The following is a 576,716-nucleotide window of genomic DNA, read 5'->3' on the forward strand; positions in this document are numbered from 1 at the left end:
GAACTCAACATATCAAAGCCTATCGGGCACTGCAAAGGCTTTAGTGCCAAGGGAAATTTATAGCCCTCAATGCTTAGATTAAAAAAGAAGAAAGAGCTAAAATCAAAGACTTAGCTACCCACCTGGAGGAACCAGAAAAAGAACAGCAAACTAATCTCAAACCAAGCCAAAGGAAAGAAATGGTACAGATCAGAGCAGAAATAAATGAAATTGAGAACAACAACAACAACAAAAAATTAGAGAAAATCAACAAAATGAAAAGTTGGTTCTTTGAGAAGATCAACAACATCAACAAACCCTTAACTAGAGTGACAAAGAAAAAAAGAGAAGATGCAATTAATAAAATCGGAAATGAGATGGGGGACATTACCACTGACATGCAGAATAAGAGAAATCATGAGAGGATGCTATGAACAGCTGTATGCACAAAAACTAGACAATGTAGATGAGATAGACAAAGACCTAGAAACACAAGAACAACCTGCACTGACCTTAGAAGAAATAGAAGACCTCAACAAACCAATCACAAGAAAAGAGATTAAAACAGTCATCAAAAACCTCCTAAAGTTGAAAAGGACCAAATGGCTTCACAGGTGAATTCTACCAATCATTTAAAGATGATCCAATATCAATCTTTCTCAGGCTCTTTCAAAAAATTGATAAAAGTACTATGAAAAAATAAAATTACAGACCAATCTCTAATGAACATAGATGCAAAAACATCAAGAAAATACTTGCAAACAGAATCCAAAAGCACATTAGAAGAACTGCACACTGTGATCAAGTGGGCTTTAACCCAGGCATGCAAGGGTTTTCAGCACGAGAAGTCAATTAGCATAATAAACCACATTAATAAACTGAAGAATAAAAACCACATGATCCTCTCCATTGTCACCAAAATGGCATTTGACAAAATACAGCATCCTTTCTTGATAAAAACACTCAAAAAGATAAGAATAGAAAGAAGCTTTCTCAAGATGGTAAAGGGCATATATGAAACCCCACAGGAGCATTGCACACAATGGTGGAAGACTGCAAGTGTTCCTGCTGTGATCAGAAACAGGACAAGGATGTCCACTGTATCACTGTTAATCAGTATTGTATTAAACAAGTTCTAGCTAGAACAATTAGGCTAAATAAAGAAATAAAAGGCACCCAAAAAGAAAAGGAAGAAGTAAAACTTTTGCTATTCACTGATGATATGATTCTATATCTAGAAAATCCTGAAAAACCCACAAAAAAATTACTAGAACTAATAGCCAAGTTCAGCAAAGTGGCAAGATACAAGATTAATACACAAAAAATCAAGTGTTTCTATGCCCTACTGATGAGCAATCTGAGGAGGAAATCAGAAAAAAGTTCTATTTATAATAGCAACTAAAAGAATCAAATAATTAGGAATAAACTTAACCAAGTACATAAGGGACCTATGCTAAAACATTGCTAAAAGAAACGAAAGAAGACTTAAATAAATGAAGGATATTCCGTGTTCATGGATTGGAAAACTAAATATTGTTAAGATGTCAATTCTACCCAAACTGATTTACAGATTCAACACAATCCTAATAAAAATCCCAACAGCCTTTTTTTTTTTTATTTTCAGAAATGGAAAAGCCAATTATCAAGTTTATTTGGAAGGGTAAGGGGCCCCCAATAGCCAAAAATGTATTTAAAAAGAAGAATAAAGCTAGAGAACTCTCAGTAACTTTAAAGCATATTACTTAGCCACAGCGGTAAAACAACAACAACAACATCATCATGCTATTATAAAGACAGACAGATTGACCAATGGAACCGAATCAAGAACTCAGAACAACAAAAGAAAAAAGAGATAAACGGAACCTCCTAAAATTAAACACTTTTGTTCTTCAAAAGACTTTGTCAAGAAAGTAAAAAGGCAACCTGCTCAATGGGGGGAAATATTTGGAAACCACATATCTGATAAGGGTTTGCTATCCATGTTATTTAAAGAGGTCATACAAGTCAATGATAAAAAGACAAGCAACCCAACTTAAAAATGGGCAAAAGAGGAAAGCGGACTTGGCCCAGTGGTTAGGGCATCTGTCTACCACATGGGAGGTCCGCGGTTCAAACCCCGGGCCTCCGTGACCCGTGTGTAGCTGGCCCATGCGCAGTGCTGATGCGCGCAAGGAGTGCCCTGCCACGCAGGGGTGTCCCCCAAGTAAGGGAGCCCCACAGGCAAGGAGTGTGCCCCATAAGGGGAACCGCCCAGTGTGAAAGAAAATGCAGCCTATCCAGGAATGATGCCACATACACAGAGAGCTGACAGAAGATATCGCAACAAAAAAAGAAACACAGATTCCCGTGCCACTGACAACAACAGATGCAGACAAAAAGAATACTCAGCAAATGGACAGAGAGAGCAGACAACTGGGTGGGAGGGAGGGGGGAGAAATAAAAAAAAAAATGGGCAAAAGACTGGAATAGACATTTCTCCAAAGAAATGCAAATTGCCAAAAAAGCACATGAAAAAACATTCAACATCACTAGTAATTAGGGAAATGCAGATCAAAACTGCAATGAGATACCTTTTATACCTTATAGAATGACCATTATTTTAAAAACCAGAAAACTATAATACTGGAAAGAATGTAGAGACACAGGAGCACTCCTTCACTGTTGGTGGGAAAGTAGAATGGTGCAGCCTCTGTGGAAGATGGTTTGGCAGCATCTCAAGAAGGTGAATACAGAACTGCCATATGATCTGGCAATCCTGTTACTAGGAATATATACAGAAGAACTGGAAGCAAGGACGCGAACTGATATTTGCACAATGGTGTTCATAGCAGCATTATTCACAATTCCTAAAATATAGAACCTGTCCAAGTGTCCATCAACCAATGGATGGATAAACAAAATATGGTATATACACACAATGGAACACTATTTAGCTGTAAGGAGAAATGAAATCATAATGTTTATGCCAACATGGATGACCTAGAGGATATTACGTTGAGTGAAATAAGCCAGACTCAAAAGGATGGATATTGTATAATCTCACTAATATGAACTATATATGATGAGTAAACACACAGAGGTAAATTCTAGAGTATAGGTTACTAGGAAATAAAAGGGGGGTTGGGAATGGGAGATGATATTGAACATATGTAGCATTATTAATAAGGTTAATTGTTAAAATGTGGAAATGAATAGAGTTGAGAATAACACATTATAATATGTATAACTAACATTGCTGATTTATAAATGTGACTGGCTGAATGGGGTAGTATGTGGAAGTAAATGTCAATTGAAAGGAGACTAGAGAATAATCTAGGGTTCAGTGATTTCAGTGGTGGATGAAGATTGTGGTTAATAGTATATATATAAGAGTGTTCTTCTTTTACAAAGTGCTAAGGGAGTTAATGTGGCTCAAGCAGTTGAGAACATGCTTCCCCCATGGGAGGTTGCAGGTTCAGTTCTCAGTCCCTCCTAAAAACAAAGACAAATAACAAGCAAACAAATGAAAAAACCAACTCAGGGGAGCTGATGTGGCTCAGTGGTTGAGCGCTGGCTTCCCACACATGAGGTGCCAGGTCCCAGGCCCAGGTATCTCAAAACAAAAAATGCTAAGACTGTGGTGATACACAGAAAAATTACAACTAATATAACTTATGGACAATAGTTAATGGTAATATTGTACTATTTTACAGGAATGGCAAGAAGACAGTTTTTCAATACTAAGGGACAACAATGGAGGAGTATAAGGGGGTATGGGATTTTTACTTTTGGAGTAATGAAAAAGTTCTAAAATTGACTGAGATGATGACAACACAACTCTTTGTTGAAAATGAGAGCCACTGAGTGTACACTTTGAATGAATTGTACAAAGCATGAATCACAAGGAATTCAGCAGTGGATGATGGACTGTGGTTGACAGGACAAATATGAGAATGTTTTCTCCTGAATGATAACAAATATATAATACTAATATAGGATGTTAATAACTGGGTGAGTTGGAGGAAAAAAATACACCAAATGTAAGATATGGGCTATAGTTAGTAGTAATATTTGGACGATGCTCTTCCATAGTTTGTAACAAATGTTTTACAACAATGCAAGGGGTTGGTGGGGGAAGATGTATGGGGGCCTTGTAAGATGATATGCATGTTTATTTTGTAAATTCACGAATTTTACTATACATTTATTGTTTATGTATGTTCATGTATGAATGATATACTTCGATAAAATTTTATTTAAAAATCTGAAATACTGCATTTAAATTTAATACATTGTCTGGCACATTAGCACTCAATAAATAATAGGAGCCATTATTATATTCTTTTATTAAATTAAATGTTTTTTATTTTAAAGGAGCTTTAGATTACATAAAAGTTACATAAAAAATATAAGGGATTCCCATATGCCCCATTCCTCTCCCTCCCATACTTTCTCACCTCATTAGTGTGGTACATTTGTTACAATTGATGAACACATATTGAAGCATTGCTACTAACTAATTTACTACCAACTAGTTTACATTATAGATTACACTCTGTCCTGCACAATTTTGTAGGTTATGACAAAATATACAATGGTCTGTATCCGTCACTGCAATATCATTCAAGACTGCTCTAATGTCCCCAAAATGCCCCCATATTATACCTATTCTTCCCTCTCCCAACCCTAAGAAACTTTGGTGGTCACTGCCTTGACATTAATGATGAGTGCTTCCGTTGCTAGATTAATAATAAGTCTATAGGAGAATAATAATAAGTCTACTTTAGTCCATTGTTCATTCCCCAATCTTGAGGATTTAGGGATGGTGATGGCCACTCTGCTACTAATTGAGAAGGAGCTTAGACCCCATGGGGCAGATGGATGGAACTATCTTGCTTGTAGTTGCAGACACTCTGTTCCTTGGGATGGGCGCTGTCCATCATCATTTCCTTGTTAGTTGGCCTGGATGAGTCCAAGGAACTGGAGAGTTGGTAGTGCAACTCTGCTGAGATTCAGGGCTCAACCGGCACATGGAGAGATCAAAGATTTAAATCTCTAGGACATATGTTTATCAAATATAGTGCTAATTGTAGGTTCAAATAAAGGAGGCAGAAGAGCTATGTGTAGAGAACATATAAATGAGTCAAACTCTGTGACACTGGGGAGTATGAATTCCAAAGTAAAGCCCACTGACAGGGTGCCCAATTCCTGAGCTGTCTGCCCTGCTTATAGTTTCTGGATGTCTCTAGAGCTCTCAGGAGCCCGCTATTTGAGGCACCATTTACCATGGCAGTCAATGAGATCCCGCTGAGATCTGTATAAGTAACCTTTGGAGTGACCTCCCTACTCACTTTAAAGTTTCTTATCCATAAAAATTCAATTATATTTACCATTTCCCCCTTTTGGTCAAGGTCTTTTTCCAAATGCATTGCTAGTTGGCATTTAGTAATAATCCTTCAGTGTCAGGAGGGTTCAGCCCCTGGAGTTATGTCCCATGCCAGGGAGCAGGGGGAAGGTATTGTGTTTATATGCTGAGTTTAGCTTAGAAAGAGGCCACATTTGAGCAACAAGGAGACTTTCAGGAGGTAATTCTTAGGTCATGTATAATACTAGGCTAAGGTTCAATTTCACAAGAAAGGGTTCATAAGTACAAGCATCAATATCAAAGGCCCAGTGTAACGGTCTGTCTTCTTTCACTAGGCACTGCTCTTGCACTCGGGGGATTCTTGCTGTCCTATTAGAGGATGTAGCAGAACTCCCCAGGATGGGAATTCAATATTCTTTCGGTTGTTGTGTAGATCTCCATCCACCAAGACAATGCTCCTATGAATACCTGAACATATTCATATGCCTTAGAGGCATGCCCCTGGTGAACCCCTTCCCATGCCTCTCCCATCAGTGACACCCTGTATCAGTGATCCTCTCCTGCTGTTGTTGTGACTCTTCTGTAATCCCAAACCTCTCCAAAAATGAAGGCAACAAAGTAACCAAATAAAATAAGAAAGTTAAATAATTTTTAAAATAACTAATAAAATTAAAAATTTTGAAATTAAAATTTAAAAATAATTATTTTAGACATTTGTCATTCATCACCGTAAGATCTGTTGTCTTGTATGTACAGTGACATTTTCTTCCATATATTCCCCCAGTGTCATTTTTTTGTCATTTTCTCTTCAAAGAAGTTTTCAGATACAGAAAAGACACATAGAGAATATAGGGGATTTGCATATACCCAATGCCCTCCCCCTTCCCCTCTCTTCTCTACTAATAACAGTTTACATGCAGATGGTACATGTGTTACAATTGATGTACAAATATTGAAGCATTGCTACTAGCCATGGCCAACGGTTTACATTATGGTTTGCATTTTGGATCATACACTTTTATAGGTTTTGACAAAATTTGAAGTGGCCTGTATCCATTATTGCAAGATCATGCTGAACCATAATTAGAATGATTAGAATTGAACTTTTCAAGGAATATGAACTGTTTCGAAGACCTTTAAATGTTATTATATCATGAAAACACAAGAGGGCGCTCCAGTCATCCGTTGAAGTATTTCACAGCAACCTTGGAGCCTGTACTTTGGAAGTTGGGAGCTGGTGAGGAAAAAATCTTGGGGGCCCCCTGAGGGTAAGAGTGATATGTTCTGGCTCCATCATGGTCCAGTCTGCAAACTTTTCTATGGGATAATACCAGATCTCATGTCCCGAGTGCTCCCTAAGTAGCAATCAGATGACAGTCCATCCTCCAGGAGTACCTCAGTCTCCTTATCTGTGCAAAAGTGACAGTAAAGCCCCCCTGCTGGACTGTTGCCAGGATCAGGCAGGGGTTCTCCGAGACCAAGAGAAGCTTGAACTACTTTCTTCTGTAATGAAAAACCAAAAGAATCTTAAAAGCCAAAATTATAGCTACCAAAATTGAAGTCACTTTTACGAGGTTCAATTTTAAAACTCATGCCTGTACCAAGCACATACACACAATGGAATGCAACCTGTGCTAGGCTCACGATGGCTGAGATGGTGGAATTTTTTTTTTTATTACCACTTTTATTGATTCTGGCTGTGCTTTTCTGTGCTTCTTGGGTCTAACTTTTGAAGATAATGTGTAAAAACTGGGGTCTGCAGCAGACAGCTTGCTTGTCTCTCTGGCTGCCACCCTCCCTTCATCCTGGCTTAGAGGACCGCGGTTTTGCTCAGCTGTAGAGCAGATGGCAAAGTACTCAATGGAGAGAAGCTCCACCCCCAGGCTCAGGGGCCAATTGTGATTGGTCTAAGTCATTCCACTTTGCCAGTGCTTGGTTTATAGGTGGGCATATGTCCCAGTTCTGGCCAATGAGATGTGAGTGGATGCCTCATGGGGGGCTTCTGGGAGAGATTTTCCTGTGCGATAAAACAGAGGCGCTTGAGAACTTTTTCTTCCATCCCTCCTCTCTGGATGTTGTCAGGAAAGGATGAGATGTCTGGTACTGCAGCAGCCGTCTTGCAACCCCAAGTTAAAAATCAAGAGGATTACAAAAACCCTTGTTCTAAGGTCTGACAAAATTAAGTTGCTGCATTAACCTAACCTGGAAGCATTTAACTCAGGACTTCTTATGTGATGTCCTTTCCAGAAATCTTACTGTTTTTGCTTCTTTTAGTGAAATGATCTGTTACTTGCAGCCAAAAGTAAATCTGATGATACAATGAGGCACATGCCACCTGCCCACAGGCATTTCCAACACGTTCCAGGGACCCCATTTTGGGCAGCCTTGGTCTCAGTCGTGTCTTGGTCTACAGCAGACACCTGCAGATTGGGCAAAACTCAGGAGTCAGGCAGATCTGCTTGAAATCTCATCTCCACCCTGTGTAAACTTGGGCAAGCGAGTCTCTCTCTGTGGACCTCAGCTTCCTCATCTGTAGAATGGGAATGACAAAGAACTCCTGATTTTCTCCTCTAAATTGTTTCTCCACCCCTATTCTCCCAACAGTTGAAGCCTCCCCCGTACCTGAGCCACCTCTGACTCCTCTCTCTCGCACCCCACGTTCAATCTATCCGCAACACCTGTTGGCACTACTTTCAGCATACATCCAAGACTGGACCACTTCTCATCACCCCCACTGCCACCACCCTGCCCAGGTTAGCATCCCTCCCCACCTGACCCGTGGCAGCCGCCTGCCTGGTCTCCCTGTTTCCACTGTCCCCTCTGCCCTGACAGCCTTCTTGCCACCCAAGCCAGAAGGGTCCTGGCAAAACAGAGTCACACCCCACCCTACTCTGCCCAGGATCTCCCACGGCTCCCCTCACTCAGAGAAGGCCCGTGGAGATCTGGCTTCCTGGTGGCCTCTCACCTCATCTTGCCCCTGCCCCCTCCCTCACGCTGCTCCAGCCACACTGGCCTCCCTGCCGCTCCTCACACCTGCAGGCCCAGCTCCCGCCTTCTCCTGGGATGCTTTCCCCAGGGTCCACCAGCTCCCTCCCCTACCTCCTCCCTGCCTCTGCTCAAAGGTCACCTCCTCAGGGAGGCCCCCCCAGTCCCTGAGTGGGCCCCCCCAGTCCCTGAGCGAGCCCCTCCACCGACCACTTCCACCCCCTTCTCCTGCCTTGCGTGTCTCCACACCCCACCTCATTAAATACATTTTTATTTGCCTATTTGTTTATTTTGCTCTCTCTATATAATTTTTTTTGTTTTTTTCTTTTTTTGTTCCATATATAATTTGAATGTAATCACCACCACAGCAGGATTTTTATTTATGTTCAACTTACAAAGAGTAAAATCCACTCTTTTGGGGGTACAGTTTAAGGAGTTGTGATAAATGCATAGTCCTGTAACAACCATCATGATCAAGATACAGAGGAGTTCCAGCACCCCCCAGATTTCCTGGAGCTGCCCCTTCTCCCACGCCCACCCCTTGGTAACCACCGATCTGCTCGTTGCACCCATAGCTTTGCCTTTTCCAGAACGTCCTACAATCGTAGAGCATGAAGCCTTTCGGGTCTGGCTCCTTTCGCCCAGCAGAAGGCCCTGAGATCCGTCCATGTTTTCCTTCTGTCCACAGCTCATTCCCGGCGGCTGCGAGCTGAGCCCACAGCGGGGAGGCGCCCGGCGAGCTCAGCCTTTCCCGGGCTGTGAGGCTTCTGGGTCGTTTCCAGTTTGGGGCAATTATGAAGAAAGATGCTCTAAACGTTCCTGCGCATTTGTTGTGAATACAACTTTTCGTTTCTCTTAGGTAAATACCCAGGATGGGATTGCTGAGCTGCGTGGGTTTAATTTTGTACAGTAAAAACGTTTGTTTGGCTTTATAAGCAACTGCCAGGCCATTTCCCAGAGTGGCCGAACCAGCCCACATTCCCCCCAGCAACGTGTGAGAATAACAGTCGCTGTGCATCCCCACGTCTGCTTCGTTCCTCGCCCCTGTGTCTCCGAAGGAAGGGGAGTTAGAGAGTTTGCAAGGTGCTTGCCACGGAGCCTGGTCCTCAATCAGCCCTTCCTAAGGAAGGCCCAAGGGGCAGGGTCCTCAGCCCACCCACTCCAGGGGGAGGCTGCTCTAGCCAGGCCCCTCCTCTCTGCTAACCGCTGGCTCCTGGGTCCCCAGGAATGGAGAGGGAAGACCACCCTCCAGCAAGACCCCCAAACCTGCGAGCACTTCCTCAGCCTTTCCTGAGGCTCTCTCTGCACCCCCCCCCCCACCCCCCGCCACGGAGGCCTGGCTCCCCCCTGCCGTTCCTGGCCTCCACCTTCAAGAAATGGAGGCCACGCGGGCCGAGGGAGATGGACCCCGACTTTACCTAGCTGGCCCTGTCCCTTTGGGGGACACCATCGCCCCCACGCTGCTGCGGGTTTCCCCCAGCCCCGCCACGTTCTTTGGCCTCCCTAATCCCCCCAGGGGCCTGTCTGCCGGGATCTTTTCACCGCCTTTTCTTCTCACAGAGCGGACCCCTGCTGCGGGCGTTTTCTGGGTTGGTTGGATCAGTCTCCTCCTCCTCCGGCTGGAGGCCCGCGGACGTGCCAAGCACAACAGGCTCGGCGTGAGGGGCCTGGGAGGCCCGCCTCCCCCCTGCAGCCCGGGGCCTGCTCAGGCAGGGGCAGGGGGACATTCGTGGGGAGCCGGGAATGCGGGTTCACCTTGGCACGGCAGGAGCCAGCCGAGGTGGGGCGCGCAGGCCGGGAGGAGGGCGCCTTAGGCCCTACCTTCCCCCCGTTTTTCTCATCAGAGCAGATTATACCCAAATTCTTCAGTACGTCACGCTCCTTTCATCTTCTTGCGATGTGGGGGAAATCTGCTTCTCAACTTTGGTGGGCTGCCTTCCCCCGAACCCCAAAAGCCCTGGGAGCCGCCCAGGGTCGCCCTGCAGTACCAGGGGGTGAGCAGCAGAGGGCGCACGAGTTCCTTTATCGCCGCTCCCGGTACGTGATAAAGGAATAGGTGCGCCTGCAAGAAAAAGCAGGACCAAGAAACAAATCGCCCGTAGTCCCGCCTCCAGGGGCAGCTAAAAATTTTAAATGTGGTGAACTTTCTTCCTTTATTCCAGGAAAAGTTTCTTTTTTGTTGTTTGTGTTTGTTTTGCTGTTTTCCAACACAGTTGTGACCAGCCCGTCCCCGGATTCCGCACCTGGGTTTTCACGTGACCTGCCCCGAGCCTCCTCCAGCTTCTCGCGGGCGCTTCCGGGCTGAGGCGACGGGGCGGCGCGGCCGCGAGGGGGCGACCGGGGACCCCGGGGCTTTGCCGCCGCGGAGGGGCCGCTCTAGGCGGGGACGCGGGCTCTGCCCAGGGCCGTTTCAGATCCCGAGCAGGGCCACGGGGACCCAGGCGGGGGACCCGACGGGGGCCGCCCCGGTGCCCTGGGCCCGGGACGACGACCAGGAGCCCGCCTGCCGAGGGCCGAGCAGCGGGCGGGCTCGGGGGGCGCCCCGAGGGCAGAGGGCGCGGGGAGCGGCGGCCACGCGAGCCCGGTGCGCGCCGCGGGGAGCGCCTGGGCTTCCCGCCGAAGCGCCACGTGCGGCCCCGGGTGGTTTTCCGCACGTGCGGGAGCGACGCGGTTTTCCCTGAGGCTGCGGGCGCGGCGGGCGCGGCGGGCGGCGGCGGGTGGGAGCGGGGCGGGGGCTCTTGCCGTCAAGGGCGCGGGAGGCGGCGGCGGCTGGCGCCGGCGGGGGGTGGCTAGACCCCGCAGCCTGAGGGGCGAGGGGGGGCCTCGCCGCCTGCGCCCCCCGTCACCCCGCCCTCCTCGGGGCCCTGAGCGCCCCCGGCTCTGCGGAAGGGGTCACCCTGCTGCTGCTTCGCCGGTGACAAGAAAGGAGCGGGCGGCAGGAGCAGAAGACGCTCTTTCACTCGAACAAAAATAGGAATCCCTCGTTTAAAAAAGAAAGAAGCTGTAATATTTGTCGGCTTTTTCAGATGACAACAATAATTACTAGTCATTGCAAAAGCCATTTGTAAAATAGACACAAGCGCAAAGAAAAGAATACTGCGTGCCCGTAATCCCACCGTCGGGGAAGCCAGTGACCTTTTCCCGGTTCTCCTCGAGAGTAATACCTTTATCTTTACCTGTGTGTGTATCTGAATTCCTTCACTCGTTCAACAAATTTCTTTTGAGCACCTACAATGTGCCAGTCTCTTGTCTACATGCTGAGGATGTAGCAAGGAATAAAAAGACAAAAACCCTTGCCCTCTGACATTCTGGAGAATAAACAAAATAATCCATGATATAGCGGTAAGTGCTGCAGAGAAACTAAAGCAGGGATGGGGTGCTAAGCGGGGAGCTGGAATTTTAAGGAGGGTGGTGGGGAAGGCCAGCAGGGCTCTGAAGTTGCAGAGGGAGGGAACCAGGAGGACGATGGGGCCGAGAGCAGCAAGTGCAAAGGTCCTGAGGAGAGAGAGCAGGCGGCCCAGCAGGAGGAGCAGGAAGACGCGGTGGCTGAGCCAAGGGAGCGGGAGGGAGGGCAAGGGGGTCAGAACGGAGGGGGCGTGACCCTCTCGGGGCTGCATCAGCCGTGGAAAGGATGGCGGCTCTCGCAGGAGGGACCCGTGAGGCCAGAGCAGGACCTTCATTTCTCTGCCATCTTTCATGACCAACCCGACCAAAAGTGGAGAGACTTAAACACATCCCATAGCACCGCCTGTCTGCTCCAGTTCTGGGCAACCCAGTTTCATCTATATCCCACCTACCACCCCTCCCACCCCCCCAGACAGCATGTCGTTTCATTTGGAAATATTTTATAAATACCACCAGAAATAGGATTCTTTTTTAAGAAAAAAAAAATAACCTTAATACCATGACTACAAAAATTGGCAATGATTCCTCAATATCATAAAAAATCAAGTTAGTATTCAAATGTCCCCTGATTGTCTCAATTAGTTTCACAGTTTCTTCCAACCAGGATCCAAACAGACATCGCCATGATCTGTCCCTTAAGTCTCTTAATCTGTAGGTTCCTCCTCCCCTTTTTTTGCCTCTTGCAATGTATTTGTTGAAAACACTGGGCCTTAGCATTTCCCATGTTCATGGCATTTATCTTCTAATCTGCCATCGAATTTGCTTTTCAAATGATTTTAAATTCCTCTTTTCTCTCCCACTAGAAAGTTCTTTCCCAAGGCAGCAGTTTTTGTCTGCGCTGTCACTGCCGTGTGCCCCTGCCCAGAGCCTGACTGAGTAGGTGCTCACTAAAAAGGCAACCGACCCTGAAAAGAGCTGTTACTGCCCTAGCTTTACAGACCAAGCCGAGCCTCGTAGAGGGGAAGTAACCTCCCCAAGGCCAGCCAGGCAGGAAGTGGGGGCACTGGGACGTGAACTCAATCCTTCAGGCTTTTAAGCAGGGTTTTAACAACTGAACACCATGCTTCTTCCAACAGAGATGGGGACTTCGGTCAAAGGACCCGGTTCCAAAGCCCCAGCGCCCTCAGCTTCCTACTTTGCGGACAGGCCGGTGGCCTGCTGGAGGCTGAGCTCGACTGCGGACACGGGGCGTTCTCAGCAGCCCCAGGTGTCTCCAGCTCCCCAGAATCAGAGCACACCCCAGTGGTCCCAGAGAGAGGGGCTCCCCTGCCCTGGGGGGTGCATTTGGCACACAGTTCAGGACAAGGAACCAAGAAACTGCGGCACGAGGAGGGCCCCAACTATCGTGGCAGAGGCATCTGGGCCTCGAGGCTGCTAGGTGGTCTCAGGCTCCCTCTGGCCCTCTGGACCGAGCTGCTGCCTCCACCCATGCCTCGTCCAGTCCAGGGTCGTGCAAAGGGAGGTCTCAGACCTACAGCTTCAGCCTCCACTGAGACCTTGTTGGAAAAGCAAATTCTCGGGCCCAGCTGCAGACCTGCGAGCCACGCACCAGCGCCTGTGCTTTAGCCAGCCCTCCAGGGCTTCCTGTCTGCAGGGGGTCCCCCCGCAAGGCCTCCGCTGAGTGCCCAGGCCAGGAGGCTGACCCTTGGCTCCTTTTCAGATGGGACTGACCATTTTTCTGGGTGCCAGGACGTGAGATTACAGGTTAGGAAGGTGAGACATAGAGTTAGCCTGGGCTCTGAGCCACCAGCACGAGCCAGTGTTGGGGTCTTACGGGGTCCAGCGTGCAACTGCGAGAAGCTTCCACGTGTGTCTGCGAGACCAGGGCGAGCGGCTTTCAGTCCCTGTCCTCAGGTAATTTTCGGAAAGCCTGGAGTTCAAGACTAATTTGGCTCTACCTGCGGCGGCTGCGTGACCAGGAAAATCATGACAGCTCTCCAAGCCGTGGTTTCCTTCTCCAGTCCTTCGGCACGTTTTACTGAGCATATCCCACGTGCCAGGCGCCTGGAGGCACTGGGGATGCAGCACCAAACAAGGTCCCTGTTGTAATATGGGGAGCACACGTGATAAATAAATTCATAAGATTAAGTCAGAGAAGGCTAAGAAAATGAAACCGGTAAGGGCATCCAGAGTGCACCAGGGCTGGGCTGGTGGGGCAATGGTAGGTAGTCAGGGGAGGCTTCCCAGGGGCGGTGACATTGGAGCTGAGAGACAAAGGATGAGGAGGAGCTGGCTTTGGGAGAAACTGGGTTTAACCACTGTAAGTCTCAGCGACCTCCTTCCATGCTTCCTGCACGTCTCACCTTCTAACATAGCGTACGATTTGCTGATTTATTTTATTTATTATCTGGCTGCTTTCATGGGAATGTCAGCTCCATGAAGGCAGGCATCTCCAGCCACTTTGGCTGAAGGTATTTGAATTCTCGGTGCTTACAGCAGGGCCTGGCGCACGGTAGGTACCTGATACACGTTTGTCGAGTGAATGGATGTGGCACTTAGGTTTCTGGCCAACTGAGACTTCCCGGCCACCACTATTGATCAGTCAGAGCAGCAAGGGAGACAAATCTACCCGCCACAGGGAGTGGTGAGAGGAGACTAAGGGATCGCCCTCAGCAGAGAGGACCCAGAGGGAACGAAGGTCCAGCCCTTGGGCTCTGAGGGACCTTCAAGCCCCGCCTGGCTCCACCTTGCCATCAGCCGTCTCATCTCGGGCAAATCAACTGGCCCTCTTGGAGCCTCAGTTTCCATGTGGGGAAAATGGGGGTAAAGAAAGGATTGCGGAGATGGTAAACGTAAAGAGCCCCAGAGGCCACAGGAGGCAAGGGGGCAGGGCAGTGAGCTCCATCACAGGAATCACTCCCCAGGAGCCCAGTCTAGGCAGGAAGGTAAGTGAGGCCAAATCAGAGCTGCTGGGAAATGGAGGAGCCAGGTGGAAGGATTAGGGGTTACCACAGGGCCTTTGCACTTGCTGGGCCCTCTCCCGGTCACTTTTCCCTTGGTTCCTTCTGGTCATTCGGGTCTCAACTCACATGTTGCCTCTTCAGAGGGGCCTCCCAGTCACCCTGATAGAAGACGCCCCACCGCCACCTCCTGTCACCGTCTCTTCCACCATCTTGCTTCCTTCTTTCATACCTGCCTTCGCCATCTGGAAGCTGTTGCTCACTCCCCACCAGCCACACCCCCCACCCAACCACAAGGTCCAGGGGCATTGGGATCTCCTCCTTTTGCTAGTGGAAGGCTCTGGGTTCTGGGCTTCTAGGTTCTTGGCTTATGTCACATGAAAGAATTTAAGTAATGCCATAGGGCAGGCAAGGGAGTAAAGAGTTTACTAAGAAACGAGAAAAGAGGACACAGTCCCGGGCACGGAGGGCGCGCTGCAGGGGGCGTCGCCTGCGGGGCCCCAGGTTAGACCTTTCCTCCTCCCCTTGTAAGGTTGGGGAGGGGCCCCGGCTGTTTGCTGCTCTGATTGGCTGCCCCACCTGCTAGTTTTCAGGGGGCCTATGGGGGAACCTTCTGAAGGTTTCCAGGGCTTCCTCTTCACCCCGATGGGATCTCGTTCCAAATGGGATCTCGTGGCTAGGGTCTCGCCGCGTCGTTCCGGCTTCGTGCTGGGCAGTAGCCTTTCCCTCGGGGGGTTTTGCTGTCCTCTGTGTCTCCGCCATGTTTTCTGCCAGGTCTCAGCTGCCACTCGTCTTCCCTTTCCCTAAACTACGCTGCCTCATTCTCCCATTCTCCAGCACCTCAAATGGTGTCTGATCCCAACACCCCAGAACTAGGGAGTGGGGGGACTGGGGTGGTGGAGGCGCCCATGGGGCGCGGGAGCGGGAGTGCAGGAGCCCAGGAGGTCGCACTCAGACCACGGCGGGTGGAAGTGTCGGAAAACAGATGCCCAGGAAATACCAAGGCGCCACGCAATAGCACAGGTTTTTAAACGTAACCTTAATGTGATTTTTGCAGATTGGGAATAATAAAAATGTAGGCAATGTCTGCTCAGAACATGCTCCCCGATTCAATTTCCACCCTGCTGGAGAGTGCGTTGTTAAATCGTCTGGTCCCACGGGCTAAGAACGGTGGATACATGGCATGTTAGAATTGGAAGGCCGGGACAGGGGACCTAGTTAAGAGCTTTCCCACTCTTGACGGCGACCCATAAGAGGAAATATGCTTTATATGGGACCCAAGACACGTACACATGCAGAAACGGAACTTAGAGGAAACCACACACAGCCTTCTTCGTGACATGGACGGCTCTCTCCTACCTGTTCTATCTCATTTTCTTTTAATGATGGTTTAACACATTAACTTGATTTCATGACCCATTCTTGGGTCACAGCTCACAGTTTGAAAATCAGCAGTGATTAAGCCCTGCAGTTACAGCTGGGGACCCTAAGGAAGGCCTAAGGTGGGCAACCGAAGAAGTTAGTGACAAAGCCGGGCTAAGAATGCCCACTTCTCTTCCAGTGAGTCTGGGAGCCTGGGGACAACAGAGAGTTTTTGATAGAGGGTCTTTTTTTTTTTTAAGTACCAGGGCCAGGGATTGAACCCAGTACTTTGTATGTGGGAAGCCAGCACTGACCCGCTGAGCCACATCAGCTTCCCTGAGTGGGTTTTATGATTGTTTTGCTTGTTTGCTTTTTTTCCCCAGGGGGCACCAGGAACAGAACCTGGGACCTCCCGTGTGGGAGGTGGGTGCTCAACTGCTTGAGCCACATCTGCTCCCTACAGAGGGTCTTTGATGGTAGAATTCCAACATCCAGGACAGTGATTTTGCTGCAATGTCCTGCCTGCTCCATGAAATGCTCGCTCCATCTTCCCTCGCCCCCATGAGGTCACCTGCTAGTCTGTCTTCCGGCCTTCTTGTCTTCAGAGTGCTCACCACTCTCTGAAAAGATCTTAATGTTTGTTGGTGTTTTGTCTGTCTCACCCCAGCAGTACCAAAAATGTAACCTATGGGAACAAGGACAAGTCTGCATTGTGCCCAGACATATGCCCAGTGCCCAGAAAGGAGTCTGGCACATAGTAGGTGCTCAATAAATATGTGTTACATGAACACAAGAATAAGCAGAGCAGCAGGCACCCAGATTTTAATGAAAGCAAGTCCAGCTGCACAAATAGACATTTACGTACAGGCACCAGGAAACCCTCAGACAAACAGATCTGGAAGCTCGGGGACCTCCCAGCTCCATCCTTTTTGAGACTCAGAAATTGCTTTGCACAAAAGGGGCACTGGGGCCAAGGCAAGAGTATTCCAGCAGCAGGGTTTGCCAAACCTCCACGGGGGTCAGGGCCAGGGCCATTCAGGGTGCAGTGCCCTAGATGAGCGCTGCCCAGTGGAACCTCTGGGATGATGGACATTCAATTCTGCGCCGTCCAGAACAGAACAGCAGCCGCCAGCCACGGGCAGCTACTGAGCACCCGAAACGCGGTGAGTGCCGCTGAGGAACTGAATCACACTTCACTCAATTTTAGTTGGTTGAAATCAAAATAGCCACTGCGTGGCTCGTGTCGCTGTATCAGCGCAACCCTAGATTCTTTAAACCCTGGTCAAACGAGGGCAGGGAGCAGCTCAAAAATACGTTCACTACCCACATACCTCACATAGCAGCAATGCCACTGTTAGGATTGCACATTTCTTACATCCATTTTGCTAATCGTAAGTCACTACTTTCCTCAGGTTCCACTCACATCTAATGTTCATTGAAGCAATGAGCCAAACCTTTGGGGTTGATGGAACATACAGCTAGCGAAGCCAATAAAGCAGCCATCTCTGGATTGGGGCTCTCGATGATATGATAAGGGATCACCGTGGCGTACAAATTCCTGATTAGAACAATTGGCCATCGCTACGGTGGAGACTGAAATTAACTAGCACATACATTTGTGTCTCGTTTGCTCTACAGAGGTAGAAACGCTAAGTAAATGATGTAATTGTGGTTGCAATGGGTCAGTGAGAGAGCGGATAATGGGAGAGGGTTTTGGTCAAGTTCAGCTTTCCTGAGCAAGTGATTTTTAACCCGAGAATTGAAGACTAAGAAGGAGAAAGCCAGGGAAGGGCAATAGGGGAAAGAATTCCAGGCAGAGAGAACTGTTTGAGGAAAAATAGAACAAAGGCCAATGTGGCTGGAGGAAACGAGGGAGGGGCCGGGACTTTCTGGCTATGCGGACATGGCCAAGATTTGGGATTTTGTTCTGCTGCCCGATTTTTCCAGCCCTTGCTTGAGACGCTGGCAAGTAGTGGGTTAAGCCGAGCCCAGAAGCCAGAGATTTCCAGTTGAAATAAAATCCTTTGTATACGCTTTCTGCTATGGGATCCAATTTAGTATTGATATTCTCGTTTAAAAAAATAATTTCCATTAGATTGAGGCCAGAATGCCCTGTGAAGCGTACTGTGGTTTGCCAATTGATTCACAGAATGAAATCTTATCTAAAATCTTTTTATTTTAAGCTATTAAGGACACAGAAGGGAGCAGCCAAGTAAAAAATTTCCCCTACTGGTTAATGCATAGGATCAGCTGGAAGCGGCCCCAGGGCTGTCTTAAAAAGATTGTCATTTGCGATTTCCCACTATTTTGTTTCCCGTTACCAGTAAGTGAGCGTTTTTTTCTTCCCTTCTTCCCTTCGGGTGACGTTAATAGATTGACACCTCTTGGTTAGCACCTTGGATCTTCATCGGTGGCTCCTTCCCAGGATTGGCATCAGGTGCCCCAGGAGGCCTGGGAAGCCTGGTCTGCGAGTGGGGGTGGGTGGAGAGGGGGTGCAGTCCACAGTCCTGGGGCCACAGCCCAGACCACACTGACCTCTTGGGGAGTGACAGGTCTCACGCTGACCGAGTGGTCACCCAGGGAAGGGCAGATGTAACAGGATGCTTCGAGTCCTCCTAGCCATGTCCCCAGATGCAGCCGAGGGAGGAGAGGTGCTCGCTCAGCCCTCAGTGCACAAGAGACTTCTGCGGGGAGACTGCCCTCCTCTCCCCCTCCCTCCATTTCTTTTCCTGTAAGGATAATAAGAGGCGTCTAATTCCGTTACATGAGGCACACGAGCTCGTCAGACAACGTGTGGAAAGTCAGGAAACCTGCCGCCTTGTTCGCTCTGCTGTGGCACGTGGCCTCTTGGCTGTTTTCTACCAACTCCTGTGCTTGCTGGGCCCTCTGCCTGGAACCTTCTTATCCCAAATGTTCTCGCTCCCCCCTCGCCTTCCAATCCTTGTGCACTTGTCACCTTGTCAATGAGATCTTCCCAGACCACCCTACCTAAACTCGCAGCCCCCACTCCCAAACCTGGCACCTCCTGGCCCCCTGCCCGGCTTCACTTTGTCCTCCCAAGACGCATTGATCCCCCATCTGCTATATGTTTTATTTATCTATGTGTTTATTGTCTGTCTGTCTCCACTAACCAGGGAGCTATGCGTGGTTTTTTATTCACCACGTTATCTTCAGTGCATACAGTGGAATCTGGCACGAAGCAGATGCTCACTAAATACTTGTAAGTGAATGAAAGAAGGGAGCAGGAAGAAATCAGATGTAGTTCTCTTTCAAATTCAGCTGCAGTATTTTTGTGTATTTTGCATCATCTCTTTTTTCCATCTCCAGGCTTTTGTTTTGATTTCTTAGTGGAGTCACTCCATTCCCAAGTGTTAAGTTATAAAGATAAACGCCCATGGCGATAACTACAAAATCACCCATGAAAGCCCCTTAAATTGCTCCAGAGCGGTTTTGTCTGTACACAGAGGAGCTGATTTGCCTTTTGGAGACATGCTGCATGGAAATTATTTATCTTGAGACCCCAGAATTGTTCTGTAGCGTGAGATGCTCACATAGAAACTAGGGGGTAGCAAGGTCTCCCACATTTATACCTCCCAATCCACACACAACCAGTGGCAAATCCCCGTTAAACCAGAGGCCTGTGTCTTAGTCTCCCAGCTGTTAAAACAAATACCATGCAATGGGTTGGCTTAACAACAGGAACCATTGGCTCATGGTTTCAGAGGCCAGAAGGCTTGCCTCCCCCAGGCGTGGTATCTTCTGTCTGGCCAGCAGCCTCTGCCGTTCCTTGGCTTTTCCATCACAAGGCAGTGCACATGGCGACATCTTTTCCTTTCTCTCTCGGGTTCTGTTGACATCCAGCTCCCGCTGCTTCCCGTGGATTCCTTCTTTTCTGTATTCAACTTCCTTTGCTGATAAGGACTTCAGCCATATCGGATTAAGGGCCATCTTCCCAGTTTGGGCACTTCTTAGCTAATGGCATCTTCAAAGGTCCGTTTACAAAAAGTTTGCACCAAGGGGACCAGGGTTTGGGAACTGAACATGCCTTTTATGGGGGACACAGTTCAACACACAACAGACCACCTGCATCATTGGAGTGATTTTTTTTTTCTTTCTTTCCTTCTTGTATTTTTTTTAAATCCAGAAAATATAGTTAAATTTACATGAATGCAATGGACACAGGCTTGACTCCCCTTTTCATACAAGAAAATCATTTTGAATTCTGCTTTTTTCATTATCTTTTTTTGGTATTTATTGTCTACATTATTACAAATGCTTCAAAGGTATCATCTCTAAGGGCTGCCTAATCTGGAATTGGGATTTGCCTTCATCTACTCATCCCATCCCCTATCCTTGCACACTGAGGTTATTTCCAAGTTTTCACAGTGATAAGTAACACAGAAATGAACATCTCTGAGCACAACACTCTTATTGGTTGTCAGACTCCTTCCTTGGGTCAAAGTGAGGGAAGTTTCTGCAAGTGGAATCCCAGGGAACCAGCTTTAGATTAGCAAAGTGAGAAAGGAAGACCACGTCACCCTGGAAGTCCTCAAGATAGGTGGGCATTCCAAGGAGAAAGGATTCCAGGATGGACTGGAAGGAAAAGCGACTGGACTACTAGGGGGGGTCTGGGTGGGGGGCATATGGATATGGGTTAAAGGGCGATGGTATTAACCAAAAGATATAAATTGGAACAGAAAAGGAGAATGAAAAATAATAACACTTAAAATAATAGCATCGGGAAGCAGACTTGGCCCAGTGGTTAGGGCGTCCGTCTACCACATGGGAGGTCCGTGGTTCAAACCCCGGGCCTCCTTGACCCGTGTGGACCTGGCCCATGCGCAGTGCTGATGCGCGCAAGGAGTGCCGCGCCACGCAGGGGTGTCCCGCGCGTAGGGGAGCCCCACGTGCAAGGAGTGCGCCCATAAGGAGAGCCGCCCAGCGCAAAAGAAAGTGCAGCCTGCCCAGGAATGGCGCCGCACACATGGAGAGCTGACACAACAAGATGACACAACAAAAGAGACACAGATTCCTGTGCTGCTGACAACAACAGAAGCGGACAAAGAAAACGCACGCAGCAAATAGACACAGAACAGACAACCAGGGAGGAGGGGAGAGAAATAAATAAATAAATAAATAAATAAATCTTAAAAAAAAAAAGATAATAGCGTCCACATGTACTGAGTGCCTGGGAAGTGTCAGCTAAATGCCATCTAAGTCTTAACAACTCTGTAAGGACAGTGGGCCACTGTCCTTTCCCATTATTGCTAGAGGTGGCACTTGAGGCTCAGAGGGGCGGATTCACCTAGAGTCACACAGTGGGTGAGCGGCAAAGCCAGTGTTTGAAATCAGGATGTCACACAGCAAGCACCGATCACACTCCTAGTGCTTTTGTGAGACGTACAAACAATGCACTGCTTCACCACACATATGTTGAGCACCTCCTATGTGCCAGGTGCGGCTGTACATGCTGGGAGTACAGCAGTGAACACGACAGGGCAAAGTGTCCCCGTTCAGTCAAGAAACCACACTGTTGGTCAGGCCTGCTGGTGCTGGTCAGAGGAGGCCCTGATTTGGCACCCGGGGTAGCCTCAGGTGCACGGCTCGGGGCACGGTCAGACAGCCAGGTTGACCTGGATTCTGTACAAAATCAGAATCCAGGTTAAAAAGAGCCAAGGTGGCAGCCAGGAAGACTGCAGGACGAGAAGGGGCTGGCAACCTCCTTCCATTCGCACCAGGGGCCTAGCCCTGGGGGCTGGGCCAGGGTGGTCGTGGCATGGAGTCATGTGCCGGCATCTTCCATTTGCCCTTCCAGCCCCATTGCTCCCCTCCCACTCTGCTCTTTGCCAGGAGGCTCGGGGCAGGGCTCCACCAGCGGCTCCAGGGCTGGGTGGCTCTCTCCAGGGCTGGGTGGCTGGTTGGGGTGGGCCAAGAGGAAGCTGTAGCAGAATGGGAGGGAGGCGAGAGAGGGAGGTGGGAGATGTGTCCCTGGTTCTCCGGCCTGCGGAGCCACCTGGGCGGGATGCCTGCCTCCTCCTCTGCCTCCCTCATGCCCCAAGCCTCGGGAGAGAGCCGCACCCTGGTGTGGGGTGCGGGGTTCCTGGTTTCCCTCCATGCAGTCTATACTCTGAATAGAAAACTCCCCTCAAATGCCCCTTTACTTGTGCCACCCGTTCCTTCCTCGGGCGCCCTGTCGTTCACATATACGCTTTCCTTTGCTTTCTAAGCCAGAGCTTGCAAAGTGGTGGGCCCCACAAGCTGAAGGCGGTGAATTCACACATGCTTCGCTGACCCACGCAGAGTCTGCAACCTTTAACCACTGAGAACCCTGGCATCAAAACCTAGATTTGGGGTTTTTTTGGGGGGAAAAAAGAGAAGAGTTGACCACTTGGGGCTTCCCTGATGGCAACTCTCAGCCTGAATGCAGAGCTGCGGCTGCCCTTGCCTTTTTAGAAGCTGCCCCATCGGGGGGCCAGTATCCCCTTCTCTCTACCCCACCCTAGTCACCTCACCTGCCAGCTTCCCGGCGCCCTTAGGCATTTGACTCCATGGCTGCCCGAGTCTTGTCCTGATTTAACGCTGGGGCTGCTTGGGAGAGGAACTGCAACTAAGACTTCCCAGGCTTTGGCAAATGGCTCAGGGGGCGGTCAATAAGGTAGGAAATGGAAAGCAATGATGGCCCGTGACCTTGGCAGCTGGGGCGGGCACGGGGCGGCAAGGTCAGCTGCTTTATAGATCTGACTGAGTGGGAGAGACTGTGCTTTGATCGTGGCGCGGTTAGTTAGATTTGGGAATAGCGGCCTCCGCGATGAGCTGGTGTGAGAGCTGAGCGGGAACGTGAGCGCCCCTGGAACAGTCTGTTCTCCAGCCCTGCGTTCAAATGCAACCCAGGCTTGGAGGGTTTGGGATAAAATGGCCACCTCTGCCCTCCTCTCTGGGGCTTCTGATGGAGCTCAGGGAGTCAGTAAGAGGGAGAAGAAGTTCAAGGACCTTGGCCTTCTAATGAGATCATGCTGCAACTTTTCCCCAATTTGCGCATGGAGTTTACCAGTTCACACTTACCAAGTGCACAGTTGGCCTGGAGGGAGCTCCCTTCATTGTCAACGAGCCAGGAAAGCTATTTGGGAGGTTCCCAAAACACACACATACACACAAGGGAGAGCTTGGAGAGAGCACGTGGCAGAGGGTGGTTAGGGCAAAGTGACCCCGTTCGGGCAAGGAACCGCCCTGTGCGGGCCTGCCGGTGCTGGTCAGAGGAGGCCGGCTTTGGCCCCCGGGTAGCCTCCCGGGCACAGCTCGGGGCACGGCCAGCTTTGCCAGCAGCTGACCTGCTGGCCTTGGGGTCTGCAATACTGTAGGGGGAGCAACACACCATCCTAGGGCTCAGAGGTGGCCGGCCTGGATTTCCAGCCCAGCCCCGACCCCTGAAAGCTGAGTGCCTTCCGCACCCTAATTACCCCTGCCGAGCTGGCTTCACACGCTTGTTGTGAAATGGATGCATAAAGTCCTTGCTGCTCAGAGTGTGCCCTCAGAGAGGAGCAGCAGGGCAGCTCCTGGGAGCCTGGGAGCACCGCAGAGCCCCGGGCCTCTCTCCAGAGCCCCCGAGGCAGATGCCAGGGTCTCCAGCGACTTGCATATGCACTAACTTTTAAAAAAAATTTATTTTATTTCTCTCCCCTTCCCCCCAGTTGTCTGCTCTCTGTGTCCATTCACTCTGTGTTCTTCTGTGTCCACTTGCATTATCAGGAGGCACTAAGAAACTGCATCTCTTTTTGTTGTGTCATCTTGCTGCATCAGCTCTCCATGTGTGCAGCGCCACTCCTGGGCGGGCTGCGCGTTTTTCACACGGGGCGGCTCTCCTTGCGGGGCGCACTCCTTGTGTGTGGGGCACCCTTACGCAGGGGCACCCCTGTGTGGCAGGGCCCTCCTTGCATGCGGCGGCACTGCGTGTGGGCCAGTTCACCACACAGGTCAGGAGGCCTTGGGGAATGAACCCTGGACCCTCCATATGGTAGGTGGATGCTCTATCTGTTGATCCATATTCACTTCCCGCATTAACTTTTGAGAAGCACCGATTGCACTCCTAGTGCTTTTGCGAGACATACAAACAATGCGTTGCTTTGATGCACATTGGTTGAGCACCTCCTACCTGCCAGGCGTGGCTGCACATGCTGGCAGTACAGCAGTGAACATGATAGATTCTGGCCGGGGTGGAATTTACTTTCTGTATTAGTCAACCAAAGGGGTGCTGATGCAAAGTACCAGAAATCTATTGGCCTTTATAAAGGGTATTTATTTGGGGTAGAAGCTTATAGTCACAAGGCCATAAAGTGTAAGTTACTTCCCTCACCAAAGTCGGTGCCACGTGTTGAGGCAAGACGGCTGCCGGGCTCTGTGAGGGTTCAGGCTTCCTCTTCCTCCTAAGGCTCCATGGCCCCAGCTCCTGCCGTTCTCAGCTGTAAATCAGCACGAGCACTACGGCATGGAACATGATAGGTAGCGGTAAGTGCAGAGGAGAACCACATCCCCCTGGAAGGGACGCCACAGGGAGAAGGATTGTGAGAGGAAGTGGAAGGGCAGGAAGGAGCCATCTGAGCGGCGGGGAGGGCAGGGGCCACGTGGCTGGCTGGGGGTGGGTGGGCACCCCAGGTCTGAGCAGCTCCTGGGAAAGCCCTGCAGCAGAAGCCAGCCTGTGTTGGAGAGAGCAGTGGGGAGGCACGTGTGGCTGGGACGGAGAGGGTGAGGGGGAAATGTTGGGAAATGAGAGATCTCAGGACGGGGGGCCGATGATGTCTGACCTTAGACGTCAGTGGTTTCTCCAGGAACCCCCTGCACGGATGGGGGAAGAAGTGGCTGGGATATGGGAAGTACCCAACTGAGGGTGGCTATCATTATTATTGTGACTTGCTCTGACTCAGAGATTGTGGAAATAGGCTGGTCTCACCCCTGAGGTTTCAGCTTAGAGGTCCCTTCTCTGGAACTCCTGCCCTGCCTGCCTAGGCTGGAGCAGGTGCAGTGGCCCAGGGTTTCTGGAAGCTCTTGGGTGGGACTGGAGCCGGGAGCTGGTCATTCCTAGTCACAATCGATTGTATCTCAGAGTTTGGCTTGGTACTTGGCACCCAGTAGGTACTCAATAAAAACATGTCAATGAAAGGAATGAATGCATACAAAGACTTGGGGTGTGGCAGGGCAGGCGTGCTCAGGAAGGGTGACAGTGTGGCTGGGGAGGAGTGGCGGGGGCATTGTTAGGAGCAAACACCCGAGCTTTGTCCATTCAAGGTGCCCTCTGGAGCCTGACGCCCAGGAATGGGGTGAGGGCCCTGGCTGCTCTGGCCACACAGCTGGGTAAGGTGACCCAGAGGCCACGGGCACGCTGTGCCAGGAAGCCCCCATCCTTTGCCCAGAACTTGGTGAGACTTCTGTACTCCCCTAGCTTGGTGCGGGTCACCACTTCCTTTGACTTTGCCTCCTCCAAAGCCTTTTCTCCAGTAGGGGTCCTTGGCAGTACTGGAGAAGGGGACCTCTCTGGAAGGACCCAGCAGCACCTGGAGAAGGTAAGTGTGTGCCCGCCTTCAACAAGGTGACCCACCCCTGGGGCAGAGCCCAGGGTCATGATCCTCAACTCAGGACATTTGCAATGTCTGCAGACATTTAGAGTTTTCACAACTTGGTGGGTACTGGGGTGCCAATGACTTCTAGTGGGGAGAGGCGAGGGGTGCTGCTAAACATCCCACAGAGTGAACAGCCCCCAGGACAGAGAACTATCAACCCCAAATGCCAACAGTCATTGCGGTCCCCTTAAAGAACATTTTTAGAGATTTTCCCTAGTTGTCCCCTGTTATGGGTTGGATCATGTTCCCCAGAAAAGATACATTGAGGCCTTAACCCCTGGTACCTGTGGATGTGCCCTCATTTAGAAATGGGGTCTTTGCAGGTGTAATTGAGTTAAGATGAGCTCGCACGGAATTAGGATGGGCTCAAAGCCAATACGACTCATTTTCTTATAAGACACAGGGCAAAGGCCATGGGGAGATGGAGGCAGAGGTGGGCGTGCTGCATCTCCAAGCCAAGGAACGCCAAGCATTGCTGGCCAACTGCAGAAGCCAGAAGAGGCAAGCAAGGATTCTCCTCTACAGGTTTCAGAGGGAGCACAGCCCTACTGACACCTTGACTTTGAACTTCTAGCCTCCAGAACTGTGGATAATACGTTTCTGTTCTTTTAAGACACCTAGTTTGTGGTTCTTTGCTCCAGCAGTCACAGGAAACTAAGCCACCCCCCTCCCTCAGCGAAATGTCAATGTCTGTGTAGGTGCTACAGGTACACACAGTAAAAGAACGAGATTTGTCCAGTCCTCCAAGAACTACTTTTCAGCCCCTCGGGGGCAAGAACGCATGCCGAGAGAGACCCTTGCGCAGGAAACGTGTGTGTCGATGCTCACGGCAGCTGTTTGATCGGGAGGGAGCTGGTGGCGACCTGGGTGTTGGTCCCCGTTGACCGTGGGATCGGGTGGCACTGGCTGGCCTCGGCAGGGAGGAGGTGCCGAAGGAGACACTCAAGGTCACTACACAAAGGTAGCCTGTTGCTGAGACCCATAGCCAGGCTCCCCAGCTTTTCAGAAAACCCATGAACAGCTGAAATAGCATTCTTGGCCACCTCTAATTGGGGACTCAAGGACAAGTTCAAACTCACCTCTTCACAAGATGCCAGGTCATCCATTTACTCTACAAACGTGCAAACAAGAGCCACTGTTCCCAGCCAGCCTGCTGTTTGTTTTCTGCCCTTCCATGATAAATTCTGTCTTAGCCTTGGTTCCTTGATATAGTCAGGGAACAAGAGTCATCCTCATATGAGAACCAAACAGCATGCACACAACTAACTGAAAGTCTGAATTATTTTCGGACAGTAAGTAGACTGTGCCCGAGACACACCCAGGAATGCCCTGAGGTGGCTGCCAGCAATGACCCATACAGGTCCATACAGTAGAGAGGTCTTAAACAGAGCAATCCCATTTTATGGAAGGGAAAAATAGATGCCACGGAGCAATTCTACATGTTTGTAAACACACACACACAAACATGCCAGTGCCGGGAAGGGGAATGGGGAAGGAGAGTAGAACTAATAAATGGAGAGGACAAGACTGGAGCCTTGCACAGCCAAAGATGAGAATGTGTCATGGACTGAGGAAAGCAACTAGCTCAGCCCTCTGCTCCGCGGGTGAAAACAAAACGAACAAAAATAAAGAAAATAAACATAATGCCACACACAATTTTAAAATGCAAGTAAGTCATGCAGCAAGATGATGCCACAAAAGAGAAATGAAGGGGAGAGTCCAAGGGAAGAGCCGCAGAAATCAGTAACGGAGGTGGCGCCATTGACAGGGAACCTCTTTCCACCCCAGAGGTCCCCAGGACTGAATCCCTCTGAATCCTAGAGGAGAAAGATGAGAAGACAAAAAAAAAACAACAGAGAAATAGATACAGAATATCACACGGTCAATGGACATAGGAAAAAAAAAAAAATACAGCAGCGCTAAGGCAAGGGGAAAAATAAATAAGTAAAAATAAATAAAACAAAATAAAATGCATACACACAAAACACTGGCACGGTTTATGTAGAATCCTACAAAATAAAGATATACAGAAAACATATTTGAGCAGCAGACAGTAGGGGATGGAAAAGAGTAAAATAAACAAACAACTGACAAATTAATCAAGGGCTGGAGCTTGCATGCACCAGTTATGATAACATCATTAGCAGAGGAGTTTGGTTAAACCCCATCCTTAGCATCCAATGTCCAAAAAAGCCCCAAATAGCAACAAAGCTTCATTCTCTTCACCTGTATTAAGACTTGATTTCAGGAAGCAGATGTGGCTCAACTGATAGAGTGTCTGCCTACCAGATAGGAGGTCCAGGGTTCAAACCCAGGGCCTCCTGGCCTGTGTGGTGAGCTGGCCCACGCACAGTGCTGCCACATGCAAGGAGTGCTGTGCCACGCAGGGATGGCCCCTGCATAGGGATGCCCCATGTGCAAAGAGTGTGCCCCATAAGGAGAGCCGCCCTGTGCAAACAGCACAGCCCACGCAGGAGTGGCCCTGCACACACGGGGAGCTGATGCAGCAAGATGGTTCAACAAAAAAGAGACAGATTCCTGGTGCCACCAAGAATGCAAGCGGACACAGAAGAACACACAGCAAATGGACACAGAGAGCAGACAACATGGGGAGGAGGGGAGAGAAATAAATAAATCTTAAAAAAAAAAAAAAAAAGACTTGGCTGCAACCAAGGGAGCTGGCTTCAGCCCATACAAGGTGACTTTCTTACATAAAGCAATGGGCTTCTCCAGAACCCTAAGTCTGAGGGGCAGGTCAGCTCAGACTCAGAGGACTCCTAGCCCCGTGGCGTCTCCCAGGCTCTCTGTGGGCCTCTGCTTCCTTCTCTTCCATCTCCAGACCCACATTCATTGCTTCTACTCAGAGAACAATAGCTGTTCTTTCTAGTGTAGTGCAACCCAGATCATCATGCCACCATTTGCAAGAATGAATTAGATTAAAAAAAAAAAATGAATTAAAGCTTGATCAATTGAATCAGAGAGATTTCAATGAGATGCTCTGAAATGAGAGAAAAGAACAAGATACAGAAGAGTGTAAAATAAAATCATATTTTTATAAAACAGACAATAAAGGAAAAGTCCCAACTCTTTGCATATATTTGTATAGACACACACATATATGCATTTATGTACACACTCACAAATACGCTCCTATATTTATATATGCACACATACACGCATGGATATAAGCTGAAGCATAGATGGAAACAGTTTGAAGGGTCCATTCTGAGTTAACATGGGTTATCAAGCCCTGGGCTGGGGGTTGGTGGAGGTATGAAAGGGAAGAAATAAGAACGAGGGAACCAAGCTCTGCACGCAGAAATGCATTACGTGTATTCCTTTATACAAAATTATGAATGAAGAGGAAATTAGGCAAAAAAAAATAAAAAAGATTAAGAAAGAAAAAAAGGGGTGTGGGGGTGCAGCCAGATCCAAATCTCGTAGTCACATTCCAAATTCCCAGGGTTGGGCCTTGGTCGCTGGGTACAAGTATGTCAGCTCCCACGTTCTGAGTAGCTGGGGGAACAAGGGGAAGGGTCTAGAAATCTGGGACTTGAGGAGCTAAGCCCATGAAACAGCACTTGTCCACTAAGAATTCCGCTTGCCCTGAGCTCCTGGGGACTCGAAGGCACAGGCTTCAGGAGGGGGAGGAGGGTGGGCGCAGGAACGGGGCGGGGTGGGCTGCGCCTGCGAAGGCTCTGTGGCAAGGTTGGGGACTTTTTGTGATTCTAGGTGGCCGGAGTGGGGAGAAAATAAAGAGATGGGTGAGAGCGGAGACACAGGCAGCGCCTTTGGCGTCGTGGGTGAGGGCAGCAGTGAGGGCGGCAGTCAGAGCGGGGACCTACGCGTGGGCTCACATGCCCTTGTGAGGACCTGCTTTTCTGGAACGAGAAGGAAGCCAGGGGGGCGTTGAGGAGAGACAGGGCACGACTGGACCGAGGTTCTCTGACTATCGCGTGGAGAACGGGCTTCAAGGGCAGGGGGGTGGGGGAGCGAAGCAGGGAGACCAGTAAGGAGGTGACCGCCGTTTCCAGGCAGAGGTGATGGTGGCTGGCACCCTGCGGTGGCCGTGGAGGAGGCCAGATTCTGAATTTTTTAAAAATTCGCACCTACAGGCTTTGCCAATGGCTCTGAGGGGCATGAGAGGAAAAGAGGCTAAAGGCTTTGGCCCGAGTCCCTGGAAGGGTCAGGTGCTGTTGACATCTGACCCCCGAGCAGAGCCAAGCCACAGAACAGACGGAGGTTTGCCAACATCTTGGTTCGAGGAGTTTCCAAGTTGAGGATTTCAGCCCAGCACCCTGGACGTGCAGCGACGCCATTAGCCTGTGTCTTAATCAGATCTTTCCTATCCTATTAAGCAATTTGGGGCCGTTTCTAGAGAAGATTTTGTTATTTCCCTAAATCTCTGGCTGCTTCATTTAGAAACGGTGTTTAGGCGGAATCCAATTAACACATTCCAAATCTGGTTTCCCCTGAAATCCAATCAATTGTAACTCGTTTTTAAATCACGCTGCTTTCTCTAATTGTGAGCCACGGCCTCCGCAGAATAGCGATTTAAGTCAATTATTGCATTGTCTGCATGAAAATTGTGCTATTTATGTTGGCAGCAACCCACATTACTGATGAGCTTCCTCGAGCTAATGGAATAATGAAAACACAAAACAGATTTGCTGTTCTTAATGAGAGAAAGGGATAATGAAGGCAAATTAAAATGGAAGCTCAGATCTGCGTGGAGAACAGGTAATGCAGTTTCTCCTTTGAAATTAACATTTGAATTCTCAAATGCTGATGGTGGGAAGAAACTCAAAATTCTGTTAGACGCACGTGCGCCCCTTTGGCTTGGTGCTGGAGCATGGGGCTCTCCGTTGCAACTTCCTGGAGTTTATTCTGGGAGCTGACCCCACTGGGCCATCAACCTGTGCATCCACCTCCACTCCCATTTCATCCGCTGCCTAGAGCCACCACGGCACACGTTAGGTCGCTGGCTCCTCCGCCAGTTCTACGAGCTCAGGAGTGTCATTATCACCATTTTACAGAAGAGGAAACTGGGCTTAAGCATCTGCTCCAGGTTTAAAGCTGCCGCATGTGGATCTAGACCAGGGCTTCTCAACCTTGGTGCTGCTATTGACATTTGGGCCAGATACTTCTTTTTTATTATATTTTATTATTATTATCTTTTTTTTAAAGATGCAAAGATCACACAAAACCAGATACTTCTTTGTTGTCAGAGGGGAGGAGGGCTGTTCTGTACCTTGTAGGATGATTAGCTGCATCCCTGCCTTGAACTACTAGATGCCCCCCGAAGACTCCCCCTTACCCCCAGCTGTGATGATCAAAAGCATCTCCAGATACTGCCCAATGTCCCCTGGGAGGCAAAAATCACCCCTGGTTGAGAACCACTGCCCTACTTTTGCTCTCACCCACCACCCTTGATGCCCCTCTTCCAAAGGAGGGGCAAGCAGCCCAGGGTGGGGCTCAGGGCCCGGGTCTCCACCCTGCCCCGGCCTCACTGAGTGACCCAGGGCGTCACAGCCCCTCACGGGGCCTGGGTTTCCTGAGCTGTCAAGTGAGTGTAATAATAGCAGAACTGGGAATCGGGCTTGGCTGAAGAAGCTTGGCCCATTCTCATCGAAGGTTTGATCAAGCAAGAAGCAGAGAACTGAGAGGGAGGTCAGTGAGGAGAGGGAGGTCAGTGAGGAGAGGGGCAGGGGGCTCTCAGGGGACAGGCGAGCCAGCCGGAGCTGATAGTCAGCCAGGAAAGAAGGCCGGCTGAGGCCAGGGAGGGGGAGCAGGTGCCTGCAAGGGAGGCTAAGAGAGTCAGCCCTCTACCTGTTCCCCCCACGTACTCAGCCGCTGACATCTCTTACCCTTTTCCATCCACTGGGTGCACCTTTCCATCCACTAGGGCAGATGCTTCTTGGTGCAATCGTCGGGCTAACCAGAGTCACAACCATGATCACAATAAAGTCCAAAAGATAAAAACATGCACGGAGCTCCCTCTGCATGCATCATGCCCTATATTCTATCCTCATTGGCCCCATTGGGCAGGTGAGGAAACTGAGGCTCAGAGATGCCGCAAGGCTTTGCTTTTGCATGATGGAGCTCAAATTTCAGTCTGTCTATTCCAGAGCCCATGCTCTTTGCCACTAAGCCAAACCAATCTCCCAGTGTAGGAGGCAATAGAAAGACCTCATCCACTCATCCATCCATCCATCCATCCATCCATCTATCCATCCATCCATCCACCCAAGTATTTGACTAATGTTTATTTGCTACTGAACATTTATTATATCCCAGGCACTGTTAGGGTGCTTCAAGTAGAGCAATGAACAAAATTAAGTTAAATTTGCCAGTACTAGTTACCTTTTATTGAGTGCATACTATTCAGGCTTCTGTCTGAAGTACCTTACATGGTTTCATTCATTTATTCCTCATCATAACTTTTTATCTCTATTTCATAAAGAGGCACAGAGAGGTTAAGCCAGTTGCCAAGTTGGCACAGCAAATAGGTGGTAGAACTAGGATTTGTACCCAGGTAGTCTGGTTCCAGAGTCCTTGACAGCTGCCCCTCAGAGGTCATGTCTAGATAGTGCCCCTGGGGAATTCAAACCTTGGCCAGAGAGGTCCCTAATGTAACCAAAGGTTTTTGTGCCCCAACATGGCAGGAACGATAAGGGCTTCTTGAAGTCCTGGAGGGACTTTGTAGGAACTGGACAACTCATTTAGCAGGAATTTGCACTGACAAGAGAATGGCCCTACATGACTCTGTCTAACCCCCAATATTTGTACAGGTCTAATGCTAAGTACCGAGGAGGAAGAAGTTTCCTACCTGTTCTCTGGATTGGTGTGAAGCTTGGCAACCAAAATAAATGCTTAAAACAAAACAAAACGACCTTCATTTAGTGGACCCCAAATTACCAAAGAACAATACCCAGACAAGTAAGAAAAGTGGCCAGCTTGGGGTTCAGTCGACGTTAGTCCCTTCACCCATTCTGCGCCTCTCCCACAAGGCTCAGGGCTGACCCTGTAGCTGGTGGGTCCATTTGGGGTACCTTCTGCAATCTTCTAACTGCCCCCATCCTTTGCCTGCTGCAGACCGTACTCCCTTCTTTTGTGAGGCCAGTGCTTAGCTGTGTGGCCTTTGGCAGATTGCTTGACCTCTCTGGGCCTCCACTTCCTTGAGGGTTGGGTAGCATCTCTGGACTCTTTCCAGCACTAAAATGCTAGGAATCTCCGCTCAGCTCCTTCTTCCACACTCCCCTTCTCTCCTCTACTTCTCTCCCCTCTTCCACATCTATCTGTCCTCCCTCCTGTCTGTACACTGCTTCACGCACCTCTGCACACAGATCCCAGGATGTCTAGACTGTGATTTTGCAGGGATGGGGGAGGGCAGGCTAGCAGGGACCTCTCCTGTTCTTTAGGTAGCCAAGTGATAACACACGAGAGGGCTCGGGCTGATCTGCTATAAACCAGGCTAAAAAACAGGGCTCTCGGCTTGCCCTTTCAGGAACGTTCCAGCACAGGTAGATCTCAGCTGGTGTCTGGTCAACAGGCTCAATTATTTACTGAGCTCCTAAGATTTCCAGCCACATTAAGCCAATTGCTTTATCTCTCATCTGCACACAGCCCTTCTCTGTTCCCCTTCGGTGAGGCATTTCCCAGAGTCCTCTGGGCTTCAGGCTCCATCCCTCAGGAGGGTAATAAAACCCCGTCTGCCTCTAATCACTTCCAGTAATAATAATTTTGTCCCGATGTCTAGGATTTCTCAAAAGCATGTTTGCACACGTTATCTCACTCGCTTCTCACAATAACTCTGTGACTCAGATTTATTATTTTTTTAAGAGGTGCCGGGGATTGAACCTGGGACCTAGTACATGTGAGGCAGGTGTTCAACCACTGAGCTACACCCGCCCCCACCTAGATTTATTTTGATCCCCATTTTAAAGACGACTTCCAAGCCACCTGCTCCAGGCCTTCCCACCTCCTTGTCATCTCCCCACTGCTGCCAAAGGCCACTCATCCTGACCCAGCGTGTTGGAGGGGCCCAGGGAAGAGAACAAATGGAGGCCCACAATTCAAATGTCCAATATTAAAAAGTTGTAAACAAAGCTGATACATTGCTAAACAAGGTGTAGGTTTTCTCCCTACACCTTGACATACCCGGAAGCCTGGGCTCACGCTTGGAAATCTCGGGCTCCTTGGAGTTTCACATGGGAATGTGCTAGCAGCCGTACTGTATGTGGCCTTTCTGGTTCCATGAACGAATCCATCTCCCTTTTGCTTGAGCCATTTGAGCTGGGGCTTCTGTCACTCCCAGCGGTGAGGGCCTTGACTAAAATGGTCGCTGGGGGAGCAGGAAAAGAGGCAGGCGGCTCCCCTAGTGAGCTGTGACGGCGCAGACCCCCAATAATTTATGACGAGACCTTAGATAAGGGAATAGCAATACAGGTGACTCAAAGCAAAGCACCACAAAAAACAAAAATCCTCGCGCCACACGAACTCACACCCACACCCTTTTAAGATAAGAAAATAATCGAGAAGTAGTGTGGGAACCTCAAACTTCTAAGCTGTAGTTTACTCTCATAGAATATCGAAGCTCATCTGGTTCAGTCTCCTTACTTTAAAGGAGATGGAAGCTCAGAGAGTGGAAATGACTTGCTCAAGGCCACACAGCTAGTGAGCAGCAAGGATCATTCCTCAGAAGAACAAAAGTTTACGGCTCACAAGCCAGTTCTAAGATTTTCCATGAAGACATAGGTATAGGGTGGTAGATGGGAATTCTGTATTTTAGGCATGATTTTTCTGTAATCCTAAAACTTCTCTCATAAATAAAAAGCAAGCAAGAAAAAAGACCCGCAGGGACCATAGGGCAAGGTTGGCAAACCATAGCCTGTGGGGCAAATACAGCCCACCGCTTGCTTTTGTAAATAAAGTTTTATTGGAACACCACCCTGTCCATTTGTTTATGCCTTGTCTCGCCTGTTTTTACACTATACTGGCAGAGCCAAGTAGTTGCAACAGGGACCACATGGCTGGCAGAGCCTAAATTATCTACTCTATGGCCCTTTATGGAAAAAGTTTTCTGACCTCTGCAATAGGGAATAAAATGGTCACGAGTTCCACTCAAGTGATGGAAGTGCTGCCAAAACCTCAGTCCACAAGTGTAGGTGGGCAAGAAATCTAACTCTTCATCTCTCCAGGGCAATTTAATTTATGAGTTCCTGCTTTTGTGAAGTGATGAAGTATTGATTTCACCGAGGTGAGGTCCCCTACTTTCCAAGGGCCGGTTCTCAGCTTGAGGGTTTATATTAATTTTGTGCTAAGGCTTTTGAAGGGAGCGGGGTGGGGGTGGCCTGGGGGCATCTGCTGGGCTCTGGTCCTTGGTCGTTGTCCGGTAGCCTTGTGTCCCCCGTGCTCGCGTCCTCAGGGCACCTGCAGCCCCAGGTTCTGCTGCACCCCCGTCACACTTGGGGCACAGGTGACCCTCACCAGTTCCCGCTAGGCTCTGGAGTAGGAACTCCTGCGCGGCTTAAAGCCACTTCTCTGGCATCTTGCTAGCTCTTCACAGCTCTCTCTGTGACGCAGGACACGGCTCTCTCTGCTCCGGGGGCTGCCAGGCATTGCTCAGGCTCCTGGCCACTTCTCAACACTCCCACCGTGACAGTGGCCTCTGAACTAGTTTCCCTGATGCTCACCTCCCCTCCACTGCCCCAAAGTCAATGAACACTGGGAAGCAGGACTAATCCTTCAAAAGTCTCAGTCGGCCACATCCCTCCTCGGCACCTGCCCCCAGAGCTTTTCATCACAATCCGGATCAAGTCCAAAGTTGCCCCAACCTACGGGGCTCTACACAAGCTGAGCCTTTCCGCCCCCTGACCCCGCTGAGCCCTCGCACTGCCCGCCCGCACCCCAGTTATGCTCAGACCAGGTTTCCCACCGCACTTCCGCCCCTGAGCTGCACACAAGCGGGCCTCCTTGCTGTTCTCCAGCCCCCTGAACACACCCCCACCTCAGGGCCTTTGCACCTGCTGTCCCCCCCCCCCCCCCCCCCCCGAGCGCTCTTTCCCCTGATGGCCCGCGGTTGGCTGCCTCCCTCCATCCTGGTCTCGGCTCAAATGCTCCTTGTCAGAGACGTCTTGCCCGTCTCCTGGCCCCACACCCTGGCCCCTGGCCCTGGTTCGTTTTCCTCTGAGACACATGTCACCTGCTGACGCAATCACGCTTACTGTCTCGTTGGTTTACGGTCTGCTCTCCCACCCTCCCCCAGTGGAACCAGCGCCAGGGGGCGGGGCCACTCGTCCTCGCTGTGGTTTTGGTGGACCAGCTCACCCCAGTTAGCCCATTACTTCTCCAGTTTTAGCCCTGAAAGACTCGACACTAACGTGGTCTCCCCAGCGCCCGAGGCAGGGCATGGAGAAGATTAGGTGCTTCCTCACTATCTGGCATTTGATTCTAATTTTTGCACTTTGAGGGGCAGTGATGCAGAGCGGGTCATACCTAAGCTCTGGAGCCCACTTCCAGAACTTTCTGGTTTGGGCCTCTCTGTGCCTCAGTGTCCTCATCAGTCAAATGAGATTCAAATATTGTGGAGCCTTTGAAGGATGCCTGGGACATCACGAGCACACGGTAAGTGTTAGTGATGTTATTACTGCAGGAAAACAAGGGCAGTTGGGTTTTCCCTTGTGTGGAGCTGTGGCCTGAGAATTTGAGGTAGGATGAGAGCGGGGCTCGGCTCGGGGCCCTGGCCATCTTCAGGACTGTACTCCGTGTCTCGCAGCTTCCACGTCCCCATCAGGAGACCCGAGGACCCCCTGGGTCAGAGGGGCAGCTTCCTAGCTTCGTCTCTCCCTCTCGGACGAGGCCAGGGCAACAATCTTGATTTAAGAATCTTTATTGGAAAATAAACACCATGAACGTTCAAGGAATCCCGTCCAAGGGTCCAGCCAAAACATCCCCGTGTGGAACTGCTGCCATCCTAATAGGCTCCAGATGTCCCCCGGCCTCGGCATGCGGGTGACCTGAGGGAGGGGGCAGGCCCCGAGGGGAGAGGCAGGGCCGGCCTGGACCCCCGTGGGGCGCCTTTGCCGCCCCCATTTCTTGCTGTGTGGCAGGCTGGAGGAGCCCCTCTCGCCGCCCCGCGTAGCTTCTCCAGCCCCGTCCTACTCTGCCCTCGGTGGTCCTTACAGCTCCCATCCCCCCAGGGGGCTATGACTCTATGGGAACCAGAGCCAGGGTGACTTCCTGTCCCCAGGCCGAGCTGGAAGCCGGGTCTGTACCCCAGCAGCAGCACTCCAGACAGAACTGGCGAAGGAGTGGGGAGAAGGGGAGGGAGGGGAGTGGGGGGGGACTGCAGAGGAGAGGGAGGGGCTGGAAAGGCAAGCCCCGAAATGGCCCAGTGGACCCATCTTTTGAAGTTGACTCTTCGAAATGACACCCTTGCCCTCGGACGCCTGAGCTGGCGCTGGCTCCCTCACGCCCCCTTCCTCCTATACCTCCCATCACCCACTGGGCTCCAGCCACACTGGCCTGCTCGCTGCTCCCCCAAAGGGGCAAGAACGGGCCTGCCTCTGGGCCTCCGCGGCTGCAGGTTCCATCGTCCCTTCCCTGCGCCACATCCAGGGCCCGCTCCCTGTGCTCAGATGCCATCCGCAGCTTTCCTGACCTCCTGGTCTGGATCTGGGGTATCAGCCCCCTCCCCTCGCCTCACTCTTCTGTCTCTCTGTCCTTGCTTCCTTTTTCTTCGGGGCACTTCTCACTGCCTGATACTAGATCGTGTATTTTGTTGGTTATTCTTCCGTGTCTCTCTCACTGGGCTCTACGCCCCGGGTGGCAGAGACTTTGTCTTGTTCACTGCTGAGTCGCCAGCACTTGGAATGGGACCTGGTCCTTAGTAGGGCTTCAGCAAATACTTAGTGAACAACTGCTGAAGTAATACGTTCTCAACGTAAAAAGAGATAAACGATCAGGGTAGTCTTTTAAAACGTGGTCCAGTGGAGAGGGTGGAGCTCAGCGGTTGAGCACCTACTTCCCATGTACAAGGTCCCATGTTCAATCCCTGGTACCTCCTAAAAAAACAAACAAAGAAAAGAACTGATCCATCAAATCTGGCTCATGCCCTTGGGAGAGCTGAGGCTCCTCCTGGACTGCTCCAGTCCTCTCTGCCCTCCTACCCACCCCCCACCCTAGCGTCAAGAGCAGGTGGCTGATGATGCAGGTATATGAAGCTGATCTGCTCATCTAAGCTAAAAAAGGTGTGAGAAGTGGGGATATGCCTTAAGCACCTCCCTTTCGCTTCTTCACTCCCAAAAAGGCATGACCAATAGAGAGGCCCCATAATAACAATGGCAGTAATAGTAATACTGGGTAATATGAGCAGAGCCCTGACTGTTTGAGCCTCACATCAACCCCAGTTAAGAACTCCCTTTTACAGAGGAGAAAACAGAGGCACAGACAGGTCAAGTCCCTTGCCCAAGGTCACACAGCTAGCAAGGAGGGAAGCGAGATTTGAACTCCAGCCTTCTGTCTCTAGAGCTCAGATACACTTACCCACTGCCCGCTCTTTCCTGCAGATGTTTGGCTGAAACCCACGGGAGGAAATACGTTTTACAACATAATTCAGTAGTACACACACGCATATATGTATAATAAAAACAATATTCACAAAACAATAACTATGTAATGCACTCTATTTTCTATTTTATCTTGTTTTATTCTTTCAACTATAGTACTCCATCCATTTATCCATCTACTCGTTTATCTAACCATCCATCCATCCATCATCCAGCCAGTCAGCCATCTATCCATTTCTCCATCCGTCCATGCCATCTAATCAGCTGCATTCCTGGTGTGCATTTTACTTAGTCAGTCTCCCTGTGCTCGATGGCCACGTTGCCGCCATGTCACCACCATTATAAATAATACTACAGTGGACATCCTAACTGTGGGTGGCAGTGCCTTTGTGGCACACAGCCTGGAGCGGGACTTCCGGGCCACAGGGTCTGTGTTGCTTAACCACCTGGTAGTGCTGGCTGGATCTCCAGAAGGGCTGCTCTGTCCGGAGTCTCCCAGCAGTGTAGTCCTGCATCTCTGCCAAGACTTGGCATTATCTAACTTTTGCCAGTCTACAGTATAACATACAATGCAGATGCTTTAATTTGTGTTTCTCTGATTACTAGTGAGTTTGAGTATAGCTTTGCTTGCTAAATTTTGGGGTTCCCAGTACGGGAAAATGTCTGTTCAGTACCTTTGCCCATTTTCTAATGAGGATGCCATTCTCTTCTTGCTGATTTGCAAGAGTTCTTTATGTATTAATACGTGATCTGTTTTAAACTTTGCAAATACCTTTTCCCATTCTGTCAACTGTCTATCAACTTTGTCGGCAGCATCCTTCATAGACTGGGATCCCTTCCCTTGGATGTAATAGAATTAATCAATGTTTTGCCTCCCGTTTCTCTCCCTTGGTGACCATTCTCTGCCAGCTTTCTCCATCCACACATTCCTCAGTCCATTTAGATCCTTTCAGAGCCCTCATCGACCTCCAGAATTCTCTTCTTTCTTTGTTTCTCTCCTTGTCTCTCACATGACGAAACCATAAGCCCCCAAAGGGCAGGAATCCTGTGCCTGATACTAATAATGGTGACTGGCATGTAGTAGGTGCTCAGTAAATATCTGGTGAATATTGCACTCCCATTTTGCCAATGAGGAATCTGAGGTTCAGAGAAGTCTAGTAACCTGCTCAGGGTCACACAACTGATCTGACCTGGGTGGGACTTTTGCCCCAGACCCACCTGAGGCCATTACTCATCCAATGTTCTTGTCCTAATACAAGGCATCCACAGTGCTCTGGAACCCAAGAGAAATTAAGCAAGACACTGACAAGGAAAGATATCAGAAGAGGGGAGTTGCCCTTGGGGAAAGGAGCAGAAGAGAGGATCACAGGCTAAGTGCATGGACATGAGTCTTAGGCTTGCTCCAGCCCCAGGAGGTATAGCCCGTGCTCACCCTCCTGCGTTACTGCCAGAGGCTGGAACCATGTTGGTAGGAGCTGCAAGAAGGCGCCCTGCGTCTTTCACCAGGCCTCCCTCCCTGGGACTTATAAATACCTCTTGATTCTGGGATGGACTACAGAGGCCAGACAGAAGCAGAAGGGTCTGGAAATCTAGCTCCAGAACTGGACTTAGCACCCATTTACCTATTTTCTCCTTCTTCTGCTCTGCTGCACCCTCACTGCCCTGCGTGCAGTTCTCTGAATGCACCAGACACACGCCTTCCCCAGAGCCTCTGCCTTCGCTTGGCCTGCAGCCTGGAGCACAGTATATCTCCTTCCTGTCTTGACTCAAATGTCACCTTCACAGTGAGGCCTTCCTTTCTCTATGGTTGAAACCTCCATCTCCCACCAGCACTTCTGCCCCTTCCTTGCTTTATGCTTTCCCAAAGGACTTGGCATTTCCTGACACCAGTCCAGGGATTTCACTGATTTTCTTGTTTCTTTTCTGCCTCCACCCCCTGGGATGCCAGCTTCGCTGCCTGTTTGGTTTTCTGCAGTATGCCCAGTGCCAGGCACGAAGCACACGCCCAGCCCACGCTCGTTGAATAAGTCGACGTCCGGGAGCGGCCCATTTTACAGGCGAGCAAATCGAGGATCCACGACCTGGAGGAACGTGCCCCAGTCCACGCAGTCGAGGAGAAGCTCTTTCCTTCTGGCTGCTGGAAAAAAATGGCCACCAACTGCACGGCTTGAAACAACAGGAATTCATTCGCTCACAGTTCTGAACCGAGGCGTCCACTGGGCCGTGCTCCGCCGCCTCCGCGCCCCCTCTCGCTCGCCCCCAAGGCTCTGGGGGAGGCTCCTGGCCTCCTCCTCGCTTCCGGTGGCTGCCGGCCACCCTCGGGACCCTTGGCTCGTGGCTGCACCACGCCGCTCTTGCCTCGGTCTCCCCGTGGCCTTCCTCTCTGGCCGCGTGGCCTTTCTCTTCTTACGAGGACGGCGGTCATTGGATTGAGGGCCCCGCCCCCGACCTGCAGGGCCTCGTCTTAGCTAACCCCATCTGCAAAGACCCTGTTTCCAAATAAGGTCCATCCTGAGGCTGTGGGTGGGCATGGCTTTGGGGGGACACGATTCTACCCACGACAGAGACCGAGCTGGACAAGACCCCGATCTCCCCCAGCCTCGGCCTGGAGGAGGACCGGCGGCCGGCAGCTGCGGCTGTCAGTCTCCTGTGAACTTGTCGAGGAGGAGAGGGAAGAGAGGAATTCTGGGGTTAAGAAAAACAGCCAGATGACCTTGGCTGAGGCCCATAATCCCCTGCCCTGAGCTGGCTTTCCAGCATCAGATGAGGGTTTTTTTCCCCCTTCCTCAAAAAGCTTCCCCAAAGAAGCAGATTTAATAAACTCCCCCGCACACCCCCAGCTCTCCCTGAAATCATGTACGAGGATGATTTTCCAGTCACTATCTCGAGGGGGGCCGGAGGGGGTGGTGAGCGGAGGAGAGTGCGGCCATTTGTGTCTGAGCGTGCGCACAGATGCCTGTAAGTGTGTGCGCGAGTGTGTGAGGAGTGTGAGGCCCGTGCGGGAGCAGCCGGGGCTGCCCATGGGTGGAGATGTGTGTGCGCGAGCTCGCGCCAGGGAGCCTGCGCTGGTGAGTGAGCACACACGTGGGCGCAGATGTGTGTGCGGCTGTGTGTGTGTGTGCACGTCAGGGAGGTGTGCCCGCGCCAAGGTACGGTGGAAGCGTGTGTGCATGAGGAAACGCGTGGCGTGTGTGTGTACATAGGCAAATGCGTGTGAAGGAGTGAGTGCGCGTGGGCGTCTGGACCCATGAGAGTACGTGTGAGTTATGACCATGTATGTGTGCGACTGAACATTTTGTTAATATTGACAAGAATAACACCCAAAGCCTTTCCAAAGGCGCACGAGTCCCTACACGGGCTGCCCACTCCCCCGTTTCCCCTCAGAGCTCATTTCCTCCCATGCCCCCCACTCATTGTCTCCCCTCAGCCAGCCTGGCTGCTTGAACGCGGCAGGCTCACACCTGCCTCAGGACCTTTGCACTGGCTTTCGACTCTGCCTGGAACATTCTTCCTCCAGAATCCACATGGCTCCCCCCTCACCTTTTCCTGACCTCTGCCCAAATGTCATATCCAAGTCTCCGGTTGCAATGGTTGCTGGATCCCCCAGCACTCCCAACCCTTTCCTGGGATGGGCAGAAGGGGAGAAAGACACCCTAAGGCAGGGGTGACTAACATTGGACAATGATTTTAAGGGGCCCCAGATGGCCAAAACAATCTTGAAAAAGAAGAAAAAAGTTGGAGGACTCACATTTCTTTATTTAAAAACTTAGTAAAAAGCTGCAGTGATTAAAACAGAGGGTCACTGGCATAAGGGTAGACATATAGACTGATGGAATAAAATTGAGAGTCCAGAGAAAACCCATAATTTCTGGCCAGTGGATTTTCCACAAGGGTGTCATGGTCCTCCAATAGGGAAAGAATGGTCTTTTCAACAAATGATGCTGGGACAACTGGGAATCCACATGCAAAAGACTGAATGTGCAAATACCATTGATGGTACACTTTGGGTAGATTGTATGCTTTATTAATATGTATCAATAAAACTGATTTATTTTTAAAAAAAGAATGAATGTGGACCGTACCTCTCACCATATACAAAAATTAACTCAAAATGGATCAAAGACCTAAATATAAGAGCTAATACTCTAAAACTCTCATGAGAACACTTATGAAAATATCTTCAGGACTTTGGAGTAGGCAATGGATTTTTAGATTTTTGTTACCAAAAACGTGAGCAACAGAAGAAAAAGTAGATAAAATGGGCTTCATCAAAATTAGAAACTTTTGTTCAAAGGACATTAGCAAGAAAACGAAAAGACAACCTACAGAACGGGAGAAAATATTTGGAAACCATGTATCAGATAAGGGTTTAATATTTAGAATATATAAAGACCTCCTACAGATCAACAATAAAAAGACAAACAACCCAACTTAAAAATGGGTCAAGGATTTGAAGACGTTTCTCCAAAGAAGATATTCAAATGGCCAATAAGTATATGGAAAGAGGCTCACCATCATTAGCCATTAGAGAAATGCAAATTAAAACTACAATGAAAGGGAAGCGGATGTAGCGCAAGTGGTTGAGTGCCTGCTTCCCACATACAAGGTCTCAGGTTCAATCCCTGGTACCTCCTTAAAACGAAAACAAAACAAATAAGCAAACAAATGAAGAAAACAATTCTCATTGGGGAGTGGTTGTAGCTCAGTGGTTGGGCACCGGCTTCCCACATACAAAGTCTGGGGTTCAATCCCCAACCCCAGCACCTCAAAAAAAAACAAACAGAAAGCTTCAATGAGAGACCACCTCACACACACTAGGACAGCTGTTATTTTAAAACCTGAAAATAGTAAGTGTTGACAAGGATGCGGAGAAATAGGAACACACATTCATTGTTGGTGGGAATGTAAAATGGTACAGCTACTGTGGAAAACAACTTGGCAGTTCCTCAGAAAATTAAACATAGAATTATCCAGCAATTACACTCCTAGGTGTATACCCCAAAGAACTGAAAACAGCACTTCTGACAGATATCTATCCACTGATGTTCATTGCAGCACTATTCACAATAGCCAAAGGTAGAAACAACCCATGTGTCCATCTAAAGACGAATGACAAACAAAATGTACATGTAATGGAATATTATTCTTCCATAAAAAGAAGTGACGTGTTGGTACTTGCTCCAACATAGATGAACCTTGAGGACATCATATTGTGTGAAATAAGCTGGACACAAAAGGACAAGTATTTTGATTTCTCTTCCATGGAGTACTTAGAATAAGCAAAGTTATAGAGTCAGAAAGCAGAATTTAGTAGTTACTAAGGATGGGGTAGAGAGAGAATGGGGAGTTATTGTTAAATGAGTATGAGTTTTGGTTTGGAATAATGAAAACAGTTTGGAAATAATGGTGGAAGTTACACAGAATTGTCCATGTACTCACTGTCATGATTGTCCACCTAAAATGGTTAAAATGATTTTTATGTTATGCATATTTTATCCCAACTACAAAATAAAAATATTTTTTAACTGGACAAAGAGTTGGTGACTGGAGAAAAATTCACAGGCCTCACAAGACACCTCAGATCACATAGAAGTCTCTGTTTCAGGTTTGGAAGGGACATTTTTTTTAGAACGTTTGGCTGGAAGGGAGTTGAGAGTTCATCTAGTTTCATGCTTCTTAACTGATTTGCAATCATAGAATAGCATTAATCCTCTTTGGATAACGAGTGACAAATTACAGAACCTCAAACTGGCTTAAGCTAAAAAGCGAATGTATTGGCCACATAACTAACATCTAGAGGTAGAACTAGCTTCAAACATGGCTGGGTCCAGGAGCTTGAACTGTTACCAGGACTCGGATCCTCTGCCTCAGTTCTATGCTCCTTAGACTCACACAGGCCTCTTTGCATGGGAGTCTCCAGTGGCTTTAGGCTCTCATCCGAGTAGCTTAGCAACCCTCTTTCATATCAGTGCAGTGAGAATTCTGGATGACCCTCCTTGATCTGGCTCGAGTCATCTGCTCACACCAAAAAGATGGCTCGAGACCCAGGGCGTAGCTTGCTTTCACCCCTCCCCGGATAACATAACCCTGATTTTCCTTTTGTCCTGTATTAGGATTCTCCAGGGAAACAGAACCGACAGGAGATATCTATAAATAATGTGAGATCTGTAAATATTATGAGATCTTTTCAAGAATTGTCTCACACAACTGTGGGGACGGGCACGCCCAAATTCTCTAGGGCAGTCCACAAATGGGGAACTGTGATGAAGGCTTTCAATGAATTCCCCAGGAGAAGCTGGCTGGCTGAAGGAGAGATGGAGACTGTCTCTTCTGAGGGCTGAAATCATCTCTTCTCCTTTTAAGGTCTTCAACTGATTGGATGAGACTTCTCTCATTGCTGAAGGCAATGGCCTCAGTTGACTTAGATGTCATCAGCCATAGATGCCATCAGCTTACTATGATCCAAGTCCACAGAATGTCCTCACAGTAACAAGCAGACCAGTGCTTGCCTGACCAAACAGCTGGGCGCCATAACCTGGCCAAGGTCCACACGGACTCAACCAGCACATCCCCCAAGCCAAAGAGGCAACCAGGGCGCAGGGGGCAGCACTTGGTTCAGACAGGGAGGGCCGCACTACGCATCTCGTGAAGCTGTGGCTTGTGCTTGAGCAACCGTCGACGGTGTTTCTGTCTCCCGCTGGACTTGGCCTTGAGGGGGTGTCAAGCTGGAGCTCTGGCCACCGTCCTGACATCCCAAAGGGAAATCCCACCTGAGAGTCAGACCGGGGAGTGAGGGGAGGCGGCACTGAGAGGTGAAATGATGTGAGCCCTGCCTGCAGCCAGTCCACCCCCTGAACTTTTGAGTTATAAAAACCAGTGAATTCTGTTTAAATCCGTTTAAATTGCACTTCTGCCTCCTACCGCCCTGAGTCCTGCCTAATATCCATGTAGCACTAGTTACACTCTTTAGCCTTTCAAAACTCGGCTGCCCTGTGGCCCACGCCTCAAGGTTCCACTGCGACGGTGAAAATAGCTGGGCTAGGGGCTTGCTGGAAGCTAAGGCACTTTTCTGAGTAACATATTTGTGCATTACAGAGGCTGCTGGGAAGAGTGCTGAGATCAAAGGAGTGAGTCCAGTGCTGGGCTGTTGAGGCACAAAAAGTCAGGAGAGTCCCTCGAGCCCTCGATAGACTCATTCGACAAACCAGTGCTTCCCCACACCCACCCGTGCCCAGGCGCAGCGAGGCCTCCGGCAGGACTGGGTGGCAGGAGCCTCCAGCGCTCCCCCCACCCTGCCCACGATGGAAGAGGCCGCTCCTCCCCCACTTGGAGCCCAAGTGTGACAGGCCAGACTGCCGTCTCCCCCACCCACTCGGCTGGGCCCTAAGCGCTTCCGGATTTGTAACCCTTGGGGCAACTAGACGTGATTTCCTGGTGATAGGTGCCGATTCCAAGGTGCTGGTGAGGCAGGTGGTTGAGCGCTGCCCTCCCTCCTCACCTTGCCCGGCTCCCTTCCGCCGCGTCCTGACCTCTATTATAGCAATATTCAGTGCTCTGGCCCAGCTTCCGGTCCAGCTGACAGGTTCCAGGCCGCCACCTGAGAGGCCCTGCTCGTGCAGTGGCTGGGATAGATATGCCCCCCACCACCCCCTCTCCTATTTCTGTAGCTCTAGGGCAGCTGCCCATTCATTCATTCATTCATTTGTTCACTCAGGCCCCTGCCCACTCCTCTGACCGCATTTCCTGCTTATTTCACTTTGACTCCTGGGCTCCCCGGCGCCCCTGCCTGCTCCCCGCCATGCCCGGCTTTCCCCTTCCCCTGCTCCATGCTGGGACACGAGCCTTAGCACCAGCTGTTCTCTCCTCCTGGAACTCTTCTCACCCTTCTGGTCTCAGGTCAAATATCATCGCCTCAGAGAAGCCTTGCTTGACCTGTCTGAGCCAGTCGCCGCGCCTCAGACATTTTCTCAGTCATCACTGTTTATTTCCTTCACGGCGTCAGCATATCTGATTTTTTATTGCTGATTTACCAGTTTTCTTGTTGATTGTGAGTCCATCCCACCCAAGGAAACTGGGTGAAGGGGGACCCGGATACTTCTGTGTTTCTAGTGTCCAGAGCCAGATCTAGTACCACGTTGGCAAACAGTTGTTGGAGCGTCTTCAGTTGGACTTTCCCAGAAGCAGATTCTGAGACAAGGATTCAGGTGTAAGAAGTTAAATTGGGAAGTGTGGGAGACACCAGCAGGCAGATGGGGGAAGCGGCCTGGGGAAGGCGGGCAGCTTCTAAGGGTGAGCTGTCACGCAGGTTTCCCTGTGGGTGATTGGACCCCAATCCCACCAGGGCACTTTGGGAGAATGTGTAGAACAGGCACCTCAGGGTTCGCCCACGTGGGGGTGTGAGAGCCTGGAGGGTGTATTCCCAACCTCCCTTCAGTCACTAGCTGAGGGTTGCTGCTGAGAGGGGACATTGATTCCTTGGGACTTCCTACCTGCCACATACATGACGGAGTGTGTCCCAGGGGCACGGGGAGGTCCTCAAGCAAAGAGATGCGGGTGCCGGCAGCTGGGAGTCAGGCTGGGGTGCCCCGGGACAAAGCCCAAGGGGACACAGTGGGGTTGACGGTGTCTTCTAGGCAAATGAATGAATGAATGATCATTCATTAATTCCACAAGCCCGGAGACCTAGAATACACAAAACTTTGGTGACAGAGGGGTGATCGGGAGGAACATAGTATCCCTGACCTTATGGGCTGAGAGTCTGAGGAGGGGGATGAGAGGGACAAGCAAGAAAGAGACTTAACTGTTCAGTTCCAACTGTGGCACAGGCTCCAGAGAGAGGAGCTGGGTGCCCTGAGGCTTTGTGGAGACCTGGGCACAGGGGCGGGCCGGGGCAGAGGCGGGCTGGGGGGCTTCTTGAGAAGGTCACGTGGAGCCTGAGCTCTACTGAACAACGGGGAGGAACAGCATTCCAGACCAGACAGCATTCTGAAGGCGCTGAGGGGAGGAGAGCAATTTATTTGAAAATCACTTCATTAGGGAAGCACTGTGTGAGGTGTTTCTCCAAACTCACACATTCGACTGCCTCCACCACATCTCCATTGGATATCTTTTTTTTAAAAGATTTATTTATTTATTTCTCTCCCCTCCCCCCGCCCCAGTGTTCTGTTCTCTATGTGTCTATTTGCTGCATGTTCTTTGTCTGCTTCTGTTGTTGTTAGCAGCACAGGAATCTATGTTTCTTTTTGTTGCGTCATCTTGTTGTGTCAGCTCTCCGTGTGTGTGGCACCATTCTTGGACAGGCTGAAATTTCTTTCGCGCTGGGCGGCTCTCCTTACTGGCGCACTCCTTTGCGCGTGGGACTCCCCTACGCGGGGACACCCCTGTGTGGCAGGGCACTCCTTGTGCGCATCAGCACTGTGCATGAGCCAGCTCCACACGGGTCAAGGAGGCCCAGGGTTTGAACCGCAGACCTCCCATGTGGTAGACAGTCGCCCTAACCACTGGGCCAAGTCCGCTTCCTTCCATTGGATATCTAATAGGTGAATTCAAATTCTCGATTTTCTATACCCTTCCCCTCCAGCCTTGCTTCTCCTGAAGTGTTCCCTGCCTGGGTCAATGGCACTGGCCTTTTCCCCAGGTACTCAAATGCCGGATGGCTGGAGAGGATTCCTCAGACTGCCCAACACGAACACAGAGTGACATCCCCTCTGCAGCTGCCCTCTGTCCCGAATGCTTTGTGCTTCTTCACCACGTCACCACCTGACCAATTACATGTCCTTCGTTTATTGTCTGTTGCCCTAAAATGTAAAATCCTTGAAAGCACCAGTGGTGTTACGTTCCCTGTGAAATCTCCAGCCCCTGGAACCATGTGTAGGACCCGGTTAGTGCTTAAAAAATGTTTGCTGAATAAATGAACACATGGGTAAAAAAAATGAATGGAAATGAATGGATTGATGGACGGATAGAAGGTTCTACCAGACTTGAACTATCTGAGAACTGTGGCTGATTCTAGAGAGCAAGTCCCTGGCCTTCAAGGTCCCCGTGACCTGGGCGCCAGCCTTCCCTTTCAGTTCCCACCTTTCCCCACCTACCCAACTGGCATGCTCCAGCCACTCCCCACGCCACCAAAGCTCCCTGCCTTTGCCCACCTGAGCCCCTCCACCTACAGTGACGTTTTCACACCCGACAAGAAGATCCTGTTTGTTCTCCAGGGCGCCACTCACCTGCCTGCCCGTTGGAAAGGACAGGGAAGGGCACGCGGGCTCTGAGGTCAGGCTGGCTGGGATGGAATCTGCGAATCTGAGCTCTGCCACTCACGCGCTGCGCCACGTAGGGCGCAGGAACTCACTTCTCTGGGCCGCGATGTCCCCTGGGAAACCAAATGGCAATGATACCTGTGATGGACTGGCTCAAGGTGGCCCCCGGTGATCCCGCCTCCTCGTAGCCACGCCCTAGGTGACGCCCTCCTCGAGTGTGTGGGTGGGGCCTGTGTCTTCCAGCCAATTGAATGAGGCCCGGGTGGTGGGATGTACGTGATTGGGTGTACTTGACCGCCCACTCTGACCCATGAGGAGTTCAAGGCTGCTGGGAGCCTGGCCCTGCCTGGCTGGCCTTGAAGAAGCAAGCTGCTGAGGTCAGTGGTGGGGCAGCCCATTGGCAGGGAATTGTGCCCAGACTCCTGACCTACAGAAATGGAAATAACAACAAAAAAGCTCCTAAATTGGCGGTAATTTGTACAGAGCAATAGGTAACTATCTACTAGTTATGCATCCATTTTTTTCCAGAGTTGTGGATCAAGGGAGGTTTTCTATATGTGTGAGGGACATATATATATATATACACACACTTATGTCTGGTACACAGGAGGTGCTTAACTAAGGTGTGCTGCTTTCCCTCTCTCATCTGGCTGGTGGTTGTCAAATGACTGGGGGCCATAACTGGAATTTAGTGGGCACTGATCCGGGCTGTGAAATGTCTTGCTGTGTGCCGGCAAGCCAGCACAAAGGAGAACGCCTCCATGCAAAATGCCAGCGGAGCCCTCGCTGAGAAATCTATCGGTGCTTACAGGTGGTATAAGCTGTGAATCCATGTAGTTGGGCATGTGTGGACTGCATGAGGGAAAAGAAGTATACAGAAGGTCGCCACTGCCCCGCTTCCCTGGGTGTGAGCCCTCCTCCCACCTCAGGGTGCCTTGGGTAGGTTTGTGTCGCAAAGACTCTGACAAGCAGACAAAGCAGACACCCATGGCAATCTGCTTATTAAATATTAATTAGGTTTAATTTCTTATTTATTAGATAAAAATAAGTGTAAATCGAATTTCTAGTATTTTCTTCCCACACCTCAGTGGACTGTCTTGTGCACCCCAGGCTGTGGGCTGCACCTCTGGTACAGAAGCTATCGGTCTTAGCGGTTAAGAGTATGACCTCAGAAATCAGACAGCCCTACTAACTGTGCCACTGAATTTGCTGAATGACCTTGGGCAAATCACACCTCTGAGTAGTAGCTACCTCAGAGGGTTGTTGAGAGAATTCATCAAGAAAATCCATGTAGGAATTGCCTCTATGGCTCAACGGATAGCGCTTCCACCTACCATAGAGGAGGTCCAGGGTTTAATACCTAGGGCAAGGAGTGTTGCCCTGCACAGGGGAGCCCCCCATGCAACGAGTGGCCCCCGTGCAAGGAGTGGCCCCTGCGCAAGGAGTGCAGCCCCACGCAGGAGGGCACACCACCCATGAGTGGAGCTGCCCACACAAAGAGCTGATGCAGCAAGATGATGCAACAAAAAAGAAACACAGAGAAGACACAATATGAGACGCACAGAACTAGGGAGCTAAGGTGGAGCAAGAGAGTGATCACCTCTCTCCCTTCTAGAAGGTCCCAGGATGGGTTCCCGGAGCCGCCTAATGAGAATACAACAGACATAGAAGAACACACAGTGAATGGCTCAGAGAGCAGACAACGGGGGTGGGGGATGGAAATAAGGGGGGAAAAAAAGATAATCCCTGTAAAGCACTAAGGAACAGGGCCTCAGATAATGCTAAATCTCAAAATAATAGTGTGATGAGCCATTTTATGTGTCAGTTTGGCTAGGTTATGCTGTTCAGTTGTTGGTCAAACATTGGCCTAGATGTTGCCGTGGAGGTATTTTGTAGCTGTGATTAGCATCTGTAATTAGTCGATTCTAAGGAAAGGAGATTGCCCTTGATATCATCCAATCAGTTCAAGGCCTTGAGAGCAAAAAATGTAAGTCTGGACAAAAGAAATTCTGCTTCAAGACTACAATATCACTCTGCTGTGAGTATCCAGCCTGCCAGCCCCCCTGAGTTTTAGACTCAAGACTGCAACATCAAGTCTAACCAGGATTTCCAGCCTGCTGTCCTGATCTACAGATTTTGGATGTGCCAGCTCCCACACAATCGCATGAGCCAGTTCTGAAAAATTAATTTCTTAATATGTATAATAGATGAAGCACAGGGATCATCCTACAATGCAAAGGACACACTCCTAAAACAAATTATCTGGTCCAAATGTCAATAGTGAAGAGGTTAAGAAACTCTGGTGTAGACTGAAGTAGTTTGGGGTTGATTTGGCACATCAGCGGTGTCAAGGCTCTCAGTCGTTATTCTCTTGGGCTTCCCCTCTTGGTTGCAACATGGTTGCCATGGCTCCAACTCTCACACTTATTATTCTGAGGAAAAATTTTTCTCTTTCTCCCATTATATGGTCAGCAACACACACTGGGTCACATGTCCACCCCTACTCCAATCATTTTGTAAGGGAAACTGGGTTGTAAACTAACCAAACAAACAAACAAGTGAAAAAAACGCCTGGCTCTTTCTCCCAATTACTTCCCCACCCAGGCATCTACCTTTGCTGGGCCAATCCCACTTCCTCAGCTTGCTGGGGAAAGGAGGGGCACTCTTTCCACTGGCCCCCACTCGACTGTTCTGGAACCTGAGTCTGCCTTTGCACTCAGCTCAGCCAGACTCCCCTTCCTGTGCCCCTTCAATAGCTCTAGGCCCCCCTCCTTTCCTGCCAGAAGTCTCTTGAGGGCCCGGCAGACCTAGGCTTCTGATAGCAATGGTGCAGTCACCCCAGTTCCCAAAAAGGCCTGACCCCAGGAAGGCAGGTGGTAGTTAAGCAGCCTGAGCCAGTCGGCAAATGCCAGACAGCTGTGCACAACTTTGGGGAGGAGATGAAAAACAGATACTTAATGTATCTGGTTAGAAATGAGGATTTTCTGGTTTGGTTATGCCTGTCATTTCAAATGTGTCTCTTCTAATATTTACAGCATCTGTGCACCTGACCTTGTCAGTTTCACCCCCAAGAAGCAACTTGGTGAACCATCCTTAGGGTCTGCCCTCTAGACTCGGGGGAGCTCTCTGCCCAGCCTCAGTCTTCCTCCAGCCTTTGTTGGGGGGCAAGTCTGGGTAAAGATGTTCATGCTGGAAAAGGTTTATGAGGCTGTGAATAACCCATCCCACTTCAGGGCAGAGCCAAACCAAACTGCTCTCCTGGTTCCGTACCCTTACCCCCTCCACCCCAAACCACGGCCTCCCTCTCTCCGCTGATGGCCCCGACATCCAACCAGGGCCCAAGTCTGGTTGGCCAACAGGTCATCCCTGTTTCCTTTCTTTTCCCACCCCACCAATCTATTGGCTTTTAAAAAACAATGCATTCCAAACGCATGCACTTGTCAGCACCCCAAAAGGCATCACTAGGTTGAAGCCATCGTTTCTAAATTATCGTATTTGCCTCCTCACTGGTCTTCTTGCTTCTATTTTCAACCCCTTTCAAGCTCGTGTCTGCATGGCAGCCAGATGGAGGCTTAAAAATCCACCGAAGACTAATTATTGTGTTTAGAATGAAATCCCAGTTCCTTCCCCTTCTCCCTCCCCCCCGAGTCTGCATGTTCTTGTCCTTGCCACCCTCGACAGCCTCACCTTGAACCCCTTCCCTCTCCCTCCACCGTTCTGGCCACATGGGCCCCCTATCTGCTTCCCATTTACTCCCAATTCTGCCCCTGCCTTAGACAGTGTTGCTTCCTTGCCCAGAAGTGCTCTGTCCTAAGACCTGGCCATGGCTTGCTCCATCTCGTCATCCATATTTTTACCAAAATGCCACCCCCAAAAGGCTTTCTGACTGTCCCAGTCTGTAGCCAGCCTGTCACCATCACAGACCCCATTTACTTTATTCGTGGCTTTTCCTCTGTTGACTATTTCTTTACTTGGACACCACTTCCCTCCCCCACCTACCCACTAGAATGTTCCCTCTGTGAGAAGAGCACTGTTTTGAACGTTTGCTACTCTTTCCCAGTGCCTTGAAGGGGGCTGGCCTATAGTAGGTGCTCAATCAATTGCTGTTGAATTAATTAATGGAGCTCATTTGTGGTCCCTTCACCCCACCCCACCCCCCAGCCTCCTGGACTGTGTGTGAGCCAGCTTGAAAGGGAAAAGAACACTCTGGAAAAAGTGGCTCTTCAGCTCAACTCCGCACTCATCCAGCACAGAGCCTGGTCCAGATTCATCTCTGTCCTCCCCAGAGTAAATGCTCAGCACACGGCGGACAGAGGATTCATCAGCCTCAGAGCAGGAAGGTGCACAGAGGAGAGCCCCGCCGCCTCGGTTCTTGGTTCGTTCCCTGAGAACTCAAAATCAGCACAGTGCCTACCGAAAAGTGCAAGGTGTAATTTCATTTCTAGGAATTCACCCAGCAGATATAGTTATACAAGGTCGGCATGAGGGGTGTTTACTGCTACATTGTCCTGCAGAAAAACCGGAGCTTACCTCAAATCTAATTTTTAAGGGAATGGGTACCTGTGCCACAGTACACCCTGTATAAGGAAATTAAAAGAATCCAGAAGGCTGGATGTGCTGACGTGGAAGCATGTGGAAGCTTTATTATTTACTCACATATTCGACAACTACTTTTTGATCACCTACTATGTGCCAGGCACTGTTTTAAATATTTGGGGTATGGTAGGGAACAAGATGGACAAAAAATTATCTGCCCGCATCAAGCAAGACAAAAAATCCAGTCTTTTTAAAAAAGAATACCCCAGATGGTGATACACGCTATGGAGAAAAATAAAGCAGGGAAGGAGGAGGGGGTGGGGGTGGGAGTGGGGTGGCCTCGTTGTTTATGAGTCATGTCAGGGTGAGGGCCCTGGGGAAGAGGGGGTGACCGGCTCTAAGCTTCCTAGGGTGGCATATTAACCGGGGGAGATAAGCCCTGCCAGTCCCGAGGCAGATGGTGGTGGGGTGGGGCACAGTGAGCGTGGGGGAGGGAGCAGGGACTTGCCGAAAGCCTGCTGGGCCCCGGGGCCCCTGTTGGTGCCTGACGATGGAAGGAGGCACATGTCGTGGGTCTCCTTTGCTCCCCAAATCCATGAGGAGGTGGAGGCCTGGGCTGAATCAAAGGACCCCTCTTCCTTCTGGCTTCCTCTGGGGGTTCAGCCAGCGCAGGAGCTGAGAGGGCAGAAGCAGAGTGAGTCCGCCCGGCCCCTCCTGCCACGGTTGGCCACAGCTCCGGAGCGGCTCTCTCCACGCCTCCCCCTCTGGGTCTGGGGTCGCAGTGGCTCCCACTGTTAGCACTTCCAGGTAGGCTGCAGAATTCCGGCTGGTTTTCCCTGCCCCTGCCCCCATCTTTGTCAACAGCCCACACATTAACCCCCCTCTACTACCTAGACCGAATGTGCCATCTGGCTCCTGCGGGATCCTGATAGACACACAGGGTGTGATCTCATTAGTTGTAAGAGCAAAAGTATCCGTGTAGGTGTGGGCACAGTAGATTGCTTGAAAGTAAACACCAAACTGTCAACAGCCATTACCTGTAAGAATTAGGAAGAGCAAAACAAAACAAAAAAAATGCATAGTGAATCAGGTATTATTTTTGCAATTCAGGGGAAAAAATAGAAAATACATGATTGGAAAACGATTGGAACCACCATTCTGTAGCCTGGACAGAGACCACGCTCTCTGGGCTAGCAAATCTTCCCCTCAATACCTGGTACAGACCAAGCTTCCCCCAGGGAGTCGCATGAATGTTTACTGCCCTGGTTTTCTGCAATAAATGAATATAGCCTTTGTGCTTATGCCCCTCCTCCCACCCCACCTCCGTAGACTGCAAGAGAGAGAGAGATTATCAGAGGTTCTTGATGGGGATCCACGAATGCCCCATATCCTCAGGTCCTTCTGGCCATGGCTGGTCTTTGACTTCTTGAGCTGAGTGGCCAGCAGAGCACACGGCTTGCCCGTAGCTCTGGACTTCTGCCCGGGAACTGCATGCCATGCCATCTAGATCAAGTGCTGGCTGGGAGCCCTGGAGCAAGGGATTGAGTTACCTCTGCCTCGATGCCCCCAGCTCTCAACAGGAATGATAAGAGTTCACCTTCAAAGCTGTTGTGAGAGCTAAAGGGGCTGCCTCGTGTAAAGCACTTAGAACAATGCCCAGTCGGTGGGGTGGGCTCCGTGGCCCCCTGTTTCCCTTTGCTGATGAGTGTTTTTAGGGCAGCAATGAGCCCATTCCTGCCCCCTCTTACCTGGCAGCCACTGGTGTGGCACCAGCCAAGAGAAAATCTGCCAGGAAAAGACTGCAAAACATTTGCCGTCCTCATAAAAGGGTATACTTGCAACTGATACTACCCTTCACTGCATACCCCCTTTCTTTGGAAAAGTGTGAATCACAGAGAGAGCCAAGAGAATCGAAAACATGTGACATCATTGAGCTGCCAACCAACAGCAGCAGCTGCTCCCCATTTTTCTCATGATTAGGGACACAGCCTTTCTTATTTAGGCCACCAGGAGTCAGATATTGTGTTACCTGCAGCCAAACACATTCCTAACTGTGAGTGTGCTTGTTTCCCACTGACGATTGGGGATTTCTCAATGTTTTCTTATGTTTTTTTTTTTTATCCCCAGTGAAGAAGGTTGAGTGAATCCTTCTAAGTTCCTGGCGCATAGATTGAGTCCTCATTTCCTTTTCCTTCTCCTTGGTAGGTAATCATTCTAGTGTGTCTACATATATCAAAAATATATGATTTTTGTTGTTTTGGGTACCTATTTTAAATTTTAAGTAAATGTGTATCTCTTACACTAGATTTTTAGGCTCCATCCATGCTATGATGTATATACCTCAATCATCGCGCTAACTACTGCTCAGAACTCCCAAGGAGCCTCCACATTTTATGCAGCTACTCTCCTGTGATGGAGGCCCAAGATACATCCTGGGCTTACCACCACCAATAACCCTGGAGTGATGGGCGTTGTGCAGGTGTCTTATGGACCCTACTGGGAATTTCTTTGGGATTGATATTTGGGAGAAAAATGGCTGGGTCACAGGGGCTATACATACTTAATTTGCCTAAACAGTGCCTGTTTGCTCTTCAGAATGGCTGTATCAGATTACCCGCCCAACAGAAAATTTGGTTTTATCCATTGTTGTTTACTTTTTACATTTTGAGTCTCCATTGTCATGGCCACCAAAATTCAAGACTTTTTAATTGTTTTTCCCCCCCTCTTGCTCATTATCTTTTTCCCTCTTTATCTTTTTCAAAGCTTTTCACTTTGAATTCCATTCGTTGTGTCCCCGATACTATGTCCCATCTTTCCATGCTGCCTTTCTAACTCAAAACTCATGCCTGGCAATCCTGTGTGATCAGAATTTATACCAATGTCTGCACATCATGCCTGACTATTGTTAAGATGGCATAGCAGCCTGCTGCCAACAGAGAAAAAGAGACTGACTGACCAAGAGTGTAGGGGACATCTGTGGTTTCAGACTACCCAGAACCCAACCCTGCTACTTCCAGTCATCGCAATCTACTTTTCATCTGGGGATCCACCCCTCCCTACTCCCAGTCTATGGGGAGCCATTTCTCACCCACTCCCAGGCCTGGCCAATCAGAGTGATCCATATTCCCAGCCACCGTGATCGGTCAGCAATGGGCAGCTGACCAAGCTCACTCAAGGAAATTCTCACCCAGGACATTAGCTGGACCTTTTTGGCTGAGATTTCTAAACTTGCAGAAAAAAGTCTGGACAAGCTAGAAGTCACCCTTGCCATGACATGAGAAACCCCATTTATGAGGGAAACAGAGCAAGCAAGAGAGAGATACATATTCATTATGTCATAATCATCTTTTGAGCTACTGGATTCAGCCATGCCTGAAGCCTGTTACTTCTATTTTTTTCAGATGCAGTAAAGTTCCCCATCTTGAATAAGACAGTTTGAGTGGATTCGCTCACATAGAGCTGGGAAGCCCTCTAACCAATACAGTGAGTGGTGGTCCACTCACTGCACTTATTCCTCTCTATCAATCATCTGTTAGGCGCCTGCCCACCTCTTCAGCCTCACAACCTACCATGCTTCCCTGCAGCCACTCTGTTCCAGCCACACCAGCCTCCTTGCTATTCCTGGAATGCACTAGCTTGTCCCCACTGCAGGGCCTTTGCACCTGCTGTTCCCGCGGCTTGGAGAGCCTGCCTGCCTGATGGCCACACAGTTGCTTCCTTCTCACCCTTCAGGACTCAGCTCAGATAGTGACTCCTCAGCAATCAGAATGGCCTCCCTCTGAGGTTCAAACCCCGGGCCTCCTTGACCCGTGTGCAGCTGGCCCACGCACAGTGCTGATGCGCGCAAGGAGTGCCCTGCCACGCAGGGGTGTCCCCCGCGTAGGGGAGCCCCATGCACAAGGAGTGCGCCCCATAAGGAGAGCCGCCCAGCGTGAAAGAAAGTGCAGCCTGCCCAGGAATGGGGCCGCACACACGAAGAGCTGACGCAGCAAGATGACGCAACAGAAAGAGACACAGATTCCTGAGCAGCTGACAACAACAGAAGCAGACAAAAGCAAGAACACGCAGCAAAATAGACACAGAGAACAGACAACTGGGGCAGTAGCGGAGGGAAGGGGAGAGAAAAAAAATAAATAAATAAATCTTAAGAAAAAAAAAAAATGGCTCCCACCACCCTGGCTTACACCTTGGCACAGCAGTCACGTCCATGTGGTACCTTCTTGCTTATTTATTCCTTTGTTTGGTTGTTGCTTGTCTCCCACACTAGAATTAAGTTGTGTTTTTGGTTTTTTTGGTTTTTTACCACATAAGCCCCAAAGCTCAGTTTAGTACAAAGCCTTGTTCATAGAAGATGCTCAGTGAATATATTTGAAATAAATGAAGAAAAGAAGTAAAGTCGGAAGGGAGGTAGAAAAGGAAGGATGGAAGGAAGGGAGGGAGGGAAGGAGGAAACAGATGGAGAAAAAAGGAAGGAACGAGGGAGAGAAGTAAGGATGGAGGGGAGAATGTTGAGGTTTGGGGCCCTTTCCTTAAGAAACTTAAACTTGGTCCAGAAACAAACTCAGAAACAAGGCCCTTTGAAATCCCATCTCGATGTCCCTCTGGCCTGCCACTTAATTAAATGACCCCGTAATGAAATTTCTCCTCATTGAGTCTGTATTTAATAATTAATTGGCCTCTACCTCCCTGCCAGACTTGGAGTCTCATCAATTATGTATTTTTCCCTTCTGCACTCACAACTCACCTCCAAGGAGAAGGGAGCCCAAATGGAGAGGCTCAGAGCATTTGGAGGCTAGAAAGGACCCTGGCGGGGTGGGGGTGGGGTGAAATTCCCCCCAAATGGTGGCCTGCTGGGCACGGACAGGGAGGGCTGAGATGGGGGCAAGTCCAGCCTTGGACTTGAAGCATATACCACCTGGTGCAGGGGAGGGGTCCTCTTTAAGAAAAGGAGGACAAAATTACTAATACAAAATTAGGTATAAAAGTAAATATTTATTTAGAGTTAGGGAAAAAAATTACACCCAATTATTTTTTACAAGCTGACACAAACACCACAAAATCCAGAAAAAATAACCCAATGTTTTTATTAATTAACTTCCTGGTACACCTCGAGGGTTATCGATCCAGTGAGTATTTAAGATTAGCCACCACACAAGAAAATTTGGGGAAAAAAAAAGAAAATTTAAAATGTTTTAGCTCATTTAGTAAAGAAACTTGATAACCATTTCCCCTTTTTGGCCACAGACTGTTCAATGGCCTCTTCTCATAAGCATCATTTTCTACAGAAAAAAAAGGTAACTCATTCTTTCTTCCAGCAAGGTTGATTAGAGGGAAAAAAAATCGAGAGTCTAGAGAAGTTTCTTTTGACCTTGTAACCGATTATTGGTAATGCCATGAACATTTGTAGGAGTGTTACTAAATTTGAGAAAACTGCTATTAAGTTTTTTTCCTAAATGAACTAAAACATTTCAGGGCATTTCACGGTTTCTAGTGTGGAGACTAATCAATGACTCTCCTGAACCAGGCTGTCGATGACGGCCTCGTGCTGTGACATCTGTCGGTACAGTGGGCAGGAGGGTTTTCTGGGAAGCCATTCTCAGACCAGAACAATGAGCAATGACTTAACATACACAGAAATGGTGACGAACCACATGAACTTGATCGGTAGCGCCAGGCTGAACCGGTCCCAGCCCAACTCCCCTTTGGCCAGGTCGGAAGCGCGCCCACGGCCACTGCCAGCAGCTGGTCACAATCCTAAGCAGAAGTGTGCTGGCAGGTGGAGCAGAGGGACAGGGGTCTTCACCGACTGTCGTTAAAAGGCCTTACTTTGGCAAACGTCACAAGCACATGGCCCGGTGAACTTGGGGTAAGGGTCCTGCCCAGGGCTTTGCGAGGTACCCGGGGAAGTGAGGGGCCTGAGGCTTGAGCGGAGGCTTCTCAGGAAATCTGCCTCCAGGGCGGTCCAGGGAGTGAGGTTCCTCTCTTTGAACACCGCAGAGTCCCTGGCCAGCCCCGAGTCCCAGGGAGAGGGAGAGAAAGCAAACGGGACCTTTTGTGTGTGTGCGATGGGCTGTCAGCACTGTCTTCACCAGACCTGGATTTAAGCAGAGCCACCCTAGGCCCGGGTGGTTTCATGCCAAAGAAAAGACTCCACTGCCCCGGGCTGAAATCCCACCGCCCCAGCTCCCTAAGGCTCGGCTTGATTTCAGCACTTCCATCCATCACCTGTAGGTGCCGGCTCTGAAAGCAAATGCTCAGGAGGAAAGCAACACAGCCGAGCGGCCCAGAGTTCAATCGTTCCCTCCGCCCTCATGATGATTTCCATGTCCACAAACTACTTACTTAATATTTCACCATTTACTTACTGTTTTCCTTCGAATTGATTTACTTTAAAGACTTAGCCTTATCCTAAGCAATAATATTTTTAAAAAATCAGGCATCTGAAGTACCACTTCTGTTGTTTTCCAAAACACGCTGCAGGAAAACGGACTTTGGCCCAGTGGTTAGGGCGTCCGTCTACCACATGGGAGGTCCGCGGTTCAAACCCCGGGCCTCCTTGACCCGTGTGGAGCTGGCCCACGTGCAGTGCTGATGCGCGCAAGGAGTGCCGTGCCACACAGGGGTGTCCCCCGCGTAGGGGAGCCCCACGCACAAGGAGTGCACCCATAAGGAGAGCCGCGCAGCGCGAAGGAGGGAGCAGCCTGCCGAGGAATGGCGCCGCCCACACTTCCCGTGCCGCTGACGACAACAGAAGCGGACAAAGAAACAAGACGCAGCAAAAAGACACAGAAAACAGACAACCGGGGGAGGGGAGGGGAATTAAATAAATAAAAATAAATCTTTAAAAAAAAAAAAAAAAAACACGCTGTAATGGTCAGAGTTTGCACGTGCCAGTCTCTACTTCTGTGCCAGGTCAGCTCTAAAGCCTGGTCATTTAATCCTCACACCCACCCTGCAAAGAAGGAGCTTTTAATATCACCCCCATTTTACCGTTGAGGAAATGGCGGTACAGAGAGGGTAGGTAGCTAGATTCAGGTAATGTAGGAGAAATGGGGGAAGGGGGCCAAGAGAAGGGACTACAGGCTGGTTCTGGGCTGTGTGAGGGGTGGGTGGGAAGGCAGCGGGGACGGAGAAGAAGGGGGGCCCAGGAAGTGGCAGAGGAAGGAGCGTCCAGTACTCACTTTGCAGAAGTCTTGATGTTGCAGGCACCGTTCTCCTTTCAGCATCACGATTTCTCAGGGGTCTGGTCTATAGGTCGGAGCATCACACAGTCATTCAAAAAGCAAAGGAGACTCAAGGAGATGAAGGGAATTAGAAGGCAAAGAATTGAGATCTGAGCCACTCCACCACACTGCGCCCGGGGTATGACCCCTTCAGAGGCTCCCCTCTTTGCCTCTTCCCCCTCAAAGCTCAGACAGCTAATGCTGCCCCTGGCTGCCACGGCCAGCTTAGCTTCTCACTAGCGGGGTCTAAGTTTACCCTGCTGTATGCTTACTTGGATGCTCCGGCTTGGCCCTTAAAGTCATCTGGACTGTCATAACAGCTGCTGTATCCTGAACGGAACAAAGTCCTGCCCTCACAGAGCTGACACTCTTTAGGGAGTGTATTAGGGTAAGCCAGATGCTTTAACAAGAAGCCCCCAAATCTGGGGTTTTTAATTTTTAAAAAAGCTTTATTTCTAATTCTTGTCACACCCATCACAGGTTGGAGGGCAGTGTTTTAGGGGTCCCAAAACTCCTTCTAGTTGATGGCAAGGCCATCATGACCTTGCATTTCTTAACCCGTTTTGTGCCATGGACCCCTTTGGCAGTGTGGTGAAGCCCATGGACCTCTCTGCAGAATAATGCTTTTAATTATACAATATAAAATACTTAGGGTTATAAGAAATGCCAATTATATGAGAATATAGTTACCAAAATATATTTTGATTTGCTATTAGTATTATGTGTGATTTTTTAAGACATTAAATAATAAGATATAGTGATATGTCTAATAATTACAATTTCAAGTAGCATTAAGTGCATATCAGGGGTCAGCAAACCACAGCCCACAGGCCAAGTCATGCTCGCCACCTATTTTTATAAATAAAGCTTTATTGGCACACAGCCACCCTCATTTGTTTGCACATTGCCTATGACTGTTTCTGTGCTACTATGGCAGAGTTGAATGGTTGCAACAGAGACCCCATGGCCTAAAATATTTACTCTCTGTACCCTACAGAAAAAGCTTGCTATAAAAGATATTTTCAAGACATTCTTGACAATTGTTAGGTGATATAAAGACATCTGTAATTAAACCTGGAGACAAAGTCACAGACTGCTGCTACAACGGTGGCTTGTTGTCTAAATTCATAATTGAAGGAAATGGTAATTTTCAGTTAGAGGTGAGTGAACATAAAGACTAATTTTTCTTATCCACGTTCAGAAATCCTTCCCTGCCTTCTGGCCGTAGATCCCTTCAGGATCTTTGGAGCAATCCCAGGTTAGAAAGTTCAGGTTAGAAAGCCCTGTTTTAGGAACTCCAACTACCCTTGCCCACATCCCCTGCACCCACAGAAGAGGACAACAAACGTGGAGGATTCTGCAGGAGGTTTTCTGGCAGGGCCTGAAAGTGGTGTCTGTCATTTCCACCACATTTCATTGGTTAGAACTGAATCACAGGGTCATGTCCGATTGCAAGGGAAGCTGGGAAATATAGTAAAATGAACTTCATAACAAGGATATTGATGAGAACTAGAAGCAAACAAATAAATATTCAGCATATAGCATTCTGACAAGTGCTATGAAGACAAAAAAAAAAAGCCAAAGAAATTGAATAGGGGATCCTGGCATAGATTGCGATTTTAAATAGTATGGTCAGAAGGGCCCCATTGAGAAGGCGATATTGAACAAAGATTTGAAGATTCTATGTGATTTTCCGTGGAACTGTGATCCGGGATAGAGGGAGGAGCATTTGCAAAGGCCCAGAGGAAGGAGTGACTATGATTTTGAAGGACCGGGAGTCAGCCACTTACATATTTCAATTGCTTGTTTCTTGTTTGTCTCTGCATTAGAACGCCAGTTGGGAGAAGAAGGGGTTTTATCTGTTTATTACACTGCTGTTTCCCACGCACCGAGAGAGGTCTTTATTGTGGAATATTCTACCCAAACATGGCAGGAGGGCACAGACTAGGGAGAAAGGGATATGAAACAAGGGCAGGGCGAGTTCCTCAAGCAAGACCGCTCTTGCGGGTAGGTCATGGTAAGGATGGAAATTGTGCTTTCGTAAAATAGGAAATTACTGAAGGTTTTCTGCAACGAGGGTGGGTTGAGCTCTGATTTTCATTTTGAAAGATCACTCGGGCAACGCAGGGCGAGGCGGCGGCAGGTGAAGTCCTGGCAAAGTGCCCGACACTGAGAAGGTGTCTCTGATTCAACTGGCTTCTGGGGCAGCCGGGGGAGGGAGAATGTGACCCACAGGACTGGGGAGGGGGGGGATTGAAGGGAGATGATAGGACAAGAAGGACCCCGTATCCCAGGGCTTCGCTTCTGAGAAGGGCCTCATATTGGGCACTTAGAAATTACATCTAAATGAGGTCTCCCATTCCCGAAGATCAAGAAGCAGCTGACATAAAGAGGAGGCTCAGTGCATACAAAAGGGAACAAAGAGGACCCTGTGCCTCAGGGCTGGGTGCCTCTGTCCGCAGGGCGCTAGGGAGTGACAATTGTACAGATCAGTCCTGTAAACCTCTTAGGAAAAGCACACTGATTGCACTTTGATTGTTTTTTTTTGGGGGGGGGGGGGTTGGGGTGGGGTGGTCAAAAGGGTTGATGCGATCAGTGTAAACATTTAAAATAGAACAGAATTTTCAAAAGCCTGCTCAGCATTTCATATATATATATATATATATATACCTGATGTAGCAAATATTGGAAGTGGCGGGGGTCGCTCCCCTCCACGGAGAGTCCCCTCCCGGGAGTCCCAGGCAGAGCGACCACTTGCGGGGGTGAGGTCCGTCCTCCCGGCTTCGGTCTCCTCCAACGAGAGAGGTCAAGGGAGCTAAGGGTCTCCTAGGAGCTCTAAGGTCCTGGCAGGAAGAGCCTGTGGGGACCCCTCCCACCCCCCTCACCCCACCTCCGCCCCATGCGCCCCTTTCCCCCTCCATCCTCTTCCTCCTCACTCCGCCCACCCTAGGCTGGAAGGCCCCGGGGGGGCCGCCGCGGTTACGGCCCCTCGACAGCTGCGCTCCCCGCTCCGCAGCCGCCCCCTCCCCAGGCCCCGCCCGCCGCCTCGGGAGACAGGTTCGCACCTGCTCGGGGCCATTTCTCATCAATTAGGCCTTGGCAGCGCTTGAATGGGGCCCGGCGAGGGCGCGTCCCGGCGGCCCCTCCCCGCGCGCCGCGGCCTCCCCGGGCGGCGTCGAGCACGCAGATGGCAGCCCCGGCGCAGCTGCCCGCCGGGCTCGCGGGGGCCACAATCGGCCCAGTGTTCGCAGCCCCCAGGCTGGGTAGGGGGCCGAGCACACCTGCGCGGCGCAGATGGCGCCGCCTGCGGCAGCAGGCACGGGGGCTCCTCCCGGGACGGTGAGGCGGGACGAGGGAGGGGTGGGGGCGGGTGCCCGCACCGCGGGGCGGTTCAGTTCCGAGCTGGGAATCTGGTGCGAAGGGGCAGCCAAGAAAATGGCATCGCGAAGGGCCAACCACGCCCTTGGCCACTAAGCCTCGCCGCCTGGGCGCGCCTGGACTGGCGGCCTCCCTCTCCCGCCCCAGCGCCCCTCGCTCCTTTTTAGAAGGAGTTCCTTTTGGGAAGTGGCTCTGTAACCTAAGTGCCCAACAACAGGGGATTGACAAGAAAATATGTGCTAAATTCTGCAGGATACCGACTAAAAATTATATTAGAGAAGGAAGGCAACTCGGGGAGCAATGTATTCAGTGTAATCTTACTTGGAGGCTCCTGAGTTTGAATTCTGACTCCATCCCTTCTAAACTCTGTGAACTTGGTCAGGTCACTTCAGCTCTTCTGGCAGTTTCCTCACCTGCGGGATGGGAGACTAGGGCTATTGCAAGAGTAAATGAAATTATGACTGGAAAGTGCTTGGCATAAGGCCTGGTGCACAGTGTTTAATAAAGTACTCTTTTCTTATTATAAAAGTAACCCACACTCATTGTTAAGCATTCACACTGCATCAAATTATATGAAATTGAAAGCTGAAGTACCCTATAATTTCATCCCTCCTGAGATAACCATTAGTAGCAGTTCTGTGTTTTGCCCATAATTTTTTTCTATATTATTCGTACATACGTATATACATATTTCAAAACCAAATGAGAGGCAGTTTAACTTAATGGTTAAATCCTTGCACTCCAGGGCCAGACTGCTGTGTTTAAAACCTGATTCTGGTGGTTCCCTACTTTGTGACCCTTAGAAAATGACTTTACTTCTCTGTGCCCTGGTTTACTCATCTGTAACCTGGTAGGAAGGTTGTAAGAACAGCTGAGCTAATGCACACAAAACATTTAGAATGGTACAGTGGAAATATTAGCTACTTTTGTAGAAACTGCTTCATAACTTTTTCAAAGAGTGTGTTTTAGGTGTTTTTCTGTACTGGAAAAGTCAAAGCAACCATATTCTTGTTAACAGCTGCAGCATATAATGGGCCATCAGGAATGTATGGAGTCCTTCTGAAGAGTTTTGGGGCTGGTCCCCTTCAGGTCCCCAAAGGTATACGGTGAATACCTTTGAATGCACACCTTCGTGCCCTGGTGTGAGAGTTCCTGTAGTGTCAATTCCTGGGGCATTCCCAGTGTGGTTGTTTTACCAGGGCCAGTACGTAGGTAAAGCAAATGAGGCACTCACTTTGGGCACAAAATTTAAGAGGGCGCCCCCAAAATTCAGAAATCAAGATAAATCCTATTTTAAGGCATTATTCATTTTTAAAATCAAAATTAATGCTAAAAATCTCCACAGTGCAAAAAATATGAACAATTTTAAATAAAGACAGGATCTGACAGTCCTGTGCTGAACCATATTGGGACCTGGGGGCAAAAGAAAATGTGTGCCTCTATATACATATTTTATGTATTTTTTCTGGAACATAAAATAGTTGAAACTATATATATATTAAGAAGTTGAAAAGTATGTGTATTATAACTCACAACAGTATTTTACATTTAAATTATTTCTTTATATCCAAAGCTGAATCTGCATTAATTTTACTTTCCTGGTTTTAATGGAAGCAAACCATCCATCATATTTTCAGGACCTATTTCTGGAAAGAAATTAACATGAAAAAATATCTTAAAACATAGGTATCAGGGGAGCACATTTTCCCGCGGCTCCTCAGGATGCTAGATGATGTGAATTTGCCTCCCCAAAAGTTTGTAATGATTGACCCTCCCACAGCAGGCTGGGTTTTTCGAGCATCTTTCTGGAGTAAGCTGCTTTCAGCAGAGGGTCATTATCTCCAGGTCGGGGGCCTTGTCTGAGGGGGCCGGTGCAGCCTGCCTACCTGGTCTGGTTTTCTGTCCTCACTCACTTGTGCCTGGGTGAGCTCAAGTTACTGCAGGTCCCAAGAGCTGCCTTATCTCAGATCTGCAAAGACGGGTCCTTCATTCTCAGGAAAACCTTTTAACTCTGGGGCAGACAAACTCTGAAAACCCTCCAGCTGCCTTGGGGGCAATGAAAGCAGCTCCTGACCAGATCTGGGCCCGCTGCTGAAACAACCTGTTCATGCTTCCGTGGCCCGCAGCTTCCTTGGTCCATTTTATTCCCTCATTCAACACCCTGAGTGGAGGCTCTGAGCAGGTCTGCCCTGGGACCAAGTTAGTCATGGTCTCCGGAACGCAGAGGGACAGACGAGCAGAGTTTCCAAAACCGGTTCACGTCATCCCCGGAGCCTGGAGAGCCCCTGGGTCAGACACAGCTGGCGTCAACCAGCATCTCAAGCGGACAGTGTCCAAAGCTTCAGCATCGACAACAACGAGAGTGTATGTGCCACCCCAGGCTCCGTTCCAGGGGCTCGACAAGGGTTAGCGCCTTCAGTCCTCATCAGGACCCAGGGAGGGGCTGGCGTTAGCTCCATTTTACAGGTGGGGAAACGGGGGCCTGGAGAGATGCCATCACCTGCCAAGTTCCTGCAGGTGATAAATGACAAAGCTGGAACCAGAGCTCCGGATTCTGCTGTTAAGTTCTACACTGTGATTTTTTTTTTTTTTAAAGATTTATTTATTTTTTTGTCTCACCCCCCCCACCCTGGTTGTCTGTTCTCTGTGTCTATTTTGCTGCATCTTCTTTGTCCGTTTCTGTTGTTGTCAGTAGCATGGGAATCTGTGTTTCTTTTTGGTTGCATCATCTTGCTGTGTCAGCTCTCCGTGTGTGTGGCACCATTCCCGGGCAGGCTGCGCTTCCTTTCGCGCTGGGCAGCTCTCCTTATGGGGCGCTCCTTGCGCGTGGGGCTCCCCTACGCGGGGGACACCCTTGCGTGGCACAGCATTCCTTGCGCGCATCAGCACTGCGCATGGGCCAGCTCCACACAGGTCAAGGAGGCCTGGGGTTTGAACCGCGGACCTCCCATGTGGTAGACGGACGCCCTAACCACTGGGCCAAGTCCGCTGCCCCTACACTGTGATCTTAAACTGCTTCCCATTTTACCTCAGTTTTCCACATCTCAGAAAATCCACCCCTCCCTGCAATTTATACATACATACCTGCATACATACACAGCCCACATGTCTATACAGCCAGGTACCATTTTTAGACTTTGCATTCCTAAAAGTTTTTGTAACTGACGACTCCTGATGTCGCATAACTGACGCCTGATATTTGGATTTCCCCAGAAGAGACACGGGGACAAGAATTTGAGTGTAAGCAGCTTATCTGGGGATGATGCAGGGGCAGGGAGGGACAGCAGCAAAACGGGGTGCTGTAAGCCAGCTACCATGAGGGATGACCACAGCGTCATCCCTCAGGGCAACTCTAGGAAGCCGTGCAGAGCACACACTTTACTCATTCTGCCCAAGGGGTGGGGGAGCTGGGGCCGTTGGCTGAGATTGCCGGGGTGCTATGTTAGATCGCTGGCACTTCCGCCCAGCTAGCAGTAAGGCTTTCCGCAGTTTCAGCAAAAAGAGTCTCCAGGCAGAGAGGCAGATACCGGCAAGTTCCTGGAGCATCCTGGAAGTTTCCAGGGTCCATCTTCCTTGCTCCTCCCCTGCTCCTCCTCATCCCTTCCCTCCTGGAATCCCCTTTCCTTCCTGGTACCACAAGAGAAGAGAAGGAAGCCAGAAGCAAATGTATTTCTCCAGTTGCCCATAGATTGCCACTGTGGGCGACTGGAGCCGGTCCCCCCGGGGGGCTCTGGGAGGAGCACGGAACATGAGCCGTGGAGTGACCCCTCCTGCAGGGAGAGGGAGTGGAGGTGTTCATCCTCTAGTCCACATCGTCCTGGGTTGAGGGCCCCTTCTGGGTTGCTGTATCCTTGGCACTTCTGGCTCGCCCTGACCACAAGCCACGCCAGAAGAGAAAGAGCCTCAGGCAGAAAATCGAGGGTGTTTGCAGTGAGCGGTCTGGTGAGAGGAGAAGAGCACAAGAGGATACCGTGGGCACCGCCGTTGGCTGCTCCCAACAGCTGACTCATCAGAAGGAAGGCCAGGTGAAGGCCACCACTTATTAAGCACCTACTGTTTCCTGGCACCACACACAGAGTGATTCCCTTGTATAATGTCCCTGAAAAGCGTGCTAATATTATCCTCATATTTGGACGAGGAGGGCAAAGTTTAGACACCTTAAGACTTTGTCTAGAGCCACAGATGTGGATAAAAATAGTGGATTCAGGATTAAAACCAGGTCTGTCTGATTTGCCAGGCCCGATGCTCTGTACCTCCTGCTGTTTCTCTGGATTTCTCTGCATCTCTGAGATTCGGGCCCCCCTCCCCCAATCTGGCCCGTTTGGGTAATCTGTACCAGGGCTATTATGAGCACCGAAGTGAATAAAATGCTAATCCTCATCAATAGATTAAACTGAGAAATGTTTAAACCAGAGATCTGCCTGTAATAAAGCAATTGGGTTATTTCTTTGTAATTTGACTGCTCACATGAGTCCAGGAACCTGCCGTAGAGCTTTACAAATCTGTGATAATTTCCTTCAACTTTTCCATTTTATTGCTGCCATTAAAATCCCGTTGTGTTCTTAAACAGAAAAAAAAATGATTAAAACAGATGTGGCTCTTAAAGTTACAATATGAATTTTACAACCCCCAGGTTTTATGATACTGAGAGAAACTTCAGCCACCAGGGTCAGAGGCAAGAAAAATGGGACCGGATTTCTGAAATGGGATTGGGCAGGAGGAAGGAGTCGGGTGAGGGGTTCCGAATGACAAAGACAGCCAACAGGCTAATTTCCTGACTTTTACTTTCTTCTCCAAACTCAGAACGCATGGGGACCAACTGCAAAATATTACATATATAGCACTCTCTCTTGCACCTCAAAGCAAGTCCCCATAGCTACTGAGATTTGGCTAAACCATTTTCCCTCACTCCAGCCTTGCTCCCAACCTCCTACACACAAACCATAAATTTCAATTGACATAGAGTGATTTTTGTTTTGTGCTTGGAAGTAATGTTTTGTTTTTAAAAGAGCACTGAGAAACAATTTCTAGTCCCAGGTCTTCAACCAATTCACCCTGAAACCTTGGACAAATCATTAAACTTCTCTGTGCTTCAATTTCTTCATCCATAAAACCAAGAAGTCATACCAGATCTCTAAATTGTCTCCTAGTGCTGCAATTCCATGATCTCATCTGTAGGAGCATGGTGCGTGGCCCAAAGGAAGCTCTTAATATTTGTTACATGAGGCAATACATGAATTCCTAGATTTTTTTCTATTTTTCTTTTTGGAAAAATGAAGGGTTATTAATCTCCACTAATAATAAAAAAGGAATTAAAACAACCATAAGATTTTTTTTCCCCATTAAAAAAACTACCTGCCTGGCAAAGATTTAAAAGAGCCATGCATAGCGCTGGCAAAAATATGGAGAAATGGAGATTCTTCTATACTGCTGGTGGGAATGTAAAATAGTGTAACATTTCTAGAGGGTAGCTATCGAAATGTTAAATAGGCATATCCTTTGAATTAGTCATTTCACTCTTAGGAATTTATCTTAAGGAAATAATCAGAAAACCAAATTTAGAGCATGAGGAAATGCTGACAATTGTATCATTCCAATTTTCCTTTTGAAAAATAGTGGCATAGAAAATAACTGAGGGAAGTGGACTTAGCCCAATGGATGGGGCGTCCGCCTGTCACATGGGATGTCTGTGGTTCAAACCCCGGGGCCTCCTTGACCTGTATGGGGCTGGCCCATGCGCGGTGCTGATGCACGCAGGGAGTGCCATGCTACACAGGGGTGTCCCCCTTGTGGGGGAGCCCCGCGTGCAGGGGGTACGCCCCATAGGGAGAGCTGCCCAGCGCGAAGGAAGGTGCAGCCTGCCCAGGAGTGGCGCCACACATGCGGAGAGCTGACACAACAAGATGACACAACAATAACAACAAAAAAGAAACACAGATTCCCAATGCCGCTGATAAGGATGGAAGCAGTCACAGAGGAACTCACAGCAAACGAACACAGAGAGTAGACAACTGGGGGGGGAGGGGAGAGAAATAAATAAAAAGTAAATCTTTAAAAAAAAAAGAAAAAAGAAAATAATTGAAAGGGACATGCCAAAATTATAACTAGAAGTATTTCTGTTTGGTAAGACTACACATTATTTCTATTTCCTTCTTTATATATTTGAATGTTTGCCTCACTCCATCTTTTTGTTAAGGTTTCTGGTCAAATGCCACTTCATCATCAAAGCCTTCCCTGACCAGCTTTTCTAAAGCAGCAGACCCCTGCCCCACATCTCTCAACACTTTCTTTCCTTTACCCTGTTTTATTTTTCTTCACTATCAGACATTGTATGTCCCACAACTTGAATGTCAATTCCATGAGGACTGTGCCCCAATACCTAGACAGTACCTGGCACATAGATGTCATAGAAATGTGAATGATAATTTCAGTGGAATGGATGATGTATGTAAATATATATGTACTAGGATAATCCATTGCAATGGTGAAAATTGAAAACAAACTAAATGTCTAACAGTAGGACATTGGTTAAATGCTGTACCACAACATATCTATGCATTTGAATTCTGTGCAGCGTTTTCAAATTTCTCCTTTCCACCCACCCTGACAGTCAACTCAAGCATTAATAGTTGGGTGAAAATCCTTCTATATGTATGTTTTTGATGGTCATGCAATAAAATGATGACAAATAGTCACATAAATAAGATTCCCATACTTTCCAAAATTTGATTAATCAATGTACACTATGTACACTTCTGCAGGTTGAGGTATATATAGATTTAATTCAAACTACAATGTAGAAGTCAAAGTGTGGATGTAACATATTTTATTAAATTATTACACTATGTCCAACAGGACATTCTGGTTGTTCCCAATTTTTCGCCTGTATGATTAATGCTGCAATAAGCATCCTTGATGATATGTCCTGATATATTGATATTTTTGTATGTATAAGATGAATTTCCAAATGTGTATTTTCTGAGTATTGCATTTTAAACTTAATAATATTGTCATAATAGTTTTAATTTAACAAGCACTAACATAATACTTTTTATTTAATAATACTCCAAAATCATTGCAGCAATTACCAGTCCACAATGCATGCATAACTGTTTCCTCACATCTTTACCAGTTTTTTCCACTTTTGTCAATAAATAAGTATAAAATAGTTTATTACTATTTAGATTTTCTTGACTATGAGCAAGGTTCTGAATATTTTCATGTATATATTAGTCTTTCTGTGAATATCCTTTGTCCATTTTGCTGTTGAAATATTTATCTTTTTCTTGTAAATTTCTAGGAGCTCTTTGTAGATTAGAGATAGTATATTTTTGCCTGTCATTTGTGTTTCAAATTCCCCCCATGCTATGGTTTGTCTTTTGACTTTGTTTAAAGTATCTTTTTCCTTAAATAACATTTTAATCTGTTATAATCTGTTACCTGTTCATGACTTCTGAGTTTCCTACTTTGCATAAGAAGGTCTCTCCTATTCTGAGGGTATACAAATATTCTCTGAAGTATTATTCAAATATTATTATTATTTTCCTACATTCAGATATTTAATCCCTCTAGAATTATTTTTGTGCATAGCATGAGGGAGAGTCTAATCTATCTTCTAGATGGACAGCTATTTATGTCCACACATTTTAAAAATAAAGCATCCTGTTCCTATAGAATTTTTTATTATATATTTTTATTCTTTTTTTAAAAGATATGCAGATCACACAAAATGTTCCCATAGAATTTAAATGCCATTTTAAAAATAAATATAATTACATATATATGTAAAGCTATATATTTCTCATATATACTTGGATTGACTTAATTTCTGGAGTTGCTTTAATGTCCTTCTGATTTATTTGTTTATTCTCATGTCTTTTACTTTCACTAGTTTTCTAGTAATTTATCAGTCAGGATCCCAGCAGGAAACAAATGGCCCATTCAAGTGGAACAACACGGAAGGGTTTAATAAAGAAACTGTTTACAAAGGAATGGATGAGGTTTGGAAACCAAAAACGGTTAGGGCAGTCTCCTGGGACCGGTGACTGGGGGAGCTAGTACCATCCCTAAGCCTGAAAGGGAGAGGGGAGGAAGCTGGGGTGTGCTGGAGCGAGTGCACAGCCACTGGTGGGAGCCAGTTGTTAGCGTCTCTGTCCAGCTATGCCAGGCTTCAGATGTGCAGGTGAAATAGTTACACCACGGAAACTGGCAATTGCTACAAAACAGAGCTCCTTGCTCCCAGAGCCAGAAATTCCCCATTCACCAGCACACCACTGGGAGGAAGCGCTCACTTGGAGAGCAGAGCTGTAAGGAGAGGGCTGTCTCATAGCAGCTGAGTCCTTCCGTAGAATGTGTGGTAGGGAGAGAGCTGAGGAATAAATATCCCGACTTTGATATGGATGCAGTCACAGAGGTCAGCCCTCGGCCACCAAGCTGGGAACCCAAGACCACTTTACACTCCAGCGGGAGGCCCCCTCAGCCCCCCACACATCAGCCTTCTTTTTAAAAAATGTCCTAGAGGCTTTTATTTCTTTCTAGTAAAAAACTTGTTGAGATAAGGATTTGAACTTTATACAATTTAAAGATTAATTTGGGAAGGACTGAAATTTTGTGGTTCAATCTTCCCATTCAGGAACTGGATGTCTTTCCACGTACTCCATTTATTTAGGCTTTTATTCTTATTCTTTAAATCAGTCTTGTAGGCATTTCTATATGGATCTTTCACTTTTCTGTTAAATTTCTTTGTATTTTATAGTTTTGAACACTAATACAAATGAAATGGTTTCCTGTGTTCATTTCTTACTGGTTGTTTCTAATAAAAATAAAAGCAAGTGATTTCTTTGTATTTAGAATATGCTCAAGCAGTTTATAAATTACCATTTGTAAATACCAAATACTCATGTGAATACCTTTTTTTTTCATAGGATCTTTTGGGTTTCTGAGCTTAACAATTATATCATTTGCCAAAAAAAGGAAGGCAGAGAGAGAATTTTGCCTCTTTATTGAGAATATTTACATTGCCTATCTCATTTACTTATATAATTGTATTAGCAAGAAACTCCGAAATAACAACATAGACAGTAGCCACTCTTGTCTTATTTCTTATTTAACTGGGCCTGGCTATTACTTCATGGTATAATAGTATGTCTACTGTTAGTATGGAGTAAATATTTTTATTCTATTCATGTAGTTTTTTTCTATTCTTAGGGTTTTACTTAGAGTTTTGTTTTTCTAGGAACACCTGTGGAATTTTATCATGTGCCATTCAGGTTATTGTTTTTTGTTTTTAGATAACCTGTTTTTTCTCAATATGCTGATGTAATGATGTAATGGTTTATATTGTCAGATCTCCTAATGATAAACCATTCCTACATTCCTGCAATAAATGCTATTTGCACATGACATATTATTCTTGTAATATGTTACTGAGTTACATATGCTGACACTTTATTGAGAATTTCAGCATCTTTATTCATAAGTGCATACGATCTAGAGTTTTCCTAATTGTTTTTGGCACAACAAACATTGGCATTAAGATTGTGCTTTGCAGGGAGCAGATGTAGCTCAGTGGTTGAGTGCCTGCTTCCCATGTATGAGGTCCTGAGTTCAAACCCCAGTACCTTCAGGAAAAAACAAAGAAACAAATGAAAAAACAAGATTGTGCTTTGCCTTGATGGATGATTTCTGTGCACTAAAACACTTTGAACAACATTTTGGTAAATTTTGAACAACTTTCCACTTTTCTATGGTGAGTTGGCTTTTTACATTTTTGGCCTCTTCTTAAGTCAATTTTGGTCATTTATATTTTGTTTAGAAATCAACTTATTTCCTCTCTATTTGCCATGTTTTTGCCGTGGACTTCCCAAACTATTTTCTTATTATTTGACTTCCTTTGATATTTATATCTTCTCTTTCAGTGAAGCATTTTCTTTATTGATCCTAAAGAAGACTTGTAGTTTTTAACTTCCCTGAAGAAAGAACCAGCATTTAGCTTTGTGCTTGCAGGGTAGTGGAGTATGGTAAAATGTGGAGGGGCTTCACCAGCTGGGGGACCTCCACAAATCATTTCACCTTACTGAGCATCAGCTTCCTCATCTGTAAAATGGGGGTAGGAATATGCTTCTCTCCCAGGGTGAGACAGGAAGAGGCACTTAAAGCTCCCAGCATGGTTCCCGACACACAGCAAGCCCTTGGCAATGACAGCCCTCCCACACGGGCCCTGGACCCAGGCCATTTGCTCCCCTCGTACTTGCGCTTCTCTACCTGACCACTTATGAGTTTTCCTTTATTTTCTTTTAATTTTATTTCATTTCATTTTCTTCTGTGTTGATATTTATTTGCTCATTTGTTTTTCATCTTCTCCACTGTATATCAAGACATGTCTATTTTGCTCACCATGATGGCCTTAGCACTTACTTTAAAACTAGTACACATTACATAGCTAACAAGTAGATTTGAACAAATTGATTTTATACTGCTTGTCACAGTATGTTTGCCGAAATTCATTTTCAGTGTGTCACTATGAAGGCTGAGGATTGTGTTTTTCATTTCTTTAACCCTACAGTTGGCTCTGGAAGTGGCACATAGCAGGTTTCTTAAAAGGTGCTCAATGAAGTGAATTCATCTCAAGTCAAGTGAATTGGCTGAATTGGATTGAGAGTCATTCTCCTCATGGTGACATGTGAGGGATGAGAATATGGTGAACTCTGTATCAAGCAGGACACTTTCAGCTACAAGGGGCAGAAACTCATCTCAAACTGATTTAAGGAAAAAAGAAGTGTATTATTGGCTAAACTAATTCTTAAAAATCTAGAGATGGAATTTAGGCAAAGCTGAATAAAAGTGTTCAAATGATATCATGAGAGCTAATTTTCTCTCCCTCTTGTGGCAGGGTCTTCCATGTTTTGGCTCCAGCAACTGTAGCTTTCCATTCTGAAGGCTTAGTATGCACATAAAAAACAAATGCCTTTTGCCCAAGAGTTCCAGGAAAAATCATCTTGGATATGCCTCAAATTAGCTTACCCCTATACCTTCGGTCAAGAGGGTAGAGTACACTGATTGGCCAGGCCTGAGCCATGCGTCCATTACCTGATTCTCTTGTGGAAGGAGGGCATTTTACTGGCCATAAGCACATGGCATGGGGGTTGAAAACAAGAAAAGAGTTTCAAATTTATATATAACCCATTTATAGCCATGATGCCTATAGTGAGAAACCAATGACATCTAAAGAAACATGACTCAAGCAAGAATATTAATCTTCTCTCAGCTCTACCAAATATTTAGTATTTAGCCAATGATAAATACTCCCCTGTCCTGAGCTCACACCTTTCCGGGGCCAGGTCGAATTCTTAGCACACGTCCTTCTGTCCCTGAAGTTCTCCTCATCCGTAGCCCTCCCGAGGACCACCCGCCAAGCCACTTCCTCAGAGAATTCCCCACGTGCCTCCCCCAATCCAGGCCCATTGCAGTCCCCCATTTCCCACACCTTAACCTTAATTCCACCCAGCACACCTGCCATCACCCACACACCTTAGGCTATGCCTCCAAGCAGACGAGGACACCGTCTCTCTGGTTCCTCAGCCGCGCACCCCACCCCTTCGAACAGGGCGAGGCACGCAGTAGACTCTCCATAAACCGCTCCCAAATGAATAACTCCTTTAGATCAACGAATTTGTGCTTAGATTTGGAGGATTCTGATGGGTGAATGACTGGCCCCCTCAGATTGCAAACACACCTGCGTGTCATCCCAAACCTCCACCCAGAGCTGGCTGTGGCGAGCGCGCACCAGCGGACTTTGTGCAGGACTTGTCCCCTGTTCTGGGTCAGCATCGGGCACCTCCCACCCCAGCCCACCCCTGCTTCCTTCTAGCCACGCCTCTGAGCTGAGACCACACTTCCTGTCCGTCGGGAAATCTCTGCCCAGCCTCTGCTCTTCCTCCCCCTGAAAATTTCATCCCTTTTCTGCCTTTACGAAAATAATAAAAATAATAGTATAATACTACTAATAACAAGTGCTTAGCACATTTCAGCTCATTTAGTCTTCCCACAAACCCTATAAGGATACAATTATTATTCCCATTTTACAGACCAGGAAACTGACATCCAGAGAGATTAAGCCGTTATTCAATATCACACAACTGGTAAGTGATGAAGCCAGTCTGACCCTAAAAAACCTCACATAACCACTAAACTATAAAATAATGACTTTCAAAAATTTTAACTGTGATTCATAGTAAGAAATACTTTTAATATCATAACTGACTTCACACATGTACATATGCGCTCACCCACACAAGGCTGGAATAAAGTTTTCCCAAAGCAATACTTATTTTTATTATGTGCTATACATTCTATTTCCTTAAAAGTAAAAGATGGTCATGACCCAGGGCAGTTAATATATTGTACATTTCCAGTAGATTTCCAGTAATTTCCAGTATATACCACATTTGAGTGTGCAATGCTGCTTTTTACTAGGTTTCAAAGTAAAATGCATATTTGTTCATGTATGCATATATTATCTCTTGAAGACTAATGTGGCAGCAGAATCACGCCTGCCACCCTCCTATGTTGTCCACATCCTAATTCTCCAAAACTGTGAAAATGTCAGGTTACAGGGCAAAGGGGAAACTGAGGTTGCTAATCAGCTGACCTTGAGACAGGAGGTGACCCTGGGTTAGACAGGCAAGCCTAATGGAATCACAAGGGCCCTTAAAGGGGGAAGAGGGAGGCAGGAAAGAGAAGGTCAGCGTGATTTAATGTGAGAACGACTGGACCAGACATTGAAGGAGGAGGAGGCAACCATGAGCTGAGACATGGGGGAAGCCTCGAGGAGGTGGAAATGTCAAAGAAAAAGGCTTCTCTTCTAGAGCTTCCAGAAAGGACCCTGCCGACACCTGATTTTAGCCCCTTGTCAGACTTCTAACCTACAGAACTATAGGATAATAAATTTGTGTTGTTTTAAGTCACTAAGATTGCGGCAATTTGTTGCAGCAGTAGAAAACTAATACAGATACCCAAGAAACTAGTAACACTGGTTGCCCTGTGGAAGTAAAATAGTTGAGGGATAGGAGTGAGATGGAATAAGTTTTTTTTAAAAAAGAATATTGTTTGAATTCTGAAGGGTGTGATGCATCACTTTTTTAAAATTTTCAACATAAATAAAACGATTTGAATGTTTTGGGGAGCCTTGGAAGTCTCCCCCAAACCCAGTCTGGAAGCCACTGACCTCCTCTACCACCACATCCTCACCTCCAAGATCAAGTAATCTTGCCTTCCTAGCAAAACAAAACCTTTCCATTCCCATTTATGTCCCTGTGCCAATGTTAGTTCTGGCCCCATGCCCTAGCTCCAGGGGTAGGCATGTGACCCAGTCTCAACCAATCAGAGCACTATTCACCCCGACAGGGATTCGTTTGAGGGTGGGCATGTGACCTAAGCCTAACCAATGAAAACATTGCCTCATCCTGCCCACAGTGAAAGGTTGAGGGATTGACATCTGATTCGAGTAGAAAGAACCCGGGTTAGACTCAGGAGTTTTACTGTAACTATCAGCAAAGGGAGGGACTGACCTGGTGGGAGGTAAACCTGGAACTGCTGGGGCTGCCTTTGCCACCAATGAGGAGAAAGCCCAGCTGAGAGTGAAATCAAGATGGAGAAAATCAGAGCCAGAAGGCGAAAAGAGACAGACTCCTGACTCGTTGAGAGAAAGCCTAGATCCAGAAGTGCCTGAAGCCACGTAGAGTTCCACAGGCGGAAAAATTCCCTTTTGTGGCATAAGTCTGTTTGATTTGGGTTTTTGTCATTTATAACCAAGAGGTGACTGATGTATTCCTCATTTTGCAAATGGGGAATGTAGACCCAGAGAAAGCGTAACTTGATCAAGTCCCCACAGGGAATCTGTGGAACCGCTGGGATAAGGTTGCTGTCTGCTTATCTTCTCTTGCTTTTGCTGTTAGACCACAAATCACCCTTCCCCATCTCTCTCACAACACACACATGCGCACACACATACACACTCCTAGAATCCACTCCTTTCTTCCCTTGTCTTGGCCAGATCTCCTTTCCAGGACTGAGAAGAAGAGGTGAGAAATGCTATTCAATGTAAAACAAAAAAGGTCTTAGGAGGGAAGCGTACTTGGCCCAGTGGTTAGGGCGTCCGTCTACCACATGGGAGGTCCGCGGTTCAAACCCCGGGCCTCCTTGACCCGTGTGGAGCTGGCCCATGTGCAGTGCTGATGCGCGCAAGGAGTGCTGTGCCACGCAGGGGTGTCCCCCATAGGGGAGCCCCACGCGCAAGGAGTGCGCCCCGTAAGGAGAGCCGCCCAACGCAAAAGAAAGTGCAGCCTGCCCAGGAATGGAGCTGCACACACGGAGAGCTGACACAACAAGATGATGCAACAAAAAGAAACACAGATTCCCGTGCCGCTGACAACAACAGAAGTGGACAAAGAAGAAGACCCAGCAAATAGACACACAGAACAGACAACCGGGGCGTGGGGGGGCGGGGGAGAAGGGGAGAGAAATAAATAAATAAATCTTTTTAAAAAATTTTTTTAAAAAAAAGGTCTTAGGAGGCACCTCAAATCTCCGTGTTCTAGCAGCAACCTGGAGACAATTTCCTGAAAAACCCACCCAGTACATACTCGACATAGCTGTGAGATCTTGGCCTGGATCTTGGTGCAAAATCCCACTTTGGGGATTGTGAAAACATGTTAAACTGATTTGCAACAGACCTAATGACATCCAATCTGGCAGGACATGTGCCCGGGATGGGGAACAGACTGTATGCTGGTGCAGTGGGACCCCTCACACGGAGATGAGGCCATGCGCCAGAATGTCGGGGATGGGAGAGGGTAGCCTGGAGATGGAAGATTTATAAGCAGGTACAGCTCAGCCCTTGTCCAATCAGAATAGGCTTGGCCATCAACAACCTATCAGCATCGCACCCAGCAAAGCCAACGGGCCCCCTGTGGACAGCTCTGCAGAGAATCTTGCTGCTGTAGGCCTGTGCTCTTGAAGATTAAACATCACCTAGTTAGAGCACCTACTCTGTGCCAGGGACAAGGTTACTCACTTTACATTCTGTAGCCCAAGCATCCTCCTTCTCAAAAACTTTTATTTTCAACCCCAAAAGATGGATTTTATCGCATCTTTAAAATATCACAAATAGGTCTGGAATTTTGTTGCTTCCATAACAGGACAACTCTTAACCTGCTGAACTGTTCCTTTTCCAGAGCCTAGATAGCATTCCCAAATTTTCTGATATCCTTTCTAATGCAGTTCAATTTGATACAAGTTCAATGCCATTTCCTTCAAGAATGACATTAACTCATCTTGCTGAGCTTGAGATATTGAACAAAGCAATGCTTGTTCTTCCCTGCCCTTATTTCTATTTATTAAGTAGCTTTCAGGTATTAATAATAATACTTTTTATTAAACATTTGCCTTTTCTTAAGCATGGCAACAGGCTTCAGATACTGTATTAAGCACTGAACTTCATTGTCTAATTCTCTCCATATCTCTGTGGGAAGATACATATAATTATCTCATTTTCCTGATTAGCAAACTGGGGCTCAGAAAAGTAAAGTAACCCATCCAAGGTCACACGGCAAGTTAGTGGCACATTCTAGTTACTATGTATCCTGTAAAATAAGCCACCCCAAATTTATGTAAAATAATAACCATTCTGTTACACTTATGTGTACTGTGGGTTGGGAATTTGCAAAGGGAGCAGCAGGGATGGTTTATCATTGTTCCACAATGCCTGGGCCTTATCTTGGAAGACTTGAAAGCTGGCGGCAGCTTGGGACTGAAATCACTCACATGTCTGTCCCCTAGGCAATGATGACTTAAACGCTACCCTTAGCTGGAACTGTCGCCTGACTGCAGGCCCTGCACGTGGCCTCCCCGTGTGGCTTGGGCTTCCTCCCTGCATGGCAGCCTCAGAGTCTTAGATACTATGTGGTAGCTCTGGGTTCAAGCAGGCACATGCCAGCACACAAAGGATTGCTGCATGGCATTTTCTGGCCTAGCCTTGGGGTTGGGGGGAAGCTTAGACGGAACTCTGGATGGGAGGAGGGTCAAGGTTACATTGTGGAAGAGCATATTGTTGATATAATTGTTGGTAAAAGATATTGTTGCAGCCATCATTGAAAACGATAACCTGCCATATGGGTGCCAACTCAGGCAGGTGGCTCCAGAGTCATTGTTCCTAAGCACTGCCCTATGCCTTAAGGGTTTGCCATGAGAATTACATGAGCTAATGCACGTGTGTGGCTCAGGACAAGGAAAGGCACAGCATGTACGTTCAACCCATGTTGCCCTCCTGCTTTGGCACACTCTCTGCCTCTACAGCTGTGCAGTGCTTCACCCATGAAGCCCTGGCCACCTGCTTCTGGGAACCTGGAGTCCACGGATCTGAAGGCTGAAGCCAGCCCACCCCCTGACAACAGCTCTGGATGAGAATTTCTGAGGTTTCACCATGAAGGTGGGCCTTGTCTCGCCCACCCTCTGAAACCCTAGGCAGGGCCAGAGAGCAGTGCCCCAGTCTCAGACAGACGACCCAGGGGACTGAAGGTCAGAGTTGAAGAGTTCAAACCCAGTGCTGTCCATGAATGTTCCTGGGCTCCAAAGAGTAACCTGAGAAATTGTTTGTATCAGAAAGGAATGACTTAACTCTTGGCAAATCCTAGAAAACAGTCTCTCTTCCTGTTTCTAGAGGCCTTCCAAAGAAAAGAAACAGTTTGGGTTTTGCTTAGCTCTGTGGCTGGTGATGGACTCCCACCCACGCAGCATGGGGGACCCATGGGTGAGTTATCAGCCCCTGGGAGGGGAGGGAGGGAACATCTGGGGAGTGCAAACCAGTCTATTTGGTTTTCTCTGGCCAAGGTGGGCCTCTGAGTCCTGCAGGGACCATCAAGGGGTGGGACGGTTGGCAAGACAGGTCCCACTAAACTGCCCCTCCCACCCAAGCCTTTCTCCTCAACACCCCTGCCCCACTCCCACCGCTTCCCGCTGCCCTGCCTTTGCAAAAACTGAACCACCTTCCTGGAATGCCCTCCCTCCCATTTCTAAACAGTCACTGGAGCTTTCGGCACCCAGGTAGAGCTCTACATCCACCACAGGAATCCTCCCCTGAAAACCACAACTCAATAAAACTCTCATCTCTTCCTAAACCAGCTAGCAAATTTAATTCTTTATCTATTAATATGACAGATAAGTCTTCAGGCAGCAGGTCTCAAGGTTTTGACCACATTATGCCTTTGTGCTCTTAAAAATTACCAAGGATCCCTAAGATGTTTTGCTTATGTGGGTTGTATATATTGATGCTTACCACATTAGAAAGAAAAACTGAGAAATTTTAAAAATACTTATTAATTCACATAAAAGAACAAATCCATTATATGTTAACATCAGAGTGGTGATATCCTTGTATGTCATGTGGCCTCTGGAAAACTCCACTGTACACTGATGAGAAAATGAGACCTTGTCAACTCCCTAAAATGATCTTGGGGAGCCCCAGGGTCTGGACCCACACTTCAAGAATCACTTTCTTAGGGTATATATAGGCACAAAACACTAAATCAATAAATGTCTCTCTTTCTCCCTCATACCATGCAAGCTTTTGTATCCTTTGTTGTTGATTCTTTGGTATAACTTCAGTATTTATTTTACTGGTCCTGGTTAGCATTTTTTAAAATGAAATAGATTAGGATAGGAAAGGACAAAAGAGAGGGGAGGGGAGAAGAGGGAAGCGAAAGAAAGAGCATGCAAAGCACAGATTCTTAGTAAGGGCTATGCACATTGCCATAAATATTTTTGTTATGCATTGTTCCAGATATATACAGGGAGAGAGACATAGGTGTAGCTATGTATTTGTGTGTATGTATTTGTCACCACGGATTGTGGTCAGAACATTTTGAGAAATATTGCATTATAAGACCTCTTTGAAGAGTCCTCCTTGTAAGGCAAAATTTAGCAAAATGTGGGGTATTTCCCCCTGGTGGTATGGGAAATGATTTTTGGTTGGGCACTGCACATGTACATGAACTTAGTGACAACATTAATAATCCATGTTCAGGAAAAGGGCTTGGCCCAATGGTTAGGGCGTCCGCCTACCACATGGGAGGTCCGCGGTTCAAACCCCGGGCCTCCTTGACCCGTGTGCAGCTGGCCCATGCACAGTGCTGATGCACGCAAGGAGTGCCGTGCCACGCAGAGGTGTCCCCCGCGTAGGGGAGCCCCACGCGCAAGGAGTGCACCCCGTAAGGAGAGCCGCCCAGCGCGAAAGAAAGTGCAGCCTGCCCAGGAATGGCGCCGCCCACACTTCCCGTGCTGCTGAGAACAACAGAAGCGGACAAAGAAACAAGACGCAGCAAATAGACACAGAGAACAGACAACTGGGGGAGGGGGGGAATTAAATAAATAAATAAATCTTTAAAAAATAATAATAATAATAATCCATGTTCAATTATATTTCAATAATTCTGGTTGCATTCAGGAGAAAGTTTCGGTTGGGGGCTAAGGTATCTTAACATCTCTCTAACATTTGCTAATCTCTCTTAGTAAGAAAGAAAGGGTTAGAGCTCTCATTAGGCCCCAGCAGTTTGCTGTGATTAGACGACATTGTTTTGGTTTAATAAATATATATACACACACACACATATATGTGTATACATGTTATAGTTACTGTCTGTGTGAATGTATACCAGTGATACTGACTTAAGTATACATGTTGCAGTAATGAAATGAATTGATTTAAATTTAAACTTTAAGAAAATAATATTGCAGGTGGTATGCATATCTGGCAAAACACATGAGATGAATTTCGTTTCTGAGTGCTTGAAGTTTCAGAAATCCTGATGTCCTGGAAAGAGCACTAGATGGAGTCAGACATTTGTGAATTCGAATCCTGGCTCTGCCACATACCAGCTTTGTAACCTTGGGAAATGATTCAGTCTGGGCTTCTTTGCTCATTTGGACTCCAAAAGTTTTCAAGTATCAAAAAGACAGCTTACTTTGCACCATACTCTGTGCTAAATAAACACCTTATAAGCAATATCTAATTTTAGGCTCACAACAACTATGAATAGGGATCATTTTCTCTATAGATAAGGAAAGCAAGGATGGGAGGAAGTACAATGATTTGGCCAAGGTCATGCAACCAAAAAGTATAGGAGCAGGGAATTAACACCATATATCTAGGAGTGAAATCCATTTTGTTCCCCACCTACCCTCACCTGTCTTCATGGGGGTGGTAAAAGAAGCAGGAAAGGCCACCCAACCAGAACTCCCTCTATCACCCCACCTATCTGTCTCTTTTTCTACTGATGCCACTGAACACAGTGGAAAACATTGAGATCATGTATTACATTTTAATTGCTTCCGCTATACCCATAATTTATTTTTACTTTTGTAACTTGCACATGGAAAAGGACAAATGGTTTTTCCCTTTAAATTCAAGAGACTAAGAAAATCAGTGAAGTCATGGTCACTGAGTTACATATTAAGAAGCTGATTTATAAATTCAAACTCAAGGTTGCAGTTTTTTAAAAACATACAATTGAATTGAATTTTATGAGAACAAGTTGTAGACTATGTATGTAGCTGATAAAAAAGAGCTTTCTTATCTACCCTGCTTATATTTACATTTTTTAACTCTTCAAAACCTGACATAATATTTAATAGTTTTCACCCTTTGGAAAGCAGAATGAACTGGCTAGCCCCATGCTTTGTACTTTGAACTCAATGGTGCAAATTTTCTTTCTGTTAAGCTGCTATTTAAAATATGTGGCTTCTGATTGTACATTTCGTTTTATTCAAGACCAAATCAAATAACTTTGAAACATAATTTAAAGTGCTCCCAGTGAACCAATGATCTTCGTTTTAAATTCAGATTTGCCTGAGGGAGGATTATTGCTGGGCAGAGCTTTTATACCTTGTTGTCTTATCCAAGGAAGAGAATACCAGGCAGAGGGAGCAGCCAGAACCCGATCCTGAGCTCAGAGGACGTGGGAGCATTTGAGGAGCAGCAAGGAGACTGGAGAGGCTGGAGCAGAGGGGAGAGGAGAAGACGACGCCAGAGAGGTGGTGTGAGTGGGAAAGAAGGACCGTTCAGGCTCGTTCTCCAAGAAAAAGACTTTGGCTTTCCTCTGACTAAGATGGGAAGCAGCTGGAGGGTTCCAACCAGAGAAACAGCATGCTCTGTCGATGTGTTCCTAGGCTCCGTCAGGATGCTGTGCTGGAAATAGATAAGATCAGGGCGATGGGTGAGGATGCTACACAACAAGCCACATGAGAGCTTATGCTGGCTTGAGTCAGGCTGGTGGCACTGGAAGACCAGGCTTTGAGGAAAGAGTGGACAGAAGAGAGAGGAGTCAAGAGTGAGGCAAGGTCTGAGTAACTAAAGGAAAGGAGTTGACATTCCCTAAGAGGAAAATCAGGAAGGAGCAGGTGTGTGCGTGTGTATGCATGGATGTGTGTAAGACCAGGAGTTAGTGTGGGCCACGCAAAGCCTGAAATGCCAGTTAGGCCTGCAATCGGAGAGGCTGGGTCGATGGCAGGGGACAGACTCTGGACTGCAGGGAGAGGTCCAGGTCAGAGGGAATCCCTTGGGAGTTGTCGCTTAAAGGTTTTTCTCGAAGCTCAAACCTGTCTGTCAAGGGACTGAAGGTTGCTGAGGGTAGAAAAGCTTTCGGTTGAAAGGATGTTCGAATGTTGAAAGGCTAGAGAGTCTCAAGGAATTGCGGGCGTGTTCTCAGCCGAGGCAAAGAGACGGTGGGACCCCAGGCTGTCACCCGGCTGGGACTCGCCTAAGAGCAGAGATTGTGCAACGCGAACCTCAAGACCCGTCTACACAATAGACAGATGTCCCTCACTAAATTATGTCTGAGTGGCAGGCCACTGCCTCTTCTTTGATAAGAGCCGCACGACTCTGCTTCTGGGCTCCCCAGCCCTCTCTACCTCTTTCTTGCAGTGGGCCCGGGGCAAATGAGCTCACCTCTTGTGGTAGATAATTTATATAATGGACACAAATTCCTACCAGGCGGCAGACTTGGCCCAGTGGTTAGGGCATCCGTCTACCACATGGGAGGTCCACGGTTCAAACCCCGGGCCTCCTTGTCCCTTGTGCAGCTGGCCCATGCACAGTGCTGATGTGCGCAAGGAGTGCCGTGCCATGCAGGGGTGTCCCCCGCGTGGGGGAGCCCCACGCGCAAGGAATGCGCCCCATAAGGAAAGCTGCCCAGCACAAAAGAAAGTGCAGCCTGCCCAGGAATGGCGCCGCACACATGGAGAGCTGATGCAACAAGATGATGCAACAAAAAGAAACACAGATTCTTGTGCCGCTGACAACAACAGAGGTGGACAAAGAAGAAGATGCAGCAAATAGACACAGAGAACAGACAACCGGGGTGGCGGGGGGAGGGGAGAGAAATAAATAAATAAATAAATCTTTAAAAAATATATATCTATAAGAGGTTCCCATATACCCCATTCCCCATCCCCCCACTTCTCCCACATCAACAACTTCTTTCATTAGTGTGGCACATTCATTGCATTTGATGAATACATTCTGGAGCACTGCTGCACAGCATGGATTATAGTTTATGTTGTAGTTTACAATCTCTCCCAATCCCTTCAGTGGGTTATGGCAGGATATATAATGTTTTGCATCTGTCCCTGCAATATCACTGAGGACGACTCCAAGTCCCAAAAATGCCCAATATCACACCTCTTTTGCCTTCAGCAACTCCCGTGTCCACTGTCTCCACATTAATGATATAATTTCTTCTATTGCTAGAGTGAAGCAAGCCAGGCATTGAAGGACAAATACTACCTGACCTCTCTGATGTGAATTAAGCAAATCAAGCTGTCTCAGAGAGCTAGAGACTAGAAGATAGGCTTACAGGAAATGGGACGGGGGGAGAGAGGAAGGCTGTGAGCTGATGCCCACATGGGCAAAATCTATGATGAAGTGGAGGAAAGTAGTTGTGCAGTGAAGGGATGAGACAGGGGCATAGGGACACTCCTGGGTTGGGCTTTGCACACTCTTCTGCAAGGTGACGAGCCACTCCTCCCATCCAGGGGCAGAGTCTATTTCTCCACTCCTTTGCATCTGGGCTGGCCCTGAGACCTGATTTAACCAATAAAATGTGGAGGTGATATTATGTGAATTCCAGGTCCTGGGTCTTAAGAGGTCTGAAAGTTTCTGCCTCCACCCTCTCGGAACCCCAAGTCTTGGGTGAAGGTCTAGCCTCCCGAAGGGTGAGAACCCAGGCGCCCCCATCACTAGCCAGCCAGGCATGGGGGGGAGGCAGTTTGGCCCTTCGGCCCCGATCAATTTGCAGCCTTTGCACTCACACAAGAGAGCCCTGTCAAAGCTGGCAGAGAAACCGCCCAGTCAACCTACAGAACTAAGAAGAAGTTGTTATCATTTCATGCCAGTAAGTTTTGGAGTGATTTGTTATACTCAATAGATAAGTGATATACCTCTCCTGGCCTCATTTTCCTCTTCTGTGAAATGAAGATAGCTACAACCATCCAGCAGAGCTGTTTGCACATTAACCAGCTTACTGGATATGAAAATGCTTGTAATATGTAAACAAAAATGATTTGTGCTTTTATTGTTAATAGTCCTTGTATTAGTCAGCCAAAGGGGTGCTGATGCAAAATATCAGAAACTGGTTGGTTTTTATAAAGGGTATTTATTTGGGGTAAGAGCTTACAGATACCAGGCCATAAAGCATAAGTTACTTCCCTCACCAAAGTCTATTTGGAGCAAGATGGCTGCCAATGTCTGTGAGGGTTCAGGCTTCCTGGGTTCCTACGTTCCTGGGGCTTGCTTTTCTCTGGTTCAAGGTCCCTTCCTTCCTGGTGCTGGCTTCTTTTTCCTCTGGGTGCTGACTTCCTGGGTCTTCAGCATCAAACTCTAACATCAAAAATCCCCAACTCTGTCCTTTGCCATGCCTTTTATCTGTGAGTCCCCACCCACCAAGGGGCGGGGACACAATGCCCTAATCATAATTCAATAATGCCCAGGTACAGATCAGATTACAAGCATAATCCAATATTTCTTTCTGGAATTCATCAATTATATCAAAGTGCTACAGTCCTGAAGATGTTAAGTAAAATAATATCTGGGTCCTCTGGAAAGATGACCTGAAAGTATCTTGGCACAAAAGATAACAAAAATTATGACTAACATAAATATAGTGCTTTGGCATATACCGAAACTGAGTCCCAGAAAGATTAAGAACTTTCTCAAGGTCATTTAGCTGGTAATGCTGAAGATGAGGATTCAAACCCAGGTGATCTGGCTCTGAGCCCTTGTGCCCATGAGATACAGGGAGGCAGCATGTCGAAGCTGGCACATCCAGAGAGACGCCCCACAGAACTGGACATGGTCAGAAAAGGCTGGCCCTGCCTGGATGTGATGAGGAGCTGCCATTTGGGCTGTTGTTTTGTGATGGTTGAGATGGGAGCGGGGAGGCCCATAGCCTGTGGAAGGCTGGTGGTTTCCAATGGGATTGCTGTCTCTTCAGGGTGCTGTTATCCTTCTTTTACTCCATTTAAACAGGTGCCAGACCAGGCTCCGTGTCACCTTGTTTCAGGAGCCTTTTGTAGCAGGACTTCCCTGTTTTTATTTCTAAAAGCTGTAACATGTTTACAAAGCATCAGAGTTTTCCTGGACTAAGAAGAGATTTCTCCAAACTAGGGAAGAGAAGAGAGAATTCTGTGGGTTGTGGGTCCCTCTGGCTTGTTCCCTGTTCCCTGGCAGTGCCCCAAAGATAGGGCAGGGCTCAGGGCAGGGGAGGCTGGGCCCCCGTCCCCCTTCTGGTCGCTTTAGCTCAGTCGCAGCGCCCGCCCCATCCCCCTGTACCTGGTGTGGAAGGAGGCATTGCGGGGCCATATCTGAAGGGACCCTGTGGGTTAGAATAATGGGCCTCTTGAAGGATAACCAGTGTGTACCAGTGACTGGGACTGTCTAGTTCTTCAGACCCAGAATCTGGTGTGACCCATGGTATGCCCTCAGCCCCAACGGTGAAAGAGGTTCAGGGCATAAAGTGGAAATGAGATGAATTTAGCACAGCATTTCTGAAATTTCAGTTGTTTGCAAACAACCTCCAAGTTGGGTTGCCCGGAAAAGTACAGAATGCCCAGTTAAATGTGAATTTCAGGTAAATAACAAATAATTTTTCATATGCCCCCAATGTGACTAAGAACAAATGAGCTGAACCAGCTTTTGGGGAGCTGTGTAGCCTCTTTCCTCCTTACCACCACTGCCTCCCTGCTCTCCTGTTTGGGACATACTATGAAGGCAGCTAGCGTTCCTATATTACCCCACTAACTCCTCTCGACTAACCAACCCATCATGGAAGACCTATTACTTTTCTTATTTCTCTTTTAATGCAGCAGCAGCACTATCATTTCCCTAAATCACCAGCTAATCAGTAGCAGAATCTGTGCATCCAACAACTTTGCTTATATCACCCTCTGCGTGCGCACACATTCCTCCCAGCTACAGCTATACGGGCTAAGAAGAAAGTGTCTGAACAAGCAGTTTTGGGCTGTTTAACCCATCTCTCCTCCTGATCACCACCCCACCCCCACCCCAGCCTTGCTCCCACATTGCACTTGGAAAGCTCAAAGAGCTCCGTTCCAAGGCCATAAAAGTTTTCAAATTCTCCCAGTGGACAAGAGATTTTGATCTGAATGTTTCCCACAATTTGCAATGATTTGCCTTTTGAGACACCCCAAATTCTTCTGACAAGTTAGCAAGAGCCAATTCATCTCTCAGGAGGGCTGGGTTTCAGCCTGCCGAGAAAACACTTGTGCTTCTTGTACATATCATCCAAGTCAAGCAGAGGCAGTTCAATTTTTGTTCCAGTTTTCTAAAATTTAAATTAATTCAATTTTTAATTTAAAAGTGTATTTATTATTAGAAAAAAATTTAAACCTCCCCCTCCCAACCTTCTGAAAGAAAGTCATGTCTTTAATCCACTTGCTCAAATATGTATATACCTTTTTTCTTTCTTTTTTTTTTTTTTAAAGATTTATTTATTTATTTAATTTCCCCCCCTCCCCTGGTTGTCTGTTCTTGGTGTCTATTTGCTGCGTCTTGTTTCTTTGTCCGCTTCTGTTGTCGTCAGCGGCACGGGAAGTGTGGGCGGCGCCATTCCTGGGCAGGCTGCTCTTTCTTTTCACGCTGGGCGGCTCTCCTCACGGGCGCACTCCTTGTGCGTGGGGCTCCCCTACGCGGGGGACACCCCTGCGTGGCACGGCACTCCTTGCGCGCATCAGCACTGCGCATGGCCAGCTCCACACAGGTCAAGGAGGCCCGGGGTTTGAACTGCGGACCTCCCATATGGTAGACGGACGCCCTAACCACTGGGCCAAAGTCCGTTTCCCTATACCTTTTTTCTAGATTTTGCTTGACCATGATCCATGTATGTCTTTTTTTGGCAATAAAGTTGCAATTTTTTAGTTTGATTTTTTTTTCTCTTGATAAAATATTGCATGTCCCAGGGGTTGGCAAACTTTCTCTATAAAGGGCCAGATAGTAAATATCTTAGATTTTGAAGTCTGTTGAAACTACTTAGCTCTGCTGTTGTAGCTCAAAAGCAGCCACAGACAATTTGTAAGTAGATGAATGGACATTTCTGTGTTTCTATTAAAAACAGGTGGCTGGCCGGATTTGGCCCATGGGCCACAGCCTGCCAGCCTCTGGTATAACATAGCCCAGTGGTTAGGAACTGAAGGTTTGCTGTCAGTGAAGCCTGGGTTCCAGTTTGGCTGTTCCAGGCCTAGTTGTGCAAATCATATAACATCTCTCTGCTCCAGTTTCCTCATCTGTCTAATGGAAATAATAACAGCTGGATCAAAGCATTGTTAAGGAGATTAAATGAGCTAAGGTATTGTCTTAGTTTACCAGCTACTAAAAAAAAATATCATACAATGGGTTGGCTTAAACAATGGGAATTCATTGGCTCACCATTTTGAGGCTAGGAGAAGTCCAAAATAGAGGCATCGCAAGGCGATACTGTCTCCCAGAAGACTGTGGTGCTCTGGGGCTGGCTGCCAACAATCCTTGGCCCTTGGCTTTTCTGTCACATGGGTATGCACGTGGCGGCAATTTTTTTTCTCCTCTGGGTTTTGTTGACTTCTGGTTTCTCCCCATAGCTTTCGCCTCTATGTCTGTCTGAATCTCATTCTGCTCACGAAGGCCTCCAGTAATCCAGAGTAAGACCCATCCTGACTCAGTTGACCGCAACTTGGCCAAAAAGAACATTTTCGAAAGGTTCTATTTATGGTGGGTTCACACCCATGGGAATGGGGTCTTTTCTGGGGTATCTAATTCAAAACTCCCTCCAGGACCTAACACACTCAGCTCAGTCCCTGGTGCACAGTAGATGCCATGCAGGCAGTGGCTGCTGTAACTACTTTCCAGCCATGACCTGGCTTCTTGTTTAGCTGTCATCCGTCTGCATGTTATTTGGGTGAGTAAATACAGTTTAATCTGCTTCTTTATTTCTCCCAGACTGTCTACTTTTAAAATCATTCATTGCCCTCGAAGAGTCGAGAATGAAGGAGAGACATTTTGTAGGTGTCTTTGAAACATCAGAGGCTGATTTTTATTTTTGGACTAAATGAGCAAGAGAAAGAGAGAGAGAGAAAACACGCGAGTGCATGTGTTGGAAGATATTTAAAGACATAATCAACAGTCTTTAAATTTGTGCCTGGGAAGAATTTTTCTCCCTTGCTCCAACCAATGAAATGTCTACTGAAAGATTTGAATATATTACAGAGTTCTTTGAGAAGTACGTGGGGTTAGGTAAGGCTCATTATTGAAAGCAAGAGAAACGTAAGTAAAATGGCAATGGAATCTTTCTAAACAAAACAGGGGAATTTGATATAGGGAGTCAGGTTGTTTCAGGGAACCCAAAGTCCAAACTGTCCTCAGGACCCTTTCATTCTGGGGCAACACAGTCTCCTTCTCTGCTCCTCTTAGCAGAGGAGAGAGCTACATTTTAATTTTGCCCTTTAGTTGGTATTGTATGTGCAGCCTCCTACCTTGAGATTTATTGTCACCAGGTGGAAGCAAGGAATTACATGAGCAAGAAAAGGAGGCGAGAAAAGCAGACATCTGTGTCTCAACTTTCCACTTTTGGGTTTTGGCCAAGAGATGGGGGCATGTGTCAGACAGGTGTGAAGGAGCCCAAGCAATGAGAAGCTCTAGCCTCAATCCCCAGATAAGACTCTGGATGTGGGCCTTCCTCTGGTTTCTCTCTGGCTGGCCTGTCTGCACACGGGTGGTCACACTGAGGTGACCACTGACCTACATGCTGGTGAGGCCAGGGGGTTCTTGCTTCCCTGGGTTCCTGCATGGTAAGGATGAGACGCAGCAGTCCCCATGGCTCAGCAGGTGGGGTTCAGAAGGTAGCTCAGCTGAATTTAGCAAATCTGCCAAGCAGCATGTGGCGGTGACCTCATCACAGAGCCTCGGTGGACAGCCCAGGCCAGAGGCCGATGGAGGGCCTCAGACAGTCAAAGCTCATTTGAGATCCAGCTGGGCCTTGGGTTCCTAAGCTGGGGAAGAACGGAAGTCCACCTCTGCCGGCCACTGGCTTCCATTTCAGGGGCCAGCAGAGCTTCCAGTGACCCAAGGAATCACACTATCAGGACAAGCTGTAGGATTAAGGACAACTTCCCTGCATGCCACTCAGACCTCCTGAACCCAAACACCCAGAGGTCGTCTTGGCTGAGCAGAAACAGGAAAAGGCGACCCAACTCACCAAATGCTGAGCATTACCTAAAAGCACTATTTGAATTATATTAGGTTGGGGCAAAAGGAATTGTGGTTTTGGATCATGAATTTTAAATCATCATAACTAGGCTCAAACACATCTTTATTAATCAAAATAGGAACCATTACAATCAACGCACTTTTGCCAATGAGAAATGTTTGTGTATTCCTGTAGTATAAAAATCCGTGCTTTGGGATTCAACAAACTCTTGGAAAGCATTTTCTGCATCCTGCGTTTTCCCTGCAAAAAGTTGTCAAGATCCTTGAAGAAGTGGTAGTCGGTTGTACTTTGTAGCCCAAGTAACTCAACTTTTGAAGCATTGGTTGTTCGACGTGCAGTCAGGTGTTGTCACGGAGAAGAATTTGGCCCTTTCTGTTGACCAATGCCGGCTGCAGGCATTGCACTTTTTCCGTGTATCTCATCGATTTGCTGAGCATACTTCTCAGATGTATTGGTTTCACCAGGAATCAGAAAGCTGTAGTGGATCAGACCACCAAACAGTGACCATGACCTTTTTATGGTGCAAGTTTGGCTTTGGGATGTGCGTTGAAGCTTCTTCTCGGTCCAACACTGAGCTGGTTGTCGCATAAAATCCACTTTTCATCGCACATCACAGTTCGATTGAGAAATGGTTTGTTGTTGCAGAGAATAAGAGAAGACACTTCAAAAATGACAATTTTTTTTGTTTTTGGTCAGCTCATGAGGCAACCACTTATCAAGTTTTTTCACCTTTCCAATTTGCTTCAAATGCTGAAGCATTTGAATGGTCGAGGTTGGGTTCTTCAGCAATTTCTCATGTAGTTGTAAGAGGATAAGTCTCAATGATTGCTTTTAATTGGTCGTTGTTAAAGTCCAATGGCCGGCCACTATGCTCCTCATCTTCAAGGCTCTCAGCTCCTTTGCAAAACTTCTTGAACCACCACTGCACTGTACGTTTGTTAGCAGTTCCTGGGTCAAATGCGTTGTTGATGTTGTGAGTTGTCTCTGCTGCTTTACGACCCATTTTGAACTTAATTAAGAAAATCGCCCAAATTTGCTTTTTGTCTAACATCATTTCCATAGTCTAAAATAAATATAAAATAAACAGCAAGTAGCAAGTCATTAGCAAAAAAAAATAAAGCGAGAAATGCACATTAAAATGATGTATAACATAATCAAATTTATTTAAGAATGTATGCCAATATCAAATGGCAAATTTCAACAATGCAAAACCACAATTACTTTTGCACCAACCTAATAGATTAGACCTGTATTTCTTTTTGCAATAATTTTTCATTATCTTCTTTTCTGTACATATACATATAGTAAATAATATAGGTTTTGTGGTCTATACTCTGTCACATAGTTTTGAAATTGTAGCATGAAAGCAGCCATTGGCAATATATAAATGAATGAATGTGGCTATATTCCTATAAAACTTTATTTATGGACACTGAATAATTTTCATGTGTCATGAAATATTATTCTTTTGATTTTTTTCAACCATTTCAAAATGGAAAAACCACTCAGCCCACAGGTTGTATAAAAACAGGCCACAGACTGGATTTCACCAGTGGGCTGTAGTTTATTGACCCTGTAATATATAATCTATACAAAAATTATATGTGAAATGCATGTTATAAAGCATAGCAATAAATCAAAAACCTAAAACTATTATTAATATCATTGACTCTCTGTGTTCCCTTCTCCCACCACCCTGTCCAGAACCCCAATCATAATTATCAATTTTGTGTTTTATCATTCAGCTAGTTTTATCATAGGTATATGTATCACTCAACAATATTTGTAAAATTTTTCTTGAGTGGGGGCTTTATAAAAATAGTATCACAGTATACATAATTTAAAGGGACTTGCTTTTTCAACCTTTCTCAGCTTTATCTCTGTGGTTTCAAGCAACTATGCTTCAGTGGAAGGGAACTTACGAAGAATCAATTAATTAGAAACTAAATGACTGTCTCTTGGCATCACACTGATGTCTGGGTAATTTGTGGCACCCCTGCCCCACCCCCTGCATGCATCCGCACTGCTTGTTCTCGCACTTGACACTCTTCTCCTTCTCTGGAAGGTGTGCAGACGAGCATGGCCACCTCAGCCTCACCATCCTCCACCTCAGGGGTTCTTACCCTCCGCTCCCGACATTTCAGAGGCAAATTCCTTGTCATGGGTGGGGGGAGCTGTGCACCATAGGATGTTCAGCAGCACCCCTGGCCTTTCCCCGCTAGATGCCTACACACACACCCCATGCAGTTATGACAACTACAAATGTCTCCAGACATTGCCATGGGGACAAAGTCAGCCCAGGTGAGAACTTGCACTACACACATTGAAGAATAGCAGAGACGACCTAGTGATCATGTGTCACATGGTTTAAGTCCCTGGAGAGAACATTTGATTGGCCCAGGCTGAATCAGATGTGTTAGGGATGGCCCAAGAGGGAGGGTCACATGGTAACAACCTGGCTTCCAGGGCTCATCCCGTAGGTGATGGGAGGCGGTTCTCAGCAAACGGGATCACCGGCTACGCAGATAATCCCAAAGGCGCATATGACACCAGTTTATTGAGTCAGTAAGTGTCCCGTCTTGGATTTCACACAGGGAATTTAATGCAGGGACTTGATTGAGATAGAGGAGCCACAGGAGGATGCGAGATCGCGGTGCTGCTATCAGGAGCATTGGCCTGAGCAGGATCAGAAGCACATTTCTAGCCCCTGGTGCTGCTATGGCAGCCTCCGTCACTGCTGTGCTGCTGCCACTGTCAGAGGCATCGCTGAGTCCAGGGGAAATGGCTTCCTCCCTCCTCCCACCTTCCATTAAGTCTCTAACGCCTCTCACTGGTAGACCCCAGTGGGAAGCCAGCCAGAGAGGCCGTGTGAGAACTGCGGTCTGCAGGTTTCCAGCCCCAGCCGAAAAGAGAGGAGTGGAGGACGCGCGAGTGGAGCAGAGAATCAACCAACAGCATCCGGCTCATTCACTGATGTCGTGCCTGGGCGTTCTTGAAGCCTGCTGTTTATTTCACTCTTAGGAATTATTTTAATCCTTTGATTGGTGGATAGACTGCGCTTCTAAGTGCCATGAAATAGTAATCGCACCGTCGTCAAGCACAAAGTCTTTCTGTCTTTCCTAATCTATAAAAATGGGAAAGAAGCAATTCCTGGTCTTTTTCTCATTAGGCCCATAGGGAAGTGGTGAGCCGGATTGGAAGTCTCCAGCTTTGAAGTCTCCGCTTTGTCATATTGAAAGGATGTAGGTCTGCTTGTCAATGCTAATTGAGCAGTTGTGTTCTGATAAAGAAATCATATGTCTGATCCAGAAGGATCAAGTCTCTGCTTTCAGTGAGATTACCACCTAATTGAAGGGACAAGATATTCACTCATGGAGCTATTTAGAGAATAATCAAAGAATAATAATTTGGCGATAATACAGACCAAAGTTGGCAAGCATGTGGCACACACACTGCAGCCTCATTCCTTTACTCATGGCAGGCATCAGTAATCGTTCAGGACATTTTTTTCTTAATGAATCTATATTTGGTCTCAGGATTTTCAACACAGTGATTCAGACATCTCCTAACCACTCAAAGTTGATAGATGTAGCCTCCTTGTTTTTATTTAAATAAATAAAATAAATAAAAAGTTTCAGTGATTTTAATTAAGTAGTTCAATTGGAGCACTAAAAATTACTAAACAGGCTACTGTGCCCGAGGCACTGAGCTGGGCTCAATGGTAAATAGGACAGGTACAACCCATGCCATGTGGCTCAGAGTCTAGGGAGGGAACCAAAAAAGTAAATACAAAATGACACTTCAGTGGGATAAGTGCTAATATCCGGAAATTGTAGGGTTCTGTGGATGTACAGAGGAGACTTGAAACCAGGGAGGCCTAAGCTGATACCTGAAGGATGAACGAGAGTTAACATAATAAAAGAGAAAGTATTTTCTTGAAGAACCTTTTAGTTGCAAGTGACAGAAACTTAACTCAAGCCAAAAAGCAAAAAGGGAAATGCAGGGAAATACATTAGCTCACGTAATGGCAATACATTGGCTCATGCAACTAGAAAATACTAGAGTAGTTAGCTTCAGGTGTGACTGGATCCAAGAGCTCAGGTGATGTCAACAGGAAGCGCTCTCTCTGTTTTGGCTATGCATTCCTCTCTGCCATTTCTCCTTAAGCAGGCTACCCTCTCACGGTGACAAAGATGTCCCTGAGCAGCCTGTCCAGGATGACCTGTCTGCGCGGCAACCCCAGTGGAAAGACATTTGCCCATTCCCAGTAGTGCCAGCAGAAGTCCTGAGGTTGACTCCAGTTGGGCCAGGCTTGGGTCCTTTTCCTCCCCCACAGCTTGATCTTTGCCTACTCAAATTATGGGATTGGAGACCGAGGGAGGGTGGGTCTCCAAGGACGCAGAGACACCATTACCAGGAGAAGAGGGAATTATGCTGGGCCAGCAAAAAACAACTAATATCTGCTGGGAAGAGGGAAGGGAAGGCGAGTTCCAGGCAGAGGCTCTGAAGACCAAAGAACACCTGGGATGCGTTGGAGGAACAGGAGGAAATTCAGGATGGGAAGGCTGGGTCTGAGCCGGGAGTGAGAGAGGAGCCTGGGGCCTCTCAACCACGTTGTGGTCTAGCCTTTACCCTAGGGGCAGCGAGAAGCCAGTGCAGGGTTCCAAGGAGACTGAAGATTCTGAATCGCTTTCATATCTGATATGTTAACAGCTTTGTGGCAAGTGGGAAGAGAGGGGTCTAGCAATGTTTCTCAAGATCAGATCTTGAAAACAACTCTGTTAGTGCAAAGCTGGCAATTTGGCAAGCACAGTTTCCACTGACTCCCATTCAGGTGGTACATGCTCCTCAGATGGGTAGAATAATCAAGAAATGCTTTACCAGGACGAAAATGGCCCTCTTGTCATTGTGTTCTTTGCTGGTCTTCATACAAGAGACTTTATTCTTTAGTTGAAGGAAGACGTTGCCACTGCATGCCGTGCGTGCACTGCGGTTTTTATAAATCTGCTTCTTGTAGCATGTTCAGACCAACCCTCAGTCCCAAGGCCACACACTCCTGGAAAACGGGCAGTGTTAACTCTTCTGGAGCCTCAGCCCTCGACCAGCAGGCACGCGGAAGTCGAAGGCTGCAGAGGACAAACCCTGCCTGGGAAGGAGCCATCTGGGGCCAGCCTTAGTTCCGCTCATAAATCACTGTCTGCAAGTCTGTTTCTCCGCGTAGTTAAATTACACGGCAAGTACAACTGGATTTGTCCCCGGTATTTCCATTAGGGATAATATAAAGTAGAGGCGGAAGTTAATTGAGTTCAGAGTTCACTGTGTAATGTCAGGGAAATGGGACTTTGGCAAGCAGGTCGTGTGTAACATGTGTTCTGGGGAGGGGGTAGCGTTTGAATACGACTTCCCTGGGGGAGGAAAGTTTTCTTTCACCAGCAGTGCAATCTTCAGAAAACAGGCTTCTGCGGCTCCAAAGGGGCTTTCACCTACGTTACAGGATAAAGGCCTTGGTTTGCTTATAGAGACTTTCTTGCAATGGGACATGCTCATGTTATCCAAGAAAAAGTAATGAGCCTCTCTGCCTTTCACCAAGAGGCAGTAAAGCCCAGTGGTTAAGAGCAGGGACCTTGGAGCCAGCCTGCCCATTCCACCATCGTGAGGTGGGGTTCGCGGCTTGCGATTCTCTAATCTGCAAAATGGAGCATTTAATTGCACATAACTGATAAATTCACCGTGAGGATTAAATACATTAAAATGAGAAGAGCTGATAACAGTGCCCGCTGTACGGAAAAGGCTGCTGAAGTGCTAGCTGTTCACAATGAATGCTTCCGTGCTAGGGCACAGAGTTTAGTTCTTTGAATGCATTATTTCATTTCATCATTAAAAAATAAAGACAAAAAATGCTGCAAGTCAGCAAAGGTGGATTTACTGTGAGATGATGAAGTCTAAGCATCAGGGCCCACACTTGTAGGGACCCTTCCGAAGTCCTGCTAATGCAGTCACAAGTTGTAATGTTTGCAAACAAAAGATCTATTTCTATCTTTACTCTTAAAAAGGAACCCCCATGGACCCCACAAAACGGAATCATCCCACGGAGGTAGGAGTTTTTATTCCCATTCTACAGATGAAAAAAACAGGCTCAGAGAGGTGGGAGAGCCAAGCTAGAGGGGAGCAGGGCCAAGATCGCAATCTAGCCTGGCTGGCCCCCACAGCACTCCACAGACTGACAAACTCAACAAACACAACTGCAGGTCCTTGTCAGCCCGGGAATTGCCTCCTCTTGCCTTTCTGACCTGGCGAGAGGTCAGAGCTTGGCCCCTGGTAGGCACAAAATAAACATTTTCTGAATGAATGTATGAATGAATGAATGAATGAATGAAGTCTTTCCTAACCTCTCTTCCCATATCTCATCCAAGGATTCTACCTCGTCTCTTTCCCCATTGCATGTGTCTTGGCGACCATAGGGAAATCATTAATCAGGGGTGACCCTCGCTGGCCAAGGACAAGGTGTGGGAGTGATCCCAGCCAGGACAACCAGGGGCTTCTTCTCTGGAATTTGAGCTCAGAGAGCACTTGGTCTTGCTTGTCTTTCTGCCTGGTTCTGCAGGCTTCCTGACAATTCCATGAGCCCCCAATATTTTTATTATAAATCCCCTTTACTCAAGATTGCCACAATTCACAATCAATAAACGCAGTCGAGTGACACATGGCCTTCCCAGCACTTCCCACTCACCCTGGCCACAGGTCTGAAAGACACTTGGGGGTGACAGCGATCTTAAATGTTCTACAGCCCGACCTCCTCTGGATGCCTGACTCTCTTCCACAACACCCCGCCCCACCGCCCCCAGCTGCCTGGCTCCTGTTTCAACTCTTGGAGGGAGTTCGATTCACCTTTGGATAGTTCTCTTCCAGTGCTTCCTCATGTTAAGTTAGCATCTACATGCCTCTCTCTCTCTCTTCCTTTTTCTTCCTTCGTTTTTCCTTCTCCTGCCCTCCAAATTTTCTTCCCTTGCTTCTTTCTCTTGGGGAAAATGCACTTGTCTACCCACCAGAAGCCAGGCGAGTCCTTCGTAAAGCTACTGTAGAAGTCCCTGCCTGAAACATACACCTCCCCTAGGACCAGCAATTCCATTCCTAGATATTTGCTCAAAAGAAATAAAAACTTGCACCTGAAATGCTCATAGCATCACTTTTCATAAAAGCCAAAAAGTGGAAACAACCCAAATAGCCATCACCTGACAAATGGGTCAACAAAAGGGAATATTGTTCAGTCATGAAAAGGAATGAACTCCTGGTCTGTGTAACCGCAAGGATGAATCTCAAACACATGCTGAACCAAAGAGACCAGACACAAAAGGGTAGGTACTCTGTGTTCCCTTATATTAAACTCTAGAAAAAGACAAGTCCACTATGCAGCGACAGAAAGCAGATTCATTTCCTGGGCCAGTGAGGAAGTGAGGATTGACTGGGAAGGGGCACTAGGGAATTTTTAGGGTGTTGCAAGTATTCTATAGCTTGAGTGTGGCAGTGGATACACCGGTGTAAGCCTTCATCAAAATTCATTGAACTGTAAGTTAAAATTGTACATTTTGTTGTTTGTAAATTATACCTCCTGGTGTTTTTTTTTTTTTAAAGCATCTGCCTTGACAAACTCTCAGCATGATTTGACTCTTATCTGATCAATGACACAATACGTTCTGAATATTTTTAAAGGTATAAGTTTTCTTTTAAACTCAAGATTATCTTTAAAGTTATCTAACAAAATAAAATAGCTCGTTTGACAATATCAAATATTCACAAGTATGTGGCGCTACAGGAATTGTCACAAGCTACTGTCAATATCTAGTATCCACAACCCAGCATTTCCACTCCCAGTTAGAGCCCCACATGTGCCCAGGATGCTCAGGCAAGGATATTCACTGCAGTGTTGTTTATAATGGTAAAAGATTGGAGAGGAAAACCCTAAATGTCCATCCACAAAAGAGTGGAAAAAATATATTGTCATAGGAAAGCGAATATTTTATGAAAAGAATGGCCACATATCAAGAGAGACAAATTCCAAAATCATAGCATTAAGTATAAAAAGCAAATTCCAGAAAGACACCTATAGAATAATATCATTTATAGAATGTTTATACATGCAGTACAAAGCTATGTGTTCTGCACAGAGGCATCCATAAGTAGTAAAACTGTGAGAACAGGAGTGGGAATAAGGGAGCAGCATTATGTACATTGCATATTCTATTATTATGGGATGGTGTTGCAGTTAGGAGCATGGGACCTGGAGTCAGACAGACCTCGGACTGGAGCCTGGCTCAGCCATTCCCTGCTGCAACAGGTACGTCACATCACTTCCCTTTCCGGAACTTTAGTTTCCGTATGTGAAGAATGGGACCGGTAATGGTATCCACTTCACAGGGATTTTCTGAGGCTTCAATTAGATAACACACATAAAACATTGTGCTTGGACAATCTATAAGGCTAAATCAACAGAGTGTTTATAATAAGGTTTATATATACAGGATGTGTGAAGAGTTGACAGTAAAAGTGACCATCAGTTACAGGACTCTCTAAGATTTTTCTAATTAAAAAAAGTAAGTCTGTAATTATGTTCATCGGAGAGACCTTGTAAATTACAGAGAGGCATACAAGAAAGAAAATTAACCTGACCCCAAATCTCCCTACCATTTTAATGACTTTCCTTGCGGCCTCTTTTTTCTGGCAATATGTACTCACATCCACTTAGGATCTCTCCCGCGTGCTCTCTCTCTCCCTCTCTCTTTCTGTCTCTCACATCTATTTAGAAACATATCCCCCTTTGCTGCTTGTATTTTGCCTTTTTCATTTATAAATTTGGGGCAGACTCTATGAAAGTCTTTCCAGAAGCAATCCCTCCTTCCTACCAGCATAACCCTGTTTTTATTCATGTATTAACCAGAATTTCTCATGATTTGGGGGGAAGAGTATAGGGGTGGCCATATGTTCTAGCTATAGCCAATTAAAAGTAAAAATAAGTCTGATGGGAGAGATTTTAGTAAGGAGTTTTCACCCTGATAAAAGGCAAGACTGAAGTGAGAAAAAGTTCTTCCTCTGCCCTGGCCAAACTTCTGCTTCCTGTCTTTGAAGGAGACTATGATGCCTGGACTTATGGCAGCCATTCTGTCTATGAGAAAACAAGCTTAACAATAAACTGCCAATGTAATAAGGATGGTGTAGCAGAAAGACAGAAAGGACCCTAGGTCCTTGATTATACTGTGATGCCAGACCAACCCTGAGATCACTAACCTTCAGAGTCTTATAAATAAACAAAAATATCCCTATGACTGAAGGCACCAATGTTCTGAATTTCCATAACTCACTGTCAAATGCATTGCAAATTCAGGCTTCTCATGGAATTCTTAGAAATTAAAGAACATTTTAAAGAAGAAAACATTTTAAAGAGAGCACCCAAATCTCATCACTTAGAGATGCTCACTTTAATATTTTGGTACATTTCCTTCCAACCAGAGAGAGAAATCGTTTTCCTATAGCTTCTTATCCTACTTTTTGGATTACTATTACATTAAGAATATTTTTCCATGTTATTAAATAGTCTTTGAATGCTTATTCCTAATATCCATCATCCAGCTATGTTGTCAGAACTGGTAGGTTTGGTCTTATGTCTGTCTTCTAAACAGAAACAAGATGCTTTCTGTATGTGCATTTGTGCCTTTTCTTTCCCTGCCAGCTTTGTTTTCAGCTTTGGCTATATGGATTTTCACTCTGCTTTACAAAGTTCCCTTTCTCCAGGGCTGTGGAAGAGAATTCATTCTTCACAGGACTCTTGATTTCAGATTTATAGTCGACGCTTGTTTTCCTTGATCCTTCTGAGAATCTCACATTGCTTAACCCTGAATTTCAACTCTTGTAAGAGTGTTTGGCTTCCCTCCTACTGTCTGACAATTAAATCTCGCGCATGCCAGCTGTTGGTGACTTAGGAGGAATCAAGTCCTGAAAGTCCCTCCTCCAAATTGGAGTGATTTCCAGGCACATTTAACTGGGGCCACAACTCCCCATTTCAGAATCTCCAGTGGGGGCGTGGAGAGGACAAGAGGAAAAAAGGTGTTCTTACTCTGGCGGTGCAGACGGACAAAATCAGCCCCAGGGATGCCTTTTTAGCAACAACTCAGTGAGTGAGCCAGGGCAATTTTCTGTTGGTAGAATGTGTGTATCTGAGAGCAGACCACATGTCAATGTTTTTATGCAGTTCTTTCTGAGAAGTTCTTCCTGGAAGCAGAGGAGCAAGCTGTGGAAAGGTGGAGAAGGGAAGAGGCATGACAGATGGGTTGGCCGACTCCAGCCTTAGAGGAGGCTTATGTCGGGGCGTGCTCAGCTCAAGTCGGGGGCCACCTGGCCTGATACTTCAGAAGTATCTGTAACTTTTTGTCTAGAATTTCTGTTTCTACTGTCTCCCAGTTTGGGGTTCTGATGGTTAATGTGCACTTTGTTCTCAGTGACATGTTTGGAAATTAAGCCTAGTAGTTCAAAAAAATATAAGTTTTCCAAAGTCCATGTCATTTCCCCTGAGAGCTGCCTCAAGATCTTTTATGTCCAAATGCAAATATATTTCAGGTCCTTGCAGGGGAATTTAATCATTTATTTATGCTTTTATTTACAATAGAATATAATAAGATTTACCTTCCCCCTTTGCACTTCCTGACTATAATCCTGGGCAATTGCTAACCTCTCTATGCCTCAGTTTCTTCATCTTCAAAACGGGGATATAATGCTTCCTGTCTTCAGAATGCTTTAAAATTGAGGCATAATATATAAATAATATAAATGCACAGTTCTTAAGTGTTCTGTCCAACAAGTTTTTACAGTTATATATAAATAGTTAATTTTAACTAATCAGCATCCAAAATCAAATATAGACTATTTCCAGTGTCCCACCCAGAAAGTACCTCTACACAACATTCCCAGGCTATGTTCCCTCTCATGGCCACCACTATTTCTATCACCAAAGACAAGTTTTGCCTGTTCTAGAGATTTTCACATGAAGGAAATAATACTATATTACTGTTTTGAATCTAGCTTCTTTCACTCAGCCTAATCAAAATTTTTATTATTATTAGAAAAGTTGTGGTTTTACAGAAAAAGCATGTGTTAAATGCAGGTTTCCTGAATACCACCATATTATCATACATACCTTAAATTGGTATGATACATTTATTACAACTGATGAAAGCAAATTTTTATAACTGTATTATTAGCTATAGTCCATGGTTTAACTCAGAGTTCCTCTTTGTGTTATGCAGGACCATAGATTTTTAAAACAATTTGTGTTCTAGTAACATATGTATACAACCTAAAATTTCCACTTTTAACCACATTCAAACACAGAGTTCAGTGCTGTTAATTATGTTCACAATGTTTTGCTACCATCACCCCATTCGTTATCAAAACTTTTCCATTGTCACAAATAGAGACTCCATACATTTTAAATCTTAACTCTATTCCCTGTTGCCTGGTAACCTATATTCTAGATTCTGACTCTATGAGTTTGCTTATTCTAATTGTTTCAAATCAGTGAGATCATGCAATATTTGTCCTTTAATGTCTGGCTTATTTCACTCAACAATACATCTTCAAGGTTCATCCGTGTCGTCACATGTATCAGGACTTTACTCCTTCTTACAGCCAATAATATTCCATTGTGTACATACACCACATTTTATTTATCGTGCATAATGATACTATGAACATCAGTATGCAAATATCTGTTGAAGTCCCTGCTTTAAATTCTTTTGGGTACATACTAGAAGTGGGGTTGAGGGTCATATGGTAATTCTATCCTTAACTTTCTAAGGAACTGCCAAACTGTCATCCACCATAGCTGTACAACTTTACATTCCCAGCACCAATCGAGGAGTGCTGCTGTTTTTCCAAACCCTCTCCAACACTTGTAATTTTCCATTTTTATATTGGTATCCATTCTAGTGGATGTGAAATGGTATCTCATCATGGCTTTGATTTGCATTTCCCTAATGGCTAACGAAGTTGTGCATCTTTTCATGTACTTTTTTGGTCCTTTTTATATCTTCTTTGGAGAAATATCTATTCAACTCTTCTACCCATTTTTAATTGAGTTAGTAGTCTTTTTTCTAAAATTAGTTTTATTGGTACATATTAATAAAGCATACAATTTATCCAAAGTATACAATCAATGGTATTTGCTGTAATCACATAGTTGTGCATTCATCACTTTGATCATTATTAAAGCATTTTCATTATTACAATAATAGTAGTAAACAAAAACCAAACAAACAAACAAACAAAAAATTCCTCACTTCTCAATTTCTCTGTTTCCCCTGCTGTACATAGCTGCTATTTCTGACTGTTCTTGCACAAGTATTTATTTGTTTATTAAACAGTTTTATTGAGATATGTTCACATATTATATGATCTATCCAAAGTGTATAAGCAATGGCTTTTTTTTAGCTGTTAAAAAGTCCTTTATTGTAAAATTGTAAAACAAATAGAAAAAGAGATTGAAAGAAATTACAAATTTTAAACAAGAGTGCAACACCAGGTCGGAGTTAATATAATCAATTATAAAAAATAGATAGCATAGAAACAAACATTTACAGAAGTAAATAATAATTCAAATACAATAGAAATTAATTTTAACGTATTCTAATTTTTATATTACAGCTCTAACTATTGGATATAATAATCTCTAAGAATGAAATAAATTATTGGTTTACTTATTTAATTTCCATTTAGGCCATAATTCTTTCTAGATAATCAAATTCCTATTTGGGAATTCTTCACATCTTATTGGAATGAATTACAGTAGATAACAATTTGCCAACTTGTAATTTTATGAGGCAGAAAAACTCAAAATTTTGTTCAACAGTAGTTGTACTGAATCATTATTGATCTAGATAAATTATTTTAATTAGAGAGTATTAATGAGAAAGGGTTAAAGAAAAATGAAGTGTCCAAAAGTGCATATCTTCTCTAACCCTCCTCAATTAAGATCAAGTATTGGGAGGCGGACTTGACCCAATGGATGGGGCATCTGCCTGCCACATGGGAGGTCCTCAGATAGGACCCCGGGCCTCCTTGACCCATGTGGAGCCGGCCCACGCACAGTGCTGATGCGTGCAGAGAGTGATGTGCCACGCGGGGGTGTCCCCCGTGAGGGGGAGCCCCATGCACAAGGAGTGTGCCCCGTGGGGAGAGCCACCCAACATGAAAGAGGGCGCAGCCTGCCCAGGAGTGGTGCTGCACACACGGAGACCTGATGCAGCAAGATGACGCAACAAGAGGGGACACAGATTCCTGGTGCTGCTGATAAGGATGGAAGCAGTCACAGAGGAACACACAGCGGGTGGACACAGAGAGCAGACAACTGGGTGGGGGGGAGGGAAGGGGAGAGAAAAAGAAATAAATCTTAAAAAAAAAATCAAGTATTTATTTGGTATGAAAAAAATTACAGAATACTAATCACAGGAACAATTTGCCTGTAGTTATACTACAGTATTCATATACTCTAATGTTATCTTACATTTATCTAGTCTATTTCAGTTCTTTTTTTTTCTTTTTTCTTTTTGGTTACTATTTGCATGGAATACCTTTTTCAAACCTTTCATTTTTAACCTGGTTGTGCCCTTGAGTCTGAGGTGGGTCTATTTAGACAACACATTGGCGGCTCCTATTTTTTTATCCGTTCTATCAGTCTATGTCTTTTGATTGAGGAGTTTAATCCATTAACATGCAGTGTTACTACTGTAAAGCCATCACTTACTTCATCCATTCTGTCCTTCCGACTCTCTGCTGTCGTAGCATTCTGTTGTCTGTCTTCTCATCATTTAGTTTACCCTTCCTAATAATCTTCATTTCTAAACTCTTCTCCAAATCTCTTGCCCTTGTTTTATTCTTTCAGTTTGCAGCACCCCTTTTAGTATCTCTTGCAAATCTGGTCTTTTGGTAACATATTCTATCAGTTTTTGTTTGTCTATGAAGACTTTGAACTCATCCTCATTTTTGAAGGACAGCTTTGCCGGATACAAAATTCTTGGCTGGCGGATTTTCTCTTTCAGTACCTTAAATACATCATACCAGTTTCTTCTCTCCTCCATGGTTTCTGATGAAAAGTCAGCACTTGAGTTTCCCTTGTATGTGACACTTTGCCTTTCTCTTGCTGCTTTCAGAATCCTCTCTCTTTTTTTTTAAAGATTTATTTTATTTATCCCCTCACCCGCAGTTGTTTGCAGTCACTGTCTTCTCTCTGTGTCCGTTTTCTGTGTGCTCTCTGTGTCCGCTGGTCTTCTCTTTAGGCGGCACCAAGAACCAAACCTGTGTGAAAGAGAGGTATTCCATAACCCGAGCCTCGGCTCCCTGGTTTGTCGTGTCTCTCATTGTCTTTCCTCTTTGTGTCTCTTTTGTTGCATCATCTTGTTGCATCAACTCGTCATGCCTGCCTGCTGCACCAGCTCACCTTTTCCAGGAGGTACCAGGAACCGAGCCCAGGACCTCCCATGTGATAGGTGGAAGCCCATTTGCTTGAGCATCATCTGTTTCCCAGAATCCTCTCTTTATCTCTGGTATTTGTCATTCTGATTAGTGGATGTCTCGGGGTAGATCTATTCAGCTTTACTCTGTTTGGGGTACGTTATCCTTCTTGGATATTGATATTTACGTCCTTTATAAGGGTTGGAAAGTTTTTGGTCATTATTTCCTCAAATATTCTTTCTGCCCCTTTTCCATTCTCTTCTCTTACTGGGGCACCAATAAAGCAAATGTTTGTAAGTTTCATATTGTCATTCAATTTTTGAGATTCTGTACCATTTTTTCCATTCTCTTCTCTTTCTGTTCTCCAGTCTTTTCCAGTTCAGATGTTCTGTCTTTGAAATCACTAATTCTGTCTTCAAGCAATTTATATCTGCTCTTATGTGCCTCTAATGTATTTTTTTTAAGATTTTTCATTTCACTCCCCTTCCTCCCTCCCCCCCAGTTGTCTGCTCTCTGTGTCCATTCACTGTGTGTTCTTCTGTGACCACTTCTATCCTTATCAGCGGCACCGGGAATCTGTGTTTCTTTTTGTTGCATCATCTTGTTGTGTCAGCTCTCTGTGTGTGCAGTGTCATTCTTGGGCAGGCTGCACTTTCTTTCTCACTGTGGCGGCTCTCTTTACGGGACGCACTCCTTGCGTGTGGGGCCCCCCTACGCGAGGGACACCCCTATGTGGAATGGCACTCCTTGTGTGCATCAGCACTGCGTGTGGGCCAGCTCTACACAGGTCAAGTAGGCCCAGGGTTTGAACCTCAGACCTCCCATGTGGTAGGCAGATGCCCTATCCATCGAGCCGAGTCTGCTTCCTTCTAATGTATTTTTAATCTCATCCATTGTGTCTCTCATTCCCATAAGGTCTGTTACTTTTCTTTGCAGGCTTTCAAATTGTGCTTTATGTCTCCCAGTGTCTACTTAACATCCTTTATTTCTTTAGTCATATTTTCTTTAAATTCTTTGAAGTGATTTAGGAGAGTTGTGTGATTATCCTTGATTAATTGTATAAAATCCTGGATCGCTTCACAATATCTGGTTTGTTCTTTCAGCTGGGCTATCTTTTCCTGGTTCCTAATATGGCTTTTAATTTTTTTGCTGATGCCTAGGTATCTAAATATGTTGGTGAATTTACTCTGATGGCTAATTTCTCTCTCTTGCCTATTTTTTTTCACAGCTCTTCTTTGATATTTGGTTCAACTTATTCTCAGTCTTTAAAATTACCCAACTAACAGTTTCAAAATCAGGCCAGGGACTCACTAGTGGGGCACAATTTTTCTCCCAGGAGTTGGATAGAGAGAGCAGTTTTTGTCCATGCAGTTTCCAGATCGGCCAGAAGATGGCGCTGGTCAGCACACCTTTCCATGGAGGTGCTTCAGTCTCCGCTTTCCTGTGTTCCTGTGTTGAATCTCCAAATTGGAGATTCAAAGCAGGTTCTGCTGACAAAATTCACTGGAGAAAAAAACCACCCTGACCTCCCCTCTCTTTTCCCTTGAAACAGCTGACAGGGAGGAAGATGTCTACCTCCCTCTCAGCCCCCTGCAGTGAGCCAGGTGTTTTACCCCAGCTTTATATCTTGGGGGTGGGGAAGGGAAACATTTCCCGACTTCCCCCAGGCCTTGGTGATTCACATTTGTCATTTCAGCTTCTTCATCTTTCTGTCCCTCACCTTCCTGGGAGTTGTGTAGCACTGTCCTGGTCTGCTGATCCCCAAACCAAGTCCTTCAGACAGCTTTCGGCTCTTTCTCCATTGTTTTTGTGAGAGCATTCAGTTCTGCTTGTTAGTACATCACCATCTTCCAGGTTGATAGTCTTTGTTATTAAGTTGAAGCGTTTCTTTATAAATTCTGGGTATGAAACTCTTTTTGGATATGTGGTTACCAAATATTTTCTCCTATTGAATAGATTGGTGTTTTATTTTCATGATAAAGTCCTTTGAGGCGCAAAAATTTTAAATTTTGACTAGGTCCCATTTATCTATTTTTTTCTTTTTGTTGCTTGTGCTTTGGGTGTAAAGTCTAAGAAATGATTGCCTAACACAAGGTCCTGAAGATGTGTCTCTACCTTTTCTTCTAAGAGTTTTATAGTTCTGGCTCTTATATTTAGGTCTTTGATCCATTTGGAGTTGATTTTTTTATATGGTTTAAGGTAGGGTTCCATTTTCATTCTTTTGCAAATGAAAGACATTAATCCATTTTGTTGTACCATTTTGTTGAAGAGACTATTCTTTCCCAATTGAGTGGGCTTTGGCCCCTTATCAAATATCAACTGGCCATAAGTGTGAGGACTGACTTCTGAACTCTTGATTCTATTCTACTGGTTTATGTGTCTGTCCTTGTGCCAGTACCATGCTGTTTTGATTACTGTGGCTGTGTAATAAGTTTTAAGATTGGGAGGGGTGAGTCCTCCAACTTTGTTCTTCCTTTTCAAGATGGCTTTGGCTATCTGGGGTCCCTTACAGTTCCATATAAATTTTGTGATTGGATTTTCCATTTCTGCAAAGAAGGTTGTTGGAATTTTTATTGGAATGGCATTGAATCTGTAAATCACTGTGGGTAGAATTGATATCCTACCAATATTTTGTCTTCTCATCAATGAACATGTAATGTCATTCCATTTATTTAGGTCTCTGATTTCTTTTAGCAATATCTTGTACTTGTCTGTGTACAAGTCCTTTTCTTTGGTTAGATTTCTTCCTAGATATTTTATTCTTTCAGTGGCTGCTGTAAGTGGAATTTTTTTTCTCAACTTCTTCTTTTGATTGATCAGCACTAGTGAACAGAAACACTGCTGATTTTGGAGTGTCTATCTTAAACGCTGCTACTTTGCTAAATTCATGTATTAGCTCTTGGAGCTTTGGTGGGGATTTTTCAGGATTTTCCATGTATAGGAGCATGTCATTCGCAAATAGGGAAAGTTTTACTTCTTCCTCTCCAATTTGAACGATTTTATTTCTTTTTCTTGCCTAATTGCTCTGCTTGAACTTCTAGTGCAATGTTGAATAACAGTGATGACAGTGGGCATACTTGTCTTTTCCCTCATGTTTCCCATTGACTATAATGTTAGTGGTGGGGTTTTCCTTTATGCCCTTTATGATGTTGAAGATATTTCCTGCATTTTTTTTGTTCCTCCTTTCTTGCCTTCTTTTTTTTTTTTTTAAGATTTATTCATTTATTTCTCTCCCCTCCCCCCCACCCCGGTTGTCTGTTCTCTGTGTCCATTTACTGCGTCTTCCTTGTCCACTTCTGTTGTTGTCAGCGGCACAGGAATCTGTGTCTCTTTTTGTTCCGTCATCTTTTTGTGTCAGCTCTCCGTGTGTGCGGTGCCATTCTTGGGCAGGCTGCACTTTCTTTCACGCTGGGCGGCTCTCCTTACAGGGCACACTCCTTGCACGTGGGTCTCCCCTACGCAGGCATACCCCTGCATGGCAGAGCACTCCTTGCACGCATCAGCACTGCACATGGGCCAGTTTCACATGGATCAAGGAGGCCCAGGGTTTGAACCGCAGACCTCCCATGTGGTAGACAGACACTCAAACCGCTGGGCCAAGTCCGCTTCCCTTTCTTGCCTTATTTGACTAAATCACATATTTTTTTTAGCATTCCATTTTAATTCTAGTATTGACTTTCACATTTTATTTTTTCATGCATTTTTTTTAAAAGTGATTCATCTACAACACACATTTTTAAAGTATGTCAATCTACTTTTGAATAATATTAAACTACTTCACCAATAATATAATGCATTTACAACCTAATTCCCTTTATACTGTTGTGTCAACTTTACTTCTACATATGCTACCAACTCCACAATACCTTGTCATTATTTTTTGCTTTAAATGGTCAAGATCTTTTTAAAAAATTGTACCAAATAAAGACAATATGAAGGTATTTTACATTTCTCTAGATATCTGAGCTTTCTGGTACTCCATAAAGTATTATTTCCTTTCAACAACAGAATCTTCCAGAAGAAGATCTTTTAGCATTTCTTTTAATGCAGGTCTTTTGTAAATTACTTATCTCAGTTATTGTCAGTCTGAAATGTTTTTATTTCACCTTCATTTTTGAAATGTGTTTTTACTGCATATAGTTTCTAGGTTGATAGGGTTTCTTTTTCATTTAAGCACTTTTAAGATGTTCCACTGACTTCTGTTCTCAAGTGGTGTGAGGTTAGCTGCCACTGAGGTCATTGTTCTCTAGGTAATGAGTCTTTTCCTCTAGCTGCCTAGAAAAATTGCTCTTTACCTTTGGTTTTCAGCATTTTAATTCTGATGTGCCTACATGTGGTTTTCTTTGAAGCTCTTTTACTTGGAGTTCAATGAGCTTCTTGAATCTGTGGATTAATGTCTTTCATCAATTTTGGAAAAAAGTCAGCTCTTATCTTTTCAAATATTTCTTCTGCCCCAGTCACTCTTTCGTCTCCTTATAGGATCTCCACTCTTTTTTGCTCTTTGTTCCCCAGGTGATTTTTATACACAAGGAAGCTTGAGAACCGTGGCACAGGACCTTCCAGGCTCCTAGGGCAGAGCTGTGCTTTACTCATTTAGAATGCCCCTCTGTCTCCCCACAGTGCCTTGCAAGGACCTTGCACATAGAGGTGCTTAGGAAAACAGTGGCTTCCTTCCTAATGCAAAAGACTTTGCTTATGCGGGTCTCTAGGTCATCCACAGATCTTAAAACTGAGTTGACTGTAGAGAAAATAGTGAATAGTAAGCACTGCATCATCCACATCCAAGTTAATTAGGATTTCTCTAGTTCACATTACAGAAATCCAGCCCTAACTGGCTTAAATGAAACAAATGAAATGTGTTGGTCCATGCAACTGAAAAATCCAATGTTTTTGTTTGCTCTGGTCACAGCTGAATTCAGGTTATTAACATGATATTTTTAGAACCCTCTCTCTCCTCTCAGCTCTGCTTTCCTTTATGTTGATTTTTGTTTTCAGGCAGGGCTCTTCCTACATTGAGATAAATAATGTCAGCCTCTCTAGATTCACATGGTCTTTATACTTGTCTTCCCAAATAAATAGAGAACACTTTCTTGACAGCAGCCCTCCACCCCTCCAAGTCCCAGAGAAGACTCCTGTTGGCCTGGCTTAGGTCATGTGCCCAGTTTATAATCAATTATTATAGCCAGGAACGTGCTCATCTTGGGTCATGTCACGAGCCCAGAGGTGGGGAAGGCAGGGCCGCGAAATGGCCAGTCCCTCTGTGTGAGGAAGGACAAGATGCTGTGCACTCAGTAGCAGATGGCTTCTAACGCCGTCTCGGACGTCCAGAAACTCCGGTCTTCCTTCTGAACCCTCCCCTCACCAGCCTCAGTCCATGGACTTGGGGATGAGGTGGTTCTACCCCAGGACCGGTGCACAGCCGAGGCCTGGCCAATGAGAGAATTCAGTCCCTCCGTCACAGTGGGTGACGGTGAGCGGCTCGGGCATGGGTAGTCCGTGCAACCTGATCCAACAAGACCCAGAATTTTCTGGAAATCGTGGGGAAGATCAGCCTTCTCTTTCCATTGGAAGTGCTAGCTGTGAGAGTGACGTCAGGCTGCAGCAGCTGGACCCAGTAGGCTGAGCGGAGGTGAAGAGGGAAAGAGGAATTGTAGACAGGGTCAAACGAGCCCTGCATCCTCTCCTGCCACCTTGAGGGAGCAGCCCAGGGACGGGCCAACGTGCAGACAAACCAGAGAGCTGGGGTGTCGCAGAGAACTGCGGCCAGAGTCCCGGGAGCCCTTCTCCTGCCGCTCGCCCCACCTCTGCTCTTGCAGTTAGAAGGCTATTCACCGTCCCCCATTAGAGTTGGATCTGTTTAAGTTGTTGTGGTTTTTTTTGTTACCTGAAGACAAAATCTTCCTAAGCCCTTTCAGTCATGGAAGTTTATTAACTCACTCAACAGCTGTTTCTTGAATGCCTGCTGGGTGCTGGGTGCTCTCCTGGGTGCCGGGGATACAGCAGTAAGCAAAACACGCAGACTCCTTGTCCTCACGGAGGCCACAGCCAGGACAGTGGACAGGCAATTGATAACACGTATTTGCACACGTGCATCAGACATCAGGAAGTTAAAAGTTACATGTCAGACGGTGAGAATTAAAGCAGGGAAGGAGGATAGAGAGTGTGAGGGTGGTGGGTGGGCCTCACAGAGAAGGTGACACTTGAGTGGAGATCAGGGGAAGTGAAGTGAGCCAAGCCGAGGGAGACGTGGGCGATCCAGGCTGAGGGAACAGCCAGTGCGAGGGTTTTAGAGGCTGTGATGGATAGGCTATTGTGTCAGCTTATCTAGGTAATTGCGCCTGGTTTGGCCAAGCAAGCACTGGACTAACTGTAATACAAGGGCATTTCTGGACTTTAGTCACCATTGACTTTACTGCAGTGGTAAATCATAGATAGCTGGTTATAATTACATCAATCAGGGAGATTGCCATCAGCAATGAGTGACGCTTAAGCCAATTAGTTATATCCCTTAAAAGGGGAAGTGATTCCAGCATTGAGAGAGAATTTCCCAGCTCGTCTTTGGAGAGCCAGCATCTCCCAGAACTCGTCAAGAACCTTCATTGGACTATCATCGGAGCTCCTGGTTGCAGCCTGCCTGTGGAACCTGGACTTGTGCATGCCAACGGCCGCGTGAGACTCTGATAAATCCCTTACTATCGACAGATATCCCTTGTTGATTCTGTTTCCCTAGAGAACCTTGACTAATAGACAGGACAAGCAAGGAGCAGTGTGGTCCAGGGGGCGCAGATGTGGGAGAGTGAGGCATGAAGGCGCCAGGGGGGCCAGATTGCGTGGGGCCTTCTAGGCCCTGTGGGCCCTCTCCAGGACTTTGCCTTTTGCTCTGAGTGAGATGGGAGCCACGGCAGGGTTCTGAGCAGAGGAGGGTTGTGGGTCTTGTGGCCTTGGGCAAGTGGCTTCAGCTCTGCGAGCCTCATTTGCCTAATCTATGAAAGAGGGTGAATCCCACAAGGCCAGCACCAGAGTAACAATTGCTGGAGGCAAGACCCACCAATGGGTGTTAAAATCAATGCGCAAAAGCTTGTGGAGAAACAGAATATCCCCAAAGTCCAAAGCATGTCCCCCAAGATATTTATTCACTACAAAATAACTCTATCATGGAGAAACCTGGCAGGTACCGCCTTAACCAAGAGGTCGAGTTTCACGCCACCACGGATAAGGTATATCAACATCAGGTAGCCCCTGATACATTGCCCTGAGATACAGCACTTTTGTGATACTCTTGCCAAAACTGAGTGGCCTCAGTCTCATCATGAAAAACACCAGACAAACCCACAATGAAAGACATTTGATAAAATAACTGACTACTGCTCAGCCCAGCTGTCAAGGTCATGAAAAACCAAGGAAAGACGGAAACTGTCAGAGATTGGAGAAGACGAAGAGGCAAAAAACCATCTAAATGCAGTGTGGGCTTCTGGATTGGATTCTAGAACAGAAAAGGGGACTTTAGTGGAAAAACTGATGACATTTGGTTAATTTCTGTAGTTCAGTTAGTAGTATTGTACCAATGTCAATTTCCTGGGATTGATACTTGTGTTATGTTCTTGTGAATTTTTAACATTAGGGAAAGCCAAGTGAAGGGGCTAAGGAAACCCTGCACTGTTTCTGCAACTTTTCTGAAAGTGTAAAATTATTTTAAAATATAAAATTTTAAAATACAGTTCTTCCCGTATAGTATATGTGATCTAACACACATAAAGCCTTCAGTGCAGGGCTGGCTAAGCATCCCGTAAATGAGAGCAATTCTTCCTGCAAGCTCCTTCATGTCTGTTATCAAACCCTTGCTCACTGAGCACCAGCAGGCTTGCCACTGCTTGGTGGCTTTCATGATCTCTTGCCCTCAGCAGCGACTTCTCTGTCTGGACTTGAGTAAACAGGATTCCGCAAATCAGCGCTAAAAAACAAGAGTTTAAACAAAAGCAAACTGTGCCTCTGGCTGCCTGTACCACTCTGTTTGTCTAATAGAAACCAGAGGCTCCTGAAGGCTGAATGTAGGAGACTAACACCCATCCCATCCCCATGACCCCAAAGCAAATGGCACCATTTATTTGAAAAGGTCCAAACAAGAAAGCACCCATTCTCAGATTGATCTGTCAAAGCGTTGATGACAAAGGAGCCATGGGTGGTTTTATCCTGGATCATACTGTCCCTTAAACTTATGGTCTCCATACTTTTTTTTTTTTTTTTCCTAATGTTCCAGGGGCTGGGGATTGATCCTGGGACCAGCACTCAGCCACTGACTACATCAGCTTCCCTGAGTTGGTTTTTTTGTTTGTTTTGCCTGTTGTTCATTTTTGTTTTTTCAGGAGGCACCGGAAACTGAACCCAGGATCTCTAATGTGGGAGGCGGGCGCTCAACTGCTTGAGTCACATCTACTCCCTCTCCATACTTCTGATCAGGCACACATATTAGGAAAAAAGTTTTAAATAAGTACCCTATTGTTTGTTTGTTTATAATACACACACTACTGTGTTAACATGTGAATGATAAAGCATATGCAAGAAAAATTTTCAAAAGGAAGTGATAAAAATATTTTAAAAATGTATTCAATGACATAAGAAGTTCACTTTCACTAAATTATTATTAATGCTTAAATATTGTAAACAGTACGACTCAATATCTTTCATTATTTTGAATGCCTTGGTTTAAGATTACATGGTTTAAAATTATATGATACAGTTTGTTTTAGTTCTTTGTTAATGGCTGTCATAAATGAAGAAGTAACCTCATAAATGTACACCTTTCACCTGAGAGAAGGGTATCTTTGCTGTGCTTTTTTTTTTAATGCTTCCTTTTTTCAATTCTATCTACCAATTTTACAAAAGTTTGTTAAAATTTGGCTAGACTACGGCTCTCTCTCCTGAGGTCAAGGTTTTGTTCCTGAAAACTATTGAAAAATGCTGAATTTTCATATTTTTAAGACAGGAGTATAAAATTCACTGATATGCTGTGTTGGGATGATTTTAAATTATGTTAGAAAATTCCGTTTCCAGGTCTTTAAATGTGTGTAGTTTTGAGCATTTAAATAGGGGATTTATGTCGTTTTGGAATAATGTAAATAGTATCAACAAAAATCCCTTAGCAACATTTCCAAACATCTGTTTTTGAAATATTCTCTCCATAGCCAGTTTCTTTTCAGAAGCAATAATTTTATCCCCCTTTTTTTAAGTGCCACTTTTGCCTGGAAAGCACTGTGTAAGCGTGTGGCTGATGAGCGTGGGGACTGGGTGGAGTGGCAGCTCTACCATCTTCCTAGACCTTGCATTAGTTCTATTTTCTTTTCCCCAGAGACTCTTTGGCCACTTGTCCATTTCCGTATAAGAAGAGTTGATTAGAGTAAAACTAGAGTGGCCACAAAGCCCCATCTGGTCCTCCCTGGCTGTGCCCCTCTCCAAGGGGTAAAAGTATGTGGAAAGACGCAGCCAATTTTCAACCTCCCGGACCACGCACCTGGGACCCTAAACTTCCTTCCAGGGCCTGTGTGAGCCTCTTCCCCAGAGCTGCCTCCCAGGAGCAGATTGCATCACCAGTGTTCACACCTGCAGCCCGAGGGCAGGACGAGGGGGTGGCAAGTTTGGAGACATAGGCTGGCGTGTGCAAACACGTGTGTACCTAGTTCCTCGGGGTGCAGGACGGAGCTGAGGGGAAGAAGAAAAGAGAGGTGCGCTGTAGCTGGGGTCACACGCCAGGTCCAGCATTCTAAACCTGAACCCTGGCTCTCCAGGTCATTCTAAAGATAGGTTTGTAAAAGCAGGAGGCTAGAAGATGTTTTATTTAACCTTTTGATATTTAGACATGGTAAGTGGGCTCTTTGCCTGGGGATCCAGAAATTGCTAGGGCAGACCTGTGGCCCATAGTAATTGTTCAGTTGACTCGTCTACGGGGGCAGCCACTTCAGAAGGTCATTTGAGGAGGCTCTTCTTGTCCCATCCCAGTGTTGGTCGAACTCTCACTTGAACTCCTGCGAGAGGTCTCTAGGTAAGTGAGAGCCTGCAACGTGAGGGTACCTGAGGATTTATGCTCTTCTGGTTAGAGACCAGGATGCTGGCTGATTCGGTGGGTGATGGACTAAGCATGGATCTTAAAGTCCAGATCTAACAATATAGAGATAATTTGCTTTGGGACACTGGGAAAGAGAAACATTCTCAAGATCCTTCAAAACATTTAGACATCCTTTCCAGGGCTGCTCCACTGACTTCCAACAGCCAATGTGGGAGATACTACAAAAAAGTGGAAAAACCGGCAAGTTGTGCTGAGAATGGAGAAGGGACACAAATAACTTCTATGTAACATTTGTGGCCACACTGTAGATAATATAATCTATAAATCAACTTCAACTTATCAGAGGTAAATGAAAGATTTAGTGTGTTGCTTCCAACTCCTCTGCACTGGAAAGCGCCAGCTCTTATTCCTGGATGACTCAAGTCCTCTAAGAGACCCCAGACCCCTGACTCACAGCCAGAGAGGGCGCCATTTTTTATTGGAGTATTAACAAAGTTTATTTCTTATAATTTTAGATTAAAGTGATACACAGAAATAGAAGTTCTTATTTTGTCTTCCTAGATCCCAATAGATGATCTGACCAATTCCACCTTGGAGGCACTGTCCTAAATCATGAATTCCAGTTAAAGAAAGGGGAAAAAAAAAGTCTCGGAGCAGACTTTCTGCTAAAACAGCAAACAAGGCTTCTCAAAAAAGAAAAAAAAATACCAATATATATTTTAGTCATCTAGTTGGAAAGAAGTCTAAAGAAATTGAACTCTAGGAAATGAATGTAAAGAAAGAGAGGCAGGGTCACAACAGAAAGTAATAGATTATTCAGTTCAGCCCCCACCTAACTGTGTGATTGCCTCAGTTTCCCATTTGTAAAAGCAGTGAGTTAGACTTTATGGTCTCCTTGTAAAGCTTAGCTATCCATAAAATCAAGGGTTGCAAAGCCAAATCCTTTGGGCCAGGGAGTAAAGATAAACAAATGAAGAAAGCCAGGTATGTGACAACAGGGAGTAGCAGAGACTGAGGCAAACTAGAGAGAATGACCACTACTAAGCTCCAGCTAATTTGATGCCATCTAGGCAGGAATATAAGCCGAGTGTTGACAGATCTTCCTATTTTTTCAGGAGAAGTCAGGAATCCAGGGATAAGATAAAATTTTCTTATTATTAAAAATGGCATCTAATTTAAAACAACAACAACTACATCTCAACTTCAGTAGCAAATTTATCTGGAAAGCACTTCACTTTGCCCTGTTCAGCTAAAGATGTTTATTTGCTTGGGAAGAGATTCCCAAACAGAAACATTTGTTTTAAATGTTGTGGCAAATCATCCATTTGTTGGGGGGCGAAAAAGAACAGCCAAATCCTCTTCCCCCACAAATATTTCCTTAGGCCTGCTTCTGGAAGCATTTGCAGATTCGTTTGTTTCTCTCTGTAAACAGGGACAGTGTTGCCCGGGCATTGGAAGGTGTCTGCCTGTGCAGACGGGATGCACGTTTACATCCTGGCCCTGTGGATGCAGCCCCTGATGGGAAGTCCTGGATAATTGCTCTAGAAGATGCAGTCAACGCTGACACGTCAAGACCAGTTCTCCTCCTGTTCTCTTTCTCTTGCCCAGCTTTATTATCTGGTCCTCCTTCTGGGTTGAAACCTGACATGTATCTTTAAAGGACGTCAGGTTAATTCCTATACTCTTTGCTTCACATTTCTTCATGCAAATAACCACTGCTTAATGCACATTTCAAAGGAGACTCTTTTTATTTGATCCTCAATCTTTAACTTTGCCCTCCAAGAATGCTAGAGTAATAATTGCACAAAAAAATTATGGGGAAAAGTGGAATTTAAACATTGGATTTGATTTCTTTTTAATAAGGAGACAGGAATTAATTTTTCAAAATAATTGTCTAGAGGTGATTCAATTTCACATGCTCTTGAAATATGTATTTATCTGTGCTCTGTGGCTTGAAGGGACGATTTAAAATTAGTGTCTGTAGTAGATTCTGAATCATAAGATAAAATTTTCAGCAGTCAGGTTTTGTAATCTCTTTGCTACAAAACTCTGTTTTCCAAAATGAAATTTGATTCTCCTGATAAATCTCCCTTCCTGCTCTCTCCCTCCACCTCACCAAAACAATTTCTTCAGTGGAAAGATAGAGAAATTTATTTTAAGTCATTGCTACTTCGAGACGTTGTAGAAGGCAGAATTCTGGGATGGTCCCAGTGATCTCCGCCCTGTCATGCCCTGAATAATTCCCTCCCCTTGACTGTGGTTGCCACCTGCAACTAGCTTCTTAGTCAATATAATTTGGCAAAGGTGATAGGGTCTCATTCCCTTAATTCCGTTACATTCTATGGCAGAGGTGATGCAATGGCATGCTCATGACCATATTTCTTTGTCTGTGTAAGACCCCATCCTGCTGGTGAGCACTGGAGTAAGAGTCTCCTGCTGGCCTTGGAGAGGGAAACAGCTATGCTGTAAACTGTCCATGTCAAGAAGCATGTGGGGAGCTGGGGGTAGCCTCAATCCAATAGCCATTAGGAAGCTGGAGTACTGGGTCACACAGCCAGGAGGACCTGCACGAGCCAATCTCCTGCATCGCCTTGGAAGTGAGTTCCTCCTCCTTATGCCTCCAGGTACAGCCTGGACTCCATGAGCCAAAGACCTCCTTAAGCTGTGCCTGCTCCGACTCTGTGAGACAATAGGTGTGTGTGCATCGTTTTAAACTGTTGGAGGTAATTTGTTACACCGTAATAGAGAACAAATACAAATGTTCATTCGTGAGGACTTCTAAGAAATTCATCTAATCACAGAATTTTAATGCTGAGACTTTAGTCACACCCCTTCATTCTTCGAGGAGCAACTGGAGATCAGAGAAGGGGACCGCCCCACAGCAAGTTAGTGACAGAGCCAGGTGCACAGGCCAAAAGCCACACCCCTGGAAACAGAGTAACAGTGGCTAAAATTGGTTGAGCACTTACTATATGCCAAGTCTGTGCTAAACAATTTACATATATTACCTCTTTAAACCTAAAATAATTTTTTTTAAATGATCCAAGTTTATTTGTAACAGGAACTACATAAAGGCGGGGGAAAGAGGGAGCATAGGAACGTGGTTTATATCTGCTACTGAAGTTACATTGTGTCGAAGTTTTAGATTTAGGATGTTAAATTTAAGCCGCGATAGGATGTTAAATTTAAGCCGCGTGGTAACCATAAAGAAAACATTGGAGAATAGGCAAACTCAGAGAGACTGGAAGTAGAGTTACAAGTCACGGGACGGGGTGAGGGATGGGCAGGGGTGATGGGGAGTTAATGCAAAATGAATGCAGGGTTTCTGTTTGGGTTGAAGGGACAGATTCAGTGGTGCAAGGTGGTGAGGGTGCTGCAGCATCGTGCGTGGGGTTCATCCCACTGGGTGGTGTGCTTGGGAGGGGCTGCGATGGGAAGATTTATGTTGTATATATGTTTCCACAGTTTAATAAATAGAAAGATAAACTGAAGAGATAATGGCAACTAAATGCAATACTTGATACTGGATGGGATCTAAGAATAGAAGAGGAGAGGCTCAAAAGGACATTATTGGAACGTAAGAAAAAACTGGAATATGGACTGTAAGCTCTATATCAATGTTAAATTTCCTGAACTTGATAACTGCACTTCAGGTGATTATATATAAGTGAACATCCTTGTTTGTAGGAAATGTACATGGAAGTATTATGTATTATGTGTTCAAGGCTTATGATGTGTGCAACCTGTTCTCAAATGTTCAGAAAAGGTTAGATATACATACATACATACATACATGCATGCAAGGAAAGATAGAATGATATGGCAAAGGCAGTAAAATGTAAAAATTGGTGGATCTGGGTATCTGGGGAGGATATGTTGGCATTCTCTGTATGGGGTTTGTATTACTGTTGTAACTGCCCCGTTTGTTTGAAATTATTTCAAAATAAAAGTTAAAAAATGAATTCACTAATTATAACAAAACACACATGCAAAATAATCCAGCTTTTAAAATTTATTTTTTTTTTAAAGATTTCTTTATTTTATTTCTTTCCCCTCCCCTCCCACCCCAGTTGTCTGTTCTGTGTGTCTATTTGCTGCATTCTCTTTGTCCGCCTCTGTTGTTGTCAGCGGCAGGGGAATCTGAAATTTTATTTTTAATTACCCCTGTAATATATTAACTTATTGTAATATTTTTAAAAATCAAACAATGCAAATAAAGTTTCCCTTGGGAAGTGGACTTGGCCCAGTGGTTAGGGCTTCTGTCTACCACGTGGGCGTCCTTGATCCGTGTGCAGCTGGCCCATGTGCAGTGCTGATGTGCGCAAGGAGTGCCCTGCCACACAGGGGTGTCCCCGCGTAGGTGAGTCCCACGTGCAAGGAGTGCGCCCCGTGAGGAGAGCCGCCCAGCTCGAAAGAAAGTGCAGCCTGCCCAGGAATGGTGCCGCTCACACGGAGAGCTGACACAACAAGATGACAGCAAGAAAAAGAAACACAGATTCCCATGCCGCTGACGACAAAAGAAGCGGACAAAGAAGAACACGCAGCAAATAGACACAGAGAACAGACAACTGGGGTGGGAGGGGGGAAGGGGAGAGAAATAAATAAAATAAATAAATCTTTAAAAAAAAATGTCTCCCTTGACCCTTATTTTTACCAGTTCCTTCCTCTTAGGTAACCATGGTAGAAGCTTTATGTGTACATTTCCAGAAAATAAGAGAGAGGCTTGTGTTTTATGGATTTTTAAAAACATAAATGGGACCATATTTTACGTATTATTTTGTAATTTTGTAATTCCTTTTTCAATTAATGATTCATCCTGGAGAGCTTTTATGAATATATACCTATACTTCTTTTTAACTGCTATATAGAATTCCATAGCATTATTTTTAACAAGACTTTTTATTTATTTTTAATTGTAGTTTTTGGAAGATATATAGATCACAAAAAATTTTACACTAAAAAACACAAGAGGCTCCCACATACCCCACCCCCCACCCCACCCCACCCCTCCCACATCAACAACCTCTTTCATCACTGTGGCACCTTCACTGCTTTGGTGAATACATCTTGGAGCACTGCTGCACCTCATGGATAATAGTCTATGTAGTAGTTTACACTCTCCCCTAGCACAGTGGGCTATGGCAGGATACACAATGTCCAACATCTATCCCTGCAATACCACCCAGGACAAATCTAAGTCCAAAAAATGCCCTACATCACATCCCCTCCTCCCTCTCCCTGCCCCCAGCAAGCACTGCGGCCACCCTCTGCACATCAATGCTGTAATCCATAGCATTTTTATACCCTAGATTATTTAACCAATCTCCTCTTGGTTAATTTGTTTCCAATTTTTGCTATTATATACTTTGATGAAGATCCTTATATATACTTCCTTGTGCATGACTGTTTTTCTAAGATAGATAAATGAAAGTTTAATCTATATAATAGCAAAAAAAAAAAGTTACATCAATAGGGATTGGTTAGAAAACCAGAGTACACAAACGCCATGCTTCCTTGCCTCTCCAGGATGGGTTCTCAGTCACCCTTCTCTTTACCCCAGCCCTCATGGTGCCTCGGCCTTGCCTCCCCATCTCCCCCAGTGACCACTGCTGCCCTTTACCCATGGAATAGTCAGCAAGCAACTTGTTCCAGGTGAGCTTCTCTCTCTCTCTCTTTCTCTCTCTCTCTCTCACACACACACATAAATACCTACCATGCTTAACCTAGCATGTCCCAATGTTCACAAACTCAGTATCTTGTTATTTAATGTGATATGGGCTGAGAGCCATCACCCAGTATCTGTTCTCCCATTATACCATGGCAATAGAATATTTTTGCTTCATACTGTCTGCCTAGGAAAAATCTATATTTCCTAACCTCCCATGCAGCTAGGCATGGGCATATCACTAAGCTCTGGCCAAGATGTGAATGGATGTAAATGGAAGTAATATGTCCAACTTCTTCCTTAAAAGGAAGGAGTCTGCCCTACAGCTCTTTTTCCCCTTCCCCATGGCTGGAATGCAGATGTGCCGCAGAAGCGAGGGCAGCCATTTTGAACTACAAAGTGGAAGTCACTTGTCAATGATTACAGAACAATAAAACAAAAGTTCTCTGGATCCCAGATTATTGTGGGGCCACCCATACCATCCACCAACTGCCTAGCCAGACTTACAAGTAAGGAAAAAAAATGTATGCTCTAGAAGCCACTTTTGGGGGATATCTTTGTGTCACAGCAGTTGAACTGATGTTCTAAATAATATGGTTACTGAATGCTGCAAGGGAATTACAGGGAAAGGAGGCAGTCATTTAAAATTGGGGAGACCAGGAAAAGATCATTTTGTTTCATCTTCCCAACAATTCTGTGGGGAGGAAAGTGTGTATATTGGTATTTAACTGACATTAATGTTATAGATTGTTAAAAATGCTTGTTGTACAACTTTTCCCTCTTGGGATTTTTTTTTTAAGCTGTTGGAGAGGGCAGTTCAAGGGATTCAGCGCTACTCAAGGAACCAGAAAAAATGCTGTCCAAACCAACTGGGGTTTTGGCAATGAATACACATTTGTTCACCGGTTTAGCATTTGTTTAGATTCCACTGTTTTGAAAAATTAAGTGGTGCAGTATTTTAAATTTGTTCCTAAGCCCAGTGTAACGAATGACCTTTTCTCTCCTTAGGTCACTGAAAAGAATTTTTCTGTGTCTGTGGCTAATTCCTCAAAGGCACAGGCTCAACTCCAGGGACAGGAGGGCGTTAAGTCTGCTTAGGTGAAAAATAAAAATGAGATGAGAGTGGAATCCTGAATTTCCTGTGGCTCTTTCCATTTTCAATCATCTGAGTTTGTAGGGTGTGAGGGGGTCTTTGAAGGCAGTTTTTATGTGCAGAAGAAACTATACACAAATTCTAGGAATTAATTTGAAATCAGTAAAGTTACATATGACCAAACCTAGATTTTTCCCTTGAACTTTTTAAAATAGAATTTACCCTTCCCTGAGATGGCTCCCTCCTCTGTTTGCTCCTTGTTTTTGCTCATTGTTTGCAGTCCTTTCTGCTTGTTGGTTTTTGTTTTGTTTTGTTTTACTTTTTTGCTCATGGTCTGCTTGGGTTTTTTTTCCTTCCGGAGGCACCAGGAGCTGAACTGGGACCTCCCATGTGGGAGGCGGGCACTCAACTACTCGAGCCACATCTGCTCCCTGCTCGTTTATTTTGCTCATTGTCTTGCTTGTTATTTTTTTCTCATTGTCTGCTCATTGTTGATATTTTTGCCCATTGCTCATTTTTTCTCATTGTCTGCTTGTTTTTGCTCAATGTCTGCTCATTGTTTGTTTCTTTAGGAGGCATTGGGAGCCAAAGCTGTGACCTCCCATGTGGGAGGTGGGTGCTCGACTGCTTGAGCCACATCTGCTCCCCCCTTGAACTTCTAAGTTTCCTTTTCAAATCTATTATTCTATTTATAAGAATAGAATAACAAAAATCAGTCGTAAATTTAAAAGAAGTCATTGATTAATATTTGTTCCCATTTATGAACTTCTCCAATGACATGCCTCTCAACACTATAAACTGCAATTCTAAGTGTGATATTCTGGACTTCCTTTTCAAGTATATCAACTGTCCAGCCTTCCAATTTACTCAATCAATTCTTATAAATCTAATAAATCACACTTAAACATTAAAGATTACTTTCAACTTTACTACTTAGCCTGGGGCATAGGAATAGAATTCTGAAAGTCTGCAAACATGGGTTTAAATAAATGCATTTTGATTTCCACCAATCTGTAACTGAAATTTAGCATTTCCTTCAAACACAAACATAGACAACAAACCACAGAGCATTAGCAGGACCTAGGATTCTGTCACTAACGGAAATCACAGGTATATTCATATCACATTATGGTTGTTGCAGATATCTTGAAATACCTTCACACTCACTCAGTGCTATTTTGAAATTATGGAAGTTATTGGGCCTGCTGATAAATCTTGTTGTTTAATGCATTAAAACAGAAGCTCGGGAACAGACTTGGCCCAGTGGTTAGGGTGTCTGTTTACCACATGGGAGGTCCACGGTTCAAACCCCAGGCCTCCTTGACCCGTGTGGAGCTGGCCCACGTGCAGTGCTGATGCGCGCAAGGAGTGCCCTGCCACGCAGGGGTGTCCCCCACATAGGGGAGCCCCACATGCAAGGAGTGCGCTCCCTAAGGAGAGCTGCCCAGCACGAAAGCAAGTACAGCCTGCCTAAGAATGGCTCCACACACACGGAGATCTGACACAACAAAAAGAAACACAGATTCCTGTGCCGCTGACAATAACAGAAGTGGACAGAGAAGAAGATGCAGCAAATAGACACAGAGAACAGACAACTGGGGTGGGGGGGGGGCGGAGAAGGGGAGAGAAGTAAATAAATCTTTAAAAACAAAACAAAACAGGAAAACAGAAGCTCATTGTGATGGCTAATTCTTTATGTCATGTTGACTAGGCTATCGTGTCCACTTATTTGGTCAAACACTGGTCTACATGTTGCTGTGAAGATATTTTGTAGATGTGATTAACATCTGTAGTCAGTGGACTTCAAGTGAAGGAGATTATTTGGATAACGTGGGTGGGCCTCCAAATTAGTTGAAGGCATTAAGAGCGAAAACTAAGGTTTCCTGGAGAAGAAGAAATTTTACCTCAATACTACAACATCAACTCCTGCCCAAGATTCCAGCCTCCGGGCATGCCCTACAAATTTGGACTTGCCTAACTCCCACAACTTCATAAGCAAATTCCTTAAAAGAAATCTCTTTATATATATATATATACATTTTTTACATGAATATATACCTGATTGGTTCTATGTCTCTGAAGAACCAACAGATACACTGATAAAATACTATATCATAATATTTTAATATTTTGATATCTGTATTTTTATATAATTGGTTTCCTTGGTGATCCTATGAAATTTTTTAATAATTTTTTTGAGGAATGATTGAAGTAGAATAAACTGGACATATTTTAAGTATTAAATCTGGTCAGTTTTGACATATGTACATAACAGAAAAATATCACCACCATCAAGTTAATGAACTTTTATGGACCCCAATAGTTTATTTGTACCCCTCTGTAGTCCATCTTTTTCTCTACCCTATCCCCAGGGAACAATGTATTTGCTTTCTGTCACTATAAATTAGTTTGCATTATCTACAATTTTATGTAAATGGAATAACGCGTTATGTAATCTTTTTGGGGTGTCTGACTTGTTTCATTCAACATAACAATTTTGAGGCTCATTTTCTTTTAATTGAGACTTTTCAGTTTTGGGCAATTACAAATAAAATTGCTATGAACTTTAGTATACAAGTCTTTTTTTTTTTAAAGATTTATTTTATTTATTTCTCCCCCCCTTCCCCCCATTGTCTGCTCTCTGTGTCCGTTCGTTGTGTGTTCTTCTGTGTCTGCTTGTATTCTCATTAGGCGGCTCAGGGAACCGATTCTGGGACCTTCTGGAGTGGGAGAGAGGCGATTACTCTCTTGCGCCACCTCAACTCCCTATTCTGCTTTGTCATCTTATTTTCTCTCCTCTCTGTCTCTTGTTGCATCATCTTGCTGCACCAGCTCTCCGAGTCAGCCAGCACTCCTGCACGGGGTGGCTTTCCCATGTGGGGAGGCATTCCCACACAGGGCAGCACTCCTGCATGGGTGGCATTCCTGTGTGGGCCGGCACTCCCCATGGGCCAGCCTGCCCTCACCAGGAGGCCCTGGGCATCGAACCCTGGACCTCCTGTATGGTAGACAGGAGCCCAATTGGTTCAGCCACATCTGTTTTCCAGTGTACAAGCCTTTGTGTGGACTTGTGTTTTCCTTTCTCGTGGGTGTGCGATGATTGGATTGGATAATGGGAGGTTATTTAACTTTTTAAGAAACTACTGAACTTTTTCCAGAGTGGTTGTACAATTCTACATTTCCACTGGCAGTGTGTGAGCTCCAGCTTCCTCCACATCCTTAACAGCACTTGGCATGCTCAGTCTTTTAGTCAGACTAATGGGTATGAAGTGCTATTTCATCGTAGGTATAATTTGCATTTCTCTCATGACAAATGGCATTGAACATCTCTCTATGTGCCTATTGGGCATTGCATATCTTCTTTTTTGAAATGTTGGTTCAAATTTTTGCCTGTTTTTCATTTTGTTGTATTGGGTTGTTTGTCTTCTGACTATTGAGTTATAGAAGTTCTTCATATATTCACTAAATATTCCTTATGTATTCTTATATCTTTCTGACAAATGTGTTTCATTTATCCTAGACTGTAGCTTGCCTTTTATTTTCTCAGTGTTGCCTTTCAAAGAGAAGAGTTTTATATTTTGGTGAAGTCCAATTTGCCAGTGTTTTCTTTCATTGTTTGTGCTTCTTGTGGTCTAAGAAACCTTTGCTTACCCCCAAAGTTGTTTACTTTCTTCATTGTTTTCTTGCAGATATTTTATGGTTTTAGGCTTTACATTTACGTCTGTGATCCATTTTGGGGTAATTTTTGTATGTAGTATGAGGTAAGGGTCTTTGTTCACTATTTTCTCCCACAAAGATTTCTAGCTTTCCAGCACCACCGTGCATGATATGCATTTTTTTTGTGTTTGTCTAGAAACATTATTCTGAGAAGAGGTCCTTAGACTTCACCAGATTGTCACAGCTTAACCAGAAGTCAAGCACCCCTGTTCTAGAGATTCCAGCAGCACAAGAGGCATCCAGAGAAAATGTACTCAAGACTCACTTATGAATCTATTATAACATCACACGAAATCCTGTGTGTCTCTTTCTCAGAATGGCTGAGGTTATTCCATCACTGGAGATTTCGGTCGGAACAGTGACTGGAGTTTTCAGAGATGCGGCTGGACCCTCTTTAGAATTGCTCTATTAATAATGTCATAACTTCAAGAGGGAGGTGTTTCTGGAATCTACAGCCCTAGCCTGCTTGGAAGCGAGCAGTTGTCTCCAGTCTGACGATCAGTTAGGCTTCACATTTCTTTGATTCATGGCCACGTCTACACTGTTCTGCCTAAGCAGGGTGGCCAGTGCATGAGCTTGCCTGCGATGGCCCTGATTTGTGTTCGCTCACTACTAGTGCCCCTTCTGCTCTCAGAAGTGTCCTACTCTCAAAAGTTCTTTAGACCTTGAACTATAGGGAGCCCTATAGTGTTGTCAGATACTCCCTCTGCCGTCAGGACCACCAGCTCTTTTCGCTGTTAAAACCATAAAGCCATCTGCAGTGGAGCTCTGGAGACTCTGACGTTTCTCAGCCATGAACGCCTCCAGCCTCCTTCCCCGGGTACACACGGAGGACCGGGCGGCTCCGTGCGCCATCAAAGATGTTATGTGCTGCCGACAGCAAGAAGAAAGGAGAAACCTAAAAGTATTAAAAGCCAGGAATCGTGTCACTCTATATGCTTTTTCTCTCCAGGGGAAAAAAGAAAGCAAGAAGTGACAGGCCTTTGGAGGAAATGGCAAGGAGGTGAGGTGAAAATTCCTGAGGATGATGTCAGAAAGCCAGCCTGCCCCCGGCTTGGAGCTGCAGAAGGGCCCTGCATGTAGCAATCGATGTGAGAGCTGTTCTTGACAAAAACATCTGGGCGGTTTTGCACTGAGGCTGTTGCTCCATTCCTGGATTTTAGAATCAGCCAGCAAGAGCTTCAGCTCACTCTCCTCTCAGTTGATGGCTTCCTGGTGGTGTCAAACTAGTTACCAAACAGAAGAACGGATTTTACCCATCCGGGTTACTCTCAATTCCCCATCTTTGAATCCTCAGGGTCTTCTTGGAAAAGGGGAGAATCAAAGAAAAATCTTCCTGGAGCCCTTTTTTTGTTCCTCAGAAGAACAAGCACCTCAAACACCTTTTTTCCTGTTTGTTTAGTCCAGGGTCGATGGTAAAGGAAATTGGAAAGGGAAATGTGATTGTCATCATTTTATGTGTACAGCATAAAAATTCATTTAAAATACCCATATGAGGCGGCGGGCTTGGCCCAGTGGTTAGGGCGTCCGTCTACCACATGGGAGGTCTGCGGTTCAAACCCCGGGCCTCCTTGACCCATGTGCAGCTGGCCCATGTGCAGTGCTGATGTACACAAGGAGTGCCCTGCCACGCAGGGGTGTCCCCGGCGTAGGGGAGCTCCAAGTGCAAAGAGTGCGCCCCATAAGGAGAGCCGCCCAGCGCAAAAGAAAGTGCAGCCTGCCCAGGAAAGGCACCAAACACACGGTGAGCTGACACAATGAGATGATGCAACAAAAAGAAACACAGATTCCCGTGCCGCTGACAACAACAGAAGTGGACAAAGAAGACGCAGCAAATAGACACAGAAAACAGACAACCAGGGTGGGGGGGGGAAGGGGAGAGAAATAAATAAATAAATAAATAAATAAATCTTTTAAAAAAATACCCATATGATTTCATCTGGACTTATCATTCATTCATTCATCAACTTTTTACTGAGTGCCTCCCATGGACCAGGCACTGTTGTAGGCACTGGAAATATAGCGATGAACAAAACAAAGCCCCTGCTCTCTTGGGGCTGATATTCAGTGGGGAAGACAGAGAATAAATGGTAGATATGTAATATACTGTCATACTGAAGAACGATAGAGCAAGGTGAGAAGAGTGATGGAGAAGGACAGCATGATGGGGATGCTGATTTAGACACGGTCAAGGACAGCTTCCCTGGGGTGGAGGCATTTTAACTGAGACCTGGACGCAGCGAGGGTGAAAGCCTATGGTAGCACGGAAACAATCAATCAATCAATCAATCAAATTCCTGCAATCAATCCTGGAATGGAGCAGGCAGAGGGAATGGCATGTTTCAAAGGTCCTTCTCTGTATGGATGATTTAGCAGCTCCAATGATCCTGAAAATCTGATGTTCTGTCTCAACACTATGCAGGAGTTGATGCCCCATTATTTTAAATGGGAGAAATTATAATATGTGACATGTCAACCCAAACCCCTAAACAGTCTCCTAAAACAGAACTAAAACACTGTAAAATGTCTACTAATAAGTAACAAGCTATCACGTCAGGATGTAAAATGATCACCAAACAAGTAATCAAGTTTTCAGCAAAAACTGATTAGTACATGGTAGCACAACCACATCCAATTGCATGCCCCCTTCATTGCTTTTTGGGGCACTTTTCAAAATGTGATTCTGATAATCTCCCAATAGCAGTTGAAACGTTACTTTTTCTGTATGTCATTTTGATTAAAGTGTTCATTGACTAATAATGAGGAATATAAATATAAATTTCCTTTTACAAATAGTGGTTCAGTAATTGTGAGAACATGCTTTTATGACGTTCGCATATTAAAAACAAAGAGGTATTCTATTGGGAAATCATTTACTGAAGGGATGTTCTAAGTGTAGGTGTATTTGTGTCCATGCTTTAAGGAGGATGCGAGATTTTTCTGTTTTTTGGTGAGAGTTATTTTGTATCTCATGTGTTTTTCTAAAGCCTCCCACCCCTTACACACACACTCTGTGTCAGATATTGCCTCTTTTATAAGGACCCAGGGGAAAACTTCTCTCTGGTATCAATATCAGGAAATAATGTTTGATTTGCCCAAGTATTTAGACTTGTTTCTCTATTACTGAGAATCTTGAACACAGTGAAGTACTTTGAAATCCATGATTTTCAAATTTATCTCTGCAGGACTTTGGGGGTAGCTTCAAGATCCTTTACAGGTACCCACAGGAGAAAGGTGTGAGACATGAGGCTGGCTGGTATCCCTCCTTTTTTCACACTGAACTTCTGTACATGATTGCTTTTGAACAAAAGAAAGCGCAAACGTTACTGATGTAATTCCTCACGTTTTCCTCTTTGCATTGGCTGCCAGGAAGCTCAGCATCTAATTCTCAGCCAATCACTGACAAGTGTTCAGGACCTCTCCACCCACACTTTGTATGCAAATCTCACCCTTGAATTTCTGTTCTCTTTGTCTCCATGTATCTCCTTTACCTGCTTTTCTAGTTTTCTTTATTCCTTTGCCATATATCTGCTTTTGTATCCTGCCTCAAATCTTTTCTGGAAAGAGCCAAGATTTAAATGACTTCATAAAGAGAATGGAGAATTTTTTCTGAGATCTTTGCAGGTGGGGAAAGAATGTATATTTCAATAAGGCACATTTTGTTGTAGAGTATGTGGGGTATTTATATATATATATATATATAAAATGTGTGTGTGCGTATATTGGATACGTGGTGAAGTTTGTAGTTTTCAGAGTTAAGCTGGTCTTCTGGCCTCAGAAGACATTTACTTGGAAGACTCTGGAAAAATATATTTTTCTCCAGGTTAGGCATGCCTGTGGTCTACAATCCAAAGAATCTGCCTCATGGCTTAGCATTTTTAGATTTTTTTCTGGGATTATTTTACTGGTCATTATAAGATGAAGACAAATACTTAATAAAGAAAAATCAAGAGAAAGAAAGAGACAGAAAGGGAGCAGGGCTACCGAGGAAGATGGCTGAATTTTAAGTGGTCTTAAAAAAGAGTCAGGGCCTTAGTCCTGTCTCAATTTCTGTTTATCTACTGTGAATCCGTGGTCCAGCCCTTACTCTCCCAAAGATGGTGCTCCTCGACTGGGCTGCACATTGGAATCACCAGGGAGCTTTAGAATATCCTGAGGCCTGGGTCCCACACCCAGAGAGTCTGATTTAATTGATCTGGGGTATGGCCTGGGCTTTGGGATTTTTAAAATCTCCCTGGGTGATTCTAATGTGCAGCCAGGGTTGAGAACCAGTGCCCTAGAAGGAAAAATAAAATTAATAAGCACCTGCCTCCTGCTGCTCTCTCAGGGGAACGTTGGGGTGTGGCTGGGATTTGTGAGATAATGGACCAGATTCTTCTGGTGAATGAGTAAAAGGTTTGAAGGACACAGCTTAACCCTTCGCATTCCCTTACGGTACCCTTAGTTAATAAGTTTTCTTGGGAAGCGGACTGGCCCAGTGGTTAGGGCGTCCGTCTACCACATGGGAGGTCGGCGGTTCAAACCCCGGGCCTCCTTGACCCGTGTGGAGCTGGCCCATGCGCAGTGCTGATGCGCGCAAGGAGTGCCCTGCCACACAGGGGAATCCCACGTGCAAGGAACGCACCGCCCAGCGTGAAAGAAAGTTCAGCCTGCCCAGGAATGGCGCCGCACACACGGAGAGCTGACACAGCAAGATGACGCAACAACAAAAAAGAAACACAGATTCCTGTGCTGCTGACAACAACAGAAGCGGACAAAAAGAACACACAGCAAATGGACACAGAGAACAGACAACTGGGGTGGGTGGGAAGGGGAGAGAAATAAATAAAATAAATCTTAAAAAAAAAGTTTTCTTGAACATTTCCCCATGATCTGCAGAAAGAAACACATTTCATACCTTAACTCAGTATATGCACACACACACACACACACACACACTTATTGAATGCAATTCACTTTGATATTTTCGATTGCAGTCTATTCCATTCTCTTCCTTTAGGAAAAAAAAGTTGCTTGCTAACGTTGTTTAAACAACATTGCATTAAAAGGTAGGCCAAGATATATCAAATACCTTTGGAGTTCATTAAGACACTCAATTAGGATGGCTTGGAGTTTTTAGCAAAGATGCCATGGGAGGCAAGTCACATGTCAAGTAATGTCTTAGTTCCTGGCTGCTCACAAATATCATTCAATGGGTTGGCTAGAACAATGGGAATTTATTGCCTCCCGGTTTTGAGGCTAGTTGAAGTCCAGATCAAGGCATCACAAGGCGATGCTTTCTCGATGAAGGCCTTGGCGTTCTGGGGCTGGCTGCCAATGAGCCTTGGGGTGCCTTGGCTTTTCTGTCACGTGGCAAGGCATGCACACAGGGACATCATCTTTCTCTTCTGGGTTCCGTTGACCTCCAGCTTCTGGCTGAGACCTGGGGCCTCTCTCTGTAGCCTTCTCCATGAGGCCTCCAGTCATAGGATGAATAGGTCCAAATTACTCAGGCCATACCCTAACGGACGTAACCTCATCAAAATGTCCTCTTTACCATGGGTTCCCACCCGCAGGGATGGATTAAGATTAAGAACGTGCCTTCCTGCAGTACAGGACTCCAAGCCACCACAAGGAACAGTAAGAATATTTGTTAAGCAATTGCCAGCTACAGTCATAGGAGAAAGTGCTTTGCGAGCATGAGCTCAGGGAATTTTCACAATAATAATCGGAGATGGGTACCATTCTCCGTTGTAGAGATGAGGAAATCAAAGCCAAGTACGACTGCAAGTTCCTCTGCTAGACGGCACAAGGGGAGCCCTCTCCAATGCCTAGACGAGCAGGCTAGATGCTTACCTGGCTGGTGGGTGGAGAGCAGCCGCATTTACTGAACACCCTTGCATCTCACCAGAGGTTTGGGAGCAGAAGGGGTACTGGGTAAGTGACGATCAGAGGTGGGTCCAGGGATGGCCAGGCTTGGTACATATGCAGTTTGGGGCCCCTCTTTGAGAAAAAATACAGAATGACCACTCTTTGAGAAAAAATTAAAAATTGTGAGGCCAAGAGTAGAACAAAGGTGAATTCTTTCTTTAGACGAAGGAAAGAAATCCCAACAAATTCAGATTTGAATAAGCTGATGAGTACCACAAACATCCTAAAATTCCCAACTCCATTTTCCCTCAGCTGGATCTCAAAAGCGCCTGCAGCCTCGCCCACAGCCCCCTACTCAAGGGCAAGGGGAAGGAGTAGAAAGAGATCCTGGGATTTCCTGATTGCAGCTAAATGTCAAAAGCAAATGACTTACCAGTTTTCACTGAACAAATAACTGTGTGGATATAATGCTAGGCCCCCCGCCAGGGCCTTTGAAAGGGGGTCGGGCATTTAAGCTTCATCAGCTTCCTGGTAACCCCAAACTGGAGTTGAAGGTCGTCTGTTTTATAAAAGCTTAGGCTTTAGAGTTAGACAGTCCAGAATTTCAACCCCTGCTTAGTCACTTTCTACCTGCTTTAAACCTGGGTATGCTCATTTATAAAATGGGCATGCTAGCAGCACCTGTATATTGTGTCTTTTTGGGCGATTTAAATGAGATAAGGAAGAGTTGGATATGTTGGGTGATTTTAGGGTTGCCAGATTTAACTACTAAAATATAGGACATCGAAATTAAATTGGAATTTCAGAGAAACAACAAATAAGTTTTTAGTGTAAGTATGTACCACCTATTGCACTTACTCTTTGTTTCTCTGCAATTCCAAATTGACTGGGTGTCCTGCATTTTACTGAGTGTAACAAATGGCAGGTTGGTATTGTTTTTGTAGATAGGTATCCTGGGTGTCTGAAGATGGCGTTCACAAACATTAGAGGGGCTGCAGAGGAGAGCACTGCACGGCATCTGTTCATGACGGTTTACTGTGGGGTAGATGAAGAAGGGTGCTGCTCAGGATGAAGTAAGTGGGGTGCTTTAATTTGGGTGTGTTTGGAGGAGATTATACCACTGACTTTGGGTCTGTCAGTAAAGCTCTGGGGACCTCAGTTTCCCTATCTGTAAAAAGGGAGAAAGGTAGGGGGAAAAAATTCCAGAATCCTCTGCCCCCAGATCTCCCCACGAATGACACTTTCTCATAATTCAAATGTCACCTCCTTAGCGAGGTCTTCCTTGACTACTTTAGTTAAAAATTTTCCCTCCCACCCACCTCATTTTCTGGCACATAATTACATACACACACTCCATAATAATTACAACTTTCTGAAATTGTTTTGCTTCTTGATTTGATTGCTTGTTTCTGGTCGGTCTCCCCTCCTGAATGTAAGTTCCAGGAGCGCAGAAAACTAGTAGTCTGGCCTGTTCTAGCTGAATGCCTCAGGAGCTGTACCTGGCGCAGTAGGTGCCCACTGTGCGTTGAATGAATGAATAGGCGGATGGATGGATGGATGAATGAATGAATGTTGTGTGACTGCTGAGGTTCCCACCGAGCGCCCTCTTTTCCTAGGGGCCTTGTCTGGGTTGCCAGGAGGATGTTGCCAGGGGGAGGAAGAAGGTGTAGGTGTCGGGGTGGGGTGGGGGAGGAGGCTGGGCCCTCGCCTCCTCCGGGAGCGGCCAGAGCGAGCGCGCTCCGCTGCGTCGCGGGCGCAGAAAGCAGCGCGGCGGCAGCTGCAGCGCCGGAGCCCCGCGCCCCGCGTCCGGCCGCCGGGCGTGTGCGCCCGCCGAGCCCAGCGCCGCGCCTCGGCGCCCTCACGCAGCGGCGCGGGGACCCGGGCGGGAGCAGAGGGAGGGCCAGGCCGAGGGAGGGGAAGGGGCCGGTCCTCCCCGCGCAGGCAGCGGCCGCGGCAGCCCAGGAGGCGGAGGCAGCGGCGGCGGCGGCGGCAGCAACGTGCCCTCCGCAGTTCCCCCCCGGCCGCGTCGGACCCGCGGCCGCCCGCCCGCACCACGCCGGGGCGCCCTCTCCACTGAGCGCGGTGAGTACGGCCCCTGGCGCCCACCCCGGGCCGCCCGCTGGGATTCGCCAGGCCAGGGTCGACCGGGACACCTCCTGGCGCCTCTCCCCGGGACTCGCCGAGCCGGGGCCTCCGCAGCTGTCGAGGCGCTCGGGGGCGCACGGGCCGGACTGAGGCGCCCGGGGCTCCCCGGAGCCCTCGGGCACCTGGGCGACGGGGGAAGCGGGCAGATCATCTCGGGACAGGCCCTCCCTGGCTCCGGGCCTCAGTTTCCCTGTGAAACTGAAGTTTGCACTCCGGCGCGCGGGACAAGTGCATGATGCAGGCGGGGAAGACGCGGCTGGGTCCTCAGCGTCGGGGTTGGCTTTGGGGCCCGGGAGGGTCACGACGAGGGCCGCGCGGGGCGGTCGGGCCGCGGAGGCTCCCGGAGCCGGCCGATCCGTTCATGCCCTCGAGTGGTGTTGATAGTCCACGGCCGGAATCCCGGCGACGGCGTGGGGACGGCCCCGGAGCCTTTCCCTCTCCAGCTCCATCTCTTAAAAAGTCACCTCGCGCTCGGCCCGCGATGGCCCCGCGCTCGCGGCAGGGAGCGGAGCGGGCGTCCCGGCGCCGGGTGTCGTTGTAACTTGAAAAACTTACATCAAAAGGATCTTTAGGAGGAGGCGAGGGTTGTGTTGTAATGGGGGAAAGTGAGGAGTGGAATTGTATTTTAGCCGTGCACGCTGGAAATTAAACGGCCAGCCTAGTTCAAGCTCCTTAAATAGATTTCCTGACCCGAAGTCAATAGTTTATACACTCCAGGAATATTAGGAAAGCATTCGTGTCGCCGAACCCTCTGTGCGCTTTTCTCGGTGTTGAATGGAAGCGCTTTTGTAGCGCGAGGATCCCCCAAGCCGTGGCTAAGAGTTGACCGCCTGCACGTTGCGTTCTAAATTTTTTCAAAAGCAAAATCGATGCTACATTTTAATGGGTACCATTCTTTTCTTCCCTCTTTCCCCGAAATGCTATGTAATCTTTAATTACTTTTTTTTTTATAACGTTGAAGTATAAATCACCTCTGGTGATAGTACCTTTTAATTACGAGGTGCAGTGAAATGAGCGAACATCGGAGTCGGGAGTTGTTCCCAAGGGCAGGGGGGAGGCAGAATGATTTACAAACATCCAGTAAGAGTTTGACTGCTAAATTATGTCCGAGTTAGGGAGTGCCCTTCCAAAGGAAATTATAACCAGCGGACAACTGTTGTATTTCAGACTGAATCTATTAATTTCACGAGCCCTTTCTTGCTTGAGTGAAATTTCTATCACCAGAGTCTGGGTACTAACTCAGTAGCCTGGCCACATTACCAGCCTATGGCCCATTTGTTACCACCTAACACACGTCCTTGGTGTGGTTAATCTCTCTCTTTATAATATAGCGAGAGGAGAGAGAGGGAGAGAGAAAGAGAAAAAGAGAGAAGCACCTTCTCTTTTTAAAAGAATATGAAAGTCTTTCAAGCATCTTTACCCAAGAAATGTTCATTTTCCCCGTTTCTTTCTCTCCCGTCACCTTAAATGCCTTTATATTTCTTGTTATTTACACATCCTCTAACTAGGGAAAATTAATAGATAATTTAGAAAGTAAGTGAAGATGGTTTGGATTTGGCTTTTGAGTAAGCATAAAATTGTATTTATAAAAATCTCCCCTGCCTCTGGAGGAAGGTCTAAATTTTTCAATTGTGAAAACACCATGTGGCTAGATATGAAAGGACATGGGCTTTTTAAAAAAGCAATTAGCATGTCCTCATACAAAGTTAGTAGTTACTCCCTTCTTTCGTAACTTTAGTCTCACAATATTATTATTATTTTTACCTTAAAGAAATGGGATTTTTCTTCCATCTGGAAATAGCTCACCTACTGTAGTGGCTGGGTGTGTAAGAATACTCTATAAACACATAAATCACTTTTCTAATATCAGTTAACTAAAGGAAATAAAATTGCTTGTTCCAGAAGATATATACTCCAATATTTTGAGATTAAAAAAACCCTGGATATTTTAATCACTTAAGTTTTAGAGTCTTCTTTTCATGACTTTTGCATTGCATTAAATACATCGCATCGAGATAGGATTTGTTGACTTGTTATAGGATTACCATTTGGCAAAAACACCCAAGACACGCTGTTGCAAATATGCGGTATTGCCTCTGCTTTAAATTACATGCGAGAGATTGCAAGCCTTGTTCCAGACGGATAAATTGATAAAATGCTAGCTGCTGTTGGAAGAACTGAAAGAGCCCTCAGCAAAAACGCTCTGTGGAGTAGCTAACTACACTTTGAATCGGGTTGAGCAAACTGTGGAGACCCCGGCTGTTTGTGAAAAAGTATACCCAGTCAAAGCATGTCCACTTTAAGATGTTTTTGGTTCCCCATGACAAGATGACTCCTTTCCCACAAAGAAGAAACCGTTTCCTTATTTTTTCAGTTACCTTTCCAAAGATAACTTTTGCCGGGTGCAACAGACCAGAGTTATGCAGAAATCCAACTATAACCAGCCCCAATGAGGACTTATTCTTTTTCCTTCCACCAGATGTTTTTTAGGTGTCCTCAGCTGGAATGCCCAGTTTGAAACTAATTAGGCCAGCCATAAACTCCTTGTATAATAAAATCGCAGGCCGTTATGGTTAATAAGTGGGGTTCCCGGCAGCTTATGACAGATGCCTCTTAGGCAGAGAGAGCCTTTGGCTGTCAGGAGAAAATGAAGGGAATGGAGATATCTTGTTTAGACACGCGTGTCCCTATATTCCACGCACATGCGTTCGATGGGGGGGGGGCATTGCAACTGGGGTAGGATTCTGTCTTTGCGGTGTGGGGTGAGATTCTTGGGGGCAGGGGCATAAGTATTAGTCAGGTCTGGAGGGCGCTTGTGTGCGCAGGCACACACTAGTTGGAGGAAGAGGGATTTGTCTTGCATGGCAGGATAAAAACTTACCTGCTCCTTACCTGGGTTCAAGATAAAAAGCAAGGCTGTCTGGCTTGACATGAATTCCTGGGGGAGAGGGGAACTCTCCCGCCACCTCCCCAGAGACTTTTATAAAGGGACTGTTCCCCTAACTAGTTCCTCCTCATCCGTTTGTGGAGGTGAAGTGGCTGGGTAGTCAGTTACCTCCAAGGCTGAGCGTTCTGCGTTGCCAGGACTGGGTTTTGTTGGTGGAAGGAAACTTTTTTTTCCTAGCTGGCTGCTCTGAAAAATGACTTGGGAGACTCTGCTCCGAGGAATCTCTTTACAGAGAATTAACCCCAGAGTTGAGAAAACACAGCCTGTTGACAGAAAACAAACACACACCACAATTCCTGCCTCACCCCTTCCTCCCTGGCCCCTGCCCCCAATATCATAACAGTTTTCAAAATGGCTTCTTTTTTTTTTTTTTCTTTCCCTTGTTGTTTGTGGCAGTTCAAACAGTCCCAAACATTCAAAACAAAAAGAAGAGTCTGGTAGGAAACCAATTAAACAATTAGCTGCCTGAACTCCCTTGAGACAATGCTATCTGAAGATTTTACCTGGCCTAAAGGTGCTTCACCAACATCCTTTCATAATCCCCGGAGGATTTACCCCTGGATCAGATGCCTGCGAATCTCCCAGTGTTCAGGTGACACTGACTGTGGCTGCAGACCCGCTTGTTTCTCTAAATGAATCATAGGGACAGGAATTTGTTTTTTATATTTCATGTGATTTAAAATCATTTTCAAGGTAGAAAAGTATCTGCCAGGTGTATTTAGGGGGAAGGGGATAAAGGAAGTTACATGCTTTTTAATGTATTTTTACTGCTTTTTTCTCACTTTTGTGGTATTGTTGGCTTAGTCATTGCTCTCCTCTTGCAAATTATATTCTTATTTTTAATAATAATAATGAAAATAGCAGTTATTTATCGAGCACTTATTGTATGCTGAACCTGAGGTTGGTTCATGGCATATTTCAGAGTAGGATCTCTCAACAAGCCTTTTAGTTAGATATTATTATTATTGTTGTTATTATTCTCCCAACTTTGTTGATGAGGAAACCAGAATGGAGGCCCGCAACCCTCTGCAGACTATGCTTTCACCCCATGTGCTATGAAGACCTTAGCTTCAGATCTTCAGAGATCATTTTTGCTATCGTTTCTCCTGGCCAGAGATCCTGAATCTGATGGTTTTAAATGCGTGGAACACAATTATTTTCCAAACCTGCCCTGATGGTATGTGCCATTGTTGTTTTAAGTGGAAGAAAAATATAACTTAGTATTTAGAAAACACAGATATGAGCCTTTCTGAGTCATGGCATTTTAGCAAGTCGGGTATGATTTTTGTAAGAGGAAAATGACTATTTACAAAGGCTAGTTTAGTTTGTTGTTTTGATACTAACTCTATGCATTTCACTTCCTAAGAAGAGTCAGTAGATGTGTGGGCAGTTGGAAGGCCCTCGAACGTTGCAGTAGGCACAGTCCCCCTCTAGTTTACAGGAAGTGCGGGATCACTCTGGGTGGGTTGTTGTTTGGGGTGATAGTCTAAACATTGGGAGGGCAAAGAATAATTTGGAACAGGTGATGGCGAGAGTCAGGTAACTGGAACGATGATTGTCTTTGAGGATGGACCTGCCCAGCGTCAGCAGGGGCAGTCAGGTGCTTCTCTGGGACGTGGCTGGCAGGATGGATGGGTGCTGTCTGCACGCAGTCCTGCGTCCGCAGAAAGCCAGGGCTGCGTCAGCACTCTCGTTGCCCTTCAGATGTGCCTGCTTGTGTGTGTGTGTGTGTGTCGGCCTCTGACTTCAGACATATGCAGAAAGAAATTTAAAACAGGAACTTCAGTGAACAGACAGCCAGGGACACGGGTTTGAGTCTCACAGGTTTCGAGACTGTGTCGATGGTCAGCTGTATTTTGCCTGATAATGCCAGTTTAGATATATTTTTAATGAACAAAATATGTAATAGATGTTAGGAACTATTTTGGCATCCATTTTCAATAGCGTTGTTTTGGGAACATGAAAAATGCATATGATTTCAACAGGCTTGGATTTTTTTCTCTCTAGTCTTCCCTTTGAGCATCTAATGAAGTTAGATTTTTAAAAATCTGTGCATACCCAGATGCAACATACATGTCCATATCTACTCACAGTCATTCAGAGGAGAATTGCCAACTTTCAGAACGTAACTATAGGAAAAATGATAAACGTGACTTATTTCTCCTCCAAAGAATGAGGAACTAGAGGATCTGACTACTGTATGAATATAGCAACCTACTTTTGTCTTGCATCAGCTGAATCTGTCCATTCCCCTTTCTTTTCTATTCATCTCCCAAGAATGGTCTTTCATAACTGAAATGTACAGTGTATTAGCCAAAAAGACATTTTAATTTTGTAAAGAAAAACCATGCCAGAGACAGCCAGGTCTGTTTCAACCATTATTGTTTCTGTAGCATGCATACTTTGGGTTTCATGGTTAGATGTGGGTTTGCCAAGAAAGAAAATTACAGCAAGAAACTATGTTGAAAACATATACACTTCTGTTTAAGAAATGGGAAAAACACAGAAAAATTCCATGTGGTAATTGCTTTAACGTGAGTTTTAAATGTCATTGTTTGACTTATGTCAAGAGGCCCCTCTTAGTTAATTCTTACATATGCTATTCCCAAATATCTCACCTGGGAAGTGGCAAATGTTGGTCTTAACTTTGATAATCATTGAGATGTCAAGAGATACTCTTAGTTTGTGGAAACATTCCAATGTTTAGGTTGTGCAGGCCTGTTTTTTTTTTGTTGTTGTTGTTTGTTTTTTTAAAGTTACTTAGATATCGATTTTATTTTCTTGACCTAAAATGAGAAAACATGGGGAATTCTCAAAAGTTTTTTACAGGCTGCTATTATGAGAAGAGAAGCCAAACCAACATGTATTAGGTCATGAGCTTGACGTGCATAAATAAGCCCTCTGAAGGTCACCAAAACGGGGCGAAAACCACCAGTTCTCGTTGGCTCGGCCAAGTATAAATTCCTGGTTGGTTGGTTGAAATGGATGCAGAAAGGGGGTTTCTGAGCCCACGGTCGGGAGATCTCGATTGGATTTGGGTTCTGAGGGTTGCTGCCTCATTCAGTTTAGGAGAAAAAGCAGGGTCTGGGACCATGCCTTATTCCAAAGCAGATGTTTCCTTCCTGGTGTTTGGATTTGTGGAAGCCAGAGGCTGAAAATTGGTTTTGTGCCTTCTGGTCAGTTTCTCCACCTCCCGTGCCCTCCTATAGTAACTCTGTGGTTAAGGGATTTATAATTTCCAAAACAGTTTTTTTGGTGTTGTTCCAAGGAACGTGTAAATATGTTTAACATTTGGGGTACACGATATAGGAGAAAACCTTTAGGTCTTTATCGATTGGCAGCTTCTGGAAATAGAGATGAGAGATGGCCTACTGCGTTCTTGAGTTTCGTATCAGCCCAGGGGTGCTGATGGAAATTCCATTTAGGGAGAAAACCTCTTCTTAGGGAAGAAAGAAAGGGTGTCAACTCAAGGAGGTTGTTTTCTTTTGTGGGTGTGTATTATTTGCATGTATGGGGACTTTTGTTTCAAGGTGTTCTAGAAACATTTGTCTCTCCACCTAAGGTCTAACCGCCCTTCTGGGTTGGGAAAGAGAGGGGGAAGCAAAGGGGGGAGGGACCCTGGCCTTTGTGTGAGGACGCTGTGACTCCTGCGCTTATGGTGTCATGTGACATAACAAGTTGTGACTTGCTGCCTTGTGTTGTAAACAGAGTTTGGTCCCTATCCAGCCGTGGAAAAGAATTGAGCCGGAAAGATTATTCACCTGCAGTCTGCGATGGGCCCAGCCCTCGGTGCTCTCTGGCTCACTAGACCGCACTCGCTGGAGAAGTTAAGGGTTGGGGCGTGGAGGGAGGAGGGTAGAGGGAGGGGGGTAGGAGGGAAGAAAGAATGTCTTAAACTCAGCAAATGTCTGAAACCCTGGCAATATCTCCAGCATTGCTCAGGACCCACAAGAGAGCAAAGCGGGCAGAGGTCAGAGAGGCAGGCTTTTGGGGGGAGGTGGAAAAATTGTGGGGATTCTTGGTGGTTTGCTCTGGAGCAGGGAATGTTCTGATACCTTGGGCCCCTGAGGGCCTTGCTGGAATGTCTGTAGGAACCTGATTTTGAAAATGCTGCTTTTCCCTCCAGTGTTTCTGTTGTTTCTTTATGTTTTCAGTGAGTTAGTTGTTTTTTATTTTTTTCAATAAGGCAAGGCTTGGAAATAACAAATTGCCCATGTTTGTTAAACACTTACTATGCACCAGGCACTGTACTATGGAAGCACTTGGCATATTTTGTCTTACAGCAGCCTTAGGTGGCATATGCTCTTATTATCCGTGTTTTATAGAGGTGAAAATTGAATCTCAGGGAGGTGAAACAACTTGTCCAAAATCACATGGCTTGTATCAGAGCCAGGATTTGAACCTGATTTTGGTTCGTAGTCACTAGGATATCCAACCTGTCCCCTGGTGTAGTGAGAGCTAAGCTTTCCGGAGAGCTAGACTTTTAAGTCATTCTCCATTTGGTTTGCTCTGTGGATGTTAACTGATTGTCAGGTACAAAAGTTGGGCTGGGAAAGTAAGAGACATTGGCTGATTTTCACAGAATTTTGAGCCTGTCCTTACAGAAATTAATATAAGTGTAGCCTTAGAACCAATTCAAATGGTGGCTGTATCATTCGCCAGCAGTTGGCTGCCTAAACAAGTGCATTTCTCATTCTGTGTCTCTATGCTTCCTGGTGGGAATAGAGACCTCGTTTAACCTTTTTGGTACCTGCCCTTCTAGAACCAAAATCCTGTCTCTTTTCATGTCTGGTGCCACTTAGTTCTGTGCTGGAGTCAGTGAGCTATTGCAGGTGTCAGCAAAATGTGGCTCATGGGCCACATCCAGCCTGTCCCCCATTTTGTACATAAAGTTTTATTGGAACACAGCCACGCCCATTTGTTTGTGTGCTTTTGTGGTTTGTGTTTCGTGTTTTGTGTTTGTGTGGTTGCTTTTGTGCTTCAGTGGCAGCGTTGAGTAGTTGTGACATCTGGTCCTTTACAGAAAATGTTTGCTGACCCCTAGAGCTATTGCAATATGACAAGACAGACTTTGTTGACACGAATGTGTGCTTGGGACATTTCATATGCCATTTCATTGATTTATTAAATATTTATTGATTGCTTCCTATGTGCCTGATACATGGCACGGTGATGGGAGAAAATTGCAAATGCATTCACTTAATAATATTCATCTAGCTGCGTTCCAGGCACTGGGCTATTTCTGGGGTTCTCGAGGCCAGAAGGACCCTGATCCAGTGTCTCTGGTAACTGAAATCACATGGCCGCTTCTCCCCTTTCATCAGTGAGGGCATAGAGGGTGGCCACATGACTCAATGAGCTCTCCGTTATTCAAGTGGCAGCCTGGAGAAAAAGACTCCACTGGGCAGTCTCACCCACAGAAGCCGTGCCTAAGTCACTGAGGGTGGCTCTGTCTTCTGTGCCTTTAATCGTGCTAGGCAGGCTTTGGCCCATGGGCCACATTATGACACACACAAATGCCCACAGCCTGCTCCCTGTCTCCAGGAGACAACTTCCTGCTACCCTTAAGTGGTGGTGGGGTGGGGTGGGTTGGGCAGGAGTGTGGGCATCTCTGAACTTAAGCCATGGCTCTGGCGTAAGGGCTAGAGATAAAGAGCGTGAGCCCAGGAGCCAGGCTGCTTGGGTTTAGTCCCTGCTCACCTCTGACTAGCTGCTTATCCTTGGGCAAGGTACCCCACTTTTCTGTGCCTTGGCTTCTTCACCTGCAAAACAGTGTGGGTACCAGTGTACTTTCCTCAAGAAGTTACTGCTGAGACTAATTGAGTTATTGAACATGAAGTGTTTGGAGTAAGCATCTGACAAATAGCACGACCTATCGCCGTTGTTACTATTACTTAAAAGCTGCATGTCCCTGGGAAAATCACTTAGGGTCTTTGGGTCTCAGTTTCCCCCTTTATAAAATGGAGGAACTGTTACTAATAACTGCTTCAAAGAACCGTTGTGAGAATTGAAGATGATGCACATAAAATGCTTAGCTTTACTGCACTTTATGCCTTCATGAACTGTTCAATGTGCTGGCTATTATGACCTTTGGAATTATGTGACTTGCATGCTGGGCCAGTGATGTACCTTTAAGCTATTGGTCAACTGAGTCCATTTTTATTATTGAGTGAGTGTAGGGTAGTGGTCAATACTATAGCCTCTGGACTCACACAAATTGGATCTGAATCTTAACTCCACCACTCACTAACGGTGACACCTTGGGCAAGAGGCTGAGTGACCCTTGCAGCTTCCCAGACAGTGGAGGACAGTGGTCGTTGTTCACTGGGTGGCTGTGAGGATTAAAAGAAGAGGGACCCGTAAAGCTCGTAGCAGGGTGTTGGACACATAGTAAGTACTCAATAAATGACAGCTTGCATTATTATCACCCCCATTCCTTGCAGCATTACCACCCCCCAAGAAAGCACTGAACATCAGTAAATTTTAATTTGAAACTAAAAGAGCACATTTTTGAACTGCCAAATAGATTTAAAATAATATTCATTAAACAAAATTAAAATATTCTATTAAATCCAGATTTTGGGCTCAGACCAAATTTTTATAACCCAAGCTTAAAGGCCAAGGAGTCCCCCAGCCACAATGGAGACATTGTGATTGAACTTGAGACTTCAACGCAGCTATTGAGCAGTCTTTGAAATGCATGTTTCCCCATTAAAATAAAAGGGAAGCCATGAGAAGAAAAAAATGAGATTCTTGCTCACCCCACAAGCCTTAATGAATTGAAAAAGAAAAACAAAAGATTTCTCATTTTTCTTCTGCTACCTCATCCTGCCAAAGACCCCTTTCTCACCCCAGCTTCAAATGGTACCTACTCAGAATATTCCAGATCTGATATGCTTTACAAACTAACCTAGTCTAAATTCTGGTCTTCACCAGATTTTATAGATGGTGGAGTGTATTACTGGACTCAGGAGCTCAACTGCCTGGATTCAAATCCTAGCTCTGCCATGTCCTTGCTGTGCCTCAGTTTCCTCATCTACAAAATGGAGATAATAATTTACCTACTGCTTAGGGTTGTGATGAGAATATGTATGAGCTAGCTATTGTTATTGGTGTTTTAACCTTATGCTGTTATCTAATGAATTGAAACTTCCCCAGATTTCTGTCACTTTGAAGAATTAAAGTATACAGGTAGGCTTCTATCAGAGAGTTATGAATCAAAATATCTCAGTTTTCAGGGAGGGGAATTGGAGAGGGTAGAAGTAGTTATAAAAATCTCTCACGGGAATTATTATGCATCAGAAATTTCCTCTCAAAGAAAAAAAAAATTCCTCAACGTAAGTGTGTCCATTTCCCGAATGGGAAGACTGAGGCACAAATCAAGTGGCTGCCCAAAGGCAAGTGAAGGAATTGCCTTTCCATTGCACCCAAAGCACAGCTCGTCCCACAGGATGGCAGCCCTCCTACAACACGAGAGCAGACACAGTGAGTGTGGACTTGGGGTCTGACCCAGTGGAGTTAATGGTCTATTCTTACATTTCAGTAGCATCCTTCATCCTCAACGAGCCCGAATTTTTGTGGCCCCCCCACCCACCCTTTTTTTTGAACATATGCTAGGCACCTCTCTGTCCATGAAGAAGGATTGCACTTTTTCTTGAACAACAAATTTGAGAAAGTACCAGAAGTAGGTTGTGACGTCCTTCTTGAGGCGAAATTCTTTAAGCACCCCTGCTGTTCCTTGCCCTCCAGGGCACAGCGGTCTCCTGTTCAGACCAGGCAAGGCCCTTGGTGGGATGTCAGGGTAGAGTTGGAGGATGTTAGGCAGCTGTTGGGGAGGGCAGGGGGGTGGACTCCCCGGTCCATCACCGACCAGCTGTGTGACCTTGGGCAAGTCACTGGAGCCCTCTGAGACCCAGTCCACGGGGCAGATGCTTCTCTATTGGATTTGTTTGTGAGGCTTAAATAAAATGTTGGTGGCAGGGGGCGGGGTACATTCCGTATATTCTGAAGCCCTCTTCTTAAAGTATTATGAAATTGCATGCGCCCTCAGAGGTACTCGAAGAAAGGATGAAGTGAAGGTTCCTTGCCCCTGGAATATCACTCTTCAGGTAGCTGCAGTCTTGTGATTTTAGATCTTCTGGAAGAATCTAATAGTCCCTTTGGGGCAGTCTTTTTTTAACGGGGTGTGAGCCCTTTCCACATGAAGTCATCCATGAATATATATATATGTATTTTAGACTTTAGAGCTCCGTCTTTATTTTATTATGCATTTGGAGAAGATATAACATGCATTTCAAATAAATGACAGAAGTTTTTATTGCTTAAGACAAAAGGTTTAAAAATCAAGTCCTTTCAAGTAATCAGTAGCTCAAGTGGTACAGAGGTATAGCAGAATTCCTGAGTGAAGCTGAAGAAACACGGATCTTGAGACGTGACGTTTCCCCCAAGATCAATTCATTTAAATAAAGTATGTCTCAAGCTGCTTCGGGCAAGCCGCTGGCCACAAATGCCCCCCAGTAACCAGAACCTCCAACTAACCGGAGTCGCGACTTGGCGCTGTTTTCAGGGGACTAGAATGAAACAAAGGAGGCCTCTCAGGGATGTGGAAAAAGTCTTCTCTGGCTATGGCTCACCTTTGGATGATTATAATGTTGGTAAAAAAAAAAAAATGATCTGAGTGCTTTCTGGGCCAGGATCTGTTCTGGATGGTTTTAGGCATCAACTCGTTTATTTCTCACAGTTCTATGAAGGAGACACAGGGAGGTTCAGGGACTTGTTTGAGGCCACACGGCGCGTGAAGGGTGAGCTTTGGATGCAGGAGCGCAGTACTGGAACCATCTCGATGACCCCCGCACTGAAGAAGGAATTACCTTGCCTTCTTTCTGACCCTCATTGAGCCAGACAAGTCCTTAGCCAGAGCCGAGAGGGGGATGCAAAGCTGACTTCCGTCTTAGCCGCACTGTTTCTGTGTTACAAGGGTGAGCTTGCGTATTCTGTAGTTTTGGGGGCAGTGTCGTGTAGGGGCTAAGAGCTGGGATGGGGGCCAGGTTCAAGTCCGGCCGCTACCACTTGAGAGCCTCGTGACCTTGGGTGTTTTCTCAACCTCTCTGAGCCCAGTTTCCTCATCTCTGGAGGGAAGATAATGGAATCTCTGTCCGATGAGTGAAGAGACACCACCTGCTTACAAGAACCCCTGACACATCGCTTGTAAAATGCTATTTATTACCTTTCTGGGGAAAATGAACGACCTAAATCATATCTCCTTGTGGGGCATAAATGCAGTTTGGTGTAGTGGAAGAGAAGGGAAAAGTGACTGACTCAAGCTGGAAAACAGAGCGAAAGAAAAGGGCCTGCCTTGTCGCCGCGTGAGGAGCCGCGGGGCCGACACCTCAGCCGTAGCTTAGACGTGGGAGCCATCAAGGCGTTAGAATCTGTCCAGATGAGGAAACTGAGGCCCTGGGGTCAGGGGGCCTGCTCACAGTCACTCGGCCGGCCCTGTCCCAGGAAGAGCCAAGGCTTTGGGTGGCCGGCGCAGAGGCAGAGAGGAACGTTTTCAAAAGCGAGTGTGTGACCCTAGCGGTGGCCTGTGCAGACTCCAGCGGCCGACAGCCGCTCGGGGCTCTGATTTCAGAATTTTCGTGTTTCCTGTTCTTTTCCTTCTATAGCGGAAAATGTGCTTTTCTCTAGATGCATTTGCCTGGTTTTCTGTGACTCGGTGGGCAGATTTCCTGGGTCACTTTCTTCCTGAGCCTCACCCTTAGCCCCCACTACCATTTCCTCTTGAGCCGCACAGCGCAGGAAGGGTAATTAATAGCGCCGAATTGTGCACTTAGAAATGGTGAAAGTGGCAAGTTTTATGTTCTATCTAATGTGACCACAATCGTGCACGAGCTGTGACCCGGGCACTAGTCTAGATATGGAGAATACAGTGAGGGCCAAATATGAGTCTAGTCTCTGCCCTCGGGGAGCTACGATTAAGTGGGGAAAGGTCGAAAATAAACACATAGACACACAAAGTCCACGGAATGCCATGTGGTAAGTCTGTGGGGGAAAGTCAAGAGAAGGCAGAGGGAAGGTGCCCAGGGCGGGAGGCCTCACTGAGCACAGAGCTGGAGGAGGGAGGGAGCAAACGCCGCTGATGGCAGAGGAAGAACATTCTAGAGAGGGAGCGGCTTGGTGTGTTCAGAAACAGCTAGAAGGGGAGTGAGCAGGAGGGGGAGCGAGATGAAGCCACGGGTGGGGGGCACATCAGGTCGGGCTTTGCTCAGAACCTAATAGCCATTCCGTGCCAATTAGACATCTCTGAAGTCAAAGTGATTATACTTTTTAAATGACTTAAAAAATACACGGTAGAGTCGGAATCTGGAATAAAGGTTACCAAGGGAGAGGGTGGGAGTAGGGCATGGGAAGTTAATGCTTAAATTGTACAAAGCTTCTATGTGGATTGATTGTAAAATTTTGATAATGGTTGGTGGTGGTGGTAGCACAACACTGTGAGTGAAAATCAACAGCACTGAATTATATATTCGAATGTGGTTAAAAGGGGTAATTTTAGTTTGTATATATGGTACTAGAATAAAAGTTAAAAAAATATATTCATGGAACTGCACCTAAATGAAATGATCGCCTGTAGTTAACAGTACAATTATAAAAATGTGCTGTCATCAATTGTAACAAATATTCCACACCAATGCAAGGTGTTAATAATAGGGTGGTGTATGGGAACTCTGTATTTTTTGCATGATTTTTTCCCTGTAAACCTACAGCTTCCCTAATTAAAAAAAAAGGGGAGGGGAAACACAGAACCTAAGTCTGAAATCACTGATTTCAAATGCAGATACCCAGCCTGGCCAGACAGGTGTGAAAGGGGTGGGGTAATTAACTGGGGTGCACCCTTGGCTCCTGCCAACTGGTGTCTCCATGTTGCTGATTTTTAAAAGGATCCAGAAATCTGGATTTTAATGAGGAATGTTCTGTTTTTTAAATCATCATGAGGAGCCACCCAAATACACCTACGGGCTAACATTTTGTTACCCCTCGCTGAAACGTCTCCACAGACCTGGGAATCTAATTTCAGTAAAAAAGCATTAAGCCTCTGTCTCTCTCCTTTTTCTTTTCTTTTTGCCAATTCCTGACTAGAAAGGATGCCAAGAGATGCTAAAAATTGTTTCCAGGAAAAAGGAGGACTGGACTCTCCTGAGGATGGGGGCTGAGAATCCTTCCAAGTAGCAATCAGTTGGTTTCATTTTTATGTCTTTCTCAGGACTTTTTCATGGTCACCTCTCATCATGGGGAATGGCTAGATGGTCCAAATCCACCCCTCTTCGGGTTCGCCTTATTTTCGTGATGATTATTATGTCATCTGTGGTTGATTTAAGAGTGGTGAAATGTTTGCAGGTTTCATAAATGGTTGTCAGCCACTGTTTAGAATGGCAAGGAACTTCTTGTGTTGTTCACATTGTCGGGACCGAGGCGATGGTTTCCAATGGCTAGGGGCAGGAAAGAGGAGAAAGGGGGTGACTTGGAAGGGTTACACATCAGGGGATTAGAAAGGGGAGTAATTAGGCAGAGGGTGGGGGGCTGCTGCAGGCAGTTCACAGAACTTTTAAAGACCTGGGCTGTCCAGACTGACAACACTGAATCAGAGGTTCCCTTCCCAACTCCAAAGCCGGGGTCAAGCAAGAACCCAGCCAAGGGGCCCCTTAGCAGTTGAGATTGTTGTGGATGTTAGGGACAGAAAACATACTTCCCAGTTGGTTTGCGTTAAGAAGGAAATGGGTCGCCTTGGGGAAATTAAAAGTTCTGGGCAGTTCTGGTTTCAGGTACGGCTGGTTGGAGAACTCACATTTAGGACATGTGCCCTTCTCTTAACCCTTCCCAGTGTGGGGGCTATTCTGCATGGTGTCACGTGCCACCTCTGGAGCTGGGGATGGGATGGGAGAAAGGATGGGTTCCCAAACTGAAGTCAGAGCAGTTGCTCCAAGCGGGGTGGGCTGATTCCTTGTGTCCATGTGGACACATGTCTGTAATGCGCCGTGGACATGCCTCCTTGTCCCCTCTTCCACTGGGCTGCAAGCTGGTTATGAAGTTTGTACCTCCTGCCAGCCCCTGTGCTATACTCTTTGTGTACATTTTCACCTGTTCTTCTCAAACACTCCTATGAGGTTGGGACTTTGTAAACACACTGCTCTTCTGCTCCCCACGTGCCCTTTCCTACAGACCTGAAGGGTTATCTCTTGTTACGGGTAAGGGAATTCCGAGTGTTTCCTGTTCATCTCTTTTCACGGTGTGCTGTACAGTAAATATTCAGAGGCACCCCAGCCGAGCAGGGCTGCTGCATTGGATGGCTGAGGAAAAGTTGAAAGTAACTCTGTCTCACTTGGAGGGGGAAACTGCTTATGTTCCTGGGCCTCCGATAATCAGCCGCTGCTCATCCTCTGGGCTTTGTCCTCCACTCTTGCCTCTATGGGGCATTTTCGTGGTCCATCCAGTAACATCGGCTGCAACATAGAGGTTGTAAACTGGCAGCCAAGAGGCGTTCTCTTTGATCTGTAGAGTGTTTAAAAAAGAAAATGGAGTCAACATTTGAAAATTTGGACATTTCACACATAATGCAGATATCTGGCTTCCATTTTGTGAAAAGTCAGAAGATCCCTCAACACTGGGCCCTCATTTCCACCTGACTTTGATTGCCTGGAGCTGGAAAATGTCTGCCGCTTTCAAATGGGATGAGTTTTCAGTTCCCCATAGTCCCCCACCTCTTCATATTGTCTCCCCAGCGCTGGCTCAGGGTCAGTTGCCGTTGGTCATTGGGATGGCCCTGTTGGTTTTCTTAGGGGAGATTTAAGAGAAAGGACATCTTTCTTATATCCAGGTCTCCATAGTAATTGTGAAATGAAGTAAGGTAAGGTATGGCACTGCTGACACTTGGGTCTGGATAATTCTTTGTTGGGGGGCGTGCTGTCCTTTGAAGGGTATATAACAGCACCCCTGGACTCTGCCCACCAGATGCCAGTACCCCACCTCCAACTATGACAGCCAAAAGTGTCTCCAGACATTGCTAAGTGTCCCTGGGGGGCAGAGTCACCCCAGCTGAGAACCACTCGAGTAAGTAAAAGGCAGGTCCTTTAATATTAAATTGGTGAATACCCCTTTGCAATATAAAAATAGCTGACTGAACTCTAGAAGCATTTGAGTTAGTGGACCCTGACTTGGAAGGCATTTACCTTTTGCACAAATGAACCATGTCTCATTCAGGAGTAAATAGTTCCCTGGGCTCCAGGCACCAACCACGGGTTTGGTGACAAGAGTCTCCTTAAGAGGGGAAAGCCGGTCTTGTTCTGCTTGTGCCCTGGTGGGCTCGGCATTGGCAGCAGAGGTTCTGAGTTGGCTGATTTGGGTTTAATCATAGGTGGATTTGCCAGCCTTGAGGCTGTTTACAACCGTCTGTCTAAGACGTTTTAGAAGGAATTCAACTTTGGATGAGAGATTGAACCATCTTGAAGAGTCCTTGCAGAATTTTTTACCTTTGAATTGAGAGAGGCCTTGGTAGATGCTATTTTATTCAGATGTTGCAAGTACAAGTTTCGAGTTTGGTACGTGGGCAGAGACCAGGGCTCCTTTGGAGGGCAGAGGCGAGGATCAGATGACCTCTGGGTGTCTCCTCCTGCTCTGCTTCTGGGAGCCGAGGCTCAAAGAGCGAATGTCCCCAAGACGGGTCCAGAATGTTGGCGACTTGTGATAGTGGCCTGTTCTGAAACTCCGTGGGCGTCAGTGTCCGGGGTGGAAGTTTTTCTGCCTAGGTTAATGCTCTGGGTGAAGTGCTCATTTCTCTGTGGCCTTCCACCGGGACCCCAGACCCTGTCCTGTGTTGGGAATGCCACCCGTGCTTCTCCTGAGAGCAGTGCTCGCTGCCGTGCAGCCTTTCAGTGTGTATGTATCCAGCGCCCAGTGGTTTCCTAACCAGCTCGCAAAACTCCTGCCAATCTAGCAGTTGTCTCTGTGGGGGGCTGCACAGGATCTGACATACACGTAGCAGAATACCCCCCCCAGCTGCTGGTGGAGGGGTGGTGAGGACTTGGGGCCGGGTGGCAGTGTGTTGGAGTGGTGAGGAGGACTGAACCCTGGATGTACTTTGAGAGTAGGGCCAGTGGGATTTGTGGAGGGATTGGGTTTGGGGTGGGATGAAGAGAGTGGAGTCCACAGTCTCCTCGAGGTTTGTGGCCTGAGCCTCTGGGAGGATGGGGGGCGCTGTGTCCTGAGCCGGGGAGGGCTGTGGAGGGAGGAGGTGGGGAGCGAAGGTTCAGAGCAAGGCCCGAGGGCCTGGCACTGAGCGAGGGCGAAACGCGCTCCTTCCACCTGCACGGGCAGGTTCTTTCACTGTCCCCATTTTAAAGAGAATGTGACGGAAGGTCAGACGGTATGTCCGAGATGGACTGTGGCCAGGCCAGGACCCCCACGGTCTCTGGCGTGCGGTCCTGCCATGTTTTCTTGGCCCTCTCAGCCCCATTTCTCCTTTTTTGTTTTGAGGAAATGGGGACAAAGAAACTCTGCAAAGGAACCGACAGGGGCGGAGGCGTACCCCCCCTCTTCCTAAAGAGCTTCCCAGTGCCTGGCCCCGAGCACGCTCTGGATCTGCTCCACGGACATTTGTTAGAGGGACCTCGTTTAGGTTAATATTCCATGGTAGAGTATCAGTAAATCCACTCTAATCCATAGTCTTTTCCTCCAGACTAATATTCTGCTATGGAACTATTGTGACTAGTAATGGAAGAAACTGTAGCATTGATGTGGAGAAAGTGGCCACAGTAGTTGCCGAGGGCAGGGAGAGGGAAGAAGAGATGTGATGTGGGGGCATTTTTGGGACTTGGAGTTGTCCTAAATGATGTTGTAGGGACAGATGCTGGACATTATAAATCCTGCCATAAACCACTGAATGGACTGGGGGAGAGTGTAAACTACAATGTCAACTATAATCCATGTGGTGCAGCAGTGCTCCAAAATGTATTCACCAAATGCAGTGAACGTGCCACAATGATGAAAGAGGTTGTTGATGTGGGAGGAGTGGGGTTAGGGGTATATGGGAACCTCTCACATTTTTTGAATGTAACATTAAAAAAAAAAGATCATAGAACCAAAAAATATATATGTATATTCCATTGTAGAACTCACATTTTAAAAAAAAACTGTAGTCAGTGGCCAAGAGGCTTTGGTTTTGTGTGGACACAGGTTTAAATCCAGACTCCACTCCTTACCAGCTTTGCCTGAACCTCAGTTTTCTCATCTGTGGAGTGGGGAACTAAGAGCTTCTCTCAGATTAAATGAGATAATGCACTCTAAGCACTTGCCACCATGCCCTGCTCCGTCAGTGGAGGGTCTTGGGGCTGTTATTATTTGAGAGAGGGAATTAAAAAGTCTGGCTTAATCTCAGACAAAGGCGACTTACCTTCGAAGCCGGGCTGGGGGCGATGGGCTGCGAAGCACATCAGGCTACAGAGCTCTGTGGTTTGGCGTTTTCTCCTCGCTTCCGCTGTGCTCACCAGGAGGCCGTCGCGCCCCAGCTCCCGCTCCCCGGGTCCCAGAGGGCCCGGCCTCCGCCCGCGGAGCCTCCCGCCTTGAGTTGTCTTTTGTCGAAGGCAGAACGGCATGTTCTCTCGACAAGCAGATCCCCAGATGTGAGCCCGTTAGGGGCTGCCACGTTTTTCCTGATGAAATTCCCGACTTGGTGTGAGCTGTGTTTTTTCAAAAAACACGCCCACTGACTCCAAAACCTCAGCCTGGGAAGAGAAACATTTCTCGTTGAATTACCGGTTTTTGAAACGGTGTCAGATGATGCCCCGCTTTCGTGGCCGACATGCGCCCTTCTTTCCAGTTTCCGGAGAGAGCTCGAGAGATGGTCCACGCGTGGCACCATTGAGGCCCCCACTTGCCTTATACAGGTGGGAACACTGAGGCTTAGAGATGGCCCAGGACCAGCCCCTCGTGGTGAGTTGGCCTCAAATCCTCAGACATACCCCTGTCTTTTGATTCCAGTCTCGTTTTTTCCCCCTCCTTCATTGGGGGCCACAGACGGGCAGCCTGTGGTCACCTCTACCCCACAGATGTGTTTTCTTTGGCTTGAGAGTGTTTTAATTTGAATGACTTGCCAGCATGTGCAAATCAGGAGATTCCATATAAAAACCCAGATTTCTGGCTTCTCTTGGACCATTGGGAGACCTGCCAAACGAAGTCTGCATTCCTGAATGGTGACAATAGATGGTGTAAAGGCTACTCCCTTAGCTAGAGCACATCTTCTCCAGTTTGCCATAGTCCCCACCCCTCCCTATCGTTATCCTCTGACCCTGGGGCTGAATATCAGTTGCCATTTTTTTAATACAGCCTGTTCTCTGGGTTCTCTTACAGCCATGTTTAGAGGAAAGTGAAGAAATTTCTTGAACTTGTCTCTATCAAAAATGAAGAAACAAAAGATCAACCAAAAAGACCACTTATTTAAAGATAAAATGGTACAAAACGTTATTTTGTTGTGGCAGAGAAGAAGATTCCTAGGAATTTAACATGCAAACTGAATACGTCGATGTCAGAAATAGCTGGCCTGCTTCACTCATTGATGCTATCTTCCTCGTTTCCATGGGAGTTAATGTTTGTGACCCCTGCCTTATAGCATGCCAGGGCCATAGTTTCCACTTCTTTTTATAAGGCAGGATTAAACTTATATGACCTAAACCTGCCCTATTTCTCTGAAACTTGAAATGCTATTAAACCAAATTAAGAAGTTAAAAAAAGGCTCAATAATCTTTAACTGCTCAAGAAAGAGTGAGTGTGTATGAATGTGTGTGTACATATATGATGTGTTCTTGATTTATGGGATTTCCCCTGAATAGAGTTGGACAGAAGTGTTTTTTTCCCCTGGCTCTGACACTGGCACTTCTGGACTTGGCTGTAAATTTAAGCCAGGGTGCAAATCCAAGATAGTTTTAACTCTCCTGTAGTGTTTATCAGTGAGCCAGGGTAAGGTTGAGTTAAGGCTGACTTTTCTTCCTTCTGGGGCAGGTTGAGGGGCTGTGGAAAAAAGGGTTTGGGGGCATCAAGTTTTAAAAATAATCGCCACCTTCTTTCCAGGGACGTTGATCAGGAGAAAGAGGCTAACTCTTGCTGGATGCCTACTGTGTGCTGCGCGTCTGTGTTTTCCAAACTGAGTGCTGAAACTTTCTTTAAATACATACATGTTAATTTTAATGTGTTAGGAAAAAATACGTAAATACCCTATCAAACACCAGCATTCAATGAATAGTATTTCTTAGAATGTGACTCCATTTACGTAAGAAGGAAAATGAGTCCATTTAAAGAAAAATATGTAAATAGTACAGATGGTTTGTAATGTAACAAAATCATGAATGACTGATGTAATTGAATCCTCACAATACTTGGGAGTGATGAGGTAGCTATCCTACATCTACCCCTACGGTTAGTAAACCCTTGTATTTCCTCAAAGCACTGGAATTTGCCATTAATTCGTTAATCGTGTCTTCTTTTGCATAAATCTGCTTATCTCCTTGCACTTGGGCTTTGCATGTCTTTTCATTATTGTGTTTCCAGCGTCTAGCACAGTCCCAGGCACACAGTTGGTGCTCAAGAAATATCAGTGAATGAATGTATGGATACCCTGCAAAGCAAGAATTACTGTACCCATTTTATAGATGAGGAAACTGACATTCAGAGGGGCTAAGTGACTTGCTTAATGTAGCTCAACTAGGTTATGGCAAAGCCAAGAGTCAAACCTCTGGCATAAAGCCTATAAATGATTTGCCAGATACCAATAGGGGGGACTCAGGTCACACCATGACAGCTGACCCATGCAAAATGAGAAAAACGACGTGGCTGTAGAGAGTGTTTACAAAGCTAAAGTAGTTTGACTTCAAGGCTGGTCTGTTATTTTTAAATTGTTTCTTTCCCATTTCCCATTTAGGGGGAGTTAATGGGTATTTTCTTTTTATGACTGTAATATATCTGATTGTATCTCAGTGCTTTATTGACAAATCAAAAGAGCAGCCCTCTTGTCATCAGAGGACTTCTGGTTTCTCTTGAGGTGGTAGGGAAATCTCTGAAACCTCCTCTCACTTCCAGAGATTCACTCATCTTCTCTTTGTGGGGGTGAGTGCCACGTGTCTTCCTCATACCAGGTTCCAGCGACAGACGAACGCAGAAGCCAGACGCAGACGCTCCTGGATGTGTCCTCAGGACTCTCTGTCTGGTTGGCCAGTGCCTGCCCTTGCAGGTTGTCCGTGGAGGGGGGACTCATCAGCTCTCTGGAAGAAACAACAGCCACGTGGGACTCATGTGGTTAAGAGGCCACCTCTTCTGGGGACTGTGCTTGCCTGGTTTTGTTTCAGCACAATGCGGAATTCTTTCTTTCCTTTTCTGGACCAATCCAGACCCCTCCCGTTGCCAGGTTAATCATAACTACCTGCTAGCAAGGTTTCACCTCTGAAATCTGCCCACCTTGACCCCGCGATCACCTTTCCACACTTGGCTACAATGACTAGCGGTGGTCAAACCTTCCTTGGCTCTTAATGGTGGAACCTCTTGGGGTAGGAGTCTCAGACTGGAAAAACACCCGGCCCTCCCCTCAGTCCAGGAGACAAATGGGCACAGATATTGTCTTGGAACAGGGTTTGAGGCCCTGTGCTAAGCGCTGGAGAATAACCCCTTGTGCATGCTCAGAACTTGCCAGTTTACAAAGGATGTTCACATTTATTCTCTTTGGTTTCCGTGGCTCGTACTCCGTAGTGGATGATTTTCTTGCCTACCTGGCATCCATTCCTCCCTTCTCTGGTTTTCCTTTGGGAATCACTGCACTTGCAGGCAGTGCCCTCATTCCCCAGTCCCAGATGTGGACATGTGACCTTGACCTGGGCAGTCACAGCCCGTCGTCCATTTGCCCTCGGGTTGGTTCAGGCCCAGGCACTATGACTCAGGTGTAGTGAAACCCAATCCTGGAACTTTGCTAGAATTGTTGGGGGAAAGGTGTCCTCTTGGCTCTGGCTGTTAAACTAGTAAAAGGTGGCTGTCTTGCCTAAGAATAAAGGCAACTCAGAGGAAAACACAAGCAAGAGGTAGAGAACAAGAAATTCCTGATGACATTACCTGAGCACCTGGATCCAGCTGTTCCTGAAGCTGGTTACCATGGAATATTTAGTTATATTAGCCAATACATTTTTTTTTATTTAAGAAATTTTGAATGGAGTTTTCTCCCACTTGTTACAGACAAGACCTTCTATTTACTGAGTTGCCCTGCTTCCTCTAATCATGATAAAGCTCCCTTTCATTTACAAAGCCCTCTTGAAAACCTGTTGAAAGTGATTAGACTCATTTCTGTGAAATAATGTTTGCCTGATTTTATTGATGAGAGATCTGGGGCACAGAAGGGAAGTGAAACAATTTAGGTTTGGAATCTGGCTTTCCTAATATCTCTCATCTAGTTCTTTTTTCCCTTGGAGCATCTTCACCAACTTTTGGTTTGGGGAAGAACAGTTTTTCTGTTTCGGGAAGAACAAAGCCCCAGGACATTTCCATGCCAGCAGGGGAAGTGCTAAGTGATTTGGTGGACAACCCGGACAAAGGGCAAGCAAGACCCTATTTCCATTACCCAGAATCATAGTCATAGTCATTTTAGTTGCCTAGAAAATTTCTGGAAGATGAGAGAGGAAATGGTTACCTGTGATTACCTATGGGAAGTGAAATGGGGCGGAGGGAGACTTTTTTTCCCCCACTTTATATCTTCTCCTGTACGTTGTGAAATCTTTTACAAGGGACATGGATTGCTTTATATTTAAAAAGCAGTACATTCTGAAATGTAATAATGGCTGGCTTTCATCTGGCAAAATTACAGCATCAAATGGTGAATTACAAACCATTGACAAAATAGGAATCCATGAGTCTGTACCACTAGTAAACAGATACATGGATAAATGAACAGGGAGAAGGGTGGTTTGGTTTAAGTAGCATGCCGAGAGCCAACTGAGCATGTGGAGGGAGGGCTGAGGTTGGAAACTCACCATTTTGCAACCATGATGGTAAAGATTAGTTCAGGCCAGAATCATCCGTGAACACTAAAGCTGGGGTGGGGGGTATTGATCAGGAACCGGATATGGTGTGCTCTTAAAGGATCTCCACACAGATTGCTTAAATTTCAAGGGAAACATAGTAACTACGCAGTGGAGAGGTCAAACAACACATTGATGGGGAGGATATGCTGAGAAGGACCCACAACCTGTGTATGAATAGTATTCAGGCTGAGAATGCAGAACCCGAATCTGATCATGAGGAAACCGCTCACAAACTCACCATGTGGAACACTCTATTTCAAAAAAAGATACCCAGTTCTTCAAAAGAATGCTGGTGTCATAAAAGACAGAAGAGGGCTGAGGAAATGTTCCGGATTAAGAGCCTAAAAAGATATGACAACTAAATGCAATTCCTAATTCTAGGATGGCTCCTGTATATGCGGGGAAATTGCCATAAAGTACATTACTGGTCACTTGACAACATTGTAACATGGAGAGAATATCAGATACTATGTGGGTGTTAAATTTACTGATGTCAGTAACCGTCTTGTGAGGGCAGAGAATCTCCTTATTCTTAGGAAATGCACACAGAGTTTTGGGGGTTAAAGAGCTATGATGCATATAATTTAATCTCAGGTATTTCAGAAATGAAAAATAACGTATGTGTGTAGAAGGAGCATAAATGATAAAACAAATGGGGATAAATACTAACAGGAGGTGCATCTGGGTAAAAGGTGAGTATTCTTGGTACTGTTCTTGCACCTCTTTGGTAAATTTGAAATTAATTCTAAATAAAAAATGTTAACTTTTTTTTCAGGCCTGGCCAGGCGCAAGCTTGACATGTACAATCTATCCTTTTGTGTATGTGTTTTCCTGTCTGGTTGCCTCATTGTCTTTTTGGTGCGTTGCTTCGCTGCAGGCAGCTGTGTCTCTCTCTGCCCCGCTTGGGGGCCTTGCGCCCCTCCGCGCAGGTCTGGGGTGCCTTTTTCTTTTTTTTTTTTTTTGACCCAGAGGTCCTGGGGATGGAACCCGGGTCCTCCATATGGTAAGCAGGGGCTCAGAGACCCGTAACGTCAGATGCTCTTGCTGCCTCTTTCCCGTACGATGAAACTGAAGTTTAGAGAGGTTTGAAGTTGCCCCAAGACACACAGCGAGTCAGTAGAGAAGCCGGTATTTTCCCAATTGTCTCTCTCTCTCCAGAACCCATACTGTTATCTCCTACACCTGTATTTCCCAATGTAAGGGACACCCTCCGTGGGTGACTTTAGGCGGCAGGTGAATAGAGCATTCAATCACATCACTTAGTGATTTTCTTAAGAAAATTTCTCACTTTTAATTTAGTGTTCTAGAAAAAAGTCTCAAGTTGGTGGTAGGTGGTTTTTAACCCTGAACACTTGCTAGTTCTCATTTTATAACAGAGCTACAAGGCAAGCTATAGCGTCTAGAGAGAACTGAATATCTTTTGTGTAGTTTCATCATCTTTATTTTTCTGGCTACCTTCTGGTTTGTTTTGTGGGGTTTTTCTGGCAGTGATTTATAGTTGCAATATAAACTTTTTTACATCAGTTGTTTATTTTTATTTAAGTGTTTAAAGTGGGTCAGTTAAATTTAAAGAAAATATTAAGGCAAGAGTAGCATGGTGTAGGAGGGACCATATGGCAGAGTTTGGGAAGGATGTACCTGAAGGATTAAGGTGTGAGCAGCTACAGGTGGCTACTCCTCCCTTAAGTTCATGATGTTGGGGCAAGATGAACTTTCCAGTCCGTGGTCCCTGCTTCCTTAACACCACAGCTCAGGAAGGTCCTAGTTGGGCTACTTCCTCCATTCCTTTGTCCCTTCCTTTAAGGTGGAATAACTGAGCTCTCCCTCCCTCACCAGCACATGGCATTTATATTATGTTTCACATCCCTAATTTTCAGGACCTGAAGAAATGAGGCATTATTCACAATTGCCCAAAGATGGAAACAACCCAAGTGTCCATCAACCAATAAATAAATAAACACGAGGTAGTTCATACATAAAATGGAATACTATGCTACTATAAGATGAAATGAAACTGGGACACATATGTTAACATGGATGAACCTTGAGGACATTATGTTAAGTGAGATAAGCCAGACACAAAAAGACAAATTTTTTATTTTTTATTTTATTTTTTTGTCTTTGTTTTTTTAATGTTACAGTAAAAAAATATGAGGTCCCCATATACCCCCCACCCCCTTACCCCACTCCTTCCCCCATAACAACAGCCTCCTCCATCATCATGAGACATTCATTGCACTTGGTGAATACGTCTCTGAGCACCGCTGTACCTCATGGTCAGTGGTCCACATCATAGCCCACACTCTCCCACAGTCCACCCAGTGGGCCATGGGAGGACATACAATGTCTGGTAACTGTCCCTGCAGCACCACCCAGGACAACTCCAACCCCCCAAAATGCCCCCACATCACATCTCTTCCTCCCACTACCTACCTCCAGCAGCCACCATGGCCACTTTCTCCACACCAATGCCACATTTTCTTCAATTACTAATCACAGTAGTTCATGAATAGAATATTAGTAAGTCCATTCTAATTCATACTCTATTCCTCCATCCTGTGGACCTTAGAATAGTTGTGTCCACTCCACATCTATATTAAGAGGGAACTTAGATTCCACATGGATGCTGGATGCAGTTCTCCAGCTTTCAGCTGTAGGCACTCTTGGCTCCCTGGTGTGGTGGTTGACCTTCTTCACCTCCATGTTAGCTGGCTGGGGTAAGTCCAATAAACCAGAGTGTAGGGGTTGCAAGTCTGTTGAGGCTCAGGGCCTGGCTATCACATGGTCAGTCCAGAGATTCAGGTCCCCTGGGTATACATTAAACCCCAGCACCAACTACAGTAAAGACAAATATTATGTTGTCTCACTGATACAAACTAAATACAAAGAATAAACACATGGAGTTAAAAGCTAGACTTTGGGTTACTGAGAAATAAGATAAGGACTGAGAAGGGGTACTGATGCTTAATGTATGTAGAATTTTCAAAGAGCTTGACTGTAAAACCGTGAAAATGGATAGGGTTGATGGTAACACTTGATAGTGAATATAAATAATATGGCTGGTTTATAAATGGGAAAGGGGTAGTCTAGAGGTGTAAATGCCAATTGAAAGAAAACTAGGGAATAATCTAGGGACTGAATAACATAGTGAACCCAGAAGTAGATGAGAATTGTGGTTAATAATACAAATACAAGAATGTTCTTATATGAGTTAGAGCAAATATACATCACTATTACAAGGTGGTAGGAATATAGCGATGCACCCCCTGACCTTGGGGAGCCTTTGGGGGGATGAAAGTTGTCTTTTGTGTGGTACCCGCTGCACAGCACCTGGCATGTAAAATCACCAATGCCTGGGGTGTTGATGTTACTACATTTGCTTGTAGAAATTTCACCATTTTGAGATTTCTGTTTCATCTTCTGCTGTATCAGGATGTGGATGTGGGGTGCTTTCAAGGAATGCCTTTATAGGAAGGGTTCTAGAAGGTGTGTGGCCTGTTACTTGGTACCAGAAAGTGGGTTGCTGCTATGACAAACACCTAAAAACAGGTTTGGATTTGGGTAGTACGTAGAGGCTGGAAGAATTGTGAGGTGCTTAGTAGAAAAAGCCTAGATTAAGCCTGGATTGCTTTGAAGAGACTGTCACTAGAAATATGGATGTTAAAGGTATTTCCAGTGAAGCCTTCAAAGGAAACAATGAATATTTTATTGGAAACTGGAAGAAAGGCCATCCTTTTCATTAAGTGGACAAGAACTTGGCAAAATGGTGTATTTTGATGTTGGATTGAAATTGTAACTTGTAAGAGATGAACATAGATATTTAGCTGAGGAGATTTCCAAACTAAGTGTGGAAGATTCAGTCTGGCTGCTTCTTGTATCTTACAGTGAACTGGGAGAGGAAAGGGATAAACTGAGGATTGAACACTTAAGTACAAAGATATCAGCAATTGATGATTTGGAAAATTCTCAGCCTATCCAGATAGTGTGCTCTGAAACTAGGGGCAGAAGCAGCTCTGACAGCAAGGATTTAGCTGAAAAGCCCTTTGCAAAGAAGGTCTATGTTTCAAGTCAGCTGTTTCAGAGGAAGTCAGGACTGGAAATGCAGTTATCCAGGAGGGAGCTGTGGAAAGTCCTTCTGTCTGATGATTTAGACTCCTATGAACTGCATGCGAAGCCAACAGGGTTTTTGTGAAATCTGTACGTGCAGAACCTCTGCCAGCCTGGACTGAAAGGTACAGAGAAGGGACGAGTTGAAGGAAGAATGATGTCAAGGTCAGAACCATGAAACCCAAGTCTGGGCTGAAAAAAATCTCTTTGGGCCAAGAGAACAGGCCCATCCTCAAGTGTGGAAAGGGTGAGTCCACCTGTGCTCTGGAGGGCAGGCCCTCTGCTCCACTGCTTGGAGGGAGCACACCTTGTGCCCTGTTGCTCAGGGAGAGTGCCAGCACCCTGGTGCTGGGTCCTGGGGTCCTGTTTCCTGGGAAGTCGGGGAGAGTCTGGCTGCCATTCAGATGCTTGGAGAATGTGGGGCCCTGAACCCCAGTGGAAGGGGTGGGGCTGCCACCCTATCAGGCCAGGAAGAAAAAACATTGGGCCACAGGTCTAATGGAGCTCTAATGGACTTTGTCCTTCTGGGGTTTGGCCTAGTTTGGGACCTGTGACCCCTGTTATCCTTCCAGTTTCTCCCTTCTCAGTGGGAATGTTTATCCTGTGTTTGTCCCACCTTTGTATATTGGAAGCAGATAACTTGTTTTCTAGGTTTCACAGGTCCATCAGGAGAGGAAGTTTGACCTCAGACAGACCACATATCCATAACCCTATTTTGAAGAGCCTTTGCATTTTGCATCTTTCTAACATGGCTTAAGGCTTTGGGGATGTGATGGAATGAATGTCTTTTAGGGGTTCAGAGGGTAGACTGTGGTAGCTTGCAATTATGTACCCCAGAAAAACATACTTTTAACCTTAACCCAATACGGCTGAAGGCCTTACAAGCAAAGGAAATTGCACGTGGAGAGGGAAGCCATAGGGAGCAGCCAGCAGCTGGGAGTGCAGGGAAGCAGGAAAGGAAAGATGCCTCCATGTGCGCCGCCCTATGATGGGAAAGCCAAGGACCCCCAAAGATTGCCGGACAGAGGATACTGACCCCAGGAGGAAGCACGCCTTGTAGCCTCTGCATCCGTGAGCCAACAAATTCCTGATGTTTAGCCAACCTGTTGTGTATAGTGTTTATTTTAGCAGGTAGGAAACTAAAACAGTTTTTGGTACCAGGAGTGGGGCCCGGAAGTGGTCCCGCACTGATATCAGGGGCCTCTGCTGCTGAACTACAAGCAAATTCTTCCCTCCAACAAGAGCACATTGTGTTCTGGCCCTGGTCTCCCACCCAGGCTACTTTAAATGCGGATACTTCTGCCAACAGCTACTTTTAGCAAGGGCAGACTATCATAAGAAGGGAAACTTGTGAGAAAATAGCAAAATGGAAGCATTGTTCCTGAGCGCTTGGAGCCGGCTCAGGGAACTGTGGGGTGGGCAGAGGCCTGGGGACGTGCTTTGCCATCACAAATAACTTGTGCAGAGAGAGCGAGCCCCGTAAAGTGTTTCCTTAGAGCTGAGGGGAGGAGGATGCAGGCAGAGCTCATGCTCAAAGGGCCAGAAATGCCCATGTCCCGTGAAATCTCCTCTGAAGGAGCTGGAGAATGTTTGGAGAAGGAAAATCACACTGCAAGGCTTGGAAGGAGCACAGCGATGGTGGTGGGGTGATCTTTAATGACACTGAAGGATGGGGGGCAGGGAAATAGACTTGTGCGTTGGGATCCTGATGGAGAAAGTGCTCCCCCACCCCCCCTTTTTTGAGGAAATTGAGTTCTTGGGGATGAATGAGGACCATCTGATAAAGATTGCAGGGGTGGCTCCAGCTCCACACTAGTTAGAACTTCCAATGCTTCAAAGAGTGTAGTGAGTGGACTGTTCCCAGAAGCATTCAAGCAGAGCCTGGGTGATGACTCAGGGCTCCTGCTTTAAGGCAGGACATAGGACTGGAGCAGAGGTTCCCAAATGCTGGTGCAGGTGCCAGTGCTGCTCCGAGACAGTTTCACTTGTTCGCGGTGAAGAACAAAAAGACTAGAGAGGTTTTAACCTGAAAAAGGAAATTGATTCTATTTAAAGGACTGTCCTTTGAGACTAGGCACTTTTCTATTTTTGGGGGTGGTCAGATGTCTTATAAAATTACCAGTCTGTGAAATATAAAAGTCTGGAAATATCAGATTAGATGCTGCCCAAGCCTTTTCCATTGCTAAGGTCTTATGATTCCAAGGAAATATGCTTCTGATTTGGATGAAATAGGATAGGAAGAATGAGTATAAAATCAAGCCCCAAACCGATATACCAAGAAATGGCTGTGTCAGCATATAATTTGCCAGAATGAACAGTTAAAAAGTTAAGAGTGGTTGCTCCTGGAAAATTGGGCTGGAGGTGAGATTTCTTTTAAGTATCAATTCTATATTACTATGTTAATTTAAAAATTGCATGCATATATTTTGTGATCTTTTTTAAATTTTTAAATTTTCATTTTTTTTGAAATGTTACATTAAAAAACATAAGAGGTTCCCATATACCCCACTCCCACCCCCACCCCATCATTTTTTTTATTGTATTTTTTTTGAAGATACATAGATCACAAAAAATGTTACATTAAAAAATATAAGAGGGAAGCGGATTTGGCCCAATGGATAGGGCATCTGCCTACCACATGGGAGGTCCAAGGTTCAAACCCAGGGCCTCCTGACCCGTGTGATGAGCTGGCCCATGTGCAGTGCTGATGCGCGCAAGAAGTGCCCTGCCACGTGGGGGTGTCCCTTGCATAGGGGAGCCCCACCCGCAAGAAGTGCACCCTGTAAGGAGAGCCGCCCAGCGCGAAAAAATTGCACCCTGCCCAAGAGTGGCACCACACACAAAGAGAGCTGACACTACAAGATGATGCAACAAAAAGAGACACAGATTCTGGGTGCCGCTGACAAGAATACAAGCGGTCACAGAAGAACACACAGTGAATGGACACAGAGAGCAGACAACTGGGGGGGGGGAGGGGAGAGAAATAAATAAAAATAAATAAATTAAAAAATATATATATAAGAGGTTCCCATATACCCCCCACCCTACTCTCCCACATCAACAACCTCCTTCATCATCGTGGCACATTCATTGCATTTGGTGAATACATTTTGGAGCACTGCTGCACCACATGGATAATAGTTTACATTGTAGTTCATACTCTCCCTCAGTACATCCAGTGGGTTATGGCAGGATATTTAATGTCCAGCATCTGTCCCTGCAATATCATTTAGGATCAAAGAGGCAAAGTGACTCGCTTTACTTTACAGTAAGGCCTTTTTGATTTGAGAACCCCAAAGACAGACTCATATGCATGATGCTTTCTTGTCCCCCACCCAGGAAAGTGTGAGAAGAGGGAGAGGTTGGGGGGGCAACAACATAGGGGAGATTCTGCAGAAAGGACCAGAAGATAACTGGAAGAGAGATGATGAGGAAAAAGGAAGTCAGGGTGTCCATACCGTGCATTTTGAGGAATTCTGCATTTTAGCATAAACTAAGAGAAGGCATAGAGGCACATTCAAAGAGACACTTAATAAACAGAATTGTGTGGGACATTTGGGTTCTTTTCTCCCCTTATTTTGGGCTTGATGGGTGGGAGACAGCAAGCTCTTTTGAAAAGTTCACTCTGGCAGGCCCTGAGCGAAGAAACGTCTATAGACACCAGCCCACCTGGTCTTGCCAAACCCTGAGAAATAAGAACTTTAACACAAAGGGTACTTTTTTTTTTTTTTAACATGTCAACCCATCTGTATTATCTTTATATATAAAAATTTTTTTTTTAAATTTATTTTTAAAACAGAGGGCTCTCTTGATTGCCTCCTGCAGGGCTTCTCGACCTCGGCACTGCTAACATTTGGGGCCAGATAATTGCCTGTGATGGGGACTGTCCTGTGCCTTGTGGGAGGTTTAGTGGCATCCCTGTCCTCTTACCCACTAGATGCCAGGAGCAGCCTCCCACACAGTTGTGACATCCAAAAATGTCTCCAGACATCACCGTGTCCCCTGGGTGGGGGTCAGAATCCCTCCTGGTTGAGAACCCCTGGCCTCAGGTGTCTAGGCATGTCCTATATATTATACATTATCTCATTCGCCCCCCAACTAGCTGTCATGATGTCCTCTTTAATAGATGGGGAAACAGAGGCTCGGGGAAGTGGAGGGATTCTCCTGGGGTCACATGGAGCTGGGATTTGAGCAGAGTTCGTTTTCAGTACAAACTTAGAAAACCAGCTAATGATCACAACACCGTGTACTTGACGTTTTGCCCCTGGCTGGCACTAAAATGCAGATTGAACTTCTCTTTTGAATGCAGTGGCCCTCTTAGGGGAGGAGCTGGTGTCTCTGCCGTGCTTTGAAGGCAGGCTGGAAACCTGGTGGCTGTGAGCACCTTCAATCCATTGTCAGCTCTGAAACCCTTGGAACACTACAGCCCCTCTCTGGGCCTCCGTTTTCTGCTCTGTAAAATGGGGCTAAGGACAATACCTCCTGAGGACTAAAGGAGGAAATGTGTGGAAAGCAGCGCCTGGCAGATACTCTGCGTCAGTGAATAGGAGCTGTTATTCTTATTTGCAAGTTCTTAAGGGCACGTCCCGTAGTCAGATCTGGAAGGCAGACCCCCGATGTATGTCAGGACACCATCTCCGCGCGGCTGACTCTGTTTCTTTGCGCTTGAGCCCTGGGGTTGCAGTTTGGGTCGATGTTTCACTGGCCACTGGGCAGTCGTCTCTGGGCTGCGGGAGTAGCCAGATTTGGCTTGAGTGACCTGAAGAAAACCCGTCCAGGCTTGCTCACCAACAGGAGTCTCTGGAGAATTATGGAAATGTCTCTGCACATGGAAGAGATTAATTCATGTGGCCACAAATAGCTCGAACACTGTGTCCTCCGTGCTGGGCTCTAGTATCCCCTGAAGTTTACTCGGGGTGCCAGCCTGGCAACCAGAAAAGCCACAGGTCTGCCTTAAACTGCTCAGTGCCCCTAGCTGGGGGACCCCTCAGGAACTGCGGGGGTGGGGAAGGGTAAGTTGGGCTGGGGTTAAGTAGTTTGGTTGTTTTGAGTTCCACCCCTCAACTACCACCACCCCCACCGCAAGCCTGCTTCCCGCTCTCCCACATGTCAATCAAACGGAAGCAGGGTCCAGCCCCCAGGTGTCCTGCCTTTGTCTGCCAGATTCCTCCCTCTGGTATATCCGCTCTTAGCCCCATGACCACCTTCAGGTCTCCTCGTTGGCTAAATACCACCACCATCCTTTAAGCCTGGCCCCGTCGCTGGTACCTTCTCCTGAGAGGCAGTGTGCGGTTTTAAAGGCTGTGAACTCTGGGATGGGCTCCCAGTCCCAGTTCTGTGACGGGGTGAGCTGCGCCGGCTCAGGTGGGCTTACTCTGCCCCCTACAAGAAAGGGAAAGCTGACTGCTGCCCACCTCACACGATCCACTGAGATTTACATGAGGAAAGAAAGTGTGGTAGATGCTTACGTGGCATGTGCTGAGGACTCAGTAAGCTCAGGGTGGATGAGGTAAAAAGGGGCCGCTCTATGGGCGGCGGACTTGGCCCAGTGGTTAGGGCGTCCGTCTACCACATGGGAGGTCTGCGGTTCAAACCCCGGGCCTCCTTGACCCGTGTGGAGCTGGCCCAAGCTGATGCACGCAAGGAGTGCCCTGCCACTCAGGGGTGTCCCCCGCGTAGGGGAGCCCCACGCGCAAGGAGTGCGCCCCGTAAGGAGAGCCACCCAGCACGAAAGAAAGTGCAGCCTGCCCAGGAATGGCGCCACACATATGGAGAGCTGACACAGCAAGGTGATGCAACGAAAAGAAACACAGATTCCCGTGCCGCTGACAACAGAAGTGGACAAAGAAGAAGACGCAGCAAATAGACACAGAGAACAGACAACCGGGGTGGGGGGAGGGAAGGGGAGAGAAATAAATAGATAAATAAATCTTTTTTTTTTTTTTAAAAAAAAGGGTGTCTCTAGATAGGGGCGTGTGGAGGACTCCAGGTTTAAAGAGGCTGGGGGGGTACCGAGCGGTCGCGCCAGGGCAGCTGCTAGGTGGGCCGGCCGCGCTTGTGTAGGCTTGGCTGGTAGGAGACAACACATCTGAAGGGATTTAGGCAGTTTGCCTCTTCCCAGCAATACAAGCAAGATCAGCACGGGGCCACCGCCCCCGTGTCCTTAGTCCCCCAGGACCACACCAAACCGGAGGGGACAGATGGCAGGTGATGTGAGCCATCGGTCACTCTGTCACTGAGGAGCCAACTCTCGACTGCAGCTAAGCGGTTTTCTAGTCTGCAGCTGTCCCCTGGGGGTGGGGAGGGGAGTGGGGCGAGCTGGAAGGTCCCGAGGCTCACCAGCACCAGGGAGGCAAGCGGGAAATGGCCTGGGAATAGCGCCTCACAGGACTGCCGGTCGTGGGTCAGTCTGCGGTTGAGCCTTACCTGTGTGGCCTCAGTGGAAATGTGTGAGGTCACCAGGGAGCCAGGGCAAGCTGTTCCCCTACAAGGAGTAGATGGGAGAGGCAGGAAGGCACTGGTCCTCACAGCCACAGCAGTTCTGGCACATTGTAGGTGCTCAACAAAGTAACTGTTGAATCAACGGATTTATTTACTCAAACATATTTAATGAACACTGCCCTGTGTGGCACACTCTGTGCTACTTGCTGGGGATTTGAAGGTAAGTAAGACCTAGCCCGTGCTCTCAAGACCTCACATTAGTGTGCAGGAAATAGATTCATAAACTGATGATTAGCGAAGAGTGTTGAGGGCTCTAGTAGACCTAAGCAATTTATTTGTGGGAAAGTCAGGGCTGCCTGTATTAATCAGAGTTTTTTTGGTGGCAAGTGGCAGAAATCTCAGAATAGTTGAAACAAAAGAGAAAAGGGACTTTATTGGCTCACATAACTGAAAATTTCACCCGTAGCGTCAGTTCTGGCTGTATCCAGGTGCTCAAAAAATATCAGAGTTGTCTCTTTTCCCTTTGTCCCCACCCACCCATCTAGAGCTCTTGGTTCTGTTTTCTTCTATGTTGCTTCCCCCTTGGGCGGGCTTTCTCTTTTATGGTGGCCTCCAGCAATTCCTGCGTTTCAGCAGAAAGTTAGAGCCCGCATCACAGCAGAAAGAGGGCTTCTCCTTCCTCACAGTTCACGCCTAGAGTCATAAATTTAACTCTTGCTGGTCCATACTGGGGCATGTGCCCATCCTTGAACCAATCACAAGGGCCAGGGATGATGCAGGACTCTGATTGGCCAGGCTTTGGCCACGTGCCCATCCCTCCATAACTGCCCTGCAGCCTCTTGAGGGTGATCAGCTCCACCCAAATGATACCAGGGAGGGCGAAGTAGGAGTGGTTCCCCAGAGGAAATCAGGGACGTTGTTAGAGAAGGGGGATGGGTGCCAGGCAGGTGCAGACAGCAGGTGCCCACTAAATCTGCAAAGAAGGCAGTTCATTTGAGCCTGATTCTGTGGAATAAGGGTTCATTCGTAGGATGGGGAAAACTGGAGTGGGTGGAAAGGAGTCTCTGGCAGAGGGAACAGCATGAAATGGTATGTTTAGGAAACCTACAAGGAGCTGGTGTGAGTGGAGCACAGGATCTAGAGGTAAGGGCTTGGGCTGGGAGGTGGGTGGTTGGACAGGATTGGAGCAGGGGACACACTGCCAAAGTCCTTAATGCCAAGTGATTTGAAAAGGGAAGGACTATAATCTGATTTGTGTTTTAGAATTTATTCATTCAATTTATCTGTTAAGCACCTAGTATTGGAATGAAACAAAAGCCTGCTTCAGTTCTAATGAGATCCTAGAGCAGTGATAAGAGACTGCTGGAGGCCAGGGAGGCCAGCGAGGAGGCTGGGAAGGGAGGATAATGGGTTGTGGACAACTTCCCTTACAACACAGCTGGCCGCAAAGCCAAACCCTTATTAGGTAGACTGACTGCCTGGAGCAGATCTCCCAGCTCTTCTTTGATGCTCTATCAGGGCAGCCTGCTGGGAGCAATTTTGCAGCATCTGTTTGCTTAGGCCGCTACCAACGGAATTATTCAGTCTAGATTTAAATCCTTGCCACCTCACTTACTAGCCATGTGACCCTGCCTCATTTCTCTGTGCCTCAGCCCGCTCCATTGAATGGCTTAGTGACAGCCCCATCCTTGTGGGGTTCTCATGAGGATTAAATGGGGTAATGCTTGCAAAGCACCTACCAAGTGCTATCACTGTATTAATGTTTTCAGGGCACTTCACCTCCTGATACTGAGCTTCCTTTTTTTTTGGAAAATGTGACCAAAGTAGCATTTGCCTTAATAGAAAGGTAAAGCCTGGGCTTGAATCCCAACTTGACCACTTAGTGGACTGGTGATCTTGGGCAAATGATGTCACCTCTCTGTGCCTTGGAAATGTCATCTGAAAAATAGGGTTAATACCTGCCTTACAGGGCTATTGTATGAATTAAGTGAATAAATCATGTTAAATACGTAGAAGAGAGCCTGGCACCTCCTAAGCTACCAATAAGTGTTGAACAAATTAATGAATGAAAAATAAGAAAACAAACAAATGCTAGTATCTTATTAACTAATACAGGTAATAGGGATAATTAAATGAAATAGGACATAATAAGAGTATCATCGCTTTATCCCATCAGATATCTTGATTTGCCTTTGGGAGGCTTTCCTACCACAAAGGCAGCCTTTCTCCCCAGAGCATGTGGGATGTGGGTGTTGAGTAGTGCCCCTCGGGTGGGGTGAAAAGTCATGGATTTGAGGAACAGGAAAATGAAGCTAGCTGTGCTTCCCTTGACCCCCTCCCCCCTCCCCCTCTCCCCCCTTCCCCGCCCCGTTGTCTGTCACTCTCAGAATGCGACTCTAGCCTCTGTGTTGGTTTCGTGACTTGGGGATTTCTTTTCTCCCTCGCGCCTGGAATGATTTGTGGCTCCCTGCCCAGGTCCCGGAAGCAGTAATGCCTGGAAAGCGGTTTGGAAAGGTCAGTTGAGGGCAAAGTCCAAAGTGATTTTAAGTGGCCCAGCTAAGTACCGGGGACGAATGGGAGCCCTTTTAATTTATTACAGTCTCGCCCTGTGAAGAAAAAGACAACACTTCTCTAGAGCGGCTTGATTCCAAGTAATAAATCCCTTTGTGTATATAAAAAGCACAGACGTATCTAGCTCAAGTTTCAGCAAGCAAAAAAAAATCTCGGCTGGTTGGGACATTGGGATTGAAATTAGGTAGGAGGAACTTCATGGAGAATAAGAAGTTTATAGTTGTGATACAGGTTTAATTTTTAAGCATTAGATCCCAAGCTGGCTGGGATCACAGCTTCTTAAATGTATGACCTCGTGCGAGTTACTTCACCTCTCTGTGCCTCAGTTTCCTTACCCTGTACAATGGGAAGATCAGTAGTACTAGTTTTTCACTTTCAGGGCTGTTGTTAGCCTTAAATGAGTTACAAGATGTGAAGCAGTTAGAACAGAGCCCGACACAGTGGACACAAAGGGAAGAGTTAGTTACTTTAACTTGTGCAGACTTTTGTTTTGGGAGCTGGTAGTGATTTTGAGCCTGGCATATGGGAAAACCAGTCTCGAGAGTGGCCCTGATGTTTGAAACAGAAACTTCTAATTGTCTGTTTCTCCTTGATTTTCTGTCTTAGGAGTCAAATGCATGCATTTCATCATGCCTTGATTTTTTTCCTTTTTTTTTTTTAATCCAACCTTTCAGGACCTGCTTCCAGCAAGGCATTTTGGAATTCTTGAATTCCAGAGAGATTTTTTCTGCCCACATCAGCTAACAGAGGAACTCTTGAAAACCAAGAGAAGTCTGCAAACCACTGGTTAGAAAATCGACCCTTTCAAAATCCATTCGTTCTACACACATTTCCTGTGGGCTTGCTATTTGCCAGGCCCAGGGGATAAGGGTGATGGAGTAAAGCTGACTCCTGCAGGGACCCAGGCCCTGAGTTCAGGGCTGTGCGGGCGTTACTCTACTTCATCCTTACCAGCTCATAGGAGGGAGATGCTATTTTCATTCCCATTATACAGCTGAGGAAATGGAGACGCACACAGCTGGTAGAGAACATCCAGAGTCAAACCCAGGCAGTCTGGCTCCCATCTGCATGCTACTCTTTTTCTCCCCAGCTTTTTAATTTGGAAAATACCAAACCTACAGAAAATTTACCAGAATGGTACAACATCATATACCTGTCTCATGAACTTACTCGTTGTTGCAAGTTTGCTTTCAACATTTGCTTGATTGCTGTCTTTCTCTATAATTTTTTTATTTTTTAAAATTTCTCTTCCCTTCCCCTCTCCTCCCCTCCCCCTGTTGTCTGCTCTCTGTGTCCATTTGCTGTGTGTGTTCTTGTGTCCATTTGTATTCTTGTCAGTGGCACTGGAAATCTGTGTTTCTTTTTGTTGCATCATCTTGCTGCTTCAGCTCTCCATGTGTGCGGCTCCACTCTGGGCAGGCTGCACTTTTTTTGCACTGGGAGGCTCTCCTTATGGGGCACGCTCCTTGCGTGTGGGGCTCCCCTACGCAGGGGACACCCCTACGTGGCACAGCACTCCTTGCGCGCATCAGCTCTGCATATGGGCCGCTCACCACACGGGTCAGGAGGCCCAGGGTTTGCACCGCAGACCCCCCATGTGGTAGACGGACGCCTTAACCACTGGGCCAAGTCCACTTCCCTATTTAGGGTCTTAAAACAACAACCCTTTATTATATGACTGTGTGGGGGTCGGGAATCTAGGAGCAGCTCAGCTGGGTGCTGTGGCGTGCGGTGTTAGCTGGGACTGCGTTCTAAGGGGTGATTGAGCTTACTCATGTGGCCCTTGGCTAGAGGCCTCAGTTCCCTCTCCATAGGCTGCTGTCACTTCAGTTGGCTTCCCCCAGGCAAGTGACCTGAGAGAGAGTGAGAGAGCCCTAGACTGAAGCCACCATCTTTTTTTAACTGAATCTTGAAATCTTGACAATGATATACCATCACATCTGCCAAATTCTGTTGGTCACACCTTGTGCATTGTGGGAGGAGATGAGATAGTGAGAACCAAGAGGCGTGGATTGCTGGGGAGCACAGCTGCTGGTTACCACGTTGTGCATCTCCCAAGGGCAAGGGCATTCTCCCATGAAACCACAACACTCTTTGCACACTCAGGACATTTATTGTTAACACTGTGCTATTATTAATATTCACCCTGTATTCAGATTTCCCCAGTTGTCTCAATAACAGCTTTTTAAAATCAGATTTTGTTTCTATCCATTATTCCATCTGGGAGCCTGTGTTTTATCTACTGGTCATTCTCTTTAGTCTCTTTTAATCAAGGACAGATACTCTGTGTATGTGTGTTTTGTCTTTCATAACATTGGCATTTTTTGATGAATCAAGTCCACTTATTTTGCAGAATGTTCTCAGTTTGGATTTATCTGATGTTCCCTCCTGATTATTCAAGTTAGACATTTTTGTCAGGAATACCACACAGGTGATACTGTAGAGCCTGTCCTTTTAGCCACTGCCCTTTATTACCCTCTGGGGAAAGGGTCAAACAAGGACTACTGTACAGTGCAGTAAGTGATAGCTGGGAGATGGCTAGGGGACAGATAGGATGCCACGGGAGTGCCATAGGCACTGAGCATCTGACTCAGACTGTTGGGGGCAGGGTTAGAGAAAACTTTCAAGGGAAGCTAACAGCAAAAGTGAGACTAGAAAGATGGCTGGTTTTGATGCAGCAAAAGAAGGAAAAAGTGAGAGGGAATAGCTTGTTCAACAGTCCAGAGATGAAGAAGCCCAACTGGCTGGCAGAACCAAAGGAAGATGAGAGTGACTGAACGGGAGAATGCAAGGGCAGGCGGGCAAAAGATGTCAGAAGATAGAAAGAGGCAGAGGCCAGCTCAGGTAGCGCCTGCTAAGTCCTGTGGATCAGTCACAGTTCTTAGTTGCAAGCAACAGAATCTACTTGAGCTAGAGTCAGCAGACTGGGTATTGGGATCAGGGCAAGCAAAAGGCATGGTGTCCACGCAGCTGAGAACAGCACCTGGACCTGGGGGCTGCTCCAGTGATGCTGGCTGCCGCAACAGGTCCCAGACTCTGCACACCCTTCCCTGACCCTGGGGAGGATGTAGCTGCTGGAATGTCTGCCCTTGCTGCTTCCGGAAGCCATATGTCTTTGCCACCACTGGGATGGATTCTGAATGGCATCTCCTTTTTTGGGTCACCAAGCTCCAAATCTAAGATTCAGGAGGATGAGTCTGATTGGTGGAGCCCAGGTCCCATGTCTGCATCTCGGTGCAAGAGAGGCTGGGAGAGCAACTTTTTGACATCTGCTGTGGGGATTTGAGGCCCTCAACATGGGAATTTCCCTAAGTGCATGGGGGGCGGGTACTCAAAGGTGCTGGAAGCCAGCAATAGAGACAGCTGTCCACTCTGCATGGGAAAGAGTTTGCACATTGTCCCATGAGCCCTGGTGAACCGAACCCCTAAAGGGTATAGAGTAGAGAGTGCAATGACCAGATCTTTGGAGGGGACAGGGCAGGTGCAGAGGGACAGTCAGAGACTGTGCAGGCATCCAGGCATGAAATGAGGATATGTCCTGAACTAGGCATCGTGGCCTCAGGGTGGAAGGATTGGAGAGATCCAGAAGGTGGAATTTAGGGAAGGAAAATGGTTGGATACAGGAATAAGTGAGTGCCAAAAGGTCAGAGTGCTTTTAACAAGTAGAGTTTTGAAGGTGGTGGTGGGGTGTGCCTGGAATTTTGGGCATCAGCTTGTGGTACTTAAAGCAAATGAGGAAGGGAACTGCGCTTCCCAGATGAGGTAAATAATTTGGTTCAGGTTTTGCTCCTCTTAGGAGGGGCAACTGGAATGCTGGCTAAGGGCATGGACTCTGGAGCCCACATTTGGGGTTTAAATTCCAGCTGCAGTGCTTGCTTACCTGCACCTACCACCATAGCTACCTCGTAGGGCTGTGAAGATAAACAGGTTAACACCTACGTACTACTCTTCGGTCTTCTCCACACCTCTCAGTCCAGGCCTGGAGGGACCGCTGAGGTTTGGGGCTTCCTGGCGTTCTTCCTCTCTTCTTCTGGTAACTTGCCTTGATTTCCCTTTGAGGAGCCACCTATGGCCTGCTTCAGACTGGAAGCTTTGCCTCTGCTCTGCTTCTGCACATTGTACTGTCCATTCTTGCATGTTTCATCCGTAGTGTCTCGGTGAGCTTACACAGCTCTATCTGCTACTGGATTATGCATTGCTCTTCTAGAGCCAACCCACCTTCTTCACATAAAAGCAACTTTATGTCCCTTTGGGAAACCCTCCCTAGCCCCTCTGGGTCCAGGTGGTTTAGGAGAGGCTGACCAACCCCCTCACCCCAACCCCAGCTGAAAAAATAAAACAAAGCCGTGAATGGGCATATGACTCAGATCTGGCTGGTGAGTGTGAGTGTGGTGACAGTGATTGGTTCAGGAGTGGACACATGACTCTAGCTGGACCAATCAGAATAATCCTGGGACTTTTAGGGAAAGGTACTATCTTTCCACTAGGTCTGAAGACACTGAGGGCCGTCTTTCTCTACAGCTTCCGGAGAGGCTGCCTGAGAACGAAGCCAACGTGGAGAAAAGCAAAATGCAAGATGGAGAGAGAGGGGGTGGGTAGAGACTTTCGTTTTTTCTTTTTAAATCCCTCGTTCAAGCCGTGCCTAAAGCTGGTTTTGAATTATGTAAGTCAGCCAATCCCCCCTTTTACTTAAACTAATTTGAGCTCAATTTCCTGTCACTTGCGACTGAAAGAGTACTGATTCGTACACACATCTTCCAGAGAAAGTGGATGATTTACTGGAAATCCTTACCACAGAAACGAATTCGTTTGAGCAGAAGCTTGCTGTGGGAAGTGGGGCTGATAGAAGTCAGAGTTCTTTTCTTCATGCCCTCTCTTGTCAGAGTCTGAGAGATAGGCTGACATTCTTACCTGCCATTTCCATAGTGGGTTTGCCCATCCCCAGAAAGTTCATCAAGCCCCAGCTGTTCCATTTACTACTGAAGTGCTCTTGGTGGATCACGTAACCTCTCAAGGCCTCTAAAGTTGACAGGTGAATAAAGTGGCAGTGTATGTGTTTGGTATAGGCACAGTACTGAGCATGTAGAAAATGCTCAGTAAAACTCAGCCTTTAGTGACTGTTATTGGGACGAAGGGCCTCCCGTGTGCCCGTGCTGTGCAGCCGGCTGTGAAGGGGTACACAGAAGGAGCAGGTGTCCACCCAGGCCTCTCAGACACCTGCATGGAGGAGGAAAGCTTGATCCGGCCTTTCAATGAGCCACCCAAATTTAAAACATATATAGAGGAGGCCTCTGTGTTTGTTTCCTAGGGCTGCCAAGACAAATTGCCCCAAGCCGGGTGATTTAAAACAGGAGAAACATAGGTTCTCACAGTGCTGAAGGCCAGATGTCTGAAATCAGGGCGCTGACAGGGCCGCGGTGCCCCCGCGGGCTCGAGGGGAGGGTCTTCCTTGCCTCTTGCCCTGGAGTTCCTTGGCTTGTGGCTGCCTCACTCCAGCGTGTTCGCAAGGCCTTCTTTCCGGGGTGTCTGTGTCCTCCTCTCTTCTCATACGGACACCAGCCACTGGGTTTAGGGCCCACCCCAAGTCCAGGATGATTTCATCTTGAGAGCCTCCACTAGTTACATCTGCAGAGACTATTTACCAATGAAGTCATATTCTGAGGTTACAAGAGGGCATGAATTTTGGGGGAACACTGTTCACCCCACCACAGCCTCGTAGACCAAATGGGCAGAAACACAAGCCAGTGATGATAATGGCTAACCTTTACTGAGTGCTTACTATGTGCTAGGTGTGGTTGTAAAGGCCTCTCGCAGGCCAACTTGCATAATATTCCTAACAGCCTCGAGGTTGGTGTTATGGTTGCCAGTTTTACTGGTAAGGATTTGATAGCAGAAAGAGGTTAAATAATTGGTCCAAGATCACTTTATTCCTAAGTGGGGAACCAGGAATTCAGACCTTGGGTGTCTGGATCCAGAGCCCACTTTCTGAACCACTCTGCTAATGTTAATATTACTAAGAAGCAACAAATGAACAGCCCACAGAATGGGAAAAATAATTTGGAAACCAAATATCTAATAAGAGTTTAATATCCAGAATATATAAAGAACTCCTACAGCGCAACCACAAAAAGACAAAAAACTCAAGAATTAGAAAAAGACTTGAATAGAAGATTAATGAATGGCCAATAAATACTTGAAAAGCTGCTCAATGTTATTGGCCATCAGGGAAATGTGAATCAAAACACAATAAGATACCATCTCACACCATAGAATGGCCACTATTTAAAAAAAAACAACAGAAAATAACAAGTGTTGGAGAGGATGTGAAAAATAGGAACATCTGACATTGTTGGTGAGAGTATAAAACCGTGCAGCCACTGTGCAAAATAGTCTGGCAGCTCCTCAGCCAATTATGTCTAGAATTACTGTATGATCCATCTGGCAATCCCACTTCAAAATATATACCCCCAAAGAATTGAAAGGAGGGACTTGAATAAGTATTTGTGCACCAATGTCCATAACAGCATTATTCACAATTGCCAAAAGGTAGAAGCAACCCACATGCCCATCAAAGGCGAGTGGATGGGAGCAGATGTGGCTAAAGCATTTGAGCTCCTGCCTCCCACATGGAAGGTCCTGGTTCATTTTCTGGTGCCTCCTGAAAAAACAAACAATAAGCAAAACAAACAAAAAAACCAACTCAGGGAAGCTGATGTGGCTCAGTGGTTGAGTGCCACCTTCCCACATTTAAGGTCCCGAGTTCAATCTCTGGCCCCCTGTACTTTAAAAAAAAAAATGAGGGAATAAACAAAATATGGTATATCCATACAATGGAATATTATTCAGCTATGAAAAGGAATGACATTTCTGATGCATGCCTTAATGACATGGCTGAACCTTGAAGACATCGTGCTGGGTGAAGTAAGCCAGACCCCAAAGGACAGACACTGTAGGAGCTCATTTATATGAAATAAGCAGAATATGCAAATTCATACAGCCGGATGCTACAGGTTACCAAGGACTGGGTAGGGAGGGGAGTGGGGAATTCACATTTAATTGGTACAGAGTTTCTGTTTCAGGTGATGGAAATGTTTTGGCAATGGATGGTGGTGATGGAGGCACAACTTTGTGAAAGTAATAAGTGCCACTGAAGTGTATATTTGAGGAGGAATAGAAAGGAAAATTTTATATTGTATATGTTACCACAAAAACAAACAAACGTGGAGCTGCACAACATGAAGAGTGGGGATCCTAATGTAAAAAGTGGGCTAAAGTTAATAGCATAACTATAATAATACTGTTTCAACAGTTGTAACAAAAGTAGTAGTCAGGTAAAATGTTGATAATAGAGAAAACTGTGCATGAGAGGGGATCTGTGGGAACTCTGTCCTTTCTGCTTGATTTTTCTATAAACCTACAACTGTACTAATAAAAAAATCAGCAGCAGCCATTTCTGAGGTCACATGGGTGAATGAGGAGGAGGACATAAAAGAAGAGGTACAGCGATCACCCAGCCAGGACCAAGCAGAGGCCCTGTGCTGTTGGCCCCTCTTTGTTCTGTGTGTGTGGCCTGGCCCAAGCAAAGGATTCTGGGAGGAGAGGGTGACAGGTTGTCTGAGGGGGTGGGGTGGGTGGGTAAGATCTCCAGGCAACTGGTGACACTTGGGCGGTGGCCAGCTGTCTCCCACTGACCAGGCCTGAGCACCCCCAGGCTCTCACGGGTAAGACCTCAGCAGCTGTTGGAGGGGAATGGCGCCTGCCGGCCAAAGCCGACCTGCGGAGCGGAGCCAGTGACCCCGAGGTGAAAGGTTTTGCCTGATGGCTCCTCGGCCTCCTGACTCGCCATCTGTCTCACCACCTGGAAGTGCCATTTCTGAGTTTTTCCTTTGGTATAAATGGGGAAACAACTACTAGATAAACAGTGGCGATGCCTCCGTGCTGCTGGCGTCCCATCTTTCAATGCTCCCAAGCCTGCTGGCTGTCAAGGTGTATTTAGCTGAAAAGGCTGGGCAGGCAGGTCAGCAAGGACACCAGTGTGGTGGACAGTGCTACGGGGGGAGCTATGCCTTGGAGTCCCACAGACCTGTGTTCAAATTCTGCCTCTGCCCCTTAGAGCTACCTGGCCTTCGGCAAGTCACGAAACCTATCTGGAACCCAGTTTTCCCTTCTGTAAAGTGGGCACAGAGCACGCCTCAGAGTTGTTGGGAGAAGATAATGAGATGATGTAGGTTGTGGGCAAGCTCTAGAGTGTGGCGAAGCCCCTCCTAAGTTCAAATCCTGGCTCTACCCCTCCCTAGCAGACCCTTTGCCCTCTCTGGGCCTCAGTTTCTAAAAGTATAAAATAGGAGTGGGGATGCCTGCCTGCCAGAGCTCTTGCGAATGGTTCACTGCACGGCTGTGTGTGGTGCTGTGAGCTCTTTGGTAAACGCTAGGCAGAGGCACTTTAGCAGCGTGGTTAAGAGAACAGGCTCTCTGAATCTCAGCAGAGTTGCAGCACCTACTGTCCAGTTCAGCGGACTTACCCAGGACAACCGACAGGGGGGAGATGATGGACAAAAACATACCAAGGAGCTGAGAGTGCCTGCAACTGCGGTGCAAGCAAGAGAGTCCCATCTGTCAGATGAATGGGATCGAAGCCCCCCTCAATTAAAGGTGGAGTGGGCATCGCCATCCCAGAGTCCTCAGGATTGGGAAATGAACAGTCAACTGAAATAAACTCACTAGTATTTTACCGAAGACTACTTGTGATTCTAGCAATGGAAGAAATACCATTGTGGAGGCAGTGACCCACGGATGTTCTGGCATTAGGGTGAGGGAAAAACAGGTGTAATGGGGGGGCATTTTTGGGACTTGGGAATCATCTGAATGACATTACAACAAAGGATACAGTCCATGATATATCTGGCCAGAACCGAAAGAGTTGAATGGGAGAGTGTAAACCACAATTGAAACTATAACCCGTGCTTAGTGGCAGTGCTCCAGAATGTGTTTATCATTTGCAATGAATGTGTGTATCATTTGCAATGATGAAAGATGTTGCTCATGTGAGAAAATGTGGGAGGTGTAGGGAGCAGAGCATATGGGAATCCCATATATATTCTGTGTAACATTTATGTAATTGGGGTATCTTTTAAAAAATAAAAAAAGTGGAAAAAAATCCAAAGAAAACAGGCTCTGTCGCATCCCAGCTATGTGACCTCAGGCAAGTTACTTCCCCTCTCTGTGTCTGAGTTTCCTCATCTGTAGCATGGAGATACTCACAGCCCTGCCTCGAAGGTTCATCCTGAGGAGGAGATGAAATATCTTACAAGCGCTCTGCTCTTAGCACGTGTGAGCCCGGGATAGACGGTGGCTCTTGATGTTACAGAAGTGCTTGGCGCGTAATAAGCGGTCATGAAGTGAGTGTTGCCAGTTTCTTCTCTGTGTTCTTTCTGTCAGCGTTGCTCTTCCCCGGGGATGGGGTGGTGGGCCATCTGAAGAAAGGTACCATTTTATAGCAGAAAGCAGAAAGACACAAGGTGGGGAATGGGGCAAGAGGCCTGCAGACTCTGAGTGCAAGTCTTGATGAACTCGAGGACTTTGGGGTCGGGTTCATCAGACTCCAAATGCAGGAGCCGGAGGGCCTCAGCGGGTGGCCGTGCTGGACTTACCTCCCTTAAGCCTGAGAGGAATTGCACCCCCAGCCTCTGCAGTGAGACTCGCTGAGCTCGCGTCCCCTCTTTGACACACCCGGTTTGTCCCGGGGCAAGCCATGCGACCTCTCCAAGCCGGGTCCCTTAACTGTGAAATGAGGACACCAACAATTCCTGCCTCCTGCAAGGATTCCCTCATTAAGCTATGCAGAGTGGTGGTTCCGGTGGGGGGCGGGGGAGGACTTTTTCCCAAGGGGACGTTTAGCAAGGTCTGGAAACATTTTGGATTTGTCTCTACCGGGGGAGGGAATCAGAACTGGCATCTAGTGGGCAGAGGCCAGGAGTGCTGTTAAACATCTCACAGTGTCCAGGACTGCAAGGCATTACCCAGCCCAAAGTGTCAGCCGTGTCAGTAGAAACCCTGGCGTAGAGTTCTGGCTTAGCACAGTGCACATAAACATAAGCACTCATGTTTGTTGAATGACTAAATGAACTTGCTTTCTCCAAGGGTCAGCTTTTCCATCCGTGGGATGCAGATAATGTATTTACTTCACAGACTTGTCATGAGATTCAATGAGAGAAATGACACCAAGTGCCTGGCCCGAGTCATGGCCCTCCTGGGGCCCAGAAACTGTTGTTGGCTGCAGAATGGACGTTGCAGGGGAATGGGGTTCAGACGGGGAGACCCGGATCTGGCATTTGGACCAGAAGGCTCAACGAGGAGGTACCTTGTTCAGCATGTTTTCCTTACAATTCAAACTGTTTTCTCCCTGAGGGATTTCAAGCATGACATACATCCAAACAAAAAAGGAAGGAAGCAAAGTGCACAGAAGGACACTAGAATCAACTTGGCTGCCAGTGTCCCCTGTCCTTGCTGATTTCCAGAGCTGTAAGAATTGTGAGAGAAATTTAATCCCCGTGTTGTTGCCTCATTTGTGGATAATTCATTGAGGCTGTTCTGTGAGAGAAGCTCTCCTTTGCTTGATGTCTTCCCTGAACTATTTTTATGTTTTCCTGCTTTCTCTTTTACTGTCTGCCCCCACCCTGGCTCCCCCTTTATTTCTCATTAAAAAGAGGCCTTTTCTCTCCAGTGCGGGAAGTCGGCCTCTGCCAAAATCCTGCAGGGTGGATGCTGAAAGCTCCCGGGGTCAGCTGGGAGTCTCCAAGCGCTGGTCTCGGAGTGAACTCTCCATTTGACGGAAAGCCTCCTCCCTCGCCGTCCTCCGGCCTGGCTCTGGGTGGCCGCAGGAAAGGCTGAGCCCCAGAGAGGCGAGCACGGGGCCCGGGTCCTTCAGGGGTGGAGGTGGGGGCGCGGGGTCCACTTGGCCAAGCAGGAACAGTCCCGTCTCAGCCGTCATGTGCAGAGGCTGCTGTGTGTGACATGAGATACCCCCTCCAGCTCTGAGGATGGGTGGGGATGGGGGACAAGGGGCTGCAAGGGCCCTTCCAGTGGTGGGCACCACTAACCCTGTGGCAGCCTTGAAAGGGCTGTCCTGGCTCCGGGGCAGCTGTGGCCAGACCTCCTCATCTGGGCAGGGGAGAGAGCGAGCGTGCCCGGGGCAGAGTGATGCCCCCGGGAGTCGGTGAAGAGGAGGATGGGGGCGTGTGCACCGCACGGGGAGTGCCATTCTCAGGCACTTTCTGAACCACAGCGGCTCCATGGCGTTGTTGGGAAAATCCAATGAGTTCCTTGCTCTAAAGCTCCCCGCAGGGTCTGGCACAGAGTAAATGCTCAGAAAATGTCAGTTAATATTTAAATCTTACCAAATCTAGCCCTAGCAGGTAGAAAAGGAGAGGAGCATAAAGGCTGACGATGCCACATTCGCCATCTCCTTGCAATTCATTTGGTTCATTTGATCAGTGGAGGGAGGGGTTCCTTCATTATCTGGGCTGCCTTAGCCCCACTGGGCCTCAGTTTCCCCTCCATATAAAACGAAGGTGATTATAGTACCTGCACCTCGGTGGTTTAATGGGTTAAATGAGATCTTCTATATAAAGTGCTTAGAATAGTGCCTGGCCTTTAGGAAGTGCTCTGTAAGTCTCCCCTGTTGAGTCAGGTGATGGGACACGGTGACAGCCTGATTTTTATAACTCTCACGCTCCTTGTTTTTAACCAATTCCGTGATATCTTGGCGTGCTCGGCACTCTCTCCTGCGCCTCAGTGTTTCTGTCCTGTAAAAGGGGAATCTCTGGCTGCCCTCTGCTGAGTGTGCGCAGATGCACGGCGTGAAGTTGCAAAGCCCTCGCAGGCTGCAGAAGAGCTGGCTGCTCCGAGCGCTGTGATGACCCACATTCTCAAGTGCTCTTTGGAGACTTGGGAAGCTCAGGCTTGTTTAGACTTTTCATAGTTCGACTCCAGTCATCGTTATGGCATCTGATGATTTTGGACAGGATCTGCCTTTCACCTCTGCGGCCCGCTGGGCCCTTCTGGGCGTGTTGCAGGAAGAGAATGTCTCACTGCTCCTATCTGCTTACTCAGCTTTCGTAGCAAGCTCTTGACTTGAGGAGTTTGGGTTTGGCTTTGGCTTTCCAGACCTTCTGTGGTGTCTTGCTGCAGAGTGGGGAGGCGGTGGGATGGTCCCACCAAGCTTGGTCTGCTGACAGTGGACCTTGCCATGTCCTGAGCTGTGGCACACACTGAGCTGGCTCGCCTCGGTCTGGCTTTGGGGTCAGTCCTGTGACCTCGTGTCCCTGGGACAAGGGCAGACGTGGCATTCAGGTAAATCTGGCACCAAAGGCCATGAGCGCTCCTTGAAAGTCTCAAGGAGGAGGGCCGCCTTCAGGATCTTCTCCCGTTTCCCCCTGCGAGTTCGCGTCTTAGTGGCCAAGGTTGTCCTCGCCTCTGGGCCTGTCCATTGGGTTCCTGGGGGACAGCCAAACCCCCTGCCAGACACTGGCCTTAACCGATGGGGGCTGCCCCCTCCCTGCTTCTCCATCGCTGGTGGATGGATGCTGACCCCCCTCCCTGCTTCTCCATCACTGGTGGGGGCTTCCCCCCTCCCCGCTTTTCCATCGCTGGTGGGGGCTTCCCCCCCTCCCCTGCTTCTCCATCACTGGTGGGAGCTGCCCCCTCGCTGCTTCTCCATTGCTGGTGGGGGCTTCCCCCCACTCCCCGCTTCTCCATCGCTGGAGGGCTGCTGCCTCCCCGCTTCTCCATCGCTGGTGGGGGCTGCTTCCCCCTCCCCGCTTCTCCATTGCTGGTGGGGGCTACACCCCTCCCTGCTTCTCCATCGCTGGTGGGGGCTGCCCTCCCCTGCTTCTCCATCATTGGTGGGGGCTGCCTCCCCTCCCCACTTCTCCACCGCTGGAGGGCTGCTGCCTCCCCACTTCTCCATCGCTGGTGGGGATGCCCCCTCCCTGCTTCTCCATTGCTGGTGGGGGCTGCCCCCCTCCCCTGCTTTTAAGCTTGAAACTCTGGGAGGTCTTGCCCATAGAGAGGGGTGCATGGCTTTGTGTTTTATTACTATTTATTGTTCTTGTTATTTTAACATTTATGGAGCACGTCTTAGCTGTGAACTCATTTCTTGAGCGTCACTGCGGTCAAAATCTCTCCAGGGTGCAGGGCTAGGGGTTGCTTTGATTCATTTTTGGCTTTTGCCCTATTTACTTTATTAAAAATATTATTCCGCTTAGGGCCACCTTTATTCCAAGGGCCTTTCTGGGTATGTCCCTGGGTCCATCCTAAACACCATTGTTTGAACTTCAGCCTGGGCATAAAGTCAGGCCACAGAGGTCAGGTCAGACAGGGGTCAGTAATGTTTTCAGTAACGTGTGAGCTAGTAAGCATTTTCGGCTTTGTGGGCCAAATTGTCTCTGTTGCAACGACTCAGTTCTGCTGCTGTAGCATGAAAGCAGCCATAGATAACACATAAACGGAGTAAAACTTTATTAATGTAAACGGGCAGCAGTCCAGACTTGGCCCATGGGGTGTAGTTGACCGATACCTAATGTAGGTGATGGACGCTTTCTTCTTCAAAGAGGGGCTCATCTCTGATTCTCCCATTGAGCCAAGGTGAGTCCTTCTTCAGGCAGTTTCAGCCTCTTTCTACTTCTCTGATCCTCTAGAGCCGGGTTGGCGGGCTATCTGGCCCACAGGCCAAATCTGGTCAGCTTCCAATTTTTGTAAATCAAGTTTATTGGAACACAGCCATGCCCGTTTATTTTTCTATTGTCTGTGGCTGCTTGTATGCTATGATGGAAGCATTGAGTAATTTTGACATAGACCTCTTGGCCTGCAAAGCCGAAAAACATACATGACCTAGCTCCCTTTATGGAAAAAACCTGAAGTTAACATTTCATTTTATTCTAAGCAAGGTAGAAGCTGCTCTCCTTTAACCCATGTTTAGAATTCAGTGTGATGAACTATAGGTGTGTCCATTCCTTTTCCGTTCATTCATTCAACAAGTTTTTGTTCAATACCTCTTGTATGCAGCTCTGTGCTCATAGTAGGTGGTTTTCTTGTTCCCCTGCTGAACAAAACAGGGGAGGAAAGAGAACCCACAAGAATGGGGGGCAGATGGGAAACGGATGTGGCTCAATCAGTTGGGCTCCCGTCTATCATATAGGAGGCCCAAGGTTCAATGCCCAGGGCCTCCTGGTGAGGGTGAGCTGGCCCACGTGATGACCTGGCCCACACAGAGTGCTGGCCCACGTGAGAAAGGGGCCCCTCGTGGAAGAGCCGCCCTGCGTGGGAATGCCACCCAGGGTGGGAGAGCCGCCCCACGCAGGAGTGCCGGCCAACGCAGAGAGCTGGCGCAGTAAGAAGATTTAACAAGAGACACAGAGGAGAGAAAATAACAAGACATAGCTCAACAGGGAGCTGAGGTGGCACAAGAGAGTAATCGCCTCTCTCCCACTCTCGAAGATCCCAGGATCAGTTCCTGGAGCCGCCTAATGAGAATACAAGCAGACACAGAAGAACACACAGCGAATGGACACAGAGTGCAAACAATGGGGGGAACAGGGGTGGGGGTGGAGGAGAAATAAATAAAATGAATCTTAAAAAAAAAAAAAAAGAATGGGGGCAGGGACCAGGGACCAGCATTTCTCTTGAGCCCCTGCTCCACTCACTGTTAGGCATGGGACCATGCCAGAGGTTGTGCACACAGAAAAAGTGACACATCAGTCCCCTGCCCCAGGATGGCCCCACCCCAAGCCTCCATCTGGAGGTCAGCTTCTGGAGGGCAGTGAGTCCAGCCCCACGGATTCCCCGGGGTGGGCGGCATCCACACTCCCCCAACAAGAAGTTCATGCCAGGTCAGCTCTTCTGCCTTTGAAGAAGACTTTTATGTCAGAGCTTGCATTCTCGGTTATTTTAAGATGCAAAGCCTAAGTCCTTTCTCTGTGGGAGTGAAGGTAAATGAAGGTAGAGGAGGAGTCGTTTCACTTGTAGTTGCTTGGAAAATGGGACTTCATCAACATTTCTCTTTCACTCTATTTCAGATTTGCACAATTCATAGCATTCAATTTTTAAGGCTAGTCCAAATTTTCAAATGAAATCCGTTTTCAAATGTCAGTTTTTGAATTTTTTTGAATTACGTTTGAATTACAGTTTCAAAATGTAATCCTTCAAAATGGAATTGAGTTTTGAAATGTAAAAGACCCAATGTTTTGAAGTCTTGGAAATTGGTTATTGAAAATCTTTTTTTACAGCATTGTTTCTAGTATTAAACACGGATGAACCTTGAAGGTACCATGTTGAGTGAAATACGCCAGACACAAAAGGACAAATTTATGATCTCACTGGTATGAAGTAATTAGACTAAGCAAATTCATGGAGTCAAAATCTAGACTCTAGGTTACCAGAGGTTAGGGTGGGGTTAGGGAATAGGGAGTTAAGGCTTAAAATGTACAAAAGTCCTATCTGGAACCAAGGAAAGGTTTTGGTAATGGATGGTGATGATGGTGGCACAACATTGGGAAGCAGTTAACAGTACTGAAATAAATATCTGAATGTTGTATATCTGTTACTAGAATAAAATTTAAAAAAAAAATTCCGTGGACTTGCACTACACAAACAGGGAACCCTAAGATAAACCATGAACAAGAGTGAATAGTACAGTTATAAAAATGTGCATTCGTCACTTGCAGCAAATGTACCACACCAATGCAAAGTGTTAGCGATAGGGTAGTATATCGGAATTCTGTATTTTGTGCATGATTGTTCCATAAAACCACGGCTTCTCTAATTTAAAAAAGTGGAGGGAAAAAATCAACTGAGTTCAGAATTTTAAAGCTAGATTGGACCTCAGGCGCAATTCCAATCACTTCGTTAAAAAAAATAAATTGGAACAAAAAAAAAGGGAGTGAGTTGAGTAATCATAGTAGGTAATGTTTCTATTAATATAACGCTTCGTTTGGGCCACTGTTTATGCTTTCCATTTACTAACTCATTTAATCTTCATAACAATCCTTGCGAGAGGGTGCACTGTGAACCCCACTTTACACGTGGGGACACTGAGGTTGGAGGGATTGGTCGTTCCCTAGGTTAACCCCACTGAGTGGGGGGGGGCCCCAGAGCTGTATCCTTACCCATCAGAACTACGTCACCTCAGTTCATATGTCAGTCCTCAGGAATGTGATGCTGCTGTAGGATAATGTTTGTAAAAAATTGGGAAACGGACTTTGGCCCAGCGGTTAGGGCGTCCGTCTACCATATGGGAGGTCCGCGGTTCAAACCCCGGGCCTCCTTGACCCGTGTGGAGCTGGCCATGCGCAGCGCTGATGCGCGCAAGGAGTGCCGTGCCACGCAAGGGTGTCCCCCGCGTGGGGGAGCCCCACGCGCAAGGAGTGCGCCCGTGAGGAAAGCCGCCCAGCGTGAAAAGAAAGTGCAGCCTGCCCAGGAATGGCGCCGCCCACACTTCCTGTGCCGCTGACGACAACAGAAGCGGACAAAGAAAAGCAAACAAAGAAACAAGACGCAACAAATAGACACCAAGAACAGACAACCAGGGGAGGGGGGGAAATTAAATAAATAAATAAATCTTTAAAAAAAAAAATTGGGGGAAACGGTTAGGCTTTCTTGTTAAATGGAGAGAACAGCAGCAAAAGAAGATTCAGTAGGAGCCCCCTCGACAGTTGTTTTTTAATGTGCTTAAGAACGACTAGGAAGCAAGACTTGGCTCAATGGATAGAGCATCCGCCTACCACACGGGAGGTCCCGGGTTCAAACCCAGGGCCTCCTGACCCGTGTGGTGAACTGGCCCACGTGCAGTGCTGATGCGTGCAAGGAGTGCGTGCCTTGTGGGGGTATCCCCCGCCTAGGAGAGCCCCACGCGCAAGGAGTGTGCCCCTCAAGGAGAGCCAACCATGTGAAAAAAGCGCAGCCTGCCCAGGAGCTGGCGCCGCACACATGGAGAGCTGACGCAGCAAGATGATGCAACAAAAAGAAACAGATTCCCAGTGCCTCTGACAAGAATGCAAATGGACACAGAAGAACACACAGCAAATGGACACAGAGAGCAGACAACTGGTGGGAGGGGGAGGGGAGAGAAATAAATAAAAACAAATCTTTAAAAAGAAAACAACGACTGGGGTGGAGAGTGAGGGTGATATCCCGCAACAGCAGGCCTGGTGCAGGGCTTCCGAGCCCCAGCCCTGTGGACGTGGCGGAGCACGTCTTTGCTGTGAGGCTGTCCAGCACGTCGGAGGAGGTTTCCCAGCATCCCCGGCCTCTGCCTCTAGGAACAGTAGCAGCCCATCCCCAACTGTGACAGACGGAAAGGTCTCCAGACAATGCCCAGTGTCCCCTGCCTTAGATGCTACGACCATGGGTGGGCTTTTTCCTTCCTTTGCCTTTTTATAGTCCCCACATCTCTCTTAATGAGCATGGGTTGCATGTATAAGTTGAAACAAAGACGTTTGCATTAGGAAAGATCGTGCCACTCTCCAGTTCAGACCTTCCAGAGGATTCTCAATGTATTTAGATTTCCCTAGGTCCACCAGACCCTTGTGATCGGGCCCCTAGGTACTTCCCGGGCGTGCTCTCCTTCCCTTCTTGCCCTCCTAACCACATTCCAACCGTGCTGTCCCGCAGATGCTCCTGTTCCTGCTGGTTCCTGCCTCAGGGCCTTTGCACGTGCTACCCTGCATGGCTCTTCTTATTCCCTGCAACATCACTTGCTCACTCCAAACATCTGCTCAAGTGTCACCTCCATCAAGGCCTTCCCTAGTCACCCTGTCTAGAATATGTACGTGTCCCCCTCTTTATTGTTTGTCTCACTCACTGCAGTGCTCCAGGAGGGCTGGAACTTTGTTTTGTTTCCTGCTCTGTCCCCGAAACCTAGAACAATGCTTGGCACATAGCAAAAATGCAATAAATTTTTGCGGAAGGAGAGTGGGAGGAAGGAAGGACAGCAGTTAAGAAAAATAAAATCAGCGGATTCAAGAAGAATAACATCAGTACAATCAGGAGCTTATGGTAACGGAGCAATCCCTCAACCCACACAGCTGTGTTTCTCTCTAAATTCATTTTTTCTTGTGGTTTATGGACAAAAAATTTGCATGCGAACTGGCTCCTGGAAGGCAGCTTTCTTTGAGGGCACATGCTAATATGGTTTTTATGCTGCCTCTCTCCAGAAATACCCCGCTGATGAGTGACCTGTGTTAAAACAACGGCATCAGCGTGAGCAGATGCTCCTGCCTCGGAGCTAGTGGTGACCGGAGAAACCCTTGTCTGTTATTCCTCAAATGCCAGGGAACGCCCAAAGCCACCTCCTCCTCGTGGGCTCAGTTTCCGGCTTGATGGAAGCCGTGTGTTCGCGTCAAGCCTGAACTGGACACCTTGGGGACCTGAGCTCGGGTGTGGCTCGGCTCTTCCCGGCCCGTGCCCTGCCGAGGGGAGGCTGCTGGTGGTCTGCTGGCCAAGCAGTTTTGGCAGAGGACTCATTCTGGTGTTTTAGTTTGATTGTTTGCCTTGATTTGCGGGTGGGGAAGGAGAAATTACAGTACCTTCGGTTAGTCTAAAGGTCAGAATGGAATGTCGGTCCGTCCCGCAGGCATGTTTTCCAACCTCGGTTGATTTCCTGGTGCTTACTGGGTGAAAAGAGGGAGGTGGATTTTTCCTTTTCTTGTCTCTTCTTTTCATGCTTTCACTGAGTTATTCGTCTTCTTGACCACTTGTTCATGCAGTCATCAAACATTCAGTGAGGGGAGCAGATGTGGCACAAGCAGTTGAGCGCCTTCTTCCCACATGGGAGGTCCTGGATTCAGTTCCTGGTGCCTCCTAAACACACAAAAACCAAACAGCAAGCAAACAAATGGAAAAACCAACTCAGGGGAGCTGATGTGGCTCAGTGGTTGAATATCAGCTTCCCATACATGAGGTCACAGGTTCAATCTCTGGCCCCCGTACCTCAAAATAAAACAAAAGTTCAGTGAGCATCCATGATGTCGCAGCCAGTCCTGTGGCATCTAGCATTTTAGGGAGTCGAAAGAGGAGTTATAACAACTGCCCTTAGCAAAATCCACCTTTTCACCCTGAGGGGTTTGAGTTTCTTGTGATTTTTTTTTCCTGTGTTGGTTTAATTTTTAAAGACCAAAGTAATTAACATGCTCACCATGAAACAATTCAAATAAAATTTTATACAAAATAAAAATGGGTTGTTCTTAGTTTCCCTCTTCCAATATGACTGCTAATAACCACTGTTTTTTTGTTTATGTTTAAAGATTTCTTTTTTATTTATTTCTCTCCCCATTCCCCCCCCCCCCCCCCCCCCGGTGTCTTGCTCTCTGTCTCCATTCTTCTTTGTCCACTTGGATTCTTGTCGGTGGCACTGGGAATCTGTCTCTTTTTGTTGCATCATCTTGCTGCGTCAGTTCTCCGTGTGTGTGGCGCCACTCCTGGGCAGGCTGCGCTTTTTTCACGTGGGACAGCTCTCCTTCCAGGGCGGACTCCTTGCACGTGGGGCTCCCCTACGCAGGGGACACCCCTGTGTGGCATGGCACTCCTTGTGCGCATCAGCCCGGGACGTGGGCCAGCTCACCACATGGGTCAGGAGGCGCTGGGTTTGAGCCCTGGACCTTCCATGTGATAGGCAGGCTCTATCAGTTGAGCCAAATCCGTTTCCCCGTTGGGTTGTGTTTTTTTTTTTTAAGATTTCTTTCTTCCTCTCTCTGTTTCTCTGTCTCTGTCTCTCTCTTTCTCTCTCTCTCTTTCCTTCTCTTCTTTCTTTTCTTTCTTTTCTTTCCCCTTCCCCCCCACACCCCCGTCCCGGTTGTCTGTTCTCTGTGTCTGTTTGCTGCGTCGTCTTCTTTGTCCGCTTCTGTTGTTGTCAGCGGCACGGGAATCTGTGTCTCTTTTTGTTGCATCATCTTGTTGATGTCAGCTCTCTGTGTGTGCAGCGCCATTCCTGGGCAGGCTGCACTTTCTTTCGCGCTGGGCGGCTCTCCTTACGGGGCGCACTCCTTGCGAATGGGGCTCCCCTACATGAGGGACACCCCTGCGTGGCAGGGCACTCCTTGCGCGCATCAGCACTGCACATGGGCCAGCTGCACACGGGTCAAGGAGGCCCAGGGTTTGAACCGCGGACCTCCCATGTGGCAGACAGACGCCCTAACCACTGGGCCAAGTCCGACTCCCCCATTGGGTTTTGTTATATGCACAGACTGTCCTACAAACTTTCGTCATTTTCTTTTTTCAAAACTGGGATCATACTTCATACACAGTAACTTCTTCTTTTCCCCTCTTATATTATGGCATCTTTCCATGTCAGTATGTCTAGATCTAATCCGCCTTGCTACTGATAGCAGTTCATACTGTGGGTATATCATAATATCATAAGCTTTATTTTTCCTTTGTTGATTCCTTGGTACACGAATTGGCAAACATTTTCTGTAAAGGGCCAGCTGCTAAATATTTGGCTTTGTGAGCCATACAGTCTCTATTACAAGCCCTCAACTCTGCCATCTTAGGCTGAAAGCAGCCATAGACAATATGTAAACAAAGGGGCTTGACTGTGTTCCAATAAAACTTTATTTATAAAAATAGGTAATAAGGCAGATTTGGCCTTTGAGTCATAAGTTTACCAACTCCTGACCTTGTATGACCTCTACATTTTCTCATGTGTTCCAAAAGAGTTGTATTTAGGTTTGATTTTATTTGGTTTTGGTTTGGTTTTTATTTTAGTGAAAGAGAATCACTGGTTTTGTTTATTTGTTTTTTTTTTTCCCCCAATAATATACTACACAGGCTTTTCTACAGCTTATTTCACTGATATTCAGGGAAATGCCTTTAAGACAACTGATATAACCCTTACTTACTGTTTTTTGATGGCTGCACAAAATTCCGCTGTATGGATAAATATATATTGACTGACGTAATTCCAGCCGCTGTGACAAATAAACCCTTTTAGATGTTCAGTGCACCATGAACATCATGGCTTAATATAATCACAGTTGATTTCTTGCTTACATAAAGACCAATAGCCTTATTCCCAGTAGACAGGTGGCCTCCGTGTGATCAACCAGGGGCCCAGGCTCCACCCTCCTCTCGGGCCTCAGAGGCGAGTCCATTCAGCAGGCAGATGAGGAAACAGAGCGAAGGAGCGAGCGAGGGGTCTTTAGGGCCGGGCCTGGGCCCGGCGTACGTCCCCGCAGCTCATGGTCCTTTGGCCAGAGCTCGGTCGTTGGCCACTCCTGACTGCAAGGGAAGCTGGGAAATTGTCGCCTAGGTCTGTGCTCAGGAGGAATAAAACTGGATTTTGGTTGAAGACAAGAAGAAACAGACACAGAAGATCACACAGTGAATGGGCACAGCAGAAACAGCGGTGGGGGAGGGGGGAGAAAAAACAAAAAGCAAAACTGGATTTTGGTGAGCACATAAGTATCTCTGCTCAAGAATTAGATTACTTAGTAACACAGTCGCAGCGGTGCCTGGTACAGAGGAAGCACTCAGTAAATGCTACCACTGTTATCTTCGTAAACATGTATTTTTGTGCTAGTCTTTGATACAGCAATGCCCGTAGGGCCTCTTGCCCCTGTGTGAAACATGTCCAGATAGCCATATTCTCCTAGTTCTAGGAAACCCAAAGGCACTGCTCTGTTTCTGACGTTTCCCACTGTGACGGCTCACGCGTCTCGTTATTGCCACTGGCTGTGCCTGTGACAGCCTCCACCCCAGCGGTCTTCTTTCCTACCTTTAATCACCTGTGAACTGGCAGGCGAATTGTCCAAACCTGTTTGGATTTCCCTTGGTATAAAAATTCATCAATACCAAGTGAGGGCAGCTGGGCTCTCTTATGAGTAAAATCCCTAAGCTCACCCTGCATCTTGCCCCAAGCCCCAAGCGCTGCTTTCCCCGACCAGAATCCCCCCTCTTGGGTGTCACCTCTGCATCCACTCGTGGAGCGCACTAGTAACCTTGAAACCGCACTGGTTTCTTCCCAACCCGGCATCTCCTGCATCCCAACTAAGCCATCCAGTTGATACTGAGCTCTAGCTCCACCCCAGCTCCTTATCTTCATCACCACACCCTTAGTTGCAGTATTAACTTTTTTTTTCCCCCGCCTACACAAGAGCTTTGGTCTCTGAGCCTGGTCTACCTGCCTGTACCTCACCTCCTTCCACACCACAGGCCATTCTACTGCCAGAATAAATTTTTCCAAAATTGTTCCTCGGCTGAACACTCTCCACTGGCTCTCCTGCCACTGTAAGAAAAAAAAAATGCAGGTGCCCAGCCAAGCACTGAAAATGCCCTCCACCCAGCTGTCCAGTCTCGTTCCTAGCTGACTGCTAACCAACCTGGAGAAGAGGAGGCAGGGACACGAAACCCACCTGGGTGCAATAAAATGTCATGATTTTTGATGAATCTCAACCCATGTTTTCTATAGTTATGAGAACACCGTGAGCATCTTATATAGTGTTTCACTTGAGGTTGACGTGAGGATGGTAGCATTAGAGAAATAAAATAGTCCCATGATGGACCCTCACTTAATCCTCATCATCCAACACATTGTAGGTTTTCAGGATATGATTTTTGAGCGGCTGAGTAAATATGTGAGCACAGACCTGACCGAGCCAAAAAGACCTTCCTAATTGCATTCATTTCTGTCATCGTGTACACTAAAATCCTTCCTCTTTGCTCAGGGTTTCAGTATCTTGGCACTACTAATATTTGAGGCCAGATAATTCTTTGGGGGTGGGTGGAGGGCACTCCTATGCATTTAGGGTGTTTAACAGCACGCCTGGCCTCTGCCCACTAGATGCCAGGAGCATCCAACCTCAAGTCGTGACAACCAAAAGTGTCTCCTAGTGCTAGTCCTGGAAATTTTGTGTCCCTTTCTTCTTCTGCGGAGCCTAAACTGAATCAGCATCCTTTCTCCTCCTTTAGGCTGTGACTTCCCGAGGGCAAGAGCTGTGCTGTGTTTGTCTCTATTTCCCCAGCACCCAGCACGGGGCCTGGTCCAGAGCAGGTGCGGAAGTCATCCAGTCACTGAAAAAGGAATTTACTGCACAACTGAGCAGCTCCTACATGGTGGGCGCTGTTAGGCCCAGGGGACATGGCAGCAAGCGAGAGCAGCAAGGCCCAGCCCCTCAAAAGCGGAGGTCCTCGTTGCTGAAGGGCCATGAAACTAGCAAATAGATAAAATGACTCTAGGTTGTCGTACATGCTCTGGCTGGAGGAAATCAAGCAAGGCGGTATGCTAGGCTCGGGAATTCTCCATCCACACTGGGAAATGGGGAAAAAAAAATTCTAATGTTCAAGCCCTACCTCCATAGAGGTCTGATTCAATTGGTCTGAAGTGGGGCCCACACGTTGGTATTTTTGTTTCTCTCCCCTTCCCCCCCGACCCCCCCAGTTGTCTGCTCTCTGTATCCATTCGCTGTGTGTTCTTCTGTGTCCTCTTGCATTCTTGTCAGCAGCACCAGAAATCTGTGTCTCTTGTTGCTTCATCTTGCCGCGTCAGCTTTCCGTGTGTGCGGCATCATTCCTGGGCAGGCTGCGCTTTTCTCACGCGAGGCACCTCTCCTTGAGGGGCACACTCCTTGCACGTGGGGCTCCCCTACACAGGGGACACCCCTGCGTGGCACAGTACTCCTTGTGCACATCAGCACTGTGCGTGGGCCAGCTCACCACATGTGTCAGGAGGCCCTGGGTTTGAACCCTGGACCTCCCGTGTGGTAGGCGGACACTCATCAGTTGTGCCAAATCTGCTTCCCTGCGTTGGTATTTTTTTAAACTCCTGACCTGTTTCGAATGTGTGGAGAGGACTGGGAGAGGTCAGGGGTGATGGAGTGTGTGGTGGATGGGCAGTCAGCCTCCCAGACCCAGAATGACAAGTGGGAGGAGCACTCGGGGCAGGGGGAACTGCACGTGCAAAGGCCCGGTGGCAAGAGGAAACGTGAAGCCGAAGGTTCAGCACAAGTGAGCTTGGGCAGCCGGGGAGGGGGCGGGGAGGGACGGGGCTGAAGGGCGGGCAGGGCTGGTGCCTGCGAGTTCTTACCGGTGTGGTTCAGACTACAGGCCTTAACATGCCGGTGGGCTGGTGAAATCAACCTTAGAAGGAAAAAAAGAGAAAAGAGGAGACTAGAAAATACGAGTGTGTCGTGCATGAGGTCAGTGTGGTTTCTTGAGAGTTTCATTTCGTGCTTTATAAAGGTGAACGCGGAGCTGCATTGTAAAATGCGTTTCTTACCGGGAGTCTCGCTGGAAGATTTTGAAAGCCCCTGTTTTCAGTCCCTGTGAAAGTTTGGAATTTAGCCCAAAGGCAATGGGGAGCCATTAACGGGTTTTTAGTGGGGGCATGACAAGGTCAGAGTTATGTTTAAAAGCTCACTCCAGGAATGTGGAGGACAGGTTCGGGGGAGGCGGGCGGAGAGGCCGCGCGCCGCCTCAGGAGACTGCTGAGATCTGTCACAGGGAGAAGGGCGGTGGGTGCGCAGAGCGCTTGCAGGGGGCCGTCGGTGGATGTGTGTCCCCACCAGGGGTGCCTGGGCTTGCAAGGGGGCCGGGGGGTTTCCGCCCTGGGGATCCCTGAACCCCACTTGGGCTACCTTTCCTGTGGCACAGACATTGTGGGGATAACGGGCACTCCTGGTTGCCAGATACTCTGCTAAACGCTTTTAAGTGTTAACTTCTTTGTTGACTTTTTTTTTTTGAGGTACCAGGGTCAGGGATTGAACCCCGGGACCTCGTACATGGGAAGCTGGCGCTCAGCCACGGAGCCACATCGGCTCCCCAGGCAAGCGTTAGCTTCCTGAACCCTCACAACAAGGCCAGTGGCAGACACTGGGATATAATTAGCCTCACTTTAACGATGAGGAAGCTGAGGCCGGGAGAGGATAAGTGACGAGTCCAGGAGCACAGCCATCGAGTGGCGTGGCTGGTGAGTTCCAGGGCCTGTTCCCCCACCATTTGCGGTTGGTCCTGGGGGGTCAAACTGCCTGAGTCTGAAGGTTTCTGTGAGGATTCAACGAGTTACACATCGAATGGGGGCTGCACTTGGAGCCGGGAGGGCCTGGAGCTTCGAAAACACTATCATAGTTATTTGTGGTACCACAGTTCCCAATGTGATGTAGCAAGTAAACAGCAGAGCCAGGGGTCCCACCCACATGACTGGGGAACAGGACAGCCTGACGGCAGGGGGTGGCTGCCCCTTACTGGCTGGGTTGCTGGGGTGTGCACCATGGTTAGCATCTTTACTAGCTACTCTGTCGTGTACTTAGAACGGCACCTGGCTTGTCATAGTCACCCCTTCTAAGCGTGGGCTCTTGATCCTGCTGCTCAAAGTCAGACAGGAAGAAGAGCGCCGAGGCCGGGGCTCCAGCCCGCACCCGCACTCGCCCGAGCAAACGAAGCCCCGTTTCGAGAAGGGGCCGAGACGCCAAGTGCGGTTTCTCTTGGACTCCTCAAAACTCACTTCTCTCCACGGCTAACCCTGGTGGCCCCAGGCCAGTGGGGCTGTCGGAGGGTCTTAGGAACACCCGCCCGTGACCTCGGGAGGGGTGGCACTTGCGAGAGTGCTGGAAGGACCACCGTCCCCAGACGCTGGCTCCAGGGCCCGGGCCTGAGTCTGACCTCAGCGTGCCTCCCTCTCCCTGGAGCCGACAACTGTTTTCCTTGGCACCAGGTAGAGACAGGTGACCCCACCTGGTTGGTACGGGCCCAAGCTTGTTCAGCCTCCCAGACCTTCTTAGCTTTGTTTTATTTATTCATTTTATTATTTATTTTTTTTATTAGAGAAATTTGGGGGTTACCCAAAAAAGCATGCAGAAAATTCAGGGTTCCCACATAACGCCCTCACACACAGTTTTCCCTATTATTGACACTTTGCATTGGTGTAGTTCCTTTGTTATAACGATGAAACAATATTATTCTAATTATACTACTAATTATAGTCCATGGTTTATGTTAGGGTTCACTGTGTAACACAGACCTGTGGGTTTTGTTTTTTTAAAATTTTTTATTCTAGTAACATATATACAACCTAAATTTCCCCTTTTGACCACGTTCAAATATGTAATTCAGTGGTGTTCATTGCATTCACGGTGTTGTGCTACCATCCCCACTATCCATTACCAAAATTTTCTACCATCTCAACCCAAAATTCTGTACCAATTAAGCATTAACTCTGCTTCTTTTCTTACCCCACCGTGGCTTCTGGTCATTTATGTTCTAGTTTCTGACTGTGAATGTGCTTATTCTAATTATTTCCTGTCAGTGAGATCATACGGTAATTGTCCTTTTGTTCCTGGCTTGTTGAGGCTAATGTGATGGCTTCAGGGTTCATCCATGTTGTCGCGTGTATCAGAACATCATTCCTTTTTACAGCTGAATAGAATTCCTTGTATGTTTCTGTCCCATTTAGTTTATCCATTCATCAATTTATGGATGCCCAGATTCCTTCCATCTCTTGGCAGTTGTAAATAAAGCCACCATGAACATCCGTGTGCAAATATCTGTTCCTGTCCCCGCTTTCAATTCTTTTGGGTATCGGCCTAGAAGTGGGATTGCCAGGTGGGTCATATAGTAATTCTGTACTTAACTTTCTGAGAAAACCACCAGACTGTTTTCCACTGCGACTGCACCATTTTACATTCCCGTCACCAGTGAATGATTACTGCTATTTCTCTACATCCTTTACAACACTTATTTTCTGGGTGTTTTTTTTTTTAATAGTAGCCATTCTAGTGGGTGTAAGATAGCATCTCATTATGGTTTTGATGTGCATTTCCCTAATGGCTAATGATGTTAAGCATCTTTTCACGTGTTTATTGGCCATTTGTCTATCTCTTTGGAGAAATATCTATTCAAGTCTTTTATACCTTTTTAAATTGGGTTGTTAGTCTTTTTGTTGTTGAGTTTTAGGATGTCTTTATATATTCTGGTTATTATTCAGAATGTGCTTTCCAAATATTTTCTTCCATTTTGTAGGCTGTCTTTTTACTTTCACAGTGAAGTCCTTTGATGTCCAAAGTTTTTAATTTGGATGAGGTCCTATTTATCTATTTTTTTCTTTTGTTGTTCATACTTTTGGTAAACATTTAAGAAACCATTGCCTAATACAAGGTCTGAAGATATTTCCCTGTTTTTTTCTTCTAGGAGTTTTGTAGTTTTGGTTCTTATATTTAGGTCTTTAATCCATTATAGTTGCTTTTTGTGTATGAAATGAGGTAGGGGTCCACCCTCATTATTTTGTATATGGATATTCAGTTTTGCTAGCTCCATTATTGAAGAGAATATTGTCTCCCCATGGAGTGGACTTGACACCCTTGTCAAAAATCAGTTGGCCATTAATGTGAGGGCTGATTCCTGAGCTCTCAGTTTGATTCCATTTGTCTATGTCTGTTCTTGTGCCAGTACTGTGCTGTTTCCATTACTGTACCTTTGTAAAAAGTTTGAAAATTGGAAAGTGTGAGTCCTCCAGTTTCACACATCTTTTTCAAGATGATTTTCACTATTCAGGGCCTCTTACTCTTGCATAAATTTTGATAATTCGCCCTTCTATTTCTGCAAATAAGACTATTGGAATGTTAATTGGGATTGCATTGAATCTGTAAATCACTTTGGGCAAAACTGACGTCTTAACAATTTTTAGTGTTTTAGAGGAAGAACAAGGAATGCCCTTCCATTTATTCAGGTCTTTGATTTCCATTAGCAATGTTTTGTAGTTTTCCATGTGTGTTACATCCTTGGTTAAATTTCTTCCTAGATTTTGAATTTTTAGTTGCTAATATAAATGGAATTTTAAAATTTCCTCCAGATTTTTCATTACTAGTGCACAGAAACACTACTGCTTTTTCTGTCTTGCTTTAAACCCTGCTATTTGCTAAATTAGTTTTTTAGCTCTAGGACCTTTTTTGTGGATATTTCAGGGTTTTCTATAAATAGAACCATGTCATCTGCAAATAGGGAAGGTGATATTTGCCTAATTGCTTTGACTAGGACTTCCAGTAAAATGTCAAATAACAGCAGTGTTATTCGTGTTCCCTCCTCTTCAATATTTTGGAAAAATTTGAACAGGATTGGTGTTAATTTTTCTTGGACTATTTGGTAAAATTCACCAGTGAAATCATTTGGTCCTGGGCTTTTCTTTGTTGGGAGGTGTTTTTTTTTGTTGTTTTTTTAAAATTATTATTGCTGATTCAATCTATTTGTTATTGGTCTGTTGAGATCTTCTGTATCTTCTTGATTCAGTGTAGGTAGTATGTGTCTTTCTAAGAATTTGTCTATTTAATCTAGATCATTTACTTTGTTGGTGTATAGTTGTTCATAGTATCCTCTTATAACCCATTTAATTCTGTGGGTCAGTAGTAATCTCCCCTTTTCATTCCTGATTTTAGTTATTGTTTCCTCTCTCTTTTTTTCCTTTGTCTGTTTAGCTAAAGGTTTGTCGGTTTTATTGGTCTTTTCAAAGGACCAACTTTTGGCTTTGCTTATTCTCTCTTTTTAAATTTATCTATTTCACTTATTTCTGCTCTAATCTTTATTTCCTTTGTTCTGTTCACCTTGGATTTAGTTTGCTCTTCTTTTTATAGATCCTCCAGTTGTAAAGTTAGGTCTCTGATTTGAGGTCTTTCTTCTTTTTTAATATAAGCATTCAGAACTTTAAATTTCCCTCTCAGTACTGCCTTGGTTGCATCCTATAAGTTTTGGTATGTTGTGTTTTCATTTTCATTTGCCACAACATATGTACTAATTCCTCTTGTGATTTCTTCTTTGATCCATTGATTGATTTAGTATGTGTCATTTAATTCCCACGTAATTGTGAATTTTCCATTTCTCCCTCAGTTAATGATTTCTAGCTTAATTCCATTGTGGTCAGAGAAGATACATTGCATGATTTCAATATTTTTAAATTTATTGAGGCTTTTTTGTGGCCAATATATTTCTTAAATGGAGAATGATTCATGTGCACTAGAGAAGAATATCTATTCTGCTACTGCTGGGTGAAGTGTTCTAACTACATCTGTTAGGTCTAGTTGGTTTATACTGTTGTTCAAGTCTTCTATTTCCTTGTTGATCTTCTGTCTAGATGTTCTATCCATTATTAAAAGTGGTGTATTGAAATCTAGTATTGGGAAGCAGACATGGCTCAACTGATAGAGCATCCATCTACCATATGGAGGGTCCAGGGTTCAATCCCTTGGGCCTCCTGACCCATATGGTAAGCTGGCTCATGTGCAGTGCTGCTACACACAAGGAGTGTCATGCCACACAGGGGCACCCCCACATAGTGTTACTCCATGGGCAAGGTGTGCACCCCGCAACAAGAGCCGCCCCGCGTGAAAAAAGCACAGCCCACCCAGGAGTGGCACTGAACACACAGAGAGCTGATACAGCAAGATGATGCAACAAAAAAGAGATGCAGTTTCCCAGGGCCGCCAGATAATGCAAGTGGATGCAGTAGAACCACAGCGAATGGATACAGAGAGTAGACAATGGGGGAGAAGGGGAGAGAAAAATTAAAAAAAAAATCTAGTATAAATAGAGGACTGCCTGTTTCTCCCTTCAGACCTGCTCATATTTGCCTCATATATTTTGGGGTTCTGCCTGTAGGTGCATATTTACCATTGTTATGTCTTCTTGTTGATTTGACTCCTTTATCAGTAAATAATGATCTCCTTTGTCCCTTGTAGTTGTTTTTTTTAATGTAGCATCTATTTTATTGATATTAGTATAGCTATCCTACCTCTCTTTTGGTTATTTGTGTGGGCTATTTTTTTTTTTTTCATTCTTTCACTTGTGTCTTTGAATTCATGATGAATCTTTTCTAAACAGCATGTAGTTGGGTCATGATTTTTTATCTATTCTGCCAGTCTCTGCCTTTTGACTAGAAAGTTTAATCCATTAACATTTAAAGTAACTACTGATAATGCAGATCTGATAATATAGGACTTTCTTTTGCCATTTTGCTATTTGGTTTTTGTAACTCATTTTTTTTTGTCCATTAATGCCTACTTCCCTATTTGTTTGTTTTTTTGTGTTGTGTCATTTTGAATCCATTCTCACTTCTATCCGTTTATGTTTTTCATATATTTTCTTTGTGGTTATCATTGAGCTTAAATTTAATGACCTAAATCTAAAACAGTCATGTTTAATTTGATGCCAACTTAACTTCTGTAGCATACACTTATACCATTCTTGTATCCATCTGTCCCTTCACGTTTTTGTTGTACTTGTTACAAATTATATCTTTATAACTTTGGACAGTCATATCCAGAACCATCCATTTATCATGACATTTTTGCATTTTCATTTTAGAACCTGTGAGAAGTAAAAAGTAGAGTTACACACTAAAAAATATAATAATACTAGCATTTATAATTACCCATGTGGTTCCTTTACAGGAGGTCTTTATGCTGCTTAATTCTACTCTCTAGTGTCCTTTCCTTTCAGTCTGAAAGACTATCTTCAACATTGCTTGCAGGGCAGGCAGGTCTAGTGATGATGAACTCTCTCAACTTTTGTTTATCTGGGAATGTCTTCATCTAATTCTCATTTCTGAAAGAAATTCTTGCTTGATACAAAATTCTTGGTTGGTGTATTAGTCTGCCAGAGGGCTGCCAAAGCAAAATACCAGAAAAAGTTTACAGTTACCAGGCCATAAAAAGTCCAACTCAAGGTTGCTTTCTCACCAGTCCGTTACCACATGTTGAAGCAAGATGGTCGCCAACCTCTGACTTCCCCTTTGGGCCCAGCGTCTTGAGGCTTTGTGCTTAAGTGAAGTCCTCTCTTCTGGCATAGTGCTTGTTTCTTTCCCAGCCTCCTCTATCGGTCTCGGTTGTTCTGCTTTCTTCCAAATTGCAGCTGTAAGCTATCAGGCAAAATGCCTCATCTCTCCCCTGGGGCTTCAGCTGTTTGAGCTTTCTCCTTTCTGTCACATGGTAGGATCAAAAATGATAGAGTGTCTTCCTCTGAGTCTGAATGTGTGAATGTCCATTTATTTCACACTCACCAAGGGCCCTCAAAGCAATCTTAACAGGTAATTTAATCAAAGTCCCCTCTATTGAATTTAATATAATCACAGGGTATTACACTCAGAGGAACAGATTAGTTTATAAACATAATCTTTCTCTTTTTGGGATTCATAATCTCAAACTGCCACAGCTTGCAGTTGTTTTCTTTGACCACTTTAACTATTTCATCCCACTGCTCTCTTGCCTCCATGGTTTTAGATGAAAAATCAGCACTTAATCTTATTGGAGCTCTCTTGTACATGACACGTTGCTTTTCTCTTGCAGCCTTCAGAACTCTCTCCTTGTCTTATGTGTCCTACTGTGTGGCTGGGCATAGTCTCCTTTGGACTTGTTGGGCCTTTTGAATGTGCATATTCATGTCTTTCATTAAATTTGGGACGTTTTCTGCCTTTTTTGTTTGAATATTCCTTCTGTCCCTTTCTCTCTTCTCCTTTGGGGACTCTCATAGTACATATATTGGTACACTTGATAGTGCCCCACAGGTCTCTTAGACTCTGTTTGTTTTTGTTGTTGTTGTTCTTTTTTCATTTCGCTCCTCAGCTTGAATCATTCCAGTTGTTTTATCTTTGAGTTCACTGATTCTTTCTTCTGTCAGCCTCCATCTGCTGTTGAAACCCTCTAGGAAAATTTTCATTTCAGGTATTGTCTTCAACTCTAGTCTTATGGTTTGGTTCCTTTTAAAAGTTTCTTTCTCTGTTGATATTCTCTGTTCTCATAGCCTTTAGTTCTTTGTGTTTTCCTTTAATTCTCTGAGCATATTATTTAAAGTCTTTGTCTGGTATGTCCAAAGTCTGGTCTCCTTCATCGATTGTTTCGGGATTTCTAGCTTGTTCCTTGTGTTTTAGTTTCCTGAACTGCTCAAGCAAATTCCATGAACTGGCTCAGCTTATCAATGGGAATGTATTAGTTCATGGTTCTGAGGCCAGAAAAATGTCCAAATCAAGGTATCACCAAGGTGATTCTTTCTTCCCAAAGACTATGGCGTTCTGGGGCTGGCTGCCAGTGATCTTTGGTTCCTCTGTCACATGGCAAGGCATATGGCAGCATCTCCTGGTCTCTTCCTTCTCTTCTGGGTTCTGTTCCAGCTTTTTCTATGGCTTTCTCTCTCTCTTTTTTTTTTTTAAGGTTTATTTTATTGCTCTCCCCTCCCCCCCCTCCTCCCCATTGTCTGCTCTCTCTGTCTATTTGCTGTGTGTTCATCTGTGTCTGCTTGCATTATCAGGCGGCTCTGGGAAACTGTGTCTCTTTTTGTTGAGTCATCTTGCTGCGTCAGCTCTCTGTATGTGCAGTGCCACTCCTGAGCAGGCTGTGCTTTTTTCACATGGGGCAGCTCTCCTTGTGGGGCACGCTCCTTGCATGTGGGGCACCCCTACATGGGGACGCCCCTGCTTGGCATGACATTTCTCACACGCAGCAGCACTGCACGTGGGTCAGCTCACCACACGGGTCAGGAGGTCCTCGGTATTGAACCCTGGACCATCCATATGGTAGGTGGATGCTCTATCAGTTGAGCCATGTCCGCTTCCCTCTATGGCTTTCTCTTGCTGTCTAAATTTCATTCCACTTATAAAGGACTCTAGTTATAGGATTAAGATCCTGATTGGGATTGACCTCACAGTAACTGAAGCATCCTCATCAAAAGGTCCTACTTACAATGGGCTCACAACACAGTAATGGATTAAGTTTAAGAACAGGTTTTTCTGGTATACATACAGCTTCAAACCACCACACTTTGGATGGACCATTATCTGCTACCTCTTTGTTTATCTTATTACACACTGTACATTTTAATATTTTAAAATCTTAACCCTGGGATTTAGTCTCTGAACTACATATTCCTTAAGTTTGTACTAGCTAGTGGTAGGAAAGAGATTTTCTTGAGTACCAGGAGCTAACAAAAACAAACAGATCAATGAAAAAACACCTTTCCTAGTCTTTAAAATTGGCTATTCACTAGCTAATGTTTTCCTTCAGAGATTAGCCCTCTTATCAGGAAGATCAGCCTGAGTCAAAAGTGAAATAGGCTTGCACTTGCTTGTGGTCTTAAGAATCTTCCCATTTATAGAAACTCAAACGCCCCCCCCCCCCCACTCCCTATGAAGTAGAATTTTTTCCCCTCTTGGGTGCTCTATTGTATGATTTAAAGCAGCTAATCCTTTGTCTCAGGCTGCTGTAAGTTAATTTTTTCTTATATTGTTTTAGCTGTCCGCAAGCTGCTTCTGCCTTCAGGACAAGTTCTAGGAAGAAGAATCCAGAGACAAGTTTCCTGGTTCAGTCTTTCAAGCTGCTGCCTGATAGGGCGGCACTGACACAGTCACCCGAGTCTGTGCATAAGGGTTATCGGTTCCGTCTGGAACAGTGTTAGGGAACCACAGCTGTTGCTCAGCTGTGTCCACATAACCCCTGGGAGGGGATGAGAGGGTTCAGCCAGGGCACCATGAGCTTTTCTCCTACCCTTTTCAAAGCTGTGTTTTCTTGATGCAACATTCGCCCAGTTACTCCAACCGTTTAACTGTTCTCTGAAGTTTTAAGGGAGGTGACTTTGCCAGGTTTTGCTAGTTGTTCAAAGATTCTGTGCGGGAATGGCATTGTCTCACCATCGTGGTTGACCAGAAGCCATTCTTAGTGTTGGTCTCTTGCTTCCACCGAGGCTGGCACTGGCGCATCCAGCCTTGCCTGCCTTGGTCACCTTCCGCCATGCTGCTCACTGCAAGTACAAGTGGCCCCTTTTAGAAAGTGTTTGTGAAGTCAAGGTCAGCAAACTCCCCAAGCTACCATCTAGGGATTTGGGGGAGGACAGTTTGGCTGCGTGGCTGCTGCTATTGTGTCTCTCAAGCCTGGTCCTCTTTCCTGGGTTGTGATGTCAGCCAAGAGGGCAGGGCATTGGCCATGCTCACAGAACCCAGAGTCTGAAGAGAAAGCTGGTGGCCATGTTGGCTGCAGCATTTACGTGGATTTAACACTTGATGATGCTTTGGAGAACTTAAAAATGTAGCATATGAATGGACTGTTCTTGACAACCAGGACCTTCCTTCCTCCCTTGCTCCCTCCCTCCCACAAATGTTTATTCAGCAAGTATTTTGTGCCAGGCACTCTTCTAAGCACTAGGGATGGAGAGGGAGCAATCTAGTATAATCTCTGTCCTCATGGAGAGTACTAAAGTCTCAAGCAGTACTGTCCAATAAAAATATAAAGCAAGTTACAAATGCAAGCCACATGTGTGATTTTAAGTTTTCTAGTAGCCACAATAGAAGGATGACAAGAGCAAGTGAAATTAATTTTCATAATAAATTTTATTTAACCTAATATACCCAAAATATGACTATTTCACATGTAAGAAACCTTTTAAAAATTACGGATGCATTAGTTTACATTCATTTTTTGTGTTTTTTTTTTTTGTACTATGTGTTTGGAATCTGGTGTGTACTTTATACTCACAGCACATCTTTATTTGGACCAGCCACCAAAAAAAGTGCTCAAGAGCCACCTGAGGTTCGTGGCTGCCATATAGAACTTAAAGGGAGAAGGTAAGCATTGCACAACTAAATGCTCAGCTAATTATTAATCATGATGGTAGCAAATGCCGTAAAAGAAAAGTTCAGAGTGTGGAGGGTGGTGGCGGTGATGGTGGTGGTATCAGGGAAGGCTTCCTGGAGGCAGTAACATTGCAGAAACCTATAGGTTGGGGTGGTAAGCATCAAGGTAGATGGTAGCAAGGAGGATATAGACAGAGGGTGAGGAATGTGATGGGCGAGGTGGGCAGGAGCCAGGTCGTGGGAAACATAGTGCCTGCCCCCGGGGATGGCTCAGCTAATATTGACAGCCGGCACTTGGAGAGCCAGCTACTGCTTGCAGTTATTTCACACTTAGAGAATATTGGCTTGGACAGGTGTATTGGATGCCTCCAGGACAGGCCCTGCTGGGCCCCCACCAGGAGGCATTGCTCTTTCTTCCTGCCATACAGAACCCAGCTCTTGTTTGTCTGGCCATGTATTCTGCCCCACGGGGGAAGGACATTGGAGTAAGCCCATTTGCCTGTGATTGGTTGCTGTGTGACCATGTGATCCAGTTCTGACCAGTGAAGTATAAGGGGGAGTCGGCTGGGGGTTCCGGTAGAGGTGTTCCTTGGAGGTGAAATGCGTGGAGTCTGGGAGGGAGCCCTCTTTCCACTTCCTTCCTGCTTTGTGTAGGGCCATGGCATGTTAAGATGCTTGGAGCTGTGCCTTGGATTTCCTGTGACCTTAAGTGGGAGGCTGAGTGATATGTAAAGACCCCTGCCTCGGCGTCCTCCTTGTTGAGCCTTCCTTGTATCCCTGGGACCACCTCCCCAGACCACTTATGGGTTGTGGCAAAGCATAACGCACGTCTGCCCGAGTCCCTCTGGTACCCACTGTGTGGCGTGAGCCTGAGAAGGCCACACTGTGTAGCACTTACCCTGTGCCAGGCCTTCTTCAAAGCACTTTGCCCTGCTTTGAGGCCACAGCACCTCTTTGCGGTCAGTGCCACACTATGCCCATTTTATAGGTCAGCCACAGTTCATTTAAACCAGCACTCTTTATTGCCTCTCCCTTTTGTGACAGGTTGGTTGGGAATTTTTTTTTTTTTTTAGAGCAGAGAATTTCTACTCTAAAAGAAATTCTGCTGGCCGCTGCCTGGGTAGCTCTGTGCCCTTGTGAAGGTTGTTTAAACTTTCTGGTCCTCCTTTTCCTACTCTGTAAAATGGGGAGGCAATACTACTTACCTTATAGTTGTTTATTTAAAAAAAAAACAACAAAGCAATTTTATTGATACATATTAATAAAGCATACAATTCATCCAAAGTATACAATCAGTGGTATTCAGTATAATCATATAGTTGTGCGTTCATAGCTTCAATCATCATTAGAGCATTTCGTTATTTTAGTAATAATAATAATAAACAAAAAACATCATAGGTTATTTTAAAGATTAAATAAGGCAATATATGTAAAGCACCTAACATAGTATTTGGCACTTAATAAGCACCTTCTTTTTGAAGATTTATTTTTTATTTCTCTCCCCTTCCCCCCCATTGTCTGCTCCCTGTGTCCATTCGCTGTGTGTTCTTCTGCATCCACTTGCATTATCCAGCATCAGTGGGAAGCTGCATCCCTTTTTTGTTGCATCATCTTGCTGTGTCAGCTCTCTGTGTGTGTGGTGCCACTCCTGGGCGGGCTGTGCTTTTTTCACACAGGGTGGCTCTCCTTGCGGGGCGCACTCTTTGTGCATGGGGCACCCCTACTCGGGGGCGCCCCTGCGTGGCACGGCACTCTTTGCGCATGGCAGCACTGCACGTGGGCCAGCTCCACACGGGTCAAGAGGCCCTGGGTTTGAACCCTGGACCTCCCATGTGGTAGGTGGGCTCTATCAGTTGAGCCATGTCTGCATCTCAATAAGCAGGCATGGCTGCTTTTTTTAAAGGTTTGGCTCAGATGTCCCCCTCTTTCTTGTCTGTCTTCAGCTAGCTGGGTTTTACCAACAAGGGTAAAATTCCGTGATCCACAGTGAAATGCACCAGGAGGTTAGCTCTGGGAACCAGGGCCACCATCTGTTTTGCCACCACTGGTTTCCCAGGATTGTGATCCATAGTAGGTGCTTGTCAGTGTTTATTGAATGAATAAGTGAGTTAAATCCTCAAGAATATCTACAGAACTATTTTTCTTTTTTTAATTTCCCTAAAGGTTTCTCCCTTTCTTTCCTGTCTTTTTTCTGCCCCAGACTGTTTTTACTACCCCAGAAATTATAGACCCTGAAGATTGCTCAGCACTGATTTCAGCTGAGGCAACCTAACTTGGGAACATCAAATCTATTTTAGTAATTCCCTTGGCCTATTTTAGCCCCATAGTATACCCTTTTGGGGTTTGTTTAATTTGGTTAATAAAACAGTTTATTGTTAAATGCATGGAGAGAATGAGATCAGAGAAGGTCAAATACACATGTTCCCTCCAACAAACTCTATAATTAAGTGTGTGCTGGTCCATAAAAGTTATGATGCTTTTCCTGTCTCTAAGGCCAATTTTATAAAATATATTTCATGTTCTTCCATCAGATCTTTGGGCCTGAGGCATGATGTTAAAAAAACAGGTCAACTTAAGGGGTCTTGGGTTGACATGCTAAACTTGTAGATTTTGTGAAGAATCACTTCTCACATTGTCACAGTGAGTCATATTGAAGCACAGTGAAAATATCTACTAAAATTAAGAGTGGGTGTGTGACTGGCTATTTTCTCCAGTAGCGCCATTTTGAAAACTGCTCTGTTTCTGTTTCTCTACTGACCTCTGCTGTAGAAATGAGAGTTTTTGATTTGCTCAAGTGTGCATATAAATAATGAGAGCAGAGGTTCTTCAGCGGGGTAATTTTGGCTCTCAGGGACATTTGATGGTGTCTGGAGATGTTTTTGGTTGTCATAGCAATGAGAAGGTACTACAGGCATCTGGTGAGGAGAAGGGACAGGGATCCTCCAATCCACAGGCCAGCCCCCCCCCCGCCCCCCTCCAAAGAATTATCCAGCCCAAACCTCTATGGCAGCAAGGCTGAGAAATCCTGAGATAGGTAGGTGTTCTTTGCATTGTTGATTTAAAAAGCCGAAGAACTGTAAATAAGTTGAATGTCCATCAGTTGGGAAATGGTTAAATAACCTTTGGTACATCACTTCGATGAACTATTATGCAGCTGTTAAAAACAACTAGAAGGCTCTTTGTGTCCTAACATACAGCTTTGCCCACGCAGTATTTTTAAGTGGGAATGAAAATGTACACAGCAGAATTTTTGTTAAAATAAACTAATCTGTGCATTTGGTGACATTGGGAAATTTTGTATGCATGATAATGATATTGTGGCTATGTTTCCAAAAGAAATCCTTATTTTTTTTTTAGAGAGAAAGAGATTGACACGGAAATGTTTATAGATGAAATTATATTATAGGGATTTACTTCACAATACTCTAAAATGGGATAGGATTGGCCATGAGTTGGTGGTTTCTGGGGCTGATTGATGGCTACACAGGGATTCGTTAGATGACTCTAGGTATTTTTTGTATGTGTTCAAAATTCCCTATTAATACAAAGTTGTCACCCATCCACACTAATAAATGCATAGAAGAGAATCTGGTGGGAGATACATAGATAGATAGGCAGGCAGACAAATAGACCTGGATTTGGCTGTGTGTAACAGAAAACCAAAATAATAGCGGCAGAAATAACAAGTAATATGAAAGTCCGAGCTGACAGGGCAGCTCTGCTTTTTGAAGTCATCAGTGACCCTGACTTCTTCCACTTTTTTGTGTCATCATCCTTAAGATGTTGCCCTTTTCCTCATGGTGCAAGATTGTTCTCCATCACAGTGCGTTCTAGCAAGTAGGGAGGGCAAAAGGTGCAGGTTCAGCCCATTCCTCTAAGGGCATGACCTAGATGTTGAATGCATCACTTTTTTTTTTTTTATATTTATTTATTTGTTTGTTTGTTTATTTATCCCCCCCCTTGCAGCTTGTTCCTTTCTTTGCTCTATCTTCTGTGTCCATTTGCTCTGAGTTTTTTCTGTATCTGCTTGTCTTCCTTTGTTGCATCATCTTGCTGCGCCAGCTCTCGGCAGCGCACAGGCTGTCAGCTCTCCACGTCGCATGGGCCGTCAGCTCTCCACTGCGTGCGGGTGAGCCTGCTTTCACATGGGGGCCCTGGGACGCGAACCCAGGGCCTCCCATATGGTAGGCGTGAGCCCATCTGATTGAGCCACAGCCGCTTCCCTGAATGCATCACTTTTGATTCCATCCTGTTGACCATAATTTAGACACATGATCACAGAACTGCAAGGCATGTTGAGAAATGTCTTCATTCAAGAAGACCGTGCCCATCTAAAAACCAGGAGTTCTTTTATTGTAGAAGGGGAGAAGAGAGGATACGAGGATCACTTAATCTATCACCGTGTACCTTGAACTGTGAAAGACGATTAGTACAAACCAGTGGGATTATGGGAGACTTTATCCTTCCACATTATATGTTGCTCCATGAGCATGTATTTAATTTTCTGCTGTAAAAAGGAATTAAATATAAAAAATGCTCTGGATAAATGGTGCATGCATGATCATTGTCTATACTATCACATTTTGAGGCCATAGGGGCATTATTCATTATTCGTTTTTCACACTGACTGACTGCAGAGCAGCAAGTACAATTGCTGTACTAGCTGCAAAGGAAATGGCAGTGAACAAGACAGGCAAACTCCGGCCTTCAGAAAATGGACAAATATATATGCAATATATTTTAAGATAGAGATCACAACTGTAAAGACATAAAGGAGGGTAAGAGAACAGAGAGTGGTGCGATGGTTGGGGGAATGGGCTTGACAATGTGATCAGGGAAGGCATCTCTGTGGAGGCGTCATTTGAGAAAACACCGGAACAAAATGCGAGAGTGAGCCTGGAAAAGATCTGGGGGAAGAGTATTTGTGGCTGAGGAAACAGCAGCGCAGAAGCCATGAGGTGGGAGCCAACTCCCAAGGTTTGAGGAAATAGGAAAGAGGCCAGTGTCCTTGTGGGAGCGGGAATAAGGGTGGCACTTCCAGGAGACGCGGTTGGAGGGTGGGCAGGGCTTGCGTCATGCCGCGCTTTGTGTTAAATATTATATTAGGCAGTTTAGGTATTAGTCTAAGTCATTATGGCCAAAGGATTTTTTTTTCTTAATTATTTGTGATTATTTTCAAAATGTGGAAAAACATTCCATTGGGACAGTGTAATGTATGGAAAGAAATTTGCGCCTTCTTCCAGCTCTGCCTCTCATTAGTTGTGGGACCTGAGGAGATTTACTTAACTTGTTGGCCTCTTAGTTTTCTTTATTTCTACGTGTGGACCTGAGAGCTGTATCGTAATCTGTTTAAGACCTTTACATTAGTAAGTCATTTCATTGTCACAACAGCCCTAGGAGGTGGGGACTATTTTTATCTCCATTTGACAGGTGAGAAAATTGAGGCAAAGAAGTTAGGCAGTATCTTACATCTTGAGTAAGTAAGTGGTAGAGCCGGGATTTGAACCTATGCAGCTGCGCACCTGAGAAAACCTGCTTCATCACATCATTGTTTCTAATTCCTGCTGTCTCCACCCACCTCACAGGCTGGTCCAGAGAGTGCAGTGAAGAAAGATTTGTGACAGGGTTTGCAAGAATCTAAATAGCTAGGCAAATGTATCAATGTGATTGTAATACTCTTGAATCTCTTTCTTTAAAAATTGTATTTTTCCAAATTTCTAAATCTGTAATGAATTGATTCAGGCCATACGCATTAGTGAACAAAGCCGTTAGATGGAAGGTATATGGGGAACTTAGTGGAGGCAGGATGACCTCGAACCCACCGAGCCCTGCCAGCAGCACTGGAAGTGGCCCCTGGATGTTGGGACCTCCCGATAGGACGCATTGGAAGCGCTGGGCACCGCTTAGGAAGCGTTCTTACCCCCTGCCCAGATCAGCCTGAACCTGCTTGCGTTCCAGAGCTATTACAGACTGTGGGAAAGATGGTGGAAAGAGGAGTAAGGTGACCACCACCACGAGGAAGCAAACAGGGAAGTTCAGAACATGAGCCACAATGTAGGAAACTAACCTCGGCTCTTCCACGTGTCCATCGCCTGGGGAGGCAAGGAAGCGGAGGCTTTTCAGCATTAAATAAAAGGCACTATAAGCACATGTAATGGGTATCTTTGGATCCTGAATCTCATAAACCAACCTTAAGATGGGATTTCGAGAAATTTGGGGAAGACCGAATATGGTCTGGGATTAAGATGGTACAAGGAATTCATGTGAATTTTTTTCAGTGTGATTGAAGTGTGCATATTTTTAAATGTAGTATGGCACAGAGAAGAGACTTGACGTTTGGATTTGCCTTAAACATTTCAGCAAAGGATGAAATACACAAACCAAAAAGCTCAGTGGGGCATGTGTGGAAAATGCTGAAAAATGTTGAATCTGAATGACAGATGCCCAGTGATTCATTTCTCTATAGTCACTCTGCTTTTTCTTTTTTTAAATTTTCTTTTAAAAGGAAAAAAAAAAAAGAATTCTAGCCCTCACCATAAACCGTTTTCCAAAAAAAGGGAGAGGGCTGGAATTTTTTTAGCCCTCATTTATGAAATCATGTCAAATTGAGCCAATCTCCAAATAAGAAGAAAAACATTTAAAAACTCATAAATCATGGCATGGCTCATGCAATTTCAGGGTAATGATGTAATTAGAGGAGATCAGTCATTAGAAAAGATTAATTTTAAGACATCTGCTCTTGTCAGGGGCAGATGGTAGATGGGTAGAGCATGTAGGGCTGGGGCTTCAGCTCTGACTCTGCTACTTACAGTGGAGTTCAGACAAGTGACTTGAACTTATGATTCTCATTTTCCTTATCTGTAAAATGGGATCAATGTAAACTATAATCCATGTGGTGCAGCGGACTCCAAAGTGTGCTCACCAAACGCAACGAACGTGCCACAATGACGAAAGAGGTGGTTGATGTGGGAGGAGTGGGGTGGGGTGTGTGGGAACCTCTTATATTTTTTAATGTAACATTTTTTGTGATCTGTGTACCTTATAAAAAAAGACAATTTAATAACAAAAGAAAGGGATCAAATTTTCCCAACCTCATGGGCCGCTGGGAAGAAATTACAGGAGCTGAAACACAAGCGGTGCTTAAAACGGGCCTGGCTCTCAGCACTTAATATACGTGAACTCTTTTTTTTTTTTCAGTTTCATAATGGTTGGCGCTTCCTGAGGGGAGTACGCTGCAGGCAGAGTGAAGAGGCCTCTCTAATATTTAGTTTCTCTTACTCTTTCGCTAATATTTCTCTCTTATCCGTTTCCCCTCCCCACCCCCTCCACAAATTAAAACGCCTGCGATCCCAAGGCCTCAGAACACGGCTCTTCTAAATGGTTTCGATGGTTCGGCGTATCTGCAGCGGGCCGGGGTTGAGGCGAGCAGGAGAGAGGGAGGCCGAAGGGATGAGGGCGCGGGTGTCGTATCTGCTGAGAGGAGGGATGGGGCCTGCAGACTCCAAACGCCGCCTCTGCGCCCGCCTAGAGAAGGCGCCTCGCCGCAGCGTGCCCGGCTCCCGCCCCGCCTGCCGCTCGAGCACTTGAGCTTCCTCAGCTGTCCCGGCAAGGACACGTCCTCCCCCACAGCCAGAGTCCTTCACGTTTTGCTTTGTGCCTTCTTTTGTTGCTTGTGGGTTGGGGTGTGAGTTGTTTTTTGTGTGTTTTTTTAATAGCTGTGCATTAAAAATATTCTCTCAAGTTTGCATTTTGCTGCCGGGCCCTGCCCAACCCAACCAGAAATCTGCAGCGCCTGTGTGGCCCTGTCTCAGGCTGTCACAGCTCATTGCGTCCTTTTTTTGCAGACTGCCTCTTGTGGGCCTCAGGAATATTGGAAAACGTATGGTAAATTTAGGCATATGAACTTGCATAATGTAATTTTTAAAATGCCAAATCTCAAGAGGTCATATACTGTATGATTCCATTTATTTAACATTCCGAAAATGACATTTTAGAGATGGGAACGAATTAGTGGTTGCCAGGGTTAGGAACAGTGGGGCACAACGTTGGATGTGGCTATAAAGGGGTAGCACGAGGCAGATCTTTGTGGTGATGCAATAGTTCTGTATCTCGATGGTGGCAGTGGTTACAGGAATCTACATGTGACATAATGATACAGGGCTATGCCCACATTGTACCAGTGTTGATTTCCTGGTTTGGGTATTGTACTATAGTTACATAAACATAGGGGAAACTGGGTGAAGAAGTACCTGATAACCTACTGTAGGATTTTTGTGATTTCTTGTGAGTCTATAAACATCTCAAAATAAGAATTTAAAAAAATCTCATGAACAGGAAAACTGGATTAGCCAAATAATGCCCTCTTGTTTTAAAGACCGTTGGGGATAAGAGAAATGTAGTAAAAACTCTCCCATTTCCCAATTTTTTATACTGCACAAAGTTCACATGAAGGAGGCATAAGCTGGAGAGTTTAGTCTGGGACTGTGATTCTAGATCCATGCTAGTTTTCCTTTCTGACATGAGACTTCTCAGAAGTTAATCTAATTGGCTGGGAGATGGGTTGAGGAATAGACTTCTGTCGAGGTAGATTAAAATAATTGCTTAAGTCTTCCTAAGAGAGTTTTGGATAAAAACTTTCAGATGAGGAAAGTAGAACTAGTGCAAGGGGCAAGGAAACAGGACATTGGCATTGGGAATATAAATTGAAATATAATTGGCTACTCTTGGGTACAATTTGCAAATATCTTTTTACAGTTTTAAGCAGGTGTTTTAACATTGGGACATATCTCCTAGACAAACGTGTGCATAACCAAGAAAAAACTTGCCCAGTTCATTATGGTATTACTCATAAAAATGAGAAGTTAGGAAACCTGGAGAATGACCAGATGAACTGTGGTATAGCCATACCTTGGAATACTATGCAGCAATTAAAAAGAATAAGCTGGACCTGTGAAAGGACATGGCCTGAACGCTGAGGCATTTTATGATATTAGAGTGCAGGGCACAGGCTGACTATACCACCTATACACCTAGGTATTCGGGGTCACCCATTGATGAATTCTGCCTGTTAGGGCAGTGAATCCCACCTTAGCATGTTGACTTCATGGGAACAGGGAGCTTGTCTTTCTGATTCGGCTCTGTATCCTGTGTCTGGAACAGCTTGGCTCTTAGAAAGCACTCAAAAAAAAAAAAAAAAAAAATGAACTAAGTTAGTGAATGAGCAGCAACTTTCTTTTTGGAATGCAGTTTGTGCAGAATCAATGTTTAGTTGAATTCTAAATGACTGGTATCCTGACACATTGAATGAATCAATGAATTTAGTTCCACCTCTGTCCCTGCTTTATTTCAGGCCTTGGAGAAGAGACTGAAAGCATCTTGTTCACCTGGGGAGATGGTTCCCAGTGTAGGGCCGCCCTACCCCTCCCCTGCAATTTCTATTCAATGGCAACTTCCCAATTTTAAGAGGGACAAGGGGAGGGGCTTGTGACCCAGTCCTGGTCGCCTGTGGGTCTCGTCCCATGGCAGGTAGTCTGCCGTGGTGAAGGCCGCCCCTGAATTTCGCTGGCCGCACCGACAGATTATTTTTCTCTTACTTTCGCGCTGAACACCTAGGCTGTGATATGCGTGTTTCAGAATGCACACACAGCCTCCTGCGCCTGTGCTGCTTGGGCTGTCAGTGACCTTCACGGTTCCCCAGCCAGTGCTATTCCCTGGGACAAGGTGAGATGAGATGAGTACGGAAAAACATTTAAAAACTTTTAGAGCAATTATATGTCTGTTGAGTCCAACTTTTAAAATTTGGGACTTGTATTGTGCATGTCACTGTTTTCTTATTTTTTCAGTAATTAATTTTTTTTTTTTATTTTACAACATTACTGATTTGCAATGGATTGAGGAAAAAATACCAGTTTCCCCATAGATAGTCTGCAGAACGCGGCATTAATAGCTTAAAAAACAAGCAAAAAAAACAAAACAAAACCTTAAATGTCTCTGAGAGAATAGAACTCTGTTAATATATGGAAGACCGGCTTCGGGTGGAAGCAGGGTGGTTTCTGGAGGCAGCCTTGCCTGTGCTCAAAGCCACTCCCTATCACTGGGTAGCTCTGTGCCCTTGGTCAGGTTATTAACTTCCACTGGGCCTCAGTATCCTCAGCTGTAAAGTGGGGATAATGGGAAGCATACCTGGCTCAACTGATAGAGTGTCTGCCTACCATATGGAGGGTGCAGGGTTTGATCCCCCGGGCCTCCTGATGCGTGTGGTGAGCTGGCCCATACGCAGTGCTGTTGCGCATAAGGAGTGCCGTGCCTCACAGGGGCGCCCCTGCGGTATGGGTGCCCCACGTGCAAGGAGTGCACCCTGCAAGGAGAGCTGTCCCACCTGAAAAAAGACCAGCCTGCCCAGGAGTGGCCCTGCACACATGGAGAACTGACACAGCAGATGATGCAACAACAACAAAAAAGAGACGCAGTTTCTCACTGCTGCCAGATAATGCAAGCGGATGCAGAAAAACACACAGTGAATGGACACAGAGAGCAGACAATGGGGGGGGGGGTAGGGAAGAGACATAAAATAAATCTTTTAAAAATTAATAATAATAATGGCATCAGGTCATAGGATTGTTGAGAAGGTTACATGAGATAATGAGCAGGAAGGGCTCAGAGCAGAGCCTGCTCACGGGGAGCTCATAAGCTGTCGTCCTGCTTAGTGTCAAATCATCTCAAGTTTCTTGTTCTCACTTCTTTATTCCTATGTTTTTTTAAAATCACGTTTTCTAAACCTGGATTAGGTCTAAATATTTGAAATTAGGGTTGTTCTAGAAACCCCATGTGTTCCCTTTGCCTCCAAATGTGTTAGACATTAAGGAACTTGTGAGGCCTGGGGTTGTAAAGCTTCGTGTAGGTGGTCGGAAACCTGGTTTTCCCCTTTATCTGTCCCAGCCCTTCCTTGCTGTGTTGCTACCTGGGATACTTCTTCACTTATTAAAATACGGAGTGTGGGACAACTGGGTACCTGGGCCCATGGCTGAGATGCCAACTTGAGCTCTGTCTGGAGAACCACTGAACTGAAATGCTGATTGTGTATTTTATTGTATTCCTCAAGAATTGGGACTCTTCCCTTCCCTTTTGATACAGGTGGGGAGAGAAAGAACGAGAGTGTTTCCAAATAAAATTCGTTGCTTTTGGGGGAATGGATGTGGCTTGCGCAGTTGAGCACCTGCCTCCCACATGGGAATTCCCAGGTTTGGTCCCTGGTGCCTCCTAAAGAAAACAGTGAGCAGACAATGAACAGACATCGAGCAAAAACAATGAGCAAAACAACAAGCAGGCAACAATCAAAAACAAACGAGCAGGGAGTGGATGTGGTCCAAAGCAGTTGAGTGCCTGCCTCCCACACGGAGGTCCTAGGTTCCATTCCTGTGCCTCTGAAAGAAAATAAATAAGGAACAGACAACAAACAGAAAAAGGAAAAAAAAAATGAATGCAAACAATGAGCAGACAGATGAAGACACCATCTGGGGGGGGTAAATTTTAATAAATAAATAGAAGTAAAGTTGTTGCTTTTTATATTTTTATATTCAGATGGTTCTGGTGTCTTCCCCTCCACCCCCTTTTTCAAAATCTCCTCATCTTTAGGCATTAACAGGGAAATTTCCAGGCTGAATCTGGGGAAACACGTAGGAGCATTACCAGGAATTCAAGGGGTGCTGTGAAACCTTCCCAGTGGATTTGAAGTCACTTTGATTTTAAAAAAGAAAGGCGCGGAGTGCCGCCCGGTCCGCAAGCACCGCGGAGAGCTGACTCAGCAAGGTGATGCAACAAAAAGGGAGACAAGCAAAAACGCAGAAGAGTGCACAGTGAAAGGACACAGAGAGCAGACAGCACTCTAAAGGAAGCCACTGGGGGGGTGGTATTAAAAAAAAAAAAGAAAGGGAATTACTCGAACTTGTCCAGACTGAGGCAGAGGTCAGCAGTGGCAGTTTAGGGCTGTGGCCCTGGGACAGATGGACGTAGGTTCCAACATTGACTCCATAGTTAACAAGCTGTATGGCCTCCGGCCAGCTCTGTACCTTCTTGGAGCTTATTTCCTCATATGCACAATGAGCATAGAAATATGCTCTTGGAGTTATTCAATAAATCTTCCTCTTAAAGTTGTCTTGAAAAATGCACATAAAGGACTTACAAAAATACCTGCATAACTGCTCATTAAATATTAGCTGTCATTAGCAGATGTTATTATTGGAAATCATATTCCTTAATTTGGCCAATGCCTACTTATTGTGCTCCCTCTGTATTCCAAGCACTGGGAATTCGGAAGTGAATAAAGTAGATTTAAAAAAAAGAATCCCCGCATGCAAGAGGTTTACATTTTAGTGGGAGAGAGGGACAGTACGCAAGATAAATAAGCGTAGAGTGAAAAATGCTAAGGAGAAGAAGAAAGCCATGAAGGGCCCGGGGTCTGCGGAGGGGGTAGGGATTTCAGGAAGGGCGGCCGGGTGTGCTTCACGGAGATGGTGTTTGGGTACATACGAGGGAGGTGGTGGGGGAGGCATGTGGTTAGCCAGAGAATTTGGGGGGTCCCAGGGGAACAGCCTGAGCAAAGCCCTGAGGTGGGAGCATTGCTGGTCGGGGAGAGGCAAAAGGGAGGAGGCCAGTGTGGCTGGGGCCAAGCGAGCCTGGGGAAGGCCAGTCCCAGCCGGGGCGGCCGGGCTGCCTGGGGCCGGGGAAGGGCTCGGAGTCTTACTCTCCATAGGATGGGCAGCCATGAGAGCTGTGAGCAAAGGAGTGACGCGAGCTGGGCTGTATTTTAACCAGACCTGCCACACCTGGCCTCGCCGGTCGTGCCCTAGACAACCTGCACAACTGTACAAGGCAGGCATGAAATGGGATCCTTTGAGTGTAGACGCTTGGGCTGAGACAGACCAAGAGAACTAGTTAGGAGGCTCTTGCAATAAAACGGGCAAGAGACGCTGGTGGCTCGGACTGGGGCCGTAGCAGTGGAGGTCAGTTTTTGGCCATGTTTGGAAAGCAGAGCTGACAGGATACGCTGCAGATGGGATGTAGAGTATGGGAGAAAGCGGGGAGTCATGAATGGCCCTAGGATTTGGGGCCATCTGCAGGAGCATCTGGAGGTGCCATTTGTGGAGATGGAGAGACTGTGGGAGGAGCTGGAATGAAGGAAAGCAAACATCAGGGGTTTTTGAGTATACACTTGACATCCATAGGCTCGAGTATAAAACATCCAAGTGAGAAGGCAAGGCAGCTGATTTCTTGCATTCAGGGGAGGAGGTCCAGAATGGAGTTACAAATCTGTAGCGACAGTAATAGTGTACCCGAACCAGCCTGAGGCTGGCCTGTCACAACTAAAGGTTATCACTCACTGGTCTAGCTCAGAGCTTTGCTCTGCCCAGGAAAACTCAAAAATGCTCTCCTTCCCCATTTGTATCAGCAGAAATGACCGAGAGCTCCATCCAGACTGGTTTAAGCAAAGATAACCAGCTCCTGCGCTTCCGAAGGCCAGAGGCAGAGCTGGCTGAGGGACGGCTGGACTCGGGCCCGGGCAGTCCTCAGTCCTGGTGCTTTGCCACCCCCTGGGGTCATGACGTTCTCAGGCCCCACGGGAGGCAAGGTGGCCACCAGCAGCTCAAGTGGACGGCCGCCAGGTTCACGTCCAGTGGAAGAGAAAACCCCTCTTTGCCGGCAGCTCCGACTCCCACTGGCCCCGGTGGTGTCCTGTGACCACCACCCCTGAGCCGAGCACTGTGGACAGAGGGTGAGAGATGCCCCACCCAAGCCACGAGGACTGAAAGTGAGGGAGAGGCGGTTTTCCAAAAGAAAGGGGGGCAGTACTGCCCGAAGGCCCACCAGGCCAGCGTGCCAGGAGCCCGCTCCTCGCGCCACACTCCTTCTTAGGTGATGACTGTCTTCTCTAAGGTGTTGCTCAACGTTTCTACGACCCCAAGGGCATGGGGCCAGCAGAGCTTAAAGAGATAATAGCTATAATTAAGGAAGATGGGAGCCTTTGGATCGCTTCTCCTTTCTGGGATGGCCTGGAGGACAGTAGCAGTCGTTCATGGACTTCTGACCTTGTCCTACCTACAGAGCTAAGCTGGAAAGAACTGAGTAACCCAGGGGACTCAAACTCCATGCCTAAAGGTGCCAGGCAGGTAATGCAAATGGGGTCAGAGTTAAGCTAGTGACTGTGGCAAACTGGGGATAACTCAGCCCTGTAAAAGGGACAGCTTGCTGTATCTGGCAGCTGGCACAGTGTTAGGCACATAGCAGGGAGTCTAAATATCAGATAAATGACACATTCAATCAGCAACACATTTGTTCATCATCCAGCAAATATTTATTTAAAAGCTATCAAGGGTCAAGCCCTATAGGCAATTTGGGGACTGTAATGGTGGGCAAAATAGACATGGCCCTTGCCATAGGAGAGCTTACACTCTGGTGGGGGAGACAGACAGAGACTGATTCATGTAGAAACACCTGTAGACATTGTTAAAGTGACTGGCATGTGAAAGAGGTAGGTGGACCCGTGGAAGCTGCCACAGGGAATCGCCCCACCCAAAGGCTGAGCTGGGGGAATTTGTGCTAGAGTTGAAACCTTGAAGAATGAATAGGAGGGAATGGTGTTACCACCAGAGGGAACAGAATGTGCAGAGACCCTGTGACAGGAGAATGGGCCAAACCATTAGTGACAGTGAGAAACGGGTGGGGGGTGGCGAACCGAGCCAGGTCACGCCAGCCTTGGCTGCTATGTCCCAAGCACAACAGAAAGCAATCGGAGGATTCTAAGTAAGGATGAGGTGAGGGCAAGGTGAGATTTACGTTGCAGAAGTTCCTCGAGCTGCTGTGCAGAGAATGGTCTGGAGAGAGGCCCCAGTGGTGCCTGGGAAATGTGCGCGTTGCCTGTGGCACCCATCCAGGTTAGAGGGGGGGTGGCTTGGACCTGGGCAGTGGCCGTGGAGGTGGAGAGCAGATAGTGGGTTCCAGGAGTGTTCAGGAGGTGGATTTGACAAGACCGGACGATGGCTTGGGTGGGATGGTTGAAGGAGAGGGAGGGGCGGGTCAGTCCTGGGCTTGGCTGTGAGCGACTGCACCTGCTGAGGTGAGGGGGCCTGGACGGGGTGGGGGGGACAGGCAGCAGATGCACGTTGACTTCAAATCCAATGGGGATGTTGGGAGTGGCCAGAACTGGCCTGGTTTGGGCCACAGCTGCTGTCAGTCCAACAGCCTGTCGTTGCTGCCAGCAGGTTTGAGTCGCTAAGCCCTTGAAAGATGCTGGGAGCTGGCCCTCTCTAAGGTCCCCTTGGCCGACTGGCCATCTGTCCTCTCCGTCCAGCTCCCCCAGCAGGCAGGGCTGCTGTCCTCAGCCAAGGTAGCCAGTGCAGTGTGCTTGGGGGCACAGAAAGGTGAGCCCCCCGCCCGTCTGGGACCCTCCGTCTGCTTCTGATCCGTTTCCAGCCTTTGAAGTCTCTCCCAGCCCCCGCTCTCCAGCTGTCATCTCTCGGGCTCCTCCGGCAGCCCCGTGCTCCCCCGGTGCTCCTTGGTCCCCGGGGATGGGAGTGGTGACAAGGTAACAAATGGCGCGAGCCGCCCGCCGCAGCAGGCCAAGGAGGAGGCCAGAGGGCGGGGGCTTTCGAATGCTTCTTTCTTCCCACGCTTCTCGGCAGGTTGGGGAGCAGCGGGGGCACGGGGGGTTTTCAACAGCGCCACAGAAGAAAAACGTTCAAGGCGACTCCCAAGTCCTTGCTTCCTTCCCCTGCCTCCTGGAAAGGGAGGCTGCCCGTCTCCCCCCCAGGCTCTGCTAAGCCTGGCTGACTTCTCTTCTCCCTCCCCTGCAAAGAGAATCAGCTGCACTCCTGTTTCAGCTAATTGTGAGGAAGAGGGAGGGACAGGGCCATGAGAAAAGCCTTCCCCCCAAAATTGCAGAAGAACCCAGCTCTGCCCCTCAAACCACAGCAGGGGCCGGTGGCTTCCTGGTGAGCCTCAGGACAGTTCCCAGGGTCTACCTGGAATGAAACTGTGTGTTTCCAGCTTTTGTCTGTGTGAATGGAAATATCAGCTACTGTTTTGAGCACTCACTCATGCCTTCTTTTACTTAATCTTCAGGATAACCCAGGCAGGGAGAGGAGGATACTATTATTTTCTCCATCTTTACACAGAGAAGTTAAAGAACGTGCCCAAGGTCACACAGCTGTTAGAGAAGTAGCTGAGATTTGAACCCCTGCGGCCAGATGCTCTGGCCGGGTCGTTTAGTGGACTTCGGAGCTGAATGGGCCCTGGGTTCAAATTGTGGCTCAGTTCTACTTGCTCTACTTTGATTAAGAGCACAGACCCCCTGGAGCCAGATTACCTGGTTGTGAATCCTGCTTCTGCCACTAACTAGCCGGGTCACCCCTGACCCTCAGTCTCCTCATCTCTACCTCCCTCATAGGATTAAGTGAGCCAGTCCCTGCTTGGAGCAGAGCCTGACCCCAAAGTAAACTCTCTTCTAGTGTTAGCTATTTTCATTTGTATTACCTGTAAAATGAGTGCTGTTATCAGGACCAGGTTAAGACCTTCAGAGGCCTCCAAACCCCTGAGATCAGCCTCCCTCCCCTGCTGCCACATGTAATTCAAGAATGAAACAACATGACCCTTACAACACAAACCTCACTTGTGCGCTGAAATTTTTAAAGCTTCGCTTTAGGTCCCCGTGGCAGAATCTGGGGAAGTTGACCAAAACGGAACGTGATCCATGTTTTCTCGGTGCCTGGGCTCTGCTTAGCCCTAAATCTGCCTTTCTGTCGGCCTGTTGGGAAATCCAGGGCAGATCATTATATCTCCCGCGGTGGATGTGAGAAGGAAAGGAGGTCACGTAAAAGTGAGCAGGAAAATTGCCTGTGATAGATGCTGGGGAAATGAAAGCCACAGCTAGAATTTTTGGAAGGGCTTCCTTAACTCTTGAAACTGAGTTGGCTTGAGTTGTTCCTATGCCTACCCTTTGTGGTTAATGGTTTGCTTCTGCAAGACAGCAGTGCCTGTGGCTACCACTGGCAGCAGGAGAGGACGGTTCTCAGGTTCGTAAGTCAGGGTCCTGTTTACTCTGGGAGGATTGATGTTCACGTTGCTTTGGCTTTGTTAGGGCTTTTTGTTTTGCTGCAAAGGGTGATACATTTGAATTACTATCCTTTGAATTTCAGATCTTGCATTACCTACCAAAGACCCAAGCTCAGTCAGCTATTTCTGTGTCGTCCTTTTTGGAGTCAGTACCATGCACGTCAATTTTGGAAGGGCTGGACTGTGATGCGTTGGTGGGTGAATCCTTTTACCATGACTGTATCTTCCTCTCTGTCTCATGATGGCTTTTATTTTAACTGTTGAAGTTAGGACTGCTTTCTTTTGTTTGGTGTTTGCACCGTGTAACTTTTTCCAATATTTTACTGTCAACCTTGATGTGTTTTATTATTTGGGAGGGTTTCTTGTAAAAAGCATAGAGTTAGTTTTTTAGAAAACCCAGCCTGATAATCTTTGTCTTTTAATTGGAGTATTTCGTTTGTTTACTTTTGTCCAATTTTCCTGGCTATAATCACAGATACCACAAAATGGGTTGGCTTAAACAACAGGAATTTATTGGCTCATGTTTCTGAGTCTAGGAGAAGTCCAGAGTCAAGGAGTCAGCAAGCCGACGCTTTCCGCCCAAAGACTGTGGTGTTCCGGGGCCGGCCGCCAGTGCCCTTGCGTCTCGGCCCTTGTGTCACATGGCGCGGTCCTCTCCTTTCTTTTCGGGGTTCCTGTGCTTTCTGGATTCTGGCTCCATCCCATTGCTTTCTCCTGTGGCCTTCTCTGTAAGTCCACTAACAATAGGACTAAGACCCATCCTCATTCTGTTGACCACACCTTAACTAAAAATAACATCTTCAAAAGGTCCTATTTACAATGGGTTCACACGCACAGGAATGGATTAAGACTGAGAATGTGTTTTTCTGGGGTACGTAAGTCAACCTAGCCCGACATTTAATTTAATATAATTATGATAAATTTGGGTTAAAACACACCCTTTTATTTTTTCCCATTTGCCCATATCTGTTTTTTTTTAAAGATTTGTTTTTAATTTATTTGTCTCCCCTTCCCTTCCCCCCCCCCAGTTGTCTGCTCTCTGTGTCCATTCGCTGTGTGTTCTTCTGTGACCGCTTCTGTCCTTATCAGTGGCACTAGGAATCTGTGTTTCTTTTATTTGCGTCATCTTCCTGTGTCAGCTCTCTGTGTGTGCGGCTCCATTCTTGGGCAGGCTGCACTTTGTTTTGCGCTGGGCAGCTCTCCTTATGGGACACACTCCTTGCATGTGGGGCTCCCCTACGGGGGGACACCCCTGCGTGGCACGGCACTCCCTTGCGCGCATCAGCACTGCGCGTGGGCCAGCTCCACATGGGTCAAGGAGGCCCGGAGTTTGAACCATGGACCTCCCTTGTGGTAGGCTGATGCCTTAACCACTGGGCCAAGTCTGCTTCCTCATATGTTTTTTCTCTACTTTCTTGCCTTCATTTGGATTAATCAAGTGTTTTTATTATTCCATTTTTCTTCTCTATTAGCTTATTAGTATACCTTTTTTATTATTCTTTGAGTAGTTACTCTAAAGATTATACCATGTACCCCTGATATATACCAAAATCTACCTCAAATGAGTACTTTTAATACTTCCATTGTGTGATCTATGTATCTTTTAAAAATAAATAAAAAATATATTTTAAAAAATACTTCCAGGACAATGCAGAGTCCTTAGAACATGTTAACATGCTTACCCCCTCTTACTTACATATTTATATCCTTTTGTTACACTTTATTCCTTCCTGAATTTTCATACTTTCAAAACCTCTTTGGTCGTGCAGGTCTACTAATGGCAAATATATCAGTTTTGGTTTGTTTCATTTTTATTTTATCTTAATTTTTAAGGGATAGTTTCTGGTTACCATCATTTCTGTTGAGAAGTCACTTATCAGTCTTATCATTTCTTATTTCTCCTCTAGCTGCTTTTAAGATTAATATATTCTTTTATACATGCAGTTGACTATGATGTTACTAGGAGTGATTTTCTCTGTATTTATCCTGCTTGGGTTTCACAGAACTTCTTGATTCCATAGCTTGATGTCTTTCATCAGTCTTGGAAAGTTATCTACCAGTTTCTCTTTAAATAGTGTTTTTGATTTACTTTCTCACTCCTCTCCTTTTTTGGCTTCTATACATGTATACTAGATATTTCACCATGTCCCTTGTGTCTCATGCTGTTTTACCTATTTTCCAATTATTTCCTTGAAATTTGTCTACTGATCTATCTTCCAGTTCACTAATCCTTTCTTTTACTATGTCCAACCTGTTGTTCAACCCAACTTTGAAGTTTAAATTTCAGTTATTGTGTTTTTCAGTTGTAGAATTCCCATTTGATTTTTTCCCAAAGACCCTGGTTCTCTAGTAGCACTGTTGATATTGAATCTATTTTCTTAAACTTATTATCACAGTTATTGGAGAATGTATGTTTTATAACTCCAAAATCTAAATCTCATGTGAGTTTGTTTGTTACTCTCTCTCTCTCTCTCTCTCTCTCTCTCTCTCTCTCTCTCTCGCACTTTTTTTAATGATTTGGTCTTGTCTCTTTGCAAGCCGGAAATGTTTTATTAAGTGGTAAACATTGTTATGAAAATTGTGGAAACTCTACCATGATGACATCTCCAAAAGAAAACTTACATTTCTTCTGACAGGTGGTGATAGTGGAGGCAAATCACTCTGATCCAGTAAGGAATTCAAATGCTTCAAGACAGGATCTTATTGATTTGCCTTACTCCAAGGGAGTAAACCTGCAGGGGTCTCATTTAAAAGCCTGATGTATTTGCAGAAGCTCCTCATCCTTCATGGGATGTGAACTCCAATTCTTGCCTCCCAGCACTGAGAGATTGCCAAAAGCTCAGCTTAGTTTCCTGGCTTTTTAACTAACCCCTTCTGTTCGGCTTCTCTGCCTCTCTCACTCCACCCAGCTTGGGTATCAGCAAATGCCTCAAAGCTAATAACTGTCAAAAATATCAGGCTCGCTTCTCTGTGGTTCTCATATTTCTAGGATCATTGCTCCTTGTGTCCTTACTGCCTGGATAGTCCTGCACTCCAAATTTGTCCCTCCAGTCCAGTGAGACTGGAAAACTCCAAGGCTGCCACTTTTTTCTTCTTTACTTATAAATTGGCAGATGTCTTGAGGGGAGAAGTGGTAGAGAAGGTCAGTCCATTTCTCATCTCTCTGGGATCTTGGCCTCACAAGTCCTGACTGCCTTGGCTGTCCTCTGATGCCTTAAAACCAATTTTTAATAGCTCTTATTTTTTTTTAATCAGGGTGGTAAGATTGAACTAAGAGAAGCTATTCCATTATAGCTGAGGGTGGACGGCAGTAAGTTTAATAGATGCTGGGGAAAATTGCTTCATTTCTAATATTGGAGAAAAACGCAACCTTAGGCCATAAAAAAAACCAGATTTCAGATGAATTAAAGACTTAAGTATGAGAGGTAAAATTCTGAGTAGCTTAAATGGAAGAATTTTTAATAGCCCATAGTTAGGGAAAGAATTTTTATACCTAAAAAGAAGAAATTTTTGGGCAAAAAAGTAATGATTTGTTTTTATTCTACAAAGGACACTATGAATAAAGATAACAGACAAATGACAAATTAAGAGAGAAGAAATTTGCAGGATCTCAAACAAATGGTGCACGAAATAACCAGACTCCACAACTGAACTGAACTGAAGCAAATCAATAAGAAAAGAAAAGAAAGAAAAAAAAAGGAAATGGGCAAAAATAAAGGATATTAATTAATATAGTAGGTCCCAGAAATTCATATGGCCCACAATTACATAAATAGATCCCCAAGCTCACTAATAATCCTAGAAACACAAATTAAAACAACCATGAGATGCTTCTTTCTACCCATCAGTTTGGCCAAAATTAGAAAGCTGGGCAATGCCAAGTGCTAACAGGAATGTATGAAACTAAAACGCTTATGCACTTCTGGTGGGGATATAGATTAGCGCAAGAGTTAAGAAAAACGGTTTGCTAATACTTGGTCAAATTCAATTCCCCATGACCCAGAAATCCTCCTTCTTGGGGGTGAAAAAAAGTGTGTGTATGTGTGTGTGTGTGTGTGTTTACAGAGAAGTTCTTAAAGTGGACCATAGGGTCTGGATGCAGCCCTGTTTAGGTTAGCAGCGATAAAGGCTACCTAGCAGTTCATTGCTAGGGCAGTGCGTAAATACAATAGCATAGGCTCTCAAAGTAGGACTCTAGCCACAGGTTAGATGTCCATTCATCAGCTTGTATGCACTTTAATATCATGGTGTTCCTTGGGGAAAGAAAAACACACAAAAAACCCTGGTGAATAGATGAGAATCTGAGTTTATAACCTCTGTGCCACCAATCAGTACATTCTGTTTTATTAATACCATGATAACTGATACTGCCAGGAATGGCCTTGTGATGCTGATATGCTCTCAATAAATTTAGCCTTCCTCCAAGGACAGTTCGAATTAGTGTTAAACGTTATTGGTTGTAGTTTAATCCTTTGAAATTTGCTACACCGCATAGTGCGTTGTGTAGCTAAACCACTAGCCTCATTAACTAACCACGGTGGGTAGAGTTTTATGGGGAATCCTTTCTGCCATGGTGCTAAGAGTTGGAAAAGTTTCCAGTAAAAATTGAAAGAGACCCCAGAAGCCTCGTCCCTGTTCTCTCCTCCCCCATAACATTTTGTCAAAAGCGTGAGCCCTTCGGGGTCCATGTTTTCTTCCTCGATAGGGACCACAGGGACGGACTGGGGAGTTCGCTGCCAGTAGGACTTGTTAGATATCGCCGATGCCGTTTTGAGCCTTCCTCCATCTGCGGAAGTAAAATATGTCATTTTTTCACTCCCAACCACAGTAAACGACAAGTTCTCTCCTTCTGGCTTTCGCGAATCCAAATCCAAATGCTCCTTCTTTCCCTGTTTCTCCCTTCCTCTCCTGGCTCCGGCTCATTCAGATGACATTTAAAAGAGACCATAATGTAATTTTTCTAATGGCAAAATACAGTATGAAGGAGGGGAAAGTTTTAATCAAGTGGGTGTATTCTCCAGAGGGAAACAAGTACTTCATTTTAATTCCTCATTTCCCTTTGATGAAAACTTTAGTGAATTTTTATTATGTGGAATTTATAAGAAGGCTGGGTTTAGGTAATCAGCTTTAATATTTATACTCTTAGGGAAAAAATGGGAATCATTAGTAAACATGCATAATTAATGAATAAATTACATTTTCCCTTTGTTTTCTTTCAGGTACAAGGAAATGCTAGAACTAGTGATCTCACCCAGCCGTACTGTAAACAGCAACTGTCCAGATAAACTGAAGCCTGACCGCGCTGGCGCTGATGTCCGGGCCCTGAGTGACCTCGAAGGTAGGCCCTCCTGGTGTGAGTTTTTGGGGGCCTGTGGTTGGCTCTCACCCCGTGGAATAGTTAGGAGACGTGTCCTTTCAAAAGTACTGTTTCTCCTTCCGCCATTTAAATTGTTGCCTCTGGAACCAAAACTCTGCTGTACATCGTTAACATTTTGGGCTAGTCCTTCGAGTTAAAAGCGTGCTCGTTAGTGTTCTGAACTTCCTTTCTTGCTCTCCAGTTCCGAGAAACGCTGGCCTGTCCCCGTGGTTCTGAGCCCACTGAAGGACAGTTGCTCTGGGCCCTGCTTCCCAGCCCTGCCCTGGGTGTGTCCCGCAGGCTCTTGGTCTCCAGCTCTAGGCTCTGTCCTCTCGGCCCTCTCCTGCAGTCTCCCCATTGCAGGCGGCTTGTTGACGGGGTTTGATGCAAGGCAAGAACTTGTCTGCCTTTTGCTTTCAGGTCGGGCTGAAGTCAAGGAAGCAGAGGAGAGTTAAATCTGTTTAAAAAATTATTGGCAAATGATGTAGCCAGACTAGTTTTTGCTAGAACAATTCCAGCTATTGTTTGCTCGGTTTGGGATCTGTCAGCCTTCCTGGTCGAGCTGGGAGTTAGCACAAGGCATTAAGCTATTATGTTTAACCATTGGGCTAAGCCCATCGGGCTTAACCCTTTCTGTGGCCGGCTCTGGGATTGGCTGCTGGTGATCTGCCACCCTGTCTGTCCTTTGCTGCCTGCGTTGGATGCCTGCTCATGGGGCACGAAGGCCGTGTAACTGTTGTGCAATCCAGAGGAATGTGTGCCTAGTCAAATGTAACGTTGCAAGGAATTTGCACTTAAGCAAATTCAGGCTTCTGGAGTTTTCGGAGCTGTCCCCAAGATAATATCTTTTCACCTGCATGTTGATTCTGAAGCTGGAAGGACCCTGCTGGAAGTACCACCAAGGAGGCCCTGGGGTCCCAGGCCAAGGCTGAGGGTGGGGGACACTCCCTCCTTCTTCCTGGCACTTTGGAGCATTAGGGAAACCACCTGGGCCCTTGGAGGGTTTGAGAAAACTTACTGAACCCCATGCAGAGGCAGGCATCCTTTTTCGGAGTGGAGGCAATTGATCAACCTAAGACGGTCTTCCCTTCAGAGCCAGCAGAGAGAGGCGAGGGCAAGGGCTGCTGAGCGAGGATGAGCCAAGCCCCGTCGCTTCCCAGCCCAGTGATAGAGCCAACTGTTTAACCTTTGTGAGCCTCAGTTTTCTCGCCTGTCAAAGGGAGTTCCACAGTGACCCACTTCACAGGGTGCTGGTTGTAAGGATTAAACGAGGTGCTCTTATGCCAGGTGCCTGGCACATCTGGAGGGCATGGTGAGTGGTTAGACTTTCTGTTCCATTGTCACTCTCTTCTGAATCAGATAACCACCGAGAATGCAAACCTGCGACTGCAAACTGGCAGCCCACAGCCAGGGCTGGCCCTCGGATATGACTTTGTTTCACACCTGTTTTAAGGAAAAAATGAGTTTGTAAACATTGGGAGAGTTTGTATGAAACTCTGGATTTCTGGTTTCTCTTGAAATGCCCAGTGCGGCCCACGGTCTCGGCCGGCCCCCTTTGACGGAAGCCGAGGGGGCCCTGTCCCTTGGACGGGGCATGGATTCTGTCATTGCCACGGTCCCTGCCGCTCCCTTCTGCCCTAGACAGGGCCACGTCACTCATTTATGAGACCTACCTGGCCACTGCAGGCATTTGAGTCTGTGGCCCCCTGGATGGTAGCTGGGAAAGAACATGGCAATGTCGGGCTTAAAATGGTGCCCTTTGGAAGAAGGTGCTTCTCCATCTACCGTCTCCGAGTCCCTGGGGAAAATGCAAGGAACTGGTCCCAAGAAGTCAGACCACAAACCATCCTAGGGCTATTTTTCTATCTCTGGGTTGCTTTGCTCAAGGCAAAGGTCAAAGCCAGGGTTTGGAATGCACTGCTGTGGCCTTGTGAGTGATTTTTATGAGCACATACTTGGTGCTGGACACTGTAAAAGGCAAAAATAAATCATCTTTATTCTCTTCCTCTTTCCTCCTTCTCTTCAGTAATAGCAAACACTTGACACTTACTCCATGCCAGACTTTACAGATACTAACTCATTTAATTCTCACAACTCTCAGTTTGCAGATGAGAAACTGAGGCACAGAGCAGTTACATGGCTTTATCCACGGGACACAGTTAAGAGACAGAGCCAAAATATGAACCTAGGTGATCGGCTCCAAAGTCTGTGTTCCTAAACAGAACATTGTTCTGTTTTGCATTTGAATGTTACAGCCCTATTAGGCTATGAGCCCATTTTACAGATCTGGAAGCTGAGGCATGGGGAAGGTAAGTAAGCAGCTTAAAGTCACAGAGCTAGGGGCAGAGCCTGGAGTTGGACCAAGGCACTCTGGCTCCAGTGTTTCCACTTCTAAATCAATCATTCGGTTTCTTGCCAAGCTCTTTAGAGCCTCCAGACCTCAGGTGTCCAATCCCCCCACAGCAGTGGGACCTCACAAACACACGGTCTCCTTTTTGTGACTTGGAGTCGTCCACACCCTTTCCACTGCCCTGGGGCAAGCTGCTGCTGTGGCAGAGGCTTTGGGGGAGAGACTGATGGGTGGAGAGAGTTTGCTCCCAAGTTCGGAGAAAGCAGGGCTGGCGGGGTCGGTCACTCAGCTTTTCCTCCTCTGCCCTGGGGGATGGGCAGTGAGCTCCAGCCTGGAGCGTGGGCCCCCAGGGCCAGCTAAGCAGCTTGTCTTCCTGGCCTCCTGGCTTCCCCAACCACTCTGTCATGGTGTCTTCCTGAGTGACTTCAGGTGCCCAGCATGAAGGACTCTGGAGAGGCAGGAGCCCTGCGTCTGGAGAACTTGGACCTGAGAAGCTCTCAGAGGCTCCCATCGCATTCCCCGCCCTTTCCTCCCCAGCTGTGGGGTCCTGGGCTAGTGGCTTAGCCTCTTTGGGCCTCGGTTGTCTCATCTGTCAAATCGGGGTAATTATGGTACCACCTTCGCTGAGTGGATGTGAGGATGAAGTGAGAACATGGAGAGTGTTTTTAAAAAGTGTAGAATAAAGTCTGAATCCCTTGCCCTTGACCCCAAGGCTCTGCTTGTCTGGTGCTGCCCGCCTCTCACCCTCAGCCTCTCCTCTCTCTTCCTGCTGCTCTGCTGGCAAGCAGGAACCCGCCCGCCCCTGCGGGCGCTGCTTGGAGCAGTCTTCCCCAGTCTCGCAGCCTATTCCTTCACCCTTCAGTTCTCTGGCTCGTGCGTCGCCTCTTCCGAGAGGCCTTTCCTACAGAAAGGAACTGTTCATTCACTCACTCATTCACTCACATGTTTATTCAGCCACGTGCCCAGCATTGTTTTTTGTTTTGGGTTTTTTTTTGTTTTTTAAATTTATTTTATTTTATATATTTCTCTCCCCTTCCCCCCCGGTTGTCTGCTCTCTGTGTCCATTTGCTGTGTGTTCTGTGTTCACTTTCATCCTTGGCAGCACCGGGAATCTGTTGTCTCTTTTTGTTGTGTCATCTTGTGTCAGCTCTCTGTGTGTGCAGCGCCACTCCTGGGCAGGCTGCGCTTTTTTCGCGCAGGGCGACTCTCCTTTAGAGGAGCGCTCCTTGTGAGTGGGGATCCCCTACGCGGGGGACACCCCTGTGTGGCACGGCACTCCTTGTGTGCATCAGCACTGTGCGTGGGCCAGCTCACCACATGGGTCAGGAGGCCCGGGGTTTGAACCCTGGACCTCCCATGTGGTAGGCGGATGCTCTACCCATTGAGCCACGTCTGCTTCCCGTGCCCAGCATTGTTTAAATACTAAAGGGACAGCACAGAAAACTCTGCCATCATGGAGTCTATACAGGGGTGCTGGCAGAGCACGAGGCTGACAATAACAATAGACATGCCAAATGCTTGTTGGATGGATACTACAAAGAAAACTAAAGCAGGGAAGGAGAATAAGGAATTTTGGGGTAGGGGAATGCAGTTTTTGTTAAGGTGGTCAGGAAGGGTGTCACTGGGAAGGAAACACCTAAATAAAGACCTAAAGAGGGTGAAGGGAAGGGTACATGTCTGTTGGAGGACGAGTGTCCCAGGCAGTGGGAACAGCATGTGCAAAGGCTCTGAGGCAGCCATGTGCCTGGAGCACTTGAGAAGCAGCAAGGAGGCTGGTGTGGCTGGAACAGCTTGAGCAAGGGGGCGGGTGGGAGAGGCGGTCAGAGAGAAGGCCAGGGTCCAGCCATGCAGGGCCTGGGGGCCGCTGTGATGCCTTTGTCTTCTACCCTGAGTCAGGTGGAAGCCATGGGAGTGTTTTGAGCAGAGGGCTGGGAGGCATCTGGCCACATTTCAACAGGATCGCTCAGACTCAGACTACTGTGTAGAGAACGGGCTGGAAACGGGGGACATAGACAGAAGCCGGGCGACCAGCGAGGAGGCTGTCAGGGAACCCACGGGAGAGGTGATGGTGGCAGCGATGGACACGGAGGAGGGGCCGGACCCTGGGTCCTTCTGAGGGGAGAGCCCACGGAACACCCAGCCACTCGTCCCGCATCCTGCTTTATTGTCTTCATATTCCCACTCTATCAGAAGTTACCTCCTCACGTGTCGATTTCCTGTCTTCCCCACCAGAACATAAGTTCCTTGTGAGCAGACCTTGCCCCCTTTATTCACCAGTGTATCCCCAGTGCCAAAGGCAGCATGTGACACATAGTAGGTGCTTAAGAAATACTGGTCGAAGGAACGAAGGCTAGAAGACAAGGCACTCTGCAGACCTGTAGGGCTGGGTGATTGAATCGTGAGCCCTCCGAACCTCACAGCTCAGAACCTGGGGAGCCCTTTCTTTCTTTTAAAGATAAATTAATTTTTTTTTGAGGTACCAGGGCCAGAGATTGAACCCAGAACCTTGTAGGTGGGAAGCCGGCACTCAACCACGGAGCCACGTTGGCCCCCCTCGGTTGTTTTTTTTGTTTGTTTGCTTGTTTTGGGGATTTTTTTTGTCTTTGTTTTTAGGAGGCACTGGCAACTGAACCTAGGACCTCCCATGTGGAAATCAGGCACTCAGCTGCTTGAGCCACATCTGCGCCTGACAAATTAATTTCTAATCACTAGCTAATATATAAATACACCATCCTTATAAAACTTGAAACATCAGACCAAATTCATCCAATCTTAGTCCCCTCCTTCCTTCCCCAGAACTGCTGTTGTTGTGTTTTGTGTACGTTACTTTCTTTGCATATGTTTAAATGTACCTTAAGAAATTAGATACTGTTGCTGGGGGAAAATGAAACACAAAAGCTGTTATACTATACATATTTTCTATAGCTGGCTCTTTTCACTCAGCGTATATTTTAGTGATGATCTGTATCTTTTTCTTTTTAACTACGAATTACACCCAAAAAATTGTGTCCCAGTTCTTTAGCCATTCCTCTATTGATGAAAACTGAGATTACTTTTGTTATTTAAAAACATTTTTTGCTCTTACAAGCAGGGCTGCCAAGTGCAGCCTCGTGCGCTTTTTCTCTACAGAAGAAGCTGAGAGCTGAACTGCAGCCTGAGAGCCCGTGCCCTGCCCATCTGCCTTCTGACCTCCCACGTGCTGAGCTTCATTTGCCTCCTTTGTGAAACCTCCTGGGCACTCCAGGAGAGTTGGTAGTTTCTCATTCATTCCTTTATTTGTCCCATCATATATTCAGCAAATTGCTTGATGTAAATGTTGTGTCCAAGGAATTGGGGATGACGAACAAAAGCCCACCCACTGCCTGCCTTTAGGTGCTTTGCGCTCTGATAGGCACTCATCTCCCAGGGCACCTTCTGCATTGCCCAGTGGTCAACTGACCATCACACCCTACAGGTTTCGGAGTCTGTCAGATTGCATGTGTCTTCAGTTCTGTCACTTGCTCATCGTGTGAACTGGGGCAAATTCCTACACCTCTCTGAACCTCAGTCTACTCTTCTAGAAAATGGTGCTGTTGGTGATTTCACAGAGTTCATGCATCTGTTTAATAAATAGTGCCTGAATGCCTCTGGATGCCAGTCCCTATTATAGGTGCTGGGGAAACAATGGTGAACAAAATAACAAAGTCCCAGCCCTCCCAGAGCTTATGTTGCAGTGGAGGAGGCAGGTAGCCAATTTTTAAACAAATGAGTAAATTCAGTTAGTGGTAATTTCTATGAAGAAATAAAGCAGGGATGCGCTAGAGAACGACCTCTGCGTGGGTGTGGTGATTTGATAACACACGGTACATGCTTCGCAGAGGGCTTGACACCTAAGCCGTGCCGGCCGTGTCTTCTCCCTGCCGACCTCGTTAAACGGCAGTTTCTGATCCAACCTGAGAGTCAGCATTTCTAACAAGCTCCGAGGGATGCCGCTGCCTCCCTCTGAGGAGCAGGGTTCAAGTGCAGTGTTGTCAAGCTCTACCGCGTATCCGAATCGCCTGGGAGGCTGTTAGCACACGGGCTGCAGGGCCTCAGCCCCGCAGTTCTGATTCTGAGATGGTTTGGGCTAGGACCCGGGAATTTACATTTCTAACAAGTCCCAGGTGTGGCCGGGACCACACTGCAAGAACCACGGCTCCGGCACTAATTTTTATATTTGGCTGCAGATTGGAATCACCTGGGAAATTTTTTGTTTGCTTGGGTTTTTTTAAGGCTTAATGCCCGGATCCCACTCCCAGACAGTCCGATTTAATTGGTCAGCGCTTGGCCAGGTCATCGGAATAGTTTTAAGCTTTCCAGACAGTTCTGTCGTGCGCTCACCGTTGATGACCATTGTCTTAGACTCTGAAGTCTTCCAGGACAAAGATAACTTCTTGAAAATACATGCATGTATGTAGATATGTATGTATTTTAAATTCCTGTTCCTCTTTAGCACACAGTGCCCAGCTCATGATAGATCCTTAAAAATTATCAATGGATGGATGGATGAATGTGGAGTGATCTTGAGGAATCACAGGCAATTGAAGTTGATGTTGGCTTTGAATCCTTAGTAAAGTTTCCTTAACTTTCCTCTGCCTCGGTTCTTCCCTCCATTTCCAATAACTTCATCATTGGGTTATTGTGGGGAGTAAAAGAGACAGTACTTACCTGCAGCGCTTAGCACCGTGCTGGCTTATCGGAACCACTGGAGAAATTGAATTTGAATCGTATCCTGTCTTCTGGAAGGAGGAGAAAGTTAGAGATACTAAGAAAGCAAAGCTGAATAGGGGGACATTTTCCTTTTACAATGCAGATATGTTTTTCAGAAGGCTATAATCTCATTAAGTGTTTCTGCAAAGAGACACCCACTGAACAAGCTGTCATCTCTCCAACTTCCTGCACCTCCTCTGCCTTGGGGGCGACAAGGTCCAGTTTTCCTTTTCAGTCTCACTGGTTCCAGCCTGTGGCTGGTGGGTTTGGACTCATTTCATCCATGAGCTGCCCAGCGCTTGGCCCAGGTCCTGGCCCCAGGAGCCCCAGATGTGCTTCCCCTTTCCTACCTTTAAGCCTTTCGAAGCCCCCTGGAGGTCTCAGTATCCAGAACGTCTACCTGCACAGCACAGAAAGCACACCTGTGGGGGTAGTGGTTATAGCGTTAAGGAACCTGCTAATCCCTCTTTCCAAAAAAGGGCGCTGACTGTTATTACATAATGATGTCCTCCATGGCTAAAGAATTTTCACCTTGGATGGTAGTGACTCTCAAACTTCAGACATTTTCCAACCACATTTGCCATACATTCCTATCAATATACTTGTCATTTGCTTAGTAATTTTTCTATAAAACATCTTTTTCATTCAAATAAATTCCTTTTAAAAGGCTGACAGAATCCATTCCAAAAATGAAAAGTTATGACTTTGATAGCCTTGCTGTTATTCTAATGTGCATAAAATTGTTTGCAATGATTTCAGTAGAAAAACCTATCTGTACTCCCCCTAAAATTGTCACACTCTGGGAAATGCTGGCCTCATTTCCTTCTGCCCTCGGCAACCCCCACAAGGGACAAATGACGTGTCCACAGTCACGTTGCCCCTCAGTGCGAGTCGAAATTGGGGCTTACACTTCTGACTCCTAGTACAGTGCTCTCCCCATTTGAATGGGCTTCCCTTTCACTGTCCCTGGTATGGGAGCAATTTAAATCTCAAGCGAGGTGAGCAGATACCATTTATAGACACGCCCCTTTCATTGCAAGACAAAGACTCGCTTCAAAAATCTCTCTCAAGAGAAATTTGTCTCATTCTCAGTGGGGACCAGTTAGAAGCAGCCCCTGGGGCTCCAATTAGGCCACAAAACAGCAACCACTGCCTTCAGAATCATTCGCTTCTTAACCCTCCCAGTGAGAGATGAAAAAAGGGTGAACATTCAAATTGGGCTCACGGATTTAAGTGGCTTTAGCAAGGGCGCCCAGGAGAGTGGAGCACTAAGCATTGCTCCTGCGTGTTGAGCAGCTACCATTTGGCAGGTACCTGCCTCATGATCCCCGCTGCAGCCTGTGGGTACGAGATCCTGGCCCATTTTGCTGATGAGCAACCAAATCAAGGCTCAAAGAGAGGAGGTGCTGGACACTATGTCACACAGAGCTGCTTAAGGTCACTTGATTTCCCAAGACAGAACACTAAATTAAGAAGTTCAGAGATTTGGGTTGTAGACCTGCTCCATAGTAAGGGCATGACAAGTGCCGTTTGTGGAATGCGTGAATGAATGAACAAATACATGGGCTGTGTGTGTCCTTAAGCAGGTTACTATAAACACACGCACTCACAAATGTGCACTCATACGGAAACTCGAGCTTTAGTTTCCTTTTAGTAACATTAAGAGGGTTGGATCTTAGGCTTCACTCATTTATATTGCCTTCTTGGTCCCTATTCACATTTGAGCTTGTAACGTCTAGTCTGGAAATGTATTTTTATGAATATAGAATTATGACAGGTTGTAGTTGTTTGTAGTTCTCTATTAGCCCAGTGGTCTAAACTCTTGCTACGCCAAGTGTGGCTCAGGGGCCAGCAGCACGAGCAGCACTGGGGAGCCTCCTTGACCTACAGAATCAAGGTCTGTGGTTTGACCACATTGGCAGGTGATTCTGTAGGTACAGATTTCTGTAATTATTTGTTTGCCCTCTATCTCTCCTCTAGATCGGCGACTTCGTGAGGGCAGGGACTTTGTCTGCTTTTGTTCACTATTATAAAGAATTAATTAATTAATGAATGACCTGATGGCCATCTGCATACCTCATCCTCATCCTCTCACCCATAGGAAGCTGAAAGGAAGAGGAGAGTTGGAGTTTAAACTTCAGAAATGGAGGAGGCTCCCTGCCTGCCCCCTTGAGAGCCAGCTGCCCTGTTTTCTGTACTTATAGCAGCATCCTGAGACACTGCGGTGAAGCTTGAATAGATTTAACTGTCTGGGGCTCCAGGTCACTAGGGCTCTTCTTTCTCCACTGGCCAAGGGAGTATGTCACCATCATAGTTTCCCCATTGGCCTCAACTTGGTAATCTGCGTGTTCCAGTGAGAGCCCATCATGGCAAGGTCAACAACACTGACGAGGTTGAGAACAGGAAGTTTGTGATCAATGGGAAGCCCATCCCCATTGTGGTGGTTTGAAGAGTGTGTACCCCAGAAAAGCATGTTCTTCAATCTAATCCGTTCCTGTGGGTGTAACCCCATTGTAAGTAGAAGCTTTTGATGAGGTTACTTCAGTTGTGATCCACCTCAGTCAGGATGGATCTTAATTAATTCTATTACTGGAGTCTTTATAAGTGGAATGAAATTCGGACTGAGAGAAAGAAAGCCGTGGAAACAAGAAGCTGAGATCAGCAAAATCCGGGAGAGAAGGGAGAGACAAGCAGATGCTGCCATGTACCTTGTCATGGGATAGAGGAGCCAAAGACCAAGGATTACCTGCAGCCAGTCTTCAGGAAGAAAGCCTCACCTTGATGATGCCTTGATTTAGACACTTTCCTGGCCTCAAAACTGTGAGCAAATAAATTCCCATTGACTAAGTCAGCCATTTCATGGTATTTTCTTTGAGCTGCCTAGGAAACGAAAACACCCATCTACCAGGCACCAGATTCCACTGCGTCCCAGTATCAAAGAGGGTGATGCTGCTACTAACGATGGTGTCTTCCCCACCCTAAGGAAGCCTAAGGCGCTCACGTGAAGAGTGGAGTCTGTTTCATCTCTGCCCCCTGCGCTGAAGGCCTCACACTCTTGGTGGGGGTCATCCATGAGAAGCAGGTCTGCTCCCTCTCGATTGCCAGCATGCTGTCTCCTCACTCCCTGCCCCTCCTCCAGGGTCCATGACAACTTTGTCATCATGGACACAAGAAGAAGAGAGGGTCTTAGCTCTTGGGGAGCCCCTGCTCCAGTTCTATGCACCGAGAATCTCCACCCTTGACACAATTCCATCCCAGACCCCCTGAGGAAGGGAAGAAACTTGGAGCACCTCAGCTTGTAATGTGTCATTGGATCATCAGTGACATCTACACCATCCTCAGCAGGGAAAAGAGGAAAAAGAAAGGAGGAGGCAAGGGAAGGAAGAAAAGCAAAGGAAAGAAGGAAAAGAAGAAAGGCAAAGAACGGAAGCGAACAAGGAGGCCATTCCACATAGAATACACTCATTTTCCAGGTTCTCAATTCTCCCAAGTGTCCTAGGATGAAAAGGTTCTTTGTGCCACCATTTTTAAAAAAAATAAAAACAGATAAAAGCATGTGTTTTTCAAAATTCACATAGTCTGCAAAGAAAAATCTCTTTACACTTAGAAATGCCAATTTCTCCCTTGCACAGTCTTCCTGTTTTCCGGGGGCGGGGGGAGTATTAAAGATGTGAACAGAAGGAGAGGGAGACCCTGCCTGTGTGGGGAAGACAGGTTGCTCGGAAATTCAGAGGAAGTGGGTGCAGGCAAGGAAAGGAAACCCAAGTGAGGCGAGCATGCAAATCACACCACGGAGGTTGGAAGGAAAGACGCTAGCTTCAGATTTATGGCATGCCAAGTGAACCCGAGCCCGTAGGAGTGTGCTTTCCATAGATTCAGATTTTCATGAATATTTATGTATTTATTAACGAAAACGTATTCAAAATGTTTAATTCACTACGTTATGTATTACTGAACTCACTCGCGTAGTGGGCTTTTACCAGTTAGGAGAGCGTGGCGGCTTCCGAGGGCGATGGCTTGTTCTCCTGTCAAGGGGGAGGGTGAAGAAGGGGCGACACAGGAGGCCCTGCCTGGAGGCTCGAACCCAGAGCGGGAAACGAGCGGGGATCCAGCACTACTGTGCGCCAGAGGCTTTCCTCTCCATTCGACCCAGCGGATTGTTGGGTGCAATGCATAATAAGAAATATATTTTTACACAACCATTCTGTACACACACACATGCATACCCCTCATGCTTATAACTGGAACAAAAGTGTCACACTTCCTTCTTACTGTGGGAAATACATGCTAAGGTCCTCTATTCGCTGCTAAAATTTTAGTTGTAACTCTATAGGCACTTCAGGACCCTGCCCCCACCTCCACCTGCAACCTCTGACTTAGCAGGGGAACTGATTAAGGATAAGGGCCTTGGACTCAGACAGCCCTGGGTCCAGGGCCCAGTTCTGGCCACAGGCCGTGCAGCTTGAACAAGGCACTTCACCTGAGGAGACCCCGTTGTTCTCATCTGTACAAGCAGGATGACAGTGCCTATCTCCCAGCGTCATAAAGACGAAGGGCCATCACGTATGTAAGCGGTTAACGCGGGACCTGACACATAGTCAGGTTCTACGGGAATGCTACCTGCTGTTACTATGGTGATTGCCATTGTAGGTTGAGAGCCCAGACTGTCCAGGTCCACGTCACAGGTCCAGCCCGTCTCTCTGCCTCTAGATCTTCATCTGTAAAATGGGGACCTTAATAGACCCCTCCTCATAGGGTGATTATGAGGATTGAAATTATCAATCCAGGTAGAAGAAGGTCGATTCTCATTATTCGCCGTAGTTACGTTTTATAAAGTCACCGTGAACACTGAAAGGGCGAATTATGAACCATTGCTCCTAAGAGTGAGGTTCCTGTGAGCACATTTTCATCACCCGTTCTGTTTAAAGACACTTTATTTAACATATTGTTGATTGACTAATGCCAAACTCGTGACCCAAGCACTGTAACTCAGGTCTGAATAAAGCTTATCTAATGCATGTATTTTCTCATAAGGTGCATCACAGCCTTCTTGCCCTTAGGAACACTAGACAGCACGTCAGTACTACACTTGGGGGCATTTTAAACAGCAAAATTACCAAGAAGAGCACAGAAATGCTCACTCTACTGCAAAAAGAACCTTGTTTATAGTATGAGAGCTGAAACAGGAAGCAGAGCATTGCCTTGTTTCATCTCAGCTGGAAAACTGCATGTTGGGTGAATCAGATTTTTTCACTTCTCTGCACCTGCCCATGAATGACCACAAAAACTCTGTAACTATTGATTTGGGAGTTACAAATAAATTTTAGAGAGTGACAAATTTGCAAATACAGAATCCACCAACAATGAGGATTGACTGTATTTAGAAGAGAGTTTGGTATATAACCAGCCCTAGATAAGAGAGAGATTTCTTTTTCTTCTTCTCCTTCTTCCTCTTTTTGTTCCCATTTAATCCTTACAGCATCCTTGTGTGATAAGTATTTTTATCCCCATTGCACAAGAGGGAACCCTGAGGTCTAGAGACTCTAGAGCTAGTGTCATAGCTAGTAAGTAGTAGAGTTGGAATTGCATCTGGCCTCTCTGAGCCTTCCAGCTTGGGGCCTGAGAGGCTCAGAGCTCCAGGGACCTTCTAGGCATTTCTCAGGAGGTACAGAACACCACAGTCACTGCCTTGCATTCCAGGGAGTGTGAACTGGCAGGTGAGTGCATTCTGTACCCATCAGTACAATCCATGTCTAGTATTTGTCCAAGACTCCACAGTGAGGAGGTTGAGCTGAGTTGTTAAAGACGAAGCAGCACAAAAATACTCCTCAGTGATCTGCCCGTGCTGCAAACAAGACCTCCCGCAAACCTCTCCGCTGGCTCAGTTCTTTCATCTTTTTACACCTCCTGTATTGTCTGACTCTCACTGATGCCTGCAAGTTGTATGTCCCATGATACCCTGTAAGGCAGTTGCATCAGGCTTCCTCCATTCTTCTGGCTCCACCATCCTGGCCTAGGATTTGATCCAAGATCTGCTTTCCTCTAATGGCTGGGGCCAGCTCCCCGTGAACCCCAGGGACTGAAAGCAGAGGGGCTGGGTCACCAAAGGAGCATTGAGGTGACGGCTTCAGAAGAAGGGAAGTGAATGCTGGACAGTCAAAGCCAGTTGCTCCCTACTGTTCTGGGACTCTCGGTGCTACCTTTGAGGCAGGGAAGGGGCTGTGCTCCTTGCAGGAGTGGAAAGGACGCTCGCTTGGGTGGCAGGACACCCGCACTGGCTCCCGGTTGTCCTGCTGGCTGGTCATGTAACCTGGCTAAGCCCCGGTGTTCTGTCTCTCTGGCCTCACTTGCTCCTCACGGATTCTGCTCTGATGTGTCTAGATGCTGTCCATTCCTTCCGTGTAGCCCTTCACTGAGTATATGGAGAAAAAGCATGCCCAGGACGGTGCTCAGGAAGGAGGCTGCTGAACTGTTTCACCTGAGATCCACTTCTGTGGTTGCACAAGTCCCTGGCAGTTCCTTCTGAAGCCTCTTCCTGCTTCAGCCGGTGTCTGAAGTCCCAGTTTCTGGAGCACACCGTCTCCCTGGCAGCTAAAGCCTTTCTTGTTCCTCTCCAGGCATCACCAAATCGGCCCGTCTGTGTGCGCCCCAGCTCTTCGCAAGGTGAGTGCCCTTGCCTTGTCCCCTTGCACGCGCTTTCCTTTTTTGTTTTTTTCTTTTCTTCTTGGGGGACGAGGTTAAGAAAGAGGGCTCTGGAGCCAGACTCCCTGACTTGGAACCCGGTGCCAAGGCGCCCCTAACTGGAGCCGCCTCCAGCAGGGGCCTCCACTTCCCTGGGTCCCCAGCTCCTTACCAGCAAAGGGAGACAGCCCAACGCCTGCCTCTGAAATGAGCTCAAAGTGGAAAAAGCACTTAAAATGGTGCCTCGGTGTTCCCATTTCAATTGAATTTGGATAAACTGGTTTTGATGGGAAGTAGGAGCTGATCCTTCGGATTTCTACCTTCTATTTCTAAGGAAGGGCATGACTTGGGACCATTTTCAAATGAGCTTCTCTGCTCAGCACTGAGTTCTGCTCTACCAGCCGGTTGTGTGCTCTCCGGGCCCCCGCAGGGCTGGAGGATCACCTGGTGACACACCTTCCAGCACTGGTTCCGGCATCTCAGCTCAAATTAGGTTCCTGTGCCTTTTGGAACATGTCCCCCAAAATAACCCTTCAGCACAGTAGCAGGCCAGTAGAAAGGAGGGCACGAGGCCACCTTCATATGTAATTCCTTCAACTCTTGCCTTTGTCTCTCACCTGCCCTGGTGTTAACTAAAGTGATGGAGCCAAAATGGAACCAGATGTGGGTTTGGGAATCTCATCAACATTTACTGGTAACCATCTGGGGAGAAGAGTTAGATGGAGATGCCAAGCTGCAGATGGCTGGAGTGCCCGAGTTTGTAACTGGGAAGGGTGAGGGCAGCAGAGTGGTGCGGTTAAAGGCATGACCTCTGGAGCCAGGGTTCGAATCCTCTCAGCTGTGTGCTTTCCACATGTTACTCAGTCTCTCTCTGCCTCTGTTTCCTTATCCGTAAAATGGGGATAGTAATAATAGCTGCCTCCAAGGGTTGTTGCAGTTCTTGTGAGGGTGAAGTGAGCCACTCTGTATGAAGTAATTAGGACATTGCCTGGCACAGAACAGGCACAGGACTGTTAGTGGTGTCTCTCTAAGTGAATTGCCAACAGTGTGATACTCCACAGGAGTGGCCGCTACTCAAATCCAGTTGATGGTGCCTCGCAGGAGTGCAGACCCAGGCTGGCCAAACCTTCTGCTTTCCAGGAGAAGGTGGCAGTAAGGTGTGTGTGTGCGCCCATGTGCGTGTGTGTGTGTGAAAACTGCTGGTTTTAAAATATTGGCAATAACTTCAAATTAAGAAAACAAAAGATGAAAACCTGTGCTGGTCAAGAGAGAGACATATCCATGGATCCATGCACTGGATATGGCCCAGGCCTCCGTTTGGCTAGCTCCGTGTTAGAACAATTTGCCTGGCTTTATCTATCACTGCGGAAGAGCTGCCTGGAGGGCTGGGTCAGCCCCAGTCCTGTGAGTGAGAAGCTGCAAAGCCTTGTAGTTAAATTCAGTTCAACTGAATTCAAGTCCTAGAGGATTTACCACTTTCTAGCTGTGACTTCAGGTCTCTGAGTTTCAGCTTCTTCGTCTCTAAAATGGGAGTTATCATTGACCATGAGGTGCAGCGGTGCTCAGAGATATATTCACCAAGTGCAGTGAACGTCCCATGATGATGGAGGAAGTGGTTGTTATGGAAGGATGGGGGTGAGGGAGGTGGGGGGTATATGGGGACCTCATATTTTTTTAAAGTAACATTAAAAAAAAAAAGACAGATTTTTAAAAATAAAATAACAGTGCCTTTAAAAGAAAAATAAAATGGGAGTGATAAAGAGCCCCACAGCAGAGTTGATATGAGCATCTGATGAAATATAACGCACCTACTGGGGGTATGTGACACAGTTCGTGGCCCATAGTGAGAACACAATGATTGGTAGCACTTGTTACTATATTACAAAGGTTTTAAGTAAGTAACCCTTTAAATCTTGACCCTTCCTGTTATTAACCACAGAGTGCAGAATGCATTTTGTGTCTTGGGTTGCAAGCAACAGCAACTGACTTCTGATGTAAGCCCCCCCAAAAAAAAGATTTAAGGGGGGAATCTGGGGTAGCTCACAATGTAGCTAAAACAGAATAATTAGGCCTTGAGAAAGTCAAAGAATAGAACAGCTCCTAGTATCTGAGTAGCAGGAAAGAACAGTCTCTTCAGGGTGTAGCTGTTGGAATAAATTATTCAGCCCAAGATTTAAATTCCGAAGAAAGAGTCTGATTGGATGATCTTGCATCATGGACCCACCCCTTAGCCAAGAGCAGGGCATCTGATTGACAGTTCTATCCAAATCATAATTGATTGGGAAGTTGTATGAGTTAGAATGAGCAGTAGGGATGGGATAGGCTGTGCCACAGTAATAAATAAACCCTAAAATTTCACTGGCTTTGTGCAGCAAAGGTTTACTTTTTTTTTTTTTAAAGATTTATTTATTTATTTATTTATTTCTCTCTCTCCCCTTCCTCCCCCCACCCCGGCTGTCTTTTCTCTGTGTCTATTTACTGCGTCTTCTTTGTCCACTTCTGTTGTTGTGAGTGGCACAGGAATCTGTGTTTCTTTTTGTTGTGTCAGCTCTCCGTGTGTGCAGCACCGTTCCTGGGCAAACTGAACTTTCTTTTGCGCTGGACGGCTCTCCTTACGGGGTGCACTCCTTGTGCATAGGGCTCCCCTACGCGGGGGACACCCCTGCATGGCACAGCACTCCTTGCGCACATCAGCACTGAGCATGGGCCAGCTCCACACGGGGTTTGAACCGCGAACCTCCCATGTGATAGACGGACGCCCTAACCACTGGGCCAACTCCGCCGCCCCAGGTTTACTTTTTACTCACATGAAGTTCACTGTGGACCAGGGGCACCTTGACTCAAGGATGGCTCTGCCATCTCAACCCTTGCCCCCCACAGTTGCTGCCAGAAAAGGAGAGCGGGCCGAAGGGTCCCAGGGGATGTTTTTATTGGCCAGGCTGAGGAGATGCTTAGAGATTCTCCGCCCACATTCTCTTGGGTAGAACCCAGTCCTGTGGTTGAAGCTAACTGCAGAGGAGAAGGAAATGAAACGTCCCAGGTGACCAGAACAGGAAAACAGAAATGGGATTTGATGAACCTGTCAGTTGTCTCTGCCACAGAAAGAGTGAAAACCCAAAGGAAAATGGTGGTATTGGTACCAAGTGTAAGAGGGAAGGGACGCCGGGCTGGGTTTGGATATTTAACCGTTTTCTCTCCTTCCCCTCAGGCCTTGCCCCCGTGTCCTGCCCAGCCAGCCCTCCCCAGTCATGGCAGCCTACGGCCAGACCCAGTACAGCGCGGGCATCCAGCAGGCCGCGCCCTACACAGCCTACCCTCCTCCAGCCCAGGCCTACGGAATCCCTCCTTACAGTGAGTACCCGGCCACGCCTCTGCTTCCCTCCCGGGGTTTATTATACCCTGTTGCCCCAGTTAAATGCACAGTGATAAATGCAGCCAGTTTAATTTTGGATTGGAAATGGAGGAGAAAGAGGGCCACTGTGAATATGGTTTAAATTTTACAGACTATGGCAAGGCCTCATTTGATAGCAAGAATCAGAAAGCCAACCCAAACTGGCATTGGAAAAATGGAAATTTAATGATTCACATCACTGAGCAGTCTGGGTATACAGCTGACATCAGGTATGGCTGGCTCCAGGTGCTCAGACCGTATCAGGAATGGGTCTCTCTGCTTTCATGTGGGCTTGTGTCAGGCAGGCTTTCCCTCTAGGGTGGCAAATATACCCCTAGCAGTTCCAGGCTGCTGTCCTCAGAATTTGGCCAAACTCTTAAGAAAAGAGCTTCTCCTTTCTAGGACATCTTGCGCAGACCCAGGAATTTCTTTAATTGACTCCCATGCCCATCCCTGACCCAGGCACTCGGGTTGGGGGAGGAAATTACCTGGATGGCCACAGTTGGCACATGCCCACCCATGGTACCAGGGTCAGGCCAGCCTCACAGCTGATCGGAATGTGGGGAAGGAGGAAAGTGGGCAGGCGGAAACCACAGATGGTCACTTTCCAACTCACCCAAATCCATGGTGTCCAGAGGAAAGAACGCTGGATGGGTGGGGCAGGCACTGCCTCTGACTTCTCCAGGCTCCCAGTTTCTTCAGCTGTAGAATTAATATGTTCATCTCCTCTTCCCCTCTAGATGGTGTTGCTTGAGTGCAGAGACTGTATCTTGTATTTTTTCTTCCTCTTCTCCCTCCCTACCTCTGCCCTGTTTGTTCATTCCATCATCCATCCATCCATCCATCCATCCATCCATCCATCCATCCATCCATCCATTCATTCAGCATTGGTTCCCTTGCTGGGTATACAGTGGTCAACAAAGCAAAATTGGCCCTGTCTTCATGGAGAGAGTCTAGAACAGAAGCTAAAAGCTAAAGGTTGATGGGGAGTCTGGCCTTTGGGCATGTTTTGTTCAACCTGCAAAAAATTATAGTTTTCAGTTAATTTCCAAATTAAATTTTTACATAAAAATTCAGATTCCCTGTGTCTTAAAATAAAAAGAAAAACACACATCGAGATGGTGCAGCACTGGGCTCACACTCCCCATGTATTGGGAGTAGGCAGTTCTGAGCAGGGCTGGCCCCTTCAGCCTCAGTTTACCCCAGTCTGTCCCCACCCCCTATATTATATTATCTGCATGGCCCCTGAAGACAGATGAGTTTGCAACCCCTGGCTTAGAAAAAGTTAAAGAAAAAAACTTAAACATTGTTCGTGTTTTTGTTATTTTGAATTCTGATGGGCATTATAAAGGAAGAGAAGAAGGTTGTAAGGGAGAAGGTAACAAGGAAGACTTCATCCAGGGTCCCAGGCCAGGGAAGGCCTTTACACAAGGAGCCAAGTCAGCCGAGAACTGAGGACTGAGGGCAGCTCTGCAGGGGGGGCCTCCAGGCAGAGGGAGCAGCCCCGGGCAGGACCAGAGGATGTGGGCTGGACCGTGGTGGGAGATGAGGTGGAGGCCCTGGGAAGGATTTTGGATTTTATTCCAAGAGAGACAGGAAGCCATGGGAGGAGTTATAAGCAGAGGGCAATGTGATACAGTTTAGGTTTTTTTGTTCTTTTTTAAAGATTTATTTTTCATTTCTCTCCCCTCCCTGCCCCCTCCCCCCCCATTGTCTGTTCTGTGTCCATTTGCTGTGTGTTCTGCTGTGTCCACTTGTATTCTTGTCAGCAACACCAGGAGTCTGTGTCTCTTTTTGTTGCATCATCTTGCTGCATCAGCTCTCCGTGTATGCGGCGCCACTCCTGGGCAAGCTGCACTTTTTTCACATGGTTGGCTCTCCTTGAGGGGCACACTCCCTGCGCATGGGGCTCCCCTCCATGGGGGACACCCCTGCATGGCATGGCACTCCTTGTGCGTAGCAGCACTGTACGTGGGCCATGGCACTCACCACACAAGCTAGGAGGCCCTGAGTTTGAATCCTGGACCTTCTATATGGTTGACAGACACTCTGTCAGTTGAGCGCCATCTACTTCCCCAGTTTAGGTTTTTCAGAGGTCCCATTGGCTGCTCTGGGGAGGTTGAATTGGAGGTAGCAAGAGGGGAAACTGGAAGAACAGTTGGGAGACTAATGAAGCCATGGAAGCAAAAAGTGGCAGAGGCCTGATGCCGGGCAGTGGTAGTGGCCAGACAAAAGTGGACCATCCAGGAGCAATTCTGGAGGTAAAATTGACAGGTCATGTGGGGGCATCGGGTCAGGCTTTGGTAATGGACTCTGTGGTTGATGTCCTGCCACTCGTGGTGCTCCATGTCCACTTACCCTTTAATCCCCACACCAACTCTATGAGGAGGAAGGGCCCATCATTACCCCCATTTCAGGGATAGAGGCTCAGAGAAGGAAAACAGCTCACCCAGGGTCCCTTAGCTGAGTGGCGGCAGAACTGGGATTAACCCAGGCAGCCTGGCTCGGGCGTACATTCTCCTGACCACTGAGCTCTGCTGCCTGGGAGGGCAGTCCTTAAACCCTGGGTGGGGGCTGGGGGGGAGGTATTACCTCCGACAGACCTAGGCCAACAGGTGTGGGCATCTTCTCTTAATTTCCTTTCCCTCTTGTGCCAGAAGACTTAGGACACAGCTGCAGGAATCCCACCTGGCTGACAGCCAAGAAAAATGAAGCCATATTATTTTTCAGTGTAAAAAAGAAAACTCGCCCAGTCCCCAGACAAAGCATGACATCAGATGAAAACTCATTTGGTTCAAAGTTATTTGACCATCTCATTTACTTTCAGATAGCCCTTTCCCTGACAATACAGGATCGGGTGATAAAAGTGTGTTCTGTGGTTCCCAACCTGGGTTCCCATCCCACCTCCACCCCTTGCTGGCTGGGAGACCTCGGGCGAGCCACCTGACCGCTCTGATCCTCAGTTTCCTCACTCATACAGTAGGAGTCATACCACGGCTGGCTTCCCCCGGGGTTATTAAGAGGGTGAAATGGCATCGTCTACATTGGGCGGGCTCACTTTTTCTATGAAAGGCCACATGGTAAATATTTTAGGCTTTGTGAGCCTTTGGGTCTCTGTTGCAACTACTCAACTCTGCCCTTGTAGTGTGAAACTAGCCAGAGACAATATGTAAACTAATGGATGTGTCTGAGTTCCAATAAAACTTTATTTATACAGACAGGAGGCTGGACTTGGTCATAGGCCAAAACTTGCTAATCCCTTATCTAATAAAGGGTTTAGCTCTCAGGGCCCAGCCTGGGGAAAGGCTCAAAAATGCCAGCTTTATGGGGGAGAAGCCTGGCTGCCACATACCCCCAGAATGCCCATGTCACTGAATAACAACAGGTGGGATGAGAAGCCGTTTCCCTTTGCGTACGTCTATGCCCAAGCAAGCAGTGTTTGCTCATCGTCTGGACAAACGTTGTCGAGTCTTGTTAGGATACTTTTTTCACTGCTCCTTGGCAAATAGCATTATTTACCTTTGCTTAAATAGCTGCAGGGAAATGACACAACTGAGCCAACTAGAGACAGGTTTAGGAGCGTGGAACATTTTTCTCAATTCATTTAGAAATATTTAAGACATTTATGAAAGCTTAAAGAGTCCTACTACAGACACACATGAACTGACCATCTAACTTCAAAAATAAAAAACATAAGGAAGCTTCCCCCTTTTCTTCTCAGGTACCCACAGCCTGTTTGAATTTCGTGTTAATCATTCCCATGGATTTTTAAAAATGTAGAACAGGGGTCAGAAAATGTTCTCTGTAAAGGGCCTGAGAATAAATATTTTTGTCACAACTCCTCAGATTTATCCTTGTAGTGGAAAAGCAGCCATAGTCAATAAGAAAATGAATGGTCTTGGCTCTGTTCCAACAAAGCTTTCCAGAAACAAGCAGAGGACCACATTTGACCTGTAGGGCATAGTTTACAGATTCTGACCTTTGATGTGTAGAAAATTATTTTGCCTATTGTAAATTTTTATATACATTGTATCTTTTAGCATGCATTCTCTTGCAACTTGCTTTTCCCACTCAACTTTGTGTTGTAAAATGTGTCCCAGTTCATGCATGTAGCTATAGTTCATTCATTTCACTGCTATACAATATTTGACTCTACCACAATCGATTAACCAGTCCCCCGCTAAATGTCATTTCCGGCTTGAGGTTTTGGTTTGTTTGTTTCCCATTACACAGGATAATGCAATCAACATCTTTGTGCATTTCTCAGGGGTAGAAACCTAAGAATGGAATTTCTGGGAAGGGCTATGTGCATCTTTCACTTTACTGGATAATGGGAAATAAAACACTGTATTTACAAACCATTCCAAAATTTAGTTGCTTAAAATAACACTGACTTATTATTTCTCACTATTCTGTGGATTAGCCAGGTGGACCTTTTGCTGGTCTCACCTGGTCTCGCTCAGCAGCTGTATGCAGCTGGCAGGGTATATGGGGGCTGAGCTCAGCTCTGGCGGTTCAGCTGGACTGACTCGGCCTTACGCTCACCAGTCTTTAATCCTGAGCATCTTCACAGCACGGTGGCCCCAGGTTTCCAGGAGGCCTCTTGATGCTGAGTCTCCAGAATGCACAAACTTTGCTTTAGCTGCTTCTGCCGGTCATAAGGACAGCCTAGATTCTAGAGGTTTGAAAATAGTCTCCACCTCTAGATGGGAGGAGCTGAAAAATATTGTTACTCCTATTGTAATTTCTTAACAAAGAAGCAGACGTCTACCTAAACAGAGAATGAATCTGTTGGCATCTAATTGTGGAATTGAGAACCAGGAAAATGTGGTACTTCAAGCATTTGGTAGGCTTTAGTAAAGTACAGTGAACATGAATTACTGGAAAAATGAAATAAATTAAAAAGCAAAAGCATGCACATACCATCAGGTAGACCCTTAGATGTCAAAGCAACGTGAAACTGCTTTGAAAGTTTCCATAAGCTTGCTTCTCAATTTCTGAATTTTCTCATCATGAACTAGTGACTGGTCAGTGGACCACACTTTGGGCAGCACTGACTTTGAGACTAAATCTTTCACCATATTCTCCTCTCTTTCACATGTTTTAGAAGTTAATGCATGTTGGATCACAAAGCAGTTCTCAATAAACATAAAAATTATAGAAAGCACCTTCTAAGGTCATAATGAAATGAAATTGGAAATCAATAATGGATGGGAAAGGGGAAATTTTGCAAATGTGTGGAGGCTAAACAACATACTCCTAAACAATCAGTGGGTCAAAGAAGAAATTGTAAGAGAAATTAATAAATATATTGAAATGAATGAAAATGAGAACACAACTTATCAAAATTTATAGGGTATAGCAAAGGCAGTGCTGAGAGGGAAATTTATAGCCCTAAATGCCTATACTAAAAAAAGAAGAAAGAGCTAAAATCAAAGATCTAACTGAGCACCTTGGAGGGACTAGAAAAAAAAGAGTAAACCAATCCCAAAGCAAGCAGAAGGAAAGAAATACTAAAGATTAGAGCAGAAATAAATGAAATTGAGAACAATAAAAAAGAGAAAATCAACAAAACTAAAAGCTGGTTCTTCAAGATCAGTAAAACTGACAAACCCCTAAGTAGACTAACAAAGAAAAAAAGGAGAGGAGATGCAAATAAATAAAATCATAAATGAAAGAGGTGAAGTTACGACTGACCCCAAGAAATAAAAGGATCATAAGAGCATATTATGAGAAACGGTGTACCAACAAATTAGACAACCTAGATGAAATGGACAAATTCCTAGAAACACTCAAACAACCTACATTGACTCTACAAGAGAAACAAGAACTCAACAAACCAATCACATTTAAAGAGATTGAGTCAGTCATCAAAAATCTCCCAACAAAAAAGTCTTAAGACCAGAAGGCTTCACAGGTGAATTCTACCAAGCATTTTGAGAAGAATTAACACCCATCCTGTTTACACTTTTCCAAAAAAATGGAAGAGGAGGGAAATTTACCCAACACATTTTATGAAGTCAGCATCACCCTATAGACAAAGCCAGATAAAGATATAAGAAACGAAAATTACAGACCAATCTCTCTAATGAACAAAGATGCAAAAATTCTCAACAAAATACGTGCAAATAGAATCCACCAGCATTTAAAAGAATTATAAACCATTATCAGGTGGCATTTACACCTGTTGTGCAAGGTTGGTTCAATGTAAGAAAATCAATGAACGTAATACACCACTTTAACAAATTGAAGGGAGAAAAACACGTGATCATCTCAATTGGTGAAGAAAAGGCATTTGACACAATCCAGCATCCTTTCTTGAAAATAGGAATAGAAGGAAAGTTCCTCAGTATGAGAGGGCATATATGAAAATCCCACAGCCAACATTGTACTTCATGGGGAAATGTTGAAAGTTTTCCTGCTAAGATCAGAAACAAGACAAGGATATCTACTATCACTATTATTCAACATTGTGCTGGAAGTTCTAGCTAGAGATATTAGACAAAAAAATAAAAAATAAAAGGCATCCAAATAGGAAAAGAGAAAGTAAAACTCTCACTGTTCATAGATGACATGATCCTATATTTTGAAAATTCCAAAATGTCTATGACAAAGCTACTTGAACTAATAAATGAGTTCAGCAAAGTGGCAGAATACAATAACACATAAAAATCAGTAAAAATCTGTACCCTAATATTGAACAATCTGAGGAGGAAGTCAGGAAAAAATTCCATTTACAATAGCAACAAAAAGACTCAAATACCTAGGAATCAATTTAACCAAGGATGTATAGGACCTGTATTCAGAAAACTACAAAATACTGCTAAAAGAAATCAAAGATGACTTAAACAAATGGAAAGACATTCCGTGTTCATGAATTGCAAGACTGAATATCATGCAGATGTCAGTCCTACCCAAACTGATTCATAGATTCAGTGCATTACCAATTAAAATTCTAGCAGCCTAATGCACCAAAGTAGAAAAGACAATTACCAAATTTATTTGGAAGGGAAAGGGCACCCAAATAGCCAAAAGCATCCTGAAAAATAAGAGCAATGTGGGAAGACTCTCACTGCCTGACTTTGAAACATATTACAAATCTACAGTGGTCAAAACAACATGGTGTGGGCATAAAAATAGACATATTGATCAGTGGAATAGAATTGAGAGTCCAGAAATAGTCTCTTAACTCTATGGTCAACTGTTTTCTTGTTTTTTGAGTTTTTTTTTTTTTTGGAAGATTTATTTTGTTTATTTCTCTCCCCACCCTTTACCCCTGTTGTTTACCCTCTGTGTCCATTCACTGTGTGTTCTTCTGTGTCTGCTTGTATTCTCATTAGGCGACTCCAGGAACTGATCCTGGGACGTTCCGGAGTGGGAGAGAGGCAATTACTCTCTTGCGCCATCTCAACTCCCTGCTCTGCTACATCTTATTTTCTCTCCTCTGTGTCTCTTGTTGCGTCATCTTGCTGCCCCAGCTCTCTGCATCGGCCTGCACTCCTGTGCAGGGTGGCACTCCTACGTGGGGGCACATTCCCATATGGAATAGCACTCCACGTGGGCTGCTCGCCACGTGGCCAGCTTGCCCTCACCAGGAGGCCCTGGGCATCAAACCCTAGACCTCCTGTATGTAGATGGGAGCCCAATTGGTTGAGCCACATCCATTTCCCCCAATTGGTTTTTGACAAACCCAACAAGTCCACATTACTGCGACAAAACCGTTCTCTTCAACAAATGATGATAGGAGAACTAGGTATCCATAACCAAAAGAATGAAAAAGGACCCTTATACCACTCCCTGTACAAGAATCAACTCAAAATGAATCAAATATCTAAATATAAAAGCCAGGGCCATAAACCTATTAGAAGAAAGTGTAAGGAAACATCTTCAAGATCTTGTGGTAGGTGGTGGTTTCTTGGGCCTTACACCCAAAGCACGAGCAATAAAAGAAAAATAGGTAAATGGGACCCCCTTAAAATTGAACACTATTGCACCTCAAAGAACTTTGTCAAAAGGGTGAAAGGGCAGTTGACTCAATGGGAGAAAATATTTGGAAATCACATATCTAATAAGTGTTTAATATCTATGATATATAAAGAGATGCTACAACTCAACAATAAAAAGACAAATGACCCAGTTAAAAAATGGGCAAAAGACTTGAATAGACATTTGTCCAAAGAAGAAATAAAAATGGCCAAAAAAAAAAACCATGAAAAAATGTTTAACATGACTAGCAATTAGAGAAATGCAAATCAAAGCTACAATGAGATATCATTTCACACCTAATAAAATGTCCACCATTAAAAAGTTAGAAAACTCCAAATGTTGGAGAGGAAGTGGATAGATAGGTACACTTATTCACTGTTGGTGGGAATGCAGAATTGTACACCACTGTGGAGGACTGTTTGGCAGTTCCTGATGAAGTTTAATATAGATTTCCCACACGACCCAGCAATACCACTACTGGGTGTATACCCAGAAGAACTGAGAGCATTGACACAAACAGATATTTGCACACCAATGTTCAAAGTGGCATGATTCACAATTGCCAAAAGATGGAAACAACCCAGGTATCTATCAACCAATGAATGGATAAATAAACTGTGGTGTATACACACTATGAAATATCATGCAGCTGCAAGAAGAAACGAAGTCGTGAAGTATATGAAAACATAGATGAACCTGGAGGACATTATGTTGAGTGAAGCAAGCCAGACACAAAAGGACAAATATTGTATGATTGCACTGTTATGAAACTAAATAAGTTACCTAAATTCATAAGCGTTAACGGGGATATAGATCACTAGCAAATAGAATGAGGTTAGAGAATGAAAAGCTGACGGTTAATCTGTGGAGATTGGTAAAAAGGTTGTTTTGTAAATCTTTGCAAATGGATAGAAATGGTGAAAGCACATCATACTGTTTGTAAATGATGGTGCTAATATATGGATGGTTGAAAGGGAAAGTCTAAGGATGTGTGTTACTATAAGGAAAGCTAAAAACTGTAACATGGGCTTGTGTAGCATAGCAAAACCTCGTGAAATATGCATATGGGTAATATTGCATATATAAGTCTGTTTCTCTTTGAAATTGAACAAATACATGTTAATGTTACAAGATGTTAATATCAGGCAAAAATACAACCAAAGTAAAATTCGACAATAGTGTGAAGTAATATATAAATAGTCTTCCATTAAGAGTAATAAAAAAGAAATAGTACTAAGTGAAAGAAATTAGACAAAAGGTACTACATATTGTTTGACTCCATCTATATAAAATATACTTACAAATAAATTGGAGGGATGGATACAGAATAGCAGTAGGTATGGCATGGGAAGCATAGAGAGATTCAGAGTTGATTTTTAAAGGGTAGAATTTTTTTTTTTTAATCATTGTTGGAGTAATGAAAATGCTCTAATAATGTCTAATAATGATTGAAGTGATGGATGTACATCTATGTAATTATGCCAAATACCACTGATTATATACTTTGGATGGATTGCATGTTTTATTAATATTGATTGATAAAATGGAGTTTTTAAAGTGTATAATATAGCCACTTCAGCAAACAAAAGGCAAGGTGCTCTTTTTACCCCTTTCCTTGTCATTCATTCAGCAGATATTTATTGGGTACCTACTGTGTGCCAGGCAGTGAGCCAAGGGAGGGGATTCTGCCGTGAACAAGACAGACCCAACCTCTGCCCTCCTGGAGCGCTCAGCCTGGTGAGGAAGCAGACGTTAAACAGTCCATGATGGGTGCTGTAAGGGAAAACCTGGGTGCTATGGAGGAAGTAATCAGGGGGCCGACCTACGTCACGGCACGGGAATCCGTGTTTCTTTTTGTTGCGTCATCTTGTTGTGTCAGCTCTCCATGTGTGCAGCACCATTCCTGGGCAGGCTGCACTTTCTTTCGCGCTGGGCGGCTCTCCTTACGGGGCACACTCCTTGCACATGGGCCAGCTCCACATGGGTCAGGGAGGCCCGGGGTTTGAACCATGGACCTCCCATGTGGTAGACGGACTCCCTATCCACTGGGCCAAGTCAGCTTCCCACGTGTGGCTTTCTGAACCTCAGTTTCCACGTCTTTAAAATGGGAGTAATAATGTTGCCTGTCTGGGAAGATTGTTGTCAGGACAAGAGATGTGTGTTTTTCAGTCCCTTGCTCACAGCCTTATGTGTTCATTTCCTCATTTCCTTTAATCTCCCAACAACCCTGCGTGCTGCAGTGAGCATCAGCATTTTATTTCATAAAGGAGGAGATTTCTAAGCCTAGGTTAGAGGAGAAACTGTTTCAGGGCATCAGGAATGAAGCAAACCATCCAGGATGCCAGTCCAAATCTGCCAACTCAAGATACAGCAGTTTTACCTCATGAAGCATTCTCTTGATTTATAGATAAGAAGGAAGGAAAAGCAATTATAAAGCCATCCTCAAAACAGGAAATGTTCTTTAAAAATGCAACTTTAAATGGTGGTGGGATGCTACTTTGCACCTGTAAGATAGATGAAGATAAATGATGTTTTATATTGCATTTGGTGGGGGTGGGGGGGAGGAGCAGGCACTCACTGATTAGAAAGAATGTCAGTCTACCCTCCAGGGAGAACCTTTTATCAACATTTAAGAAAATTTAAGATGCTCCTACCGTTAGACCCAGCAATTCCAAACATTGGGAATTTACTTGGCAGATATACTTATACATGTCCACAAAGATTATAGATACAGATATAGAGAGAGCCATGACAGATCGATATAGATAGCTATAGATCAATGGATAAGAGATACAGAGATAGATAATAGGTACATAAATAGGTAGAGATGTGTATGTTGATATGTGTGTATATATTATGACTATAAAGTGCAGCAAATATATGTTTATGTATGTATATGCATGCATATGTATATATATTTGCTGCATATGTATTTTTTCCTGAAGCTTAGTTCATAGTCATAAAATCTAAAAACCACCCCAGAGACCACAAATAGGAGACTGGGTAAGTGCCAGGGCTGTCATACAATGGAATACTGCACAGCCACAAACACAGACTGAGGAAGAATTTTATGAGCTGATGGAAAGTGATCATTTTGATGTATTGTAATAAGAAGAAAAAGAGAAAAATACAAATGAGTATTTACAGATTAGTGTCATTTATTTTTTACAAGAGGACTACATTACTTATGTATTATATTCATTAGCTTATATATGTCTGGAAGCGGTCATAGTGGTTGCCTATGGGAAGGCAAGCTGGGGAATTGGGGGCAAGGATAGGGAGACACTTTTTGCTCTATGCCTTCTCTACTATTTAAATTGTCTACAGTGCATTTATTACATTTTCAATAAAAATTAAATTTATGAGTGACTGATGATGGATCAGCCTTCCTCCCTCAGTGCACACCCTCCTCCAGTTGCTCTTGGAGCTGGTACCTGTGCTTCAGGGAAGCGTGTCGGGCTTCTTGGCTGAAGTAGTGGCTACTGGTTGCGCAGGTCCCCCCGCAAGGATAGTGGAGAGTGCACCTCGTGGCTAAGTGACATCATCTTCACAGAGTAGGGATAGGTCGTTTAATACCTTCACCTAAAATCCTGACAGACATTTAAACCCAATGTGGTATTTACTACTCACAAGAGGAGAGTTTTGCAAATTCATGTACCTACAGAACCAGGCAGGCAGCCTGAAGTTGACCAAATGGAGAAATAGGAGACCCTCCTGGGCTTCCTTTTCCTTTCCCACCTTTGATAATATCCGTGAATGTGGAAGAGAAAGTATAGCTGCAGTGAAAGAGTAGCACCTTAAAACCAGCCTCAATGTCAGGGAGTCAGGGAGAAAGTGCAGGATCCGTGGTCACTGGGACACATGAACCGGGAATCATATGGGACAGCCTGTTGTCACATGGGAACACGGGCCTGGTGTCGATGGAGTCCTATTGCCCAAGAAGAGCCATAAGTCCATATTTTCAGTGGGATCTGACCTTTAAACAAAAGTAACTGGTTCAAATTTTCTTGTAAAGATTCAAGCCAAGCAAAGCATGTCTGTAGGGTAACCTCAGCACACAAGCCACCAGTTTGCTCCCTATGGAGAGGAAGCTGATAAAATTGTAATCGTCTTGCCTCAGTAGCTCTACTGTGGGTGACAGAGAGCATCCTAATCATGTGTCCTTGGTGCTTCTTTTTCCTCCTTCCTAGGCATCAAGACAGAAGATAGCTTGAACCATTCCCCTGGCCAGAGTGGATTCCTCAGCTACGGCTCCAGCTTCAGCACCCCGCCCACTGGACAGAGCCCTTACACCTACCAGATGCACGGTCAGTGTGGGCTGCAGCCCTGCCCGGCCCAGCTCCAAGTCACCACCTGATTTGGGTGTCCACTCGTTCCTCCATTTATTCAGCAGATTTACTGAGCACCTACTATGTGCCAGGCTCCTTCTTAAGTAGTGGGGTTACAGTAGACCAAATAGACACAGGATCTTCCCTCGTGGTATTTACATGGGAGAGAAATGACAGTAAGCAAGTCAGCAAATAAACTGGACAATGTTGGGTGGGGTTGAAGTCAGTGAAGCAAGTAAACATCGTGCTGTGATAAAGTGAAGAGCCATCGGGAGATCGAGAGAGGAGGAAGGTGGAACATTAGATCACGTCACCAAGGAAGCCTTGTTGAAGAGATGACATTGGAACAGAAACCCAAAGGTTGAGGCAGGGCCAGCCATGTGCAGACTGGAGGAAGAGCATTCCAGGCAGGGGGAACAGCCAGTGCAAAGGCTGTAGGCAGGACAGGCCTCGGTGCAGTCAAGGTACAGAACAGAGACCAGTGAGGCTGAAGCAGAGTCAGAGGGCACTGGGGAGGAGAGTATCTTAGAGACGTAGAGGACTGAATCGTGCAGTTTCTTACAGGCTATGGGAAGGAGCTCGCTTTTGAGTGTGGTGGAACAGGCAAGTCCATTGCAGAGCTGGAGAGAAATGCCAGGTGATGGGGCTAATGGACAGGCAGGTAAAGGGACTGTTTTTCCAAGCAAGAAGTTCAGGGCTCTACATCCCCATAGGGTGGTTTTAAAGGGAATGAAGAACTCCAATGTGTAACCCCCACCCCACATACCCAAAGAAACTGGCATGCTGGATTCTTTACTCTAGTACCATCCAAGAGTTCCTTCTCTGTTCCAGTGCCCTTGGGAACGTGTTGGGGTTGATGCATGCAGCAGAGGGCTGATGGCAGTGACTATGGGGTCCCCATCCTGGCATTTTTTTCTACTTTGTGAAAACTAGTTAAAAACGACCATGAAGAGGCTGAAAAGTGCTAAGGAAAAATGAAGGCAGTAATAAGGTGGTGGAAAATGACAAAGGTAGCTTCTTTAAAAAAAAGCCAATTCTATTTTCAGGTATTGTTCATCTTCTGTATTTAAACTTTTATTGAGGAAACAATAAAAGTGGATGTCAAGGGCAGTCTTTCAGGGAAAGAATTTGGGAAGAGACAGCAAGTGATCTTAGGGGTTCATGTTGCAAAAGGGGACAGTCAGCAGTCCTTGGACCGCTTGCCTGTGAAGGCCGGCAGTAGACTGAGTTGGCGAGGTTGTCAGCTCACGGCGTCCAGATGCTCACTGCCTGCGAGGGGTCGTGGCGTGGATTTTCTCATACAGTCTTCACAACACTCCCAGGTGTTAGTATTGGTATTATTCCCATTTTACAAAAGAGGAAACTGAGGCATGGAGGAAATGACTGATTTGCCCAACATCAGGGCAAGGCATTTAGATTTTACTGCAAGTGCAATGAGATTGTGTCGAGTCTGTTGGGTGTCTGGTGGAATCCCAATTCCCAGCTCACTCCAAAGCCTGCTGTCTTAACCATGGTACTCTCCTGCCTCTTCTACACCTGCTCTCATCTCTGTCTCCCTGACAGTGGCCTTTCTGAGTCCCATTGAAGGGTAGAAGCAGCTGAGACCTATCTCTAAGTGGGGAGTGAATTATGACACCAAGCCCGAAAATAAAGGCTTGTGAAGACCGTGGCCTGGAACTTGCATGCGGGTCATTCTTAAACCAGTTTCTTTCCAGCTCTGCAAATAAAAACTGAACTTCCTGTCTCAGAGCTTCTACAGCTACAGACACTTACAGCAAGCGCAGTCCACCCTTGCTCATTCTGACATACCCCTGGCTTTCTAATAAGTGACTGGAATTATGTAGGAGAGGCTCTTATTCATTCATTCATTCATTGGTGTGTTACTGAGTGCCAGCTTTTTGCCTGTCCCTCCGAGGCACTGGGGTTACTGCAGCCAACTGAGACAACTGAATTTCTGCCCTCATCAAGAGAGTTGGACGTTACTCAATTAAATAAATAAATACAGATTTTGATAAAACCTGTGAAGGACTACAACAGGGCAATGTTAAAGAACTAGAGAGACTCATGTATCTGGAGGTAGTGAGTCAGGAGGTGAGACTGAAAGAGAAGCGGAAGCTTTGCTGGACCAGGATATATAGAACAGTGTTCTTTCTTTCTCTGGTCCTCACAGCAACCATGTCAGGTGGTACCTTTAGCCCTGATTTACAGTTGATGAAAGTGACACCCAGAGAGGATAAGTGCCTTGTCCAAGATTGCAAAGCCAGTAAGTTAAGAGCTTTCTAGAATTTCAGAGCCTGTGCTAACATTTCTGGACTACTCCAGGATGCCTGCAACTGCCCTAAGCTCTGTGTATACACCACAGCCCTTAATTCTGCCAATAGCTCTTTGACTTAGGTTCTATCAGGACCCTCATCTTACAGTTAGGGAAACTGAGGCACAAAGTGGTTAAGGGACTTGGCTGAGCTCACGAGGCTGAGATGGCGGAATTTGAAGCCAGGCAGTTGCACTCCAGAGCCCAGCCTTGTCACTCCTACGCCATCCTGCCCCTCCAGACTCGAGGAGATCCATCTAGAAGGTGATTCTCTAGGGGTGAGTCCTGGCCTAGGAGGTCCCCCTTCCCTTGACTCACACCCAGCCCCTCCCCTCACACATTCCAAAAAGGCCCCTGCTCTGTTTCTGTCAGGCCCCAGGAATAATCCAGGTTATTTTCTTGCCCTCCTCATGGCTCTGATGCCAGAAGGCTATGGCAGCAGCTGGGCTTTGTCCCAGTTAACTGCCTCCAGTCCAGCACTAATGGCCATAAACTGCTGTTGAGACAGCCCAGGCGTGTTGCAAGCCTGGCATATTCCTCTCTAAGTATTAAAAAACATACACATACACAAATATACGGAACACTCACACATTGTGACCATGTGCTTCCTATTAACTTTTTTTCCCAAGTCATTCCAGAGGAGAAATAATCTCTCTAAACTACCCTGGGAGCCCTTCAGAATGGAAGATACTGGTCCAGCTCCATTTTTCGAAAGAAGGAGGAAATGAAGGGGAAATGGAGACATAGAGTTTTAGGCCCGAATGTGCCGACTTAGAGTGAAATTGGTGCGTGTTTAGAAGCTGGGCTGAGTCTCTTTCCCCTCTGAGCATTAAAATCACAGAACAGACTTCCGTGTGGCCCAACCCCAACGTGTTACCTATGAGCAAGCCGAGGCACTGAGTGGGGAGGGGAGTGGAAGGTCGCAGAACAGGCATTTGATCAGCTGAGCTGCCACCCCAAGGTCTTCTGGTTCATCTCATAAACTTCCAGAAACCTCATCAGAGCCCCCCCCTCTTGAGGCCCTGGCTTGAGAGCTGTGTCTGTCTGGATAACCCTCCCCTCCCCCAAGTGGTCAGTTAAGTGTGAAAGAGAACTTTTAACTTCACCCAGGGGGTTTAGGTATGCCGAAATGCATTTCTTTTTTTTTTTTTTTTTTTTTTTATTTATTTTTTATTAATTTTTTTATTTTTTATTGACTTTGTAATAATATTACATTAAAAATATATATGTGAGGTCCCATTCAACCCCACCCCCCCACCCCCCCCTCTCCCCCCCCCCAACAACACTCGTTCCCATCATCATGACACATCCATTGGATTTGGTAAGTACATCTTTGGGCACCTCTGCACCTCATATACATTGGTTCACATCATGGCCCATACTCTCCTCTATTCCATCATGTAGGCCCTGTGAGGATTTACAATGTCCGGTGATTACCTCTGAAGCACCATCCAGGGCAGCTCCATGTCCCGAAGACGCCTCCACCTCTCATCTCTTCCTGCCTTTCCCCATACCCTTTGTCCATTCTGTCCACTTTTCCCACTCCAATGCCACCTCTTCTATGTGGACACTGGATTGGTTGTGTCCATTGCACCTTTATGTCAAGAGGAGGCTCAGATTCCACCTGGATGCTGGATGCAATCCTCCCATTTTCAGTTGTAATCACTCTAGGCTCCATGGTGTGGTGGTTGTCCTTCTTCACCTCCATCTTAGCTGAGTGTGGTAAGTCCAATAAATCAGATTGTAGGTGCTGGAGTCTGTTGAGGCTCAGGATCTGGCTATCACATTGTCAGTCCAGAGATTCAAATCCCCTAAATATATCTTAAACCCCAACATTAACTGCACCTCCAGCACATTAGCATGAAAGTCTTATGAAGGGAGATCCCATCTGAGTCCAGATTCATCACACATAAACACCATTTCCAAAGAGGGGCCATCTGCCCTGGTAGTTAACCCCATCGGCCATGACCATAACTCCCATGGGTCTCTTTAGCCCTCAAAGGAACCAATATCTGGGGGTTGTATCTGCTTTATCTGTCTCTCTGACTCTGCTCAGTTGTGCATGAGGGCAAACCTTCTGCCAGCCTCCAGACTCTTTTTTAGAAACTCGTAGCCATATAAACTCATTTCTCCTTTCCATTTCCCCCTTACTTTAGGTCAAACAGCATTTTAAAGTCATGGTATTTTATGTAGACATGGATATTCTGCTGATCCGCACGAAATGCATTTCTTAACGGATTTAATTTTTTGTTTCTTTTTGACTTCTCCTGCTAAAACACTGCTTTTCACAGAAATGACCACAAAGACATAAAAGGGGAAAAAAAGAATGTCTTGAGAGTGTGTTCTAAGAACTTGCCGGGGCCCTGGAGGGCTCATGAGCTCCGGGCCTGCGTGTTAGGAGCGTGGAGGGCCGCGGGCAGGCCTCGCTGTGCCCGTGCACGTCCGCGGGACGTGGGCAAGACCCTCGACTTCTCTATGCCTCGGTTTCCTTGCCTGTGAAACCAGCATCGTAGCAAAGGGGCGACCTCCTGGGGGACTCGATAGACGGACTCATGGGCATATCAGATGTGGCCTCTAAAGGCTAGATTTTCTTATTTTTATTCCTTTTAAATAGTTAAGAGCAGGGATTCTGAAGCCAGACCCCAGCTCTGCTTATACCAGCCATGTGACCTTGAGAAATTTACTTCCAGTACCTCAGTTTCTTCCTCAGTAAAATGGGGATATAAATAGTATGTAACCCCACATGAGTTAACGCATGTGAAATATTTAGAATAGTGCCTGACACTGAAAGAATTCGTGAGCCAGTGATCAGAGTTTGGGACCTGAGGCCAGTTTGTGTTGGATTTATGAAATCTAGTGCTGTGTCTGACACCAGTAAGCTGTTTGACTTTGGACAGGTTTTTTTTGGAAGGCATATGTCACATTATAGTAGAAAGAGTTTTATACGTTCTTCTTTTTTTTTTTTCCTTAAAGATTTATTTATTTATTTAATTCTCCCCCTCCCCCGGTTGTCTGTTCTCTACATCTATTTGCTGCGTCTTGTTTCTTTGTCCGCTTCTGTTGTCGTCAGCAGCACGGGAAGTATGGGCGGCCCCATTCCTGGGCAGGCTGCACTTTCTTGCGCGCTGGGCGGCTCTCCTTACGTGCGCACTCCCTGCGCGTGGGGCTCACCTACGCGGGGGACACCCCTGTGTGACGGTGGCACTCCTTGCACGCATCAGCACTGCGCATGGGCCAGCTCCACATCGGTCAGGGAGGCCCGGGGTTTGAACCGCGGACCTCCCATGTGGTAGACGGACACCCTAACTACTGGGCCATGTCCGTTTCCCGTAAATGTTCTTCTTTGCATAGATAACACCCTTATGCCCCTTGCTTTTCCTATTTAACTGTATTCTTGGAGAACGTTCTGTGTCAGTATATAGAAAGAGCTTCCTCACTCACAGATGCCTGTTTTTCCATTAAATGAAGTGCTATAAGTGATTTAACCATTCTCATACTGAGGGTCAGTTGGATTGTTTCCAGCCTTTTGCAGTTAGAAACTATCTTGCAATGAATAACCCTTTATGCATATCATTTTGAATGTGTGAAAATGTATCTGGAAGTAGATTTCCCAAAGTAGAATTCTGGATCAAAGGGCAAGTCTGCATTTAAATTTAGTAGATGTCTCGCGGTTACCCTCCGTAGGGATTGTATTTCCTCAGGGCCTCACCAATACAATGTGCCCTAACTTTTTGCAGTATCTGATACACACACATACACACACACACACACACACGGCATCTCAGTGTGGTATCAATTTTGCACATCTTTTCTTGTAAGTGAGGTCGAGTGCCTTTTCAGCTCTTTGACCAATTTGTATTTCCTTTCTGTGAACTAGGAGCTTAGACTCGAAAACTTCACAAAAGATCAGCCATGAGGAGGTACTAGCCATACCAGATATTTAAATTTATTATAAAGCTTCCATAATCAAATCTGTGCAGTTCTGGTATGTGAATAGATTGACCAATAAAAGAGAACAAACATCCAGAAAGAGATCCCGCATGTAAGGGAACTCAGTACATGGGAAAGATGGCATCTTATGTCAGTGGGAACAGATGGAATAGTCAATGAATGGGGTTGGAACAACTGGTTAGCCAACTCGGGGGGGTGGGGGGTGGGCAGGGAATCTAGCCCTATTACCATATACCCAGGAGAAAATCCAAATGAATCAAAAGTTTAAATGTCAGAGGTAAAACCATGAGAGTACCACAAGGAAAATGAGCAGAAGTTTTATAGCCTTGGAGTGGAAAAGCCTATTCTAACCATGACTGGGAAATCCAAAAGCCATAAACCAAAAAATTGACAAAGTCAACTACAGATAAAGTTTTTTATAATTCTGCATGGCAAAGAACGTTTTTTCATGCAAAGATGCAATAGCAACAAAAACAAGGCAAACCAAAATAAAATGACCAACTGCAACAATACATCTCAAATCACAAACAATTGTTACTCTTTTAAAAATAATTCTGCAGTTCTGTGAATTGGACCTGCTCTGGGATACTGTGATTCCAAATCAGGATTTCAAACTCGGATGGTACAGGGGAGTCTTGCAAGTATAGGAAAGAGAGAAGTGAACTAAATATAGGGTTATAAGGAGTGGTGGGGACTGTGGCAAACTGGAGACCAGAGCCCCATCAAAATGTCAGGGGAAACATCACTTAGCTTCAGCCCATTGCTGATGCATTGGGATGGGGTCCCCAAAATGCCAGATCTTTCCATTTTTCAAGATAATACCCAAAACTGCATTTTATGTACAGTCTCCAAATTCCTTTTCAATTTTGGCAGCTGATTTAAATGCTTTTTCAAGTATGTTGCAAAGCAAGCAATCATGGAGAAGGCTGGTGTCCAGGTTTCCATCTTGTAATTTTGTTCCAGACGTTCTTATCAAAACCACAGGTCCTGAGACCAGGAATGGAAGGAGCAAATTGCTATCCAAGTGGAAACTCGGGGATCCGGGGAGACAGTCCTTTTTGGTCCCCACCTGTGGCGTATCTGGTCAGTGAGGAATAGCCCAGAGGCCTTGTTGGTGAGTGTAGATTTAGCTGAGGTTGGAGCCCAGCAGCCTCTTCCTGGTGACATGTCATTTCCCTGCTTCTTGGCAGCCGTGACTTTCAGGCTGTCCCGGTGCAGCCAGCTTTGAGCAGGCTGAGTCTGCCTGGTCTCACTGTCGGTCAAACCGGGGGCCAGGCTCGGCAGCCCCAGGTTCATGGGCCAAGGTCACATTTCCGGGTGTGAATCAGCAGCTCTCCTGCGGTCGGTCCGGGTGGTGCGGTTTTCTGGGACGCTTCAGCATTCTTATTCAGGCAGCTGCCTCCCGCCCTGGAGGTCACCTTCTCATCACCTTCACCCATTGGCAGGCTTGCCACCTCCTGCTTGAACCGAAGTCTTCCAGATTTAAACCTGTAGAGCTTAAACGGATGGTCTTCTCCTCTGGTTATAGAACCAGTGTGATTTGGTCACTGCGTCTCTGAAAGCTGTTGGAGATGATGACAGATGGAAACTGCTGGGGGTGGGGAGGAAAGTGAGAGCAAGAGAGGGTTAGTTTGGGGATCAAGAAGGAGTTTGGTTACCAGTTCTGTAGGCCAGCACTGTCCAGTTGACCTTTCTGTGATGATGCAAATGTTTTATATCAGTGCTGTCCAAAGTAATGACCACAAGCCCCATGTGGTTGTTGAGTGCTTGACATGCAACTAAGTGTGACAGAGGAACTGAATTTCTAATGTTGTTCAATTTTAATTAAAACTTAATTGTGGGAAATGGATGTGGCTCAACTGATAGGGTGTCTGCCTACCATATAGGAGGTCCAGGGTTTGGTACCCAGGGCCTCCTGGCCTGTGTGGTGAGCTGGCCCATGCACAGTGCTGCCGCCCACAAGCAGTGCCATGCCAAGCAGGGGTGTCCCCCACATAGGGGTGTCCCATGCACAAGGAGTGTGCCCGGCAAGGAGAGCCACCCCACATGAAGAAAGTGCAACCCATGCAGGAGTGGTGCCGCACACATGGAGAGCCGACACAGCAAGATAACGCAACAGAAGAGACACAGCTTCCTGGTGCCACGTGACAAGAATGCAAGCAGACACAGAAGAACACACAGTGAATGGAAACAGAGAGCAGACAACGGGGGGTGGGGGTGGAGAGGGAAATAAATTAAAAACTAAATCTTTTTAAAAAAAACTGTACGGGAGCAAATGTAGCTCAAGTGGTTGAGCACCTGTTTCCCATGTACGAGGTCCCAGGTTCGATCCCCGATGCCTCCTAAAAACAAAACAAGTGAAAACAAAAATCAAAAAACAATTCTCATTGGGGAGCCGATGTAGCTCAGTGGTTGAGCGCCGCTGCCATGTACAAGGTCTGGGTTCAATCCCCTAATGCCTCCAGTGGCTACTGTATTGGAAAGCACAACTCTGAGGGATGTTGAAAAGTCAAGTTCTTAACCTGCTTAAGGCTGGGGTTGGGGGAAGGCAGTCGGATTTTCTAGGATGTGCAAAAGCAGAGGTGGCAAAGCTGAGCATGTGGAACATTTTTTGTTTCTCTTGTGGAGATGCTTCACCTCTTCTCTTCCTGTCCCCGCTCTGATAGGGATTTTCGATGGGCAGCCATGACCTCTAGCCTTGCTTCCAGGCAGAAGATGCATGGGGCCAAAATGGCTCTAGAATGGTTGTCACCATGAGTGGACCATTTGGGGTTAGCATAAGAGTTGGGTAGAGGGAAACGGACTTTGGCCCAGTGGTTAGGGCGTCCGTCTACCACATGGGAGGTCCACGGTTCAAGCCCTGGGCCTCCTTGACCCGTGTGGAGCTGGCCCAAGCGCAGTGCTGATGCGCGCAAGGAGTGCCGTGCTACACAGGGGTGTCCCATGCGTAGGGGAGCCCCACGCGCAAGGAGTGCACTCGTGAGGAGAGCCGCCCAGCGCGAAGGAGGGAGCAGCCTGCCGAGGAATGGCGCCGCCCACACTTCCCGTGCCACTGACGACAACAGAAGCGGACAAAGAAACAAGACGCAGCAAAAAGACACAGAAAACAGACAACCGGGGGAGGGGAGGGGAATTAAATAAATAAAAATAAATCTTTAAAAAAATAAAAAAAAGAGTTGGGTAGAAGTGGCATGATGGGCTCTTATTTAAGGTTTCCTACGCCTCCATCCCTTCCTATCTGTAAGGAAGACTTGTTTTCCTCCATCTTTTTTATCATGTATTCCATTCATTTTGACTCTAAAACATTGCACAAGCTTACTACCTTTCTTACTCTCTAAGTCATCTCTAGGCTTTTGCCCATATCTCTCAAGCTACTTGTTTCCCTACAGATAACCTACCACTTCTTACGAGTTTTGACCATCCTGTATTTTTCTTGTTTTCTACATAGCATAATTGAGTATTCCTAAATAGTACAGCAAACACAGTACAGTAGCATTCCTGCAAAGTTTTATGTATGTTAAAACCCTATAAAAAATCCTCCATACTTACGTATAAAATAGAATGATGTTCTAAGACAGGTTGGCAAACTTTTTCTATAAAAGGCCAGGTAATAAATATTTGAGGTTTTGCAGGTCATGGGATCTCTGCCGCTGTAGCGTAAAAACAGCCTTAGACAATATGTAAATGAATCAGTTTGGCTGGTTGCCCATAAAACTTTATTTACAAAAAGAGATGATGGACTGAATTTGGCCCACAGGCCTGAGTCTGCAAATACCTGTTCTAGGATCAGACAAGTAAAAGCAATCTTCACCTGTGTGAATGTTTGGGGAGACATTTGAAAGTCATGCGGGACCTAGGAAAAGTCTTTGTTTTGCCCCACTGTCCCAGGCATTGCAGAACGTCCAGCAGTCTGCCCACCGAATGCCACTAGGGGCCTCTATCAAAAGTGTCCCCACAAATTTCCAAGCACCCCATCGGGGTACCACCCCCTCCCTTCCCCTTGAGAACCACTGGTTTCCACCGTGGCAGGTGCAGACATGGGGACAGATGGCTGCATGTGCAGGAAAGACTATCTGTCCCCCAATCAGCAAACAGTACCCTCGCTGGCTGTCTCCTGGTGGACCTGAGCTGAGAGCCAAGGCCCTGCCTCGATGGAAATTTATGCCCTGGTGAAGGCAGACAGTGAGCAAATGACAAGCTGATGAGTGCTGGGGTGAGTGCTCTGCGAAGAATGCGCAGATGATGAATGCTGGGGTGAGTGCTCTGCGAAGAATACGCAGGGAGCTGGGACAGTGAGAAGCTATGGGGGGAGGGTCGACTTCAGAGGGGGAGGCAGGGTGGGGTCTGGAAGGAGGTGACAATAGGGTTGGGACACATAGCTTGGGGAAGGCCACTGTGGTCCTGAGGCTCCCTGGCAGACGGGCGCCTGAGTGGCTGGTGAGAGACGGGGAGAGGGTCGAGGATGGGGTCAGCGGTGGCTGGGCCTGGTGGGCGCGTGACGTTCGGAACTTGTCTCGAGAGCAGCAGGAAGCCGGGGTGGGGGGAGGGCAGTTTAAAACTGGGAGGATGGTGATCTGGTTCGCTTCGTGGAGAGACCCCTCGGTGCGGGGAGGGGGCGGGAGGGGGCAGCGGGAGATGCAGGGGGCCAGGCAGGAGGCACAGGTCGTGCTTGGGGGAGCCCGTCACCGCGAGCGAGCTTGCCCCTGACGGTACCCGCCAGGTCCCCGTCGTCTGTCCAGCAGACTCTAGAACCTGATCCTCCCGTCCTTTCGCTCTGGAGGAAACCAGCCGAGAGGGGGCCTTTGACGTCTGTGCTCCTGTGTCATTTTTATTTCTGACATTTCAGTGAAATAAGAATTGAGCCCACACCAGGGTCCGTGCATTTCAATGTTTGTTGACGATGTGGCAGAATAAATCTGTCTCCTACCAGATAGCTGGGGTAGAGGAGGAAAAGAAAATAACAAACTGAACCCAACCCAACCCAACCAAAACAAAAAACCTGGCAGAGATCAAAAGGAAAGCCCTTGTCATAGTACAAGTCCCTGCCTTGGTGCGTGCTTGGAGGCAGAGGAGATGCCAGAGCCTGCTCTGAGCTGCAGGTCCTGCCCAGAGCACGGGCCGTGCAGCCTTCTGTGCAGGAAGTGAAAGGATAACTAAGGCAGGATGTGGGGGTGGGGGGAGAGAAGCATCACCTCCACAGGGGGAGAAGGACAGAGACACAGATGGGCAGCTGTAAATCCATTTTCAGGCCCACTCAGAGAGAAGCCAGGGGAAGATGGTAATGGGATACATCATTGCGCCCTTATTGCAAATCAGAGTCAATCTGCTCTTCAAGGTGCTGTTGGCAAAGGGAACCAGAGTCTCCCTCTTGAGTCTGCAGGGACCCTCTCCATCCTGGCCAGGGGTGCTCTCCCTGCACTACGTCACATAGAAAAGCTTCCGCCCACCTCAGGTAGATGCTATAATCCTCCAGACCCGAATCTGCCTGCTTTTTAATACTGCTTTTTATATTTTCATGTGTTTATTTTAAATCACGTATGTAATATGTTGTATCTTTCTGGAACATTGTCTATGCATTTCTAAATGGGGGTGTGTGTGTTTTTTTTTCCTCCCATCAGTGGAAAATTCCTCTGTGTTTTTTTTAAAAGTATAAATAATACCTTGCTGTATGTCTTGTTTTATACATTGCTATTTATATTTTAAACTAAATAATTTGTCTTGGAAAGCTCTCCAGCTCAGTTCAAATAAACCCACCTTAGTCTATTTTCTGACTTGGTGGTGCTCTGGGGAGACAGCCCAGCCCAGCACTTACCGGCTTTAAGCACGTTACATCGCTGAAATTTGCTTTCCTCATCTATGAAATGGGGTCCATAGTAGTAGCAGATCTTAGGTCCCTTGGGGGGACAAAGTCAACTCACTTCATTAGTGTTGGCTGTAATTATTACTATGGATCTACCAGGTTTATTTAGCCCTTCCTATTTTGGTGGGCAATTAGGTTGTTGCCCACATTTCACTTTTTTAGCCTCCACTGACACAGCCTAACGCCTTTCTGCCCCTGTTCTGCCCAGGAGTATCGGTTTCAGGGTGTCGCATTTGCTGGCCTCTCAGGTCTGTACCTGGGTCCCCAACTCTGTGTGTTTGGCTCTCTCTCTGGCAACCAGAACCTTCTTCCATTGTCTGCAGCAGACCACCAGGTCTTGCCAAGCTTTGCATCTGCGGCTCCAGCCCTAAATTGCAGCCTCCAAGAACTGGCTGCTCAAAAAAGATTGTGCAACCCTTAACCGTGGCCCAGGGCCTTCCCCGCTCCAGCTCCCCTGGCTGTTCTCTAGTGACAGACCCCTGGGACCAAAATGGGGACATGGCTAAAAAGAGACTCCCTGGAAGACGCCCCCTTGGAGGGGGGGGTGCGTGTGTGGATTTTGTGGCCACTAAAGCCTAGATTCTTGGAACTGGCCGTTGCTGAGTCTTTCACTTCACTTGTGCCTGCCATGGAGTCGTTCATCATGTGGACATTTGATACCACACTCTGGAACAGCTGGCTGACTGCACCCGCCTGGGTGGCTGGGGCAGGGTGTTAGAAGGGGTGGGACGGCTCATCTTCTGGTGTTTGCTCAGAGGGGGACGACACAAGGGAAAACATAGGCTCTCTCTGGAATTCAGCTTTCTCTTCTGTTAAGTGAGAGAGTTGGACTAAAAATCAGCGGCACTCAACGTTTTTGGATGACAGTCTGTTCTAGAAATACACCTACATCACAGCCTCTTATACAGCTATTTGTATGGATATATTTGTGTACCTCTGGTTACAAAAACAGGCCTTGCCCTTCCTATATGTTTTGTACTCTGATATTTTCTCTATTTCATTAAAGAAAAAAGAAAAAGAAAACCTATGCAAAAAATAACCTCTTCTATTTCATTTAAAAAGCTGCTGGCCAGGACTCAAATTTCCTATCCCAGTAGTGGGTTGTGACCCACAGGTTGGGACACACTGGACCAGAGGATATCAAAAGTCTTTTCTGATGATGGTTCAGGGACAAGAGGGCTGAAGTTTACTTTATTTTTAAATAATTATTTTCTTTCTCCTTGACTTTAAAAGTATTATATGTTCATTGGGAAAATGTGGGGAAATACCATAAAAGCATGGTGAAGAAATTTTTATTCACACCACCTTATCAGCTACTTGGTTTTATCTTTGGTTTACCAGTTCCTTTTAATTTTTTAAATTTAACATATATATAGTGTTAAATACATTAAGATAATGTTGAATGTATGGATTTGGAATCTATGGGGTTTTAGCATATCATGTGCATTTTCATGGGAATCTTTCTTTGGTACCTTTATTTTTTTTGCAAACATGGATCAGTGTACCCTAATTTATTTAATTGGTCACATGATGGACAGTTAAGTGTAATGCAGGGATCAGGAAACTAAAGCTACAAGTTAACTGCCTGTTTCTGCAGTTTTATTGGACGCAGCCACGCCCATTCATTTCTGCATGGTGTATAGTTGCATTGTTGCAGCTATTCAGCTCTGCCTTTGCGGCACAAAAGCAGCCACAGACGATGTGTAAATGAATGGTCATGACTGTGTTCCAAAAAGAAACTTCATTCACAAATCATGTGGCCAGCCCACAGACCGTAGTCGGCACCCTCCTGACCCGGGTCGATCCAGGTCAACGCATCCGTGGGTCTGGATGAGTCACTGTGGCTGCCATAATGCTCTTTCCAGTGTTGAGTCACCCAAAATGACCCAAAGTGGCAAGATTGCATTCCTTGTTCTTGTGGCTGGACAGGGATTGGGGAGGCTCGGGTAGGAGGGCAGCTCACTAAGTCTGGCCACCTGAGTTCAGAGTGGAGGTGGCTTTGGTCGGAGCATTCAGTGGCCCATGTGAGACCTTCCCACGGTCTTTTTCCCTCTGACATTGTTCACGTGGGGGATGCTCCTTTAACAGGTGCGTCTGAGTGACTCCGGTGAGCAGAGACCCCTGCTGACCCTCATGGACAGAGAGCATGAAGGAAGAATAAATTTTGGTTGTATTTAAGCCACTGAAATATTGGGGATGTTTGTTACCATGACATACCATAACCTTTCCTGATTGATTGATTGGCACAAGAGATGCTTTCACATGTCATGAAAATGACACTAAGAATCATTGGTTCATATAGTGAGGAAGTCATTCCCCTTTCTAGTCTTTTTCAGTGTTTATGACTAAATGATAAAGTGATTATGGATGTCTGTATTTGGTGCTAATAGATATTTAAGTCCTCTCTAATGCAAAATGAGAGCAAACTCCAGGCTTAGGGCCTTTGGCAGGCAACAGTATTTAACTAGAACTTAAAACATTTGTGTTCTATGTATTTTTTATTTTTATGTATTTGTTACTGATGGCAAATGATGCTGAGTTGAGCTCTTTATGATAGCAAGATAAAAGTTTCCTCCTTAGATAATTTCAGGAAAACTGATGAATGATGTTATGGATAACATGGCTTAGAACAAAGCTAGGTTTTATCAAAATGTGAGTCAAGTTAAAGTTGATTTAAGGAAAATCTTAAGTAAAGTAATCATCAAGGTGGTTGGCAGATAGGGTGAAAATCATGCAGGAGCAAGGAGATGGGGAGAGTCTAGAAAACACAAATAATCCAGTTCCACGTCTTCATCGCACAGACGTGGAAGCGGGGACTCAGAACAGGGGTGCGCTCTGCCCCCAGGTGGCAAGGTCAGGATGCCACCCCGAGCTTAGCAGTTCAGAGCCTAGACTGTCCCTGGGACCCTGTCCACCCAAAGCTAGAAGACTTGATGCCCCGCCTGCAACTCAAAGGACAGGCCTGCCTGGGCGCCTGGCTGAGCGGCAAGGGGCTGGGGGCTGGGAGCCGCGTGGCATCTGTCCCTGAGGTGCCTGGGCTTCGCCAAAATTCAAACCACCCAAGCGAGAGAGGTCGGTCAAGGCCCCTGTGGCTCTCAGCTGGCTTGCATTAGTCTCAGTCTAAGACTGTGGCGGCAGCGGCGGCCCAGACCCCAGCAAGTTCGGCGAGGGGAGGCCGCCGCCAGCCAAGGTCAGGGCACCCTCTTTACAGTATAAATAGAACCCCCTTCCCGGCTGCCCCCTCCCATCGCCACACAATATCTCTTTCAAAGATCTCAAAACACCGCAGCAGACCGTACCGAATTGACTTTATTGTTTTAAAACCAGCCCCTTCTGTCCGCCACCACCCGCCACCACCACTGCCCCCAGGGGAGAACAGTCAAAACGGCTGTCTCCCCAGTGTGCACCTCGGTTCTCATCCCTGATGGTGGCTGGGGCTCCGGGGCGCTGCTGCTGATGGAGCACCCTGATCGGCAGCATTTGCTTGAGAAACTTTCAGCCAGCCCCAATCTAATCACGGCCTCTGAGACCCAAAGGCCAGCTCAGGGCCAGGTGCTTGAATAATCACAGAAACCGCCAACATTGAACTCGGACTCCCAGGGGCCACACACTTGGCCACATCCGCTCGGTTGGTCCTCACTGCCATCTGTTAGGCAGATTCTTTGCCATTTTACAGATGAAGAAACTGAGTCCTGCAGGAGGGAAGTCCCAAAGCTGGCAAGTGGGAATGGCCAAGAGTGGAGTGAAGTGAATGAGGCACTCACCTCAGGTGATAAATTGAAAGGGGTGCCAAGAAACTCAGTAATCAAAATGATATTTTAATGCAGTATTTAAAAAATTGAAATCTGGCGGCGGACTTGGCCCAGTGGTTAGGGCATCCGTCTACCACATGGGAGGTCCACGGTTCAAACCCCAGGCCTCCTTGACCCGTGTGGAGCTGGCCCGTGCGCAGTGCTGATGCGTGCAAGGAGTGCCGTGCCACGCAGGGGTGTCCCCTGCCTAGGGGAGCCCCACGCGCAAGGAGTGCACCCGTAAGGAGAGCCGCCCAGCGCAAAAGGAAGTGCAGCCTGCCCAGGAATGGCGCCACACACACGGAGAACTGACACAACAAGATGATGCAACGAAAAGAGACACAGATTCCCGTGCCTCTGATGACAACAGAAGTGGACAAAGAAGACACAGCAAATAGACACAGAGAAAGACAACTGGGGTCGGGGGTTGGGGGTAGGGGAGATAAATAAATACATAAAAATAAATATATAAAATCTTTTTAAAAATTATTAAAAAAATAGAAATCAATGCAAAAAAGTTCATGATGAGCAAAATATCAAAATTTTAAAGATGGATTGTTGACGTTTGTTTTAGGACCCTGCATGATTGTGCAACAGAAACAGTCGTTTTTATCAGCCCTTGGGGGCACAGGTCCATAGTCCTTGTGTTCCTGCCGAGCCTGTTGATGAGACGCACCGACAGATTTGGCAATGCGGGGCTTTATATATAGTCATATTTTTTTATTGTACACTGTTTGGTAACTTTTTCCACTTGATTCAATATATGGAAGGCTGTTTTAATAAACATATGCAAGGGTGTACATTTTTTTGCCTCTTGCCTCAGCCTCCAGTATGGCTTGTCTCGTCACTGACCAGAATTTTCATCTAGCAGCCTGATTCCAGAGTGCTTGCCTTTAATTATCCCCTCGCTGCAGTTTCCGCAACTCGCACACACGACCTCCCGTCATTTCCATAACCAGGTGTGGGGCTTCAGACTATCGGGGTTCAGATCTCCAGCTCTTCCACTTATTAGCTGTGTGACGGGCAAGCAGCTTCACCTTCCTGGGGCTCAGTTTCCGTATTTGCAAAATGTGGATTATGGCAATCTCCACCCCACCGATCGGTTGCTATAATTATTAAGTGAGTTCAAACGTGTAAAAGGCTGAGAACAGAGCCCAGCTCAGCAGCAGCATCACGTGTTCATGCCTGTTACTTACTGTATCTGTTTTTGTTTTTTTAAAAAGATTTATTTTTTATTTATTCCCCTTCCTTGCCCCACCCCCCCCAGTTGTCTGCTCTCTGTGTCCATTCTCTGTGCGTTCTTCTGTGTCTGCTTGTATTCTTATCAGCGGCACTGGGACTCTGTCTCTTTTGGCTGCGTCATCTTGCTGCGTCAGCTTTCCGTGTGTGCAGCGCTGCTCCTGGGCAGGCTGTGCTTTTTTTGTGCTGGGCGGCTTTCCTTGTATGTGGGGCTCCCCTACGCGGGGGATACCCCTGCGTGGCAGAGCACTCCTTGTGCTCATCAGGACTGCACGTGGGCCAGCTCATCACACGGGCCAGGAGGCCCTGGGTCTGAACCCTGGAGCTCCCATGTGGTAGGCAGACACTCTATCAGTTGAGCCAAATCTGCTTCCCTGTATTTGCTTTGTGTGGCTGCTGTAACAGATGACCACAGAAGGGTTCAAAGCCACACAAACTGGTTATCTTACATCTCTGGAGACTAGAGGTCCGGCTCGGGTCCCTGGGCCACAGTCATGGTGGTCGGCGGGGACATCCCTTCTGGAGGCCCAGGGGAGAATTCGCGTCCTGGCCTTTTCCGGGTTCCGGAGCTACCTGTGTTCCTCAGCTTGTGGCCCCTTCCTCTTTCAAAGCCAGCAGCAGTGGATTAAGTCCTCACTTCGCATCACCCAGAGCCTCTCCTGCTGCCCTCATCCACTTGTAAGGACCCTTGGGATGACCTTGGGCCCACCCAGACCGTTCAGGACCATCTCCCCACCTCAGGGTCAGCTGACTACCAGCCTGAATCCCATCCACAACCGTCATTCCCCTCGGCCCTGCAGTCTGATGCAGCCACAGGCTCCAGGGACACCTTTGGGGTGGCGTGATTCTGCCGGCAACAATTAGTCACTCATCGTTCAACCAACACTTATTTGTAGAGTCCACCCTCTGCCCGGTGACAAAGCAGATCCCCTGGCAGAGCTTATGTTCTAATGGGGGCAGACAGTCGCTAAATCAGATTTGTTTTGAGGTCAAGCAGTTAGTGCGTCAGTGATGGGTTCATGGAGAAAAGCAGAGCAGGGGAGGGGACTGGGAATGCCAGAGCGGAGCAGGTGCGGTTTTAGGGAGCTTGGTCAGGAAGGCGTCACTGAGAAGGTGGATTTGAGAAAAACAGAAGGGGGAGAGGAAGCATGCCCCATGGGGGGACCTGGGGAGGGCGCCCCAAGGCGGAGGGAGCAGTCCTGCGAAGGCAGCAGTGCCCTGGGGGCTGAGGAATGGGAGGGACCGCCAGCGTGGAGTGCGGGAGCAAGGGAGAAGGGGGAGATGCACCAGGAGTGAGCCGAGGTGGTCAGTGCAGGACCTTGGCTTTGCCTCGGAGCGAGGTGGAACTTCCCAGGGCCCCGAGCAGAGGAGGGACACAGCCTGCATTGCCGCAAACGTGCGGCCAAAGCCAGGAGAAGTGACTCTGGCACAGCCCCGGTGTGGGCAACCTGCACCCCGCCCGGGGCTCAAGGAGCGAGCCCTCCTGGCCTCTGCCAGCTTCTGGTGGCTCCTGCCCTTGCTTGGCTTCTGGCCGCCTGCCCCCATCGAAAAGTCGACTCCGGTGTCTCTGTGTGTCCTGTGCTGTCACTACGAGGTCCCGCTCGTTGGCTCTCGGGTCCATCCTCGTCCAGGATGGTCTCATGTGGACCTTACCTTGTTGGCTTCTGCAAGTCTCTGCTTCCACCAAAGGGTGCGTTCTGAGATGCTGGCGCGTGTGAACTTCCGAGGGATACGCTTCAACCCACTGCACGTTTTCGTAGGATCTGCCGCGTGGGGAGATGAGGGGTGACTTGGGGCCTGGGAGAAGGCAACTGAGCTAGTCCAGGCCAAGGGGAGGGGGAGGAGGCGGAGGGGAGCCTGCAGGCGACACCGTGGTGACCCAGCCTGGGACACCCGTCTGGCTCCCGGGGTCAAAGGTCACGGTGTCAGTAGGGCCTCCTCTGGCCCTGGCCACACCAGGGGATCCGGTCAACTGCAGCTTCTGCCCACACACACGCCCCCAGAACAAAGCTAGAGGACAGGGGCAGCCCCGAGGGGCCTTCTAAAGGAAAGAGTAGGACGGCCTATGAACGGGAGGTTGGAAAAACAAGTGCTTTTTGGCCAGAGTGAGCATAGATAAAAACTCTAGTGAGTTTCAACCTTTTTTTTTTCTCTTTTTTTTAAATTTTATTCATTTTGTAGAGTTTCAACCTTTTTAACCTAGATAGGTGTCAGCCCAATACAGCCTGGGCCAAATTCACCCACCACCTGTTTTTATTTTATGGCCCAAGAGCTAAGAAAGGTTTTTACATTTTTAGAAGGGGGAGGACACAAAAGATACATAAAATTTCATGTATTTCATGATACATAAAATAATGTGTAATTCAAATTTCACTGTCCTCAAATAAAGTTTTATTGACTCATAGCCACATCTGCTCATATATGTATTGTCTGTGGCTTCTTTCAGTAACAGTGACAGAGACCCTCTAACTAGTAAAGCAGAAAATATTTACTATCTAGACTTTACAGCAGAGGTTTGCCAACTGCTGGTCTAGACCACAGAAGGAAATACAGTTTATATTTTAACAGTCAGCCATCACACATGGGCTTGGACATACATACAGTTGGAATAAAATATCAACAAAATAACACCTTCACTACCTGAGATGAGATCTGGTATTCTCAGTTCTCTTTCAAAACTTTTACTATTGAGGTAGGATATCTTGCAGCAGTAAAGGAGCAGACTGTGGAGCCAGCCGGCCTGAGTTCAAATTCTGGCTATGCTGTGTGACAATGGGAAATGATTGCACTTCTCTGCACCTCAGTTTCCTTTTTTTTTTTTAAAGATTTATTTATTTCTCTTCCCCACCCCACCCCACCTCCCCGTTGTCTGCTTTCTGTGTCCATTTGCTGTGTGTTCTTCTGTGTCTGTCTGTATTCTCATTAGGCGGCTCTGGGAACTGATCCTGGGACCTTCTGGAGATGGAGAGAGGCAGTCATTCCCTTATGCCACCTCAGCTCCCTGATCTGCTGCGTCTCTTATTCTCTCTCCTCTGTGTCTCTTTTTGTTGCATCATCTTGCTGCACCAGCTCTCTGCGTAGGCCAGCACTCCTGCGCGGTAGCAGCACCCCTGTGCTTGCTGCGCCAGCATTCCGCACAGGCCAGTACTCCATGTGGGCCAGCTAGCCACATGGGCCAGCTTGCCCTCACCAAGATGCCCTGAGCATCTAACTCTGGACCTCCCATGTGTTAGATGGGAGCCCAATTGCTTGAGCCATATTTGCTTCCCTCAGTTTCTTCATCTCTGAAATGGGGGTAGTATTTTATGGCTGTGAAGATTAAGAGAACAAACATGGGCATAGCATTTGGAAGTGCTTGACATGGAGTGTGAACCCACTGAGCGTTAGGCGTGCTGAGCCTGTGGGTGCCTCTTTCTGGCAATGGCAGTTGTGAGCCCCAGATTAATTTCCTGGCCCACCAGTGGGGCTTTTGCGACAGTTTGCAGATGGGGTGCCACAGAGTATTGGAAACGGTGGGCTCTGAGGAGTGCGCTCCCCTTAGAGCCTGGTCTCTCTGTCTTCCCAAGCAGGGGCCTTGGGCAAGTTCCTACCACGGTCTGAGCCTTTGTTTGCTGACCTATAGAATGGAGACAGCATGCCCACCCCGTGGAGCTGACATGAGGAGTAGGATAGCAGAGTCAGGGGCCTTAGCCCCAGGCCTGGCCTTCCTTCGGTGCTCTCCATGCAGCCCTCGATGCTTGTGTCATTTCACATTCCGCACCGCACAATAAAACAACATGGCAGCAACTGTTCTAAATGCATTGACAGATTAACTTCTTTCATCATGGCCCAGTAGGCCCTGAAATTTGCCTCACCTGGTAGAGGAGGAAACTGAGACACAGAGATGTTAAGTAACTTGCAGGAGGTCACACAGCTAAGAGGTGGCCGAGCTCGGATCTTTGTGACCACCATGTTGAGCTGTCCCTAGAAATGGGAGTGTCTGAAGGGGGGAAGGGAAAATCCTGTAAACCAGAGAGGTGCAGGGGCTTTATGATGAGCCACGTGTGCCCCTTAATCCCTTAGTGCCCCAGCTGGGTGCTCAGAGCTCCTGGGGTCCCCAGGCACCCCAGGGGCTCCTGCACTGATGAGCGTAGGTTGGCTGGAGGCATGGCCCGCAGAGGGGAGATGTGGCTGGCCGCAGAGGTTAGATAGCTGGCCCGACGCCTGGAGCCGCTGAGGTCCACGACCTGCAGGATCTCAGCTGCCGCCGCCACCCCTGGAGCGAGAGCTCAGCAGACCAACCTGCTTTCCATTCTCCGTCGTTTAAAGGATCTTCTGATCCCCAGAATATCCAGAAACGTTGGCGGTTCTAACCTATCAGAAAAGCCTCTTAGTATTTTCTTAATAATATTTTAATTAAGTTGTTCTAAACAGTTTTTAATACTACATGCATAAAATTCAAAAGGGAACAGTTAAGTCTTCCACCTCCCAGGTCTCACGGCCACCCAGGGTTCCTCTCCAGAGGTAGACCCTGGACCAATTTCTTGGATGTCTTACCAGCGACAGTCATATCTAAGCACATCCATGCATTTGGCACTTTTTATACCAAGGGTAAAAACCCAACCTGAAGTCTACCAGGACTCCTGGTTTCTCAGCTGCTGTCCACACCGCGCTCTGGCCTGCTCCTTCCATCACCAGGTGGCAGTGTCAGGTTCTGGAGTCTTTCAGAAAGAACTGGCCCGATTGAGGAGGCCATTGGGTGAATTCCATTCGATAACCACCTGAGTTGCGTGTGGACCCTGGGAAGGCATGCAGGGACCTCTGAGTGGCGCCGGCCATGATTCGGGCAAGGGCTTCAGGATGGGTGCTGTGGATTTTCCTTCCTTGCTCCAGGAAGTATTTCCCAAACTTTAGACACTAAGTATCTCTGATTCAATCACCTCAGAGTACCACCCGATCTATCATTTGATTTGTTTTTCTTTAAATTTGTAGACTTTTTTTTTTTGCTTAAAATAAATTCATTTTAAAAGGCAAATATATAGCATTACCTTAAATAGGAATGCCAGTATCATTTGCCATAAATGAAAGGTAGTTGGTTAACATAAACTCAGTGAACACAAATCAGTGTTATTAAATTCTAACCAGATTCTCTTGCCTGCCAGGGCGCTGAGCCTGAAGCCTATTAACAAGAAAGATTAGCAAGCGTTAGAGATTTTCTCCTTAACTAATGTTTATTTAATACTCACTGTATTCCAAGTGCTGCCTCGTTAAATGCGCGCACCTACTGTGTAAGGTAGAAATTATTGTCATCTACACTTCACAGAGGAGGAAACTGAGGCACAGAGAGGGTCGGTAATGTATCCAAGGGCACTCAGCTAATGAGTAGTGAAGCTGGGATTTGGATCCAGGTCTGGCTCCAGAGCCCCAGCTCTCTCCCTCTGACCTAGGCTGCCTCTGAGATAGATTAAAAGAGAATTGAAATGGGAGTCATCTAAAAAAAAACTTTGTACTACCACCGGGAGTGTCTGTCACAATTTAGGAGCACTGGATTGGTAGGAAGAGCAAAACGAGATTGAAGACATAATCCAGATTCTGGTACTGCCTCTGATACAAATTCATTCCATCTCTGATCCTCATTTTCTTCATCCGTGAAGTATAGGCGTTGAGCTCTTTGTGAACTTCTAGATGGCATGAACCCTCCCTTAGCTCACCAGTCCCACAGCACCTGGGACACTGAGCAGTATCACTCCAAGTTGATTCATCCACAAGCAACAGAAAACCCGGTGCCCCATATCCTCCTACTTTTCTGCCTCACTGCCCTTAGCCTGTTCTGTACATTTTCATCCTCATTCTTGTCACCTCACAGTCACAAGATAGCTATTTCATCTCCAGCCCTCACCTCCACATCCCAGGCAGGCAGAAGAAGGAAGAATTAGAAAAGAAGAGTGTCTTGATCAGGAAAGCTAAAGTTTCATTTCTTTGGCAGGATTTGTGTCTTGGCCATTCCTGGCTGCAAGGGAAAAATTTAAATGGATTATTTTTACCTGGATGCATTGCCACTCCAAACGAAAGTAAGCTTCTCTCTGCAACGATGGAGAGGAAATGGGTACTGGGTGGGCAACCATCAGTGACTATAAATGCTCAAGGAAGGAAAGGAAAGGAGGGTGGGAGGGCGAGAGGTAGAGGGGCTTGGGGAGGAAGGGGCTGTCCTAGACCTCACCCTGCTGTAGTGCTGCGATCAAAGAACGTTCATCCTCCTGTGGCTTAGCAGAGCTCAGGACCCAAGAGCGTAGCTGTTATACTTTTCCATAAAAGGGCTTCTCTGTGAACTCCTACATGTTGAGGCCACTTTTGTTTTTACTGGCAAACTTACTCCAGGGGAATGAAAGTTCACCGTGGCGCAGATGTGTATTTAAGTACGACAGGAGGTAGAGGCAGGGAACCCATGGAAAGAGGATGTTTTATAAGGGGGAGACAAATGTTCAGGCAGGGAAGGTCACACGGAAGACTCAGGAAGAATGTGTCAGGTGTCTTCCAGCTACAGCCGAGGACAGCCTTACTTCTCCCCAGCTGCCCACGGCCAGCGGTGAGGGCCACATTTTTCTATGTGACCTGCCAGAACCCTTCCTTGAATGCTGCAGTTCTCATAAGGCAGAGTTTATCTTTTCATTTATGACCTGGCCTAATGTAGCCGTTTTTTCCATCACTTTCTAGCTGGGTGGTCTTGGACAAATTTCTTAACCTCTCCATTCCAGTGTTCTCATCTGTATAATGTGCTGGCTGTGTTAATAGCACGCACTTCTTAGAATCGTTAGGAGGATTTAAATGAGCTAATACATAATACGCTCACAGAAACTTACCTGGCATATCATTTTTAGCTCTCAGTTCCTGTTATTGTATTATCATCAGCCTTCACCATCACCATTGTCATCATCTCACAGGACTAGATCCACAAATTTGATGCCTTCCCAATCAATATTAGGAATTTGTTGTATAATTAATTTTTGCAGTGATCAGGGGGAATAATTTACCTCTATGAGGTGTTTAGGTCCCAGGGAGCTTATCCAGAGACAGAAAACCCTTTTAACCACAGAACTAACTGAATTTTTGGAAAGAGGGCATTGGGAAGATGTTTGTGGAGTTGTTTTGGTGTACAGCAGAGCTGCGCACTGTTTTATCAGCGTTGCTGTCCCACTGTGGCTCTGCTTTTGATTTTATACAACTCTAGGGTGTCCCCTTCCCGTCAGGGTCATCATAGATTTATAGCATCAGGACCATTTTTGGCATAAAGCACTAAAGTGTCTTGAGAAAGCAAGGAGCCTCCTTCTAATGGTACTGCTTTCCACACTTCTTACATGCACACTTTGAACACTTCTTACATTTATTCATTCATCCTGCAAATGTCTGTTGACACCTACCATGTGCCAGCCATTGTTCCTGGTACTTGAGATACATCAGTGAACAAAATAGACAAACATTTATATTTGCGGTGGGAAAAACAGACCAAAGTCAATATTTGTAATATAATGAATAAATAAATTATACTGCAGGGTGTTAATTGCTATGGATGAAGAATGAAGTGGAGCCAACAAGAGGATCAGGGGTTTGAGGATGGAGACAACAAGTTGTGCCTGTTAATCAGGTGGTCAAGCTAGGGCTCACGGAAGAGGTGATGTGTGGGGAGTTGGTTCATTCAGCCATGGAGTATTTGTAGAACTCTGTGAGTCAACTCTTTCAGTCAGTAAATATTCATTGAGTACCTGCTACCTTTCAAGAAAATGTGCCAGGTGTTTAACTAACATTCTTTCATTTCATTTCCTTGAACTCCCATGACATAGGTGCTGATATTTCCCCCATTTTGTAAATGAGTAGTATATGCTGCTTACCATTTAAATATAGTGGTTCTCTAGGTAAGGGGTGCCAAGGAAGAAATCTATAGTCTAGTGAGGAAGATGGATACTAAACTGGTATTCACTACCCAACTCAAGCACTGCAAATGTAATCATGGCTATTCTCTGAGTAACTATAAATGGACCTGGGGTAATATAAAGAAAAAATAAAATAGTACCCATGTATGGGTTGGTTATTACTGTGTAACAAATAACCCTAAAAGTTAGTGGCTTAAAACAGCAACAATGTATTATTTCTCCTGGTTCCCTGGGTTGACTGGGCTCAGCTAGGTGGATTTTTAGCCCTTTACAGTGATGCCTGGGGTCACTCCTGCAACTGCTCTTACTCATTTGTCTAATGGCTAGTGCTGCTGTTGGTTAGGGCACTCGGTTCTCCTCCACAAGATCTCTCTTCCTCCAGTTGTCTAACCAGCTTCCTTACAGTGTGGTAGCTGGATTCCAGGAAGGAAAAAGCAGGCACTGTCAACTTTCTTAAGGCTGGGCTAAGAAGTCTCAGAGCATTCACTTCTGCCACATGATATAGTCAAAGCAAGTCATTCCAACCTCTTTCCATCATCACATCTTTCACTCTAATTACATTGGATTCACTTGGATAATCCAGGATAACTTCCCCATCTCAAAAGCCTCAACTTAATCATTTCTGCAGAGTCCCTTTGGCCATATTCACAGATTCCAGGTATTTGGACATAGACTTCTTGGGGAAGGGGGCATTATTCTGCCCATAACAGATATATAGAAACAATTTTCAACTGCAAGAAAGACATCAGGCTGAAGATGATGAATTTATCCTCAGTGTTGGGAGACAATAGGGAGGGGAGAGGAGTATGGTCAAATGGAAAGCAGGCATCCCATCCAAAAGGGGCAGCCACAACTTACTTCTGATGTATGCTTATATGCAAAAAACTTAACCAGTTTTCCAGGGTGTTACTTACGATCCAGGAAGCCAGAAACCTGGGCTTTTATGTGAAACTGTTAAATAGTTACATTGTATTTGCTTTAAAATAATCTGCAGCAGTTCTCTGGCAGCTATTGTGAAATGTACCAGATTGGGATGCTGATAGAGGGCCCTGTGAATTACTGTACCTTTCTCCTCACCCCTCCCTGCAGAAGAAACAGCAAAAGTGATAGTGTCAGGAAGAATGATATTAAAAGTAAATGATAGGAAGCAGATTTGGCCCAATGGATAGGGCATCCGCCTACCACATGGGAGGTCCAGGGTTCAAACCCAGGGTCTCCTGACCCTTGTCATGAGCTGGCCCACGCACAGTGCTGATGCGTGCAAGGAGTGCTGCTGACAAGAATACAAGCGTTCACAGAAGAACACACAGCGAATGGACACAGAGAGCAGACACCTGGGGCGGGGGGCAGGGAAGGGGAGAGAAATAAATAAAAAATAAGTCTTTTAAAAAAAAATAGATGACATTCACCTCAGCACTTTTGAGGGTCAGGTATGGTTCTCAACATATTACATAAATTAATTCATTTGATTGTCACTACAAGCTCTGTGAGATGATTGCAATTTGTAATCCCTATTTTACACAAGAAGAGACTGAGGCCCAGTGAAGTTAAGTAACTTGTCCAGGGTCACACAGCCAGTAAGTAGCAGATTCAAACCCTGTCCATCACGCTGTAGGGCCCATGTTCATTTTTTTTTCAGGAGGTACTAGGGATTGAACCAAGGACCTGGTACACATGAAGCAGGCATTCAACCACTGAGCCACACCTGCTCTACTTAACTTTTTATTTTGAAATAATGCTAGCCTTAGAAGTTAAAAAGATATTAGAGAGCATCCATATACATTTCACCCTGCTTCCCCTAATTAATGCTAACATTTTACATTACCGTCCTGCCCTGATCACAACCTGAAAATTAACCCTGGTCTAGCTGTCTTAACTGAAATACAGACCTCACTCGGATTTCACCAGCTTTCCCTCTAGAGTCCCTTTTCTGTTCCAGGATCCAATCCAAGACCCCACATTGCATTTAGTTGTGATACCTCCCTAGTCTTCTCTCACCTGTGACAGCTCCTCAGCCTTTCTTTCTTAGTCTTTCATGACCTTGACAGTTTTGATGGATGCTGGCCAGTTCGTGTGTGGGAATGCCACTCAGGGTTTGTCTCATGTTTTCTCATGGTGAGATTGAGGTTGTGAGTTTTTGGCAAGAAGACCACAGAAGTGCTGCTATATCCTCAGCACACCTTATCCGAGGCCCCGTGATAGTGACGTGTTTTTACTGGTTATGTTGGCCTTGATCCTCAGAGCCCATGCTCTGTGGATTTAAATCCTTCCCTGGTTTGAAGAGACGGGAAAATAGAAAAGAAACACAAAACATCCTGCAGGACACATTCAGAGTCCTTGCCTTTCCCTCGGGCCACACTAGCACGTAGGACATGCTCCGTAAATGTGGACACTCCTAAGCGTTTTAAGACAAGCGTAAAAGCCCACACTAGTGATGGTGGGAGTGGGGAGAAGTGTCACCATAGTTGGAAATAATTTAAGCTTTGAAGATTGGAAGAGATGGCCAGAGAAGAGGAAATCAATCCAGCAGAGATGAAAGCTAAGGTTTGCAGCTGTTCTGACCATCAACCCTTTAAAAGCAACGTGAGGTTTTAGGGCAAGCCATGAATTATGGCTGCTGGGAGCAAGGACGAGAAGGCTTTGATCTAAAAGTGGGAGACATCTTAAAGGAAGCTGTGGCTTTTGCATCAGTTATTTCCACTTCCTCCTGGGGTGCATTACAGGTACCCACTTGGAATTTACTGGTCTACAGAAGGAACCTTATTCTTAAAGGTAAACATTTGAAATAAGCAGCTTTGTAAGCAGAGAAGCAGGGTTGACATTCAGAGAGAGCAAGGCCAGCACTCCAGTAAGGGGGCCTGAGAATGATCCAGCGTTTTACGAGATTTCTTGCCCCGACAAGGCAGACAGATGGAGGATTTGTGCTCTTATGAAGCTTTCGAGGATTGCTGCGGAAGATCATTTTGGTGAGCACTTGACCTCTCTATTTGAAAAAGTATCAGTTTGGAGTGGGTTATAGTTTCTGCTGGGAAACTTTAGACCAGACACTATAATTTTGGACAGCCACCCTGTCACAGCCCAGATGCCTACCTTTGTTTGCTCCACAGCGAGAACCCTGGCTGTCCAGAACACTTTGCCATCATTGCTGGATATTGGCTGCCAGCGAGTTATGCAATTGCCTTCTCTAGGTCTCTGCATTGCAGTGTGGCCACAGTGCATGCTGTTTGCATCTCAGAAGTGTAGCCATTATACACATGGCTGACACTGCAAAATTCTGTAGAAACATCCCAACAGGCAGCCCTCTGCTGTTGAAGAATCAGAAGAGTGTGTGATACATGAAACATCTAGAAGTGAAGAAAAGGAGTTTTTAACTAGGTTAAATCAAACACCCACTAACACAATTCATAAACTGTCCAGTGGAATGGAAAGGTTGGAGGCAGAAGAAAATTGAGATTAAAAAAACAACAGGCCCCAGAGTTAGACAACCTGAGTTTGAATCCCCACTCTTCCCCTTAAGGTCTGTGATCACTGGTGAGCCACTTGCTGTCTCTGGGCTTCCATCTTCTCACCTCCACAAGTCTTTACTCAAATGTGTAGCTTTTCAAATGTGTCCTCTCTCCAAGCCAAACTCAGCATATAAATGCATTACCTTCCCCCCTGCATGGAAATGGCTCCCAGGAATGAGCCTCCCTGGCACCAAAGGATTACTACCAAACACCAACTAGCAATGCAACTGGAAAAAAGATCTTGACCAAAAGGGGGAAAAGGTAAACACAAATGAGTTTATATGGCTAAGAGACTTCAAAGTGAGTCAGAAGGTTATTCCAGAGGTTACGCTTATGCATGTCTCAGCAGAATCTCTTTGACTGGCAAAGTAAATATTGCCTCAAATAGTGGGGCTTGTGAGGGCTATGGACACATCCAGACACTATAGGCAGAGCTGACAGCTCAGGAGTTTGGCACCCTGCCAGTAGGCCCTACTTTGGAATTTATGCTCCCCAGTGTGACAGAGTTGGACTCACTTGTGGTTTCCCTACACAAGGCTCTTCTGCCCCTTCTATTTGAACCTATAGTTAGTACTAGAGTTGATAGGTGTATATCCGAGAGATTTAAATCTTTGGGCTGTCCATGTGCCAACTGGGCCCTGAATCTCAACAGAGTTTCAACACTTACCCTCCAGTTCATTGGACTCACCCAGGAAAACCAACAAGGAGATGATAATGGATAACGACCATCCCAAGAAACAGAGAGTCTGCCACTGCAAGCAAGATAGTCTCATCCATCTGCCCCTTGGGATCTAAGCCCCCTCTCATTTAGAGGTAGAGTGGACATCACCATCCAAGTCCTCAGGATTGGGGGATGAACAATGGACTAGAGTAGACTTACTTTTATTCTGCTGTAAATCACTATTGTGATTCTAGCAAAGGAAGAACTTTTATCATGGATGTGGAGACAGTGGCCACTGGAGGTTCTGAGGGGAGGGAGAGGGAATAACAGGTGTAATATGGAGGCATTTTTGGGACTTGGGAGTTTTCCTGAATGACGTCGCAATGACAGATACAGGCGGTTATATATCTTGTCATAACTTACAAAATTGTGCAGGAGAGAGTGTAAACTACAATGTAAACTATAATCCATGCTAAGCGGCAATGCTCCAAAATGTGTTCATCAGTTCTAACAAATGTACCACACTAATGAAGGATATTATTAATGTGGGAAAGTATGGAAGGGGTAGGGAATCCCCTATATTTTTTTATGTAACATTTATATAATCTTAAGTATCGTCTTTAAAAAAATTATAAAGTATATTTTTGAAATGTGGAGCTTTCCCCGACTACCCTTTTTATAATGGCATCCCACATTCCCTCTCCCGTCCCTACTTGAAGTTTCGCCCATAGCACCTACCACCAGCTGACACGTGAATTGACGTGTTTATTCATTTTTCAGTCTATCCTCACTAGCATGTCAGCTCCACAGAGGCAGAGATTTTTGCCGTCTTGTTCACTGCTCTGTCCTTCATGCTTAGGACAGGCCTGGCACATAGTAGGTGCTCAGTAAACGTCTGTGAAGTGATTGAAAGGGGTTCATGATGGGGTGCTTCTCCTTGTTGTGTGGAGGTTGAACCAGTGTAATCCAGGTGAGGGCCTTGGCATCGTGCCTGGCGCCTGGTACCTGTGTGCTAACTGATGACTAGTATCAAGGTCAAGTCATTTGCTTCTTTTATTCATACAGCAGATGTTTTCAAGTGTTTGTTTTGTGTCAGTGACTATGTTAGAAGCTGGAAATAATGCCATGAACAAAACAAATGTTCCTGTTTTCCAAAATCACTGCCTGAGAGCTTCCACATGCCACTTGCTCTTCTAGATACTGGGACAATGAGAAAAGACAAAGCCCCTGCTCTCATGGAGGTTACGTTCTAGTGGGAATGAGAGAAACTGTGCACACACGTTTAACACAAATAAATACGATTTGAGAATGTGTAAGTGCTCCCAAAAGAAAAGAAGTTAAAACCAAGGTCATGGGTAAGGCATGGCTGGAGCGGTGAGGGGATGGGGACGGCTTCAGTTGGAGCAGCCTGAGAAGTCGCACTTGAGCTGAGAGCTGCGTGGTGAGGAGCCAGCCAAGGACGGGGTCAGAGCCCACCTGCGCTCCACAGGCTCTTTAATAACCCCCAGATGACCCCTGTGCTTGCTCGTTCACATCGAGAAGCACTGGGCTGGAGGAGAGAGGGGGCCAGAGGTAGATGTCCTGAGATGGAGGCCAGATGGGCGGGCGGCTGGAGTGAGGGCAAGGGGGCAGCTCAGCGAGGCCAGGGTGGGTGCACAGCACCCAGAACCAGTGGAGCAGGGCGAGGGGTGCAGATGCAGCTGGAAGCCAGGTAGGGCGTGGCTGACTGCAAGAGCGTGGGGCTCCATGAGGACGTGGAGTAAGCCAGGGCCGGGGTGGGTACAGGAGAACCAGGAGGCAGCCCGTGCAGTTCCCAAGCCAAAGATGACAAGGCCTGGACTAAGTGGTGCTAGGGGCAAAGAAGAGTGAACAGACCTGCAGGGTATTGAGGGGCCCGAGTCACAGGAATTGGTGGAGGGGAGTTGGGCCCGCAGGGGGGTGCTTCACTCATCCGTTTATTCTTTTAGCAGATGGCCTTTGCATATCTGGTCTGTGATGAACTGCACCTTATGTTCTCTTTGCTGGGGAGGGCAATGCCAGAGGGCCCCCAGCAAGGGAGGGATTCTCAAGCCCCCAGAGTGGACATGAACTCTTGGCTAATGACCGCCTTCATTTTTCCCTCTTTTCCTTATGTCGACATGGTTTTACGGCCCTTCACATTCTCTATTTACAAAGCCCGTCTGTTTTTTGATCTGGAATTTCCACTGAAGTCCAGTCCATCTAGAGGTGGCGATGAGTAAACATTCGTTGAATTCATGGATCTGTCAGTTCTTCTTGAGGAAAGACACTCAGTCATGGCAGCAACCAGCTGGTTCCCCGTCGCCACCTCGGTGCTGCCCGTGAACTGTTGATTCAATTAGGACCCTTTCCAGGTACAAGTCAAGTAAAATCCAACTCAAAATGGCCTAATTTATTTATTTTTATTTTTTGTGTTTTTGTAATTAGATAAGTTGTGAGCTTATGAAACAGTCATGCATAATGTGCAGATGTCCTGTACATCACCCCTCCACCAACACCTTACATCGTTGTGGAACTTTTGTTACGGATTATGAAAGAACACGGTCAGACTATGACCACTAACCATGGTCCCTGGGTACACTTGGTGCATTTTTTCATGCACCCCCCTATTATTTTTTTTTTTTTAAAGATTTATTTATTTATTTTATTTCCCTCCCTCCCCTGGTTGTCTGTTCTCTCTGTCTATTTGCTGCGTCTTGTTCTTTGTCCGCTTCTGTTGTCGTCAGCGGCACGGGAAGTGTGGGCAGCGCCATTCCTGGGCAGGCTGCACTTTCTTTTCACGCTGGGCGGCTCTCCTCACGGGCGCACTCCTTGCGCGTGGGGCTCCCCCACGCGGGGGACACCTTTGCGTGGCACGGCACTCCTTGCGCGCATCCGCACTGCGCATGGCCAGCTCCACACGGGTCAAGGAGGCCCGGGGTTTGAACCGCGGACCTTCCATATGGTAGACGGACGCCCTAACCACTGGGCCAAAGTCCGTTTCCCCACCCCCCTATTATTAACTCCGTGTATGAGTATTGTATATTTGTTACAGTTCATGAGAGAACACTCTGATAGTTGTACTGTTAACCACAGTCCATCTTCTACCACATGGTTCACTATGTTACATATTCCCATGCTTTGTACATTCTATCGAAAGTGTGCACTCAGTGGCTCCCACTTTCATCACAGAGTTGTGCAGTCATCCCCAGTAAACCTTTGAACGTTTTCCTTAGTCCAAAAGAAAAAATCCCATGCCCCTCTATTATTTACCCTTTGCGCTGGTATAGTACTTTCTTTGACATTGATGCAAGAATACAATATTGCAGTTAGTTATAGTCCATAAGTTATATTAATTGTATTTTCCCCACGCATTGTTATATTCTTACCGCCTTGTACTTGTTCTGGTTCATAGAAGAACATTCTTGTATTTGTAGTATTAACCACAATCCTCATCCACCTCTGAGTTCACTGTGTTATTTAGACCCTAGTTTATTCTTTAGCTTTCTTTCAGTTGACATTTATACCCTAGACTACCTTTTTCAGTCACAATTCAGAATGGCCTAATTTATTTATTAAGAGGGATTCATTGACTTAACCAACTGAAAAACCCAGCTATCATGGCTCCAGGCATAGCTGGATCCCAGGTTTAAGCATGGTAACCAGGTCTGGTTGGTCTGTCTCTCCTTGTCTCTCGCCCCTTTCTCTCTCAGTTTCACAGCTTTACAGGCTCTACCTCCATGGCGGCCAAATGGCTGCCGCAGCCCCAGCCTCTTTATCGTGAGATTCCTTCTCATTGGACCTGCTTAGTTCAGGTACATACCCCTAAAGTAATCCTTGTGGTCAGGGGATTGTGATGTACTTACTGGCCCAGGTTAGGTCACATGTTGCATCCCGGCTGCATGTCCACCAGAGCAACATGAGGCATTTCTACTGTCGGTGCCTTTATTGGGCATAATATCACTGGAAATCTCTCTCCAATCTCTCTGCATGGCTTGTCTCAGAAATTCTGATCTTTATGGACTACCATTCCCAAGAGTCCCTCCAGAGATCCCTGGCAGTAAGAAGAGTGCATTTGGTTTTGGGGTCCATTGTGATCCCCTGATCTACTTCTGCCATACTAGATGAAGTCAGATAGTCAGTCCTTTCCTAGGTTATATCAGATCATGCCACTCTCAGGCTTAAAACCCTCCATCCAGGGTTTTCCCACTGTAACTAGAAAAGAATCCAAATGCATTATCTTGACCCTCCCACCGCTGGCCCGGCTTCATTCAGCCCCTGAAAAACATCCTGACCTCCTCCTGCTTGCTGCTCCCTCTTACCTCCCCGTTTCACTCATCCGGGTCGTCCTTCACCGCCTCCCATTCAGAGCCTTTGCCCTCTCCTGTCCCGCTCACCTGGAAAGCTTCCTGTGGCTGGCTCCTTCCTACCCAGCTGGCTTCTGCCCTGATACCCCCTCCCCCAAGAGGTCTTCTAGCTTGCTTGATCCTCTGGTTAGGGAAAGTAACAGATAAAATGTTCATTTTGGCTTATGCTCAGAGTAGCCTCACTATTCTGCAAATGGCCATTTTCCATCTCACACAACACTTTGGACATCTTCCCACGGCAGCGTATACGGACCAGCAAGTGAGCGCTTTTTCCTTGGCAGCACTGTGTCTCCTTGGCCCCCTTCGCCCCCCGTGGCTGCCGCAGCAGTGATTCCGACCCCCGTGGCAGAGACGCAGTGACGGGGCCGCCTTTCTGAAATGGCCTTCGCAGGAATGTGGATTGTTTTATTACCAGTTAAATATGCTTTATGCTACCTGTGAATGAGGCCATTGTGACATTTAGCAACTGATTTGATTAAACACAGATGTGGGCCGCACTCCATGCAGAGCAGAGATGTAAAAGGACAGGCCCTGGGTGTGTGGGTTTTTTTTTTTTTAAGTGACCAAATGGGCTAAACAACTCAGCATCAGCAAGACAAGTATGGATGCCCCTTTTCCTGGCACATGGGCCGTGTGTCCCTGATGGTCTCAGCTGAGAACTCAATTGGGGTACCCTTGAATCCTTTGTTTTCATTCTGGCTCTGCTATTCGACCCTATCCAAATTTTGTTTTGTTTTGTTTTAACCTTCTCTGGTGTTTTCATTCCCATGAGTTAAAAAAAAATATATCGCAGCTCAGTAAAATCCTGGCACTGTTGACACGCCCAGTGGTGACTGTTAACACACATAAATAATAACTCCAGTGACCATTTATTGGGCACTTCCTCTGTGCCTGGCTGGGGGCTGAGCCCATTGTCTCATCCCAGAGAATCCTCATAATAAGCCAAATCAGTAAACTAGGCTTAGCTCTGTTTTATAGATGGGGAAGCCACACGTACATGGCCACTACAGCTAATCCTGTGTGGATTCTCTGTTGTCTTCTGCCCCCTTCTAGACTCTTAAAATTCCAGACTTGGCCCATCTTTTTTTCTCAAGATGAGACAGCGCATACTAAGTGCTCAGCAAACGTTTGTTGAATGAATTATGGGATGTAGTGGACATATGAATGAATTGGAGATTTACACAGTAAGTTAGGGGTGGGACCAGGACTCACCAGGTCTCGTCAAGTCTTTGCTTTCACCACTTTGTATCTGGGTAAAGAAAAGGAGCAGAGAAATAGAGCCACTGAGATCTGTTCCATTCTGGAAATAGGGCTGTGGTTGGGGCTTTTAAGTGTGTGTCGTTCTTTAATGCACACCCGTTTCTACCTATCGTCGCTTTTCCATTTTATACGTTTCTTCTGATTACATTTTATATCGCTTCTTTTGTTACATCTTGCCCACCCTGCAGTTACACTTCCAGACCTTTGTCACCTGCAGTCTCTGATAGGTTTTCAGTAATTTTATATTAATACTGATCTCAGTAAGACCTAATTAAGATTAGGGGGAAGTGGCTGTGGCTCAAGCAGTTCAGCTCCTGTTCACATATGGAGGACCCAGGTTCCACCCCCGGGACCTCCTGACAAAAAAAAGAGAAAAGTCACCCCAGACCTATGCAGAGAGGTGCAAGGCCCCTGCACGGCATGGAGCAGTGCACCGAAAAGGCGGTGATGCAACCAGATGGGAAAGAAAAAAAAAAGATTAATGGATGTATATTTTGAGTGCCACTGTGGACCCAATATATAGGTGTCCCCTCTGCTGTGGGGAAAGAAATTGTAAGGATTCCAAAGCCAAGTAAGACTGCTTGGAGTTGCTTGTTCATTGGGGTGCTCCCTGAGGCTCTCTTTGCACTGCCTGGGATGGCCTGTCAACCTGTGGGTGTTGGCAAAACCAAATTGGCCTCCAGCAATCGGGGCGGGCAGTGACCCACGAGCTGCTCAGAAGGCAGGACTGTAGCTGTAAGAGCCTGAGCTCAGGAGGCAGGCTGACCTGTGCTCGGGCCCTGCTCTGCCACTTCCTGGTAGCACCTACTTCCTAGGCCTGTGGCAGAGATTAAATGAGATAATGTGTGTAAATGATTAGCCTTGGACAGATAATAAATGCGCAATAGATGGAGGCCAGTATTGCTATTTTATTTTTATTTATCCTCCTGCTAATGCCAGCGACTGAACAGCTTCCAAGGGCTTGGATTAAGGTAAAGCTCAGTTTGGCCTAGGGAAAGGAGGGAAGGTTTTCGTGGAGGGTAGCAAACCCAAGGTGCAGTAGTCAGAGAACCGCAAGGTATAGACAACAAATGAGTTATCATGATAGTGCCATCCGGATGGCAAAAACCAGAAAGCAGGATTATGCCCAGTGCTGGTCGGGATGCAGGGAGACAGAGGCTGCCAGGCCCCGTGGTGGGAATGAGGACCCGGCAGGCCCTCTGAGTGCCCTCGCCCAGGCTTAGAGAAGTCAGGTCCACACAGCCCTGGGACCCAGCAGTCCTGCTCCCGGGGTTGCATCTAAGGACACCTGCACACACAGGTCCACCAGGGGACATGGCTGAAGATTCTCATGGCAGACTTTTTCGTGGTGGGCAGAGTTAAGGTGATCCACGTGCTCTCTCGAGGCACATGCACTCTGGAGGACCGGGCAGCTGTTAGAGCAACAGATGAGGTGTGCCATGGCCACGGGGGTGGGTCTTGAGAACTTACTGCTGGGTGAAAAAATTGAGAAGCAGTAGGAAATGTGACATGGAGAGCTGACAAAGCAATAATGCACATTTTGCAAAATCACGTGCAAATAAAAGGATGTGCATCCGACACTAGATGTATTGCCTGTGGAGTGACGGGGAATGAGAAGAAACAAATAAATGAGGAAAACATGCCTTGGATTTGAGGAGAATTAGCTCAAGGTCAGTACCTGAGGCTTCGGGGCTGACTACACGAGTTCCCTGACACTGGTGAAAGCTCAGTGATGGGGATTAAAGACTCCCTCTCTCTACCAAGGAAGGATAAGTCACACCATTTATAATGGTAAGAAAATTAAAATAATAGTAAAAGTTCGTGTGAAGGGAGGTGGGGCGTTATGGGAGTTCTCTACCAACTACCCAGATTTTCTGTAAATCTAAAACTTCTAAAAAATGAAATTCCTTAATTTAAGAAGAAGAAAAAGAATCTGCTTCTTACATAGTAAATATAAACCTCAACCAATGGGCTCAACCATGTAAGAAAAATAGAATTGGCTATCTTGTCGGCATTTCAATGTTAATTCTATTTTGAGCCACTGTTCCCCCGGTCCGGTGGAAAAGTTTCATCTTAGTCTTTTGGGACTCTCCCCAAACTCTACAGAATTTGAGCGGTGGTTCTGGAATCTTATTCCTTGCCAGCAGGTTTGTGGCCAGGGGCCTCCTCCAGACCTCAGGCTGCTGCCAAGACGTCCACTGTCAGGAGCCACGCGGCCCGCTCGTGACTGTGGCTCTTTGTTGCTTATCTTTGCCACATCTGGGCACAAGAATCTTTCATTGTTCTGCACGGGACTGGAGATCACAAACTAGAAGTGCGTATAGGCCACAGACATGTTTTTGTTAATTTTGTGATTTTTTAAAAAATTTGTTGCCATACTTACAGATTAGGAAATTTCATAACTAAATTCAGATCCCATTTCTCTTGAAAAAGCAGAAGCTCTGACTGCTCTAGATGCACATGCCGACATGACAGGGCTGGTGGGAACTGAGCAGCACTATTTCAGTGGGGAACCTTGGGGCTGCACATCATAAATAGCCCAACCAGAATTGGCTTAAATCACAATGACACTTATTATGTATTTAACAAGGAGTCTTGACCCCAAAATGGCTTTGGCAGTTCAATCCTATCATCAAGAACCATCCTTCCACTCCTTTAGCCTCAGAATGTGGGCTTTCTGCCCATAAGCTTTTTTGCCTCATCTTCCAAAATGGCTCGTATCGCTCCAAGTACCACATGCTCACATGACCCAGGAGAGGAGCTGAGGGGTGGCCAAGGGAACAAAAGAAAAGCATTTCCCAGAAACCCCCTTGCGAGAACATGGCCATCCTCAAGCTGCAAGGGAGTCTGGGAAAGCAAGACCCGTCAGCCTTTACAGAGAGAAGCTAGCAAGGGGGAAAGGAATTGTGAAGCCTTATGGGAATGCCAGCTAGTGTCTGCCACAGACTGGTGCCCACGTAAATAGAGCCTGTGCATTCGGGTTTGCTACAACATCCCACCCTCTGTTGTTCCCAGCACTGGAGCTCTGTGTCAGTCACCATTTTCCTTTGTATCTGAACTCGATCCTTCCCTCACTTACAAGTTTGTGCTGCCTGGGTCAGACTCATCACACGCAGCCATTTCTGACTTGGGGGTCTTGTGGCTTCTCAGCGGCTGTGTCTGAGTGTAGAGATGAGAATCTCTGTGCCCCAGGACTCCCTACTCATTTTCTTTTTCCTTTTCCCTCCTCCTTTTCCTTAGTGCAGAAGAATTGCCTCAAACCACCCTGCCCCCCCCCACTTAGGAAAAGCCCCCTTCCTCTGTATTTCTTACTAAGCCATTTTGTCTACATCTGTCTCATTCATAGTGTGGCAGTCCACAACAGGGGTCAGTCCACACACTTACTTGTCCGTGGAAACCTAAATAAAGAAACTGCGAGAACGCCTTGAGAGACTTTTACTGAAATTAGATATTGCCCCAACTTCCGAGCACGTGACCACAGATTCCCCTCCTTGCATAGGCCGCGGACCAGCCCTGGAAGTGTCGAAAACACATGGAGAGCTGCCTGCGGCACGAGTTGTGTGCTAGTCATTCACAGTCCCCAAAGGATTAGGCATTGTCAAAACTGGCCCTGTACCACAGAGAGTTAGAGAAGCATTGGCCTGCGCCTCAACTCCTACCAGAATTTATGACCTAAATCCTGACCTGATTTCCCTGGAATCTCAATTTATGAAGCTGTAAAGAGGATCATATGTGTTCTAATCGCCCTCTTCTGCCAACGGGAATCAGGCAAAATGAAATGATACCAGACTTTTTCAATGGTCTCTTATACTCTCTGGGTGTATAGCGCAGGATAAGCGGTTCCCGCTCTCTTCCGCCCACCCTGCCGCCTCCCAGCTCAGGGTACACGACTGTCTGAAGGAAAAGTCCCAAGGCAGAACCTCAAAGCCTTCCCCTCACACCGTTGTCACCTTCCTGTCCCCAGCGCCTGGCTCCCCCAGCCCCTCTCCCTCAATCACAGAGCGAGTAGTGGAGGGAGAGTGACCCCAAAGCCTCCACCGCGGACCAAGGACCACTCCGGGAACACTTTCTCAGCAAGGCCGTCGGAGAGAACCAGACAGAACACACACAGCTCCTCAGCGTTTTCTTTAGTATCTCTCTGTTAAACGCATCCCTAGACAGAGGACTCTCTCATTGTTTAATCCACCATGTAAAATCTGATCTGGAATTTAACAGGCCGCTCCGGAGCGCCCTCTCTGATTGCACAGCTTGTGCAGGGTTCGTGGGGTGTTCACCCCAGAATCACTGGCAGGCGCCGACTCCCTTATGTAATGATCTTGGGAAACAGGAAGGTACGGTATCGGGCGTGGGTGTCAGTGCAGGAGATGTGTCGGCTGCCCAGTTTACGCAGGGACCCCGGCTCCCCTCCTGACGGTCACGCAGGCTGGCGCATCTTTGCGCACTGACACACCTGCCCCGCGTGGTGAGCCTCTCTGGTGTCCACGAGCTGTCCAGTGTTCCTGGAAGATGGCCCCTGTTCCTGTGTGGGCCGGGCCATCTTGTCTTCCCTAGTTCCGAAGAACCTTCTGTGGGAGTCCTGGCAGGCATTAGGCCGTTAAATTGCCGACAAAGGGAAAGGAGGAGATGGAAAAGGAACACAAGGTCGGTGCCAAGTAGGGGCAAGCATTGCTCCCTGACCTCGGGCTGGGGTAGAAGGAGTCCTTGAGACTCAGATGGAATCTCTTCTGTCAGGCCCCAGGCGCGAGTGTCTGGGACTGTGGCCAAGGGGCCCCGGGAGGCAGGCAAGGGAGGTGGCCTTAGAAGAGGCAGGAGCAGTGGTTTTGAATTCCAGCTCGGACTCTGTCGGGCACGTCAGGGAACCTTTCCAACATGGAGTCTCTGTAAACTGAACAGCAGTATCGAGCTGGGTGCGTGGGCAGAAGCACGGGCACTGTGCTGTGTATTGCCGTGCGAACGGTGCCCAAGCGGTGGGGTCCTGAGACCCCACCTTCAGGCGCTGGGTCACCCAGTGCTTCTCAGACTCACTCTGATAAGAAACTAGGGCTTTCTTTTCCTTTATTTTGTATAAAATACAATAAAAATGAATCCTTAGAACATACATTCTCAACAGGAGCTCAAGGGGGCAAAAAAAAAAGGATTTTGGGGGCCTGGGCAGGGGAAAATAACTCCTCATTCTTTTATGTATAAAGCACAACTATACATACAGTCTCTAACCAGATATAAAACATAATCTGTGAAGTTAAAATTTTGTGGAGGGAGGAATGATTAGGAAAAAAATGTTTAAAAAAGATCCTTGGGATGGGGTGGCAGTACTGAAAAAAAGGGTGGAGAAACAATGAAATTTTTAAAAATGACGTACAAATTTCAAGGCCTGATTTTTTTTTTTATTAAATTCAGCAGCTGTAAAATTGCTCTGTCCAATTGCTATAAAAGTTCCTACATTGGGAAATGGATGTGGCTCAACCAATTGGGCTCCCGTCTCCCATATCGGAGGTCCAGGGTTCAATGCCCAGGGCCTCCTGGTGAGGGCGAGCTGGCCCACGTGGAGTGCCAGCCCACGCTGGAAGGCTGCCCCACGCAAGAGTGCCTGCCTGCGTGGGAATGCCACCCAGTGCAGGAAAGCCTCCCCATGCAGGGGTGCTGGCCAACGCTGAGAGCTGGCGCAGCAAGATGCCACAACAAGAGACACAGAGGAGAGAAAATAAGACGTAGCAGTAAAGGGAGTTGAGGTGGCGCAAGAGAGTAATCACCTCTCTCCCACTCTAGAGGGTCCCAGGATCAGTTCCCAGAGCCACCTAATGAGAATACAAGCAGACACAGAAGAATGCACAGCGAATGGACACAGAGAGCAGACACCAGGGGGAATGGGGGGCAGGAGATAAATAAAATAAATCTTAAAAAGTTCCTACATATTAATACCCGGCCAACTGGTAAGAAACAGCTGTGGGGAGGCCCCCTCCCGTGGCCCCACGGTGGCAGTGCTTGCTGATGCACCATGGCATCTTGGTCTGTCTGACCGGTCTTCACTCTTCACCTGTCTGTTCACCTGATTGTCGTCTGTCTCGTCAGTGTCATCCCCGTCTCACCACCATATCTAGAGCAGTGACTGGCACACGGTAGTATTTGGTTCATCAGTAGCAAAAAAATTGTTGAATAAATGAATTCCTGAATAACCACTTAAAATTTGTTTCTCCTGAGCCAGGAAATCTGCTGTTACTTAAAACCCAAGAAAGTCAGTCTCTGCTATGACAGAAGCTCAAAATAGCAATGTCTTCAACAGGAAAGAAGTGTCTCTGTTGTTTGCCTGACAGCCCAGGTTGATGCGGCAGCTCTGGTCCAACAGGGTCCAGGCTCCTCGCCTATCGTCGCTGGGCGCCATGATCCAAGATGGCACCATTCCAGCCGGCACAGCAACAAGGAGAGCCCGCCCCACCCCGTAAGGCCCTGTCAGCGGGTCGCACACATTAACTCTCCTCTTCCCTCGTCTGGAACTCCTCATGTGGGCACAGCTAGCCACAAGGGAGCTAGAAATGTAGTATTTGATCTAAGCAGACACATTCCCCACTTAAAAGCAGGAACTCTTATCAATATGAGAGACAAGGGGGAATGGATACTGGGGAACCTCTAGCAGGACTTGAGAAGATGTTTTCCTCATCTCCTCATTGCCTTCCCAGCCCCCACAGGGCATTTCAGCTTCCAGAAGGGAGGTCGGAGGCCAGTGTTTAACATTCCAGCCCCAAGGCGGGTCTGTTTGAAAACCCCGTGGAGAGTGTGTCCTGTGGCCCAAGACCTCCGGGGCTACGTGCCCTGGTCCCCCTGGGCTGTCTCTGGCACGAAACGGACTTCTCGCTGCAGGGCTTTGCGACTGCCCTTGGCACACTGCCGTTTGCTCAGCTGTCCATTCTTCAGATGACCCTGGCTTGCAACACGAAAACAAACAAGAGGCTATTTTGGAGAAAGAACACCAAGGGAAAAGACTGTGGGCCGTTTTGTTTCCAAGCCCACCCTAAGCTGTCATTCAGTCCGAACCACCTGGCCTTGAATGGAATAGGCTGACCCAGACCTTCTGCCGGACGTGCCTGGGCAGGCCTGTGAGGGCACAGAAGAGGCCGGCATGCCACTCCGGTGCGGTTAAAGTCTGTGGTTTCTGGGCCTTCATCTAAGCCCTGTGTGATAGAGATCAGGGTATAGCCGTGCTCCAGGCTCTTGCTCTCTTCACCTGGTCAGCTCCTGCTCATCCTTCAGAGGTGGGTTAGATGTCACTTCTACCAGGAAGCCTTCCCGGACCTCCACCTCCTCCTCAGCATTTCAGGACCCTCTCCTATGCCCCTGAGCTCCCTGTGAAAGCACTTCCTGGCAACTTACTTTTCCACTGCCTTCCCAGGACCCAGCACATATGCCCTCTCCTCCCGATATAATTTATTTTGTAGATTTTACTTTGGAACCACCTAATTATTTTGCCTAATCATGAAACACATTTGAAAAAGTAATTCCTAAAAATTGATAGCAAATCGAACCAGGTAAACCCAAGTGTAATAACAGGTTGGTGATATAACCACACAGAGACAAACAATTTTAAGTATATACCCATGTTTTTTACTCTTTCTTTTGTTCTTTCTTCCTTCCTGATGGTCCAAGATTTCTTTTTTTTTTTTTTTAATCATATCCTTTATGTTCTAAGAACTTCCTTTAGGCACTCTTTTTGTCTGAGTCTGCTGCAACAAATTCTCTTAGTTTATCTTCATCTCAGAATGTCTTGATTTGCCTTCATTGGTAAAGGTGTTTTCTCTGAATATAGAATCTGGGTTGACAGTTGATTTCTTTCAGCCTTTGTAAAATGTTGTGCCACTGCCTTCTGGCCTCTATGGTTCCTGATGAGAAATATGCTGTTACTCAAATTGTTTGTCCCTCTATAGCAACACATTTATTTTTATTGAATAAATGAATAAATAAAAGAACAAATCTTAGCTCCACAGCCTACCAGCTCCATAACCTCGGGCAAGTTACATGCCTGAGCCTACCAGTTTCTCTGTCTAGAAAATGGGAATGAGAATTGTACCTTCCTCTCAGGATCAGCACGAGGAAGGAATGACATGACGTACAAAGTACCCAGGGCAGTGCTAATGAGTAGATGCAGGTACCAGTGAGCTAAATAATGCCAGTGCCCTGTCAAGAGAGGTCATGTGCTGCTGTCAAAAGGCACTGAACTGGAGAGCAGGAGAGTCAGCCTGGAGCCCTTCTCTGCTGCCAGATCCCTTCCACAGTATCCGCGTCATTTGCCTTCCCGCATTGGGCCTCGGTGTCCCTGTTTAGACAGGGAAGGACTGTTGGTTACCAACCCTATCTGTGCATTAGAATATCCCAGAGAATTTTTAAAAAAATATTGACAAACTGGCTCAGAATAGCTGCAGGTGAGGCCCTGGCACTGGTGTTTTTTAAATTCTCTCAGAAGAGTCTAATTTAGAGCGAGGATTGAGCTCCTCTGGTCCAGATGGACCCACCATCCTGCACATGCTTGGCAGTATTTGCATCTCTTTCATTGTCCTCTTATCTTCTCCAGGCCTGTTCCCCTGGAGGAAAGGTCCCTGTGCTCATTCCAGCCACTACTCAAAAGGCAGCCCAGGACTTAGAAGCTTCTGAGTTTGATGTGGGTCATAGTTCATCCATGTAGACTTCTGTTCTCTACCCAGCAACCCCCGAGAACATTTAAAAATGCGAATGAATCCAGGTGTGTCAGACCCCTGTTTAAAAACCTCCGATGACTGTCCAGAGCTCCCATATCAAATGCGAACCCCTTTCCAGGCCTCCAAGTCCTGCACCACCCAGCCGCAACTGTCTCATCTGACCTCATCTTATAATAAAAGAAGCATATCAATTTAGTTCGATGCCTACCAAAATCCTAGCTGATGTTAGTAGAAATTGAGAAAGTTGGAGTATTTGCCCTACCTGATTTCAAAACATACTGGAAAGCTACAGTAATCAAGACAGAGTTGTATTGGTTTAAGGAAAGATACTTCAGTGGAACATGATAGAGAGTCCAAAATAAATCGCACATTTATGCTCAACTAATTTTTTACTAAGGTGCTAAGGCAATTCAATGGGAAAAGGATAGCCTTTCAACAAATGGTGCTGGGACAACTGGGTATCTGCATGTTAAAATAGGAATTTAGACCCTTATCTCACACCATACACAAAAATTAAATCACATTGGATCAAAGATCTCAATGTTAGAGCTAAAATAAAATAAAAAGAATTCTAGAAGACATAGGAGAGAATCTTTGTGAACTTGGGTTAGACAAAAATTTCTTAGATATGACAATAAAAGGAAAAAGTGATAAATACTTTTGTTCTTCAAAGGCACCATTAAGAAAATGAAGAGATTAGCTACAGAGTGGGAGATAATATTTGCAAGTCATGTATCTGATAAATGACTTCTATCAAAAATACATAAAGAGGGAAGCGAATATGGCTCAACAGATAGAGCGTCCACCTACCAATAGGAGGTCCAAGGGTTCGATATCCAGGGCCTCCTGGCTTGTGTGGTGAGCTGACCTACACTCAGTGCTGCTGTGCACAAGGAGTGCCGGCCCACGCAGAGATGCTCCTGCATAAGGGTGTCCCCCCACGCAAGGAGTGGTCGCTGAGCAAGGAGAGCTGCCCCGCGTGAAACTGCAGCCTGCCCAGGAGTGGTGCCACACACATGAAGAGCTAACGCAGCAAGATAATGCAACAAAAAGAAACACAGTTCCCCAGTGCCGCCTGATGAGACGACAAGCGGACACAGAAGAACACTCAGTGAATGAACCAGAGTACAGACAACGGGGGTGGGAGAAGAGACAAATAAATAAATCTTTAAATATATATATAAAGAAGCCTTAAAACTCAATAATAAGAGGACAGTTTGTAATGAACAAAAGATCTGAATAAATGCCTCATCAAAGAAGATATATATATATATATATATTTTTTTTTTAAGATTTATTTATTTATTTCTCTCCCCTTCCCCCCCCCCATCCTGGTTGTCTGTTTTCTGTCTCTATTTGCTGCGTCTTCTTCGTCTGCTTCTGTTGTCGTCAGAGGCACTGGAGTCTGTATTTCTTTTCGTTGTGTCATCTTGTTGTGTCAGCTCTCCGTGTGTGCAGCGCCATTCCTGGGCAGGCTGTACTTTCTTTCACGCTGGGCGACTCTCCTTACGGGGCGCACTCCTTACGCATGGGGTTCCCCTACACAGGGGACACCCCTGTGTGGCACGGCACTCCTTGCGCGCATCAGCACTGCGTGTGGGCCAGCATAGGTCAAGGAGGCCTGGGGTTTGAACCGCGGACCTCCCATGTGGCAGATGGACGCCCTAACCACTGGGCCAAGCCCATCGCCAAAGAAGATATATTAATAGTTAATAAAGGGAAGCAAACATGGCTCAACTAAGAGAGCATCTGCCTACTATGTGGAGAGTCCAGGGTTTGATACCCAGGGCCTCCTGACCCATGTGGTGAGCTGCCCATGTGCAGTGCTGCCACGTGCAAGGACTGCCATGCCACATCGGGGCATCCCCATGTGGGGGTGCCCCACGCACAAGGAGTGCACCCTGTAAGGAGAGCTGCCCTGTGTGAAAAAAGGGCAGTCCTCCCAGGAGTGGCGCCACACAAACAGAGAGCTGGTGCAGCAAGATGATGCAACAAAAAAGAGATGCAGTGTCCCAGTGCCACCTGACAATGCAAGTGGATGCAGAAGAATACACAGTGAATGGACACAGAGAGCAGACAATGGGGGGGGGAGAGAAATAAATAAAATAAATCTTAAAAAAAAAATTAGTTAATAAGCACATGAAAAGATGCCCAACATCATTAGTCATTAGAAAAATGCATATTAAAATCACAAGATACCACTACACACCTACTAGAATGGCTATAATCAAAAAGATTAGGGAAACAGATGTGATTCAAGCTGTTGGGCACCCACCTACCACATGGGAGATCCTGGGTACAGTTCCTGGTATCTCCTAAAGAAGATGAGCAAGACAGCGAGCTGACTCAGCAGGGTGATTCAATGAGATGATGCAACGAGGAGACAAAATGAGGAAATATAATGAGAGTCTCAACAAGCAGGGAGCAGATGTGGCCCAAGTGATTGGGCACCTTCCTCCCACATGTGAGGTTCCAGGTTCAGTTCCCTGTTGCCTCCTAAAAAGAAGATGAGCAGACACAGCACACAATGAAGAGATACAGAGAGCCTACAGCAAGCACAAAAAATGAGGTGAGGATTTATAAATAAAATAAATCTTGAAAAGAAAATAGACTAAAAATGCTAGGTGTTAGAGGAAGTGAGACTCCCATACATGGTTCAACCACTTCGGAAAACAGTTTGGCTATTTCTTAAAAGTTAAGTATATACATACACATGACCCAGCAATTCTATTCCTAGTTATCTACCCAAGAGAAATGAAAAACTGTCCACACAAAGACTTGTATGCAAGTGTTCATAACAGCATTATTCATAGTAACCAAAAATATATAAATAATTCAAATGTCCATCAACTGTTAAATGAATAAACACAAGGTGGTACATCCATGCAATGGACTACTACTCAGCAATAAAAAGAACTACTGATGCACACAACAACATGGATGAACCTCGAAAACATTATACTAAGTGAAAGAAGCCCATTTATATGAAATTTCCAGAAGAGGCAAAACTGTAAAATCAGGAACTGATCGGCATTGTCTAAGGTTGAGGGTGGGTGTTGGGACTGACTGGAAGCAGGCACAAGGGAATTTTGGACGTGATGGAAGTGTCTGAAGTGGAATGGTGATAATGATTGCACAGTGATATCAATGTACTTTCAAAATCATTGAAGTGGCACTCACAGGGGGAGTCTTACAGTATATAAATTATACTACAATAAACAGTTTTGTTTTGTTTTTTAAAGATTTATTTATTGGGAAACGGACTTTGGCCCAGTGGTTAGGGCGTCCGTCTACCATATGGGAGGTCCGCGGTTCAAACCCCGGGCCTCCTTGACCCGTGTGGAGCTGGCCATGCGCAGTGCTGATGCGCGCAAGGAGTGCCGTGCCACGCAAGGGTGTCCCCCGCGTGGGGGAGCCCCACGCGCAAGGAGTGTGCCCGTGAGGAGAGCCGCCCAGCGTGAAAAGAAAGAGCAGCCTGCCCAGGAATGGCGCCGCCCACACTTCCTGTGCCGCTGATGACAACAGAAGCGCACAAAGAAACAAGACGCAGCAAATAGACACCAAGAACAGACAACCAGGGGAGGGGGGGGAATTAAATAAATAAATAAATCTTTAAAAAATAAAAAATAAAAAAATAAAGATTTATTTATTTATTTCTCTCCCCTTCCCCCCCCCCCCCACCCCGGTTGTCTGTTTTCTGTGTCTATTTGCTGCGTCTTCTTTGTCCGCTTCTGTTGTTGTCAGTGGCACAGGAATCTGCGTTTTTTTTTGTTGCGTCACCTTGTTGTGTCAGCTCTCCATGTGTGCGGCGCCATTCCTGGTCAGGCTGCACTTTCTTTCGCGCCGGGCTGTTCTCCTTACGGGGCGCACTCCTTGCGCGTGGGGCTCCCCTACGTGGGGGACACCCCTGCGTGGCACGGCACTCGTTGCACGCATCAGCACTACCCAATAAACAGTTTTAAACAGAAGCAGTGGCAGCTGAGAACACCGACCCTGGAGCCAGCCTGCCTGGGTTCTGATCCCAGCCACTGTCACTTGCTGGCTAGGTACAGCACGATACTTAACTTTTCCATGCCTCGCTTTCCTCCTGTGTGGCATGAGCATCCACGTTACAACCTCCGTAGTGTTATTAGAAGGATTAAATGGGTAAATATATATACAGAGCTCAGAACGAACCTGACACACAAGCTTCTCTCTCAACACCTGCCCCTCTGGCCTCCACCTGTTTCTCGAACCTGCTGAGCTCGTTTGTGCCTCCAAAGTGTAGAGATTGTCTGGTAGGAATCCCATCGCTAGCCTCTTCTCATCATTCAAGTCTCTGCTCAGATGTCTTTGCAGAGAGGTTTTCCCTGACCCTCTGGTCTAAACCGACCCCCATTCCTTCCAGCATTCGTTTACCCAATCTTTCACAAAACAGCGCTTTCTAGCAGTGATATCATTTTTATTCCCATTTTGCAGATAGGGGCAATGAAGATCAGAGAGGTAAAGTCATTTCATTCACATATTCGAAGCACAGTTACAGGGGGCCAGAGTCTGTGCTATGGGCACTGTCTCCTTTGTTTCTCACCACAACCCTAAGAAGGTGCTACTAATTTTTGTCATTTCTTGAGGAAATTGAAGTTCTGAGAGAATTGGTGACCTGCCAAGCCCTCAGGTTCTATCCCAGCCTGTCAGCCCTCAAGACCCCATCTTTCGGCTGCAGCCTTCTCCTTCGCATGCCTCCCTAACTGTAAGCAACCTAATTTGTACCCCTGTCCCTCCTTCCCACAGGCACCACGGGGCTCTATCAAGGAGCAAATGGACTGACCAACGCAGCAGGATTCGGGACTGTGCATCAGGTAGATGTATCTGCCCACCGGGGGGAGGGGGGGCTCTTTTTTTTGTTATTTCCTTAAATATTCCCTTTAATCATAGCACCCAGACAGCCCACTGGCATATACCATCACCACTGGAAACCCTGCCTCGTAGCCCCTGGATTTGGAGGTTCTGGGGGCTAGATTATGCAAAGGGCCATTGGAAAGATATAGTGTAGAGGAAGAGATGGTGGAATTATTAAAATTTGAAAGATGCAAGGGGGGGAAAAAGGATGTAAGGTCATGCCAATATTATGTGTTCAACATCCATTGGCTGTTGAATCTGAAATATAAAAATGCAAGTGCATGTGCTCTTTTGTGAGACTGTAAGCTTCTCAAGGCTGAAAATACATCTTGTTCCCCACTGCCTCCCTGGTGCCTCTCAGCAGCTAGTGCCCGGCACACACCAGGTGCTTTATAAATGCTGGTTAAATCGTACTAAGTTGGCACTATAAAGATGAATAATGTCTAATACGTTGCTTCTCGATTTCACGTAAAAGAGTGAATGAAAAATTCACCTGCTAAATGTATAAGGGAACTCTGTGTACTATTTGTGCACCTTTTCCATAAGTTCAAAATTATTTCAAAACAAAAAGTTACAAGCTTTCAAGCTAGAGTTAAAACTGTCAGGTGGATGGGCCTTAGGGGTATATTTAAATACTAGGAATGCACTCTTTCTTCTTTGTGAGCTGAAGAATATAAATGGCTTAACCTTTGGTACATATGAAAATTATTTCATATATTTTTGTATTATTTCAGCGTGTTATATACGTAGATAAAATACTTAAAGACAAGACATTATAAGGTATGGTCCTTAACTCTGGGTGTTTTTGTCCATTTCACCAAAGGCGTATGAACAACACAGAGTCCCTGGATAGCATACCCAGAACTTCTGATTCTGTTGGTTTGGGTGGGACCCAGGAAGCTGAACCTTCCACTAGGTTCCTCGCAGGATTGGTTTCTGGTGATGGGGGGTCAGAGTATTTGAAACAGTGACTGTTGTTGCAATATCTGTCAGTTGAAGCAAAGCTTGATAAAAGGGGAATGGTTTGATCTCCAAGGCTCCCTCCTAGAATATTCCAGACCCCTGATGCCATACAGGTCCTGCTCTACTTGTACCCCCCTGAAGCTAAAACATCACCTGGTCTCCTGGGTGTGTGCCCATATGTGCCCTTTCTTGTTCCCTTTTCATTAACTTGTCTAAGATTTATTGGGAGTCTTTATTGCTAGGCACTGGCTCAGGCTCTAGGGATGCATCCGTGTCCAAGACAGATGCCATCAGTGCCACACCTACACCAATGGGGTGTACCTGCTGACCTTCAGCTGCCGGTACCAGTGCACTGGGCAGGAGGAAGGGCCAGAGGATCCAAAGCCCCTGGGGGCCACCCTTAAACAAAGACTGAGTGGAGTTGGTGTCTTGCTACCCCAGCTCCCTTCCCCCTTGGAAGCGAGGACGCTGAGGTGTGTGCTTTCCCCCGTAGGGCTCAGCTCCAGTGGCCCAGGGTAGAAGCTGCCTGCGTTGACGCCCTTCTCCTCCCAGCCTCACTTCCCCACTTCCCTCCTGGCATTTCCTTCACCTCCCAATCATGCTGCTTACACTCAAATCCTTGTCGCAGGGTCTGCTTTTGGAGAAACCCAAATCAAGACAGATGCCTGTGCTTAGAGAATTTGTATTTGTTTAGAGGGAGAGGGAGGCAAGACAGACAACGGTGGACTCGCCCCATGCATCCCCTTGCCTCCAGCCACCTGTGACTGGGCTCACTGGGGACCCAAACCCAGACGACCTTCCTCACTCACATCCGTGTTTTTTTCCCTTCCCAGGACTATCCTTCTTACCCTGGATTCCCTCAGAGCCAGTACTCCCAGTATTACAGCTCATCCTACAACCCTCCTTACGTCCCGGCCAGCAGCATCTGCCCTTCTCCCCTCTCCACGTCTGCCTACGTCCTTCAGGAGGCATCTCACAACATCCCCAGCCAGAGCTCTGAGTCGCTGGCTGGTATGTACAGTCACTGTCACGTGGCCAACCGTGGCTGTGCTCCTGAACCTCTTACCGTACGTGGGTCCCAGGTGTAATGCACTGGTCGCCCAAGGGGTAAATCCAGCTCCCAGGCATGCTTTGCTTGCCTTCCTGTATATCCGTACTTGTATGTATGTGTGTAGGTGTTCATACCCATGTTTAAAAGTTATAACATTTTACCTAAAAATTTCTGTCTTCTCTTGAAAGAAAATCTGGCCACTCTAGATCCCAAGGGGCAATGCATGGTTGAAGTTAAGTCATGTCTTCCCCATTAGAAGGGGCACACCTCTATTCTGCCCCTAGCAAGCTTAGCCCAAGTTCATTACCTGCCTGGCCCCTATTGGCCTTGGGGCTTGTGACCTCTGGTCCAAAAGGAAAGGAAACTAGTATTTATTGCCCATCTACACTGTGCCAGGCACATACTCATGTGGTCTTCTGTAATCACTTATCCATACGGTCATTCAGCAAATGTGTTTTAAGCATTTCTGTTTCTAGACACTCACCGTAGTTTTGGAAAGAAAAAAAAGTGCACTGTAGACTTGACCCCTGCAGATAATAATTAAATAATTATACAATACATAATTACAAGATGTGATAAGGAACTGCCATAATCCTCACCAAAAAAACAGGCTTATCTGGATTAAAAAAATGGAAGATCAGAGTGATAAGTAAGTTGCTAGTAATTAGTGGAGCTGAGATTTAAACCCGGATTTAAACCCCAGCCTGTTGGACTCCATACCCAGTGTTCCTTCCACTCACTAAATGGTATGTTTTTTTAAACCCTTTTGAAAACAGAAAGGCAGAGGCCTCCAAGCCTTTGTTCTCTTTTTAAGAGGGTTTCAAAGAGAGTGCCTCTTGATCCTCAAGTGTTCTAGATCTTTAAAAATTCTTGTGTTCCTTTCAAATGGCATGATGGTTTTAGAAAGCCCTTATATTAGTTGAGCATGAGATCCAGTTCAAACTTACTTAATAAAAAAAAAAAAAAATTGGGGGACATATGTAACCAAGAAGTATGGGGATTGGGAAGCAGATGTGGCTCAAGCAATTGGGCTCCCATCTACCATATAGGAGGTCCAGGGTACGATACCCAGGGCCTCCTAGTGAAGGCAAGCTGGCCCATGTGACAAGCTGGCCCACGCGGAGTGCTGCCCTGTGCAGGAGAGCTGCTCCACGCAAGAGTGCTGGCCAATGTGGAGAGCTGATGCAGCAAGATGTCACAACAAAGAGACCCAGAGGAGAGAGAATAAGAGATGCAGCAGGTCAGGGAGCTGAGGTGGCACAAGAGAATGATTGCCTTCCTCTCACTCTGGAAGGTCCCAGGATCAGTTCCTGAAGCCGCCTAATGAGAATACAAGCAGACACAGAAGAACACACAGCGAATGGACACAGAGAGCAGGCAATGGAGGGAGAGGGGAGAAATAAATAAATAAATCTTTAAAAAAAGTACAGAGATCTATGGCTGGATCCACAGGTTTGAGTGATAATGTTGGTCTCTCTCTTCCTCCTGGCTCTTCATTTTCCTGGGTTCATTCTCAAGCAGGATCTCCCCCTATGGTGGTGTCTAGCCCAGTAGAGAGAGAGTAATAGTTCCCTTCTCTTAAAAGTTCCTATAAAAATCCCAGGTAAAGACCCCATGCTCATCTCTGTGGTGGGTAGAATGGACACTGTGACAGGGCAGCAGACCTGGGTCTTATGCCCTCAGCAGTTTTCATAGTCTCAAGCCACATGGGCTCAAAGGGAAGGAGATGTTCTTATCCAGAGAAACCCAGAACACTGTAACCAGAAGAAGACAGAAGAGACTTTGGGTGGGCAAAATGGCAGATGTCTAGAACCTTGATAGGCGTCCCACCTAGACAGAGAGCACCGTGTGGCAGGGTCCACATCCTGGCCCCTTTGTGACCAGAGACCTTGCTATGTACATCCCTCTGGAACTAACTGCAGTCTGTGGACTCATTCATTCATTCCACAAATCTGCTATGCGTATGTCTTCTCCTTTATAAGATTATTTGTGGCTTATCAGTGATTTATAACATGGCCAGCAATAAATGAGAATGTCCGCATGTAAAGTAGACATCACTGAACTCTGGTTTTTCCTTCTTTTGAAACCTACTGATGATCTGGGGTTTTGTGGAAGCTAAGTTAGCATGGCGATGAGTGGACATTCATTCAGTAAATATTAATTGATGGTGAGTTAATTGATGGGTTAAAAAAGGAAGACACACCTCCTTTTTTCCTGGGGTTCTTGGTGATCTTCAGCTTCGGGTTTTAGCTGTTCTCTTTTCCATCCCTGAGGGCCAGTTAGTTATCCTTGGTTTGAAAACAAATGGAGACAAGAGGGCCAAGCACTTTTTAAGTCAACTTTTGAAGAAGTTTAGAGTTTGAACATTGATTTAGCTCATGTGGTCACATCACAAAGTATTCAGTGAATCCAGAGTACCTATTTAACATTTTCTAAATTGCTTTCTTTGAAGGGTATGAAATTTAACAAACTTTTCTTTGTCATAATCTTGAATTATTATTATTATTATTTTTTAAAGATTTATTTTTATTTATTTAATTCCCCTCCCCTCCCCCGGTTGTCTGTTCTCTGTGTCTTTTTGCTGCATCTTGTTTCTTTGTCCGCTTCTGTTGTCATCAGCGGCATGGGAAGTGTGGGCGGCGCCATTCCTCTGGCAGGCTGCTCCCTCCTTTGCGCTGGGCGGCTCTCCTTACGGGGTGCACTCCTTGCACGTGGGGCTCCCCTACGCAGGGGACACCCCTGTGTGGCAGGGCACTCCTTGCGCGCATCAGCACTGTGCATGGGCCAGCTCCACACGGGTCAAGGAGGCCCCGGGGCTTGAACCACGGACCTCCCATGTGGTAGACGGACCCCCTAACCACTGGGCCAAAGTCCGTTTCCCTATTACTACTTTACAGAAGATGTAAACAGGTTTCAGCAAACAAAAACAAAAAACTGATGACAAATAAAGGTAGAGAATAATTATCAGGAGGAAATCATCAAGTAGATGCCCCTATCTGCCTACAGTCCAATGGTGAACTGATTTCCAAAGACTTACTTCCCAAGAATTCAGGTTATTTTGGAAAGTCATCTTCATTTCCAATCAGCAGTGAATATGAAGGCTCATTTTGTCTCTTTGAAATTTTTCTTCATTGTTTCTCCCTGTTCTTCATGTATCCCTTGATCTAATGTTCAACCATAAGTGGTTGAGGTGGTTTTTATTGTGTACCTAACAAGCACACAAAAGATCTAATGACATAAATAATTGTGAGCTGTAACTAAGATGTCTTGCCTCTTTTCCCTGGCACCCACAAGCATACACAAGCACTCTCCAAATTTCTCATGAAAACTCCACTTTTGAAATTATCTTGGATCTCTTTGAACGGTTGGTTACAAACTTCAGACATTCAAGAAGTTCATATATTACAGACAGACCATGTGCCCTCTTGGGTATGGTATTCTGATGTTCTTTTCTACTCCCACTGCCCACCCCACTCCATTGCAGGGTCTGCATTTTCACCCAATTACATTTATATGAAGCACCAGCAATTTGCAGATGATTACAAGACAGTTTGCTGATGTAGAAGACAAAATCTGAACATATGATGTCACTCAAAAGTAAAAACAAATCAGTAATAATTCCTTAAGGGTTTTCTCTTTTTAAATTTTAAGTATGGATAAAAATTATTCAAAAAGAAGTTGGGGGATTTTTTTTTTTTAACTCCGTAGACCATCTTTCTCAACCCAATAGGAGTAATCATTTTGAAAAAAAAAGAAAACCTCTCAAGCAGAAATGCAGAAGCCTCTTCAATGCAATTTGGCAACATCTAACAAAAGTAAAATGCATGTATCCCTTAATCCAAATATTCTACTTCCAGGAATTTCTCCTAAAGATAAACTCCAATATGCATATGAAGACCTGAGTAAAAAGAATATTTATTGTAGCATTGTCATAGCAAAAGACTGGAAACATCCTGAATGACCATTAAGAAGTCACAGGTTAAATAAATTAGGGTGCATCTACCCAGTGGAAAATTATGCAGCTGTTAAAAAGAGTAAAGTTGTTCTATTGGTACTAATATGGGTCTCTCTTTGTGCTATTGTATAGGTAGAAAAATACAAGGTACAGAACCATGAACTTTATATGATCGTGTGGGTTTTTTAAAGTATAAAGGTAGATTAATGCCCATATATGCATAGGAAATATCTGGAATGCCATAAAAGAAGCTGTTAATAGTGGTTGTCTCTGGGGAGGGAAACTGGAGATACAGAATGAAAGGAAAATCCTACTGATTCCTCTTTTATACTCTCAGTTTTTAATTGCATGGATATATTGCTGCTGCTGTGATGATGATAATAATAAACAGTTAATTTTTAAGTTCCTAAAAACAGTGAACTAAAAATAAAAATGAGAACTTATGCTTCCAGGCAAGATAAAGTAAATGGGAACAGATTTACCCTCCCACCTAAAATCACAACAACAAAACAGACAAAATTTTTGAAAAACTGCTTTCAAGACACTGGATATCTGGCAATAAAGAATAATGATTCCTGAGAGATGAAGAAAATGTTGGGGTAAACTTTACAATTGCCCCAGCTTACTTCCTAGAGCAAGTTTCCAAGCCAAATCTCAGAGAGGGAGAAGCCAGGCAGAGCCCAGTGGACTTTCTGAATTGAGGAGATGGAACTGAGAGAATGGGGACACCAAAGCAGCTAGAGTTTACAGCACAGAATTCCAGCGAGGGGATAGCTGCAAAGAGAGAGAACTGCAGAGATCTACAAAATGACCCTTCTGAGTATTCAGTGGGTCAGCACATAATGGGAAGTAACTACCCCTTGCCAGGGAAAAAACAATCTGAAGGGATTTTAGGACAGTGCCTGACACTTACGTAAGAATAGATATAGTTAGTGTCTGTATCCACCATCTGGACTGGAAAACCTTGTGATTCACAGAGCATGTGTTAGAATACTCAGGATAGTTTTATCTTAGTGGTGGGAAAAAGAAGCCATAGACTAAATGCTGTTCTGTCCCACTATCAGATCTTAAAAGGGAGACTCAGAATGGCCAAACTGTTCCCAAGTAATGTAACAGCATCTCAGAGCAAAGGATCCAGCAAGGCAAAATTCACAATGCCCAGTACCTAATCAAAGATTACCAGGCATGAAAAAGGCAGGAAAACACAACTCATAGGAAAATAATAAGCAAATAAAAATCAAACCAGAAATGACACAAGATGTCAGAATTAGTTGAGAAGGACATTAAAACAGTTATAACTGGATTCCAGATGTACCAAAAGTGAAGTAGAGACATGAAACACAAAAAAGACCTAAAGTGAACTTCTAGAGGGAAGTGGATTTGGCTCAATGGACAGAGCATTCGCCTACCACAAGGGAGGTCCAGGGTTCAAACCCACGACTTCCTGACCCATGTGTTGAGCTGGGCCACACGCAGTGCTGATGCACACAAGAAGTGCCGTGCCATGCAGTGATGTCCCTGCATAGGGGAGCCCCACGCACAAGGAGTGCACCCCACAAGGACAGCCTGTGTGAAAAAAAAAAAGAGCAGCCTGCCCAGGAGTGGCGCTGCACACACGGAGAACTGACGCAACAAGATGATGCAACAAAAAGAGACACAGATTCTGGGTGCCACTGACAAGAATACAAGTGGACACAGAAGAACACACAGTGAATGAACACAGAGAACAGACCCGGGGGCGGGGAGGGAAGGGAGAGAAATAAATTTTAAAAATAAAGTGAATTTCTAGAGGTGAAACTACAACGTCTGAGATGAGAAATACACTGCATGGAAATGATGAAAGATTAGACATTGCAAAAGAAAAGATTAGTGAACCTGAAGACATAACAAAAGAAACAACCTAGAATGAAATTCAGAGGGGGCAGCAGACTTGGCCCAATGGATAGGGCGTCCACCTACCACATGGGAGGTCCGCGGTTCAAACCCGGGCCTCCTTGACCTGTGTGGAGCTGGCCCATGCGCAGTGCTGATGTGCTCAAGGAGTACCGTGCCATGCAGGGGTGTCCTGCGCGCAGGGGAGCCCCATGCACAAGGAGTGCACCCAATAAGGAGAGCCACCCAGCACGAAAGAAAGTGCAGCCTGCCCAAGAATGGCGCCACACACATGGCAAGCTGACACAACAAGATGACGCAACAAAAAGAAACACAGATTCCTGATGCCGCTGATAAGGATAGAAGCGGTCACAGAAGAACACACAGAGAATGGACACAGAGAGCAGACAACTGGCAGGGGGGTGGGAAGGGGAGAGAAGTTAAAAAAACTTTTTTTTAAATAAAAAAAAAAATTCAGAGGGAATAAAAATAATCCAAAAGGATGAAAACAGAATTAGTGAGCTATGGGACAACTTCAGGCAGCTGCATATATGTGTAATTGAAGTAATTATAAAAGGAAGATGGCAAGCAGAAGAAAAAATGAAGAAATAATGGCCGAACTTTTTCCAAATTTGCTGAATATGATAAACCCACAGATCCAAGAAGCTCAATGCACCCCAGGCACTTAAACACAAGAAATATGAAGGAAACAGTACCAATGCACATTATAATCAAATTGCTTAAAACCAGAGACAAAGAGAAAATCTTAAAAGCAGTCAAAGAGAAAAGACACATTAAGTACAAAGGGGCCACGGTAACAATGACAGAAGATTTCATGTGAAAAGAAGTGAGAAGTGAGAAGAGAGTGAGGTAGCATTTCTAAAGTACTAAAAGAAAAAAAAAACTAGAATTCTATATCCAGTGAAAATGCTTTGCAAAGAAGAAGGCAAAGTAAAGACTTTTTCAGACAAAAGCTGAGCAAATTGATTATCAGCATACCTTCAGTACAGGAAATATATAGAGGGATGCGGACTTGACCCAGTGGATAGGGCGTCCGTCTACCACACGGGAGGTCCGCAGTTCAAACCCCCGGCCTCCTTGACCCGTGTGGAGCTGGCCCATGTGCAGCGCTGATGCGCGCAAGGAGTGCCCTGCCACGCAGGGGTGTCCCCCGCTAGGGGAGCCCCACGCACAAGGAGTGTGCCCTGTAAGGAGAGCCGCCCAGCATGAAAGAAAGTGCAGCCTGCCCAAGAATGGCGCTGCACACACACGGAGAGCTGACACAACAAGATGACGCAACAAAAAGAAACACAGATTCCCAGTGCTGCTGATAAGGATAGAAGCGGTCACAGAAGAACGCGCAGCGAGTGGACACAGAGAGCAGACAACTAGCAGGGAGGGAGGGGGGATGGGAAGGGGAGAGAAACAAATCTTAAAAAAAAGAAATATATAGAATGTCCTTTAGGTAGAAGGAAATTGATGCTAAATAAAAATATAGATCTACATAAAGGAATGACGATCACTGGAAATGGTAACTATATGGGTAAACATATAAGATTTTTTTCTTGCTATTTACATCTCCTTGAAAGGTAATTTAGTGTAACAAAATAACAATGTATTGCCAGGTTTATAATGTATGTTGAGATAAAATGTGTGATAACAATAGCATAAAGACCTGGAGTAAAGAATTAGAAGTATTCTAAGATTTTTATATTCTCCATGGAGTGACATAGTATCACTCGAAGGTAGACTGCTATAAGTTAAAGATGCATACTGTAAACCCTAAAACAACCACTAAAATAACAAAACAAAATGTTAGAGCTAATAAGCCAACAAATAAGATAAAATGAATTATTAAAAATATGCAATAAATCCAAAAAAGAAAAAGAGAAGAGGGGGAACAAAGAACATATGGGACAAATTGGAAGCAAATACAAGATGATATGGACTTAAATCATATCAATAATCACATTAAATTTAAATGGTTAGGGGAGGGGATGTGGCTCAAGAGGTTGAACTCCCTCTTACCACATGGGAGGTCCCGGGTTCAGTTCCTGGTGCCTCCTAAAGAAGACGAGCAAGACAGCAAGCTGATGAAACAAGATGTTGCAATGAACTGACACAAGATGACAAAATGAGGATACTCAACTAGAGACAAAACAAGCAGGAAGTGGATGTGGCTCAAGTGACTAGGTGCCTCCCTCCCACATGGGAGGTCCTGGTTTGGTTCCTGATGCTTCCTTAAAGACGATGAGCAGACACAGAGAGCAAATACTGAGCACGAACAATGAGGGAGCGGGGGAGAAATAAATCTTTAAAAAATTCTTTTAAATGGAAAACACCACGATTAAAAAGCATAGATTGCCAGGTTGGATTTAAAATAATAACAAGAGAAGCAGGATTGGTCAATGGATAGAGCATCCGCCGACCACATGGGAGGTCCAGGGTTCAAACCAAGGGCCTCCTGACCCATGTATTGAGCTGGCCCACGCGCAGTGCTGATGTGCACAAGGAGTGCCATGCCATGCAGGGGTGTCCCCCGCATAGGGGAGCCCCACACACAGGGAGTGTGCCCCGTAAGGAGAACCACCCTGTGCGAAAAAAATGCAGCCTGCCCAGGAATGGCGCTGCACACATGGAGAGCTGACGCAGCAAGATGACACAACAAAAAGAGACACAAATTCCCAGGGCTGCTGACAAGAATACAAGCAGACACAGAAGAACACACAGCGAATGGACACAAAGAACAGACAACTGAGAGGGGGGAGAGAAATAAATAAATAAATCTTTTTTTAAAAAACCCGAAACAAAGAAACTCCAAGGAAAAATTCACAAATCTAAAATTATGGTTGGAGATTCCAACACCCTTCTCTCAATAGTTGTTAAAACAAGTATGAAGATCACCAAATGCAATGAATGTGCCTCACTGATGAAAGGGGATGTTGATGTGGAAGGAGCAGGGCGGGGGCGGGGAATGGGGTATATGGGAACCTCTTACTTTTTTAAAGTAACGTTTTGCATGATCTATTTATCTTAGGAAAGAAAGACAAAAAAATAGAAAGAAAATCATCAATGGTATAAAAGATTTGAGCAACACTATCAACCACTAGACATAACAGGCACTCAGTAGGACCTGCCATACAACAACAGGAAAATGCACACTCTTTTCAAGTTTACTGGGATACACATATTTTTTTACCATAAAACAAGTCTCAAATATAAAGGGATTCAGATCACACAAAGTAAATTCTTTGACTACAGTAGAACTAAATTAGAAATCAATATCAGAAAGATCACGGGAAAGCCCCCAATATTTGGAAATCAAGTAACACACTTCTAAATAACACATGGTCAAAGAAGATATCAAAGAGAAATTTAAAAGTACTTTGAACTGAGTGAAAATGAAAACACAACATATCAAAATTTATGGAATGTTGCTAAAGCAGTACTTAGAGGGAAATTATATTACTAAAAGCCTATTTTAAAAAAGAAGAATGGTTTCAAACCAATGATTTCATCTTCTACATAAAGAAATTGGAAAAAGAAGCGTACATCAAATCCAAAGTAGCAAACAAAGGGATATAATAAAGATCAGAATGGAAATTGAAATCTGAAAATAGAAAAACAATGGGGAACATCAGTGAAACCAAAAGCTAATTTTTTTAGAAGATCAATAAAATTGAGAAAACTCAAGGCAGGCTGATCAGGGGAAAAGAGAGAAGATCCCAATTACAGTGAAATGAGAGAGAGAGGTGATGTCACTGCAGATTCTACAGTTAAAGATGGATACAGGCCATTATACATTTGTCAAAATCTATGAAATTGTGTGGTACAAAGTTTAACCATAATATAAAAGAAATTTTAATAAAAATTGCATGTAAATGAAATTTTATGAACAATGTTATACATTTGACAACTTAGATGAGATGAACAAATCCCATGTAAAAAACTATGAAAGCTTATGTAAGAAGAAATAGGTAACCTAACAAGCCTGTATCTATTAAATAAATTAAATTTTTAAGAATCTTTCCACAAAGAGAACTCCAGGCCCACATGGCTTCAGTGATTAATTTTACCAACCATTTAAGGAAGAAATACCAGTTCTACCCAAGCTCTTGAAGAAAATTAAAGAGGAAGGCATATTTCCCACCTAACTCACTCTGAGATGAGCATTGCTATGATACCAAAACTAGTCAAAGGCATTATGAAAAAAGAAGATGATAGGCCAATATCTCTCATAAATATAGATACACATATTCAAACAAAATCTTAGCAGACCAATCCATTATTATTTTAATTTTTTTTCCACCTCCCCCCTCAAGATGGCTCCCTTGTTTGTCTGCTTGTTGTCTTTAAGAGACACTAAGAACTAAAGCTGGGACCTCCCATGTGGGAGGCTAGTGCCCAACTGCTTGAGCCGCTTCTGCACCCTGCTGTTGCATCATCTGCTCATTGTGACACCTGCTTATTGTGACATCTGCTCATTGCGGCAGTTGGCATGTCTGCTGGTTGCAGTGTCTGCAGCATCTGCTTATTGTGGTGTCTGCTCATCTTCTTTAGGAGGCACCGGAAACCAAACCCAGGACTTTCCATATGGGAGGTGGTCACCCAATTTCTTGAGCTACATCCTCTCCCCCAATAATATATTTTAAAAGGATAATACATCATGATCAAGTGGAATATATCCCAGGAATTCAAGAATGGTTTAGCATTGATAATCAGTAGGTATCAATATCAAACTGGGGGAAAATGATCACTTCACTAGACACAGTAAAAGCTCTTAACAAAACCCATCACCTATCCCTGATGATGCAGCATATGTGTACAGGAGGGAACTTCCTAGGTCAGCTAAAGAGCAGCTTACAGAAAACTACAGCTGTCTTCTTAAGATCAGAAACACGACAAGGATGTCACCATTTCCGTTCGGTGTTGTTCTAGAGGGTCTAGCCAGAGCAATAAAGTAAGAAAAAGAAATTAGAGGCATTTCAGTTGAAAAGAAGAAGAAAAACTTCATGAAGTAAAATGACATGACCACCTGTGTAAAAAGTCTAGTGGAATCTTTTAAAATCAACTGTATTTCTATATACTAGCAACAAACAATAGGAAATAGAGTTTTATTTTATTTTAAACTTACCAACTTTATTTTTTAATCTTTCTTATTTTAGAATATAAATATTAAGTGAAATTTCTCTCAAATAATATGATCTAATTGCACCCCAAAGGATATGGTTTTTTCAAAATTTTAGGAAATAGAATTTTAAATGCCATGTATAATATCATCAAAAATATGAAATGCTTCAGGATAAATCTGACAAAAGAGGTGTAAGACCTATGTGCTGAAAACTGTAAAACATTGTTGGGAGGAGGTGAAACCTAAATAAATGGAAAAATACTTTTTGTTCAGGGGTCAGAAGATGTAATATTATTAAGATGTTATTTATCCCCAAATTAATCTATAGATTTGATATCATATCTATAAAAATCCCAAGCTTTTTTTGTAGAAATTGGCAGGCTGATTCTAAAATTAATATAGAAAGGCAAATTACCTGGAATAGAGAAAACAGCTTTGGTAAAGAATAACAAAGTTAGAGTGTTGGCACTTATTAAAAAGCCACAGTAATCAAGACAATGTTGTATGGGCAAAAAGACAGACAATTAGATCAAAGGAACAGAATAGAGTTCGGAATTAACTCCCATGTATATGGACAGCTGATTTTTGACAAAGGTGTACAGGCAAAGCAATGGAAAAGAACAGTCTTCTCAAAAAACAATGCTGGAAAAACTGGATATCTAGATGCCAAAAAAACCAGCCAAACAAACAAAAAAACCTGTACTTTGATCCATACCTCACACAAAATACAAAACTTAACTCAAAGTAGATCACAGACCTAAATATAAAAACTACAGAACTTCTAGAAGAAAATATAGGAGGAAATGTTTATGACTTTGTCTTAGGCAAAGAATTCTTAACTATGGCACAAAACATGATCTGAGAAGGAAAAAGTGATATAAGTTGGACTTCAGGGAAACGGACTTTGGCCCAGTGGTTAGGGCGTCCGTCTACCACATGGGAGGTCTGTGGTTCAAACCCTGGGCCTCCTTGACCCATGTGGAGCTGGCCCATGCGCAGTGCTGATGTGCGCAAGGAGTGCCGTGCCATACAGGGGTGTCCCCCGCGTAGGGGAGCCCCACGCGCAAGGAGTGCACCCATAAGGAGAGCCGCCCAGCGCGAAGGAGGGAGCAGCCTGCCCAGGAATGGCGCCGCCCACACTTCCCGTGCTGCTGACGACAACAGAAGCGGACAAAGAAACAAGACGCAGCAAGAAGACACAGAAAAACAGACAACCAGGGGAGGGGAGGGGAATTAAATAAATAAATAAATAAATAAATAAAAGTTGGACTTCATATAATTTGTCAACTTGTTCTTTGAAAGACATTGTTAGGAGAATACAAAGACAAGCCACGGTTCGGGAGAAAATAACTGCAGGGCATTTATCTTATAAAGTACATGTATCTAGTATATAAGGAACTCTCTGCTACCTTCGCAGTAGAATGGCTGTCATCACAAAGACTGACCTTATCGAGGGTCGGCAATGATGTGAGCAACCTGCAATTTTATACACTGCTGGTGGGAACGTAAAATGGTACAGCAGCATCGGAAAACATTTTAGCAGCTTCTTAAAAAGTAAAACGTTCACTTATAATATGACCCAGCAATCGCCCTTCTGGGTATTTACCAAAGAGGAAAGTAAGTTTATGTCCATACAAGGACTTATATATGAATGATCATAGCAGTTTTATTTGTAATAGCAAAACACTGGAATCAATCCAAATATCCATCCACAGGTGGACAAACTGTGGTATATCTATAAAATTGATTATTGCTCAGCAATACAAAGTCATAAACTATTGATACATACAATAACATGGATTAAATATATGCTAACTGAAAGAAGCCAGACCAAAAAATATATATATTTCTATATATGTATATATACACTGTATGATTCCATTTGTTTGAAACTATAGAAAAGACAAACTAATCTTTAGTGACAGAAAGATCAGTTGTTGCCTGGGAATAGGAGCAGGGGGAGGGATTATAATGGAGAACATGAAAATTTGGGGAGGTGATGGATATCTTCATTACTTTGATTGTGATGATGGTTTCATGAATATGTGCATACACTGAAATTTATATTGTACATTTTAAATATCTGCCTTTCATTGTATGTCGATTATACCACAATAAAACTGTTAAAATAAATGCATACATGCATAAAAATGGAAAAAGAATTAAGTGACTCCGAGAAAAGTTTACATAAATTGTTCCAGCCTGTACTCCCCTGACTGTGACCTTGAACTTTGACCCTCCTTCTGAAGAATGTGTAAGGTTGGGAAAAGACCTGCTGTATTTTTGGATCCCCTTGTAAATTGGCTTCACACACAGCTAATTTTAGATACTTCTTAAGTGGCTGGATTTTCTCCCCTACTTTTAATAATACTTGACTGGATTTTAATGGAGACAACAAATGTTTTCCAACCCCAGTAACCTTAGAAACACCAAGTGAGTCAGACTAGCCCCTATTACATTTTATTTAAGCATCTGTGAATTTATTTACTGCCTGTTCCTCATCCTCCAGAAAAATGAGGACCAGGCATTCTCTTCGCTAGTTCAATGTTTGGAAATCTCTAGTGCTGTATCTGAAAATGTTGTGGAGTTGGAGGAAGCCCAGCAGATGTGACATTTCAAAATCACATCTTTCCTTATTATGTCCTTATCTGCTAGGAAGTTTTATAAATATTAAATAAAGTTTAGTCCTTTAGGTCTGGAGCGGAGGGGAGGAGATAGTCCTTCCATGGTGGGGGAACCATCAGTCCATTGCCAAGTACTTTTATTTTTTTATTTATTTATTAAGATTTATTTATTTATTTATTTCTCTCCCCTTCTCCCCCACCCCGGTTGTCTGTTCTCTGTGTCTATTTTGCTGCGTCTTCTTTGTCTGCTTCTGTTGTTGTCAGCGGCACAGGAATCTGTGTTTCTTTTTGTTGTGTCATCTTGTTGTGTCAGTTCTCCGTGTGTGCGGCACCATTCCTGGGCAGGCTGTACTTTCTTTCCCACTGGGCGGCTCTCCTCACAGGGCGCACTCCTTGCGCATGGGGCTCCCCTATGCGGGGACACTCCTGCGTGGCAGGGCACTCCTTGCGCGCATCAGCACTGTGCATGGGCCAGCTCCACAAGGGTCAAGGAGGCCTGGGGTTTGAACCACGGCCCTTCCATGTGGTAGACAGACGCCCTAACCACTAGGCCAAATCTGCCGCCTGCCAAGTACCTTTAAAGAAAAGTATTTTCCCCCAGTGGTCGGAGAACTGCAGATTATTAGGGGAGAAAAGGAGAGCTGGAGGTAGCAGGACACTCCAAGAGCTAAAACTAGCAGCTATGAAAGGAGACCATGGGAAGGGGTGTTCTCTGAGGTTCCAGGCCTCTTTACTGTCCTGTCACTCTCTGCTGACAAGGACAGGCCTGGATTTTAGGCCTGGCTTTGCCACTTCTTTGCAGGATACTATGTCATTTCACCAAGCCTCACTTTCCTCATTAGTTAAGCAGAGGCGATGTAAAAGTGTCATAAAGAGCCATGCAGGGAAGCGGACATGGCTCAACTGATAGAGCATCTGCCTACCATACAGAGGGTCCAGGGTTCAAACCCAGGGCCTCCTGACCCATGTGGTGAGCTGGCCCACGAGCAGTGCTGCCAAGTGCAAGGAATGCCGTTGCACGTAAGGGTGCCCCACGCGCAAGGAGTGCACCCTGCAAGGAGAACCACCCCACATGAAAAAAAGTGCAGCCCGCCCAGGAGTGGCACCACACACATGGAGAGCTGACACAGCAAGATGACAACAAAAAAGAGACGTGGTTTCCCAGTGCCGCCAAGGGTGCAAGCAGACACAGAAGAACACACAGTGAGTGGACACAGAGCAGACAGTGGGGGGGGGGGGAGGGGAAGGGGAGAGAAATACATAAAATAAATCTAAAAAAAAAAAAAAGAGCCATGAACGTTCAGCAACCTCTGTGCTGAAACAGCAATAACAACAAAACCTGGGAGGCCACTTTAGGACCTGAGCACTGGGAGGTCATCAGACAACGTCCCAAGGCAGGCAGAGGGCAGCCTCTCGGTGCCACTTGAGGAGAACAGCGTGGTCCACCCTTCGCCTGCTCACCGATGGCCTGTGGCTGGGGGTCTAGTCAGGCCAGACTCCAACCCCACCATCTGCCAAGCACCTCCTAATTGCCACATCTGTGCCAGCGGCTGAGACACGTATAATCTCATTTAATTCTTACAATGACAAATCCCTTAACATGCAATGCCTGAAAGACTTTTTGTTGAGTAGAGAAAGGAATAAGCCCCTTAGGGAGAGGGACAGAGAGAATTCTCACACACACACACCCCAATTTGCCTCTAAGTCTTTTAAAGCTAGAAGAGGCTGAATGTCCACTTAGATATAAATATTTATTTTCTTTCCTGTCAGTCTAGAGAGTCTCAAGCTTTAAGATACGTAGAGTTGTAAACATGAAAGTATGTTCCCTATAACTGCAGCCTCCCCAGCCCCTCCCTTGCCCCCTTCAGCTCTCTCCTCAATTATCCTTACCCAGGGGCCTTCCCTGACCACCCCTGTGTAAATTGCAGCCCCAACACTCCCTGACCCCCTCCCCCATGGCACCATCTGACATGTTACATAGTCCCTTGTTTCTGTCTAATATTGTCTCCTCTCTCTGGAATATAAGTGATGAAAGGACCAGGCCGTGTCCCCATGCCCCCAGCAGTGCCTGCTCAATCAGTATTTGCTGGTTGTATGAGCGATTATGAGCAGACAGTTCAAGGGGCCTCCAAAAGGGGCTCTAACTGCATGCCTCCCTGCCTCGAGCGCTGCCCCTGGGCCCTTCCAGGTGGAGGGAGGGCTGGCGTGCCTCTGACTGTCCACCCCTCCCTTTCTTATACCAGGTGAATATAACACACACAATGGACCTTCCACGCCGGCAAAAGAGGGGGACACAGACAGGCCCCACCGGGCCCCCGATGGGAAGCTCCGAGGCCGGTCTAAGCGCAGCAGTGACCCCTCCCCAGCAGGGGACAACGAGATCGAGGTAACTCCACGCGGCCCCTTGCTGCCTTGGTGAATGTAATCCCCATCTGCCCATCGCCTGAGCAGGGGGGTGGAGGGACAAGTTATCTCCAAATACGTGGGGGAAGAGTTGTCCTTATGTTCCCAAAGCACAGTTACAGAAAAGATGGTTTAAAGGTACAGGAGGGAAGGATTGTTGGGACGTAAGGAAGGAGGTCATCAGCAGGTGACTCCAGTGGGCACTGTTGACTCACTGGAGAGAGTGAAGAGCTGTGGTTCTCCAACTTTCGCCACATCAGAGTAATGCTGAGAACTTGCCGACACACAGGCTGCTCATTCAGAGTTTCCCACTTAACAAGTCTTGGGTGGGTGCATTTCCAACAAGCACCCAGGTCATGCCGATGCTGCGGGTTGGGGACACCTTTTGAGAGGCCCAGATAAAGAAGGTGAAGGCTGGTAGACCTTCTCAGTTGGTCCTAACCCTGACTATGTGCTGGAATCATCTGGGATACTTTTTTGAAATACAAATACCAGCCCACCCACTTTGGGGGCATATATTTAAAAGTTTCCCTGGTGATTTTAATATGGCTTATGTATTTATCTACCTGGAGGCTGGATGCATTTTCATCCCTTTCTGTGATTCTGAGTTTCTCAGACAGTGATTCTCAGCCTTGGCTCCGTATTAGAATCTCCTGGGAGCTTTGGGAAAAAACCTTCATTCTCAAGCTACACCCCATATCTATTAAGTCAGATTCCCTGAGGGTGGGACCGCAGGCATTAGTAATTTTAAAAGCACCTTGGATGACTCCGGTGTACAACCCAGCATGGAAACTACTGGTCTAGGGGATGCACCCATCTTTATAATCAAGCAAGTTTAGTATTATTGATCTGGCATGGATATTTTTCCAAACAAGTTTTTTTTAAAAACATCATGTTTTGGGGAGGGAGTGGGTGCTAGTGGGAGAAAAATGGGCAGTTTACCAGTTTGTACTTCTCTGCAAAAGGCAGTCATTTGTTGGTTTAAATGTACCAAACCAATATAGGTTAGTATTGGCAAACCCCATGCCAGCACCAAGAAATTCAAATGTATCATCACATCCGAGGTCACGATCCTGTATACTTTATGTAGCAGCTACAAAATTCATCCTACAAATGTAGATGTGCTAAGAAATATAATTTTCATTATTTACTTAAAATCAGCATAGTTTTGACTCTTGAGTTCCCATCCTACCAAGATGGTAGGAAATTCCATCTCACTGTTGGGACTTCTCCCCTCACAGAATTGTATGAGAAATCCCGGAGTTTGAGTGGTCTCAGAAACCAGAAGAAAAGCTTCTAATCTCCAGTCTGTCTTGGCTTCTGCTGCCTTTGTCATTGTCAAAGTCTGTGGTGGTCTGTTCAAGTCCAGACAGTCTCTGGGGTTTCCATGCCATGCATGATTAGGTGTAGGAATTCTTTCTGAGACTGAAAACCTTGGAATATTAGCTATAGTGCTTTGGTTGCATGCAACAGAAACCAATTTTGCTTACTTAGGCAAAAAAGAATATATTTGAAGGCAAAGACTCAGAGAGGAGATCATAAAACCAGGTTCAGAAAGAATGGGAACAAAGGCAGTCCTGGGGCTCCTAGCGAACCTTGGGGTGCCAGCTCCTGCCAGGTGATCCATTTTAGATTCCAGTTGCACTGCACAGCATGTCAGATTTCAAGGAGAGAACATCCCATCGGCCTGGCTGGGTGTCATGCTTGCCCCTTGACTGATATTCGCACCAAGACACCACACAATTGGAAAAGAAAGCCAGGGTGTCCTTATCAGAAGACCGGGTAATACCGGGGCCCCAGATAGCAAATGCCCACTACCAGGGCATGTTATTTAGCTGGTGTTCACTAGTACAGCTGGATTGGTTGTTCATGGCTCCTGCCTGTGCTCATTGCCCTAGGAGGTGTTCACTGTTGTGAATATCACCCTTGCCTGCTGCACTTGGTTGGCCTCCTGGGAGTATCAGCAGCCGTCACCTCTGAGGTCTTGACCTGCCCTAGCGATGGGCTACCAAGCAAGTCATGTGGTCCCACTGCTCATGGGACCATTCTCAGTCCAGGGGATTCTCTTCTTTCTTTTCCCCTAATTCTGAAAGCCTCCCCCCTCCACCCCCATCAAGGAGACTCACACAATCCCTTCAGTGGGTGTGGGTCTGGAGGAAAATTAATAGACTTCAGGTTGCATTTGCTTTCTGTTCTGTCATATTCCTGACACTTTTCTACCAACTTGAAGTTGTGGAACTATGGCATACACAGAAAGTAACACATTCATTAATATTTCCCAAAAAATTATGCAGACACCTAACATGGTTTCTATTCTTAGTCAGAGACAGGGTGGGCAGGGGGAAGAGACATTGTTCCATTAGACTGCAAAAGGGTGAATTGTGGCATGGAAGTCAGAGATTATGGGGTGATACTATTCTGGAAACATCTGCTTCTCAATTCCAGCATAAGTACCACTGGGCAAGAACAGCTGAAAAGGTGTGAGCTGTGTTTCACTTCTGTGCTTAATGTCAACATAGAGGGTTTGCATGGGTCACACCTCTTAAGTCTTTGGCAGTCTGCTAATGACTGAAGCCCATGAGAGAGAAATTATGTAGAAAAGTGGAAAGGAGGAAAATTCTGAGTGTGTATTAGTTTAAATCCTTTCAGCTGCAGGTGCCAGAAACCAACTTGTGCTAGCTTAAGCAAAAAAGCAGAATTTATTTTAAAGATACAAGTGCTTTCTTGGAACCCAAGGGCAAAGGTCCAGCGGGGAACCAGAAAGGTACTGGACCATCAGGCAGGCAGAGGCAGGGAATCATGTTAAGATTGATTCTCCCTATATCCACAGTGAAGGTGCTGGAATTTTCCATCCATAGTCACCGAAGTGTCCCCATGCACTGAAGATGGGGCCCAGCTTGCATCTGGCTCTCTCACCCTACCCCTCATTCTGCCCCCAATGGAAATTGGGTCCTGGAAGTGTGTTGGGTTCTCTTTCCATCTTTCACCCCCCTGTTCTTCTCTCCCTTCTCTCTCTCTCTTCAGACTGATTTTCTATAATATTCAGATTATACAGCCAAGCTTGACCACCAACAGCCACCTAAACACAGTGAATTTCTTTCAAGGCTCCCAACTTGGGTTAAGGGCCCACTCTGGCCCCATCCACAAGGGAGAAGAATCACTTACAAAATGGCCTTGTGAAACTTACCACATAAGGATCTAGAGCAAGACATAGAGTAGGGAGGTGGCTAATGGAGGGAGGCCATTGGAGAGGAGCAGGCACACTTCCTCAGAGGGGGTGGAAGAGATAAATTGATGGAACCTGCTTTAAATTTGAAAATAGTCACTGATTTTTTTAAATTTTCTCACCAAAAGCAGTGGTTCTCAAACTATTTTGACCATGACCCATATTGAGAAAAATACTTAATATTGTGACCCAATACACACATACACATAAATATAACTAATCCCAAAAATCCAGAAAACATTACTGAGCTCTATGAACGGCTTTGAAAAACTCTGCACTGAAGGACCTAGTGTGCTAACTGAACTTTTACCTATTAGATCTATCCTGCTCTTCACTCTAAAGGCGTGGCAAACGCTAAGGTGTAAATACAGAGACTGACTTCCAGAGAAGCCACAGGTGGCCTGTTCAAGATGGCGGACTGAGTAGTTGCAATTGCCTCCCCTCCCCACATCAACCGCCTAGGTTCTCAATCAGCTCCTCTGCTCTTAAAAAGAATGATCACCAGGAAAATGACGAAAACCAACAGTATGAAAATAAAGGCCAAAATAAATAAATAGGATAAAGGAGAAGAGAGGTAATTTAAGAAACAGAAGAGAACTTAGAAAAATTCTCATTGGTTCCCTCGTAAGAATTCAAGGAGATGGTGCATCCATAAAGTGATAAGTGGAGGCTATTGAAAGAAACACTCAGAGAAAAATAAAATGCTGTTGTAAATTTTTAAATGACTGTGAGAATCAAAAGCTTGATAGGATGGTTGGCAGAGAAAGTTTAAAAAAATTCTCAAAACATAGGCCAGAAAGAAATATAGTAAATACCTTAAAAGGATAATAGACAATTTATCGATCTAAAAGACCTAGTATTTGATGATTGGGAATTCTGGAAAGAGAATAGTGGAAAAGATGTGAGGAAATTACTAAATAAGAAAACAAAAATTTTCAGACCTACAGAAAGAATCAAGTCATTGGATTGAAAAACCTTAAGTGCTGAACAGTGAATGAAAAAAAGACCCTACCTAGATATATCCTCCTAGAATTTGAGGACACCAAATATAAAGAAAGGACCCTTTAAAAAAAAAATCCTACAGAGAAAAGAAAAACCTACAAATGACTGAGGATAAGTGAAGCAGCACATTTTTCATCATTGATGCTGGACCCTAGAAGATAATGGAGAAATTCTTTTGAAGATCTAGAGGACATTGTTTTGAAATGGGAATTCTGTACTCAGAGAAACTATAGCTCAAAATAAAGATATAATCGGATATGTAAGAATTCAGAAAGATTACTTTCCTTGTATCCTTTCAGAAGTAGTAACTAAAGATAGACTGAAGCAAAACAAGGAAGTAATGCAAAAAAGAGACTTGAGATGCAGGTAACAGTGGATCTGACCCAGCTCTGCTGTGAAGAGCAGTCTTGAGACACTGACCACACAATAAGCCTAAAGAAGAGCTGGTCCACATTAGAGCAACTTACAACCAAGGATGGACACCTCTGGAACAGAGATTCCTGGTTTTGAGAATGTAATAAAAGCATATGATTGCAAATAAGAAAAAACAAAAATAATTGATAAACCCCAGCAGAAACAAAAGGTTATAGCAGAGGCATGATTCAGATTTGGATAAATTGAGATATGGCATGATTTTGAACATTTAGTGGAGTGTAAAAAAGGAGAGAGTACGTGCATTATTTAGAGTTAATAGCGGTAATCACCAGAATTGCTAAAGACAGAAATGGTTAAAAGCAGTTGGGCTTGCGGTGAGGGGTGAATGTAAAATGGTAGTATTTCATTTTGTCAAATATGTGATATTTAGTGTTGTTTGGGGTTTGAACTCCTTTTATGAGATTTTATGTGGAAGGGAAAGAACCAGCTTCTTGATTCTGGAATCTACAGGGTTGACAGGAACCCAAAAATTGGCCATGAGAATATCCAGATAAGGTTGAATGGGAACGCAACACTGCATCAGTCAGTCACATGTTTTATAACTGAAAAGATAATGTTTTCCAAGACCCTTTCTCCTCCAAGGGAATTAATTTCTGCAGACATTAAGTCAGATGCAAGCGAGTCCATTTGTCTCCATTCTCTTCTTCTCTTTCATCACAGCGTGTGTTCGTGTGGGACTTGGATGAGACAATAATTATTTTTCACTCCTTACTCACGGGGACTTTTGCATCCAGATACGGGAAGGTAAGAATCAATTTTGTCATTGTATTTTTTCTCCATCCTGACTGTCTGTCCAGCCAGTTTGTCCTGGGAATTGTGGGGGCAGTTGGGAAGCAGCTTCTCTAGCAAAAGTTGCTCCTTTGGGTTAGCCAAGGTCTGAGAACTCCTATGGAATTTTCTTTTGACATGTGCAAATTTAATTTGCATCCCTTTCTATTATCTCTCATGTCTTTCCTGTTAACACATGAAGCAGTCAACATCTACTTGATAGGACATGAGCTCATGGTTTTCAGCTGTCTCCCTCCTGAGAGGGCTACGCTCCTTTACAGGCAAAAACAGTAATTCTGATTTTCAAAAAATGAAGGAAGATACTTTTTTTTCCTTCCCTGTTGTTTATGTTAGTATCTCCGACAGATGAGTTTAATTTTCCTTCCATTTTTTTGAGACAAGAGTGGGGGTGGAGGGTGCATTGCCCAGCTCCCACGTGGGTCTTAGCTTGGCCAGTGCCTCATTGACAGATTATATCAAGGGAACCGTCCAGTTAGGATTCTGGGCAAATGCTATCTACTGGTTGGTGGTGAATGGAAGAAACGTTGAAACTGCCTTAATAATGCAAAAAGGAGCCCCACTGCTCAGAACCCTGACCCCGCCAATTTTTTGCATTCACCCTGTGGTCTCTGCAAACCACATATGGATGCTCCAGACAGCCACTGCTGCTTCAGGGGAGACGGGGGTGCACAGGACGGCCTAGTTACCCTCCCTTCAGAGGTGGGTGACCTGTTGGCAGCTGTTTCCACGCATGGGTAGGAACTTTGAGACTTGCCAGCGACTGGAAAATATTTCTGTTTCTGTTTAGAGACCAGGAATATGATTTGACATCACCTCATGGCTTTCCCAGCTGTTCATGCTTTTTATGGGGGTTCTAACAAGCTGGATGTATAATTAGCAAGATAGATTTATTGTCTGCCATTATGTTGTAAAGAATATAAAAATGGTGTTGGTGGTGCAGAAACCTCTCGCCGTGTAGGAATGCCGTTAATATGTCTACCAGCGCCTGTGGGAAATCCGGCATGAGTTTTGGGGCTGCACACAGCTTAGGCAGAGTCGAGAGCTGCTGAAAAGACCGGCGCAGCCCCGGCAAAAAGTAGGGCTGTCCCAGAGGGGCCGCCACAGTGAGTTGCCCACTCGGTTTATGTGTTTCATGGTTTTACAAACCACCCTGGAGATGTCACTTTCCCTAAAAAGGCTTCCGTTGCTCTTCTTGCCCTTAGATACCCATAGATACTTCCATAGCTCCAGGAAGCCATTCACGTCTTATGGATTGTGCAAGGCTTTGTGACTTGATTATGAGTTCAGTGTCAGTGTCTCACCACCACTCCCTAAACCAGATTGGAGGCCCTTAAGACAGGAAGGGATAAAGCCCAGAGCTCCCTTCTGGGCCCCCTGTCACCTGGCCCATGTCCCTCATTCCAGCCTACCCCCTAGTCCCAGCCCCTTCACATCTTGCTTGGCCTCCTCTCTGGTCTCCAGCTTCTTGCCCCTGACAGTCCATTCTTCCCAACAACCGCCACAGAAGTCCTCCTAAAATCCAAACCCTGTGCTATCACTCTCCTGCTGGAAAATCATCAGTGGCTACCCCATTGGCAAACCCGAACCCAGCCTCTGAGACTCTTCACGAGCCGGCCGCTGCTCCACTCTCCAGCCTCGTTTCCTATTACGCACTTCAGGTTTCTTTCTGGCCTCAAACCTGCTGCTGTGCTCTGTTGGTTTCTCCCAGAAGCAGACCCTGAGACAAGAAGTGACTTCAGGCAGTTTACTTGGAAGGTGATCTCAGGAAGCACTGGGTACAGAGTAGGAAAGTGAGACAGAGAGGGGAAGGAAATCAGTAGCGGTTGCCTAAACGTTACTACCGCGGGCAACTGGGACTCAACCCCATTGGGCACTCTTGAGACTATAGAACTCACTGCAGGGATGGCTTACCCAAGGGGCAAAGGAGCTGGGATATTGTTTTAATCAGCCAAAGGGGTGCTGATGCAAAATACCAAAAATTGGTTGGTTTTATTTGGGGTAGGAGCTTACAGATCCCAGGCCATAAAGCATAAGTTACTCCCCTCACCAAAGTCTATTTGGAGCAAGATGGTTGCCAGCGTCTGTGAGGGTTCAGACTTCCTGGGTTCCTGTGTTCCTGGGGCTTGCTTTTCTCTGGCTTCAAGGTTCCTTCCTTCCTTGGGCTGGCTTCTCTTTCCTCTGCATGCTGACTTCCTGAGGCTCCAGTTTAAGTCTTCAGCATCAAACTCCAACATCAAAACTTCAACATTAAAAGCCCTCCACTCTTCTTCGCCATGCCTTTTATAAAGTGGTGGGAACTCAACACCCCAATCATAACTTAATCATGCCCAGGTACAAATCAGATTACAGCATAATCTAATATTTCTTTTTGGAATTCATCAATTATATCAAACTGCTACAGATATTTATCTATCAAGCCCCTTCTAGCATTTGTTGAGGGCTTTTGGACCTGTTATCTCCCTATAATCTGCCCTGCCTTGACAAAGCCCCAGCACAGGGAATCACAGGTACCAACAATAGAAAGCCCCTGCATTGTGGACAGGGACACTTCTGCTGTAATCTAGAATACTCCAGAGTGTTCTTTTACTAGGCTAAATCCAACTTATCTTTTAGTTCTCAGTTTAAATATAGCTTCCTCCAAAACTTTCCTAACCTATCCTCATCTAAATTGCATCTCTCCCTGTAATGTATTTTTTCATTTATATTATAGTTATGCACCTTTCTGGGCTATAAGCTTCATGAAAGCAGGGACCATGGATGTTTTTTTTATTTCCCCAACCAAGCACAGTGCATGGGACAGAAATACTCAATAAATACTTGTTGCATGAATGAATCAGGACATTCCTCTGGAATGTAAGTTGCATGAGGACAGAGATTTTTCTTTTCCTGTTTTATTTATTGCTTTATCCCTAGTGCCTCTCACTTGGTAGGTGTCAGGATATTTTTTAAATGAATGAAGCAAAGAAAGACAATAGTATCAAAACAGAAATTCTTAATTTGTGACCATCAGCCAAATTCAGCCTACAGATATTTTTGTTTGGCCTCCCGAGTGTTTGAAAAAATGTGAATTTGTCGCCAACATTTAAAAATCAGGAGTTTGCACAGACCAAAACAATCTTGATTTCTACCTCTTCTTGAAAAACTAGGGATTCTGGCAACCCTGTGTTCCCATGTGGCAGCAATCAACAAGAGCTAAATAGCGACTGCCCTTTTTAGCCCATCAGAGTCTTCACTGGACCTGTTTAACCCATTTATGGGACCTTCCTGGCCCTGTTGGCATCTTGAGTTTCAGCGCTCATCCTAGAATTACAGAACCACAGAGATCAGAGCTGGAAAGCCTAGGCCAATTAGCCTCCACTGAACCTAAGGAGAAACTGAGACCCAGGATGGATGAGCTCATCCAGGAGAAAATGAGAGTGAGAACTTGAGCTCACCTGCCTCCCTGCATGCTCTCAGAAGATCCAGGAAAAACTGAGATGAGATGTTCTCATGATGGCCAGTTCTACTGTGCCATCTTCATTACTCTGTAGAATTTTCCACTCCCTCTTCCAGTTCCCTCTAAGGTGAGGAATGAGTATTTTTATTCACTAAATCTGGCAACCCTAAGAGAGACCCCAAATAACCATGGCTTAAAGTAGATAAAAGTTTATTATTTTTCTGTATAGAGTTGATGGTAATACATTGTAGCAAGTAACAGCAGGTTTATAAATCAGAATTTGGCTGAAAAGGGTAGTCTAAAGGATTGCATCCAGTATCCATGTGGAATCTAAGCCCCCTCTTGACATAGATGTGGAGTGGACACAACCAATCCAAGGTCCACAGGATGGAGGAATACAGTAAGGATTGCAGTGAACTTACTGATATTCTATTCATGAACTATTGTGGTTAGTAATCGAGAAAATGTGGCATTGGTGTGGAAAAAGTGGCCATGATGGCTGCTGGGTGCGGGGAATGGAAGGAGGAGATGAGATGTGGAGGCATTTTCGGGACTTGGAGTTGTCCTGGGTGGTGCTGCAGGGACAATTACTGGACATTGTAGATCCTCCCATGGCCCACTGGATGGAACTTGGGAGAGTGTGGGCTATGGTGTGGACCATAGGCCATGGGGTGCAGCGATGCCCAGAGATGTATTCACCAAATGCAATGGATGTGTCATGATGATGGGGGAGAGTGTTGCTATGGGGGGAGTGGTGGTGTGGGGGCAGTGGCGGGTGAATGGGGACCTCATATTTTTTGAATGTAATATTTTTAAAAAATGATTTTAAAAAAATAAAATTAAATAAAATTTAAAAAAGAAAGCTAGAGAATAATCTAGGGACTAAATAACACAGTAAACCCAGAGGTGGATGGGAATTGTGGTTGATGATGCAGATGCAAGAGTGTCCTTTGTGAGCTAGAGAAGATGTACATCATTATTGCGTGGTGGTGAGAATGTGGAGAAGCATGGGAAAAATACAACTATAGTGACCTGTGGAGTGTGGTTAACAGTAAATATATAATATCCATGCATCTATGTCAAAGATAAACTGTGTTGATAATGGGGGAATATGGAAAAAGTATGCCAAATACATGCTATAGGCCTGGTAATATTCTGGGGATATTATCTTATAATCTGTAACAAATGTTTTACCACAATGTGGTGTGCTGATAGAGGGATATTGTATGAGAATTCTGAACATGTGCATAATTGTGTTGTAAATTTACAACTTTTGTCATAAAAACATATTTTAAAAATAATAATAGGGTGGCTGGGGAAAAATGCATCAAATGTAAGATAAGAACCATTGTTAGTAGTAAGACTTTGATGATATTCTTTCATCATTTATAACAAATGTCTTGCAACAATGCAAGGTGTTGGTAGTGGGTTGATGTATGGAATGCTGTGTGATATTATACATGTTTGCTTTGTAAGTTCACAACTTTTAGACTTTCACTATACATTTATTGTTTATGTATACTCATATATAAATGATATAAATAATAATAGTAGAGTGGGTTGGAGGAAAATACTTTGGTTGGTAGTAATATTTTGGTAGGATGCTCTTTAATCATTAGTTAAAAATGTATCACAACAATGCAAAGTATTGGTGGTAGGGTGAGGTATGAGAGCCCTGTGTGACATTATGCATGTTTGTTTTGTAAGTTCACAACTTTTACTATACACTTACTGTTTATGCATGTTTATGTATGAGTGATATACTTCAATTAATTTTTTTTTTCAGTTTATTATTTCTCTCTCACCTAACAGTCCAACTTGAAGCGTTCAAGCCAGTAAGGTTGTTCCACAGTGCTGGGGACTCAGGCTCCTTCCATCTTGTTCTCTGCCACCCCTGCAGCGTTGTACTCATTAGGAAATTATAACATAGCTCACTGCCATGTCCCTATCCAGCCAGGTGGAAGGGAGGGTGGGGAAAAGAGATGCACTCTCCCCTTTTTAGTTTTCCCATTTTAGTTTTTTAATTTTTATCTCTCTTTTTTAAGAGCCAGACCCAGAAGTTGCGCATATCATTTTGATCACATGCCATTGGCCAGAACATAGTCACATGACCACATCTGGCTGCAAGGGAGTCTGGGAAATGTAGTCTTTATTTTGGGTAGTCATGTATCCAGTTAAAATTCAGGGATTCTCCTGCTCTGAGAGGGAGAAAGGAAGAACGGATATCAGAGGACAACTAGCAGTTTTTAGTACAAAGTATCATGTAGTAGAAGGAAGAACAATGAAAGGAAAAAATGTGAAGAAAAAAGTTAGAGGCTTAGAAGACAAGATTTGTGGGTCTGAAGCTCCAGAGGGAGATCTGGATTACCACTATAAATTCGGAAGTTGGAGAAGTGGAGAAGACCTGAGGAGCAGAAATGTTAGCCCCATTTTACAGAGAGACAAATTGAGACACAGGGAGGTTATGTGATCAGGACATCCATGAAGAACTAAAGCACATGGCATCTGAATCCTTGTCCACAGCTCTTTCTCCCTCTACTTCTCCAGCAGCCTTGTGGAGGTCATTTTTAATTGCCAGGATCAAGCAGGACTCTCCGTTTAAAGCACACTATGCTTAAGCTACAAAGAGAATGAATTGGCTCACAATAATTGAAAAACTATGAGGTTTCTTGGATTCAGGTCTGGCTGGATGCAAGAGCTCACGCATTGTTCTAGGGCCTTGGTCTTTCTGCATCCCTCAGCAGATTTACTCCATTTGGCAATTCCCCTCAGCAATCTCATCTGCAAAAAAAAGGACTTTGTCCTTCCCAAGTTCCAGGACAGCTCCCAGGCTTGGATCTCATTGACTCGAACTGGCTCATGAGCGATACACCAGCCTCTGTGGCTCAGGTTGGCCATCCGAGATCAAGGGCCCACTCCTGGCCCAAAGAGGGTGGAGGAGCAGGTCAGCTTCATCCCAGCCAAATGGACTGAGTAGGGGAAGAATGGCTCCCCAAAGGAAAAAAAAAGTGCTATTTCCAAAAGAGAAGGAAGACCGTGGACATCCAGTGAAAGGACTCTGAAGGCCAAGGCCCCCTGCGCATCCACGCCAAAGACCTGTGGCCGTTTGCTTGTACCATTGTGCAGAGTATCTTGCAGGAAGTAGAAGTCCTACCATACAGTTGTAGTCCTGGCCAAAAGGGAAACTTGCTCTTTACTTACGGAAATAAGATCAATAGCACTAAAATGATTAAAGAGTGCTTCAAAACAGGGAGCTTGAACTTTAAACAGAAACTGGACTCTCCTCCTGCTCCCAGTCAGGGGAGGTGCAGCTCAAGGCTGCCATCTCTCTACTTCCTTTCCATCCCTTCCTCCTGGTGCTTGGAACCAGAGCATCCCTTTGGCAGCTCCATCTCCCTGCATCTTGCGGATCCATTAAGAACTCCCTGGAGAGCTAGAGCAGCATGACCAGGGATGGCTGCCCCTTTCTTATCCCCTCCTCCTCATCTCTCCACCCTTGAAGCGCCGAACTCTGTTTTTTCCAGCATGGATTATGCAAGGTGGTTCAGGAGCCTTTGGCAGTGGCCAGAAAGGGATTCTAAGAAGGCTTCATCTGCAGTCCCTGGGGACTCTCAGGCAGTTGGCCCTGACTTCCTTCTGTGCCTTGCCTTCTGGCAGCTCAGCAGCAATTGGAAGCCCAACTCTAGAACCAGTTGGTTTCACAGCTTTACTGAGATGTAATTCCCATACCATAAATTCACCCTTTGAAAGTTTACAGTTCAGCGATTTTTAGTATATTCATAGAGTTGTACAACTGTCACCACTCTCTTAATTCCAGAACCTTTCCTCACCCCAAAAAGAAATTCCATACCCATTAGCAGTGACTCCCCACGGCCCCCCTCCACCCAGCTCTGGCAATCTCTAATCTACTTTCTGTCTCTAGGGATTTGTCTATTCCTTTCCATATAACTGGGATGATACAATATGTGGTCTTTTGTGACTGCCTTCTTTCACTGAGCATAATGTGTTCAAGGTTCATCCATTTGGAGCATGCATCAGTATTTCCTTCCTTTCATGGCCACATAATAGTCCATCATGTGGATATACTACATTTTGTCTATCCATTCATCAGTTGATGGTTCGTTGGATTGTTTCCAATTTGGGGCAATTATGAATAATGCTGCTCTAATCTTTGAGTACAAGTTTTGGTGTAGATGTATATTTTCAATTCTTGAGTATATATATATATATATACATAGGAGTGGGATTGGTGGGTCTTATGCTAACTCAGGAACTCCGTGTTTTCCAAAGTGGCTGCAAAGTTTTCCACTCCCTCCAGCGGCATAGAAGGGTTTCCATTTCTCACATCTCACCAACACTTATCATCTGTCTTTTTTATTATAGCCATCCTAGTGGATATGAAGTAGTATTTCACTGTGGGTTTTTTTGTTGTTGTCATTGTTGTTTTAAGGAGGCACCAGCAATTGAACCCAGGACCTTGACCATGGGAAGCATTTGCTCAACCACAAAGTTACACCTGCTCCCCTCACTGTGGTTTTGATTTGCATTTCCCTAATAACTAATGGCATTGAGCATCTTTTCAGGTACATATTGGCCATTTGTATATATTTCTTATTTGGAGAAATAGCTCTTCTTCAAGTCCTTTGCCCATTTTTTAATAGGGTATTTATCTTTTTATTGTTTAGTTTTAAGAATTCTTTATGTAGTCTGGACACCAGTCCATTGTCAGAGATATGATTATGATTTGCAAATATTTCCTCCCATTCAGTGGGTTGTCTTTTCACTTTTTTGATCATGCTGCTTAAAGCACAAAAGTTTTCAATTTTGATGAAGTCCAATTTACCTTTTTCTTTTTCTTTTGTTGCATGTGCTTTGGGTATTATATCTAAGAAACTGCTGCCAAATCCAGGGTCGTGAAGATTTACTCCTTTGTCTTCTGAGTTTTATCATTTTAGCTCTGACATTAGGTCTGTGACCTATTTTAAGTTCTTTTTGTATATGGTGTGAGGTAAGGTAAAAGTCCAACTTCATTCTTTTTTCTTTTTTAATATTTATTTTATTCCCCCCCCCACTTTATTCCCCCATTGTCTGCTCTTTGTGTCCATTCACTGTGTGTTCTTCTGTGTCCGCTTGTATTCTCATTAGGGGACTCCAGGAACCAATCTTTGGACCTTCCAAAGTGGAAGAGAGGCGATTACTCTCTTGCAGCACCTCAACTCCCTGTACTGCTACATCTTCTTCTTTTTCTCCTCTGTGTCTCTTGTTGGGTCATCTTGCTGTGCCAGCTCTCAGCATCGGCCAGCACTCCTCTGCCAGGGCGGTTTTCCCGTGCTGGGCAGCACTCCCACACAGGGGGACACTCCTGTGCAGGGAGGCATTCCAGTGTGGGCTGGCACTCTGTGTGGGCCAGCTCACCACATGGGCCAGCTTGCCCTCACCAGGAGGCCCTGGGCATCGAACCCTGGACCTTTTATATGGTAGACAGGAGCTCATTTGGTTGAGCCACGTCTGTTTTCCCAACTTCATTCTTTTGCATGTGGTTATCCAGTCATCCCAGCACCATTTGATGAAAAGACTTTTCTTTCCCCATTGAATTCTCTCAGCCTCCTTGTTGAAAATGAATTGGCCATACATCTAAAGATTTATTGCAGGACTCTCAATTCCATTCTGTCAGTCTGTATGTCTAGTATATGCCGGGACCACACAATCTTGATTACTGTTGCTGCAAAGATTTGAAATGGGAAGTGTGAGTCCTCCAGCTTCCTTCTTAGGACTAGTCTTAACCTGTTTTGATAAGTTTCTTAGGGCCACATGTTTCCTTTTGCCTCAGGTTCCATGGCTGGCACTGTACCTGCAGGCACACCACGGTGGTCTAGTTCACAGCTGTACCTGCAGGGCCTAGAACAGTTCCTGGCACATAGTAAATATTTGTCGGTTGCATGAATATTATCGAGTGAATGTAACAGGGAGTAATCTCAGCCCACACAGAGCGCATGAAATAGATTTTTTTTTTCTGGAATGCAATTACAAGTCTTCCTTCTGCTGGGTTGCCCTTCCTCATTTTCTGGATGGTATCAGATATCCAGGGGGCTCATGCAGCACCCAGGAATTAGGTGGGCACCCGTGACCCTCAAGTCTTCTGTCCACCCAGGACAGTGCACCACTTGGGTGTGCCCAGTTCCTGTCCCCAAGGGCACTTCAGGCCTGGTGGCACCTGGGCTGTCAGCCGACCTGTCTGGGCTCGGCCCCCCACCTGGGCTTTCCTTCTGTTCGGTTTCGTTTCCTTGCATGGACTGTGGGGTACAGGGTCCTCTGAAAATCCTTCTTCTCAGTGAACTTCAGCTGTTCAGAGATTAGGCCAAGAAATCAGCTCTGCTCACCGCCCCTGAGGCCAAGAAATTCAAAACTTGCCACCTCATGAAGGAGAGACTGAAGCAGGGAACTGAGAGAGAAAACATGTTCTTTTTGGAGGATGCAGCAGATCCTTCGTGGAACAAATTGGGGCAGAAGTGGGGACTATTCAGAAAAACCAAGAAGGGTGTTTTCCGTTGTCACGGTGATTGAGGGCTCTACACAACAAATAACTGTTCCACCAAAATGCTGTAGTGGTCTCACGGGGGACACGGACATTCATTCAGTTTATTTAACAAGGGTTTCTTGAGTACTCTCTGTGTGTCGGGTACTGGTCTAGGCCCTGGGGACGCGGCAGGGGACAAAGCAGGTTAAAATCTCTGCCCTTGTGGGGAAGAGGAAGCAAACGATAAACAAGATAAATGTGATAAAGTGATAAATACAGAGAAAAATTGGAGCATAAACAGAGGATGAGGTATACAAAGTAATGCCGGGGGTATGATCGGAGAAAAGGTGGCCAGGGAAGAGCCTTCACAGAAAAACTGAATTTTGCATGAAGAACTGAAGGAAGTGGCGGAGCAGAGAGCTGGCAGGAAGGAAGAAGGAACAGCAAGGGCAAGGGCTCTGAGGCAGCAGTTTGCCTGACGTGTTTGAGGCCAGCGTGGCTGAAGCAGGGCGGGCGAGGGGAGAGTGCCAGCTCAACAGGGTTTTACTCCACGGTGGGGGCAAAAGAGGTTTGGAGTAGAGGAAAGCCGGGGCTGAGGTAGAGTTTTAAAGGATCCCTGTGGCTGCATGGGAACTAGATCATTGTGGGGGCAAGAGCAGAAGCAGGGAGAGCAGCGAGGAGGCTCCTCCACGGTCCGGCTGGAAGACGCAGCAGCTGGCCCAGGGTGGGGAGACGGGGGCAGTGACAATGTGGCTGTCTGGATGTGCTCTGAAGGCAGAACCAACCCAGGGGCAAGCGTGCAGAGTGGTTCCTCCCCCTCAGCCCTGAGCTTCAGCGACGCCCGTCTCCTCTGTCCGTGGTCTCCCTCTGGAGGGGCCAATCTCTTCCCCTCTTACCACCTAGCAAATTCCCCTTGAACAACTTCCCCGGCTCTTCTTGCACGCTTGCGCTATGCCAAGCCCTCTGCTGTGGACCTTATCACTTTTCCAAGTTGGAGCTTAAATGCGGGGGGTCGAGTCATTCAGATCCTTTGTCTGCACAAGGTCCTTTTCTGGCTTTCCATGTGTCTTGCTTTTGCATGCGTGCATTTCTGTGTATGCATGGCATTGCTTCAATACTTCTCTCCCTCGGCACTGTGGTTTTACATCCTCCCACGGGGCCAGTGTGCATTGCCATTGCACTTGCACGGTGGTTCTCAGCCAAGGGTGATTTTGCCTCCCAGGGGACACGTGGCAGTGTCTGGAGACATTTTTGGTTGTCACAACTGGGGCAGAAGGGGTATGCTGGCACCTAGTGGGTGGAGACCAAGGATGCTCCTCAACACCCTACAGTGCACAAGACACCCCCCCCCCCACCACCAAAGAATCATCCAGCCCCGTGTCCACAGGGCCGCAGTTGAGCAGCCTGCGCTATCTGCCGCACGGAACCCCGGGATGGGGACAGCCAGGTCCCGCCACCCCCACCACCTCAGACTCAGCGTCCTGTGTGACCAGCTCGGCTCAGTGCCTTTTAAGCTCTCTTGTGTAATTCTCACCATAACTCTATAAGGCATGGGTGCTTCTATCACACCCCTTAGAGAAGATGACAGGACCCTGCCCAGGTCACACAGCTTAGATGTGACGGAAACCAGCATGGAGCCCCTGCTCTGCACCACCCGTCTAAACAGCACTCCAGGTGACCCTGGGAAGGTTTTGAGGGTAAAAATTCAAAGCTGGGAAGCGGACTTGGCCCAGTGGTTAGGGCGTCCGTCTACCACATGGGAGGTCCGCGGTTCAAACCCCCAGCCTCCTTGACCCTTGTGGAGCTGGCCCGTGTGCAGTGCTGATGCGCGCAAGGAGTGCCCTGCCATGCAGGGGTGTCCCCCGCGTAGGGGAGCCCCATGCACAAGGAGTGCGCCCCATAAGGAGAGCTGCCGAGCGCGAAAGAAAGTGCAGCCTGCCCAGGAATGGCACCGCACACACGGAGAGCTGACTCAACAAGATGACGCAACAAAAAAAGAGATACAGATTCCCATGCTGCTGATAACAGAAGTGGACAAAAGAACACACAGCAAATAGACACAGAGAACAGACAACCAGGGTGGGGGGAGGGAGAGAAATAAATAAATAAATCTTAAAAAAAAAAAATTAAAAGCCGCTGCAATGGGCTTTTCTGCTTGACCATGAGCTCCAAGGTCTGACGGGTCCACAGCGCTCTCCACTGGCACACGGCACAGTCCCTGGCACATACGCTTTGACAGGTGTTTGTTGCATGCACAGATAAATCAACAGCTCGCGGGGAGGGAGTTTTCCATGCATGTGATGGCAAGCACTGCAGAAATGAGATTCCAGGGCTCTGGCCCTCGAATGAACAACTGTCAACACTTGTGATAAGTCAGGGGCCTGGCAGCATCTCTCCGGGCTGAGATTTGTGTGCTGGCCTGGATTGGCCTCGGCCAGAGCTTGGCCCCCAGGAGGGGCTCGGCAAACACTGTGGAATGTTGACACTGAGCAAGTAGCCACTCCAGCAGGGTTCATACCAGGGACGGTTTGCAGCTGGGGGTCCTGGGGCAGGGCCAGGAGGCGAGGCACGGCAGCTGGGTGGCAGGGTCAGGTGACCTTTGAGGCCTGTCTGAGCAGAGCCCCTATCCTGGGTCTCCTACAACACCATCACTTTCTAGGGCCAGTCCCTGCCCCAGGCTTCAGATCAGAGGTTTTGAACTGGCAGTCCGTGGGCCAAAGCCAGCCCGAAGACAGGTTTGATTTGGCCTCCTGGCGTTTCTTCACATTCCAATTTCATGGCCAAATTTGTAAAATCTGGACATTTTACATAAAAAGCTGGATGCCTGGCTTCTCTTGAGAGGTTGGAAGTTCCGGCATCACCAGGCCTGGGGTCTCAAAGAACAGAGTGGGCTCCTGTAGACAGAGCATGTGCGCACCCCCGCACCCAGGGCTGATGGCTGCCTCCTCAGCCTGTGGGGGGGGTGATGCCCATCCTAGGGCTGTGGGGATGGCCACGCCCACCAGGCCCAACCTGGACAGGTGAGGGCAACAGCAGCTTAGTAGTCGTGACTGCTCAGCCTGGGGAGGAGGCCACCCCACGCCACGCGGGGCCACGCGGGGGTTCAGAGTACAGCCGGAAGCTGTGAGGCCTCGGAGGGTCAAGGGGTGCAGTGCCCCGCTTCCCGTGGGGGGTCGGACTGGCTCATCAGATGGATTCTGCAGGCTGGCCGGGCACTTGCTGCTCGGGCAGTAGCAGGAACTGCGCCTGGTCCCTTCATGCGGAGCGTTCCCTGCTGGGGCCCTCGTCCGCCCCTCCCTCCTCCAGCCCCTTTCACCCATCCCCACTCCCTCCATCCCATTTATTCATGCATTCGTTCAGAAATATTTCATGACTATTTGTGTGTCCAGCCCTGTGCTGGAAGATGGGGGTGTAAGAGCGAGTACAACAGGCAAGGTCTCTGCCCCCTTGTGCTCACATTCTAGAAAGAGGGGGAGGCAGACGTGTAAAGGAGTAATTGCAAATCTCAGGTCCTTACCATTGTCTGGGAGATTCTGTGTGGCCTGCCTATCTCTCCAACTGCATGCTGGGAAACTCTCTCATTCATTCACTGTGGTCCAGCCATATGTGTCCTTTCAAGCCTTCAGCTAGTCCATATTAAAGTTGAAGGCGATTGCCTCTGATGTAGGAGAAATAAGAGGGTGTGCTGGGAAAACTGCAATTTTAAAAAAGCCATTTGACTCTGTAAATGGCATGCATGCCTAGCTTTGATACGTATAAAAAAAAATTCTGTTTAAAGGGATCTTATGCATGTACACAAAAGAATGAGTTTTGCAAGACTATATGTGATCAGATTCATCCTGAGTGTAGAGATTAGGTATAGATCAGAGAAAGAAAGTGTCTTTGTGCCTGAGTTGGTTAAGGAAGACTTTCTGGAAGAGGAGGCATCTGTTGGGCCTAAAAGAATAGGCAAAAGCAGAAGGAGAAGGACTTTTGTCTTGTTTGTCTAGAACGTTACACTTGAATACGTTGATTTAATCCCACACCTCCTTGAGGGGGAATGTCTTGAACTATTGTTACTCTTCTCATTCTGCAAATTAGAGGTTCAGGGACTTGCCTGAGGCCACAGAGTCAGTACTCTAAAAGTTAGGTTTCACGGTGGCATGCGACAGAGGCCAGCTGTGACTAACTTACCCCCAAGAGAATTTACTGGAAGTTATGTGGGGATTTTCGGGATCAAGGCAAAGGATAGAGGGAGAATTCGGCTTGGAAAAGAGAGGAACCAGCTGAGCAAGGGGTGCAACGGACAGTATCTCCTCCAGGCCAGGCCTGGGCCCTGTGCTCCCCTCCTGGTAGGGGAGGACAGTCCACCGAGGCCACCTGCAGTGGGAAAAGTAATTCTCCAGAAAGCCAAGGTGCTATTAGCAGAAAGCACGGAAAGGGGGCACCAGGGACACCCGCCGCCGGCCTGGCCTCACAGCCACACTTGGTGTCTCTTCTGCGAAAAGCTGGCCAGCCTGGCTTGGGGCAACCCGTGGCCTGGGGCTTGGAGAGGAGTCCAGCTCACAGGCTTTCCGACTTCAGGGCCGGTTTCTCAAGGAAGGGAAATCCCAGTGTCCCCCACCATGTCTGCTTGAGGATCACAGACAGTGAGTCAGCTTTGCAGGCTGCACACCTCCCCTTGGAAACATCTCAGACCCTGTGCTGAATTCCTGGGCAGACGGTTTGCAGATACACTGATGTTTTGGGGGCGAGGGTCTCCACTGTATGGAGCTGCACGTTGTTCAGAGTAGGGGTGTCGGGTCCCGTGAGGCACCGTCTCAGACCTTTAGTCAAAGACGTTTCTTCGTTCCGCACTTTTTGGACACGGGTTGGAGTCAGCTCTTCTGCTGGGTGGAGAACTGGGCAGGACTGGCAGGGAGCCCCTCCAGTGCGGGGAAGATGGCCGCCAGGGTGGTGGCTCTGGGCCACCTGCTTATCACACGTGGCCCTCCCAGCCCTGGGGGAGCAGCAGGGCTCTATTGGGTCCATTTTACAGAGGAAACTCTGAGGCTCACCACATTTTTTAAAAAAAAGAGAGATCTGGCAGGCTTTGCACTGGTTTCCTGTCCCCTTAGGTGTTGACTTTTTAAGCCTTGCCTCTTAAGAATGACATGGGAAGCTTTGGCCCCTAGTGAAGGTAATGGCAGGTAGGATCAGGCGAGGGATCAGAAGGGTCTTTATGGCTGAATTTGCTCACAAGGGAGTCCTGCCTGGCCCGCCCCCAGACTGCCCACCACCCAACAGCCAGAGGGACTCTTCAGAACTGCAGATCAGATCTTTAGCCTCATTAAAACTCTGCAGTGCTTCCCTCGGCTGCTCAGGAGCCAAACCTCTCCCGGTGGTCCACGCCCAGCTCTCTGACGCCATCTCCACCTCTCCCCTCCCTTCTCTGCATTCCAGCCACACTGGACACCTTTTAATTACTCAAAGGTACCAAATTCCCATCGTCCCGGGGCCCTCAGCTTAGACTGTGCTGGATTCCTGAATGTTCTTCATCCTTCCCCACCTCTTTGCCTGTTAGGAAACTCCAGCTTATTTTTCATAACAGAGTTCAAATGTCACTTCTTTTCAGGTCCCCAAGGATAGGTGCGTGTAACGTTTTAACTTTGGGCTTGTACCCTGACCATCGTAAATTTTTTTTTCTCAATCTCTCTCTCTTTTTTTTTTTTTAAGATTTATTTATTTTATTTCTCTCCTCTTCCCTCATCCCCCGGTTGTCTGTTACCTGTATCTATTTGCTGTGTGTTCTTCTTTGTCCACTTCTGTTGTCAGTGGCATGGGAATCTGTGTTTCTTTGTTGCTTTGTCTTGTTGTGTCAGCTCTCCCTGTGTGCGGCGCCGTTCCTGGGCAGGCTGAACCTTCTTTCGCGCTGGGCGGCTCTCCTTACAGGGCACACTCCTTGTGCACGGGGCTCCCCTACACGGGGACACCCGTGTGTCATGGCACTCCTTGCGCACATCAGCACTTCGCATGGGCCAGCTCCACACGGGTCAGGGAGGCCCGGGGTTTGAACCGCGGACCTCCCATGTGGTAGACGGACGCCCTAACCACTGGGCCAAGTCTGCATCCCCTCAATATCTCTTGATATCCCGTTCCCTTCTCTCCTTCTCACCGTCACCTTCTTTGTCCTGGCTGAGGGCGCACGGGGGACAGCAGGCGGTGTCAAGGGCGGACGCACAGCTGCGCGAAGAATGCTGCGGAGACGGAGAGTGGTGGCAACGCGTCTGCTTTATTGAGGAAGACAAGCGTTTATATAGGCTAGGGTGCTGGCGGTAGCAAGGCTAAGCCAAATAAGGCAATGTATGTGAGGGGAGGCCGCTAATTGGCTGGGGGACGGTTGGGGGTGAGGTACGAGGGTAAGGGGCGACGTGTGGGGTGCGGATTGGCTTAAGCTGAAGGCGACCTCCGATTGGTTGTTGGAGGCTGTTGCTAGGTAAAGGGGCAGAGGTGAGGTTATCATTCTGGCGAGGGGTATATGGGGGCTAGGGCAGAAGATAAGGGGAAGTTGTGGGTTGGGTTCTGGTGAGGCGCCGGAGAGGCAGGCTGATTACCCTAGGGCGGCCCCTATGGAGACCGGATGCTGGGTGGAGATAGAGGAGGCAGCCGTTACGGGCAAGAGTAGCAGGGGGGCGACAATCTACCTGCGCCAAGCACTCACCCAGCAGGAGACGAGGCCTCATCTCAACGTGCTGGGCCTGCCCAACGATGGTAGCATGCTTGTTACCTCACTGGCCACCTTCATCTCTGGCCCAGGAGGCTGCAGAGGCCTCCCTGCTTACCCGTTTTGCATCCCTAGTCTATTAGGCAGCCAGAATGACTGAGGAAGCAAGTGTGATCATGTCACCCTCCCCACCTTCACCCTCATTGGAAAATCCTCCAGTGATGCCCACTGCTCTTAAGACAAACTCCTTACCATGACCCTCCAGGCCCTGCAAGGTGTGGCCCCTGCTGGCCTTGCTGACCCCATCCCCACCATCTCCCTCAAGTACAGCTGGAGCCTCCTGCTCAATGCTCCTCCCTCCCCCAGGGCCTTTGCACATACCATTCCTCTGCTCAGACCATCCTTCCTTTCCTCTCTTAGCTAACACTGCTCATCCAGTGTCACTTCAGGGATGACTAGGTCACAGTCCCTGTTGATGGCTCATAGCACCGCAGGTATCTCCATAACACAGTTGTCAATTATTCATTTCTCGGTGTGATTATTTGATTGTAGAACATCATCATTAAATGGCTAGAGTTGAGTTTTCACCATAGCAGACACCATTGACGCCTCACACTTCTCTCCTTGCTCTTCTCCCGCCTGAAGCATGCCTGGCTTCCCTCTGCAAATACCTGCGATGCTTGGCCTGAGACTCCAACCTGTGTCCTATAGAGTGTCCCAGATGTCCGCAGCAGGACTGAGTCCCGGCTGCCCACAGCAGTGACCCTGCTTACAGGCCCACCCTTAGTTGACTTCCTTCCCCCTCCTTCTCCCCAGTCCACCACCAGTGGCTCTTAGGATCACCTCCCAGACTACTTGCCCCTGAGTCCTGGGCTCGGGGTCTGCTTCCAGGGAAACCTACACCTAGACATGGATGATGTCTAAACATTTGGGCTCCATGATTGGCTCTTATAAGGAATCAAAAATCTTGGTTGCCAGAGCTGGGCTGAACGTAAGCCCTCCTAGGTACCCAAAGTGGTCATGGACCAGCAGTGTTGGTGTCACCGGGACGCTGTCAGAAGTTCAGAATTCTGGCACCTCCCAACGATGGACTGATTGGGCATCTGCCTTGTAACCCTGTCGCCTGGTGACTCCTCCACGTGTCACCATCCGTGAAGCGAGATTTCAGCCATGAGTCACCTGGATCCGACCAGCCTCTGTGTGCGCCTAGAAGAGGCCCAGGTAGAGCGAGCCTGTCCAGACCTTAGCTGTCCATCCCCCCTCTCCACCCCAAGCCCTCACGTAGCTGTTCTGTCCCCTCGGCCAGCCAGTCGCCCCCCGCATCCCCACCCCAGCCCATTCCACAGCGGGTGTTATTACGTGATTCCGGCTCAGATTCCAGAATCCAATACCCAGCGCATTGCCATCAGGATTCAATCAGATCCAGTTGGCGATATGTGGCTTGGCCTGTCCTTTACTGCTCTACAAACTGAGAAGAAATAAAAAGCCCTGGTTTTACGGCCCAGCAGTTAAAGACTATTTGTAGAAGTAGCTAAGGTTCAAAGGCGAAATGCTCTCCCTGGAGGACTCTGAGTTCCTTCAGAGCCCCTTCCTTTCTTTCTTTCTCCCCGTCTGCCTTGAGATGTGCTCGAATTCACTTCTGCTGTTCAGACATCTAGAGCCTTCCATCCTTTGACAAACACAAGCCAAAGTGCTTAAGGACATCTGTTTATTTTATTTCTTTAATGAGAAAACCTTCCCATTTCTCCTGAGCTCAGCTGTGTTTATTTACATTTCGTCAGTCATGTGTGCCAAGCACCTTGGGACGGGCCTCCAGCTCCGAAACGGAGAGGAAGCCCTGCCCAAGGAAAACAGAGTCCTTGGAACTCTATAAAATAGATTTTCAAAATAAATACTGCCTAATTCACTCGGTAGATGTGGATTAAGTCAAGATGAATACAATTTGGAAAGGATTTTCTGAGGAAGTCGGAGATTTCTTTCTCCCACTGGGGGTTAAACCTTGCAATTAATTTTTTTTTCCTCCCTCTAGCTCTCTTTTCAGTTAAGTAAAAGGCATTTGGTCCTTGTGGCTAATAAACGATGACTTTGATTGGGCTACTCCACCAATGGTTATTTTCTTCACGGGGCTAGATGGGGAGAGAGATGGTGCTTGACCAGTCACGTCGTTCCATCCAGTAAGTGGGAGAAGCAAACATCTGCAGTTGTCATTTTTGCGGGGGTGGATGAGGAAGAAGTTGGAAATGCTTTGAAAGGTTTTGTCGAAGGGCATGGCATAGTTTGAGGGGCGGTAGGCAGGTGGGGACCCTTTATAGATGTAATCCCTTATGGTAGTGCTTCCCTGAGCAAGTGGCCTCCATGCCAAGTGCACATGCTTATGTATTTTCACGCATTAAAGGATTATTTCTAACGTAAAATATATTTTGGAGATGGTTTGGGGCTGTCGGAAAGGTGCTCATTAGCCGAGTGTGTCTTTGAAGTCCTAGGCTCTCTGCTGCTTTGAGAGGAGACCATTACCTCTTAGAATCACTCCACTTGGGTTGAGTTTTTTAGAGTCAGTTAAGACTCCTGATTAATCCCAATTTTCCACTTACAAATTTAACAAATGCCAACTGCTTCTCTAGACTTCTTTTGCCAACTCCCCCCCCCCCTTTTCTCACCCCACCTTTCATTGAATGCTGAAGGGCAAAAAAAGAGGGATTTAAGTCTCCCATCCACAACCTACAACAAATTGTCGGTTGGGTTAGAATGAGAAGCTCTTTTGTCTTCTGTAAATATAGGGGTTGCTGCTCACAATGATAAGTGGTGAAAAAAAATGCCAGGCACCCTGCGAGCCTAAAGAATGGGGGCAATTTTCCTTTTCACTTAATGAGCAGGTTGAGAAGCTGTCTCCCCCAGCTCCCCACCTGCACTTTTTATGGTACTTATTTTCCAACAATAGGGTTCTTGGGGCTGTCCAAAGGCTGCTGGAATTCCCATGAGCCTTTGGTGATCAGGGCGTCACAAGCTGAATGGCAGGAAGGTGTCACCAGGGTTGTATTTGGGGTTGACTTTGACAGGTAAATAGGAGGTTCCCCCTCACCCACTTCCTCTGCGAGTTGGTGAACTTGCAGACCCCTCTGGTGGTGGGGGGTGAGGAGGGGACCTCTGAGGCCAGTCTCCTGACAGGGCCTGATGCGAGCAGGCATCTGCAGTTGAAAGAACCTCTTTGAGTAGCAGCATTCTGGGGGAACCCTTGACACTTGAGCCCAGTCTTGGTTTTAGTTTGTGCTGGTTGCCTAACATGCCACCCTGCCCCCTCCCCCAGGTAGGGAAGACGCTTCGTTCTGTGGGGGCCACTGTGCCATTTCTTTTCTCTTTTTTTTCTTTTCCAGTGTAGTTATAGCGGCAATAAAAACCAAGCCTTTAATAGAAAAACAGTTGAACCTATTGCCTCCCCTTCACGGTGATCTTGTGTCCTTCATTTGGAAGAATTAATAATTCAAGTTGTTGTTTCCCACCTTCACCTAATCCCATGAAACTGGCCTCTTTTAAAGATCATCCCTAGCTCTTTTTTAGGCAGAGAAATTCCTCACTGGTACACGAAAGGCTCTCCTTGACTACAGTTTTCACAGTAAAATTTATCTCCCAGTCCTCCCTGTGATTCATTTTTTTCTTTCATCATAGTGTATGCATATGATTTTCCAAGAACCTTGGAAGTGTGTGTTGAACAGGCAAGCTAGTTGTGTAGCAGTTAGTTGTGGACTCAGGCCTAGCTCGCTGCTTACTAGCTGCTGGGCAAGGAAACCTGTCTGTAAAAGGGGATAAACACAAGCTGGATGTTGGTGTGAGGGCAGAACAAGATGGCAGGTCCAAGTGCCTGACACAAAATAAAACAATGTTAGCTCTCCTCTTTCCCTCCCCTGAATGTTTGTTCCCAGAAGAGAAATGGAGCCTAGATATGTGTCCTTGATTTCCTTTGAAGTTTGACTTGGTCACAAATAGTTATAGGTGGCCCCAAGAATCTGGCACCAGTTTTCCAAACCAGATGGGCGGGTGGTGAGAAGACAGGCTGTGACCAGTCAGAAGTCCTGGCTCTGGGACTTGGCACTGCCACATACTTGTTCCGTGACCTTGGACAAGTCACCTGACATGTCCAGGTCAGTTTCTTCTGTTCAGTGGCGTCAAGTACATCTGTCACCTCAGGGTTGTTCTAAGGACTGCGTGAGCCAAGGTTCATGAGAGTGTGCTGAGTGTTGGAAGGCTCAGCAAACCCATCAAAGCTTTGGGCCTCGTTTTTGCCGGCACAGGATGAGCACAGAGGAGAGGTGTCTGTGCACGTCCTCCTTCCACCAGCTCGGGAGCACTGGGCCATTTCTCAGGGGCACCCAGCTGGGCAGGATGGTGTGGTGGAGCCAAAGACCTGGATGGAATCCCATCCCCACCACTTCCTGGATCCAAGACCTCACTTGGGTGAGACAGGAGGTGGCTCCATTTTCTCATCTGTAAAACCAGAATAAAATGCCTTCCCACTGCCCTCATGGGACCATGCTGAGAACCCTTGGGTGCTCCCAGAGAGCACTGTAGGTACCATTGGTGAAAGACAAACAACTGGAGGCGGTACAAAGATGAAACTTTTTACTTGAAACTTGGGTTGGTTTTGTATATGTGTGTGTGTGTGTTTTGACTTCATCTAGTTTTGGTGTCAGGGTAATACTGGCCTCATAAAATCAGTTTAGAAGTGTTTCCTCCTCTTCTCTTTTTTAGAAGAGATTATGGAGACTTAGTGCTAATTCTTCCTGAACTGTTTGGTATAATTTGCTGGTGAAATCATCTGGGCCTTGAGATTTCTTTGTGTGTGTATTGGGGGGGCGGGGGACGGGGCGGGGTATTAACTCTGAATTCAGTTTCTTTAGTAGTTGTAATTATTTCATCTTGCATAGGTTTGGGGAGTTTGTGGTTTTTGAAGGATTGGTCCATTTCATTCATTGTCAAGTTTATGCATATAGAGCTGAAAAATGAGGTAGTTACTTTCATGGCGACTTTTCATTTGTAGCATATAACTCATACCCAGAAGCCTGAAATTACAGGGATAAAAAAAAATGTAACATTCTCTCCATGTGTATTGGCACCAAGTCAGACTCATTCCATGGGTCCTCTCCTTGTTTCTTAAGATAAACCTGCAAAATAGACATGGTGCTCCTTATTCTACCAAGAAGGGCACTGAAGCCTCACCCAAGACTACCGGTCCAATAAGTCACAGAGAAGGGGTCAGAACCAGGACCGTCAACTCCAAATGTCCGTTCTAAGCCCCTCTGCCATCTCAGCTAACTGCAGCCAACCACGAGACCCACAAGTTCCATGACCAGTCTTCACAGCTGCCAATCCAACCCCAGTTTTTCCTTCCTGCACCAGATATCACACTTTGGGAGTCTACAGGCCACACCTGGCCCTGAAACATATTTTGTTTGGTTACTTGAGGAAAAAAAACTAGTTGTCAACATTTAAAATCAGGAGATTTCACATAAAAATTTTAATTTCTGGGTTCTCCTGAGAAATCAGAAGGTCTGGCATGCTGTACCCTCCTCCCAAATGGCACGTGTCAGCTGGAGGTGCATAGCATCTGCCTCCTTTAAATAGGGAAGGTAGGTCTTCTCCAGTTTGCCACAATCCCTACCACTCCCTATCATCTCCCTGAAACTAAGGTCAAAAGTCAGTTGTCATTAATTTCTTATTTGCACTGCTATCTTTCTCTAAGGAAGGTTAAACTGGAAGTTATCTTATTTCTTCTCTCAAAAGTTGGAAAACGAAAGACCAGCAAGGCCATCTCTCAGGTGGTCCACTTCACTCATTTTAGTGACCTGCCCGGTCTCTGTAGGTCGTGCTGTCTTCCGTGCCTCATCCACAGAATAAAGTTCAAGCCCGCTTGGAGCCTCCTGACCCAACTCCTGCCATCCTCTCCTGCCTCATTTCTCATGACTCCGAACTTTGCACTTTGGGCTACGACCTGCATTTGCACCAACAAACTCTTCCACCTGCAGGACTTTATCCACGCTGGTCCCTCTGCCAGGAATGTTTTTCTCACTTGCCCCCCATTTCCTTAGCTAATGTTTACTCAGCCTTCAGGCCTTATTGTGAGTGTCTCCACCTCCAAGAAGCTTTCCTTGACTACCCCACGTCTGGGCTCAGTGCCCCTCCTGTGTATCCCATTAGCACCCTATTGCAGCATGTATCACTAAGTATTTTATCATGTATTTACTTGTCTATCTCCCCATCTAGACTTCTCATATGCAGGGATCCTGGCCGCATCTTTAGTTCTCTCAATATCTGTACTTTCTAACACACCATGTTTTGGAAGCCCCACAGTTGGTTGTCAAATGAATTTTCTTTTGGTTACGAGTAACAACAACAACAAAAAACAAACTCAAGCTGGATTAAGCAGAAGAGTGAATTTATTGGTTCATCTAACCAGATAGTCCAGGGAGTATACTGGGCTTCAGGCATGGCTGGATCCAGGGCCTCAAGCATTGTCAACAGAACTCGGTCTCTCTGCATCTCTTCACTCTGGTTTCTTCTGGGTTGGCTTCATTCTTTTCTTTTGTGATGGCAAAGATGCCTCCAAGCAGCTGCAGGCCAGCATCCTGTCGGCTCGGTACAACCAGTGAAAAGAGAGGTCCTCCCTCCTAATATCTCTCTCCCTCTTTCTAAGGCAAAACTCTCCCTGGCCTGGTTTAAACCATTTTGGCCAGACAGGGGCCACGTGATCTCCCGGAGCTGGAAGTTGGCAGAGTCAGCCCCATGTGAACCACATGAACTGAGAGTGAGAAAATCCTGGTTCCCCAAAGAAATTCAGGATGTTATTACTAGAAGAAGGTGGGATGGTTGCTAGGCACAGCAGACACCCTTTCCGAGGGAAGCCACGAGCCTCCATGTACTTACCCAGCACATAGTAGGTGCTAAGTAAATGTGAGAAGTAGGTGTGTAGTCTTCTGGCCCAGTTACAGGGTGTCTTTAGACGTGGCCCTGCAAAGTCTGGCCCATGTTACCCCTTTGCCCCCATCTTCTAGATTCCTCCCTCTCCTGCTGCCCCAGCCACACCGTTCTCCTCCACAGTACTCAGACCTGCCAGAACCCTCCCACCTCAGGACCTTTGCACAGTCGGTTCCCCGTCTGATGCTCCTCCAGATAGCCACGTGGCTTCCTCCCTCTCTTCCTGCAGATCTGCTCAAATGCCACCTTCTCATCAGAGAGCGCCCTGCCCCCGTAAAATCGCAGTGCCTCCCACAACGTGGAACTCCCTATCCCCTTCTTTGCTTTATTTTTTTTTAAGATTTATTTTTTATTTCTCCCCTCTTCCCCCCCACCCCAGTTGTCTGCTCTCTGTGTCCATTCTCTGTGTGTTCTTCTGTGTCTGCTTCTATTCTTGTCAGTGGCACTGGAAATCCGTGTCTCTTTTTGTTGCATCATCTTGCTGTGTCATCTCTCCGTGTGGGCGGCGCCATTCCTGGGCAGGCTGCACTTTCTTTTGCGCTGGGCGGCTCTCCTTACGGGGCGCACTCCTTGCCTGTGGGGCTCCCCTTTGTGGGGGATACCCCTGCATGGCAGGGCACTCCTTGTGCGCATCAGCACTGCGCATGGGCCAGCTCCACACGGGCCAAGGAGTCCCGGGGTTTGAACCGCGGACCTCCCATGTGGTAGGCAGACGCTCTATCCATTGAGCCAAGTCCGCTTCCCTCTTTGCTTTATTTTTGTTCTGTAACATTTACCACCTCCTAGTAGGACATCCTGTTGTGCAGAATATACATTTCCCAATTCTAGGGACCACCACTTATGGAGGGGCCGGCATGAGTGGCGCCCCTGGAGCTGTGCACAGCCTGCACAGTCACACACAGCAGCTGTGCCATCGAGCACACTACGAATCTCGTCTTCATTGTTTTTATTTATTTATTTATACTCTTTTGTTCACTGCTATCTCCTCACCTCCCCCCGCCCCTGCCAGTGCCTCTAACAGTGAATGGAAGGTCCTTGTTTTCTATCTTTTGCATGAATGAGTGAATGAGTGAATGAATGAACGAACTGCTGCCACCCTCAATCCCACTCCTCCTCGACAGCTAAGCTGGGGCTGCTGAGGGACGAGGAGGCCTGTGCCCGATGGAGGCATGTGAGGAGACCTCCACCCTCAGGACTGGGAGAAACTCCAGCTTCTTGCTCCTCTTGCTCCTTCTGGAACCCTCCGTAGATGCCGGGCGTCCCAGCGACGGTGTGTGCTGTGCTCCGAGTGCCTCCATTTCAGAGCACATGGCTGTTGCTCTTCAAAAGGGTTGTTTGTCCCCTCCTCGCTCCTCCTGTTCCCTAGGCCCCTGGGGTGGGGTGACAGGTCACTTTCACTGTCCCTGACACCAGGACACCTGGCTGTGGTGTTTGTAAATTATTTCGCGTCCCTGAGGACTGAAGTCACAGCGGTGTTGGCTTGTGCCAAAAGCCCGTGTCTTCCTGGTCCTCGGAAAATACACTTTTGGGCTGCGTGGCGACAGTGCAGGCAACTGAAGTTGCATCCCCTGGTGCTGAGTTCGAGTCCTTTGACTCACTGGGCTGGGGGTCCTCTGGGCCCCCCGTCTGTTAAATGGGTATAATAACAGTAACGCCTGCCTCACTGGGCTTTTGGCTGGTGGCGATGAGCAGTCTGTGAGGGCAGCCCAAGTGATCTTTTCTGGATATACATCCGATCTCTTCATTCTCCCTGCCTGAAACTATTCCCTACTTTCCAACTGTACTTCGAATAAAGTTCAAACTCTTCATCATGGCTTAAAAGCCCCTAAATTATCTGATTCTCCGAGATCCTGGCTTTCTCCTCCCTCTGTCCCTTTCCTACTATACTTGCCCCCACCCTGACCTTCTTTCTGCTCCTAAAGCACCCCAAGCTTGTTCCTGCCTCAGGGCCTTGGCACTGGCTGCTCCTTCTCCCTGGAATGCTGTTCCACCAAGTCACCTCACAGCTGGCTTCTTTCTATCAGTCAGCTCCGCACTCATCTTTCACCCCTCCAAGGCACCTTCACTGACCGCCTCTTCTCTAGCACCCCCCCTAAAACAACCTCTCTCTCTCATCGTGCAGCCCGCCTCCCTGTTTCCTTTGCTTCGTAGCGCTTGTCATCTGAAATTAACTGTTTTTGGTTCTCCACGGCTCTCCTCCTCCGCTGGAGTGTCAGCTCCACGCAGCCAGGGCCCCTTCAAGGCCGAGAGCCAGGAGACAGTACGGCAGTGGGGTCCAGAGTAAGAGCCAGCTCGGCCCCGCGGTGCCTTTTTGGGAAGTGGAGTGTTACTGGCATGCAGCCACACCCCTTCATTTAAGTATAGGCCATAACTGCTTCTGCAGTAGGGCGGCAAAGCCGAGCAGTTGTCCTTACGGGCCGCCACACCGAACACACTTACTAGCTAGCCCTCTACAGAAAAAGGCTGCCGACTCCCGTCTAGAGCGTGGGTTCTGGCCCCAGGCATCTCAGGTTCAAGGTCGGCTCTACCCCCTAGCCACGGGTCCTCGGACAAGTCGTGTCACCTCTCTGTGCCTCAGTTTCCACCTCTGCTGAATGGGTGTCATAGCAGTAATCCTTCTCATAGAGGCTCGGGAGCAGGAGCAAATGAGCGAAGACCTGGGAAGCGCTCAGGACTGTCCCGGGCGGCAGCAGGCAGCGCGTGTGGGATTGACAAGTGACAGTGGTTCGAGACCCGCGCCTCCGGAAGCACGCTGCTGGCTGCAGAAGGACGTCCTGCCTGCGGGGGGCACTGCTGAAGGGGTGCTCCCGAGAACATGCAGAAGAGCGCCGCGCCGGTGAGGCAGGGGCAGCCAGGCCGAAGCCCTCGAGGGGCGCTTGGGGGCCACAGGCCCCGTTCCCATAGAGACACTGGTCTCACGTCACGATCCCCCGGGTCCTGTGCGGTGACCCCATTAGGCTGATCATCTTGTCCAGGTTTGCCCGGAATCTTCGGGTTTTAGCACTTAAAGTCCCTCGTCCGGGGCAACTCCTCCATCCCCAGCAAATCAGAAAGGTTGCTCACCCTCCACCACGTGCACAGCGCCATGTAGCGATTTATCATTTTATGCCTTTAAATTGAAGTTCTAGTAAAATGCTTTATAAGACTCCCAGCTAAAAGAACATTTTCAAAGGATAGAAAATCTGAGGCTGATTAGTTGTGTAAAACCTCAAAAGTGCGTCCGATGTAGACATCTTTGTTCATTCTCTTAAATTCGACCGTGATTTTACCATTTGTCAGCATTTTGACTATTTTATTACTCAGGGATGAAGGGATTTGTCTTTTGGTAAACTTCTTGTTAGTGCAACAAGACCATTTGCTGAGCTTAGAAGATCTTTTCTATTTTCTGTATTCCTCTATGAAACTGCCAAAGAATTCACATTGAGGTATTTTTTTTAGCTTTACTGTTTAAACATGTGAATCAACCTATTTTTTCTTTACAACCATCATTTTCTTGTCTCCCTCTAACATTTTTCTTAAACAGGCTGATCTGTTTTCCAGGAGTTTCCAAGTAATTAAACCCAATTAAAACCATTAAATTCTTTCTTTTAATGACAACTTTATTATTAAAAGCTAACCACAAGGAGGAGATTTCACTGGCACAGCTCTCCATTGTGCGTTAATCCGTCCCTAACCTCTGGCTGACACTTCCCAGAGATAAACCCCACAGAATAGGGAGGCTGGTTTAATGAATAGCTTCAATTAATACTTTTCTTCCTTGTGGCAGAGTAATTATTTGTTCAGCTTGTAAACAGCTACCTGGCCATGATTTTTTTTTCAAAGGCCCCCTTGGCTTGGGGGGGGCGGGGTTGTGATGGCTTTGATGGGTGTGTGTGCTTTTTTCTTTGAGAGAGAGAAATCTCCACTCCAGAGTAGGTGCAGAAGGACATGAGCCTGAAGTTTGGGACGCCGGGGTAACTGACCCGGAAGAAAGGGGAGGAAGAAAGGGGAGGCGGACGCAGGCGGCAGGCTGCCCGTGTTTGCTCAGCAGCGTGGGCGAGGCGCCTTCGAGGCTCAAGGCTGCAGGCCCAGGCAGAGGCCCGCGGGACGCAAGCCTCACGCAGCCTGGGCGCTGAGCTGAGCAGGAAGAGCTCCTGCCCGGCGTCACCCCTGCCCTGCCCCTCAGGTGCAACTGCCTCGGGAGAAAGGGCCCGCCAAGTGCAAGTGCAGGGCGTGGCTGACGAGGAGCAGTTCTGGGAATGAGACTGGCTCACCCTCGAGCAGTGCTGCAAGTGTGACCTAAGGTGCTGTCCACTCATCCGCGCTCACCACCGGGGCTCACCTCGAGGAGGCAGGTCCTGCAGCTCCCCACGGTGCAGAGGGGAGAACAGGTGCAGCGAGGTTACGTCCAGAGTCACGCGCCTTCCAGGGGTCCGTGGCACAGCACAGATTCGCAGCCAGGCAGTTTGGCCCCAGGGCTTGTCCTTAACCACCAGACGCCTTTGAGACAGGGAAGCGGCACCCTCCCGCTCGGCTGGCGGCGAGATTTAGATTTGGTTGTTTCGGTTCTGTTTGGTTGTGGTTTCTTAGCTGAGCCCTTCGTTAGAAAGCTCAGTTCACTGGTAAGGTTATCCACTCCAAAATTACAAAGTTAATTTGCCAACACTAAGGCCCAACCCAGCCTTTTGATAATTTTTGAACCACTTAGAGCGCCGGTTCTCAACTGGGGGGTGACTTTGCCCTCCAGGGGGCATTTGGTCATGTCTGGAGACATTTTTGATTGTCACCACTGGCTGGAGGGGAGAGTTGGGGAGGATGTCAGGGAGGGTGCCGCTGGCATCAAGTGGATATAGGCCAGGGACGCTGCTCGACATCGACGATGCCCAGGCCAGGCCTCCCACAGAGAAGTACCAGCCCCAGATGTCAGGTGCCAGGCTGAGAAGCCCTGGTTCATGGCATGCTCCAGTGTTTCATTTTAGAGGCATTTTGTAAACACACAAAAGCAACATTGATTTAGACCCATCAGTCCCCCTAAAAAACTGGGCCAGTTTTCTTATTTAAAAAAAAAACAACTTAGTTTGACTGCTAACTGTGGCAGCAGTTTTCAGAAACCCATTTTTTTTTTTAATTTATTTATTTCTCTCCCTTCCTCCCTGCCCCCCTCACACCTATTGTCTGCTCTCTGCGTCCACTTGCTGTGTGTCCGCTTGCACTCTTGGTGGCACTGGGAAACTGCAACTCTTTTTTGTTACGTCATCCTGCTGCATCAGTTCTCCATGTGTGCAGCGCCCCTCCTGGGAGGGCTGTGCTTTTTTTCACACAGGGGGGCTCCCTTTGCAGGGTGCACTCCTTGCGCATGTGACACCCCTACGCTGGGGCGCCCCTGCGTGGCAGGGCACTCCTTGCATGCAGCAGCACTGCACGTGGGCCAGCTCACCACACGGGTCAGGAGACCCTGGGTATAGAACCCTGGACCTCCCATATGGTAGGCGGATACTCTATCAGTGAGCCATGTCCGCTTCCCCAGAAACCCATCTAAGGAACTAAGATTTCTCAACTAAACTTTCATTATTGATTAAATTGCTAAAGCATGAAGATTTGAAGATTTCCCAAACTCCCAAACCTTTACTTGTTATATGAGTTTCCTTAAGAAAATGCCTATGAGAAACATGAAGCTGGGTTAATATCATTATCCATGTAGTTTCGTGAGAAGCATTCAAAAAGATCGCCAAATGCTTCTTGGTAGGCACCAAGCCTGTATTAACCAAAGAGATGCTGATACAAAGTACCATAAATCTGTTGGCTCTTATTTGGGGTAAAAGTTTACAGGTACAAGGCCCTAAAGAGTCCAATTCAAGGTTACTTCCTTACCAAACTGTTGCCACGTGTTGAAGCAAGATGGCTGGTGACATCTGCGACATCTCTGGTCCCAATTTCCTCTGATCTCAGCTGTAGGCTGACATAGGGCTTGTCACTCTTCCCCAGCCTTTGTTTCTTTCCGGGCTAAGCTGCTTTGGTCTCTTTACAAGGTCAGCTGTAGACTATCAGGCAAATGGCTCGTCTCTCTTCCCGGGGCCTCTACCATGTCTATGGAGCTCTCTCTCTTCCTCTGTGTATCTACTTCTGTGTGTCTCCTTGATTGAGTGTCCATCTATACAGCCCACAAGAGGGGTGGGGACTCAAACTGAGTCACCCTAATGATGTGGTTGAATCAAAGTCCTAATCTTAACATAATTTAATCAAAGGCATCTCTGCTGAATCTTACACAATCAAAGGAGATCACGCCCAGAGGAACAGACCGGTTTACAAACATAATCTCTCTTTTTGGACTTCATAAATAATCTCAAACTGTCACAAAACTTTTGCTCCTCTAGGAGTGCTCCATGATGCCTTTCTGGTACAGAGATGAGCAAACAGACTGGGAAGGCTGAGCCCAGAGCTTAGGATATCAGAATGTAAGCATCATGGAGTAAAAGCTGTGACCCTCTCGTTGCTCATCTCTAAGGACTGACAGCAGCATTCCACCTGAGAGACATATGATAAGAATGAAAAATAGCATCAGAAAGCCAAGATATCACTCAGATAATCGTATATTTTTCTGAAAATTACTTTTGGAAACATTGCATTTAATAACATTAGCAAACCTGAAGATGGCCCTAAAGTTAGTTACCAAAGTGAGTCTATTCCACAACACACCTCTTTTGACTCTTACTAACAACATCTAAGAGTTACGGGCTACAAATAAGTAGGGAAACAGTGAAGGAGCAAAGTAGGGGTTTGGAACCCTTCCAGGTTCAGAACTGGACATGAGGCAGTGGGATCCAGGTCCTCAAGTCTGTGCATTGCCAGGCGGGCTCTGCTGATGTCGTGGTAAAGAGGGCTGCCAGTGTAAAGATGGCCGCCAGTGTAAAGATGGCTGCCAGGGTAAAGATGGCCGCCAGTGTAAAGATGGCTGCCAGTGTAAAGATGGCCGCCAGTGTAAAGATTGCCACCAGCATCCTCATCGTCTACCAGCCTAGTCAACATAGGGAGGGGAAAAGGTGTCTTTTTCCCAGTAGATAGAGCCAAAGTCCAGGGTCAATTCTCTTTGGCTTGGATTGGTCCCATGACCATCCCTGAACCAATCACCATGATTCTGGCCAGGCCTAGGTTATGAGATCACCCTGGAAGGCCAATAATGGGTATTATTTTTACTAAAATTTATTAAATGGGGAAGCAGATGTGGCTCAAGTGATAGAGCTTCCACCTACCATATGGGAGGACCTGGGTTCGATCCCTGGGGTCTCCTGGTGAAAAAGAAGAAGAAAAAGCGTGCCCATGCGGAAAGCCAATGCCAGCACAAGTGCCCGTGTGGTAATCCAGTGCCTGTGTGAGTGTCCACGTGAGCGCCCATGTGGTGAATGACACAGCAAGATGATGATGCATCAAAAGAGAGACAAGGGGAGAGTCGAGGTGAAGCGCAGCAGAAACCAGGAACTGAGGTGACACAATTGACAAGGAACCTCTCTCCACATCAGGGGTCTCCAGGAGAGAAAATGAGAAGAGAAGACAACACAAACAGCAAAAACAGCAGGGCGGGAGGAGGGAAAGGGAGAAAATAAATAAATTTAAAAATTTGTTTAATTATTAAGTGATGATTTAGAGGTATGAAAGCTCAGTCCTCGGAGATTAGGTATCTCCATATTATTGTACTGCTTCCTTTGTTGACTAATTGGTATTTTTTAAAGTGTCTAATAAGGATAGCCTCTAAATCTTTATAGCAGAAACCCTAAATGTGATCAAGTGAAAGGCTCAGCTTGAGTGGAGACCCCAGATACCACAGAAACTGGGTTCAGTTGGCTGCAGGGTTGTTATTTCAGGGGACAGCACACCTCTTCTGTCCAATTACGCAGCCGGGCCACGGGAGGCAGATATTCTTAGAGGAAAGAAGCCATAGCTGGCATTGTGGCATAGGCAAAGTAATACATTAATAATAATGATATGAATAGTTGCTGTTATTAAGCTAACATCTATTCAGCTTGCTCTGTTTTAGGCATGGTTGTTATAGTCTTTGGGGGCCATGTGATGTCCATAGCAACATCCCCAACATTGTAGGATGAAAGTTATCATAGAGGGAAACGGATGTGGCTCAAGCGTTGGGCTCCTGTCTACCATAAAGAGGGTCCAGGGTTCGATGCCCAGGGCCTCCTGTTGAAGGCAAGATGGCCCACATGGCAAGCTAGCCCACACAGAGTGCCACCCCGTGCGGGAGTATGTCCCTGCACAAGAATACCACCCCATGCCAGAGTGCTGCCCCACACAGGAGTGCCGCCCCGCATTGAGAACTGGTGCAGCAAGATGACACAAGAGACACAAAGAAGAGACAATGAGAAGATGTAGCAGAACAGGGAGCTGAGGTGGCACAAGAGAAAGATCGCCTCTCTCCCACTCCAGAATGTCCCAGGATTCTTTCCCAGAGCCACCTAATAAGAATACAAGCAGACACAGAAGAATATACAGTGAATGGACACAGAGAACAGACAATGGGGGGTGGGGAGGAGAAATAAATAAAATCAATCTTTAAAAAAATGATCATAAACAATAAGTGAATGAATGGGCATGGCTGTGTTCCAGTAAAATTTTATTTACAAAAATAGGCAAGAACCACACTTCCAAAGGATATTGTTAATGTGGGAAAATGTGCAAGGTATAGAGAGCGGGGCATATGGAAATTCCCTCTAGTTTTTATGTAACACTTATGTAATCTCCATATCTTTTTAAAAAAAAAATAAAAAGTATACTATTTAAAAAATAAACAGTATGCAAAACACACAGACACAGGCGGGGGGCATCATTTGCCAATTCCTGGATTCTGTTCTATATCTTCCATGTCTTTTCTCTTTTTAATGCTGGTAGTTAAACTAAACCTTCACTAAAAGGATTATACCTGCACTTTTGAAAAACTCATTTTAACCTTGTGACAACTCTATTAGGTAGGTATTGTTATTAGCCCCATTTTACATAGGAGAAACTGAGGGGCACAGCAATTAAGTAACTTGCATAAGGTTAGAAATGAAGCTGGCCTTGACCCAGGCACTCTGGCTCAGAGCCTCGCCTGTTACTTCCTGTTCCTCAAGAAAAGTTGGCTGTTACTCTTAAATTATTATGATTATTCAACCATGCTTGTGAGAGAACCACATCACATTCACACAAACCAGCCAGGGACAGAAGCCAAACCATTTTCTATTCTTTTCAGAGTGAAATTGGGTGTGCCTTGCTTTGTTCAGAGGGCTGCAATGCTGAATAGTGTGTGAATCTCACTTCTTTGGCTGAACTGTTTTCAACACCATCTTCGACAAAAGCACTTCATGGTGAAAACAGAAAACTTGGAAAACACAAAGGCAATTATCTAACAAAGAGAGCACTCGTTCATTAAAACAACTTTTTTGGCAAAAACTTGGGAGTCCTTGAGAAAAGAAAATGTTTGCCTCCTAATCTATATGGTGTGTGGAAGTCGACCTCGTCACACAGCTTAAATTGGGAGCTAGAAAACATTGAAATGGTGCAGACACTTCAATCGAAAACAACTGCCGTTGTCTTCACTGGCCCTGAATAGCTTTTGCATTGGAAATGCAAAACCTCCAAAAGTCCACATGCCGTTTTCTTTGTTCATGGTTGGTTTGTATCAGATGAGCTTCATTTTAGGAAAGGTGTTTTTTTTTATGCTCTCACCTACTCCCCTTCATCCAAGAAATACAGTCATGCGGCACAAGATGACTTAACTGATCTCTGAGGGGTCCTCGTGGTGAAAGTCCCCTGTCATTCTTCTTTAATTAAGAGGCTTCACCAAGAATGCGTAATAATTAGTTTACAGAGCTGCCACCCAGGCTGTCAGCATCTGCAAGGAGGGGCGGCTCCCACGCACGCGTGGAACCCTCCTCGGCCTCCTAAATGAATGTGTGCTCAGCCCAATCCCGTCCTCATAAAAACCGAACCCTGAGAAATCTGCAGGACATGAGGCCACGCTGCACACCTCCACAGTACCCTAGTGCGAGTCCTACCTTCCCTGGGAGAGAACCCCCCACAAACCCTCCAATCCAACAAAGAGGACGCTCCATCCAATCCTGTCCCCTAACGCGTCCTTCGAAGACTGAGAAACAAACTGAAGCCTGTTTTGGAAAACTCCCTTTGCCCAGTTCTTTGTTCTGGTTTAAATTGATCGTTTTTTTTTTTAAAACAATCCCTTTCTTCTGTTGCTTGTTTGGGAAGTTAACCACTGATTGTTCTTTTAATCCAAAGAGTATGTAGTGATGAAGAAAAAATGGTTTTTATGTGAGGGCAGGAAAGACTTCTGTGCCATCTGATTTGGTGTGCGCCTGTTGCGTTTAGAGAATCAGGTTCTTTGCTTGAGGGTGCCAGGAAGTGGGCTGGGGGAGGAGGATCGTGACATAAGCTTTCCTTACGGAGTGCCTGCTGTGTACCCTGGGCAGTGTTGACTCATGTGCTCTCTGATTTAATCATTAGGGTAACATCAGCAATGTGGGGTGGAGGAAGGGCCAGCCTGGATCTAAGGGGTCAGTGGCCTTTTATTAGCTGCAGAGCAGAGCATGAAGACTCCCTAGTTTGACCCGGTCAGACCACGGGTTCTCCCCTCCAGGCCGCGCGGGGCGGTTGCAGCCCACAGACCAGGCGGTGCGTTCATGGGGTCTATGAGGGGTGCGCTCAGCAGCAGCCTGAGATGAAACTGATGGCTTTCATGTTGCCCTCACTGCAGATGTGGTTCACGTTCATTAAATCTGTCTCCACCATTTTATATTATTTTATTTTATTTTATTGTTCCTCCGTCTTTACAACTCTGGAAAAACATTTTCTCCTTGGATAAAGGGGTCTGGCCGATGGTAACCCTCCGTGTTACTTAACTCCTGCGACAGCGCTGCTTTCCCGAGGTTATTCCAGACTTCCTTGCCTCTGCACGGCTAGTTTTCATCAAGTTTCTTAAAAAACAGTCCCACCGGAGGCAGACTTGGCCCAGTGGTTACGGCGTCCGTCTACCACATGGGAGGTCCGCGGTTCAAACCCCGGGCCTCCTTGACCCGTGTGGAGCTGGCCCATGCGCAGTGCTGATGCGCGCAAGGAGTGCCCTGCCATGCAGGGGTGTCCCCGCATAGGGGAGTCCCACGTGCAAGGAGTGCGCCCCGGAAGGAGAGCCGCCCAGCGCGAAAGGAAGTGCAGCCTGCCCAGGAGTGGCACTGCACACACAGAGAGCTGACACAACAAGATGATGCAATAGAAAGAAACACAGATTCCCGTGCTACTGACAACAACAGAAGCGGACAAAGAAGAACATGCAGCAAATGGACACAGAGAACAGACAACTGAGCGAGGGATGGGGGAAGAGAAATAAATAAAAATAATCTTAAAAAAAAAAAAAAACTGTCCCACCAAGGCAGCTTGAAACAATCTACTAGGCACATGGGCACATGGAAGCAGATTTTAGGAAAACCCCAAATAACCGGAATGTTCAAAGGGTAGGTTGGTGGACATTCTAAAGGTTCTTCACAGAAACATTGGGGTGTCTTCTTAAAAAAGTTTTTTTTAATTTTTAATTCTACAGCGAACACTTAAATTCCTTCCTCTTCCAAAAAATTTAGAATATTCTTAATGCTAACGTTCACTTTGATCATCAACTCTAATTCCTTATTTTCTCTCCTCTGCCATTTATAAATATATTTGTAAATATATCAGTGCCCATGGAAAATATGTAGTAATATCACTTTCAGCAAATTGCATGTTTTCACACAACTGTATGTATGTATATATATTTGCTTTCTTCATGTTAATGAATGGAAATCTGGTTCATTTCTTTCTCTTGCAACTTTGTTTTCCATTGTATGAGCTTACTACATTTTCTTTCTCTAGTCTCCTTTGACTGGACTGTTAGATTGTTTCCAATATTTTACTATTTACAAACAGTTCTGTGATGAACATCCTTTGACATGTGCCCTTGTGCACATGGATGCACTTTTCTCTAGGGCAGATAATGAGAAGTGACATTACTTTATTCTAATTTCGTTTTTTAAATCTAAAAATGCATGCTTCTAGTTTAAATGTCATATAATTCTACAAAGGGAAGAAAATACTATAAAAAACAGCAGTACCCGATAACCACCCATTCTTTCTTTCTGCACAGACACAATGACTTTCAACTTTTGCCAATCTATTTGGTACTTAACTCCAAGTTTCTGAGTAACACACTTAGGTCCCTGCTTCTTGATTTTTCCCTTTTAGGCATGATCTCTGGCTCCCCAAGAGAGAAGATAAGAATTTTTTATTTTATTTTATTTATTTTTTTATTTCTCTCCCCTTCCCCACCCCCATTGTCGGCTCTCCCTGTCCATTCACTGTGTGTTCTTCTGTGTCCACTTGTATTCTCAGCAGCACCAGGAATCTGTGTCTCTTTTTTGTTGCATCATCTTGCTGTGTCAGCTCTCCGTGTGTGTGGGGCCACTCCTGGGCAGGCTGCGCTTTTTTCACGTGGGGTGGCTCTCTTGCGGGGCGCACTCCTTGTGCGTGGGGCTCCCCTACACGGGGGACACCCGTCTGCGGCAGGGCACTCCTTGTGCGTGGCAGCACCGCACATGGGCCAGGTTCAAACCCTGGACCCTCCTATGTGGTAGGCGGATGCTCTATCAGTTGAGCTACATCTGCTTCCCAGAATTTCTTATCTTGCCCCCATCACACATGTGCAGACTTTCTCTTCACACCCTCCCAGTATTGGTAAATCATAATTTATCAATGTACACCATTGACTGTACGCAAATCCTTTTCACAGATAAGCCATTTAATGTACAATAATTACTTTTCCCTTCCTGTGTGCTGGCCTGGGAGTCAAATTTTTCTGAGTAATTCCTTTCAGTGGCCTTCTTTGGTTAGCGGCTTCGTCGTGCCTCCTATCCAGTAAGTGGGGAGGGCTGGCCACCAGCGATTAGGTGCACAAAGAGCCGCACCGAGAAGGGACGTCTCCTCACACAGAGGTGAAATGGTTTGGGCCTGAGTAATGTGTGGAAAAACACCCCTGAAAATCTTTTCCCGGGTCACTCACGGTTCCCTCGTTGGCCCTGAAGAGTGTGTTTTCCTCATTTTCTCCTCATTTTTCACCGAGTGCTCCTTGCCCTGCTGACTTGCAGGCAGGACCCCAAGTGCAAAGCTGTGGCCTTCGAGGCGCTGACGAAGTGTCTTACCTAATGGCTGTGTCCCTGGGCCTGAGTCTCCACAGTTCTATGTGCGAAGCTGAGCTCACCAGCTATGGTTTTTGTGGGGTTTTCTTTAAGAGTCAAAAAGGGTTTATGCCATTATTAAAAAAAAAAAAAAAGTCATACAGCCTCCTGATGAAAAATTCAAAGGGGAAAAGATGTGTACAGCAGCGAACAGTCCAAGACCTCTTCTCTCCCCTCCCAACCCAGCCCGTCCAATTCCTCCTCAGATTACCTGGGCTCACCTCCTAACACGTGCCAGCTGTGCAGCCTTGAGCAAGTTACCTAACCTTTGTGTACCTCAGTTTCCTTGTTTATAAAATGGGAAAATAACAATACCCATCACCAATACTCCGAGAGCTTTGTGGGGCTTCAATGAGTTAATGCTTGTAAAGTGGCACAGAGAGCTCACTTAAGAGATAATTAAGGCGGCGGACTTGGCCCAGTGGTTAGGGCATCCGTCTACCACATGGGAGGTCCACGGTTCAAACCCTGGGCCTCCTTGACCTGTGTGGAGCTGGCCCATGCGCAGTGCTGATGCACACAAGGAGTGCCGTGCCACGCAGGGGTGTGCCCGCAAAGGGGAGCCCCACGCGCAAGGAGTGCGCCCCGTAAGGAGAGCCGCCCAGCGCGAAAGAAAATGCAGCCTGCCCAGGAATGGTGCCGCACACACAGAGAGCTGACACAGCAAGATGATGCAACAAAAAGAAACACAGATTCCCATGCTGCTGACAACAACAGAAGTGGACAAAGAAGAACACGCAGGAAATAGACACAGAGAAAGAACAGACAACAGGGTGGGGGAGGCAGGGGTGGGGAGAGAAATAAATATTTTTTTTAAAAAAAAGAGATAATTAACTGGGAAACTTATTACCAGTGTATTGTCTATCCTTTTAGACCAGTGGTCCTTAATCTCAGCTATACTTGATGCCTGGACCCCACCCTCAGCAATTCTGATTTTATTGATCTAGGGTGCAGCCTGGGCATCAGGAATTTTAAATCTCCCCAGAGCATTGCATTATGCAGCCAGGATGGAGAACTATTGTGCTATATATTTTCTGTGTGTATCAGTTGGGATAGTGAGGTTATGCCACAGGACAAACATTCCCCTAATCTCAGTGTTTATAACAGTAAAGATTTATTTCTTATTTATGGTACCCATCTATTGCAGTCAGCTGCAGCTCTGACCCATTTCATCTCTATCCTAGAACCTAGGCTGTCAGAGTAGATTTTATCCAGGACATTTACAGTCTGGTGAAGTGGGAAAAGAGAAAGCATGGCGAACCGTGATTGGCTTTTAAAGTTTCTGACCTGAAGTGAAGCATAACTTCTGCTCCCATTTCATTGGCCCAAACAAGTCACATGGTCACTCCATAGCAGGGGCCAGCCGACTTTTTCTTTAAAGGGCCAGATAGTAGATAGTTTAGGCTTTGCAAGACAGACAGTCTCTGTCACAACCATTCACCTCTGCCTTTGTGTGCCATGGAAAAATGTGAATACCATTCTTAGCCAGCAAATCATACAAAAACAGACAGCAAGCCAGATCTGGCCTAAGGGGTGTAGTTTGCCAAGCCAAAGTTATATCATCCTCCTGCAAGGAGAGGCACCACCAGGAGGGACCCCAAATATGGGTGAACAGCAATGCAGTCTACTCACTATGTATTTGGAAGTGTGTATGTCTATTTGTTTCAAATATATTGGGATGCTACTTGCTTTTGTACTTAATACTGTATTTCTTGACAAGTTTCCTTTTGATAGGTTTAGCATGACTTCATTTTGTAATGACTGCCTAGTCCATGTATTTGGGTTTTTTTGTTTTTATCTTTGTTTTTTGTTTTTTAAAGATTTATTTTATTTATTTTTCTCCCCTTCCCCCCGTTGTCTGCTCTGTGTCCATTCACTGTGTGTTCTTCTGCATCCTCTTGCATTATCCGGTGGCAGTGGGAAACTGTGTCTCTTTTGTGGCGTCACCTTGCTACATCAGCTCTCGGTGCATGCGGCGCCACTCCTGGGTGGGCTGTGCTTTTTTCACGCGGGGCGGCTCTCCTTGTGGGTCGCACTCCTTGCGCGTGGGGCTTCCCTACGCGGGGGACACCCCTGCATGGCACGGCACTCCTTGTGCACAGCAGCACTGTGCATGTAGTAGTCTACCACATGGGTCAGGAGGCCCTGGGGATTGAACCCTGGACCCTCCATATGATAGATGGACGCTCTATCAGTTGAGCCATGTCCGCTTCCCCCCATGTATTTGTTTTTATAAATAATCTAGTGTTAGAGAACAGTTATTTTTAAAATATGGGAGAAGAGATCACTGTAAAGAGAGAACCAGCAGAGCACACTAATTGTTGCAGGACTTTATATATAGTCTACACTGCTTTCCCCGCAATCTCCCAGGCCTCCCTGCAAACAAAAAGGGCTGGAGGGAACACCTGGAAACCTGTTTTCCAAGAGGCCTTCCTTTATTGCCTCCATTTCTGGTCGTTGCAACACTGAACATGGTTGAAACTCCAGGGGGGCATTTTAGGGGAGATTTAAAGGCTGAAGAGGGTAAATATAAATGGCGAAAAACTTGGCGTGAAATCCCAGAAGCTGTCCAACATTGTCATCCCCATGCCACGCAGAGACACTGCTTAGGCCATGCGTAAAGCAAGCAGATGAGAAAAGACCAAAACTGTCCGTCAGAGGTGGGAGGAGCGGGAGAAGGAGGCTGAGGTCACGGAAGACCCCACGTGCATGTGTTTTTTCCTTTTTCTTTCTAACAGGACACCACAGCATCTGTGCGCATTGGCCTGATGATGGAAGAAATGATCTTCAACCTTGCAGATACACATCTGTTCTTTAATGACCTGGAGGTTTGGAATTACTTGTTTCATTTAATATTTTCAATGTTTAATCACCTGCATCTGGTTTGGGGTAAGAGATGCTGCTTTCTCTTTTTTTTCTTTCGGAGTCCCAGAACTTTTGCTAGCAACCCCGAGTAGGCACCACATTGTGGCCAGCAGTGGCTTATTGGAAACACACTTTGCTGGATTATCCCGCTGGCTTCCTGGTGCAGCTAATGGGCTTTTCTCTCTGCTTTAGCGATGATGTCCACTGGCAGTTTTACTAATCCAATAAGGGCTATGTAGTTTCTTCCTCCTGAAATTTGCTATTTAATAAGTTTATTAAGGTAAATTAGTGCAGATCCTCCTGGGTCAGTAATAATTAGCAGTGGGCCAGGATGGAAGCTTTTAAAAACAATTTACATTCCCCTGAAAGCATGTTTTACAAAGAGCCAGAGTGAGAGTGAGCAAAGGGACTATGCTTATTTAAAATATCTGTTCCTGTGCCCCTAAGCAATCTGCAAGGGAAGTAGGAAAAAGGGAGAGAGCAACTTCAGAAATAAATTTAATTCATCTGTTTATACCCAGCCTATGACAGAAAGATTTGGAAAAGATTTTAAATGGAAAGCATAGTTAAAGTAGGGCTATTAAAGCAAAGGTAAAAGACTAAAAAGCTGTGTAATGAATAAGGGTAAGGAATTGAACTACAAAACCCAAGCACGGGCTAACTACTGCAGTCAAGTGCAGAGTTAATCACTGAGCTTCCTAGTAGCCAATACAAGGAAGGGACTCCCATGATTGACTTCCCCTCTAATGAAAGAGGAAGCTGCTTTTTCCAAGGCAAAGAAGGCTTTCTGGCTGATAAGAGGTGTAATGTGGGGATCTTCTGGCTTTGTAAACTGTATTTGCATTATTGCAGTAACAGATTAGAAAACAAAGACAACCTGAAATGGAACTATATTTGGAAGACTAATTCATTTCCTCCTATGGGAATTTTTTCTGGGATGTGGAAAAATGAATGAGGACTAAACGTGAAGCAGTAAATATAAAAAAGGCTATGAATTTCAAATCTGTCTTAGCTAGCCTACATCATTATAATATTTATCATCAGGAAAGGATACAGGGTTTTCTCTCTGCAGGCCTCAAGTTCCAGAGGGGGGCAGTCCTTGTTGAAATTATCACTCTTGCATTCTGTGTAGTCTAAGTAAGTCTCTTGGGCCCCATGTCCTCCCATCTCTAAAACGGAATTGATGTTGTCTGCCCAAATCTGTTTCAAAGAGAGGATCTAAGTAGAAACTTGTTGGGGAAAGCAAAGCGCTTTGCAGCAGTGGGGAGTGCCACTGGCTTCGAGGCCCAGGTCTCTTCCTGTAGCTAAGAGCAATCTGCAGACTCCCTTTTCAGTGGCCTCTCAGGGCTTGCATTTAAAAAAAAAAAAAAAAAAAAAGCCTTAGCAATTCAATTCAGCAAGTATTTATAGAGCCTAATGAAGTAGCAAAGACATGATGGGTTGGAAATATCAAACCTCAACTTGCTTTAATAAAAAAATGGAAACTATGGGATCTTGTTATTGAATACAGGGTAGCTTTCAATTCTGCCAGACTCCCCCTGTGGAATGTCAATCCGACGGAAGCAGGGACCATGCCCGTCTCATTCACCTTGAACCCCCAGGGCCAAGGCGATCAACAACAAAACAAATCCCTAAATGAGATAGTTTGTGGTCATGAGAAGAATATGAAGAAAATAAAACAATCAGATGTAACAGTGAATGCTGAGGGCCTGGAGAAAGGGCAGCCTTCTCCAGGGTGGTCAGGGAGGGCCAAGGCCTGAAGAGTGGCAAGGAGCCAGCCGGCTGGGCATCTGGGGAGTAGGGAGCAGCAAGTGCAAAGGCCCTGAGGTGAGATGAATGAGTGAAAGAACAGCTAGCTAGGAAGGTTGAGTCTGCAGAGGGAGAGATGGGCCAGCCATGGATCAAAGGAATCAGAGTTCATTCTAAGTGCTTTGGACAGACGTGGGGGTGAGGGAGAGGTAAACAGGAAAGTCTACTGTGACTTGGTTACTTTTTATAAAAACCATTCTGGCTGCTGCATGGAGCATAGACAACATGGGAGAAAGGTGATTATGTGGAGACAAGCAAACAGGTTACTGCAGTTATCAGAGCCAGAGAAAACGGTAGGCTGGATCCAAGTGGTAAAAAGATGTGCGATTCGGGAAGGAGGCAGAGTCGAGAGGGGTCAAGGGTGACCCTAGATTTGACCTGGCCAGGATGCTGGTGCCATTTACTGAGCTGAGCAAAGTGGGGAAGGAGCCAGAATGCAGGGGGAATGCCTCCTTCTGCCCGGGCACATTGGGTTTGTGATGCCTGAGACATCCAGGGGAGATGCCAGATGGCAGCCAGAACGATGACTTGGCAGCCCGTCTGCAGTAAAACTTCCAGGCACATAGTAGGCACTTTGTTGATCTTGGTTGAACCCAAGATTCAGAGCCACGTATTTTACGGGGCTTGTGCGTGTCCCAAGCCGACGTCGTCAGCGTTTCACCCCCTCTGCTGTTTCTGGCTGGTCCTGGAGTCGAAGTGGCAGCTCCTGGAGAAGGATCTTAATTACCAGCTGGAGCTACTCAAGGAAGCCAGTTTGTTTTTATTCTCTAATTTTTTTTCCCCTAAAAATGTCCCCAGTGCCAGAAGCCCCCAGGGTACCTCAGCAGAATTGAAACCATGTTACAAGATGGAAAAGCTAAATCTCGCCCGACTGAAAACCTTCTGTTTGTTGGTGCAAGGCAGCCTCTGTGAAAACCTGAAGAGCAGCCCCCGGTACCCCCCAGGGAGGCCGCTCGAGGTGGGGGGGCGGCAAAAACCACAGTGGCATTCAAGTGGTTTGGAGCCAGGGAGAGGCAAGCAGCCTGCAGGAGGGAGGGCCATGTATCCGCTCAAGGTCCTCCTTCTGCACAGAGACAGGCTTTGGGAACAAAGGACAGTCCCTTCTTTCTGAGCCTGTAGTCCATCTAAGGATCAGGGGCGTCTTTCCTGCCCTCAAGGCATCCAGTGGGGGGAGGCAGCTGAAAGCGACTGACTGTCGGATAAAGGTATCTGGGGGAAGAGCCAGCAAAGGGAACCTCCAGTGCAAAGGCCCTGGGGCATGGTCAAGGTTGGCAGTGCCAGGAACAAGAGGCCCCTGCGATGGGAGCAGGAAGTCTTTGTGGTAGGCAGTGGGGACGAGGGGTGGTGGGGAGAGCACGTGGCGGCTCTGGCCCTTCGTAAGGCTTTGGATAGTATTCTAAGAGTGACAGGAAGCCATTGGAGTGAGCAGATGAAGAACCAATGGAAAAGTGTTCAGAAACTCCTGTGTTAGCCAACAGGTTCTGAATGTACTACTGTGGTCCACAGAGAAGCCTGGAGAAGGTGGCAAGGACATGTAGTATCAGCTACTGCGCCTTAAAACAAAGTTGGTGTCTCTTTAGACTTTAAAATTGTTCCTATGCAGTTTATTTTTGTTGAATCAAATAAGCAGGAGGGTTTTTTCCCCCTTGGCAGGGGGTAGAAGAAGCCATTGGAGGGTTTTGAGCAGGTGAGTGACAATATCTGACCTACCGTTCTGAGGCTCCCGCTGGCGGCTGGTGGAGAACAGACCAAAGGGGACGAGTGTGGCATCAGTCAAATTTCCTGTTAAGAAAAGGGTTGCTGATACTTTTATTTTTGTAAGTAAGGTTATTGGAAACTAGAAGGAAAAAATAGTTCTACCATCTATAAGCACCATCAATTCATAAAAGAAAAGAAGATTCTAACAATCAAAATTTTAAAACACTAGAAGGACATCATCTCATCCTAAAAGATACCCTAGAAAATGGCATGGCTGTACCAGAGAATTCTCCTCTGTAATGTGGAAGCAAAAGTAGTTATCAGCCTCGGGCAGTTGCTTTAAGGTATAAATGAAATCATCAGTGGAACAGTTAGAAGAGCTTTACTTGTAGAGAACTAAATGAGCAGGCACCATTTTAAGCATTTCATTTATATCGATCATCTCAAAATCCATTTTATAGATACAGAAATTGAGGTCCAAAGAGGTTAAGTAACTTGCTCAGGATCACACATAGCAAGGGACGGTGCCGGGACTTGGACCCAGAGAGTCGGGCTACAGAGGCCATAGGTTTAACCACTGCATCAAGCGGCCACCCCAGATGGTTACTGCAGATCCTGTTGGGGTTCCATTGGGGCTACAGTGGGGAACAATGCCGACCAGAACCCTGTCCTCTAGGACTGTCCATTCCAATGACAGAAACAAGTAGTAAGAGCAACAGTTGACAAAAACACTGGCAAGGGGATAAAGAACAACACAGTTCGGGGGAGGGATGCTGTTCGAGGACGAGCATCCCCGCGGAGCTGCTGGACCTGGGTATGTGGACTCCATAGCGGCTGAGCAGAGCCCCTGGCAGCACAGCCCTCTTGGGGTTTGACTTGTGGGCTCAGGGTACATCAGGGGAGAAAATGTCATCCAACCAGCCTCCGCACGTGGAGGTGAGTGGAGAACACACAGCAGGTTCAGAAAGGAAGAGCACTGTTCTTTTTCCCTTCTTACACTTCCCTCTTTCCCTCTCCCTGCCCTGCTTTTGTCTTAGCACTCTTTCTCTCTTCTCCGGCCCCCTCCAGCCTTCCACCAGTTCTGGCCCCTCTTCTCCCCTCCCTTCCTTTCCCTACCCCCTTCCTGTTTTCTTCCCTCCATTCTTTCTTTCTTTGATTTAGGTAACTTTTCATCCCTCTATCCATTCACCTGCATATCCAGTCCACCATTTCCATCCATCTTTCTTTCTGTCCCTCCATTTTTCTTCTCATCCATCTAGCCAGCCATCCTTTCTTCCTTTCATCCATCCTTCCTTCCATATATTTTGGGTTCCTTCTTTCCATTTATCCCTTGAGCTTCCTTCCATCTCTCTACCGTTCTTCCTTCCTTTCTTCCATCTCTCCACCTTACCTTCCTCCTTTCTTCCCTCTGTCTTAACCTTCCATCTTTTATTAACATTCGTTGCCCAGCTCTTTGGCACCTGGGACTCTGGCCACAGAGATGAGTCAGATGTGGCCCCATCCTGGAGGATCCCTCCCCCAAGGAGCTCCCTTGGGGAAGGGAGATCGATGGATAACAGGTCATCACAGGGCAGGTGGACCAGGGCAGCTCTGATGGACATTCCCAAGGCTGTTCTGTAGAAGCCCAAAGCAGCAAATGATGAAGTAACTCAGGGTGGGATAAGGGGGAACAGGAGGGCCTCTTGAAAGAGGAGGACGTGCTTGAGCAGAGCATTGAAGCAATAATTGAAACGTGCTAGGTGGTTGGGGAGGAGGAGAAGGAGAGGGATAGTTGGAGTGAAAGGAATTCCAGAGTCAGGAACAGTATGTGCAAAGGCTAAGAGGCAAGAAATTGATATGTTCCAGGGACTTCAAATAGTTGATACTCCTGCAGATAGATCCATTTTTATTCCTTCTTCTCACTACCTTAGAAGTAAGGAGGTATCAGAAGTACTAGTCAGGCCATTGAGTGACTTTGAGATGATTGCCCTGTAAAATTTACAGCTTGGGAGATTGATCACCCATGTATTGGAGTCCATGAACCCCTGAAATTGAATACTGCATATGTGTAGCACACATGTATGAATCTAGAAAGGGGGGCGGGACCCAGAAGATACAACTTGCCCCAGTATTAGGTCTTTTTGCTTTGGGAGATGCAAACAGCTTGGTCTCCTTTTCCATCCCCCACCCCCATCCCTTGCCAAAACCAGGAAAAGGTGAAAGAGCTGAATTGAAGCCAAACTGAAACCAGGTCCTTCGTGGGAAAAAAACTCCAAAGTGAATGGGAGCCCTGGAAGCTCTCTTACAGGGCAGGTTGCCCTCCAGGTGTCACCATGGAAGGTGGGGATGGACAGGGGCACAGGTTGCATCTTTGCAGGTCCAATTGTCCTGCCAGTAGCACTTCCCTACTATCCTTCCCCTTCTTTTCAAGGTCCAAGATCTAGGCAATTCCTATTTATCATTCAAATCTCTGAACCAGTACCTCCTCCAGGAAGTCTTACCTGATTCCTCCCCAAAAGGTCAAGGTCCCCTTTGATATGTTCCCAGGACACCTCATACTTCTCTGGTGCACTTCACACATTTGTAACTATTTCATTATTATTTGCAAAAATAATTTATTTGAAGTTTGTCTTCCCACTGACTGAAAGTTCCATGAGGAGAGAGAATATGTGCTGTATATTCTCTGCCATCTGGTGGGCAAATCGGAAGTCGCTCGGTAAATATTCATAGATTGTTGGCTGTTGGTGAGCTCACCCTATGACCCTGTACATACCAACAGCTACCTTCACTCAGGAAATTGACTTCATGTTCTTGGCTTTGACTTTAGTAGTCAAAAGATTCACTTTTGACTAAGAGAAATAAGAGAAAATAGAGTAGATTAACAATTAACTAAACAAAATAGAATAGAATTCTCTTGTGCATAAACTCGAGAGGTAGGCAATCCAGGGAGCTCTGGTTCGTAAAGAACTCAATACCTTTCCTGCAATTGCACCTCTACCAAGTCTTGAGTTTCTGTCTTGCATTCATGATCCAAGAAAGAGCATCTAAGGTCCAAGTAGGAGATGGAGAAAAGGACAGAGAACCACCTTTTCCCTTTCTGACAGCATGCCTACTGTCTCTAAAGACTGTTCCCAGAAGCTGCCACACAAAACTCACACTTAGGGGAGCAGGTGTAGCTCAGTGGTTGAGCGCCTGCTTCCCATGTACAAGGTCCCAGGTTCAATACCAAGTACCTCCAAAAAAACAAACAAAACAAAAACCAAAAAACTTGCACTTATATTCCCTTGGCCAGGCTCATATGGTCTTTATCCATGTGCCCAAATCAAAAATTCAATAACTATGGCAGTGGGGAGAATAGATATTGGGAGTAAACTAGCAGTCTGTCACAGCACCTAGTTCTCAACTTCTATTTTCCTCATCTCCCTTTCTGTTAACTGCATTTTCTCCTCCTCAGATTGTGATCTCAGGTTCTCCAGCCTCAGCCTGGTACCTGGACCCTGGCCCATTCCCTCCCTTTACTAGATAGTTTATTTTGGTGTTTTAGGAATGTAAAATGGTGAAGCCACTGTGGAGAACAGTTTGGGGATTCCTCATAAATTTAAACATAGAGCCATTTTAACTCCGCCCCCAGCATGAGGGGAAGTGGGGCTGACTGAAAATCACAGCGCTGGTAAGGACCAGCTCCTTTCCATCCAGATCGAATTGCAGCTCTAGCCCCAGCTCTGGCAGGGAGGAAGCTGAGAGTCCTGCACCAGCCTCTCCAGGTAACTGCAGGTCACACTTCAGAGGCTGGTGCTCATCTTACGCTGGTGGCACAAGCCTCCTCAGGAGCTATTCTGTGGCTAGAGTTGGAAGCTCCATTTCCCAAACACTGGGGAGGAAGAGACAGTTCGTCACTGACTTCAGCTACTGATCAGTAAACTCATCTGGCTAAAGTATAAGCCTAAGAAGAGTTAAACTTGGAACCAATCCAAGTCAGAAAGAGGCCAGTAGCCGCCATTTTGACTCCACCCCCAGCATGAGGGGAAGCCAGGCTGACTGAAAACCACAGTGATGGTAAGGACTGGCTTCTTTCCACCCATATGCGACTGCAGCCCTAGCCTATGTTTCAGCCCCACCTCTGGCAGGGTAGAAGCTATTGGGACCTGCACCAGCCTCTTTAGGTAACTGCAGGTACATTCGTCTGGCACAGACTAAATAGTTGGAAGTCTTCTGGGGCAGCTGCGGTTATTTTGGACCCACACGACATAGATTGCTGCCCACACCTGCAGCTCCATGCCCGCCCCAGGCAGGGGAGGAAAGGTCATGAAGTTTCATCAGTCTCTCCACACAACTACAAATGGTCTTGTCCTGCACAACTTGAATTATTACACATGGCTGTGGCTCTGTCCCTACCCCTGGCAAAGGAGAAAGGTGGGAGAAGCTTCATCAGTCCCTGGGGCAATGAGGGCAGCTTTAGCCTCTGCAGCTTACAGCACTAGCTACATCCTCAGCTTCTGTTACACAACAAGCAAGGGAGAAAGAGCAAGAAAGCCCTAAACTAAAGAGAGAAGCTGCACGCAGAATAAATACATCTAGTAAGTCAGATGCCAAGACACCAACACACAACTGCAATCCATATCAAGAAACAGGAAGATATGGCCCAGTTAAAGGAATAAGTTAAGCCTCCAGATGACATAAAGGAGTTGAGACAACTAATCACAGATGTTCAAGCAAATATCCTTAATAAATTCAATGAGATAGCTGAAAAAATTAAAGATATTAAGACATTGGATAAACACAAAGAAGAATTTGAAATCATACATAGAAAAATAACATGGGAATGAAAGATGCAGTAAATGAAATTAAAAATACACTGGAGTCATATAACAGCAGATTTGAGGAGGCAGAAGAAAGGAATTGTGAGCTTGAAGATATGGCCTCTGACAGCAAACATACAAAAGAACAGATGAAAAATGGAAAAAATTGAACAAGGTCTCATGGAACTAAACGACAGCAAGAGATGTGCAAACATACATGTCATGGGTGTCCCAGAAGGAGAAGAGAAGGGAAAAGTACCAGAAGGAATACTTAAAGAAATAATGGTAGAAAATTTCCCAGCCCTGTTGAAGGACATAGATTCTGTGTCTGAGAAGCACAATGTTATCCCATGCAAATAAATCCAAATAGACCAACTCCAAGACACATACTAATCAGAGTGTCAAATGCCAAAGACAAAGAGATTTCTGAGAGCAGGAAGAGAAAAGCAATGCATAGCATATAAGGGATACTCAATAAGATTAAGTGTCGATTTCTAATTAGAAATCATGGAGGCAAAAAGTTAGTAGTATGATATATTTAAGATCCTGCAAGAGAAAAACTTTCAGCCCAGAATCTTATATCTGGCAAGATTGTCTTTCAAAAATGAGGACAATTTTAGAATATTCACAGATAAACAGAAACTGAGAAAGTTTATAAAGAAACTGGCCTGGCAGGAAATATTAAAGGGCGTGCTACAGTCTGAAAAGAAAAGACAGGAGAGAGAAACTTAGAAGAGAGTCTAGAAGTGAAGATTACATCAGTAAAAGTAACTAAAAGTCTCAAAAGAGTGGTGAAAATAAAATATGACAGACAAAACCCAGAGGTCAAAATGAGTAAAATAAGAACTGCCTTTGTAATAATAACATTGAAGGCTAAGGGATTAAATTCCCCAATCAAAAGACACAGACCGAATGGATTAAAAAATATGAGCCATCTATGTGCTGTCTGCAAGAGACTAGACTAGCCTTAGACCCAAGGATACCAAAAGATAGAAAGTGAAAGGCTGGAAAAAGATATTCCACACATGCAGCAACCAAAAAAAAAAAAAAAGCTGGAGTAGCAATACTTCTATCAGATGAAATAGACTTTAAAAGGCACTAGTGACAGTGTACCCGGCGGTCCTGTGGATCTGTCTCTTGCTTCAACAGTGTTTGAATGGAACAGACCCATGGAGTATTCCCCCCCACCTCCTCAGCATCAACCACCTTCCACCACCTTCTCCTGTTGCAACCTCCAGGACCAACTTTTTGGCCATCCCTTGCTTCTGGGACCAGCTAACACCATTTTTTTTGTGGTTAGCTCCTCAGTGTTAAACAACCATGAGCTCCCAGATCCATCAGAATTATTCCACCAGAGTGAAGGCCTCTGTTAACTGCCTGGTCAACCTGCTCCTGCAGGCCTCCTGCACCTGCCTCTCTGGGCTACTGTTTGACAGCAGCGATGTGGCCCTGAAGGGCATGGACCACTTCTTCCACAGATTGGAGAAGGAGAAGCATGAGGGCGCAGAGTGTCTCTTGAAGATGCAAAACCAGCGCGGCAGCTGCGCCCTCTTCCAGGACGTGCAGAAGCCTTCCAAAGATGAGTAGGGTAGAACCCTGGATGCCATGGAAGCTGCCCTTGTCCTGGAGAAGATCCTGAACTGGGCCCTTTTGGATCTGCATGCCCTGGGATCTGCCAACACAGCACCCCTCTCCGTGACTTCCTGGAGAACTATTTCCTAGACGAGGAGGTGAAAATGATGGAGAAGACAGGCGACCACCTGACCAGCCTCCGCAGGGTGCTTGCTCGCGGGCCAGGCTGGGAGAGTATCTCTTCGAAAGGCTCACCCTCAAGCACGACTAGGAGCCTCTAGAGCCCAGAGGCCACTTGAGGGGAGTGAGCTCCCTCTATTCCCCCAGCATCCAGGCTTCTGTCTGAGCCCCTCCAGCCAGGAGGCATCTTTCTAACTGCTGCTTGTAGCCCTCTAACAAGCCCTGAACCAAATTTTAAACAAGAAAGCTTTTGCAGCAGCTGGAATAAATAAATAAATAAATAAATAAATAAAGACACTCGTAATGCACAATCTGAGGAGGAAGTCAGGAAAAAAATTCCATTTACAACAGCAACTAAAAGAATCAAATATTTAGGAGTAAACTTAATCAAGGATGTAAAGCACTTGTATTCAGAAAACTACAGTGCATTATTAAATCAAAGGAAGTCCTAAGTAATTGGAAGAACATTCCATGCTCATGGATTAGAAGACTAAATATCATTAAGGGGAAGTGGATTTGGCCCAACAGATAGGACATCCGCCTACCACATGGGAGGTCCAGGGCTCAAACCCAGGGGCTCCTAACCCGTGTGATGAGCTGGCCCATGTGCAATGCTGCTGTGTGCAAGGAGTGCCATGCAGGGGTATCACCTGCATAGGGGAGCCCCATGCGCAAGGAGTGCGCCCCGTAAGGAGAGCTGCCCAGCGTGAAAAAAGCGCAGCCTGCCCAGGAATGGCACCGCACACATGGAGAGCTGATGCAGCAAGATGACGCAACAACAACAAAAAAAAAATGAGACATAGATTACGGGTGCTACTGACACAAGCCAACACAGAAGAACACACAACAAATGGACACAGAGAGCAGACAACTGGGGGAGGGGGGAAGGGGAGAGAAAGAAATAAAAAAATAAATCTTTTTTATTTTTTAAGATTTATTTATTTAATTTCCCCCCCCCCCCTTCCCCGGTTGTCTGTTCTCTGTGTCTATTTGTTGAGTCTTGTTTCTTTGTCCGCTTCTGTTGTCGTCAGTGGCACCGGAAGTGTGGGCGGCACCATTCCTGGGCAGGCTGCACTTTTCTTTCACACTGGGCGGCTCTCCTTACGGGTGCACTCCTTACGCATGGGGCTCCCCTACACGGGGGACACCCCTGCGTGGCGCGGCACTCCTTGCGCGCATTAGCGCTGCACATGGGCCAGCTCCACACGGGTCAAGGAGGCCCGGGGTTTGAACCGCGGACCTCCCATATGGTAGACGGACGCCCTAACCACTGGGCCAAGTCCGTTTCCCTAAAAAATAAATCTTTAAAAAATATGTATCATTAAGATGTCAATTCTACCCAGATTAACATACAGATTCAATGCAATTCTGATAAAAATTCCACCAGCATTTTTTTCAAAAATGGGAAACACAATTATCAAATTTATTTGGAAGTGTAAGGGGTCCCAAATAGCCAGAAACATTTTAAAAAGGAAAAATGATATTGGAGACCTCTCACTTCTGGACTTTAAGTCATATTACCTTGCTACAGTAGTAAAAACAGCATGGTGTACTGGCATAAAGATAGACACATAGAACAGTGGAACCAAACTGATGGTTCACATGTAAGGTTAAGTGATTTATGACACTAATAAAAAGAAGTTGTTAATGTGGGGAAAAGTGGGAGGTATGGGGAGTAAGGCATATGGGAATCCCTCATTTTTATGTAACATTTTATGTAATCTAAGTATCTTTTAAAAATAAATTCAAAATATTTTTTTTAAAAAGGATCGAAGACCTAAATACAAAAGCAAGAACCATAAAGCTTCCAGAAGAAAATGTAGGAAAACATCTTCAAGACCTAGTAGTTGGTGGATTCTTAAAGGAGATAAGAGGAGGGCTAAGATAGACTACTGATGCTTAATGTATGTAGAAGTTTCAATTAACTTCACTGTAAAAGTGTGAAAATGTATAGAGTTGATAGTGACACATTATAGTGAGTAACAGCTGTTTTATAAATTGGAATGCACCTGGAAGGGGTAGTCTGTGGATGTAAATGTCAATTGAAAGAAGCCTAGAGAATAATCTAGGGACTGAATAACACAGTAAAAACCCAGAGGTGGATGAGAATTGTGTTGATGGTACAGATGCAAGAGTGTCCTTCTTTGAGCTAGAGTAGATGTACATCACTATTGCAGGGTGGTGGGAATGTGAAGAAGCATGGGAAAAATACAACTGGAGTGACCTATGGACCGGTTAACAGCAATACTGTAATATTCGTGCATCTATGCCAAAGATAAACTGTGTTGATAATGGGGAAGTATGGAAAAAGTTGCCATATGTATGCTATGGACATGGTTGGTGGTAATAGTCTGATGATATTATCTCATAATCTGTAACAAATGTTCCACCTCAGTGTGGTATGTTGATGAAAGGGTTCTGTATGGGAATTCTACACATGTGCATGATTGTTTTGTTAAGTTCACAACTTCTGTAATAAAAATATATTTTAAAAATAATAATAGGGTGGTTGGGGGGGAATACACCAAATGTAAGATAAGGACTATAGTTAGTAGTAAGATTTTGACGATATTCTTTCATAATTTGTAACAAATGTCTCACAACAATGCAAGGTGTTGGTGGTGGGTTGATGTTTGGGACCCCTGTATGATGTTATGCATGTTTGTTTTATAAGTTCACAAACTTTTACTACACACTTATTGTTTGTGTGTGTTTATGTATGAATGATATAATAATAATAGGGTGGGTTGGGGAAAAAATTAAATGTAGAGGGGAACAGATATGGCTCGAGCAGTTGAGCTCACACCTCCCACGTGGGAAGTCCCAGGTTCGGTTCCCAGTGCCTTCTGAAAAAACAACAAGCAAAACAAACTAAAAAACCAACTCAGGGAAGCTAATGTGACTCAGTGGTTGAGCACCAGCTTTCTGCATACAAGGTCCTGGGTTTGATCCCCAGCCCCTGGTACCTCAAAAAAAATAAATAAATTTAAATGTAGAATTACAAATGACATTGCAAATCCACTTCTAGATATATATATCCAAACTAATTTAAAGCAGGGACTCCAACAGGTATCTGTACACCAATGTGCACAGCAGCAGTGTTCACAATCGCCAAAAGATGGAAGCCACCCAAGTGTCCATCCCAGATAAATGGATAAACAAAATGAGGTATATTCATACAGTGGAGTGTTAATCAGCTATATGAAGGAATGAAGTATATGCTACAACATGGAAGAACCTCGAAGCATCATGTTGAATGGAATAAGCCAGACACAAAAGGACAAATATTGTATGATCTCACAAATGAAATCACCAGAACATGCAAATTCATAGAGACAGAAAGCAGATTACAGATTACAGGATGAAAAGCAATGGGGAGTTAATGTTTAATGGGTACAGAGTTTCTGTTTGGGTATTGGAAAGTTTTGGTAATGAATAGTGGTGGTGGTAGCAAAATATTTAACAGCACTGAATTTTTAGGGGAAATTTTAGGTTGTAAAAATTACTGTAGGGAAACGGACTTTGGCCCAGTGGTTAGGGCGTCCGTCTACCACATGGGAGGTCTGCGGTTCAAACCCCGGGCCTCCTTGACCCGTGTGGAGCTGGCCCATGCGCAGTGCTGATGCGCGCAAGGAGTGCCCTGCCACATGGGGGTGTCCCCCGCATAGGGGAGCCCCACGCGCAAGGAGTGCACCCGTAAGGAGAGCCGCCCAGCGCGAAGGAGGGTGCAGCCTGCCCAGGAATGGCGCCGCCCACACTTCCCGTGCCGCTGACGACAGCAGAGGCGGACAAAGAAACAAGACGCAGCAAAAAGACACAGAGAACAGACAACCGGGGGAGGGGAGGGGAATTAAATAAATAAATAAATAAATCTTTAAAAAAAAAAATTACTGTATATATTATTTCAAAAAATCCATGAGGGAGTAGATGTGGCTCAGGCGGTTGAGCACCTGCTTCCCACATGGGACATCCCGAATTCAGTCCCCAGTGCCTCATAAAAACAAAAAAAAAGCAAACAGACAACAAGGAAACAAATGAAAAACCAACTCAGAGGAGCTGATATGGCTCAGGGTTGAGTGCTGGCTTCCCCACGTACAGAGTCCTAGGTCCCAGGTTCAATCCCTGACCCCAAAACCTAAAAAAAAAAAAAATCCATGTTGCTGTACACATAAACCATGAGCCCTAAGTTAAATCCTGGACTACTATCATACAAGTATAAAAATGTGCCTTCATCACTTGTAACAAATGCACTACACCAATACAAAGGGTTAATATTAGTGTGGTATTTAGGAATCCTGTATTTTATGCATGATTATTCTGTAAACCCACAACTTTTCTAATTAAAATAAGAGAATAGAAAAAACTAAGAGCATAAATGAAGGAATGAAGGAATGAATGGAGAGCACTACTCTGCCAAGTGGGTTGATGACCATCAAAAAGAATTTTCACAAAGGAGAGAAAGGGAGAAAATGATGTTTTTAAAAAAACTATTTTTGAATGTAATTCATACCACTGAATAGGATATTTGAAAGTAGTTAAAATGGGAAATTTCATGTTGTAGATATGTTGCCACAATAAAAGTTTAAAAAAAAAAGATTAACTTAAAGGTATTTGGCAGAAGGTAATTCTGGCCCCATTCACGAGCGACCAGGCGGCCGAGTGGGCTGGGGGAGGAAGAGCGTTTCCAGATGATGCCGCCTTGGAAAGGCCCTTGCTGGAGGGACTCGGAAGTCTCTGGCTGAATCTGACATCAGGGTAGGCCGTGGCCGCTGGCCTGACACCAGGCCTGATTGCTAAAAGTCTGATTTATGGTTCTGCAGGAGCTATCAGGGAGAATAATATTTCACCGTGTCAGCGCCGAACTGCTCTCCAAGGCATCCTGCCCAACTGGCCATTAATACAACGCGGGCGTCGGCCTCTTTGGAGCTCCTCAGATAAGCTAAACATTTAGACAGCACAGGAAAGATGGCTGGGGTTTCCCTCCCAGGGAGCAGACCCCTCTCCGGCAAGTCTAGAGACAGCATTAAGCAATCTCACTTGAAAAATATTCCTGCCTCGCAGAAGGAGAGCCCAGAGAATTCATCTGGGCTCTGATGAGTCATTTTTCTAAAGCAAATTTGTCAACCATTTCCTTTCTGTGATCATGTCTCCAAGCAGCCAAGGACAAAAAGTAACCGGGTCAAACCACAGCAGGGCAGCTTGGGAACCAGCTGTCGCTGGGTGAATCAGAATGGGATTCTGATAAGTATCTGACACAGAGCCTACTAGCTGACTATTTAGAAATGAACAATGGTGAGAATGCGAAGCATCACACCTACGCCATGCAGCCAGAGCAGGAGGCAGGTAGACACATATAACCTTAAAATTAGTTTCTTAGAAAAACAGGAAAGTTAATAGGAACTGGTCATTGAAAAAGCCAATAAAATAGACAAGCCTTTGACAAGCATGATGGGGGGAAGGGGGAAAGATAAACAGCATCCACAGTGAAAGGGTAGACATTATACCAATTCATAAGTTTCATTTTTTTAATTATGAGAATACCACATATAATATAATACTGAATTTGAAAACCTAGATAAAGTTGACATTTTTTCAGGAAGAGATAAATACTAAAATTAACCTCCCCCAAAAAAAATTTTTTTAATAAAATTAACGCAAGAGGAAAGAAAAATAAAATGCCCAGGAGAAACTGAAACAGTGGTTTGAGATGTACTTACCAAAAAAGGTACCAGTTCCCACTGGTTTGGTTTGGTTTCCACTTTTTTTATTTTTTAAAACACCCACTGCATTTAAACAAGGGTTCTATCAAACCTTCCAGGAAAGGATAACTTCCATCTTACATAAACTGTGCAGAGCAAAGAAAAAAGATGGGATGTTCTCCCATGCATTTTCTGAGACCAGCATCATCCTGATACTAAAACTGGGCTCTGAGCACAGAGCACATGACAAATGGACAAATTGCTATCATCACTGATGAAAGGTGGGAACCACCTACAATCCAGAAGATTCCTTCACCAGTGCTCTATGCCTCTTTACATAAATTCCCTTCTAATACTATCTGAGCTTCTGTTTATACATCTGTGAAAGGATCTGCTAGACTATAATTGTTACCATTTATTGAGCACTTGCCACATGCCTTATCAAACACCTGCAAGTGGATGCATTCTCCATGTTTCATAACTTTTAAAAAACTAAAGCCATGGCTGTCAGCTCAGAGGGTCTAGAAGCAATGATAGCCCTGTAAACCCAGCATCCAGATCTTGCTTTCTGGCAACGTTCTCCAATAAAAGGAACCAGGGCTCCTTGGAGAAGTGGCTGATTCTAAGACTGGCTCCAAGATGTACCTGGAGGGAAGTGGACTTGGCCCAGTGGTTAGGGCGTCCGTCTACCACATGGGAGGTCCACGTTTCAAACCCCGGGCCTCTTTGACCCGTGTGGAGCTGGCCCATGCGCAGTGCTGATGTGCACAAGGAGTGCCCTGCCACGCAGGGGTGTCCCCACATAGGGGAGCCCCATGTGCAAGGAGTGCACCCCGTAAGGAGAGCCGCCCAGTGCGAAAGAAAGTGCAACCTGCCCAGGAATGGCACCACACACATGGAGAGCTGACACAACAAGATGACGCAACAAAAAGAAACACAGATTCCCGTGCCGCTGACAACAACAGAAGTGGATAAAGAAGAACACGCAGCAAAGAGACACAGAGAACAGACAACTGGTGAGGCGGAAGGGGAGAAAAGTAAAATAAATAAATCTTTAAAAAAAAAAAGATGTACCTGGAGCACCTTGTAATGCCACAAAGTAAGGAAATGCTAAAAAACAAAAACCCACAATGATATGGATTTGTCAAAGGGGCACAGAAGCCAGCTGAAAAGAGCTCCCAGTAATGAAAGCTGAACAATATGAAGAATAAAACAAGGCAGTGTTGGATTCTAACCCGAAGTACAAAATAAATATCCATGAGTCCATACTGTTAAATGACAATAAATAAATAGGAGAATAGACAAATCTCCTGTGCAGAAGAATTCCAAATAATTCATGTAGATACTCCATTCTTAAGTGTAAGCTGTTCCCAGTGACTTCCTTCCCAAGAGTCCAGCATGCAAAGGAGGAGAAAGACAAACATTGCCTCAGCCGGGTAACCAAGGTCAGCATCAGCTGTGATGTCACGTCGATAGTTTGTAGCTGTATTAGTTTCCAAGGACTGCCATAACGAAGTACCACAAACTGGGTAGCTTAAAACAACAGAAATTGACTGTCACAGGTCTGGAGGCTGGAAGTCTGAAATCAAGATATTGGAGGGCCGTGCTCCTTCTGATACCTGCAGGGGGGAATCTGTCCTTGCTGCTTCCTTGCTTCTGGGGGTCTGCCAGCAGTCCTTGGCACTCCTTGGCATGTACCTGCGTCTGTTCAACCTCTGCCTCTGACCACAGGGCATTCTCCCCTCTGACATCTCTGAGTCTCTTCATCTATTCCCGTAAGGACACTGGCCATACTGGGTTAGGGCTCCCCTTTTCCAGCGTGGCCTCATCTTAACCTGATTACATCTGCAAAGACCCTTCCTCCAAATAACATGGTCGCATTCACAGGTGCCAGCGGTACACATCAACTTGGCTGGCTTATGGTCCAGTTGTTTTGGTCAAACACTGGCCCAGCTGTTGCCTTGGAGGTATTTTGTAGCTGGGATAGGCATCTACAATCAGTTGACTGTAAGTAAAGAAGATTACCCTCATCTAACCAGCTGGAGGCCCAACAAGCAAAGAACTGAGGGTTCCAGAGGGAAGAAGAAGCTCCCTCTGCTTCTCCCTGAGTTTTCAGCCTCTGCAGATTTCAGGCTCAAGACTTCAACATCACTCTTACTGGAATTTCCCTGCCCTTCAGAATTCAGACTTGCCAGGCCCCACAATGGTATCGTGTGAGCTACCTTTTTAAAATGAATCTCCTTACATATATACATGGAGGGGGTGTGGCTCAGTGGTTCTGTTTCTCTGGCAAACCCTGACTGCCAAGGGGGGTTAAGACTTCATGTCTTCTCGGGTGACACAGTTAAAGCCGTAACGTACCCTCCATGTGGTCTGATGAAGAGGGCACTTTACTTCTGTGGTCTTCTTCCCAAAGGCCCCTCACCTCTGTCTAACCAGGAGGAAAACATCAGACCAATCCCAGTTGAGAAGCACTCGGCAATATAGCTAGCCAGTACCCTTAAACTGCCAAGAGTATGCTTTATTAATGTATATCAGTTAAATTGACTTTCAAGAAACTGTCAAGACCATCAAAAACAAGGAAATTCTGAGAAGCTGTCAGCCCAGAGGAGGCTAAGGGGACATGACAACTAAATGTAATGTGATGCCCTGGATGGAATCCTGGACCAGAATAAGGACCTTAGACAAAACTAAGGAAATCTCAATGAAGTATTGAATTTAGTTAATAATAATATATCAATATCAATTTGTTGGTTATAACAAATATACTAATGTGAGATGCCAACAGTGGGGAAACTGGGTGGGAGGTATGTGGGAACTCTCTCTACCATCTTCGCAACTTCTCTGTAAATCTAAAACTATCTAAAATAAAAAGATTATTTTAGAAAACTGAAGACTCGAAGGTGTTAAGCAACTTGCCCAAGATCACACACCTGGAAAATGGCAGGATTGGGGCCAGGGATGGGCATTCAAATGCCAAGTCCAGCATTCTAGGATGTATGTACCTGAATGCCTCCACCCCAGTTCTTCTCCTCTCCCCCCTTCCCTGAGATGCATGAATACATAGTACCCAAAATGCTCACAGAGTCTAGACTAAGGAATACAGTTTTCTGCTTTGTCTCTCAATGGCTTCATCAATTCTGACCTGAGCTACAGCTAGGCTGACCCTTGAAAACATTACACCATGTGAAAGAAGCCAGTCACCAAATACCACGGCTTGTATGATCCCATTAAATGAAAGTCCAGGCATAGATAGTGGTTGCCATAGGATGGAAGGGATGGGGACATAGTGGTGTGGCAGCTAAAGGGTACAGGGTTTCTTTTTGAGGTGATGAAAATGTTTTAAAATTGACTAGTGATAGTTGCACATATCTGTGAGAAAACGAAAAACCATTGCATTGTATATACACTTTAGGTTGGTGAATTGTATGGTTTGTAGTTGTATTCTGTTAATGCTATTAAATTAATAAATAAATGGCCTTCCCAGCAGAGTTCATCATTGAGGAACTTTCCTGATGAGGGGCTCGATTAATTTTCAAGAGAGGCACAGAGTTTGGGTCTGTAGAACTCAAAATAGTAATAGTGGCAATAGTGGTGGCAAGCATGAGTGTGACATTTAATGTGGGCAAGTGCTTCATCTGCATTAATGCATTTAATCCTGATAATACTTAGGAGGTAGGTGCTGTTAATTAGCTCAATTAGAGATGAAGAAGCCGAGGCTCAGAGCAATTCAGTATCTTGCCAAAGGTCATTCAGTTAGTAAATGGCCCAACTGGATTTGAATCCAGGCCTCAGAGTCTGTGCTGCTCTGCCATATTCTACAGCCTTGCAAAGGTCACTCACTACCTTAAAAACGTTCCAATTTAGTGGATGACAGAAGAAATTGCCCATTAAGTCAGGCCTAAATTAGCCCAAGAGCCTCCAAAATTATGTGGGGAAACAGAAGTCATTCATTCTGACTTGGGCTGGAGTTGGGGGGAGTCTTCACAGTGACATCCTCAGAGCCTTTTATAGGCTTTGACAGATGGAGAGAGGAAAGGTATTCAAAGCAAAGGGATAGCAGGTGCAGAGGCCCAAGTGTGCCTGGTTGTCCAAGGAATAGCAGACGTGACTGCATTCTGAAGTGCAGTAAGGTGAGGGATGGGCGAAGAGGTCAGGAAGGTGGTGAGGCGAGGGCGTGCAGGTCCTGGGGTTCTGGAACCCTTTGGAGGACTGTGCTTTTATCAGAGGGAGATGGATGATGCCATTACAGGATTTTGAGCAGGAAGAGACATGATCTGACTTAAGTTTAAACAGGGTCACTCTGGCTGCTGGGTGGAGACTGAACCAGGAGGGTCAAAGCAGGGAGAGTAACTGCCATAGTTATCCTACCCAAGGACAGGCAAACATTTCCTATAAAGAGCCAGATAGTATTAATATGTGTTTTAGGCTTTGTGGGCTTTTTTAAAGAGGTACCAGGAAGTGAAGCAGATGTGGCTCAAGTGATAGAACTTCCTGGGTTCAATGGAAAGAGGACTGGGTTCGATCTATGAGACCTCCTGGTGAAAAAGAAGAGAAAGTGTGCCCGCACAGCGAGCCAGTGCCCATGCAGCGAGCACCCACGTGGTGAGCACAAGTGCCCATGCAGTGAGCCAGTACCTGCGCAAGTGCCCATGTGGTGAGCACAAGTGCCCATGCAGTGAGCCAGTACCCACACGCGTGCCCACGTGGTGAGCACAAGTGCCTGTGCAGTGATCCAGTGCCCACGCGAGTGCCCACGTGTTAAGCACAAGTGCCCATGCAGTGAGCCAGTGCCCGTGCGGTGAGCCAGTGCCCGTGCAAGTGAGTCATACAGCAAGATGAAAACGCATCGAAAGAGAGACAAGGGGAGAGTCATGGTGAAGCGCAGCAGAAACCAGAAACTGAGGTGGCGCAATTGACAGGAAACCTCTTGCCACATCAGGCATCTCCAGGATCAAATCCCAGTGAATCCTAGAGGAGAGAAAATGAGAAAAGACAACACAGACAGCAAAACAGCAGGGCAGGAGGAGGGGAAGGGGGGAAAATAAGTAAATAAATAAATCTTAAAAAAAAAGGGGGATACCAGGTAATGAACCCAAGACCTCATACATGGGAAGCAGATGTCCAACCACTGACCTACATCTGCTCCCCAATGAGAATTGGTTTTGTTTATTTGTTTGTTAGTTTTTAGGAGGTACTGGAGATTGAACCCAGGACCCTGTACATGAGAAGCAGGCGCTCAACCACTTGAGCTACAACCACTCCCTCCCCTTTTTTTAAATTAGAACACTTGTAAATTTATAGAATAATCATGTAGACAGTACAGAGGGCCCATATACCCCACACGCTCACATACACAAAGCTCTCCCTATTATTAACATTTTGCATTAGTGTGGTACCTTTATTACAATTGAGAAAACAAAATTACTATAATTATATTAACTATAGTCCATAGTTTATATTGGAGGGTAACACTCTGTGTTGTACAGTTCTATGGGTTTTTAAAAAATTTCTTCTGGTAACATACATGAACCTAAAATCTTCCATTTTAATCTCTTTCAAGTATACCATTCCAGTGGTGTTAATTACACTCACAATGTAGTGCTACGATCACCACCATCTATTACCAACGCTATTCCATCACCCCAAATAGAAACTCTATATATTTTAAGACTTCTCCCTCTTCTCTACCCCTGCCCTGTCTCCTGGTAACTTATTTTCTGGATTCTGACTCTATGAACATTCTAATTCTTTAATTAATGTGTGTTACAAAAGCAAGACAACTATGTATTCACCTTCTAAAGGATATGAAAGGATTTCAATAAGGCTAAAGCCTCCTTTGACTATCAACCTAATTCCAGTGTCCTCCCAGACGGAACCACTGGTTCCAGTTGGACGTGCACGCTCCAGATATTTTTTCCCCTACATTTACATATATATGTATGTATCTGTTTTAGTTTCCTTGGCTGCTCAAGCAAGGAAACTGCAATGGTTTGGCTTAAACAATGGAATTTCTTGGCTCACTGTTTTGAGGCAAGGAGAAAGTCCAAATCAAGGCATCATCAAGGCAATGCTTTCTTCCCAAAGACTGGCATTCTGGGGCTGGCTGCTGGTGATCCTTAGTCCATGGCTCATTTGTCACATGATGATGCACATTGTGGCTTCCTGTGGCTTTCCCTCAATCTCTCTGAACTTCATTCCACTTATAAAGGACTCCAGTAATAGGATTAAGACCCATCCTAATAGAGGAAACCTCATCAAAAGGTCCTACTTACAATAGGCTCACATCCACAGGAATGTTTAAGAACAAGTTTAAGAACATGTTTTTCTGGGGTACTTACAGATCCAAACCACCACTGTGTCCATACATAAAATATCTCATGTTTTAACAGGTTTTTATAAATATATACATGAGATCATACTAGATGTGTCATTCTTTAGCCCACTTTTTCCACGCTATAATATATCTTGGAGATATTTCCATGTACTGGCGTACAATTCTACCTCATTCTTTTCAAATGCTAGGTAGAATTCCCCTGAATGGATATACCATGTTCATTTAGCTATCACCCAATCGAGGGGCCTTTAGGTGTCTTCCAGTTTATTTGGGTGATGATGTGCAGATGCTCCTCAGGGTAAGGGGGTGTCAGTTCCTTGAGGCAGTGAAGGCAGTGGAGCTTACGCCTCAACTCCACAGCACCTAACACCATGTCAAGGCCACTGACGCTCTTCCTTTGTCTTTGCCAGCTGGCCAAGCTGAGACACCCCCCCCCCCCAGGGGGCTCCAGCTTTGACCTAGAAGTGGCCAGAAGTAGCCCAGGCTCTGAAAAGCCAGGATCCTTGCAGACGCATCTCTTAGAGGCCTTGGAGGGGCAGCGGAGCACAGTCCCCAGGCCCCAGCCTCACATCTCTGCCCTGTCCAGCTCCCTCAGTTGCCAGCTGAGCCTGTAACTCGATCCAGGTCAGCTGGTGGTGTATGAGGTAGTGTCTAGCTGAGCGTCATGGTATTTTATTAATACCGAAATGTGATCGCTACTGTTGTCACACTTTAGCACCCCCAACAATCCCCTTGCAAATGAGAAAAACAGAGCCTCCCCAAATACCTTTCCCCTGACATCAGGGAAAGCACATGGATCCCTGCCCAGGGGCCTGGGCCTATGCGACCCCCAGAGTCTTGAGCCTGAGAGAAGGGCTGGGGGCGTGTTTTTCCAGTTTCGGGTAGAGCTATGTACTGGGAGAAATCTGCTATTAATTGTGTTTTTTCTGGGCCTGGGTCTGTAAAGTCAGCATTAGTTTTTAAATACATTTTCATTAGCACATCAGGATCGCTGGCCCTAGGACCCTGCCATTTATATAAAATGGCTGTAAGTCAGAGGTCTCAAACTCGGGGACCAAGTCATGTGAAGTAAAGCACACCCAGCAGAGATAATGGGGAACTGGAAATGGATGTCCTGTCTAAAGGAGGCTGCTACAGCTCAGCCCAGTGATTGTCAGGGTATGGGAATGTGCCCCACATTGTCAGAGCATGTGAATGCTCAGGAGCAGCAGAAAATCTGGAGAGAGATTGAGATGGCCTGTGTTTTAACATGTAGACCATTATTCCAAAAATGAAAATGTTAAGCATGGTGTGGGCTAATTAAGACATGTCTCTGAGCCCGTTTGCAAACTGTTCCCAAACTGAACATATCAACAGAGAAGAGAGATTGTCAGCCAAGTCCCTTCATCTTGAGCAGCACCATCCAGTAAAACTTGCTGCGATGATAGGAATGCTTTACATCGGTGCTGTCCAAGATGGTAGCCACTAACTACACGTAGCTATTGAGCACTTGAAATAGGACTAAGGAACTGAGCTTTTAATTTTAATTAATTTAAATATAAATATAAGTAACTCCATGTGGCCAGTTGCTGCTATACTGAGCAGTACTCCTGTGGATCGTTTAGATTTGGGGAGTACCATGGTACTCAACTACTTTAGGAAAGAACCTTCTTTCTTTGGAAATGGGCAGTGGAGGGTAAATTACACCTGAGACTGCCAAGCATGGATAAGGATCCTGGGAACATGAGAGAAAAGAAACATGAAATAATGAGCAGAAAAAGTTGTAAGTGTAAACCAAATATATGTTAGCTCAAGAGTGGTCACTCAATGTCCCCCACAGTTTTTTCCCAACCCGCCCCAAACAAAGAAGTCTCAGTTGGAGTCACCATTCAGCACTTATTAAAGAAGCCAGTTGCTGAGGGTTCCCTGTGCCCTTGCTCTCCAGGCCTGTCGGCACACCTCTGCCCACGCCCAGGGTCCTGGACCTGGGTCCTCCAGAGCCATCAAGGCCCAGACACCACAGAGGGGCAAGGTCCTGTGCAGAGGCAGGAGCGGCAGCTCCTAAACTAAGTCACACCTTATTGCCTGCCACAAAGTAGCTGTACCTGGGCCAGAGTGTACCAAGGATTCTGGGACCAAATGTATCATTTTCCAGCAAGCACCTTTCCAGTCCAAACTCTGTTTAGGGGGACAGAGAGGTAACAGCAGCCACACCAACCCCTTCTCCCCAGTTCCAGCCTAGCTCCCCTTCAAGCAGCTCAGCCTGCCCCAAATGCCACTGCCCCCCACCCCCCAATGCAATCTCAAAGCTTGCCCACATCAACAAAGTTACCTTTATATAGAGAGAGTTCTTTTAAAAATTAACGAGGCACTTCTGGTCGACCAATATGGCAGCATAAAATGTTCCAGAGTTTTGCTTCCCAATGGAATGTTGGAACAACTAGTAAAAACTGGCAGAGTTGTCTTCCTCAAAACTCTGGAAAATGGATAAGGACTGCAGTGACCAGGTAAGTGCCAAACAAAGAAAAAGAAGCTTTTAAAGTGGTAGAAGTTCTGGCACCCTTCCTAACACCTCCCCTAACCGCTCCTCAGTGTGGTGTGGAACCAGCTAACACCTATGCTCATACAGGGGTGCCTGTATGTTGGTGCCAACCTACTGGGTGGCAACCGAAAGACTGAGCCAGGAAATTTGTCTCTAGCTGGCCTTCCTAGAACTAGCCCTTCAGGCAGGAGGAGGCTGTGGACAGCTAAAGTAATAAATGAAACAATTAAGTCAAAGCAGCCTGAACAAAGAATTACAGGCTTAAGGCATGCAATAGAGCACCTGGAAGGGGGAGAAAGTCTATTTCATATGGAGTGGAGGGGACATTAGGATTCCTGTAAACGGGAATTCCTAAGGCCATGAGTGAGCACAATACCATGACAAGACACAGGCTCAGAAAGATCAGCCCTGCACTTCGCCTTCACCTCAGTGATTTTCTTGATACGAGGGCTAAACATTGAAGGAGAGCACCAGCTAATGCAGAATCGATTTGCAAAGTCTGCTAAAGGTGTTTTTGGCATTTAACCGTTTGTTTCTGTTAGCTCCTGGCACTCAAGAAAATCTCTGATGTATCAGAAGATGGATATAAACTTAAGGAACAGACAGCTTAGAAATTAAATTGCAGAGTTAAAATTTCTAAAATATTAAAACTTGATGTGTGCAACAATGTATTACAAGACAAATAAGCAAGAAATGATAGCCCATCTAAAGGAGTAAGACAAAAATCCAGAAACCATGAACAAAGAAGACCAGAATTTGGACATACTGGACAAAGACTTTTTTTAAATGATCTTCATTGTGCTCAAGGAGATAAAGGAAAACAGAGAAGGAACTAAAGAATATCAGGAAATTTATGAATGAACAATATGAGATCTCAATAAAGAGAAATTTTTAAAAGCAACCAAACAGAAATACTGGAGTTGCAGACCACAGTAAGTGAAATGAAAAATACCCTAAAGGGTTTCAACAGCAGATTGGAGTTGGCAGAAGAAAAAAATCAGCGAGCTCAAATATAAGATGAAATGATTTGGGGTAAGGAGCAGAAAGAAAAAAAAGAAAAAAAGAAAAAAAAAGAGCTTAGCCCCAATATATATATCACAGTAGTCCCCGAAAGAGAGAAATAGGTAGAAGGAATATTCAAAGAAATAACGGCAGAAATTTTCCCAAATTTAGCAAAAGATATAAATATACACACTCAAGAAGCCCATGAACTGCAGCAAGACATATCCAAAAAGAACCACTCCTAGGCACATACCAGCATACCAGTTAAACAGTCAAATGTAAAGGACAAGGAGAGAGTTTTGAAATCTGTAAGAGAAAAGTAGCATGTTATGTATAACAGGGTGTCAAAAAGGTTACATGCCAATTTATCCTCAGAAATCATGGAGACAAGGAGGCAGGGGAACGAAATATTTGAAGTACTGCAAGAAAACAGTTGCCAACCAAGGTTTTATATCCAGCAAGAATGTCTTTCAAATATGAGAGATTAAGACATTCCCAGATTTTTTTTAAAAGCTGAGGGAATTTTGTCACCACTAGACATGCCACACGGGCAATGCTAAGAGGAATCCTTCAGACTCAGGCATTAACAAAAGAATTAAAGGACAAAAAAAAAAAACAAGGTGTAAGACAAAGACAAACTAGTAAAATGGCAGGGGAAATTTCTGCATTATCAGTAGTTACTTTTTTTTTTTTTTTAAGATTTTTTTTCTCTCCCCTCCCCCACCCCTGCTCTCTGTGTCCATTCGTTGTGTGTTCTTCTGTGTCTGCTTGCATTCTTGTCAGCGGCACCAGGAATCTGTGTCTCTTTTTGTTGTGTCATCTTGCTGCGTCAGTTCTCCGTCTGTGCAGTGCCACTCCTGGGCAGGCTGCGCTTTTTTCGCACATGGTGGCTTTCCTTACGGGGCGTACTTCTTACACGAGGGGCTCCCCTATGTGGGGGACACCTCTGCGTGGCACGGCACTCCTTGCACGCATCAGCACTGTGCGTGGGCCAGCTCAACACATGGGTCAGGAAGCCCTGGGTTTAAACCCTGACCTTCCCATGTGGTAGGCGGATGCTCTATCAGTTGAGCCAAATCCCCTTCCCTCAGTAGTTACTTTAAATGCAAATGGAATAAACTTTCCAGTCAAAAGACAGAGATTGGCAAAATGGATTTTTAAAAAAGCACGACCCAACTATATGCTGTTTACAAGAGTCTCCCCTTAAATTTCAAAGACATAAGTAAATTGAAAGTGAAAAGATGGAAAAATATACCATGCAAATAGTAACCAAAAGAGAGCTGGGGTAGCCATACTAATACCAGATAAAACAGACTTTAAATCAAAAACTGTTAAAGAGGGACAAAGAAGGTCACCATATACTGATAAAGGGGTCAATTCACCCGGGAGACATAACAGTTTTAAATATATGCACCTAATGGCAGGGCTCCTAAACCAATAGCAGCAGAGTACACATTCTTCTCTAAGGCACATGGATCATTCTATAAGATACATCGTATGTTGGGTCTCAAATCTCAATAAATTCAGAAATAATGAGATCATGCAATATATCTTCTCTGACCACAGTGGAATGAAGCTAGAAATTAGTAACAAAGGGAGAACTGGAAATTTGACAAATATGTAAAAATTCAACAACACACTCTTTTTTTTAAGTAAACTTTATTTCAAATTCAAAAAATAAAATAACAGACAAAAGACAACCTAACAAGTTATGTAAGCATTACTCCAAAAAATTTCTATCCAGGCACTTTTATCTTATGTAATCCTAAAACAAACTTATTTGTTCCTCCAGTGTTCAGAAAGATAGATATGAGCACAGATTGGTTAAATGACATGATCAAGGTCGCCTGGTTCATGAAGAAAAAAATGGTAAATCATATTCATATCTCATAAAATAAACCCCGTATTTTGTATTTTTACCTTTAGCATTGATATAGTACCTTCTTTGCTTTTGCTACAAAAATTTTACAATATTATTAACTTTAGCCTGTAAGTTACATTAGTTATGTTTTCCCATGTATCACCATATTCATAACACCTTGTAGTAGAACATCCCTGTATTTATACTATTACCACAATCCTCATCTATCACCAAAATCAATTATACAGTCCCTATATTAAAATCCAGCTGTCCTCCAACTAACATTAACCTCCCTAGATTGCCCATTTCAGCCAGTCACATCCGTACTTCAGCAATGTTTGTTGCACTCATTATAATGTACTACCACCAATTCCATCCATTACCACTATTTAAAATTGCTCTTTTTTTTTTTAAAGATTTATTTATTTCTTCCCCCACCCCCACCTTGTTGTCTGGTGTGTCCATTTGCTGTGCATTCTTCTGTGTCTGTTTGTCTTCTCTATAGGTAGCACCGGGAACCAGTGCTGGGACCTTCCAGAGTGAGAGAGAGGTGCTCAATCTCTTGTACCACCTCAGCTCCCTGGTCTGCTGCATCTCTTATTGTCTCTCCTCTGTGTCTCTTTTTGTTGCATCATCTTGCTGCACCAGCTCTCCACTCAGTCCATCTTCCCCCGCAGGCCAGCACTCCTGCATGGGCCAGCACTCTGCTCAGGCCAGCTCACCACACGAGCCAGCTGTCTGCCCAGACCAGCTTGCCACACAGGCCAGCTTGCCTTCACCAGGAGGCCCCAGGAATCAAAACCTGGACCTCCTATATGGTAGATGGGAGCCCAACGGCTTGACCCACATCCGCTTCCCTACAATTGATCTTATTAAACATTCTACATATACCCAGCATCAGCATCCCCTTCTCAACCCCCATTCCACCTCCCACTAACCTACATTCCATAGTCCAACTCCGTAATTCTACTCATCATATTTAGCTCATATCATTGAGCCCATAAAATATTCATCCTTTTGTATCTGGCCTATTTACTCAACATAATGTCCTCAAGCTTCCTCCAGGTTGTCATGAGCTTGCCTAATTCATTTCCTCTTACAGCTGAATAGAATTCCATAGTATGTATATACCACATTTTGTTCATCCCTTCATCAGTTGACAGACACTTAGGTTTAAGCATCATATTCTTATTAAACAACCACTGGGCCAAAGAATAAATCACAAGGGAAATTAGGAAATATCTTAGGACAAATGAAGATGAAAACACAACATACCAAAACCTATGGGATGCAGCAAAGGCAATGCTGAGAGGGAAATTTATAACTCTTCATGCTTACCTTAAAAAAAGGAGAAACCTCACAAGCCAGAGACCTAACCACACAACTGAAAGATCTAGAAAAAGATTTAACTAAACCCAAAGCAATAAAAGGAAAGTAGCAAATATTAGAGCAGAGATAAATGAATTAGAGAATTATGTGTGTGTGTGTATAAAGAGAGAGTAGGATCTCAGTGATACGAAGTAATTAGAATAAGCAAATTCATAAACGAGAATATAGGTTACAAGGGGCCAAAGTGGGGACAGGGAATGGAAAGTTAACACTTAAATTATATGGAGTTTCTATTTGGGGTGATAGAAAGGTTTTGTAATGGATGGTGATATTGGCAGCACAATATTATAAATGTAATTAACAGCACTGAATTGTGGTATATGGGAATTCTGTATTTTATGCATGATTTTTCTATATACCTGCAACTTCCCTAATAAAAAAATTGTTACAAATAAAATAAATGAAACCTTGAAATGATTTATGAAGTTGAAAACCTTTAGCTGGACTGACAAAAATAGAGGATTGAAAGAACTAAAATCAGATGAGAGACATTACTACCAACCCCACAGAAATAAAATGGATTATAAGGGGATACTATGAAGAACTGTACAACAATAAATTAAATAACCTAGATGAAATGAGCAAATACCTAGAAAAACCCTAACTACCTACGCTGACTCAAAAAGAACTAGAAGGTCTCAATAGTCCAATAACAAATAGAGATTGAATCAGTTATCAAAAACCTCCCAACAAAGAAACCCAAGACCAGATGGCTTCACTGGTGAATTTTACCAAACATTCCAAGAAGAATTAACACCAATCCTACTCAAACTCTTCCAAAAAATTGAAGACGAGTGTGGTGGACTAAATTGTGTATCCCAGTTTGGACATGTTCTTGGTCTTGGTCTGCAGTCTATGAGTGTGGAACCATTGTAATTAATATCTCTGCAAGATGTTATCACAGTTAAGGTATGGTCCAAGTGAATCTTGGATTACGGAGAGCTTTATAAGCAGAGTGAAAGAGAGACAGAAAGAGAAGCCACAGGGAGCAGCCAGAAGCTGGAAATCAATGGCACCAGGAGGGGAAAGTTGAAGACATTGCCTCATGCATTACCATGTGATGGAAAAACCAAGCAACCCCCAAAGATTGCCATCCAGCCAGAAGATACCCATGACCTCAGGAGGAAGCAAGCCTTTCAGCCTCCGAAACCATGAGCCAGTAAATTCCTCTTGTTAAGACAACCCATGGTATTATATTTGTTTTAGCAGCTGGGAAAATAAGAGAAAGAGGGAACACTTCCTAGCAAAAAAAAAATAAAGATACTGCAAGAGAAGAAAATTAGAGACCAGTATCCCTTATAGATATAGATGCAGAGATCCTCAATAAAATACTAGAAAGCTGAACTCAAGAGCACATTGAAAGAATTATACACCATTATCATGTGGAATTTATCTTGTCTAGACAGTGGTAGTTCAACATAATAAAATCAGTCAATACAATATACCGCATTAATAGAACAAAGGGAAAAAACAAACATGATCATCTAGATAGACTCAGAAAAGGCATTTGGCAAATCTAGTACCTCTTCTTGATGAAAGCATTTAGAAAACTAGGAATAGAAGGAAACTTCCTCAAAATGATAAAGGGCATATATGAAAAACCTACCACTACGTCCAGCATCCATAGTGGTAGGTTGTTGTGTGTTCTGTCGTGGCCCACTGGGTGGACTGGAGGAGAGTGTGGATGGCAGTGTGGACCACTGTCCCGAGTGCTGCAGTGGTTCTCCAGAATGTATTTGCCAGGTGCAGTGGATGTGCCACAATGATGGAAGAGTTTGTTGATGGAGAAGGGGTGGCAGGAGTGGTGTGGGGGGTATATGGGAACCTCATATTTTTTTAATGTAACATTTAAAAGAAAATAAAGAAGATTAAAAAAAAAAAAAAACCTACCACTAACATCATTTTCAATAGTGAAAGACTGAAAGCTTTCCCTCTGAGATCAGAAACAAGACAAGGATGCCCACTGTCACCACACCACTGTTACTGTCATTGTACTGGAAGTTCTAGCTAGAGCAATTATAGGCAAGAAAAATAAATAAAAGACATCAAAATTGTAAAGGAAAAAGTAAAACTTTCCTTATTTGCAGGTGACAGGATCTTATAGAGAGACAAATCCTGAAGAATCCACAACAAAACTATTAGAGCCAATAAACAAATCAGGAAAATGGCAGGGTACAAGATCGATGCTCAAAAATCAGTAGTGTTTCTTTACACTAGTACTGAATAATCTGAAGAGGAAATCAAGAAAAAAAATCTATTTACAATAGCAACTAAAATAAATATCTAGGAATAAATTTAACCAAGGATGTACAGGACTTGTACATGGAAAACTACAAAACACTGCTAAAAGAAATCAAAGAAGACCTAAACAAATGGAAAGACATTCTGTGTTCATGTCTAGAAGACTAAATATTATACAACGTCATTTTTACCTAAAGTGATTTACAGATTCAACACAATCCCAAACTTCCAACAGCCTTCTTTGCTGAAATGGAAAAGACAATCATCAAATTTATATGGGGGAAGCAGATGTGGCTCAACTGATAGTGTCCGCCTACCATATGGGAGGTCCAGGGTTCAAACCCAGGGCCTCCTGACCCAAGTGGTGAGCTGGCCCAAGTGCAGAGCTGATGCATGCAAGGAGTGCCGTGCCACACAGAAGTGTCCCCCACATAGGGGAGCCCCACGCGCAAGGAGTGTGCCCCTCAAGGAGACCCCACGCAAAAATAGCGCAGCCTGCCCAGGAGTGGCACTGCATACATGGAGGGCTGATGCAACAACAACAACAAAAAAGTCACAGATTCCCAGTGCTGCTGACAAGAATGCAAGCAGACACAGAAGAACACACAGCAAATGGACACAGAGAACAGACAACAGGGGGAGTGGGGGAAAGGGGAAGAAAAATACATAAAATAAATCTTTTTTTAAAAATTTATATGGAAGGGCAAGCAGCCCTGAATAGCCAAAATCACCTTCAAAAAGAACAGAGTTGAAGGACTCACACTTCCCAATTTTAAAACATTAGAAAGCTAACAGTAATCAAAACAGCATGGTACCGAGAGAAGGACGTACCTATAGACTAATGGAATAGAACTGAAAGTTCAGAAATAAACCTTCACATCTCTGGCCAATTGATTTTTGAGAAGGGGGGGCCAAGTCGACACATTGGGGAAAGAATAGTCTCTTCAACAAATGGTGTCGGGAAAACGATGTTTATATACAAAAGAATGAGGGTCGACCCCTACCTCATTCCATTATACAAAAATCAACTCAAAACGGGCCAAAGGCCTAAATATAAGAACCAAAACTATAAAACACCTAGAAGAAAACACAGGGAAGCATCTTCAGGACCCTGTCTTGGGCAGTGGCTTATTAGACTACACCAAAATAATGAAAAACAAAAGAAAAAGAAATAAATGGGACTTCATCAAAATTTAAAACTTTTGTGCATCAAAGGAAGCCACATATTTGATAAGGGTTTAATATCCAAAATATATAAAGAAATTCTACAACTCAACGAAAGAAGACAACCCAATATAAAACTTGGGAAAAGACTAGGCAGTTCTCCAAAGAAGAAATACAAATGACCAATAAGTACATGAAAAGATGCTCAACATCATTAGCCATTAAGGAAAACAAATCAAAACCACAGTGAGATATCATTTCACACCCACTAGAGTGACTACTATTAAAAAGCAGAAAATAAGAAGTGTTGGCGAGGATGTAGAGAAATAGGAATACTCATTCATTGTTGGTGACAATGTTAAATGATGCAGCCACTGTGGAAAACAGTTTGTGGTTTTCAGAAAGTATAGAATTACCATATGACCCGCAATCCTACCTCTAAGTATATACCTAAAAGAATTGAAAACATGGCCTCAGACAGATGTTTGCACATTGATGTTCATAGGGGCATTATTCACAATTGCCAAAAGATAGAAGCAACCCAAGTGTCCATCAACAGATGAAAGGGTAAACATTTAATAAAAAAAGGAATAAAGTCTGATATATGCAACAACATGGATAAACCTTGAAAACATCGTATTGAGTCAATATACCAGACACAAAGGACAAATACTATATGATCTCACTGATATGAAGTATATTCGAATAAGCAAATCCATGAGTCAGAAACTATTAATAGGATTCAGGTTACTAGGGACTGGGATGGGAAGTAGGGAATGGGGAGTTAATGGTTAATTGGTACGTAATTTCTGTTTGGGGAGATGGAGAAATTTTGGTAACGGACGGTGGTGATGGTAGCACAACATTGTGAATGTAATTAACACCACTGAATTACATATGTGAATGTGGTTAAAAGGGGAAATTTTAGATTGTATGTGTGTTTGTGGAATAATTTTTTTAGAAAACCGTAGAACTACAACACAGTAAACCCTAATGTAAACAGTAATAATATTCTTTCTTCAATTGTACCAAAGGTACCATGTTAATGCAAAGTGTTAATAATATAGAATACTGTTGGGGGTGGTGGTGCATTATATGGGAACTCTACATTTTCTGCATGATTTTTCCATAATGCTTAAGCAAAGAACTTGTTGACAAAGATACAAATGCAAGCCTGTTCTTGTGTGAAAAGATCTTCTTGGAATGTTGAAAATACCATTTTTTCCAGTTTCTATCCTCCCATCAAGGGTCCAGAGATATTACAGCCAATTTTTTTTCTCAGAAATTAAAAAAAAAAAAAGTGGATGTGGCTCAAGACATTGAGCGCCTTCTTCCCACACAGGAGGTCCTGAGTTCCATCTCTGCTGCCTCCTAAAAACAAAAGCAAACAACAAGCAAACAAACAAACAAAAAACAACTCAGGGGAGCCAATGTAGCTCAGTGGTTGAGCACTGACTTCACACATATAAGGTCTGAGGTTCTATCCCCAGCCCCGATACCTCAATTTAAAAAAAAGTCATCATGTTCAGAGTTCCATGTGCATCTCCCGCCCCCACCCAGCAGTCTTTGTGAGGAGGTATTGTCCCTTTCTCTGCACCATAGAAATTACCTTACAACCAAATTGTGGGTGTTTATAAGTCCTAACACAATAATAAAAAACAACATTTATGGGGTCTCTACCATGTGCCAGACACTGTACTAGACAATTGAAATGAGCATCCTTTTTCTCCTCCCCTCAGCCTTGGGCAGTAGGTCCAGTAATTACCTCCATTTACCAATCAGACCACTGACCTTCAGGGTGGTTAAGTACCTTGCTCAAGGCCACACAGCTGTGAAGTGCTTGGAGCCAGGATCCAAATCCAGGTGGTCAGATCCCAGACCCTGAGCTCTTAACCAGTGCTTCAGGAGTTAGCATGCAATGGTTACAATTTTTGCCTCATCAGTGTGTCCCAGTGTACTTGCTGGTGGAGGTAGAGCCAACAGGATGGTGGGGATTGTGTGTAGGTTCCGTCAGGGGTGTTTCACCACTCATGACTCATGGTTGCAAGTGACAAATCCAACTCAGCCAGCTGAAGCCCCAAAGCAGTTCTGTTGCTGCTCTAACAAATTACCACTCGCTTAGTGGCTTCCAACGCCACAGTTCTGTAGGTCTGAAGTCCAAGATCACTTTCTCGGGGCTAAAGACAAAGTGCTGGAAGGACTGCATTCCTTTTGAGGGGATTTTCCCCTTCTTTGCCTTTTTCAGCTTCTTGTGGCCACCTATATTTCATGTTCTGTGGCCCCTTCATCCATCTGTTTTTTTTTAAGATAATGTGTTTTTTAAAAAATATTTATTATTTATTCTCCCCAACCCCACTTTACGCTCCATTGTCTGCTCTCTGTGTCCATTCACTGTGTGTTCGTCTGTGTCTGCTTGTATTCTCATTAGGCAGCTCCAGAAAACAATACTGAGACCTTCCTGCGTAGGAGAGAGGTGCTCATTCTCTTGTGCCACCTCAGCTCCCTGGTCTGCTGCATCTCTTATTGTCTCCCCTCTGTGTCTTTTTGTTGCACCATCTTGCTGCACCAGCTCTCCTGCACAGGGCAGCACTCTGCGTGGGTCAGCTCTCTACTTGGGACAGCTTGTCTTCACCAGGAGGCCCTGGGTATCGTACCCTGGACCTCCTATATGGTAGACAGGAGCCCAGTCGGCTGAGCCACATCCACGTCCTTCCTTCGTCCATTTTCATAGCCTGTCTCTCCAACCTGTTTCTATCACATCACCTTCTCCTCTCTGTAGTCAAATGTCATCTCTGCCTCCCTTTTATAAAGATATTTGTGATTACACTTAGGGCCCACTCAGATAATCCAGGATAATCTTCCCATCTTAACATCCTTAACTTAATCACATCTGCCAAGTCCCTTTCGCCATATAAGGTAACAGATTCACAGGTTCTGGGGCTTAGGACTTGGGTGTCTTTGGGGCCATTATTCAGACTGCTGCAGTCAGGGCTGGTCTGGCTGGAATCCAGTCTGGGCCAGGGGATCAAATAATGTGGCCGGGGCCTCATCTCTCTCTCTCTGCAGCTCTCAGACCTGTTTCCTCCAGCAGCTCCAGTCTTAATCTCTGCATTTAGCAACCCCAGTGAAAGGAGAGCACTTCTTTCCCAAAAGGTCCTTCTACATTCCCAGGGCTGGTCTCATTGGCCCAGCTTAGACCACACATTCATCCCTGAAGCAAGCACGGTGGATCCCTCTGCGTGGTCAAGGCTGAGTCAGTTGTCCACCTTCATTAGCCTCACCCTACAGCCCTGAACTACAGTGGAGAATGTTTCAAACTGAGAGACTTGTGGGTGGTGGGAAACATGTCATCAAAGTTTATTGAATGACAGTGCCAGGCAGATAGTAAGCACTTGAGAAGTGATGACTAGTCTCATAGATTACAGAAACATGGGGGCACTTGGAAGGGTATACCTCCCGAAGCTAATGGAAGGACAGTCCAAGCTCTGGAAACACCTTATGTCCTGGCATTCCTCATGTGGCCTCGGTTTACACCCGTCCTCCTCACATGATATTAATAACAGTTCCAATCACCTACCTGGTGAATTGGTGGTAAATTACCTGGTGACCCTCCTCATAGCCAACCTGCTTGCTTATAAGGAAACCAGAGACTTAACCCAAGATCATCTGGCCTTCTGTGGCAAAGTCCAGACTAAAACCCCAACTTGTGACTCCTGGCCCAGTTCTCATTCCACCCCTCAGCTTATGAAACCAGCTCTTAGAGGATGTGTTAGATTAACAAGTCGTGTTTCTCTCTTCTTTCCCATTTCTCCATAGGATTGTGACCAGATCCACGTCGACGATGTCTCATCCGATGACAATGGACAAGATTTAAGGTGAGAGTTTGGAGGGTCAAAATGCCCCTTTGGATCGATTTTATCAAGCTCACCTCTCCCTAGGAAGTGGCAGAGAAATGGGGGGAGGCTGGCTATCAGGATAAGAGGCATGTTTTTATCTGGAAATGTGATTCCTCCCCCTAGTTCCTGCCTTCAGCCAGAACTAGGGCTTATGTTTCTCTGAACTCAAAAATCACATCCCCAAACTCAACCCAGCAACCTCTTCAGCATCACCTCAAATCGCTGAGGCCAAGATTGCCACAACTTATCTGTGACTCTGCTTAGGCTAATCTCTCTCTTTCCTTTTCCTGCTTACAAATGTAATGCAAAAAATTCAACCACCACCCTGACTTCACATCCCACGGTTACCACCATGAAGAGTTTGGTGTACATTCTTCAAAGATTTTAATGTATTTATTAATGTATAGTCTTTAAAGTAAAAATTGATAGTACTCAAAAAAATATTTCTTAAATGAATGAATAAGCAGTGCATCTGGTTTTTAGGGAGAAATGCTCTTCAGACATGGATTCCAGAAATAAAGTACCCAGCAGCTCAAAACGAGACAGCGCTCAGAATAACGTGGCAGGAATGTTCCAAGTCTTGCCCTGGAGAAACTTTATAAAAACAGAACCACAGTTCATCTGCACTTACCCAAAATTATCACAATTCAACACCTCTGGGCCCATCAAAAATAATTCATGACACCAAATAATGTTTTGGTTATGGGACCAGTCACCATAACTGCACTGAGCATTTGCTTTCAAGGTGTGTCTCCCAGCTTATGCCAAAAAAGAAATCAAAGTTTCTGTTTCAGAGCCCTGCAAGTCTTTTCAAAGAGCCAGCACAATTACAAGTGATAGGCAGGCAGGCTCCTGCTTCATTTTAATTAGCCGCTCAGAAAATCCCTTCCTGCAGTCAGAACTGGCAGTGGGCAAGGCTCCAGCGCCAGCCAGGGCTTCTCAATTTATGGAGAACATAAACCCCAGATCAGTTAATTGTGTCCTTTCCATGAAGTCAGCGTTGGGAAACACGCTCCCTTTCAAGGCAACACACAACCAGGGTTCCATTTTCAGGAGACATCCCTAGTTGGCCGGCTTGGAACCTTAGAGCAGTCTTCCTCCGTCTCGTGCTGCGCTATTTGCTATCTCACCTCAAAAAATCACTATCCAAGGGCATTTTCCCCATAGAAACCCACTTAGTCATTTAGGAAATATTTATTGAGTACCTACTATGTGCTAGGCACCCAGTGTCAGATGCCCCTTATTGCTTTTTTCACTTAGCAGTAAAAGCCGCCCTTGCCTGAGCCCTGAGTTTGTGCCATGCCCCTGAGTTTGTGCCATGCTTTCTGCGGAGCGCCTCGTCACACCTTCATAGTAACCTCCAGGAGACAGATGCTCGTATCGTCGTCCCCATCTTACAGTTGGGCGATGGGAGGCACGGACAGATGAGGAACCCGCCCACTTCACGCAAACGTCCAGCCGGGATGCCCTGCCCTCCACGAAGGGCCCCCACTTCCTAACAGAATCTCTAGGCATCTCCCCCAAGGTGTCCTCCGAGTCTATAGGCAATGTTTGCTTTTCGGGAGTAGATTATCTAGCAAGATGGGAACCCTTACACAGGAGAGGACTGACCACACAGTGGGGTTCTGGAGCCCACGGGGCGATGATGAGCACAAAGTCACAGCCCCTTCCTCATCGGGTTAAGAGTGGGTTCCGTGCTGGAAAAGTGCCCAGCACAGAACGAGTCCTTGGAAAACAGTTATCTGCTGCCCTGTACCATTTGGGTATATTCCACGTCTCTTTAGTTCTGCTCACTGGGTGGGGCGAGCTGAGGAGGAAGCAGCAGCAACACTGTGTCTCTAATAAGCCCATTGCCATCCAGATGGGAAAGAGCTAGTTTCTGTCCCGGCAATTTAGTACAATGACCATAATGTATTCTCCATTGTCTTATTATTTGAACAATAAGTAAAGAGCAGAGAAGAAAATTATAATCGGCCATATTCCCACCTTCTCAAAGTAACCACTTCCTCACCTTACACCTGACTTGCTCCTGATTTTATGTACGCTTTCGTTCATACAAATGCCTATGAAAGGTGACAAAGGCCACCCTCTTACACACACCCCCATCTCCACCACCCACCTGCCCCTTACCCAAACAGGCTTCAGCTACCCTGGGAAAGTATCTGGAAAACATCCAGATGACTCAGGAAAAATTGGAGTCTCTGTCATTCAATCCAAGGATAAATTGCTGTTTTGAGTGTATCTTGAGCAGGCAGTGACTTCTGACATTGGAAGAACTTCAGACGGGGTTGAGTGAGATGAAGTAACCCATTCAGAGGTTTTTTCCAGAACCTTGTGTTTTTAACCTATTTGGCATTCTCTTAAAACCAAGACTGTGTCTTTAACTTAATTTTTGGAATATCTCCCTCCAGACTTCACCTGCTCTCCAACTCCTCTTTGGCTAGTAAGGCAAACCTCAGCAGCCACATATTAACATGCCTCAAAGAAGCACAAAGTCAAGAGAAGCTCAGACCAATTCTGGGCCTCCTGACTCCCCATGCATTAAAAAATGAACACATGACAAAGCTGAGTTAGGAAAATCTAATCGTTTCAAATTTTTCATTTAACAAATTAGCAGGTTTAATGTCTCCTACAACACTTTTAAATATTTTAACAATATGAAACATCAGAGTATTTTCAGAAAAATAATGTCACTGTAGAATTCTTGGGGAAAAAAAATTTTTTTTAACAATTGAGGTTTGAATGAAAGTTCTGTGTCACTTGGAATATGTAGACTTTTTTTAAGTGTTCCACCAGTTGGCAGTGACCTGCAGTATAACTGTGCTAGAGCAAAATAATTATAGGATAATACGTATACATGCACATATATATGTATATGAATAAAAGCTGTCCTATACATACACATGGATACATGAGTTCCCATATGCATATACACACAAATATTACATAGAGACATAGAGATATAGACATATGTACATATATATGCCCATATGCTTATGTATACATATTAGATATGCACACATACACAAAAACTATATACAAATGTACCTGTATATATGCATACATACATTTAAATGAATAGAAATCTATACACATATAAAGGATACACAGAAATATGTACATGTGTGTACACATATGTGCATATATGCATGTGCTTATATACACACAAACACATTCACTGAATACCAGTTTCTGTGGTCCAGTGGTAACCAAAAGTTTAAAGATATCTAAAGAACCACCTCCGTCAGCCTTACAGGCGTCTCTCACTGTCCTCATGACCTGTTCTGGAAGGAACAGACCGTCTCCTTTGGAGGCCTTTGGGGTTATCTGAGCCAGTGCCCTCCTGGCCTTCTTGGGAAACCCTGGGGTGAAAGATGCTGTTGAGTTTGAGACGTCACCTGAGGCATCTCTGTGGATCCTTTTGGGGGGCGTGGCTTGCCATCACCACCAAAGCTTCTTTCTTCCCTGGGAAGAGTTTTCTCTCTGGGCAGCAAGGCCCAATCTCCACTCAGGGTAAGGCTGACACCCAGCAAAGAAGGGTGGGTGACAGGTAACATGTCACATGACACTCAACCCATCACCCGCTCCACAAGGAGAATGAGCCAACACATCACGCTCAGTAAACTCCCTAGCGTCTGTGCCAGCAGTGGCATTAAATTTGAGACGCTTAAGAAACAATTTCCAAGTGTTAATTCCTTCCTATTGCATAGCTTCTTTTTTATTTATTTTTTTCACTGCTAAACAGATTCTAGAAAATTTGGAAACAATGAAACAGTATAAAGAGAAAAAAACCCAGCCCAACTCACACCCTGAGACAGCCAGGGTGCCCTATTGACATGTTTCTTTCCATTCACTTTCGACTTTGGCTTTTGATGGTGCGCCCCCGACGTGCCTTGCTGCAGTGGCACATCCCGAATGTCTCTCCCATGCAAAGCTTCTTGGGAGATGCTGTTGCCCCAGAAAGTTAGGGGTTTCCTTTTCCAGCCTCCTGGCTCAAAGAGACGCCAAAGTTCCCTGCCTTGGGCGGTGAATCGTCTACCCTTTCCCTTCCAGTTTCTGGCTGCTAGTTTTGCCTTTAACTTGGTGTGACATTCTGAAACGCCCCCAGCCCACATGTAGACCTTCTTAGCCCAACAAGCTTCTTTTCTGGTCAAAGATTATATCTGCAAAGGCACAGAAATGGACTCCGCCTGATGTAACAAATGAAAAAGTAAAAAGAGGGAACCTCTGTGGCAGGGTAAGCTGTTGCTTTCGGAGCAGAAGAGTGTGAAATCAGGCCTTAGGAGGGACGTCAAAAGGCAGATTTGGGGGCCAAAGGTCCAAGACCTAATCGACATTTTCTTCTGGACTCTTATGTCAGGATGAATCAACTCCAACCATTTTTTGGAATGCCCTCCAAGCTTCAGATTCCCAGGGGCTCTGCCTGACTTGGTCACTGCATGCAGGGGTCAGCCATGGTTCCCCACCCGAACAGGGAGGCTCTCTAACCCCAAAAGGAAGGGCAGGGCGCGCTGATGAGGCAAGCGCGGGAAACAGCCCGTCCTTAGAGAGGCGAGCGGGCCTGGGCCTCCCCGCGCGTGCGCAGCGCCCCGCGCGCCCGGGAGGGTGCTGGGAGGGTCCTGGGCGCCCCCCGCGCCCCAGCCTCGGCCCACACCTCTCCCCGTCTCCCCAGCACTTACAACTTCTCCGCCGACGGCTTCCACAGCGCGGCCCCGGGAGCCACCCTGTGCCTGGGCGCGGGCGTGCACGGCGGCGTGGACTGGATGAGGAAGCTGGCCTTCCGCTACCGGCGCGTGAAGGAGGTGTACAACGGCTACCGCAACAACGTGGGCGGTGAGCGCGGCCCCGCGAGCCCGGGGGACCCCTGCCCACCTCGCGGGGCCCTCGCGACGCCCGCGGGGGCGCTGTGCGCTCCAGGGTGAGGGAGCCGCGGAAGAGATGAGGCGTTTTGCCCAAGACGACACAGCCCCCCAGGGGCGGAGGGGGGGGGACCCCGGCCCTCGGGCTCGAGTCCGTGCCCTGCCGCACAGGCAGAGGCTCTCCAGGTGCGGTGCCCCGAGCGGCAGGCGCACCAGCACCTGGGGGCTCGTCAGAAAGGCAGATTCCCAGGCCCCGCCCCAGACCCCCCCGAATCCGAAACTCTGGAGGTGAGACCTGGCAGTCTGTGTTTTAACCAGCCCTCCAGGTGGCTCTCCCGCTTGCCCTGCTGCTCAGATTGTGCTCCGGGGACACGACGAGCATCACCTGGGAGCCTGTTAGAAATGCAGATTCCCGGGCCCCACCCGGGACTACTTTTAACAAGGTCCTCGGGTCCTCAGGCATCAGCCTTAAGTGTGGAGAAGCACAGGAAGTATCGGAACCACCCTAAGAGTTTAAAACCCCCAGTGCTCGGCTCCCACCCCTGGTCCAGCCGTGGCCAGGGCATTGGCATTCCTGGAGACCCTGAGTATGCAGCTAAGGGGAGAATGGCAGGCTTAGTAAGAGGAGAGCACCTACCACCCGAGCAAGGAGTGTGGAAGGGGTTTCTGGAATTCTCTCAGCCAGTGGTTCTTAACAGGAAGTGACACTGTTCCCTCTGGAGGATCCTGGAGAGTGTTTTTTGTTGTCACAATTCCCAGAACCAGCTCCTGGCCCATAAAGGGAAAGGGCTTGAGGAGGTGGCTGGTAGTGTCTACCTTGTGTACACACTTTTTGGCCTCAGAAGCTTCTAGACCTCCCTCCATCCCGAGAAAGAGCAGAGCCACAGGAAGAATAGAGACTAACTGGACAAAACCACTTTCCAGTCCCAGCTCTGCCGCTTTCTAGCTGAGCCAAGATAGGTCATCTCTCCGATTAGGTCTATGAAATGGGAATACACATCATTCTGCTTCCCTGGGTTATTGGGAAGTTTATTGTTAATGCATACAAAAGGCATGGCATCAGGCCTGGTATGTAGCAGGTGCTCAATAAATGGTAGCAGCTGTTACCATTGTTTCCTTCCGGTTTTGCTTTGGAGTCTTCTGGGTTCCAATGTCTTCTTGCTTTCCCAGGCTAGACCATCAGCTCCTTTGGGATGGGTTTTTCATTTCTGGGTTCCAAATGGCTGGCCCAAGTGCTGATTTCAGTGATGGCAATAGCTAACATTTACTGAGAGCTTACTCTGTGCCAGGCTGGGTTTTGAGGGCTTTTTATGTAATCACTTCCTTACTCTTCGCAATATCCCCATAAAGTAGGAGCATTTGTCATCCACATTGTATGAAGACAGAACTTAAGTCAGAGAGGTTAAGTAACCTGCCCAGCGTCACCCAGCCCAGGCAGCAGTGCTCTCTGCCCTCCGCAGCCACACCTAGCGCCTTCCAAATCCAAGTCTGTCAGCTGCAGGGCTCGGCCCCGCCTGTTCTCCGTTGGATTTGCTGCTGACCAGAGGGAGGAGGGCAGCAGGATGCGTTTGGAGCAGGGGAGGCAGGGATGGGGTCTGCCAGGGGGCCATCTGCTCCCCATCCAGGTAAGCCCCAGGAAATGCCCAGGGCTGCTGTCAGGCTGCTTTGCTTTCCCATAAATTGAGGGGCAATTCCCCGAGGGGTCGGCAGACCCTGGAGCTTGCAGCTGGCAGGAGGCTGGGCCGCCCCCCACCCCCACCCCAGCTAGACGGGCTGTTTCCACCTCGCAGGACCTGGTGGTGCAGGGCTGAAGCCTCCAGCCTGGTGACCGCCACAGACCCCAGGGTTCCCCACGGAGGTTTTTTTCGGAGGTATGCTTGGAAAAGAGGCATCTGCAAAACACAGGATGGAGAGTGAAAATGCTTGAAAGTTGACATCTGGGAGGCAGTGGTGTGCTTCAGAGACCTTGGCCTGATTTCAACCTCCCTTCCCCTTTACCACCACTTCCTGTGTGACCCTGAGGTGGTTACTTAACCTCTCTGTGCCTCAGTTTCCTCATGAGTACGATGGGGCAGATGACGCTGCCCAGTTCCTAGGATTAATATTGAGATGATGTGAATAACCACCTGGAAAGCGCTTAGAAAAGTGGCGAGAAGGAGACCAGTCGTAGATGAGAAAGCTGAGGGGAGCGGCAGGCTAGTGGGAGCCTGAGGCATACTCCTGGCACAGGAGAAGTAGCACCAGCTCTGCTGGCTCAGATGCGAGCACAGAGTGGGCGAGCCTCTCGTAAACCGTGAAGTACTGGACCCTTGTGAGGTTGTTACTGAGCGCCAGATCTAAGGCGGAAGGGGAGGGGCAAAGAGAAAGGAAAACCAGAAACCACCCACACTCAGAGAGTATGAACTAATTGGGAAAATGAGACATGTAGCAGTCGGGAGGGTCGTTCATTAATTCACGTGGCTGCTCTGTGGGTTCAGCAGTGAACCAAAGGAGCGCGGTCCCTGCACTCAAGAAGTTTGTATTCAGTTAGTGGGGAAGACGGACCGCAACCCGTGAACAAATAACTTCAAATTCTGAACTAAGAATTTCAGAGAGTAGGAAGGCCTTTGAATGAAATAAAAGAAAGAGATGTGGGAAACGGACTTTGGCCCAGTGGTTAGGGCGTCCGTCTACCATATGGGAGGTCCGCGGTTCAAACCCCGGGCCTCCTTGACCCGTGTGGAGCTGGCCATGCGCAGGGCTGATGCGCGCAAGGAGTGCCCTGCCACGCAAGGGTGTCCCCCGCGTGGGGGAGCCCCACGCGCAAGGAGTGCGCCCGTGAGGAGAGCCGCCCAGCGTGAAAAGAAAGAGCAGCCTGCCCAGGAATGGCGCCGCCCACACTTCCCGTGCCGCTGACGACAACAGAAGCGGACAAAGAAACAAGACGCAGCAAATAGACACCAAGAACAGACAACCAGGGGAGGGGGGAAGTTAAATAAATAAATCTTAAAAAAAAAAAAAAAAGAAAAAAAAAAAGAAAGAGATGTAACGGGGACAGCCTGGGGGCAAGGGACTACTCTGGATAGGGGACCATAGAAGATGTGTCTTGGGAAGGGATGTTTGAGCTTACTTCTAAATGATGATAACTAGATGCCAGGACTTGGGGGAAGAAAAATAGAAGAGTACATCAGTTAGGGTTATATTCAACTGCATAAGTAAAGGGGGGCAAGACACATAAAAAAAATAACAATGGCTTAAGCCAGGTAGAGGTTTCTTTCTCATATTCAAGAGCTCTAGGGAGGCCAGAGCTGATAAAGTACAACACAGTATTAGGAGTCCAGACTCATTCTGTCTTGTCGTTCCACCATGCCCAGTTTATGGCTTCTACCTCATGGTCCAGAGAGGCTGCTCAGGCTCCAGCTATCACATTGCAGAAGGACGGAGGTAAATAAGGATAAGCCCTTTTTTTTTAAAGGCATAACTTCCTCTGTGGCCAGTCACATGATCACACCTGGCTGTGAAGGAGGTTACGGAATGTGACCGTTAGCCTGACAGCATGTGCCCAGCTGAAAATGAGGACTCTTCTAATGAAGAAAAGAATGGCTAGTGAGAGGCAATTAGCAGTTTCTGCCACAAACAGGAAAAGCAAAGGCCCTGAAACCAACAGGAATTTGAGGCATTCCAGGAAGATAAAGGTCAGAGGGCTGGAGGGGCGAGGGCATTGGGTAAGGAGTAGGGCGAGACAGGTGGCAGGCTCCAAGTCGTGCCAGGAAGGAGTGACACGGGGGGAGTTTTGACAGCTGGGGTCGTCTGTATGGAGAAGAGGTTTCAATAACGTGGGCCTGTGGCAGCATTTTGTCCCAACAAATTCATTCTTCCTTCAGCAAAGGCTGATTCAGCACCAAAGCCTGTGCCGAGCCCTGCTGCGGAGGCTGGAGCTACTTCTGCGGTGGTGACCTAGACCCACCTGGCTCGTGCCCTCATAGAGCCTGCAGGCCGAGGGCAGGCACAGAGGAACACACACAAGTGTAAAACTGTACTTGGGAGAGGTGCTGTGAGGAAGAGGTACAGTGTGTTGGGAAGGATAAGATGGGGGATCAGGATAGGCCTTAGAAGATTGTGACTTTTATTTTTTTTGAGGTACCTGGGACCTCATATTTGTGACGTGGCGCTCAACCACTGAGCCACATCAGCTCCCCTGAGTTGGATTTTTCTTCTTGTTTGCTTGTTTTTGCTTTTTGCTTTTAGGAGGCACCAGAGATCGAACCCGGGACCTTCCGTGTGGGAAGCAGGCGCTCAACGGCTTGAGCCACATCCCGCTCCCCTAAATGACATTTAGAATGAGGCTTAAATATGGTGTGAAGGGGGTGGGCCAAGTTCCAAAATAGGGTATGCAAAGGCCCTGAGGCAGGAACACACTTGGTGTTTCGAGGAACAGAGGGGGCCCCTGGGGCTGGAATGGAGGACGTCAGGGCAGTGGCAGGAGATGAAGGTGGCAAACTCTGTAGGGGCGGGAGCCTTCCGTGCAGTCTGCTTAGGTGCACCGAAGGCTGACGGAGGGACAGGTTTAGAAACACACAGAGTGGGCTCTGGAGGCCGGCCGCCTGGGTGCCAAGGCATTCTCCACTATTTCCTCGCTACTGTGAGCACGTCGGTTGTCCTTGTAGAGCCTCAGTTCCTTCAGCTGGAAAGTAGAAATAAAAACAGTGTCCACCTTTAGGGTCACTGTGAGAATGAAATGGCCTAAGTCATGTTGACGGCACATAGTAAGCCCTCAGGAAATGTTCAGCCATTCTTTTTTATTTTATTATCCTCTGTCTCCATCCACCTTGACCATATAAACTCTGTGGTCTGCGTGGTATGCTCCTCTCTGTTCAGCACTCTGTTGAGCACACGCAGGAGGCGCCCCTGAACTCTTGGGCAGGTGGGTGGATTGAGGGATCCCAGGTTGGGAGTAAGAGGGGCCACTGGACCGAAGTTGACCTTGAGTAGCATCTGACTCGAACCCTCAGGGTGCAGTGGCCAGATGCCCCTTCCTTGCCTCCTACCCCTCCTGAAACGATGGCTTCCACCTCTTGATTTCCTTTGTCCACAGGCTTGATAGGGGCTCCCAAAAGGGAGACCTGGCTACAGCTCAGAGCCGAGCTGGAGGCCCTGACCGACCTCTGGCTGACCCACTCCCTGAAGGCACTGAACCTCATCAATTCCCGGTAAGTGGGAGCCCCCGCTGCCCTTTCTCCCAGCCAAGGGTGGGGGCTCCTCCATTCCCACAGTTGGGGGAACTGGCCTCCCCAAATTCTCACTTGTACACTTTCTAGACATTGGTGAAACTGAGATGTGCATGGCACAGTGGATCCCTCAGAACATAACTGAAGAGAGAGCTCCAAGTATAGATCAGTATTTATTGGACATAAGGTCCATCTTGTCTCATCCACTCTTGTCCAGAATACCCTGTCACAAAATTGTCCACACAAACCAGAACATCTGGTGGGTGGCTAATGAGGTGAGGAAGGTCCAGTTTCATCCTCTGCTTTCTAGTATTGTTCTTAAATAAGATAATCTGGGCCAGAGGACAAATTACTCTGCCACACTAGGGTCCAAAACTCTTGTATCCCAACTCATGAACAGTTAAAAAAATGGCATCTGAAGGGCTCAGTTTGCCCTGCTAATATGTTTATTTTGACCTACACTGTGTCTCAAAGATTGGGAAAGTTCTCATATAATTTCAGGTTTCTGAATTCTCTCAAAATATCAGAATTGGCAGGTGCTCTCCAATTTACCCCAGTCACCACCACCCCCTCTTGTCCTACACTTATTCCAATGTCACTCATTTACATTTCTTGTCTGGCCCCTGAAGCTATTTGAGTGAGTGACCCTTGAAATAAATATGTTTTTAAAATAAGAAAAGTATCACATCCACATTACATTTCAGTGTGTCAGACAGCCTCAGGCTTTAAAAAAAGGAACAGCTGGAGGATCCTTGGTCCCTTCCCTTGCTGCTGGTGACTTAGCCAGAGCCTCCAAAGCCCACCAAAATTCTCGCCCACTCCAGGCTTATGCTGTGGGGTGAGAGTCCTGGCCGTGCTGTATCTCTGAATTCTGATGCGCAGTCACTTTTGTCTTCAGGCCCAACTGTGTCAACGTGCTGGTCACCACCACTCAACTCATTCCCGCGCTGGCCAAAGTCCTGCTATATGGGTTGGGCTCCGTGTTTCCTATCGAGAATATCTACAGCGCAACCAAGACAGGTAGGGAGAATCCAGACCCCAGGATGGTGCGGGGAAGGAGGGTGGGGCTGGTTTCCCTCTGGGTGTGGGAAATGTAAGGAAAATGGCTCCAGGGAAGTTGAAGGAACTTGTCCAGGGATAGGACTCAGATACCCAAAACAACCCTTACAACCCACTCGCCTTTCCAAACTCTGCTTCTAGAAAAATTGGTTAGGATCTTGGTTTTCCAAGGTGGAAAAGTGGGTATTAGGATACTTGCAAAGTTTTATAACAAACATGCCCCAAAATACACAGACTTAAAAAAGATTCAAAGCTTTTTTTCTTTCAAATAACAAACTAGAGGTGAGTGATCCAGGCTGGTGGAGCAAGCCTCTTCTCAGTCAACACACACCCAGATGACCCATTTTTTTTCCTCCATCCCGGAGGAGTAATGCATATCTGATATTTTAAGGCCAAGGAAGGAAGGAACACCATCACTTCTGCTCATCTCCTGATGGCCCCAGCTTAATCACGGGACCAAAACTAGCTGCAAGAGAATCCGGGAAATGTAGTCTATAGCCAGGTGGCTGTGAGCCCAACCAAAATTCATGGAATTATGTTACTAGGGAAGAAGAGGGCAGTTCCCACCACAGCATGGCACAGGAGGCGATTTTAACTTAAGTGGTACACCTAAAATACATAGAAGATTATTCTCTTTTTAAATTATCTTTCAAGATAATTTCACTTCAGTGCTAGCTTGTCTTTACTGCCTCTCTAATACTCACTAATCTTCCTTGTTATGAAAGAGAACAAGTCTCAGGCTCAGAGCCTTCATCAGATTAAGAGAACTTAATAACTAGAAATTTACAGCATAGTTTATCATCAGTTTACCTTCTTTTTATGGCACGTAATAATGGTTTTCTTGTGTTACTCATTCTGTTCCCTATTTAAACAAATTTAAGTAAAGAAGTATTAGTTGATTTTAAGAGAGAATGTTAATTAGGTAGTAGTGATTCTTAGATATAGTACAATTTTTGTGAAGGAGGCATAGGAGTGTTTGAGAAACTCTAGTCCAGAAGGGCATTTCTCAAGAGATGATTTATGAGTAAATCAAGAGATGATTTCCATAATGGTCAGATAAGTGGAAACTAACAATGAACTTGAGTATATCAAAGGCTCAGTTAAGTCCTGAGGTAAAGAAACTTTTTAACCCCTATTTTTATGTGACCATAGAGCCATTCAACTTTAAATTTCTCAAGAAAAGAATCCTAACCCAGGCATATCTAAACTTTTCATTTAACTCACTGATTCTGTTGCTGTGTTAGAGAAATACCACAGAGAAGTAGTAAAGTACCTCTTATTTCTCACTTGGGGAGCCTGAGGATCAGAGAACTGAAAGCAGTCAAAATTGAGTCAGGATGGGAATTTGGCCTCCAGCTCCCTGTTTTAACATGAAGATCATAGTTTAAATTATAGTTTTCTGACATGATAATGCTGCATGACAAACATCCCCACATCTCCCAACACTCAGTGGCTTACAACAACCAACCTTTTTTTTTTAGTTAGACCAGTAAAAAATAATTTATTGGGAAATGGGGGAACAGATCAGAGCTTGCTGAGGATGGAAATACATACTGAGATTTGATGTGAGCTCCTCTAGGCAGAGAGAGAGTGGGTTTTGGCTGGTGTGGTCACCTTCTAAGCTATTAGGTGTCCCTCCCTTGCTCATGCTAAGGGGAGGGGCCCCAGTTGCTATTGGTTACCCCACCAGTGGTGGGGCCCAATGGTGAGGGCTTTTGTTCGGGGTGATCCAGGACCAACGGGGAGGCCTGTTACAACAACTAGCTTTCATTTCTTGCTCATGGGTCTGCAGGTCAGCTGAGGCTCTGCTGGCTTGATTCCGACTTCAGGTCTGTGTCACATAGCTCCGCATTATGGAACCAGCAGTCATCCAGGACCCATTCTTCTCATGACAGATAAAAGAAGTGCAATAGGCCAAGCCAGGCCACCCATGCACTTTTCTCATGGCAAGTCCCTAACATTCCATTGGTCAAACCAAGTCACGTGGCCAAGCCCAACATCACGGGGGTGAGGAAGAGACTCCACCCACTCCAGGGGGGGGACCTGCAGTGTGATTGGGTAGAGGGCAAAGAAGCATAGTTATGGTTAACTCAGGGTGCATTTATATCCACCGCTTTAAATCCAGCCTCTGCTCACACCGAGGAGGAATAACAAGCTGCAACACAGCTGGCTCCTAGATTGCCACAAAAGAGTGGTTGGGAGGGCCAGCTCTCCAGGTGGGCAGGCTGGCTTGGAATCCCAGCTCTGCACTTACTAGCTGGATGCCCTAAGGCAGGGGACTTCGCCTCCCTCTTCCTCAGTTTCTCTGTCCATAAAATGAACCTTCATCATAGGATAAAGTGAAAGAGTGCATCTAAGGCAGCTGGCGCTCCCAGCAGCGGGAGTGCAGCTGCTCACACCTGGGAGCTGTTTTACGGTTACGACAGCTGCTACCCTGTCCTCTGGGAGGCGTCACCAGCCCTGACTGAGCCTCAGTGTCTTCACCTTTGAAGTGGGGATTATATTAATTCCAATTTTGTAAGGATTGTTGTCATGATCAAATGAATTAATGTAGATCAGCGGTTCTCAACCTGGGGCGATTTGCCCCTCCACCCCCCACCCAGGGAACATTTAACAATGTCTGGGGACATCTTGGCTTGTACAACTGGGGAGCAGGGAAGATGCTACTGGCCTCTAGTGGGAAGAGACCAGGGATGCTGCTCAAGCACCCCACAATGTCAGGACAGCCCCCCACAACAAAGCAGCATCTGGCCCACAGTGTCCCCAGGGCTGAGGCTGAGAATCCCTGATACAGGCGAAGCACAGAGAAAAAAGCTCAATAAACGACAGCTGTATTATTACTGTTACTTTTTTTTACTATTTGCTATTGTTTAAACCTTGCTGACACAGTCATGATGAGAAAAGATCTGAATCGAGCGCCTCTGGATTTATACTGCTGCCCATCCAGGAAGAAGGAGAATAGGCAGGAGATGGTCATCGAGACTGCAGGAAAGAGCTGCGCAGGGGAGTCCCCACGCGGGCTGCCTTTGCCAGCAGCCTGCCCGGGCGTGCGGGTGTGAACGCCAGTGCCTCTGCTTCCTGGCTCTGTGATCCCGGGCAAATCGCTTCACCTCCTGGAGCCTCAGCCTCCTCATCTGTCAAATGGGCCCATCACTCCTTCATCAGAACGCTGCAACGGCGCTTCTCTTCTGCCTCTTCCTGCCTGTGTCACCTCGGGCCAGCTCCTTAGCCTCTCTGGGCCTCCTTGGTGGTCTCCTCCTTCACCTGGCGATAGCAGTAGTCCTTGCCTCGTAGGTTTGCGTGAGGATGAAACACCTGAGGGCCCTGAGCAGTTGTTATTCGCCCCCTCCTGGGCCTCACGGAGCTCTTCTCTTCTCTGTCCTTCCGCGTTGCGTGTGCAGGGAAGGAGAGCTGCTTCGAGAGGATAATGCAGAGATTCGGCAGGAAAGCTGTCTACGTCGTCATCGGCGACGGCGTTGAGGAGGAGCAAGGGGCGAAAAAGGTACTTCTTTCTGTCTCTCAAGCTGCTCTTTTCTCCTCCTGACTCGTGGTTTTCGAGGACTCTTGCAGCTGCGTTTCTCCACCTCCCCACCGCCGGCCGCCTTCTCTCCTTCCCAGGCTCTTTGCTCGCTGGTCGATTCCCATTTGCAAATCGCAGAAGCCTCCTGAGTAATTTCCTTCTGCAAATCCCCGCTCTGTGCCTTTGGCTGTCGCCCCTGGTAGCCCTGGATTGTTTCTGGGACAGCTCAGGAGCCCAGAGACACCCGGTCGGGGCGGGCTGGAGGGGGGGGGCCGGTGCACGTGCGGGTTTTATTTAATGCGTGCCGATCTTATGTTCCAGGAACCCTTCCCAGTTAATAAAGACAGCATTAAGCTAATGAAAAAGAAAATCCCACATTTGTGATCTCGGCCTCGTGAGGAGAGGGGCAGGGGGTTCTGGTGGCCACAGCTCTGTGCTTGGAGGAGAAACAGCTGCCGAAACCCCAGGGTCTGGGCCTGGTGACAGCGTCCCAGAGACCCTGCCAACCCCCACGCCGAGGCCTGGGAAGGGGATTGTTCCTGCCACAGAGCTCAGTTTGGGGGACCTGGTTTGCTCCTTCCCTCCTTCGCAGAAAATCCCAAGGAAATGCCAAAATGTCAAGGGCCTCGGCGGATGAGGCCCCCAAGACGAGGGAGACCTCGAGGGTCCTGAGAGAGGCCCGGGGAGAAGGCCCCTCCCGCTCCCCACTCGGCGGCCCCCTCCTCGAGGCTCCACCGCAGCGCTTCCCCCGGGAAGGACCTGTGCGCACCTGCCGCCCTTCCGGTCAGGCCAGCCTGCGACCCCTGCCCGGCTGCCCTGTCCTCCCCCAGGCCAGCGCCCCTCTTGTCGGGAAGCAGTGGCTGTGCGACTGGGGCTTGATCACAGACTCTGCAGCTAGCGCGCAGCCTCCACGAGCCGAGCACCTACTGCGTGCCGGCCCTGTTCTCGGCCAGGGGTGGAGGAGGAAGGGACAGGAGAAGAGGGGGTCCTGGGGGTGGTCAAGGCCGGCCTCACTGTGAGGTGACATCTGAGCAGAGACTGGGAGAAGGCCCACGAGAGCCCGGGGACATGTGGGAGGGCGTTCCAGGAAAGGAAGCCAGAAGCATGTGGCTGAAGGCTCAGCGGGCCTGGTGGCTGCAGGGGAGGGGCCCGAGCCAGGCCAGGGGGGTGCCTGGGGCCATTGGGAGGATCTCAGCTTTTACTCTAAGCCCTTCTTTTTAAACTATATTTCTTGAACTTGTAAAATGAGTGAGTTGACTTAAAGGAAAAAATAAGAAAGGAGTAATAGTAATAGGGGGCCCATACCAGGATATGGCCAAAGTGGTGGCAGCAAATCATGTGAACTGTCAGATTAATTACCACGTGGATTATCACATGAATTGCCTCTTGAGTTAGTGGCTTTTCACAGTATGCAAGAGCCTCATCTGTGGCAGGAAACCACCTGGGCCAGGGCCAGGTTTTAAGGGGGTTTCTGATGCCCCCTTTCTCCTCTTACAAGTTCAGGACTGAGAACTCTCCATGTGACAGGGTTCCAGAATAAAGCTTTGCTTCTTGCCAAATTGAATTGGAGAAGCCAGCACAGGCCTGCACCTCTGGCTCCCTCACACCTGCCCCTGCCTGTCACCTGGTAGGACAGGCAGAGGTACTCGGGGCAGCGACTGCGAGTTCTGGCCACCTCCCCAACCAGACAGGTGCTTGGGCAGTGTAACGAATGCTTAGAAATGCCCCTTTACCCTCCGGAGAGGAAATACTCCTGGGTAAGAAACCTATTATAACTGTGGTGTCCAAAAGGTCGATGTGGAATGGTGCTCTCAAGGAGAAAAGAGGGAAAGTCCTTTACACTCGAGATAACGAACCTGTGATTTGATTTGCAAATGCTGGGGCACGGCTGCCATGAAGACAAAGCGCAGCGCCGAGGCTGGCACCCCATGCCTTCGCGGCAGGCAAGATGTAGCACCACCAGGAGCAGGGGTGGGCTGTCGACCTCTAGTGCACCCTGTGACCTGCTCCTGCCCGAGCGTGGTAGTTTGCATAGGACTCGAACACTTGTTCTCTGCTCAGAGCCCTCGGAGGAGCACCTTGCAGAGACCCGCTGAGGGTGTGGCTGCGGGGGCCTCCCACCGGGGCTGGGCAGTGGGCTCGGGCCAGCCCCACCCAGCTCTGTGGGGTGTGCTTTGGGTGCTCAGAGATGCCAGGCAGGGGCCTAGAGACCAGGGAGGCTTCCTTCTTGCGGACATGACAGGTGCGCGAAGGCCACCCAGGGGACCTGGGCCCCTTCTGTCTCGGTGCCCTGCTTCTCCTGGGACGCGGCTCTTTCCCTGCAGTCCAGGGGCAAGAGGGGGGAGCACACCCCTCCCTTTAAGGGTGCAGCCCTCCCCAGGGAGGCACACAGGTGCTGCTCAGACCCCTGGGGCCAGATCCTAGTCACATGGTCCCCCCTCACTACAGGAAGCGGGGAGCTGTAGCCCTCCTCCTCCTCCCCTCCCCTCTCTTCTCCTTCTCTTTCTTCACACACACTTTTTCCCCCCTCCCCACCCCCGCCCTGCTGTTTTTCGTTTGTTTGGTTTTTTGCTGTGTCCATTGGCTGTGTGAGCTTCTGTATCTATTTCTCTTTTTGTCTTCTCATCTTTCTCCTCTAGGATTCAGAGGGATTCGATCCTGGGGCCCTCTGATGTGGAGAGAGGTTCCCTGTCAATGGCACCACCTCAGTTCCTGGTCTCTGTTGCACTTCGCTTTGAATTTCCCCTTCGTCTCTCTTTTGTGTATGTGTTTTGCGTCGTCATCTTGCTGCATGACTCTGTTACACAGGCACTGGCTCACTGCACAGGCACTCGCTCACCACGCGGGCACTCAGCTCACTGCATGGGCACTGGCTCACCGTGCAGGCACTCAACTCACTGTGTGGGCACTCGCTCACCACGCGGGCACTCAGCTCACTGCGTGGGTGCTGGCTTACTGTGCAGACACGCTTTCTCTTCTTTTTCACCAGGAGGTCCCAGGGATCAAACCTGGGTCCTCCCATTTGGTTGGCGGACGCCCTATCATTTGAGCCACATCTGCTTTCCTAGCCTTCATTCTAAGCCATATGGGCATCATATGCCCAGCTAAAAATTGGTAGTTTCTCCTGAGAGACAAGGGGAGAACAGATGTCGGGGGGACGCTGGCAGTCTGGGTCGTAGCTGGCGTGTGGTCAGGCTGTGACTGACCCCCAGGGGCATCCAGCCCTTGCCCTTAACCACAGCTGTTTACTCCTGACCCCATCATCATATTCAGTCCTCAAAACCACCCTGCAAGCTGGGTAGCAAGACATCCCATTTTATAGAAGAGGGCTTTGAGGCTCAGAGAGGTTAATCAGTTTGTCTAATGTCACACAGCAGGTACAGGCTAACTTCCCTGTGTCCTGCTCCTAAGGCCTGGTGGGGAGGAACGTAGGGATGGGGGAGTCTCAAAAAACCGCTGATTCACACCCAAGCACGAGCGGAGCTGCCCACCAAAGAAGTCTAGGGCACCCCCCGCTGAGCTCCCCTGAAAATCACTCAGCTGGGGTGCCCCAGACAGAGGCCCCAGCTCGTTAGTGAGAACGCTGTCTGCCGGCAGCTGGCCTGGCCTGATGGATGGGGGCCATTAGCCCCAGCCGCCGGACACCTGAGCACCATGAAACACGGCGACAGGACACGGAGCTCAGGCTGCGTCTGCTGACAGTGTTGTTAATATCTCCATTTTAGTGGGTCATTTGTCGCCACCTCCCCACAAGTGATAAATCCACCGGCGCTGTGGAGCCCTCACGCCTGGGGATGGGGGAGGCTGAGAGTTTTTCCCACCTTTGCTCCTTTTCTCCCAGAAAAATGAATTGCATTCCTTAAAGGGGCAGATGGCGGGGTGGCAGCCAGATCCGTCTCTGCAGCTGAAGGTGGAGCAGGGGAAGGAAGGCTCGGGGGGCGTGAGGTGGGGGGAGCCGGGATCACCAGAAGGCGTGCCGGAGGTTGCCTCTGCTTCCAGGATTGATGGTCTCCTGCTTTCCTTGAGCTGGGGAGTGTTTGGAAGCTACAGAACAAAGAAGGGGAAAGTGTGTTCATTGCTGGCTTTGCTTGAGAAACTCCCTCCTCCCGTCTTTCCATTCCTTCTGCAAGTATCTCTCAGGCGCCTGCTCTGCGCTGGGACCCTGCGCCGCAGCAGTCAGTACCGCGCTCCAAGCCCGACCCTTCCTCGGGGCCTTTGCCCCTGCTGCGTCTTCTGCCTGGACTGCCCTTCCCCCAGAGCTTTGCATGGCTCCCTCCTTCTCGTCCTTCGGGTCCGTCTTCAATACCACCCCCTCTCCCCAGAGAGGCTCTCCCTGACCCACCCATCAAAAACAGACATCACCACCACCCCAGCTGCTTTCTACACTAGAGTATTGTCTTCCTTATATTTTCTTCATTGCACTTGGCACAAGATGAAATAATGGCCTTGCTTATTTCCTACCTCTGGGTTTATTATCAGTGGCTCCCATGAAAGCCCATGAGCGTGTATCACCCGGGGACACAGCAGTGAAGAATCGGATCGAGCCCCTGCCCTCGGGAGCTCCCCTTTCCAGGAGGTCTTAGACACACACGGCCAGTTCACAGAAAGACGTGTGCCTGGGCAGGCAGTGAGGCGGGCTGCAGGGGAAAGTGAGGCCCGTGCCAGCTGCTGCCAAGCAGGAAGGGGCCCACGTTGTCCTTCCCATGCCAGTCAGCCAGCAAGGTTCCAAGTCAAAGCCATCTCACCAACCTAGCCCCAGCGCAGCAGGATTTCTTGGCGTGTTGCTTTTTGGTGGAGGCTGAAAAGGGCTGCAGTCGAGACCCAGTCCATGTGTCCAAAGGAAACATCTCCGGGATCAAAGGGAAACTGGGTCCCTTCCTTGCAGTGAGTCACTGTTCCAGCTCCTTAATCCCTCTGAGCCTTGATTTCTCTGTCTGAAAAATGGGCTGATAACAAAAGTAACTGCATGATAGGCTTGATGGGGGTGTTTCAAAGGCCACACGGGTAAAGCGCTCAGCGTGGTGCCCTGGCCACAGGGAGTGACCACAGCACTTGTGATTTCACAGCAGCAGGAGTGACCGAGCAGTTGTGATTTCACTTCCTACCTTACTTGCTCACTTGGGAAAGTGTGTTGCACACACAAATGACACAGACCCCCTCCACTCCCCAGGGCTCTGGAAGCCTCTTCCTGCAGTGCCCTGAGTCCTGCTATGCCAGGAAATGGGCGGCAGTTACTGAGTTCGAGGCGTGTCCCCCTCCCAGGGTGTTCTCTCACTGCCGTTGGATTGTGTCCCCATAGTGACAGGGAAGGACTGGAGGGGCTGCTGTTCCCCCTGGTCCTCTCGCAGCCTCCGCTGGGCTCCCTCGAGCAGTGGGCTGGTTCCTTCCTCTCCGGCCCCGTCGGGGTCCCGTTTAATAGTAACAGAACAAGGCTCGTCTCGCCAGCGTTGCAGTGCTGTGATACGCGGGACAGCTTAGGGCAGGAAGAGCTCTGGTGGTAGAAGCTCTAAGGGAGTTCAGGGATCCTGCTTCTTTCCAAAGTTCTCTGTTGTGTCAGCATAATCATTCATTCATGCATTCATTCATTCATTCACTATGTGATGGATATATGCTGGGCACAGGGTATTTGTATGTGTATGTGGAGTTATACAAATACATATATATACATGGAGAGATTGTATTAGTTAAAATAGAGCTGCTGCTGCTGTAACAAAAAGATCTCCTGGGAGGGAGGGAGAAGGCAGGCCAGGGGCTTAAACAAGAGAGAAGCTCATTGCTCTCTCGTGACAGTTCTGCAAACTCGGCAGGGCCGGGCCCCATGGAGCTGTGGCTGCAGTCCTCAGGGGGTCACCCCCGCTTTTGCGGCTCAAGGTGGCACCACCACGTCGGCATTGCAGGCAGAGGGAGAAGAAGTGGGTGAAGAGCAAGAGAGCGCACACTCTTCCTTTGAAGGATACAGCCCGGAAGTGCTCACATCGCCTCTGCTCACATCCACTGTGAAAATCATACAAGTGCAGAGCTGGGGAGTCCCTGGGGGGCGGGGGGGTGCAGGCAGTCAGGGAAGGCCTCTCCTGGAGAAGAGATTGGAGCCGAGACCTTGGATTGGTTTCCTCTTGCTGCTGTGACGAATTCCTGCAGATTTAGTGGCTTAAAACAACATATTTATCGTCTTTCGGTTCTGGGGGTCAGAAATCTACAACAGGCCAGCAGGGCTCCGTTCCTCCGGGGGCTCTGGGAGAGAATCTGTTTCCTTGCCTCCCTCGTGGCCCCCTCCTCCGCCCCCAGAGCAGCAGGGTGGCTCCTTCCTCTCTCTGTGACTCTCCTTCCATCGTCGCATCTGCTTCTCTGCCTCGACTCCTGCCTCCCTCTTCTCTGCAAGGACTCCCCCCGAATAATCCAGGAGAGGCTCCCATCTCCAGATCCTTACCTTAGTCATATCTGCAAAGTCCCTTCTCCACGTGAATATGCGGCAACGCGTTCCCAGGTTCTGGAGCAAGGAAGGGCGAGGACGAATGAGGACGTACAGAGCAGAGCCCCAGAGACGAGAAGGGACATGGTGTGTCCCAGGAGCCAAAAGGGAGTATATTTTCCAGGCTCTACACAGAACCTCCCTGGGCAGCAGAATTACCAGAACTCTGGGCATCCAGATGCTCATCAAGCACTGTTAACTCCTTAACTAAAAGGGCAATGGCTGTCTTAAGGAGGAATTAGTATCTTTTAGCTGCAGGTAGCACAAGACCCATGTAATGATGGATCACTTCAGATTAGTTGTAACAAGATCGGTTGGTTTAGTGACTCAGAAATTCACCAAGTATCCCATTCTGTCCTGTTGCTCCACCTTCCTCACTATCTTTGGCTTTTTATTTTCTAGTTTATTACCCCTTGATCTCAAAATGGCCAGCACAGCACCAGACATCACGCACTAACGTGACAGCATCCAAATAGGAAGGGACGGGATAGAGGAAAGGGGTTCTTCTCAAGTGCTTTTCTCTAATCGTGGAGGAAAACCTTTCCCAGAAGCCCAGCTGACTTCCTCTTTGGCTTCAAGGGGCCACACAGCCACCTCCAAACCAAACACTGGCATACAGGACTGGGATTGTCAAATCTGGCTTATCACAATCATGACTCATCCCCTGCATCTGGGCACAACACTGCTAAATTCAGGGTTCTGTAAGCAAGGAAGAAGGGAGGATAGCTGTTGGGCAGACTGTATAGCCTTAGTCAAAGATGAAATTTTTCTGTGATAAAAATGCAGTCAAGTTCCTTCTCTGGAACCAGACAACCTGAGTTCAAGTCCTGGCTCTTCTCTCCCTGTGCGTCGCTCAGAGGATAATTGATCAGGCTAAAGGATATAATGTGTGTAAAATGTTTTGCACAGGGCGTGGTACATTAATAAGCACTTAACAAATGTTAGTGATTTTATTATGACGCTGATAGGTTAGGATCATGGTTATTACGGGCTTGTCACATTGATTAAATCTCTTCTCTCTTCTTTCTGTTTCACCCCCCCACACACACACTTGTAAAATGTTGCTCTTTGGGTGCTGGTTTGGTTTCGGGTATTCAGTGAAATCAACACAAAGGCCCTGATGAGAGTGCCCGGCTCACTAATGGCAGCACCTAAATGGAGTATTTAAAGCACAGGGTACAACAGAGACGGAACCAATTGGTGGTTGCCAGGGCCCTGGCAGGTGGGCGGAACTGCTTAATGGGTGGGGGGTTTTACTTTGGAGTGATGGGAATGTCCTGGAGCTAGATAGATGTGGTGGTTGCACAGCACTGTGAATGCAATGAGTGCCACTCATTTCGTTCACTTTAAAGTGGTTAATTTTGCATTCTGTGAATTTCACAATAATTTTTAAAATCTAGTATAATAAACTTTTACAAAACAAAATACAAAATGCATCATGGCACACAAGAATTTTACTCAGCTAGCCCTTTTCCACTCCTCATCCCTACCACACAAATGCACACACGCACGTACACTCACGTGCATGTACACATACACATATGCTTGCACACTTGTGCACATGCTACAGCCCCTCTCCATGACTCCGTGTCCCCATACCACCTACCCCTTGCCCTGCCTGAGACGCGCTGCCCTTCAGCCACCTTCCAACCACGGAGTCCTCATCACGCGTCATGGCTCACTTCCCACCTCCCCACCCCCACCCCCCCCCCACCTCCCCACTCCCTGCCCCAGGACGCCCGCACAGCTCCCAATCCCATCATGGCCACCAAAAAGGCTGCTCTTTCTGGCTTGTTTATTTGCCGCCTTAATGGTGGTTTTCTCTTCTTCGTGATGTAGTCTTATTTATTATTTTTTAAACTACTGAAAACCTCCAAATATATCCTGCCACTTATCTGCACACATATATGCGATTTGCCCTCCATCCTTCCTGACTTTGTCCTGTATTTACACAGAGATGTCCTTAGGAACAAAGACATATTCATGACAGTAGCCTGTGCTTACTGAGTGCTTAGTATGTGCCGGCTCCTTGGTTCTTGAAGAGCTACGACGGGTTGTAGACAGCAGGCGTTAGCCCTGTTTTACAGACAAAGCAGCAAAGCAAATTGCCTGAGTCGCCCGGAATGGTAGAGCAGAGCTTTGGGCCAGGCACTCTTGCTTTTTAACCATCACCCTACAGCATTAGTTCACAAATTTCTCATGCCACAATTGTGATTTCTTGCCATAACCTACACACCACTTCTTATGCCAGTCACAATTGTTGCTATATCCATCCCCTACCTATGCCTATACTTATGTACATACTATTTTCCTTTCAATTCACTCACTTTTATTTAACAGTGAAAACTTGACATCATGACGATAAACATAAAGCAGGCATCCCCTGCCAGAAAGAAAGGAACAGAAAAAGAAACAAAAGCTACCAACTAATGTCCTTGTCTAGCTGGATATTACAGCTGCCAGGATGCTCAGAGGCCAGTTGGTTCAAAATGCAGAGTTCAGGAGGGGTTCAGGGCACACTGGCATCTACCTGAGACTTCCTTCTCTCAGGAGCAGGATTGAGAACAAATTTTAAAAAGGAATAGGTTCAGGAAGTGGTCTTGGCCCAGTGGTTAGGGCGTCTGTCTGCCACATAGGAGGTCCGCGGTTCAAACCCCGGGCCTCCTAACCCGTGTGGAGCTGGCCCATGCGCAGTGCTGATGCGCGCAAGGAGTGCCCTGCCACGCAGGGGTGTCCCCCGCGTAGGGGAGCCCCACGCACAAGGAGTGCACCCGTAAGGAGAGCTGCCCAGCGCAAAAGAAAGTGCAGCCTGCCCAGGAATGGCGCCACACACACGGAGAGCTGACACAAGATGACGCAGCAAAAAGAAACACAGATTCCTGTGCCACTGACAACAACAGAAGTGGACAAAGAAGATGCAGCAAATAGACCCAGAGAACAGACAACCGGGGGGCGAGGGAGGGGAGAGAAATAAATAAATAAAATCTTTAAAAAAAAAAAAAAGGAATAGGTTGCTCACCCGTGGTTTAACGCCACGTCAGCACTGCCTGTGCCCCCACTGGGACCCCCGGTGGGAGGAGGCAGTGTTTTCATACCTGCCCCACGCAGGCTCTAGCCAATCAGCACCTGCCCTGGGACAATGGAAACAGGTGGCCGTCCTGGTGGGTACGGGCCCGCCAGCATCTGTGTCTCATGGAAATACCACCTGCACATGACTTCACACACTTCAGCAGCAGCCACAAGTTCGGGGGCTCCCCCCACCCCCTCAGGTTCAGTAATTTGATAGAATGTCTCACAGAATTCAGGAATGTGCTTTACTTAGGATTAGTTTATTATAGTGAAAAGGATACAAATAAGAGGCTGGCAGGTTCTCAAATGCTAAGCTTTCTTGGTTCAGCTCATAGAGTGGGAATGCATCACCCCCCCTCCCCCCAGTGCATCAATGTCTTTTTTTTTTTTAAGATTTATTTATTTCTCTCCCCTTCCCCCCCTCCACCCCAGTTGTCTGTTCTCTGTGTCCATTCGCTGCGTGTTCTTTCTGTCTGCTTCTGGTGTTGTCAGCGGCATGGGAATCTGTGTTTCTTTCTGTTGCGTCATCTTGTTGTGTCAGCTCTCCGTGTGGGCGGCACCATTCCTGGGCAGGCTGCACTTTATTTCGTGCTAGGTGGCTCTCCTTACGGGGCGCACTGAGGCTCCCCTACATGGGGGACACCCCTGCATGGCACGGCACTCCTTGCATGCATCAGCACTGCACGTGGGCCAGCTCCACACGGGTCAAGGAGGCCCGGGGTTTGAACCACGGACCTCCCATGTGGTAGACAGACGCCCTAACCACTGGGCCAAGTCCGCTTCCCTCAACGTCTATTAACCATCAGAAAAGCTCTGTGAAATTCCGGGTCCAGAGCGTTTCTCGGGGTTTCATTACATTGGTGTGATTGGTGGGGTCAGTACCCACATGGTTGAACTCCGTCTCCACCCCTCTCCTTTTCTGAGAGGTCAGGCTGTTATCACATGGCTCAAGCCAACCCCCTAATCAGGTGGCCAGTCCCCCACCCTAAGACCACCCAGCTTCGCTGGCCCCACCCTGTCATCTTTGCACAAACCATCAGTTATGGTCTGAGGCCCACCTTGAATAACAAGATACTACTGTCAAGGCAGATCCCAAGGTTTCCAATCAAACCATACGAGTGGAAAGAGAGCACTTCTTTCACAGTACTAGCAAAAGCCTCAGGGTTGTGTCTCAGTCCTCCCCTCCCCCCGCCCAGGGGCAGGGACAAAGACCAGACTTTCTGGTGACCAGATTCCTTCCTCTGCTTCCACACACTTCACTGTCCTAAACTTTCTAAGCCTTGGGTGCAGTTCCAGGGGCTGCGGGGGTGCGGCAGGGCCCTAACCTGGAGTCTTCTGTTCCAGCACAACATGCCTTTCTGGAGGATATCCTGCCACGCTGACCTGGAGGCGTTGCGGCACGCCCTGGAGCTGGAGTATTTATAGCACAGCCAGGGGGCAATACCTGGCATGGTCAGACGCATCACAGACGCCCAGGCCCCCTGCCTTCCCCACCTCCCCAGTGAACACTCCAGAGAGCCCGGCGCTGGTCATCCTGGCAAAAGGACGGATCCAAGGACCATCTCAGGCTGTCCTTTCCATCTACATAGGGTCCAAGAAGCAAGGAACCCATTATTGGCTTCGGAATATTTGAGTTGGGGACTCAGAATCCAGACTTTTCTACAAGACTCGCAGAACAAAAGCAAGAAATTGCTGATTTGGGGGAAGGCTGGTGGTGAGGAGGGGCAGATTCTTTTTTTTTTCTCTCTCTCTAATTTATGGACTAATCTCATTACTCCGGTATTATGCTCTTGTACCTGTGTTGGTGTTTTTCTTAGTCATTGGTTTGGTTTTGTTTTTAAACTGGCATGTGGGGGCAGTTCACGGTTCTAATTTAAGCACTCTCTTCTCCAAGTTGTGCTTTGGGGGGGACAATCACTCTTTGACCATTAGGGAGGGAGGCAATTTAGGGCTGTTGGGAAGACGGTTGCTTATTTTTGTTTGTAAAGCCCTTACCTGACGTCTTGTGGACAGTGCACGTGCCTTATGCTGCCATCTTGTTTTCTAGAAAGAGGGAACACTGGGAAGGGAGCAGTACTTTGTGATGGATAAAAGGCATTAAATAAAACCACGTTTACATTTTGAAGTTGGGTGGGATGTAGCTAATTTATTGCCACTCTTGAAGCTTCCAAATGTGTTGGTCTTTCTCAGGACTTTACAGTTAGAAAAGAATAAAATCCAACTGAATCTGGCTTAAGCACCAAAAAAAAGGAAGATTCTCTCCAGGAACATTAGGTGATGTCTGTGTTCAGGCATAGCTGGGTCCAGGAGATCAAATGACTTTCTCTTGTGTTGTTTTAACTCTCAGGCATGCTCTCCCATGTGTGGCAAACATGGCTCCAAGAATCTTTCACTCAAACCATACCAGTGGAAAGAGAGCACTTCTTTTACAGTACTAGCAAAAGCCTCAGGATTGTGTCTCATTGGCCAACCTCAGTCATGGGGCTCCCTATGAACTGGGTTAGGGTTGGATCCCTCATGAACAGACAGTTGGGGAGTACTGGTCCACAAAGGGAAAATCAGTGAACTACTGCTAAAAAAAAAAAAAAAAAAATGGAGGGGGGGATTGGGGATAAGTGGGGATTGGACTGGAAAATATAGACTTCCATTCTAATGATAGGTCTTCATTTCTGGTGGATGAGAAGTAAGGCAAAGATCCAGTGAGGGGAAGGAGAGTGATCTGGAAAAGTTCTGAGGACATCTTGAGCACCACTGTTGCCTATGGAGCACAAAGCAGGGCTTATATCCACCTGATTTGGATGCTAAGCAGAAATACAGGCTCCTCTCTCTATCCATGTTGGTAAAATCCAGGGTGACGAGCTAGCTAGTGCCCATGTCATCGAAGACGGGAGATGACTTGGCTATAGGAGTCTCCAAGGTAGAATCTCTAATGATAGAAAGCCATCACCAAGGATAAAAGAGACCTCCTCACTAGATTCTGAGTAAATACTGTTTTATCTCTATATTCTCAGAATCAAGTATAAAACCTGACAAAATGGAATCCCATTTTTGATGGGATGGAAGGAAGGATGGAAGTATAATTGGAATCACGGATAATTGCATGAGTGAATGGACATTTAGATGGATGGATGGATGGTTAAATAGTTGGGTGGGTGGATGGATGAGTGGTCGGTTAAATGAATGGATGGTTGAGTGATTGGAAGGTGGATAGATGACTGAGTGCTTGGAGGATGGACAGAGAAATGGCTGGAAAACAATGGGGATAACTAGATGGATGGTTGGATAGATCATGGATGGATGGACAGATGACTGACTCAATGGATGTGTGGTAAGGTAAATGGATGGATGGTTGTTTGGATGAATGACTGGGTGGTTTTTTGGAAAGATGGATAGATGGTTAGGTGAATGGGAAGTGGATACTTGAATGAGTAGGTGAATATGTGGATGGATAGATGAGTAGATGGATTAATGGCTGATGGTTGATAATAATGATATAATGGAGGATATGTGGATATGAGGATGGTTGGATGGGTGGATGATGATTAAATGGAAGGCTGAATGGAAATGACAAATCCCTATAATTGCCTAAAACATCTGGGTTAGCCTGTTATCTGCCAGAATAGGTTTCTTCTGTAGTGACTTGGAAGATGTGGCTGAATGAGTTGGCTTCTGCCTGGAGCAGAGAAAGGGATGGGAGCAGACCCACCCTCAGAAGTAAGTGATGTGAATGCCCTTGGCTTTCTTTTGGCTTCCCATTGTTTAGCACCCCTGCTATATGGGCACCCAGTTGTACAGACGATCTCTCCATCCCTCCCTTCCTGACACCATCAAAAACCTGCTTTCAGGTCTAGAGTCAAAAGAGTAAATTACTTTTTAAAAAACATTTTCTTTTAATAGGCTTACATTTTTTTTTAAGTCAAAGGTATAAAAGCACTAATAGAATTTCAGCGAGGCACATAGAAGAAGGTGGGGTGTGGGGGGCAATAGATGGGCTTTCCTCTAGACCCTGAAATTGAACTGCCTACATGGTCACTTACTTTCTGCTGTGGAAAGCTGGTTCTGACGGAAGCCAGAAGTGCCTGGTCTCGAAGGTAATTCTGCATGGCTCAGAGCTGCCTGGGGCAAGCACAGCGTCCTGTTGATCTCTGTGAACTCAGGGGCCATCGCAGGGATGGTGATCCGTGAGTGGGGGGCGGATGGATGGATATTTGGTGATATCAGGCTACCTGCCTTCACTGTGTCCCCAGCAGTGTCTTCGCAGCTTTCCAAAACACCTTGAAGTAGAGTAACCGGACTATTCAGCACTCACAAACAAAATCCCTTGGCCCCTCAGAAGCTCAAGCATGTCCCCAGAACTTCCCGACAAGCCCAGGAGAAGGATGGAGATCCACAGGAAGTCCACAGGGCTCCCTCAGAGCTGAAGGGATTCCCAAGGGATATAATTGAATTTCCAAGGGACTTAACAGTTGAGACCTAAAGCTAACATTGGGATTTTTTTTCTGTTGCAAATGACAGAAACACAAAGTGGCTGAAACAACACAAAATTCTTTGTCTCACTTGAGTGAAAGGTTCAGGAATGTGTGTGTTCAGATGCCTCCTCTCCCAAGGCAGAGTTCAAGGCATGTCTTGAAAATTCAGTCTCTTTCTCTCTATCTCTGGACTCTGTTTTCTCTAATTTGTCTTCATTTGCAGGCAGTAAGCCAACAAAGTGGAAGCCATGGGTGGAATAATACAACAAGGATTTCCTTTGACAAAGCATTGCTTATCTCTTAGAGGATCCCTGCTTAGGAAAGATGGTTACTGAGCAAAGCAGGAGGTTCTCTGCCAAATGCGCTCAAATGACCAATTCCTGAGACACCAGGGTTTCAAAGGGAGAAAGAGAGTACTGCTAGGCACAAAGCAAGAGATCGCATGGCCTATCCACCTAAACTCTGTCTCCCCAAACTACAGTGATTCTGATAGTTTCATAGTATTTAAAGACAGGCAGGTTTATGCTAAGGAGTATAGTGGCTTGAGATGATGAAGTCAGAGATGATCTAATAATTGAGCATGTGCAGATTGGTTACATGCCTGGTCACAGGACATAGATAAGAAAATGGTGACCTCAATATGATGATGGGCATGACTTAGTATTATAATGAGGTAGAAGTCACTAATAAGTTAAGGTTTGAGCTACTACATCTGTCAGGCAAGCCAATTATGGTTATCTCTAGCTTCATCTAGTAAGATAGTTTAGGAATTGGGATGGGTTAGTTCTAGACTGACTCAAGTTCTTTCATTAGTAGACATCAGGGTGCTGTCTAGTGATCATAAGACTCCAAAATTGGAAAGCAAGAGTGGGGGGTACAGGCAGGGACAATTATGAGGTTTTTATAATCACAAGACAAAGGTTTTATGATTTTACAATCATTATCAAAGATCAGGGCATCTGGGTTCTAGTTCAGCGAGTGTCAGTAATTTCAGCTGTTTTGGCTGTGCTACAATATACTAGAAAGTAAAAAGGCATCTATGTATAATGATTCAGTAATCATAATCAGTTGTGAATTCTTTACTCTGAGTTTCAAGGTCAGGTTAAATTTCCTTATGGTTTAAATATCTAGTATTCTTCCTCAATTACTTGTAACCAAAAGCATCCCAACTGATAAAGCACATAATGAAGTATTAGTAGGAGTACTATATCACAATGGGCTCTGATTTCTACTCAGTAAGTCAATATTTTGTGTTACCAACAACTGAAGCAGGGCATTTCTTCATCATTTATTAGGTGAGTATCCAAAATGCATTAGGCAGGGAAGCAGATATAGCTCAAGCAATTGGGCTTGCACCTAACACGTGGGAGGTCCCGGCTTCAGTTTCTGGTGCCTCCTGAAGAGGGCAAGCTGGCACAATAAGATGACACAACAAAGAGACAGAGGAAAGACAATGAGAGACAACAAACCAGGGAGCTGAGGTGGCTCAAGTGATTGAGCGCCCCTCTCCCACGTGGGAGGTCCCAGGTTTAGTCAGTTCCCAGTGCCTCCTAAAGAGAAGACAAGCAGACACAGAGAGCACACAGCAAAACGGACACAGCAGACAGCGACCTCAAACAATGGGGAGGGGGGAATAAATAAAATCTTTTTTTTAAAAAATGCATTAGGCAGTGTCCCAGGCACAAGGGACAAATTGAATAAGACATGATCCTTGCAAAGAAAACACTGATAAATGTGGCATGTTTTAAAAGCTTTACATGCTTGCTTCAGCAGCATATATACTAAAAACTTTAAAAACCATAAGCAGAAAGGAGCAGATGTAGTTCAGTGGTTGAGCATCTGCTTCCCACATATGAGGTCCTGGCATCTCCTGGTGCCTCCTTGAAAAAAACTTTTGGGAAAAAAAAGTAAGCAGAGGCAAAATTCACATTGAAATTCAAATCACAGATAAGAGCAAGAGTTAAGCCCCCTAGTGTTTAAAGAGCTCTTAGAAAGCAGTAAGAAACAGATCAACAACCAAATAAAAATGGCCAAAGGCTATGATCAGACAGTACCTTAAAAAAAAAGAACACACTGGGAAGCAGACCTGGCCCAGTGGTTAGGGCGTCCGTCTACACGAGAGGTCCGCGGTTCAAACCCCAGCCTCCTTGACCCGTGTGGAGCTGGCCCGTGCGCAGTGCTGATGCACTCAAGGAGTGCCGTGCCACGCAGGGGTGTCCCCTGCATAAGGGAACCCCATACACAAAGGAGTGTGCCCCGTAAGGAGAGCCGCCCAGGGTGAAAGAAAGTGCAGCCTGCCCAGGAATGGCGCCGCCCACACGGAGAGCTGACACAACAAGATGATACAACAAAAAGAAACACAGATTCCCCTGCCACTCACAACAGAAGCAGACAAAGAACATACAGCAAATAGACAGAGAACAGACAACCGGGGCAGGGTGGGGGTGGGGGGAGAAGGGGAGATAAATAAATTAAAAAAAAAAAAAAAAAGAACATAGGGAAGCCAGTGTAGCTCAGTGATTGAGCACCAGTTTCTCACATATGAGGCCCTGGGTTCAATGCCCAGCCCCAGTACCCCCCCCCCAAAAAAAAGCAAAACAAACAGAAATATATTTATAAAATATGTATTCTTAGACATAGAAAAGGGTGCTCAAGCTCATAATAAGAGAAATGCAAATACACTAAGACATCATTTTCTACATGTTGGATTGGCAAAAATCTGAGAGTCAAGACTCAGTACTGTTGGAGTACTGTGGGTATATGAGCCCTCTCTCGCACTGCTGGTGGAAGCTGAAATTTCCCTCCTAAGGAGTGAAAGTTGGCAATATTTATGCAATTTTTAAGTGCATATATCTTTTGACTCAGATGTACAAAAGGAATAAAACCATCTCCCAAATATCTACAGGGAAAGATCTCCAAAACATACTGCTGTGTGAGAAAAAGCCAGTGAGCGTGTGGCTCATGCCACATTTTGTGTAAAACTGGAGGAAAAAGTAAGAAATGTATAATATTTACATAAAATTTGGAAGGATATACAAAAAAATTAATAAAAGCAGCCACCTGTGGGAGGCTGAAAAAATCAGACATGTGGATGCCTTGTTTAATATGTGAATTGTGAGTGGATTACCTGTTGGAAATCTTAAAATTTAGGCCTCAGTTCTGGAGACTTCTGTGTCATAGCCTGTGGCCCTGGGGAGCTAGTTTCCAGTGTAGTTTCCCCCAGTGGCAACGGTGGCCTTTCCCTGCATCCCTCACTGGGCTGGTGAGAAGACTGTTCTGTTAATTAGACTTTGAACTTCACCCAAACCCCTTAAGCCTCAGCCCTCGGCCCTCGCTCAGCCTCCACTGCCAGACAAGAGCACGGCAGTTTCATTTGAGTGAGAGTTGGGGACCCCCGGGGAAGCCTTTGCCAGCGAGTTTGAATACATTCGTTTCTCTCCCAAAGGCTAAGGAAAGACCTGCCTTTTCCTGGGTGCTGTTCAGGCTTATGGGTGCAGAGGTGAGAAAAGACAGGCGAGGTCCCCTCCTGGAGCTGACTGTCCCATGAAGGAAGCCGACCGGGAGGTACCAGCCTCGTCCTGCAAGAGAAAGGACGGGGGTGCTGGCCAGTCAGAAGCAGCCCCCACCCCCAAACCGTTCCTTTACACACACCAGTTCCAGGCTTTCTTCCATGTTTGAGCCACAGTCCAAGTCCCCTCCTCAGCACTGCCTGTGGTCAGCAGGAAAGGAGGGGTCCTGGGACCCTCAGCAGGGGAGGTGGGGGGAGTGGACTTGGAGTTCCAAGTTAACCAGGTTCAAGAAGATCTTTAGAAAGGGATTGTGACAACATCCTTTCAAAATGATCAATGATCTGTACAGGGAAGTGGACGCGGCTCAACTGATAGAGCATCCACCTACCATATGGGAGGTCTAGGGTTCAAACCCAAGGGCCTCCTGACCCATGTGATGAGAGGGCCCACGTGTGATGCTGCCACGCACAAGGAATGCCGTGCCACACGGGTGTCCCCCGTGTAGGGGAATCCCACGCACAAGGAGTGCACCCCGCATTGAGCCACTTGGCTCAAGAAAAGCACAGCCTGCCCAGAAGTGGCGCCGCACACACAGAGAGCTGGCACAGCAAGATGATACAACAAAAAAGAGTCACAGATTTCCAGTGCCACTGAGAATACAAATGGACACAGAAGAACACACAACAACAGAAGGGGAGGGGGAGAGAAATAAATAAAAATAAATCCTTAAAAAAAGAATGCATCACGTTGTTGCATGGATCCGTAGTTCCTTCCGTGTAAAGAGCATGAGCAGAGAAAACATTCAAACCATTTCCCCTGGTGCTTCGAGCCAGTTGCTGGGAGCCCAGTGCCAGCAAAGTCACTCTCGCCGCGGACCACCAGAGGGCAGTGCGAGCCTGCAGCTGGCCAAGTCCCCCATGGGGTCACCCAATGTCGGGCCTGGAAACGAGCTATCATGCCATGGAGTCCAGAAGCATCTTCAGGCTGTGCCCAAGCTTCAAGGGTTGCTTCCGTGAAATTGCAGCGCCATCGGCCATGTGTTCAGCCCCCGCGTTGCTGATAAGGTGACCTGCAGTGACTGTCATCAGATAGGAAGGAAGCTGAAGACCTCATCCCCATCTGCTGGTCCCTCACGGAACTTGCAGAGCCAGCCAGAAAAGCGGTTTTTCCTCCCGCAAATCTGAGCGGAGAGCGGCATCTATGCAGCGGGGCAAACGGACCCCACGGCGACTTCAGGAGCAATCCGGCAACCCACATTGCCCAACTTACAAGTTAACTTCTCTCATTTTAAATAGTGCAATGGTAATCATGATAAAACTGAAAAAAATGTTGGGATTTATTCTTGTATCCTGAAGTTCTTTCTAGAATAGTGATACCCAGCTCCAGCCAAATACTGATTTTAAAATTCAACCACTAAGGGAAGTGGATGTGGCTCAAGCAATTGGGCTCCCGTCTACCATATAGGAGGTCCAGGGCTGGATACCCAGGGCCTCCTGGAAAGGCAAGCTGGCCCGTGTGGTGAGCTGGCCCACGCAGAGTGCTGGCCTGCGCAGAATACTGGCCTGTGTGGAGTGCACATAGGAGTACTGCCCCGCACAGGGGTGCTGGCCCACGTGGAGAGCTGGCACAGCAAGATGGTGCAAAAAAAAAAGAGACAGAAGAAATAATAAGAGATGCAGCAGACCAGGGAGCTGAGGTGGCTCAAGAGAATGATCCCCTCTCTCCCACTCCGGAAGGTTCCAGGATCGGTTCCCGGAGCCACCTAATGAGAATACAAGTAGACACAGAAGAACACACAGCGAATGGATACAGAGAACAGACAATGGAGGGAAGGGGGAGAAATAAATAAATTTTTTTTTTTTTTTTTATTTCAACCACTAGGTATTTGGCCAAAAGTGAGTCTGGGGACGTTGGACTGGAGCTGGGGCAGGTGACCCCTCTGCTCCTCCAGGCCCCACTCATGAGATGCCTCGTGGGGGTGCATGAATCTGTAGTTCCTTCCATGGAAAGGAGAAGATGAGTTAACAAACACATTCACCAACGGGGATCTGAGCCCACAGCCCAGCCCACCTCCTTGAGCCCTTGGGTCACACAGGCCACCCGCCGTGGCTGAATAGACACTGCGGCCACAATCCCTGCTTCTGACACTTACCACGGCTTTGACCCACGTTAACTCATTGCAGCTCACCACCACCCAGCCGCCCTGGAGAGGAAGGACCTCGTGAGGGTCCTGGGTGATGGGGTCAGGTCCCAGCTCTTCCTCTTACGTCCCAGAAGTTTCACCTCTCAGAACCTCAGTGTTCTCAGATGTGAAATGCAATGCTGCCGTGCGCAAGGAGTGCCGTGCCATGCGGGGGTGCCCCCGCACAGGGATGCCCCACGTGCAAGGAGTGCCCCCCCCACAAAGAGCCGCCCCGCATGAAAAAAGTGCATCCCGCCCAGGAGAGGCACGCAGAGCACTGACACAGCAAGATGTCATGACAAAAAAGAGACGCAGTTTCCCAGTGCCGCTGGATAATGCAAGCAGATGCAGAAGAATACACAGCGAATGGACACAGAGAACAGACAACAGGGGGCGGAGGGGGGGAGAGAAATAAATACAAAATAATAATCCTTAAAAATAAATAAATAAAACTTAGGAGATTTCACTCAAAATCTAGATTTTCAGCTTCTCCAAAGAAAAGAATTAAGATCTGGCAAGGGCAGACCTGCACTTATGCGTGGTCACCTGGCCAGCCCCTTTAGCTGGTGTCAGTGCTCTACAAGCACACCTATTTGCCACAGTCCCCGCCACCCCTTGATGCCTCTCTAGCACAGAGGCCGAACATTAGTTGTCATGTATCATCACATGCTCTACTATTTTTCTTATAGTGGAGAAATGTTTTTCTATCAAAGATGGAAAAACAAAAACCAAACCAAGGGGGCTACAAGTTTCAAGAAAAATACAGATCCATGACCATTTATTTGTTGAACTGAAGACTATGCCAACATGATTAATACACAAAGAAAGCAAGTCTATTTTAACACACACACCCCACACCCCACCCTGCTTCACTAGTTTGTGTGCTCAGCCTGGCTCTGCCTGTCTGTTTTGTCCACAGCTATAGCCCCAGCACCCGAAAATGTGTCTAGCACAGAGTGGGTGCCTATATACCCCACTCTACAAATGAATGCATTTATGACTTTATACAAAAGCTTCTAAGATACAGTGATGAAGAGCTGGCATCTTTTAATCAGACTGGGTTCAAGCCCAGCTCATCTTTCTGCTGTACCTTCCTGTATGGAACAGAGTGGAAAGCTAAAAATGTGACTTCCCAGACCCCTTTACACAACCAGGATTGTGGAGTATCTAACCCCCCCTCCCCCACCAGATGCCAAGGCTCCACTGTAGGGTTTTTATTGGCTCCTTTTCCCTGGAGCGCTTTGCCAGGCAGGCTCGTGGCTCTCAACTCCCACTGCCAGGGGACTAAAAGTGCCCAGGGCCCAATACCCAGAGTCTGATGTAAACCCTCAGGGAGGGAGGGCATCGGCTTGTTTTTTCAAACCTCCCCAGGTGCTTCTAATGCTTGGCCCAGTGGTTAGGGCGTCCGTCTACCACATGGAAGGTCCGCGGTTCAAACCCCGGGCCTCCTTGACCCGTGTGGAGCTGGCCCATGCGCAGTGCTGATGCGCGCAAGAAGTGCCCTGCCATGCAGGGGTGTCCCCCGCGTAGGGGAGCCCCACGCACAAGGAGTGCGCCCTGTAAGGAGAGCCGCCCAGCACGAAAAAAAATGCAGCCTGCCCAGGAATGGCGCCGCACATACGGAGAGCTGACACAACAGGATGACGCAACCAAAAGAAACACAGATTCCCGTGCCGCTGACAACAACAGAAGCGGACAAAGAAGAAGACGCAGCAAATAGACACAGAGAACAGACAACCAGGGGCGGGGCGGGGCGGGGCGGGGCGGGGCGGGGCGGGGGAGAGAGAAATAAATAAATACATCTTAACCAAAAAAAAAAAAGAATCGCTGCCCAAGATATGGCGGCTGGAAGCTTCCACGGAAGGTCGGCTCCTCCGAGAGGCCGTCCCTGCTCACGCCCCCCACCCATCCTCCTTACCTGACTTTATTTACCCACGGCGCATCTACCCTGCCAAGGATTCTATTATGTATGTGGTTACTTCCCAGTGAGAATGGCAGATTGATGATGTGTTGCTCCCTGCTCTGCCCCCAGCGCCTGGCTGACCGAGCAAATGGACAGGTTTGACCCAGTTTGGCTCTGGCGCTCTGCGACCAGGGGTCCGGCTCCGGCTCTGCGGGCTGCAGTTCTGCCCTCTGGCCAGCAGGTGGCGAGAGCCAGGGGCATCAAAGGCGCCCGCGGACGCCGGGGCTGCCCGTGCGCCCCCCGCGCCGCCCGCGCTCCCCGCCCCGGTGCCTGGCCTCGCCCAGAAGGCAAAGGGGCAGCTCCTACCGGGCTCGCCAGCCCGCACCGGCTTCTCGCATTTTCTCCGACTCGCAGGGTCAGTGGCACTGGCATCTGAAAACCCACGATCCAGGCAAAGGTCGGCGGCACACGCGCTGCCGCCCTGCCTGGAAGCGCCCCCTCCCGCCCCCGCTCAGGAGAGCTGACTCCCGAGAGCCGCCGCTGGGGTTTGGCCACCCGCTGGCCCTTCGATGCAGACGCTGCGGGGACGAATGCCCCGGACACGCAGGCCCAGGCAGGCGCCCCGAGGCCGCTGCAGGTCTGTCTGTCCAGGCCAAGGTCTGGAGACAAGCTGAAGATCCACCAGCTGAGGGCTGGGTCAGTACGTTACCAGCTGTGCCCACTTCATGGGCTCTGCCAAGCCTGGGTTGTGCAAGGTCGACAGTCATACTGACTTTGCTCAATGGTATTTTTTTTAAAAGGCTGAGACAGAGCGACAGGATGGGACAGAGGTGGTATCTGAAGAGCAAGCCCACCACGGAGGGGTGTGCCAGGCTGAGGGACCATCTGGAGCCAGGGGACAGTAGGGGACCACGCCTCACCTCTCAGAGCCTCCGCCTCCTGCCCTGTAAAGTAGGGCTACGCCCACCTCCCTCGCACCCACCCTAAGAACACGTAAAGGGAAGGAGCACGTGCCTGCCAATAAAAGGAAGCGCAAATGTTTAACTTTTAAAAAAGTACAAATACTGCCCTCCTAGTGGCAAGAGCACGTGAGTGTGCTTTGCCTCTTTCACTAGCTCGTGCCTCTGAGCTAGTCACTTCCTTGGACCTGCTTCTGCAGTAGCCTGTGGATGGCATCAGCTGGGCTCCTCTCTGGTGGCAGCAGCCCATTTGGGCTCAGCTCCCTCAAGAAGGAGAAAATGAGTCCAGCATGCAAACACTGCAGGCTGCTGGCCTGGAACAATTAGTGCCTTTTAACCTCATTCATTTCAAGCCACACAGATCTCCTCGCTGTTCAAGCATTGTCAAGGTCAAACGTACCCCAGGACGTTTGCTGGCCCCCCTGTCTGAGACACTCCACTGTAGCTTCTCACAGGCAGCCCCTTCTGATTCAGACCTCAGCTCCCATGTCTGCTCCCCAAGAGAGGTCTTCTGTGTGGCGCGAGTGGGAGCACCTTTTGGTTATGCTCTAAGCCAACCCACTCTACTCCCTTCACGCATACAGATCAGCCACCTAGAGCTCGCAGGCCCAGGCCGCAGGCCCAGTCATAGTACAGCCTATGAGCTAAGAATGGTGTTTACATTTTTAAATAGGTGGAGTGGGGAAAAATCAAAATAGTATTTTGTGTCAGTGGAAATTAAATGAAATTCAAATTCCCAAGACTCTAAAATTGTATTAGAATTCAGCCTCGCCCACTTGCTCACAGGGCGTCGAGGCTGTTACGTACTACACAGTGTCAAGGCTGAGTGCTGCTCCCAGACACCGCGTGCCGCAGCCGTTTACGTCGTGGTCCTTTCTGGTAAGTTTGTGACCCTGCCTTCACAGCACTTAACACTACGTATCTTTATCCTCATAACTTTTAAAACTTTCATATGGTCCATCTCCTGTGAGGAATGTCAGCTCATGCCTCCCTCATTCACCACTACAGTCCCAGGGGCTGAAAATGGTGCCGGGCACGTAGTAAGTGGGTCCCCTGTAAATACATGTTAAATAACAAAATGACTGTCACTCCAGTAAAATGCAATCCAGGAGGGCAGGGACCAGAATCTCGAATTCACCACGGTAACCTAGAGGTCTAGGCAGTGCCAGACCGGTATCAGCAGGTACTTATTTGCTGATCGCATAAATGAATTAATTCCCATGTGCATTTGTTTTCTAGGGCTGACTTGATTGAGTACCACAGACCGGGTGGCTTAAAACCACAGAAACGGATCCTCTCGGCACTGGGAGGCGGGAGTCTGGCATCCAGGTGTTGGCAGGGCGCGCGCCCTCTGAGAGCTCTAGGGAAGAAAGCTTCTGGCCTCTGCGGCTTCTGAGGCTGCAGGCTCTGGGGCATCCCCGGGCTGGAAGATGTGCCCTTCACTTTGCCTCTGCCATCCCCCGGCCCGTCTTCCCTCTGGGCCTGGGTGTATGCTCTCCCAGTCTCTCTCCTCGGGAGGGCACTGGTCACTGGGTTCAGTGCCCTCCACCCCTTCCAGCAAGACCTCATCCTAACTTGATGCCATCTGCAAAGACCCTAGTTCCAAAGGAGGTCACATTCACAGGTGCCAGGCTTTGGGACACCAACAGCTCCCGGGGGACACGAGACAGTCCACACCATTCTTCACAACTCCCTTGCAGACCCCACTGAGTCTTGGTTCTTGGCAGGAAGGGGCTGGGGGGACGTTTTCTGGGAAACCACTGGATTCCAGAGAAAGCGGACCTGCCTGCCACCTGAGAAATTAAGCCTCACCCTGTCAAGGCCACTTGAGTCTCCTCCAGCCCTGTCCACCTTCAGCCAGGCCCAGAGCCGGGACCGGGGTGGACCAGGCTGGCCTGGGCGTGCTCGGGCCCCCTTCTCAGTCATGGAAAGACAGTTCAGGCCCCTCCCCTGGGCTTTCTGAACCTGACCCAGGATTTCCCCAGTCTAAGGAGCTGGAATCTCCATTCTCCGTAATGCACCCTACCTGTGCATACCTGCCATACCCACTCACGGCCCCTCTCCTGAGTTTGATGGTATACCTACACGCAGCCATCCTCACCAAATGGAAAACTGCAAATTCGAGGAAGTCCAGGCCATTGTTCCAAAACAGTTTAATTAAAAAAAGGTGAAGAATCTGAAAAAACTGGAGGGAAACCCAAAAGAGCATACCGTGTGAGTCTACTGCCTCAGTCACAAATAAAGACCATCATCAAAAAAGATATTTAAGTTTAATACAAATTTTATACAAAGAAAATGTGAAAAAATACTTCCATATGCTAAAAGCAATTATGCTTCACAAATAAGGCCAGCTAGGCTATTTTTTTTTTTTGACAACTGCAATTCACAAATGTTCTCTTCTCTCCTTTTTTCTTCTAATACTTTTTTTTTATTTCTTCTCTAATATGGGTAACTAGCTGGAAACTGTACAGTTTGCATCCTCTTATCGACAATGAAGAGAAAGTAAACGAGACTAAAATGTACAACAAAATGTACTGGAATGCTATCGTACAATTAATTTTCTCATATACATACATCACCTTTTGCTTTGTTCAATGCTTCTTGTTTTACACAACATACAAAATGGTACTACAGCATACGTAGTGTATCGAGACAGCATGGTCGGTCTTGCTTGCTCTCATACTGCCTTTGTGTCATGCTTACATAAAAACATAAAATTCCATCATAAATAATACATACATGCTTCATCCCAGACTCAAGTGTCCTTTGCGTGCATCTTGCCCTCGAGTTCTTGCTTCTGAGAGGCACAGCATCTCTTGCAAAGTGTGTGTATGTGTTTGAAGGAACCACAAAGCAAAGCAAAGATTCCTCTGTTTCAGAGCTTAGGACCCTGACACTCTTTTCTTCTCTTCTGCGGTTGAGCAGGGCTTCTGTCTGTCTTCTGTAAACAAGGACATCGTTTTCCCTTTTAGGAGTAGAGTTATCACTGAAGTCACATGAACAGCCTAACCGCTCCGACTGTCCTATGGTCCAGAGAGCGTGCATTTTGTAACATAACAATGTGGCATCTGAAAGGGGGCTATGGCTTGCTGTGACGTGCTGCGGACAGAAATGCGAATGGAAACGCCTTGCTTTCCTCTAGGCGTCCCAGGACCATTCCCTGGGGGCGAAGGCCATCCCCGCGCCCAGTGTGCCACCACTTGGTGACAGATGGGCTGCCTGGCCATCCCTTCTCCAACATCAGAACATTCTCTTTGTTTTGGGTTTTTTTTTTCCTCATTGTTTTTCTTTTTTTTTTTTTTTTTTAATAAGTTAAAGTCAATACAAATATAAAAAGGGGAAGGTCCTCTAGGTTCCATGACATCCACAAATTGTACATTATTTACATCTAAAGTATAGGTGTCCTGTGGGCCGCGCAGTCCCGGGTCAGCGCTAATGCTGGGCGTGGTGTAGTGTCGGCTGCCCTTCGGACCAGGAGCCAAGGCAGGGTCTGGAAGTTTGGAGTAGTCGACGGCAGTTGTTCTGTCTTCTGATCTCTCCCGTTTCCTCTTTTGCTGTGGTGCCTGTCCCCTGCCAACGGGTGGGGGGGTGCGCTGCAGCTACAACCTGTTGCTAGTCCCAGAAGGTGTCCAGCCGAGACTCTTTCGGGATGAGACTCTTCGCACTGGAACTGGCGTTGTGCTCGGAACGTGCCGAGCCCCGCTTCTCGTCGCTGCCGCTCCAGCAGCTGGATTTACTGCCCCGGGAATGATCTGGGGAGGAAACCCAAGAGAAAGGGCAGGTTAGTACTCCTGCCTGCTCCGCCAACGCGTAACCATCCCTCAGATGCTATCTGCGCCTCCTATCCTGGAAGCACCTTCTTTCCCCACTTCACAGAACACTGGGGCTAAAAATTCCAACTGCCACCATTTATGGCCCTCCTGCATGTGTGGTTTTGCAGAGTGCAAAGGCAGGAACCACTGAATTTCTTTAGGACTGAACAACTGCTGGCTGGCAAAGAGTAGAATGTCAAGCTCAGAGAAGAGGAGGATTACAGAGGAAGGTACCAAACGGCAGAGGAGGAAAGCACGTGTTGTGTTGGACTCTGAACTGTGCACCCCCATTGCTGCGTCTTCCCGGGCACCAAAACGTGGTACTCGATTCGCTTGCCTGCAGTTGTCTATTTTTATAGACAAATTGAAAAATGGACAAAGAACCAAACCACACTCGTCGACCTGCAAGAGGGTCGAAACAGAGGACTGTGGACTGGGCGAACTTAAGACTCCCAGAAGGATCAAAACCAGAGTGAGACTGAAGGTGATAGAAAGGACTCAACGCATTGCAAGGAGCTCAAAGGTGGCTGACAAGGAATAAGGAAGTCAAAGAAAGGGCCAAAATGGGGTATCTGTACAGAGCTGGCCTGCAGGCTCGGCTGGAACGGTGACCATGAGGAGACCTAGGAGCAAACCTCGAAAATGGTTCACCAAGTTCAGGCAGGTTGGGACTTGGAGGTTTGCTGTTTTGGTTTTGTTTGTTCAGTTTTTTGATGTGGGGTGGTAACATTTGGTTGAAAGAAGCCACAGGTCGAGCTTGGAGACAGAATCGGGGTGACTGAGGAAGGGACCCTATTAAAACCTGGAGAAGGCTGCACTTCTCATCACCCGGTGAAAAGGCACACGTGTTTAGTCACGAGTTCTGTTTCTGGAAGATAAGTAGTAAAGAACGATAAAGACACCAACCATGCAAGGTAATGCATTCCCCCAGGAGAGAACGCTGCTCACCTGCACTAATGAGCCACAAGGAGCAGAATTCTGGTCGGCAGAGCTGGGGACAAGGGCTGAGTCACGCTCTCTAGCGGTCACTCCTGAGTCTTGGGAGCCATCCTGAGTAGGCTCCTCCCCATTCGTGATGCCCACACCTTAGTCCTCCTGGATCACCACCCATGAGAAAATCCTCTAACTAGGTAGTCAAACCACATCAGGTTCTCCCCAGCTCTGATGAAGGCAGAGATCATCAGAGGGTACCAGAAGAAAAGGGAGCAAGGCTGAGCTTAGCAGGCCTCCAACTCAGCCGAGCCATCTGCAGGTCAGACTTCCCCCCAGGACAGAGACAGAGCAGTGGGCGATATGGCCAGTCACTGCCAGGGAAAACCAGCATGAAGGCAGGATCCTTTAAGAGAAAGAGTGACGATGACGCCCCGCAAGGAGCTGGACTATGGAACCCCTTATTTCCTCCCGCAGTCTGCGTCGGCCAAGAAGCACTGCAAGGCCAGGCTAGACCCATCACTTGAAAGAACTGTGGAAGACATGCCCTCAAGGAAGCACATACAAACCAGGTGAGCCTTCTGCATGCCAGGAATAATTCCTGGCAGCTTCCACGGGGCAGGGTTGTTGGGGTTCAGCTGGGGTTCAGTGGTAGTTGGGGTATAGGCAGGTTGCTTATCACACCAGCTGCTACCTAAAGAGATTGCAAGGAGAGCCTCAGTCTGTCCAAGTGCTCAAATTCTGCATGGCCCCAAAGGGCTTACTGTTTTTGTTCATCAATAGAATTGCTGCATTTGTGTCACTGTTCTCCACCCTAATGCATTCATAGGCATCAGTGATTTTTTTTTTTTCCCCAAAATACATCAAATAATGAAGAGGATCACTGACCAGGGCAAAGCAGTACAGAAAGAAAGGTATATGTTTTAGCTTCCAGGCTGCTTAAAGCATATGCCAAGAAATGTTTCAGCTTAAACAATGGGAATTTATTAGCTTACAGTTTTGAGGCCAAGAAAATGTCCAAAGCAAGGCATCATCAAGGCAATGCTTTCTTCCCGAAGACAGGCTGCCGGCGATCCCTGGCTCCTCTGCCACATGGCAAGGCCCATGGCGGCGTCTGCTGGTCTCTCCCTTCTCTTCTGGACTTCACTGCCTTCACCTTCTTGCTTCTGTGGCTATCTCTTACGCACTCTGTATTCATTCCGTTTATAAAGGACTCCAGTAAGAAGATTAAGACCCATTCAGACTTGAGGCAGGTCATATCTTAACTGAAGCAGCCTCATCAAGACTTACAGTGGGTCCACACCCACAGGAATGGATTAAATTAAATGCTTCTTGGGGGTATAAGTAGTTTCAAACCATCACAGTATATAATGATATAAAAGCAAGTCAGCCTTTGTAAGCCACAAATGTTCAGATTCTTGAAAGCAAAATTCTCAGAATGACTAGCTCTACCAAAGCCTAATGCAATCGGGGGAAAAAAGAGAAGCCAGAGCCACACTAATGTTGAAGGCACCATCCAGGTAATGCAGAGAATTTAGGGTCAGTCTTAACTAATCTACTACTGCTAAGGGTGATGACAGTAGGGGGAGTGGAAGGTAGAGAAGCAGCATGAGATAAGGAATCAAGTGAGCTCCAGGCTCTTCTATGATGGTACCAGGCTCTTCTATGATGGTACCGCACCAACAAGTCACATCTGAAGTTGAAGAGTCTCAACAAATTCTTTGATATGATGAAAAGTTTGGTAGGGAAGTAACCAAAGATATGATAAAGGAAAAGAACAACAGAAATTCCAGGAGAAGTAAGGCTATACAAGAATGTTAACATAAACACAGTATACAACTTGACTCTGCCACAAACAGGAGGGTCATCATAATGTAAGAAGGGTCAGAGCAGTTCAACTTTTTGACTTGGCTGATAGACAAAAGTGAGATGAATTAATTGCAATGAGTGAGCAGAATGCACCTGTTCTCAATCTTGATGGTGGGATAGCAGAAGTGGAGGTGACTGAAAATAGATTGGTGCAGACATAGAGGAAGGGTTGAAAGATTGGTGGAAGGTAAGGGAGACCCTGGCTAATGCTCCCATGGAGGAAAAGGCAAAATCATGTGCTTACAGCAGTGGTGTTAGATAGGTAGAGTTGGAGCTTTGAATGAGAGCAGAAAGCTACAGAAACAGCCATTGATGAGAGTGAACACAGGCTGGTGAAAGGAAAGTGGTTAAGATGACCAGGCAGTCGAGAAATCTTTGCTCTTGAGGTGAGTGATCAAGACTTTTTTGTGGCAAAAGGACAGCTATTTTAAGACTTCATGTATATGAAATAAATATAATTTGCAAATTCATATAGATAGAAAGCAGATTACAGATTACCAGGGGCCAGGGAGGTGATGGGGGTGGGGTGAAGTTAATGCTTAATGGGTGCAGAGAGTTTCTGCTTGGGTGATAGGTTGTTTTGGTAATGGGTGGTGGGGCTGGGTAGCACAACACTGTGAATATAATTAACGCCACTGAACTGTATGCTTGAAAGTGACTAAAATGGGAAAGTTTTGTTCTATATATATTACCACAGTCTTTTTTTAAAAAGGTACTTTGTAGTAGGATGAGTATGTGTGCTTTCTCCAGCTGTGCTCTGTTGCTTGGGTGCAGGTGAGTAAAAAGTGAATAACTGGGGTTCATTCAAGATGCAATGGTGCCAAATGGGCATGCTGAAGAACAGGAAGGGATAGAAGACTGGGTTATATCAGCAAGGGTATTGCTGCAATGACGGGCCAAAGAAACTAAGCTGAGTGAGGAGGAAGGAGGGAAGTGAAGAAGGGAAAGTTTGAAAAGATGGGAAAAAAAGCCCCATCTGCACCTTTCTTCAGAGAACAGCAACTTAGCTGAGTCATTACTCAACCATTTTTACTTACAAAAACAGCCTTTTCAGATGGGCCAAGCTAAATACACCTGAGGGAGTGGTTATAAGCAAGGGCCCGGAGCCAGAGAGCTCTGGACTTAGGTCCTGGCTCCAGCAATGACCCACTGAGAGACCTGGCCCCACAGTTAACTCCTCAGGGCCTCAACGTCTCCGTCCGTATCATGAAGTAACTCTTCTCTCACAGAGGCTGGGAATAAACACGGTAAGTTGTTTAAGTGCTTCGGGCCCTTCTGACTTGCCTCGTAGCTCCGTGAAGACAGGAGTTTGTCTACCTTGTGCACACTTAAATCCCCAGCCCTCACCCAGGGCCTGGCCCCACGCGCATTCAGCCAACACTGTGGACTCCCCGCCCGGGAGAAGGCCGTCCTCCAGGCCTCTAGGGAAGGGCTCGCCGTCTTTCCCTGCCTGCTCCTCGTCCTCCTACCAGTCACCAGACTCCTCAATGTCCTCGGCATCGTCCTCCCCCCTCTGCACACCCTGCCAGCTCCAGGTCACACCAGCTTCTCGCCTTCTCTCTCCCCTTTCAACCTTCCCTCGGTGCCCTAGAACAACAGTGCAGTTTAGGCCGAGGGTCAGCAAACTGCCCAGGAACTTTGTCTTGTTGCAAATCACGTTTTCCTGGAATGCACCACATTCATCTGTTAATAATTAGTCTACGGCTGCTTTTAGGAGACACTGGCAGAGCTGAGTAGTTGTGATGGAGACTGCATGGCCCACAGACCTGAAAATACTATCTGGCCCATCACAGAAGCTCATTCACCTCAGAACTGAAGAAAGCGTCTCCCAGCCGCCTTCCTGAATGGCAAGTCCCCCTTATTAAAGTTCCCCAATTGCTTCACGGATTGAGTCACTTTCCTGCTACAAAATGTCAACAGTGCCCCTTGGTGGAAACAGCGTCTTGTCAAGCCCGGACCTTTCTCACATCACCTGTGCCATTTTTTGTCATATCCACAATCTCTACATATTATACGGCGGTCATGTTTTTAGTTTAAACTCATTTTTAAACTTAAAGAGGACATCTTACATCACTACCAAAAGGCAGAAAGTCAATAATACTTGCCAGAAACAGAAGGCAACTCTACAAATAGACGAAAGGAAAACCCGACGGCAGTTGTAAATTCTAACTAGGCGCCCTGTCTGCTGGCATCTGAAGACGGCTTTTGTTAAAAAGAGAAACTGGGAAACACCAGAAGTGTGCTAAAGACCAAACTGGACTTCTTTCTCAGAGATTTCCTCCGAGAATTTAAGTTCTGGAAGGGAGAAGGAATCAATTATCCTCCCTAAATGCAGCTCCTGTCACTGCCCCTTAGTCCTCCCCACCGGCTTCCCAGCCACCCCCTCCTGAGGCCTGCCCCGGCGGCCCGAACCACCAAGTCCTCGTCTTCCTCCACATTCTCAATATGTAGCAATGGAATTAAATTTCCAGTGTTTAGCTGAATACAGTGATGCCAGGCCACAATCTTCGATTTATGTACAACTGTTCTCAATGATGGTTGAACACTTTCGGCAAGACCCAAAACTGGCTCAAGGGAGTGCAGGGGTAAGACCATGCGGGCAAGAAAAGAGAGCGCAAACCCTACAGAAGAGAAAACCAGATGTCCCTCTAAGTAAATCCCCCAACACACCCTAACAGGCTATTCCCCGAGACAGCAAAAGTTTTTACAAAAGCAAAATCCACCTAAAATTTGCCTTCCTTTTTTTAAAAACTCAAGTGCCCGCATCCACCAAACACGGGACCTCAGGAATCAAGCATTATGCCGTTTCACCCTCGGCGGGCATTCCCCAGAAGGCAGCACTGCCTGGCCCGAGCAGGCGTCTTCCGCCCCAACCCCAGGTCAGCAACAAAATCCTTGACCCAAAGGAAATTTTATGTCGAATTCCCCCAAAATGAAACAAAAAAAAAAGTGAATACCGATCAGCTTGAGGTGCCCGAAAGCCAACTTGCCCGGCCACCCCCTCACCCGTCCACCGACCCACCCAAGGCAACGCTGAGGATCCCCCTAAGGTCCACAGAACTTTGAAAACCACTGCCATAAACCCTTCAAGGTCCTCCCTGACAAAATGGTTTCCCATCTGCCCGAGTGACACACAAAAGCATCTTCCAGCCACCAGGGGGCAACATACCAGATCCTTGGTTGGAGCCTAAGAGAATGGAGGAGGGCGTCTCCCTGGAGCCAGAAAGGTCGAGGGTCTAGAAATACAGAGAGAGAGAGATGGACTCAAGGCACCAGGGTCAATGCAGCAACCAAGAAAGTCCAGGGAATGGGAGGGGCCCCCTTCTGGGCCCTGCCAGGCAGCTGGGGTGGTCCCACACCTTGTGCTCCATCTCCCAGCCTTGACGGGCTGGACCCTAGCTCTGGAGGAGCCCCCTGCTCAGCCCTACAGTCCCAGCTTCTAGGACATTCACCTCCTAAACTGCCCTCTCGGCCGTTCCACCTTCCATCTTTTCTGTGTATCCGAGGGAAGAAGCACACTACTTTGAAAGTTTATCAGTTCACTTTTCTTTCACTTAGGCCTCTTCCTTGACCATCATTATCAGTGAATTCAAGGGTGTGATGGGCTAACAATATTTTTTCCTGACCCATATTGAAATAAAGACATAGTGAGAAAAATGTTAAGAGATAATCAATGTGTGGTTAATGTCTACATCCAATCAATGTTACAAATAGCACACACTGGGCCTCTAGGAGGTGCAACTTTTTCACTCTTCTACCTTTGCCTTCCAATGTGATGGCCACCAGCCACATGTAGCTATTTATAGCAACTGAAATTAAAAGAAAATTAAAAATTCATGCCACACTGATGAAAAGAGGCTGTGGATGTGGGAGGAGTGGGGGGGGTGGGGAGTGAGGTATATGGGAACCTCTTGTATTTTGTAATGTAACATTTTGTGTGATCTATATATCTTTAAAAAAAAAAAAAACATTAAAAATTCAGAGCCTCAGTCAAGAGCCACATGCCAAGTGCTCACAGCCACCGACAGCTAGTGGCTACATCAGACAGCGCAGACGAGACCCGTTTCATCACTCAGAAAGTCCTGTCAGAAAAGCATTCTGAACTCCAAGGGTCCCAAATGCCAACTCGGGCTCAGGTTCCTCAGCCCTCACGTGCGCCCGCTGGAAATGCCGCTGCGCAGGTGAGCCTGAGCGCCACCTGCGGCTGCCTCGTCTGGAGGACAGACCAGCCGCCGCCAACATGGGACTTTCAGGGGTGGCAGGTACGGGAGGGTCTGAGACAGCCGTGCACGCAGGGCGGGGTCCCTGGCCACGGCGGGGGATACGCACCGAGCCACCGTCCCTGCTCTTCTCGGCTGACGTCTCCTTCTCTTTGGAGGCACTGGAGGTTTCTGGAGGGGCCGACTGCGAGCTGGAGGAGCTGGCCTGGGACGGCTTGCTCTGCGTTTCCGCGTTCACCTCGGCATCCGTTTCCTGCTGCGGGGCGGTGGCTGAGGAGAGGAAGCCGCGCGTGAGCTCAGCCCAGGCTTTCGGGGCCCGCAGCAGCCCGGGTTCAGAACCAACACGGACCCCGAGCTCCGTGAGGCAGGCAGGGGCTGCCCAGTCCCACCCGGGGCGTGAGTGCAGGTCCAAGTGGCAGCTCCCCGAGGTTTCCAGAAGCTGGAACTCTAGACTTTATGTGAAAATATGCTGGTTCCTAACAGCTGGCAAATCCAGTTTTATTAAAGCCCTCTCAAGGCCTAAGTGCGCCCGAGGAACAAATGAAACCTGAGCAAAAGCCAGCCAGTGAGCCCACAGGGTTTAACAGGCCTCACTTGCACAGCTTCTCACTTTTGACCTCCGTTATCCCGAAGGACTTGCTTTCTTCTACGGCAGGACAGGAAAACCCAGGTGAAAACAACATTACAAGAGGCACCAAGCACCTGGGGATGGAGGAACTTCAAGCAAATTGAAAAACAGGGCATCTAAAGGGAATTTAAGAAGTACTGGCCTTATTGTCCTGCCAAGAAAAGAACGCTCGGGGACATTCGGCCTATCTTGTAATACCAGCGAAAGGGTCATCAGACACATTCTAGAACTGGGAAGACACAAGGGAAATCTAACACTACTGCAGGAAGCAATTTAAAGTCACTGTATATAAAGGTGATGACTCCCCAAAGAAGGGTGAAGAACACAGCCACGTGTGCGTGGATGCTGGCTTAAAAAGCAACTACACATAACAGACCTGTCTAGAGCAAGGGCCGGCAGAGGACCCAACACCTGTGTTTGTTGATAAAGTTTTATTGGAATGCAGCCATGTCCACTGTTGACATAAATTATTTATAGCTGCTTTCAGGCTACAAGAGCAAAGCTGGATGACTGCAGCAGAGACCACTGACAGAGAGCCCGTGGCCTGCAAAGCCTGAAATACTTCCTCTCTGGGCCCTTTCCAAGGAGTTTGTCTAGAGCTGTGGTCCTCAAACTTGAGTCATTCATACCTCACCTTCACAAGCTGTGCCAATCCACAGATATGCTACCTGTCACAATATGTGTGTAAAGACGTGTATTTAAATAAGCTATTCAAAACAGAAACTTTAAATTCTCTACATATAAAACTAGTAGCTTGTGGGGGGGGGGGTTATAAATAAATAAGTCTTTTAAAAAAAAAACTAGCAGCTTTTATTTTTGGCAAATGATATTGGTAAAAGTAAAAAGGGACTTTTATTAATAAATTCTGACGAGTTAGCGCTTCCTGCTGGAGGCTCCAGGCCTAAGGCCCAAAGTTCTTTGTTAAAGAAGGGAGATGATAAATACTACAGCGGGGTCAATGACAAATTAGCTGCAAACCAAGACTTTCTCCTTTAACATATCAATCGGGAATATAATATTTAAAGCCAAGACTGCAGTCTTAACAAAAAAGCAGCGTTCTCTACCTTGGCTCGACTGACACCTGGGTTGGGTAATTCTTTGTTGGGGGGGTGTGGACGGCCCTGTGCACTGCAACGATTTAGCAGCATCCTTGGTGCCTGCCCACTAGGTGCCAACAGCAGAGTTCTGACAACCACAAAGGTCTGCAGACAATGCCAGCATCCTCGGGGTGGGGTTAAAATCCAAAATCCATCCCTGCCAAGAACCACTGCCTAAAAGCAGCTCAAACGAAACAGCTTTAAAATCATCGGAAATGCCATCACGTAGCCCACACTTTGGCAAACAATGCAAAAAGATCACAGATTCAAAACACTTGTGCCTCAAGTCCTTCCACAGTAGGTCTGCAGGCTGCCCTCTTGCATGATGACATGCTACTATTTATTACAAATGAGGGTGAGGGGGGACTGGACAAGCCACCCCCTGCAGGGTCAGCCCCTGTGCAGCCCGAGGTCCACGGAGAGCGGAGGGCTGGCCCGGGGGCGTTACCTGACTGGGTGCAGGACTTCATGTGCTCGGGCCAGTGGGCCTGCTGGCAGGGGTAGTCGCAGTAGCTGGTGTTCCAACAGCAGTAGAAAATGGCTTCTTTCTTGCAGTTGGCGCACCACTGCTTCTTCTTGGTCTCGTCCACTGCCTGCTGCTTCTCCAGCTCCAGCTGCTTCTTCACTTCAGCGATGAGCCGGTCCCGCTCCTGCTCCAGGCTCTGCCGCATCTCCGCCATGGTCAGTTCTGACGGACAAGGGGGAGGGGACACCAGCTTTATCACTTGCCCCCCCAACCCCCAGCCCAGAGTGGGGAGGATTATTTACACCAGTCAGAAAGAAATCATGGATGCAGGTATGGGTACAAATCCTGGCAGAGAGATGCCCCAGCTGGTGACCCTGGGAAAGGAGGTGGGGGGTTCCCACACCTCAACATCTTAATCTGTAAAATGGGCACCCACACTCCTGACTGCACTGCTGCTAACGCTATTCGTGGGAGTAACGGGGACCCCATGGTGACTCTTAACCCAAAACTACACTGTGGGGAGTCTTCAAATAAACCCCAGAAACAAATTGTGCTGAAGAAATAATATGAGTTTCACTTTGAGTATTATCAACATAAGCCTTTTTTTTTCTATTAATCCAATACTTATATAACACCTTCTATATGCAGTTGCTATTCTAAGTATTTTAAAAATTAACTCATTTAATCCTTATAATAATCCTCTGAGGTAAGTACTACTCTCCCCTTTCACAGATAAGGAAACTGAGGCACACAGGTAGTTAAGGTGAGGGCTTGGCCTAGAACCCCAATATGTTTTCTGTTATGACAATGTGCCAAGTCTACTGGACAGGGCATCGTGGTGGATCATAGTGCTAACAGGACAGCTATCACACTAGTCTAATGAGGGTTCTCTCATTCTACTTTGGACAGTAAGTCCATATCCAATTTACCTAGGAGCAAGCTCACTAATTAGAACGAATGTGCCCTATAGCCAGGATGAGTACATTGACATAAAAATAAATGGCTCCCCAATCCCTTCAAATCTTTGATAAAAAAAAAAAAAAAAAAAAAGACCACTAAAGAAAATTAACCTTTTGTTAAAAAAACAAAGAGCATCCGTGGTCAAGTGGAACCTTTTAGTCCAGGAGTTCTTAACAAGGGGTCAATGAGTTTGAATTTAAATTCAAAAGAACATTATTCCTGTGGGGACCCCTTGGTGCGGGTGTGATATATTTATTAATATAGTATATTAATTATATTATATATATTATATAAAGATTAAGGGGTCCGTGGTTTTCACGTGACTGGCAGAGGGGTCTGTGGAACAAAGAACTTAAGAACCCCTTTCAGTCACTCACAATTGCCTTTAAATCAAAGTCTTGAGTTCTGGCTGGTGTGCGTGTGCATGTGTTTTAATGTGCAGCCAAAACGTTTAAATGGAGAGATTCTGCAGAAAAATAGATTACCTGACTTTTCTAGAAAAACAAGAAGCAACAACCCCCAAACTTCTTGCAGGGCAATAAGCAAAGGAGTGGCACGCCCTTCTCCCGATCTGCTCCTCAAGGATTTGCGTGTACAAGCTGGGATTTAAACACGTCACAGGTGGGTCCTGGGCATGCCTCCCGAACAAAAGAGCACTGTGGTTTCCAGCATCCTGACTTCACACTGACACTGCATGAGGGTCTCAGATAAACTGAGTCTACCCCTCAGAAAAAGCTTTCAATAAAATCTAGGGAAGCGGATTTGGCTCAACTGATAGGGCGTCCGCCTACCAGATGGGAGGTCCAAGGTTCAAACCCAGGGCCTCCTGACCCATGTGATGAGTTGGGCCACGTAACGTGCTGATGCACGCAAGGAGTGCCATGCCACAGAGGGGTGTCCCCTGCGAAGGGGAGCCCCATGCACAAGAAGTGCACCTTGTAAGGAAAGCAGCCCAGTGCGAAAAAAGTGTAGCCTGTCCAGGGTGGCACCGCACACACAGAGATATGACGCAACACAAAGAGACAACAGATTCCCAGTGCCACTGACAAGAATAGAAGCGGACACAGAAGAACATACAGCAAATAGACACAGAGAACAGACAACTGGGGGGCAGGGGAGAGAAATAAATAAAAAATATGTCTTAAAAAAAAATCTATATAGAATGTTAGGCTGCAAGATTAATCTGTCAACCTAACCTGGGCAACAAATAGATACTGAAGAGCTTTCTGCACCGTGCAGGAGACACGGGAAGCACTGGAATATTTGTGAAAATACTGAACGCTGAGTGCCTAAGAGGGAAAGTCTGCTGCCAGAGCACCGGTCTTGACGCCTGGATGTGGAACCTCGAACACCTTCCTTAACGTGTGCTTCCGTTTTCTTCACCTGAATACTGGGGATAACCTTTATTGTAAGTTTCTGTAAGAATTATTGGTCAATTCGTCAAAACGTACTTCCTGCTACACCCTCGAGCGTAATAATGAGGAGGTGCGACTACTATCATTACTTTGTTACTGATGTTGGTATTCTAATGAGAGGAAATGAGGATTCACACCATCAGACTCCAAGTCAGACCGTCCAGAATTCTGTGTCCTCCCCGTGAGCTGTGCGACCCACTAGCCTAGTTCTGACTCAGTTCACACCTGGGACCTGACTCCAGAGTTGCTGAAATCCACACCCAAAACCTCCCCCAGTCACACCCATTCCAGCAGGCCCTACCCAGGTTGTGTTTCATTTCGGAGAGCTCTTGCTGGTGCAGCCACTGAAGCTTCTCGATCTCGATTCTCAGCCGACGAATCTGTAATGAGGGAGAGGAGGGCTCTCAGAGAGCCTGTCTGGGTGCTGAGAAACCCCACCTCTCGCAGGCTGCGCGGGGGAGGAAGCACACACTGGACCCGTGCTGGCCCCTCACCCTTAGAACCAAGAGAGGCGGGCACCCGGTGAGCCCAAATTCAGGAGGAATACCGACTCAGAAAACCAAATCCAAGCAGTTCATCCTTTCCAAGAAGCACTGGCACCAGGAAAGGCCACTTAAAAATGGAAACAAAGACCAAACTTCCATAATAAATAAACAGGTTTGGTTAAGACACTGGTTTTGAAAAAAATGAAAGACAAAGAATTTAAGTTTATTTTCTCCCTCACTTATCATTTAGGATAGGGACATAGCCATTTACCTGGTCATTAATGAGCCTTACATCCCTGAAAACAAAAGGCTATTATTTGGGGGGGGGAGATAAATTTAGGGCCAAATTCATTTGGGGTTGGGGAGGTAGCTAAGGTGAGCTTATTTATAACGCTGATCATGGGGATCCTTGCCACGGCTGACCCCCACACCACCTCCTCCCCACCCAACTCCTGCCCCCACCCCCAGGTTAAGGGGCACAGTGCCGGCAGCTGATGGGGAGAAGCCAGGGACGCTGCTCGAAGCCCTACAATGCACGGGAAAGGGCCCAGGAGCAAAGAATGATGTGGCTCCAAAGCGGCGATAGTGCCAAAGGTTGAGAAGCCCTGACTTATCCCACATAATGAGAAGAACTGTATGTTTCACTGCAGAAATTCTGCATCTACTTGTGGCGGGCAGCATATTACCTCTCTAAAATCTGAAAAATTCTGACAAACCTCTGAGACCCAAGGATTCAGGAACTGCATAAGGGACCTGACTTCTAAATACATGCTAGTTTTTAAATGAACAAAAAGGAATGAAGTGGGGGGGGGGGGCCGGGTTTCCAGAAACAAGATTGTTCACTTCTCATTTGCCATCCTCGGCATAATCATAAAATGTGTCATATTGGAGAGAAGAAAAAAAAAAAAAATCAAGGGGCCTCATCAGTGTCCTTCCAGGAGCTCTTAAACCTTGATCAAATTGTTCTCTGCTCAAGAGTCTCCCAGGTTACTTCCCTGAAGATTTTCTACAAACCACAGTGCAGTCTCACCCTGCCAGGACCTCATTGGTCAAAAACTTTGTGCAGGACTTCCCTTTCTCCAGCATCACTTTCAATGACATCAAGAAGTCCCGCCATTTGCCACCTCACCTGGCAACCCCTTATCCATGCAAACAAGCAAACGAGCTACTTCCCACACCTTTGTAGTGAATTAGCCCAAGCTCAGTGAGGTGTGTGTTTCTAAGAGGACCAGATCATTAGTGGACATTTTAACGTTTACACCGCTTTCTTCCTTCAGCAATCACATCATTGCAGAGATTCAGCACACCAATATTCTGGTAACAAGAATCACTTGTATAAAAAGTCCAGACTTACGGACAAGATTAAGGAGCCATTTTTACATAAAACAGAAAGAATTGCTTTCGAGTTCCACCAGTGGGTTAACTGAAGGTCTAGTTTTGGCTCTTCTATTAGAACTGAATTTATCACACAAACCAGGATTCACCCCTGCAATCCCCAGAAGGTACCTGCCTGGCTAAGTGAAAAGCTACTGCCACCAACCACTAGTATCAGCAGAGCAAGTCTGGTGGCTGAGCCAGAACCTAGGAGAAATTTCCAGCGCAGCTTCTTCCTGGTGCCACATGGTGGCCCATAAAATGCTCAAAGCAAAAAAAGGAATGAATGTGTAAACTCTGACCTCGGCTATTGTGCTTCCAGTAGTGTTTTTAGAAAGATCGTTATATATTTCTGTCATTGTTCCTTTTATTGCATCCATCATCTGAAAGATAGAAAAAGAAACAATTCAGGTGATCCCTTCCCCAAGGCTTATGCACATGGTGGGTACCTAAAAGTCTTTCTGTATAAAGCAAGGATTTCTCTACCGGGGGCAACTCCGCTCCCCACCCCCCACACCACCCAGGCAACACTCAGGATTGTCTGGAGACGGTTTGGGTTGACAAATATGGGGGATAATTAGATGCTCCTGGCATCCAGTATGGAGACACCAGATGCTGCTGAATATCCGACAGTACACAGGAGAGATCCCACAACAGGGAATTATCAGGCCCAAAACGGTATCAGTGCTGAAGTTAAGAAACTCCTGTATAAAGCAAGATAGGAATCACTGCACATGGCCCGTCTCCTACTAGGGGAGCAGCTTACAAGCTAGAGCCTCTTGCCCCAGGCTCTAACCAGAGGCCGAATGTGGTCCCCAGACCCAGCTGGTTTGGCAAGCACAGGGGGTTCAAGGAAGGTTTATCTGGTTTTGCTGGTGGTGTTTGTGTTTTTTTCTTTTCATTTAAAAACAAAAAACATTTTTTGAGATAAAATTCAGATACCATGCACTTTACCCAGCATATTCTCAGAATTGTGCCATCACCATTATCAATTTCAGAACACTTTCGTTACTGTAAAAGGAAGCTCTCCTCCTCCTAATGTGCTACTTCCCAATCATCACACCCCCTTGTCCTAGGCAACCACTACTCCACTTTCTGTCTCTAGAGTTTTGCCTATTCTGGCCATTCACCTCAACAGAATCATAAATGTGGACTTTCGTGACGGGCTTTTTTGACCTAGCATGGTGTTTTCAAGGTCCGTCCATGGTGCAGTTCATCTCAGTCCTGGACTTCTGTTACCAACCAGCATTCCACTGTGGGAGAGTCGGTTATCTGGATGCCTTGGTCGGGGCAGTTCCCTTCCCATCTTCCACCTGGCCCCTGGTGACACTGGTGTTCGTGACATCAGCTCAGGTCCATGCAGCAGGCACCAAGACAGTCTCTGCTCAAACTTGTGATGTGCCCGTGGGATGAATTTCTCTTCCACCTCCTCTATCCCAGGAAGAGGAGGGGGCACAGGGCACAAACCGACCACTGCTGAGTCCTCCTGTGTCTTCCTAATCTCCTCCAATTCAGTAAGAAGGCAGGATAAAGAGTGTCCTCTTATCTGATGCCTGGTATTTGGTTCTTCCGTTACCTCTTAGCATCTGAACTCTCTCTGAGCCTTGATTTCCCCATTTAGAAAATGAGGATAACAGTGTTCTCGGAGGGTGTGTGCAAGAAATAAATGAGAAAAGCACGTGAAGACTTTGGTTCAGTACCTGATATAGAGCAGGTTATCATAAAGAAATACCTCTTCTTATTTTTACAAATGAAAACATTCACATGAACATATAACTGCCTAACTAAACCAAACCCCACCCCCCAAAGCAGTAACCCAAATTCATCCCAAAATGGGAGTAAAATGAATAAAATATCCACTGAGATGCCCGCTCCCAGGCTGCTGTGGGACCACGCAGGGAGGCTGCCAGTAAAAACAAGTTGTGCTTTACCCGGCTTTGCCGTCCTCGTTCTTCACGGGCCTCATCCTACTGCACCGCCAGGTCAACATAAAAAATGAAAACCATACTTTTTTAAAAGAAAACTTTCAAAAGCCAATGAAATTCAATACATCACCACTGCAATGGTTACATTCCATTTTAAAGAAATCACCAATCTGTGGACTTTTACTCTCACTTCCAAATACAGCAAAGAACTCAACATTAATGAAGAGTGCCCTTCTGCCAAAACACACACAGCTGAGTCTTAACTCCAGGTCACCTCAGAGACTAGGAAAAGTATATCAGCCCCCAAAAATGCCACCATGCTCATCTTCTTAACTGTGAAGAAAATGTCCATTGAAAAGATCTTCCCTCAATACATACATCCAAGATGCTCAACGAACTTCAAACAGGACAAAATCAAACACAAATCCACACTGGGCCATGTTTTCATCACAAACTGTCACATGCCAAAGATCAAGAAAGAATTCTGAAAACCACAAGAGAAATAACGTGTCACGCACAAGGGAGCCTAAATAAGACCAAGTGGGGGATGGAGGGGTACGGGAACACAGTTCGTATATGCTACTAAAATTGGTAATAAGTGGGAATCAAAGCAAAAGAGGGGAGTGGATGTGGCTCAAGCAACTGGGTGCCTGCCTCCCACATGGGAGGTCCCGGGTTCAGTTCCCAGGGCTTCCTAAAGAAGATAAACAGGTAACAAGCAGACTGAAGAGGAGGCCATGGGGGGTGAGAGAGAGAGAAAGAAATTCTCCTATTATGGCAAAAGAAACTGCACTGCTAACTAGTTTGTTATCATCAAACCAAAGTAAACATTGTTTTTAAAAAATTTTATTTAAAAATTTAAAAAAAAAAAAAAAAAAAAGAGCAAAAGAGATTGTTACAAATTTAGGACGTTAAATTTAAGCCCCATGGTAACCACAAAGAAAATTTCAGAATATGCAAGCTCAGAGAGACAGACAAGGTAGAGTATGGGTTACCATGGGTGGGGACAGGGGGCAGTGGAAAGTTCATGAAAAATGAGTGTAGGGTTTCCTTGGGATGAAAGGAAAGTTCTTAATAATGAAAGGTGGGAGGGCACTGCAACACTGCAAATGACTTGATCTCAATGAATGGTATGCTAGGTAGGGATTTGGATGGGAAGATTTATGTTGTATATTATGTTTCCTCAACTAATGAAGAGAGAGAGAGAGAGAAAACAAAGAGATAATTACAATTAAATACAATACATGATACTGGAAAGGATCTAAGAATGGAGGAGAAAAGGCTCAAAAGGACAGTATTGGGAGAGCAGATATAGCTCAAGTGGTTGAGCACCTGCTTCCCATGTACAAGGTCCTTGGTTCAACCCCCAGTACCTCCTAAGAACAAACAAAAATGCCAGCTCTCATTGAGGAGCGGATGTAGCTCAGTGGTTGGGTGCCTGCTTCCCATGTATGAGGTCCTGGGTTCAATCCCCAGTACCTCCTAAAAGACAGTATTGGGACATAAGAAAAAATGAGAATACAGAGTATAAGTTTCCTACCATTGCTAAATTTCTTGAACTTGATGGAAGTATTATGTATTCAAGATGATATGTGCAACCTGTTCTCAAATGTTAGCTGAAAGATGGATGGATGGACAGATGGATGATATAACAATGTTGGCAAAATGTTAAAATTGGTGGCTCTGGGGGAGGGTATGCTGGACTTCTCTGTATGGGGTCTGTATTGTTTTTTGCAACTGAGATGTAAATTTGAAATTCTTTCAAAATAAAGTTGTGTTTTGTTTCTGTTTTTTTATGATAAAAAAGAAAGAAAAGAGCTCTCCTCAATTTTACTGTGTGAACAAAGGGGGCAGAGGAGGGTAATGGGATAAAAACTGCTGCAGAAGCTGAGTGAAGGGCTGAGTGTAAGCCTCTACCCAATTCCACTCCGTCTGCCACCTGTAAATGAACATCAGACACCAGATTCATAGACAGCGTACAGGAGACCATGCACAGAGAAATACAGATCTTTCTAGGCAACACCAGACACCTCTTTATATCAGTAATGAAAAGCTCACTCCCCTTTCAGTTCTCTACGACACGTTAGAAGTCCCAGACGGTGCCTGTAGCAGTTTGCTATGGTTATGAATTCCAAAAACAGATATTGGATTATGTTTGTAATCTGGTCTGTACCTGGACATGATTAAGTTATGATTAGGGCTTTAATTATGCCATGTCATTAGGGCGCTGAGTGCCCACCCCTTGGTGAGTGGGGACTCACAGATAAAGGCATGGCAAGGGGCAGAGTAGAAGGGTTTTTGATGTTGGAGTTTGATGCTGAAGCCTTAAGCTGGAACCCCGGGAAGTAACCACACAGAGGAAAGAGAAGAAGCTCCAGGAAGAGAGGAACCCTGAGCCCAGAGAGAAGCAAGACCCTGGAAAGGAGGAACCCAGGCAGCCTGAACCCTCATAGACATCAGCAGACATCTTGCTCCAACATGTGAAAACAGACTTTGGTGAGGGAAGTAACTTATGCTTTATGGCCTGATATCTATAAGCTCCTACCCCAAATAAATTCCCTTTACAAAAACCAACTCATTTCTGGTTTTTGCATGAGCACCCCTTGCCTGACTAATACAGTGCCATTCTGTCTCACCTTTATGCCCATCTCCTTTTGAACAAAAGGACCCTGGGACTTAGGCCAAGAGCCTAGACAAGGGGCTGTATCTGCTGAGGTTCAGTGTCAACTTAATTTTATTTAAGTACTTTGACATGATTTAAATAACCTGTCAGCATTAGCTCAAGTGGCCACCAATGACTGATGCCTGAATCCTTCACACTCAGGAACTCAGATGCTCTGATAATTCACGCACTTTCTTCAACGGGGGGACAGAGAGATTAAAGAGGAAACAAAGTCACCCCGAGACACAGGTTCTGATTATGTCTTTATCCACACTGCATTAGTTTCCCAGGGTGACCGCAACAAATTAGCACCAACGAGGGGGCTTAAAACAGCAGTAATTTATTCTCACAGTTCTGGAGGCCAGAAGTCCTAAGTCAAGGTGTCCTTTGGGGCCACGATTCAAGCCCCTGCACTCACTGAATGTGAAGTGGCATTTTTCAAGGAAGCCACACACAGGAAGACTCAGTGCATGTGCACTCAACATCTGTGGACACCAGGCTGGGTCTGAACTCACCAACCAGCCCAGAGCCAGGGGCACCGGGACGCCATCCTGGGCCCTGACTTCCCTCACCTGCCAAGCTCAACACATAGCAGCAAACCCACACCCTCCTCCGGCCTTTGCACTGGCTGTCCCTCTGCCCAGCACGGGGCTCCCCACCTCTTGACAGCACCCAGTTTAAGAGCACAATCTCCAGGCTGCCACAGTCCAATCTCAGCTCAGCCACTTACTGGCTAGGTGACCCTACACAAGTTACTGAAACTCCCTGTACCTCGGTGTGCTCATCTAAGAATGGGGGTGAAAAACAGTGCCTATCTCACTGACTTGTTCACAAAGGTTGTGTAAGTAACACACAAAGTGCTTAGAACAGTGGTTGGCCCAGAGTGAACATTCTGCACACAATCTATCGCTACTAACACCCCACCTACTGCGTAGACAGACTTAGATGTAGACTTAGATGGCTCGCCCCCAGAGATCCCAATCCTCCAGCACTCACAGCTTGTGTCACGCACTCTCCCTCTGAATGCAGGGTGGCCTGTTCACTTGCTTCTAACCAGTGGAATATGGCAAAGGTAACAGGATGTCACTTCTGTAATTAGGCTACGACTGTAATTTCCATCTTCCTGGCAGACTCTCCATCACTGGCTTTGATGAAGCCCCCTGCCATGCTAGGAGAGCCCATGTGACAAGGAACGAGGGCAGCCTCCAACCAACAGTCAGCGAGAAATCGAGACCTTGAGAATCCTGCCAAGAACCACCAAGTTAGAGCAGAAGTGGCTCCATCCCCGAGCAAGCCTGCAGGTGAGACCCCAGCCCTGGAGCCCACTCCTTGACTGCAGCTTCACGAGAGCCTATGGAGTGGACCAGGCTAAGCCGAGCCCAGGTTCCTGACCCTCAGAAACAGATAACCAATGTGTGTTGTTTAAAGCCACTGAGCTTTGCAGTAATTTGTTAGGCAGCAATAGATAAGAGACCTGGATAATGGAAGAAGAGGAAAATGACCAACAAGATTTTACCTTCAAACTCAACATAATAAAACCCTGAAGGGCAAGACTGTAAGAACTTTAAAAACAATTATTCTCAACTATTTGCACACTTAACTATTCAAACTATTTAAACTAGAGTAGTTAACCAGTAGCAAATCAGTAATAACAAACATTAGCAAATTAATGTAAATTAATTTACCTACTTAGTAATTTACTAGTTATTGTTAGTTAAGTCATTATGTAGAAGGTTAGTATTAATAGTTAAAATAAGTATTAAGCCCAACAAAGAGAATCTAGGCAACATGCCTTCATTTGACAGCTATTTATTAAGCATCCGCTATATGACAGGCACTGCTCTAAGCCCTAGGGATTCAAGAGTGAGCAAAGCAGACCAACCCCTCCCGCTGTGGAGCTGGCATTCCGGCTCACTGAGTGGTCTTTTGCAATTACATCTACATATCACTCCAGAGTCCCCTGCTAAGAAGGTGGGGAGGACTGCATATTTTATTTATGCAAAGTCAACAACGGGCATAAAAGCTATTGGTGAATTAAGAGGGCAGACACCTGCACCAAACAAGGAGAGAGCTGCACACAGCTGACAACAGAGCAGGCAATCCAGCCCACCATTCCTCTAAACAAGGAACAGACCCCAGAGGGCGGCGAGATGGTGGAAAGAATCCACTCGACTCCCAGGTCCATCTTGGCTCCAGGACGAATCAAAATGTGAACATCTTCCCTAGTCAGTCTCTCGTTTAAACGTGTCCCACATAGCCTATAAATGCACCCACCCCTTGTGCTGCTGATAACCCAAGAAAAAGCCACTCACTCACTCCAACAGTTAAGGAAAACCCTTCCTTAACGAGTGACTTGAATTGTAAAGGGTACTTTTCCTTACATCATTTTCACCTTTTAAACTGACTTTAGAATCTAAGCCATCTCAGAGTAAGATTCAGTGCATTCTGCATTATTCTGTTTAAATCAAATTTTAGACCCAAATAAAGTATTCTGTCTTAAAGAATCTATGTAAGAAAAGAACTTGGGAAGCGGATATGGCTCAGGCAATTGAGTTCCCTGTTCAGTTCCCAGTGCCTCCTAAAGAAGACCATAAGCTGGCGCGACAGGCAGGCGCAACAAGCTGACACAACAAGATAACACAACAAGAGATACAAGAAAAAACATAATGAGAGACACAACAAAGCAGGGAGCAGAGGTTCCTAGTGCCTCCTAAAGAAGACGAACAAGACAGCAAGCTGACTCCATGAGCAAGCCCAGCAAGCTGACCACAACATCATGATGCAACAAGTGGCACAAGAAGAAAAACATAAAGACACAACAAAGCAGGGAGTCGAGGTGCCCAAGCAATTAGACACCTCCCTCCCACATCAGAGGTCCTGGTGCCTCCTAAAAAAAAATAAAGAAACAAGGAAGACAAACAGACACAGCAAGTGCAAACAACGAGGGGGTGGGGAGAGATAAATAAAGCAATAAATCTTTTTAAAAAAAAACCAAACCATTCTTCCCTCCATACTGGGTTCAAGACTTTTCCCTCAGAACCCACGGCCACCCCAAATCTGTGAACATGACCTCATCTGGACAGCCCCAGGGCCTAACCCAGCAACGACGAGCTCATACTGGGTTAGGGTGAGCCCTACATCCAGTAAGACTGGCGCCCTTATAAGAAGTGGGAAATTTGGACACAAATGGGAGAATGACGTAGTGAAGAAGAAGGGGAGATTAGAGTGGTTTTTTTGTCTCCAAGCCAAGGCAACCACCAGAAGCCAGGAAGAAGCAAAAACCAGATTCTCCCTCGGAGCTTCCGGAAGAAGCCGACACTGCCGACACTCGGAGTTCAGACTTACGGTTTCTAGAACTGTGGGGAAACAAATTTGTGTTGTCTTGGGACACGCAGTTTGCGACCATTTGTTACAGAAACGAATATCCTCCATAAACCCCCCTAAAGCCTGTGGACTCGCGACCCAGGGGCACCCGCCGGGAAGCTGCCCCGGCGACCGCGGCCAGGCCGGCCCCCACGCCACAGCGGCGCCCCCGCCCGCTCACCTTGCTCGTGTACTTGGCGATATCCGCAGCGACGTCGGCTGAGGCGGTGGCGATGGGCAGGTCGGCGCTGACTGAAGACGCGAGGGTACTCGTGGCCCCCGAGCTGGTGACCAGGGGCGACGACTGCGTGCTGGTCACCAGGGTGATAGTGGACGTGGAGGGGCTCTGCGTGATCTCCTTCTGCTGGACGGCTGAGAAAGCAACGGCCTCCGGTTACCCCGCCACCGCAGAAGGACCTGGCCCTGCACAGCCCTGTGGGTGAGGTGAGGCCCCAGCTACACGCCCCACACGCTGTTCTACTCTCAAGACATCTGCAAATGGAGGAGTGGATCACCCACTCCCCGCCTTTTTGTCAGCACCCAAACTCGACGGAGGAAGCCTCCGAACGCTTATGAAGACAGAATACCGAAGTGGAGAGCCCAACTTCACATATTCTGACTTCAGCTCTGCTCCCACCAACCCTTTAAATGGCAAGGTTCATCCAACTTTGCCTCTTTAGTCTTTCAAAGAGTCAGCCTATCACCAGGCTTTGACGGGTTTTATTGGGGCCCCTTCCAAGATCACCTGGCTTCCTTTCAACCTCATATCCTGTGCTCATTAGGCTGCACTCCAAGCAAGAGTTTATTTTTTTTAAGGAGGTACCAGGGGTTGAACCCAGGACCTCATACATGGGAAACAGGTGCTTAACTACTGAGCTATGTCCGCTCCCCAATGAGGGCTGGTTTTCCCGTTATTTTGTTTTTAGGAGGGACCTCAGGCATGGGAAGCAGGTGCTCAACCACTTGAGCTACATCCACTCCCCCTGCCACAAGTTTTAATCAAGGTGCTCAACTTCTAAGGATCTAGATGCAGGTCTCCCCACGGAATGGGATCTACATCAATGCTCACAAAAACTGGGCCTCACGTCGACTCCAATGCAGCCTCCTACGTGGCTGCTGGGAGCTTGGAGCCTGCAACTTCAGCAACTGGTTCTTGATGCCAGTGCCTCTTTTGCGTGTGGCTAATCCCTGGCTATTTCCCTGCTTTTTCCAAAGTAATGCCACAAGGCTCGGGCACGTTCACAAGGAAGCTCGTTCAAAGGTACCCAGTGCAGCATGGCTTAGAACAGGAAAAAACTGAAAGAACCTAAAAGCTCATTCATAGGGTAACACCAAGTCAACTATGGAATACTATGCAGCAGTTCAAAAGAATGAGGTACAGCTTTACGTACTGACAAGGACAGACCTCCAAAACATGCTGATGAGTGGAAAAAAGCAAGTTTGGTACCATTTTTGTATTCAAAAAAAAAAAATCACTTTTTATGGGCCATATATACATAAATATATATGCATGCATGCATAGAAAAGGAATTGTGAAAAGAATATCATAAACTGAAAATGGTGGCCTCTGAAGAAGGGAGGAAAATGAAGTGGGAAGGGCAACCAGGATAACATACTTTTACATGAATATTTTGCCCCATAATAAGGAGAATATGCATGCACTGCTTATAAAATGAAAAACAAAAAGAGAAAAATGAAAAATCAAATTGCAAAACTATTTAAGAAGAAAAACAAAAACAAAAACTACCTAGGCCAAATGGAATGCGTGAGACTTGCATGATACAACGGCCAGGAAACAAATGGAAACTGAAAAAAGTAAAACAATGTTTTCCTCCTGTCGATGTGGCAAAAAGAGCCCGGGAGCCACGGAGAACAGAGGGAGAGGCTCGGTACCTTTCACAGCCTGTCTGGTCTGATATCTCGTCCCCTGGGAAGACTGAGGCTGCTGCTGCTGCTGGCTTTGCTGCTGCTGCTGCTGCTGCTGGCGCTGCATCTTCTGCATGTGCCACTTTTGGGAGGACGTTTGAAACTTACTTGATGAGTTCCACACGACCCGCTGCACGGCCGGGGCAGTCTCCTTCGGTAAAAGCGGCCTCTGCTTTTTCACTGGGCTTCCCGTGGCGGCGGCGGCTGGAGCCGTGACCGTGGACGTGGTGCTGGTGGTGGCCGTGACCCCAGCCGTGGGAGTTTGGGAGGAAGAACGGGTGAGCACCGGGGTCTCGGGGGGAGACTGGCTGCCCGCCGTAGTGGACGGTGGAGCTTTACCTACAGCTACAGCCGATGTGGGGAGAAAAGAAAAATCCAGAGTTGACTCAGGTTGGACTGCACAGTATCTATACCAGAATGTTCTGGGTGAAACTAACCCAGGCTGGGAAAGCTGAGCAATTTCAGCACTCCCAGTACACCCCCTGAAGGGGGTCCATTCTCACTCACTGTGCTCGGGCCACTTCTGCAGAATCCTCCATCTCCTTTACTGACCCCTTGTTCACATCTGAGGCAGAGGTCAAGGCCTCAGGGTGGGGGAACGGGAATAAAATGGACAAGACCCAGCCCTTGACCTCAAGGAGCCCACCACCTAGTGGACAAGGCAGGAGACGTACAGAACGGCTACAAGCATTATGTTTGAAAGGTTAGAATTTGGCAGCCACCTTGAGAAAGACCTAGCTCAAGTCAACCCAGAGATTAACAGCAACCATTTGGGTGGGGAACATTTAAAGCATGTATCCCAAAGAACCGAAGGCGGCCCAAGCACTGGGCCACTGAATCATCCAGAAAGAAAAGCACTTTTCCTGATTCCCTCAAGGACCAAGTCTTATTGTAGAGCTAATACAGCCTTAGCACCTACTGCTTGTTGTTTCCTCCCTTCTCAACAAAGAGAGCTCCGCCCCAAGGTTAGAGCCTTCACTTTCGGGAACACAATGGTATTTATCTAAACTTTAGTAACATTATCTTGTTTTAATCATATTTATTCCTGCCACCACCTTTCATGTATAGCAAAAATACTGCTTTTTCCTATTGAGTGCTGGTCAAGTTTAAGATTTAGAGCTTAATTTTTTTAAGAGAAGGCTGATCTGCTTACAAATATTAAGCCATCAGTTACAAAAGCAAGACTTGGAAATGGCAAAAATAGTGACCATGAACGGTTTGAAAAACACTGCCACAGGGAGCACGTCTTCTTGGAAGGACTGGGCTCTGAGGGTAGGCAGGGCTTGAGCAGGAAGTGAGCATGTGGGTGGGTGGGTGGGAGGGACAGCACAGCCAAGGCGTGTTTAGGAACAGGGAGCACCTGGGGCAGTTAGGGCAGGCGGTGAGGACTGGCCGGAAGGCAGGTGAGAGCCAGAAGCAGTGAAGACCGAGAAGGGGGTGACCACGGGAGTGCTTGTTTGTAAAGGGGGAGGGCTGCGGGTTATCACTGCGGACACAGGATACCCAGGGAAGACACATGGACCAGGGGGCAAGTCAGCACCCCTGCTCTTAGAGGCAGCACTCTGACAGCAAACTCTCTTCAATAAGGGCAACGCTGTCTTTTTAGGGTTTTCACCAGAAAAGACACAAGCTTGATGACTCCAGGAAAAGGACTTGCAGTGAGCTAACGGTTCTGGGAAGCCAAGGAGAATGGGAGGGACAAGATAGGCTGTTTAAAGCTTCCTTGGTGTTTACCTCCACCTGCTGGCCTCTTCCTCCTCTGGAGAGAAGAGTTCAGCTAAGCTCCTGGGCAACTGCTTCAGGAGCTGGCAGGCAGGCAGGGCTGGTCCTGCCGTGCGGAGCCCTGATCTTTCCTGGGGTGCCATACCAGACACTGGATACATCCTGCCCTTTCCAAGTGCAGGAGGCAGCTTTGAGCCTCCTCCTCCAGGCACAGGGGTGTCCCGTAGTGGGACTTCTAACCTGCAGAAGCTCTTTCCAAGCCTTGGCAAAAAGGATATTATTAATGTGGTGGTGGTCAGTGGTTGTTAATGAATTAATTAGCTAGCCTAGTCGCCCTGTAGGCAAAGGACGACTGTAAGAAGGCCATCATCTAGCTTCTGATTTGCAAAATCAAGCAGAGATGGGTCACTGCTCTGCAGGGGTCAGGATGGCTCTCTTTCCAACTCAGAAACTGGGGTGGACAACCTGAGAAGATTCCAGGCCTCAAGGGGTATCATTTAGACACTAAAATATTTTAATTATGAGGGTATATGGAGAAAAAAAGAGGATATAGGAAATTCCAAAGCCCTAGATAACCAATCACCTCCAGCAAAGGGGGGGAAAAGTATATTTCTTAAAGGATCTGTACCCCTGAAGCTGCCCAATCAACTGACCTACATATTTCTAGTTTGTCACTGTCTTGTACACAAAGGGACTACTTTTTCAAGAATAGAGATAGCATCCCCTTTGAAGAAAAATGGGAATTATTGATGTTATAGGGTAAATATAACAAAGAGGCCCCTTTGCTTCTGCTCTGAGATTATTAATGCTGTCACATTCAATGATTAAGCTGCATTCTTTAATGAAAGTCAGAGGTCACCACCATGGCACACTCCAAAATACCCTTGGACTTAATAAACTTGAGAGTAAAAGCACTCTGTTGAGAAGACACCCTACTGCAGAGTCTGACATAAAGTCAATTCTAAGCCCCAAACCACCATCAGGAAGCTCTGGATTTAAGACTTGCCCCGACCCCAGGAAGCTGCTCCAACTGAACTGTGTGTCAGAATCACATCTTCAGCTTAATCATATATCATCCACTCAGCTATGAGTCTCCTTCGTAATGGGGCCCTGGAAAAATTTCATTCACACATTGGTATGAAGAAGAGTTCTGCTTTTTCAATCAACTGGAACACTTTTTTGTGGGGTTTTTTTTGGGAAAATATGAGCTCTTTTAAGGAAGTAGGTTCTCCTTTTTGCTTTGACTGCAAGGAAGCTCAGAGACAAAATGGAAGTGCAACTCTGCTAACCCTGAAGGCTCTAGCTGTATGTCTCTCTGCACACAAATTTTCCCCAGACCTCTCACTTCCCTTTTACACCGATTTGTCCATTTATATCTTGTTTCATGGTTATGTATTCTAGCTAATCTGTCACACATCTTTCGGGAAGAGGAAGGCACATAAAATTAACCTGCTCCAGAAAGAAAGGAAAAATCTATCATTCTCAGGAGCACTGCCATCTGCACCCAAAGAATCCTCACAGAAAAAATCCTAGCCCTCTTCTCAGCAACATCAGAAACGGTCCCTCAAGTCCTAATCCACGACCACCTGATTCTTCAGGGGACATCCCTAAACCATTTCACAGATTAGCGAACGGAGACTCGGGTGGGCGATGGCCCTGCCTCCCTGGTCCACTTAAAGGCTTCTCTCCCGCCTCCACTCCACAACTCAAATACATCACATCCCCTCTGGGGGAACTGTGGGAATTTTCTCTCAGCACAGCTGAGAAGAGCTGCTCAAGTTGAGACAATCCAGCTGGAATGATTCTCGAGTTCCACCCCTGACATGCTTTAGCCACCAAGCTAAGGCATTCTCAAAGGACACACATTCGCACCTGACTCAAGGGGTCTGGCTGAGAAGTTAAGACGATACATGCTCCTGCAGAAGGGTTTCCCAATATGCCTGGGGTGCGTCAGGCTAGAGGGCAGCCACAGCCAGCTCAATCAAGAATGGAAGCAGTGGCAGGGCTGCTAAGACTGGGGCGGTGGTTTCTCAACTGGGAGAGACTTTAGCCACCCCCCCACCAAATCCCCGGACACCTGCACTGTCTGGAGACATTTTTGAATGCCACAACTGGGCAGGTGCTTCTGGCACCTAGTGGGTAGTGACCCGGGATGCTGCTAAACCCCCTGTAATACATAAGACAGTTTCCACACACCGGAGAATTATCTGGCACAAAATGTCGATAAGGTGAGAACCCCTAGACTCGAGTCAGTTAAACGCATGTATGGGAGTCCCCGTCCAGGGACCCACCTTACAATGCCCCTTCACATTACAGGGCCCCAGGAACCACTCAGCTCTTCACTGCTGGAAACCACCTACCCACATGATTTCATGTTCTCGTAAGAAAACGCACTTTGAGGTGCCTGGGTAGCAGGAGGGGGGAGGGGCTGCTGAACTCCTGGAGACCTTTGACCTGGCCACTTAACAAGCTGAGTCTTGTCAAATGTCTACATGTGGACCAACACGTTAGGGAATTGGTGAGTGTATTGGGGGAAAAGAGCTGCTTGAGCAAAAAATGACTTGACCATTCAAAGCAACTAACATTTTCTAGGTGACATTTTTCTTCCCTCAAAATCCATCAGTTAGGGGGGATTAAGTAGGTAAAAGGCAGCTGGGCCCAGGCTCTACATCCTGGTCCTGTGTGTTTTCAGAGGGTTTCAGAACTTAGGATCATACAACTGTCAGGCGGAATTCTAAGCTAATTTGAAAAACCGAAAACTGATACAATGACTTACCATCCTGCTTGGGAGATGGTTCTTTGGGGTCCTTCTTATTTTTTCGACCCTCCCGCCCAGAATGGTCTTCTCCTAAATCTATGACAAGTTCACTCTCTGAATCGGAGTCCAGGCCCAAATGCACTGTTGGGGAATCTGTCTCATCTTTTCCCTTCAGTTTATCCTTTGTGGGATGAGGCGAAGGTTTTGCCTTTTCTGGAAAGTCCTTCTCGGGCTCTGGGCTGGCCTTTTCTTTGACTGGCCCCGGATCTGCTTTCTCACTGGTTGGGGATGTGCTTTTCAGTTCCTCTTTTATCTCCCCTGGGTTTGTCGGTTTGGGCTTTTTTTTAACAGCAGATGGCTCTTTGTCCATCCGACTGCCCTCTTTGTCTTCTGCGTCTTCCGGCTCGTTCTTGGACTTCTGCTCATCATCGCTGATATACTCGCTATCGCTACTATCTGACTTCTCAGAATCCTCCGAATCGCTGTGCTCTACGGCTGTATACACATCTTCCGAGATTTCATTTATTCCTAAATTCAAAAAGAAAACCCAGCATGTGGCGTAGTCACAAATAAAGAGCAGGACCAAAAACGCAAACATTTTCCACGCCAAACGCTGGAATAAAAAAACACATTTCAAATTGCATCACATCGGCCAGGTGAAGCGGTAGTGAACTACAGTGGCAACTGACCAGGGAGGGTTTCCATTAATAACCTGGCAAAATAAAAATTTTAGACCTATGCAGAGCCAAATGTTTGCAACCCTCATTGGGATACAGGGATTAGAAGGGCTGGAAGGGACCACCAGAGAAAAGCTATAAAAAAACATCCATTCTACCACTGACTATGAGGTGCAGCGGTGCTCAAAGATGTATTCACCAAATGCAACGAATGTCTCATGATGATGGAGGAGGTTGTTGTTATGGGCAAAGAAGTGGGGTGAGGGGGGTAGGGGGTATATGGGGACCTCATATTTTTTTTTAATGTAACATTAAAGAAATAAAGAGGAAAAAAAAACATCCATTTTACAAAGTAGTAAATGGAGACCCAGACACATTACTTGCCCTCCAGCACAGGGCTTGACTCACCAACTAGGGCTTTGTTTGCCCTCTCTCCCGGAGTGTTTAAGTACTTTACCCCTTGTGCTTGGGCCTCAAAGAGGTAAGCCAGAGCATTAACGAAGAGGTCACAATCTTAAAACCCAAAAGCCACATCTGACCAGCAGATGCATTTCATTTGGGAAACACTGTTCTGGACCAAAGAGATCTTTTTGTTTTTGTTTTTAATATGTTGCCAGCTTTTAAATTTTGCATTTGTTGCCCACATTACAAATCAAGAAATTTCAGGTAGAAATCAGGATGGCAGGCTTCTCCTGAAAGTCTGGAAGATCTGGCCACACTGCATCGCGGTCCTGCAAGGCCAAGGTTGGCTAGAGCGAGAAGCTGCTGCCCCCTGCAGGCAGGCACATGCTCGCCAGGTGACGCAGGTGCTCCTGCTCCCTGCACTGAAGCACCCTGCACTGAGGCAGTCAACTCCCACTGCCTCTCACTGCCTCCCATTGCTCTTCTGTTTACAGTGAGGGCTAAAGGAGGGTCACCTATTTCTACCGCTCTATCAAAAGAGGAAAATACAAAAAGGGCAGGTATTCCATATACGCGCACATGACACACACAAGTGGGAAAAGCATACTTCTAGCAAAAGGTTCATTTATGTTTCCTGTGCCCAGTAATGCATCCATCTCCTGTCATCAGGCTGTAAGTAAATAACACCTTATCTCCTAGAATTGTGATAATGGGAAAGCCCAATCAACTCCGGTTGACATTCTAGAGCAATTGCCACCCCATGTCCTGGCGAGCAGGGTCATCGTCATCCCAACCCAGAAACTCTGAAGGGAAACTCACGAAAAGCCAAGAGCCATGAAGAGCCCTGGGCACGAACAGCAGAATCATCAGTGACATCTGTCCACCTCCACCAGGGCTCAGTACAAAGCATGAGAAATCAAAAACCTAGATTCTTGGTCCTAGACTTGAGCTACTGGCAGCTAACTAATGGTCAAACCCAAGAGGGACAGGCACGACCACACATGTGATAGCAAAAGCTTTTAGGTATGGGAGTCAAAAAACAGGAATTCCAATCTCAACTCCTCCATTTTTATTAGCCATGTGGCCCCAACTGAGTAACCAACCCCTTTCTGCCTGCAAAAGAAGGTTGATTATAGTATCTGCCTCCCAGGCCAATATATGCACAGAGATTAGCATAGCGCAGGGTACATAACAAGCACTTGGCAAATGGCAATGTTAAAATTACTAACAATAATAATAAATCAGAGGAAGACAGCTGCAGGGAAGGACTCAAGAGAGACTGAAATGGCCTGCCACATTTCATCGACACCACTTCATGTCCTAACCAAGCAGGCAACCCAACAAGAAATGCTCTCCTCTAGACAGCCCCGGATGACCTCTACCTACAGCTCCTTTCCCATTTGAAGGCCAGAACACTCTTCAACACCTTAAACAGCACCAGGCATGGCTCTCTCTTCTGGGGCTTTATTGACTCATTCAACGTATATTCCAGAGCATCCATCTACTATGTGCACTAAGGCCAAGTGCCTTGGAGAAGGCAAATCTTTATGAGACCAAAGCCCTGCCCTCAAGAGGCTTCCAGTCTAAATGGGGACAGATACCCCACACGAAGGGACCACCGAAGCCTCCAAGCAATAAAGTACCAAAGAAGACCAGCAGATGGGAGAGATAGTCAGAAGAAACTCCTTGGAGGAGGTGAGCAAGGAAGGGCGAGACTCAGGTAGAGGCAGGTGAGGACAGGCAGCACGGGAGAGAGGCAACAGGTAAGAGCAGTTGGGGAGGTCTGTGCGTGGAGATGGCCAGTGCAGAGGGGGCAGGGTTGTGTGTCGGACATTTCTAGAATACCCTGGGGACAGATGTTTGGACACTGACATATGCTGTGAGGGAGAACAGAGGCCAACCGTCATGCTTTCGAATCTTCTGAGCAACCTGCATCTCAAGTTCTCAGACTGCCTCAACCCGTGAACAAGCTCTGCTCTATTCAAAAAGCCCTTCAAAAGATTAATGAGCAATTTTGAAATATTTTGCCACAAGCAGAAATACCTTTTAGTTGAAGAACAATTCAAGGCATAAGCAGCTATTAAAAGGCAGCCAGAATTCAACCCTTATTCCACCTGGGTGGTATCCCTATACGAAGAAAAATAATATTGAAAGCAGAGAAACCAGAGACTTACCTAATTGTGCTTTGCAACTCTCTATCGTCTTGTCGAGATTTAGCTGGAACCTGCTGCGGATCTGCCGCTTGGGAGAGACGAGCGGGACGGGGGTAGACTGCTGTTGGACAGATTCGCTCAGCTCCTTCAGGTCCATCTCGGCTTTGCTTCGATCTGGAAGACACCATACACCCTTGTAAGTCCAGGCATGTGGGGGATGGTCAAATCATGTCCATCCCTTAGCTGCCTCCTTGCAAGGCCAGAGCGAGACACACGATAGGACACAGGAAGGGGTGGGGAACATTTCTTGTCATTTGTCCCAAGTATATCACCTGCTCAGTGACATGAGGTGACTTGAAGATACTGGCCCAAATAAACACATTGGGCAGTTTTACTCCATCTACTAAACAATTGTCTGGGTTGCTTTCCATATCGGAAATGCATAATCCCAGCCAGATGGTTCTGTTTGCAGAAATCAGCATCGCCAGTGATCCTCGAAAGCGGAAGGTTACGGTAATAGGCTCAGTCTCGATATCAGCAGATAAAGTGACAGGGAGCCTGACCAAGGTCTGCTTTTCACTCCAGGTCCAGGTTACAGACAGTTTGTATCCGAGAGATACAGAGCCCCTCAGACAACACTCTACCAACGGGGGTTAACGGCTCCCCATTTACCAAGAGGCTTCATTTTTCACTCTGAGTCAATCTAGTCTAGAGCTCAAACTAGAAGAGGATGGGAATACGTCGGGCAAGCAGCAGCTCTTCGGGCCAGTCTGCAAGACTGATCTGGGCTGATGGTATCTAAGGAAAAGTGACGGGATTAGCCCTGGCTATTAAACCTGTGTTTAACAGGTCCACCCAGGTAAGAGTCTAAGCACCTTACCAATAACTCCCAAGCAAAGACATGACTGATGAGTGAGGTCCGGAGGTTCCCAGCCCTGCCCTTCTGCTCTTTGGAGAGCCAACTGGACCAGAATCCAAAGGAGCCAATGAGTTTGCATTTATTCATTTGCTGCCTCCTCTAGTGCCCCAAAAACTAAGAACAGGAAAAAATTAAGGTGACTGCAAAGGTACAGAGAGTAGAGACAGACCTTGTGGGCAGGGCGTACTTGCCTGCCACCTTCTGGCACCCTGTCCAAACAATCCAGGGCAAGTACATGGGGCAGCTGCCCTACCCCGGCTGATCCCAAAAAAAAAATAGGTCAGAAGGCATGTGGTACCTGGATCAACAGACAAGGAGGAAAAGCCACCTCCCAACCTGTTCCCACCAGCTGTGAACTGGGCCCTCGGCCTTGCCTTTGTCTTCCTCTCCCTGCTACCCCACAGCCCCAAAATCCAATGTCCTTTCCCAAGGCTGCTCAAAGAGGCCACGGGATCTATGCCGAGTGCTGGGCTGGAAGGGCTGTTCAAAGCCTTCACCCCTCTCCCCTTGGTGTTTTGTTTTCCAACATCACCCATGCACCTTCCCCCCCTCCCAGGAAAGCGGGCACCCTCTTACAATGCGCACCCAGAAACCAGTTCCATTAAAGTGACTGGATGCCACAGGCCTCTCCAGACCAAGCCATGGGTGGCCAGAAGCAAGGAACTTGCTACGACTGGATTTAATCACCGTAAGGACACCCCCTGCCCCAAGGGAAGAGCAGGAGAGACCTTTCAGAAAATCCTCCTTGGAAGTGGACTCCCAGGAGAGTCCAGAAATGAGTGCTCAAAGCAAGCAGAGGCTCCCATCCTTGCAATTCAGGAAAAATGCCCAAAAATCATATCCAAGTGGGCTGGTCTGGGGCTCTCTGGAGGGGCCAGCAGAGGCAGCGCTGCCCCTGTCACCATGAAAACTATTTCCTGTACCCGTGAAACAGTGATAAAACAGCGAGGGGGGACGCGGACGTGGCTCAACTGATAGAGCATCCATCTACCACACAGAGGGTCCAGGGTTCGTTCCCCAGGGCCTCCTGGCCCGTGTGGTGAGCTGGCCCATGTGCAGTGCTGCCGTGCGTGAGGAGTGCCGTGCTGCGTAGGGGGGCCCCACGCGCAAGGAGCACACTCCCAGAAGGAGAGCCGCCCGGCATGAAAAAAGCACAGGCCACCCAGGGGTGGTGCCACACACACAGAGCTGACGCAGCAAGATGACGCAACAAAAAAGAGACCAGTTTCCCAGTGCCACCAGATACTGCAAGCAGATGCAGAAGAACACACAGCGAATGGATACAGAGAGCAGACAACTGGGGGAGGATGGGGGAGAAATATATCAATCTCAAAAACAAAAATCAAAAACAAAAAAACACAGCAAGGGGAGAAAAGACAAGGAGCAGAGGAACAAAAGAGAGAAAAGCCAGATTAAAGCACAGGGCCGGTAAGCAGGACGCAAGGACCCAAAAACAGTTGCTCAATGAAAACGACAGCAGACGGGGAAGGACAGGAGGCTGCTTTCAGAGAGGAGGAAGTCCACCTGATTCCAGAGGGGAAAGAGCCTTTTCAAGCACCAAGTTAGAAAAGAAGTATCTTACAAAACAATTTTCCACGAGAGGGAGGGAGATTGGATCTGCCACCAGAGCCTCAACTACATTCCCATCTGGTTAGCAGAGCTTACACAGCAGTTAACCAAAAACTCCATCTACCACACTGGGGCCAGCAAACTTCCTGTGAAAACCCAGAGAGTAAATGTATCAGCTTCTCTGGGTCATACCATCTCTGCTGCAAAAGCAGGGTGGGCTCCAATAAAACTTTATTCACAAAAAAACAGGTGGGGGCCAGATTCAGCCAGCAGGCCGTAACCTGCCAACCTCTAGACTAGACTGTTGCAGTGATTCCTAACCGTGGCTGCACACTGAAAATCACCTATAGAGCTTTTAAAAAATACTGATGCCTAGGCCCCACACCCAGCCACCCCCATCCCCACCAGGTTCTAATTTAATTGGCCAAGGGAGAGGCCAATAAACTCACCAGGTAATTCTAATTAGCAGCTAAGGCTGCAAATCCCTCTATTAGACTGACCTTATATGTGACTGAAGAATATTCATATTTGCCTAAACAACTGTATTCTGCAAGAATTGCATCGCTACTCTAAACCTTAAGGTTCTTCAAAAGAAACATTTCACCAAGATGATCTAGTTGCACATGTGTGTGTACATCTATTTGTATATGTACTGCAAATATAATAACTTTAGCCTGAAAAGACCGAACTAGGGAATATTCAAAATCAAGAGGAAAGAAGTAGGTAAAGCACCCCATTTTACAAAATAGGGTTTCTCCGGATCAGTAAGCTACCACTGTGCTTATGCTAATAAGAAACCAGCAAAAGCCAGTGAGCTGGGATCAGGTCCCTAAGAGCCAATGGTTCAGGGATTTAGCCAAATGTAATTATCTTGCTCAAACTTTCAGCTGCATTTTCACTTTCCTCTCCTCCACAAGTAGAAAAGAAGAGCTCCAAGTTCTCATTTAGCTCACAGTAGCTTATCGAGACTTCTTCCACCCCTGCCCTTCCGTATCAAGAATATCTTCAGAATCCACTCTTGCTGCCAACATTTTGAACTTTTCAGCTGATATGAAGACAACTTAGCCTATTAATGGAAACCAGGGATGAAAAATACCCACGCTACAGAAAGACACACACTCTTAGGTTTCTCGAGAGAGCATAAATCAGAGCAACTGCTTTACAGGGCGCTTTGGCAATATCTCTCAAAAGGTCAACAGCACATAGCCTCTCACCCAGTGACTCCACTTTTAGCAATTTTTTCTATGGATATACTCCCACACATGTGCAAAATGGTCTGCATGCAAAGGCTCTTCACTGAAGCTATGTTTTCAACAGCAAATACTGGGAAACAAACTAGAGTCAATCAACAGAGGCCCTGGATATGTCTGTTACAGTTCTCTTTAAAATGAAATAAAATGCAGCTGCTAAAATAAAACTGAGGCCAATCTCTATACATGGATAGAGAAAGCCAAGCTATTAAATGAAACAGAAAGCAAAGATGGGTAGAGCACATTAGCATGGGTATGAAGGAGAGAGAAGGAAGTGGAACATAGATGATACACATGTCTCTTGGGGTTTCTCAACATGGACACTACTGACATTCTGGACAAGGATAATTCTGTTTTGGGAGGCCACCCTGCGCAAGGTAGGCTGTTTAGCAGCATCCCTGGTCTCCACCCACTAGATGCCAACAGCAAGTCACAACCCAGTGGTGACAATGCTATATCTCCAGACCTTGCAAAATGTCCCTGGAGGGAAATTAGCCAGGTTGAAAAGCACTGGTATATATCTAAAAGATCTCCCTAAGGAAACTAAAGCAGGTGACAGTGGTTACCTCTGGGGAGATGGTATAGGAACAGGTGATTAGAAGTTACAGAGAAACGGATTTGGCTCAACGGATAGAGCGTCCGCCTACCATATGGGAGGTTCAGGGCTCAAACCCAGGGCCTCCTGACCCATGTGATGAGCTGGCCCACACGCAGAGCTGATGCATGCAAGGAATGCCATGCTAAGCAGGGGTGTTCCCCCCATAGGGGAACCCCACATGCAAGGAGTGCACCCTGCAAGGAGAGCCGCCCTGTGTGAAAAAAGCACAGCCCGCCCAGGGGTGGCACCGCACACACAGAGAACTGACTCAGCAAGATGATGCAAAAAAAAAGCAACAGTTTCCCCATGCTGCATGACAAGAATGCAAGTGAACACACAATAACACACAGCAAATGGACACAGCGAGCAGAAAACGGGAGGGGAGGAATAAATAAAAAAAAGGAAAGAGACCCTAGCAAATGCCATCTCATCAATCAAAACCAATCATAACTCTTTGCCACCTAACTCACTCACTTGCTCTGTAAAGAAAACAGAAAATATCTGGACATCAGGACACCCAGCTCTGTGTCTGGGCTCTTATAAGAATGCCCAACCCCCAATAAAGGTATTGCTTTATGCAGAGAAAGGAAGAAGACTGCTTGTCAAAGCCAGTGGAGAAATAAACAAGCACAAATACTCGAGTTTGACACCTTCCCGCCGCTCCATCGGCATCCTCAACAAAGTAAAGCTTGTCTTTGTCACTAACAAGACTTTTGAACTGCTGAGTTTGTTCAGTCCCTAGGAGATTAAGAGGAGACAGGATTGCCAGAGAAAGCAAAACGAAGTCTAGAAGAAGCAAGGAACGCGGCCCTCTCCTCGCCTATAATCACCATCTAGTCAATGGCGGGGCCCTTAGCCACCCGCCAGGGCTTGGCTCCTCGTTTCAGAGAAGAGGAGAGAAGAGGTCCAAGACAGCAGAGGAGGCGCCCACTGAGCAGGCAAGGCCACGAGAGCCCTTCCCTTGCCACCCCCCCGTAATGAATTAAGAGTGGTTAAGTAAACACCTGAGGACCCATGGGCTTTGTTTTTGTACTTTTGGCTTTGTTTGGTCCAAGTAAGGTTTCTTGTTGAAATTAATTCCTAACTTTCAAAAACCAGGAGAGTCGACATTAAATCTGGATTTCTCGACAAAATAAAAGTCAACAAGTCTAACCACACAGGCTCAATTCAGGGGGAAGTCCTGAATGGCTGCTGCTTCTGAAAGCTCACTTTATCCTCCACACTATCACCCCTATTCTAACTGCCCCTTCCTCTCCCTAACCCAGCAGCAGGGCTTATCCATCAGCCACAGGAGGCAGCATGACAAGGGCCACAGCTGGAACGTGGCCGTGCCGGGAGCAGTTCAGTTTGACCATCCTGGTTAAGAGTGTCAGCCCTGCAGAGGGTCTAAATGTCACACCCTACCATGAGCCACACGTAATCCTGGAAGGGAACGTTGCTTCTGGACACCTTGGCTTCCACTTCTGTAAAATGGGGCTGTCTACCTTGAAGGTGGTTGTATTCTTTTAAAACCGGTTTAATTTACAGATGGTAAAATTCACTTTTTTGCATATACAGGTGAATGGGTACAGGGCACAGGCAGAGATTCAATTAACCACTGCCACAAACAGAATACAGAAAAGTTCCATCCCCTGAAAATCCCATCCTGCTTTGTAGTAAAACCTGCCCCAACCCATAAACCGTGGCAAGCAATGATCTGTTTTCTGTCTTTATTAACTCTGCCTCTTCTTACTGTAATAATTTTGTACTTATTATCCTTGGCACTCTGCCGTTTGTATCTGCCTGAAAGCAATTCCATGGACAATAGACATCATCAAGCCCCGTAAAGTGTTTGCTCAGTCCCTGGGCAATTGTCAAGAATTATTCAGCATCCTCCTCTACTTTCAAGGCTCTTCTACCCAGTCACGGCACTTCCGTGTGGTCTCTAGCCCCTATCTTCCCATAGGTCATTGAAACCCCAGCCCACGAAACACCCACGTTCCCAGGGCTTTCATGCCCACTGACAGGATTGTACCCAGGGAATCGGAGAAGCTAGCAGGGGAGCTTCTGTACTAGAAGGCCTGGGGCACCACCAAGCTCACCCTTTGAAACACACGGCAGAAAGAAACCTTTCCACTCTCACCATGCATCAGATAAACCAAGAGACCCACGGAGTCCTGAGGCTGCCCGCCTGCTTGAAGGGAAAGGGTCCTTCTTGCCAAGCATGACTGGCCGAGAGGAAAGGGCATGGTGAGAACGCCTCTGCACAGCATTGCTTTTCAGGCTGGGAGGGAGAGGAGGCTGTGAGAAAGGAGACCACATTGCTGGGAACAGTGAATGCTGCCCAGGCCAGCAAATGGTCCCTTTTCCTTCGAGTGTGGAATTCCCAGTTAATCTGAAACCACCTTGGCTGATTATATCTGGGTCACACTGAGGGGTGGGCCCTTGACCGAGGATGGAAAAGGTGCTGGTCTCCATGGAGAAACTGAGGCTGAGGCTCCAGCCCTGCCGCAGTCCGGCTCTGCAGCCTGGGCACCTGGATCCGCCTCCCCAGAGGTCAGTTTCTCCATCTGAAAAGGGCACCGTAGCACAGGAGGAACTTGGAGGTGCTGACCATAAAAGGGCTGTGAGGGCGGCGGACTTGCCCCAGTGGTTAGGGCGTCCGTCTACCACATGGGAGGTCCGCGGTTCAAACCCCGGGCCTCCCTGACCTATGTGGAGCTGGCCCACACGCAGTGCTGATGGGCGCGAGGAGTGCCGTGCCACGCAGGGGTGTCCCCCGCATAGGGGAGCCCCACGCGCAAGGAGCATGCCCCGTAAGGAGAGCTGCCCAGTGCGAAAGAAAGTGCAGCCTGCCCAGGAATGGCGCCGCACACATGGAAAGCTGACACAACAATATGACGCAGCAAAAAGAAACACAGATTCCCGTGCCATTGACAACAACAGAAGCAGACAAAGAAGACGACGCAGCAAATAGACACAGAGAACAGACAACGAGGGTGGGGGGCAGGAAGGGGAGAGAAATAAATAAATAAATAAATCTTAAAAAAAAAAAAAGGGCTGTGAATTCCACGTGACTGTCGTTCCACTGGGCTGGCCACCCCCCACCCCTCTTTCTGAAACCGTCCGTGCTGGAGGCTGCAGGGGCAACGTGCTCCCTGGTTTGGCCAACTCCTCGCCCACTGCTCCTTTGCTTGCTTCCCTCCTCCTCCTTCTCTCTACATGGTCAAGTATCCCAGGGCCCTCAACCTTGACGCTCCAGGCCAAGGGTTCTCAACGGCAGCACTACTGACATTTGGGGCTGGATGACTCTTTGTAGTATGGGGCCGCCCTGTGCACTGCAGCATGTTTAGCAGCACCCCTGGTCTCCACCCACTTAGATGACAGCAGCCACCCCCTCCAGTCGTGACAACCAAAAACGTCCCTGAACACTGCCATCTGCATCGCCTCTTCTATGTAGGCATTTGATTGGCAACCACCCTGAGAAATAACATAGCAGCCAACTATTTGTAGCCGACACTGCTCTAAGCCCTTGGTTCCTATTTATTCACTTAATTCTTAAAAGAACCTGTAAAAGAGGTTCTTTTATTGTTCTCATCATGATGAGACTCAAATATCACCTCTTCAAAGAAGCCCTCTGAGACCCCGCCCCATCTAAGTGAAACTCTCCCAGGCCCAGGCCTACCCCTCAGGGTCCCTGTCCTAGCAACACTGTTTGCCTATACAGCACCCATCACCTGGATTGTGCCTCTCCCTCTCAAGAACCCAAGCTCCCTGAAAGCAGTGCTTGGCTGACCTGCTTTTAGGCCTAGAGGAAGACACAGCACACAGGAGATGCCCAACAGAAACCAGAGCTCAGGATGGACTCAGTAAAATATTAATTTCATAATTGGTTATTTAACATTTCCAGCGTCGATTTTTGCTGGAAACTTTGGCCTGGTGCAGTTTTGTTTATAACTACCAACTGAATCCCATGGTCAAAAGACATCAATTCAGGGGATGAAAACCAACATGAAAAAAAGAAGAAAAAGAATTAAGGGAACAGTACATCACAGTATATTACACATAGGAAGTTAAATACTGATTCATAAAACTTGCTTCTTTGACTTCTAAGCATGCATTTATATCCACATATATAAGAAATGGCTTCCTGAGAGTCAAGGGCAATTAAAGTTCCTAATACTGGCCTAAGGTACTTTTTCCAGATAAAACACTTTTCGTGTCAGCAAGCCCCAGGGAAGCTCCTCCTTGTTCCTTTTAGTGATCACTCTTCATTCACTGTACTTTTTACATTTTTTGAATAGAGAGAAAGAGTTCAAAGCTTAAGAACCCCATGCAAAAGAGGACATCATAACTTGTAAAACTATTAGTGGTTCCCACAAAAAGAGACCTTCAAAACTTCCAACTGACCCAGGTTAAGATTCAGGATGCTTCCAGTGGTGGGAGTCTTGTCCACTTTCGTCATGACTGGTGGTGTCGCTTGGGGAGAGAAAGGTTTCGGGCTGCCAGATAAACTCCCTGCTTGACCCGTCTTGGTGGAGGCTGGTGACGCTGGAAAAGTATATAATTAATTGTTAAGAGACGGGGCTATAAATAAACACATAAAAACAACATTTAGGTATAGGGTAAAAGAAGAGTGGAGAAAATGTCAAACTGTATTTGATTTCAACAAGGCTACCATGGCACCCCAGGATAGGGTGGGCAGGGAAAGGCTAGCCATTTATTCTCTACAAAGAGCTTTAACCCAACATTAAACCGTTAAAACCACGAAGGAAGAAGGCCTCCCAGTTATTCCATTAAACACAAAGCTCTAAGACAAATCGGCTAAGCTTCCACTGAAATTGGTTTTGGCCCATTCATGGGTGTAAATCTCAAAATAAATAGCGATTAAACCAGCCCCCACCATGGTCCAGATGCCGAGATAGGGAGCTAGGCTTACAAGTGACATCTCGTAAGTTTGTGGGAAGAAGTGGGGCAGCTCACACAGCCACAAGCACCTGCTGTACCTAGCTCCACCCCTGGGGAAAGCTCCAGCTTCTCATTTCAAAGGCCCGTTTCTTGTTCTCCAATGTTGAGTGACGCCAAACCCAGTACCAGATGGAGTGAGGGAAAGCTGGTAAATTATCTCCCTCCTTGTGTTTCAAACTTTTACAAGAATAAGGAGTTACAGGGCCTCTGCCTGGCGCTTTTAAAAGTATCTTTAAACTTCCTCTAATCTGCTCCTCCTCAGCCTCATCTCCCTGGGGTTAGGGGAGAAGATGGGTAACCAAATTACTTAACAAAATGAAGCATGCTGGTGGGCCAGTGAGGCCCCTGAAAGATCCCTGAACTGATGATACTCTTTGCCCTTCCAATTCCAAATTAGCAGGATTGTCATGTTAAATCCTCCCGAGCCCATTTAGAAATAGCTGGCCCTGGTACAGATGACAAAATGGCCGACTTTCCTTGGGCGAGCGCAACATTTACGCTGAGGTGATATGGCCGGTCTCGTGGCAAAGGAATTAGGAATCCCTTGAGGCAGATGAGATGAAACAAGAATCTCCACCTCCTCAATTGACTACAGAAGTCCTTGGACACTCTGGTGAGTACTCATCTCAGTTTCCTCACTTGTCAAAAGAAGATACTCAACAATGTCTGAAGACATTTTTGGTTGTCACGGTTGGGGGGTGGGGGGTGGGAGGGAAGGTGATGAATGCCACCGGCCTCTGGTGCAGAGAGACCTGAGATGCTGCGAAACATCCCACAAGGCCCAGGGCAGCTACCCACAGCAAAGAATTAGCTGGACCCCAATTATCAGTCGGGCTAAAGCTATTCTCAGTGTGGGGATGAAGTAGGGGTAGCTCTGGGATTCCCTTTCCTCATCTAGAAATGAGGAGGGTAAGGATTAGACTGGCTATTTTGCATGTCAAATGGTGTTTACCAGGAATTCAATAAAAATTAGAAATTATTTTGAGAATCAAGCTGAGAAATACAAAATTAAGTGTGGCTCTAAGGATTAAGAGAATGCCTGGCCCAGCACCTGGCAAATAAATATTTTCACAACTGGGGACTATGGTTATTATTACTAATAACCATTAGTAATAATACTGGTACTGTAACAGGTAGAACTAAAGTGCTTGTTACAACAAAGAAACAAGAATAGTTATTTTAAAAGACCTAATTAAAAAAAAAAAGACCTAGGTATTATACACACACACACACATACACACACATATAAAGGCACGGTTTTTAAAAATCCTCATACTTAAACCAAAGGGATTCACAGTGGCTCATAAGAGCCACATAATATATTCCCATGAGGATCAAAGTCCAGGGCTCCTCTAATTGTATTCACTTAGGCAAAGAGCAAGCAGGTCCTCCTGGGAAAGGCCTTGTGTGCTAGTTGAAGCAGTGCTTGGGACCTGCAGAGAACTTTGAAAAGGAAGCCAAAACCTAAGCAGCAGCAGGAACAAAACGTAACCCCAACACGCTACTGCATGAGGAACTCAACCAAGGGAGTCCACGTTCCCTGCTTAACAGGTCAAGTTATAAAAGCAAAAAGAGGAGGCTGGCAGGCAGGTAATCTAGGCGCAGCACTTGCCCCACTTGTGGTCCCTGAAAAGATTTTAGCAAGAACACACATAAACTAATTCCTCTTTTTTTTTTTTATTATGGTGTGTATACATTCATGGGTACTAAAATGAAATAAACTGGAGCAATTCCTCTGTAATTAAATTTAAAGCACTAAGATTTAAGATGTGCATTCTAAATTTTTTTAAAATTTTAAATAAAGCATCTGGATGTGGCAAGAACAAAGGTGGCAGGGAAAACACGGGTCTCCCATAGGGCCTGATTACCTCTGCATACATCTGGGAAAGGGTAAGTTCCCACACTCACAGGCTCTGGGCAAAGCTTCAGAGAATGAATAAAGGGACAGCCACCCTGGGGCTGTGTGGCAACACATGGGTCTCAAGGTACAAAAGGCACCCACGCTGCATGCCACTGCCCTCCCCTCCTCTCCAGTTTATGAAAGACCTTGTCCCTCCTCATTTCCCCATCTCGGTTCATGCTGTGACTGTCCACCTGGTTGTTCAGACCAGACCCACCTACCCAACCCCCCCGCCGATTTCCCATTTGCTCCCACGTACCATCTCATCTGGTTCTTCAGCAAGGCCTCTACACTCCATTTCCAAGATATACCCCAGATGATCTCTCCACCTCCACTGCATCACCCTGGTCCATGCATTCTCAAAAGGGGTAACATGGGCAGGAGAAGTGGCTCTTAAGGGGTAAAGGTTAAATGGCAGCACCCCTCCCCCAAGACATGTCCAATGCCCTACCCCCAGAACCTGGGATTGTGCCCTTATTCAAAAAAGGGAATTTGCAGATGTAGTTAAGTTAAAGATCTCAAGATGGCACCATCTCAGACGAGAGTGGACCCTAAACCTAACGATGTGTCCCTTTAAGACAAGGGGAGACCACACACAGAGGCAGCAGCATGTGGAGGCGGGGCAGATGGGAGGCGAGGGCTGCCACCACCAGCAGCAGCTGGAAGAGACACACAGAAGAGTCCTCCAGAGGGAACCAATGCTCTGACACCTTGATTTCAGACTTCTGGCCTCCAGAAAGTGAGAGAGTAAATTTCTGTTGTTTTAGGTCACCAAGTTTGGGGGAATTTGTTACGGCTGCAGTAAGAAACTAATAAAGCAAATGAGAAAAAAGTTTACTTTTTATTTATAAAGCATGGATACGCATACCTAAGAAAATGATTTTAATATTTCATGGCAGAGGGAAGCGGATTCGGCTCAACCGATAGAGCATCCGCCTACCATATGGGAGGTCCAGGGTTCAAACCCAGGGGCCTTCTGACCCATGTGGTGAGCTGGCCCACGTGCAGTACTGATGCACGCAAGGAGTGTTGTGCCACACAGGGGTGTCCCCCGTGTAAGGGAGCCCCATGCACAAGAAGCGCACCCGCAAAAGGAGAGCCACCCCAAGCAAAAAAAGAGCCACCCCAAGCACCCACACACACAGAGAGCTGACACAGCAAGATGATGCAACAAAAAAAGAGACACAGATTTCCAGTGCCACTATCAAGAATGCAAGGGGAGGGGAAATGGACTTGGCCCAGTGGTTAGGGCGTCCCTCTACCACATGGGAGGTCCACGGTTCAAACCCTGGGCCTCCTTGACCCGTGTGGAGCTGGCGCACGCACAGTGCTGATGCGCACAAGGAGTGCCGTGCCACGCAGGGGTGTCCCCCGCGTAGGGGAGCCCCACGCACAAGGAGTGCGCCCGTAAGGAGAGCCGCCCAGCGCGAAAGAAAGTGCAGCCTGCCCAGGAATGGCACCGCCCACACTTCCCGTGCCGCTGACGACAACAGAAGTGGACAAAAGAAACAAGACGCAGCAAATAGTCACAGAGAACAGACAACCGGGGTGGGGGGGAATTAAATAAATAAATCTTAAAAAAAAAAAAAAAAGAATGCAAGTGGACACAGAAGAACACACAGCAAATGGACACAGAGAGCAGATGGGGGGGATAAATAAATGATAAAAATCTAAAATATGTATATAAATTTCATGGGGGAGAATCAGGGGGGAAATGTCTGAAATGGCTCCTTAGGGGGCAATATGGAAATAAAAGGCTGTGACATACAAACCCTCACCCATCGTTCCCCATCGAGACCCTGAAGAGCTGCCCACTGGTACTAACTGGGTATCATACCACCACCCTCCACACAGCAGCTAGGGTGAGAAAGGAGGAAATGAAATGAGAACGCCACTCATTTAGCCAAAACCATCCACAGAACATCAGCTCCTCTTCCACCTCAAGTCCGACCTTTCTGGGCCTCACTCTGGACTCTGTAGCCACACTAGCCTTCTGGTTAGCCCTGGAAGATCTGTAAGATTCTTGTCTCCAGATCACGTGAGCTGCGTAGTTCTCAACACTCGGGTCCCAGCTCAAATCCCACCTCCTTGGGGTTCCCCCCGTGACCCCATCTAACATGCCAAGACGTCTCTCGCTCACTGTCTCTCTTCTGCCATGAGAACCAGCTCCAGGAGAGCAGACCCTCGCCTGTCTTGGATGCCGTCAGGTACCCAGGACACTGCCTGGCACATATCAGGTGCCCAATACATTTACAATTAAATAAAGGAAATAATGCATTGGAGACTGAGTCTCCATTTCTCTTCTCATGACTGTGATCTGATATTCAATAAAGAAAAGATAATTAAAAAAAAGAATAAAAAATGAAATAAAATCTGTTTCATAAAAAGATAATCTAAACAAGTGCCTCCATATTATATAGCTACTAAAAACAAGGTGAGATAATAAAGTGATGAACAACCCAAAGAAGAAGAGATAAGAACAGGAAAAATGAACAAAACCGCAAAAGCCTCTGGGCTCAACATAAATGCAAACCCAGGTTATTACACACACACACACACTCTCTCTCTCTCTCTCTTTTCACCTTTGTGGCAACTTGTTCAAAAATAACATCTAATGTTGAGGATCAGTGAGCAAAGAAGAACATACATAAATTAGAAAAGTCTTCTAGAGAATACCAGGTAATAATATCCAAAATCCAACTGTATAAAACACACCAACTCAGAATTTCCAGCAGTATTTATAATAGGAAAATGGGATGTGGCTTATACATATCAATTAATTGAAGACTGTAAGTTATTTATTTATATACATATATACACATTATTATAATTTTACATAATTTCTTTTTAGAATCATATTAATAGTGATAATCTTGGGAGAACAACTGGGCTTTAGGAAATTTTTACCTTTTACTTTACACTTTTCTACACTGCTCTAATATTGGTTGGTTGGTTTTATTTTAACCATGTGTGCGTACTGTTGCCATCTTAAAGGAAAGTCAGCTAGAGGCATACAGCTTGTGGGCCAATTTGCCCTGTTTACTCTATTCTTTACTGCTGTTTTGTTGGGGGAGCAATCTTTAAAACACTTGAAAAATACATTTGTTAACACGAAAAAATGTAAACGAAGGGGGAGGAATTCTGTCATTATCTGACTCCAGTAAGGTTCAATGGATATATTCTTGAAAACTCTTCCAGTTTTGTACATGGTCATCTAGAGAAACACATAAAATCTAGACTGTTGGAGTGATGCAAATGTTCTAGAATTAGACAGAAGTGGTGGCTGCACTACCCTGTGAATGTTCGAAATGCCAATGAACTGTACACTTTAAATGGCTAATTATTGTTTTGTGACTCTCACTTCATTTAAAAAAAGAAAAAGCTAGACTGGCCAAAATGCCTTTATAGCATATGGGGTTAGAAAGTTGGAAAGGACGGGAAACGGACTTTGGCCCAGTGGTTAGGGCGTCCGTCTACCATATGGGAGGTCCGCGGTTCAAACCCCGGGCCTCCTTCACCCGTGTGGAGCTGGCCATGCGCAGTGCTGATGCGCGCAAGGAGTGCCGTGCCACGCAAGGGTGTCCCGCGCAAGGAGTGCGCCCGTGAGGAAAAGCCGCCCAGCGTGAAAAGAAAGAGCAGCCTGCCGAGGAATGGCGCCGCCCACACTTCCCGTGCCGCTGACGACAACAGAAGTGGACAAAGAAACAAGACGCAGCAAATAGACACCAAGAACAGACAACCAGGGGAGGGGGGGAAATTAAATAAATAAATGAATCTTTAAAAAAAAAAAAAAGTTGGAAAGGACATTTTATTTATATGTACACATAGATACACACACACACACACACATTTATAATTTGAATTAACAAAAAAACAAATATATAACTTATATTTAAAGCGTCATTTACATTAGCATAACTTGAACAAAACCAAGTTTCTTCCCCAAGAATTCCAAAATTCAGTAATTCACATGCTAATCATTTCTTCGTATTCATGCACCCTCTTGAGATTACTGACAATTAGAACCATTTGCACTGACAGAAAAAGATGTCAAAGGAGCACTGCTAAGTGGAGAGAAACAGAGAGCTTTGTATTCTGCCACAAAGTCTATTACCTTTCTATTCACTCTGCCACAAGTTATTATATTTTATTCATATAACTATATATACTTAAAAATCTAAGGGAATAACCTTGGGGAGAACTATATGCTATTTTTCTATCGCATTAAAATTTTTCAAAGGATTATTTCATATTAGGAGAAAAATGATACAAAATTAAATGTAAATATTGAAAAGCTAGAACGAGGACTGTTAAGCAAGTATTGTCACCAGTGTAAAACTTCAGAATCATGGTACTTTAAATCAGTGATTCTCAACAGGTAGGGGGTGAACTTTGCCCCCCAGGGAATACTGGGCACGTGCCTAAAGATATTTTTATCTTTCACAATTATAGGCGTAGAGGGTAGAGTTGAGAAGCTCTACTTTAAATAACTCTAAGACATTTTGAAAAGCAAAGAGGTATTTGGAAATGTTCAATTAAACTTAGAAACAGATGCTAATCCTTTTATAAAGGCATAAATATTACCCAAAGGAAGAACTAACTCCCTGTGAAATCACAAATAATTTAATCAGATTTTATACTTAGATGTACAATTCACAAGTATGGGCTAAAGCACATGGTCTGTTTACCTACATTACAAAATCCTAACTTGTGCTAAGTGCTATTCTGACTGCATGAAACATGAGTCTTGGAATCAAATTAGAATACTTCTTTTTTTGAGGTATTGGGGCCAAGGATTGAACCCCAGATATCTTAGGTGGGAAGCTGGTGCTCGACCACTGAGCTCAGCATCCCTTAGTTGGTTTTTTTCCTTTTGATTGCTTGTTTGTTTTTTCTTTTTAGGAGGCGCTGGCAAACTGGGACCTCCCACGTGGGAAGCAGGCACTCAACCACTTGACCACATCCGCTCCCCCTTTCTTCCCACAAGCCCCAGCACCCTGGGTAGGGCCGGGTGGAGTTCATCCGTCGTGTTATGTTTCTTCTCTACTTATAAAACCTTGTGAACAGCCTACAAGTTCAAGGGGTTGCCACCAGGACTCCTGGGGGTGCCAAACACAGAGGAGCTGAGCTCCAGGGCAGCCCTGGATGGTCTAGGGTAGAAGAAGAGGCCCTGATATAAATGATGTTTTCAAGGGTCATTAACTAACATAGAAATGTACTTATAATAAAGGTTAACTGAAAAAAATCTAAACAATCTAGCCCAGATGTTGTACACAGGTGATTCATGGAAAGAGTAGTATATAGATTCATTTTATGTGGCATACAGTTCTTTTTTTTTTTTTTTTTAAGAATTTGAGGCAATACATAGAAGGTGCAGTAGTTTCTGTTTTCAAAAAATATAGACTTGGGAAGTGGATTTGGCTCAACAGATAGCGCATCCATCTACCACATGGGAGGTCCAGGGTTCAAACCCAGGGCCTCTTGACCCATGTGATGAGCTGGCCCACGCACAGTGCTGATGTACGCAAGGAGTGCCGTGCCACGCAGGGGTGTCCCCCCATGGGGGAGCCCCACACGTATGCAAGGAGTGCACCCTGTAAGGAGAGCCACCCAGCGCGAAAAAAGCGCAGCCCGCCCAGGAGTGGCACCGCACACACGGAGAGTTGATGCAGCAAGATGATGCAACAAAAAAGAGACACAGATTCCTGGTGCTGCTGACAAGAATACAAGCGGACACAGAAGAACACACAGCGAATGGACACAGAGCAGACAACTGGGGCGGGGAAGAGGAGAGAAAAAATAAAATCTATGTATATACATAGCCTTGAGGCTTCTCTTGAAAACTCAGCAATCTGGTGGCACTGAGCTCACCTCCCCCCCTGGTGAGACCTAGCAGGAGAGGGAAGTGGTCTTAGAAAAGGCAGACACCTCCAGTTCAGCATCTTGAGAGCTACAGGTCCTGATCCACAGGAGTTAGAAGCTGCACTGTTTTGGTAAAAAACTGTAACTCAGAGCAGATCCCAAAAGTACATCACACGTCAGAAGGGTAAGTGCCGTATGGGGATGTTTTACACACACAAGCACAGGTATGTATGCAAAAAAAACAGATCATCCCAGTCCGCCACTCCTGCTGGGGTGTTGTGAACATCTCGCCTCATTTCTGAAAAGCGAGTTTCCTTTTGCTGGCCCACTTTTCTGTCTCACTTATTTCCATATCTGCCTGACAGGAACATTTGAGTTTTCAACTTAATAGTAAGATCCATAAACCACTATAAAAACGAAGGCTGGAAACAATTTCTAAGGGTTGACAGTGGCAATCTGGGGGACATGGGATTATCTGTGACTTGAGGTTTTTGTAATAAACGATTACACACATTGATTTCTCAATTTAAAAGAAAGAAGTACATGAACTTTTTCCTTCTCCCCAAACAGTAACCCATAATGGAATGATACGCCCAAAGGACCATTAACTCAGAGGGTGGTGAGGGCCCTGCCCAGGATTCTGATACCCTCATGCATATTCATGACTTAAATGAGGACCCTGCAAGTAAATATTGGCAGAGGCATCAAGAAAGTCAATATAAAGGGGGAACCAGAGAAATCGCTGTGAATATAAAATCAGTTTGGCCATTAAGGTGGCAGGATTCCAGGACCCCATGAAGAAAAGGCCTCTGGCCACGCAAAGCGCTTCTTAGAAAGTCAAATCCAGCTCTATGGAGCACCAAATGCATGGCTGAGCTCCTCAATCCCCAAACAAAAGGAAGGCTTCTAAACTCTCATCAAAGTTTTATTGTTAATGGCTGACTTATTTCAATTCATAGTTTTACGTTGCTGGTTGTACTGGTTTACAACTACTTATAGTTTTTTTTCCTAGCAAATGAAAATCTTTCTTACATGATTCTAAATAAATTACAGCCTCAACACAATGGTTTTATCCCTGATTATGGGGGGCATTTCATTACATATTCCACACCTCCCTCCACTAATGTTATTATCACTGCTAACAGCAGAGGGCAACAGGGTGCAGTGAAAAGAAAACAGGCCAAGATCCAGGATCTGGCTGTGGGAGCTTAGGCCCCTCCCTTACACAGGCCACAGGACCTCAATTTAGCTTCTCGTAAAATGGGGAGAATGACTCAGAGTTTCTCCTAACTTTCTTGGACTTACACTACAGGTTACAAACGACAGCCCGTTGGCCAAATCCAGCCTACCATCTGTTCTTATACAGCCTGCGAGCTAAGAATGGTTTTTAACATTTTTAAATAATTAAGAAAAATCAAAAGAAGGATGAGTATTTTGTGAAACATGCCAATTACATGGAATGCAGAATTCTGTGTCTATCAGTAAAGTGTTATTGGAACACAGCCACTTATTTTCCATCACTGCTTCAGTACTACAATGACAGCATGGTATGGTTGTGATTGAGACCCCCACAACCAAAACCTAAACTATTTACTCCCTGACCCCTTACAGAAAAAGGGGCAACTGTAAGATTAAAGCAATTCTGAGTAACCTCTCCCTTTTCTCAATGGCTAATTCATGACTAGCAAAATGACCCAGGCACATAACTTGCAAGGGGGTTATATTTTTGGGAAAATAATTTTTAGAGCCTACCGAAATGGGGGATCCACTAAGTGATTTCCATCAAAATAGAATTCTTGGCACAGAAAACATAGTGCTATGGGAAGTTGGTGTGATTAACCCCACAGGCACTGGCAGGTGAATATTTGAATCCCTGGCCATCTCTGCCCACTTCTATCAACAACCTTCAGCTTGCCTGTTGGGAATGCTTTTCTTACTTTTTGGTCCCTAATAGCAAAGAATCCTGTCTGGGGACTCACTTAACATGGGCCCCACTGGAGCCTAAATGCTTGAGTTCCTCTGACTGTTCTGATGCTCCCCCACTAGCGTCCTGGCAGGGATCTGCCCACATGCACGTGGCCACGGCAACCCTCCCCACCGGGGGCTGACCTGTGCTCTTGTCGAGGAAGTCCATGGACTCCTCGCTTGCACTGAAGTGGCTGGATGTGGCCTTCTTCTCGGCGTCCTGCTCCACGTCGGAGCCCGTGTGCACGGAGGAGTTGGTGCTCATGGGGGAGCGTGGCATGTCCGACAGTGAAATCCTGCGGCCCGCACCCCCGCTCAGCATGGGCTTGCTCATCAGGATCTTGGGAGACGCCGTCATGTCGAAGTTGAGCTTGACCTTCTCCTGCTTGTCTATCTTGGCAGTGCCAGCACTGGGGTTGGTGGGATCGAGCAGCATTTGGTACTGGCTGTTGGGCGTGTAGGGTGTCCTGAACGGAGAGTAATTAAAAACGCCAAACTTCCTGCGGATGTTCTCCACGTAAACCTCCATCTCTTGCATTGCACTGTTGAAGATGCTTTTCGTCTTTTTCACAGAAAAAGGAATTTCTTTAGACATGAGGTAGCAATTATTTATTGGAACCCAGGCCCTAGGAGCACAAAAAGAAGAGAGTTTAAGACAACTCTGCTTATTTCCAAGACTTTTTCTCTTAAAGCAAACCAAATTAATCTATTACTTTTGCCAAGATTCCTAAATACTTATGCTTTGTTTTAAAATGACTTGATTTGAATGGTTAATAAAAGATCTGCTTAACAGATACATTCTATCATAATGACAGAAAATGAACAACAAAACAGTTAAAACTTCAAAAATCTGAAAAGGCTCAACAGACTTAGCCTTTTTAGTCTAGTAAGAAAATGTCGGCGGCGGACTTGGCCCAGTGGTTAGGGCGTCCGTCTACCACATGGGAGGTCTGCAGTTCAAACCCCGGGCCTCCTTGACCCGTGTGGAGCTGGCCCATGCGCAGCGCTGATGCGTGCAAAGTGTGCCCTGCCACGCAGGAGTGTCCCCCGCGTAGGGGAGCCCCACGCGCAAGGAGTGCACCCCATAAGGAGAGCCGCACAGCGCGAAAGAAGGTGCAGCCTGCCCAGGAATGGTGCCACACACACGGAGAGCTGACACAACAAAGATGACACAACCAAAAGAAACACAGATTACCGTACTGCTGACAACAGAAGGGGGCACAGCAAATAGACACAGAGAACAGACAATGGGGGTCGGGGGGGGGGGAGAGAAATAAATAAATCTTTAAGAAAAAGAAAAAAAAGAAAAAGAAAATGTCTTTGGCTTCGGGTTGGTAGAGGAGGAAAAGAGACCACACTATCTTGGCAGCCCAAACCACACCGCCTAGGAGAGAAGCAATGATTCCCCAGCTCTCACCCAGCCTCACACATACCTAAAGAGCCTTCTTTTCTCATTGGGGAGTCCTCAAGGGGACTAGAAGAAAATTCTGGAAAGCCTTAAGCCTAAATGCAAGTGCTACTTTTCATGTATGGAAAGCAATAGAAAATAAAAACAGGCCTTTGGCCTGGGGCGGCACCATCCACCTCCCATTCCTGAGTTCCATCTTCCTACTTGCAACACCCCTATATCCCAGTTTGCTCTACAAAGACCCAAGGAAGCAAAAAATGCCATTGGCTGTGTCTCCAACAAGCACCCCAGGTGAGCACAGGTAGGAGGTGGGCAGACCAACACCACTGCCACAGTGGAGGGAGAGCCAACGCAGGGAAATCCGGGACATAACTTGTCACCACATACATTTCCTCAGGCTTAGCTGGAAATCTGATGAGGAAGCGTTTTTCCAAGGAAGTGTTTTAGATTTTATAGACCATAAAACTAATTGAGGTATAAAGCAATGGGCAGCAAAGTGGACTGTAGGAAACCCATGTCCAGGTTAAGCGCATCTTCTCAATGGCTTATCAAAGTGGCCATTCAGTTCTTCCAATTATATGTGTATATATATATACATATAAATACATATATTCTTTTTTTCCCCTCACTCTGCAGAGAGTTAAAACATTTTCTGTGTTTTTCAAATATAGGGAGGTGTGTGGGCTTTTGAAATAAAACAAAAAGCAGAATCTTTTTAAAGAACAAAACACCTGACAAGACTCCTTAGTACATGCCTAGACTCATACCAGCGCCTGGCCGGCCTCTCTGCCATTTGATTTACTTGCCAGTTCCCCATGCGATGGTCTGTATTTCTTATGCTGTGACCTGACCTATTTCACTCATGCCCGGGCTTATGTCTTGCCTCCACACCCGGATGTGAGCTCCCTGAGAAAGGGCCAAGTGCATTTCGCCTCCAGAGAGGCGGTCAATAAACCGAGCCCCATTCTGCAAACCTTAGATCCCCTGGGCACGAAGGGACGCTACCCCAGAATCAAGACCATCTTTGAGGAGTGGCTTTGGACCCCCTACCAGAAGCCCACTAAAACATTCCTTGAATTCCAACAGGTCATGACTCATCACTGTGGAATGTCCTCAACTTGCTCCTCTCACCCAAAAGGAGCCCGGCATCTCCCAGCGTTCACTAGGACAGGGTAAGATACCACAGACACAGAGGGGGTGCAGGAAAACCTGGAGGGCTGCCAACAACTAGCCACGGGAGGGGGAAAGGTCATCAGAAATGTACTCTCTTTTTTTTTTTCACAAACCTAGAGAAGGGGCCCGGCACCCCTGAGGGGCTCCAATCCAGAAGCAACTCCCAAAGCTACAAGGTGGGGTTGGAAAGAGCTCCTGGCACAGAGCTCATGAAGCTCAGGCAAGAAGCCGCCTTCCCTGGGCACCTGGCAGATAAGGGAAGAAGAGACTGGTGCAGAGGGGTTGTGGCTGAGAGCAGAATCCCTGACGCTGAGGGTCTGGGAACGTTTGGTACATGGGACAAGTGTGGATTTTCCCTCCAACTCCACCTATTTTCTAAGTACATCCTCACTATACTACAGGATAAAAATAATCCTAAATCAGATAGGATACAGTTAACACTTGCCCTGTTTCATGGAAAAGGCAGGATGATACACAGCATGGCACCAATTCCCCCAGCTCTTCAAATACCAAACTCCGGACACCACGGCCCCTGCGCATCTCTCTGATCCCATCTTCCACCAACCTCTCCTAAATCCATTCCCTCCTGATCTGAAATTATCTTGCCTATTTACTTGTCTATTATTCAACTTCCTCTCTCACCCCGAATCCCCAGCATCTAACACTCAGCCTGGCACACACATACATATTTCTTTGAATAAAGGAATAAATGAAGATTAGAAAAGACTTCCAACAAGCATGTTAAAATCCAAATGTAATACACCCTACCAAACCCAGGACCCCGTCAATTAATTTCCTTTTTGTCCGCTGACAATGGACCACAGGGATGCCTAGTAAATGGTTTTGTAGACTGCTTTGGAATTCAGGCTTTCTTGTGATTTGCAAAATGACAAACTAAACAGAGGGAACACTATTTCAGATTCTGGTGTTTAAAATATAAACTCCTTTACTTCTGCATACTCTGTGTGTGTGTGTGTGTGTGTGTGTGTGTAAACACATGTAAAATTTTAGCATATGCATTTGAAATATTCTCCCCTAACACCTATTTTCTCTCCTGCTTGGCAGGGCTTCGAGAGGGTTTCTGCCTCATTTAACCATAGCCTAACTTGCTAAAACAGAACAGTGATATTAGCCACTGCTCAGCTCTTCTGCCTGTTGTTCTCGGCATGCAGGGGCTCTTCTCAAAAGAGAACTGCTATTAACTGAAATAACTCACTGTGCCGTATCCGGGCGGGGAGAGGGGAGAGCAGGGAAAGAGGCGCAGAAAGGCTGTCAAAATAGCGTCCCCTTATAATTTCCCATTTTAGCTTCAAAGAAAAGGAACTAGGACGTTAACTACTCAGCACGGTGATAACAGGTTGATTTAATGACAATCTGGGAAAATACTTCTGATCCCTGAAAACATTATTTTGAGAAGAAACTTTCATGGTGGCTCAATTTACTCCAGCAAATCCAAAAAAGAACTGCAGCGCTGAAAAGGGGCATTGTCATATTCTCTTCTAACACACCTGAAAAAAACGGAGGCCTACACATTAGGCTTACCACAGTAGAGAAAAAGGTTTTTAAAATGGTTGCAATCCTGACAATAAACAAAATAACAACCATACCCTCCAGCCCTTCTCTTATCCAGTGACAATATCAAAGATTCGGTTGAAGCTACACATCCAAAGCCTGTTTTAACTCCCACCTGTCGTGTTGTCCAAAGAAACGGGCATCCACCTGCCCATCTTTGTCCCTCAGAGCTTTAGCAGGCCAGAATGGAAACCCCTTCAGTTTTGCCCAGACCAAAGGATGTGGATTGCTCTAGGAAAAGAAAAACAAAATCCAGGGTTTGTATATATGTGACAGCAAGATATACATTTAAAGCTTGAAACCTAAGAATGAAGCAGGTAGAGATATACAGATAACAAATGGACAGAGAATGGTTTCAGGCAGGATTTCCCAAAGTGGTGCTTCCTAGAGGGTGTGTGGCTGGTAGGGTGGGCAGAGCTGGGAGTGGCCTTTAACGGCGCGGTGGAGGGGAAATGAGCGCTGGCAGCACCAGGCCCGAGTCCTGGCTCTGCCACTTGCGCCCATGAGCAAGAGCCCACCTTTCTGCATAACAAGGAGACAACACCTATGCTCTCTGCTGAGGGTTAAATGTGCCTTGTGTCAGGCAAATAACAAGGGTCTGCATTAGCCACCTGGATTCTGTATCAAGGACAACTCAAGGAAGACACAGTTTGCTTCCCACCACCCTCCAGACACACATATCCATCAGCCCACCCCAATGACAGAATACCAGTTTGGAAAGAGCAGATCCATGGGGGAGACTATGGTGACTTCTGCCTCCCAAGAGCCATCCACGGTTTAGAGAGACAGAGTTAATGCAAGGAGGCCTTTCCAGAGCTCTTAAAACAGCCCCAACAGGATCTGTACGTGACATGCACACTTAATACTCATTATCTGCAATGCCCTGCCGCCTTCCCCGTCGCTGCCTTCCTTTTCTGCTACGTCCTGCACTTTGCTCAGGGTAATAAGCCTAGTTTATCATGAGGCTAGTGCTCGCAAGGACTCTGGGCCTAAGAGCTTTTTCCTACCTGAGTGATTTTCATTCTGCCAAAACTTTATCGGAAAAAAATTATTTTAAAACTTCACCTCACGTTTCATCATATAAGGCACCTGGTAAAAGCTGTCCTGGGGTAGTCATCAACGGCATCGAGTTTAGAAAACGAAGGAAGGAAAAGAAAGGAAATCCAACTTACACAAGGCTCACAAAACCAGTTATCTCGTTTTTGGCAAGCAGCTAGATAACATTCTGGACATACTTCAATTTCATTCATCTGTAAAGCAAAAGTATATTAGAATATATCGTCCAAAGGGCCATACATGCTGGAGATCCTCAAGAAATGGGTGAGGATTCTGACTGAAAAGATTAGCTCAACAAAGTCCCATAGTGGGAAAACCCAAGGGATTTAACTACTTCTCACCCTTCCCAACACTTCCTCCCTAGTCCAGGCTGCCGACCTCTCTCCCATGGACCATGGAATCCAAGAGCTGACTCCTCACTGCTGCCCACTGCCCCACTTCGGCTCGGGCTTCCACTCTTGGGCCCCCGTGGTTCATTCTCCACATGACAGTCAGAGTCATCTTTCTACAGACATAAATCTCATCTTGGCCTGGCCCCACCTTCACCACCCCCAGCTCATAACCGTGGTTCTCGACCAGGGCACTCTTGTGCCCAACCCCTCACCCGTCACCCAGGGGAACATATCATTTCCCAGAGACATTTTTAGATCTCACGATGGGGAAGGGGGTGATTTTGCAACTGGTATCTAGTGAGTAGAGTCCAGGATGCTGCTAAAATGCACAGGACAGCCCCCCAAAAACAAAGAATAATCCAGTTCAAAATGTCAATACTGCCAAGGTTGAAAAGCCTTGATATATTAACAATAAAATCTAAGTACCTTACCACCTTCAAGGCTTCTCCCCACCTGTCTGAGCTCATCTCGTACCAGCTCCATCCCCCAATCCATCCCAGCCACTCTGGCTCCACTTGCCAGGCTCAATTCCTATACATCTATGACCACATTGCCCCGAGTAGTTAATTAGTACCATGCTGCACTATCTCATGTCCACAGATGACTATCTGAAAATTCTGTGACTTACTCATGGGTTGGCTTTGCTTATTGTCCTCTCTCTTGAAAAAGGAAATTCCCCTAGAGTAAAACTGACGCTCAGAGCCAAGGGTCCTGGCTCTTCCTTCCTAAGAAGATCTTCCTTCTTAGATCTGAATTCAGGCTCCACCATTTATTAGCTCTGTAACTTTAGGAAAAGTTGTTGATAAATAACTCTAAGCCTCCATTTCCTCACCTATAGAATGGGGGTGAAAGCAGTACCTACCACATAGGGTTATAAAAATTAAATGAGCTAATAAATGCAAAGCCATTCAGTGGCACAGTAATCAATATATTAGCTAACATCTATTGAAGACCTAGTGGGTGCTGGTATCAGTCTATGTGTTCTATGAGTACTAACTCATTTAATCCTTACAACCACCCAGTAGAGTAGGACTTTTGTTATTAATATTTCACAGAGGGAGAAAATGAGGCCCTAAGAAGTCAAGTAACCTGCAGTTGAGGTTCCAAACCCCACACACATCACCACTGTCATTTGCTTGCTATTAGCTTCCCATCATCATCAGTCTTGTTTTCCTCTTCATCTTCTGCCATCAGGCAAAGCGCAAAGACACATGGTAGGCACTCAATAACTGTAAGATTGACTGACTCAAGGTCAATGAATGAACCAATGAACAAACAAATGATTTGTGGGATGGATTTTCCAACATCCAGTCCACTCTACTTCCAGGCCATTCCAAAGGTAGGGAAAGTCACAGTCCAGGGCAGCCATGATCCGAGAGCCTACCAAACAGCAAATTGTTGCCAACAGGTGGATTCTAGAATGCCAGACACAGAACATCTGTGCCCAAGAAATTCTACCTCAGGGCAGCCCACCAATTAAAAACTGTGTCCAATAAATTCTATCCCAGGGCAGCCCACCAATTAAAAGCTGAGGTCTCAACTCTGAATATCAGGGAAATGAATCCCCAGGGGGGGGAACTACTGGGCAGCTCACCCACACTGAACTCCACCTTGCCAATGAACGTATCAGAACAGTCCATTATCAGTTATCATCCAAGAAATACTAACTAGGGAAGCAGATTTGGCCCAATGGATAGGGCATCCGCCTACCACATGGGAGGTCCACGGTTCAAACCCAGGGCCTCCTGACCCGCATGCAGCTGGCCCATGCGCAGTGCTGATGCACGCAAGGAGTGACCTGCCACGCAGGGGTGCCCTGCCGCTTAGGGGAGCCCCACGCACAAGGAGTGTGCCCCGTAAGGAGAGTCACCCAGCACAAAAGTAGTACAGCCTGCCCAGGAGTGGTGCCACAAACACAGAGAGCTGACGCAGCAAGATGATGCAACAAAACAAGACACAGGGAAGCGGACTTGGCCCGGTGGCTGGGGCGTCCGTCTACCACACGGGAGGTCCGCAGTTCAAGCCCCAGGCCTCCCTGACCCGTGTGGGGATGGCCCATGCGCAGTGCTGATGCACACGGGAAGCGCCGTGCCACGCGGGCCCCCGCATGGGGGAGCCCCTTGTTCAGGAAGTGCGCAGCCCAGCGCAAAAAAAGATTGCGGCCTGCCCAGGAATGGCGCTGCATATGCCAAGCTGGCACAGCGGGATGGCGCAGCAAAAAGAAACACAGATTCCCGTGCTACTGACAACAACAGAAGCGGACAAAGAAACAAGATGCAGCACATGGACACAGAGAACAGACAACCGGGGTGGCGGGGGAGGGGAAATAAATAAATAAATAAATCTTAAAAAAAAAAAAAAAAAAGGACACAGATTCCGGGTGCCGCTGACACAAGCGGACACAGAAGAACACACAGTGAATGGATACAGACAGCAGACAACTGGGGGAAGGGAGGAAATAAATTTTAAAAAGAAATCTAAAACAAGGAATACCAATAAAAATCACACCAAGATACCACTGTTTCTACTGGTCCCAGTGAGGGCAAACATGGACACCTTTTCTTCCTAATTAGAATGGACAGGGCAGAGAAACTACCACACTCATCTACCTCAAGTTGCTGTTGTTAAGTGTTGCCAAGTTGTCACAGCTTTTCCAGCAGGCAATATCTACCTGTATCTACCCTTGCAACAAACAAAGTTATACGAAGGAAATAACCAGATGTGCACAGCAAGACTGACGAGCAATGATACTCATCACCTTGTTACTGAAATGCTGGCAAAACTGTGTACTGCCTAAAGGCAAACAGGAGTGATCAAATAAATGGCCTTGTATTGTCCCGGGTACTTCTTTGCAGCCATTAAAAATTCTATTATTCTTATGCGTCTTATTACCTAGGAAAACACTCAAAAATAAACTAAGTGGAAAAGTATATTATAATCCTGTGTGTATATAAATATTTAGGCATGGACCTGTCCCTATGAGATCCCAATGTTCTTTACATTACACGAATGAATGAATGAGTGGATGAAACGGGAGGAAGCACACTGACAGGTTGAAGGTCATGACGTCTGGGTCTGTAACTCTTATGATGGGGTCTACTGAAAGATGTCTCCTATGCCATTTCCCTGTCCCACCACCACCAGAGGTCCAGGAGGCTCACTCTATCCACACCATCACTACCAGGGGTATCTGTAAGAGGAACAGACTCTCAGAGACCCTGGAACAGTCTCTGAAAACAGCTGAGGCCCCTCTCGCAAATACCGTCAAAAGCCAAACCTCTTCTGCAAGAGGACTGAAAAGGACTTGGCACAATTCCGCAGATTTGGGGGCAAAGGTCAGAAGTTATTAACTGTACGTAAACAATAAAATTCACACTGCCCAGTGCCTGACAACGACTTAGGAATGAAAGTTACAAATCATTTCCATCTCCCTTAGATCATGGCTAAGGGAAGTATGTTTCATAACAAACCAGGATCCCCTCTTTGTTGTTTTTACTTTTCATGAAGAGATGGGGTGCTATCTATGTCTCAGGAGATTCCAAAATCACCATAGCTACCCACTGGGAGGTACTGCAAAAGGAAATTTCAGCCAACACATCCCCTCGCTCTGGGTGCATTTAAAACAGGACAGAGCTCAGTGGGAAACACATACCTCATGTTCACAGATTTTGATGACTACTTTGGCTATTTGCGTCAACTTGTGATTTCCTGAGGGAATAAAAAATAGGATTAATTCAAGTAGAAGCACATTAACACTGGTCTTGGGAATGCAGTTCAACTAACAACCTTTTAACTTGCTTTCCCCCAGGATTAAGCTTTTAAAGGCTAAAATCCTAAAGTTGCCGGTTTTTAATATGCATTCAAATTGTGTCACTTCCCCCAGGAAAGTGGACCAATCTTTGGTGCCTCAATGTTGTTGTCTGTGAAACTAAAGCAATTTATGTAAGTTTCCCAAAAATTCATATTTGAAAAATGCTTTTATATCCTAAAGGCTCAAATTAATGGAAGGAAGCCTTATTCTACCCCTTATCCCAGGCTAACCCAAGATGAGGGTGGGGAAAGGGGATAGGGGAGGGGAAGACAGTAATTGAGTCGCCCTATGTACCTGATGCTTCAAAACACATTTTCTTGTCAACTCAAGAAGCGAAATTAGGAAGCAGGTATGAATGCTCCCCACCTTTAACTGAAGAATAAACCACCAGTCATCGCTTACATGACACCCCTTAGCTGATAAGGTGAGCATCTGGCCCCAACACTAACTGTTAAGTCCCTTGACTTTGCACTAAATCAGAGACAAGTTTATCAAGAAGGCATGTTTTCTTTGAACTGTAAGGTATTTTAAGAAACTATAAATTTATTGACAAAAAATTTTCACATTAAAAAAAAAAAACAAAAACCTACATTCCTGACTTGCCTTGAAAAATCAGGAGATCGGATCACTTGGTATCTCTCAACGCACAGCCTACTCTCTTGTCTAGCAGGCAGCTAAGCCACTCACCCCCATTGTAAATGATGCAGTTGTGCAAAATCCACTTCGCATCAGCCAAGAAGGCTTCTGTGCAGCCATACATTTTCTTTTTAGCATTCTGAGAGAAAAATAATGGAGCATAATCAGAGAGTCTATATAAGCCATGATCAAACAGACCTGTGTCCCCACATAATTTTCTTTAGCAGTTATTTGCCAAATTAATTAATGCTCTGTGACTCATTTCCCAATATGCTATTATTTTTTTAATCTATAACCCTATAAAAATGCATTCACTGAATTCATCGCACTAACTTGAATTTTCTCATCTTTAGCAGCTGTCCTTTATCAAGCAGCTCCTCCAATTAGCCAGCATATTTTATATAGTTATGTATTGTTTATTATTAGTTATATTGTCTCACATACACCTCCTGATAACTCAGTGAAATAATTATCATCATCTCCATTTTGCAGACGGGGAAACTAAGGTGCAGTTATGTCAAAAAACTTATCTGAAGCCCCAAAGTTACTCAGTTATGGAGACAGGATTCCAGCCCTGTCTGGTTGAAAGCCTCCTTTCCACCATTCCATGAGGCTCTGTGCCAAAGGCAGCCAGGAATGACTGTTCGGGAACTAGCCTATATGAAGTAATGTTTCCTCCTCATCGATGTTGTCATTACTTATTATCTTGGTGCTAACAGTTTAGAAATCAGCACCAGGATGATATACATAATCCAAAGTGTTACAAGTGTAATTTTCAGCGTGGAATTTTACCGTGAACTTTTAAAAACACCTTCAGGCATTAAAGAAATATCCTTATTAGATGAGTAGTAAGTCAAGTTCTAAGAAGCCACTTCTTTATTTCTAATCTGAAGGCTTCCCAGACACTTAATTTTCTCTTCTTCCTTCCTGTCACTCTCATTAGCACCTCCAAAAGAAAGGGAAGAGGAGGTAAGGCTCAAATCAATCAAATGGCTAATTCTTAGAAGCTACGTTTTCAGGTAAAGAGTTGGAATCACAAAAATAATATTTGAAACTAATCTGTGGATTTCCACACTCCATTAAAAATCAGGGAGGAATGTTACAAGACAGAGAAATTGGGCAATCAAGAGTCCTTCCAGGGAGCAAATGTGGCTCAGTCCATTGGGCACTTCCCTCTCAAGCAGGAGGTCCTGGGTTTGGTTCCAGATGCCTCCTGGAGAAGGTGAGCAGACAGATGAGTGACTCATCTGGGGGAAGGGGGGATAAGTAAAGAAAAATAAAGTAAATTGAAAAAATAAATAAATCTTAAAAAAGAGTCCTTCCATCAAAAGAAAAATGGAACAGGGAAACTGGAAACAACCAAGAGTGTTTGTTTTGAAAAAATGGAGAGAAATAATCTAACGTCAGATGAAGCACGGGAAGTAAGGAAAGATCCTTAAGTCCTTTTGACAACTGTAGGCTACAGCTCTGATGTTCTTTGATGGAGGCCAACCTTTTCCAACGTGCAAAGGTCCATGGGATGGAAGATGTATTCTGCATAGTCAGGATGCTGCTCCAATGGAACGGGCTTCTGGAATGCATCTGTCTGTAAGAAAAAAGATACACATGCACAGACACAAACCTGTTATTGCTGTGGAAGACCAAGGTTTAAACCCAACAAAGGACTTTAAAAACAGAGACAACTTTTCAGATAATACGGTTCTCTAAAGTGTTCACAAAGAATGACCCTGGGGAGCTCCAACCTGGTCAGGCTTCTCATTCTGCTTATTCAATAACAACCACGGGCCTAGCAATATTTTGGTTTTATTTGTTCTGTTCTCAATATAAACCTAACTAACAGGTACTGTCCTCTTTATTAGAATGACAAGAACCAAACCAAATCAGACCTGAACTCTGAATGAGACCAGTCTATCCACTGCCAATGCCCATAATACTGCTAGAAATGACACACCCAATAAAGTTCCCTTGGATGCCAACAGATATTTTACACATGGGGGAAAATTTAGACAGTGAGATTTTGTTTCTCACAATCTGGTAATTTGAGAAGCCAAATTATCCTCAAAACAGGGTCTGTGTAAAAGTTTTTCATTTTGATCCACTTTCTTAAGCCTTACTTGAATCAGCTAAGAATGTTGATGGGTGGTATTTACTCATGAATAAAAAAATCCCTAAGATCTAATTAAACATAAAATTATACTAAAGCAAGGCACCTGAAGAGGTTATCACCTGTAGTCATTTGAGTCCTTGTATTCAGAATGAACGTTAGGGCACTGTAAATTCAAACTATGCCTTAACAAAATCAGCAGCTTTCTACCCTGACTGATTTCACAGTAAATAACTAACATAGGGAATTAACACCTTCTTCAACTTTCCTTTTTAGTTTAGATGTCTACAGGGTTGAGACGTCTACAAGAATCTATTCTTCTTATAAACAGTTTTCTACAGATACAGTTTAGCTTCGGAAAAGCAAGAAATAATTGTCTCTCAACATAAAAATCACTCCACAGCAAAAAAAAAAAAAAAAACTTACCAAACTGAGGTAAGTTTTGATTGAGATTCAATTTGAGATTATTTTGTTAAGAAGACCCTCACGTTCCCAGTTTAGCAGCTCCCAACTGGCATGCTCTGAATTGTTTTCATCATTAGGTCAAATGTCAGAAAAGTATCTCAAAACAAAAGTATGTGGTTATTTTCTTAAAGCAATTAAGCAGCGACCACTGAAAACCTGAGATTCTACATATCTGCATATTCATTTGACTCAGAAAGCAAATTTTGAAGAGTTTCGGGAAGAGTCACTTCTAGACGTAGCCTTTGTACATATCGGAAAAGGGCCCCCCATTCTCTAGTTTCTTTAGATTAATTTGCAGGAAAAATGTCAAGATATACTCCCTGCTTTCACATACAAACTTTTCTCAAAGGTTAAAGTTTATACCTCAAGACCTATTTCAAAACTGAAGGAACTAACCAGATTCTCACTTTATACGGTAATTCCACTGGCTGAGGTTTACTTGAACATTGCATCAGACCTCCAGTTTCCATAAAGAAACTTGGTAGTGCTCAGCTCTTTCCTCGAAATGGAATTTTACCTACTCCCCTGGGAAGGAACACAAAAAGCCCCCTTACCTGATGGGGTATGAAGTTCTACCTCACAACAAGCAGAATTGTAAACCCCCACCAACTTTCCACTACATATCATTTCCCTATTAAACATCTTCGCTATGGAGACTACTCATTTTTTTTTAATTAACTGACCAGTATTCTACCTTACGCCTAATTTAGAAATATTTTAATGTGGGTAATGCAGGAAGGCCAAAAGTATTTGTGAAGATGTCTGTAAAAAAAATCCTATGAAGAACAAGAATGTAAACAGGACGAAACAAAAGTCACTCTTTCCATGACGCTTCTTACCCCCGGCTGCTTCATTTTCTGAATGGCAAACTTGAGCAGGTATGATAACTGTTCAATGGTGAGCATTGTCATGGCTTTACTCTGGGTCTCGATGCATTCTGCTACTGTAATTTTCTACAAGTCAAAATTACACAATGAACAATTAGAAAAAAATTTACCACCCCTGTACTTACTTCCCTTTCCTTCTCTTTGTCGAATATGCTCACACGTAAAAACCAATTCCCTTCTAAGCAAAACCAGTTGTTTCTGGCCAGGACTCCAATGCACTTGGACCAACATATAAGACACACCTTTATAGAAAGTGTTTTTAGCTCGTTTAGAAGATGACATGAACTGAGAAAAGTGTGGCTAGGCAGGACCTGAAAAGTCCTCATTATCACAGTGGGTTTCCAGAGTGGGGTTAAAAAATATATGTATGTATGAAAATTTTTTAAACAGACAAAAGAAAGAGTGGGATTTTAAAGGAAAGGCAGTGGATGGTTTTGATGGGTACCGCAGGGATAAACAGTTATCGACCACACATCTTGATCCTTTTAAGGTTCTGGGCTTTCAGGAAACTGACAGTGGATTTAACTCAATGATGTCACTGAAGGAAATGAACAATCTTCCCTGAAGAAAGAATCCAAAAGATGGTAGTGAACCAAAAATAAATATGACTTCAGCCTCTGTCACCATTTATGTGACGCCATCTCGGATGCTCTGGCAAATTATGCAAGGGGCACCTTGCTATCTCCACGAGCAAGAAATGTCCATTTGTAAAGGAAATTCCCATCAAAGAAGAAGCCCAGACGCAGCCAAAATGTCTGAAACTGGATTCAGCCACGTAAATCTGTCTCTAGATCTCAGGGCTTTAGGACCGTTATGTAACAGCAATAACAAAATAGTAAATTCTGATGATGTCAGGAAACGCTCTTTAACCATCTGTGCAGAGCTGAGAAAAGTTTTCTCCAATTAATTTAGATTCAGTTCCCATTCTTCTTATCTCTGGGGTCTTCAAAATGAACTTCCAGATGTGTCTGGTTCATTGTTAAGAAAAAGGACAACAGAGGAGTCACCCAAAATGATGCATATATCTGTTTGGCCACCAGAACATGACACATCCCCGTTGACTGCCTTAGAATTTACCTCTAGGAAAAAAGTCAGGGCCTTGCCCTACTCACACAACACCTGCTTGTTTGAATCCCTCTTAGGTTTCAGGTGGTCTAACTATAGGAAGCACTTGGGCTGCCTGCCCAGCTGTCTTTCACACTCTACCCCTCACTCCTCCCTCCGGGCTGGCAGTACCTGGTTCCCACAAGGCAGAATAAAAGTACCAGGCAGGTACTCGTCTAGCCTTATCAGCAGGGGGCTTATGACCCAATCTTGACCAATGAGCCCAAGGGCAAGTCAGCCAGGGGGCTGATTGGGAAAGTCCTTCTCCTTGATAAAAAGAAATATGAGGATGGACATTCCTCCTCTAAGAGAGCTTGCTGTGTAACCACACAGGCTAACTGAGTCCACAGCAGCCACCTCACAACCATGAGGAAGGTCACCTAAACAGCGAGAACGACAGAACAAAGAGATAAGAGATTGGCTGGGCTCTGATCAAACTCTGGCCTGGAACTACCTTGGGCTTCTTTCTACAAGTAATGCTAACTTAGAATAAAACCCTATAGACCGAAGTGACAAATGCACAACTCTGAAATTATACCAAATGCCACTGACTGTATACTTTAGATAAAATGTATTGTTTATGAGTATTTCAATAAAATTGATTTTTTTAAAAACCTATAGTTCAAGCCAACTTTCATCAGGAATTATTATTTGCAGCAAAAGCACCCTCTCTGAACCACTCTTTCCTATAATATCATTGAGCACTTTGGAAGGGCTGGTGAAGACAAAGGAAAATAGACAAAGGCTCCAGTTCCCAAGCTAAATGAGGCAGAATGACAATGGGCCCTGAGCACAGAGGTCACCACCCAACAAAGCACATCCTACACATCTCTCCAACTAGAGGAATCTAAAAAGAAGCAGGGGCCACTTATTGCAATTTTAGATGCAGAAAGAATTCCTGAGAACGCCATTAAAATATCATCATGGGTTAGTGGATGTGGCTCAAGTGGTTGAGCACCAGCCTCCTCCTACATGGGAGGTCCTGGGTTCAATTCCAGGTGCCTCCTGAAAAAACAAAAACAAACAACAGGGAAGTGGATGTGGTTCAAGGAGGACCCAAGTTCAATCCCTGGGGCCTCCTGGTGAAAAAGAAGAGAAAGCGTGCCCACTCAGTAAGCCGAGTGCCCAGGTGGGTGCCCATGCAGCAAGCTGAGTGCCCACATGACGAGCCGAGTGCCCAAATGGCAAGCCAAGTGGCAAATGGTGAGCCAAGTGCCCAAATGGCGAGCCAAGTACCCGCACGAGTGCCCGTGTGGTAAGCTAGTGCCTGTGCAGCAAGATAATGATGCAACTAAAGAGAGACAAAGGGGAAAGTCAAGGTAAAGCGCTGCAGAGACCAGGAACTGAGGTGGTGCAATTGACAGGGAACACCTCTCCAAATCAGAGGTCCCCAGAATCGAATCCCAATGAATCCTAGAGGAGACAGAGGAGAAGACAAAAAAGAGAAATAGATACAGAAGGTCACACAGCAAATGGACACAGACAGCAAAAACAGCAGGGCAGAGGTGGGGAGGAAAAGGAAAAAAAAATCAATTAAAAAAAAAAAACAAGCAAAACAAATGAAAAAAACAAATTAGGAAAGCCAATGTGGCTCAGTGGTTGAGAGCTGGCTTCCCATATACAAGGTCCTGGGTTTACTCCGAGGCCCCCAGTACCTCAAAAAAAAAAAAAAAAAAAAATCAGCGTGAGGAATTGATATAGCTCAAGTAGTTGAGCTCCTGATTCCCATGTATGAGGTCCTGGGTTCAATCTCCAGTCCTTCTTAAAAAATAAAAATAAAAATTTAAAAATCAACCATATTGATTTCATTTCTTTTCTATCTGCACAAAAGCCGTCCCATACATACTTTCTTAGAGTTTGCTTTTTCCCACTAAATATATCTGGGAGATCTTTCCATTTCATACGCAGGAAAGTTTCCTTATTTGAGATCCAGTTCCAATTTATCTTTGAATCCAAGTGACATTCCATACTAAATGATTTAGTAGTTATTCTCATTTTCAGCATTTGAACAAACTTATACCTGGAAGTTGCCAAGAACTGAAGCCACCTCAAAATAGTGGAAGCCTTCACACAGTTCACTGAAGAGCTCTTAGACTTGGCTACAAATGACATATGCATGGTCTCCTGACTCTGCCAGGTGTGCTACCTCAGGGCCCTGCACCTGTAGCTCCTTCTGCCTGGAAGGCCTTTCCCCAGATGGTTGCCTGGATCACACCTCACCTCCTTCAGGTCCTTCTTTGACCTCCATTTAAAATGGAAACCCCTTGCATCTCCTTGCACTCCCTCTTCCCCATCCTTGATTTATTTTTCTAGGAAGTACTCATCTTCCAACATGCCGTATCTGTCCTTTTCTCCCAAAAAGGATGTGATGTGTGCCAGTTTTGTTGGTGGTGTTGCCGTCCCACTGTAGAATCCCGAACACCTAAGAGGCACTTTATAAGTACTTGTTGCATGAAGGAATGTGTCAGCTGGCAATCACATGGAACATAGAACCAAAATTGGTCTTCTCAGCTCGGCTACTGCTAATGATTCAAAGATGCAGTGGGAGGCACCATGCAAGAAGGGGGAAAATAGCAAGAGATCTTTTCAAAAGATGTGAATCCCTAAAAATTATAAGGTGCCTTCTGAATCATTCAGTACAGGAGAATCAAGAGACAGGTGCAGATCTCACAGAGATCCAAAGATCCACGGGGAAGTAAAAACAACGTATCAGTGCGACTGTCTTTCTAAGAGCTGTGTGGCTGTGACCACTGCTCACGTTTGGTCCAAAAAAGGGGCTGACCAGGATACATCAGCTGGAAGGCAAATCTTCCCCTTTTCCCTACATCTGCATTATCTCAAAAATTTAAAATAAAAGGAAGAGAAAAGAGAGGAAACGCAGCAGGCAATGCATTCGTTCATCAGGAACTAACCTCACATTCAGGACAAAACCAGTCCCCCTCTGGTTCCGATGTCAGTCTCAGACACTTAGCGTGATAAACCCGGGGGCAGAGCTCACAGCAAAGGACCTGGCCTTCCCGGTGACAAACCCAGCAGTAGAAATCATTCCGTCCATCCTGCGGTACAACATCAACAGGGTCTGTGGTGAGTGGCTGCTTCATATAGTAAAACGGACCATGTCTTAGTTCTGACTGAAATGTAGGCAAGAAAGACAGGTTTGGTTTCAAAACAAATGTGCATTCTCAAAAGGAATTTGACAAAATACATCAATAATAACAACAAAAGAAATTCATAGCATTTCACAAATTCATTAAAAATCCAAGCTATCTTGGATTATACTACTAAATACAGACTTTGCAGGTCTTTGGATAATATTAAGGTTTTTTTCCCTTCTGTTTTGAAAAGGCTGTGTACTGCAATCTGGTATCAAGAGTTACTAAGGCAGGACAATGGCTGTGAGCCAGGGCTCTGGCACCAGGTAGATCTGAGTTCATTACCCAGATGCATTAACTTCTCAGCTTCAATTTTCTCATCTGTAAAATGAGGGAATGATAATACCTAATTTCATGGGATTGGGATTGGATTAAATGGGATGATACAATTATTGTATACATTTAATGCAGGGTCATCCTGACTGCCATGTCAAATAAGGTTAAGATCGGTTCAAACCCTGGGCCTCCTTGACCCGTGTGGAGCTGGTCCACACGCAGTGCTGATGTGCACAAGAAGTGCCGTGCCACACAGGGGTGTCCCCCGCGTAGGGGAGCCCCATGCGCAAGGAGTGCGCCCCGTAAGGAGAGCCGCCCAGCGCGAAAGAAAGTGCAGCCTGCTGAAGAATGGCACTCCCCACACGGAGAGCCGACACAACAAGATGACGCAACAAAAAGAAACACAGATTCCCGGTGCAGCTGATAAGGATGGAAGCAGTCGAGGAAGAACGTGCAGCGCGTGGACACAGACAGTAGACAACTGGGGGGAGGGGAAGGGGAGAGAAATACATAAATAAATAAATCTTGTCACCCCAGTCTAGAGCAAGAACTAGAACTTGGGTCTCCTAAGACTCTCTCCCCCCTGGCACTCCACACAGGATGATATTTGTGACAGAAGAGATGCTGATGGTTTGGTGAACACCTCCAACAACATTCTCTGTACTTGAAAATTAGTTCTGCTTAATGGGGAAAAGTAGAGGAAAAAAACATCTGAAAAGTGGCAAGATGACTAGAAATCTAACAGAAAGTGACATGAAGAGGAAACGGCACCTGAAGCAGGAAGAAGTCCTCAACCTCTGCAGTAGTGACGTCCTGGGCAGGACAGGTCCTTGTTGGGGGCTGGGGGGGCTAACCTGTGTCCTGGAGGATGTTTCGCAGCATCCTTATCCCTCTGCCCACTACATGCCAAAAGCATCCCTTCCCCCAACTCGTGACAACCAAAAATGTCTCCAGACATTGTCAATATCCCTTCAGGGGTCAAATTTGCCCCTACCTGCTATCTGCCTGGAAAATTGACTGCCTGGGTTTCTTTTCCAGGAAGGGGAGGTATTTAAAGGGAACTTGGAGGAGGAGGAGAAACTCCCATTGAAAGATAAACTGCATTATCGAGCAAACAGAACTATTTCTAACCCAAGTGTTGTTTGCAGGATACATTAGAGTTTTTGCAAGTTAGCAGTGAGCCTCTTTCTCAGTACACAAGTCCTTTTCAACAAGTCAGTAATACAACAGGGATGTTCTTTAAGGTCTAAACAAAACTGGAAGAACTGAACATGACAGCTGATCTCCCCAACCAGCAACCTGAGGTCTTCCTAGTTAATGTTCGGAAACCATGCTATTGATGCTTCAATAGCCCCAATGTCCCCGTCACCCCAACACACACTGGCTGAAGCTGGGTGCTGCTGGGAGGATCACAGAAGACCAATCTGTCCCATAACCTTTTCAAGAGATTTCCTGCTTTCCTTAGGCAGCAGTTGTTGCTGAGAAGTAGCTGCCTGGTTAATCTCCTTGTCAATCATATATGTTCCTTATCTGCTACATCTCCTGCTTCATAAAAACAATCTGATAACAAATACAGAACATTTTTTAAAAAGGAAATGCAAATCATTTCAGGTAAAATAAAGTTATGATTTTTCTCCCACACACATAAAAGGTATGTAACCACCCTGATAATAAGGCAAACAGGTTGCAACCTGTGTAGTTACAGGATAACCTCAGGTTATGAGAGCAACTGTCCCTGCTCTCTCCTTGGGCTTAACAAAGAAATGGAGAAGGCTTGTTCATTAAGTTCTGGAACATCTTGGTCTATACCAGGAGCTGGCAAACTTTTTCTAGGAAATGTCAGAGAGTAAATATTTTAGCTTTGCAGGTCATAGTGTCTCTGCCCCAACTCCAGACAATAAGTCAACAAATGAGTGTGGCTGTGTGTTGACAATCACAAAAACAAGCCTTAGGCTGCATTTGCCAGCCTCTGGTCTCCATAAACGAGGGACCGGGCGCTCCGGTTCTAACACAGCGTACGCATGCGTGTACGTGGCAGGGGCGGGATGAGGCATGAACACATTCCTACAGGGGCTGTGTAGGTACCATAAATGAGTGAAGGAAAACACCCCCACTCCTTGCTCCAGATTTTGTCCTGCATTTGACAGAAGCATGATGGGTATGTCTCTACCGTAAGAAAAACCACCTGCAGGAAAGGCCTCAAGGTGGGTGTGACAGCAGGGAGTGGCAGAGCTCGCACCCACCTGAAGGGGGCAGCCCCCACTGCTCCAGCATTGGGACAATTGTGCCAGAACGCACTTCCTGTGTTGCCTGGCCTCAGAAGAGACCCACATCGCTGGCTTTTACCTACGTTTTCCCAACAAAGGGCTTTGGTGAAAACGGCCAGTTTTTAAGGCAATGCAGGGGCCGACCAAAGTATAAGTTCTAGCCTGCCCATGTGAATGCATGCACAGGTACTCAGAGAGAGTGAGGATGGCCCAGGAGTTCTTTGCCATGTCTGATCAAAGGTATACATAAAACCATTTTGCACAATCTGTCAACAGGTTATTTCTCAATCCTTTAATTAGGGAAGAAAAAAAAAAAACCTCCCAAAAGGCCTCTTCAAACTCAAATGTTCTGAGAATTAAAGATCAGAGCAGTAATTTTCAGGAAAAGACCTAGTGTTATCTTGGGCAAGGTATTTCTTTGTTGTAAGGGACTGCCCCGCCTAATGCAGGACATCAGTGACCTGAGCCTCCTCCAGAAATGCCCAAAATGCCAGCAGACGCCTCCTACCACCACCACGAGAAAACACCCACAAGTTTTCAAATTCCTAAGGGGTGAAACCCCTGATCCAAAGAGCCTTAAGAAACGAATCCTAAACGTGAATACCTCTCTCAAAATAAGGTGTAGGTTTGAAAGCTCTCCTTAAACCTCTCCTAAACATACTGGATTCCTTATATAGGAAAAATGATAAGAAGGGTCCAAACTTAAAACTCAACCTTTACCTCCTTCACCAGACGTGGAAAAATACAGGTATTTTTTAAATTTTTTGATAAGGCCAGAATGGCTTTCTTTTTAGAAAATGGAAGAGAGAGAGAAATTAGAGGAAAGAGGCAGCAAACTTTGATATAGGCTGAAGTCAAAAACAAACAAACAAACAAAAGCTTGAATGCGGACAGCCACCCAGCAGGGAGAAGAAATGTGGGCGCAGGCTGGGTGAGACCGTACGACTAGGTGGAGAAGACAGCTAAACCACAAAGACCTGGCCCTGCGTCTAAGGGGGAGCGGGGCAGGCGCTACTCAGCTCCCACTGCGGCGGGATTTTCTGAGTTTTTTTAAGAACCCGGAAATGAAGGTTTTCACCTGAAAGCTCACAATCCTTAAATGCTGACAACCAATTTTATTATGTTGGTCAAACGCAGCAATTGCACACCTACACTTTGCTTTTAATTCCAAAATTCTTCTTTCAGAAAACGCTGTCCAGAAAAAAAGATGGATTTAAATTCCCCGTGAGGAATGACTTCCACATGAAGGAGGGTGTCCTATTATGTAGAGAGTTAAATGGTAAAACGACTCATGGAATCAAAGGTCAGGAATTTCTTCTCTTTATAGTTAAGGCTATTTTGCCCCTTGCCCACAAAAGTCTCTAGGCCGTTCTAATCCAGGAGTTTTAGATCAGAGAAACAACCTATACTCAACTCTATAACACTGTTCCTAGCCAAAACCCCTACTTTACGATTTAAATGATGCTCAGAAAGGGGAAAGCAAATGACAAGGTCACACAGCAAGCCGCCCAGCTGCAGTGGGGTCAGGAGCCCAGGCTCCAGCTCTGGAACTTTCCCTTGCAGCGCCATGGGTCCCATCTCCTGTTCTCTATCAGCACTGAAGACGGCTGATTATTCAGGAGCACAATCGTGCCCTGTGTCCATTCACCCACGCGCCGCTCCCTTCCGCATCCTGAGCGCTCTGTATTCATTCAGCCGGGTCTGACCGAGCTCCCACGCTCTGCCCAACTGTGGGGCCACAGCGGCGGCTGGACACTGGCCCCGGTTTCCTGAGGCTGCTCATCCAGAGGGAAGACACAGATTTACAGGCACACTGCCGTGGTCACAAGGGCGTCCATGGTAAAGAAATGATGTGAACACGTGGCTGGGAAAGGCCAGAGAAGAAATCACCCAAGGAGATTGGCTTCCAGAAAAAGAAATGGAAATACTAGCCAATTCTTCAAGGACAAGTAGGAATTCACCAGATGTGTGCACAGGAGTGTATCACGGGAAAGGCCCAGAGGGGCCAAGGTCTGCTTTCCTAACTTACGGGTAACTCTGGTTAAGAGTATGGCAGCCCAGCAAGCTGAATGCCTGGCTAAGTTAAGGTCTGGGGGTTAGCTGTGCTGTTCACTCTTCTTTGCTGGTCTTCCGTTCTGACAGCTATGGGATGGCTCTGGGCAACAGAGGTGTCTTGTCACTGGCTCTGAGCCAGGCAGGCAGATTTACGCTCAAGTGTGGTTGACTTGCTCTGAAACTTTGAGGAGAAAATGTAACCTCTCTGAATTTTCCTCACAGGGTTGTTATGAACATACAGAAAAGGGGCTTCCTACAGTACCTGGCACACAGCAAGCACTGCTTTTAGTAGTTTTGTCATTCACACCATCACGTGTTTTCTTCCAATTGCAACAGACCTTAAAGATTTATTTATAACACACAGATGCATCTCTTATAAAGGGATTCCCAACTCACTAGACCTGTGTGCCCAGCAAAGTAGCCAACACTTAAATTTAAATAAAACTTTATGTAAAAATCCAGTTCCTCAGTCATACTTGTTCAAGAGCTCAACAGTCACATGACTGGGGGCTACCATCCTCGACAGCGCAGACATGAACATTTCTATGGCTATTCTTTATTATTTGTTGTATAGATTATGCAGCTTAGGGGTTTTTTTTGTTTGTTTGTTTTCACTTAGCTTGAGCTTGGCTTAATTTCTAGTTTATTGTTATTATTTATAGAATTTACTCTGCACAACAATCCAGTGAGATGAACAATATCACCATCATAATATCCCCAACTCAACAGATGAGAAAACTAGGCTCAAAGAGGTTAACTTGCCCACAACCACATGGTAAACGCAGAGCTGACATTATGCTATGTAATTTTGAGAGTGAAAATACATTAGAAAGTACACCTCTCTCAGTCCCAGATATTTAACCCTTGCTAGGTTACTCTTCCCGTGAAAGCAACAATCTTGTTTTGTTCAACCTTAAATCCCCAGGGCCCAGGCCAGGGCTTAAAAATACACAAAATAGACAAATGCATCCCTGTGGAAGAAGTAAGCAATATGGGAATTCCTGGGGGACAGGGTTTCCTCAAAATCTAGGAAATATGACCTCATGGTTCATGGGAGAGACAATTAAATTCCACCAATAAGTCCACTAACGTACTTCTCACTTTGTTCAATCAGAAGAATAAGCAGCCTGGATCAGTGACTTCTAAAGCTAGAAGGTTACTAGATGAGATCCAAGATGGCAGACGGCAAACAGACTCTGCCTGCCTGGTTGATTGGTCCTGACTGCAGAGGGAGGGCGCAGTCTAGAAAAGAACTGGCTGCCAGTCGTGCTTAACGAGAAGAAATCATGATCAGTTATCAGCGTCTACCTTGGGCAATGGATCACGAGAGCAGCTGCCTCTTGCCACAGATCTTAGACCCTCATTTTACAGATGAGAAAACCGAGACCAGGAGGGAGCTGGACTTGACACCAGCCAACAAAGTCACCTCTCATCAGTCCTAGGGACATGATCCAAGAGGGAGAGAAACCCTTCGGGCCACAATGGGGTGGGGGTGGGGTGGGGTCGCAGAGTCCTAAAAGCAAGGAAAAATATATCCCCAAAACCTGATGAATAGTTAATTATCTTCATTAGGATCACTGCCCTGTCCCCAAAACAGATTTGAAAACCCACTGGAAATTTTTACACAGGCACATTTTGAACTGCCCTTTTTGTCCTATGCAAATGACAACCAGCACAAGGCAGCTTGCTGAATGCCAAGATCACGGGCTCTTAGAAAACCCCGAGAGCCTTAGCACTTCTCACTGCAGCCTTTGTCCTGCTGGCGCGGACACCATTCCCAATGGACTCCTTTACCTGCTCCTTATTGTTATTGTTCAGTAAGCCGGGTTTCTTTTTCTTTTTAATGGGGCTTGTGGATGTGTCCTGTGGAGAGTGGCCATTGGAAGAATGTGGAGGGCTGGGGAACTTTCTCTTCTGGGCTGTTCTCTCTGTAGAGCCAGGATCTGTAAGAGACACACAGGATCACACATTTTAAAGCAGCCAGGGAGGCCTGGGGCCCACAGGGTTGTAGGACTCAGTATATTTTGGTCCCCAAAATCCCACTTTAGCATCCTTCCTCCTAGAACACACACCCACTTTGTCACCTGTCTCAGAGACCAGTCTTTTTTGACCCACATAAAATTTTTGCAAATTTTTAATTAGTTGCCAAACTGTGAAAATTGGGAGACTGCACATTAATCCGGATTTCCATCTTCACTTAAAAAAAAAAAAAATAGGGCCTATATGCCCTCACTGGACCAGGTAATGCTAAAAAAAAAGCCATCCACTGTAAAATGGGAATGTGCACTCCAATTTGCCACGATCCCCACCTTTCCCTGTTGTCTCACTGCCAAGGACTCCCTGCCATGAGTTATGACACAGGCACTGGGGAATTTTTCTTATGCCCCAAGAAATATTCCTTCTCCACATTTGTGCCTATTGAAAAAGCAAGAAGTCATAAATGACAGACCAAGAAGGCCACAAATTTCAAGGAAATGAAGGGGAATATACTTCTTTTTGGAAGAGAACCATATTTATTCATGTTTATTAAGATTAACAAAGTGGGAAACACATCAAACAAACACACGATGCCCACCAGAAACTTCTCACAGTCCAGTCAACAGAGACATCATGTTTGAGGGACTCCTCCAAAGAGATCAACAAAATCACATTTTCACCAATTCTCACCTGAAAATGCCAACCCCATCCTTGTCATTCCGCCCCTCTTATTTTTCATTCTCCTGGTATCTCATTTAAACACACATACGCTTCCACAACCATCCAATCTTCACCGGCAAGGACTTGAATCCATTCCATGCCAGAAGGCGTTGTTAGCTAAGGGGACACAATGAAATGGCACAGCTCGGTGTGCTTTCCGTGCTGAGAAGCACAAGCTACAGGCACCGGGAGAGAAGAGAACTATGCTGAGAGTTACGGAAGGTGAGTGATGAGATGTGCACTCTGGAAAGGAAACTACCCCCAAAGACAACAGGATGGAATTCTCCCCCGTTTCAGCATTCAAGGCACAAGTCCCAGCTGGACTACTCATTTCTGTCCTGGTTCTGGAGGGGTCACAGTGACAGCTAAAAGGGTTCGATATGGCCACGCGGGGGTGGTCCTAAAAAGCCTCCTAGCACTTCTGACTGATGCATTTTCTAGAAACTCACAAGGGAAGTAAATGAACTACCTTTGCACAATCACTCCTTCATTGTCCAATCCACAGGACGGAACTCTCAAGTGTTCAGAGTGCTACACTGGGACGAAGCTCTGAGAGGAAAATTAAATCTAACCACAAGCACCCCGAGGGTGATACCCCCCACCCCCAGCTGTGAGATCATCCCAAAGACATCAAAATGGAGATCCAGGGAGCCCCAGAGGTTGGCCCAAAGGCACAGAAGAGCTAGTTAGTGAGAAAACTCACTAAAAAGGTAGAGCCTGGGATCACTGTTCCCCCAGAGAAAAGCTCCCCTCATTCCCACGGGGACCCTTGCTTCACTCCATCAAATGTGCAGACTTTCATTTTCTCCACATAGCCTTTGACCCAACAATCTCATTCTAGAAACACATTCTACAGAGTCACAGGTGAGCAAAGCACATGCAAGAAGAGTCAACTGCAGCACCGTGTCATGCCCAGGAATAGAAACAACTTGAGTATCCTAATAATGGTTTAATTTTATTGCATTACAGGCACACAATGGAAGAAAGAGCACCTCTGTACAAGCTGATACACCACCAGCCCCAAGTTACCACATCAAGTGAAAAAAGCCATGTCTAGTACCATCAGTGAAATATTCCCACCCACCCCTCCCCCCCAAAAAATCATATGCATATATAAATGTTGTATAAGCCTAGCATGTCCCTGGGAGAACACAAAAGTACCATTCAGCTCTAAAATGGGGACTGGCGGCTGCCTTGCAGGAAAGCCTGCAGAGAGGAGGAGGGTTATCTTTCACTGTGTACCCTCATGTATAGTTTTAATCATATGCATGGACTACTTTATCAAAATAAAGAAAATTTAAAATGGTGTATTTAGAAGGTTGAATTTCATATTTTAAAAAAGCAGCAGGTGCAAAACAAAGCCAGTAATGAGGCAAAGAGGGAGGCATGATGCCGGATTTTTTAAAAAAAAGAGCCACCAGATGGGCCAGGTCAGGGCAGATCTTCAGAGGCTTGTTGCCCACACTAAAGAGTTGGGGTTTTGTTCGACATCGAGCTGATAGACCCAAATAACTCTAAGTATCAGCATGCATGTGTATGAGATGGGTTACAGGGACTCAGAGTTGATGCAGCCTGGAGGAAATGACAGCCCAGCCAAGCAAAAATCAAAATCAAGCCAACATGAGGTTTCAGTTTTGTTTGTGGGCAGATTTGAGAGAAGGAAGTACATAAACAAAGGCACACCAACAGGAAAATTAGGGGCATATTCAGGGAAACCATGCAGTGTCCTTCCTCATTGCCAAGGACAACCTCAACCCCTCCTACTAAATGCCATTAGTACCTCCAAAGGCTGTGGCAACAATCAGTGCCCCCACATATTTCCCAGACATGCACTGCCGCTACCCTCCGCAGCAGCCACTGGGCTAGCACATGGGCACTGCGCCAGCACAGCATAGCTGGCCTCTGGGCTAGCACATGGGCACTGCGCCAGCACAGCATAGCTGGCCTCTGGGCTAGCACATGGGCACTGCGCCAGCACAGCATAGCTGGCCTCTGGGCTAGCACATGGGCACTGCATCAGCACAGCATAGCTGGCCTCTGGGCTAGCACATGGGCACTGCGCCAGCACAGCATAGCTGGCCTCTGGGCTAGCACATGGGCACTGCATCAGCACAGCATAGCTGGCCTCTGGGCTAGCACATGGGCACTGCATCAGCACAGCATAGCTGGCCTCTGGGCTAGCACATGGGCACTGCGCCAGCACAGCATAGCTGGCCTCTGGGCTAGCACATGGGCACTGCGCCAGCACAGCATAGCTGGCCTCTGGGCTAGCACATGGGCACTGCGCCAGCACAGCATAGCTGGCCTCTGGGCTAGCACATGGGCACTGCATCAGCACAGCATAGCTGGCCTCTGGGCTAGCACATGGGCACTGCATCAGCACAGCATAGCTGGCCTCTGGGCTAGCACATGGGCACTGCGCCAGCACAGCATAGCTGGCCTCTGGGCTAGCACATGGGCACTGCGCCAGCACAGCATAGCTGGCCTCTGGGCTAGCACATGGGCACTGCATCAGCACAGCATAGCTGACCTCTGGGCTAGCACATGGGCACTGCATCAGCACAGCATAGCTGGCCTCTGGGCTAGCACATGGGCACTGCATCAGCACAGCATAGCTGGCCTCTGGGCTAGCACATGGGCACTGCATCAGCACAGCATAGCTGGCCTCTGGGCTAGCACATGGGCACTGCGCCAGCACAGCATAGCTGGCCTCTGGGCTAGCACATGGGCACTGCGCCAGCACAGCATAGCTGGCCTCTGGCACCAGAAAGGCCACAAGCTCCTCCTTGGGAGGTTTAATCCACCTGTGGCTGAGATCCCCCAAACGGTGGTTCCCCAAGGGTGATCCCAGAGAAGCAGTAGCTGCTTCGCCGGGGTATTTGCTAGAAACCTACAGAATCAGAAGGGGCGCTGGGGGCCGCGGCCCATTCTTGTTTGCACAAGCCTTCCAAGGGATATGGACACAGCTAAGTTTGAGAACCACAGATCTAGGGTGCATGTCTGTGGAAAAGGATAAGAGTTACCAAGACTCGGGCACCGTGTTCCACAGGGGTCAGCCAATCTCCTCCACTTCCCCACCACCCTCTGTGCGGCTGCTGTGCTCCTCAGGAAATGTTAGCCAAGGTTGGAGAATGGAGACAGTGGCTAAACAGAAAACGAAGCTCTTTGCTTCTCAGTCCCTCAGTGTCTCATCTGCAAAATGGGAAGAGCGGGGAGGAAACAGCCCAGACCAGACACTCTTACCTGGAGTCCACGCAAGAGCTTCCGGGAGCCACAAGCCACGGGGCACCATGCTGTACAGAGATGCAATCTCCTAGGAAGAGGGTCACAGCCTACTTGCCCTTTTCCAAACTGTCCTTAACACTAAAGATCAAAAACTACAGGGCCAGGAAGCGGATGTGGCTTGACCAGTTGGGTGCCCGCCTACCACACAGGAGGTACTCATTCGGGTCCTGATGCTTCCTAAAAAAGACAAGCCGATGCCATACACGCCGCAACAAGTAGACGCCTAAACGAGCAGATGCCACAAGCCAGCAGACGCCGCAGCCCATGGCGAGCAGAGGTGGCTCAGGCTGTTAAGCACTTCCCTCTCATGTGGGAGGTCCCAGGTTCGATTCCCGGTGCCTCCTGGAGAAGGCAAGCAACCAACCAGCAGATAGATGAGAGAACCATTGGGGAGCGGGAAGGATGTTAAAAATAATAATGAGGCGGCAGACTTGGCCCAGTGGATAGGGCGTCCGTCTACCACATGGGAGGTCCGCGGTTCAAACCCCGGGCCTCCTTGACCTGTGTGGAGCTGGCCCATGCGCAGTGCTGATGGGTGCAAGGAGTGCTCTGCCACGCAGGGGTGTCCCCACGTAGGGGAGCCCCACGCTCAAGGAGTGTGCCCTGTAAGGAGAGCCGCCCAGCGTGAAAGAAAGTGCAGCCTGCCCAGGAATGGTACTGTACACACGGAGAGCTGATGCAGCAAGATGACGCAACAAAAAGAAACACAGATTGCCATGCCCCTGACAACAGAAGTGGGCAAAAAGAACACGCAGTAGAGAACAGACAACTGGGGTGGGGGGGTAGGGGAAAGAAAGAAATAAAATAAATCTTTAAAAATAAATAAATAATAATGAAATAAATAAATCTTTTTTAAAAAATACAGGGCCAGAGGGTCTTAAGATCCCTTTTGAACTTTAAAACTCTGCAATTCTATGGGAAAGAGAAGACAAACCACTAAATATTTATGTGATCACAAATATTCAGAGCTGGGAAGGCCCAAGCTCGCCAGGAAACAAAGGGGGAAACTGAGGTCCTGCTCAGAAAGATGAGGCAACTGACCTACGAGGATTCCAGACTTTGTAGTCTCAGCAAAACAAGGAAAGCCCAATGCCGTTCCCTCACAAACACACAAGATTCCCCCAGGAATTAATGAGTGTTTGGTGGCTGTATCCAAGGGATAGAAATTTAATAGGTTTCAAACAACAGACACATCTGTCAACAGCAGAGGCTTTCGATGAAGGCTCTCAGGGAGAAAAATTGGGAGATGCCTGCCGGATTCAGCGTCCTTCAGAAGTATGAGATGGCAGCCCAGCATTTTGACTTTAAAACAGTGAGTGGGGACAAGGCCTCTGGTGATGACAGAATGCGGGGGCATAAAACCTTGCTGGACCTTAAGGATCCTTAACAGAAAACTGGAAACTGCCCCCCACCACCGCCACTTCTTGAATGATTTAATTCTGATGAGGATATACTGCTAAACACGTTTCATCTATCAACTTGAAACGATGACAAACAGCCACCGTAGACTGAATCCCCAGGGAAATGCTTCACCCTTGATCTGAAAAGAACTTTCTGCTGCTTTCTCTGAGGAAGCGGGACCAGCAAGACCCTCTGCCTCACGCTAAAACAAAAAACCCTGACTCTGAACGGGTTACCGTGGGCATGGGAGGACGGCTGCCTCTTGGAAGAGGACAGAGCAATGACTCAGGCAAACGGCTTGGCAGAAAGCAGAAAGCGGCACATCTCCCCCCTCTTTGTGCCAGTTCACTGAAACCCGAATGATATGGCAAGGTCTGCTGGATATTAGGAACCGAGAACGTGACAGTGTTTCTCCCTGACCTCCATCCTCCCCGACTCAGAACTTCCTGACTAAATGTCCTTCTTAGGTGTCCTCTGACTTATTAACAGCACGCCTTACTTCAAAATACCCTGCCCAGGAGCAGACGTGGCGTCAGCGGTTGAGCTCCCACCTCCCACGCGGGAGGTCCGGGGTTTGGTTCCATGCTTTCTGATCAAACCAAAACGAACGATGAGCAAAACAAACAAAAAAACCAACTCAGGGAAGCCAATGTAGCTCAATGGTTGAGTGCTGGCTTCCCAGATACAAAGTCTCAGGTTCAATTCCCGGGTCCAATACCTTTAAAAAAAGAACACCACTTAGCTTTCCTTGGCCACTGACGTTAACAGCTGGGATTCTTTTTCTTACAAGGCACTAGGTCGTGTTCAAATGCTGTGCCTGTACTTCCCTCTATGTCACCTGCCCGAGGTCACACGCCACGAAGCCGCAGGCCCCAGCTCTGAACCGAGGCATGCTGGGAGCCCTGCGCCCCATGGCCTCACACCAGGAAGCACCTTGTACACGGCGCTGAAGTCAGACTTCCCAATTTAGAGCTTGTGTGTTAAGAATACATGCTCATTTTTCCATTCTCCCCCCACAACTGCAGATATGGGTATGAGGGGACAGGGTAGGGGGATTTTGAACAAAGAGCTTGGGGAACTGGGAGGAGGTAGAAAATCACGTTTGAGCCCCTCCCTGGTGATGCCCCTCTCAAAGGCAGTCCCCCCAGAGCAGGCTTGTCTCCACATCTTCGCATCTGGGCACTGGGACCCGCCCTGCAGCCCCCCACCCCCCACCCCCACCCCCACGGCACCCAGGCCTCCTCCGTCTAGGCGCCCCCGCCCCCATCCGCCTGAGTCACAGCACTCTCAGCTCTCCAGGGTCTAGGAAGTGACACACCATTACAGGGAGCTGTCTCCTCCCACGAGGGCGAGGGCCGCAGCCCAAAGGCTGGCACTCTCCCTGAGGACCAGCCCGCGGCGTGTTTTTTGTGGGTGTTAGATTTCCTTGATGACGGCAAGCCTGCAGGAGTCAGAATGAAAAGGGAAACTCAGTCAACAGGCACAGCAGGCCAGAGACGCGGGGTGACCAACCTCCGGGTACTCCAGGGCCTCTAGAGGAGGTGAGTCCCAGGCAAACCAGAGCGAGTCGGTCATCCTCCAAGGAATTCAGGGGTGACTGCTCTGACCGACCGGCGGTGGCAAATCAGAGAGAGCGGCATGGTCAGGAACTCAGCAGGCTGGCATCAAACTGCAGAATCTAGGCCTGCTTCTGCTTCCCAGCTGTGTGAGCTTAAGGAAGCTACTTAACCTCTCTGTGCCTATTCTTCTGTAAAACGGAAAGAATAGTACCGCACAGAGTTATTGAAGGATTAAATGAGTTGATTCATGTAACGCTCTTAGAACAGTGCCTGGCAAAAAGTAAGCATCCAATAAATATTCATTCTTTTTTTAAATTGGGACTCATTCCTCTTCCTCCTTCCCCACAAACCATTCCAAGAACACAGCTTGCTTTCCCACAGGAGCTTATTCCATCAATGCCACAAGTTCAAAGATACGGAAAACGCCAGCCTGTAGAAGCTGGAGGCCACACTAAGCCAGGACATGACTTCTGCACTTCCATTGGACTATAATAAGTCCTGGTTTCCTCCGGTAACTGCACAGGCAGGGGCAGAAGCAGGGGCCGGCGCTTGCTCGGGCATGGCGTGCAATCCCGGGCAGCACTCTCGGTAATTGCCAGCCCTCTCCGCGGCCTACTTCAAACAGGACCGCATGCTGCTCTCCCAGAAGCAGCAAAGCCGAGAACAGTTAATCATGTCAAAGCACTTAGCAAAGACACAGAGCAGGTACCCAAACCGGCCTCCCTACCCCGGAATCTTCAGGCCCTCCCAACCAGTAATGACATCATCATGAAACAAAAGCCCGGAATTTCCTCCTGGAGGAGCCCAGAAATGAGAAATCAGGAGTGAAGGGTGGGGGTGGGAAGTCGGTGAATGTTCTCTCCCAGCAATAAGCGAAGAGGAACAGACGAGGGAAAGCGACTCTCATTTGCTCAAACGCTGCATGCACATCGACCCCCGTGGAACCTCAGAGACGAGGCTGTGTCTCGGCCGACTCGGGCCTGCCAGAGCCCGCGGGCCTAGCCGACTCTTCCAGCCAGGGCTGTCCTGTCGACACGGCTGCCCCCCAGCCTACGTGGGCTTCTAAGAGGTCTCTGCGTGTGAACCCAGGAAAAAGCTAGAATGGAAATGAGGCAGTGGGACAGGGGGCCATTCGCGGCGTGGGGGGATGTCATTTTACTGGGAATCCTGGGTACCTCACAGGCAAAGCGAGCGAGGGGCAACACGCCCAGAACGGGAGCCCTGGGAAAGTGGACTTACCTGCCATTGAGAAAGCTCGGCTGCTCAGAGGGCCCGGCCTCTCTTTTTCAGAGGCTCACACACGACAGACATTCCTGCTTCCGGATCCTTGGCGGCCTCTCCCAGGGGGAGGAGGAAGCAGCAGAGAGGACAGGCTAAGAGTCACCACTTACCAGGCCAGCCCTGGTCTTGTACACATTAGGTCGCCCGCCTGGGCAGGGATGGGGCCACCTCTCAGCACCGGGGCAGTCCGAGGCGCGGAGACCTGCCTTAATGTCCCCAGGCTTTTGGCTCCCATTTATCACCCTGGACAGCAATTCGGATAAGATGACAGTCTTCAGTGCACTGCACTCAAGAGCCATTTATTTCACCGGATGTGAACAAACACAACGAATCAGGGCTGTTCTGCTGATGGAAGCAGGACTAACAGAACGGAGGTCGGGTGGGGTGGGGGGGCTGCTGTGGTTTGGATTTTAAAGGTTCGGGTTTTTTTTGTTTTTTAACTAAGTACTTCAAATTATCTGTAGTTCTGATGACCCTTGCTAGAAATGAGAAAAGCATCCTTTCCCACTTTCACCAGCGTTTCTGTGTTCTCTTCCTTTCTCTCTCTCACAATAATGTAAAAGTGGTGATTAAAGAGCATATTCATATGTAAAAGGTGAACTTCCAAACTCTCGCAGCCAGACCCACAGTGCTCCAATCTAGGGAAAAGAGGCTGATTTACAAATGAATTCAGTGTTTAGCCCTCGACTACTGCAGAGGCCATTGCCACCACATCTGCCCTTTGACCTCCTCAGCCCGGATGAGGCCTTTTGGAAAAATGACACCTCGACAGGAATTTCCTGGCTCAAGAATGCCAAGCTCAGTCAAATTTTACAAATTTGGGGGTGGGGGAAGCAGGGCCCAGCTCCCGATAAGACAAGAAACCACTGCCCCTACCCACCCCTCGGCAGACCCAGGCCCGAAAGGCTGCGACCGGCGTGTGTACATATCCGAGGCCCTGAAAATTTCTACCAAATTACCACAAAGAGAATGTGGAGGACAGGTTGTTTTGGCTTTCAAGTTGGATTCCGGCTGATGAGAGAGCTGGCAGAGGAGCTGGTTCTGGTGGCTGAGACCCATTTGCATTATTTATCCAGGCTACAGGGACTTGGCAGGGGGGCAGAAGGGGGTGGGAAAGGGGGAAGCATTCCCCGGCCATCCCTCCTCACCCTCCCATCCCCCCCACAAGGCTCAGGTTCTGGAAAGCTCAGGGGCTGGTGGCTTTCAAACTGCAACAGGGAATTGGGCATCGGAAGGCCAATTCAGAAACAAAAAGACGATTCTGTGCCGGCAGCAGCTGAGCAAAGAAGTGGGTTGAGAGAAGAAAAGGAAAAGAAAGAAGCTTCAGTAAGGGGGTAAATGAAGGAAGAAGCGCTGCTGGTAGCCAAGCAATATTCCCTGCACGCCCTGGGGGATCCTGGCCCAGTGTCGGGCCTCCCCCCAAAGTCGCCTTAATGAAGACAAGAAAATTCTCCCTACTACAAGTCACGCTGTCGCGTTCCTTGGAGGGAGCAAAGACTTCAGGTCCAGAATACTGCCTAGATTCTGCACTCACCAAAGGAATACTTAAGATAAGCCAGAATCTGTGAGGGAATTCTAAGAATGTATCCCGTACCCTCCAGGCTCATAAGTGCACAAAGTCTGCGTAAGGGTAGCCACGGCAGCCACGGCAGCGTGGCTAGGAGAAGCCAGACAGGAAGCAAGGCCAATGCCCTTTACCAGCAGATAGAAAGGCAGTAAGTTATGATGCAGCCAATATGGAATAAAGGAATTGAATCAGATCTTTCTGTACTGGCACGGTATGAAATCTAAGGGGGAGAGGGGGATGCCAGAAATAGAACCTGTGTGAAAGAAAACAGGGGTCCTGCAGGCTCTAGGTTTGCAAAGGCCTGGAAGAACACAGAAACCAGAACCTGCAGTCAACACAGGTCTCCTCTGAATTCTTTCCTGTACTCAACTATTTAAGATATTTTTTAATGGCTAAGGGGAGCATGGATAATAAAATATAATATTTTCGGTGCTCTCACTACCTGCCAGGTCCTGACTGCCCCAGCCAGGGTTCACGGTCTGCATGCCCAGCCGGCAGCGAGCTCTCAGTAGGAGCTCAATTCAAGCTTCCAGCATCAATCAGGCGCCACTTGGAAGGGGCTCAGGCATGCTGCTAAGCACTCTAACAAGGCACAGAACAGCTCCCCACCACAAGGAACTATCTGGCCCCAGAAGTCCACAGTGCCAGACTGAGAAACCCTGTTACAAAGAAACCCAGGTTGAACCCTGTATAAATATTTCACACATGAAGGCATCTGCAGCCATTAAGAAGGAAAATGATGCCTAATGTTTCTTCCACTCAGCGGCCCTGACTTCAGATTTCAAAGGTGGGAAAACAATGGGACCAATTAGGCACCTGAGCAACTACTAGACATCTGGGCTACCAGGGATATGGTCTGGGAAGACCCCTGTCCTCCAGGACAAGCAGCCTGAAACAAAGGAGTAATAACAGCCACCTTTCCCAGAGCACTTGTGATGTGAGAATCCTGTTCTATATACAGCTATCAACTTATGTACGTCTCACCACAATTCTACGAGGAGGTAGGTACTGTAAGGAGGCTCATTTTATTGATGAAGAAACTGAGGCCCAGAGAGAAACAGGCCCATGGGAAAGCGGACAAGAAATGTAGAATGACTGAGAAACTGGTGACAGAAGCTGGGGGGAGGACACCAGGAGTTTGCGTATGACTAATACAGAGGGGAAGGCAGTAGCCAGGGAAATTGTTCCTTCTCAAACCGGACTTATGCAATTCACAGCTGCTGTTTATTGAGAAGTTACTTCCGGAATCTTCCCACCAGTGCCAATGAGATCGGGATGGTGCTTTTGTCTCCATTTTACAGGTGAGGCTCAGAGAAGCAAACCCATTTATATGCTCAAAGCCACACGGAGAATTTGTGTGCCCAGAATGCCATCACGGCTGGGTCTAATTCCAAAGCCCTAACGTGCACCAGTCAAGGGCCTCCCTGAGGCTGTGAGCACCACCCGGAAATTCCCACCATGTGCCACGGGCACTGGCCTTGGCTAGCGTCAGCACAGCACCACTGTTTGGAGCGTAGGTCCTGGTGCCAGCCCACTAACTAGTTATGAATCTAAGGGCTGCCCCCCGTCAGTTGTGTGCCCCCATGCAAGTTACTTAGTCTTTCTGTGCCTCAGTCAACTCAGCTATAAAATGGGTATAATACGGTATCTTCCTCAAAAGGGTTATTAGGATTCAGTGAGGTGATGTATGTAAGGGGAACAGCATCTAGCACATCAAAGCAGCAAGAATTATTACTCTTATCATTACCTACTGGGGTAAGGAGGTACCAGAGTAAAGGCAACCCAGAAATCTCAAGTTTCCCCATATCCTTTTGTATCTTCACTGTGATTTCCGTCGGACTAGCTCTTCCCAGCCAGTTTCAGGAAAAGTTTCACCTGGTGAGAAACACAAACCTTCCACAGTAAAACTCTCTCAGGTTGCCACAGGTTCAACCAAGCCAGGCACAAAAATCCCTCCAGGGCTCGGGACTTCCTCGCAGATCAAAGCAGAACTCTGAGTGAGGCCCACAATGCCAGCTCCGCCCTCCCTAAGGGGCCTCCCAAATGCAAGCTTCTCCCCGCTCGGGCGAGGCTCGAAGAGCCAGCAAGAAAGCTAAGCAGAGAAAGTGCCTGACTCAAGCAGCTGTGCGGCCTTGAGCAGGACACGTCATCTCTGTGAACATGGGCCCTAATAATCTACAAAACGCACAAAGAACGCCAAACCTTGCAGGGTTAGAAGGGATGCGCCTCCGCAAAGATATATTCCTTCCCCAGCCATCCTCCCTTCTGCCTGGTTCAAGTTCAGTCCAACCTTCAAGGCCTTGCTCAAAGACCGCCTCAATCCAGTTACTCCCTATTAAGTATCAGCTTCTACCCTCAGTGGTCAGGCTCAGCCAAGCCCCGTGATTACTCACTGGCTGGCCTACTTCCTCACCTGCCTCCTATACAGCCTTCTCAAAACCTAAAGACAAGCCTCTCTCCTGCTTATTCCCTGCCAAGGGATTTACCGTCCTTCTTGAAATAAACACCCAACATCTTACGAAGACCTACGATGCCCCGAATGATGTGGCCCTGCTCACCTTTCCTCCTCCACTCACTCGACGCCAACCGTAAATTTTCATCATTTTATTTCTTTACTGTTTTGTTTGTGTCTCCCCCAGAAAGTCCACTCCATCTGACCTTGTCTAACCTTCTTTGCTGCACGCAGGGCCTGGCACAAAGGTGCCCCATAAACACAGGTCGGAGTGCAGATGAGCCAGCCAAGGGGGTTAACAAAGCTCCACTGTGTGCCTGCCTGGCCTGACTCACAGGAAACTCCAGCTCTTCTTCCCAGTCTAAGAATCTCTCCCAGCAAATCCAGAAGGCAGAAGGGTTACAAAATCATCGGGGAAGAAGATCACACATTTCAAAGTCAGAAATTGAGAGACTAGAACAGGAAACACCCTTTTTTTCAAAAGATACTCATGCATTCTTGCTTCTTACGTCAAGAGCCCATTTCCTGCACAAGTATTCCCTAAATAAGGATTTATATCCAGAATGTGATTCCTGAAAAACGAAAGTGGGGGAGACCAGGACGTTTCCCCAGGCCTCCAGCTGTTCTCTGAGAGCTACTGTTTCAGAATCATTTAGCAGTGAAAAGAGTGACTTTCTCCACAGAAAGCACACTCCCTGCCAAGGGACCCCACTCCCCCAGAACTTACCATTTCACCAATTTTTTTTTTGCCCCAGTTCTCTGACCTTTTTCTTCTCAGACCCTTTCAGGTCTTTTCCAACACCTCCCCTGATCCCACTTCCGCCAGTCTCCATCTCTGCACAGGACAAAGGCCAGGGCCCATCCTCCCCGTGTCTTATCTATGTGAATTCCGCAACGAGGGATCAGCCTCGAAAGGAAAAAGGGAAAGTAAAAAAATATTTTTTGAGTTCTTCTTCTCTCTCCTCTCACCATCTTGGATTCCTCGGGCCTCTCAGAGTGCCAGGATCTCGCCAGGGTTGGGATAAGTCTAGATTGGAAAGCTGCACATTTGTGGTGGACAACGGCCCCCCAACTCTCACCAGCTACTACAGCATCTGGTCCCAACCAGAGAAATAGCAAGGCGATCCGGGGGAGGGTCGCTTGGTATGGAGATGGGAGTTACGGAGCTCTTTAAGGAGATGGGGACCTAAGGAAGTCAGGCATATTAGTGGTACAGAAGGGACATGATCATGGCAAGGAAATGGCCTGGGCCAGAGGTAGCTAACTGCAGGACCATAGGCTCGAGTCACCCACAGCTTGGTGTGACTCAAATTAGGAAAGAAAAAAAAATGGGAAAGGAAAACGATTTGGCAGTTCCTCAAAAAGTTGAACACAGAACCACCACCCGACCCCAGCAATTCCACTTCTAAGTCTATATCTAAGTCTAGAACTGAAGACAGAGACTCAGATACTTGGACACCATGTTCACAGCAGTATTATTTACAATTGCCAAAAGGTAGAAACCATCCAAGTGTCCATCCCCAGATGAATGGATAAACCAAATGTGGTGTATACATACAAGAGAATGTTATTCGACCATAAAAAGGAATGCACTTGTGACACAAGATAATGGATGAACCCTGAAGATATGTTGAATGAAGTCAGTCAGATACCAAAGTACAAATATGGAACAATTCCATTTACATGAAATAGCCAGACGAAGCAAATTCGAAAGGGAAAGTAAATTATGCTACATGGATAAACTACCTAGAAAGCATTATGTTGCATGAAATAAGCCAAAGCACAAAAGGGCAAATACTGTATGAGTTCATTTATATAAAAAAGCAAACGCACAGAGACCAAGTAGATTATAGAGGTTACCATGGACCAGGAGAGGGCAGATTTGAGAGTTACTGCTTAATGAGTACAGAGTTTCTGTTTGGGGTAATGAAAAATTTTGGAAATAGTGTAGTGGTAATTGTTACAAAGTACTGTGAATATAATTAATGCCACTGAATTGTACACTGAAAAAGGGTTAAAAGGCAATGCTTTGTGTTGAATAAATTTTACTACAAATTTTTTTAATTTGAGAGAAATTGCACAAAAAATCCAGATTCTCATTTTCCTCTTTTAAAAAAAGAAGAAAATCAGCAGATCCAGTCATCCTGGGCCCACATTTCCACATGGCAGTGATCCTCCAGGCTGCCCCACGTAGGGTAGAACATGAAATCCTGTTTGCCAAGGTCTCTACTAATCTTACCTTTTAGATAATTAAATATAAACTTAAAAAATCTCCTAAAGGGTATAACAGGGCAAGGGAAAGCAAAGAAGTGGGGCAATAAAATAAATTAACAGAGGGATAAGAGATGGGGAATGCTTTGCTAGGATGGTCAAGTCATAAAAAGTTCAATCCAGGAAGTGGATGTGGCTCAAGTGATAAGGCTTCTTCTGCCTATCAGATGGGAGGGAGGACCTGGGTTTGATCCCTGGGGCCTCCTAGTGAAAAAGAAGAGAAAGCTCGCCTGTACAGCAAGCCAGTGTCCATGTGTGGTGAGCTGAGTGCCTGCGTAGCAAGCCGAGTGCCCACACAGTGAGCCAAGTGCCCACATGAGTGCCCACATGGTCAGCCAGTGCCCATGGGATGAGTCAAGTGCCCACACAACAAGCCAAGCAAGCGCCCAAGCAGTGAGTCAGTGCCCCACGCAAGTGAATCACACAGCAAGATGATGACACAACAAGAAAGACGACGGGGAAAGTCAAGGTGAAGTGCAGCAAAGACCAGGAACTGAGGTGGTGCAATTGATAGGGAACCTCTCTCCACATCAGAGGTCCCCAGTATCAAATCCCGGGAAATCCTAGAGGAGAAAGAGACAACAAAAAGAGAAATAGATAGAGAGGATCATGCAGCAAAAGGACACAAACAGCAAAAACAGCAGGGAGGGGGAGGGGAAGAAAAAAACACATCTTTTAAAAAGTTCAATCCCATTAATGCATATGACATAGGTTTGATTATGCTTTTATAAGCATAGACAGGACAAAAGTACAGACGAAAACACCAAACTATTAACAATGGTTACCCAGCAAGAGAGGATATTCCGCTTTTTATCCTTGTAATACTTTGGCTAATTGTAAGAAGAAACCCTGATATTTTTATGTTGGAAGGAAAATTCAAAAAAACATTTTTTTCCTTAAAGTTAATTAACTTATATTACTTGGAAGAGATACTTTATTAAAAAAACATATTAAGGGAAGCAGGTTTGGCCCAACAGATAGGGCATCTGCCTACCACATGGGAGGTCCAAGGTTCAAACCCCGGGCCTCCTGACCCATGTGATGAGCTGACCCATGCGCAGTGCTGATGCGCACAAGGAGTGCCATGTCACACAGAGGTGTCCCCCGTGTAAGGGAGCCCCACATGCAAGGAGTGTGCCCCGAAAGGAGAGCCACCCAGCGCGAAAAAACTGCAGCCCGCCCAGGAGTGGCGCCGCACACACGGAGAGCTGACACAGCAAGATGACGCAACAAAACGAGACACAGATTCCGGGTGCCGCTGACAAGAATACAAGAGGACACAGAAGAACACAAAAGAAAATGGACACAGAAAGCAGACAACTGGGGGAGGGGGGAATAAATAAAAAATAAATCTTTATTTTTAAAAAAAAAAGCATATTGAGCAGCTACTATTAATCACCAGCCCCATGTCAGCCAAAGAAGTGAACAAGACTAAGGGCCCATTATCAGTCTAGCAGAGGAGGAAGGCACGGGGGTAAATGATTTTGGAAGGCTGGTGGGGAGGGACTTTTCCTGCAGAACTTCACCCAGCCTGGGCCAAGATACACAAAAGGCTCTTCAGTGGGGTCTCAATAAGAAAGGTCAACCTGGGAAGACAGGAATATGGCTGTGTTCTCTGCAGAATTTTTAAAAGAAAATCAGGCTGAAAAGCAAAATTCAGATTCCAGTGCAATCACCCTTCATCAAATAGGGTCTATGCCGGGCCAGTCCCTGGCAGGACTGTTTCTACCTACAGCACCTAGCTCGGCACTAGCAAAATCCGTTAATCTATTAAGAGCAGCACTGTTCCAGTAGTAGTTTCGTTGATGATATAAATGTTTCATATCTGGACTATCTGGTACGGCAGCCTTGAGCCACATGTGGCTATAGAACATTTGAAATGTGGCTAGTGAGGCTGAGGAACTGAATGTATTTTATTTTAATTAATTAATGAAAATGTATGCCGTGGCACACAGTTAGTGGTACTGTGTTGGCTAGTACAGCTGGAGAGGTTTAACATCAAAAGACAAGGGAGCAAGCAGGCCTGGCAGGCAAGCAGGAGCACTTGGAATCCTCCCTATTTGCCTCTTGGGATTTGGTAGTTGTCTTAAAGGCAGAATGATTTGATGCTCAGAGGTGAGTACATGGACTTGCCTTTAATTCTTCCTTTAATCTTGCTGGGAAATTCTCAAACCTTTAGTAATCAGAACTGATTACTGGGCTGTCATGGACAATTTAAGGGACTTTCCAGGGTGACTCTGGATCCTAAAGGGCTCCTCTTTTGGACAGCAGCAAACAGTAGGAGCTAAGAGAGGGAGGGACTGGGCCTCCATGGACATGGAGAAGGCGAGGGGACCAGGCTCAGAGAGTGCAGATGGAAGACGCTGCAAGGTGACTCAGCATGTCACAAGAACAGCAAGCCAGGCAGGCTGGAGAGAGCCGCAGGGCCCGGCCGGTTCTGGCAGGTTCCGCAGGGCTGCAGGCCCTGCTGACCAAGGCCAGAAAGGACACTCAGAGAAAGGCCTTGACTCAAGGCTGGTCTCCATGAACCACTGGAAATGAAAAGCAAGGGAGTCAGACAATTGGACTTGGGTGTTTGAAAGATCCCACTAGAAGTGGTATTAATACATTAGGAGGGAAAGAAATTAGAAGGAACGGAACCATTTCAAAGGGTACTACGTCTCTCAAAGGAAAAGAAAGAAGGCCACCATTCCTTTCAAAGAGAGCAGTCATTTGAGCTTGGATAATTATTTCCAGGCACTGGATTATCCTGGAAACAAAGCCAGCCTCTCTAGCCCAAAGGCTTTTACTTTCATTCTCCAGGCTAAGAGTTCTATCCATCTGATATACAAAGAAGACACTCATTCATTCATTCGAAAATTTTTATTTACACACAGACTAGAACAGGCACATGGGGAAAAGTGATGAGCAAAAGCAGAATGCAGACCCCCCCCCCCCCCCGCATTTGGGGCCTTAAAATCAATGGGGGCGAGGAAAGCAGTGAGAACATTCCAGGTATAAGCAAAGGCGGTGGCCAGAGGTGGCTCTGCAAAGGTTCAGGAAGGTGAGGGTGGCTGAGTAGGGCAAGGGAACCTAGCAAGAGTGGAGGCTGGTAAGACAGGAAGGAGCCAGCCCAGGATGAGGAGTTGAGGATTTTGATCTTCATCCTAAAACCAATGAGAAAGCACCTTAAGAACTTCAAGTAGAAGAGAGTGCCCTGAGCAGATGTGCCTTTCAGAAAGATTGGGGTGCAGGTGGGGTGCAGGTGCTAAAAGACTAAAATGCAGTTCAATGAGGAAAGCTTGGAGAGGAATGACATTTAGGAAGTACCACTTTAAGAAAATGATATGGGGAGGCAAAGGACAGAACAATCAGGGATGAGTCCCATATCCCTGGCTCAGGCAACTGGCAGGGTGCTGGGCTTATTCATGTGGAGGAAAAGCAGGTGTTCTGTTTCTTGGCAAGGAGGGGTGTGCTGAGATGTGAAATCACTTTTGTATATGTTGACTCTAAGATGCCCATGAAACAACAAGTAGGAAGTCAGGCAGGCAGCTCGCTATCTGCATTGAAACGCAGAGAAATGTGGATTGGAAAGGTAAATTTGGGAATCATTAAACGACAGATGTGGGTGAGAGCACCCAGGAAAAGAACATGCCAGAGATGAGGATCAGGTCTTTGACCAAGCTTTCGGCAAGTCATCTGGGAAGTAAAAGGAAAATCAGGAATATGTTGGCCAAAAAAAAAAAGGCAAAAGAAGAGACACTTTCCAGGAGGAAAAAAAAAAATTTTTAAAGTCTATGCCTCCCTCGAAGTGTCCCTATGACCCAGCAATTCCACTCCCCGGTCTACACCCAAGAAAAATGAAAATGTACGTCCACACACAAATGTTAACAGCAGCATTACTCACAATAGCCAAAAAGCAGAAACAATCCAAATGTCCAAACAATGAACGGATGAAAAAAATAGGCTATATCCATACAATGAAATATTATTCAGCCATAAAACAATGAAATACTGATACATACTACAACATGGATAAACCCTGAAAACATTATGCTTAGTGAAAGATGCCAGGCGTCAAAGGTCACATATTATATGATTCCATTTACATGAAATGTCCAGAATAGGCAAACCCATAGAGACAGAAGCAGGTTCAAGCCAGGGCCTGGGAGAAGCAGGAAATGGGAGTAGTCACCAGTGGACTGACGTTTCTTTTTGGGTTGATGAAAGTAAAAAATATCCTAAAATTTGTTTGTGGTGATTCAGATTGCAAGACTCTATGAACACACTACAAATTATCGAGGTGTACGCTTTAAATCGGTGAATGTTCTTGTATTTAAATTGTATCTCAAAAAAAAAGGTCTGAGAAATACTGGATCTCTAGGTTCCCAAGAAAGTGGGGGCTCAAGGGATCTGCAACATCTCGCTCCCCCTCACCCCACCCCTACCATGAGGCCAGCTTTCCACACTTGCTCCCCCCCAATCATCAGTAAAGGATCAACTACTACTGCCAAAAAAGGCAGTAACTTTTGGAAACTTTCTGTGAAAACTGTGCCTGAATCTCCAAGGAACCTCAGACGTGGTTTTTTTCTATGTGCATTTGGAGGAGAAAGATGAAGTTCTGTAAAATAGTCAGTTTTAGGTCAGAGTCTTCTAAGAATAATAAGTCACATAAAAACATATAACGTAGGTCACACTTCAAAAATGGGACAAACTTAAGACTCTCACAAGTGAACCACAAAGCTTAAACATTTATGGACATTTTCAAAGGGATTCCATGAACACAACAGATAACTATGCTGGCCAAGAGAAGGTGGATTTCTTATTTTGAAATCCAGTATTAAACACCTTCAGAGTTCTGAGACATTTCAGATCTTGTTAGAAGGTACAGTGGGGTAGCTGGCTAACTTGCAAATAAATTTTTCCCACTGCATAGTACGTAGATGGCACTGGTGGGATGTAGAAAATGCAGAAGAACCAAAATAGTTAAAAAACTGATGCTCATTTTTTTTAAAGAAAAATTCTAAGCACTTCTCCATTGCACTGTGATTTAAGTGTTTGTAGTTCTATTTTCTTAAGAGTTTCCTTGAAAAATGACAGAGAGGTCTCTCTCTCTCTCAGCTGTCCTCATAAACAATTCCTTTGTGAAACAGTCTTAATTTACATACAACAGTGAGAACGAGGATCCTGTACTAATTAAGGTCAGGGGCTGGCTAGTAAATTGCTGTAATTGTATATTCTCCAGCATCCTGCCTCTGAAAACATATCCATAACCAGGGAAATCGCAGAGAGAACGATACTGTTCAAGATTTTAATATCCTGGGCTTCCGCTGCATCTGTGCATGGTTTCCAAGGGTGTCCTCCTCTTGTGCGGGTGACATTACACAGACATTTTTAAAAATGGTTTCAGTTTGGCAGTCTGGCATCCACACAGCACTGTCAATTACCCCAAAATGCACACATGGCAGGACAGAGATGCAAGCCTCCCGAACAGGGGCGGGGGGGAGGGTGCCTTTAGACCAAGACGTGACATGAACTCACGGAAACCATCATTTTTCAGACTCCAAACCCCCGGCCTTCAAGGCACTTGTTTTGACTCATGCATGGTGTAGCCAAAATCCTCCAGTGAACTACGCTGTGATCAGTCTATCGCAGAGAATGCAAACTGACAAGCGCTGGCCACGTCTCACCTGGAGATGAGCTCTGTTGGGTTTGTGCATGTGCCTAACCTTTGAGAAACCTGGCCTGCATAGACCATATTTCTAAATCAAGTCATTTTACAGGAAAAAAATATCCGAACTGGCAACACCGGATGAGCCATATTCCAGCTCACAGGAAGCACCCCCACCCCTCTCGGCACCTGTGCACCTGTAGATACCAGCTGTGGTCACTTAACTGCCAGACTCCGCAGGCTTCTGAATTGGAACCCTTTAGATATAGCTCAGGGGTGAGAGCAAAGGCCACTTTATTAATCTCTCTGAACCTCAGTTTCCTTCTCTGGAAAGTGGGAACACACCTCTGTCACAGCATTATTAAGAGAATCAAATGAAATAATTTGCATATGATGCCTAGCATCTATTAAGTACTCACAAAATACTAGCTATACAAACAGTCCCAGCATCTAGGCAGAACCTCTGATTTACACTTGAGTATCTTTCAGCAGATCATTACCCTTGGACACAAATGTCAGCCTGACATCTCAAAAGCTTGAAAGCTTTGTCTCTCAAGAACTAAAACGCTCTGGTAAATGCCAAGGCTGACTTGATGGCAATGACTGATGTGGGGATATGTGAGTTCGTGCCACAGGGAGGAGGCTGTACAAATTGAAATTTATTTAGAGAACCTGAAAGGTAGGATTAGATATAGGAATAGGATAAAGAATTCTGAGCCAATTATTATCAGAGTTCTTAAGTTTCCCACGAGTAGTACAGCTCAGGCAGGGCCTGTGTTTTCAGACTGTTGGGAATAAGGTTGCCAATTACCCCAGATGCCCGAGCCGCCATCTCATCTTCTTTTGGATATTATCTCTTCTCCTGTGGGGGCAGTGTTGGTGGGTTCAGGTGTCCAGGCACCAGACCTTCCCTGGCCAAAGGGCAGGCATGTGACAGAGGTGAGCCACGCTCCCCCGACTTTGCCCTGCTGTTACCGAGGAGACCCTGGACCAGCTCCGCTCCTCCACCCTGGTTCTCCAGCCTTCCTTCCACACCATGAGCCATCTGACAACCTTCTAGTGTATTCCTTCCCTTCCTGTCCAAATGAACTAAAACTGGCTTCTGTTGCTCACAACCAAAGAATCCTGATGGGGATGGTGGCGTTTGGGGACCGAAGCACTGAATCTCCCAAGCCACCAGAGACGCAAGCTGGAGGAATAAACATGAGTTCACCGAGTCCGAGTGCCACATCACGGCTTCTAAGATAATTAGGACTGAAACAGAGAAGACTTCTTCCCAATTATCCTTTGCAAGTGTCACATTTTTTACCCACACCAATTTCAGCTCTCAGAACCTCCTCAATCCAGTGTCCTAACTCTGGGTCTCTACATAATACCATTTGCTCACCTGATCAGAGTGGCTCTGTCAGAAAAGTGTCACCTGGCTGACCTCCTCAGGGAGGTGGGAAGTCAATTCCCACATAGAAAGTTGCCCAGGCTGTCCCTGGAGAGAGATAAAGGTTGCCCTGGAAGCTTGGTGGCCCCAGCACAGTCCACCACCCCTTCACCCACAGTCATGCCCCTCACTGATTCCCACCAAAGCAGGGGCTCCAATGCTCCTGTGAAAATCCATCCAAACAGCTGCAACTGGCTTTATGCCAACCTCAAAGGCACCAATGAATCAGGAAGCCGGCGGCGGGGCACAAAGAATCCAAACCCTAGAGTTAGAGAAGCGAATTTTTATCCTATCCCAAGCTCGCCTGCTGGTGACCTTATGCAATTCGCCACTTTGCCCCTGCTGAACAGAGAGTTGTCTGGGCATGGTTCCCATATCCATGCCCTTTCCTGGAGGGTGGAAGTGGGGGACAGAACACGGGGCATAGGGCACCCCTCGCTTTACCCCACCTCTAGTAATGACCCCCATTTCCAGCGCTCGCCGTGTTCCAGACACCGTGCTGAGCGCTCTGTGTGGCAGCTCACTGTTCTCACCGTCACCCTCAGTCTTCATCACCCCCATTTAGAGTGGAAACTGAGCCACATGAAGGGACGTGCCTGAAGTCCCCCAGCCAGTACAGGGCCAGGACAGAATTCAAGCCCAGGAAGTCTGACTCTAGAAGCTGGGTGTTTCTAAACCTCCATGTAATCCTGCCTCTCAAATGCAAGAGAAGGGTAGAGCATGGCAGTCTAGGTCCAGGGGAGAGAAAGAGCATGCATTCCAGCAAAGGAGACCGTTGACACACAAATAAATAAGAAAATACAAGGTCGTAGACAAGGACAATGAAGAAAACAGGGAGCAAGGGAAGAGCTGTAAATAAATTCTCTTGATCTGGGTGGCAGCTGCTCAAGTGTATACATGCGTCAAAAGCCCATCAAGCTGTACACTGCACAACAGATTAAAAATGTACAATAAATTAACACATAAATGAATACCAGAAAATAGTAAGCGGACTGGGGGGGGAGCAGGAGCCAGGTTCCTCCCTGTGGGGGTGGGAAGTTATCCATGAGCAAGGAAGGAGGCTAAAAGGAGACACTGGTAGTTAGAGCTGAAGACACCCATATGAACTCATGTTTAGTTTATTATAGATACAGACAGATACATAAAAGCACTTACAAAAATATGTGTTCTACATGGGTGAATATACCCATGTGTATTTCCCTGCTCTGCCAGCTAAGAGGCAGAAGCACAGACACCCCCTAGCCACGAGTACACCTAGTGCCCAATCTTGGTTTTTAATTTAAAAAAAAAAACAAAACAACCAGGGCCCTTTGGAGAAATAGCTGATTCAGGGACTGGGAAAAGAAATATACAGATGAACCTAGAGCATCTTGTAGTGCCACCAAAAAGTAAGAAAGTGCAGGCAAAAACATAAATCCCAAAACAGGTAGTCCTACACAATAAAAGGGACACAACAGACAACTGAAAGAACTCCCAATGACCAAAGCTGGAACAGTTTGAGTAATAAAATTAAGTATAAAAGACATCCAAGTCGTCACACAGAAAGAAAGAAATAATTGGATAAAAATGTAAGTGGGGAAAGAGAGACAAGTCTCCGTACAGATGCATTCCAAATAAGTTACGTAGATTACCCACCCAAATGGGTAGAAAATAACTCCCCATCCTTAAGTGTGGGGTACACACAGTGACTTCATTCCAAACAGAGGGACGAAAGAGGAACTTTACCCTGGAGAAGTCTGACAAACGCCGACTCGGCCAGGGGATCAAGGTCAATATCAACACGGATAAGTCGTGTTCATAGTATGTACACCCTTGGTAACAGGTCATGAAAATGGCACTTCACCCCTGTGGTCTTCCAAAATCCCATAACCCTGATCTAACCATGAGAAAATATCCAAAAATCCCAACTGAGAGAAATGCTATAGAACACCTAACCAGTCCTCAGAACAGTCAAGGTTACCAAAAACAAGGAAAGGCTAAGAAACTGTCACAGCCCAGAGGAGGCTAGAGAGACAGGATGACTATGTAATGTGCAATCCTGGGACAGAGAAAGGACATGAGCAGAAAAAACAAGGAAATCTGAATAAATATGGACTAGAGTTAATATTGCTATGTCGATATTGCGACAAATGTACCAACCAACGTAAGAAGTGAAGAGAAATATAGGGAGACTGTTGGGGTGCGTGAGGAGGCACATGGGAACTCCTTACTATCTTTGCATTTTTACTTCAGTAAATCTAAACTTGTTCTAAAATAATAACTGTAACAAGTAAATGATGGAATGGCCCCCTGAACTAGAGGCCACCAAAGGCCTGTTAGAGGTGAGGTGTAAGATGAGACCAGAGATGAGAAAGCAACAGTGTCTCCAGGGGAGCAGGGGGCGCCAGAGGGAACAGGAGGGAGGCCAGGTGCTCAGGAATTGAAACAGGAAACGGTCCAAGGTGAGCAGGGGTGATCGGAGGTGCACGGGTGAATCGGAGTGAACCCGGGTGAATCAGGAGTGAACCGGGGTGAAAGAAGTTGAATGGGGGGTGAATGGGGGATGAGCAGGGGTGAGTGGGGGTGAACCTGGGTGAACAGAGGTGGATGGGGGTGAATCGGGTGAACCAGGGTGAATGGGGGTGAACAGGGGAAATCCAGATAAACAGAGGTGAGTGAACTAAGGTGAACAAAGGTGAACGGCGGTGACCCAGGGTGAATGGGGATGATCTGGGGTGAATGAGGGTAAATCAGGAGTGAACCAGGATGAACGGGTGAACGGGACTCAGACGGGGATAAACAGAGGAACAGAGGCAAAAGGGGCTAGAAAGGGGCAGGCCCAGCTAGGCAGGAGGCGGCGCGTTCAGCCTGGAATAGAGGGGCTCAGGGAGGTCAGTGGAGAGACAGCAAGCCCGGCAGGATCCGCTCCGCTTTTTGAGGACATGAGGACGGCCCTGGCTGCTGCGGGGAGGGGGTCCTGTGGGCAGGTGCGAGATCGAGGGTCCACAAGCACCCAGAGTGAGCTGCCAGCCCGCGAGGAGCTAAGAGTGTGAAAGGGGACGTGAAAGGGGACAAAAGGGGGGTTGAGGCGTCCTGCCGTGGGTGACAATTTCTGACCTGACCTTCTGGAAAAGTCTCGACAACTCCGGGGCCTTACAGGCACTGGGGCAACAGGAAGGCAGAGCCTCCCTGGGAGCAGAGCCTCGGTTCAACCCCACTCTGCAGCTTACTAAGAGCCCTGAGACGCTACCACTTGCAGCCTGTTTCCTCATGGGCAAGTTGGGAAGGCTCTGCAAATACTGCCAGTGAGTATTATGTAATCTAATCTCATCTCCATTTTACAGAAAGTGTAAATCTTCCAAGACCACACAGGAGAAGGAGCGGCAGGCCCAGCACAAGGAGCCGTATCTCCTGGTCCCCCTGCCAGGGCCTCTCTCCCCAGACTGCCTGTTTCCCAGGGGATCACATTTGATTGTGGCCACAACCAGGGGCTGGGGACTTAGCTGCGTGGCATACGCTTTCCCATTGTCAACTGTCTCAAAACGCCTCTTCCAGCAAGCTATTTCCTCGCACAAAACTGCAAAACTCCTTTGTGGCTCTCCTTCAGCACCCCAGGCCTTGTAACCTTGACCTCCTGGAAGGCCGACACTGGACAGGGCGGAGGGTGGAGAAGGGCAGTGGCTCTAACTGACCACCCTCCCACCCTCCTTTTGCTGCTTCCCGATGACCATCCACCCATCCAGCCAACCTAGTTTTCCTTAAAGTCCCCCACCTCATGTGCCTGCCCCTCCTCCTCTGTGAATCCTGCCCATCCCCCAGCAGGGCAAGACACAACAGCAGCCAGTCCCCACTTCCAATCTGACCCTTATGCCTGCCTGAAATGACGTGATGTCTTACAAACATCCTCAAAAGGGGGGACAGATGTAGCTCGGTGGTTGAGTGCCTGCCTCCCACACATGAGGTCCCAGTTCAACCTGGTACCTCCTAAAAAAAAATAAAATTTTTTTTTTTAATCTCAAAAAAGCCTTTTTTGTTTCAGTCCCCTTTAGTGAGTCACTGTTCATGACACCCTAGATAGACTGGAATCCCCTGGATAGAATCAGTAATAAACCTCTCTCCACTCTCCCTTCCCCAAAACCCACAGCAAAGGTTTCCGGGCTCAGAGCAGGCACTCACTCAATGACGTGTTGAATGGAAAAACCATTATGTTTGGAGATGAGCATTTTCATCAACCAAAGATATGAAAAATGCTCCAGTCACTCATTTTTAAAGGCACCCTAAAGGAAAAAGGGAATGACTTTCATCCTTGTGGGAAGCCTCAAAATCTCACACGGAACAAATGCAAAGTAACAAAACTCAATTATAAGATTTTGGGAGTCTAATACAGCATTCTGAATAAAAACATTCATTATATTTCCCTTGATTTGCTAAATTTTGTCCTAAACGCAAACACTGGCCTTACCATTCCAGAAAATCCTACGTACCCCCCATCTCTGTTCCAAGACCACCGTTTTCTAATTTTGTAAGCCAACTTCATGTCACTCTGCACTCCCAAAAGGTCTGTAGTTAGAACCAGAAAACCAGCAGCAGCTGAAGAGTCAGAATGCTTCTAGAACATGTTCTATTTAAATCCCAGTTCCTGAAAGTCACCCTGCAAAGAGGTAGCCAACCGCCCTAAGTCATGACACACACATAACATTTCCTGTAGGGAGAATTACTGGCAGGTCGGCATACCTAACAGAAAAGCATGCAAGGGAAAGAAAATCAAGAGGAGGAGATTTCTCCATAAATTAGGTTCATCCATCAAAGGCTCCACCTCTCAAAATCGGACGCGTGTTGCAACGCTAGCTCCTAAAGCCACACTTCGCTGCTCTGTAACAACAACAAAAAGAAATTCCAATTTCTTCCTCCGCTCTGGAATAGATGATACAAGATTTGTACTCACCTTTGGAGCGAGTGGAGATATCCATGCCCTCGACCACCTCCTGTTCTGTTTTTATTTCCTCTTCAGCCAAGCTGAAACAGAGCAAATTATGTTCATGTTTAGGTAGGCTGAGAACTTGTCCCATGGGGGCAGCTATTTAGAAGTTCTAACAATAAACCCACCTTTAAGATAATCCCCCATCCTTAGGCAGAGGTGGGGAAAGAGAAACCAACACTGATTTCCACCAAGTGTTAAGATTCTTAAAGGAGTTCTTTAAAACACTAGCTTGTTCTTTTTTGTCCAAGTTACTATTTCAGTTGTCATGCTATTAGGGGATGCAAAAAGGCATTCTTTAGACACACAATTACAACTACCCCCATCTGCCAATGAGAACGGGCCTTCAAGTAAGTAACTTTCTGTTACCACCCAGTTCAAAGACAGACAGGTTGAAGGTGTTTTATAGGGGACCAAGAGTTATGGTCCCTGGAATGCTACAGGGCCGTGTTCCTTCCCCCTAAATCTTACAACTTCCCAATGAGGTAGAAATATGAAAAAAAAAATACATACAGCTTAAATTATAATGTAGAAAAATATACACAGGCTAGAAGCATAAGGCCAGATCTCAAAATATTCAAACAACCAGCATTTATCCCAGGAAGTAGGGCTGGGGTCTCCATGCACCCCCACACCCTAGATGTTTCCTCTCTGAAGCAGGCATTACTTAGAGAAAGCATTCAGGGCTCTTTTGAACTGTGACTAATTATCCCCCACCACAAAAGTGGAATGAGGAAGGATTATTTAAAAGACAGGCTGAGGGTTGGGGGTTGGGAGAAAAGCAGAGAAAGGAGGCCCCTGCACTGAGGTCTCCAGAATCTTCTCTCCCTCTCTCTGCTGGGACCCAGTTGCAGTTGCGTAAAGCACAGGCCATTTCAGATTTTTCCCACCTACACACAGCACACACCTCCCAAGGCAAACCAAAGGAAGAAATGAAATAAGCGTCTGCTTTTACAATAGGTACAAATTATTTTAGGTGCTAGAACATTCCAAACATTCAGACCCATACTGAAGTGATAAGAATCTGAGCAATTACTCTAGATGCATTTCCATCAGACTCTGGTTAAAGGAGAAGAAATGGGTGTATCAGCAATGGATATGACTGGAATTTTCCATTTGGAAGACTCAAAGCCTGCACAGGAAGGAGGCTGGAGAAGAGAGGAAGAATTAGCATGTCCTGTCTGTTCAGTGGTCTGAGACTATGACATGGCAAAAGACGAGTCCAAAAAGGGAACCCTGGGGCTGGAACTCCAGGATAAGATGGAGATGTGCTTAGGAGAGTTCCATGGTTGCTGTTTGTTCGGGGAAGAGAATTCAAGATGGAAGCTGGACAGAAAAAAAAATCATAGCATCGAATTAAATTATTGGAACTTGGAGGCCTCAGTCTTAACTAGTCCCAGCAGAAAGGAGAAAGGCAGATTTGCTTTAAATCAGAATATTTAGCTCTCTGATACCGAGTTCCATTAACGACTTCGTTTACACTGCATCTGTAGGGAAAGCTACTCGCAACACAAATCACCTAAGAAACAACTGACATGTTGTCACAAATGGTTTTCATCAGAAGAAAGCAGCCTGCTAAATTTAAACACATCACCAACACGCAAAAACAACACAACGGCAATTTGTTAAGGGTGATTTTTTTTTTCTTAGCGCTAATACTTTCTACTCCAAGTTAAGAGGCAAACATTCTCTATTCAGAAATACATTTTGCCTGGGACAGAACCAGTCTGTCCGATTGGATGCCGTTGTTTTCCTGCTTGGAAAAACAACAAAAAGCCTGAGGCAACTCTCAGAGAGGGGTAGATGGTTAACTTCAAAAGAACAAATAGCAACCTGGATCTTTCCAGCAACTAGAATTCTGTTTCCCTCTCTAGCATGAAGTATGTGAAATCCTAAACTTCTTGAAACTGATCCCATATTTTGAGTGATAGAGAAAACACTAATCTGTGATCCAACCAAAAAGTACACTGGTGAAAGAAACAATTATGCATAACGGGGAAAAAACCCACTTGAAGGATTTCTGCAGAGATGAAAACATTCAAAGGTGTATTGATCATGGAGGAGGGCTGCATTCAAGGGAACAATTATTTGGCTTGTAACAGCCCAGAAAAGCTGAATACTTCAGGCAGGAATGCTGCTGAGAAGCTAAGAAAATGCAAACTAGTTTTGTGGTGGCTATTTGCTGCTGAGTTATTTAAGATAATCAATTCTGGAGCAGGAGAGAGAAAAAAGAAAACTTAAGCTGTTTTATCTTTCCGAGTATTACAAGTGGGCACTACAATCACCTAACTTTAGCAATAGCACCACCAGCTTCAGCCAAGGATTTCAAGCACAACAAATTTAAGAAAACCGTCTTTTTCACAGTTCAGCAAGCCATCCTTTTCAAAGGGAAACCGCGCGCGGGCACACACACATACACACATACACAATAACTTGTATCTGACTAAAAAAAATTGCAGTGTCTATGCATTAACAGAAAGAAGAAAGAAAAAAAAAAAAACTTCATTTACAAAAGCAAAGACCAGAATGCAAAATTAGTCATTTTGAATAGCCACATCTAAAGGGACTTCCTTTTTTCTACACCACTGATCTCGTTTTTGGTTAAGTGTTAAGCACTAGTATGGTATAAGGAAAAAACTATGACTATTACATCAAGAGTGGTAGTGAGAAAAAAAAATTGTACCTGTCTGGAATGTCCCACAGATCTTGGTCAATTTAGGTTAATAACTGTTCAGTCATTTGGGAAGAAAAAAAAAAAGTGAAATAACAAAATCTGTTAAAAAGCACAGAAAGCAGCAGCTGGAAAAAATACTTGGTACTCCTGTCATTAACACACTGAAGTCTCAGAAAATATACAGCATCTTTCCTTCCATATCTGCTAGCATCCAGCAACCAGATTATTTACATCAAAAACAATGGAACAACAAGCCCTTGTTTCAAACTGACATTACTTTTTTCTTTTTTATTAGGTCTGCTGGGGAGGCTGGGGGCCCGCTAAAGAAAAGGGTGAAGTTAGCTGAAAACCAAACAGCCTCTCACCCCAACAGGAAAATGCACCACCAGCTAGTTGTATCCGTTGCAATGTTTCCCCCAACCACCATCTCTTGCACTCTAATTTACCCTAAATCACTTGCCTATGGCTTTCACAAACTGATACATTTCAGGCAATTCAAAGGAGAAAATAACAGTGCCTGCAAACACAACCAAGTCCATCCGTCCTAGAAAGAATCAAAGATTTCTTTCCCCATGCCTGAGCAAGAAAACCTATGCTGACTACTTCACCTGCATGCACTGAAAAAGAGCAATTAAAAGTTGCAGATGAACTGCTGCACCTCCAGAACGTTTTAAGCCTTCTGATTATTAATTCTGAGGACTCGAAGCTGGTACGCAATTCCCAGGAACCCCATCCCCTCAATACTTCCCAAAGAGAGAGAGAAAGAAAAGAGAAAGCATCTAGTTTTGACAGAAAAATGGATACACAATGCCCAGATATTTCTTCTCCCCAAGTTCCCCTATCTTGACTTTTAACCAAGAATATCTAACCCATCTAGAATACATAACCAGCATGCACAAGACTGGTTCTACAGATGAGGATCATCGCACGGCAATTCGAGAATCATGCATCATTCGAAAGGACTTTTCCTTCTGGTTTTTACTTTCATTCAAAATACCAAACTGGTCCAGGCTGTAAGAAATATTTAATCCCCAAGACACAACATCCTCCTCTTCTAGATCACAAAATAGTGAGCATCAAAATTTAAAAACCATGCTTCCCTAAATCTGCAATTAATTTTTTTAATGGGGGGGGGAGGGAATGGTTAGCAGAGCAGCTTTATATAAGCACTCACCTAAAACGGGCAGAGTCATCGGTAGCTAAGCTATTTATGCAGGATTCTTAAAATGGCGTCTGGCAACACTGCCTCATTCCTGTATTGAAGCTAAAATGGTAGCAGTTTGTTCAATAGCTGTAGCTCTTGTTCAAGCAGCCCTGCTAGTTTCAAAGCCACCTTCCTAAATATCAGACCTAGGAAAAGCTCAACCAAAGGACACCAACAACCCCAACGTTTAGAAGCTTAAAAAAATCTGCAATGACAGGGGGAGTTTGTGAAGTCACAGGTTCCTAAGGAAAACCCTTCCCTTTTAGATGCTGAACCTTCAATGTGAGGCTCTGTGATGAGGCCCCCTTGCCCTGAGATTAGGTGGGAGGGAGGTTGGGAATTATGCAGCCCTGTGGCATAAACTGCAGACAGACAGGTGTCAGCGCAAAGACAAAAATGTTAACAGGGGGCAGGGGTGGGGAGGGGAGGACGCCCGTTTCCCCTGCTCGGGGTATCAGAAACCAGCTTGGCGTCCATTCCCGAAAGGAGCTGGGGTAAAATGAAAGGGCTTCGAGGTCAGCAGGCATCTGGAAGAGCCCAGCCAAGGGACGAGCCCCCGGCCGAGGCCAAGGGAAAATCAAAAGGCTGCTTAGAAGCCTGAGAATGGCCACCAAACACCCAGCCCTCTGAAGCAGCCAGTTCAGAGGGTTAACACTGAGGAGGGACAATCCGAGTCTGCAGAGGAGAGACACAAGTGAGACGCTCGCTCAGCCAGCGCACAGGCTACTCACGAATTAGATTTTTGCCCACCCCCAACAAAGCCCTGAGAATGAACAATGCGTTTTGCAAAACCCACTTTCAGGGGCCGAACTAATAGCCTAAGAGCGGGTAACGTAAATTTACTGTCACAGGAGAAACCAGGTCTGAGACCTGGCCTCGGGACTGTTCTGGTGGTTGTGCGTGGAGAGTTTCAAGGTGACGGCTTTTTAGCTGCAGGGCAGCTGAGAGGGCATGGCGCCCGAGGCTGTGCCAGGCAAGGACGGGCTCCTGGCTTCACGCGGCTGGTAGGTAGGTAATCTGGGAGGGGACAGACAGGCTGGCAGCGTTGCTAGCTGCAGAGCTGCCATGGCTCCTGCCTGCTTGTTTGTCTGTAAGGAGAGCGGGGAGGAGGGGGAAGGGCAGTTCACAGCCTTAGCAGCCTGATGACAAGGGTAAATCCTTACTTGTTTGGGTATTTTCAGAGCATCTAGGAGGGTGGGAAATATAGTTCCTTATCAACTTTCCGCCTTGGGATGGCAAGGCACCTTGGAATTCTTTTCTTTGTTTCAAGGTCAACCAGAGGCAAAGCCAGATCTAGGGCCCTTCTCTGCCAAATGTTTGTTGCCTCTGCCACAGGAGACAGAAGGGAAAAGAAGGCAAATGAAACAAAGAGATCCCACACTTGAAGTGGATGGACTTTTAAAAAAACCTACCTTTTGCCTTCAGGGTTTTCTGGGTGACAGTCACCCCACTTTTTTTTCAAAGTGACTCGTTTTCCCCCCTCTACTATTTAAGAACTAGGGCAATTTCCCCACTGTTCCCCTGGGAAAGAAAAGGGGAGATGTTTTGTTTAAAAGAAAAGGGGTTACAAGGAAGAAAAAAAAAAGCTATTGTTTTCAAACCTAATTTATAATCCAAGAGGCCCATTGTTTCTTTCTTTCTGACTCAAATCTTTGAGCTGTTAATTATAAAAGTAACTGGACTTGGCTCCAACGGGCTATGTTCATGCTCAGCAATTAGAAAAACTCCGTAGAAAGTTTACTGAGTGATTACATATAATTAATTCCTAGTTACAGACTGAACACTGACCATTTTCTGGAGCTAATAAAAGCAGTTACTCCCCCTCCCCCACGTGAATGCCACTTAATTTCCCAAAGCAGAAAGTGAATCCATCCTGGAGGGTCTTGAAGGAAAAAAAAAGGAGAGGAATCAAAAGCTCCAGTGTGTCTGTGTTTGTTCCCTGCAGCTGTGCAACCTCTTTGGGGACTGAGGAGGCAGAAGGAAAAAGAAAAACAGCCCAACATTCTGCTCCTCCCTCTGCAATTTCCAAACATGGCAAGGAGAACACTCTACCTTGATGTAAAAGATAGGGGAGGGGATGCCCTAGGAATGGAGACTCTTCAATTTGGCAGTTCAGCTTTTCCTAAAAAAGAACAAAGATGGTAGAAATTTCCAGAAGGTCCATTCTCAGTCAGGCCACTGCAATTGTCAATCTTTAACCTTCCCTCCGGGTCTATTGGTTCAAAAGCTGGAAAGAGGAACCCCAGTGGGCTGCTCTGTGAGCCAGTACTGCAGCCCATACCTAGCCCTGCTGCAATGCAGGCATTTATTTTTTTTCCCTCCTTTAGTGAAACTGGGAAACAATGCTACTTCGAAAGCAATTAACTTTTTCCAGGCGCCTGCTTGGTGGTTGCCACAGTACCAGAGCAAAGTGGCTCTAGCTTGGGCCAGAGCTGGGAACTTGCTGGTGCTGCACATTTGAAAACAGATCTTGGCTTTCCGAACCTGTAGGAGCCATTTTAATGCAAGCTTTTAGAGGACAAATGCCTTGCTCTTAAGTTTCCTTCCAGCCCAACAAACACAATATTATGCAAACGCCGAAGGCACCAAACCAGGAGACTCGTGATTAGATATTGCTTCTGGGGAGGCCACAAGAACCTAGATATATAATTTCCATTTACAGCAAGTAGATAAGAACAAAGAAAATAGCTAAGTGTCTGAACTTACTTGTGTGGGGAGAGCAGCACTGTTCAATTTCAAGTATATAACGTCATTAACTGCCTGCACTTTTACTCTAAGAAGCAGGCCTGCCTTACACAGTCTTTTCTCAACTTGGACTCTTGGTACACTTCCCTTTATTAAAAGAGCCCTTTTCCAATTGGTGCCAAAGGTGGGCTGCTGGACACTAATTTAAAAAGAAAAAGGATTATTATTTCCATAAAGTTGGCATTACACAGCATATGAATATATTTCTAGCTTTGGAGTGGTGCTGGGTTGGTCTTCCGGCTGGAAATGTATGTAGTGAGCGTCCAGTAAAAATTCTGAAAGTAATGCTAAACAAGAGTCTACAGCATTAACAGGTCAGAGGGAAATGTAAAAAGTGAGAAATAAATCACAAGTAGAGGCGAGCACGCGTACAGATGTGTGGGGTCAGGCTTGGGAAAAGGCGGAATGTGGTGTTCAGTTAGTTCTGAGTCAAACCAAGTGTGGTGGTGGAGGGTATTTTCACACTACACGCAAGGATCCTAAAACATTAAGTACTGACACCACCTCCCCACCCCACACACACATCACCATCAGCAGCTTCTGCCCCCTCAATGTTTGGGGCTCTGTGAGTCTAAGAACAAGCACTTTCATTACACTTTACAAGCAGATCACCTACCCGGAGTTCTAATATCCAAACAAATCCAACTAAAGGTCTAGAGTCAAGTCACAATGAGCTGAGCATTTCTCCCCTGGCTGAGGGTAAACAGGAAGTGTACTCTTCAATCCTAGCTGCAGGTTACCAGGAAAAACAGTGGATTCAAACAGTCACCTAAAATCAAGGCACTATTTAAAAAGTCCTCATTTTGTTCCTGCTAAGGAAGCCCCCAAGTGCTGGAGCCAAGGCCCTGCCCCCACCCATTACAAGCAGACCCCCAAGGTTCGCAAAACTCTTTATACATGGTCACAGAGGAAATGGATTGCTTTACTTACCCAACAAATGTTCAAGCAACCGTCTCATTTTTCCACAGTTAGGAAGAGAGAACAGGCTGGCAGATTTGGGACTTGATCAAAAAGGAAATTTTTTTAAAACAGTTACATGGTATTATTAAAAACACACACACACAACAACAACACAACCCAACAACTGAATATGGAACGCTGTCATGAGCCACAGACATGATTTTATTTCCTCTGCCCTCTATCACAGAGGAGGACAGAGGGTGATACAATGTAAAAAAAAGGGAAAGGAAAATGAAAACAAGGATAAAAGATACATTAGTTCATTGAAAATCATGCAAGAGTAGAAAGCTAAGGGATTCAAAAAGAGTCCTCAGACTTATTGCAGGATGTTGTCCAACATATGCCCCCTCCCCACCCCAATCCCCATCCCTACTCCAAAAACTTCCTCCAAAGCCTAGGAAACACTTTTAAGAAACATTTGCTGCCTGTAGGCTGGCTTGCAGAAGAACACTCTGTTTTAACCTAAGTCAGGAAAAAAGGCTGAACAATGTAGTTTCAAGTGAAGAAGCCCTGGATGGAGAGAAAAGACCAAGCTAGAGCCACCCCCCCCCCCCACCTAGGCCCCAGCAGCTACAATCTCTCCCTAGCACTGCTCTGCACTGAGGGCTGGGTTCTTTTTAAAACACACATCTCTTTTCAGAACTTACTCCAGCCTTCTTCCCAGAACCTCTTTGGAGAGGTAAACTTGCCTGCTCTGCTGTCTGCCATGAGCCCTCCTTGGAGAGGAGCCTGCTTGCTTACCTTCCATTTTCTTCCCCCAGCAGGCATGTGACACAAGAGAGACAATAGTGCAGGGGGGAAACTGCTCAGAGAGAGAGAGAGAGAGAGAAAGAGAGAGGAGGGGAAAAAAAAAAAAAAAAAAAAAGCTTCTTTTTTTGGCATACCAGGATCTAGCTTCAAACTGTTCCAAACAGCACCAGGCCTGGTGAAAAGCAAGGTGGGCCAGGCCCTTGCCAGTTTGCAAAATCCAGCTATGGCTAATGGCTCCTTAGCCATGTGACCCAAGAAAGCAAAAAAAAAAATTCTCTCTAAACAGTTCCAAGTTAACCTAAGTGCTGTGGGGTGAGTGTGGCACGGTCAGCCACAGAGAAATCACACTGCTCGCCCACAATTCGGATGTCTCAGAGGGAGGGGGAAAAAAAGATGGTTAAAAAGTCGAGCTTACCTCTGTGGATGCATTGTTAACACTGTGTAATGTCAATACTTATAAAACATGGAGGACAGGCTCCTAGTTCTCACACAGAAAAAGGGTTTGGCACTTCGGCTTGATGATCTGGCCGCCTAATAAAAGCTCATCTCCGATTGGCTGCCTCGGCAAAACGGAGTGTAAAGCCGCCCCGGATTGGCTGAAACACTTCCTGAGCGATTATCTTTGTGAGGCTCTGGTGAGCAAGAGCCATCCTGTGCATAGAAAAAGACAGGCTAAGCTAGGCCTTTTGCAGCAAGAAAAACTTGGGAAAGGGGCCCCCAGACACACTTCTCCCACACCCTGCCTAGATTTCCCGGCACGGGCAAACCAGTGCAGCCAGCCTGACGTACTCCAGCAAAGCCTGAAGCCTGGGATGCCACAGGGAAGAGACTTCAGGGTGAGCTGAAGGGCTCACCCTCATCTGCCCCCCGCAGAAACGACCCTTTGCTGGGAGGAAGGCTGGCCCTTTTCTAGAAAATCCAGCAGGATGGTCCTACTAGGGGGTATTAAGCCAGCGGCGGGGGGGTGGGGAGGAGGGAAAAAGTAAGGAGGCGAGTAAAAAAGGGCTTGAGGCAGGCCTCTGAGGGGCTGAGGAAAACAGGCAAGCCCCAGGAATCACTGAAAAGCAGCCGTAGCCTCTTGGGGTAAAGAGGATTCGGGCTGTTGAGAGGAGGAGAGGAAGAGAGTGGTCAAGTTTGCAGAGTCATTGTCAAAACACCTCCTGAAAAGCAGGCCAGAGAGCCTCTGCCCTGTAGAAAATCTAACATCTTGCCTCCCCCCACCCGTACTCAAAACCAAAAGGGATTACTGCCTCCCTGCCAAGATGCCAAGGCGCCCCCCCTCCGTCCTTACCCTAAGAAAAGCCCCACGCGCTCCTAGCAGGCCACATGCCTAGCTCTACAGACTTCCCTTCCCGTCCTGGTCCCCTCCCCCACCGCCGAGGCCTGCTGAACCTGTCAGTTAAACACAAATCTGACTTCCGTATTAGTCTGCGATGCCTTCAGCTTCCTGCCTATTAACCCTCTCTCGGACTCTGGGCCCGGCTGGGAAAAACTAGGCCCTAAGATAGCAGAGGAGGCCTGTGGAAAAATACCAGCTGCAGTTCTCCCGGCAGATGCAGAAAGAGAGAGAGCGAGCGCGAGCCACTGTCTCGCCTTTGCTTCCCAAGGAGGCGTGTACCTTCTGAATCCAGGGCACAGGCAGTCAGAGAAGCCATTTAAATCCAGAGAGAGAGAGAAAGATGTCAAACCCGGCGAAAGAACAAGAACCCCCATTATATGTCAGGCCTCCCCACAGGTTAGCTGTTCCCAGCACAATCATCCCTGTATGCCTGTTCTAGGGGATCTGGGCCCTCGGTGGGCAGCCAAATCCCATGAGCTTTATAAGGATTCTTGCTTAAAATTGAGTTCCACAGACAAGGGCTTCTTTTCGTCCCCTAAGGCAGATGGAACAGCTATTTTACACATGGCCCCACACTTGGCAGCCCCCCCATCTCTGGCACTGCTCCCCAGTAAAATATTAACTAGTTCTTCAGAGCTGCTTATAATTCCTCTGACTTCCATAGTATTAGGAGGTTTTGCTGGTTTCCTCTCTAAAGCTGTCTCTGTAGTTGGTCTGTACCCTGAACAAGAAAAGGCAAAGCCACAAGGATCTTAAAATGGCCACGCTTTTTTTCTTCTCTTTGCAAACAGCAAGTTGCTTAACTACCAAGATGTTTAAAACAGCAAGCCGTAACAACAGAAGCTAAGTAAACACCATTCTTTAAAGGACCCAAGAAAACTTCCAGAGGTGACACAGCCATATCGCAGGAGGGAAGACGCTGCTCCTAAAATTAGGACATGGGCACTTCCTTCTCCCACAAGGTTCCCACAAAGAAACGAAGAGCCAACCGCTCGCGCTCCCCTGCCCACCCTGCCCCCCACCCCCGGACAACAGATGCCCACCGCGTGTCCATAAATTCTTCCTAGCTGGGAATCTTATATCAAGCGGGCTCAGGATCACGCTGGGAATGTAAATACACTGCACTGCAGAGCAGGGCCCAGGCTTTGTGAAAAGGGACAGGATTTTGTTGTGGGTTTTTAGGTTACAGAGGCCGAGATGTAGGGAGGGACAAGTCCACCACCAACCGACCTGACAAGGTCCAGCACTCAGGACAGCAGGCCCGGGCTTCTCCAACAGGGGTGGGGGGGGTGCCTGCTCCTCTTAGGGGTGAAATCGTGCATGTCCAGGGAGATGGAGAGGCAGGGGGCACTCTCCCTCCGGGCTGCGTGGGCAGTAGCCCTCACCACCATTCCATATGGAATACTGTTTGTTTCTGCGGGTGTTGCTTTTGGGGGAACAGACAGGACTGTGAGTTCGTGGGGGACCTCATGTGCAGCTCCACGACCCAATCGGGAAATGAAATATGCCACTGGTGCGCGTGGCAGATTAAAGAGTGTTGCATAAGCAGCTGCAACATTCCCCTCCCCTCCCGCTGATCACTTGATCACTGGAAATGTTTTCTGGGGCAAAGAGCAGGAAGCTGCTGGTCTGATTCTGGCAGCTCTGCTCTGTGTGAGGAATGCTGTTGGCATTTGGGTAGGTCTGAGGTTATCTGGAAATCGGCAATTCGGCAGGGGACAGAGACAAGGGTATGGTGGCGATGGAATCCTTGGAAGGACAGGGACTGTAAAGGAAGCCTAGGGCAGGCCTACTAAGGCTTGGACCTGATGGAATGTGACTGATAAGCAGGAAAATGAAAACCAAACACTGCGGGACTTAACCTAGAGATACATCCAGGGGCACTTAGTAAGCTGCACCGGCCAGAGAAGTCAGAGAGTCGTCGTAGTTGCCAGCAGCTACTGCATGCTTGTCAGTCTGGGCTAAAGCAGTGCTTTACATAGATTGACTCCTTGATTCCTCGCACCAGATGACAGTATAAGCAACCTTTGTTCCCCAGAGAACTGGGCCCAGAGAAGTGAAGTGAGTTGCCCAAGGTCACACAGCTGGCAAGCGCCAGAGACCAGATCTCCAACCCAGTTATGACTCCATAGCCCTAAAACCTGTACCTTCAGCCGGCTCTAAAGAAAAGAGAAGTAGAACCAAGCACAACAGGAACAAGGCAAAGACCCACAAAGGGCAAGTGCGTTTTCTTTTAAGAGGCTGTTTCCTTTTAGGAGGTGCCCCCCCCCCGTTCCCGCCTTCAAGATCCAGTTCTCAGTGATGAATGGGAGCACTGGGAAAGATTTCTTTTAGAATACTCATAATTCAAACCCTCTCTTTGCAGACCGAGGCCCGAGAGAAACCCCCTCTTCCAACAAACCTCCAGAGAGATGGCAAGGGGAGAACACTCTGCCATCTTTAAAATTAGGCTTTTATATTCCTTGCTATAAGTGGTTCTCAACCAAGGACGATTTTGTCCCCCAGGGGACATTTGGCAGTGCCTGGAGACGTTTGGTTGTCACAACTGGGCTGAGAAGAGCAGTGCCTCTGGCATCAAATCGGTAGAGGCCAAGGATGCTACCAAACACCCTACAAGGCACAGAACCGCCCCCCACGACATAGAATTATCTGTTCCAAAATGTCAATAGTGCTGAGGTTGAGAAACCCTGACTTAAATGAAAGGAGAGAAAAAAATAACAGCCAATTGTGCCTCTGGGTAGAAAAGCCAGCACAGGCCTAAACAAGCAGGTTCCGTGGCGATGTTAATAAGCAATGAGCTAATAAAAATAGATTAAACTGCGGCTCCCTTAATATTCCCAGGGGACGGAGAGAACCGGGGAACAGAATCAGGCTGGAGGAAGCCAAGCAGAGTGTCACTATAATAAAGCTGGCCTCCAAGGAGGAGACCGGCTAGCCCCGGGTCTCTTCCCTGCATAGGCCTGGCCTCATGGCAATGGCTCTCCAGCCCCGCTGGTCTACAGCCAGGCGAACTGCAGGAGAGGCTTCAGCGAGCTGCATGCCGAGGTAGCCCACTCCCTGCCTGTGACAATCAGCACTCGGAGAGTTACCGGCCTCCAGCTAGCCGCACGTCTCACGGTTGTTAAGTGAAACCGAGGAGAGAGAGGCAGGGAAGTGTTCTAAATATCTCGTTTTGTTTTGTTCCTTTATGGCCATATGGAACGGAGGCCAACTCCAAGCCTGGTGACAGTAGGGCCCACCTTTAGAGCACGGGGCAACCCGTGCCGTGGTAGGGCCACACCGAGGCAGTTAGCACTTGTGGCCACCTTGGAGTTTTTTACTTCCTTCTAGAGGGACCCGGCAGGATTAGGCAAATGGCGGGAGAAGAAAACAAAAGAGGCCGGTAGAAAGGGCAGGGGCTGGGTGGTGCAGGACCCAGCAGGCAGATGGCCACAACGTGGGTGGGAGAGGTGCAGCAGAGGAAGGAAAATCAAAAGGAAGACGATTCGGGACCTCTCCTTTCCCTGCTTATTTTTTTTAATTCCTAGAGCTCATCATTATGGAAAGAATAGTAAATAGTACATATTTGTTTGTGCTGTTTGTTTCTCTCATCTATGAGACCAGTGATTCCAAACTGGGGGCGATTTTGCCCCACCCCCCAGGGGGCTATTTGGCAATGCCTGCAGACAGTTGTCACAGCTAGAGGGGGGGTTGGAGGGGTGCTAGTGGCATCTCAACGGTAGAGCACAGGGGATGCTGCTAAACAGCCTGCAGTAGACAAGGCCAGCCCCACAACAAATTATCAGTCCAAATGTGAATAGTGTGATGTTTGGAAATTCTGGTTTATAGACTGCTCAAAATTTTCATTTTAAAGGCATTTTGTAAACACACTAACGCAACGTTAACGCACCCACCAGTCCCCATAAAAAACTGGGCCAATTTTCTTATTTTAAAAAGAGGTAAACTTATTGAATGTGTTACCCATGGCACCAGGAGTTTTTTGGGAAACACATCTAATACTGCTAAACAGCCAACAACGCGCAGGATGGTCCCCCACAGCGAAGAATTACTCAGCTCAGAATGTCAGTGGGAGAGAGGTAAAGCAACCCCGCAAAGACCTTATCTGCATTCTTCACCACTGTGTCCTCGGAGCCGGAGCCGAGGGAGTAAGTGTTCAGCATGTGTTAAGGCTCCCTACAACGGCACTTCCCACCTGGGTGGTTTGCAGTCGGCCCCCACCCCAGCCCTCTGCTTTGGCCTTGCGAACAGACATGGGTGTGCACACACAGTCCAGGCTCCACAGGCAGCAGTGATCCTTTTAAAACATGTCAGATCTTGACCCTCCTCTGCTCAGAATCCATCAATGGCTCCCTTCTGACTCAGGGTCCTAAGTCCTAAAAATGGCCCTGGGGTTTTTCTACAAAGACCAGATCTCTGACTTCAGTTCCTTCCATCCTCCATGGCTCGCTCTGATTGTCCCTCCGTTCTTTCTACCCACCTCGTTCCATCCCTGCTCCGGGCCCTTGCCCTTGCCTTCACTCTGCCTCTCCTACTCTCAGCAGATCTCTCCCACTTCCCCAAAACCACCTAACACAAACCATTTCCTTCCTCTGGACCTCAACACGTCTGCACCTTCTCGCACCTCCTCCCCTGTGCCCTCTCTCAGCTGCCTTCCCACCTGAACACCCCGTTTCTCTTGTGCCCTTAACCTTTTTCCTTTCTTCCCCACATCAAGAGGCAGAACTGGCAGTGGTTTAAGTGTTTGGCTGCTGGCACCAAACTATCTGGGTTTGAATCCCAGCCACCCCACTCGCCAGCTGTGTGGCCTCCCCGAAGTTGCTGAAGTCTCTGTACCTTGATTTCCTCATCTGTACGATGGGAAAAATAATGGCACCCCCTGGATGCAGTCAGTGATGCAGCCCTGTGGAGCACTTGCCCGTGCACTCAGCAAAGTCAAAACTCCAACTGCAGTTACTAGTCCTCTCTCTGCTGATAAATTTAGGGTGCTTCTTTCTTAAAAAGTTATTTTTCTGAATGCTTCCAACTCAGTTTTCTTCCATCTTTCACCCTCAAACTGTCAAAGGGTGATGATAATAAATACCAAGAGTTAACACATTATGGACACTTACTCTATGCCAGATATTGTTCTATGCCTTTACACAAACTAACACACAACCTCACAACAACTCTATAAGGCGGGCATCATTATAATCATCAACCCCATTTTATAGATGAGGAAACTGAGGTAGGCACTCTTAGTGGTCCCATTCTACTGGGAAAGCTTCTCTTGTAGTCTCCTGGCACCACCACTCCCCCACTCTTTAATGTCTTGCAGTTGAACTCCACAATTTGTTTTATTATACTTAGAAGTCACCATGGCGTCTATTAGGGATGAAAGACGGCCCCGCCCTGCCAAAGGATACAATGCAGCCATGAAGAAGGAATCTGGAGACATTCATGTACTGATAGGGAATGACCTCTCAGATATACTGTGAAGTTGAAAAAAAAAAGGCAAAGAATAGTATGCGAAACATAAAGGCATTTGGTTTTAGATTTTCAAAGGAAACCTTTGCTTGTGTTTTTGTGTTTCTTAAGCAAAACCCAGAAAAGAAAGGCAGGGAAGTGTTTTAAATATCTCGTTTTGTTTGGTTCACTTTATGGCCAATTGGAACGGAGGCCAACTCCAAGCTGGTGACGAGTTAGCTTACTTTGCACAGACCCTCTTGGGAAGCACACTTACATTGCTCACCGTGGCTGCACACCTGGGGTACTGGGTGGCCAGGGATCGGCGATGGGAGGCTATTCACCGGTATATCCTTTTGTACCTTTTGAATTGCAGCTATGTGAATATATTACCTCTTCAAAAATAAATACATGTAATATCGGGGGTGGGGGTGGGGGTGGGGCGGCAAAAAAAAGACTAGTAAGTTTCCAGGCTAGCTCTTCCATCAGGCTATCTCCATCTTTTATTACCTTTGAACTCTTTCACAATTCTGTAAGTTGTAGAAAACCAATAGTAATGCAAATGATTCTTGTCCATAGAAATGCAAATTTAGTTCCCAGGAATGCAATTGATTATGACCCTATGTCTATTGACCAGTTTTGCCAGTTTTTTTTTTGCATCTACTTGTAAACTTACTTCAGCATTTCTTACGTGTGCTGCGTGCTGCACTTTGAATTCTCCTTAGAACCAGTTGTAACAGCTCATTGGTTCCCCCACGAATAAGTTAAATAAACTCTCTGATACGTGTTCATTTTATATTTGTATGTACCTTTTTGAAAGACATTATCCTGGAACGGTAACTTTTTAATAAACACCGGTAGAGCTCAGTGGTTGGGCACCAGCTTCCCGCATACAAGGTCCCAGGTTCAATCCCTGACTCCCATACCTCAAAAACCAAGCCTAAAAAACTAAAAGAAAGTCACCATTGACACCGCAGAACCAACCTCAGTGGATGGGTCTGGGTCTATCCTTCCCTGACCTCTTGCTAAGATTTGCTGAGTTCCCATTACACTGTCCAGCCCAGCAACTCCAACTGCCCCTCGGCTCTTCCGGTCTTCCAAGCCCAGGGTCAAGCTGTGACACTTGCAGGCAGGCTCTAGAGCATCCTGTTGGGGAAGGGGGTCCCTCCCAAGCTGCCCCACTTACTACTTGGGCGATTTATTTCTTACCTTTCTGTGCCTCAGTCACCATTTCTATAAAATGGGGATTGTAGTCCCTATCTCAGGCTTATTTTGAGGATTATTTAGCACAGGCACAAAGTATCTCCTCTCCTTAAACTCTTTAAGTAATTTTATCCACTGCCATAGCAGATTCCAAATCTCAATACCGAGTCCTGCCTCTTTCCTGAACACCAGACCTCTGCATCCAATTCCTAGGCAGCCTTCTCCTTCTCGCTGTTGGTATAGTCCACAATGACAGCGAGCACCGAGACTAGTGTTGGTCGCTCCTGCTTTCAAAGAGCTTACAGTGGAACCAAGGAGGCAATGAGCAAATCCATGAATCAGATAAATTTCAAGATGATACCAATGCAATCAGGAAAAACACAGCAGGGGGAGAGGGGACAGGAGGTGACAGGATGGCGAAGGGGTCTGCTTTAGACAGGGTGGGGGAAGGATCCAATGAGGCCGTGACATTTGAGCTGAAGAAGATGGGGACTCCCAGGTGGCTGGAACAGCAAGTACAAAGGCCCTGGGGCAGGTGTGAATTTGGCAGCTTGATGTTTTGGAAGAACAAAAAAATCTCAGATGTGGTTAGAGTGAATGAATGGGAGGCAGAGAACTTGAGCATAGACTATGGTCAGAGACAAGGTCACCATTTTCTCCACCCCCTTTCCGTTATTCAGACTCAAAATATTCCAGAATCTTCTTTACCTTTCCATTCCCCTCTCCTCCACATCTAGTCCAGCCACACCAACTCGGATTTCATCCCCTTCTTTCTGCCTCAAATGATAGCCCCATAAAGAGGTAATTAAGACATGTACAGGACCTAAACTGCTTGAGATTGAGTACAGCTCTGCTACTTTCTAGCTAGGAAACTCAGATAATCTACTTAACTCTCTGCACCCGGTTCTCACCTATCTACTAGAAATAATAATAGTCCCTATCTCACAGGGCTGTACTGAAGATTAAGGGAATTCCGGGGTATGAAAACTCCTGCCATAAACAAACCATTCAAAACAAATGTTGGCTACCATTTTCACTAGTCTTTTTTAAAATCCTTCAGTGATTCTCCCCTACGTACTACAGGAAACTAACTTTCAGCCCCTTTTCTCTGACTTGTCAGCCTTAACTCCCTTTGTTTTTCAGCAGAGCTGGACCCGCACCTGTTCCCCCAGCACCACCCACCTTGGCTCACTCTCCCTCTTCTCTGTCTGCCTGCTGACATCATCTGCAGCCTTCAGAGCCCATCCGGTGCCCTCGTGCCAGGGCGCCTTTCCTGATTTCTCACTTGGAAGCTTCCTGACTTCTAAACTCCTGCACCACCAGAACACAGAGCCTCTGCCGCCTTCGGGACCTCTCAACATGGATGGCTGCTGGGACCTCACACAAAGCAAGACAAACCCTAACCTGCTCCTCCCACAGTGCTCCCCGTCTGAGTCGATGGAATCACCCTCCAAGAGTTTGCTTCAAACCCTTACCCAGGACCCCCCCGTTTCCACTCACACCCTCTTCTGAACCTGCGGCAAACCTGGAGCGCCGCCTTCCAAGTGTCTGCATAACATGACCCTCTGCCTCCTCCACCCCCCTCTCCTGCTCACCCCAGGCCGGGGCAAACTTCGAACCCAGGGATCCTCAATCCCCAGTCCTAGCTTCACTGCTTCACCTTATTATCACCTGGGCATCCTGCTCCAATGCTGCCACAGTGTCTGCTTTGCCTCCCAGGGACTCCCACTGCAGTCCAGGCTGAGAACCCTTTTCTCCAGCACCCCCCCTTGCTGGCTCTGGCCTCTCCCCACACAGCAGCCAGAGGGCTCCTTGTTAACAGGGAGATACTCCAACCTTCCATGGGCAGCTCTAGTCACAATAGCCGAAGGGTGGAAACAGCCCAAATGTCCTTCAACTGATAAATGGAGAGCAAAATGTACTACAGTCACACAATGGGATAATTTTCAGCCACAAAAAGAAATGAAGGGAAGCGGATTTGGCCCAGCGGATCGGGTGTCCGCCTACCACATAGGAGGTTCAAGGTTCAAACCCAGGGCCTCCTCACCCGTGTAATGAGCTGGCCCATGCGCAGTGCTGATGCGTGCAAGGAGTGCCGTGCCACGCAGGGGTGTCCCCGGTGTAGGGGAGCCCCACGCGCAAGGAGTGCACCCCACAAGGAGAGCTGCCCCGGCAAAAAAAAAAAAAGCATAGCCTACCCAGGAATGGCCCAGCGCACACAGAGAGCTGACACAGCAAAGTGACACAACAAAAAACGAGACGTGGATTCCGGGTGCTGCTGACAAAAATACAAGCAGATACAGAAGAACACACAGCGAATGGCCACAGAGAGCAGCCACTTGGGGGGAGGGGGGGTGGAGAAATAAATAAAAAATCTGAAAAAAAAAAGAAATGAAGTACTGATACATGCCACAACAGGGGTGAACCTCAAAAACACCCAAGTTCTAAGTGAAAGAAGCCCATCACACACACGCACACACAAACATGTAGTACAGTCCACATATATGAAATATCCAGAACAGGAAAATCCATAGTGCAGAAAGTAGATCAGGGGCTGGTGAGAGGGGGGAACAGGGAGTGATGCTAACGGGTACCTGGTTTTCTTTTGGGGTGATGAAAAGTTGTAGAACTAGACAAAGGGAATGGCTGCCCAACACTGTGAAGATACCTAATACCTCTTGAATTGTTCACTTTAAAATAGTACGTTTTATGTGATGCCTATTTTATACCACAATTAAAGAAGAAAAGAAAACAAAAAACTTCTACCTGCTTCCCATCATACTTAGGACAAAATCTCAATTCCTCTGCGTGGCCTTCCAGGCACAACAAAGTGCCCCCAGCGCTCCATCCTCCCCCCTGCTCACGCCACTCCAGCCACCACTGCCACCTGCTGTTCCTCAATCCCCTTTTGTGCTTGACCTTTAAATTTGTAGGGATTTGTGTCTCATCCTCCCCTGGCATAAGCCCCACGGTTGTAGAACTGTGTGTTACAGATCCACAGCCCTCCCTCCAACCACACCATGTATGTCGTGGAAATTCATTGCACTTGTTGAGGAACAGAACGACTGCTCGATTTTACACCGTTACGTCCACTTCTGGTCCCATACCAGTCCTCATACCTTCCCTTCGAAAATTGTACCTTTTTATTCTCCTGCTCAAAAACCTACATGGCTTTAGAAATGGCTAAAAACGGAGTTTCTTTTTACACTTTTAAATGGGTGGGAAAAAATAATAATAATTTGTGACACATTAAATTCCATGAAATTCAAATCTCAGGGTTCATAAAGTTTTATTGGAACCCTGCCACGCCCATTCATTCATGTACTGTCTCTGGCTGCCTTGGAGCTAGCACGACAGAGGTGAGTGGTTGAGTTGAGATGGAGACCATAGGACCCACTAAGCCTAAAATATTGATTGTCTGGCCCTTTACAGAAAATGTTTGGTGACCCATTTCAGAAGAAAATCCTGTCACTCTAAACATGGCCTGCAAAGCCCTCTCTGGGCTGGTCCCAACTCTGACCTACCCCCGAGGACTCTCTCCCTCCTTCCCTGTGCTGGGAACCCTGGCCCTTCCCCAGGCCTGGTCCAGCCTTGGACCCTCTGCACCTGCAGTGGCCTCCTCCAGTGTCACATGGCGGCTCCTTCTCCCACTGCCAGGTCACCTTTCCAGCGGCCTTTCCTGACCACCCACCTGAAGCTGACTCCAGGAGATCTTCTGAGATGTCACCCTTTTATTTCCTTCTTAGGACTCAGCACAATATACAACATCTTTGCATCTTTGTTTACATCCTTTGCCGTCAGTTTACAAAGGCAGGGACTTTGTGTCTTTTGTTCACCAGCATTCCTCGGGCCAGCAAAGTGCCCGGGGCATAATATGTGCTCAATAAATATTTGTCCAGTGAATGACATTTTCTTCCTACATAAATTTTCCAAACAAGATCTCCAGTAGATAAACCATGGCCCTAATTTGGATTTTGTCCCTTCTTGCACAATCTGTTAGGTTGAATGGAATGATGTTACCATTTGTATATGAATTTTTAAAAAGGACAAATAGTAATTTTATCTATGGTGATATTTAGAAATACAAATCAAATAATTCTCTCCAACTGTTTACTGCATTCCAGCCATCCTGACCTTCTTTAGAGTCCTCAGAATGCACCGGTGGTCTCCTGCCAACCAGAGTCTACCCCTTAAGAGTCACTGTACTTGCTCCAGATCCAGGCCCCAATGTCACCTCCTCTAGGAGGCCCTGTTGGATCACGTCATGTCACAACAGCTGTTTCATTTTCTTCCCATCACTTAGCACATTTTGAAATCCTGTGGTGTTTTTGCTTTTCAGGGCAGGAAGTTCATTATCCCACATACATCATGGTACTCCCCAGAGCCTAGAACTGGTCGGGTGCAGCACACCAGGCTCTGCTGATTTGAGTAAGTTCCCTGAGCTTGGGTGTATTTCTTAATTTGCTTATGCCTGGGTACAAAAACTTCCTTTAGATGTAGTTGCTGAGTAACTGCAGTGAACTCGATGGGCTTTAGTTTCCTTCTCCAGCCACTAGTGCCCCTGCCTGCGCCTCCCTCCTGGTTGTCATGACAACAGCATCATCTCATCTTTTTTTTTTTCATCTCATCTTTACCTTACGAGAGTGCCTTAATCTGCTGAGGTTTACCATGTGCCAGGCAAACACATTTTACATATGAATTCATTTAATCCTCCCCTCCCCTCGTTTTACAGAGGAGGAAACTGAGGCCCAGAGAAATTAAGTAATTTACCCATCTGACAAAGGAAGACATTCGTAAGAAAAAAATGCAGTCTAAATCCACTCAGTTTCTAAAATTCCAAGAATCTAAAACTGCGGAGAAAGGGAACTAAACATGCACAGGAAACACTCAAAGGCAATCAGGAACCCACTCAGCAAGAAAAATCACCGAAAAACAAAAAGGAAATCCCAGGCATAGGGCAATTTGATCGAAACTCAACTCATGCTCTCAAGCCACCAAATCCGGCTCTCTACCGGCCCCGACAAGCCCCACACCTGGACAGCATCCTCCACCTCTCCCTCCCTCACCTCCTGAACTCGCGTCCGGTGGGAGTTACCTTCGAAATGTCTTCGAGTATCGATTCCGGCCACGAAGCTCCATTCCACACAGCCGGTACCCAGCTCGGAGCCACCATTATCTGCGACCTGGGCTGGGAGCAAGTGTCCCCACCAGTCCCCAAGCCTGGGCTCTCCTCCCACCCCCACCTTCAGCAGCCAAGGGATCTTTTGAAATTTCAATTTGGACCAGGTCACATCCCCCACCTCCACCCCCCACCTCTAAAACCCTTCAAAGGTTTCCCATTGTTCTCAGGCCAAAGTCTCAAATTCTTTACCTAGCCTTAGGGGCCCTGCAGGATTCCCCTTGAGACCCAGCTCAGCTCTGGCCCCTGAGTGCTCACTGGCTCGGAAGCCCGGTTGCCCGGGATCATTGAACCCCAGCTCTGCCATGTATGCGCTGTGTGACCTTGGACGAGTAACTGAACTTCAGTGGGCCTGTAAAATGGGGATAAAACACCTCCAAAAGTGTCGTCAGGATTAAACTAGTTCATATAGGTAAAAGTGCTTATTTAGCATGGCGTCTGGCACCGGGTATTATCAGCTCCCATTCTTCTTCAACATGAAACGCAAAAGTCATTTCTTCAAGGGAACCTTCTCAGGCCCACTTCCCCAATAAACCAGACTCCCTTGTACTTACAACGAGTTAATAATTAATACCTGTTTAATCACTGGATATAAAGTCTTATGATTGATTTCTTGTTTAATGTCTGTTTGCTCAATCCTGACTCTCCGTGGCATAGAGTAAGCGCTCAAAAATAATGTGGCAGGGACAAAAAATAATCTGGTGACTATTGAGCAAGGAGATGACTATGTAAATAAATGACCACAGAGTCCAAACCTCCGATTTTCAAATCAAAGAATTAGGAGAGTCGAGTGGTGATGAGGATGCGCAGAAGCTGCTGCGTTTCCAGGCAAACTGAAGCCGGCTGGGGGTGACCAGGTTGCAAAAGGAAGCTGGGGTGCTGTGTAAAGCACAACTGGGAGTGGCCCAGGAGAGGAAGGCTGGGGATGCCGGGCCAGGTGGCTGACTACTCGGTATGCACAAGCAGCAGCTCCAGCAAAGGAGCTGAAGCCCCCCACGCCGGAAGCGGAGGGCCCTGGGCAGCCGCGGTGGATTTCTCTAGGGGTGGGAGGCCCGGCTTCCAGCTGCAGAAAGCACCTGGTTCTCTTCGCCCAAACAGCTTCTCCCGGCCCCTGGCGCACCCGATGCCTCTGTCCCAGCTGTACCCCAGGTCTCCACCCGCCTGCCACCAGAACCTCCATAGGGCGGCCAGGTTCACCAAAGAAAACTGCAGGGCGCCCCGTTAAATGGGAGGTTGGCGACATTTTCGTCTAAGTAAGCCCCATTAAGTGAGCACCCGTAATCAGCCTGGCGCCCACCAGACCCTCCCCAGCAGTGCTCTTTCTCAGTTACCTTTCTGCTCCAGAATCCTGGGGCCACCACATCTAGCTGAGACTCCTCAGAGTAACTCCACCCCCCAGCCCGTTCCCGCCTCTGGAGAGGGGAGATAGCACCAGCCACTTGGGGTGGGGTAAGAACTGAGAGAAGACAACCGACCATGATCTTAGCACCCTCTGTGGACTCAATAAAAAGCGAGGAGGACCGCTGTCCTTCCACGAGGCTTCTCTGGGACATCGAGGCTCCTGGGGCCCGCTCCTCTTCTGCGTCACGCAGTGTGGACGGCTGAGCCCATTTTACAGAGGAGGAAAATCGAGGACCTGCTATTCAGTCGGAGGGCCAAGGGGCAAAGCCCGGTCTTTGGGGCTTTCATCCTAAATGTCGTCTGGAGTCCAGGTCAGATGTGAAAGTGCAGTCAGTTGTAAGCGACAGGAGGGCAGGGACTTGGCTTTGGCTTTGCTGATGGACCTGCAGGGCCCGACAGACTCTGGACGATACTTTCGGAGTAAGTGAGGACAAATCCACCCGAGTCCCTGAGAAGAGATCTGACTCCCTCCACTTTCTCATTAGTCCCAACTACATGGCAGAATAAAATAACGTTTAAGGCTGATTTCTTGCTTTTCTCCCAAAACGAAGCAAAATTTTTAAAATGTCACTTCCAAAGGAAAGAAACATGACTAGGGGGATGTCAAAACAGCCACATTCTTTTCTAGCAGGAAAGAGCGGACTTTGAATTTGATTCGACAAAGTTCCATTCGGCATACATTAAGCACCGTCCCTACCCTCCTATTGACTGGCAATTCGCCCTGACGCAATTAGGGGACAAAAGAATTCCCAAGAGAAAAGGACCTTCCAGGAGGGTGGAAGAGATGTTTTGAATCTGATGTGCAGAACCCTTTGAGGATCCAGAGCCGCCTGCTCCCTGTGCTGGTGAACTGTGAGTCTCCCAAGAGGGGGCAAGAGCAACCGCGGTGGTACCTGTTCTGGAGAATTGAACCTGGTGGGGGGGGGGGGCGTAGCTCAAAGGTTGAGCGCCTGCTTCCCATGTACAAAGTCACGAGTTCATTCTCCAGTGTCTCCTTTAATAATAATAATAACCTTGGGGTCGGTCTTGGGTTATTGAGTTCCTCATTTGGTGGTAGGGATGGGGTCGAGGTGGGGGCAGTAAAGGAAGTCTGGTGTTCGAGACCCATTTAGATCAGGGCCCCTGCCCTTTATTTTTTTTTATTTATTTCTCCCCCCGTCCTCCCCCTGCCCTACCCCACCCCAGTTATCTGCTTTCTGTGTCCATTCGCTGTGTGTTCTTCTGTGTCTGCTTCTATTCTCGTCAGTGGCACCCGGAATCTGTGTCTCATTTTGTTGCGTCATCTTGCTGCGTCAGCTCTCCGTGTGGGCGGCGCCACTCCTGGGCGGGCTGCACTTTTTTCGCGCTGGGCGGCTCTCCTTACGGGGTGCACTTGTGGGTGGGGCTCCCCTATGCAGGGGACACCCCCTGCGTGACAGGGCTCTCCTTGCGTGCATCAGCACTGCGCGTGGACCAGCTAATCGCACGGGTCAGTAGGCCCTGGGTTTGAACCCTGGACCTCCCATGTGGTAGGTGGACGCCCTATCCACTGGGCCAAGTCCGCTTCCCCCTGCCCTTTATAATGAAGCAGATGTTTCTAGTTTCATTAGGCTCTCACCTCTGCCACGCCCGCCCATTGAAGTTTCATTCAAGGATCTCCACCTCATCAGTGGCCCTTCCTCCCTGGACTTCCCGGAACAATATGCTCATCTGGGAAGGTCCTGGAGCTAGAAGGCCACCTCCTAGAGAGGCTGTTCTTGATTGCCACCTAGAGGAGACCCCACCGCCACCCCACCCACCAGTCACTCTCTCTGACCCACCTTGTCGTCTTGTCTCCTGGGCACACGTGACAATGTGACTGTCAAATCACACTGTTGCTCTGTTTGTTGACATGCTGGTCTCCTGGTTTTCCCCCAACTATGCTGAGAGCACCATGAGTCAGCTGTTGTCTGGCTTGTTCATTCTAGATCCCCAGGCCCCAGAAGCTGCCAGGCCCCCAGTAGGCATTGACTCAGAGTAGGTTAAAAGGACAAATAATAATAATAAGGGCTCACATTAACTGCCTGCTAACTGTGCCAGGCACGCCTCTTAGCTCCTTACATCTAGTAACTCACTGAATCCTTCCAATTGCCCCTCCCTCTGCTGAAACACTCCCTCCCCCGCCCCTCCCCCACCCAGATATCTGCAGGACTCAGCCCCTCCCGAGAAAGCAGAGCCTGGCCTCACTCCCTAAGCTCATCCCCTGCTCTGTTGGTCTCCACCGCTCTGACCACCACCTGCCCTTGCATTTGTTTATTTTTTTCCTGCAAACTCCCAGCCCCGGCAGGAAGGCAAGTCCCTGTAGACCAAGGTCTCCCTTGTTTCTACTTCCTGCTTCTGTTATGATGTGTCCATTCCTTCAGGACTAGTTGTTGAATGCCTCCTCTGTGTCAGGCCCTCTGTAAGTGCTAGAGAGACAGTCGTGAAGGAGACGGACAGACGCCCTTGGCTTTTTGAAGCTTACATTCTAGTAAGAAGAAATACAGAATGAAGAAAATAATGAAAATAGTGTGTTACCTGGTGGTGAGTGCTGTGGAGAAAAATAAAGTTCGAAGGAGAAGAGGAGTCTGAGGCGGCAGCAATGAGACACAAAGTGGGCGGGAGCTCAGGGGAGGCCAGCAGGAGATGGGGGGCCTGCGGATATACGAGGAAGAGCCCCCAGGCAGGACAACCATCAGGGGCCATTTTGCCCACTCACCCCCCAGGGTAAATATGGCAATGCCCGAGACACCTCTGTTTGCCACTCCTGGGAGCAAGGGATGGGGAGCGCTATTGCATCACGTGGGAAGAGGCCAAGGGTGCTGCTGACCCTCCTGCAGTGCCCAGAACAGCCCGAAGGACAAAGAATTATCCAGCCCCAAGTGTCCGCAGTGCTGAGACCGAGAATCCCTGAGTTAAAGGGAAGAGGAAGCCTGAGTCCAGAGTGGCCCAGAGAGTGACTGAGTGTCCCTAGGTGTGCCCTGAGCAAGCTCTGAGTGCCCTGAGTGTGCCCTGGGTGTGCCCTCAGCAGACTCTGAGTGCCCTGGGTGTGCCCTGAGCAAGCTCTGAGTGCCCTGAGTGTGCCCTGGGTGTGCCCTGAGCATGCTCTGAGAATCCTGGGTGTGCCCTGAGCATGCTCTGAGAATCCTGGGTGTGCCCTGGGTGTGCCCTGAGCAAGCTCTGAGTACCCTGAGTGTCCCCTGGGTGTGCCCTAGGCGTGCTGGGTGTTGGAGGAACAGCATGGAGGTCACCGTGTCAGAACGTTCTGTGCGATGGGAGGAAGTAGCAGTGAGTGAGATCAAGGATACCAGGGAAGGAGTTACAGGAAGATGCTTTAGGCCATTTGAAGGAGCTCAGTTTTTACTCTAAATTAGAAGGGAAATCATTGGAGGCTTTGCATCAGAGAAGAGATGCAGGCTGACATATTCTGAAAGGTTAACTCTGGCTGTGGCGTTTCAAACAGACTGAGGGCAGAAGCCGGAGGAGAGTGGGGAGGCTGTGGGAATATTCCAGGCGCGAGCTGAAGGTGGCTTGGACCAGAGCAAGACTGTGGAGGTGGAGAGAAGGGGTACGACTCTGATCTGCTGTTAAAGTACAGCTGACAGGATTTGTGTGGGGTGCGAGAGAGAGAGAGGAGTCATGGTGACTCCAAGGTTTTTTGGCCCGAGCAACTGGGAGGGTGGAGTTGCTGACAACTCAGGTGGGGGCGCAGTCAGTGTGAGGAGCAAGTTGTGGGGGGCATTTGTGAGGGGGATGAGGAACCATTTGTCATTCGAGTGGGGACATCGAAGAGACAGGTGGAGAAACCAGTTCAGGGGAGAGGTTTGGGCTGGAAGTATACATGTGGGTGTCATCAGTGCATAGACAGGATTTCAAGCCACCAAACAGACTGATCACCTGGGCCTGGAGGTGATGGGAAGGAGACCAGGTCTAAGGACCGAGCTCTGGGGCTCTCCAGTGAGAAGGTTTGGATGTGATGATGAGCCAAAAAAACTGACCAGATGTTTCCAGTGAGGGGAGGAGACTGGGAAAAGGGGATCTTCTAGAACCCGTGGGGAGAAAGAATGTGGAGGAGGGAGTGGCCCACCACCTCAAATGCTCCTGAGAGGTCAACTCTGGATGAGAATCCAGCCAAAGACTTAGCAACATGACGGTTACAGGTGACGGACCACAGAAGTGCTCGATAACACTTGTCGACTGAATGTCTCTGGAGGACCTCAGGAGAGTGCCATGTTAAGTCACCCTGTAAAAGGAGCAAAGAAAGAGATGCGATTCAAACCTGGTTCCAGCATTTTCTTATGCTGTGACCTTGGACAAGTTCCTGCCTCCCCTAGTTACCGCACATTATTGTCAGGATCAATGAGATCAGGAAAAGTAAAGAAACTCTTCGCCTTGAAAACTGTGAAACCCTTTATAAAGGGTAAGGGGTTATTGTTGCCAACTGAGCCCTTACGTAAAGATACCAACACTGAAATAAACTCTCAAGGACTCTCAGCTTCTGCTGACGCCGAGCAGAGAACAGACCGAGACTTCCCAACCTTTCAAGAATTTTGCCTCCTGGTACTGTGGATGAGGTCCAAAACCTTACCACTTCCTGACAGAGTTATAATGCATAAAAGATACTAATTTTTAAAAATATTTTAAATTTCTTTATCATGCACGCACATGGTGAAGAATTAAAACAGTATGGAAATTTACCCAGGGAAAAATGAAGTCTCCCTCCCATCCGTGACCCTCAGACACCCTCCCCAGAGACAAGTCCTGTTAGCAGTTAGCAGAAAGAGCCTGCGCATTTATAAGCACATGCCTTCCCCTTCTCCTTCCTTAACAACCATAGTCAGTCACATGCTCTTTGCTGTGCTCTGCTCCTTGCTCTTTCCACTCTAGAGTGCATGTTGGAGAAATGCTCCCTCTCAGTACACATAGACCTGCTTTATTCATTCATTTATTTATTTGTTTGTTTATTTATTTATTTATTTATTCCCTCCCTCCTCATTGTTTGTGCTTGCTGTCTCCTCTCTGTGTCCATTCACTGTGTGCTCTCTCTATCTGCTTGTCTTCTCTTTTAAGAGGCACCACCGGGAATGCAACCTGGGACCTCCCATGGCTTTGTTGTCTCTCCCATTGTGTTTCCTCTTTGTGTCTCCTTGTTACATCATCTTGTTGCGTCAGCTCGCCATGCCAGCCTGTCATACCAATTCGCTGTCTTGCTCGTCTTCTCCAAGAGACACCAGGAACTGAACCTGGGACCTCCCATGTGGTAGGCGGGAGCTCAATTGCTTCAGCTACATCCGTTTTGCTTCAGCTACATCCGCTTCTCTGTTTTATTCTTTTTGAATGGTTGTGGAGCAGTATCCTTTGCACAGCAGTATCATCATTTATTTAACCAGTCTTTTATGGATGGACATTTGGGTTGGTTCCAGTCTTTGGCTATTATGGACAAGGCAACAATAAATATCCTTATTCATCTGTCTCGGGCAAAGATGATCCACAGGAAAAATTCCTAGAAGGAGAGTTGCCAGGTCAGTGGATCTCTGTATAGTTAAGCTTTGGTATAAATATACACAAGGGTGTGTGTATATTTAAAATTTAATGTTAGGGCCCTTTTACCAAAGTGCATGCCTCTTGCCTATGTAGGAGAGATGGTACGCAAAGGTGATTTTTTTATTAGCTTCATTCTGGGTTGGTTAGGGGGTCTGATATGGGGTGACAACCCCTGAGACATCAAAGTCTAGAGACTTGAGAGTCTGCAGGCGGCCTGGCCATTGTCAGGAACAGATGCTCCTTTCTCGACAGAGCTGGGGCAGGGCATGCTGGGAAGACAGCAGGAGGGACAGGATTTGGCCATTATTAGCGGAACAGATATTTATCAAACCCATATTGTATTAGCTCAGCATTCAGCCCTGAGGACTTGCAAAGGGATGTTCCCGAAAAAGCCTCCAGCCTGCAGGAGCAGAAACCTCAAGCCAGAGATGAAGTCAAATCTCAATAGAGAGAATTGGGTTCAGAAGCCAGAAAAGAATCAGAATGCCCAGCTAACAAGTGGGGGGCGGGGGGCCCGGTGCAGGGAGGCAGGGGTGGTACAGGATACTGCGTCTTGACTGTGTCTTGACAAGATAGTGGGTGAGTGTGGGTGTCTAAGCTAATGGTCATAGGGAACATCTGATGTGCTCTAAGGAAACTGAGAAAAGCAGTGTCCTCTCGTGTCGAAGTCCCACCACGTCCTGGCCTGAACCCACTGTTGTCTCCATCTAGAGACGAGGAAATAGAAGCTCCAACAGGCTCATCTAGAGTCACCCAGCAAGTAAATGACAGGATCAGGCTGGGAATGCTGCTCTCTGAGGCCAAAGTCCACTTGAGATCTAGCGCTCTGTGCCCAGGGAGAGCTTCTGGAATGGGTCAGACTTCAACTGGGATTGACAAGTCGGACTTAGAATATCAGAAAGTACAAGGAAGACCCTGCCAGGGAGGGGGCACTCAAGTGGTCTGACTTGGGGTTGAAAACATTTCGCAGCAAAAGGTCTGGAGTCACCCTTGCCTTCTCTCGTGCACGCGTGCACACACACACAGTCCAACCCAACAGCAGATCCCAAGGCCCTCGCTGAATCTGAATCCATCTTCTCACCTCCTCCCAACCCAGGAGAGCCCACACCACCTCCCACCTGCCTGCGCGACTGTACCAGCCTCCTCGATGGACCTGCTTACAGCCCTGGTCTGCTCAGTCTGTCCACACCTCTGGCAGGTGAGAGTCAGCTCAAGTCCCTCTGCTCAAATGCGCCCGTGGAGCGGATGTAGCTCAAGGGGTTGAGCGCCTGCTTCCTTTGTATTAATTAATACAAGGTCCTGGGTTCAATCCCTGGTACCTCCTAAAAAAAAATGCTCCTGCGGATCCCACTTCATTCAGAATGAAGTCAAAAGCTCTATCATGACCCACCAGAACCTACGTTTTCTGCTGTCACTGACGCTCGGTTTCTCTGGCCTTGCATCTTTCCCCTCTCCCCTGGCTCCCTCCTCTACTACTGAGAGCTCAGCCCTCTGTTTTTCTCCTCTCACCAAAATCCTCAAGGCCTCAGGGCCTTT

At 46.6% G+C, this 576,716-nt stretch overlaps 2 protein-coding genes across 57 annotated transcripts; one reads left to right on the forward strand and one right to left on the reverse strand.

Moving 5' to 3' along the window:
* Positions 1 to 134,041: 134,041 nt before the first annotated feature.
* Positions 134,042 to 431,078, forward strand: EYA2 (EYA transcriptional coactivator and phosphatase 2). 7 transcript variants are annotated; one of them, XM_058287182.2, is made up of 17 exons: positions 134,042 to 134,314; positions 222,323 to 222,433; positions 227,459 to 227,577; positions 241,291 to 241,336; positions 244,563 to 244,705; positions 256,922 to 257,038; positions 305,364 to 305,431; positions 307,268 to 307,445; positions 323,311 to 323,453; positions 328,794 to 328,877; positions 368,497 to 368,586; positions 404,691 to 404,749; positions 409,443 to 409,603; positions 414,704 to 414,818; positions 415,735 to 415,856; positions 419,297 to 419,397; positions 430,298 to 431,078. In XM_058287182.2, exons 2-17 carry the CDS (start codon positions 222,426 to 222,428, stop codon positions 430,376 to 430,378), a joined length of 1,635 nt encoding a protein of 544 aa, XP_058143165.1. In that variant the 5' UTR covers positions 134,042 to 134,314; positions 222,323 to 222,425; the 3' UTR covers positions 430,379 to 431,078. The 7 variants fall into 7 exon arrangements, with proteins under 7 accessions (XP_058143165.1, XP_071067854.1, XP_004469969.1 ...); XM_071211753.1 differs by lacking the exon at positions 222,323 to 222,433 and having other exon boundaries at positions 409,476 to 409,603; XM_004469912.5 differs by lacking the exon at positions 222,323 to 222,433 and having other exon boundaries at positions 134,043 to 134,314.
* A 13,153-nt stretch (positions 431,079 to 444,231) lies between these two features.
* Positions 444,232 to 556,704, reverse strand: ZMYND8 (zinc finger MYND-type containing 8). 50 transcript variants are annotated; one of them, XM_071211756.1, is made up of 24 exons: positions 556,608 to 556,698; positions 555,491 to 555,726; positions 554,296 to 554,366; positions 546,710 to 546,780; positions 519,982 to 520,130; positions 513,350 to 513,568; positions 509,286 to 509,399; positions 507,370 to 507,462; positions 505,929 to 506,016; positions 505,083 to 505,138; positions 501,155 to 501,232; positions 500,098 to 500,213; positions 495,974 to 496,455; positions 485,545 to 485,685; positions 476,841 to 476,993; positions 473,606 to 474,115; positions 469,075 to 469,452; positions 467,363 to 467,553; positions 459,534 to 459,614; positions 457,674 to 457,752; positions 454,980 to 455,219; positions 452,916 to 453,076; positions 451,756 to 451,822; positions 444,421 to 445,727 (listed from the first exon to the last, which is right to left on the reverse strand). In XM_071211756.1, exons 4-24 carry the CDS (start codon positions 546,732 to 546,734, stop codon positions 445,588 to 445,590), a joined length of 3,561 nt encoding a protein of 1,186 aa, XP_071067857.1. In that variant the 5' UTR covers positions 546,735 to 546,780; positions 554,296 to 554,366; positions 555,491 to 555,726; positions 556,608 to 556,698; the 3' UTR covers positions 444,421 to 445,587. The 50 variants fall into 50 exon arrangements, with proteins under 50 accessions (XP_071067866.1, XP_071067867.1, XP_058143172.1 ...); XM_071211760.1 differs by lacking the exon at positions 556,608 to 556,698 and adding an exon at positions 553,327 to 553,504 and having other exon boundaries at positions 445,139 to 445,727; positions 555,491 to 555,562; XM_071211779.1 differs by lacking the exon at positions 556,608 to 556,698 and adding an exon at positions 553,327 to 553,504 and having other exon boundaries at positions 445,139 to 445,727; positions 469,216 to 469,452; positions 555,491 to 555,561.
* Between the last annotated feature and the right edge of the window lie 20,012 nt (positions 556,705 to 576,716).

This window comes from Dasypus novemcinctus, chromosome 24, assembly GCF_030445035.2.
Source record: "Dasypus novemcinctus isolate mDasNov1 chromosome 24, mDasNov1.1.hap2, whole genome shotgun sequence".
Lineage (NCBI taxonomy): Eukaryota > Metazoa > Chordata > Mammalia > Cingulata > Dasypodidae > Dasypus > Dasypus novemcinctus.

What these genes read in the sequence shown, in the direction of transcription:
- EYA2 (XM_058287181.1), top strand. Translation starts at nt 180,789, where the DNA reads ATGGCCCTCCTGGGGCCCAGAAACTGTTGTTGGCTGCAGAATGGACGT. An exon ending in TTACACCTACCAGATGCACG is followed by an intron (nt 257,039 to 305,363) that starts GTCAGTGTGGGC and finishes TCCTTCCCACAG; the next exon opens with GCACCACGGGGCTCTATCAA. An exon ending in GATTCGGGACTGTGCATCAG is followed by an intron (nt 305,432 to 307,267) that starts GTAGATGTATCT and finishes TTCCCTTCCCAG; the next exon opens with GACTATCCTTCTTACCCTGG.
- ZMYND8 (XM_071211755.1), bottom strand. Translation starts at nt 555,073, where the DNA reads ATGGAAGGTAAGCAAGCAGGCTCCTCTCCAAGGAGGGCTCATGGCAGA. An exon ending in CTTCCTCGACAAGAGCACAG is followed by an intron (nt 485,686 to 495,973) that starts GTCAGCCCCCGG and finishes ATACTTTTCCAG; the next exon opens with CGTCACCAGCCTCCACCAAG. An exon ending in GAGTTGCAAAGCACAATTAG is followed by an intron (nt 474,116 to 476,840) that starts GTAAGTCTCTGG and finishes TTTTGAATTTAG; the next exon opens with GAATAAATGAAATCTCGGAA.